This window comes from Falco peregrinus, chromosome 5 (genome assembly GCF_023634155.1).
Source record: "Falco peregrinus isolate bFalPer1 chromosome 5, bFalPer1.pri, whole genome shotgun sequence".
Classification (NCBI taxonomy): Eukaryota; Metazoa; Chordata; class Aves; order Falconiformes; family Falconidae; genus Falco; species Falco peregrinus.
Window position 1 is genome coordinate 101,791,728 of NC_073725.1, and position 576,716 is coordinate 102,368,443.

General features: G+C 44.4%; 4 protein-coding genes and 2 long non-coding RNA genes across 25 annotated transcripts; 3 read left to right on the top strand and 3 right to left on the bottom strand.

The window, feature by feature from the left end:
- Positions 1-5,755: 5,755 nt before the first annotated feature.
- On the bottom strand, positions 5,756-12,602 carry CCDC51 (coiled-coil domain containing 51). Of its 3 annotated transcripts, none has more exons than XM_055805143.1 (5): positions 12,463-12,602; positions 10,518-10,760; positions 10,040-10,386; positions 9,534-9,698; positions 5,756-8,121 (listed from the first exon to the last, which is right to left on the bottom strand). In XM_055805143.1, the coding sequence occupies exons 3-5, from the start codon at positions 10,355-10,357 to the stop codon at positions 7,345-7,347; spliced, it is 1,260 nt and encodes a 419-aa protein (XP_055661118.1). In that variant the 5' UTR covers positions 10,358-10,386; positions 10,518-10,760; positions 12,463-12,602; the 3' UTR covers positions 5,756-7,344. The 3 variants fall into 3 exon arrangements, with proteins under 3 accessions (XP_055661118.1, XP_013158638.1, XP_005230046.1); XM_013303184.3 differs by lacking the exon at positions 12,463-12,602 and adding an exon at positions 10,849-12,124; XM_005229989.4 differs by lacking the exon at positions 12,463-12,602 and adding an exon at positions 12,000-12,114.
- On the top strand, positions 12,500-17,580 carry LOC101913178 (uncharacterized). Its single transcript, XR_008747382.1, has 4 exons — positions 12,500-12,636; positions 12,713-12,768; positions 15,078-15,165; positions 17,406-17,580. It is a non-coding gene; the product is annotated as an uncharacterized LOC101913178 (long non-coding RNA).
- Positions 17,581-24,825: 7,245 nt separating this feature from the next.
- Positions 24,826-40,225, bottom strand: CCDC174 (coiled-coil domain containing 174). Of its 2 annotated transcripts, XM_055805981.1 has the most exons (11): positions 40,115-40,225; positions 38,628-38,732; positions 35,553-35,653; positions 34,588-34,646; positions 33,317-33,497; positions 31,326-31,421; positions 29,748-29,884; positions 29,256-29,350; positions 28,862-29,009; positions 27,673-27,807; positions 24,826-25,932 (listed from the first exon to the last, which is right to left on the bottom strand). In XM_055805981.1, exons 1-11 carry the CDS (start codon positions 40,154-40,156, stop codon positions 24,977-24,979), a joined length of 2,055 nt encoding a protein of 684 aa, XP_055661956.1. In that variant the 5' UTR covers positions 40,157-40,225; the 3' UTR covers positions 24,826-24,976. The 2 variants fall into 2 exon arrangements, with proteins under 2 accessions (XP_055661956.1, XP_055661957.1); XM_055805982.1 differs by lacking the exons at positions 38,628-38,732; positions 40,115-40,225 and adding an exon at positions 36,249-36,488.
- Positions 40,226-56,532: 16,307 nt separating this feature from the next.
- Positions 56,533-341,570, top strand: GRIP2 (glutamate receptor interacting protein 2). Of its 4 annotated transcripts, XM_055806301.1 has the most exons (25): positions 193,445-193,619; positions 279,577-279,657; positions 282,812-282,947; positions 283,746-283,891; positions 286,708-286,794; positions 287,090-287,165; positions 287,699-287,844; positions 294,626-294,773; positions 295,473-295,642; positions 299,596-299,721; positions 300,633-300,785; positions 301,021-301,207; positions 306,983-307,128; positions 307,701-307,781; positions 316,495-316,561; positions 317,344-317,489; positions 317,781-317,925; positions 322,329-322,468; positions 324,765-324,941; positions 328,051-328,204; positions 331,154-331,274; positions 334,792-335,028; positions 336,751-336,897; positions 339,389-339,569; positions 340,506-341,570. In XM_055806301.1, the coding sequence occupies exons 1-25, from the start codon at positions 193,469-193,471 to the stop codon at positions 340,511-340,513; spliced, it is 3,357 nt and encodes a 1,118-aa protein (XP_055662276.1). In that variant the 5' UTR covers positions 193,445-193,468; the 3' UTR covers positions 340,514-341,570. The 4 variants fall into 4 exon arrangements, with proteins under 4 accessions (XP_027649721.2, XP_055662276.1, XP_005230047.3 ...); XM_027793920.2 differs by lacking the exon at positions 193,445-193,619 and adding an exon at positions 56,533-56,686 and having other exon boundaries at positions 339,389-341,570; XM_005229990.4 differs by having other exon boundaries at positions 339,389-341,570.
- Positions 341,571-344,156: 2,586 nt separating this feature from the next.
- SLC6A6 (solute carrier family 6 member 6) lies at positions 344,157-465,539 on the bottom strand. 14 transcript variants are annotated; one of them, XM_055804971.1, is made up of 20 exons: positions 465,292-465,539; positions 446,304-446,385; positions 441,699-441,774; positions 439,046-439,201; positions 397,304-397,339; positions 394,665-394,730; positions 390,190-390,246; positions 377,469-377,708; positions 376,738-376,872; positions 374,567-374,801; positions 369,196-369,328; positions 365,665-365,799; positions 363,633-363,736; positions 363,394-363,518; positions 358,593-358,705; positions 355,831-355,968; positions 354,662-354,764; positions 353,612-353,712; positions 352,747-352,917; positions 344,157-351,238 (listed from the first exon to the last, which is right to left on the bottom strand). In XM_055804971.1, exons 4-20 carry the CDS (start codon positions 439,074-439,076, stop codon positions 351,098-351,100), a joined length of 2,064 nt encoding a protein of 687 aa, XP_055660946.1. In that variant the 5' UTR covers positions 439,077-439,201; positions 441,699-441,774; positions 446,304-446,385; positions 465,292-465,539; the 3' UTR covers positions 344,157-351,097. The 14 variants fall into 14 exon arrangements, with proteins under 14 accessions (XP_055660946.1, XP_055660947.1, XP_055660948.1 ...); XM_055804972.1 differs by lacking the exon at positions 390,190-390,246; XM_055804973.1 differs by lacking the exons at positions 439,046-439,201; positions 441,699-441,774.
- Positions 386,603-393,287, top strand: LOC114013580 (uncharacterized). The gene is made up of 2 exons (XR_003556637.2): positions 386,603-387,484; positions 392,771-393,287. It is a non-coding gene; the product is annotated as an uncharacterized LOC114013580 (long non-coding RNA).
- Positions 465,540-576,716: the final 111,177 nt, after the last annotated feature.

The following is a 576,716-nucleotide window of genomic DNA, read 5'->3' on the forward strand; positions in this document are numbered from 1 at the left end:
TGCTCTGTGTAAGAGACAGAGGCATTTCTTGCCCCAGAGAACTGACTGCATAAAATCCTCTCTCTGAATTAGGGGTAAGTTCTGTCAGTAACAGCTCTGCAGAGGGACAGAAGTAAAGCTCCCATTTTTCTTGCTCACACTGTAACTTCTGTGTTCCCCAGATGTGCTGGACTCTGTTGTGTCATTGATCAGCAAATGTACAGTTAGCCCAACAAGTGACTTGCTATACATGCAGTGACTGACTGTATATTCTGAATACAATTACACAGCCCAACGGACATTTGCCTGCTGAGCTGACTGCCAGATGTTTGGAAATCCCAGACAAAAGATGAAGCTATGCCTTTACCACCCAGCCGCCAATTCTGCATGGAAAAACAGGATGCCTCTGACACAGGAGCTGTAGATTAAAGCAAACTATGAGGAAGAGGACACAGGAACTGACCTGGCTTGTGCAAAGTGCAGAATTTGCTGTGTGCCGGGGTACCCATCACTTTTCCTTTTTGGCTAGATGAAGCTACAGATCTCCACTCTAGACACAAAGCTGCTCTGAAAGTCTGCATCAGGCTTTCCTCCCACATGCATTTCTGACATTTCACAGGAACATAGTTGGTACAAGTCCCATGTCTAGTAGTGTCATTAAACATCTACTCTCTTTGTTACCATCCATCAGCCTCTCACACTCCCACCCCCAGCCCAAAAAGTGACTATTCTATGAAGGAAAAAACATCAGAAAGTAGAGATGCTGAACAGTCCCCAGGATCTGGCAGCATAATCACAGTCCCTCAGAGGAAGGATGATTTTGGAGGGAGCTGACAGTTGCCTCTCTAGACCTTTCCACCTTGGCGTTTTGTTATGCTGGAGTCCTTGGGGCCCACTATACGCAGAGCCCGTGAGGACTCTCATGAGGAGATGATCCCTTACTTGCCCCTCTCCCCACACAGAAAGAAAACATTCTATTACCACACCCTACCCAAGGAATCACTCTTCAGGTTAAAGCTCACTGAACAGAATATTATCATCTCACTAATCAGACACATTTTAACGACACTCAAATTGCTTCCACCAAAAGCCAGTTTTGGTGACTAAGAGCGCTAAAAAAAAAAAAAAAAAAAAAAAAAAAAGTTTTTCTTTGTTCCAATCCATTCCTGACTCAAAACACTAATCCCCTTTGTGCCTTTCCTCCAGAGCCAGTCCCAACCTGCAGCCCCTTCCATCTGGTAAAAATATCTGCAAGCTTCACTTAAAAAGCAGCAAAAAGCCCCATGAGAACACACTGGAAAAAGAGTAGCTTTTCCTTCTGCCCCATGGCAGGGCTGGCACAGGGAGCTGGCTGCAGGGTCTGCCTTGGGAGCAGGGCAGGAAGAGCTTCTGTGTACTTGAAGGATGTGGTAGTGCCCCCCTCCTGCCCCTCTTTACTGTATTTAGAGCCCTCCGGAGTGACAAAGATATTGTAAAACCACCATGGGATTACACGTTCTCTCTTCAGGGAGGAGTTTTGATTGGTCTGCAGAAAGATCTTTTGCAATTCTTAAAAATAAACTAGAGGAAAAGCTAGTTCTCAAACATTACACAGCTGAAAACAGCATCACACAAAGAACAAACATGCTGAGGAACAAATTTAAACAGTTTTTTATTTCCATTTCTTCAGAAGCTTTTTTAAATGTATTTAAATCCATAAAGGATCCTCGTCTATAAAAGCCCTTGTCCATGTCTGGTTCTAAGCAGGTTAGCTAAGTTTCTTACGTAACTATTATGATAATCACAAGGCTAACAGCTGTTTGTGCTCCTTTTTATTTTCTTCTCCCCTGCAAGCAGGGGACAAGACGGGTTAAGAAAGTCACGAGGGATATCTGAATACTGTCTGTAGCTTCTGGGAATACACTGCATTTAGAGTAGTAATTCAGGGACCAACAGAAGATTGACTACGTCTACTCCACTTTAAATCTGACTCTGTTCCTTTCAAGTTTTCAGTTTGTTTGAACATTTAGAAACAGTATTAAGGTCTTCATTACCCTCATTTTGGCACCTACAGTTTGCTAGCAGCAGGCCGTTGATGTTTAAGGATTTGCTGTCAAACGTGCTTTGCAGACGCTGCAGCCTGGACAGTGCCCAGCACCCCAGAACCTGTGGGAGTGGAGTAAAAGACTCTCTGAAAACACACCTATTTGCACAGGTTTACTTTTCTTTCTGCAGAACACAGCGAAACAAGCTTCGGACACTTTGCACAATCCCTTTATCTTGGAGCTCTGCAGCCTACACATTTACACATGACATGTTCAATGTCACCACAAACAAGTTCTCCAACATCACAGGTAAGGGCTCCAGCCACACAGATTGTCACAATCACCTCCACGAAGAGCGAGAATTAGATGTATTTGATGAAGTATATTACATGCACCAAACTAATACAGAGGGTTGGGTGATCAGCTCTCCGAACCAACAAGAGATGATGTAGTTGTTTTTTTGGGTTTTTTTTTTGAACAAGTCTTGCAGCACAGGGAAGTTCCTGAGCGTGCATGATATGCCAGTATTTAAATAGAATAATCTTTAATGGGCCAGCTTGCTTCAGGCAAACTCACAAAAAAGCCAGTGCAGGCTGCAGCCATTTAAAGATTTAAATAGAAGTGTGCAAAGTTCTACAACCTTTAAAAAAACTTCTTGCGTAGTATTTCACAATTAGTCGAGAAGTCACCTTTCAAATTCGATTCTGAAAAATAATTGCTAAGGTGACACTTTTAGGGTCATACTTTATTGCAGCTGTGCATATGTGCACTCTCCCTCTCTCCTGGTGCCTAATATCACATGGCCCATAGTAAACTGAACTATTATTTTCTCAGTAATTTTCACTTTGTAATTCTGCTATAACTTGCAGTAGATAATCCGCACTAGGATGACTAGGACATCAAATTGTCCATAGCCTCTCCCACTTCATTAAAAAAAGAGAAGCGGTTTTTAGAACAGAGAAGTTTCAAAACTCTTGATTGAATCCCTCCTGTCCCAGAACTGACCTGTCTATATCTGTATCAAACCTAGTGATATTTATCTAAACTGTTCTTTAAAACTTCCCACGATGGAAGGTCCAAACCCTTGCCATAGCCATAATCATCTGAAGGCTTAATTCTCCTTAAAAATAAAAGTTGTGGCCCAGCTGTTTTTTATTGCATTTAAAGCATGCGCCTTCTTCGATTATACATCAATTGCCAAACACCAGAAATTGCACTTCTCAATGTTTTATGAGGAAGGCCACAAATATAACTTGCTAGCAGAAACCTGGCAATAAAATACAGTTCTAAATATACTGTGGACAAACCCAGCATTGTTTCCCTTTTCCTAGCTCACAAGCCTAGCTCCTGCTACAAATCTCAATCCTGTTTCTGAAGTAAACAGGACATCTCTACCACTCCTAAGTTCCATAAAGAGGGAAGTATTTGTTTTTAGAAGGTATTCTGTGAAAAAAGCTCTCTTTTCCAAACAGATAGTTACAATGAAATCAACAGGAACACCTGCAGCTTCTAACCAGGATCTTAGAATGTTGGGACATTCAAAACTCAAGTGTTAATAAATAAATATATATATCCTGATTGTGACACTACATATAATTGCTTTTGTCCTGTATTCATAAGCAACATCTGCTCTTCCTTTCACGAGTGGAAGGAATGGCAACTTTTCTCTTCAGAATGCACCTACTGTTAGAAGTCCGCAGTGACCTCATAAAAAGTTATTTCCATAGCCACTAGGCTGTTTGCTTTTGAGTTACTAGTGGTTTCTCATGGAGCAGTATGAGCTCAAAATAGCTTAGCATGGGCCAGGCTCTGGCCACTGCCACCCATTTTTCTATAGTTAATGTCTGTCAAAGGGCTTCCTGTGGCTCTTATTAGGTTCCCTCTTTAACTTCATCTTCTGTGCCTTGATTGACAGTGGAATTAACCTGAATCAGCACTGCCTTCCTCTGACCTCTACACAATGCATAGGTCAGTCCCTGGCCGCACTAGACCTGTACAAACTAACGCAGCCACCATCCCTGCTGGCTGATGAGCGTTTGGGATGCAGGGCTGGCTGAGCAATCCTGCCCAGAGGGGACTTTGCTCACAGAAAGAGCAAAAAGTCTCAAAAGGCTTTAGCAAGCATAAGGAAATTTTGATTTGAGGAAAGCTTCAGCTGAGAAATCTCATTTCAAAAGTGAACCTCAACTATTTATTATACTTTGTTAACAATCCATAGGTATGCAACAGAACCTTTTTTTAAAAAAAAACCAACAACCTAAAATAGCCCAGAAGAGCACAGGCAATGAACTATTCATTTAGCCGCGGCTGAATCATCAGGAAATGTGCACTGAGATATCACTGTGGTTTGTGTAAATCACTGTTGGTACTGCAAACCTACCTGAACTAATGTGAGCGCTCAGATAAACACCTCTGTACAGCTGTGCTGGTTTTGTTCAAACTTGTGTATTTGCTGCCCACGTTACCATGACAAAGCTTTAGCATAAAGCACCAAACAGATCATGCTACAGTCTATGTTCTAGCATCTTCCTGCATATTGCCTTCAGCTAGCTCAGGTACAGCTGTTACTGTTGCAGCCACACCTTCTGGCTTTGGGGTACGCATACGGCACAGCACCAAACTACACGTTTACATCATTGCCACAATGGAGTGATGATTAATCCAGGCTCGAGTGAATATACAAATCTGCCCTCCTAATTATTATATAGACACAGTTAATTACAAGGGTTTTTTCCTAATTGAAATTATTCTGCTGTCACTTCACATTTGAGGATTTAGCAAGGAAGAGCAGAAATAAGAGAACCACAGTAATCACTTGTAACAATTAGTTCTGCCAGCTGTACCACACTGCACACAGAATTTACTCCTTGATCTTCAAAACTCCCTACAAAGGATAAGATCCAGTTATCTTCATCTTGCTATGTATCACACCTTCCAGCTCATATAAAATTTCAGGCTGTGTATTTCAAACAATCATTTATCACAGATTTATTTGCTACTGTTCTCATTGACTGACTTTTTCTTCCCGTAAGTCTATGTAATGTTAAAGCTTCCTACTATCATAGCTGCTTTAAATGGGAAAAAAAGCAGACCTCTTTAGAGCAATTAACAACCCTTGTCTTTGTATTCTCCTCTTTATTGTAGACAAGTTTCTCCTTGGACATTTACTCATTTTTGCTACCACCAAGTACAATTCAGTGAGTGCTGCCTTGACTTTCAAGTTTACCTGCCTAACATTCAGCATTTAAAAACCATGCTCATATATAAAAGCCACACTTTTCAGGGATGCTGAATATTTAAAATTCAGCCGACTAGATAGCGAGGGCACCTAACTTAAGATAGTGAAATGGAATTTTAAAACAAAAACAAAAAGCCCAGAACAAAGTTCTCACTGATTAGTGCTGGCAAATTACAAATAGAACCATTGTACTATCCCTTCCCCTCTAATTACACATTTGTCTCCAACTTTCAAGCTCCTGCATGAAGTACAACCTGTAAAAATATTTGTGAAATGAGAAAATGAAATATTATAGATTCGAAAAATTATATTGAGCTGTATGTATACTTCTAGATGCAGCTAAGTGTATTGGAATTTTTATCTCGGTTCTCAAGCCATCAGATCAAACACCTTCCCTGACAGATGCTTTTTATTCACTTCACATTCCAAAAAATCAAAACGTAAATCAGCAATGGTCCTTCCCAAAAACACCTTTTGCATACCTGATCTCTCTTACAGGTAGTGAATCATCTCAGATCTTTCCTCATATTGTTTATTCAGTCATGTTATAATAACACCTAAAGATAACAAATGAAGCTGGTGCCTCATAGCGTAAACGTCCATGTCCCAAAGATCTTACAGTCTTAGGAGCTTCTAATCAAAACCTCAAACTCTTTTATTATGGTTACTAGACAGAAGAAACTAGAAAGAGTTGATAGGAAAAAAACAGAACAAACCAAACCGCCATAGCAGAGTGTATACTAAACACAACTTAAGTTGTTCTGAAATGCTTACACAAAGGTATTACAGCATGAAGTGAGCTTGCTGCTCCTTTGTCTGCAAAGGTTCCACAGAGGTGCTCATACAGCAGGAGTTCCACACCTCATTTGCTTATCTACTACCATCACAGGGAGAAAACTATTTCTTATCACAGCGATACCAACAACTTTGTGTGAGGCCCCTCACAGATACTGATGTTTAGCTGTTCAGACAAGCATTTTTCCTCAATCAGCTATTCTTCATCCTTCCTGGAAAAACAGGCAGCTGGACCTTTTGCTTTTTTCCAAATGTTATTTTGGAGTAGTCTGTGTAACACTGTTACCTCTAACCTACTGGCTTAAAAGCACCTGCTGTAGAGTAGGATTTCAATTTCCTGATAGGTAACAATTGGAAAGAGAACAAAAACCAGAGAAAGTTCCAATAAGATAATGAGATATTAGCAGGGATAAGAAAGTGATTACTCATAGGTGATTACTAAACCCACAATATACCTAGGGAATAATGGGTTTAGGGAGTCTGTAGAGAAAAGATAATTGTTTTGCATTGGCAGAATAAACATCATCATACTTAATACACCTCTGTATCTGAACCCTTCTTTCTCCCTTGCCTGCAAGCCTTTAAGGACATGGAGCTCGAAGTAACAAACAGCTGAAGCTCCAGGAATGCTTCCTGTGATAAACCATCCTAGGAAAAAGTTACCACATGTAACTTAAATGTATTTTAAATGCCTCACCTGGCTGTACAGCCACATTGTATCATGGCCCCTGCTGTTCCTCACATTACAAGACACTGCACTGTGTCTAGATTTAGTTAAAAAAAATAACCAAAAAAACCAAAAGAAAACCGAAAACCAAAATAAAAACTTCAGAGCAAATATTTCTATCTGTTTGGTAAAATGATTCCTAATGTTTCGTGTGTGGACAAACTGCAAAACTACGAAGAAATCAAGAGCAAAATTATAAAGGATTACACATGAAGCACTTAGTTCAATGATAGATTAAAAGAATCGTTTGAACAGAAAATCACAAATACAGCTCCAAAGTGAGAATCACTGATGGTCATGATATACAGGACTAGATGGTAAAAGTGTACAACAGTGAATGAAATCAACAGATGAAACTGGAATTTCCTTTGCTTGAGGAGTTAAAAACCACAACACATGACAAAGACTGTCAACATGGAGCCTGCAGCAGTAGATGGACTAAGGCTTTGCAAGTTTTTCAAATATACAGGAGAAAGCATAACGAGAAATACTAACTCAACTTTATTTGGACTCGTACTCTAAGTGCTTAGACTGCAAGTTTACTTTTATTAATCTAGTAAATTGTGGCAATTAATTAGAGATCAGTTCCCTTTAAGTATAATATAGAGTACTGGCAGAGTAACAGCAAACATAGCACATGTCAATGCAGTGCTGTAAATAGAATTCCTCTTCATTTGTGTTTCCAGTCTCCGCTCGGTATCACACAATTCTAAAATCACATCTCTCACGGCAGACGCCTGGCCCTTACCCTCCACTGAAGACCTCGGTGTCACCCTTTCTGCAGGTCTAGAATGGACCGCAAGTTTAACACTCTGCATCTCAGAAATCATTTTCGCTATACTTTCCTGCAGACTGTTAAACTGCTGTTGTAAACTCCCTAGACATGAACTGACTTGTTTAGTGTAGTGTAGCTGCTCGTTTAAAGGAATTAAAAGAGAATCTATTTTTATGGAGTCATTCTTGTCTTCTCTAGTTAACAAGGTGCCTTCTTTCATTTCCTGCGATGTCCTTGTTTGCAGCACATTTTTCAGGTCTGCTATGATGTCACTGAGATCCTTCTGCTGTAAGTAATGGCTGGAGGCCTGTTCTTTGATGGCTTCTTGCAAATTAACTGGGCCCTTCTGTGCTTCCAGCACCAAGACTTTCAATTCTTGCAGCCTTACTCGATTAACATAGGTAGATCCAAGAACACCTATAATGGCTCCCAGTACAGAACCAATAATAGACCAGTTCTTTGTTTTTTCAGCTCTTGTTCGCTCTTTCTCATGGCTTTCTCTTACAGCTGCAGAGAACAGAGAGAATTTTTCTCTCTCAGATTCTTCTGCATTTAAATATGCAGCTCGGTAGCGCTTCTCTTCCTGCAAAAAATATAGTGATTTGAAGGAGAAGGTATAATATGAAGCTATAAAGTCTGTATTAAAAAAAAAAAAACAAAACACAACATACCCCCCAAAACGCCAGTGCAGATGAAGGAATGGAAATTAAGAACATCCATCAGTTCTGTTTCAGAAGTTTTCCTTTTAATGTGGGATTTTCCTTATTAATCCTACTTAAGTCAATGAGACATCATTTTAAGTCAAAACTGAGAAATGGAAAAGGTCATCAGGAATTACAGCTGAAGATCCTCTACACAAGAATATGTCACATGCTGATGACAGAAAAGGGGTGTGAGTGGGCAAGATCTTTCTTTCCCCAAAATGTACACTTTTTCAACCCTGCAAACACTACCACACTTCTTCCTTTCAGTTCTAAATCCCTTAAGTGGAAACTGAAAATAGGATTGGAAAGGATGTCTCAGGTCCATCTCAGAAACCCACACGTTTCTTATCCCTCTGCATTCTCTTCCTTATTCTGCTCACAGACAAATATGTTCCCTTCCTCCCTGTATTTCCCAAAATTATTCTCATTCTTCCAAGCAAGCATTTCTTCTGTAAGACTGCACTACCACTTTACGGACAGTGGTGACTTGAGTTCTACCTTTCTTCACAGTCATGCAGATCTGTATTCTTCTTTAAGTCTCATCCACACAGACCTGATAACTTATTTAGACAACTAAAGCACTCTAGTTCTTTCCTACGCACTGATCCAGGAGCTCAGTTTAAGCTCAGGCATTGGTACCCACTCCTTGCCTGAGCTTTGCCATAGGTGCACCTGCTTCCAGGCCTGTTCTGTGCTGCTCACAGAACCTGTAGTTTCATCTGGATTTACTGGATTGACTTTGGCTGCTACTTTGTCTTTGTATCTGATTGAGGGACTGCTAATGAACATGTTCCTGTCACCAGCTCTGCCTAGCTCATCCAGCTGAGTTGCTGTAGAAGTGCATCCTCTTCTTGCTTGCCCTCCCTCATGGAGCAGCCTTGTCCTTGCTGCTCTCTGTCAAAAGCTTTACTGAGCTGCCTGGGTGTTGCAGCCACATAGAAAGCAGCTGAGAGTTTTCATGGATTAACAACCAGAAAGGAGCTTCTCTCGTCACATGGAAGGCTAATTCATCGAATCCCAGCTTTTTGTTGACTCCAACAATTAATTTTCTAGGCTTGCTATCTTCAGCGTTCTTTTCCAAATTTACTAACCTATTTTAGCATTAACATATACAATTTGCATAGCAGATCAAACCGTCAATAACACTTGACTAAAAGAAGTATCGTAAGAAATTAACTGAGATCACTGTACCTCAGAACTGAACTGCATCTACAAAACCAGTCACTAGCAGCGGAAGCAAAGCACAGAAATTTTCATCGTATTTACCAGTACAAAAATACCAACAAATTACCTGCAGCAACCTGTGTTCCAGAGTAGCCAGTTCTAAATACTGGGTGTCATCCCGAGAGACCCTGTCTAAGCGGTCCCGAATTTCCTTCAGTTTTATCTGTTGGGCTTCTACATTTTCACGAGCCTCTCGTACTATCCCTCGAGCTATCATAAAAATATTTTCAGCCTGAGAAGAAAGAGTGTTTATTTTAGAGACTTATTACCAGACAGATCCAAATCGCTAATTATATGAATTTTGGTGGAACCCAACCCAACAAAACAAACCACACTCCATTTCAATCTATCTATATTTATACATATATTTATATGATGAGATAAATACATATATATAATCAGAGCTGTATTTACTAGTGTGTATAGCCTAGAACACATCCATAATATCTGCACAGTCAAAGCAGAAAAAAAAGATGATTCTCCTTGGAGGATTCTTTTGCATCACAGCCAGTGTTTATACTTCATATAGCTTAACTCATTATTTTAAAATTTCCACATTAGCTCCATGTTTACCTCTGTCACTTTTCCCTGAGCCTCTCGAACTTCATTAATTCCAACAAAATCTTCATATCTGTCCCACCAGCTCTTGCATGTTGCAGACATTTTTTGAAGGGAGTGTTTTCCCATAACGGTCCCAGCTTCTGTCAGCCGATTAAGAAGACCCACGGCCATTTCTGTCGCAGACTTGGCTTCAGGCCTCTTAGGTGCTGACGAGCAGTAAGTCCGCACTATATGTAAATTCATTTTTGGACTCCACTTTATCAACAAATGGTGATACTGCAGACCACAGGACACCGAGGACACGCTTGACTTATATTTCATTGGCCCCATGTCTTGAATTTAATCACTGAATAAAAGTGCTACAAGGATAAAGAAAAAGAAGAATTATTGAAGTATGGCTGATTAATACCTCTTAAAACTACACATGTGGACCAAAACAAATAAAATTCAAGAATGGCTAAACCATCACTAGTTTTACACCCTTACTTACCTAAAGAACTTTCCACAATTTTCAACAAAGGGCAGTACTGCCAGATTCCTGCTTTTCTGCTGTTTGTAAGTACTCCCACCATGCTTCTCACTGCGTGAATAGCAATCACGTGTAGATCTCAGCACCAGCAGGAGTAACTCCAGAGTAATTTAATGCTTTGGCACAGAAGCAACTGACATATGAAATTTTTCCTTGCACTTTCACACTTGAGTTTGGTGTACCGCGTCACAGGTACTAACAATTCTGCAAAAGAACACAAAAAGAAAAAAAGACAGAGAGGGGGAAAAAACACTTGGTAAGAAAAAAAGCGGGGCTTCATCATTCCCTTTACCTCACACTCCACAGATACACGAAGTGTTGAAGAATGCAAAGGCAAGAACACAAAGGACAGGCAGAAAAGACGTAACTGCTGAACTGAGCAAAGTATTCTCGTGAGACTGCCTACAAAAGTAAAATGAGGAAGAGCCACAAGATCAGAAAAATATCAGGCAGTGAACACACAGCTAGGGCTGCATTTCAAATTGAGCTTAAAATCCTTGCTTATACTGTAAAGGAGAATGCAAAAGAAGACTGCTAGTTACAGGTTATTGTCTATTGGTTTTTAAAGAAGATTTTAATTTTCTACTGAGCGCATTCCTCTAAAAACTTTAAATGGGAAAACTTTCAAATAAGGTTTTATATGAAAATTGAGTATGAATATACCAGGTTTTGACTAATATGACATAAACCCATGGATTACTGAGAACGCTCAATAGCTGCTGCACAGTTTTTTAAAATTATTTTATAACAGTTTTCCACATTAATTTTAGGTGGCTAATGATATCATGTATGTGCAAATACAGGCATCTCCACATAGAAGAATTCTTCCTACTGGAAGATATTTTTAATCAGCTTTTAGCTGGCGACCGATTCTGAACACCACAGGTTTATTCCTTGTTAAGTATTTCTAACAAACAGCAATAACATCAGGCAGCATTGTGAAGATCTTAGCAGTCGTTTTATATGCATAATATGGTAGATCAAAACCACAAAAACATGGCAGTGAAGTAAGTTCTCTCTCCTACCAGCAGAATTCATACATCTTACCGTTGCAACACCCACTGTACATTGCAGGCCACGTACCAAAACCTCAGCTCAACTTTGTCCATCCTAGACCGCAAGATTTCCCTCATTTAATTGCACCACTCATGCAGAGTTTTACCAAATATTCAGGCTATTGAGACAGTATAGCAAAAAGGGAAAGCTGAGATTTTAAGAAGAATTACTATGTAGACCGTTGCAATCAGCCTGCAAAGTAATCTGAGTGAACAGGACCTCAGACAGTTATGAAAGCTTAATGAGGTAACGTGCCTTGTCCTCTCCTGCTTCCCTTGTTCCCTGCGCCTGCTGTCCTTGACAAATACTCTGGCAAACGGGTTACACCCCAGTTGCTACGCGCACTGGGCATGGGTGACAAATAAGGTTGGCTTTAGCGGGCCCTACCTTATTTTGCAGCAGTCCCTTCTGTCACGGCCAAAATGTAAACCCCCACCTTGCGACACGGCCCCGCCCCACACACTCCCCACCGAGGGGGGTTACGGGTCAGGTTCTCCCACATGCCCGCCCCTCCCTGCCGGCGGGGCCCTCTCACCGCACCAGGGCCACCCGGCTGCGATCCCGCACCTACGGGCAGCACGGCGAGGCCGCCGCCGCCGCCTCCAGCCGCCGCCTCCAGCAGCCGCGCCCGGGCAGCGCCCCGGCCGCAGACGCGGCCCCGCGGGGGAAAGCGGCCGGCCGGGGGTCCCAGCGCCGGCCCTCACCCAGGCCGCGCCCGCCAGCGCCAGGGGCGCTCCGTGCGCGGCGGCGTCCGGGCCCGGCCGCTCCTTCCCACCGGGCAGCCGGTCCCGAGGAGCACGCCGAGCTGTCGGCCCCCGCCGCTGGGCCGGGCCGCGGCAGTTCCCCCTACCTGCCCGGGGCGCCGGCCCGGTGCCTGAGGCGGAAGCGGCGGCGGAAGCGCTACGGCAGCCGCGCGGGGCCACGCGGAAGCGGCCGCCGGCGGCGCGAGCGCGCGCGCAGGGGGGCGGGGGGCGGCGCGGCGGAGCGGAGCGGAGCGGAGCGGGCACCATGTCGGGCCGAGAGGGTAAGGCCCGGCCCGGAGCCCCGGCGCCGCCCGCCCCCCGCGCCCTCCCTGCCCCTCACTGTCTCTGTCTTTGCAGGTGGCAAGAAGAAGCCGCTGAAGCAGCCGAAGAAGCAGTCGAAGGACCTGGACGAGGTAGGGCGGGGGGGGAGGGGCGCGGCACCGGGCCTCCCCCGCGGGCTCTCCGAGCTCAGGTCGCCCCTCGGCTCGGCCTGCTATCGCGATACACGCGTTACGAAGCGTCGTTGCGACGGCACGACCGAGGGCCGTGAGGGCCGGGGGGCGAGGCGCGGCGCTGCCCGCGTTCGCTGCTGCCACCCCCGTGCCGGGCCCTGGCCCACGGCGCCCGGTGCCACCGGGAGGGCTGGCGTGCCCCTGCCGCAGCAGCACCGGGCCGCGAGCTGAATCGTAGCAAACCGACACCGTCACAAGAGCCTAGGGCAGGATACAAGGAAGGGGGATTACCGAGAAGTGCAAACAGGTTAGGTACGAGTGACTCTCGTTAGAGATATTTAAACATAAGGGCTCAGGGTGTGGACATAGGCTGTTATTTCCGAGGTTCGTGGAGGATGGATGAGGCACCGGTGACTGGAAAAAGACAAATACTGTATCTCTTCAAAAAAGGGAAAAAAACTCCACCACCCGAGCTTTCTAAATAAGCTTTATCGTTAGAGAAAAGGTAGAACCAATTACGTGCTTACAAGGATCCAAGTTACAATAATGTAAAAATTAATACCCAGTATAGTTTTTAGTAAAACTGTGTCAAACAAAGGAAATTCTGTTCTGTAGCAGGGCAAGTGTTCTGTGTATGAGGAGAAAACCAGCAGATACGAGGTTCTTGATGCTAGCTCATGTAATGGTCTCAAATGCAAGGCAGGAACGGGACCTCAGAAGGCGATGGAAGGTGACCATGCAGCTTGCTGGAGTGCCACACTCTGCAAGCAATTACTAGCAGTTCAGTGTCTGCCTGCAAGGACTACTGAGGGGCTTTGCAAGATTTTGTGTTAGATCGGAGTCCAAGTAAAATTTTGATTAGTGCCTCGGTTGCCTGACAATGTGGCTTACTCTCTTGGTTGAAAACAAAATCTGGAGGGGCCACAGACTCTCAGAGGACAAGACTAGTGGTCAAAGTAATCTTAACAAATTGGAGAAAGTTTGAAAAAATTGATTGATTTAATTAAGCATGTATGCTAAGTCCCTTTCTTTGGTAACACTCATCACCTTATAAAATACAAGGAGAATGACTAGCTAAACTGCAGGTCCACCTGAAAGGATTTGAGACTTAGAACATACACTGAACAGGAACTGCAAAATCAAGTACTGCAAAGGAACAAAATCATACAAGATGTATAAACAAAATCATACAAGATTTATAAACAAAATCTGGTGTGTCACACATGATGGAATAGTATTTCTTTTCCTCTCAGCAGTGCAACACTGCAAGCACTTGGGGGCAACACTTTGCAAGAAAAAAACCCACACAGATGTGGATAAACGGGAGAAAATTATTTACTAGAAAAGACACGTTTGTCTACAGGGGAAAAAAAACCCAAAGCAGTGGAAAACCTGGGGAGTGAAACAAAATATTCTCTTCTGTGTGCAGTAGGTCGGGGAAGTAATAGGCTTACATTGCAGCAAGGGAAGCTTTAACTTAAAGAAGAGGAAAGCTTTCCAGTTATAAAGGTCGTTGAGCCATGGACTGGACTGGTGAAGAGTCTGTAGAATCTCAGTTGTTAAGGTCCTTTGTTTAGCTACCCCCAAATCCTGAGTGCCAAGGAAAAAGACTATGGTCCCTGTCAGCCTTGATGTCTGTGAAGAATGTGTATCCAAGGGATAGAGTATGTCTGAGCTCTCCTGAATTCTGGAGGCTGTTCTAGCAGGGGTGCTCAGCAGCTGGCTTGCCTGTACAGTTTGCCAGCAGTCTCATTAGATTTCTTGGAATCAATACAAATGTATTAAACCCAGCAAAAATAGTGACATAAGCGTGGAAGGAGATTTTTTGAAATTAATGCATTTTTTAGGTAAAAGCAACCTTTTTTTCTTACACCCTATATAATCCAAGTTTCATTGTTAGACAGCACTTTTGCTCTTGGCTCCTAGTATTGCTGGTGGCATTATGGCATTAATGAATGGTTTTGGTGCAAACATCTACCATTCAGAGGGCAGAATGAGATTATGCCATAGAAAATGATATTTGTTTAATTTCAGAAAGGATCAAACATAGAAAGTTAAAAAAGTTTAGTCATTGCGTTCTGGTACAGCAAAAAAACTTTGTCATAGTTCTGCAAGGTTTTGTATATTTAATAGTATTTAGCTGTCTTGCATCAGTTCACTCAGGTTTTTATTGCTGTTAGAATATGACATTTTTTACTCATTGCTTGTCAGTTGTTTTTGAAATCTTTTGGGGAGGAGATGTTAACAAACTCTGTTATTCTTTTCTTTAGACAGATCTGGCATTTAAACAAAAGCAGAAGGAGGAGCAAAAGAAACTTGAGGAGATGAAAGCAAAGGCTGCTGGAAAAGGGCCCCTCAGTAAGTGAGGTGCCATACTGACAGGAAAAATGGAGGGCTTGCTGGCTTCAAAAATTTAATGTTTTTGCTTGACAAACGTAAAAAGGCATGTACCTTTAGGTTATTCAACACACACCAGTAAGTCAATGGCAGGTGCAGATGATAAGAAACAAATAGAGGCTAATTTTTTTTCTTTCCTTCACTGTGCAATTTCATCCCAAAACTGCTGATGCAGGTTCTGGTTTAGCAGGTACAACAGTGTTTCTGGCATGCTAACCTCTGCTGGTGGGATGGTGTAGAGACATTTCTACTCTTGCTTCAGTATAGCATCTTTTTCTTTCCAGATATATTGCATGTAGGCTTTGCCACGGTCCTGAAAGTTAAACAAATCCAGTACTTGTTCTCTGAGAGGATGAATTTCTTCAGGAGCAGTAGATTCCTGGCAGAAGAAAAAAAGTGACTGGAAATTAGTGTGGCTTCAACCCTTTTGCCTAAGTCACTGTAAAGTACACTGTGTCACAGAAGGTCTGCAGGGTGCATCCTGATGGTGCATTGAGCCTAGTCTTTGTCTCGGTGATAGTAGAATAGTGTTAATGTGAGTCTGAGATTAGCAGCGATCAGATTAGAGATGTTAAAAGGGTGCACCCTGCCCATTCCCTCTAGGTGTTTTTGACCTGTGGTCTGTTAATGTGACTAATAGCTATTCCGTTCTGTAAAGACTTTACACTTTGTTTCATATTCTTCAGCAAGACTTTAAACTTTACACTTTGTTTCATATTCTTCAGCAAGCTTTCAGTCTTGCAAGGTCCCAGAAAGACCCTTGTAGCAATCCCATAGCAATTTAGTGTCACTAGCAACCTTTGCTATGGCATCTTGTCAGGTGCTGTTTGAAAATATGAAGTCCCTTGGATTCACTTCATCCATACACTTAATGATACCCTTAGAGTTTCAGCAGGTCAGTGAGGAAGGATTTACTATTTACAGGAGTCCTTTTAACTTCCACAAAACGGAGTTTATCCATTTGCTTTGTTACAGACTGTTATCTTCTTGGAGACAAGGTCAGGGTCACCGGTTTATAGTTCCACAGCTCTTTGCAGACCCCTTTCTTTATCTGGGAGCTATGCTGGCAATCTGAGAGTCCTCTGATATAGTGGCTGTAATTGTAAGTTTCAAATCTCAGTCAACAGTTCTGCGTTTTCACATTAGAGTTTGCCAGTGCTCTTGGAGGGAGTGCTATCCAGTTCCACTGAGTTGGGATATTTCTTGTTTACTTATCTCCAGTTGATGTAGCTCCTCTGATTTATAAGCTTACAAAAAATGTGCTGGGTGTGGGACTCAAATGTCTTTGGTATTACAGCCCAATGCAAAACAATTTAGGGAGCCTTTCTTCTGTGTCCTTGCCATCCTAAACTTGTTCTGTGTAAAGCACTTCAGCTTACAGATTTCTTTGTAGTTCTTTCTTGCCATTATTACTCTGCCTATTTCTAGACTGAATTTAGTCATCTGGTCCTTGTCCAATGCTTGCCAAAGCAGATAGTGGTTATTATGTTATTGTGGGAGAACTAGGCTATTCCCAAGAACATCAGCAAGGCAGCATTGTTAGTCATATTGCAGTTGCAGGGTCTGGTGTTGACCATCAGCCCTTGCAGCCTACCTTGCTATAGCCTTGCTATTCTTTTTTCCTTTCCACTGGTCATATGTGACACACGCTGTAAAACCCAGCATTTACAAAAAATGCCACACTTTTTGCTGTGTTAATATGTTGTGTTCTTTCACCCTGTTTTAGTCTCTCCAGTAACAGGGACTACAGAGAACAAACAGTTCCAGATAATTGGAATTCTCATAATTCCAGCACCTGCTTCTGTAGAGCTTTGATCCCAGCTGGAGGCTCTGGTTGCTGTAGGGATACCGATGCTTTTATTCCATTAACCTTGAATTTGATTTGAACAGACTATACTTCTGCTGTATAGGAAATAAACAATGGAGGGTGTCCATGGAAGAACAAAGGAATTGTTGAAATACTTAGTTCTGTTGCAGATTTTATGGGGCATATTTTGTTCCAGGAGAAACTTGGTTTCTAAAGATATTAATTCAGAGTAAAGTCTGTGATCACAAACAAAAGAGTAACACGTGGGAAAACAATTTCCTAGTGGGGATCTGAGTTGTAGTCAGTCTAGTGGGGATTTGACTTTATGAGGAACTAAATTTGTAGCTAAGCTCTGTAACAGTTGTCTAACCAGTTGTGTTGTTTCTTTTGGCAGCCAGTGGTGGAATAAAAAAGTCTGGCAAAAAGTAGCTTGATCAAACTGCGGGGTAAGAAGCAATCGAGTTACTCAATGGATCTGCAGACATCAGAGAGTCATGGAAATTCACTATCATTTGGGAAACATTGTACATTTTGTTTAGTCAGAATAAATCTTTTTTGTTAAGATGTGATATTTTCTCTTTACCTGTAGGTTTTGTTTTTTAAAATGGCATTACTGTTTTGTACTGGAAATGAAACTTTTACTGAAGACCATTTGTGACCCTGTGTAGCCTGAGTGCATCTGGTGGTTTGGTAGTCATTTGTGAGAATAAATTTCAACTTCTGCTGTCTTTTGACAACGGGAGTCAGGGCTCGAGTGTTAAAATCTGCAGTTTTGATCTGGAGGCTTAGGTATGGCTGCAGTTGTCCAAGCTGTGGCTGTATCAGCGCCTGCTCTTGAAAGAGCTAAAAGTTTTCTCTGAAAAGGCTGGATTGTACTTCTGTTGCCAGCAAAGTGGTTACCTTTGGGTCAACCACTATCCCAAACAATTTTCATATTGTACTACTCAAGTACACTGTGGTGCTATGCCCTATAGTCCCAGTGACTGCTGAACCTACACTTGCCTTTGTCTTAGTCACCTACACTTAGTTTTCCTTCAGCTTCTGCGTACTGACAACATCACGGCTCCTTTACAGTTGCAGCAGTGCCTTTGAGGGGGAAGAGAGGTGAACAGTGCTTACGCGACTACAACTTAATTTTTGAAATGAATAGCAGCGCCAGTATGCTGGGTATGGAAACTTCAAGGAACGGATGTGATGCTCCAAAGGCAGGAGTTAATAGTGAAAGAATGAATGTAGAGCACTTCCTACCTGAGCAGGATGCAGACTGCTCCCATGTCAGGAAAGGCAGCCGTTCGCTGCAAGCAGGGATTGCTTCTGTAAGCAGCAAGGTTCTTTGGCTGCATCTGTGGGGAGGCATGGCAAACGCGAAGCCACATTCTGGGCTCATAAAGAACAGGCCACGGATGTTGGTTGTCAGCGCACAAAGTGCTGCTGAGAGGGTTTCTGTGTTAAAAGGAGGTCATTCTAGAGGGCCGGGGGCGTTATGTGCTGAGGGTAGGGTGTTCAGGGGACGCACCATTCGTCATCCTCTTGGAACACGAGGCCCTGTCTCTGCAGGGCTGGGATGGCAGGTGCCCACGACGCCTGGACGAAGCTGGGGCAGGCCGTGCCCCGCCATTAGCCCTGGCCCCGCCATTAGGCAGGGCCTGGCACCCCATCAGCACCACGCAGGTTGCAGCGCCCCCCCGCGGCCATGAGCGGCTCCGCAGCGCGGCGGAGGGCAGTTCCGCGCGTGCGCCCCGCTGCTCACCGCCCGCTGCTCTCCGGGCCTGCGATCTCAGGTGTGCGGCGAGCGCACGCGCAGCGCTCCCCGCCGGCCGCGCCCGCCGCGGGGAAGGGTCGCTCCCTGCGCAGCGGCGGTGCGGCTCCGCGCGGCTCCGGCCACCGGTGACCGGGCCCAAGCTTGGACTGCGTGCGCTGCCCCCGGCTGTCCGTGGGGCGGCCGAGCCGTGCGCTGCCCTTGTGCATGCGCCGTGCGGCGGGAGGTGCCACTGTGCGAGGGCGGGCGCGGCCCCCCGGGCCCCTGCGGCCGGGCGCCTCTCCCACCAGCCGGGACGTGTGTAGCCTGGTCAGAGAGGCGCTGGTATGCGGGGGCTCCGCCTGTGATGGCAAGCTGCCGGTGACTTCCTTCGGAGCGGCCGGACCCCCCACAGAGGTGGCCTTCCCAGCGCTCTCCCGCCGCGGGCCGCGCTGCCCGCCCATGAGGCGCTGCCCCCTCCCCGAGGCGCTGCCGCCCGCCCCTCAGGCGTCGCCCGCCAATGAGGCGCTGCCCCCGCCCCTCAGGCGCCGCCCGCCAATGAGGCGCTGCCCCCTCCCTCAGGCTCTGCCCCCTCAGAGGCGCCGCCCACCAATGAGGCGCTGCCGGAGCCGCCCCTAAGGCGCCGCCCGCCCCTGACGCGCCACCGCCCGCCCCTGAGGCACCGCTCCCCCTGGGGCGCTGCCGCCCCCTGAGGCGCTCCCCGCTCTGAGGCGCAGCCCGACCCTGAGGCGCTGCCGGAGCTGGCACGGGGCACGGCTTGTCGTGGAGGCCTTCAAGGACCACAGCCCGCTTCATTTTTCTGGCACAGCATCCCACCGGCTCTGATGGCTTATGTTAATGGTTTTCTGAATGCTCTTTGTGCAGGAGTTAAAATACCCATTTTGGGGGGAGCTGGGTCTTCTAGAAGACGGTGCAGTGTGGTGGTCCTTTTTTGGGGCTAAAAACACAGTTACATGTTCTTTCAGGCTTTAGGAGTATCAGCTTTGGTGTGAATTTGGTGGTCCTGGAGAGAGAGGAGTAGCCCTGCATGCTGTCAGGGAGAAGACCCCTGGTGTTCCTGAATGTTACAGCCTTAGACTTGCAGCCACCTCAGTGGTGCAGCGAAGGGAAAACCAGGGGAAAATGCCCTCATAAACATCAAGGAAGGTCTAAGGGTAAACAATGAGGGAAGAGATTGTTAGGATAAAAGATGAAACTTCAGTTGTTATGCACTAGGTTGGTAGATTGGCTCCTTGGTGTCTTTGACAAAACTACCCTGGATTTCTTACCCGAGCACTAAGACACTCCACAACCTATGTTAATAAATTCAGGTGATTTACACAGGTCCAAGTGAAAGGAGCACCTAGAGCAATGCAGGATAAGCGCTGAATGGTGTTAGCACCTCTGGTTAAAGGCTAGAAGTCTCTCTTGAGTGATACAAGCAGAATGATCATCCTCTGAATTCTGGTTGCAGCTCCAATGTGAGCTGGAAGGCTAGGTAATGCAGCAGTTACAGTCATACACTTCTGTCAGCAAAAGCCCATGTTACCATAAATATATGTAAGGTTTCACTCACTTTGTACTTAAAGGTCAAAGCACATTAATAACTGAGTGTGCTGCTGGCTGACCATGACCAGGCACCTCTGTGTCTCAACTTAAATCACGACATAAGTTAGTGGCTGGGCTGGCAGCACCACACCAGAGCAGCATCTTGTGCTGCCTCTGGATCCTTCTCTTTAGATGAAGCTAAACTAATTTTAAGCTTTCCAGAAGACATATAGGAGTTCTTTCTCTTCCTTAGATGCTTACTAAGGACAGTATTTACTTCTCTGTGAAAACAGAATTTTATTTGGTTGAATTAGAGAAAGCAAGCAAAGCACTTCTTTAATTACAAAGTAAACTTCCAGCTAGAACTGCTAAATTTCAATTGAATTTTTATGAAAGTTCAAGTTTCTATGGCCTGCTTGAGGCTATATCTTTGACAGAGGGCTAAATTAATCCAGTCATCTGTATGTTAACCAACTTCTGGTACATTTTTACATTTGTTCTTGCCTCTGTTTAACCTCTTCAAGATGCAAAGTCAGTACCTTAGGTCTTACGGATTAAGGTTGGGCATAAATTTTAGACAAAATTGCAACAGGCCAAAAAAAGGGAAAGGAGGAAAGATCTTGGTCCAAGTTTACTACAAGACAGGAGACATTAGGGTCTAGCAGGACTAGGTTTTAACAAGCCTAGAGCTACTGATAAAACTGGTATCAGGGCAAGGCCTCCTGGACATCGAAGAATTTGGAGAGCTATCTGTATTAAAAAGTTAATGAGGACAATGTGACCGATACAGAATCTGCCACTAACATTACAGAGTTGCAGACGGATACCGTTTACCCCTTCTAGCAGCCTTAGCTGACATGCTAGCGGTTCAGTCAGATCCAGATCCCTGCTGCTTTCCAAGGGGGTGAAAATCAGCCATTGGTGACACAGAGAAAATTGTTTTCTCTAAGGGTACTTCTCTGGAGATCAGATTGAGTCCTGCTAGCCAGATAGAGCAGGTGAAGGTTGAAATTCAAGCATGCTTGTACGCTTTCTGCATTTTGGACAAAGATAACTTGTGTATCGGGAAAATATTCATGCAAAGACGTAAGACAAAGCTGCCTCAGATATGCTGCCCAAGAGCCAGGGAATGCTCCCAGCTCAGTGCAGAACACTGAGAGCAACATGAGCCACCACTGGTAAGAGAGCTCAGTTTCAATACATGAAATGCAACCATATTCCAGAATTCAGTGTACCCAGAACTCTGCACACTCAAAGAGCGAAAGTACAAGCTTGCTTTACTTATATCAGTCATATACTGATGGTGGCAGATCCTTACCAACATAGCCCAAGTGCACACCCATTTTCTGCTGGTGTCAAAGCAGGTAACTTGCAGGGGAAACATCCTCTAGATCTGGCTAGAATATGAGAGAAATATAACCTTGGCAGCGTATCAATAAGCAATTGTTTGCCCCAGGAATTACTAAATGAAATGAATCATATTGCCAGTTATAGTGAAGGTAACTTGAGGTGGTCTGAGTGAGATAAGGAGTGAGATTGAATAGAAATGTGTGCTCCACAGCATGAGAGAATATGCAAAAGCATTTCAGCCAAAAATCAAGACAAGGGGGAAGGAGACCAAATGGCAAAGCGACAGATCACTGCTGTGGGAGAGCTGTTCTCAACAGGCTTTAGTTTAATGTAGACACTGAACTGCCTTCCTGGCCAAGAGTCCTCCTGTGTTTAATATTAGGCTATGGAAATGAAGCTGAACAAAGGAACACTTTGATTGTATCTTTTTACATAATGCGATATAATAAATGGCATTTCATTCCTTAGCACAGCTCCAGCTCAGTGTTAAACTAATGCAAAGACAATGTAGCTCCTAAATCACATATATACATAAAATTACCCACAGTCTGAAGGGCACAGAAAAAACAAAGCCCAGAAGGCAGTAGGAAATGAATGTCAATGATTAGAATAGTAGCGGAATAAATACAAATATTGTCTTCAGGGAAATTCATTTAAGGGTATGATTGTCATAATGAATTCAAGTCAAGCCCTAACGTTTTAAAGTACTTTGCCCACTCTTTGGAGTTAGTTCAGCTCCCAGGAAATCATAGCCTACTCTGAATAACTTCCACATACTGATCCATGCAAGGTCTTCAGTATGAAACTTCTCTAGCATAAATCAGCCAGCCTGGAGAACTGGGACTGAACTTCTGCTCTGCTGCAGACCTTGCATAAGACATTCTTTTCCTTTCTGAGGAATGGGGATAGTGATATTATCTTACTTCAGAATAATATTCTGAGGCTTAATTAATAAATAATTGTAATGTACTGCAATTCTAGACTGAGAGTGGTTAAGAAAGCTTGAAGTACACAACCCAAAACATCCTAAAATGCTTCACTGCACTGCTCAACAAGCTTCAAAACACTCTGGGGAGTTTCTCATGCTTTTATGTTCCAGTTGATCCTGCCTCCCACAGCTGCCTCAAACAAACAAAACATTAGAAAAAGGAACACAACCTAATACAGAGTTAAAACACCAGTTCGACCACAAGAGCTCCTGAGTCTAACTCAGCATGGACTAGTAATTCCTTTGCAACCTTTAGCAGCTCCACCAGTTTCCATCTTCCATTTCCCTTTTCCCCAAACTGCAACGATACCATTTGGGCTCTCGTTTTCCAAAGGCATTATAGTGGTTTCTAAGTTACGAGCTTTCAAAGATAAAAAATACTTGTTAGTTTTTTAAATCTTTTTTCCAGTTTCTTTCAAACAGCAGAATCTCTCATTCGTCTGAGTTTATTTGTAGGAACCAAGAAAATACCGTACTAAATTCTTTCTTGCTATGAAATTTAAATATGGATTACTTAAAGCATCTCTGGTCAAAAGGGATTGTTTTTCCAATAGATTTCATAAAATACTTCTAAATGCATGACCTGCTTTAAAAAAAGCAGTATTTCTAAGCTGGAAACCAATTCTGCCCCACCTCACACACTGACATTGCCATCTCATGGGTGTTGACTAACCTGAAATTGTACCAAACTTAATGAGGGCAAAAACCTGCATAGATGCTGTCACATTTAGTAAAAACAGATGTTTTTCTAACATCATCCTCTTCCTTTTAGTCATTAGTATACGATCATTTATTTTCAGGTTCTTTATTCATACTGAAAAGATTCAAACAAAGGAAGAAATATATGCCCTAACACCACATGCAACAGCTGAGTTCAGGTCAGTATCAGCTGCTAAGCTTTCTGTGCACTGCAGGTGGATGTGGCCATTATTAGTGCCACACTATCCTCAAGTTCTAGGTCTGAGAGAAACAGAAACCCAAAGTTATCATAAAGCTCCAGTCTCTTAACCTTTTGGTAAGGATAAAAGACTGGGGTATTTTTTGCCTTTTAAATGGTACCACTAGTGCTCTTGTAGGGTGTTATTCCTGCTCCGCAAATTCCTGTGCAAAAGCCAGCTATACAGGAGAGAGGAGAGGTGGAAGAGTGTTTACTAGCTGAGGTTAAAACAGAGTCTGAGGACAGTGAATGTGTTCTGCATGTTGCTGAGTTTGCATAGTCGCCTTGAATGCATGTGCTGTTCACCAGGCTTCGCAAAGCAGCCTGAGATCCAACCGAAGCACGCAAGAGTAGCACATCATCTCTGTCTCTTTGGCTAGTTCACCGTTTTGTTCAAGTGTTCACCACTGTGACAACTTCAGACAATCCATGACATTGCCCACTCTAACCTCCTTTTCTAGGCCTTATCTTTGTATGAGCTTTTAAAACACAAATGGGGGTATCTAAATTACCTTCAGAAATAAAATACTCTACATGGTAAATAAGCATTTTTCTTGTTTACTAAAATTTTGAAATAAAAGCTTGTTTGTTAGATTGGTCTGCTTTTATATATGACAACTCCAATATCACAGTTTTTTGAAAAAAGTATTAAAGAAAGCCATAAATACAACAGATGATGCAAGAAAAATGCAGTTGGAGAATTACGAGAGCATTTTCTAAACCGGTAAGACAGTAATTTCAGGTGTCAAGGCTTGCACTTCAGTGAAGTGTTTATTCTTAGTCTAACCATCACCACTTATTATTTCTGCAGTGCCTCTCTCCACTCTAATTTTCCTTCACAGAATTACGAGTTATCTACAGACCTCAGGAACACAGAATGTGAACCACCACTATTCACTAGATACTATTTTGCACTTCCTAAAGGCAGGAAATTAAGCAGGTACCAAATTTCCTAAAACTGTTCTGTATTTAGTAGCAGAGGGCCTTGCATTTCAATACTGTTTCTACAGATATCACTGAACTTGTAGTACCTCTAAATTAGAAGCTAGCTGGGGAGTGACAGAATAAAGGAAGAGTTCATCTTTTGAAAGAAAACCATTAACATACCCCAGAGTTCAGGTGTTAAGTGGCAAAGTGTTAAAATGAAGTATGTACTAAACTAAGTACTGCCAAAAAAAGCACATACTTTTTAAAAATTTTTTTTGGGGGGTGGGGTGGGCAGGGGAAGAACCAACAGCGCAAAAGGGCAGCTGTGATGTAAAACAGCTTAGGTCTCCAGGAGATTTATTTGGATCTACTTACAGAATATTTTTTTCCCAGATGTGGGAAAATCACATTCTTGCCAAGAAGATAATTCTATTTCAGTCCTTTATATCATAATTCTTGCTTTCTTTTTCGCTCAGTTCAAGTCACTTGTCTGTAGTAAGACAGCATATCATCTAAACTTTGGTAAAGTGGTTCCTGATTTTGAGTGTCACTGCTGTTGGTCTGCACTGAAGATGCCACATCTTGGGCGCTGCAGCCACAGGCCTGTGCTGCTGGTGGCACCTCTTGGGCGCTGCAGCCACAGGCCTGTGCTGCTGGTGGCACCTCTTGGGCGCTGCAGCCACAGGCCTGTGCTGCTGGTGGCACCTCTTGGGCGCTGCAGCCACAGGCCTGCATTCCTGGGGGCACATCTTGAGCGCTGCAGCCACAGGCCTGCATTCCTGGGGGCACATCTTGAGCGCTGCAGCCACAGGCCTGCATTCCTGGGGGCACATCTTGGGCACCATAGCCGTAAGCTTGCATTGGAAAGGGCATATCGTGACCGCTGTAGCCGTAAGTGTGCATTGGTGGCAGCATACCTTGAGCACCGTAGCCGTAAGGCTGCATTGGAAATGGCATATCATGAGCACTATAGCCGTAAGCCTGCATTGATGACAGTACATCTTGAGCGCCATAGCCATAAACCTGCATGGATGGCAGCCCACCTTGAGCGCCATAGCCATAAGCCTGTGCTGATGGCAGCGTACCCTCATCATCACTGCTGTCATCCTCCGCTGATGATGGCACATCTTGAGTGTCACTGCCACAGGCCTCTGCTGATGCCGACTCGTCTTGAACATTGCTGTTGTAAGCCTGCAGTGACGGTGGCACATCTTCAACACTGCTGCTGTTAGCCTGCACTGATGGCGTCTGTTGGTTTTGCATTTTCTCTGTTTCCAGTTTTTCAGATGAGGTTTCAGGACTGTTCAAATTCTGACTTCTGTAATTATCATCCTTTTTTTGTCCCGTAAAGTAATCAGAAGGTGGTGCAAATTCTGGATCTCGCTCATCCCTGAGTTCTTCCTGTTTCTTTGACCACTGTCCAAACATCAGTTCTGTTAGAAACAGGAAAAATGGTAGATTGAATACAGATTTCAGGGTCTGAAGATCACATCAGAAAGGAGAGAAAAGAAATGAGGAAACTGAGAAGATGCAGCTCTGAAAAGCCATTTGAAGCTACTTTTTCATCTAGTACTAGATTGCTGGCTAAGCTGACAGTTCACTTTCATTACAGAGCAGGAACAAAAGCATTGAGCATTAAAGATAACTACCATCCTCTGTATAATCATCCTAGTCACTTTAAGATCCTTTAACAATGTGGTCATTGGTTACAAAGAATGACTAATTAGTTATGGGTGAATCACAATGCAAACCAATCATAGCATTAAGAGCTTAGTTATGAGAAGATGGAGATGATGAGATTATCTCTAGTGGGCATAGGCGAAACCCAGTAACTTCTTTATTTCAACAGAAGCGGTAGATATTCTAGTTACTGTGACAGCTGCTTATTTCTGATTAAAAATAGTTCTGAGGGACTGCAATGGAATGACGGCTCAAGATCACCACACTTTAAAAAGATATCCCCAAAACCTACTGTGAAAATGTCTCCCAAACCTAGTCTCTAAAACCAGTGAAATTCTTTTCAGTATTCATTTCTACCAAGACTTCTGTAAGAAATTAAGCAGAAAATTGTGATATAGAAGGGCTACACATTTGCCTCATGTAGCAAAATAGAACCCCAATCAGAGCAGGACTTCCTCCTTTGCTTTGGTAAAAATATAAAAAACCATGAAAGTAAGGAGGAAAGCATCTAAGAGCAAGTTCTGTTTATCCCTCCTTATTCTAATTTAGATGGTTGTGTTACATTTATGTTCAGTGAACCACAGCTATTTTACTTCACATTTTAGAGTAAGCTGTCTGCTTTCTGAGCATAATATTTGTTGCATAGTACAGTGCTGCTTGGAAGTCAGTCAGATACTAGGATTCCTCAGAAGCAGGGAAAAAACTAGTGTCAAGCAGGATAAAGATTTAACTAATAGGACCTGAAAGTTTTGGGGTTTAATGAAATGTCAGAGTTTCCCCTAACAGTTATGTTCATTAACTGAACACAAAGGGACTGTGACAAGTAAAAAGAAGCTGGAAATATCAGTATTGCACAGAACAGGAACGCTGCTCTTACAGGAGTACTGAAGAAGGTGGACATCATTTTTGTGCTTTGCCTATTCCTTGTCTGCTTTTACTAAGAAGTCAGGCATGAGACAAGAAGAATGTGTGTGAGCTTAGATTAATGGTCCAAAATGAGTTAATGGGTTTGGGAACAATCTGGAAGTCAGTCATCACTTGATGTGACAAGGAAGATGCTTCAAGATGGGACATTGGCACTGAAGCGGTCTCTGCCTGCATCACTTTTTAGCTCTGTCCTGTACCAGTTTCAGTGTAATACATCCTGCCATCATGCAGCATGAACTACAGGAATACATCAAGAAAAGATCACGCTGAAAGACAGTAAATCTTATGAACTATGAAATTTGTCATTCTGTCAATCTCTCTGGATCATCCAGAAACGGAGTAACTCATATAGAAGAAAAAGATTATGGGGACATTATAACAGCACTGGCACTAAGGCATGCCTTGTCAGTCACCGCAACAGACACCAGAGATTCATGAATACAAAGGGAGAAAGTATTTTGTCACTTCTCAGTCTTACCGTACTTTGTCGCAAAACAAAAATGGAAATGAAAGTAGTAGCGTGCACACTGCTTATGAACAATGTTTCTGAATCTACATTTCCTTACCTTTGCCTTTATCCCACTCTCGGACATAAGGCACTCCAGGCTTTGTATCTCTTCTCTCCTGGATGACAACCTCTACCTTTCTGCTTGCTGCAGTAACTCTGGGAGCTTCTGGTTCCTCAGTGACACCTTTCACCTCTATGTTACAGAAAGAGACAGTATTTGTTAGTAACAGGATAAAATCTATATGAACCGCATAAGAGGAATAGGAAGCAAGAGTTATTTGCATTTATAAAGCTCATACTAGTTATCTAATTTCATTCTAATAATGAAATGCATCTAAGTGGGAAGGTGATTTTTTTAAGTTTTCTAATTCTTGCATATTAGTTCAGAAAAGATAACAGGTAAGCCAGATAACGCTTCCTGATTATCTACCAAGAAACACTATTAGCTTTCTAGTTGTATCAAAAAGACTGTGGAAAATCTATTGCCTAATAACACAAAAAGGAATGTGCTGAGTGTCATATCAAAGCTAGAAAATTTACGTAAATTAAGAACATCAGCATGATAGCTCCATTTCATACTGGAGAAAACAATTTGCATTCTTATTCTTCTGAACAACAGTAACAGTTAGCAGTGGCACATTACTGTTCTTTGTTTCCAGAACACTTCACAATTAATCACTTGCATAGAATTCTGACACAGTGAAATATTAGTTATATTTTACAGTGGGAGGCAGACAGTACAAGTCGACTAGCAGTGTCATGAGGGAGACAGCGCAGATGGGACTACAACTCAAAATCATCCTCCTAAATCCTAAAGTCAGCTTTACGTCCAATTTACAGACTGTACTGAAACTGTAAGAGTGTATGATACCGAAACTTAACTTGTTACTGTGTTTTATTCTACCTCATCCTAAAAAAAAAAAAAAGACAGTAAAATTTCATCAGCTCTAATCTTAGCCTGCATAATTAACGCAAATATTTCCTGCTGTCAGGTGTGAATCGAAAAAAATCTACAATCTACATACAACATTTCTACCCGCATTATTAAGCTCTTTCTGGCATGATTTTACACGTACACACAATTACATGAACTCTCACTATCTTAGCAGTTATACTAATTGCATATATAGAACACATAATAGCAATACATTGAATGTCCAAACCTAAATCAATTAGAGCGTGCCTGTCCCTCAGTCAAGTACAAGATGAAATAGCAAATATTAACTTTAAAAGGCAGCAGATCATACCTCCTTTCTCCAATTTTTCTGCCTCTTCCTCTAATCCAGCTTCCCTTAACTTCTTAATCTTCCGTGCTCGAAGTTTAGACAGCCTTGCATCTAGAGCTGCCTTCCTTTTTTCTTTTAACTGTTCACGTTTAGTTCTCTGATCAAGTGTCTTAACAGCAAAGAAAAACATGAATTAATCTTCCTTTGCTATTATAATCAACCACATATCTTCCTTCACTAAACAACTACAAGCAATCCTTATCAAGTACCATGTTTCAATAGGGAAAAAGAGGCCAAATTTTTGGGGGAGTCAGCTGCAGGTATCACCTAGTATAAGACTTAAGACAACAAATCAACGACAGTGACCACTGAAACTAAATTTCCTTGTACCCTAATTTGCTCATTAAGCTCATACCTGCTCTCTTAGCATATCCAGTGTTGCCCGTTGTTTATTCCTAAGTTCTTTGTCACGAGAAAAGGCAAAGTAACCAACACCAAGCTGCCTGGCCTCTGAAAAGAAGAAGAAAATCAGTAGATTTTAAGTTACATTCAGTTCATAATTGACAGTAACTGCAAGTACCATGCATCCTGCTTTCAGGCACAGAATTACTCCCAACAATACACACATTAGTTTTAGATGGCTAAAAAGGGCTTGTTTTAGATGATGCATGAAGTGAAGCTTCACAAAGGAGAACACAAGTAGGAGGTACTGAAATTTGAAAAATTACATTTGAGAAAAAATAAATCTAGATTTTATGTACTGGTAGTTTGGATGGTTATTACTTATGTTGTTTAAGACATACTTACATTTTGCCATAAAGACAGAGGAATTAACTTTCCCTTGATTCCTCTAAAACTAATCTCTTTGGTGATACAAAGACAAGCAACACAAAGTATGGAAGTATACCATTTTCTCGAATGTCCTCATAATGAATGGGTCCCATGGGTTTTCTGAGGGCTTCTTCCTCTTCTTTTTCCCACTGTTGCCTCTGAAGTTCTTTTCTCATGTCTTCAGATAAAAGAGTATTCCCATCAAGACCTTGTCTAATTGGAAAAAAAAAAAAAAAAAAAGATAGGGATTACAGAGCAGAACTTACAATTTTACGGCATCAAACAGTGAAAGTACAATTGGTCTGATCCACTGTTGCAGTTTTTAGAAAACACAGATCACTGCAGGCATCATTTAATGATGCAACATTGATGACTATGGTACACGGTGAAGAAAGAAATACAAAACTACCTTTGAAACAAGGTACTAGTAGAATTATGTTATTAAAAGACTTAATCATATCTTTTCTCAGAAGCTTTATGAAACCACTATCAAATCACAGAACGACGAGATGAAATAATCACTTTTACTGGCATCTGCTGGGATTCTAGCAATCACATATAGAAACAAGCATTTCATATTTAATGTAAGAAAATGAAAGGTACTTTTAGTAACAAAACCCAACCCATTAAATTACCCTATAAGTCCATGCCATATATTAATACCCAACATGGGAAATATTTCTGTTTTCCCAAGAGAAGCAGCAAGATCTTCTTCTTTTACTGTCTAGCTAAAGCTGGTTTTGCTCACTGTCATCCATATCAATTCAGAGACTGCAATTTCAAAGCACTGATATTCTCCATCTTATGTTTAAAATTTAGAGAACACACTACTGAGTTGTTATTGTGAAAGAATTTTCACTCCAACAGCAATAAGGACTTACTTGAGGTGCCTTTAGATTATTTTCTAAAACAATTCTCTGCTGCTATAATAATTTTAACAAAAGAGCTGTTAAACAGCTGTTTAACAGAAGAGAAACAAATGGAGATTAACAAATTCACTTTGAATGTCACAATGAATTTGGCATTGCTAAAAGACTGTCATCAGTCTCCAGGTTAAAGAGAACCAGGAATCACTTCTCTGGCATTTTCTGGAAGGTATAATAAAATACAATTTCCATACCAGGACCGCAGTTTTAAAAGATGCATCCAGTATCTGAGAGATTGCTAAGTCAATTTATTAGAACTTTTCTCTGCAAACTATGCTCTCTAAGTGACATTTTAGATTTAGTCAGCATTGACATCAAAAAGTGTCCCTTAGTAGTTTATTAAACATTTTATTTGGGCTGTTATTTGATATCCATGGTCTCAATTCTGTTGCAATTCCAAAACCAATACACCAGCCACATATTTCAAATAGTCAGCTGCCAAGGTGAAATAAAGTAGAAGCATTGGAATAATACATCAATTTATAACAGAAAGTTTTGATAAAATCACAGCCATGCACAATTTCTCTGTAGCTACTCTGCCTATTTTTTAAGGCACAATGTTGTAACCTGCAGAAGTTTGTCTAAAATAAATCTAGAGAAAGCAGTAGCATCAACGTGTCTGGATTGAGAATGAGGTAACAAAGTACAAACTCTCTTCCTTCTCATAAAAAAAGAAAAGGTACGTTAAATACTGCAAGGAACATGCACTGCCATTAGAGAAACCACACCTTTTCCCTTGAAGTTCCTGATCCATTTTAAGTAGACCTGGCAAATCTTTCTTCATACAGCGTCTAGATCGGCCCAGGAAATCAACATAATCAACCCTGTAACAAATGCAAAGGAAATTTGATGCAGAACTTCCATCTGCAAGTTTACAGAACTCTTAACCAGAAGATAGAAGCAGTGACACATTCCAAAGAGTATTCATCACCTCTCAGTCTCTCCATGTGTGACAGTTTCTTCTACCTTTCAATTAACAGACACACAGGTTAAGAGCACACCTTCTGGACAGGGCATATGACAGTTTTATCACAGACATTTACTCAGCCTCCCTTTGAGCCAGTTGTTTGCCTTGGCAATAAGATGGTGTAAAAAATTGTTAAAAAGTTGCAACATCATGTAGTTTTCACATCAAAAGAAAACAGCCTATTACTTGCTTCCGACGGTGAAAATAATGATGCAGCATTGACTTCTGGCAGATATGAAATTGCTACAATATATTTCATTTATCAGTCTAAAGCTCATTTAGAATAGGCTGATAGTGTTCATTCAAGTGGCATAACAAAGGCTAACTAAACTGCAAGCAAAATGTTCCTTTGAAGGACATGCTGTGCTTCTTATTCAACTCTTTATAGTACTGAACACTTAATTTACAGTTGTCGAAAGAGCTGTTAGGAGCTATACTTATTTTCCTGTAATGCTAGAAAGTTCTTTAGCATCAAGCTGCCTCAATTATCCCATTCTAAAGAATTAGTATTACATCTGAAAAAGTATGACTGGCAATCTAGTCCCCAAAAAACAGACTTCTGAAGGTCTGTGCTTTTAGTATGTTAAGTCTTTTACACAATTTCTAAGGATATCTACAGCTTAGTATATACTCGGTGCCCTTTGGTTTCTATTATAATCTGACATCAGTAAATAAAAAATCTGCATTCTCCATAGTAAAGATGTAACTATGGCTGTAGAATAATTAGCGTTAATTATGCTAGCACTCAAATACCCTCATTAGGATATGGCTTCACTGAGATGGACAATATATTAATATTAATACGTCATTGAAGTGAGATGTAGGCAGTGATAGAAAAGCACCAGGTGAACAGTAAAATTTATCAGTTTAGATTTCTGATACTTTACAGTGGTAAGAGCAGAAAGCAGTTTGAGCCCATCGCTCATAGACAGTTTCATCTTAAATTTCAGTAAGATGCTGGTAATGGATATATCTGCCTTTCCAACCTAGCAGTCTTCTGGTACTCTACTGGATTTATTCTCCCAATTTATTCTGAAACATTACATTGCAAATCTTTTCTTGGCTTAATAAGCTGGAGAACAGGGGTGCTCCGTTTTGTATCAGTTTACTGCTGATATAAACCAATTGCCAGAAGTAAAATCTCTATTCAGTAAGCATTTTAAGCAAATGGGCAAGTAAAATGTTTAGTCAGACTGGTTTCATAATTACTCCTAAATCTTGGATGAAAGACTAGTGGTTACTTGGAATGTCATAGACTATTTGCTGTGCTGCAGTTGAACAGTGGAAGAAATGCTGGAAAATCGTGTTCTTTTTACAGCCAGTTTCTCTCCTTTAAGATGATGACTGCTCATTTTGTAAGTCACACATGATTTAGACGAGCTGGATATAGTAAAACCCCCAAATTTTGCTGAAGTACATTTCAATTCAAGACACCACAGCATAAAACTGTATCAATACTGCAATCACAACTCCCATAAACTATGCAAGAAAAAGAGAGGACATTACAATGTCTCACTTATAGTGCATTTTCCTGATTGGTATTTCTCAAAATCCTGCATGTAGACTCTACCGCAGTGTTACCTATATGGAAACGAAAGTAACATGAAGGACTGTCTTTTCAAGAGAGATGAAATGAAAAAATGTTACCACCTCTTCACCACTCCACATACTTTGGAGAATAACATTGTTTTCTCATGCACTTTTCAAGAAGCAGACTAGTCAGGACAGCTTAGCCCCATCAGTAGTACCAACCATTCTTCATCTGGGTTCTCAGGTGGTGGTATTTCCATTTCAGGTTGAGTTTCCTCATCATCTGTTTCTTTTTCTAAAGTCTTTTGAGCAGCTTCGCTCTGATACAGTTCCTGCACTTCGTGCTGTTTATCTATGATCTTCTGAGTGAAATCCACTAGGTACAAATCCTCAGTTTCTTCATCTAAGGCAGAAAATCAATTCTTAGAGCACAGCCATGAAAAGAACAGAACTGAGCACAAAATCAATAGAAAATAGCCACAATCAGCTTTTCAGCTGCCAGAAATGCCCTTGACCACACTATTGGGGATTACTTAAATCTCATTCAGTGCCCAACAAACTTGGAGCTACAAATGGCTCCACAGTGATAACCCCTATTTCTGAATAGAAATTTTAAGGTATTTTAAAGTAATTAATTGTTTGTGTACAATACAGGAAAGGTTGCAGTGTTTATAATAAAATATTATTTCATAGCTCATTAACTATTTCAGAAGCATAGAGTTTGTTATGTAACAGTTCAAATAATTTTTTGGTGCTTAAAATTTTGTATGTTGTCCATAGTTAAGCAGTCACTAGAGTACTTTTTAGAAAAACAGAGAAAAGTGGTGGGGCCCTATGGTCAAAGATGGACAATAGTAAAGAAAACATTCCAGATTAATCACAAGGAGAATTGGATTCTATTTTAATAATTACTTCTTGCAAGGGATTGAACGTTTGGGAGAAGAAAGGGACAGATTAGAATTCTCTAACTCTGTTACTGGTTGGTCTTATGAGAACTGGTGGTCCAAAATTCTCTAACCCTATTAGCTGCATGACTGTCAATACGAACCAGCCAGGCTCCCCTCCTGCTCCTCTACTCCTCAAAAAGGTCCAGAAATTAAAATGCAGGACAGAACCAGCAATGTAATTCAAAGACTGCATAATGCAGAATAAATTAATTTTGTTTTTCAAAAATTCTGTATTGGAAAACCAGAACATATTCCACCCACTTAATGAATGAGTGAAACAAGCCCATAGTGCTTTACTAGGATAGGCTGTCCTTCAAAAATAGTTTTATTTTCTCTAGTATATTTTTTGTCCCTTTCAGAATAACCCATACCAATCACTTTGTATAACTCCAAAAGAAAATTCCCATGTAAGAAGACAAGCAGTGAATTCATAGTGTAGCTGCTGTAAACCACCAGATAGTCAAAAATACCAACTTTTAGGGTGAACTTTACAAACAAGTTTATATATATAAAAAAAAAAACTCATTTAAAACTAGTTTTGTTCACCTGGGAAGTCGCCTTTTGTCATTTTCTCATAGAGCTTTGCTTTCTCTTCTAGTTTCTTCCTGAAAAGGAAAAAGAAAACTAACATTGCAATCCCACTAATTCCAAACACAGTTCAAAACAACCAATTCAGCGCTACACAAACCAGAAAGTTCCAGGAGTGCTTGAAATGTTTATTAGAAGCTGACTCATGCCTGGTTTTTGTTTTGAACCTTAACTGACATTTCTGAAGGTACATAGTTATCCAGTTCCAAAGTCTATACTGAAAATAATTTTAGTGAAGATACAGAATTAATTTTTAGTCTGTCAAGTAGGCAGGAACATGATGTAACAAGTACTTCACCTCTATCTAACTACTATTGTCTGTCATAAACACTAGAAGCTAGATCATTATTTGCAGGTGTGGGATACTGAAATACTGTTTTACCGGGGGGGGGGGGGGGGGGGGCGGGGAGACAAAAGGAAAAATCTTAGAAACTAAACAGAAAACCTCACCTAATTTCTGGAATGGTAGAGGACAATTTTGAAGAGCAAGGAACTGCTTACAGAGAAACAGCAAATGGCTTATAAATGGCATTTTCAACATATATTTTACTGAACATCAAACACATTTAGAAGATGACATAACTCTTGGGGAAAAAAGCGAGCCATTTTTCTGTCAAGTCCAAGAAACACTTTGCTATAGAATTCTAATGTATTGCTGCCCTGGCTTTTAATTCTAAAGATGACGTTCAAAAATCAGTAACCTGACGTATTTAGACAGCCATGATAATGTGAGGGCAGTTATCCCTAGAGCATGAGACTGCTGAGATGCAGTTTGTACACTACTGGTAAAAAGCATGAAATTGATGATGGTTTTATCGCTTGGTCTAATAAGAACTGCTGGTCCAAAACATGCATAACTTGCTTTAGTGCTTTTCTAAACAAATTCTACACAGCATTCCTTTCTTACAGAGCCTAACAGTTACCTTGATTTATCTAATATATGCTCCTCTTCTGTCTTCTGCTCAATATCTTTCTCAGCTCGATTTGCAACTCCTGTGTTTTGTTTGTTCCAGATGCTTGGTTTCTATAGAGTACAATTTTATAACAACAAATACATAAATAAATAAAAATATTGAAATGGTAATGATTAAAAAATATTTCAGCTCCATAATGCAAACTTTGTGAATCAGTCATGAAAGATTTTTTAAATAACACCTCAATATTTAAGAAGTCATGGCAGTCTGGTGAAGTTCCCACTGACTGGAAACGGGGAAACATAACCTCCACTTTTGAAAAAGGAAATAAGGAAGATCCAGGGAGCTACTGGCCAGTCAGTCCCACCTCTGTGCCTGGCAGGATGATGGAGCAGACCCTCCTAGAAACTATGCTAAGGCACATGGAAAATAAGGAGGTGACTGGTGTTGTGCTTTAACCCCAGCTGGCAACTAAGTACCATGCTCACTTACCAAGTAAGCACCTGATGGGATGAGGGAAAGAACTGGAAAAAGTTTAAAACTCGTGGATCGAGAGAACAATTTAATAACTGAAATAAGGTAAAATGCAGTAACAGTAATAATAATACCAATAACAACAACAACAACTATAATGAAAAGGGGAGAGAGACAGAGAGGAATAAAACCCAGGAAAGACAAGTGATGCACAGTACAATTGCTCATCACCTGCTGCGCAATGCTGAGCCGGTCCCCGAGCAGTGACTGGCAGCTTTGGCCAACTCCCCCCATTTTATACACTAAGCATGGCGTTCCATGGTATGGGATATCCTTTTGGCTAGTTTGGGTCAGCTGTCCTGGCTGTGTCCCCTCCTGGCTTCTTGTGCACCTGCTCACTGGCAGAGCATGGGAAACTGAAGTGTCCTTGACGTGGAGTAAGCGCTGCTCAACAGTAACTAAAACATCAGCGTGTTATCAACACTGTTACTATAGTAAATCCAAAACAGAGCACTGTACCAGCTGTTTAGAAGAAAATCAACTTTATCCCAGCCAAAATGAGGACAATTGGTGACAGCCAACATGGCTTCATTAAGGAAAAATTAATTGTGCCTGACAAATTCGGTGGCCTTCAGTGGTGGGGCTACACTGTTAGTGGATAAGGGAAGAGCAAAGTCTACCTGGACTTGTGCAAAGCATTTGACACTGTCCTGCATGACAGCCTTTTCTCTAAACTGGAGAGACATGGATTTGATGAATGGATACGGAATTGAAGGATGGTCACACTCAAAGAGTTGCAGTCAATGGCTCAATGTCTACGTGGTGATCAGTGATGACTGACATTCCTCAGGGGTTGGTACTGGGACCAGTGCTATTTAACATCTTTGTTGGTGACGTGGACAGTGGGATCAAGTGCACCCTCAGCAAGTTTGCCGACAACACCAAGCTGTGTGGTGTGGTCAACACACTGGAGGGGAGGGATGCCATCCAGAGGGACCTGCACAGGTTTGAGAAGCAGGCTGGTGCGAACGTCATGAAGTCCAACAAGGCCAAGTGCAAGATCCTGCACATGGGTCAGGGCAATCCCAAGCACAAACACAGGCTGAGCAGAGAATTGATTGAGAGCAGCCCTGAAGAGGACTTGGGGTTGTCAGTGGATGAGAACCTCAACATGAGCCAGCAATGTGTACTTGCAGCCCAGAAAGCCAACTGTATGAAAAGCTGCATGAAAAGCAGCGTGATCAGCAGGTTGAGGGAGGTGATTCTCCCCTTCTACTCCACCCCTGTGAGACCACACCTGGAGTACTGCATTCAGCTCTAGAGCCTCCAGCATAAGAAGGACACGGACCTGCTGGAGCAAGTTCAGGGGAGGCCGTGAAGGTGACCAGAGGGATGGAGCACTTCTCCTATGAAGATGGGTTGAGAGAGTTGGGGTTGTTCGGCCTGGAAAAGAGAAGCCTCCAGGGAGACCTTATAGCAGCCTTCCAGTACCTAAAAGGGGTCTACAACAAAGCTGGAGAGAGACTTTTTACAAGGGCCTGTAGTGACAGGACAAGGGCTAATGGCTTTAAACTAAAAGAGGGTAGATTGAGATTAGATATTAGAAATAAATTCTTTACTGTGAGGGTGGTGAGACACTGGAACAGGCTTCCCAGAGAAGCTGTGGATGCACCATCCCTGGAAGTGTTCAAGGCTGGGCTGGATGGGGCTTTCAGCAACCTGGTCTAGTGGAAGGTGTCCCTGCTCACGGCAGGGGGGTCGGAACTAGATCATCTTTAAGGTCCCTTCTAACCCAAGCAATTCTACGATTCTATGACTTGAGACTATACCTACTGTGATGCAGGACACAGACAGTATGTCCTAAAATTACAGAGATTGCAGTACGATATAATAGCTCAGGACAGGCTGAGAAGGAAAAAAAAAAAAGCACTCAGAAATTGGACAAAATGTATTCTGGCAAAGATATTTAAGGTTAAAAAAAATTAGTAAGAACAATCTTGCTGATTACTAAAGTAATAACAAAGCTATGAATTGCTTCTATTCTGTATCACCTTCGCTTTAGATATAAAATACAATCAGTTTGCCTGTTTGCAGCGTAACGCTGTAAATGCTGCGTGTTCTTCAAATACGGCAGCAATACTATATTCAACTACTAGAAAGCTACAGAATGAATAAAACCTAATGTGCAATAAAGAGTAAAACACAAGAGACAATTCATTATTATACACTGCGATGCAGAGGAACAGATAGCAAAGCATTTATCAAGAATGTTCACTGATTCTGGAAGAGTCTCTCGTCTTCCATCCTTCAGGGAACCATAGAAAATCTTGGGGGAAAAAAAAGAAACATCTTCTCCTGTAATTACAAAAGCTGTGGCTCCTTGGGGAATGAAGATTAAGTGGTGATTTAGATGGGCATAAGCATTAGGCAAGTTTTCCGCTGTGCACAAGAATCTCACCTGGAAATGAAATTTAAAGAACATCCTCGTGATGGAGATTTTACATTTGAAGAGTAACACAGCTCTGAGTATTTATTTGTTTCAATTTGAAATTAACTTCCTTACTTTAAGGAGAAAGAATGACAAGAACAACCATGGAAAAACATTTCTACCTTATTAGAAGTTCTGGGCTTCGCAAAGATGCCAGCATCTTTCAGTAGCTTTTCTTTCTTGAATTCTTCTTGCTTTCGGAAGAGTTCTGCTTTGAGATCCACTAACTACATCAACAGCAAAATAAACAAATAAATAACTGAGACATATCACATGCATATGCATCAATTACTGTAATAAAATAATAACTACTTCTAGTAAAAATCCAGCATTTACAGTTATATGAGCATTTGATTGCATTTTTATGCAGAACTTCGAAGCACTGATCTGGTCACAAAGATCACTTAAGTTTACAGCAAACAATACATAAAACCCAAAGAATGCAAATTATTAGGGATTAAAAAAAACCCCAACAATATCCTTGATTCTTTCATACCTAATGGGAGTAAGAGAGACATCATTCCTCACAGATTTTACCAGCCTCTCAATAGCAAACAACGAGAGAAGGACTAATGAAATAACACTACTGATTTTGAAAAAGAAGCTTCTAATTGTTAGGTATGAATAAAATCCTGCCTCAGAAAATAATTTTGCTTTCATAATATATATTTTTTTCCCCCATTTTATATCCTGTTTATATAGTTTTAGATTTTCTTTTTTTTTTTTTTTTTTTAATAAATTTGTAAGTAGCACTGCCACCCGTGACCAACACCCACTCATGTTTTGTTAGGAAACATCAGCAGGGCTATTATCTTGAAATTACAATAAGAAACCTAGTCTGGAAGAGGATATCGTGCCACTTTCCCTTCAAGTGTCAGAAGACAAATTTCACAGATGTACATTAAATCAGGAAAGTGGAAACTTGCTTCCAACACTAAAACATTTGCTTTTCGGGTCCTTGTAAGAATGATGGCTAGTGTTGTAAATCAGCCCTTTTTCTCCCACTACTTAGAAGCGATCACCCAAACATTCAGTGTTGGATCCTTCGTATGCAACAACCCACAGCTGACACTAACTGTTTATTTGGGAAAATGCAGCGCTTGGCTGCAGCCTCCTGCCAGAGGCTGCCGGGGGAGCAGGGGGGCACAGTATCCCACCACCCCTCCGGGTCCAGGTTAGCCCGCCAAGGCACGGGCCTCCCGTTGCTTAGAAAAAAACACGAAATAAACTCACATTTCCTTCCCGTGCCCTAATTTTATTATTACTTCAGGGATGGGGCAAATTCAGCTCCGGCACAGGCAGCCGCAGACCGCGGCGCGTTCGGGCGGGGAGGGGGCGAGGGAGCAGCCCCCGGCCCCGGCTCGGGCCCGAGGTGCCACCGGGGCCCCCGCTCCGCCCGGCACGGCGCTCCCCGCCAGCCCCCGTAGGCCAGCGGCCGGGCCAGGGCGGGGGGCAGAAGGCCGCCCTGCGCCCTGCCCCGAGCCGCACGGCCTGTACCGGCCCGGCCCGCCCGGCCGCCCTCCACCATTATAAGCCGCGCGACAGCCCCCCGCGGGGAGGCGGGGGGTTCCGCTGCTGCACCCGGCCACGGCCAGGCTCCCCCACTCACCGACGAGGCGGCCACGTCCAGCGGCTTCTTCCTCCGGTCCATGGCGGCCCCGGCTCCCCCGGCAGCCGCCCCTGCCGGACGCCTGCCTCCCCGCTTTGCGGTCTTGCCGTAAAGCGCAGCAAAGGAGAAGCGCTATTGCGACAGCGCTGTGAGGTGAGGCAGGCGCTTCCGCGCCGCCATGTTGGGGAGGGAAGATGGCGGAGGGAGGGGCGCGGGGCTCCACAGGGCGCCCGGGCGCGGAGCAGCGGTGCCCGGGTGTGCGGTTCCGCCGGCAACACCGTCCCGGCCTCGGCTGGGCTGCCTGCAGCAATGATGGGCCCTTTCTGCCTCAGAGCCTCTCGCCGTGTCCGCAGGGCAGCCAGTGAGCAAGGCTTACAGGGCCTGGCGTGGCTTGGTGGTGGCTGAAACCTCCCAGCCTGTGCTCAAGTTGTGTGTGAAAATGAGCGCTTCTGGCAGGCAGAGGCCAAATTCTTCAAGTGCCCCATTGGAAATGGCCGTGTGTGACCCGGGGCTGGAGCTGGCATGGGCTGTGGTGGGCTGGGGGATGGCCACTGTGGCCAAAAATGAAATAGGGCTCAGCAGGATTTCAGGCCTGCCTAGAGTTGGGTTTGGGGCTAAATAAAGAAGTACATGGTCAAAATTTAGGTATTGATAAAAAACCAAACCAAACCAAAAAATCCTTCCTGCCACAGTTGATACATGGGGGCTATGGAGATGAGACCTGAAACGTCCCTGGAGCCGGAGACAGCCATCTCCTTCAACACTAGGCTGGGTTCAGCCCTGTGACCAGTGCCCTCCGGGCTGCCTCAAGCCATTTACTGGGGATGAAGTGCTGAGGCTGCTGTCCTTGGCCCTCTGCCTATGCAGACCCCTGCTGAGGGAAGTGGGGAGTTAATTAGCCACAGCTTTGCAGGACTGACAGTGTGGACCATAATAACCCAGTACAAACCTACCTATATGTGCTGGAGCCAGTTCTGTAACCTCAGATATAAGCACAGATAGCTCTTGGGGAGCGAGATTCAGTGTTTTACTTGTACTGGTTAGCTCATTGCATCCTTTATCATCCCCATGAAGAAAAAAGCCTGCATGATAGGTTTTAATTCAAAGTGATTCTGAAGATCATAATTATCTGGAGTTGCAAGAGGAAGCTGCCTTTCACTTGTCTTTATTACGGTGGAAAAATATAAGGTGCTCTGATGTTGTTGCTTGGCGATGTGACAGCTCATGGAAGCATCAGATACAGTTCTTTTGATTTTTGCAATGTATTGCTTTTGTGTTTGGGAAGCTGGGTCAGGCCCATGTTTAAATAGTTCGTGGACACAGAATTGCAGAGCTGATATGTATGAAGAGATACTCAGTTGCCAAGTAAGCTACACCTCTGTTCCAGGGAGTGGGAAGTGTGCAATTCAGAAAGAGCCATTTCTGGCCGTAGTGGAGCCATCTTGCTTTTGGAGTTTTAAAAGGAGAAGGGGACATGGTAGAAGACAACAGATACAGAGAAGTGCAGGTCATATTAGAGCCATAAAGTTTACTATTTTAATATGTGATGGAAGAAGAGAAATGAGCATTACTGAAAAAAATAGGACAAAGGAATGAAAATATCTGTGTTATTCTTATTAAGCCTCACTCCAAAAAATCATGCGTTGTTGCCTCTTCAAACCTCACCTAGTGACAACACTAAGAAGAAAAACCAGTCCAGTGTTGGTTCTGACTAATTCCCACTTTTAATTTACAGGCAATGTCTGTGTGAGGGCACATTCCCCGCCACCCACCCACCCCCCCACCCCCCCCGCCCCCCCCGCCCTGAAATGCATTAATTCTCCACATTGCTCATGTTCTACATTACAGCAATAGGACTCGCTTGCTTACCTGTCAGGTTTCCAGTTCTGTAGGTGTTGAGTACCTTCAGGAGCTCAGGAGTATTTTTATCTTGAGATGCTCATAACACTAGGTGTCCCTGAGGAGCTGATACTCAGACTTGGTCCTGTGTAACTGCTGGTGCAAAAACACATGAAGAAATCTTGGTCTCTTGAAAGCCTGGCCGGTAAAGTATGATGGCAGCTGGCTAAGCTTCGTGTCTGAGGCTCTGGGATACAAACCATACGTGACCAGTTTTAGAAATGTAGTATTAGATAGCTGTATAGGTACTTCAGTGCTGCTTTATATTTTCTGACTTAAATGTAAAATGATACAAGGGCTGAGTCTATTCAGGCTACTACTCTGGAAGTCACCTTTTTACCTGTCTGTCACTTCTCCCCTTCAGATGCCTGAAACCAGACCTTTGCTGCAGGATTCCTTGTTTCTTGGCACTGCCTAAGCCCCTGTAAGGCTGTTTGCATTCTGTCCTTACCGCATTCTGTCCTTGCTGTTGCATTCCCCCCACCCTGACCTGCCCATATCTCTTGGCAAACTGCTTGTGACACCATCCTGATTTCAATTCCTAGTAGCACTTTTCTTCTTTACAAGCAAACTGACCCTCTTTTGTAATGTTAGAAGCATGTTCTCCTTTTCCAGATTTAGAAACCTGGAGTTTTTTACTTGCTGTCTCCTTCCTGCACTTTATAATTTTGTGTGCCTGAACCACTTTTCCTTCTGTTCTGGCTGTTGCATAAAATGGCTCAGTACAATCTCAGCAACCTTCTATGTATCAGATGTTACTTGGATAGTTTTAGGGGATATTTAAAGATGGAACAAGGGCCTGGAGGTGTTAGCATCTCTCAAAATGTTCCTTTCTGATTGAGGGTGAGATGCGTAACCAGAGCTGTAAGGAAAAGCCGTGCTACTGTGTGGTTACATGACAGGATGCAGCAAAATGAATTAATCTTAAAAATTGCAAGCTAGCTCATGTTGTTGCTGTGAGTGAGGATCACAGAGCTGGCACTTCTGTGCTTGCAAGAAACAGCAGGTTATTTTGTGGGTAGCAAAAGTCCGGTTAAACATGCCTGAATGGGGAATGAGTCAATCAGTGTCTCTGATGCTGTATATAACTGATGGGCCTGTGCTATGAAATAACCTTTAGCTCATGTTCTCTCTCAGTTAGCATCAGCAGGACCCACAGGCAGTGACAGAAGCTGACCCGGACTGGGGGAGCACCACACTCGCCAGAGCCATGGGGTTTCTCTGTGCGCTGTCATGCTTGCCGAGGTGTGGGATCCGGCACTCAAGCGTGTGCTCAGACAGATGGCTTTCAGAGCGCTTTGTAAATGTTGGTTCAATAGTCTTGTATTTACAGTCTAAGAACTGACAAGCTTTCATACATACTGTTCCTTCAAAAAGGCTCAATGTTGACCCTAACCTGGGGAAGGCTGTTCTGTGCATTTCATTTTTTGTTTTATTTATTTTTTTTTAATCCAGCCCATAGGCATTCATAAAATCCCAGTGAGGGAGGCGTAGCTGGAATGAGAACAGCTCTAAGTTTTGAAGCAAAATCAGCTTAACTTAAAGAAATGAGGTAAAGAAGGGAAGAAATCTGTCTCTGTGTGTACAGTACAGACTCAGTGTGGCTGTGCTATGCTTATTTCTTACTATGAATCTTTGAAAGCTGTATAAACTACCATGTCTGATCTCAGTCTGCTGATAGCCCTGAATTCCTGGGGAATAATTGATTCAGCACTTCCAATTAGTATGCTGCTCATTTTAGCATGAGGCCTAATTGTGTTTATTTCCACAAAGCTGCATCAACACAAAAAGCTTGTTTATTATTTTTGAGGAAGACGAGGGATCACAGTGGATTGTTCCAAGGGGATTTTGTAGGACACAGTGGCATTTCAGCATCTTGTAAGACTGGTGAGAGGTGCTGCACAAATGTAAATTAAATCAGTTGCAAAGCTTTGGTGTGGACTTCTCTTACCACCCCCCTACCAAAACTAGGCTTACAGCAGCCCAAAACCAAATTATATTGATGTTTGGGGGATTTTCTGTTCTGAGACTGATTTTCTTATCACAGGCAAAGGTTTCATCCTACCCTAAGGCTTTGATGTTCTATCTTACTTTCTACATCTTGGCTTTAAGATGAAATAGAACTGTGGGCAAATAACAGCTGGACATTTTGTAAGATAAGCCATAGTGCTAGGGCACTGTGTCCTCACACACTTTCCTAGCCACTCAGCATAAGGCAACATACCTATGTTTCTCTGACAGATGGAGAATTTCCTTCTGGTTTTCTTTTTTTGGGCTCTTCATCTCAAAAGTTATCATATGAAAAAATTTGTGCTATGTCAACAAATACATTTTTTAAAAACAGAGCAAGAACATTTTTTTGCTTTCAATAGTTTGCCATATTCTTGGTTATCTAGAATATTAGTTTGATGAATTTTTGTGTCTGATGTGACACATTTTGTGATGAATTAAATATGTGTGAGGCCACAAATGACTGTGGCACAAGCAAAACTGTTTGCAAACTAATTCTTGTAACATGAGAGATCCAGAAGTATTTCATTCCTTCATAGAAAAGACTGCATCTCTTCCCAAGATAAAGTCCCAGCGTATCTTTTTCTGCTTAGTTCTCTATATTTTCCTAAAGGCATACAAAGCACACCCTTGGGTTATATATTTTATCATTGCATTTTCAGAAGTGTTGGATTGCTGCAGCAAAACAAAAAAACCCACAAAAGCCCTTTGCTAAAAAGTCTAGATGGATGCTATAGATAATTTTTTTTTTCATGAAGACTAAAATTTAAAATCGTTTGAGTGTGTAATTAGCAGGTGTGCAGGTTAGGAGAAAAGTTGTAATTCTTTGATTAAATGTTTGAGGGATTTTGCATGATCCTAGGCAGAAAGTAAAAAACAGAAGTGGTGCATAATAATAGGGTTTAACCTTTCCCTGGCACACATGTGGCTCTCTTTGCCTCTTGGGTCACAAGCTGCAATGCCAGACTGCTTTTGTGCTAGCTTATATTTGCTTGCAAACCATGAAATGGGCACAGAGGACAAATCTGATGGTGACAATGCTAAGTTGAAATGAGATCTAAAGTAGCCTTGTCCTGTTCTATGGAAACCTGTATTTTATGTACAGTTTTATAATGCTCTTGAAATCATCTTGTATCCCCTCTTCTCTCTTTGTATGTGTTATGAGAGAGAGGGAGTGTTGTTATGTGCTACTTGTGTAGAAATTGTAATTCCTCTCCAATACAGCTAGAAAGTAGGGATATCTTAAGAGCATTCAACAACTTAGATCAGAAATAGGCTAAATGTCATTCTACAACAGATTCTGTAGGAGGGACATAGTTATTTCAGCTGCAATTAGCTTAGAAAACAGTTATTGATAGCCATGATTTTTTTAGTATGCATCTTAGCAAGCCTTGATGCCTTAAAATGGACATAATAACCTTTCCTTCTTTGGGGACCATGTGTGCATGCTCTGAAGTCTGACATGTATAAGAAAAGATACAGTACCAGTTCAAAAGACGGGTAGGTTTCTTACTATTTTTCTGAACTGAGAGATATAAATACATACATTTTCTAAACTGGAGATACAAGAAGCAAGTAACTTCCAAAGAAAACTGGCTTATAAATTACACTGCGGGGTGGCTGTGGATACTTTCATCCTCTGAACAGGAAGCCTCAGGTGATGGGCTACATTGTGTCGTCAATATATTGTTGTCTGTGGTTTCTGTGCAGCTGGCATAAAAGACAAACACGCCCTTTAAGGAATTGCTCTGCTCCTTGAGATTTACCCATTCATCTGTCCATCCTTCTCTCGCCATCTGTTTCTTGCACTGTGGACATGTGAAGTTGCTCCATCCCTGCAGCAAAATGCAGCCTGGATGGTTCACAATCAGGCTTTCACATGAAACAGAGTTTTCCTGTCTTTGCAAGCATAGATGAACTTGCCTCTCCTTCAAGGTGTAGCCCTATAAAGAAGCTGAACTTTGCATTCCAGCTGCACATCTGCAAGCTCCTTCAAGATACTAGACTTGTATTTCTTTGTTTCTATGTCTGGGATGCCAGGCTGGAGGAAGAGCCTTGTTTTTTGTCTGCAGAGAATGCAGGACAGAGGTAAGGCAAGAGGGGAATGTGACAGTGAAGGGGAAGACTATCATCTAGGGGATGCTCATGAGAAGGAGTTGAATTCAATGATCCTTTTTCTACTCAAAAATATTGCTGAAGCTGCAGGATATATCCCAAAACTTTTGACTTTTTATTTAAAAAATCAAACAAAACCCTACAATAGTTTTCCAATTACAAAGCATATTTTTAACCTGAAATCTTTTCCTCTTCTGAAGTACTAATTCATATCTCCAAGAGGATGTTGTTAATGAATGCATGTCTGCTTTGCTTACAGCTCTGTCTTTAATCTGAACGTGGCCTAGCAGATACAGCTTTTACAGTGGTAAAGTTGTATCTATTAAAAGGCATCTACCAGAGCATAACAATTGGCAGTTTTGAAACTCATGTACCTACTTCATGCTCTGCTTTTCTTCTTTTAAAGAAAACACTGACATATTGATTGTGTCAGGTAGACAGACGCATGATTGTTGTAGCCACAACTTTCCAAAGAGGCTACTTTCTAGCTTTGAGTTTAAACCCTGTTATTTATGTTCATTTAGTGTCAGGGTGATGATGCGGGCTGTATTTATGTCACCCTCACTGCTTGTGAAATGCTTCTGTGTATATATCCCACTATTTGAGCTGAATTATTTTCAACCAGCAGGTTCATGGCAGCAAATTCAGGTTTCCTGACATGGTGGCAGGAATCTGGGTCCTGTAGCACATTGCTACACTACTTTGGAAGAGGGGGGATAATTTACATTTACTTGTGCTAGCACAATATTGTTGAATTGCTGTTGGTGAGTTTAAACATATATTGAATGGTATCATTACAGTGTGAACTGAGCGGGATTTCAGTTCAGTACAAAGCAGCATGGGTTTTTTTCCTTACAACCACAGAAAACTAGCCTGAGGTTTCTCATTTGTCTTCTGAGGCTAGAAACACCAAAGCATGTGTCTGTTTTAAGAATAAGTGTATATATATTAAAAAGTCTTTGTTCTGCTGGTTATCAATGATCCTTGAATGGTACTTCGAGATGCAGACATGAAGACATCCCTTCTGTATATTTTCTGTTTATGCAGGGTCTAGTTCTTGACACTGAGCAGGTGATGGGCTGGCATAATAGAGCAAATTATGGCTCTGTGTGATTTCCTGATGCATTGGAATGATTAAATCTGTATAATTGGGCAGGACATATCTCTGGCATATGATCATTTTTACCTTGATGCACCGGAGAGATTTTAATCGGCATAATTGGGTATGGAGTTTCTCTACCATATGGGCATTGGTTACCTAGCAGTCATCTGCCATATGCCTGGATAGATGGCCAAGTGGCAGCTGTGATTCATTTATTAAGCGAACAAAACTATCCTGTACATATATTCCTTTTTTGATATTCTGGTAGTGCTGCTGTTTAGATGTTTTAGAACCAAGGGACTTTTTTCCCTCATATAGCTCAAAGCCTTGATCTGTTCTCGTTTGGATTCCTTTTTGTTTTTAGCAGTCAGATTTATCTGCAATCAAATGTTCTTTCACTATCCATCATCTCATCAATTGCCCCCAAAACATGAAGTGAAGGAGATAAGTTCTCTTTCTGGACAAAGTAGTTGAGCACTGTGCGGGTTTGAGTTGATGCTCGAAAGGCTGTATAGCAAAATCTTTCCCAGGAAGAGAGCAGCATCTAAGGAAGAAAGGGATAGCTGTGGATGGCTCACTCCCAGCTTCCCTCTGCAGCAATGTCGCGGAGCTGTCACTCGTGCTAGTAATGGGATCGCAACGCGGTAGATGGCACTATGAGACTGTTATTAAAGCCACGTAGTTCATCTCTCAGCGGTACCGTGAGCACTTAGCAGAGGTTACCTTACATAAATTAGCATTTCTCCTTGCAGTTCCCTGTCATCTCTCCAGCATTTGAGGATTAAACTGGTTTCTTCTCCCCATTCCTCCAGTCCCGTACATGTAAAGTTAGGTGAGAAATAAGACAAGTGAAGAACCCAGCTAGAAGAGCTGACCCTGGATTTCAGGGTGCCAGTTCAAATTCTGCATGGTTACTGGGACTGGAGTTTTGGCTTCTGCTTTGGCCAGCTCTCTGAAATAAAAGTTGGACAAGTGCTTGTATGTTAAGTAGCGTGAGCAGCTGCCACCCTTTCAAACTCACAGCTGACTGGCTTTGCTAGGGATAAGACTGAAGATTAAGTGTGGTATTCTCCAACAGAGCTGTTAGCTTTGGAGGGACATGAAAATACACACCCTAAGGAAATTCACATTTCTCTTGCTTGAGTGATCCCTGTCTGGCTGTTGAACAGGACTCCAGGGCAGGCCTCCTGATACAAAGGTTACTAAAAATAGAAGCCCAGAAGGCACCAAAGTGTTGCTATATGTATCACAAAAGAAAGCTTAGAGTTATTATAGATGTTATTTTAGAAATAATTGAGAAAAGAAATATTGAGTCTCTGTACATAGAGAGATTGGAAGTGTGTGTGTGGCACTGCTGTCATTAGTCAAATATAGACAAGTGGAATGAGAACTAGAATAATACTTCAAAATGAATAACTACATCAGGCAGAAGTCCAATGATTGCTTTATTAAAGCCTTGATGAGTGCCAAGCAACTCCTCAGCTATACCAAGGAGCTGTACAAAATGTAAATTCAAGTATTTTATGAAACACTGGAGGAGGAAGCCTACGTCACATGGAAGTGAAGGGGGCTTTACATTTTTTAACTCTTGCCCACAGTACTTGTTTCCTTGCCAGCTAGTTTGGGAGAGATCAGAACACTGAAATGCTGATTACTGTCTTTTTCCATCCCCTTGAATGTACATGTGAAAATACAGAGTGTTTCCATTAAGACCAACAGTCAATATCAATGATTTGCAACTGTCTTGCCTCCTTCTCTGATCTGAAATAGACTGTAGTCATTAATGTGTTACTGACAGCTGGAGCTGGGTCACAGTAAGAAGGACGAAGAAGCAAGACAGTCATAGTAATGGCTTTTAGCATATGTTGACAGAGCTGTAGTGTTGCTTTCTGCACTCTGCTCATTTCTCAAACTGCTTCTGTTCACCAACCAGAAAAAAGAAAAACATTGAATTTTATCTAGTGACAATATTGAAAGCAAATGCTGATGTTCCTTTACTGAGAGATGGATGGATAGTGTTTCTCTGCTTACTATCAAGGGCAATAGTTGCAACTGTTTTTTGGTGGAACAGATGAGTGCTTAATGCCAGCTCTGGTTTAAGGAAAGCTCGGGAGCCTGAGACTGTGGCATGAATAAGAGTGGGTCCAAGCCTGTCTCCATGTCCTGAGCCACCTCTCACTGATGCGCAAATGCTAAACAAGTCTGAGGTGAGTTTCATAGCTCCTAGTTCATGGGGTCTGGATGGAGCAGGATCAGCAGGACCATACAAGTCCCAGTCAAACCTGCCAGCTGTTGTCCTGAGTCTGATTGTCCTGAGCACCTGGGTTGGTTGGTCTTGTCCTCTGTTCCCTTCCAGTGTAGTTGTAAATGGAGTTCTGGGCATGGCAGATACTGCTGTCACATTAATAGATGGCACAGAAGTACTTCTGCTACATATTTTTTCCATAGTTGTTAAAAGACACTAAGCTATTACTGGGAGAAATGACAAACAGCAGGTGAGCAACCTTTTTTACTTGCACAGCTGGTAACCAAGAAAGATGCCATTTGGCGGTATAGGGACAGCTTAAAGATCCTTCCCCATATTGAAAAATTTGTCAATCAGGAAATCAAAGCAAAATGTAGAGCATGTCCTAATTGGAAACTTTCGTAGGCTGAGATCTGTCTAATACCTGGGGTTCTTGGTGGTGCAGAACCAACTGTCCTGAACCTGATAACTCTTTCTCTTAACCGATTTGTAAAACTTCCCTGAGGCACCTCTGCAATGAGGAGCAGAGATGAAACCGTATGTAGCCAGAGGCAAATCTTGCTGCTACTTGAATGCCTGGAATGAAAACCTTTATATACAGAGGGATGGTATGGGGATCTTTACTGTGGGTAAACAGTCATAAGCGCTGTTCTTGCTTGACAGGGTTATGTGACTCATGAAGGTAAACACTTAGATATGTTGCAAACGGGTGATGTTTTATTAGTGATTCTGTGTGTGTGTGTCTAAGGGGAAAGATGGTGTGTACAAGGGAGAAATTAACAAGCAAAAAAGGGAAGGAGGGCATTGTGAAAGCAATTTTGAAAGGAAAAGAAAATATTTCCAGCAATAGCATCTTTAATCACAAGTTAGAAAAGTGGCTTTTGCATTGCTGTGACTAAGTTCAGGCTTGGTTTTTAAATTCTATACTTCTAAGTAAGTCCATATCATGCAGTAACTTCACAGTAACCCCGATAAAGCTGTCCACTGGCTGTCCTGAGGAGGCCTTCACACAGGATGGGACTAAATGGCGTTGTGTCTTATGTTGTACAGTTGTAAGCAAATACTAACAGTAGTAAACAACTGTATCAGCTGCTGGTGCTTCAGGCTCTGCTGACTGCTTGCATTGGGAGGGTACACAGAATAACATGTAATATACACAGTCACCTCGGTGTATTGAATTTCTGACATGTGCCTCAATAGCCTGGGAATCAATAGGCAGCAGCTGCAGTGGACCTCTGGGCACTGCACAACCTTCACAACCCTAAACCCTGCTATTAGCAGGGCAGGAGGTATGGACCTCTAAGTCTTCCTTAAACACTGATGTTTTTGGGCAAGCAGTGAGAAAGATGCAAAGCTTCTCTGGATTTTTTTTTGCTAGGCTGTGTAGTCCTCCCAGCACCATCTTGCTTGTTGCTAGGTCACTGATGTGTAAACGTGGAGAATGTCTGTAGTGGAGCACTGGCAGTAAGTGACGAGATCATGTTTGGGAACACAAGGTGGACATCCAGTCCAGTGTTGTTGGCAGAAAAGATATTTGACGTTTGTGACTTGCTCTAAACAGCATCTAGAAGTTAAGAACCCTCAAAGGAAGGAAAGCCAAAGCTCTGGGACTAGCATCAGCCCAGCAGTCAGGTCAGCAAAGACAGACCTCGTGCCCAGGAGAAGAGACCTGATGACAGTGCTGTTGCAGGAGGAGGAAAGCGAAGTGGAGATACCTCATATCAGTGGGTTTGCTGGCTGGCAGACAGCCTCACTGCTTCAGTGCTCAGAGCTTGTTGCACACTTAGTTTTCAGGGCTCTTGCAGAACAGAGATGACTTTGGAAGGAGGTGAGGAAGGAAAGAAGGTGGAGAAGGAGGATCTTAGCCTCTTCATGCTTATGCTGTAATTTCCAAGGAAGGAGGTGAGGAACCAGCTTTGGAGCAACTCCAAGTGTTTGGGACAGAAACAAGGAGCACCTGAGCTCCCTTCCAGCATGAACAGAGCACAGCAGTGACCATATCCTCACAGTGCCTGTAAATGGGGTATGTACTTGTGTCAGTGAAATCCAAGGACATTCTCTCTGTCTGTCTAAAAGCTATTCAGCCTTTCAGAGAGATGAGTATCACTCAGAAGAGGGAGAATGACAGATTGCTTTCATTTTTCAAAACCTAGTTGGACATGAGTATTTCTGCAGAAGTACGTAGTATGAATGTACGCCCTGAAGTTTCTAACAGGAAGCAGGCAACAACAACAACAAAAAAGCAGGTGAACTGTTTGCACTGCCAGTGTTTAAGGCAAAACAGAACCAAGTTAGGTTAGTAAGTAAACTTGCTATGAATCAACCTCTGGTGGTGGTAGGAAAATGAAGATAATCCATTTTAAAACTGCCTTTAATCTTCTTCCGTGACAGGATTATTTTTAAATTCCATGATCTCAATGCTGTTCACTGCTGTCTGTGGGTTATGGGACACACAACTGCATACAAGTGAGAGTGTAGCAGTCTTCAGTGAAATAAACCCGTTCTGGCGCTGCGTTGTGACAGAGATTTATGCCTTGTACCCCCAGTCGCAGTGCACATGCCTGGGATGTGAAAGTAGAGACTGGCTCTTTGTTAGAGCAGCTGTGTGCTATTTACATGTCATGGTGGGATGGAAATACATTGCCCATAGTCCCCTGTCCCCCCCACATACAGTTGTAAGGATACAGGGTGCACTGCTTCAACACTCAGCAGAGTAGCCCAGCCTTGGTAGAGAAAGAAATTTTTTTTTCCTTTTTTTTACTTAAGTCCAGGAGGGGGAGAGAGAAAGGAAAAGGTTATTCAAGATACCTAAATAGATTTCCTTTGTGCAGGACTACATAGGTCAAAGTAATTTCTAGCTTGATCTTAACTATTGAATGCTGCCAGGCAGTAGCAGTAGGTCAATATGGGAGGAAAAAGCCCACAGCCCTCTCTGTTTCCCTGGACGGTTTCATGATGCCTCCAGATCACTGTTGAAACAGTGTGGCCTCGGGGGGGTGTCACCTCAACTACTGGTACATTTTCACTCCCAGTCAAGCTGCTGGGAATGGTGGGATGCAGAACACCACTCCTAAGGGACTCCCAAGTGCCAGATCACCACTGACTCAGAAATCGCAAAAGGGGAACTCTCAAGTCACTTGGTTTGGGGCTGAAAGTGAAGGTTGTCTCATTTCACTAACTTTCCTCATTGCAGGGAGTCAGCTTATTCTCATTGTGGGATGAGGAAGTGAGTGACCTCCAAGGTGAGGGAACACATGACAGAAGAATTTGCTGGAGATGTCTGGAGTCTTGTAGATAAAGGATAAAATGGAAGCTAAAAGGCCTAGACATTCTCCCTTAACCCTTGCAGTTTAATAATGGGATTTGTACTTGGGAGCCTCCTCTCACCACACATGCAGTATCACTGTCTGCTTACTACCCTGTGCATACAGTGTTCAGAAAAGTGTGAGATCTATCTGACTTGAAAAGCCTGGTTTGCATGCTCGGTCAGGCCTGAACCTTTGCTCAGTAGCCATCTCCTGAGACTGGAAAACATGGTGTTTTCATCTTTAATTTTTACAGCTTTAGCGGTACTTAGAAGAACAGTGGATGTAACTCCCTCCTCTCATACGCCAAAGAAAGCTGCTGGGAGGGAGGTGCAGAACTTGAAGTTACCTAGGATTATAGATACTATGTTCTTTACAAACCCATTAAGAGCAAACCTGCAACTCCAGACCTACTGTCATTCCTCCAGTCATTTTGTTCTGAACTGTGCTGCTTGTTTAGGCTGCAGGCACTGCAGGGCAGATACCTTACTTTTTGCCCAACATACAAGCAGCTGGGATTTCAGCCATGTTTTACTCCGTGTGCAAGGACCACCAGCTGGTGAAACAGTCCATGCACAGGGCATAGTTCAGTCCTCAGTTGATCAAAACAGGTCATCCTGTCCCAGGGTGTGTGGCTAAAGAGGAATCTTTGCCTCATAAATTTGGTTTGATAACCATTTCTGCAGGACGGTGCAGCTGAGTGGGAGAACAGTAGCACCTTCTAAAGTTGTGGCGGTATCCATGTCACAGTGGTGCCCGAAGTCCGACAGCTGTCATATAGACAGATTAGACACTGCTCAGGCTTATGGATATTCACTTCTAAGGTTTCCTGTGGACCTTCTGCTGCTTGAAATATCCCTCCATGACTTCCCTCTGAAGATGTACCATAGCATCTGTCTTGCATTGATTCTGCTTATGAATTCACTACCAGTATTTTTAGCAATGTTTTGTTTTCTCTAAGTTTCCCATGTGAGTACTGAAGTCAGGCTAATGTCCAGCGCTTGAGAAAATCTCACCACACTAACTTTGGCTCTTTCTATAATAATGTATATGTCAAATCATCAATTGTTAAAAGCCCTGAGCTACATTTTCAGCTAGTAACATGCCTCCTATTTTCATGTTTCTGTGGCACCAATGTCCTTCAAAAGTACTACCATTGTAGCCATGGTGCTCTAAAGAGATTTAAGGGAAAAAGTCTTTTATGAGATCAGCCAGTGTAAATGGCAAAAACAGATGAGCCTTTAGATATAAAAAATGTCAACTTGATCTTACTTTTAAAAAAAGCCCCTTCCTATGTTGTGTTTTCCTCAGACTCTCATTACCTTTCCTGAAAGCAATGCTAGATCAATAATGATCACTTTTCTGGGAATCGTTTTCTAATGCCAAGAATCTGAATATCATCAAGCAATTATAAATTACAGCTGAGGAAACTAAGGCATAGAAAGGACAGGTGATTTGCCTGTGTGGGTGATTGAGTCAGTCATAACTCAACAGCGCTTGTCTTTGTGTGCTGGGTTTTAACTACTGAACATCATCTCCTTCCACCAGGATATATGCTGGCTTCAGATTAATCCTTCCCTAAAAAGCTTCTGAGTTTTTCTGTCAGCTCAAAATATTTGGTCCAGATCACAAACATCCTATAAGTTAGTGTGATATGCCCTGATCCAATCCAACTATGGAGTTATGATTTGTTGCAAGTCCCAAAGGTACCAGGTACACCTGTAATGAAATTACAGGGGGCTGTTTCCCCCGAGGATCAAACTGCAGAAATGTGCTATATTTAGTGCAAAGAAAGGAGCTTATTAAGAAGTTATAGCTGGGTGGGCAGTCAATCCCTACTTAGTTTTCTACTCTGATGGTGAATGTGGACAAGAAATTATTTTTGTTTCTGTGAAGTTTTCTGTGCTGCTAGTGGGAGATGGGCAGGGCAGAGCTACAGCAGTACTCCTGACTTCTCAGGAAATCTCCTGTAGAAGTGATGGCTCCAGCTGGAGCAATAAGCCTTCAGGTGCCATCACTCCAATCACTGTCGTTGGAACTAATGGGTAACTCCCTGGCTCCAACGTGCAAGGGAGTCAGCCCTACAGCACGGCTACTCTCTGCTGTGAAGGGAACCGGGCAGTTCTCAGGCATTGCATGCTGCTGTCTACCCTCTGCAGTGTTGCAAACTTACGCTTAAAAGAAGAGGGCTGTTCTCATGTGTTTGCAGTTATCCCAGCTTAAGTCACTGGGAGAACACACTACTTACTGTTAGTAACTTTGAAACAGATCCTCTACAGCCCAGCTTCCATGTGGCTCTTCAAGAACCTGGGAGAGTGAAATAATAATAAAAAAAAAAAATTAGCTAATTTAAGCATAGGTCTTTAACTCAAATACCTCAGTTAGGATCCTCATCCCTTTCGACTCCCCCAAAGTGCTGGACTTTCATAGGTTCCTGCTTTCAGCCCCTTTCTGCAGAAACAGGTTTTCTCCCTCAGTGCGCACAGAGCTGCAGGAGGTTGTTGCAAGCTGCCTCTCTGTGAAGTGCCTTTGGGTTGAGTCACTTCAGCTTCCACCAGGCAGCGGAGAGGTTTCCAGACTCCTGCTGCCCAGCTTGGCATATGCCATGTCACACTTGGCTGCCCTGTAAACCTGGCTGCCAGTGCCTGAAATGGCAAATGCTTCTCGGATGTGAGCTGCAGGCAGAGCATGGAGGGAGAGTCTGCTGCCCCTGAGCAGCCTGCTCGGCTGTCCTGCAACAGCTGCTCAGGGAGGGACTGGAAAAGCTGGTCTGAAATGTAAGTTGAAGTCTTACGTATGGATGTGTACGGATGAACGTATTCCTTTGGTACTGTAGCTGTCCAGTCCAGACCGGGTGGTATCAGATGCTAGCCTTCTGAAATTGAATTAACTTGTGCTATTCCAGGGTGAGCTTGGTCCATAATATTTTAGACGACAGCAGACATTGCACAGAACATTATCACTCTCACAAAGGGTGGTAGAGATGCAGAGTGAGACCTATGAGCCAGCTAATAAAAGGCCTAATGAAGAACAAAAAAAAGCTGCTAGTCATTGCAGAGATATGTTGCCCCCAGGAAATTAAAAACATGATTACCCTAGCACATGCAATAAACATCTCCTTTGTGTCCACGTAAAAGCACTGAAGCGTCTGGAATATTAAGAAACGGCAAAGATGCTTTTTAAGACCCCCCCACCCCTTCAGCTGCTGACAAGTGGGGGTGAAAAAGATGAAATACATCAGCCCGACTATTGTGCAACTTTATTTACCGGAGAACCCTGAGAATAAATGCATGCATCAGTGAGCACACCTGTGTCAGGGCTGCCAGGCAGCTGCCGCTCGTTAGCTGCCGCTCATTACAGGGGAGAGGCGCCAGGTCGGGCGGTACGGCCGATGGACGGCGTGCCCGCCCTGCCTTCCCCGTGCGGCCGTTTGCTCAGCGTCAGCCGGTGATCGGGGACCCGCAGGAAGGCTGGTGCGGGTCCGCGCCCGGTGCGCGGCGGCAGGCGGGGGCGCGTACCGCCCGAGCGGACCCCCCCGGCGGAAAACGTACAACATCTACACAGGCGGGCTCCTCGCTGGCCGCCCCCCGCCCCCCGTGCTGGCTCGCCCTCGCCACCCGCGGCTGGCGGGGGGGCCCGGCGCTGCGCCCCGCGGGGCCGTGCGCAGGCGGGGGCGGGCAGCGCCGCTCCCCCCGCCCGGCCCCGCCGCCGCCGCATGCACCGCCCGGCGATAAAGCGGCGGGGAGCCCGGCCGCGCTCGGCAGCGCCGCTCCCGCCGGCCCCCCCGGGCCCCTAGAGCCGAGCCGCTGCCCCGGGGGGCGGCAGCGCTGCCCCTGCCGCGATGCCGGGCTGGAGGAAGAGCCTCGCCCTGTGCCTGCAGCGGATGCAAGAGGACGGTGAGCGCGGCCGGGGGAGAGGAGGCTGGGGATGCTCGGGTTTGCCCTCCGCCTCGCTTTTTCCTTATTTTTTAATTTCTTTTTGTGGGAGGGGGGCAATCCTCTGCTGGCGTGGGGCCCTGTGAATGAAGGGGGTGGAGGGGAGATGTTCTTCGTGCCGGTAAACTTTGCTGCAGCAAATCTGTCCTTCCATCCCCGCGCTGCCTTGGGCTCAGGTCCCCCCGTCCCCCTCTTCTTGAAGTGGTAGGGACAAGCCTGAGTGCGAGGTGGCTGAGCGGTCCTTTCTGGATATCTAGAGGGGCTTGCAGCATCTGAGCTCTAACTTTCTAAAGCTACTGGTGCTGCTATTTTCAGCCGGTAATTTTTCTCAGTGCCCAGCTCCAACTGGGGATTAAAGGGTTTGCGGATTGTACGGAGGACGTGTCGCGGTAATTTGATTCCTATTGTTCTTCTTGCTGTTGCTCCCAGTGACTGTGAATTATTTTGTTTACATGTTCAAGAGTGTGATGTTAAATAAATGCTGGACCTGCAGCTCATAAAAGCCGAGAGAAAGCACCCACAAGGTGGCACAGCATAAGGGAGGCTCAAATCCTGCACTCTGGCTCTTGGATTTATAGATGAACAGGGATGCGAGTGGTGGGGAAAGTTTATGTCTCCGAAATGAAGTGCAGCTCTAATGAGCCCTAGTAAGGCTCAGGTGGAGGAGCTGATCTGGGATGGGCAGAGGTAAGCAGGAACGTGTCATGCCAGTTTCAGCTGCTTTGCTGCAAGCAGTTAACGACTGGGTTTTCTCATGCATCCTTTCCCCTGACTCCCTCTCTAGATCGTGCACTGCTAAGCAGACGTACTAGGTATCTGAAGTGGCACTGTTGCATCATTTGATGCAAGTAATACAAAAATCGAGGAATTCTCATGTCCTGATGGTTAATAAGTATGGAGAGAAACTGTGCTGTTGGATGCCCTGTAAGGTGTCAGGACAGAGCCATTGAGCTGTTGAGTCTTTGTAATGTTGCTTCCTTGCTCCCACTGCTTTGGGAGAACACAATTTCTGATGCCGGACCCCTCTGGGACCATGGCTTCCACTCAGAGACTCCATCCACCTGGGACAGAGCTGTTAAAAATCTTGTCCTGTAGAAGAGTAAATCGATCCCCTGTTTGCCACCCTGAGACCTGTTGGTGTGAATTTGACCCTGTTATGGTGCAGTGCTTTGTAATGCTGCTCTGCTGCAGCTGATGGGGATGCTCTTGCACCACTGGACCAGGGATGGCTTCAGGGGCCTTATAAAACATCTACAGCAGCAAGCTCTTGATGTACAGCTGTACTGGGTTAGTGTGTTTGCCAGGTTACTTTCCCTGTGACTTCATATGTACGTACTAGCTCTTGTCTCTGGGGTCTGTGTAATGCCTTTTCTCATTGTCCCTTCCTCTGATTTCAGTCCCAGCACTGCGGTAAGTCTGTGACTGGTGTGCATCCCTTCAAGTATGTTGGGCATTTTCCCTATTGACGTTGCATTTATTTCCACAGATGCCTCAAGAGTAGTTGGTCTTTGGAAGTTACCATTTAGTTAATCACGGAATGGTTTATCTGGAGGAATAAATCTTGCAGGCTCAAGTTGATGTATTGTGTAGAGGAGGAGGTGTATGCTAAAGAACGTGCTGAGTTTGTAAGGAACTCTTCCCCCCGCCCCCCCTTTCCCTGAGGTGACCAGTTTGATGGTTGTATTACAGCATCTAACTCTGCAGGGGTAGCAGAGGAGGTACTTGGTAAGGTTTTTGTAGCACTGCAGTGTTAACAGTTATGGTGTGGGGTTTAGCTGGATGCTCAAGAAGGCTTCACATCATGTCATGTGTAGTGCTGCCAGGAAATCTCAGCAGGGTTCTGTTCAGATTTTGATTTTGTAAGCCAACCTCCAAACAGTCTATGAAGAAATACTGACTTCTGGGTTTCCTTACTCAAAACAAGTTATGTCTGCCTTGTTGGCATCTCCGTGGCTGTGCAGATTTGGTAGGTTTTGTTTCAGATATCTAAGCTGGGGAGCTTCTCCCCAAGGCATGCATGCTGTAGCCCATCAGAGTGTTAACTTCCTCTGAGGACCGCAGTCCTCAAGTTCCTGAAGGAAATGTCGGGGCTTTCAGCAGAAGCACTGTTGTGATTAGAAGAGTGGTATATTTTGGTTACTGAATATTAATGTGATGAGCATCTCTTGCAATTTGCTGCCATTCAGTGCTGGGTTGGAAGCTTCGTTAATCAGAGTTGGTATTCAAAAGGTCAGCCACGGTAAGTCACATAGGGAAATACAAGGTATACATGAACTGTGCTGAAGTATGATTGCCATTTCAAAACATCACCCATAATGAGTTCCCTTATGCATGTTTTGCCTTAAAATTTCTATTCCTTGAGGAATGGGGGTGACCCCTGACCAGAGTGTTGAAGTTCTTCATGCTGTAATGTATTGTTATTCCCAACCACAAGAGGGTTGTACATGGGATGCGTTACTCCTTGCTCTGTTTCATGTAGAAAAAAAATATTTTGTGTTTATGGGTTTGGAGATTGCTGGTGGAAAATGTGTTCCCTCCAGCCTGTACTGATAACAGCCCTGCTGCTCCTAAGTCAGGGGGTTGATTTGCTTCTCTCTGTGTGGCTGTGGAGTTGTCTCACACCTGGGATCGGAGGTTAGAGCATGCAGCCTGGCAGTTCCGTCCATTGCTGTATGTACAGAGCTGTGCAGCCAGATCTTGTGCTGATTTACCTTCCTGACAGCTAGTCCTCTCTCAGGGCAGCAGCGAGAGCTAGCTGTTCATGCCAGACCCTTTGCCATCCTGATTTCCTCCCCCTCCTTGTGCTGCTGTTCTTTATGTGAGGTCTGCGGGATCTGCACTGTGTTCTTGCTGCTTCCAGTAGCACAAGAAGCAAAGGCTAATTTCTGCTTTGGGAGCATGAATGTATGTGGGCAGGTGGGAAACTCTCTAGGGATTTTGGCACATCTGAGTGGTTGTGGAAACTGGATGCCTAGGAAGGGTAAACTATCTGCAGACTGAGCAGTGTGGAGATGGTTTAATCCCAACTGATGAAAATAAGTGTTATCTAGATGCGTATGACTTGTATAACATGGGTCACAGTAGTGGGCAGACACTCTTTGCTAAACTGGAGACCTCTTTCTGCTTCTGTTGGGAGGGAATACAGAGTCTGAGTAAATTTAGGTTGTTGATGTAATTCCCCTTCTTCCTCCGCATGGTTTTCCTTCAGTAAAACCAGAAAACTTGACTCTCACCTTAAAACTCCAGTATGATGCCTTATTGAAAAAAAACAAAACCCCAAACAAGAAACCACAAAATCCAAGCCTGTAGACTGTTGTAATGGGATTAGAAGATATGAAGTGAGTTATCCACCCGTTGCATGAATTGTGGGGCATCAGGGAAGGGTCAACACAGACCTGCTCGGAAAAGTGACAATATTGCAGGATTGCGATGCTGCTGTTTGCTTCCTTCCCTTGTGTAGTGCTCCATCGGGTTACCTTGGAAACAGTTGTAGGAGCACACGGGTATTTTGCTGCTGTGCAGCCATGGGCAGCGGTGTCCTGCGGTGCGTGGGGAAAGGGAAGCCCCTCCTGGTGCATGTTGATGTGCAGGATGAGGGCAACAACGTAAAAACCCGCTGCAAGATCTCCCTTTCTGCCTGCCTTATCTTGCTGCAGGTGTAATTTGGCAGGACCGGGACCCAGGGGAAAACTTAGCAGGGGGGTGGTTTTGCATGGTTTTGGCAGAGCTATTTAAATTTTTATAATGGGAAGGTAAAAATATCACAGCAGTCTGTCTTGAGGGGCTTTATAACAGCTGGGCTATAAACATCAGCTTTTTATTCTGTCCTCAGAACAGCATATTGGGATGTTTTGCTCCGTACCTGTGAAACTATAATTATGACTGGAAATGGGATTCTCCTTGATGTATGTGACTAAGTAAAGAAGAAACATTCCAATAAGATGGATATTTGCTAGTTATGCATGACTAGCTGAAAATTAGATCTTTCATTGAGTTCCATGTTATTTGTGATACGCACATGTGACGTGTGGAATAACTAAAATTGAGTAACTGTTAAAAATGATGTGAATTGTCTTCTGTTTTCTTACTCATCAACATTTTGATCTTGCAAGCTGTGTGGTGTGCATAACTTGAAATCAGTTGAACTATTCCGCTGCTTAAGATTGTTTGCTCTTGTGCTTGCCACATCAGAAATAATTCAGTTATTCAGAATTCAGGTTTTTGTATTTATCACGCTGTCTTAGGACCATCTTTCAGTGCCAGGTTGAGTGTGTTCAGTTTTAATACGTTGCCTTACAGCGTCCTTTTGTCCAAACCTACAATGATGTGATCTATTTTACTGGTACTTAATTTTCAGTGAAGAAAATCAGCTGGGTGGCTGTTGCTTAAATAGTGTGCAATTGAACTGCTCTGCAGCTGAAGAGCTGTTATGTCTATCTGCTGAGTGCTGTGTATTAATATATTCCTGCATGCGATACTCTTACAGTGCATCCAAGCTTTGTCAGAGACGAGGACTTGCACGCACAGCGTTCGGGAATTTATGGGCTGCTGTTTGTTGGTAATACTCATTATACAGGCCACTGCTTTTAAACAAAGTGTAAAAATAGAGGTTCTGACCCTCCAGTGAAGTGTGGTGGGGAATTAGGATCGCTTGAAGGCTGTGGTGGTAATGCTTAAGGGATAATGTTCATTCATCAAACTGATGGGACAGCCAGAGCAAATCCTGCTAGGCTTTGATGGGGTCTTTTTTTGTTCATTAATATGTTGATGTGGATTTGGCACCCATCGAGTGAGGGAGTAATAGCTGCACCCAGCGCTCTGCTTGCCTGCTCCCCTCCTCGCTGGCTGTCACACTGCACTGAGTTTGGGCTGCTGCTTTTGATCCTGTACTTCAACAATCATCAAATTTAGCTCTGATTGAGAAGTCGTGTGCAACTTGGGGATGAGGCCACAAAGGTTTTACAGAATGACTCTAAAGCCTCGTTGGAATTCAGTTAAAGACAGATTCATCGTTTCTCTGCTTTTGAAGTGGTCTGCCAGATTTTACAACCCAAGTGTCATTCTGTATTCACAGAACTTGGCTGTACGAAAGTGGATGGACACTGTGCAGTTCTGCTCTCTCTCGCTTAAGCTGTTATATTCTGTAGGGCTCCTTGCAAAGGAGTCTTAGCAATATTGAGTGATGCTGCTCAATGCTGAGCAAATGCATCACCTGCAGTGGTTTGGCATGCTCTCCCTTTAGAGGTGCCAAGGTTGGAAAGTGTGGAGGGAACCTTTCAGAAAGCTGAAGACCTTGATGGAAACTATGAATTGTGGTAGCCAGGAGAATTTCATGGTGAGAGGAACTGCTAGATCCATCTGGATTCAGGCCATGCCTGTTGTTTTCCAGTCCTGTTGGTGTTGCTGCGGGCTCATGCCAAGCATATTGGAAAAGCATGTGGGCAATTCCCAGGAAATGGGCATGGTCTTTGAAACTGCTCCAGTCTTGACCTGTGATTGCAGCTGCTGACTCGGGGGTCTTCTGATGCCCTGGGCTGCACGGAGATGAAGATTGCTGAGGTTAAACTGGGGTGTGTGGCAAGTTTGAGGTAGATGATTTGCTCCACCTTTTTTTTGTTGTTGTTGTTTACTGTTTGTCTCTTCTAAGTAGATGCCAAGTGCAGGGCAGCTGCTTAGTTATAGCCACAGCCAGATCCTTGCTGAGCCAAAGTCAGGTTGTCTCTATAGACCTTCCTATGGGTGTCCTGTTTTAGAATAAAAATGACTATTTTGTTAATTATTTGACTTTATTACAGTGCAATAAAACTACTTACTTTGAAACAGAATTGAATTTATAGAGGTATAAATATAGTAGAATAATTATCAGGTTATAGTTCTATTGAAAGTATCCCTTTGAAGATGAGCCCTAAGACAGTGAATTGGGCATTTTTGGAGCTCTGCATCACATAATTGGAGCCATTTCTTAAAAAGTGAGTCCTAACACTGAAGTTCAGAGCAGTGATCTGTGCCTGAAAGGCTTGTGTAATGTCTAGAGCAAGTAAAAAACTTGCTGTGTTTTTTCCCCACAGTGATCTCTCTTCCCAGAGAGGCTGCACATCTGTTCCAGTGGATGCTGGAGATGATCCCGCGTGTATGGGAACTGCTCCTGCACGCACATCTTGGGCCAAATGCAGTTAGACCATGTAAACATCTGTTGGTGTTCCTGAAATAAGTACAGCTACTGTGGATTGACACTGGTGTAACTGGGGTTGGAGTCTAGGCAGTATTTGATCTGGAAAAATAAGTAAACAAGTCCCATTCTGATGGCCTCTATAAATGGCAGCTTCTCTTCTGCAGTGATTGGCCTGGGATAAAACACCTAGTCTTGGAAGGGTCTGCATTTTGTCCACTTATACTTGATCTTCTCATGGACTCCTTCCATTGAGAAGGAAAGTAATTCCACTGTCAATTTAAAATTCGGGTAGGATTGTTTTTTTCAGCCCTCTTGTTTTGTCAAGAGAATGAATTGGCTTCCCCCGCCCCCATTACCCCTGCTTTGTCTTTGGAAGATGAAGGAATTCACATAAGATAAACAAATTTTACAATTATGGTGATTTCCCTGTTACTGACTTTACCCCTCATTAATGTTAGATGAACTTGGCATCTAGTAATTACTGGCTGTTGTTTTTTGAGCCAGAACTGTTTTCTATCTCGCTGGTTCCATTGATAGCATTGAGAGAGCTACTTTCCACTGGGAAATTAGTTTGATCAAACCTACTTTCTTTTGACAGCTTCAGGTATTTTGCATCAATATCAGTCTGGATTTAAGGAGAAGGGGGCTCCCCTGTACTGTTTGAGATCAAGGAAGTGCTATGTATTAAGATGTGGTTAGATCCATCTGTGTATTTAAGTAGGGGTGTCAGTGACCCTGGCAGCTAAACTGCTGTGTCTTGATGAATAAAGACCCCTTGCTGAGGCTGCAAGGTAAATACAGTTCTATGCTTTTCAAGTTGTCTATGAAGTAACACGCTTTTTTACTTAACAAATTTATTTCTACTGTGAACAACGTATTACAGAGCTTTTGTTTTAGCAGTTGTGTTAACCTTGGTTGCTGCTTTGTTGCCAGAGTCGGAGGCTATTCTGAGTATTTATTTGGGCTATAGGTGTCACTTTTTCCTGTACATGTGATTCTATTAGTCATCTTGGTGACACTTCATTCATCTGTGCAGAGAGGAAAAAAGGTCCTGGCTCACATATGCGTATTGCCTTGTACAACCCAAGAGGGAATCTGCTACTAGAGGCAAGGATTACATCAGGTTTGAGAGATCTCACTTGGGTCCTATGGGATGGTGCTGAGATTGGCCTGTGGATTTTTTTTCTTCTGTCTTCCATTTTTTTTTTTTTTTTAAAAAGGTAAAATCTTTTCCTCTCTGTTTTTGGAGCAAAGTTTAGGTGGTCCTACAGTGTCTGGGCACAAAGGGCCTGTGTCTTACCTTTGGTCCCAGTTTGACAGGAGCAGTCCCCACAGAAGTAGCATGTAGACTTGGGGCAGGAGGCTTTGTCTTTGTTTGCATCCCCTTGCAGCAGAGGCTTCAAAGGTTTAGGAACAAATGAGATGCAAAGAAATGAGGAGAAAAATAAGAGAATAAGGCAAACTATCTGGCAGTGTGACAGTTTTACAGAAATAGTGATTGTAAGTTGTTCTTTTCTTACTTAGTACCAACGTGCTTTCCTGATGCAGGTTCAGTCTGTTCTGTGTGTGTCCTGGGAAATGATGTTTCCAGGAGCGGGAGCTCCCTTACTAGAACTACCTTGCCCAGATCTATTGCTTTTGACTATTGGAATTTGGGAAGTTCCCAGGGGCTGTCAGAGTGGGATGAATTTAGCAGAGCTGGGAGGATGACTTAGTAAATAATTGTAGCAGCTTAGTATCACGTAGTCTCAAGGCTATGTGTTAATCCTGAACAGAGGGCACTATTGGGAAGGAGTATTTTGTTTCTACGTTAAATATTCTTTTGCTTACTTTCATCTTGGAACAGGAGGTAGTCATTCTCATTGTTGTACATGCAGTCATGTCCATAAAAAAACCCCCTCCCTTTGTGATGGGAGGGCCGGTAGATCTGTGTGAGGAAGGGAGTAGTGCTGCAGTGCTGCCTCTCAGTTTTCTTCCACCTTGGGAACATCATCTCTTCACCCTTCTTCTGTCTCTGGTTTTCCTCTTCAAGCTGGGGAGTTATGTGGTCTCTTTGGCTGGCAGTCTTCAGTGACTTAGAAAAAACCCTCACGCCCTCATGCCGCAAGGTCTTGTTCCTGCAGGATGCATCCCTCTAGGTCCCAGGAGGAGAGAGAGCTACTCTGTGCTTGGTGAGGGGCATGGCTGCTCAGAGCTGGTATGTAGTTGACCCGCACACCTTATATGAGGGATTTGGATATAATCAACAGCTCCTTGCCTCTTCTGTACCTCAGTATCCAGAGATGATGTGATTTTGTGGATACTGTCAATGCTCTCATTTGCTTCCTTATTTCTGTCAATGGCTAAGGCCCTTTAAACTGCATGAGTTTTTTCCTTAAATAAGAAAGTCTTTCTAGACCAATAAGAGGGAGTGGGGAGCAAAGGAACAAATCTTAAGACCTTATGCTTGGTTCCAGGAAAAGTGAGCAAATGACCAGTAGCAGAGGTGTTAGCAGCACTAGAGGAGATGGGAGATGAGGATTAATTTAACTCTGCGCTGCAGAGATCAATACAAGTTGATGGAGAGTGAATGAGTACGAAAGAAATAACTTAGTGTTCCTGCCTTTTTTATTTTTTTAAAAAACATTTGAAAACAGTTTTTGAATGACTTGCTTAAATTGGCCTTTAACACACGAGCCACAAGCTGTGGAGGTTCCTTCTTGATGGGCTGGAAGGTAGCTGCATATAATGCATTTGGGCTCTGTCCCCACATGGGGCTGGAGGCTGGTGTTCTGTCTCCAATTTTCAAATGAAAGCAGAGTTCAGGCATGCTGCGAATCCTGTGGCATGCACTTAAAGAGGTGCTGGGAGCATGCTTCAATTTACTGGCCATATTTTGCTACTCCATGTTTCATGGGCTTTGCGTCCTCTTTTATATCCCTTCCTTGTGTAGTAGCACCTGGTAGCGTCTGTGTTCTGCAACACATGAGGTTGTAGTCCAGTGGTAACTACAGCAATTCCAGTGTGGCTGGCACTTATTAATTAGTCAATTAGTACTGGGGATTGAGCCACAGGCCTGTGCCTAGCTCTATTCCTAACTGAGTGTGGGGCTTTGAGCAAAATCAAGCTATCCTTTAGTTTCTCACAGTGGTGGGGGATTCTATCTGTCTGTTGAAATTAATGGGACTGAGGAGTTCTGTAAACCTCTGCATGCCCCAGCCTTCAGGTCTGCAGAGCATGGGTAATGACTACACTTCAAAAGGTTTTTGATGCTCAGATCAAAACATGTTAAGCAGAGACAGACAGACATGAAGCCACACTCAATAACTGCACTTTCATTACATCTTCATACTCAGAATTATGCCAACTGTGGCAAATATCTGGGAAAAATGACCAAAATGTGTTAGAAAATGTCTTCCTGGCACAGGGTTGCAAGTGCATTGCAGCACACAGCTGACAAAGTTCTGTTTCAGTGGCTAAAAATTTCCCTTTACAGTAATGATCTGTGTTGTGAGTTTACCAGCTATCTAATCTCGTTTCCATCCATTACATCCAGTGATAATCCTCTAGGAAAGTAGGTGCTGTTAGCAGTGTTTCTGTCAGCCTGGGTCTGGCCGCACATCTAGGCAACCTGCCTTTGAGGAATTTCAAAATTTGCCCTAGTCAGTCATGCTGCTTCCTCAGCCTCTGGAGACTGCATTTCAAATATAACACAAAGCTGAGCTGTCTGTCTTGCTTATTTAATTGTATTTATTCTTTTTCTTCCACCCACCACCTGCCAAGGGTGTTTGGCCGTGTAAAGGGATGGCTCCTGGGTTGTTTTTTTGAAATAGCCATTGTAATTGGCTTTTTGGCATATCCTGTCCTACTTTAATATAATTCCTTCACTGTCACCGTGCATACACAGGGGCTTGTTAGTAAGTGGGCTGGGGATCGGAAAGCAAAAGCTCCGCAAACCAGGCTGCGATGCTTGGTTTCTGTAGGGCTTGCTGTAAGGTGAGGCTTGCTGGCTGTAGCGTGCCCTTGCCTGGGGACGGGCTGTGCAGCTGCTGTGTGCCTCTAGCTCGCAGTCAGGCTCCTCCGTAAGGAACCCTCTGCTGCTCTGGCAGCTGGCACTACCTCTGCACTTTGGGGGTGCCCCTTGCCAAGGGTCACATACTGCCACTGTCTGGGAGTAATTCCGTGACGGGCAACACCGCAACGAATTCCATCCAGTTTCTGCCTCTGAATAATTAAGAGGGAGTGTGGCTTTTGGCCAGGGAGTGCTGTCCTCTGCCACCCATCTGCTTCCCTGACTGTTGCTGAAAGCAGCTGCTCCTCTCCAGGGGCTTCCCAGTGGGGGACACAGATTTCTGACTACCCTTCATTGCCTTGCTGCTGGCTTATCTAGTGAGTTTGGAGTCCTCAGGGTGCCGTTTTTCTGTGCTGCTGCTTTCCTGCAAAATCATGGCATGATGTTTAATTGCAAGCTGCAACATTGGTGCTTGGTTTCAGTGCAGCGGTAAAGGGTGCGGAGGTGGGAGTGAGGGATGGGAATTGGAGAATTGCGAAGCAAGGGGGCTTGCTTCATGGTTATCTCACTCTGCAGCTGCGAGTTTTTTACAGAAATCCAGCTCTTGCACAGCTGGTATAGGCTGGAGGTGCAGTTCAGTGGTGTGCAGGGAGAGCGGCGTTGAATTACGCTGCGGGGGGGTTGCTTGGGTCTTGGCATGATGGGCATGCTGTCAAAGCCCCTGTGTAGAAGTGGGAGATCTTTTCAGCAGGGTGTAAAGGAAAACGACTGACAAAGCAGCCCTTGCATTACAGGGGCAGGTGGCGATGGCTGCCTCTGCACCGTTTCAAAACAGCTGAGACATTCCCTCTGTGTACGAACATGTGCACATTTTTCCTTATGTGAATTTAACTCTGGGGTGAATTGGCTCTTGAGGCTTATCATAGCCCCTGAGTGTAACGGTATAATGTAATGCTGTTATTCGCTGCGCCCAGTACAGCGAGTGGGGTAGCCCAGCAGTAGAAAAACTCATTTATGCAGCCAAGTAACCAAGAGAATGGAGGTGGGTTTTTGGATAGTGCCATGGCTGGTCCAGTTTATTACAGGGCAGCTTTCTTCTAGTGTATGATATTCCTGTTTCACTGCAAGAGGAAACAGATGGGGATCTGCTCAACATCCACGAAAACTCCTTTGTTGAAAGGTGTCCGCTTACCAGGAGGTGCTTGCTTCCCACCAAGAGTAAGTCCATCTTTCTGGCCAGTTGTGGTGACCTAGCTTTGGAAGGGGCCTTTAGGGTCTACTTTCCCTGTGAGATGTTACAACAACAGTCGTCCAGGATCATACTGTTTCAGGAGCTCATTGATTTGTAGTGGAGGGAAGTGAATTAAAACGATGAGTCACTGACCTATTCGAAAATGAACCACCTCCTCAGCGTCATTAGGAGCTGGTAATAGATCATCCTGGACAAGAGCTGGTGAAAGGGGGTTAAGGGGTGCCCTCGTGCCTGCTGTTGCTCTATATTGTGTGTGACTGCTGTTGTACTCACTTTTTTTTACGGGTGAAGATGTGGCACAACATGCCTTGTATATGAAAAGCCAAAAGCATCTTTAAGTGTAATTGAAATTGTAATAGTCTAATAGTTATTAGTCCTGCAGTAATTCTTACAGAAAAAGAATAATGTGGTTAAAATTGTTACATATGCATGTTACTCACTGGGGGATATGATGTTCATATTGATGTTTTTTTTTTCTCCTCTAGTCAGGATCTGCTTGGGGTCATTTTTGTTTGCTAAGACACTTTCACACCTTTGCTCATCAGTCTGCAGCTCCAGGTTATGTTACAGCATACATATGCTGGATGCTATTTGTTCTCCTCATTATCCCTACAAGCGCTTTAGTCCAGCTCCAGGTGTGTGTTTCTTTAACGAATCATGAGTAAGTTATTCAGAGCTGTGGGGTCTCCAGTGTCAAGTCTGCGTCCCATCACCTGCCATCCTATATCTCTGCTGCTCAAGTGCACTATTTCTCTGCACTGTTATCATTAAAATACCTCATTCTTCATAGAATAACTGCTTGTTACAAGTGCCCGTATAAAACTAAGGTTGTACTGTACAGACCTGTACAACCAAGCCATAGTTATTTGGTCAATTACTGAAATTGCTGCTGAAATCAAGTAAAACAAAGCTGTGGGCAGATCAAGAAAACCTCAGACACAGCAAGCCTGACGAGCCTCCGCGCTGAGGCCTTGCAGACTCCGTACAGAGCTTATGGCCAGTTACTGGCCGTGACAATACCACGTCACAGGGCTGCGCGGTTACACTGCTGGAAACGGTGAAGATGCACCAAAGAGTTATCAGCAATAAGGAAAGAGGCTGGTGGGCTGGTGCTGTTTTGTCCTGGGAGGCAAAATTGGGGATACGCACCCTGTGCTTAAGGGTGGCTGTGGGCTTTCTGTTGACCTGCTGGTCTTGGATGTTGTGCCCTTGCTGAGGAGACGTGGCAGTGGTGGATAGTGGGGCTGGAGCTGGTGTAAAGCACCATTAGAGAGCTCCTTTGGTAGGGGGGATGTCTGAATCATCTTGCAGGCAAATTTCCTGCAGCTTTTCTTCTCCGCAACCTTGTACCTGCCCTTTGCTCCTCCCTACCTGGGCTGAGCTGCTGCTTGCTTGTTCTGGGCTTTAGGTAGCCACAGGAGGTGTGGAGAGGATGTGGAGGTCTGGCCTCTTTATTAATTTGTAAAATACCCTAGGATCTTTCTTTGTGAGAGGTGATTTTAAAATTTTTTATTTTAAAATTGGATAACACTGTAATGATTTTTTTCTTCTTGTAATGTAGATTAACAAACATGCGCTCAATATTTGCTCTCTTGCTATTAAAATGTCAGTCCCTGCTTCTTGATCACTTTTTTCCCATCTCTGGTACCTGCACAGGGCTTTGGGATAATAAAGTGGAAGTCTGCTACTGAGGTATCTTTTATAGGTTTTATGCCAAGCTGTGACTTTGGGAGTTCGGTCAGTGTTGTGTGCAGATATGATCAATAAAGCTCCTAGTTATGTACTTTGCTATTAAGTCATAGTTCATTGATTTAAGGACTTACCAGGAACTAGGGAAATAACATGGTTAATTAAGTTAATTGGATGGTAAGGTCTACAGGGATTGTGTCTTTCCATGTGCTGTCTGAAGCACCTCAGATGCCTCTGATCACTATAAAATAATGACTTTTTCTTTCCACACGCTGACGGTTTAAACTATTTAGTTGCTTTAAAACTATTTGCATTTCAAGGAAACCAATTTCTACATGGGCTGTAGAGTTATGGCTTTGTAGCCTTTGGCTTTAGAGGTTCAGATAAAGATGGAGAAGGGGATTTCTAACAGGGTTTAGCTAAATGATCCCAAGGAATCTGGATCCTTGTATTTGTTTGCCAAGATGTTTTGCTAAGTGGTTACCTATGCTGTTAGCAAAAAGCCTGTGGGGCAACTTGTAGCGTGTTGCTGTTTTGTATCTTGTCTTTGGAGTTAACTTTAATTACAATCTTCTTGCCATCCAGCAAGGCCTGTGAAGAAATAATATATCAGGCTCTAGACAGACCTATTCTGTGGCATCTATTTTTCAGGGAAATAAGTAAACAGATCTCCCTCTGTCTAAAATGGAAATTTATTTTGGGTCTATAAAGTGAAATTTAGCACGGAGGTATTTTTCTGGAGCTTGTATTTCTTCTAATTTATAGCTCCTCTTCTTTTCCAAGTGAACTGGAGACTTAAACCTTCCGTTATGCATCTGTAATTTATGTTTTCAAAATTTTACGGTTGTTATCTTTCAATGTTTTTATGAAGCTCTGCTGTGGAGGTGCTCAGATAAGGTGGCGTATTAAGTATTGGCCAATTCACTAGAAGCAAAACTGGGATTATAAGTTATCAGAAACATTCTCCCTCAGTGTGAGCTTGTTCTCATGTTAATTTATTTAACCTCTTTTGAAGAATTAGGCAAGATGGGCTTGGAAAGATGGACTGGATGAGGCTATTACGCAATGGCTGGAAAACTGTACTTGGGTTTACCTGCATAGAGGTTTGTTGTTGCTGTGGTCAAACAGATTGTCTGGTAAAAGTCCACCCTTTCTTTAATGACTCCTTGAAGGAAAGGAGAACATGCTCAATCTGTTTTTAAGATGGTACCAAGTGGTAAGCTGCCGCAAAAGTATTGGTGAGGAAAGCATGGGCTTGGTGATCTCTTGAGACACCTTCAGGAATATTTTCTGATTCCCATGGCTTTATAGGAAAATCAAGGAGTAAATGATACAGAGGATGCATGGGGACTGCATTTGGCCCTTGTACAAATGAGGGCTGCTAATTTTCTTCCTGGTATTCACTTAGAAAAAAGGGGGGTGAAGGAAGAAAGCACTTCTGTGCTGCTTGGCAATGCACCAATCAAGTGAAGAAATTTCTTGAAATTGTGTTTATCTATAAGTTATCTTGAAACTATTGATCCTTTTAAGTTTTAAATTTATACTGGTGCTATCTGTGCCTCCTGTGTCACCCTTTCTGCATGTTCTGGAGCTCTTCCCCATGTTTGCAGTCCCATAGGAACTAAAGAGTCATCTGAACCTGGAAGTTAAACAGTTTGTTTTGGGTTGTGTGTGTGTGTTGTTCTTTTCTTTGGTTATGTTTTCCCCCCTTCCAGCCAGAAGCTCAACACCTTTTAATTTCAGAATAAGTCTGCTGCCTCAAATCCAGTTGTGGGGCAACTTAGCATTTTTCCTCTTGGCTTGGCTGTTGGTTTTCTTATTGCTGTTCTTCAATGTGAAACAAACTGTCATACACAATTTTATTATACCATCACAGATAGCACTATGGAAATAAATGACCCATTCTCTCTTTTTGCCCCACCGATTTGTCTTGTCAAGAAAACACTTAATCCTAAATCTTGCTGGTGAAACTTGTGTGTACTACTCTGCTAAATGTTGATATGAAGTGGTGCTTTTAAAATTAATTTCTGTGTCAGGAACTTGGTTTTCAGTACTTTTAAAATTACAAAATGGAAAGCAAAGCTTATTTTGCATGTGGCTGTTTTTTGGTTGTTTAGTTGTTTTTTCCTAAGAGGAAATACTTCTTTTACAAGAATGCCTTCCTTGGAAAAAGCCACTTGCTTCTTCCTGGGAGAATGTGTAATTGCTGCATGTGGTTGGTACAAAACCAGAGATATTGAAGAAATGCCAACCCCAACAGTAACTGAACTCCATGAGGACAGGTCTTCTGAAGCATCTAAAGTGTTGCATGGTTGGAAGCAGGAATTGGTGGGTGTGATGGGGTTTTCTCCCTGTGGGTGTGTGTGTTAAAATCTGGCCTGCAGAAACAGCTGTCACTTGAATGAAAGACTGTCTCCTTGCCTGCCGTGCCTTGAAGTATGGGTAATCTTACTGTCATCAGTGGCAAATTTATTGTCTGTACTGTGATTAGATGGAGGACAATGGAGCTGTGCAAGCAGTGCAGTGCACCTTGCGCTCTTGCATTGCCATCCCTGTGGACAGGAGCAGCAGAGGGGAGGGGGCTGGGGTGGTCTGCCATCAGTTCATTGTGGGTTTTGGCAGTGAGCATCTATTGCTCTTCACCAGTTCCCTTCAAAGCTATTCTGAGATATGCATGACCAGATATATAAGGCTTGCTCTTCCCAGTGTTTAAAGGTTCCTAGGTGTTTCTGCAAACGCCTCTCCAACTTCTCCTCCATCTCGCCCCTAAATCCCATTATGGGTATGCCAGCAGCTGCAAGAAGCTCCTGTAACTAGCTAGCTAGGAGAGCCAGTCTGCTTTACTGGCTCTTCCCAATGTTAGCAAAACCCCTTTTCTCCCCAGTTTCAACTTCATGAATGTTACAGGCTCTCAAATTAGTTTTGAGAGCTTCTGATTATGTGTGGAGCCAAAGCAGGGCAGGGGAAGCGATGCTTTTGGAGGGCAGGGTGAGGGCTTGCTCAGGGCTCATTTGTTTTGCCTCTTCTAGAAACCAGTGGACATCTTAAGTTTCCATTTCTGTAAACCCAGTGGAATACAAATCTCTGTGGTATGGATCAAGGAGCTTTTGGCTTAGTTTTCTGACATAAGTATTTTAGATGTAAAGAATTGCGCTACTCGGGCTGCAATCTTGCAAATTACATGCAGAGCTGAGCAGGTCTGTCCCTTCTTCCCAGGCTACTGAGGCACCTGGGAGGCTGCCGCTTTACTCCCGCTCGATAACGGTTAGTGGAGTATATACTGGTCACATTAAAGCACTTCTGTAGCAGCATAGGTGTTCTGCTAGCTTTATTCCAGTGGTGCAATGCTGGTGTGGGCACTGCATTACCTGTGTGGGTACAGCCGGCTTTCAAATGGCAATCCTGAAATCCTCTTTTCTGGCAACAGTGATGGCTGTCATCACAATCTTTATCCCAAGGGACACGGCAAGCATAAACCTATCTCTGTTTAAACCCCTTGTGCACACTAAAATGTCTTTGCTCCTACGTATCTCTCTGCATGCAGCTGCTTCTCAGACTGCAGCTTCATCTTGAACTGTGAGATGTCCTGTATTTCCCCAGGCTGCAGGAGTTACTGTCACTGGAAAACTCCCAGTGGGATTCCTGTAGGAATGACAGTGTTTGCCTGAGTGTTGCAAATGTTTGTGAGAGGGATAGACACCAGTGTGGGAGAAGAGGAAGGGGCTGCAGGGAAAGGAGCTGAGCAGAAGAGCTGGTGCTGATCCTCTTGCCCAGCACCAGAAGCTGCATGAGGCAAAATGCTATTGTTGGTGACCTATGATGGAAATCCCATGACATCTGGAGGAGGAATGCTAAGGTGCTTCTGGAGGAGAGAGATTGCTGGTGAGAGTGGAGAGCTCTTGCAAGTGCATTGCTCTTAAGCAAAGTGGAACTTGGAAGTTGAACCTGGTGAAGGGATGTGAGATCGGGTAGGTGCATTTGCTCTATGAGCCCCCAACTCCCCTTGCCTCCATCCTGAATACCTGCTCAGTAGGGAGCCTTTTGAAGGAGTCATTTTACTTTATCTATATGCGTAGGCTGTCTCAGGCAAAACACCAGAAATCCCTCCAAAAAACCAAGAAGAAAGAGAATAGTAAAGTGCCTCCAAACTACTCCCAGGTGCTGCCTCTGCAGTGGATACAGCTTCCAGCAGCAGAAATCACTGCATTGCAAACAAGCAAAACAGAGGAGCTTGCACCTGGGTACTGAAATAAGCTACAAAACTCAAAATAAATCCTTGCAAGCAGCTTGGCAACAGCTTGTTTAGTTCTCAGGATTGTTTTTTTGGGAGGAATGAAATGAAACAAGATTTAAGCACTACTACAAGTTGGGTTTTTTTTTTCCTAGTCTTTCCTCACTGTGAGTTATTCTGCAGCAAACTGCTTATGTCTGGTAGTAAGATTTGGGTGTAGAGAGAGGAAATAAATTTGAGGCAATTTTGAATTGGGGCTATTTTGAACTGACTTGGGAGACTGAGAAGTGCAATGTGTCTTCACTTGGAGTTTCAAATAGATCTTGGGACAATTGTCCCTTTTGTGCCCTGGCACCACCTTGGTCTACTCTTCCAGTGAGTGTTTCAATCTTCCCTGTCCACAGAGTCTCTGTGGTAAACACCAGAGATGATCTTGCTTGCCCAGCAGCCCCCACTGTGTGGATCAAGCCTTTGTCTGTCCAGGGCTGCTGTGACCCAAGCAATTTGTCAGCCAGATTGTTTCACTGCTCTGCGTGTGCACTTAGGCAAGGTACTTGAGAGTCCACAATGGACTTGAAAGCTTACCTGCTGTCTTCTCTCAACATTGGCAATGCTGAAGTGTCCAGCGTGACTCACTCCACATTATTCTCAAGGTTGTTATGGACCTTTTCTGGGGAGTTTTCTCACTTCTAGGTTTCTTGTCTGCTAAGCCCTTATGTCATCTGTATCAGTGTCCCAAACTCCTGGTGGATGCTGTGACCAGAAAGAAGAGGCCATCTAGCTTTAAGAGCTTAGAGGCTGGGACTTGAAGAAATGAGGCAATAGAAGACACAAAGGCTGGGAGGAATGTAAGAAGGTACAAAAGAGTTTAAATACAAGCTGCTGGCTTTATCTCATGATGAAGAGATGATGGAGTACCTCTTAGAAATCTTTGTTACAGCTTGATAAAGTAACTTCATAAAGGTGATTTAGTTATTCTGTTCTTCAAACTGGATCACCCTTTACTGCCTCCTTGCCCAAATAAGAATTGTAAAATTCTTAAGCCAGTGTTTAGAAATATTGTTACAGCTCAAGTCAGAGGCAAGGACATAGGAACACGTGAGGACTGCTCACCCCTCTACAGTGTGCTACCCGGCTGTGGCATTACTTCATTGCTCAGGACTGCCTTGGCCTTGCTCTCATGTACCCTTGTTGTCGTCCTTGCCTCTGACTGTTGAGCATCATCGGACAGCCACTCTGAGCTAGTCTGCTGGACCCCAGTCCTCTGCCAGCCCTCTGATAACACTTCACTTTTTGTTTTTTTTCTGCAGGGTTTTAAGGCATCACACACACACAAGCATCCTTTCAGCTCATGAGACGCATGTAGCTGTAGCACTGGCAGTTTTCATTCACTGTCAGCAACATTTGCGTCTCTGGTTCCTTTTTTTATTTTTCCCCAACACTTCATCTTAAGCAGGTGGTTGGAGGCTCTCCCTGTTGGCAAGCTCCAAATGAAGGTGCTGTAGGATGGGATTTGTTTGCCCAGCTTTGCCTGTCTGTCCTCCTTCCTCACTGCAGAAGGGAGATCAGTGGTTTATCTCGTTTTGCCTCGATCCAGACACCCGACGTAGCCACATGAAGCTTGTCTGCAGGAGCTGCTTCTCTCTCGGGCTGTATGGGGCAGCTGGGGTGACCTGAGGTGGAGACACCCACGCTGCAGAGTCTGGCTGTCTGGCCAGGCACAGTTGGTAGTAAATGATGGGTGTAATAAATGGGCCTAAACCCTCTGTTAAGACTAGAGATATTTTAATGAAGCAGGTGAAGGCATCCAGAGAGGGTGGGTCTCCCTGGCTGGGAAGCCTCTTTCCTGATTTTCAGGCAGGAGGGAATGGAACTAGAGAGTAAAAAAAAAAAAAAGTGAAATTTGAGTTGTTCTTCAGTGAAGGCTGTGATGAGTGATACAGAGGTACTAGTTACTCCATTAAACCCTAACCTCACCAAGTCCTCGGAGACCTCACTTACAAAGCAGAAGGCCTGTGAAGGTGGTGAAGGGCAGGAAGAAATGAATGAGGGGAAGATTTGGGGTCCCAGGTCGGAATGGTGTCCGGGAAGAGGCAATCTGCCAGTCGGCTATCTTTGTTGGCAGTCTCAGAAGGCCAATTACTTGGTGTAAATCCCTGCCCTCCTGCATCCTAAAGATCTTAGTTTAGGGTAGTCCCTTCTGCCCACGTTTCCTCTAGCATATTGCAGGCATCAGTTTAATTAGAAATAAAAATTGATTAGTGTGGTTCCTAGTGGTTCTTTCAGAGGCTTAGCAGCAACTGCGAATAATGTGTGCAGCAGTTTAGCAAGGGCGTGAGATGGCTGTTACTCCTCTTAAAAATTTATCCGTGCTATTCCTGGGTATTGATCTGAGCTTCCTGGACAGAAGATGAGCCAGCCCTGGCCAAGTGCAGGTGGGTGGCAGCTTCTCAAGGAGACTGGGAGAACAGCCTGCTATCAGGGAGAAGAAAGTATGCTCTTCTTTGTCCTGTCTTGTGTTTTAACCTTTTTTTTTTTTCTTTGTTTCCTTCCTCTAAGAACTTCCCTTACAGTCATGCTGACAAGTTTTGGGTATGGAAATCCCCTTGTGTTTAGCACCCAGTGGAAGCTGTAAATGGCACTTGGGCTGTATGGATCTAGCATATGTCAACGTTTTGTATTTGCAGGGGGAAGATACACATTGCATCTCCCAGACATGATTCACTGTAGCAGTTACAGGCAGGATGCCGCTGCACCAAGGAGCTTTGCTCTGGCTCATTCCAGTGTTGTATTTAGTTTGTTTGTGACAGTAAACGAATTGATGTAAGTCTGTATTGGCACAGTGGGAAAAGCAGTTTTAGTTGGTGGCTCCAGTGCTTGTCATCCTTTCCTATTGGTCTTCATTCACAAAATTCTTTGTGCTTTGCTGGGCTCCTCCCAGAGCTATGTGTGTATTTTGGCTCTGTTAAATGAGGAAGGGCAGGCGAGGTGAGGACCTTGCATAAGGAAGAAGTATGCCCCCAAACCAGAAGCGGGGAGTCCTTCTGCACTGCCAAATGTGATTGGGATTAAATGCTGCTGTACAGCTCATCTTGTCAGCAGGAGGTCAGAAGTGATACCCAGTAAACAACCACCTCTGTGTCACATGTTCCCCTTCCTTGTCACCTCTGTCCCCTCCTGACAGCTGAGCTTAGCTTTTCCTTTGTAATAAAAGCTGATTAAGAGAACAAGATACCAGGGTGGGTTTTCAAGTCCAGATTGCTCGTTATCTAGTCAGGTATCCACAGGTGAGTATTTCCTATACTGTACATCCCCTTTCGCTGAGTCCGCTCTGTCTGCAGAGCCTCTTCTCTTTGCTCAGGCAGTGTTGGCTTTGTGGGAGCTTTTAGCTGGATGCTGGTTCCAGGCAGCGCCTGGCTGAGTGGGAGCTGTACCTGACCCTAAAACACTGGGTGCAGTTAACAGCATGATCTCTTTTTATCTTGTGTTGGAAATCTGTGCCCAGGCACTGGAAGCTAGCAGGGTGTTGGCTGGGTTTTTTTGGGGGTGTTGGTGGTTTTTTTGCTTGTAACCCAAAGCTTTAATCCACCTTGAAATTAAGAGTGAGTACATTTTTGCTGTCCTCATGCCCTGGGGAAGTGTGTGTGGAAAGAGAAGGTTAGAGTTCAGGAGTTTGTATGGGATTAGCTGGAAGGCAGGTGAGGACCTTTTTATTCTCTTGGTAGTATACTGAGTCTCTGTAAGGGTACTAGATTTGTCTGTGTTAATATCTTTTTATAGAAATTTATTTGGAAATGCATCCATTCATAAAAATAAGTGCTGTTGTGCACCTGGCTGCTCCTGTGTGGTCAGTAGGAACCAAGCAGGTCAGCCGTGTCAGCAGCAGGAGCGCCATAACGTTTGCTTCTGCACCGGCTTTAACAAAGCTTGCTGTGCCTCTCCTGTGGAGGGATGCCACCGTCGGGGTCCCTGGGTGCTGTGGGGCTGGACATGTTGCCTAATTTAGTGCTGCTCCTGAATCCTAAAAGTGGAGTTGCAAATGGACTGGGCTGTAGTGTTTCTGAGAACATGGCTCACTGGCAGAAGTGTCCAGCTTGGCAGGAGTGGTGGGAGGTGCTGTGGGCAGTGCCCAGAGCCTGGGTTTCAGCTTGCAGAATGCCAACGCTTGCACCCAGCCCTGGGGCTGGCTTGCCCTGCTCTATGCTTGGCGCGATGTGTTGAGGCCTGGCTTTCACTATGTGCTTGTCCTCCAGCCCCGTGCTCTTGAAACACCTCCTGAAGGCTTTGATGGATGGCAGGGTGGGAAGGGATGCCTTTGGGCTTCCTGTTGAGATTTACTGTTGCTCTGAGCCAAGGGCAAAAACCTCATTGGGCTTGGAGGAAGCAGGACTGGAAGAGAATTTGTGTCCCCAGAGCACTTACTTTACAACTAAGTTTAGCTGCAGAGGAGGAAAAAGTACAAGCCAAATGTCCCAGGATAAATTTCCCAGTACCAGAGCTTGCTGAAGGGGGGGCAGCCAGTATGTGCCTCTCATCCTCAGCATGGCATGTGAGCAGCACAGGGAGCAGTTTTCCATTGCTGCTTGGTACCTTCTGCAGGAGGCTGCAGCAAACTTGTCCTTACCTCCTCCTTGTGGTTTTCATGACTGTTAATCATTTATTTCCCTCTTCTCAGGATTTTTGGGTGTATGGTGGTGTTTTGGGATGTTTTGTTTTTATATTTGGTGTGAATCTCATTCCCTCACCACCATTGCATCGTGTCTAATATTATTTAATAATCTACAGATATCTGCATAGAGCAGAGCTGCTGGCTTTTAGGTGATGACTGTATTAGTTGTGCTGCTGACAGCTCCTTACATCTTGTGTTAGAGGATCACTTAAACAATGAATTAAGCCCCTCAGGAAAGAGATAGGAAGGCCACTGTTTGATATTTAATGCCCGACTGCACAAGGAGGGCATGGAGAAATCAAGCCCCTTGGGAAGGTGCCAGGCATGAAGCCCGTGCAGAAAAGGATGTTGGAGCTGCCTGGGTCACGGGCTGGCTGCCTCCATCACTCTGTCAGGCAGCTTTGCTGTGACAGTAAGCATGACCCCTGGACGATGCTGTGGGAGTGAAATTGCTATTAATTGCAGCAGTCTGGTCCTCTGGGTCTGGCTTGCCAGGATTTCCTGAGAGATTTGCTCTACCACATCAGACTTCAGGGGTGTGAACCACAGCATCCTATGGTGGGTGGTATCTGAAATGGCTAATTTTATTATGTCATTGTGTAATCTGTTGGACATCTTATTTGGACCAGTGGGTGATGGTCACTCCATGCTGGAAAATATATTTCAGAATTAGGGAGTAATCAGAGGAAGGAAGAAGAAGAAGAAATGATGACATGGAAAAACTTTCTTGGGAAGAAAGTAAGTAAAGACTGGGAGCTGACCCCAGAAAGGACATCAGTAAACTATACCATAATGGCCAGTCTGGGGAAGACCAAATGGGAGTGTTCACTCTTTCTGTTCTGGCAATAGAGGAACAATGAAAGGGGTGTAAGATGTTTGAAGATGGTGAAGGAAAATGTGATATGAGCCACACAGTGAGGCTATGTAGTTATGCAGTCCTCCAAAATGATACTGAGGGCAAGATTATTATTTTGTTTTTCCCCTTAAAGCTTCAAGGAGGTATTGTCTGTTGCAGGAGTAGTTGGAATTCATTCTAGTTCATAGCGTAATTAGTTTTAGGAAAGGGAGTGAGGGAAGGAACCCCAAACAACCCCCCTTCAAGGTTTTAGTCTAGAAGATAGCAGAGTATAGAAGCATTGAACCATCTCCTAAGGATTAGGTCAAGACTTCCTAGAGGGCAGAGTATATCAAAACAAAGTGTCTTTGGCCTCTGAAACCTTAGACCCACCTGGTTATTTGGTGGTAGTGTGCTAAAGAGACAGTGTCTTCTCTGATCTTCCCAAGTGATTGTCTCACATCCGAAAGTGTGAGAAGTGAGACATGTGCTGTGAACGCCAACTGCAAACACAGGATACCTACTGAGAGTACCTGCGCTGATAAGCTGGTGAGCTGCACAGAAATGCCATCCTGTGGAGCCAACCAGCATGAATATCCTAACAGCGATGGGACCAACACAAGGGTATGTATTTCTGAACCATCGATCGACATGCTTTCTGTTCCTGACTGATCTGGAAGCAGAGCTGATGTGCCCTCCTGCAGCTTTGCAGGTTGGCTACCTGGTACTGAAAACCATGGAGGAGGTGCTCTGAAGTGCTGTTGTTACCTAAGATGCCTGGTGGCCTCACCTCCTATTTCTGAATTGGGCATTTGGTCTGTTCCAGTTTTTGGTGCCCATGAGCTGAGGTATGACACCACACAAAGCTGCTACCAACCAGCCTGTTTGGTTCAGTGCATCATCCCCTGCTATTTTGGGGGTGGAGCTGTTTGCAGTAACAGGGATGCTAAGAAACAGCATTGCTATATATGGCAACAGAACATTTCTGTACACAGCGTCTTGTTTGTTTTTCTCCTGTTAATGATAGTTGTAATGAGGAGGGAAGGATCTTTTTGCTCCAAATACAGAAGAAAGCATGGATGGCTCCCTCCTTCAGCAGCATGGAAGACATAAAGGCTTTCATTCTTCAAAACCTGGGTAAATCTTCCATGAAAATCAATGAAATGGCTTCAGGTGATAGACATGCAACAGCAGGTCAAAATTGATCTGACTGAGAGGTTCACAACAGTGTTCAATCCATTGGCTGATCCACGGCTGGACCCATGTTTTATAGAACCCTTCTATCACCCACTGGCAGAAAACCCCTTTTTTTTTGTGTGCTCTCTGCTTTCCCTACTTGGCTAGTTCTTTTTCAGCATGGTGGTAAATTAATTTCTTTCTAGGAGAGGAAAAGAGTCTAGACATCAGGGTAGTGAGGAGGGTGCTGCAAAATGCTACTGGAACTGACTTCCTGGGAGTGGCAGGTTTGTCATTACTGAGCCTGTGGATTGACAAAGCAGCCAGCTACTGAGCTGTGCTGTGTTGGTTAAAAACCACAGTACTGCTGCTGTCTTTTTTTAGTGCACATCTGATCTTACGTGGCGTTGGCCAGGGTCAGAAATAACACTTTCATGGTAAATTCACGTCAAAATTTCCAGGTACTTGTTCTACTTATGAATTTAAGATGTCATAGGAAAATAAATATGGAAGCATTTGGAAGCATGACTTTTCATGTAAGTGTGCGTATGTATATATACACATTAAACAGGATGAACGCCTAAATTCTAAATGGAACTGAATTTAACCAGCATGCTGAGTCAAGTTTCCAGTGTTGCTTGCTTCCCCACATTTCTGCTGTGACTTTCTATCAACACATTTTACAGAGCAGTGGGATGCATCTCGCAGGTAGGATGTGGAGATCTGGAGAGATTTGCCCACATAGCAAAGCTGTAACAAGTTTCTGATGGCTTAGTAGACCATACTGTCTACCTTGCAGGGATGACAGAGGCCCGCTTTGCAGCCTCTGGGATTTTAGTGCAAGGAGGTTTTGCCGCTTTTGTGATCTGGGGGCAGGTTTTGGATGGAGAAGTTGGAGCTGGTCTAGAAAACTAATTATCTTCCAGATTGCTGTTGTCAGGCTGCGGGTTTTCTCTCATTTCTTCCCTTCTACAGAGCCTGTGCTTAGTAACAGCTCCTCATTGAAATAAAAGGTGGTCCTGAAACTTTACAGTAGCCACATCATTGTTTGGGGTACTACTATAATGGTCATTGTAGCACTAAGGAAACTGTGGCAGCTCTACTCTTGCTAGTCACTGAACTGTAAACCTAGTTTATAGCAGCACAAAAAGTAGCATTAAACTGGTCATGAATCACTTGATTTGCTGGGAAAGCTGTTAGGACTGTTCCTATCCCATGGAAGAGATGCTTAGTTTGTGAGGGGCAAGCTGAAATGCAGCTATGAAAAAATAAGAGGGTTGTGTGCAAGCAAGTGACTGGTGTTGGCTGGAAGAAGTCCGTACTAGCAGCTCTGGAGCTGAAGTAAGCAATTTGGTCACAGTGGATGAGTTTATAAATCCTTACCAGGCTTTGCCGTTCCTGAGCATGCCTGGGTTGGAGGCTGGGATGACTTCTGCAAGGAGCAGTGTAAACCACCCGGTGATGCCTGCACAGTGGAGTGCTCCTGTGGCCACTTGATTTTTCACATAAAAAACTGGAATTGTTTTTCTGCCCTCCTATTCTACTTTTGGTACAGAATGGTTCAGGTGTGTGCTGAAGGCGTGCAGAGTTCACTGCGTCTGCTGGAGCTGCTGCTGCATGAAGGAGCAGTGCAGTGCGACTTGCCTGCAAAAAGCCTGTTTTATCTGCTGTCTGCTTTTGTACTGAAAATTTCGGTGCTAAAAGCTTCCAATTAGACTTCAGGTGCATTCAGAGCTGGGAGTTAGTTCAAGGTAGATCATTTAATGTTCACAAATTCATAGCCATTTTAAATTGTCCTAACAAACCAGTGCTCTCCCTATTCAGCTGCAGCTGTACGGTGTGTGACTTTGTGACCTCCAGTTGTGTGCCCGGGCCTGGAAATGGCAACTGCTTGCTGAGTGCTGTTGGGCAAACAGTCCTGAGGATTACAAATAAAATAAATCTTATGTGGATAAAAATAAAATGCCAACTCTAGAACAGGAAGAAAAAGGAAGGGGGTTTACTCACAGCTCAAATCTATTACACAGGGCTGCTGAAGTGCTAGACACCTTGCTTTCATCCCAAAAGTTCATCTCTTGCTGTGCCTGAGTTACCCTGCTTCATTTAAAATGGGTTTTCAAATCGGTTTTGTTAAATTGCTCCAAAATCCTGTGTGGATGCTCTTCAGTTGATTTAATCTTGGTTTATGTTGATTTAGTTTCTTGCCAACTTTTGCTAAATCCATTTGAGACAGAGTTAAATCAACTTATGAGTGTCCTTGCAATTTAATTAAATAGACTGATGTAGCTAATGTAACTGATTGTAATTAAATGCAAGCAGCTTTATATAAAAGACAAGCCTTGAGGGTGTTCAGGAAATCCCATCTCATGTTCCCATTAGCCCCTAAAAGGAGTTTGCTCACAATTCACCATCTCTGCCTCTGATTCTTGTCCCAGAGCAGACTTCTGGTGTGTTGGGCCATGCTTTGCATTTACGATAAGCCCCATCTCTGGTGGCTCAGCCCTGCAACTCTGCCCCACTCCCTGCCACCCCTTCCACCACTGTGCTTGTGTAGTCATGTGCCAGCAGCCCTGTGGGGAATGGCACTGGCTTCCTTGCTGCCCTAGATGAATAATAATGTGCTTAAATGAAGAGTAAGTATGCCCACAGAAGAAAGAGTGTGTTCCCCTCACCCTGTGGCATCCAGAGTCATCCTGTGGAAAGCCTGAGCAGTGATAATGCAGAGATGGGTGCGTGTGTGTGTGTGTGTGTGTAGGGGCTGGAACAAAGTATCTTGTGGAGGATGCTTATATCCAGCATGAGCTTATACACATTCACTGATGGAGGATTTGGCTGTCATATTATTTGTTTCCAAGTGTTTAAGACCTCTTATTTCAGAATGACTGACCTCATATGAATATTGATTTTTTGCTTAGAAGTGCATTGCTTTTTATTGTTCTCGGCCTCAAACTGGAGGCAGTGGTCTGTAATGATGTAATCTCTCCTACAACAGCCAGATCCCATACCCCAAAGGCTGCTTTTTGCTACCCAGCAGGGAGCCTTTCTGTTCAAAGGAGCAAAGGTCCTGTGTTAACGTGAATTTCTGTGGCTCTGAGTGATAGAGAGGACCAGATGGGGCAGCGGCCAGAGCGGGCTTGTAGTGTCCTGCTCTCTTTTCTAGCACTGCATGGCCTCTCTGCAGTGATAGCCGTAAAGGGAAGGCCAAGGAGCATCTCTTTTCTCCCACCCGCTGCTACTAATGTCCGGGTAAGTCTGAGTACCAGGGGAGGTACCACCCATGTCCACGCAGGCTTTCAATTTTTTTTTTTTTCTCCTTGCTCTCTGTTTTCAGCTTAGTTCACATGTTAAGAAAACATTAATAGCCTCTGATGATAGTTTCATGTGCTGTTTGCATCCCTCCTAAGGAGACATCTGCAGGAGTTCTCCCTCTGTGAGCTGAGGTGCCACTAAGCAACAGCCCCACAAACAGAGGGAGAAACCTGCCGGGATTTGTTGGGGCTGTTCATGCCCTGGTGCTCAAGGCTGCCCCTTCTCAGGGTCTTCAAAGATCAGCGTTGGGCCCTGGGGCTCTGGACTCGGCTCTTGTGCTGCCTCTGCTGCCCCAGATGGTCAGATAGTTTCTTTTCCTGGAGCATCAGCTCTCCATGGGGTCCACCTTTCCAAAGGATTCTAGGCTCTCTTCCCTCTCGTCCACCTCTTCTTCCAGCCTGGGGTAAACCTGAATTTTTCTTGTGCCCTATTACCTCTTTTCACAGCTGTGCCATGCCCGCAAGAGCGGTGGGAGAGCCATGCTTTCAGCTTGGTGAGCTGAGCAAAGCCATTAGCTCAAGAGAGGACATCTCGGAGGAAATGAAAGGGGAAAGTGATGGAGGAGAAAGCGTGTGCAGGGGCTGCAAAGGTGCATTTGTGGCTGAGGAATCTGAGCTCCTCTAAGGAGGTGACGTGGGAGCTAGCAGAGCTTGAAGAGCATCAACAGGAGGGGATTTGTGGACAAAAAGGGAAGTGAATGGATTTAAAAACAAACAAAAACCCCCACCCCCCTCCCTGAAACCAAACAAATGGTTTCTCTATATGATTATTCATGGAGGGGAGTGGGGGACATGCCAGAAACAGCTTTTCTACGATGGAGTTACTGGTGGAAATCAGGGTCGTCTTAGAACAACTGATGGTGAAATCCAACTGTCTGAAGGGTGGTAAGTCCCAGATCCGAGTGGTGTGTCAAAAGAGATAGGGCAGCCTTCAGCACACGTATTTCAAGAAAGTGCTGGAACTGGGCCAGGCTGGATGGGTGAAGTGAAGCTGACATCTTGCAGAATAGCTGAGGAAAGCTGAGCACGGAAGAGGTGAACCTCTGAAGCAGCCAGCACGAGGCTGGTGAAAGCCTTTGCGAGGGAGGGAGGAAGGGTGCTCTGGAAGGCACTAAACATAAAAATGAACATGAGGTCATTCTCCTCAATCTGGAAGTTGTAGAGAAAAAAAAAATCTTAAAAGAACAGACATCCCAGACATTTGTCTGGGTGTTAGGAGGAGATGATCAAGTCATTTGCACCTAAAAAACAGGTTTTCTTTTTGGAAATGCTATCTTAAAGAATGAGCTCAAAACACTGTTTTGTTCATTTGTTCAAAACCATTCTTGGCACGTTCTGCTCCCCCATAAAAATGCATTTAGATTTTTAATGAGTAAAAAAAATTTAGAAAGTCATTTTGATTCTTTTTGATGATGTTGAAAAAGAAGTACTTGTAGAGAAGTTAATGAAGGAGAGAAGAAAAAGGAGGCTTATAACATTACTCAGCCCTCTAGTACCAGGAAGTGTTTTTGTACATCAGGATCACAACTGCCTCGCTAACCAATATCAAGGCAGAGAAAGGCAGCTGTCGGCAGCAGTGCTGTGGCGCAAAAATGGTAACACACAAGATGAGTATGTGCCATGTGCAGCATGTATTTGTGATGTGTATGTAGCATCTGTGACAAGTCCAAGACTTCAGTTAAATTATGGAAACGGCATATAAACATTATAAACATAGAAAAAAGCTGTGGGGCTGCTGGTGCAGGGATGTGCCTTGAGATACTCTGAGCATTTAGGGCAAAAAAAATGGGGAGGTGAGGGAAGGGGATTAAAAACCTCCTGCAGTTGAGTGCAGAGCCTGCCCAGTAATAACATGATACATTGGCGTGTTACCTTAAACGCTTTTCCATAGAAACATTTTTTCCCTTGTTTTGAAGATCTTTCTCCCTGATTGTTTTTAATATTTTTTTTTTTTAAGCTAAAACCCCCTGGAAAACCAATAGCATCAGTTTGTCACAAAGAACCCTAAGCCAGTTTCCTGGGAGTGTTGGGCCAAGATGTTCCAGTTGGTGGAGGGGGGAAAGAAATTTTATGCTGAAAACTATCATCTTGCATGAAAAGGAGATGGTTTGGGATTTTTTTTAGTTAAAAAACCCCAACCTCACAGCACTCTTGTCATTGTGAGTGTATCTTTAATTATCTGGAAAACATGGCCCCATCCTGTGGAGGAAAAGATCAGGGAAATCAGTGATTGCATTTTGAGAAGTACGCTCAATAGATATTTCCTATTTTAGCTGTAGAGATGTAGAGCAGGAGGGAGAAAAGGATCGAGGGGAAGAAAAAAAGAAATTAAGGGAAAGTAAGGCATAAAGTAACCACTACTGGTGTGCTAGTAGATAGTATTTCATTTATTTATTATTCTTTTGTTGTATTTCCTAGTAGGAGTTCTCTGATGCTAGAATGGTTCTGAGGAGAGGGATAGGACGTGAGCTCTGAATACTAATATTAATGTAGGTAGTGGCTCTGGATTTCATAAAGAAATGAAAGAAGTGGATCAAAGTGTGTCACTGACATTGACCTGGCTGCATGTGAACTCCTCATCTGCTGGCTGGTAACAACTTTTCAGTGTGAACCTGAGCTTATTTATAAAAATTGTCCCTTGGGATATTTTTTTCAGAGGCTCAATACAGTATTTGAGAACAGTTTCAGCAGATGTGGTTGGTGATGCTGCAGGGTCTCCACTGTTTTGGTTGCACCTGAATCGGTTTGGTTTGGGGAGGCCAGAGGCACTTGGCAGTCTGGTGATGGGATCCTGAGAGTGATAAAGCCTATGCTGCTGTCATCACCTGTGAGTTCCTAATGGAAGGAAGGAAGGGGAACACCAGGTGTTAATAAATACCTTATTCAGGGATCTGCAAAGTGACACAGGGTCCCAAAAAGGGCAGGAAATGGAATACAAATCATGTATGTGCACAAAGGAAGCATACCCTGTGCAAGAAGGGAACAAGTCATCCGGCAAGAGCGACTGGGTGGGTTTTGGAATGTATGTTTATTCCATTAAATTTACGTGTTTTCCAGGTTACTTCCCTTGGCCACACAGAGCCTGTGTGGCAAGTGTATTCATGTTTTGCTGCTTGGTAGACCATGAAATTTACTTAATCACAGTGCTCTGTGCCTGATTGGAGAATCACTCTGATCTCTTGCTAATAATAGTGGTTTTGGTTTTTTTAGCTTGACATCTTCATTCCTTGTGGAAAGGAGCAAATACGTATTCTCAGCAGAACTCTGACGTTCCTGGGCAGTAATTTCCCTCCTCTCTCTATGCTCCAAAGATTTGCAAGACCGGTTTTAAAACTTAAAGAAAAGGCAAGGCAGACGTGTGCAGTGATAATATGGGGAAGGTGCTGGTGTTCCCTGGAGTGCTGGCTGCAGGACACCGCTAGATTTGGCGGGGACCGAGCGCTATAGAAACTGAGGCACAGGCACTGTGTGACTGCTGGTGGGTGATGCTTTTGTGCATTCTCCACTGCCAGGGCTCAACTGATGGGATTTCTTCCTAGAACATGCTTAGAATAAGGCTTGTAAGTACATAGAAGGTTTGTTATGCTGTCTTTGCCCAGGGTTCTCCTAGGGCTGTGGAAGCCCCACCTCCTCCATGTATAGATCCCGCTCTTTAAAGCTTTCTCTTTGCCTTCAGGTTAGACCATGTTTTTATAATAGTCAGCTAGTTTTTCTTCTAGATTTCCATGCAGGGAGACTTTCCCTCACCCAGGGAACCCATATTTCCCTGATGTTACATTAAGGGTGTTTTGCAGAGCAGATCTGATTAAAGCAGCCTTGTTCAAGACAAGGTTTGTTTTACAAAGATGTCCAGAATTCCCCTCCCAGATTGTGCAGTTCAAGAGGGAAACTGGCTCGATGCAGCCATCGCATCATGTCTGCAGCATCCCTCTGGGGAGATCGAGTTTTCTTGCAGCAGTACTGCTATAGGAGCATTGTTTGGCCAAATCCAGAGCCTTGTGCGTTGTGCTCAACTTGGTACCCAAACCTTCATTAACGAAATGATAGCATAGCATGAAAGCCCTAGTGGGAAAAAGGTATTCCTATGGTCTTGTTGTCATTTGATGACACTACATTTGTAAAACCAAGGGGATTGAGAGGTTTCAATATCTTGCAGACTCTTTGTGGGCACTGGAGCTGGGCTGCAGCCTGGCACTGGGGTGTGTGTGTGTGTCTTGTCATTAGGAGCTGGGGTGGGATGCCTCAGCAGGGCACATGGTGCACTTCTGAGGATGCTATGAGGATCTAGCTGCCTGCATTAACCAGTGTCTCTTGCCTCCTTGTCCCCAGAGTGGCAGGTGGGTGGCTGCGGCAGCTGTTCTCACTGCCCTGTTGAAATGAGAGTTGCCAGTGGCTGCAGCAGCAGCTGTTTAATCTTCAGGCCTGAAGCTCAGCCACGAGGGATGGGCACCCTCAGCCGGGGCTCCTGGCAAGGAGGGGTTTTAATTTTGCATCCTGCAGGGGTCGTGCCAGCTGGTGAGATCTTACTAGTGGGGATGCTTTTGCTTTGGGGAGAGGAGACATGGCAAGGAAGCAGGCAGAGATGCAGAGCTGGCTTTAAAGCAGAGGTGAGAGCTGCCAGGGTTTTATCCCTCCCCAGAGCATCAGTCTGTCTTGGCGACCAGCAGCCTCGCACCTGGGGGCCAGGTAACATCAGGGAGAGGAGTTAACTAGCATCTGCCAGTCAGTAGGTGCTTTATGTTGTCTGGCTGCTTATTTCGCACAACGAATAGGTGTTTTCCCTGCCAATCCCCTAGCTGCTGGTGTAAAGTAAAAGTGAAGCATCACGGTTTTGTTTCTATAGTATTACCTCTTGGAATAAAAAAAAATGATTCAGTAGCACTGCAGTTCTTGTATTTACATGTTGGTAATTGGAGCCGAATGAACCCAGGGCACTGCTGTCCCTGAGCGGTTTCCTCTGTGGTGGCTGGTGACTGCCCTGTCCCACAGGGAAAACAAAACCACTGAGTCACTTCGGGGGTTGTTGCATTGGCTTGTGTTTTGTAGGCACCCGATAGCGCTTGCTTTTAGCAGCTGTTTTAGGAATGTGCATCTGACTTCTACTTCTCCCCCCCTCTAAACACCGCTGTTGCTGAGGATTTTATATCAATCCACAAAGAGGCTGAAGCTAAGCAGGAATAAGCATGGGAATTAGCTGTGAGGTAACCTAATAGCTGTTAAAACAGAAGCTCACTTGCTCCCCAAATTAGAAAGGAAATTAAAACAACTTTTCAGATGTGCTTTCTTTCCACTTTCCTCTGCTCTTCTGGGAGTTGAATTGAGAGAGGATGTGACAAAATATTGAGCTTGAGTTGCTTTCCTGCCAAGTCTGGCCTTGTTGTAATCCTAACTGCTTGTGACTGAGCAGTGTTTGAAGGATCATAGGCAGGGGGTTTTGATGTGCTCTCCAAAGAGATTCATGTGTGAATGAAGCCTCCCTGGCTGTATGACTCTCAGCTGGTTTTTCATGAAACTCTCAGCTGGCTGTGTGGTATCTTCTGCTGCATAAACTGAAAGTCAACCTGCAGCCTTCAAATATGGGTAACTTAATGATGCTGCCTGGATTTTCTACAACCTCCCTTCAAATATCTACTTGGAGCTGTTGCATACTGGTGTGTTATACTTTGCTGTGGCTAAGAATACCTAAGCCCTTAACTAGCACCGTTGTGTTTCTCTGTACAACTGTCTTTGTTCTCCTGACACAAATGAGAAGGGAGCTGAGGTCAGCATGTAACTGAACTAACAGAGGGGGAGAATTTGAGTGAAACCTGTTCGATGTAAGAAGACCTGAGGAATGAGTGATGCAGGGAGCTCATAAGTGCATGTGCAGGGGTTAATGATCCTTCCTGGATCTTCACATCCTCAAGGACCATTGATCTGTTTCTCTGGGCCCTTGCAATAGCTCCAGTTATCTATGCTGTTGATCCTGCTCTCCCTGTTTCTTGGTACCAGCTGTACAGCAGCAGGGCTGTGCAGGTGCCTGGCTCTGTGTTAGCCCCCTGCACCCCTAAAAGGGGAGCTGCCAGCTCGGGCAGTACACCTGTAATGTATGGGTGTATGGTACCCTAAAGCTCTGCAGAGAAGTAAGAGGTAGCTGTGAAATCCTCCACAGCTGCAGAGATCTTCTTTGAAACATTCCTGGTCAGCCACAGGAAACTGTTCTGCAAGCAATAAGATGACATCCTCTTTCCTATGGTTTGTCCTAACAAGGTTTGGCCCTTTTTTACCTCCTAAGGGGCTTGTTCATCTGCAGCCTTGCATGTGCGGAGGCACAGGATCTCCCTTCTCTGCCGTTTTGCATCTTGTTGGAGCCACTCATCTCTCTGCTTCTCCATCCAGTGTGTCTGTATCTGGTCACGGTTGAGAAGTTATTGGGGGTGTAAGAGGCACTGATACAGTTGTATGCCCTTCCTTTGCAAAAAGGGAGGCAAGTAGGAGCTAATGTCATTTGGTTCATGGCCCATTTAATATCTGCCAGCATGTGTGCAGATAGCTGCTTGTTTGATTTAATGGTGGCCACTCGGCTGGACATCCTTTCCTGCCATTTATTCTAGAGCTGTGTCTGTCTATACCTATGCTATAAGCCTCTGTTTCATTAAGAAAATGGGCCAAAAATTACTTCTTGTTACCTGGTGGCCAGCAGCACTGAGAGCTTTGTTTGGAGCAGATCCATGGAACCTCTGCAAATACTGTTTTCCTGATTCCTTTCCATCACATCCACGCAACATGAATATTCTCTGCAGAGTATGCTTCGGCAGCCTTTTTATAAGAAGTTAAAAATACTTTCAACTCTCCATCTCAGTGGAAGCATTTGAATGTTATCAACTAGCAGTCCGGGGAGCCCATCTTTTCTGTACCGATTCATGAACCATATCAGGGTTTTTTTTGGTCTTTGGGCAGCACCTTTCAATTAGTTTTTTTGCAGGCTTGGAACGTTACTAAAAAGACTAGTATTGAGACCCAAATTGTCATCAGTTTTTTTCATCATGTCTGAGAACTCATTTCCAGCCAAATGCCAAGTCCCTAATATGCTTTAAACAACTCGTATTCTGTCATATAAATTGTTATAGTTTGTCAAATCTGTCTTTGCTTTAGGCACAACATGTGTTTCCTGTTTGCTGTGAGGATGACTTGGGCAGTAAGTTTTGTGCCTTCACAAATGCCTCTTTTTCCTTTGAACTTGGGACAATATTTGTCTCTGTTCTGTACTGCAGCAGAGTTTAAAGGGCAAACAAAAATATCTGTCAGAAGAAAACCTGAATATTCAGTGAAATAAGCTTTTTGAGCTTTTCTCATGGATTTTTAGCAGGATTCTCAGATTTCCAGTCTATTCTTGGATGCAAAATCTGCTGGCCTACCCCTCCAAATTAAGAGACACTTTTTTTGGTATGACTGGGTCTTGCTGTGTGAGCATTAGCCAGCATGGCTCTGATGCGCCAGGGTCTTGGGTGTGGGTTGTGCATGGCTAGCAGAGATGGTGACAAACCCTCCAAATACAAAACTTGTCTGCTTATAGCTGGAAGACTGTGTTTTTTTTCAAACCACCCTGTCCTTTTTTGAGGCTAATGAGTTTCAGCCCTTGTTGACTAACAAGCTGTTTGTAAGCTCCCTCGGGGATGGCTCGTGCAGAGACCTTCCCTCTGGATAGTACAGTGGGTACAGTGAAATGATGGTGTTCCCAGGGAACGTCCTCCTCTGGAGAAGGCTCACAAGGGCTAGCCTTGCTGGTTCATTAGATGCTGCTTTTCTCCTAAGGTGGATGTTGCAACACATTGTCACACAAGCAGTGTTCTGAATTTAATTTTATTACTATTTTATTGCCCCCAGAGATGAGCAAATGGAACTTCTGTAGATCATTAGGAAGAGTGGAGGTGGTTTGGCTGCAAAAAGTTCTCAGTGTGGTGTGGAGAAGTTACTGCAGAGAACCACCTGTTTTTAATTAATCTTTTGAACCAATTTGGTTCTAGCAAACCAATTCCATTAACAGGCTAAGCAGAATAATGACAGGCACAGCTGCTATAATTCCTTGTTACGCTTCTAGTTAAAACAAAATCCTCTTTGCATCAGGAAACACTAATCTAATGTCATGACTGTGTTCATTATGAAATCTTTGGTAGTTCAGCACATCCAAATGCTTACGTGTATTTTCATAACTTTCCTCCTACCTGCTATGTGACCAAAATACGTAAATTATGAGACTTCTCCCTAGAGAAATAGAGCTAATTGGTGCATTAATGTTCCTGAGATAAATCAAATTGAAGTCCCCTGCTATGTTTAGCTATAGGGTAGACTTACATACTAGCTCTAATGTTCTTTGGGATGATTTAAATTTGATTTCAATTTTGTAGCTCACTTACCAGCCAGACATGGGTTCAAATGTTCAATTTACAGTCTTCACTTTAGAGAACTGGATTATACTGGGTCAAGCTTGAATTAGCAAATGGTCTCAGCTGATGAGAAAAAGATACTTGTCAGTCTGGCTCAGACAATCTGTTCTAGTTACCGCATCCCTGATAGTTCTGAAGGATGCCCATAGAAGAGGGACAGGGTCAGCATGTGCATTGGATGCTCATTCCTTGCCTGCAGCCTTTCCCCTGCTCCTACCTCCCAGCCCTGGCTGGGTGTCCTGGCCCTTGAGAATTGGCTGTGAGTTGGGTGATGTCCTTCTGAAGCTCACCTGTGCTTTTGGCCTCCCTCCTGTCCTTTAACTGTTGGTTTCACAGGGCAGCTGTAAACAGCACAACAGCCCCACTTTGTTTGGTTTAAGTGGCATGTCCTTGTGCGTGCATCTTAAATCACCAGGGTACCTGTGTCTTCAGCTAAAAGGTCAAACTCCTCAGGGAGGAGGGATGCATTGCAATGCTGGGGCATGTATGATCAGGTTGTGGAGTAGGAAAAATGCAGAATCCAAGGAGGCAAGAGGGGAATGTAGGTTCAGATCCAACTTGTGATCCAACACCCAGCTTTTGAATGAATGCTTGCTGCTTGTTGTACTTGCCACGTGCCTGGGCCTATATGCTAAGCGTGCTGCTGCCCTTTGGAGATTTACAGCTTACCCTCAAGATCTGGTGCTGCTAATATCTAAAGCACTAGTTTTCCAGGCTGATTTATCACTAAGAAACAGCTGAGGTTTCATGGATTATAGTCAAACTATCCACCCTGAGAGACAGTGCAGAAAGGGAGGCCCTGGTGTGGGCAGTTTGCTCCCTCTTGGAGCGAGTGTGAAGCAGGAGCCAGGAAGGGAGCCTAGGTCCGCTCCTGTGCCTGAGGTTGGGCACTGCTTCTTATCCATGCTGCGGGGTTACTGCCTAACTACTTGCCTGTACATGGCCTTCTCCTGGGACATGGTATTGTACTGGTCACTCTGAGGACATCATAAAGTTTTCTGGTCTTGTTAACAGCTACAGCATCTCTTGGTGCGCTGACTTCAGGTCCAGCTGGTGAAACATCCTGGTCACTGGCTGTGAGGGTTTGCTGGCTGGAGTCATGCAGTGAGGGTTTTGTATTCAAAAACTGTAATTCAACTTCAGAAGGGATGCTGTTGTAAACTGTTCTAGTTGCCCTGTGTGCCTTCACAACGCAGAGCCTATTAGGGCCCTGGTGCGTGTCTGGGGTCCCTTACCCTACAAGTATAGGGTAATAATATAGTAAGAAGGGTAATACAGTAAAAAGGGTATTGATGAGCTATTTGGAGAGGTACTGGTTGGCTGTGCTGTGCTACAGCTGTTCATATACCCTTAGGGATGTGATGCAGCTCTACACGTGTAGCTCCTGTTCCTTGCTACTGTCTGTCAGGTAGCTTTTGCAGTCACTGACCGGGCTGACATTCATGTTGGACTTGCACTGTGCACAAATGTGGAGAAACAGGCTCTTGATTTTTGTGCAAACGATATTTTTCATGAAATGGCACAAGGGAAGAGGGAAGTCTAAGTGACTGAGATAATTCTGAAACTGTCTGTCCCACTGTAAGATTTTGCTGAGTGACTTGGGAAGTGATGTTCAGCGCAGCTTATCAGCTTAGCTTAGTTAGGAGGAACAAGAAATTAAAAGGACTGATGGAGGCCAACCTTCAGAGAGCAGCTTTGCCAGGGAAGGCAGCTGCCAAGCAGAGCTTTATGCAACTTGTGCGCAGTGGAGCAAGACCGTGGAAATCATTGTGGCTCCAACTTTAAGCAGCTTGCTGCAGATAAAGAAATGCACAACCCTCTGCTGACCACATCCATCCTCTCACATAGGTGCCTGTATGTGTCAGCAGGCACATACACACCCCCTCTTGGTAAGCACATCCATACCTCAGCTTTCCTGCCTGAGGTAGCTCCAGACCTGCTCCAAAAAGATAAAGGTGGAGGGCAGGTAAGTGATTGCTCCCCAGCTGGGCTTTGTCTCTGCTGTGTTAATTGGGGAGATGTGATGGCAGTGTCAGGAGGTGAGTGCAAGTAGGGGCAGCACCCCTGCAAAGGGAATACTGTACCCAACTTGATCGGTACTCAAAGTTTCAGGGCTGCATTGCTCCATAGGACATCCCTGTTGCCCTTTCCTATGGCTTTCACTCTGTCAGTGTGGCTTCTGAAATATGTGGGTGTTCAGTGGGTACACAGATGGTAGTGAATCCGCTCTTTTTATGGTTAAAAAAATCCAGAGCAGCCAATGGAGTTACACCAGAAATATTTGGCACGGAATGCTGCCTGTAAAATCTGTTTGCTTCTCTGAATAATCCCTTGACACCTCATTTCACTGAAACCTCTGGAGGGTGATGTGCAGCTTCTTCAGATAAATACTAGCTGATCAACAAGAAAGCTAAAAACAGTGAGGCCATCCATTGCTAATTATAAAGCTTTCAGCCAGGCCGATAAAACATGATGGTTTATCCATTGTTTGCTATCAAAACTCACTGTATTTGCATGATTTGAAAACAGTTTCTATCTTTTAGGCACTTACTTTGAATGTGATGGTATTTGAACTACAGCTCCCAAAGTGTCCAGCATAATCCAACATTGCTCCCAAAATTAAAAAAGGAAGGAAGAAAATGCCAATAAAAAAACCCAACCAACTCCCCAAAAACCCCCAAACCCCTCACTCTGCAGTAGCAAGGTAATAATCACTGTTAACATTTTGAGGCTTAATGCTTCTGCCATGGTACTTAATCGATAATTGAAATTGCAAGAGGAGTGTAATGCTTGAAGTTCATGCAGTTAATTTTATTGCTAGCACTTGTAATTTGAAAGCAATTCTGAAATCAATAGCAATGTGACTTCCCATGAAACAGGAAAGTGTGGAGTAGATTCAACCACAAACAGGGTAATATTTAACTGGGAGCCACTGTTCTGTGAGAGATCAGGATTAATTCTACCCAGTTTTTTCCCCAGCTATAAAGATCTTACCCATTTAGGTGCATGTAGTGTTTTGAAATTGCATGACACTGTATTTCTCAAAGGCTTTGGACGCTTCTCTGAAGTTCTCTCTGTCCTGCAGGCTGTTGTGAGTGCTAGTGGGCCTGTGAGAGAGGGGAGAGGCCAGGAGAAGGTTACAAAAGGTCTGCCTGCCAAAATCCTGTTCTTTCACAACGAAACATGCTCCTGCACAGCTTTTTGGAGCTTTAGGTCCCCACTGCTGCGGGCTCCAAAGGAGGTGTTAATTGAGGCAGGAGTGTGCTGGGATCACTTGTAGCTCAGTGTCTTCCTGATGAGCCCATTGCAATGGGCTCCTCCTGGGCTTGCTAGGGGCTTGACAGGGGCTGCAGTGATGGTAAAGTATAAATGCTGGAAAAGCAATGTGATGCCCTGGCTTTGCCTCGGGTCATTAAACGTTCTGTAATTACTCTGCATCTTCAGCAAACAAGCGAAGAGGCTGACGGGGATGGTTGCATCCTTCAGAGATTGTCTGTGTTGCAGGTGTCACTGTGCCACAGAAAGCTGCCCGAGTTAATGGTTTGGGCCTCAGTGGGGTTGGGGGGCTCTGTGGGCAGTCCTGGTGGGCTTCTCCAAGGAGAGATGCAGGAGACCTGGAAAGGCAGCCACGGTGCAGAGGGTGAAGGGGCTGTTGCATCTGTCTTGCAAATACATTTATCGGTGGAAAAATGCCCCGATTCTGGCCTTAGAACTTCTCCTGTGGCAGAGTCCAACCATTTTCATAACATCCTCTTCTTCCCAAACTGCTGTAGCTTGGCCAAAAAAAAAGAGCGTCATTAGTTCCAAAGATGAGCCGTAGTGTTGCCACTGTAAATCTTGGTTTCAGTCTTGTTGGCTGGAAGACCCTTATCCCTTCCTGAAGCAGATCAAAAAGCTCTGTGCTTTTGAGCCAGCCCTCCTTAGATGTCATGATGCGGGGGTTGACAGCTTGAATATTCTCCATTGTTTACCTGTGCTTCTCCATTCCAATCCAATTACATTCATGGGCAGAGCAATAAATGTCGCTTATTTTTGTAGACTGTCTTTGCGGTGCTGAAGTTCAAAGGTTCTTTTTGACACAATCTAAAATTATGCGTGCCCTGATCAAGAGCTTGAACCTGATCTGAGTGCCTGCAGTGCAGGTAGAGAGAAGCACAGGCCCTTCATCTCCCTTGAGCAGGGATCAGGACCAAACTCCGCCATCCAGGCTGATTAGCTGCTTATTCAAACTGGCATCCTCTTGATCTCTGTAGGAGTGCTGACAAATTTAAGAGCAGCGATTTCTCGATATGCAAGACAACCAAGTAGGCTAACTTTAGAAATATAACAATGCTGTGATTATTTTCCAAAATAGCTTTGGTGTGTAACTTTCAATAGCTGACAGAACTTGTAGGGTAAATAAGAAAATTTTTTGTTTATCATCGGTCTCATCTTTTAATTTATCAAGTTAATTGACTGATCTTACCCAGGGACGCTTTGTTCCTGTGCAGTGCCCTTCCCCATCTGAGTCAAGAGAAGACATCTGCACGCACAGGGTATGTTATTCCCATCCCGTAAATTGTATGCAAGTATGCTGGTGCTTTCTCATTTATTTGGCTTTGCTGTAATCTTTCTCTCTTCATCCTCAGCTCAGCTGAAGTACATCACAGGTTCTGCAGCTAATTAGCATGATTACAGCTGTCCACATCAGGTTGGGAGATTGAGTTAGAAGCAGTTGGGATCCCAATGTACTGGAGTCTCATTACTGAGTCTCCAGTGCAGCCACATCTAATGAAATTCAAACAGATCAGGTTAAATTAGATTAGCTAATGGAATTCTCATCTTCTCAGTTGAATGTAATTCTGAGCAGTGAAGCTTTAGTATACCTAGAAAATAAATGTTTCTTTGCGTTGGACTTGACCTAACCCTGCAGACCTGAGCTCCTTGGACCTCAGAAGTTACAGTCCAGGATCTGAACTTCGGCTTGGCTTGTTGGTGGCTTTTGGGGGCCTTGTGCTAGGGGACCTGGGAATAACAGTGCTGGGAGAGAAGAGGAGGTTCTACAACGCTCGCTCTTGGTGGCCATGGGGTGGCCCCAAGGGATGGGTCCCTCCTGCCCTAGATAACCAGAGCTGGGACAGAAGTACAGAGCAGCTGCCTACGCCACAGCTGCTGTAACCCAGTGTGGAAGCAGAGCAGCCAGGAGAAATAGCCTGCATTGCAGCACGCTTTAAATGTTTGTCTTGCCATGCTACTAGCATCTCAATCCTTTCTCCTCGTACTGCAGAAAGATGAGGGATGGAGCAGGCACCTGAGAAGTGATTACTGTGCTGGGTTGTTGCTCTTGTTCTAACCTTGCCAAAGAAACAGGTCCTACTATATTTCCAGAAATTTGTCTGCTTTAGAAGTAAGAGGATATTGCAAAATAATCTTTTTTATTTTATAGAGGCAGTCTTGCATGGTCCCTTAGCAATCCCCAGTGTAGGCAGCAAAAATAGCAGCCTTCAAAGCTTGATGGGGAGCTGCAAAGTTGTGCAGGATTTGGCAAAACTGCTGAAGTGCCTTTTTGCTGTGACCCCTTTTGTAATCAGCAAGAAAACAGGCAAGGTGTACTGTCCCTGCCTGCCTATTGCTGGCTTGGTGACAGCCTGTGCTGGTGGAAGATGCGGAGACTTGAGATTCACTGGGGATGGCAGGGTACCGATGCCTGCCGTGGGCTGGCTGTGCTGTGTGAGGGTCCCTGGTGCGTGGCCACTGTTAATCCTGGAGCCACACATATGCTGGTGGAGGGTCACTGTTTCCCTCTTGGTGGAAATGGCAAAATTTGCCTGCCTCTTTCTTTCCTTAAAGAGCACATGGTGTGGGTAGGAAAGGGTTCGTGTCCTGGTACCCTCTTGCCAGCGGGAGGGCCAGGGAGGCGTGCAAGTGGTGGTGGTGGTGGTTGGATGGAGGAAAATAAAGATATTTGCTGTATTTCCCTGTCTTTAAACAAGCTGCTTCGCTTTTTGAACTCTGTCAGCATGGCACCTTTTGCAAGTTCTAAATCAACTTAATTTGTGTGGCGTTGTGAGTGTGGTTACTTGGTGTCGCTGGCTGACAGCATGAGGGCTTTTGAAAGTCTTCTTGAACACCAGACGCTTTCCCTGACCGTGTGGTGCCTGGAGCCAGCACACCACGCGGGTGTCTGTACTGCACCATCATGATATGAGTACCCCTGGGATTAGATGAAGCGTTTGATTCTTTTCCCCACCTTCCAACAAACTGAACAAGTTTCGGTTAGAAGATAAGTAACTTTAGGCCATACAGGGACACTAAGGGCTTTGAGGCTCTCTGCTGAGTAGTTTTGTTGTCATGGCATTCTTATGGTAGCATCTGCTGGTATAAATGAAGGTCTTGGAGCAAAGGCAGCTGTCCTAATACCAATTTTCTTTTGTAACGCTCTCCTTGCTGCAACATCTATGCCCTGTCCTCTGGGGGTTTTGTGGTTTGGCAGATGTATTTTGCTGTGTGCGTCCACCTGCCCACCCAGGCTGAAGAGCCTTGTTTAAGGAATAATAATACTCTTGCTGGTTATAGGGTGCTGTTGGGGCTGGAAGTGGTTATTCATAGCAGTACTCTACATTCCCTTACTAATACACATTTCTTCTCAGCTGCAAATCCCATTGCTATCACAATAATTGTTTTCATTGCTTCACTGGGAGTAGTGAGGTTAACATCTTGAACAGCAGCTAAAATAGACAAGAGCAAACAGCACAATAGCTTAATCCCCTGGAAATTACTCTTTTCACTATGGAGTTATGTTTCCTTTTTATCTCTTCCCCCCCTTTTCTTTAAAGGGTAGAATTACATTTTATTTACAGCTGAGCCCAGGACCTGTAGTCTGCTGCATCTGCATGCAGAGTCACTGAATAATCCTCTGGATAACTCTTTTCCTGAAGGGAATTTCCAGGCATTAGAGGGTTGTGAGACCTTGGCAGTGCAGGGAGGAGCAGTTCAGCGCTATGGTCTCACCTTCCCTGAACGTGGCCCATTGCAAATGAGGTACCTTAGTGGATCAGTGTCTCTCATCCCGCCTGCAGTGGAGCTGGGAGTGAGTTCAGGTTGTCATTGCAGAAATGAGCGGCTTCCAATGTACATAAATATCCAACCCTTCTCTGTTGACTCTGTCACTTTCCTTAGAAACAGACATGCAGTCATTTTCCAAGTGAGCCATCTGGGTTTGACAGATGTCTCTGGCTTTTTCTGGGCCCATTGTTAAAAGGGAAAAAGGGAGTGGATATGCTGAATTGAAGGAAATAGCTTCTGATGGCAGTCTGCAATTTCATGGACTGGGAGATGAACTGCCCCTCTTTCCTCAATTGCCATCAGCTCCATTGATTGTAATCTGCATTTGGAGCCTGGGGAGCATCACTTCTTGTAGGAAGTGCTGGAATTGTCAATTCTTGGGGAAGAAAGTTCAGGTGTACTTTTAGCCTCAATAAAGAGCTAGTGGGCTTTTTACACTGCTGAGAGATGTAACGCTGCTTCTGAAGCCATATGAGTGAGGTCTTTACAGCCTTTACCTGGGACTGAATTACCATGCTTTGCATGCCTTTTATCCATACTGATCCCAGAGCTTTGCAAACACTGGTATGAGGTAGGGGCATAGTCAGAGTGGCTTGCATTGGAAGGGACCTTAGAGATGATCTAGTTCCAACCTCCCTGCCATGGGCAGGGACACCCTCCACTGGACCAGGATGCTGAAAGCCCCATCCAGCGCGGCCTTGAACACTGCCAGGGATGGTGCATCCACAGCTGCTCTGGGCAACCTGTTCCAGTGTCTCACCACCCTCACAGTAAAGAATTTCTTTCTAATATCTAATCTCAATCTATCCTCTTTCAGTTTAAAGCCATTACCCCTTGTCCTGTTGCTACAAGCCCTAGTAAAAAGTCTGTCCCCATCTTTCTTAAATCCCCTTTTAAGTATTTAAAAGCTGCTGTAAGGACTCCCCAGAGCCTTTTCGTCTCCAGGCTGAACAATCCCAACTCTCTCAGCTCATCTTCGTAGGAGAGGTGCCCCATCCCTGTGATTATCGTTGTGGCCTCCTCTGGACTGGCTCCAACAGGTCCATGTCCTTCTTATGCTGGAAGCTCCAGGTCCCTGTTTGAGTTATTTTATTTATGTTTTCCTAATCTAGAAAGATCCCTGTGTCTGAACATTGCTGACAAACTGTAAAGTTAGCAAAGTTGACATTATGGCCAAATACCAACATCAAATGTCAACATTATGCCATGTATGTTTTTTCATTTTTTTCCTTTTGGATTTTTTTTGTTCTTGTTGAAAGCACATGAAATACATCAGCTTCCTGTAAGTAATGATCATACATGCCTCCTCTTCTATTTTTAAGTGCTTTCTATGCTAAAGGTCATGCATCAGAAGTGAATTTCGAAGAATACATTCGGATGAGAGGCTGTGATGAGACTCCTTGTTTCTCCTTCCTAATGTGTGCGTGGGTGAATTCTCAAGCTCTCACCTCCCTGACACACACATACAGGTTTTGCTCTGCTTGAAGTTTTCTGCCATCCTCACAGTGCCGCTGTTGGTGGCTGCAAGGCATCGAGCACGGAAGACTGAATGAATGGCAGTGCTGCAGGCGTGCTGTCATGTGCTGAATGTGAGCACACAAATTATAAAGCTTCAGTGAGAGCGAAGTCCGAAGGGCACATTTAGGACAACTTTGCTAAAAATGCAGATTTTATGTTTGCTTTTAGAGTTTATGCAATTAGCTGAAGAGAGGAGGAGAGCAGCGTGGGGAGCACCGTAATTATTCAGTAATGCACTTGTGGCAGCATACAGAGTGGGAAACTGTCAAAGATAGAAGTTTGGTGAAGAAATCTGTCGATACTGGAAGCCTCATTTCCTCTTCTGTGTTACCTTCCCCAAGGGAGGTAATAAGGCGTTATATTATGTAATCTTTGTGTTTATTTGCTGTAACAACTTCCCGCAGATCAGCAATTACCAAATTATGATCTACAGACCATCAGTGGTCCAGCAGGTCATGGAAAATAATCCATGCAACAGTAGTGCCATTGTTAAATTTTCATTTGACGTGGATGTTGAGAAGCCTGTTCCTTGAGAAGTGTGTGGTTGGACATGAAGTTAAGTTACCAGTTGTTTGATGGTGCAGAAACTTTGGAAGCACCCCTTTGTCCTAGAGCATGAGATATCCGCTGATATCTCCTGTAGCCCTTTGGCAACAGCACAGCCCACGTTTGGAGCCCTCTCTGAAGTCCTTGGATTTGGGTTGCTCTCTGAGAGCAAAAAAATTACGTAGCTCATGGAGTCCCACTGTTTGTACTCCAGATGCCTGGATTCGTGTTGGAGGACGTGCATGGTAAGTCTTTGACATACAGTTTTTTCTAGGGGCTGCTACCCTGTTCTCAGATTTAAGCCATCAAACCACACGTTTCTGTTCTGTATTTATACTACGGAAGTGTTTCCACTTTGTCAGCTTTTTTATATGTGTTTTTAACACAAAGGTGCCTGCCCTGTATTGTAAACATTTCTGAAAATATTTTTTTTGCTACTGTGTATCACATAGTTCAGTGTTTTCTTGCCAGTTGTTCTGGAATGGAGCTTAGGTTCATGCTTTTATGTGACTCTAGGGAAAAATGGTAATTTCTACAGAAGGGTCTGACTGTACAGTAATTGTAAGGGGCACATGGGCAAGAAGGAAAACAAGTGGTGAGCATTTTGTATCAACAGAAGCTTTCTCATGTTAAATAACCTGTTCAAATATCATTTGCATTTAAATAAGGTAGGATTTGGGGCATGCACACAGCTTCAAGTGCCTTTCCCCATCCATCTGCCACTTCTGTGGTGTGTGGTACCAGTGGGCCTTTCCATAGGAGCAGCAGAAACAAGAGCTCAGTGTGTGTGGCCCCCCTCGTGAGTGACCACAGCTCTGACAGACTTGGGAAAGCTCTGGGGTTTTTTTTTTTTTTTCCACCTCTCTCACTGGTGGACTCTGTCCTGGTGGGGCTGTGCTGTCAGCAACAGGCTCTTCCCGTGGTTTCCTTGCTCCTCTCCTACAGTTCCTTTTTGATCCAGTCCTTCTGCTGTGCTCCTCTTTTATAGCTCACTGTGGTGCATGTTCTCTGATGGTTCATGACATGGGAATAATTCTGAACTCGTTTGCCCTGCCAGGTGTTGGAGGAGGTGCATCATCAGCCTGGGACACGTGCAGAACTGGCCATACGTCTCCAAGAGCTGACCCTGAAGTGGGTTTCAGGGGCATAGTGACCTACACGTGTGCTTGGATCGGGGTGAAACAGGCAAAACCACTGGGAAATGTAGAATGTTGTGGAGTCAAAAGGCACAGGTACTCTTCAGTACCTGAACTGGAAGGCATAGTCTGTAATGTTGAATAGTGTGAGAGGTATCTTCTGCTTGGTGCGTTTATTTTGCTTGTCAAAATCTGTTTGCTAGCAGCGCCCGAAAGCAGAACCTTCACTGGCCGTGCTGAAGAAGTGAATGCTAACGCTAAGTTCAGGATTTCCAGTGGGCTCCGTGGAAATTACATAGCGAAGTGAGTAGCAAGTGGTAGTGTTTAGCCCCCTTGGGTTAGTTGGAAAACCCTAGCCTGCAAATGTGAATCGATGTAACTTTATGAAGTGTGATAAAGCAGTTTGAAAAGCTCCATGTGAGATGAGAGGTAGTGTGAGGCCACTGTGTATTTAGGAGCTGAAATGCTGTCTGAATCAGCAACGGGATGAATTGGATTTGTTTCAGGGGTCAGTGCCCAAATAAATATTTGCAATAAGATCTCACCAGCCTTTATTAAACCTAGAGTAAGGCTAGCCTGTACTCTTAGAGGCAGTGAAGGAGAGAGACACAAGATAAATGGTTTGCATTACTATTGATGGTTATGTTTGGGCAAGGATTTTGATTTTTTTTTTTTTTGTCTTAAAGGGAAGACAGGTCCAGGAGGTGTTTGACAAAAGAGGCACTTTGGGACATCATTTTTCTTTTTGCATGAATTTTCTGAAAACACCTGAAACTAGAAAAGCTTTGCCTTCAATAGTGTCCCATGAAACTCAGAATTTGCTTTCAAGTGAAAATCTGCTACAACACACATGGGAAGGCATAGAGCAAAATGCTGCTTTGAAGGAGTTAACAAGTGTATGGAGCACAGTGTTCTATTGATAAAGCCTGCCTGGATTTTTCAAAGATATCTATCAAGGTTTTTCACAGAAGATGCTTAAGGAAATGAAGCAGCTATGGAAAAAGAGGAGGAGGGTCTTTACTTGAAATAGCTGGTTAAAAGGAAATGAACAGAGAGTGGGAGTAAATAATGAGTTTTCCCTGTTGAAAGTCACCAGCAGAATACTGCAAGGTCTTATGCTGAGACCTTGGATCCTTCAAATATGCGTCGGGGACTTGAAAAAGGAACAAAAAAAAAATGAAATGAGTTTTGGCAGCAGAGCAAACTATTTGGGGTAGTAAAGACAGGCAAAATGTGAAGATGTGCAGAAGGATGCTCTCAGAGTGATGGGATGCTAAAATGACAGATGAATTCCAGGGTGGGAAAATGTGAAGTGATGCTCATAAAAGTAATTCCACGTGTACACGAGGTGATGAGCTGTGAGATGCCAACAGGCTCTGGGGGCTTGATGTCCTGGGTTATAACATAGAGCTCTGTGGTAGCATTGGCTCAGTGCTCAGCAGTGATCAAAACCAAATTGAACATTAGGAGTTATTAGCGAAGGCAGTGGGAAGAAAACGTGATGCAGCTGTCTAAGTCTGTGGTTGCACTGTCTGCTGCTCTCTATCTCCTGGCTCTGGAACAAACCAGGAGAACTGGGAAGAGGCTATCAGAGATACAGGGTAGTTTTTGTACCAGGAGTTTTCAAGAAGGCCAGGAGGATTCCTTAGACAGAGATGGCTAAAGTGAAATACTGCAGCAGTCTGGAAAAACAACGGGAGATGGTGAGGGTAAATAGGGAGCGATTTCTGGTGGTCCATCTCCATCCTGGTACTAGGGGGCATCGGTTGAAGGGTGAGACTGCAAGTTTTGCTTCTAAGGGGGAGTGTAGATCAGGATGTGTAGTCATAGCAATGCATGTGAAATTAAGTGCTAATCATGGGTGTTGTGGCCTTCTTGTAAATGTCTAGGAAGCCTATAATGAAAGGTTAATTGGGTGGTAGATCAGCAGGGAGGTGCCCTTGGAGAACCGGGCATTGCTGAGAGAAAAGGGTTGAGTGCACGAATAGAGACAAATGGACTTTGTTTCCATGTACCATGGTAGGATGGTAATATGTGCTGTTCCCTTGCTGATGTTTACTGAAATTGCAATGCCGCTATTCAGCCTGGCACAAGTGCAGACTTGGTCCGTTGGTGACATGTGCCATTCCTTTGGCTTGGTTTGAGTCTCATGGTACTTCAGCCCAATGGAGCACCTAGGTCTCTGGAGGAGCATGCCCTGGGAGATTTGGGTGTCTCAGAGACTTGCCATATTGTGGGAGCATGTGTGATGCTGAGCTCTGTCTCCAGCAACCTTGTTGAGACCTGTTTGGAGTGGGAATGGAAAGCAGTGGGCACTGGCTTTCCAGAATTCTTATCGCCACCCACGTCATGGCATGTTGGCACTGAAGAAGCAAATCTGGTGAGATCTTGTTCTTGGAAGTGTATCTGGATTTTATCTCTGTTAATAAAAAGATCAAGGTTAAAGGAAGCTTTGGAAGGGGGAGCAATCTTCAAATTAATTTAATTTTCTAACTGGACAGATATCTTGAAGATCTTAGTGGTTGAATTCAGCTGGGATCTTTCCCCTTGCTTAGGGCGAGTGTTGCCTTGTCAGAATGAAATGTTTCTGGGGTCTGAATGCCTGCCAGTAATAGGGCTGCAGACCATGTCAGGCTTTTTTTTGAAGTCTCTTTTATTTCAAAAATAATTGGCTGCATTTAATGAATTATCCCTGGGGTTGCTACTGTAGTTTTGTGTTAACTAGGCTACACCCGGTTCACACTGCTAGTTTGTCTGCTGCTCATTCTCTAACCTTCTAACTCCACATGATTACTGTTGAAAAGTTCCTTTCATCTGGCTGTGTAATTATTGATGCAGGCGTATGCTGTTCTGTCTCTTGGTGCCACCTAAAATCTGTGGGTAGGTTGAGGACCCTCTTACGGAGGGTTGACTGGCATTAGGCGTACGCACCATGGGTCTGTGGCTTAATGATGCTCTTCATTAAGCGTCCCAGGAGCAGGGCTGTTGTCTCTAACATGGATTGGGGTCTTCACAGCGAGGTTCAAGTTGGGTTGGGTTGTGTGTCAAAACTGGCCAGGTAGGGTGCCAGGTCTTACTTTAAAAATCCTGTCTGGTGTATTTTTGGCATTTGAGCATGGTAGAGACGTCTGCATTGATCCTTGTATGTGCTAAGGACATATAGCTGCCCTGAAAGTAAATTAGTATTTCAGTGAGTAGTAACATTAGACCAAATGGATGCCCAGTGCACTTGGCTTTGTATGAGGCTGAGACTGTAATTGCTCTCCCATTAGGCTTAAGCTCTTTGGATTTTCTCCTTATTGCAGTTAACTTTCCCTCCAGAATTACTTCGGTGATGTGGAAGACTGGAAGGGGAGGGCAAGAGGATTTAAACCGTGCTTTTGTTATGCTTTTTCTCAGAGTATCAGCCCTTTGTTTAGAACCTAAGTTACTTTAAAATGCATGACCTTTATTCAGACTTGAGTCTGTCTTCTGTTTGATTGTTTGCTTCCATTTTTTTTTTGGCCTTGAAATTTTGGATAATCTTCAAATACCGTTGTCTTTTAGAAACACACATGTCACTCCCTGTTCTTCTTTCTCATTTATTAGGTCCCATGAGGTCCTGTTGTTAGTTGCAAGCCTGAAAGTCCCCTTTTAGGCTTGGCCAGACAAAGAGTTTTTCCAACAAGTAGCTGGGGTAGCAGGTTGGAAGCATTGTGGTGGCAATACTCCCCAAGGAAAGTTGACTTATGCTCTCTGAGAAAACAACGATGTAAAGTTTTTTTTGTTAGACCAAATTTGTAGACCAGAAAGATTTCCCTTTTAATTGTTCAAAGGCTTGTCTGCTATTGGCTTTCTGAATTGTTCTAATAATAAAAAAAAAAATCATAATGGAAAAAAAAGCTGATAGTTACTGGTTAATCAAATTCTCTCTACATCTGAGAAGTAATAAATCCAGGATAAAAGAGTTCAGGCAAATAAGATTTGCAATATCATGTAATAACCCACTGGCCTGGTGATGTGTATGTGATACTGCAGAAAAAGGTATTTTAACAATATGCTTTTGCATGCTTCATAGGGTGCATGCACAAGCAAAGTCATGTTCTCTCTTCTGTGCTGCTTGTGGACCTGCAGTATTTCCTAAATCGAAACCTACACCCCTTAGAAAAAGGTCATAACATGCTGGATTTTCTTAAATTCTCTGTTTTGAAGGAAAAACCCTGAAAATTGCATGATACCTGAAACTGTACCTGTTTTCAGGATGCTTCACTAATTCCCTGATGAACAACCAAACTGAAGTCCCTCCTGGTGCAGGCAGGTGGAAGTGAGCATGATAAACCCTGATAAATGTGTAAGGAGGAGGTTTGAGCCTCCTTGTTCCTATGGAGATCCCCATGCTCTGTGTCCTATTGTGGCTCCTGGATTGCAGGTTGGAGGGGCTCCCATGCCTTTCGTCCAGCCCTGAGAGTGCAGGTGGGACCGAGTGCTGTCATACAGGCTGCAGTGTGCCCCTTAGTGTTTCTAAAAGCATGTTTTCCTCGCTGTTGACACCAGCACAGTCTCACGAGGTGGCACTTTGAGCATGTGTGCTTTCTCCTCACACTGTGCAAGAATAATTACCCTTTCTCAGCGGTGCAAATCTTTCTGTTCCCTCTGATTTATGGAGGCGAAGAACTTGCTTGGGAGGATGAGTTAGAAGTAATTGAGCTCCAGAGGGGCTGTATTTCATGGCTTTTCTCTTGTTATTTTTGCCCTGTACTGTACCTTGCAGTTACCAATGCTTTAGCCTTCTAGGGAACATGCATTAAAGCTTGGAAGTCAGCTCAGGCTGTATGCTGTCTTGATTCACGTTTAAAAAGCAACCTGATTCTGTAACTCAAGTACACGACACAGATAATCTTTTAAGCTTTGTAATATTATCATAAATATAATTCATTGTTGGCTATTTCCAAACACTTGGCACCTTGTACAAAATTCGGGATGGGTGAGAGAGCTGCTCTTCAGGAGCGTTCACTGCAGCTGCTGCTGGAGGGGGGATTTAGCAGCTGTTGACTTGCTGGGAGTGGTGCTGTGTGTAAGTGCAGAGCATGAAATAGAGGATTTCTAGGTATAGCTGAAGCTCGTGGAAAGACAGAGTCATTTAGAGGCCAGCAAAGGCTTTAGGGAAGGGCAAGTGCTTCTGCAGAGAGGAAGCCAAAGGCGTGTGTGTCTGGGCAGGGAGGAGATTTGCAGCAGTCTGTGCGAGTATGATACCATTTCACACTGCTTTTGCTCAAGTGAGTCATGAAAACAGTCCTCAAGTAGGCGGGGAACCGATGGCACGGGCTAGGGCAGAGGTGGGATACGGAGCCATCATTTGTCGAACTGACAGAATTGATAGGTGGGCAGCAGATCTGTTTTGCACCTTGCTGGCTAAGGTCTGTCGGGTTGACCTCCCCATGATGTTTTAGAAAATATCTGGGTCCTGCAGTGTCTGGGTGAACATCAGGGCAACATGAAAGACCTGTGGTGGGGTGAGCTTGAAATAATTCCCCTCCTGGCGTGGTGGTGAGCCAGGCACTGGTAGTCACAGGGGCCTCAGCATCAAAGGCAGGATTTGAGCTGAGGAGCTGAGTAATTTCCCCTACCTTTCTAGAAGGGCATGGCAGAAAGCCAGTGGTAACCAGCTAATCTGGGAACTTTGGGCGGTGCAGTTCAAGTTGGGATGTCTGCCTTTTTGGTGGTTTGGTTTCTTGTGCAGATATCACCCTTGTTCTAGTTCGAAACTGTTCCTGCTGAAGCTCCCTGGTGATAGGAGACAGCGAGGTGGCTCTTGGCTGAAATGGTTGCTGGATTCAGGTGCTGGCTTCTCCCAACTTGGGGCTGACTGATACACTTCTGTACGATCCACAGTGACTGACGACTCTGCTCTCTCATTTCCCTTTCTATTTACAGTTTAATTTATCCCTCCCTCTGTCAAGTGCTTCTTGAGAACGCTTCAGTGGCTTTTTCCTTCAAGTGTAGCAAAACTAAACAAAAGTCTGATGTTTCTTTGCTGGGCTGAATAACTCACTGTTATGATGGATAATAGTGAAACTGGTTTATAGTCTGAACAGTAATGTACACCATTAAAAAGCAAGAAAACTCCAAGTCCTCTACAAATCCGATTGCTTTAAACAGCAGATGATCTCTGGGGAACTCAAGAGTGGGAGATCTAGCTCCAAGGGTGATTTGAAGCAAGAAGCTGAATGCACTGTAAGAAGTAATCTCGAAAACTAAGGTGATGAATCAACAATTCATTGATTTATATGTGCCTATGATAGGTAGAATTGTCTGTTGCGAATGGTTTTTGCTAGCTTTTAGCCAGTAATCTCTTGGTTGTTCCGCCCCGCCCCTGCTTATTTCTGCTAGAGAGACTGCACTGTCTCAGAATTAATCCCATTAGTTAATTACAGTCTTACTTTCTCTGTGGCTGCTTTAGTCTGTGGAACCAAACTGTGAATGGTGGCTTGGATGGCATAGTAATTTTTATTTTTTTCTATGCTGTGGCCAGCTCAGATTTGGGATGTGGATGCTTGTGGGGATTAAACTGAAAGCACCAGTATTGTGGACTTTTAAGCTGTATTTTCCTCAGGTGCATCCACTTAATGCTGTTTGCCTGCAAGAAGAGTTTTAGGAAGCATAAAAACATGACGCAAATCTGGTTAGAGCTAAAACCTGAGAAAAATGGAAACCAGCACTTGTGGAAGGTGTTCTGGTGAAGCTACCAGCCTTCCTTGGATAAGCTCTGCAAACTGAATTTTCCTGGAAAGGTACCTGTAGTTGACCATGTACACAGGTTTCTGGCTCTAATCTGCCTTTTGGGTGATGTAATGCGTCCAGGTGCTTGTTGCTTAAGCTGTTCTTACAGGGTAAGGTGATACCTGGTGCTTTCTGCCAGAGCAATCAAACGATTGATATGTTTGTCCATTTACCACTGATGGCTTCTGTCACTGCCTGGTCTGGCCCTTAAACCCGTGCCATGTCCTGCCACGTGCACCTTTTATAGATGGAATCTGTTTGTTCTTTGCAGATAAAGGCTAGTGGTGGTTTACCTTCAGCCATGTTAAATGTTAGGCAGAAATTTAAATCCAAATTCTCTGACCGTTGAGCTCTCCTTCATCTCTGAGCTGAAGTCCTCTGTGGACAGTTTTGTAAATGGATGGGTTGCTCACTCAGAAGTGTTGCTTCCCCCACAGGTGGAAATACCTTCACGTTTCTCTCTGTTGCTTTGGCAGCAGCTGGTATACTCGAGATACCAGGATCATAGAACCGCAGAATATCTCAAGTTGGAAGGGACCCATAAGGACCACTGAGTCCAACTCCCTGCTCCTTGCATCCAACAATGTCGTTTTTTCAGAGCCGATTTTGTACTTTGCTACTCTGAACACAAATATCCCAAAATGGCCCAAAGATGCATGGTTGAGTAGCCATGTGAAAACTCCAGCCTTCCAACAAATCCAAAATACAGGTGGCTGCTAAAAATGATGTTCTGTGGAAAGGTTTTGAGACCATTTGATTTACGAAGGGCAGTTACTGCTGTCAGACGTCTGTGGCTTATGTCAAGGGACCTTGAAGGTTACCAGTAGATTCCAAGTTAGAGATTAGTTTCTTATTACAGGGCATTAAAATTGGTCCCAAGCTACTAGTAAATCATGTTGGTTACCAAGAGGAGTAGAGGAGCTGCAGCCGAAGGTGTAGAAGAGGTGTTTGCTGAATCTTGGCATGGAAGGCGGCATTGTAATTCAGATGGCAGAGCGTAAAATACCAGATTGCTTTAAATGTGTTGCAATCCTGCGGTGTCAAGAGTTTGATGTGTCCCCAGGGGCTTAGCAATGAACAGCCCCATCTTTGTGCTAGACTTTGGAAACACAAGGTACACAGAAGGCTCTTCTCCACAAATCCCCAGAGGCAGGCTGGGTCCTTCAAGAAAATGGATTGCTCACAGCTTTCAGGGAAAGCCTTGTGCTGGTTTTGATGGCACTGCTGGATAGATGTGATCTCACTGCTGCTGGCATTCCCTTGTTAATTTTGCATTGCTCACCTGTGACAGGGATTTGAGGATGATTTAAGTGTCTTAGTATTGTTTATTGTTGGAAGGAGGTGTGAGAATTACAGGGAAAGCAGTGTCAGATGTATGGGACCGATGCAGGACAGGCTGGGCACCTGCTGCCCAGGGAAGGAAGGGTGTGTGGTAGGGGGCTAGCAGAGGTGGAGATGGATAATGAGGGACAGGCAGTATGGTCAGGGACAATAAACTGAAAGGGCTGCAGGCAGGACAGGCAGCTCCCTTGCCTCTGAGGTGGGTTGCTATGGGAGATGCTGCTGGACCACTGAGACACCCCAGTGCAAGATGCATTTTTGCTGATACTGACTGGAATTCGGCTTGCCCAAATTTGGATGCCTGCACTGGGAATGAAGAGCTGGGGTCCTTTCGCAGTCCCTGAGGGGACAAGGGGCTGTAGAGCTCAGACATCCTTGTCCCAAGGTAGGTATGAAAGATAAGGTAAAGGGGCCTCCCTCTAGCTTGTGGAGGGAAGGTCAACAGAAAGATCCCACCTCCTGTCGGTGAGGACTGCTGAGCCCTTTTGCTTTCTTAGCAGTAGAGGTGTACACTTGTGCTTTCCCAAGAGCTGCTATGAGTCTGGACCTCAAAAAAGCACACTGCAAAAAATCCCTTGCGCCTTTTGCATTGCAGTGGCTATGAGGAAACTGAAATTTTGTTAAGGAGGTGTAGGATGAGTCAGAGGTGAGCTTGTTTCCTCATCCTGCTGCCAATCTATCGCATTATGTCTGTGCTTCTGGCTTTCCTGTAAAATGGAGCTAATGCTTCTTGCCATGGAAGCAGAAGCAGTGAGATGCTGTCAAGGCTTATGTGCTACCAGAGCCTGTCTGTAAGTGAGGCAGGTCCTAAAGAAAGCAAACCCTGCTCCTTGCAGTCCCATGTGGGAGTCATTTTCCCTCTGAAAAAGCTGCTTCTGAAATTAGAATGGCCTTGTCACTAATGAGTGCATCAAAGAACATCAGGAGGCATGCGAAATGGCATAGTGTTTTAATTCCCTGCCCTGCTATGGTAGGGCAAGAGGCCTCTTTGATTTAAGGTCCTTTTGCTGGTAGAAATACAAAATATGGATGCAAAATACTCTTTTAGCTGACAACATTTGGAGAGGGATGCATTTCTTCCAGATTTTACCTGGAGGGTATGTTGTTGTGTGTTTTGATTTGTTATGCTAAGTAATTGCAAAATATCTCTGTGCTGGGCAAAGCTTTGGTGCAGTGCCACCACACGCATGATTACGCTGCTTCTTCCTTCCCTGCCATCCTACATCCCTGTTTCTCCCTTCTCAGTATTGTCTAGGCAAATTGAATTTTAACAGGCAAGTGGGCGACTGCTAAACCCAGGAAACTCTGAATGCCTTCCTTCCTGGGAGGGATCTCAAGCAACAGTTGGGGGTTTTTGTTTGTCCCAGTGTTTTAGATGGAAAAACAAGTTTGGAAGTTGTTACAGCTGTGGCATGAAATTATACATCCTTCAGATTAAGAATTTTCCTTTTTGTGGTTTATATTGTTATCCTGATATTTTATACCAGGAATGCTGGAATTATTTTTTTTTTTCTTCTGTGCTTGAAAACAGAATTGCCATAGTAGGGAGGAAGAGGTTTAGGACTGTTCATTCCAACGCAAACTGAAATTGGGAGCCTTCACAGAGTGCTAAGACTCGAACCGCTAAGGCAGGAGACATGCACTCCCCTCTGGGAAGAGGGCATTTGTGGGGGGCATGGGAGCTGGGTTGCAGCGTCCTTTCTGCAGGTTCCCTCCCACCAGCTCCAAGCCAGGCACAGAGAGGACTTGACCCTGCTTATACCTCATCTCCAGCAAATGTCCAACTGGTCAAGTCATAGAAGCAGTCAATTATTTCAATGAGCAACTGCCTTTTGACCTGGGAAAGCGTTCTGCAGATGTTTCAGACTCAATCAGCTTGACGTGAATCAGCAGCTCCACACTGCTGGGTGGTGGTTTGCAGCCGTGCTTTTCCTTGCGAGGGCATCGATGGCGATTTTAATGAGTTTGGCCCTGAACAAGAGGAGCATTTCTTGCAGTTGACTGGGGCTGACCTCACTGGCCATCCTCCCCTGAGCCCTGGGTCAGCCTGTCCCCTCTGACAGCTTTGGAGTGGCCAGATCGCCCTGAGGCTGCTTGTTCCTCCGGGAGCCACTCAGCCATCCTTCCTGCTGGCTTCCCTGCTGACCGTACCTGTTCAGAGCACTTGGGGGGTGTCTGTGTCTGTCCCCTGACACCCTGTCTCAGGCACAATTGCTTTGGGTTTGGTTACTCAGCAGAGCAGGTGTTTCCTGAGAAGGGTTACCCATGGCTTGCTTCCAGCTTGGGATCAATGCTCTTTTTATTATTTGGACTGAAATAAGTACATGAAAAATGTGTTTCTTTAATTGCTATTAAAATCTATTTGCTTTTCCCTTAGAAATAAGCAACCAAAATGCCATCTTTTTTTTTTTTGGGGGGGGGGGGGGTGTGCAGGGGAGGGGGGCTTTTCACTATCTGAGACCTAGAATAATCCTGCAGACTGCTCCCTGTTCAAGCTCAGTCCAGCCTTTTCTAATTGCATTTTATGAGATTCCCTCCCCTATGCCCCCTACGCCCCCTGAGGACAGTGGCTAACTTTGTCTTTATGTTCCAAACCAGCAGCTGTTCTGGGGTAGATGGATCATGGAGTAGACACTATAGACCAACACTGCACATAGGCTGTTGAGTGTTGTTTCATAGATCTGGTGGTGGGAAACCCACGCTTCCTCTGCTTTGTCCTCTATGCTCTTCACTAATTCTTTTTTCAGACCTATCACAGCAGTTTCCAGAGGCCTTTGATCAAGTTTCTACTGTGCTAAGCATGGTTCAGAGAATCCCTTTGGCATGTTAAATCAGTAGTACGAGGGAGAAGAGGGTGGTGGTAGCTCCAGATGAGGATGAAGGGTCAGGCAGATGAAGTGCGTGGTACCTGAGCAAGGAACTGCTAAACACAGTATGTTCCTGGTGGCATCAGCTTCTTTTTTGGCATGTTTGTGATAAAGGTCTCTTGCCAAAAGGATCACTAAAGAGAGAGTCCCAGAGTTTAATGTGACGCTGGCATCCTAGTTACCTACACTAGCGCTAGCAGGGCTTTATTTGCAGGCTAGCACGTTTGTGGCAGTGCATGCCACCTCCATGGCTGTGCAGATACCTTACCTCTGCAGACTTGTACTGCGGACTACAGGTGGTGGGTCAGGATAGCTGCCCTGCTGTTATCTACAGGCTTGGAGGGATTGGGTAGAGGAAGAGGGAAGGTGCTTTGCTTGAATTCATGTCTCAGTATCTGTAGCACATAATTTTTTGTCAAGTCGGTGGTGTGGTTTTTTTTGTTGCTGTATTGCCATAACTCCCTCTGGTGGCTAATTTGACAGCTTATCTGTGTTGATTTTTTTTTTTTTTTTTTTTTATATCTAGATGCAGCATAGTTATGTTTTGGTGAGGAATTTGTGCCCTGTTGGGGCAATGTATTTGCTGCCTGTTCTTGCTGTGCAGGTTTGCCCCTCTCTGCGGTTGAGTAAACCCATTCCCCTGATTAATTGTCCTTTGCCTCCCAGCTCCTGAGTGCACCTGTAGCAATGGAAATCCTGATCGGAAGGGCTTGCTGAGTCTTCTCTGTGCTGCCAGGCTGCAGCTGGTAGAGCTGTGGCCAGAGATGTCAGCTAAGGTTCTGCCTGGGAGTGAGCTGCTCCCTCCTCTGCAAGCACCACTGCAAAAGGAAATCCCAGGTACAATGGGAGCACTGTGCCATGGAGATTCCCAGGAGTTATCTGACATAGCTAGCAATTATTAATGCCATGCTGGAGCTGAGACGGGTAGCTGTGCTGTGCAGAAATCTCTCTCCCAGCTGGAAAACTCAGAGGTGTTTGGAGTTTTGGTCTCTGCACTGCTGGGTTGCAGCTGTGTGTGCTGTGCTGGGAGCATCACCTGCCTTCATAAGCGTCACTGCTCCCTGCTCAGATGGACACTTCTGCCTGCTGGCTTCCTGCCCCACAGCCCCATGGTGGAGATGGTTTGTCTCCCTTGAACAATGGCTCGTGTACCCAGCCACAGGGCATCTTAAACCACTGGCCCTTCTGTGCCTCTTCAATGTAGCAATACACACAAGTTGCCTTCGTCTGTGCCATACAGAAACAGCAGAAGAGTTGCTTAATGAATATTGGCTCAGCTACAGAGTAAGTACTACACTGCTGCGAAGGCATCAGTTGTTTTTATATATATATATTTAATATATATATGCATTTGGTGCAAAAATAATAAATAACAGGTTCCCCTTTCCCCCACAGAACAGATATAAGACAGATAGTATCTTTTTGTTCTCTGGGTTTTATTCCTTGCTGCTTGGTATTGAGTTTAGTTGAAATCTGGACATTTAATCCTTAAATGAAGTTGATGGATTACATTTAAAACAACATGCTAGCTAGAAATATTGTGAGGATAGTGCTGAAATGCTCAGAACCATCAGGGCAGAGCAGTCCTCTCCCTCTCTGGCTCTTATGGGCTCGCCTGGATTTAGTGCAAAAGTGCTTAAGTGCCAGGTCCCTAATCCATGACTGGGAAGCAGAGAGACGTGAGTGTTTTGGTTCAAATTTAAAGTCTGACCTGATGTGTTTTGCCTGCTTAAAAAAATAATTTGGGGTTTGGTCCTCTTTCTTTCTACTTTTCTTTGTGCAGACATAACTGCTGAACTTGTCAAATTAGTCTGTATGTCAAGCCAATATAAGTAACTGGGGGTGTGTGTGTGTGGAAATCAGCTTTTTTGACACTGGCTAAAACCCCCAGGTTTTTTCTGGTGTGAGAAGAGGATGCAGTTGGCTGTTTTCTTCTGTAACTGGTAGGTGAGGAGGCTGAATTCTGTGTTTCCTTGTGTGGGTTCAGCATGGCAGTGCAAGAAGTCTAACCTGGGATGCATCTGCCCTCTGGGCTAGAGGGGAGGGTGGGGATCCCCTGCCACCTTAGACCAGGAAGCAGTGTGGTCATGTCCAGGGATGCTGAGAGCATCCTCTCTGCAGATAGCTGGGACTTGTTACCTTTTTTTCTGTCTGACTTTGGGCTGTCAAGGAGGCCTTTGTAAGGCAGCTTGGGGTGATGGAGATGGTCAGTGCGGGAAGGAGAGGTAGCACAAGAAGGCAAGCCAGGGAGCAGTGATGAGGAGCAAAGTCTAAGCTGGGAAAAGGCAGGCACTGGCTGTCTTGCCTGGTCCGGGCTGAGCTGAAATCCTCCTTGAAAGATCACCTTGCCCTGGTGGGTCACGTAAGGGGTAAGTTACAGGCAAGAGGTTAAGCAATGCAATTCCCTCTTTGCATTTGTAAGAACACTAAATCTGCTGACTAAAGCTGGATCTGTAAAATTACCAGAAACACCCAAACGGATTAGTGTGATCCATTACTACTTGCAGGTCTGGGGTGGTATAAGGGTACCCGGTGGTGAATCTGCTGGGAGGGTTAATCCTCCCCAGAGCTGCTGCAGGCAGGCCAGAGTTGTCGGTTCTGAGACCTGGGAAACTGTCACTAAGCTGGGCTGGAGGAGTTAAATGCTGCAGTAGCAGCAAAGCTGTATTGCCTGTCAGCACCCCTCCTTGGGGGGCTACAGCCGCAGGTTGAACTCGGGGGCTCTGGCAGCAGAGCGGTGCTGGAGGTCTGCAGACCCAGCCAGAGTGCTGGTGTCCCTTGTGCTCAAGTGCTTGTCAGCGTGGGTGCGAAAAGGAGGAAGGTTCATGGTGACCTGAGTGTGCTTCTGCTGGTAGCAGGAAATCACCTCACCTAACCCTTGCCAGACGTGCATCCCATGTTCCCAGCTCTCCCTGTGCTTCTATCTGCCAGGGAATTTGTGCCTCTGGGGAAAATAATGATGGAGGAGCTGCAGTTTCTTTGGCAAGAGCGGGAGGTTTTTTGGGTAAATGCTGCAAGATGATGCTTGGAGACTTTCCCAGAGAGTTTTGACACATCTCAAAAGCTGGTGGTTGAGAACTGGACCTGGGGGAGCTGCCTGCATTGTACTTGCTGTGACTTGTTGTGGCTGGGGAAAAAAAAATAAATCAAACCTGCAGAACTGGGGAATGTATTACAGTAATTAACTTGCAGGGTGAAGAAAGTGAGGGACATCCTGGACATGGAGGAAATTAAGTAGAAAGTGGTATTGAGCTTATGTGGGATGGAATGGCGAAGAGCTCTGTTTGCAGGATGGAAGTTAATTATTGGATTTTGTTTAAGGCTGAGCTTATGTAAGAGGCATTTCTCAGTTTTACAGACTTTGCCACCTCAGCTCTTTGCTTCTGTTCACTAGAGGCACAGGTAATGGTCTACCTGGTGACAGCTCAAGCCAGCTCAGTGGGATTGGCTTGCTAAGACTGCTGATGGTTTCGTTAAGGAATGTTTAATTTTAGATTAATATTTCGGTTGAACGAGAGCAAATCAAATCTGTCTGCCTGTTGTTCAAAATGCAAACCCCTGCCAGCCCTCCACGTGCTGCTGGGTAGTATGCTGCCTTGAATAGGGACATGGTGCATCCTAGCAGAAGCAGGGTGAGGACATTGAGCTGACTGTGAGACCTCCCAGTTCCTCCAGGGATCTGGGATTGCCTGTGCCTTTCTCTGGCAGCCAAGAAAAGCGGTTGCTTTGGCCAATGCTGCCTATGCTTTGGCTTCTCTGGTGTTGGACTTGCACGTGTTCAGGATGGGATATCCTGGTGTCAAACACAGTGCGTGTGTTGGCAGCAGTTGACTCTGCATTGGTGACTATTCACTTGCAAGAGAGATTCAGAAATCAAGGATTTGGACTGTTAGAGTAGGGATATTATTACTTGCTGTATATTTTTGTGGGTATCCCACAGGAGCCCAGGTCACCGTGCAGGACTGGTAGGCGCCTGTCAGACACAGAGCACTGTTTAATTCATTGATCGTTCTGCCAGAACCTTGATAGTTGTTGTGCCTTTTTCCTTTTTCATTTTCCCACATGCAGAGAGCAGCTCCAATATTTTTTTTTTTTCTCTGTATGTTGGCTTTGGTTTGAAATGAAAGCAAAAGAAAATTGTAGAAAGTCCCAGTGAGAAAACCAGGAGTCTGTCTCCTTTAATGTACCACGTGGCTTGTGTCTCATGGAAAGGCCATTTTTCTGGTTAAGATGTTTTCATCAAAATTCTTTTGCTAGGAGGAATGTTTTTTTAAAGGAAGCAAAACATTACTGAGAGTTCTTGCTACTTCATTTTTTATTTTACCAAAAGACTTACTTGTTGCTTATTCCTTTTTTCAGCAAATCTGTGGAAAATGTCAAACGTTCAAGATTGATTTCACCACGGAATATGTCCTTCCTAGTTTTCTAATTGTTCCTTATCAGTGCACAGAGAAGCACCCTCTTCTGACCTAGCAGAAATAATAAAAAAAGGTTTTTCATAGGCAATTGTGATGAAAAGCAAAACAGAAGAAGAGGAAGCAATGCTCCGTCTCGGTGCAGTATACAACAGCACACATCCTCCCTGCAAGGTTGCTTTATCCTCAGAAGAAGATGGGAAAGAGAAAACCAGAGCTGCCCTGAAGCTCTGCAAGAATGTATTTAAGTGGAATTAAAAACTATGCAAGGATTTTTTCCATAAAAATAGCATTTAGTTGAAAATTTAATCCTTCCAAAAAGAAAATTATAATGACTACAAAAAAAAAAAAACAAACCACAAAAAAAACATTAAAAAAAATATCTTTATAATAAAGTTCCCTTGGGGATAATGCAGTTATTGGTGGGAGATTGCTTTAGTGCTGCTGTTGTTATGGAAGCCTATTGTGTTTTATTTTTAATGATGAGAATGTTCAAAGTAAATCAGCAACAAAGACTATGTTCTCCTAAAATCCTTTCTTCCATTGGGTGTGCATAGGTTTGCTGCTGAGGTGGAGGGTGGCTAGGGTAGCTGTACGGTGCAGTGTGCTGCTCAAGTGACAGTCTCCTTTTACCACCATTTTGGTTTTGTGTGTCTAATATTTATGGAAATATATTTTTTTTTTTATCTGTCTACAGTCAAAGAGAGCATTGGGTTGTCCTGCCAGCTTGTTTCAATATGGGGTTTTGCTGATTTCCCCTGCTCCCCTTTTGCCCCTTTACTGGACCAAGCCTGCTGCAATCTTCTCTGTGGCTGGAGGCGTGGAACAGGGCTACATTACACCTGTTTGGGGGATGTTGTGCTCCAAATCCCTCAGATTTATTTCCACGTATAGGGGAATTGAAATGTGACCTGCTCGGTGTCTCTGACCCCTTGCATTGGTTATCCCTGTACAACCTCTTATGGTCTTTTAATGGGGAGAAGTTAAGCAACTGGAATAGCATGTTGGTACCTATAAAAAGGGTTATCTTCTGTAAGATTCCCAAGTGGTCAGATGACAGGCAGGTCACTTACTTAACCTTGTACTGGATACAGCAGAGATTCCACAGACCTCAGCTAAACTGTTGGAATGGGTGGCCAAACTGTATTAAAATCCAACCCTGTCATTTATGTATAAATGTGCCCTGAATACAGCCTGCTTTTAAGATGTAGGTGACAGACACGACGAGGAGCCCCCATAGAAGTGGAGTTGTAGTTTCCAGCTCGGCTTACCGCTTTCTGATGACAGGGCTCTGTGCTTGGACCACTGGAACGTGGCATGCGAGGGAGGCAAAACCTCACGGGCATCACTTCAGGCTCGGTGTAATTAACATTAAAGTATGACCCTCTGAACGTATTTGGGGGGAGTGGAGGAGGGGCTTGTGACAGAATTTGATAAAAACTTAATGAAACGTGTGACTGTTCTCACTGCACAGCATGTGCTTGCCGCGCCAGTGAGCCCTGCCCCAATCTGCAGTGGTGCTGCCCTGCCATGCAGCAGGATGAGACCTGCAGAGCTGAGAGGTACCCCAGGCAGGCAGCCGGTGTTTGGCATCGCCCGCGGTGCCACCCCCAAACCGCTGGGCTCTGGTGTCTGCGAGACAACTGGCAAGACTCCCCTGTGCTGCTTGGTTTCAGGCCGTTTTGTTTGGATCGTTTAAACTGAATGATGGATGAGCTTCCCATGTGGATTTTGAAGGCTCTGAAAAATGTGACAGGATTGCTTCTATTTCTCACTTTATATTTCTGACATAGGAAGGGAAGGTGAAGAATGTGAGGTGCCTTCCTTTAAATTTGCAAGGCTTCTGCCTGATGTGGTTAATAATTAGTATTTCTGATAGAAATGGAATAAAGACCTGGAAGCCCGGGCCCAGGGGGACCCAGCGCTGGATCGAGCACATGTGGGAGGGGGATGTGCAGCAGTTGTTACCCAGGATGGGAAGGCAGGCAGCCCGAGGTGCAGTGGCAGGGTGGGGAGACCCCTCGGAGCAGAGACCCTGGTGCAGCTGAGGCAAGTTACCAGCTTCCCTAAAGGCAGAATGTACAGGCAGATGCTCTTCTTTGTTCCCTTTGTTTAATCGCGAGACAGACCCACTAATTACTTCAAACCTTTTCTTTTATTTTACGTGTGTTTTGATTGACCTGAAAAGTATCAAGTGGTATGTTTGACCTTCTTTGACTTTACCTAGCACTTAGTGGCTATTTCACTCCAGTCTGATGTCACCCCTCACAACACTTGATTGAAGTCCTGGGGAGGTACAAAGTCTTTAAGCAGAAATTTTTTTTTTTTGTTTGACAGCATGCAGTGCCACAAAAATAGGCGCTAACAAAGTAAAGTAAAAACAGATGAGCAGAAACTGTTCTGCGCTCTTTGCTGTGTAGAAATAGTTTTGCTCTCAGAATTTTCTTTCCATCAGCATATCAGAGACTGCAGTCAAAACGTGGGTGTTTTCTGCTTCTCTTCTATTAACTGTGATGTATTTCCTTGCCAGCCTCATGATATCGTACTGTTAAGTCCTAACGATTTCCAATAAGTCCATAGATTTTGAAATGGTGAAGCTTTATGTGAGCGGTGATACAGAAACGTGGCACGTGGCCACACTTGGTTTGCTTGTTGATTATTTGTTCTGAATGCTCAAGTCGGTGTCTTTTGTGTGTGCAGTTGAACGTTTGATTGAAATTCGGGGAGATCAGTGGCACAACAAAAAGAGAAAATAAGGTTCAAAGCTAGCCTGAGTCTCCTTTTTATTTCTCCTGTTGCCTTCTGCAGTCCATGAGGAGTCTTTACTTCAGTTTGCATGAAGTTGCCTTCTCTGTTTGCACCTCTCAGTTTCTGAGTGTGTTACATCGGTTATTTTCTGACTGCTGGATTTTTGTTTTATTCAAATGTAATGTGTGCTCACACTTGGTATCTTTTATGGCCGCTTTTGGCTGTTAGCGCAGCTCCTCAAATTGAGGCATCAAGACTCAATAATAAACTTCATTAATCACGTTGGCGCTGTGTAGGCACCGTACTGGGTGCAGCAGGGCTGTGTGTGCCTCTAGCGAGGGAGGCTGCTGCGTGTTCAGGAGGGAGGAGCGGGCACTAGCAACCACTGCTGGGCGTGCAGGATGGTGAGGCTGGAGGAGATGGCTGGGTACCACATGGGCATTGATGCAGCCAGTGGGAGGGCAAACGTGTCCACCTCTTCTGCACTCTGTGGTAGACATGGACTTAAGCTTTACCTGTCGCAAAGCGGAAGAGGGTTGAATTTATCTGCTTACGTTTACCCTTGGTTATCTCCCTGCGACTGGTCCAGCTCCTGGCTGTCCCATGTGAGCAGCTGCTTCTGCATCCAGGGTGTTTCAAAGCCCAAGATTTTGATTTCCAGTCTAATCACGTCAAAAGCTATCACCTGCTTTTTCTAATTCTTTATGCAGTCTATCTTATCTCTTTTCAATATCCGCATCTGATGCCTGCTCCATTCTGTGTGTGTGTGTGTGCATGGGGGCAGGGTGGGTCCTGACAGCAGCGAAGAGAAGCAAGTTGGGAAGAGATCCTTTTTTATTAGGGCTGCAGTTCAATGTAATGAAAGTAATAAAGTCGGGGAGGTGTAGCTCCGTGTCCTGGGGACTGCGTGAAAGGAAGGTGAGAAGGGGAGTTGTGATGCCCTGGAAAAGATTTTAAATCCCTGTTTAAACTTTACAGAGTTGATTGAATTAAGAGTGGCACTTGGATTCTTACCTTTTGGTGTGTGTCCCTCAGTGAAAATGCAAAATCTCTGGCATGAGAAAATCCATAGCAGAACACCTCCACCTTTTCAGGTATAATTGCATGTCAAATTGGCCCCTTTCCTGAAGAATTGTGAACATGATCAGACTCCCAGTGGGGAGCCTCCTGTGATGTGTGTGAGATGGCTGTTGAAGTAATTGCTTTCCTCTTCCTAGCCTGCAAAAAGACCAAATTGTTAGATGAATGTGCACCTTGGGTCAATGACTGATACTGTGGAAGAGTAAGTTGCTTTGATTCCATCAGTTGTAATGATGATATTGCTTTTTTAAGCAATTAGATATAATGTTTTTTAAGATTTCTCACTATTGAGAAGTTTTCACATTTTTTTCATTGTATCTGCCTCTACACACACCTCCTTCTCACCCCCACCAGCCGTTTCTTTTAAAATTACAGTAATTTCATGTTATTGAGCAGCACTGAATAGTGTTCCTGTAGCAGTGGAGAGATGCTGATGGTACTGTCGATGGAGGCGTGTGGCCAGTTGTGCTGGAAGGAAGCAGGATTTGGCTCCATTATTAGCTCCTTCATAGGAGAGGGTGAGACTGTGGGTTTTTTGATCTCCTTGTATGTCCCAGACTACCCTAAGCCATGGAAGCCCAAATGATGTTTTAGCAAAAGGTTTTACACCCCTGTGCTGCTGTTCTTTTCTATTCTTTACAAGATCTGAGGTCTGTTACCAGTATTGTGCCCCAACCGTAATGCTTTCACGTTTTAGCTGGGTCATGGAGAATGATGTGTAGATACAGAGATTTGTCTCTGCTTTCAGCTGGTGATAGAAATTAAGATCTCAGCTGTACCCCAAAATCATTGCTAGCTGGCTAGTTCTTGGCACAGGGAGAATGCTCTGTATAGGCAGTGTCCACAACGCTGCACTGCAATATGTGACAGTTAGAGAGTGAAGTGACCTGAAGTAAGTTGGTGCAAAACTGAAGCTGGGGATGTGTTGAGAGAAGAGGATACTGGAGCTGTTCGGGGTGGGAAGGACACGTGTAGGACGTGGTTGGACTCAGCCTTCCCATTGCTAGCCTCAAACAGTTGAACTGCTTCGTAGGAAATATCACCCTTCCTCCCAAATTACATCTATACATGGATATGTATGTGTGTGTGTATAGCCTGAGGCAAACACCTGACATAAAAAATGTCATCCCAATCCATTTAAATTTGGAAGAGATTTAAGCAACAAAACGCAGAGTCTTATAATGGAAAATAGAGTGCTCCCAGCACAGCTTAGAGTCCAGTGAATTGAGGGAAAATGCCCCTTGAGCTGTATTGAATGGGCCGTGTATCGAGCACTCTCATTGAGCTGTGCCCAACAGATGGCTGAGGGCATCGTTTCCAGGTGATGAGCATTACCAGTTGGTCCTTTCAGAGAGGCTGAGCAGAGGGATGTGTAACTGCGTGGACGGGTCTGTAAGCACCCATGGCTGGATTTTACCTGGGTAAATCAGGTCAGTTTTGGGGGTTTTGGAGTGGCTTTGGTGATAGGACCTTGGCTTAGGCTGGAGCCCTTGCTACTGAATTTAACGGGGAGCACCAGGCTCCTGTGCTGCTCAGTCTCTGTCCACCATCATTTCCTGGGCTGCCAGTTCAAAACTCATGGCTGGAGTGTTAAAAATTCAAGAGACAGGTTTAAAAATGAGGAGATTTCAAGGAAAAAAAATGTTATCTTATTTGTCAATGGTTTTGAAACTTTTCTATGCACTTGGGTCACATTTTCAATATTTTCTGTCTTCTCCTTTGCAAAATGAAAAGCTAGCTTGTATTTGCAGAAACTTAGGACCACAGAGAAAATGTAAATATGGTGAGACTTGGGATAAAATTAGACTGGCAGTGCTGCGCTGCTGACTCCATACTGGGCTAAGTCATTGGTATTTGGATTTGTTGGACTCCAGAACAGGCGTAACTCATGTTTTGAGCAAAGCTAGCAGTCACATCCTGCTTTCTTAATTGCTATTTGATACGAACCATGATAACTTGCATTATGAAGCCACTTTTAATTAAGCAAACAAAACCTCTCTGCTCTTTTTTTCTGGCCAGCTCTTGATGGCTTCTTCTGAATTGTGGCAGTCAGGTTTCAATGTGCTTTTCAAATGCAGCAATGTTTAGAAGCTGTAGTAAAGCAGAGAACCATGTGGCATGGCCTTGAGTACGATTTTAGCTGTCCACGATCAGTAAGTGCTGCGTTGCTTTTGGGTTCTATAAGGCGGTATGTAGCTGAAAGCAATAATTTAGAGGATCAAGGGGGCTTAAACGAGTAGGGAGTTGCTTTGTCCTGGGTGCTGCAGCTTCTGCCCAAGACTGCAGTTCTAATTGCATTGGCAGGAAAGCCATAAATCCCCAGTTATTGTTATATTTTCTCTGGTAGAGGGAGAACCGGTCCTGGCCCTTGTTGCAGAGGAACAGTTGCAGTACACCAGGCTGTGGTCGGTCGAGGCTAAGACTGGCAGGTGTTTGAGCCATTTTCGCAGGGTGTGTACGTGGGTTTTTATGCTCCGATTAGGACTCTGCGTCCTTTTTAATGGGATTAAAAGCTTGTCTTAAGTGAGTTTATGGTGCTGCTTGTGCTGTGTGTGACCTCCACCCTCCTGAGAAAGCCCCCGAAGATGACTCCAGGGGAAGCAGGAGCCCCATCCAGGTATCGCTCGTCAGGGCACGTAGGGAGCGTTTGTAGAGAAAGCCCCTCAGGATCAGCAGTGGTAAATCACTTGCTGCCAGAGGGCAAGAGGGTGGTTTAACATAGGCAGATAGATGTGGACAGCAGGTAATTTATTTCTCCCCATCATTAGTAAATATTCATGCTACATAAATAATGTATTACAGATAACCTGATACCTGACTAAATAATGGCCAAGGTAGAGTGTGGGCAGGCACGTGGCTTGGTTCATGTCTTGCTTCCCTTTGGAATAGCAAGACAGTTAATGAGACACATGGCCACAGGAGTCTTAAAATTTAAGAATCTTTTAGTCCTTCAGGTTGTGCCAGTGTTTTGCAGGAGAGCAGAGAACAGTGGCTTCACGAGTACAGCCCAGGAAACAAGGCTGGATGGGTACAGGAGGGAGGAAGATTGAATCTCCTTATATTCCCCTGTGTGGTCGCACTGCATCTGTTAGAGGAGGAGGAAGATAAATGACTATTTGCCAAATGTTATTTCTCCATGCGCTGACAACTAAAGCAGTACTTTTATTGTTTGCTCATTTTAAGCTTGTGGGATTTCTTTTCCCCCACAGTTCCCTGTGAAAAAATTGAGCTAAAGACAAACCTTTAGAGATAATCCCAGTTTAACCAGTTAGGTTAATTTACAACTAATTATAATACTCCTCAGCTTGAGTCCTCCTTCATCCTTTGAGTTGCCTGATGATATTTAGCCATGAGTAGTCTCTTCCTGCCCCATTTTTTACAATCCTTATAATATTAACTGGGTTCCTTCCCACGCTGGCGGTGCTAACAGCCACTTTAAATATTAATACCCTTTTACTAATAATATTGGTAATATAGCTGGGGCTGCCTACTTGTGATCCAGCTGTCCTAGTGGAATGAAATACATTAAGTACCATTCCCCAGTGAGACTGCAATTCATAAAAGCACAGTGGACAGTATGTTGTGCCTGTCTGTGTTGTAGAGACCATCTCTGCTGATGACTATACTTCAGGAAATTGGAAGAACGTTTCCCCGGGATGTATAAAGTGGCTGTCTATTAGGGACATATAGAGGGTATGTCAGGATTTTGAGGAACGTACTAGAAAGAGAAATTAGGTTTGAAAAAGCCAATGCACTGAGGAGGGCTGGCAACCCCTTTTTTTCCCGAGGTGGATGGATCTGACTCCTGTTTAGGCATGCATGCAATTTTAGAGCTGCTTGTACAGCTCAGGAGGGATCAAAATAACATTTTCAAGGGGCTGGCAGAACTTGCCTGAAACAATGGTACCTCATTAGCAGATACTGATCCTATCGGAAAAAAGTAAATGGTGTCTTTTGCTTCACTGAAAAACATGCTGCCTTAAACCCTTTCTTCTCTGGCAGGATGAGAGCAGTCCCTAGGCAGCAGTGATTAAGGGTTTGAGCAGAGCAATTCTGAGGGGGACCAAGGGTTCAGACAAGCCTGGGAGACCCTGCAGAATTGTTAATCCTGTTTGATTTATTCATGGGCCACATTGCAGAAACGGGATGTGTTTGGAGTCTGTGTGCCCTCAGCACTCTGCTTGGGGAGCAAGCCGAAAGACCTGTTCGGTACCACGTGAAGTCATGGCTCTGAGGGGATTCCCATGAAGAGGGACAGCAGGGTCACTGAAATGGAGGGGATAGGATACAGCGTGTAAAATCGTGGAGACAAGAAGCATGCTGCAGTTTTATACCCAGAATCTTGCAGTGAAGAAACTAATGCTGTGACTGGGAAGTTACTTTGATTTTTACTTTTCCTTCTTGCTTTGTTTAGTGCAGCCATCAGCATAGTGAGGGGGAACAAGCAGATGGAGGAGGAAAAAGAGGACAATAAAGGTGTAAGTCAGGGTCTTAGAATTAATTTTTTATTCCTCAGGTGTATGGATCAGTTCAGGTCCAGTGGTAGAAGTTAGCCTTACTAATAAACCTTCTAGTCGGTTTTTATAATAAAAGAAAAAGCAGTGAAGGCATTCTTAGCTGTAAGGGTTGTGGCACTGATTTGCAGTGCTGTAGGGCTCAAGGGTGAAGATGCAGGGCAATGAAAAATTCTGAGCTCTACCTGGGCTATAAAGGAATCTTTCAGCAAATCTTCCCACCACTAGCAGCCAGCGAGAAGGGAGGAGTAATCGAAATAGCCATTATATTGAAGTAGGTTGTATTCATGATTGTCTGTTGTGGCGTGTACCTGTGCGGGGATTCTGCTTGCATCTTCATTCCCTCACATCTTAAAGGGTTTCATTAACATCTAATAGCTGCTTGTTTTCCTCATTCAGAGCATCCAGGTGTTGTACAATGCACTTAATTGTGAAAAGACCATTTGTCAAGAAAGCTCCTGCTCCTTCAGCAAGGTGATTCTGAAAACATTTGTCCTTTGTCTGTGGTTATCTAGGGGAAAAGTAAGTAGTAGGAGTCTTGAACTTGACTGAAATCTTGGCTTAATCCTACCAACCTTGTCTCTGGAGCCTCATCTGAAGGAACTGGAACTAATTAAATAGGATGATATCAATGTTGGTCTCCTGGTGGCCTTACTGAGCAGCTTTTGGGACAAGTAGGTCACTCAAACAGGAGGGCAAGAGATGAGCCATGTGAGATGTTACAAGAAGCCGTAAATCCTTTGCGTTGTAGGACTGGGAGACTGGCTGGGGAAATGCATAGTTTTGAGCCCAGGTAGAGGGGGTGCTAATGAGAACAGAAGTTATATGGATTCCCATTGGCCTTGTGTGTCTTGTTTCAGTCAAAAAGGGTAAAGTGTGAGAGATGTTCTTGAACTGGCATAGCAAGGGAATAGCTCTTGTTGATGTCAGGTGTCTTAGATTCAGACCTGCCCTTCATTTTTTGCACCCTGTTGGTCCTGTTCAGCAGTACCTGACACGATCAGAATGATGGTGGTGATGGACTGTTCCTCCATTGGCAGCACACGAGGCTTGAGGACTCGGGTGTGTTTGCCTGAGCTCGAAGGGTTAGTAAGTTGGAGAATACCATCCTTTGTGAGAAGGGACATATGTTCTCCCCTGCCTGATTGAAAGTGACTGTAGAAAACACTAAGTGCATTTTTTCCCCCTCTACCTTGCAGTATTAATCCAGTGGAAACAATCTGGATTTAAACTAGCATAGTTGGAATCAGAGTAAGTACATTATTTTTGTGGGCAATTAGGATATTTGCTCGCTATTGGCCAAAACCTCTGCTGATATGACTTCACCAGATTTGGTGAAGCTTGGATCAAGGTCTCCATTGGCATATTTTTCATCCAGTTCATTAAGCAGCAAGCAGTAGGATCAGACAGGAAACAGAATGCACAAAACTCTTGCTGAGAATGTAATATCCTTCATTAGTCAACTGGGCTTGCAAAAGAGCAGGGGGAGAGTTGTACCCACATCATCAAAGTCATGTCAGCCCTCGGTGGGTGTCTCACCACATGTCTCCAGTCCCTGTATGAGAGGTGCTGCAGCAACGATGCAGCTATATTGATCAGTGGTCTGAGATGGCACGCACCTTGCTGAACTGAAATGGCGTAGCAAAGAAAAGCTTCTGATAGGACAAGCAGAAAGGGACAAAAAGAATAAAAAAATGAGGAAGCATATCCATCACCACAGAAATCCTGTTGATGCCATGTTGCTCTCAGGCGTTGCTGATGGCAAAGGGGAGCAGCTAGGATGGCTTCTGCAGAGCAGCAGCTGCAGCAATCAGCAGTCAATCTGGGACCATAAGGAAATGGTTATGGTGCTTTTTAAAATGAAGATCTGTTAATATTTTTTTTTTGAGCAAATGCAGTTCACAGGGAGTCTCAACTTTCTTTGGGAGAGATTTGATAGTGAATTTAGTAGGAGCTAAATGTGTCTGTGGGCTCGCACTGAACAGTAGCAAGTGTGCTGGAAAGGGTAGACATCCCACGTGCCCATCCAAGAGTGGTGTGCCAGTCTCTCCAAGCCCTTTAGCACGAGTGTCCAATGTGTGTGACTGTGGGAGGACGGAGAAAGGCAAGGGTGCAGGAGGGAGACTGCGGTTCCTTAGAAATCTGAAAAGGAGGATTACACCCACAGCATTTTGTACAGGAGAGGAAGGATTATTGCCTGTGTGTGACACTGCGTGGGAGAGATTAAAGTCATCCCAGGCAGGCAAGAATTGGGTGTGAAGCAGACAAAGAGGGAGTAGGCTGAGAGGGCTGTGATACAGGTGGAAGGACGAGTGTTCTTCTGGATGAAACACAGGTGGTGTAAGGTGACAAGACTTGGATGGTGTGGACCACAAGTGAGGTTGCAGCAGAGGTACAAGGACATAAAGGATGTGCAGGATGGAGCTGGTGACAATTCCAGACCTTGAATGCCTCCCGGAGATTCCTGTCCTTCCAGCTCTCTGAAGCAGGTGGTATGAGGCTTACCAGAAAAAGGCTTTGATGTTCAGCTCCTAAAATTAGAATGATGCGGGATGCTTCAGGGTTAGGGTGAACTGTAGAATGTCAGGGTGCTCCTGTTCCCCAGGAACTGGTTGTTGCCCTTAGCTGAGACTTTAGAGGCTTTCTGCTTTTGGTGTGGGTTCATGGGTTCCCCAGGCGTCACTTTTTATCAGCCCCATGAAAAGCCTGCTGCCACTGTGAAGGAATCTCTAGCCTATTATCTTCATAGTGAGGATGCCTGGAAATTTCAAACAAATTAAGTCCTCACTGTGTCAATTGCCGCGTCAAAATGTAATAAGGGATAGTTTTTGCCCCAAGGAGACTTTCTGCTGTGCCTGGAAAAGAAAAAGTATGGTATAAACCAGCCCCAACATAGAGGGGTAGTTGGGCTTGCCAGTGCATCATCTCATGGGTATGAACATCAGCACATTTTGTACAAGGGAAGATTCTGGAGGTGAGCTTGGTGGGATTTAGACCTGGATATTGTGCTTGACAGGGGGTTTGAGTGCAGAATTACAGACAAGACCGTCTGCTGGGTGTCTAAGGCTGATGCTCCAGTTATGTTGCATGTAGGGTGTCTACATTGTTTACTTCTGTTTAAAATCCAACCATAACATTGTACTTGCAGTGGCTGTTACACATTTCCTGCTCCAGGAGCAGACTTTCAAAGCCCACAAGAAATATTCACTTATAATTATGTCTGATTTAAAGGGAAGAGATCTGTAGCTTTGTAGCCTTAATAATTTGCTCATACAGCTGTAGATTAATGAAAGTGTTGCTCAAGGCATGTTTCCAGAAATAGCATGTAGCTCAGCCCTCTGAAGTCACATTGGGTTAGGAAATGTGTTTGTGTGTTCAATGCTGGGAGTGCACACAGGAGGTGATATACCGGAGTGCTGTGGAATGCATGGTCTCGCTGATCGGGTGATGTCTGGAAGAGCTTGAAAACTGTTCCTTTGTGGAGTTGCAGAGGTATTATGAAACACCTCGTATTTGGTTTTACATATTGCAGAGGGAATATCAGCCTCACCCTGGCTAATGATGACCAAGTGCTCTGCAGCCAGAGCACTGGGAACCTGATGTGTGGGTGTTTGTGTGTGTGTTTTTTTTTTTTTATTTCCCCCCCCCTGTCTCAATAACTGCAGGATTTGCTCAAGTGTGGCAGTGGCCAATGTACTGCAGTTGTTGCTCATGTCACAGCAGTCCTGGTGGCCCCTGATGGGTCAGAGTTTTGTTGTAGGTATTGGGTGTGCATATTCGGTCCCTGATCAGATAGTCTTACGGTGTTAGAGAGACGCACTGTGGAACCACACAGCCCTCCTGTGCAACCTGTAGTGTTAATCCCCACCTTACCAAAGGAGAGCTGCAACACAAAAGGAGCAAATGTCTTGCTTGATTTTGTCGAGATCTGTGGTCCCCAGCCTTGAAGGTGGGACTGTTCCTTCCCTGTGAGCCATGAAGATCTCCAGGGGCTCTGGCTGTACCAAGTCCAGCTGTGGATATGCTTTGGGGTTGGAAGGTAAACCTGGATTTTGTGTTGCTAGTCTGCATGGCTGTAGGTGCGTGGTCTCTAGTGCCTTTTGGAGGACTTCTGCTGGGACTGACCAGCTTTCCCTAGCCCAGTCAGGGGTTAGTGTGAAAGCAGAGTTAGCGTCTTCCAGCCAAGCGCCTCTTAAGGTCATGTAATACCCTGTTGGTCGGACACCTATACTGGAGATAGCTGAAGTCAAGTGCCGGCTTGGGCATGCTGCCATCGTTACCCCTTGGGATTGTTCCCGGCTCTGAAGAGAAGCATACGGTAACTGGTACAAATGCTGGGCTTTGCCAGGAAGGTAGGGACTGTGCTGGTCCTTGCTCTGATCATGGGTTATGGATTAAGGTGTTTGGTAAAGTACAGGATTGTCCCAAGTGCTACAAGAGCAGAACTAAGATTTGCTCCCTTGTGAAGATCTGATGACTCAATGAGTTGTGCCCAGCAGTGGGGCTGGTAAGATCTTGCCGCAATTGCTGCTGCTCATCGTTCCTGTGGTGTAGTAGAGTTGAAGATCTCTCCCTCCTGAAGCTAGTATGCTGCCCCACTGCTCCACTTCAATAAAGAAACATCAGCTCTTCTGTGTAAGAAGCAAGAAACCTGCTCATCTGTTCAAATGCTGCTGCCCTGCAATAACACACACTTTTCTTCGTAGACACTCACTTGATTGGGATTTTTCCATTGATGTCTGGCCTGATTTATCTGTTTCGAACATGACCGCAAATAAAAGCAGCGCTCATTGAGCTGATCCAATTTGACCTGACAGGGACAAAATGACTAGAGCTGGATGGAAATTCTCTCCCAACAGAAAATGACAGTGGAAGGTGGGGGGAGATATGGTTTGGGTTGGTATTTTCCATGGAAGTGGTCCACTTATTTTTAATTTCTTTCATGAGCCTGAATACAAATACGATTTTTTTTTCCCCTTTCCAATGAAAACAGCTTTTTGCTTACTGGGTAGTAGACATCTATTTTTTTTTTTAAAAAAATTGCTTTAATTGGGGGAAAAAGGTGCTGCTGGAAAATTTTGGATCAGCCTTAAAAAGGCTTAACTTTGTGATACGTCTCGCTGAGTGCACTGGCTCTTGTTTATGTGTGCCTCAGAACACCAGGCTTCATTCATCTGTTGAAACCTCTATTTGTGGAGGTTTCAAAATATCTGACTCCTCTGCAATAAACCACTGGACCCAAATGGGAAGTGGGTTAGCATGGGGGAGGGGGAGGGTGTGGAGCTCATGCATGTTGCATTATTTCTATAAAGCAAAGCGAAGGTGGCATTTGACCCCAAAGTGGTTGAGTTGTTTACAGATGGATTGATGCGAGAAGACCCTTGGTGATGAGGAAAAGGGGTGGCGGGGTCAGAGAAGCAAAATCCATTCAGATTGCATGGAGGAATTGGCTTCTGAGAAGTGGGAGGATTGTTTAATTTCTCTGCCTGCTGCTGTGTTTCACTGGAATTTATTGCAATGAAGATTGCAACTGTTCTCATTAACAGTCCTCTCTTCTGTGCTGCCATGGGTCACTACTAATATCTTCACTGGTGTCTGCATGGGCAGATGTGGCAGCTGTTCACATTCTCAGCTGTACTTAGTCTTCAGAAACACCAAAAGGAAAATCTCCTGAATTGCACTGAATCCATCATATTTCTTGGAAAATGCCCTTGTTCCCCAAGGATGCGGAAGATCGTGGTATGGAGCTGCTGGTGCCAGAGGGAGTGTGTCTGGGTGGCGTGTGGCTGAGCAATAGGAGCACAAAAGGCTGGAAGCTTTGCATCTGACCCCAATTGCTGTCCTGTACTCTGCTGGAGTAATGAAGTGATGAGACTTTTATGGGACTTGACATTGTTCTGGGGAGAAAAAAGTCAATGGACTTAAGAAAAAAAAAAGTTAGGAAAAACCTAACCAAACACTAGATCCAGTGTTTCTATGAGAAATTGTCAACAAAATGAATTCTGGAACTTTTTCAAGAAAAGAGGGTGTTTTCCTTAAAACAAGTAGCTTTTCTGTGCTACTTCCTGGGAGAAGACCTTATCTCCTGGGGAAGTGGAAAGGCCTCTGCTACCTGCAGTTGCTGCTGCCTTTGAGGGCATCACCTTTTGTGGCAGTTACAATTCCAATGCTTATCTTGCAAGCCTCCTTGATCTGTCATCAGACCTCAAGCCCACCCTTGGCAGAGGCTGGGGTCCATGTCTCCCCACCCCCTGCTCCCCTCTTAAGATTTTGCAGTTAAATTATGTTGAGAAGTGAATGTGTTCCTTTTGGCTGAAGTCCCCCGTGCTCAGTTTCTCGGTCTAAAATGAAGCTGATGGAGATCTCCTGCATCGCAGCAGGCTTGGTGCAGTTGGCAGGAGCAACCATTGTAAATCAGTATTTCTTTGGGAATGTATTCATTGCAGGCAGCATCACCTTTCATACACTAATGTAACTTAGGGCCCGATTCTTGGAGGTGCTGAGCTACCTCATGTCCTGTGGATGTTCAGGTGCTTGGAGTCCTCTCCAGCAACTTCACGTCAGTGTTGCTGTACTCCAGGCAGCCCTGCTATAACCGTGGCTCTGAAAACACTGAAAAAGCAGGGAGAGGTTGTTAAGGACCATTCACGAATAAGATAGTCGTTTTCTTTCAGACAGGTTCATAATTTCTTGCTTGCATCTGCAGAGGGCTTATCAGCTCTGAGGTAGCTTGGCTGGGTTGTGCAGCCATTGGGTGCTCTTGCATCTAATCCATCGCCATCCCATGCAGGAAAGTCTCTGGGTACCCAGTGTTTTTTTGCTGATCATTGATCCTAGAAACTAATGCTTCTTTTTGAAGGCACCCCCATCCGCTCCTTCCCCTCTGACAACATGATTTGCAAGCCCTGTCCTGTCCTGTGCCTGGCAAGGTGGATGGAGTTGCTTCTGTGATCTCGGAGATGAAACCTCTCTACTAGAAGACATTGAAAGGGGCCTTTGGCAGCGTAGGGCCTCAGTGGTTTTTTCTCTTTGTGGGGTCAGCTGGCATCATGCTTCGGTGGAGCTGCCTGCTGTGGAACTGCTGCTGATTTTGACCCTGGGGGATTCTGATGGCATCATTTGTTTCCTGGGTTTTTCCTGCTGTATTATCTTGGCCCCCTTCTTGCCAAGGGCCAGAGCTAGGGTATCTGTGGGCTGTTGGGTCTGCTCCTGGGTCTTACAGATGCTCTCTGGAGCTTCTAAGTTTAAAAAACAACAACAACAGAAACCAGCCAAAAAACCCACCACCAAACCCACAAAAAACACCCCCCCCCCCCCCCCCCCCAAAAAAAAAAAAAAACCCAACAAAACACATCACCACCCACCAAAAAGTAGTATACTAACAAAAATCAGCAGTGTGATACCCTGAAATGTACTTCCCTCTGTTCCTAGAACCTGCTGACTCCTGATGTTCTAATATAACCACCGTATGACCTGGAAAGGTAGGGGGTTGATTTCTGGGAGTAATTGTAGGCATATCTGACTATATAACACAGAAAGAGGACATTGAACTGTACTTTCTTGTACCTAAGGCAGAGGTAATTTGCCTGTCCGGGGACTGGAAATAGTGACACAGAGTTACTGCTAATCGAACATCCCCTCAAAGAAGTAATCCTGTGGAGCAGCAAGGTGGGCAGCCCCTAAAGCAGTTGGTGTGCATCTGGCAGCACTGGCGCTACGCAAGTGCTGGCTGTCGCGCTGCCGGGGAAGGCAAGCGAGGAGTTGTTACTGTGCTAAGGTGCAGCACCAGACACCGATTTAATGACTTGAGTAATGCATGTAGGGTGAGCAGGAGCTGGAATGAGGAAAAAAAAACACCAACCATTTCCTCCTTTCACTTAGGCTGGTTTGCAAATAATTGAGCTAGGGTGCCAAATGTGGCAGTTAGCCCCTCCAGAGGGGCCATTCAGAACAACTTAAAGCTGTGTGTGGCAACTGGTCTTTTCCAAGGGAATATCTGCAGGATAGCATCTCTGCCTGTCTCTAGCTTAAGCAGAAATGCCTATTTTTTAAGGGCATTGACAAACTTGGAGATAAGTCCATATTTTCAAGACCAGACAATACTAAAAGATTATTTTTCTTTGCAGAAGTAATGCAAAAAGAACTTACTGTCTTTCCCATGTCACCAGAGAGAGGGGAGAGGTGGGGATGGTAAAGAGCTTGCAGAGTTTCATAACATCGCACACGTCTGGTTTTGCTGCTCTCATTAAGAGAGATTTAATTGCAGGCTTCTTGCTTGCCACTAGATGACAGCCTTACTCTGTGCACCAGGGACTTGGTAATCATTATTAGGGGGTAGGGAAATTATACTCTTAAAGGATACTTCCTACCTGTCTTGCTTCCAAATGTCGTCTTGCAAGGCAGGGAGCTGGGCACGGAGGAGCTGATGGTGCTGACACACTTACTGAATGGAGAAGATGGTAGGTGAATTTTGGCCACGCTTCATATGGGGGCAAGTCAAAACATAAAAGCAAGAAAACGGCATTTCTGCCAAGAATGAAAAGATGGATTTGTTTTTGAAGCAGAGTCATGCTTTCTGGATTGCTTCTGTTAACCTGACCTAGTGTGGTCTTCAGGCTGGCAAGCTCTGAGCTCCATGTCTGGGCTCCAGGCTGGCTCCCACTGGTGTTCATGGTGAGCTTTCCTGCCCAGGGACCTGTCGGAGCTCCCTCCTGCTGAGCAGAGGGAATGAGATGTGAGGTCTCTTCAAGTGCATCGCCACAGAGAAGTCACATAACCTCCTGTTGCATTCCTTGATTGTTCCTCCTTTGGTTTTTTCCCTTGCCTTTTGGTTTAAGCCATAAAGCTTGCCAGCCGCTTTGCTCTTCTGTGTCTGTACACATGCAGGCACAGGAATGCAATTACATGGTAGTTTTGGGTAGACCATCCCATCACCTTCTTTCTGCAGGCTTTTGTGATCTGCATGATGCATATGTGCTGGGGAGGAGAAATGCAAATTACCCAGATAGCATGACCTTGTCATCCTGTCATTAGCATGGCTGGAGTATATAAAATGATATGGGTCAGCGGGGCAGGTTTAATGGCACAGAAGCTTTCACACTGCTACTGTAATAGGATGAAATCTGAATATATGTGTTTTATGTCTGGGCTGGCTTTGGGACTCGAGAGCCATGTCTGAAAGGAATGCAAAGTGGAGGAGGTACACATGAGAGTAATTGGGGAGATTTTAATGTTGGAGATAGGGGACTCAGCCCTTTCCAAGGGGGGCTTCTGGAGAGAGACCCTCACAGAGGTTTGGAGTCTTCAATAAACTGTCAAATTATACTTGTACCATGCCCTGTCACAATGCATTTGGTTTTTTTGTGATCTTGAGAGCCTTGAGCCCACCGTGCTTGAAGGCAGGTGGCACTCCCACCTGAACATGGCTTTCCAGCTTTGCAGGACTAAAGATGTCCTCTCGGGCTGCTCCTTCTGTCCCTGTTCAAGTAGAGCAGGATTGTGCTTTGGGTTATACTTTGTCTAGTGCATTGTCGGTTCCAGGGGCCTTGTCTTTGGCCGGGGAAGCTAAAGAGAACACAGGTATGTGCTTGCAGAGGTGTCTCAGTGACAAGAAGCATGGTGCTGTCAGGGTGATGTTAAAGCTGAGATGTGAGATCATTATTGATCAGGATCTTCTGAAAGCTTGAACCACTGAATTTATGTCTCATTGAATTCTCTTTCTCTCCTTCTCCTTTAATTTAATCTTTTTCCATTATGCAATTTGCATATGAATTTATTGCTTGTGAAAGGTGCCAGATCATGGTTATTGTAATTGTTGCTGTGATTAAAAATTTCCTGCAGGAGTAGAGAGGACAGTGTGCTCTGATCTCTGGACAGGGTACAGTGTATGTCTGTACCTGCCATGTGTATATGGGAGAGAATAAATATGTCCAAATATGAATCATTTGAATCAATTTCTTAATAGCTGGAATTTTGCTGTTCATTTTTTATTAGCAGGGTGCGAATATTAATGTATCTCAGATCTTGTTGAACTACCTTGCAAACATGTCAAATACCTGTTCTAATTTTTGTGCCTTAAACCAAAGTGTGTGTATTTGCATTTTGCAAATTTTCAGCCTAACTTTTTGACTGGAATGGTGTGAAATTGGTGGTACTGAAGCCAGGGAATGATCTTCTCTAACGGAAGCGTTTCTGCATAGGTTTCATGGTTCTCTCCATTGGGAAACTCAAGGCAGCAAGTGTGCAAGCAGTGTGTTTACAAAGCCGAAAATAGATCCCAGGCCTCTTGCTTTCCTGTGCTGGTAGCAGTTTCTTGCATGGATGCAGGATGGTTTTGTGATGAAGGCAGTCAGCGGGACCTCAGGAGCATGGGACAGTGCTGTGCGGAGATTGGGTTTGCTGCTTCCTTTTGGGTAACTTTTTCTGATCTCTGGGAACACCTGCCTGTAAGCTGGAGCTTGTGCAGACTGTAGGATTGAATTCCTATCTCTCTCTTAGGTATCATCTTTTTATCCAAGGCTGTGCTGGTTGGCAGGTCTCCATTGCCGCCACGTGGTCCTGGATGGCTTGTGCCCAACAGCATCGCTGGCATTACTGACTTAATGCCTCCAGGCTGATGGTGAGCACTGGGCCACGAGTGCTGATAAGGAGCAGATTTATGGATGCTCGGTTTTGCTCTATTAAACCTGGTCTTCAGAAAAGCTTGGCGCTTTTGATGCGCGTGGGCTCAGCTTGGAAGGAGGGCGGGGATGGATGCACTGGAGCGTGTGGAGGGAGGGCAGGTGGCCACCGAGCCAGCTCATCGGGGCAGGAGCCCAGAGGTAACGCTGACAAGCAGCAACTCGCTGCTATGCCTCGCTGCAGACTCAGATGCAGCCTCTTGCCTGCAGCACAGAGCCTGCCCCAGCAAGATGTGCAAGGAAAAGACGCAGAATAATGTGTAGTTCCTTTGTGCGGCTATGTTACACATGCACACAACAGCCGTGATCTTGTGTGGTTTGTATGGCTGCCAATAAGCCCTCTGAAACAGCCTTTTCCTGGATGTGAGCATCACGATCGTCTCTGTTTTGATTAGGCTACTAATACATATTTATATTTTACTGCTTTCCACCTATCAGCTGAAGGAGGGATGTGCTTTACAAGTACTTAGTTAGCTGGTTTTAATGGGCATAACGTATAAATAATAATAATGAGAGGGGAAGGAGGTAATACATGGAGTGTAACTCATTAATTACTATTTATTAGTCATTAAGGAGTCAACAAAGTGCTAATTGAAGTGTATGAGCTTGACTAGCCATGAGCGTTTTCACATAGCTGTAAGAAAGTCACTGCTTTTCAAAACACTGTTAGAGCATTTTGAATTTTTTTAAATGTTTTTTCTATCCTTGATCTTTGTTGGAGGTTTTCAAGCTATGATGTTGCCTAAAGATATCTGCTAATAATTTTCAGCAGAACTTCTAGCCTCTAGAAATTTGTTGGAGACTCATCCTTGTGTTTGAAGTACTGTTTTTGTTTTGCGTTTTTTCACTAGCTAGAACATGCCTGTGTCCACCAAAGAAACCCTTTTTGTGTTCAGATGAGTGTCATGTCCTTTCTGGGCCATATTCTATATCCTTTCTATATTTGCAAACATACCTTATATTTACTGACAGAGCTGAGTCTGTGTTCTGTCCCCAGGTGTTTGTGTGTGCTGCCACCTTCACATGTGTGCACGTGCTTGTGTGCAAACGTCTGTCTCTTTATAATAAACTGTTGTTGTGGATGGCTGGTTTTGCTCTTTATTTACAGTTTGTTACCTGTCCTCATTCTGTTTGAGAGAATTGCACAGCAACACTCATCACTGCTCTGCTTTGTTCTCTGCAGCTGCCTTTTCCTCCGTGTGTCTTTTTATCTCTTTTTTCCTCCTTTCTGCTATTTGGATGCTGAATTGGGATTTCTCCTTGCTTGTGAGGGGTGACTTTTCAGGCACTAGATACGTTGCAGTACATCTCAGAGCACAGCAGACTCGCAGGCTTGCCTGCCAGACCTGTGCTCCCTGTGTGAAGGGGCATGCTGCAAGATGCCCCCAGCCGTGACGCCCTCCTGCTCTGATGCTTCTTGACAGCTGCGATCGCATCCAGGAGGAGCTCTGTGGAGGGGACTGCATCTCAGCCCTTTGCTCTTGTTTCTGGCTCTTTTGTGAAGAACAAAGCTTTTCCAGCGTGTTAAATATCCTTTTGGGAAATGCAAACAGAAAGCGTGGTCTCCCAGCTGCGTGTCTGGTTGCAGCGGCCGAGCCTTTGCCTTATGCCGAGGGCTGCGTGGGGCAGTTGTGCGTGGGTGCCCTCCGGGGAGGTGTGGGTGCTGTGGGAAATGGTCAGCAGTGGCTTTTTAGCTCTCCGTGCTGCTGATGCAGTGTCTCCACAGGCTGCCTTCCTGCTCCCATTGAACCAAAGGCTGGTGACTACTTGTCCTGGTTTTGGATAGTGGCCCTGGCTTTTATAAGACCTGGTCTTATAACGGCATGCAGACCCCAGAGCTGTCACTGGGGAGCCCAAAGGTAATGCTGGCTGCAGAGCATGAGCGATGGACGCTGGGGACGCACTCTGTTTTTCCCAACGGAGAAATAAGAAATTGGATTAAAACCCATAACTATACTAAAAGAGGAAGCCCCAAATCCATGCGCTCTTCTCTTCCCATCTGCTTTAGTCCATTGCAAATACTCTGAGAGACAGGCTCATCCTCCTCCCCTGCGAAGGGCTGGGGTGCTATGCAGATTGCAACTTGGACTGACTTTTTTAGTCCATTTTGGATCATGTGTAGCGTGTGTGATCCTGCCTAGGACTAGAGCCCCAAGCCACAGTACCAAAGTTTTATGTGCCTCCACTCAACATATGTTCCTCCCCTTTACCAGAGAGGCAAGAGAGCAGCTGGCAGGGGCAGTGGAGGTTTCACCATGTCCAGTGATGCTCCAAGCCCAGCCAACAGCAGGCAGCGAGCACAGTCATTCCTGCACTGCATCTGTGGTGTAGATATGGAAGCTCCCGTCTTTCCTTCCAGATGAGCAGTGTCACTAGGATTTCTAAGCATGGACAGCCCTCTTGGAGGAACATCTCTGTCTGTACTGAAGTTGCAGATGGACTTTGGTTGTTCCTTCTGTTTGTTTTAATATTAGGTTCTTAATTATCCTAAAAAAGAAATCTGTGTTTGTTCTTCTAAAAATAACAGATCCTTAAATGCTTTTGTGCCTGAATAATGTCAATTTGGTGACCCACAAACCACAGGCAGAAGCATAGAAGAAATGCTTTTTTTTTTTTTTTTCTCTTAGGAACCAGATGGCTCAGTTCAATCCCTGTGACATTCTCCAAAGGAAATTGTGTTGTAGATATTCAGTGAGAAACTAATTTCAGGAGTTTGGGAGAACTCTGGAAGGGTGAAGGGACCAAACCCACAAATGATATATCTCAACAGGGGACAGGAGAGAAGATATGGGAGGGAAAAGGAAGAAAGGAGAAAATAATTATAACACAGAATTTATTCTAAGCTTCTCCTTCCTTTTTTCTCTGCAAAGAAATTGCAAAATTCGCATATTTATTTAGCGCTCACATTTAATAGCAGGCTGTTGTCAGTCTGTAGTTCTTGGCCTGAATTCATTAATTGAACAACTCCTTAAAGCTGTTTGCAATTCATGTTGTGGCAACTCACTATGTACATCAGCTGGCAATGCTGCACTTTCCCCATATGTGACCACAGCAGCGTGAATTTGGAACAGCGTATTTGAACATAGTGTTTGCAGATAGATAGCTGTATGACTGGAAATTTGTCGGCTGCAAATATTTGAGTGGCTGAGTGTAAAATTTGCTTTTGCCTGAGTGTTCACACCTGTAAAGCTCAAGCATTAGAGCTGGTACTGTGAGAAAGACTTAAGTCTGAAGAAAAAGGGTGGTTCAGATCAGCCATTAGGAAGATCCAGTGCTGAGAGCATTGCTGTACTTGAAGGCAAGAGGGGAAGAACGAGGGTTTTGTAGGGAAATGAGGGTTCATAGGAAGGGGAGAGTGGTCTTCAGCCTGATCAGCAGTTGCTGAGGGCTGATCGAGCAGAAGGAAATGGCTCAGCCCACAGGGTAGTTAAGAAATCTGGATGTGATGGAGAGGTGTGGGGTTCCTGCAGCTCTCCGGCTGGCTGGGTTATCACTCACTTCTCACTCTGGGAGGTGGTTTTCATCCTGTCTCTGGTGGGCAAGAGAGCTGCACAAGATCAGCAGAACTATGGTACGTTATGGCAACTCTAAACTGTGGTGACTCTATTGCTTTTAGTCATGTGCATCATATTTTAGCAGAGAACAAAATTGCTGTCTGGAGTAGATGAGTGCTATGGGAGCAGCTTGGTTTTAGCTGCTCCAGTAGTGCAGAGCTGGAAAGCAGGAGACAGAAGGAAAAGGCTGGAAAGGCCTCAAGGACTGATGACACTTCAAAATGTACAAAGCCACTGAGTTGGATCTTTGGCACATCACTCATCAGTGAAGATTTCTATCCTATTTGTAAGGGATGCTTTTAAGCTAACTGGGATGTCTGTGCTACCATATGGTGAAAGCAGGGGCTGTCTCTGGTCTCCTGAGCATCCTTGGACGGGTCTGTTAGCCATCCTGTGCCTCAGTTTCCCCATGATGGATACAAATGCTGATTCTCCTTTTAGGATGTGTTTTGGCATCACCTACCGTAATACTGCAAGGTACTTGCGGAGATAATAAATATTTCCCTGCCACTGTCGGGTTTCTGGAGGGAAGAGGGTAGGAGATATCAATTCAGGAGCATATTTGGTCAGAGAATAAAAAAAAGGTAAGCATTAGAACAGAAAGATGAAGAGTTAAAGAGGGAAACTAAAGAGTATTCTTATTTATTCTCTAAGCAAATCACTGCATATATATATATATTATCTTCTCAGGGCAAAATAAGGTACAATTAATGTAACGAAGTATGACACATTAACAGAGAGGTGCAAAGGTTTGTGAAGCTGTGTAAGTAATTGCTTTGACTCTTGCACTGGAGCTTCAGGATAGCTGAAGAGCTGGATGGTATTTTTTCTGCCTCTGTCACTGTCTCCTTGTTCTTGTGCATCACAAAACATCATCCCTGCAGGCTTTGGAATATGTGGTGAATTGTCATCTTGCCATTACTGACTTCTTTTTTAACAGCCAGTTTGTATTTCCATAGCCTGCAGCTGCCATCACAGACTTCCCAAAGAAAGGAGTGTTTTGTCTATTTGCTCCTGAATTTCTAGATTATTTTATACCCTTTTCTCTGGGGGAGTGGGGGCTGCATTTGCTTCCATGCCAGGAGAAAGGGCTTGCTAAGAGCTTTGTCGCTGTCATTACTTTGCTGCAGGCTGGAATTGGTGGTGTGCTTTATGAATTTCCCTATTTCCCTCCTCCACTAAGGGCTGTCCTTCCAGCCCACTTAGATGGGCAGCCTCTGGAGTAGCCTCTCCCAATTCCTGGGCAGCAGAGTTGAACTCTCCTGGTCTGTCTTCCCAACCCTATCTTCTTAAAAGTAGCAAAAGCGATGTAGTATTATCCCCTTTTTGCAGGGGGGGGTGTTGAGGCAAGGAAGGGTTCAGTGGCATAGCAGAGGCTGAGGCAAAGAACATGCTTCAGGTTAAGGAAGGAAAATTCTAATATTGCCTGTCCTTTGTCATCTGGCTTTTCATCCCTCTTGTAATGAAAGACCATAAAATCTGACCTTCTTCAATTAAAGTTTACTGTCTTGTGAATTTTTAGAATGTAAAACAATCGCAGTCCTGGAATCCTCTTGCTCTCAGCTGGGAAGAAGGCACCACTGAGAGCAGCTTATAGTTAGGAGTGAAAATGTAGCTTTATGGTTAGGCGTCTTAAGCCTCAGCTGAAATGTGCCTAAGAAGAGCTGGGCTGAGGTTATAGTGTTCAAACGTTTTTTGTTTGTTAGATGCCATGATCAGTGTCATCAAGGTGTTTGCTCACCTCTTTTGCCAGCCCTCTGCACTAAGCAGGAGTTTCCTAGGTTTAGCTGTTCCTGCGCAACATCCAGCATGGTGAGTTAAGAAGCCCTACGAGATGCACCTTAATCTCAAGAGAGAGGTCTCTTTGGATGGTGGATAAAGCTTGAAACGAGTTTGGTGGAGCTGATCTGGCAGTTCAAATCCAGCCCTCATCCCTTGGCTCTTGAAGTAGTTCAGATACGAAGTTATTTTTTATTTTGTGTGGCTCCTAGAGTCATTTGTGCCAGGAGGCTCCATGACACAGAGATGTGCCCTTGAGAAACTGAGGTAATGTGTCCTGTGGGCCCATGATGTGCCATTATCACAACTGCTATGACTTATGAAGAGTCCTTCTTGTTTGCTCATGGTAGTGATGGCTTTTAACAGTGGAGTAACCTGCTCCAGAGGTGAGGGACCTTGCATCTCCTTGTCCTTCTCAGTATCCCATCTTGAGAGAGGAGCAAAAGATGGCTTTGCTCTAATGGCCACTGTGTTCTTTGAAGATGGGTGAAGTATGTGAGCTCTAATCTGTTGTTATTTTTAGCTCTGCCAGGAGAATTTGGTCACTTCAGTTCAATATTACTGATTTTTTTTTGTGTGTGTATGATTTTTCAACCTATAGCCATGGAATGTCTCTTGTTGCTGATCTCGCTGAACAGCCCTGCAGTGCTGTGTGGCGGAGCTGTCTTTGTATGGATGATTGGTTTTGAGTCTTAGTGACCAGGAAGGAAAATTGGAGTGGAAAACCGATCCTGATGCGCGGTGAAGGATTAGCTAGGGAGATGGTATGCTGTAAATTTGCATTTCCTTTCCTAGATAGTTCGAGGAAATGCAGAGAAAGACTAAGCACAAACATCAACAAGAAAATCAATGGTCTTAAGCTAGTTTTGAACTTCAAAGAAACATCCAGCTAGTGTTTAAGGCAAAATTACAGGCCTTGTTATCTGAGCTCATCAGTGCCATGAGACTGGTATTTTGGATGTGTGGAGGAGTAGGTTGGCTTCTCTTTGCTGTGTATATCATTAATGCCAAAGCCAGCATGCTTCTGATTTTTTTTTTTTTTAAACATAAAATGTTTGGCAATGATGCATGAAGTGGAAGGGAAATTATTTGATTTCCCCTTCTTCCCTCTACCCCAATAACCAGCCTTAGTTTTTTTTTTTGCATGGTGTCAGCTCAGAAAAAATCATGTTGAGACTTTAAATAGAGCAAATAGGATGAGAGAATCATTAGAGGGAAAAGAAATAAGTAATGCTAAAGCAGTCTGAATTTGTTTTTAGAGTTGTATAGTGGTGATGTCTTATCAGATGTGGCCAATACTGGATGAGAGTCGCTGTAGGAACTGGTGGTGGCAACTGTAGTGGTGGTGGTGTGTGTACTAGTCTCTTCAAGCTGGGACTGAACTGTTGGCTGCCGGAGCAAGGAGGCTTTTCTCCTTGGCCTGAAAATCTGAGGGCTAAAAACCCACTTGGTGACACTGTTCTGTCTCCCAGTCCCTCCTGAACTGATTAAGGGGGTAGTCAGATCTCAAACCAGTCAGGTGAGCTCCATTATCATCCAAGAGAAGAGTAGCATCTGGGTAGCAAGGACCCAGACTCTTAAGGATTTGAGGCTCAGACCCGCAGCCTCTGAATGGGCAAACAGCTGGCAGAGCTCACTCAGCATTGAAGCATCTAGAAATGGGGCCTGGAAGAACTCCTGGAGGATCAGTTTAATGCTTGACATAGGAGACACCATGGCTACTGATGTTTTGCAGTCTTCCTCATGGCCTTCATCCTGCTATGAGCAGGAGTACACAGTACACAGAAACCAGTTGGTTCTCAACCAGTTGGTTCTCAACCAAACTGATGGTGCTCTCAGGAGCATAGTGTGGTCAGCAGTATGCAAGAAGCTACCAATTCCGATAAGTCAAATTTTCATCGGTTATAAGATCATCAGTCACTGAAGTGAACATGGTTTTTGTCCCTGCCCTACTTCACGCTGTGTGGCCATTAAAAACTTGTAAGGGGTGTTCAGAGTGTCTTTACTTAGTTGTTCATGGAGGTCATGCCAGTAACTGAACTGACCCTTCATCATTTGGTGCTCCATTGAAAGCCCACAGAAATAGGTGGAGAAACTCCTGCTAACTTTGAGTTGTGGTTCATGCTCCAGTCTGTTGTTTATGTTGCTTCAGAGAGATTATGAATTTTGATGAGTTTGGTCAAATTTCTGATTTGAGAGACTTTTTTTTTCTTTTAATTCAAAAGGATGTAGGCAGCAGAGATGCCAGTTTGTTCTTCTACCAGTTCATTAACTTGGTTTAATTCACTGTCACTTTACTCAGCAAAGCATGTTTTGGCAGCTGAAAGGCCTAACCTATTGGAACAGTGCTTCCTACTCCTCGCCTGCATCGATTGCCCTTTCGACATTGTCACCGGGAATGGGGAATAGGGTGGTAATGCCACGTGAAATGTCAAGCACACAAATGCTCTGTTAGTTTGTACAAGCAAAGGGCAGATTACACGGAGCACCTTTGCTTAAAGGCTACACTGAAAGCAAAATCCACAATGAAATAACAGCAAGGCTGTGGCATAAACCTACGCTGGGCAAGAAGTTCAAAGCTGCTGCTGCAGCAGGTATCTTTTTTGCAGAGGTTTCCTTCAGTGGCTGGACATTCAGCGTCTCGTGGTAATGCCATTACCTCCTCCTGGGGTATCTGACCCATCATGCGCTATCCAGGAGAGGTGATGTGGAGACATGGGCTGCCAACATAGCAGGGCTCATTAGGGAAATAAACCCATTTCCCCAGGGGCCTTTGGGGAGGATGGCAGCTGGTAATGGACCGTGTTTTAGTGGGAATGGAAACCATTATCCTCCTGTTTTGTAGAGATGCCTGACCCAAGGAGATCCCTGCATTTTCTGATTCCCCTCTAAAGGTCAGTGGTGGCCACTCTCTATTTTTGCTCATGTAATGCTAGTCTGGTTTTGTGTTTAACCAAACCAAGTCACCACAAAGGGAAAGCACAAAACTTGGTAAACTTTAAAATGTGCTTAATAATGATTTAAAATAAACTGAATAGGCTCATCATTTTATTGAGGAGCGGTGGGCCTTCTTAACCAGAGGCACTAGTAATGAAATACAGAGTCTTCCCTTTACAGATTGCCAGGCTGAATTTAGTCAGACTGTCTGAAAAGCATTGTCCCAAATAACAGTTCGTCTTCTCTTCATTCCCACCTGAAGTCGCAGTGCATCATCTGTTGATGTCCCAGTTGTTCTGTCAATAATCAGGTTGCTACTAACAGCCAGGGAGGCTGTCAGGAAGAATAAGCAGTAGGGGAAGAGCCCGTGACTGCTGCTGCAGCGGTGACTGTATGTATGTAGGAACCCCTAAGGAATAATCGATGGATGAAGCAGTTGAGCTGATAGTGCAGTGCACCAGGGGAATGGGTGCAGCAATGTATAGGGACCCTTGGTGACCTCTGGAGGTCAAAACAGTTGTGGGGGAGTATGGTTTCTCTGGCTGTGGGCTTCTCTGTGAGTGGTATAGACGAACACCTGTGTGTAGTGTAGGTTTAGATCCATGTTTGCTAGACCACACTTGGGATTGACGCATTTATTCATGGTGGTGGAACCCTGGAGGAGTTTATGCATTTAACATGAGCTAGAATCTAATCTTCACAGACTCCACCATAGGACTGACCCATTTTTAACATCAGTCAGATGATGTTGACACCTTCCACAAAGGTTCTTTCAGTTTTGCTTGAAACTAGCAATAGTTTCTGGAAAAAAAAAATCGCTGTAAGATGAATTCTCATTTAATTTCTTCCCCTTTTAACATTCCAGTGATTTGGAGCTTAAGTGTAAGGACTGAGTACTCCTAGAGTGTTAGAGCCAGGTGCTTGTGGTTTCTGAACTGCTTGTTTTCTTGGGCATCAAGGTGAGAAGAGACTGCTGAAGGAGGGTGCACTCCCTTTGCCTTGGGTAACGACACTACAGGAAAATTGTTGCTGCTGGCCTGTTCTGGCATCTGCACCCTTCAACTTATGAAGTGAAATACTTAAGAGAAAAGTAAAATTGAAAAATAAATTACCATGCTTGAACCTTTTGAATGGACTTGCTCTGTTTTCAGCCTGAAAGTGGGTGAGTGTCTCGGGCATAGATTGGAGGGCACTGGCTGAAGTTACTACATTTGCTACAGTGAAGATGTAACAAAGGTCTTGGTTACCTGGCTTTGTATTTTAGCTTTTTAATTTGTGAAATAAACCCCTGATCGCTTTGCTCTCTTAATAATTGGACACTGTAGTCACTTTGTCACAGGTGAGATTCCATCCTCTCCAGAAAAACAAGCATGTGTTATTTGAACTGAAATAGTTGGAGAGGGTATATGACAAAAAAAAAGAGCAATCCTGAATCGCTCCACTGGAGGGAAGTGTTTGACATGGAGTGTCTGAAGTATCAGTGTAACTTTTTTCCTTAAATCTAGTTTTATTTTTTTCCTTCAAGTGCATACGATGAGAAACTGCAGCAAAAAAGCAAGCAATACTCTTGTCTGTGAACTATTTCAGCAAGTTCTGTGCCTCTGCTTTCAGCTCAAAATAGATGCTGTAGTCTTCTGAGACTACCTCTGTTTGAGATGCTTAAACTTCTGGGGTAGGGAAAAAAAAGTCAACAAGCTTTTGTGGATCTGTTGCTTTTTTTCAGAGCTGATTGAATTATTGTCATTATGTCTTTTGACCTAGGCTTTTGACATTTGCCTGAGTCTGACATTTTCTTTCAAGAGATAGTGAAAGCATTGGTTGCGTCTTCCTAATGACAGACTAATCACTTTTAGAGACTGAAGGGACATACTTCAGCTCTTGTTTGTAATTGTTCTCTGCCTACCAATGAAGTCCTATTCCCAAATGTTTTCTCAAGCTGTATTAGCTGGTACTAAACATTTCTGTTATTAAAAAGCTTAAATTAGGAGGGAAAAAAAAACCACCATGAAAAAAGTAGCCCTGGAAAGTGTGCATGTGCTGGGTGACAAATGGCAGAGTGTGGCTCAACAGTCACGGTGCTGCTGGCTGTGATTTTGGCTGAGGCTTTTCAGGAATGAAACCTGTGATTTCCTGGTTGGACACAGGTTTTCTCGGGTAAGTGGGGCTTGAAGTGCCTGCTCCACATGTCCTTTGCAGGTAGGACTGAGCAAAATTAATGTCACCTGAGACTATAAAAACATTTCCAAGAGGTTTCAGTCCCAGCACAGCTGTGTGCAGTGGTGAAACACCTAGTTTTCCACCAGAAGGTGTTTGTTTTCTGAGTTATAATGGAGGATCAAGCTGGGTTCAGGCTCTGTTAGTGTGTCCTGTGCTATCGGGAGACATGAGTACATGAGTGGTCACTGTTACATTAAAGAAGCACTCTGTATGAAATAATAAGATAATAAGACGGGTCTGTTAGAGACATTGCTTCGTTGATACTTGAGAGATGTTGGTTTAATTTTGTCCTTTTTCACATGTTCCCTCTGACCTTGGATAAATCACCAAGGGAAGCCTCAGCCCCATCTGAGATTTTTGCACCCCACAGCAGTTCCTGGCTGGGTCAGCATCTCTGGGGACATAGAGCGCCCATGGGAAAGCAAGGTGTGGGAACCTGCAGGGTTGAATCCAGGGCTTAGCCTCCGTTTCAATTACCTGTTTGTGACGTAAGGATGACAACTAACAGCACTCCTTTGGGGATGCTGTGAGAGTAAGTTAATTTAAGATGGTCACTGGAGGGAGGTGATGCTGCAGAGAATAGAGTGAGTAGGGGTGAGGTATAGGAATGCCACAAAAAACAGCTTTAGAACTAAGACACAGTTTAAAAATTTGGGACACATATTAGTGTGGATATTGGCTTGCAGATTATCTCTTCACTCCTGTGTGAGCAGACAGACCAGCTCCCACTCATAACTGCAGAATTATCTCCTCTGGTCACTGCACACGGAGTGACTCAGTAGTAATTTCTGATTCTGAGGCAGAAAAGTGACTGTAGGAAAATGCTGGAGATACTTTTAGCACTGGGTGAGCAATCGGCACAGTGTGGGGCTGGGAGTGCTGGCTGCAGAGGCTAAACACTGGTCTGAGCATCTCCTCTCTTCTGTCGTTCAAACTTCCGCAAACTTTTCTCCCTCCTGCCCTTCCTTTTGTCATTTTAAAATTCTAATCAAGAGTAGAAGGACATAAATGCAGGCAATCTGTTTGAATAGCCCTCCCTTTCCACCTAGACCCGTCTAGATGCTTTAATGGGTATGCTTTGCATGACTTCGTAAGGGGCTTTAAAATCACAGAGAGGGCACTGCGGTGGATCATGATAGTTTTCTGCTCTCAGCAGTGTCTGCTAAAGGACTGCCAGTCTCTTCTGTGCTGTGGCATATGAATTTATGCCTTAGTCTCTGTCTAAAATGAGACTGACTTTGCTGCTTTTTGGTGGGTGGCTGGCAGTTTAAGTAATTAAGGTGCCATAAGGTTCTTTCCTATTGTGAAAAGTACCGCGTCTGGGCAAATTCTGTTGTAGTATTTGCAATATGTAAGTACTCTTCTGTTTTGTTTTGTCTTTTTCAAGGAAAAAGCAATACTTTTGATAACTCTGGACTCTATGCAGAGGGCAGATGCTTAAAAAAGTCTGGCTGAGATGATGCTTCTCAGGGTAGGACAAGCAGTCTATGGCTTCGAGGTGCTGTGCTGCCCTGGGCACTGGCGAGTTTTTAAGGTAGTGGAAGAAGAGGTTGCAACTTGCAGCTGACTTTTTCAGGCCATCCTGGCGATGTGCCACACGGGGTAGGGAGTCCAGAGGTTGTTCCATGCATTTAACATATGGTTGATGCTCACATGTGTGCCTTGCTGTTGCTGCCGGTATTGCTCGGTGTAGGTTATTCTGAGGTTTGGCTTTTGTAACTGGGGAGCTCTGAGCAGCAAGAAGCCCTGGGAAAGTTTCTTTAAGGGAAACATGGTTGCTTTTGTGTTGGCTACCACAGAGTATTACTGTGTAGGAAACGTGGTGGTTCAGCCAGTGGGCAAGAGGTGATGTGGCCTTTCCTCTCTGAACTGTGAAGCTGTCAAGGTAGGGCTGGTCCAGAAAAAAAAAACAACCCACCTCAGGAGAAAAATCTTGCTTTTGTTTTCACCCTCCAAGTGTGCAGCAAGGATAAAATTCAGCTCTGTGCTGAGCTCCACAAGCCTGAGTGAACTTTCCGTGTGACTTCTAACACACTGATGGTCCCAGATCTTTGGTATACTAGGAGTAACTTCAGGAACGATGGAAGTGTGCTTGAGCAGTACTTAAGCTCCCAGAGGTTCATGCATGTTGCCTGTGCTCCAGTAACCAGCAGAGACATCTTGTGTGCTCTGTTCTTCACAAGGGGATGATTTTTCTCATTTTTGTCTCACAAAGCGGGAAAGCTTTCATCTTTCCATCAGTGACTCAAATAAAGCTTGAGTCACTGGGAGAGAAGTCTTTACCATCTGATAGCTCCTTTGTAATCTGGGAAGAATAATTTGGTGAGTGTTGGTTTAGTCCCTACTGGGACAGATGTCTGCATCACAAAAAAATCGATTTGCTGTTTGAATAGAGAGGTTAAATGGACTGTGAAGACTGCTCTCTTGTCAGCTCTAGAAGCAATGATGTCTTGTGACTTCAGGATATCAAATGTAAGGCACCTTGATAGGACAGAGAGAGAGAAGATTGCATTGGTAGGGCACAGTCTGTGGCCAAAATGCTCTTTTCTCGGCTTAGAGTAACCAGAGTATGCCAAGAATATATGGATAAATTTGTGTAAATGTGTGCCTGGCTACACACACTCGTGCGCATGCACATGAAAGCATGCATAATGTGTATGAGAAGGGGAGAAAGAAGAGTGAGTCAGATCCAAATGTCAACAGATGACAAGAAAATTCCCATTTAGTTGAAACATCTGAGGAACCTCCAGGAAACCGACAGCTTGACTCTCAGCCTTGAAATGTTCATTGGTGACCTGAATAATATCATAATGCAGACCTTTTTATCCCCTTTTTTGACAGGTTTTTATTTGCCTGCCTCATTTTCATGCCCACATCACAGTTCAAATCATTTTAGCAAGATGGCTGTGCTTAATCTGACTCCCTGTGCCATGTGTGTCTTGTTGATTACAGACGCTCTTAAGATGCCATTATGAGTGACTCTTCGTGTGCCCTCCTGTCAGCAGCTTTTCCCTTCCTTAAGCCTCTTGAATGTCTTTACTCATGGGATTATAAGCCTTTCAATAAATATAGCGTGATTACTGAATTAATGTAAACTTTGCTCTGGGATTGCCAGTCACTCAGTATTTGGAAAGCAACAGCAGTCAAAAGCACCTGTAGATGGTCTTTGCCAATGTCTGATGGAGGCCAGAAAAGCGGCAAAAAGAAGTTTCTTTTTTTCCATGCAAATTATGTCAGGAATGGATGTTAAAGGAGAGCTTGGTCTTGGATGATGTCTGCTTTCATGCTCCAGGTAGTTTGGGAATAGGTGGAGCAACATGTCCCCTCTGGGTGCACAGGGATCCTTCCTGCTCTCTGGTGCAAGTCAGGCTGGGGTGTGATGGGAAGGGCTGGGGAAGGGGAGAACGAGCTTGTGGACAAGAGGCAAATTATTCATTAAGGTCTACTCACTTCCACATCGCTTGTTGAGAGCTCAGATCTTGCAAAGCACTTGCAGCAGCAGGAGGTATCAGGATATGCAGAGATGTGCATAGTTTAAAAAAAACCCAAACAAACAACTTGGTGGAGAAGACCTCTTTGAAGATACTAGATAAGCAGTGTGATTGCTGTCTTCTAGCAGCTACCACAGAAGGGTAGATGAGATGCATCCGAGTAGGCATTTATCCTATTCATTTTAGACTATGCTGAACAAATTTCTAATCTCTTCCTGCCTCAGCTTCTTGTTTTTGGTACAGTGACATGAGAGGACATGTTCCAGAGTTCCATGTCTGCCTTGCATATTCTAAGATGATGGGGTTGCTTTGAAGGACTGTGCCCACATTTTAAGATAAGTCCTTGGGCAGCTCAGAGAAGTGCTGTGTTTAACTCCAAAGCCCAGTCTCGGTCTATGTCTCATTTAATTGTGTGGGTTGTTATTTGAGAACATCACATTAATTGCTTGTTCAGATCTAATATGTTATGCATTTTGGAGGACGTTTTAAAAGTACTGAAGTAAGTTAGGCAACAAGTCCCATTAATTCTTTGTGCATCCTGTGTTCCTTGACTGGTTGGCTGCTTTTGAGCAATCTCCCAGGAGTGCTAGGAGCAAAAGAAGCAGCAAAAAGGAAATTGCAGAGCAGGCACCCAGTGTATCTGAATGAGTAGCAGCTCTCGGTCTGCGTTTGGCAGAGTACCCGCAGGTAACGGTTAATGGCATGGGAGGTATGGGCTGGGGAACGTGCTTTTCTACCTGCTGGAAATCAAAAGCTGATTGCTTCCCTCTGCCACAAACTGTCTTGAAAATGAGTTCGACTTGATTCAAGTCGACCTGCTGAGGACCAGTCTTGGTTTCAGGTTGCACAGGGGAGATGTTTATGGACTTGGACTAGCTCTAAGCACCCAGAAAATGGTTGTCAGGGGTCAGGCTGTGGCAAGTGTGACCCAGCTCAGCTCTGTGTGTGTGTGTGTGGACTGGAGGTTGTCTGTGTGCTACAGGAGTGTGTCCTGGAGGATTATTAGGGGGCCTCTAATTGTCTCTGCAGACCCAAATTCCAGTGGTGCCTCGAAGGACTTGTGTTCACATCTGTTCTGGTCCAGGCTTTTTCTGTATAGGGCAGGCTGCAGCAGATCTGGCTAAACCCTAGTGCAGAGGCCAAAGATGCATAATCCAGGGACAATGTAGGTGCAAGTGAACTTGCATATAGCTATTGGAGGCACTGAAAGTGCAGATGGAAATACTGGTGTATGCTTTCCCTTTCGTGTCAGTGATCCTGGTATGGACAAGTCTTCGGGCGTGTTGGCGTTTTGATTATTACCGTGAAGTTAGTAGTACTCTCCTTGGAGCCTATAGGCACAGAAATGTTTGCTTGGGGATGACAGTTACTGAATCAGTGCCTGAGGCATTTAAAATAAAAGCAAGTAGTGCAACAAGAAGTGCACTGTTCTGATACATATTAGGGTTTGGGAAAGATAGTATCAGGATTTTTTTAGAGGAAGAATCCTTATTTTTTTAGGAAGTCATTCTGTTTAATCATGTGTTTTTTTTTAAAATTAGAATGGAAATTGTTTCAAGGAAATACTGGGTGATGAGGAAAAGCAGGCATGGGTGAAGCCAACTCCAAGTGCTCCTGCTCTGAGCAAATTTCTTACTGCTCCTTAGCTGAGTGTTGGCATCGTGCCATTGCACTCTGGTAGCTTTTGGGTGGTGTTATATCACCTGTCTCCACCAATTATGAATTGAGCTTAACCTTTTTTCCTTTCTATTCCTTTGCTTGGCTGGCTTTTGGGCTAATCCTGGGAGGTCAGGCTGGCTGGTAGGGCAGCTGGGTGGATGGAAGGCACGAGGGTGGTGTTTCCTGCGGTTGAGGACAAATGAGGTCTTCCAGATCCCAGGGGAGACACTGGCATGTTTTTGGAAACAGCAATTATCAGGTATTTGACTGATTAAATCCTTCAGCTGTGTTACAAGTGCTTGTGTAAATGTAATGCAAGTACAGTTGTCCAGGCATGCTCTCTGAGTATTGTGATGATTTTTTTTTAATGTAGCAAACACTTTCTATTATTTAATACTCCTAAGTGGTGTTTTTTGCTTCCTGTTCTGTATCTTACAGCGCTTCGCTGCTCTGTTAAATTGCCCAAATACCTCTCCTGGTGCCTGTTAATGGCAGATAAAAGAGTTTGACAAATGGGTTTCCAAAGTTGCAGAGAGCAACTGAGATGAGCAGAACCCCATTTACCTGTGCATCTGGAGCAGCTACAGCCATGTCTGTATTGTATACACATACCAATGTACTCTTGTTCTTAGATCAAGATATGGGGGAAGTAACTCCAGCCTTATGCAAAGTGATTTAGCACAGTGTGTCCCTTGAAGTCGCCGCCTGCTGTAGAAACAAGAAAGGTGGTGGTGTGGGAGATGGCTGGTGCTTCTCGCCAGAATTCCTCAGAGGGATTTTTCCCCGGTGCTGCAGGTTGGGTCCTGTATCTTCAGGAGGCTGGTTCGGGGTCAAATGCTAGCAATCAAGTCTGTTCTTGGCTGTTTTATCCTCTCCTTCCAGGCAGAGGAGACACTTTACAAGCTATATATAACCTGCCTGGTCCTTCGTTCCTACATCTCCTCCAGCCCCTTTGCTCTTGGTTTTCTTAGAACATCTCAAGGTTTCCACCAAGCCTGGGCTAACTATTGACTGGTGTTTCTCCTGTAGTTGAAGGGAACAGCAACATGCCTTTGCAGAGTAAAAAAGCAATCCTGCTGTGACAGTAAAAGAGGAGGTTTTGAGAGCAAAAGAGGAGTGTTCATGTGAAGCAGAGCCCCAGTGGCATCCAGCTTGGTCTGAGCACAGAGCAGGAATGAGATTGAATGCGTGGCTGAGCCATACTGATTTATTTTTTCAATTATGGTTTAAGGTCAATACTGCAACAAAATAAGCCACAGTGTAACTAAGCTAGATGTAGAGGAACCTGGGAGGTAGAATTTATGGTCTAGCTCTGCACTCCTACACTTGGAGCAGACTTTAGTGGGTACCGTGTGTGCTTAGCACCTGGGAAGAATCAAAAGCCATCTGCTAAGTGTTTGTAGGAGCAGATTTTTCCTTCTTTCCAGGAAACTTAGGGTTGGACTAGGAGCCTGAAAAATGGAGCCTGTTCAGAAGCTAACCACAAATCAACTCAAGGACAACTCTGTTTCACCAACACACGTTTTTTGGGTTGTGGGTTTTTTTGGTTTTTTTTTGTTTTGTTTGGGGTTTCTTGTTTTTTGTCTTGGTCATCTTTGGTTAAAAGAGCCCTGATTGCCAGCTGGGTTTGGGGAGCTGATAGGGCACCTGGAACTGCTGTTTTGTTGTCATTTGTGAGTTCAGTAGTAAGAGAAAAATGTGGAAAGACCTGGGCCATGTGCTCCCTGCTTGGCCCCTGAGATTCTAAAATCTTAAATTCAACTAAGAGGTTGATGTTTTGATAATTGTTGCTTGTGGGGAACATGGCAGAAATCGTAGAACATGAACTGGGAGAACTGCAAATAATACATTTCAGTGTGGAAGGGAATAGGACAGTATGGATTTTTGTTTTCTTATTGTCAACAAACTGATTACAGTGTTCCTGCTTTTATCCTCCTATGGCATCTGTCTCCTGGGTGTACCAGGGACACCACTACTACCTGTGGGTATTGTACGTGGCACTCGGCAGGGGAAAGGCAGCTCCTGCCTTGCAAATTATAAAGAGGCACAGGCCAGCACTGGGGATGCTCAAGGGACATCGTGTGGCTTTAAATTATGGGCTGTGGCATCCTGGCATAACAGACCTGTTCATTCACGTGCTTCTAAGTTGTTTCTTCAGTTCTTTGCCTACCTGTTAGTTTCCAGTGTAATTTGTTCCAAAGCATTCCCATTTCAGCATGCAGTTTGCAAAGTCAGCACGCAGTTAACGTGTTTCAATCCTTGCAGGGAATTAAAGAGGTGAAAGTAGGCTGAGTTCATTGAAGGACATAGTGGCGGCAAACCGCCTGACTTTAAAGGCTGCTTATTTTTTCAGTGCTGCTGATTTCTGGATAATGACGGATGCTTTTTTACCTCAAGGTGAGAAGGAACAGGAGAAAAGAGATTATTAACTGTTCAGGGGCCCGGTGTGCTTCAGCAAGGAGTTTGAGGCCAAGGCATTCATGTTCAACTGTCTGAAATGAAACGTCTGGAATAGAAAGAAGGAAATCTGAGCTGAACAGGCACCACAATTTACAGAGTCTAGCACATGCTTTTGCACTGTGGTAGTTGAATACTCTCTTTTTTTTCTTTGAAATTTGAAAGTAATTGCTTTCCCAGTTACTTGTGCCATCCAACAAGCTAAAATGCTTTAAAGACAGAAACACTAATTAAAGAAAGAAACACTAAGTGTCACCAGCTAGAAACTGGGAAAGATTTGAGAGGAAACATTATGTGAAGCTCAGCAGAGCAATGAGCAGTTAAGGCTGTCTCTTTGCCAGGGTTGTAGGATCTCCACTGTCTGCTTGGGAAATGCCTTTGGGAATGAAGGATCTGAGTACTATAAAATCCAGATTTTACATCCATAATAAATAAGGATTAAATGAAAGGTTCCTAATGTTTGTGTTTTTCCTGTCCTTTGTTAATGAGCAAGACATTATTTATAAAGGTGCATTTTTATGACTTGTTCCCCTGGTGATGTTTTGTTTGATGCCATGATTGTGGCAGGTGCTTCCTCCGGCCAGGAAAGAGTACTCATGACAGTCTGAAGGGAGCAGGTAGATTATTTTGGCTTTTCTCCATGTACTTCTTGATATTTTTACTTACTAATAGATAAGATGTTTATATTCATTAGATGATGGTGTATGCCTTTGCACGCACTTTCAAAGTGGAACAGTGCTGCTATAAGCATATAAACCCCCAAAATTTTCAGTTAAATTTTGAAATTTCCTCCTGTTTGTGGTTGCATAATCTTTGACACGTCAGGTCTGGTTTGCAGTTGGCAAGTGAGAGCCTCTGGGCATGCCCTGTGTACGTAATGAACAGGTCAAGAAGGAACAGGCTTAAAATAGCAGACTGGGAGGTGAAGGTTGGGAAGGAGCTTTAGGGTTAGGAAAACAGCTAAAGCTTTATCAATAGAGGTAGCAGATTTTCTTTACCCCTGTGGCAGCCAGGGTAGGTTAAAAAATGGTTGGGCATCCAACCTCCAGCAAGACAGGGAAAGGGACAAATCCTTATTTCTAGTGTTCCTGATGAAGGTGGTGTCTCCACATCCCCAGCAGACTCACTCCTAAAAGTGCCTCATGTGGCCAGAGGTTAGAAAGGGAGGAGAATAAATACATGCTGGTTTCCAGCATCAATTATTCAGCAATTCAGAGTGCAAAGGGCCAAACAACTGTCCCTGCCAACATCTGAGAGGTCCCTTTTCCACCTAGGGACAGCTAAGGGCTAATTAAAATGGTGCCCTCCAACACTTGGGTTTAGTGAGCTGTTTAGTAACGGGGAATAATAATAATAAAAAAATTAGGACAATTAAAACAATTTTCCAATGGTTTTAAGATGCATGCAAGCAAAAGTAGCAAGAAGTTAGGATCCCATCCTTCTGGGTTCATGTGTATGGGTGTGTCTGATGATTTTCCTCAGCCGTTGCCTCCCTGGATGGAGGAACAGAGTGCTGTGGTGAGGCTGGGATTTGCCCTGGTGTGTATAACGCAGCCTCTGTGTCTCTGTGACAGCAGGTCTAGTAAAGATGCTTTCAGAATGCTGGCAGTGGGACCTGAAGTGCTCTCCTTTCCATCCTGTTTTTACAGGTAGCTGCACACATTTCAGATGGTCCAAACCCAGGTCTGTGGGTCTGGTTTACTGAGGTTTTGCTTTGCCCTCCATGGGTTTCAGCAGTGAGAATGGAAGAAAATATTGCACGTAGCACAGATGCACCTCTGTTCTGTGCCTGTTCCCCTTAATGTCAAAAATGAAGGTGTCCTCAGACTTTTCTAAGGGCAGAAGAAAGTAGAATGGCACTTCTGGGGATTGTTGTTTTTGATTGAGATGCCCAAACTTTAGCTTAGAAGGCAAAGCTCCCTGTGACTGCTCTCTTCTCCATGCCCACACGTCCTTTCCCTTTCAATAACTAAAAACATCCAGGTGTGAATTCCCCTTCTGCTTCCATCCTCCAACATGTTAATGTCTTGCTGAGCCTGAGGCAAAACTGTGTTGCATCTGGTTTTACATAGAAACAAGAGCAGTTTCAGGGATATGTTTAGCTGCTGATCAAGTGAGCAATGCACCGTATCGGCATTGCAGTTCTGTCTGGGTCCTCCTTTCCTCTCGCACCCAGACTGCGGTGAGGCGTCCTGCTTTTATCAGTAAAGACTTTAGTCTGTGAAGTCTGGAGGGCCATCTATTCAGCCAGTATAAAATGACCAAGGACAAGGTCAAAACGATGTTTTATGGGAGGTAAGGCTCTGGCCTCTTGGCTTTTGGAAGGATGGAGGTGTGGAGCAGCACTGCTCATACGGAATTGCTGCACAAGAACTGTGGGCACAGTGCCACCTGCTTTGGACTAAGTCCAGCCTATTTTCCCCCAAGGAACTTCCTTTGCACTGTATATTGATTGCATTATGTTTATGTGTTATGATTGCTTGGAAGGATGCGAGTTAAACCTTAATGAGTTTCTGTCCAAGAGGCATTGTGAAAAATAAATGCAATTCCGCATCCTTGCTGTCCTGCCCGCTCTCCAGCTCCCTCCGCCCCCTCACATCAGAGCAATCACACAATCATATGTTGCTGAAAAAACAAAGCAGCCTAATGTTTTGAATGTGGTGTAAACAGAGCAGTAATGGCAAATGACACAGATTTTTATTTCTTTGATAAACAAATTTGCTCAGGGAGTTGGTTTTGATCACCAAAGGGACATGGTGGCACTTTGTCCCCGCTCTGCACTGATAATGGTGTGGATGCTGAAGGACTAAAGCAACAGGGTCGGAGGGGCTCAGCTGGCCATGCAGTGCTTGTGCCAGCCGGGTTTTTGTGTTGGCATTGCTGTCCAGTTTCCCTGGGACTGTGTTTGCCATGGGCTCCTTCCCAGCTGTGCAGAGTCTTTCTCAGCTGCTTTTAATTTCTGGGATGTTTCTTTGATGTTTATTGCCAGAAGGACAAAGAGGAGCCTGGAAAGCGGCAGCTGTCACGTGAGAGCTGTGGTAGATCAGATAGAAGGGTATTTATGTCGTCATTCTCTTTGCAACTTTTTTTACAATTTCACGGTCCTGGATAGGGCAGCAGGAAATCTGAAGTTTACCTGTCAGTCACAGCATTTGCTGAAGAGCAATCAGGAGTGACAGAGAAGGTGAAAAAGAAGATAAAGCAACATAATCAGCTGGGTTTCAGTGGGATTTTTCATGCATCTGTGCTCCCTTGACTTGTTCCTGCTGTTATTCCAGCCAGCATGGTCAATGTCTGACCGAGGACCATGTGAGGCTTGACCAAATTCCTGCTCAGGGGCAGCCCATCTCCCAGGGCAAGTTTTTGCAGATCAGGAGACTGTGGCTGTGCTTTCGATCACTGCCCTTACCCTGTTGTAGAGAACCTTTTACTAATTACTTTTTCTGTACTTTACTTTTAGCAAACAAATCTGTAATACTCAGATTGGCAAGTACTGTTTCAGACTCCTGCCTGGGAAAGCTGACCCTGGAGGTTATGGGAATTCTTGGGTTTTGGGGTCGTAGGGAAACTGAAATGTACTTTGATTGTGTTATAGGTGTTCATGTTACCATCTCTGGCTCCCTGTAAGCTGACAGTGTGAAATGGGGTCTTACAGGTAGAAACATGCTAATTATTATAGCTGGATAATGTGTGGGGGACCTCGGATCTGAATGAGACTTGGTACCTTAATTTTTGCCCTTAACTTCTCATGTTGAAAAGTAACTAATGAAGCAGTTATTCCTTCTACTGCTCTGTTCACTTGCATGCATTTCAAGTTCTTTAGGGGATAAAGGAGCCCAGGAGGCTAAGCCTCATTTTTTTGGTGAGAAGTAAGTGGGCCTGGGTAATGGCTAAATGTTTGTGTGCTGAACAAACAATAAAGAAATGGAGAATTTGCTTAACTGCATAAAGATGTAAACCCCTTAGTACCCTACTGTAAAATGTCTATGAATTAAACAGGTGCCTCCATGCATTGCGTAGCTGTGGGGAACCCATATATTATGGTGTCAGGATGAATGATACCCTGTTTTGGTGGAAACAACAGGAGTCATTCATTACTTCAAGAGCTCTTTTCAAGCTGACAAGGTGGTAGCCTGCACCCGCAATAGCATCTTTTAAAGCTGAAAATACCCTCCTTGTGCGATCAGAAGAGGCTGGACGCTTCAAGAGCTCTTTCCTGCTGATTTGGCATTGGCGCTGTCTGTGGGGCGAGTGCTTTGCTGGCTCTCCTGCAAGTTGCTGCAGGAGGTGGAGAAGAAACGGATGCTTTTAGGGGTTATTACTGTGTTTGCAGCCTCACCACAAATCCTGATTTAAAGGCAGTATTTGCAGAAGTGATTTATCTACCTAGGTGGCGTAGAGTAGCAAAGGGCTGCAGGCACTGAACTTATATGAGTTTTTGACATCTTTTTATCCTCTGGCTATAAGTGAAAAGGTACTTGAGGATCTCACCAATAATTACAGAAAGGATGAGGACATTTGGATGTTTAGCTTGGCAGATGTTTTTTGAGAAGTGCTGCGTTGCAGGAGTCAGGTCTTTGGCCCATTGAACTGGGGATCCAGAGAACAGCAGTGTCCCAAGTCAGCGGGTGGCTGTTGAAGGCTCTCCTGTGCTGCAGACCTGCACGCAGGATGGAGCTGCCTGTGAGAAGGGTGTGATGTGCCACAGCTGTGCCAACCAAGAAATGGAACTGTGGAGCTGTTTCAGAGGCACTGATGAAGTGGTATGCTCAAAAGTGAGAAAGCACCTCATCTTCAGGTGGTCCTAATTAGCTCCTTGCTTGCAAGAACACCAAAGTAGTAAATAATTAATTAGCTCCTATCAATATTCTGGACACGTAGTTCCTGAAACCTCCAGGTAGCTTTTTCTGGCTCTGGTAGCCCTAGTGTTGATGCACAAATGCTTTACAAACTTCTTTGCATGTTCACCTTTGTGTGGAACAACGAACGATCCTTATGGATTGCATAGTCCTGGATCAGAGTAAGAGGCATGTGGTGAGTCTCAATGTCTTTTCTATGCCCTCACTGACATTCTGCACTGCCTTGTGCCTCCCTAACATTTTTCTGTGTTTATTATTACCTTTAGAGCTGGGAAAATACTTTGAATTATGCTTTTTGAGGCTGTTCACTCACATGCAAAATTGAGTTGTCCTTGACTCTTCTTCCACCTTTCATTTTCTAGTACTGAAATATTCTCCTGAATTAATTCTCTTCAGCCAGATTTGCTGTCCCTAGTGCCTCAAAATGCGAGTTTAGATGTCAAATTACTATATTTCTTTATAAATAATACATTTGGAATCCTTGATGTGAATTATCATTCCTTAGCCTTTAAGCCACAGTCAGTTTATGTTTTTAGAGCTTTTTTTGTTGGTAATTGTGAAGTTTAAAAGCATGTGTGTGTGTTTTTTTTTTTGTTTTTCAAAAATGAAAACTGAGATTCTTACATAATTACTTGCCTTCAGGAATTGCAGATTTAAAAGAAACGCCAAATGTTGCAAGACTCGCAGTAAAATCATAAGGCTTGGCTGCTGTGGGGATACCCTCAGATTTTTTAATTTGACAGGTTAAGCACTGACAGTCTACTGAGTGGTGCGTTTCATCCATCAGGAATGAATTTTAAGAGGCTTGTAGGGAATGTTTTCTAAAATTGAGCACCAAGGGTTGCAAATACAGGCTCTCGCATGTGAAAAGCATGTCCAGTCAGCAACAGAGAGAGAAACAAAGCCAATCTGGGAAGCAACCTGTGAGTTCACTCAGAGCTGGCCTGCACAGTCTGAATATTGAGAATTTGTTCCTTGCAATAATTTTTACTTCTAGGGGCGACCATCGTTCCATCTTAGTCAAAGTCAGAATCCCGCTGGGCATCACTGGAGCACAGATGTCAGCCTTGTCTGCTGCCTCTGCATTTCTTATGTAAGTGTTCAAGTTCTGCAGTCAGGAACTGTTTTCCTTGGCGTTGAACAAAAATTAGAAAAAAAGACCCCTTAGTGGCTTGGTAAAATTAGTTTTTGGGGTTTTTGTTCCTAGATAAGTAGATTCAATCATGAGGTTTCAATAGGGAGAACCTAAATACAGAGGCTGTGTTAATGGTTTCCCCTCCGCTTGTTTATTTTCAGTTGCTTGAAATTAGGTCGTTTGTCAGCATCTGCTGCCTTCATCGCATGTGACATCACGTTTCTCATGCTGTCATGTGCTATCAGAGTGGCAATGGCTGTATTAAGAGCAGACCAGCAACCTCAGTGTGTTTGAACTAAATATTTAGTGTGCAACCAAACTGCTGTGGTTTAAGTGAGGATTTCACTTCAACACCTCTGGGAGGTATGTGTGCTATGGGATTTGTCCAGGACTTCTGTCCCATCCACGGAATGACCTTTGTGCCACAGAGCATGGCCCATGGCAGCACTGATCTCGTTTCTGGTCCTTTGGACCTACATAATGGGAGCTTCATTTTGTATGAGCAGTACATTCGTTCATTCTAGGCTTAAGAAGCTTTTATGAAACTCCTGTTCTTAATCCTTAAAGCAGTCCTTTCTCTTTTATGAAAAGATAGTACAGGGAAAATAAATCCTGTTGTGTTTTGTCTCTGATCATTAACCCTACTGCCTGAAGTGCTGAACCATGCTGTGCACCAGCCTTCTGGGTCATTCCTGAAGACACAGAAGCAAAAATATTTCCCTGAGGTTTCTTTTTTAATTTTTCTTCATTTCTATGAGAAATTTCTTTGTAGGTGTCCAGAGCTGGAGGGGTTTTTTTCTAGATTTTTGGATGCAGTGAAAGAAAAGCTCATTTACTTCAGAGAAACACCTAAGAAGAGTTAGTTGAGATGATACTGAACACACAAATAATGTGCCATTGTGAACCGTGCTACGAGCACTATGCCTGTGTGTGTATCTTGGCCCAGGGGGGCAGAGCTATTAGTCTTGAGGGTTTTGTGAACTTAAGTCAACCTTCAATGGACGTTATCATTCTTATATCATATTAATCCTGTTGAAATTGGAAATGATCGGGAACCTAAACTATATGAGAGAGTTTGGATGTGGAAATTTGAAAATGAAATCTCCCCAATGCTCTGAAGAAACTCTGAAACAAATGACCAGTTTTATCCCACCTTTAGAATTTAAGAGAGCAAAAGTATCAGTGTTAATTATTTCTTCTTAGCATCAGAGTAGGAGACAGACTGCATAGAGAAGATAAATAGCCAATAGCTCATGAATGATAGGATAAAATCGCTGCAACAATTGCCGTAAGTTGGGGTAGGATTTTGCTGTTTTTTTCCCCGTGTCAGCTTCATGGTGTGAATTAAATTGAGCTGAACTGAAGGGGAAATACTGAAGAGTAGAGGAGGAAATAAGAAAACTGATATTGAAATGTGAGATGATGAGAGCACACAAAATTACTCTTAAACGTAGTGTCTAACGTACGTGCTACAACTGATGTTTCGTGTATGTGCAGCCTTAACAAGGGAGAGGCCTGGATTTGTGCTGAAGGTGACAGAGGATGCGCACAAACTGGAGAAGCCTGTGCAGGCCAACCCATGTTAGAGCTGCACATCTGACCAGGCTTGGGTATTGGCAGAAGTGCTCAGACTAGCTACTAAAAGAGGAAAAAATGACCTGTAGCAAGCCATTTTTTCTCAACTTTTCAATGGGGTGTGTTTAACACTCATAGCAAGTTACTACAATCAGAATCAGGTTGCATTATCATCTACTGCTTCAAATTGCATCCAAATCTCCTCAAAGCATACTTCTTCCCAGTTAGATGGAAAGAGATTCTTTTCTTTTGCCCCCTCCCCCAATTTTTTCTAAATCTGCCAACCCAGTGTCTCACTCCATGGCACTTAATGTTTTTGCCAAATTAAATTTGTGCAAAATCAGCCACTTAACTTGTGCCGAGTGCAGTCCTGCTGTTTTTAGCAGTATGTGAACACCATGGTGATTGACAAGAGGCTCCTGGGAGAGACTTGCTAGTCCTGCACTGGGCTTACAGAGCAGCCCTTGATGGGTGGCCAGAAAGGTTAAATTCTTACTTGGCAGATAAGTGTGTTTAACTGGTCTTCTGAGGAATTGCAGCTATTTTTCTGTGGCCTGGCAGGTTATTGGGTTTTGGTATTTATAGGTGGGAAGGGTGCATAATTTGTCTTTTGGTTGGTGTGATTGGTTTTGTCATATTTGCTGGTGATGAAGAGTGCAAGTAGCAAAGAGCAGATGTAGCAAAGTAGCAAAGAGTAGCAAAGAGGAGAGGGAGGGAACCTGTGGTTGGCTTGAAGTTTCATATTCAAGTTTGCAATACTGACTGTTCTGTGGATGATGCAAAGTCATCTACTCACCCAGCGAGACCCGAAAGCTGGCAGTTAATAAGCTCACTGGTCTGTTGTTCTTTACCAGCCATGTTCAACCTTCATGCATGGCAGGGACACTTTGCTACCTCCTTTCCCAAATGAGATGTGGAGGTTGGCACAAACTGCTTCATGCTCTTACTTTCTTTCTTTTGTGCATTTCTTACAGTGAATGTTTTCTATCCTGAAGGTCATGGGTCTAGTAATTCATCAAATTCTCTAAATGATTGCCCCTGTGAGTTGGGTTGCCTTGTAAGCACAGAGACCTGTCTCTTGATTTGTGTTGTAGCTGGTAGACACAAGGCTGTTTTCTAAGAAAAAAGGGCATTTTTTCCATAATGAAGTCTTTGATTTTTATGAGATATACGGAGAGACTGATCCAGCTGTTTACCTAAGCATCACAAGGTCTGTAGGCATAAAAAGCATTTATCTGATTGACAAGATGGATGTGATCTAACACATTTGGGCAACATTGAGTTTGCATCCAAGGGTATCCAATGGGTCCTCTTGATAGGACAAGAGCATGTTATGTATGCCTCTGTGAAAGAAGAGACGGTCACTTTGTACGAAGGATTCTGGACCATCTAACTCTTCCTTTCTATGGAGATAAATCTCTCATCTGACCTTTAGAGAGATTTTCTTATTTGTATTTTAGATGGGTTATATTAGCCAGTAGCTTAGGCTGCAGCAGGTGTGCAAGTGCTGCCGTCTGCCCCCCCCCGCCCCCGATGGCGAGTTTCAATGATGTGTGAGCTTCAGACTTTCAAACTTTCTTTTACTGAAGGCAGAAAAGCATCTAGACACTTGGGTACACCTTCAAGTATATATTTTAGTCCTTTTGGTTTGCTTATCACAATGATTTTTGCAGTGGCTTAGTTACAGGATACAGGTAAATACTCCTGCTGTGGGAAGATACTGGATATTAAAAAGCTCTTGAATCTAGCAGAGAAATGTGTAACAGGAACTAAAGGCTGAAAGATGGAGCCAGATGAATCTACAACAGAAGGGCAACGAATGATTTCAAGAGTAATTTTAAATAATCATTGAGACTAAGGAAGTAAAGAATAGAGTGGAGTTGCCATCTCTCAGTACTTTCAGATCATGATTGAATGCCTTTCTGAAAGATATTTTTCAGGAAATTACGCACAGCTGATCTCAGTATAAAGATAACTGGGTAAAAAGTAATGGTCTGTGTTAGAAGAGAATTGTCACCAGTTATTGAATGGTGCCTCCTGGCCTTAGCTGTTGAGGACTTGGTACGTGGTGGTGTGAAAGGCATTTTCTTGTAGTGTTTCTAGGACTTCTGTATGGGCTGAAAGTACAGGTATAAGTTAGCTCTGAAGAGGGGGTAACTTTTTTACATTAAAAAAATTAATAAAAAGGTTGGATGGAAACTCCATTCAGCTTTTTCTTCTTTTTAAGTTCTAATTCCTTAGTTGGATTTTGGGGGTACAGTGTGGGGTGAAGAGGAATACTTCAGCTGTTCCTTAAGGGTTAGACATATCTTTTCTGCCAATAACAAAAAAACCCATACTTGTTTAGAGCTTAAAATTAACTACTGGACTAGACCTAATCTGAGTTGTGAATTAAACGTGATGAACCTGGACGAATCGCTTATGTCTCACTTCAAGTATGAAGTATGTCATAGTTTATGACTACTTTGTAATTTAATGATATTTTCTGGAGATCCTCTATACTATAAATATTTAATTTTACAATTTTATTTAGTATTATAAAAGTTTGTTGTTTGAGATCCTCTCATAGAAAATCTCATATAGGTAGAAGGCATCACAAAGGGGTAATCCTGCATGGTAAAAAAGATCTCATCTGCCAGAGCATGTCTTTCCTGTCCCTGGGGATATTTCAATGGAAGGATGCAGTGAAATTAGAAGAAAGAGTATTAGATATTTGACCAGTACCTGAATTTTATACTTGCATATAAGTGATGGGTTTTTCTTTCTCCCATCGCTAATTGAAGGACTTTTATTTCACTGTTGTAGAGTTGCAAATATTTCTTCCTCATGCCAAGTACCCCACTGGTGCGGCATCACCAGGGTGGAGGTGAACCCTTCTGCAGGCTGGTAGAGAGTCTCTTGCCACTCTTGCTCCAAGCATGCTGCCTCCAAACTGTTTCACATGTAATTTTAAAGCAGAACATTGAAGTCTCTCTTCCCGCTGAGACACATCACGTTGAACTCCTGTATTTTTTTCATTGAGCTGCTCCCTTGAGGAGCTTCCCTGTCAATCTATCAAATCTCTGCAGAGATACTGGCTTTACTTGCTGTAGTAATCCCTTCTGCCAATTCTTGGGACACATGTGGATCTGAACATTGTCAGAAAGGACAGTGATACGTATTAGTGGAAAATGCTTCTGACAGAGCAGCAGGTGTTGCTCAATATAATCTTCCCCATGGAAGTCAAGAAGAGCTTGGTGCTTGCAGCAAATGATGGGATGGCAGTTGCTGGAGTCCAGCGCTATCCTCCTATTCCAGACATCTGTGCAAGTACAGCACCCTCTTACAGCCTTGCACAGCAGATGTTAATTGAGTTGGGTGTATGAGTATGTGCTGGGGAGGAGTGACTGGGGCTGAAGGCAGAGATGGAGAGGACGAGTTTCCATATAGGTTTGTCCAGTTTTCATCTCTTTTTTTTCTCATGTAATGGTGTGCGGTTGCTGTTTAAGGATGGATGATGAGCTAGGTAGACCTCTGATCTCATCTGCTGTGTATTAACCTGCTACATCAACATGATTATTTCTGTTGATGGATTGGTAGCACAGTAACAGTGAAATGCTTCATCCTTTGCGAGCGAATAACCAGTTTTCTTTTCCCTGCATGGATGTTGGCCTGCTGGCTGTCACACTATACTTCATTGCTTCTAGTTAGGCCTGTGTTCTAGTAGATTTTGTCTTACAAGACTTGGCATCAAGATATTAGTGATGGAAATAGTACAAGTCCTTTAGGCAGGTACAGCAATTCACCTGGAAAATTATGATACGCAGCAAAGGGAGAAACTTTTTGTCTAGAAAATGAAATTTTGGGAAATTTGAGCTCTAAAACCAGCACAGCCCTTGTGGATGTGCATGCACAGGGTCCAGTTTTCTGCTGTCTCCTGTCTCTGCACTGTGCTTTACTCTGATGTAGGAGTTGTGTGAGCGGGAGCCACCTTCGCACCAATTATTTATACACACAGCAATGTAACTCAGCCTCCGAATGAGGTATTTATACCAGTGGGATCCTGGTGCTGTATAAATAATAGCAGCATTGCAAGCATTGCCTGCTGACTGTATGGCATAACCACACTATTTATATGAATCTGACAATGTAACTATAGCCGTGGAAGACTATTTAAATACAGCTGGTGAAGTAAGTATACCCTTAGGAAGGTATAACTAACTACAGAGATAATAGTATCAGGTAACTATACCCACAGGAAAGCATAAACATACAAATAATAGCCACAATGTAAGTATAATATAGAAGTCAGAGGGTCTCAATATTGATATAATAGCAGTAGGGTAACTTTACTCAGAGGAGAGGAATGTAACTGTCTAAATAACAGCTGCAGCCTAACTGCAGTGATGGGAGAGGGTAGCTGGTAGAGTTATGGCTGTGGTACATAACTCCTAGTTACAGGAGGTCATCTGCATGTGGCCAGAGCAGCGTTTGAATTTGAAACTCTAAGGAACTGGGACTTGAAGGATGAGCAATTAACTGCGGAGGGGGTCTGCTTCCAGAAGCGGGCTGCTGTGGTGGGGGAGTGTTACATTTTAGCATGGGAAGATAATAGATTGAGGAGTACAGTGCGTTGTGCTCCTGCTTGCTTCTGTAGGCATTTGCTTTAATATATTCCAGAACATAGTTTTAAGGTGAAACCAGACATTCTCAGAGAAAAGGTTTCCAAACATGTGAAATGGTGATGGGCCCATTCAGCTGCAGAGTAGCAGCATCATGCTGCGTGTGCTGGGTATGGGGTTAGTAACTTATGCTGGAAAGAGGGGATGGGAGAGCAGAGAGACTGAAATGCAGCAATCTGTGCCGTGACAAACAGCAAACATAAAGGGAAACTATCAAAAATAATGTCTCAATTTGCTCTTTTTAATTTTTTTTCCATATTGGTCTAATTGATTCTCTAAATATAGGTGGCTTTATTTTCCTGTTCCTGTGCTTCCTAAAAATGAAAAGAGAAATAAAAATCATTGCCAATTACCCTTTATTTGTGTGCAGCTGTACAGCAACAAACTCGTCTGAAGGGACAGCAGAAGCAACCCTCTTCCCTGCTGCCTGCCATGTTAGGTTGAAACTTGGTGGTGTGTTCTCTGAGCTGTGTTCAGATAAAAATTGGATTGAGTGAAACGATATGATTGCTGTCTCCTCCAGACCTTCACATGGGGCGTATTGATTTCGTAAGATGTGCTTTTGATAGTGGAAGAGGAATGACTTAGTTTTAAAACAAAATCGGTTCTTAAAGCTTCCAGACGACACTGGTCAGTGTATTGTGTAAGACAAGAAACTGGGTTTTGGAGTAGTTTTCTTTGAGTTATTTTCATTAATTGTTTGGAAGATGTTGATTATCAAAACCTGGCATTAAATACCTGGGGAGTGGAGTTGAGGATGAACACTGAAACACCACACAAGCAAGGGCACGGTGTCTGCACGGTGAGATTTGCAAATCACCTGGTTTTCTGAGAAGTTGCTCTGATCAGCTCTGACTTTTAGAAACAGGGAGCAAAATAAATTCCTTGATATCACATTGGAAATATAGTATAAATGTGTAATGATTAGATTGTTTTTCCTTTGTCCTTGGTGCAATGACAGCTGTCTGAATGCTAAGGCAGCTCCCTAGGAGTTGCTGCCTGGAACAGACCAGAGCATTGTATCTTATGAACGGCTCACTGGACATCCAAGGATAATCTCTGTTACAGAGCTGAGCTGAAGTGTCTGGCCACTTTACCTTAATGTGCCAAGAATATCCTTTACTCTACAAGCAAGTTGATGAGAAAACACTTGAGGCTCAGTATTAAATTCCTATGGGGTGCAGAGATACAGGCACAAAGTGCAAAGGCCACATGAGACAAGAGGCAGATTTTTCTGCTTGAAGCTTCCCAGTTGCAGTAGGAAGGACATGCAGGACTCCTTGCAGAAAGCTGCGCTGGGAGGGTGTCTCATGAGCAATGCGTATTCCTCTTTTTTTAAAGTTCAGCCTGAGAGCCTTTCCTGATTCAAAGTGACTGCAAGGAGAGGGTGCAGCGTGCTGCTGAATTGGGCATGGGTAGCAAGAAGCCCTACAGGTAGAAGGAAAGGCCACCAAGAAGTGGAGTGGGGAGGGGAGCGATGCTGAGGATGGAGAGGTGTCAGCTACGTTCTTCAACAATTTCCTTCAGGCCAGCTGCGAGACTGATGTTCTGCTCTGCTGCATTCAAAAATCGCCACGGTGAGTGGTCTGTGCAATCTCCCAGCCGGTTTAACACCACCAATGGATAGATTTACCAGATGGTATCAGACACGAGTAGCAATGTCTGACAGGCCCCCGTAATCACAGTTTATAGTGGTTGAAACTAAGGTTTCTGGAATGATACAAAGTGCTTATGTATTAGTTGCATGATCTGGTTGGGTCTAGTCGTAAACAGGTCAGCAGCTGCAGAAATGAGGCAGGCTCGAAGAGACATCTGTTGCAAGAGTTAACAGAGGACTTATAGGGGTCTTCCTCCTCAATCGATGATACAGGCATCTGTATCATCTCATTCACTGTTTTGGCCCTTCCTCCAGAAGGTACCTGTCTAGCTTTTGCGTTGTTAAACAGAATAATTATCGATGGTGGACAGACTTTTTGAGAAAAGACAAATTGTTCCAAATCTCTGTGAGAATAGCAACCAAACCAAACCAAAACCAAACTGCTCCGGATTAAATAAAGCCGTACTTGCCAGCCTGTTGGAGGGTCTCCCAGCGTAGGCAGCATTCATACTCTACCCAGTTTCTGTTGTTATTTAAGCAGCTCAGGTGCCTTGTCCCTCTGGAGTTGATCTCTTGTTAGTGGAGGGGAGTAGGGTCCTGTAAGTAAGGAGTAAGGCATGTCAGCAAATGCCTGATTCTGGTGTTTTAACCCTCTGCCACTTCTTGTACCACTTCTCCCTTGGTGACTGGTGAAAGCATGGGAGGACTGGACCATAACGAACACAGAAGAACTGAAGCTGAAGAAAGTGTGAACACAAAAGGGGAACAAGTGATGGACAGTGACAGAATCTTTTAGCAAGTAAGCCTATATAATTAAACCTTGGCAGGCCTAGGAACCTCTCTTTTGTTACAGGCTGAATGCATCCTATTTGTCAATGAACGCCATGGTGTCCCCGGGTCACAGATGCTGCACAACTGATGGTGTTGGCAAGGTCATGGCTTGTGCGAGGATGAGTGTCTTCACCTGCAGCTAACAGATTCCTGTCAAATGGTGGTGTCTTGGGAGCTTATCTGACAATCTCAACTCAGTTATAAGTCGTTTGAGACAGTCACTAGTGTTCTTATTGACAGTTCTAGCAGGCTTAGCATGAGAAACTCTACGTGGAGCATAAACTCCCTTCTTGCACCTAGATAAGGCTCTTCCAGGGCAGGCAGAGGTACAAAAGCAAGCTGACGCGATGCTGCTGGCAAAATCGTGGTGGCACTGCTGTGACCAGTTGATAGACTTGTCAGCTTTTCCTTGAACACTGGTAGAAAATTAATAAAACAGTTGCTTGTCGTTCACAGGTTCTGGCACTAATGAGGTGAGTGCTCCTCTGTGTTTGCAGTGTGAAAATAGTGAAGTGCATTGAGGTACTCTGGTGGTACTTCCCATCTGGAGAGGTTGGTGTGCTCAATGCCCAGCAGTCAGCTGCTGCTAAAGACTTCCATTGACCTGGTTCACTGTGGTGGGCCTGTACATGTGCTTCATATTCCTCTTCAGTGGCTGATACAGGCCTGAAAAAGAAAGGGAACACCATAATTTCTTTTTACTGATATGAAAAGCTACTGTTCCGAGAAAGTGAGATTTTTTGAGGGGGGGATGTTTCAACCTTGGCTGTAGCAGTGAAGTGCTTTATGCTTGCTGTGATCCTCCTAAGTTCTGTTTTCCCTTTGAATACCAAGGTAGCAGAGGAGAAAGTTAAAACTTGGCTTGAACGTTCAGTGGTGAAAACCGTACGAAGAACATCTAAGTACCTGTGAACAGGAGTAAGCAGTGTGGTTGCTCTATCTGGAGCACTTGATAGCAAATATGTGGAAAAGATTACGGTAGAGATGATGTAAGGAAGTTGTGAGAGTGTAGGGGTTTTGTTGTTTTCAAAAGTTAATTTCTGTGCCGATTAAAGCGAGTGGACTGTGGCTCTGAGTCTTTTGCCATTCTAATACTATTTGTTTAGCTCCTATAGCAGTTGCCACTGCTGACGTACTGGGTTTGGTTTATTGTAATTTGTTTGGATCCAACTGACAAGATCTGTTGCAATTTGTTGTCTTTATTGCACTTACTCTTAGTGATTAAGGAGTTCAATGTACTTCCATTTAGCTAATGACCAAAATTGTGCATTGTAAGGTTTCAGTCCCAAAATTCTATCATAAGATACTTTTTTTTTCCTGCAGCAGTCAGCTGCTTTGTGTCAGCCTTAACTTTCAAAGAAATGTAATAACAATTCAATGGTAATGGTAAAACAGTCATACTTCATTAAATGCTGTTGTCCTTTCCTTCAAAATTTCAGCATTGCGAATTTTACTTGACTCTGACTACTGTTTCATAACTACTCTTGCTTAAGGATACCCCACCTCAACCCTTACGTGCTTGATGATGGTCATGGGTCAAATTTGCCAAACAGAAAGGTGGTTCACAGCAAACTTGTAGAATTCCTTTCCAAAGGATGTTGTAAATGCAGGAGGTTTATATGGACCTCTACAGACCTCCTCTCCATACACCTAGAAGTGCGTGGTAGACAGATGTGTTGATCAAGATCGTGATCAGAAGAACCCAGATAAGATGATACGTGAAGTCTGGGAGACTGCTTGGGGGAGTCATGTAGGCCTGGCTGGTTCTTGGTCTTCTCTGGGTGTCCTCTTGTGCCCACTGCTGAAGGCAGCATGTCAAGCTGGATGGAGCCTTAGTCTGGGTCACTGTGGCTGATGCTACATCACCTTTGTTGGCTACTGTAAAGCATGAGTGTTTTTTTTTTAATACTTTTTGTCAATTGGTGACTGAGTTTAGGATTTCTTGAATTACTGTTGTTTTTATTGTTTTACTTTTGCCACTGAACAGTAATGACTCTCCCCACCTCAGCTGGCCTCCTGGCAGTGGTCACGCTTCCCTCTCACTGGCAGTGAGTGGCAATGGTAGAATTCGGTTAATCTCAAAGTGCTAGAGATTTGCTGAATTACCCAGTAGAGGATTAAGGTTAATGTAAAGCTGTTGTTTGGATGTCAAGTCCTTCTTAGTTGTTGGCTGTTCTTAGGAGGAACTGGGGAAAAAAGGGAGAATTTATGTCAGTCAATAGCAGTTTTCAACAGCACCTTAGAGAGAAAAAAACTACACTAAGCCTGTCTGAAAAAAAGCAGATGTGTTTTTCCCTGTATGAATTCTGTTGATCCAATATTGTCTTTCTGTTAAGAAGTTTTCTTTTTGCTGTGTCTTCCAGCTGGCCCAAATACAGCACCGTTTAGCAGCCTCTTTTTAACTGAGTCTTTCGAGCATTAAGTACCCCTGTATTCTTTTCATTGGAAACTGCTGTTGCTATATAAATTTGCTCTAAAAATTATCCTGTGACCCAGAGGTTGTCCTTTGTGAAGGCAAAGTGAAATGCTAAGGAGATTTCGATATAAGGACAGGAAATCTGCATCATAAATCGGCAATGTTCTATCTAATATATGAATATAATTGAATACCATAATCACTGTTTCAAGGGATTTGTTGCTAATTGATGCCTCTTCAGTCTAGGTCACTAGCTTGTTTGCAGAAAAAGGTCCTTGCCATAACATGGCTGTTGGATGGTTTGTGGGAAATGACATGGTGGTCTCTGTTCTGTTATTGACAAATCCATATGTGATAACTGGATGTATTAATAGGAGAGGCAAAAGACTGAGTGCATGATTTTGGTGCTGGAGAGCAGCGTTGGCCATGGCAGGTGAGGCACCAAGGGTTTGTCTTACTGCTGCCTGTGCCACATGTGCCTTACGGTAGAGTTTATCTTTCCCCATTGCCAGACCATTAGCTTTCTTGCATGCTGAAGTTCACTGTTAATGGGAAGAAAAAAGAGCAGTCAAGGGAGAGTGGGGCTTGTGTAACTTAGTGTGCTATGGATGAAGGGAAAATACCACTCTCTGTGCTTCAGCTTTGGGAAGATCTGGAGGGAGCTTAACACTACCTAGGAAGAGCAAAACCTAGTGACAGAAAGAGGTGGGATTTAGCGCACTGATTGGTCTCCTTTTTCAGTACTTCTGTGGCCTCTTACATCCTTTTTCTTGAAGCTCTCTGCCAGGCAAGAGACAGAAAGCTATCTTGAAAGCTAGGAGAGGAGAGGCTTTGCCTAGGCCCCTCTGGAGAAGGAGCTCACTCGTGATGAAGATGGCCATTACTGCTTGTCACCTCAGTGGATCTCCACGAAGTCACAGCCCTTGTCCTTCCCTTGCTGGTGCTCAGTGATGTGCCTGCTGAGCTGTGTCCCTGCCTGAAGACAAGGTAGGGTTCGCTGCAATTTGTATAGTATTGCTGAGTGCTGGGAGACAGTTCTCCAACCCAGTTTTCCTTGTGATCTTCATTTCTTCACGAAGATAAAAAGTGTTTTCGAGGATTCCCTTGAGGACCAATTTAGAGTTCAGTTTTGATTGAATTAGTTGGATGTATGTAAATAGAATCATGCATTTAACAGAAACCCAGATGAAAGGCTCTTTCAGGAGGGCTTGGGGCAGACGACGTCAGTAGCCTGCAGCAAGCACCTCTAGCGTAAATCTTGCATTTCTCCTTTCTGTCCTGGTTTATTCCTTTCTCCTTCACATCTCAGTCACTGGTGAATACTGTTGTTGTGAGATGCATCTTTGTTTTGGGCACTTGTGCCTTAGATCTGCCTTGGGTCTGTGGTTGGCCTCTTTTGTGTAGTCATAGGCCACAGAAAAAAAATGCTTTTGTGCCATTCCCGAAGCCGTGGTGTTTGTGAAAAACTGGAGTCATAAATATGGATGGCACAATTTGTTGGGTGAGCAGGGAGGGAGGTGAAGCTTAAGGAAAACTGCTTTAATTAGCTGTCTCTATGCTGGGGGATGTGCACCACATGTGTCGGTCAGCTGCCCGGAAAGGGGGATGTAGGATGCCTCATTACCTCCCTGCTGCGAGCCTGTGGCTGATGAGGAACAGCTGCCTGCAAAGCTGGCAGCCTGGGCAGGGCACAGGCAGCAGATACAGTGAATGGAGCAGGAGCTGTGAGTACGGCTGAGGTTGTAGAGGGCTGCATGGTCTTGCGTCTCCATCACACAAATCAGGAGTTCAGAGACTGGCAGCCAATTTACACCTCAGCTCAGTAAGCCTGGAGCACCAGGCTCGGCTCCAGACACATCTCCTGTGAATCACTGAGGAAAGTGACTTCCAAGGGCCCACCTCTATTCCTTATGCTGAGAGCCTTAATTACAGATATCTTGACTGGTAGTTATTCTTCATCTGGGTACCTCATGAGGTAATAACATGACTGTATCACTGCTTTTGCACCCAGAAACATGGTTTCATCTCCCTCTGAAAAGCCATGACCTTTGCAAGAAGTACTTGCTGGGCTGTAGCTGGGAGGGTTTGAGACCATTCCGGCAAGCAGGCAATGCTTGCTGCTGATGCAGCAAGGTTGGGTCCACCTGTCAGAACTGAGAACACAGGGGAGGTCTTGAGTTACAGAGGGGACAACTATTGTGCTTTCCTAGGAGCCTTGGAAGTGACCAGCCTGCTTCCTTTCTGCCACAGGTCTGGAAGCATCCTTAACATCCTTAATTTGTGTTTCGTTGGGTTGCAAAGCTCAGTGCTGGAAGCTGGAAAAGGTTGGGCTTGCCACGGCAAAGAGGACTGTGCACTTCAATATAGATGTCTATAATCAGCTGTGAGTCTGATTCTTTAATTTCAGCCATCTTTTAGAAGCACAAACATCCCCAGTAATAGCAAGGCTTTTTGAGCCTTGTATGCAGGGTAGTCTCAGTGCTGTGCTCACTTGTAGCCATGCTATTTAGCCAGGGCCTAATCCAGTTCAGACGCAGCTGTACTGCTCCAGTACAGCTGTATGGCACATATAGTATGCAACCAGATACCCTGCATCACTTACAAAAGCAAAGTAAATAAGATGCTGTCCATCTCCTCTCTCCCACTGCTAAACCTGCCTGCCTGCCTGCCTCCCTGAATTTGGGCTCTTGTGAGTTATTTAGCTAAAGGCTAAATCACATTGTCATATATATTAACTGAAAACAAAGCAAGTCTCAGCAGACACCTGAGCAGACACCAAATGTCAGGTTTGATGGAGAATGCCTAATTACTTCTCCCAAACATGATTTTTTTAAAAAATTCTTTTTTTCTTCCCTGTGTTTTTTTGAAAATTGCAGCATGAAATGTCCTGTTTCAACTCTCAGTTCAGCTCTCTAGGCTAGAGCTTCTTGTTCCCTATGAGAAGCTGGGAGACTTGGATGAGGGAGCTTGGAAGAATGGAGTCATTTCAACATAGCCTTTGCAGCTTATTTTTTATTCTCAGATTTATGGCCAGCTTTCTTCTATAGCATCATTTTTGGGGGTTGATGCTTGCTTTCTGTCTCTCAGCTCTTCTTCAATGGATTTTTGCACCATTTCTCTTTGGCTGTATTTTTACCCCTCACTGTATTCCATGAGCGTGAGTTGCAGAGTGCACAGTGGTGGTGTGATAAAACCTGGCAGCAAAGCTGCTTGGAAGTGTCTGAGATCCTAGGTGAAACTGCTGGTCCAAGTGAGATGCTGGGAGCCCGAGATGCTCAAAAACTTGTCCTAGGAACTGTGTATCATGTTCATGAAATCCAGACTCAGTTCACCGTACTGAAGCTGATCGTGGCACAGGCTTATCACTTGCTTTCCACAGGCAAGGTGAGCACACTGTCTATGAGGCTGTTCTGGGAGGACCTCGGTTTTCTCCTCACTATTATTTGCTGTTGGTCTAATTATGACTTTGAATGGTTTTGTCCCTAGGTGGGGCAAATTATCATGGTTGCTCTTGCAGGATAGAAAATCCCACCCTACGAAGGCACAGCAGTTGGGTGTGTAACCATTCAGAAGGACAGCAGTGAGGATCTGAATGTACAGCCTTGATTTGAATACACAGTCTTAGGTGGTTTTGTTTCCAGGAGCTGTATTTTAGCTATTGGAGAGCTTTATGTGCAAGGAGGTTGAGCCCTGCACCACCACTGGAAGCTTTGCATTTCCCAAATGGTGGAAAGCAGAGAAAGGAGAGCTACAGAAACCAAGAGAGCGTTTTGGAGCACAGTCCTGGGGATGCTGAAAATAGCTCATGCAGTCCTGTTCCTTATAAGCGTGGCCACTGCTCTGTGCCTGCATGTAGGTTCAGTGCTGCGCAACCACTGATTCAGGCTTGCCCCAGTGATAGTAGGGACCTTCCTGCAACGTAGGCAATGTGGCTGTGGTTTCTCCTTCATGCAGACAAGAAGAAATGGTAAGTTCAGGGGTCTTCTGTAGGAAATGGGGTGTTCTCTCTTTCTAAGCAGCTGCCCTGTTTCCAGGTCTTTTTTGCCTTTTCCTGTCCCATCAGAGCACTGAGAAGTGCACTTGGTGCAGAGCACAGACAAGGATGTTTAGCGCGTACACGGAGCCTGTTGATGGTACAGAAGTGAGATGAGTTATTCCACCCCCTCCCCACCACACCCATTTTAAATCCTTTCTATGATGAATGAATTTCCTGTGTTCGGATTTCACTGCTTTCCAGAACTGCCTTTGTGTCTTCCCCAGTATTTTCATCTGTTGATTCTCCCCTGCCCTACTAGGCCATCCCAGCAGCAGTAGAGCTTTTCCTTGTACAGCATCTCTCGGCAACACAGGGAGCCATGATTTAGGAGGAGGGGAAGAGATTCAGTGTGTGTACTTACTGTTGTAGTGTTTCCATAGAGGTGGGAAACTCGACAGCATGGTGGGCATCTACAGGACCTGAGAGCTGTATGGTAAGGGACAAGCAGCCTGTAGCATGACACTGTCATGAAAAAGTGAACCATAAAAAGAAGAGAATGAAATGAACTTGCATTTTCTCCCTACTTAAAGGGTAGTTCCCTTAATGTCCTCCCCTGCTCAGGATCCCCAAGGTGTTCACCTGCACCTGAGCAGCCTTTGCTATCTTCAAGCAGTCCTTGCCCACATGGGTGTTTGGACTTGCACCCCGGAGCTCACACGTCCTCTCCCACCAGGCTCTGGTGTTTGGAGCATCTTCAGTCCCATCCAGAAACAAACCCAGAGCAATTCACTTTGATGTGTAAAGTTTTGAATTAATGAAATGACTGAATTAATGTTTCGTGCCTCTTGGGGAAGAGAGCAAGGAGAATGCATTGGCCTAAATTTCATCAGAGAAGAAAACTTGTTTAGTTGCACATATAGAGCCAAGATTTCTTAGACTGTGTGGTCTCTGTGTTGCCTAAGCACAGGATCTCCAAAGTTGTTCCATTTCCCATGTGGCAGCTTTTTGCTGATTTGTAAGCTGCTGGCCAGAACAAGGGCCAAGTTTAAACTTTCTTTTATTTCTTTCCTCAAATGGGATTTTGAAACAGTAGCATCTCCTCTGGCCGTTTGTGGTTGTGTGCAGTGGGACCCTGTTGGGGAGCAGAAACTCAGTCCGCTTCTGAGGAGGAGAGTGAAGTTCAGTTCCTTAATAGTTGTGAAGCACTTTAGATGCTGCAGTGATTAATGATTATAGAGAAGGCATGGCTGTGGGGAATGTGGGACCCTGGATTTAGAGCAGGCTTTGAGTGGGGTGAGGTGAGTTGGGTGCTGAGAGGTCCCTGGCTCTGTGGTTTCATCAGTATGTGGAAGGGCTGCCTGTTTGGTTATCACCAATAAACCACTGAAAAGAAGAAGAGACCCTCAGTTAAAAATAGTACATAATTAAAAACGTGCACCTTCATATTTATGCACTCAGAGACTGAATTAAGGTAATAAAAACACTCTTAAATGTGCACTTCATAAGGCTTTCATCATGCAGTTTATAGTTTTAATATTCTTGCAGTCAGTTCTGGTTTTCCATGTGGTTATGTGCAGTCTGGCTGGAGTGGTCAGGGACAGGGTACAGGCAGTGACAGCATTCGCACATGGTTTCCTGAGTGCAGAGAAGCGGTAGCTGGCAGCCCCAGAGCTGCTTGGGGCCAGCCTGTCTGCCAGCAGATCAGGTTCCCCGTGTCCTGGCACGGTGGTACCTTGCTCAATTATCGTCTGAGCTCATTCCATACAAGGCGTTTTTCCAGCAAGTTGAGCATATATCAGTTGTTCAGCTGAATCTCAGCTGGATACTCTTCTCTTCACTTCACTGGAGAAGGTAGAACACTTTACTGTCCTAATTAGTCATTAATTAGGGGTGTGAGATCTTGACATGCAGTGCTTGGTGTGTTGCAGGACCTGCTCAATGTCTTGCAGAATTAGCTCCCAACTTTGCTCAACTCTAGCACCGAACAAACTGCAAATGGGGAGGGAAAAGGAAGGTGGGTTTTTTGGCTTTTTTTTTTTTTTTTTTTTTTTTGAGAAACCAGGTCATCTGATGCCTTCACTGTACAAAATAGCTTTAAGAGTGAGAACATTTTTCTGCAAAAACATTGATTATTTTTCTGTGGAACTTTCTTACAGAAAAAATGTATCGCTGTGGTTCCTGCTTATTGTTTTGGCAGGGTATTTTTTTTAATCCTCTGCACAAGATGCTTTGGGGAATTGATCCTGAATCAAAGGTAAAGGAACAGGGCACAACCGAGTGGGACAAAGCAGTAAGTTGTCTTGTCCATCTGCAAAATTTCCTGTATTCTGCCCTGTCCTTTGTATTAGCTTTATTTATTTGGGTAGAAACCCATTGAGATTACAGTCTCGTCTTCTAGGATGACTAGACCCAGTCTCTTCCTTTTGAAAAACAATGCTGCGGTCTCCAAACAGTCTCAGGGGTGACACTCTGCCTGTTCTCTTTTGCTACTTGCAATCTGTTATGCTGCTAAAGGAAGCTGTAAACGGTTGGTTTGTTTGCTTTTTCCTACACAGCTCCCATAAATCTTTCCTCTGCTGCTCAGGGTGTGACTTATGACTCGTCAGAGGCTTTGTGAAAATCACCCTGAAAGGGATGGGAAGTACCAATTTGCTGGTCAAACAGCCAGTAAGTCATTTATAAGGGCAGGGAGAAACACTTCTTAAGATCACAGCTCTGTTCCTCCTAACAGTTGTCCCCACTGCTTGTGGCACAGCAGTGGTGGTGATTATGTTGCTCTCTGGCATGGGACTGCTGATCGTGTGCCTGAAAAGACCTGAGCTAGCAAAAGGAGGCGCAGAAGGTATATCACCATGCTGTGTGCAGACCCTTCCCTCTAGATCCCCTGTGAAAAGAGGCTTGGCAAGCCTTTGACATCGGTGCTGGCATTGGTGCTTTTTCTCTTGCATAAAAATAAGCCTCCCCCATGGCTCAGCTTGGTAGCAGTCCTAAAAAGTGAAATATTTTCCAATAGTCTACAGCACTGGCAAACCTGCATGTGGGTGATGTTTTCCCACATGCAGCCCTGGCCAAGCTTTGGACCTGCAAGGTAGGGCTTTGCCACAGCCAGGAGTTTCAAGGGAGATGTTTGCCCTAGCAACAAATTTTATTTAGTTTTTGCAGTGAAAAAGCCTTTAAAAGAGCAGGAGGCTGGGTCTGACTGTGCTGATGTCAGTCTGGATTTAGCTGTGTTGAAGAGGATGAGGTTAGTCTAGATTGACACCAGCATAAAAGGAGGCCAGAATTAGGCTTACGGTATCTAGAAAATGTCTTAGGTCCTGATTCATCAAAGTACTTAAGTGTGGCTGAATTTTTCCTAAAGCTCATGTTAGCATTTTGCTGACAGGGGACGTTTATTTTTATTCAGAAATATCAGAAAGGACTGAAAGAAACACTTTTGAAATGGCTTCCTTCTGACTGGAAATATAATGGGCTTTAAATTTGGGGACAAACACTAGAAAATACGTTTTAGGCTGAGAATTTCTTGTATATTAAATAGTGTATTTAACTGCAGAAAGCAACTTCTAATGAAAATACTGTGTTGGTAATGACAACATTGCTAGTACAGTGGTGTAATTATTATTTTTGGTAATAAAAGAACATAGTATTATTTTGAGACAAGAAAGCTATGGAGTGGTCGTTCTGTCCCCCCCCACCCCCCCCGGCAATAACCTGTTTCTATATGTTGTGATTATGTCAAGATTATAACATTCTTGAGATAATACAAGCACTTGTCTGCCCTTTGTGCATCAAAATACCCTAGAGATGTAATTATCTCATGGCTACTACATTTTCTGACAAGTCTTATTGCTTAAATACTGCAAGCCCTGAACACAGATATATACAGAAAACATTAAATATTCATTTGCTGATACACATATTTATAAAAATCCCATTTCTCTATTGAGTGAGCGCTGGTTTTCAGGTCACCCAATTCAATAGCTGTGAAGATATTTGAGGACTCAGGAATTCTTGCTCATTTGAAATTCTGTAGTTTTATTTTTCTCAGGCAAAATAAATGCAGTAACTACTTCTCTAGGAAACAGGAATGCATTTCTTCCCAGGTTTGTTCTGCTAATGGTCCCTGTGCACTGCATGTGCAACTGCCCCATCCTAATTCATATCCAGCCATATAAATGTATAGAGTTCTGTGCAAAGCTGCAGCTCCCTCCGCTAAAAGTGTCTATTTGCATTGAAGCAGTGTGTGCCTCCCTGAGATTTTTAGCCAAAACAGCCCCTTGTGTTAAACCTGGTCTTGGCCAACTGGTGTCCTGGTGGGCTCAGATTCGGAAAGAAAAATGACCAGTGCTAGTAGCATATGTTAGAAGATACATCAGCTATAAAAAACCCAAAGAGTTTGTTCCCAGTCTGCATCAGCACAGAATTTTCCAATTCATATTTCAAAGAGTGGGCATTGGTTATAGCTCTGTACGAACACACCTGCTATGTGAACTTGTGGTGCCCGTGTTGTGTACGAATGAATGCCATGTGTGTCCTGGGGTCTCTCTGGAGTTTGTATCTGTGTTGCTCTGGCTGCTGGAAGTGCCACATTCGCTCTTTTCAAGCTGCTCACGATGGGGTTGTCTCTGAGTTGACTCTCAAGTTTTACCAGCAAGAGCAGTGCATTAGTGTCACCTCTGATATCAGTAGATGACCTAGGATAATCAGACTGAACGAGCCAGGAGCTCTCACCAGCGATTATGTGGCAATGCAGAAATGGGTGACGAAGCTGCCAGAGGTACATGTGGCCCTGGGTGCTCCTCTGCTGGTGTGCCCCACTGAAGTGACAGGTAAATCTGGAGGCTGCACATTCCTTGATGACAAATTAAAATCCTGGAAATTGCCTGAAACATAACTTCTGGTGCTTTGGACAAGCTGAGCTGTTGCGCTGCTGCTTGCTTCTCCAAATGGCCCAGGCAGTGAGGGGTGCTTTGAGTGTACCAAATATTAGTAAGGTAAAGGAGCCAGATCCAGCATACTTTTTTAAATTACTATTATTATAAAAAGAGAGAGAGGAAAAAAAAGTACAGTGAATCTCAGGTGCTCAGCTCAACTAGCTTGATACCTTGTCTCTTGCACTGACTAATAATCCATGCTTTACTGGACAAATAAATTGCCTGCTGATATATCAACACATAGGGGTGTTAGGTGAGGAGGAAAGTCCAAGTAGCCAAACTGCTTCTAGCTTGGAGCTTTGTCTCCTGTACAGGTGCGAGAGGAACCTGTGAGCTGAGGAGAGCCTCCTGCACTATCCTTACTGAAAAAAAAACCCCAAACCCCAAAGCCCTGCATTTCCAGATGTGCTGTTCCTTCAGGCTGGGGTAGTCCCACTGTGGTGATGTGGGTTTGCAGTACCAGTCCATGGTGATGCTTTCGGAATTTGTTGTTTTATTTTAATCCTTCTGCAAAGCCTAGCTGCCACCCTCTTATTTTACTTTTTTTTAAAAAAGGGGATGGGGGTGGGCGTGGGGAAGGGGGGGGGGGGTCAAAAAGCCTTTTATTGTGTGGATTTTTTTATTATTTCAGTCACAAGGAAACCTTTCTGCTATTGCCCTCCCCCAGGTACATGGCTACTTATCTGTTGTTTGAAGGAGTATATCGCTGTTATGCTTTACATACTTGAAAGGAAGTTAAATAAATAACTCCTTTACTCCTTTTAGTTTGTCTTGGGCTGTTCATCCCTAAGAAAATGTGAAGCCAAGTGGAATCAGGGAAGGACTATATAGCAAGCAGTTTGTCCATGAAATGTATTTGGTTTTAATTGCCTCATTAAGTCAGGTTATGATGGATTATATGACCTTACCCAATGCAATCTGACATAATGGGATGCTGTCAAAAATTCTGGAATAACAGAGTGATAGTCACTTGACTGGAGCTTTCTTGCTTGTGCTTGTAGCAGTGTTGATCACTTGCAGTGGTTATATGCATTAAGAACATCCTGGCATGAGAAAAGGCAAGGTCATGAATGCTTTTTGTCATGATTACTTGATGGGTTTGTTGTTCCACTGGGAATTAATGCCTTACTGGTAGCAGAGGAAGGAGGCGTGGGGCTGTCCCGCTGTGGTGCAACGGGGTGGGTGTCAGGCTCACGGGTTTCTGATGGTGCCTTCCAGGGCTCTGTCCATCAGCTGCTATCAGAGATTGCAGCCAGTAACAACACAGCCATTCCCTGCAACCCAGAGATTAATTTTCAGCTGAGAATAACTGAGATATTTAAAATTCTTTGACTGGTGTTTAATAATCATGGCTTGGATAGGCCCCTCGGTGCTGCATATCTCTTTCAAAGAGAGGTACAGCAAATGGAGGTGCTGTGTCCGAGGCAAAGCAAGCTCCCTTGGCAGCTGGCTCTGCTATTCCAGCCACGAGAGAACAGGAGCCCTCTCTTACTTCCTGGCTTCTGTTAGTAGCTTGTGGAATGGAGAGATACAAGAATGTCCTCCTCTTTCTGTGATAGGTGAGTTTTGTAGGTCTCAAACTGTTTAAATAAGACTTTTGGCCTCCCAGGAGCTCAAAATATCTCACCTAAAAAAGGAGGAGAAAAACCCCACCCTCAAGTAAATAATTATGCTGCGTTTGTTTTCTGAACTCTGTAAAAAGAAAATGGCAATTTTGAATACAATTCCTTTTGCCTTTTCTTCTTTAGAATGTCCCAGTTGTTAAATTAAGTTTTGGATTCAATCCAAACTTATGAATATTTCTTTGTCCCTCTTCACTTATCCCTCTCCTCCTCATCATCCTGTTCTAGAATAATTTCCAGTGGATTCAATTTTTGGGAACAGTATTTCCATGTATAGGTCTGACTCACCTAGCACGCTCCTCCTTAAATAAGATGATACTGGTGATTTTACATCACGGGCAAATTTAATTACAGAGAGATGGACCATTGACTTGGATGAAGCCCCACTATGTGTAAATGCTCTTAAAAGCATTGATTAGGATGGCAGGCTTTGACAGCTGAGTCAGCCTGAAACCTTGAAATATGCCATTTTGGACTGTTTGTTGGTGATAATGAGTCTCAACTGCCACAGGCTTTATTCTTTTTTTTTTTTTTTTTCTCAAAAGTTTGGAGCTTTTTCCTTCTTCAGGACCAAGGGCGTTCTGCAGATTCTCTTGTAATGGATGTGGCACCTTCTGTTCTTCTGCAGCAGTCGCTGCTGTGGATATTTGTGAAGGAAATGTGAGATTTAGGAATTGCTTGGAGGTAACCTTATTTGCGTCGTGAACCAGGATGATTGTGAGTGAATCATTGATTCACAATGATTCATGAATGAATTCTGAATCAGAAAATATCTCAACTTAAAAATATTCCCAAGAAATTGGAATTTCACAGTATTCCTCATGAAAATGCTGAAATGTGTTTCCAGGAGAGCTGTTTGCTGTCTGGCATTTGTGTGGGACTTCAGCTGAACTTGGTGCTGTTCTTGTCATCTTCTTTCAAGCTCCTCAGTGAGAGGCAGTAAGAGGCTGAGAACATTCGCCTCAAGTCCAGTTTGCAGTTGTTGGGGCTTGCAGCCTCTGTGGCTCTGCGGAACCCTGTGCTTCTAGGCCATGAATGAACTTACAAGTGTCAGAGCTGAGCAGGCTGTTTAGCCCCACAATTAGTTTGGCCACCATGGTGTGTGCTTGTAGCATACAAAGTGGAAACACAACTGTACACCATTTTTGTTCAGCCTCCAGCACCAATCTGATCCAGACTCCCCGTACAGCCTGATCCATTAGACAGCTGACTGCATCCCTCTCTCTCATCCCTGTTGAGGTTGCCCTGGCAGACCCCCAAATCAGTTTGTTTCTGAGAGTTGTCTACATTGTGGCTACTGTGAAGTTGGAAACCTTGGAGAAACACAGCAGAGCTAGGCAACGGCAAGGCTCCCTTGGATGCCTGTGAAAATGGAGGTGCTTCTATCAAAAGTTTTCTCAGAATCTGCCAGTCCTTTGGAAAAGCATATATTTAATCAGAAACCTTTATTTCTGTTCTTCCTTTCTCTACTTGTACACATCCTCATTCCCGTTTCCACTCTTTGTCTCTTCCTTTACTTCCATCCTGAAGTTCTGGTACCAAGTGCTGGGATTGGGCTGCCAGCCCCTTGCAAGCAGCAAAAGTTGGCATGTTTTGGGGAAGTGAAAGCCTGTGAAACAGCATGGAAATGTGAATGCTTCTTTGGGAACACAAGGGAAGCAACAGAGCTAAAACCTAGTCCGGATAAAATCCAGGGAGCTTTTACTGTAATGAAGTTCTTTAGGTAAAAGTTATTTGCTTGGAACTGCTGTGTGGTGACTATTTTTTCAACAAGAGCTTCAGCTTCACCTGGTTTTATCTGTAGTGATTACAGGACTGAACATAAATGTCTGCAGAGAATATGCTAAACTTCACTGCTGTTGGCAACAGGCTTCAGTAATACCTACCTCTGCAAGCCTAGGGGTTTAGACATCTGCTTTCTTTGGGCTTCCTGTAAATTACACCCCTAAGGAACTTAAGCGAGTGAAATAATCTGTACTGACAGGGCATGGTGTGGAAATGTCCTTCCTTAACCATCCTGCTGATGCATGACTTCAGTGTGGAAGCAAAGGCAGATTGATGGCAGAGAGCAAGTGGAAATCCCACTGAGGTTTCAGTTGGACCTGGGGTAGACACAAGTAAATGGAAGAGGGAAATTAGGTCCAGAAAGATGTTCCTTCTGTTTCTGAACTGTCCAAGGTGCTGGTGAGGTAACTCAACTTCTTGTACCAAAAGCACTGCTGTGTATTGCTTTGCTTCGCAGTACCATCTATTCAGAGTATTTTGTTTCCATTTCCTTAGTACCTGACCAGGAGAGCTGAGCCTCTGAACAGCTGTAATAAGCCCATGACTTAATTTCCAAATGGTGTATCTTGAGAACATTAAGAAGGTGGTGAGATCTAGGAGCACTGAGCTGGCTGCTTCTCACTGGGGATGGCAGCTTCAGGGCTCAGGAGATGCTGTCATCAATAGGAAGGGGTAAGCCAGCCGGGAAGCTCTGGCACACAAGCTGAGATCCAGAGTGGAAGCTTAGGGAAGAGGGGGAAGGCAAGAAGAAGCTTGAGAACAGCCTTCCTCTTGTAGCCCTCATAAGAGCTGAGCCCTGGCTACAGGAGTCCTTAATTTGAAGGAGCAAATGAAATTGTTGTTCCTCCTAAATAAGCTTAGATCCCTTTATTGCAGCCCTGATCACAGTGCTGTCTGGGTGCTTTGAGGTCTTGAAAGTATTTGGATTCTCAGGAGCATCTTGATGGTGCAATGTGTTCTTATCTCTGTTTTTAGCTGGGTGGTTGAAGCAGAAGTCCTGTTGATTGCAAGGGGTTGGCTTGGCACCATGTGGCATGCCTTGCCACCTCACACGGATCTGGAAGCGATGGCATTCACCGCTGTCATGGGTTAACCCTGGCTGGCAACCAAGCAGCACCACCCAGTAGCTCGCTCACTCGCTCCACAGTGGGGTGGGGGAGAGGATCAGAAGAGTAAAAGTTAGAAAACTTGTGGGTTGAAATAAAGACAGTTTAATAGGTAAAGCAAAAGATGCGCGTGCGAGTAAAACAAAACAAGGAATTTGTTCAGCACTTCCATGGGCCGGCAGGTACTCAGCAATCCCCAGGAAAGCAGAGCTGCATCATGTGTAATGGCTACTTGGGAAGACAAGCCCCATAATGCCAAATGTCCCCCCTCTTTCTCTTTCTTCCTTCCGTTTATATACTTAGCATGACATTCTATGGTATGGAATATCCCTTTGGCTAGTTCAGGTCAGCTGTCCTGGCTGTGTCCCCCTCCCAATTTCCCGTGCCCCTCCAGCCCTCTTACTGGCATGGCCTGAGAAACTGTAGTCCTTGACTTAGTATGAACATTACTCAGCAACAACCAAAACCATCAGTGTCCTATCAACCCTGTTATCACACTAAATCCAAAACACAGCACTGCACCAGCTACTAAGAATAACTCTATTCCAGTTGAAACCAGGACAGCCTTTCCTACTGGTAAGCTATGGAATTCCCTGCCAATAAAAGGATAGGTGTTTTGGGGGGCCAGTTTGCAGCTCTGTCTCTCCATGATCTGGCCAGGGAGAGGTCCTTACAGCCTGAGCCATCTGCTGTTTGCAGGCGTCTGCCTCTGACCTCTGTTTCTTGCTTGCAGCAAGAGCTATTTCAACTTGTAATGCTTGGGAGTAGGCTTTGAGAAGGTGATTATTCACAGTCATGCCTGACACTACTGGAGAATAGGGTAGGGTTTGTTTCTCTCCAACTTTCTGATCTGCAAAATAATAACAACATTTGTCAGTGTAAATCCCATGCAAGGCAGCAAGCTCCAAGCCCGTGTGTGAGGTGCAGCGATAGTCTGTTTGCCTATAGAACAGATACAGTTTAGGAGGTGGGAGAGCAAACTGTGCCCACCTCATCCCACTGCAATACATCACTTTGCCAGTATGTCTTTGGGCTGCTGCAGAGGAAATCTCTTCCCAGTTTTTACGAGCCGCTGTGTCTGCTGCCTCCGTTGGCGCTACCCACCGCACAACACGCTGTTTGTGAGGGGCCGTATTTCACCAGGGTTTGGGCCGAGTCCCACATCTCAGAATCGAACTCCGGAGTGGTTAATACCTCTTCTGCATGACGCCCTCAGGCTGTATTCACACTGGCACAGGGCAGCTTCTAGTTTCATTCCACTGATGGTTCTCCAGCCATCCTGTCTTAAAATCTGCAGGTGTAACTTGACTGCTGTATCTTACAGCATGATCTCTCTTAGTTCTGTTTTTATTTCTTCACCTACAAGCCTCAGGGATTCAAGTGAAAGCAGAATTTTGGACCCATGCGTTTGTATACCTTTTGCCTCTGTGAAGGGATAGAGAGCATCCTCTGCCAAGAAGCCATCATTGCAGAATCAGTCCCTTCAGATACTTCTGTACCACTTGTTTTACTTTATACTACTTAAGAACTCCATGTTTCTCTGAACTTGCTTCCTTCCGCGGCTGTCTGCCAGCCTGCATTTGGCATATGATCAGAGTTGTCATCTTCCCAGATTTCTTTACCAAACCAGAACAACATTTCAAAGAATCTATAGCATGGGAGTGCTGAGAAATGGTATCTGAAAGCATGGAGTTGTGGAGCTGAAATTAAACCACTGGTATGTTGACATGCCATGTTCAAACTTTCACAAAACAAGACCTAGGGTTTTGCTTTAACAATTTTATATTGGTGTCTCCATTTCCCCTTCCAGTGGAAACACGTCTACCTACATGTTCCTGGGCTTGGCTGCAGCATACACTTGGGTCTCTGCTAGTCCCAGGGACACCTAGGGGATGTGTCAGTCACCAAATGTCATTTTACTCTGCTTTTCCAGGGCTGTGGCTCTCTGAGACTTGACAAAGGCTATTTAGTGGTGCTGTTGTGATCACACGGCAACCTTCAGAGGCCAGAAAGGCAGTGCAGGTGCTGGAAGATTTTGTGAACTACTATCAAACAAGTGAAAGAAATGAACGTAATTGCAAGAAAGGACCTGGGAAAGAAAATGTGCAAGTCAGATAAGTTCATATTTTACCCTGGCATGTTTAATCATTTCCCATGATAAATGGCCACTCTCTATTCCCTGCTCTCAGCATTGTTATTGTTACAGTGAAAATACTATGGCCATTGTCAGGCACTGAAATTTATGTATGTGGCTGGTATGGGTTTTTGTCTCTACAGTAATTACAGCCCTTTATTCATCCATAGATACCTTTAAATAGATAAGTGTTTTCCTGCTCCAGAAAAATAAACATACAAAAAGCTAAATCTGCACCTGATGCTTTTAAAATGGGGAAGATTTTTAAAGCTATCTGAACCTTTTTTCCTTTTTTTTTTTTTTTTTTTGGTAATCTTGATTCTGAGACCACACTCCCTTGAAATAAGCATAAGCTTAGCGTGAGTGGTTGTAAGGAACTGTGTGAATCCGTAATTGCTCTGCCAGGCCTGTGCTCTTCCATTGCTTAAGATTTTGAAATCCCCAACTTTCATTTCTGTAGCTGTAGTCAAGCTGTTAAGATGCTGCGCACAGGTGGCAAACCTCCAACATTATCCTCTTTCTCTCTTGCCTTGATTTATTGTCATGTGTTTTATTTTGTAATAAAGCTAAAAGACCCAACTAATTTGCTTGCAATGCAGCAGTTGCAAGGCACCAAGTGGTTGTCTTCTCAAAAGCTTCTCATGATCTTTGAAAGAGCTAGAAAATATCTAAGGGAAGGGAGTTAAATGGCAGGGTGTCAGTGGAAACTTGCAGAGGGGGGCAGTGCCATAGATTGGTGTTAAAGCAGTTGAAGACTTCATTAAATGATGCCTAACAGCAGTGCTGCATGGTGTGATTAATAACTGCAGCAAGTGAGGTGGTGTTTTATGCTGTCTCTAGCCTCACTAAGCCTAGCAGAAACTCAAGACTTGTGCAACAAACAAAATATATTGTGGTAAAGAACGACAGCTCAGGCAAGGGCTTACCAGTGAAATAGTGCTTGGAGCAGGATGTATCCCCTTGTTTTGGAGGCATTTGCTCAGTGCTGAAGAAGGACATGGTGTCTCTATGATGCCCCTGTATGCCACAGCGGACCCACGTGTTGCATATGGTTACCGAGATCCATACTGCAACGGTCAGTGATGTGTGGGTTGACCTGTTGGCTTTGGGAACAAACTTCCAAGCACTACCTCTGGAGAGTGATGCCTTCAATATTGCCTAGGGCTGCCTGCCAAAAAACAGGCCAGAAGTTTAGGTATGCTTAAATCTCTCTGCTGTGACTTGGATGGGCCAGCACCCAAAATTTTTGGGGTTTGTTTCTGTATCTCTTACTTGTTAGGGTCTTCATACCGACAACCTACTTCCCCTTTGTGTTTTTGTGGCAGGTGCACCACATCTATGTTTTATAAAAATTGAGGACAATAGCATTAGCTGCTTTCCTGTTTGAAATCACCTGGGATGCTCCGATGCTGAGAAATACCTAATAATACTGTTGGTTAGGGAGCAGCATCTTCCATGGAGCATAGGTTGTCCCTGCTGTCAGGGTTTGGATTAAAACAGGAGCTTGAAGGAAAGGAGGATTGCCCGGGCCAAAGTAGATCAGGAGGCTGTCCTCAGTCTCATTTTTCTGTTGAGCAAGAGGCAGCGGCTGCATGCTGCTAACTCAGGTAAATGACCCTTGTGCTAATGCTGTTTCTTATCATTTAACACAAAAATGAAACTGCTGAATTGAGACCAATTTGAAACATCCGTGGTTTGCTTTGGAAAACACATAATAGCTGCTGTACTTTAACTCTAGGACTCTGTTTGGGAAAGGAGGGAGAAGTAAATAGTTTGTGTTAACTTAGCAATATTAAACTCTTACTGTTGAACTTCCCTAAATTCTACCCAAGTCTTGGCTCTAATCAAACAGCTTCAGATAATTTGTGAGAAGTGGAAGGTGAAGCTAAGTGGGAATAGCACATGAAAAGAGTGTGTGATTACCTGAATGGAAACCAAAGTGTTTCCAGTACTCACAGTAGTTAGTGAGTTGCTTTGAAGGATTTTTCACTTCTTAAATCTTTAGTGCTTTGAGGCAGCAATTTCGACCTTCAGATGAATAGAGAGTAACTTGCTGCCCTGACTGCAGAATAAATTTTGAAAGTAGTGTGAGTGCAATCTACAGGATTAACAACCGGGCTGGCCATAAAGCAGAATTTTCCCAAAACAGGTTTTTAAGAGATCTCATGATTACTTAATCATAAAAAAGTAGCCTACAAGGCCTGGGGGGTTCATGGTGGCTGGTCATCTCTTATAGTGTCCAGCCAGACCCTGTTTTAAAGAATGTGGACACCAACCTCTCTGCTGCAGACAGCAGTTGCTCTGCAGGTGTTTGCACACTAAGGCAGACAGTGACATTGCATCAAAGATTATTTTTCCTTATTCATGTGTGTGATGGGCCATACAATGCTGTGGCAGGTGGGAAAATGCAGAATGGGCCAAGTGCAAGTAGCATCAGCAGTCACAGGGGGGACGTGCAAGTTGTATCTTTGGTCCCCAGCAGCTCATCTCGGTGAAATGCTTTATGTTGCTCCACACTGTCCTGCTTTCCTGCTGCTCACTGTATTGTTGCAGCTCTCTAAAATATTAATTAGGTGGGAAGGGGATCACTCTCAGATGACCCTCTATAACACTTCTTGCTGGATTGAGAATCTGGGCTGCAGTACAGCCCCAAATCTGTGGTGGTTTTTTTTTTTTATAGAAGTAGTGGTGATTCAGTATGGACGACAACTTGAATTGGTTATGTCAGCTCTAACTAACTAATGATGCTGAAGACCAATAAAGTGACTCTTAGATTGGTTTGGCATTATTAGTCTCATTATTAATTATGTAGACATGACAGCAGCATTTAGTGCTAGTATTAACCACCAAAATAAAATGGAATTGTACTCATAAATCTCGCTAATGAGGAATATGTGAAGGATTACAGCCATTCTCAAAAGAGAGGAAATGGAGTGAGGTGGGGGAAAGTTTGGGCAAGGACACACCAGTATGTTGAGATTGTGCAAAGAAGGAGCCTGAGCAAAGGGGGAGCAGGGCTAGGGCTGAAGTCTGCCCCTGCCCTGGGTGGATAAGGTTGGGTTCTCCTGTGTGCTAGCAGGAATTATGTGTTCCATCACCCTTAAGCCCTGCTGCCTGTGTAGAGCTTCCCCTTTCCCTTTGGCACTCCACTGCCAGCTTGATATCTTCTCTGGGAACAGCTGCAAATTGTTTCTCTGTTGTGTGAGGCTGGGACAAGCATCCTGCCCCTCTCCCAGGGCACCTGTGAAATCCTTAATGCCTGTGAAGGGCATGGGGCTCGCAAATAGCAGAGATCAATGCAAGCTGGGATGAGCACTTCTCAGGGGCGGGCTCTGATGTGGATGCTGTCCAGGGACAGGAGGAAAGGGAAGCAAGCACATCTGTCCTGCCTTGGAGAGGAGGCAGGGAGATCCTTGCTCAGCAGAAGAGCTGCCTGTGCTCCTCTGTAGCCGAGCCAGCCCTGACCATGGTAAACTGTTGAGATGAGACAGTGCAAATTACCTCCTGCCTCAGAGAAAGGTGGAAGAAGAAGAATTATGCCTCAGAGGGAACATGTGAACAGCACAGTTTCCTGGGGTTGTGCAGTTTGCACAGCATTGCTTGTCTGGGGCCGTGTCTCATTAAAATCTGGGCCTTAATGAGCTGAGAAGACTGCATCCTCTAAAGCTTGCTGTTGGGGTCTGATCTGAGGCAGTGCTGGTGTGGGCGAGAGTTCAGGCCTGAAAGGGTCAACCAAGGCTGGCGTTGGCTGTTGCTGGTGGGCCATGGTCTGCCCTGTGCTGGCTGCCCATGGGGGTGATGGGCGTGGGTTGCATCTTGCTCAGTGGTGGGAGTTATGGGTCTATTTATAATGCCTCAAATGGAGTGTATGACAATTTAATTTGTACGTCCATTAATACTATCTGCTGCAGGGTTTGTTCTTAATTATTTTGCTCTGAATGGAGTTTTAGGTGCATTAACGGGCTCTAGGTTCTGCTGCCACATACTGTCCACCCCACGTATGGCTGCTTGGAGAAGGCCCTTTATGTTCCACTAATTCCACTGTCCTGGTTGGAGAGGGTTTCTCCCAAAGTGACAGACATTGCCCAAAACTCAGCTTTTCTCCTTGAAATGGCCAGGAGGCATTCACAACGGACATTTCCTTGGCATCAGTGTGGGAGATAAAATGCTGTTGGCTCTCTCTGCAGGGCCCAGGGGCAAAGGGTTCTCGTGGGACCTGTAACCCCAGGGTCAGGAGCTACTTCAGCTCCCAAAGTTTTCCAAGGGAAGCTCATCCTGCAAGTAGGAACCAGACACCCAAGTACCTTTGTAGGTTGGTCTGGAGTTGACCTGACTATTAGTGAACTGATAATCTGCCTCTGCCATTGGTTCCCATGGGTGTCAGTGGGTTAATAAACATCTACCTTGAGTCATGTCTCATGGTCTGGTTTACAGCTGAGAAGCCAGCAGTAAAGGTGTGGGTCTGTCATCTGCCTGACTCCCAGGCAGCCTTTCCCAAGCACACAGGGTTGTTCTCCACTTAAATTCCTGACTCTGAAAACTGTCATTTACCAAACAAAATGGTTCTTTCAAGAAGAGCACTGCTCTTAGCTCCCTCCTGTTGCCTCAGTTTGCAATGCCAGGATGGCAGTAGCAGAAGGGACTCTGAGTTCTCTATGGTTGGAGATTGCCATGAATAGGAGATCATGTTAGAGCTTCCTGCATGGGGTTCTTGTGTCCTTCTCAGTGGCTTGGTTAGTGTCTGAGAGCAGCTATGGCCCTAGGTGGACACTGCAGGCTGTGCGTTGTTCTCCATTAAAGTCTGGTTAAAAATACCAGAGGATCACTTAAAAACATTTAGAGGTTCTAAATTATTTGAGCAGTTTAGAGAGTCAATCTTTGGAAATAGGTAGAAGAAGCTATTTGCGGGGAATGTATTCAGTGGTTCTGCTAAAAATGTCTTGACTAGCCACTTCACCTTGCAGTGCCTCAGTGTCTGCAGGAAAGTGGGGAAATTACTTGCCTCTTTCTAAAGGTGTTGGTGCTAAAGTGATTGCTGAAAGGCGCTGGGTAAGTGTGAGCAATTATGCCAAGTCCAGGAGAGTCAAAGTTCTTTCCTACAGACTGCACAGTTATTTAGTCTTTCTCATAGATGCATTTGCATTAGCTATTCCTAATCTTTGAAATGAAGCCAGAATTCTTTAAGAGTCACTGCTTTTTCTAAGCTGATGCTGGTTCTTTTGCCTGAGGAGCGTTTGAAATCTGCCAGAATGCATGTATTGTTGAAAACAGAAATTGAAAACCCTGTACGGGATCTGCTGCCCCTGTGAGTTATGAGCTTTCCCAAGTCATCAGGGAGACGAAATGGCTGCTTTCGTTGTCTGCAAGAGCTGTGGATGGACAGAGGCAAAAGAAATCCTTCTCTCTCCTTCCCCCCACCTCCCTCCCGCTGCCACCCAAAACTCTTTCTTTGGGTGGAAAGAAGCTTTTGACACAGAGGCGTGCATGCATGCACACACAAGCGCTTTTGTGCCTCCCAGTGACCTGCCTGTTTCTGGCTGTCCCTCCTTCCCGGGGAGCTGGAGCTGCTGAGATACAGGGGTTGGGGAGATCCCGTCCCCCTCTCTACGGCTGTGAGACCAAATGAATAAAGTGAATAAGGTTTTGAAGATCATTAAGAAGTCATCGAGGAGGAGGAAGAGATGGAGAGACGAGCTGAGGGTGGAGGAGGAAGGGGAGAGCCATGAACTCTGTGACCCGGGTGGTTTGTGCCGTCTACACCTCTGTAACAGTGGTAAGGAAACAGGAATGCTCCTGCTCGCCTGGAGATAACGTGCCTGTTTGATATCCATTGCTTACGTGACAGGAGAGCTTCCTACAGCCACCCACCGCTGTCATGCTTTTCAAGGGCTGAAAAATATTGGTGGGAGAAGGAGTAAGGACAGGGAACTGGGACTCCTGCATCTCCTTTATAAACCTTCCCTTGCTTGTGAGGATGGCATTTGCACAATTGCGGAGTGGGGACAGCAGGGAGTCATCTTTGCAGTGGGATGGTGTCCTTAAAAGTGCAGGGAGAACATGTAGCTCATTGAGATTTTTGTTGATGTGTTACTGTATTTTGAGATATTTAAGCCTTGATGTTTATTACGTATATTTGTGCAACAGAAAAGGAACGGGAAATGGACAGATTTAGGTTGCTGTTTTTCTGAGGGATGTCTTTGTCTGCAAAAGTGTGCTGTGGCCAAAGTTGGTCTGGACCCAGGTCTGTTATATATCCACACTTATCTTTCAAGTAAACTGTGCCGCGGCTGCAATATCATCGAAAATTATCTGGTTTGGTCTATGTATTAAAAAAAAGCCAAATGAGAGAAGCCCAGAACATGAAAAAAGGGCATTTACAGCATTCACTGACATGTCCCCAGCATGCCTGAACTCTCAGCCGGTGGCTGTGACCCAGCAGAGGAAAATGTGAAGGGCTGTGCACTTGGCCATCAGGCTCAGCTTCCTTCATTCTGCATTGCCAGCATCCAAAGGATATGAAATGCTAATGAAACTACACTTAGGATGAAGCTTACACTCATGCCTAATGTAGGTCACTGTTCTTTTCACTGTTACATTTGGTAGTTTGTTTGCAATAGTATTGTTACAGCTTTCGAACGTTTTAAGGACTCTCACTCTTTTTCTTTCTCACCCACCTAATTCTGTTGAGCCACTTTTCTGACCCTGTCCTGGAGTGTCTGATGGGCCTGTTCTTGCAAGACCCTGGGTGGCTGAAGAGCTGATTTACAGCCTGGGGCACAGAGATGTTATTGAACTTGCCCAGGGCTGCAGAGATCGGGGCCGGACAGGCCTGAGCCAGTGCCTCAGTAAGCAGCGCTGGTGACTGCGCTGCTCTCTGCTGCAGCTCCTATGTGAAAAATGCTTTCAGCTAAAAATCTGCATTGCAAAGGTGGGTCAGGTCAAATGGGTGAGTGGTAGAAAGGCAGCAAATACTGAGGTGAAGGTGGCACACGCAGTTCAGACTGTCCCTTTTGTGCTTTCATGTGTAATGCCTTCTTTAATGACACCATAGCAATCAGATCATACCCTAGCATGTCTTGCCACCTTTTTCTGTGACCTGGGTCAGGCCTAAAGCCAGCCAGCTTAGGGGGCGTTTAACCGGGCTGCCCATGGCCCCAGGGGGATCCAGCCACCAGAGGATTCTTGAGCAGCTTCTTTCTCGGGTCTCTCTGAGGTTTCCCTGCTTCGTTCAGTTATAACTATGGTGAGAACTGGCTATCCTTCCGCCCTGGAACATCTTTGCTTGTAGGATTTGGTTTCATTAAATTTACTCGTCCATTCATTAATTCTGCTTTCAGTTGCCCAGACTTTCTCCTGTCTTACCTCCTCAGGGTAGTTCAAGAGCCTGAGGTATGTTCTTTGCCACCATTTTTCCAGTGAAATGTACTCAAACATTTTTGTTTAATCTTGTCATTATATTTCTTACCTCATCTTTAGTTAGAAATCGATCTACAGGTAAAAAAGGAAATAAAAACCTGAAGTTATTTAGGTATCAGAAAACAAGGAGGAAGTAGAAAATGTTAGCTAGCCCTAAATTGACAGTTGTTATTATTGTTAACCTTGTGTGTATTTTACTTTATCTTTTTAACAGACAGTTGTTACCTAAGAAGGTTCACTCCCAGCCCTTGAGCCTCCCCACTGCCTGGGAGTGTGGTCCCATCAGGGTTGAGTTTGACATTCAATCCACATCCTTCTAACCATCTGCTCAGCTTTTGGGTGCTGACCTGAGAGATTGAACGCTTTGGTTATTTTTTATTTATTTGGTTATTCTTTTTGTCAAAAGAATGACACATCTTTTGAACCTGTAGTTAATGCCAGCCTGTGTGGGCAATACTTCTGTGGCCTGGGTCCATCTCAGCTGGATGTACAGCATGGACCTCTCCCTCTGAGCTATGTGTCCAGGCTGCTTAAGAGGGAAAGGAGAGGAACGGGTTCTTCCCAACCTGAAATAGACATCTCACACCCCTGGGATGAATTCTCCAGACAGTCTGTTCCTTTCTGTTGACCGTAAGGGAAGTATAAGTGACTGACTAAGATGAAGATGTCTCTCATGGGTTGATTTCTGTGTGGCTTGTAGGGGTTTGGGGGCATCAATGTGTGACTATCTAAGAAAGTTTTGACTTTACTGTCTGGATATGCTTTAGGTGAAGAGCCCTCCTTTCACAGTCTCTGCTACTTTGTAACAGTTTGTTAGCCTGAGGCTTTGTAAAAAGCTGAACCAGTGGATTTTTTCCCCTAAATGCAGGATAGGTAGTGGGTTAATTCCCCTTCTGCCATCTAGACAACAGTGATGGAGATGGATTGCCAGGAAAAAAAAGCATCTGTTAAGGTAAATGGGGAGAAAAACAGTGCATTCCTGCAGTTGGGTTCTCTGCTGGCAGTTATTCCAGCCGGTTATATCTCTACAATAAAATGTAAATGAATGCAATCATTTATTTTGCAGCCTGGAGGCCTAGTGGTATGAAAAGATAAGAGAGCATTTTCCATTGTTTATATGGTGGAGGTGGCTCTTCTGTGTCTGCTACTCTCTCTCTGATACCTTGGCAGCATCTAAATGTTGCCTTTATTATTAAAAACACATATATGGGAGTCTAATATCTTAAACAGATTAGCATGGTGTTTACAGAAGCGTCAGCCAGCCCCCACTCCCCGCAGGCTCTTGGCGTTTGTGTCCCTTCTTCAGGAGCGGTGCACAGAAAGCAGAAATGTCGTTGGCTGGCCAAGGGCTGGTAAAAAAGCAGTTTGTGCAAAGACACAGGGCAAGGAGCAACGGGCCTGTGACGTGTGTGGTTGTGGCTGGTCAGAGGGACGAGCAGAGGGGCTGGGGGATGCGGGCGAGCTGCTGCTCTGGAGGCTGGAGAAGGGGAACAAAGGGAGGTGGAGAACAATAGGGCACAGCAGTGGCATTGTGCTAATCTCTGATTGTATTTAGGCATGTTTAATTGGCCTGTCAGTTTTTCACATCTCATGCATTTTTATAAGGATTCCTCTTTGCCTCTCATTTTATCTTCTTGTAGCTCCTTGGATTTCCCTACGGACAGTCTCTCTGAATTTCTTTTGTTTCATTCCCATCCCCCTCCCCGTTTCAGAGCAGGGCTGAGTTGCCTGGCTTTGTGGTGTGTAAGTAAAGGCAGATTCAGCAAAAGGCTGTTTAGGAAAATACCACATTATCCTCAAGAGGGGGAGAAATTTGCTATGGGAGGGGGGATTTCAGCGACCTAGGCGTGTGCTATCTGTCATAGCTCTCTTTGCACTGGACTAGGGCTCTGAATTTAAACCCACATTCCAATCATGTGTTATGCTATGGGGAATTAAAATTTATACTGGAGTTTTTTGATTTTTTTTCCTCTGGTCCCTCTGAAAGCTAAGATATATTTATTCTTCTGATTTTCCACCCATTATCAGCTACCTTAGAAATACAGAGCTACTCAATTTCTAGGTTAAATAAATACATTCAGAGGGATGTTGCTCAGCCTTTCAGATCATGTGATAAACTCCTACCCTTCCATTGCTAAGTGATGCCAGACCTACTTGCTTCATCCTCCCACAAGAAATCCCCCAGGCACAAAATTATGAAACCAAGCCATCCTTGTAAAGCCACTGGCTGAGCTCTCCAGAATTGTTCCTGCATTTCTTGTGGCTTTGAAGTTCACAAGTGATGGGGCTTGGACTGATGTGAGGACCCACAGAGATGCAGCCCTGGCAGGTGAAGGAGATCAGGAGCTGCAGTGATCATTGACAGTCTCCTCCTAGAGCCAGTGTTGTCCCACCTGATCCCTGGGGTGAAGACAAACATCTTCAGATAGGTGCTTGGCCCAGAGAGGGACCATACCAACAAAAGAGTCCAAAACTACATGGCCAGGCTGTCGAAGGGTTTGGGTGCTTTAGGTACCTTTGGGCCTGATGAAGCTTGGTAGCCTTTCAGAAATGTCTCAGCATCAGGATTTGGGGACAGGTGCTCTGGACATCATGGGGCAAAGCTTATGAGGAGCCAGTGGGGTATCCCAGCCTCTGGGCAGCAAAGGAGATGCAAAGAGCTGCAGGTGGTGGTGGTAGAAACCAGGAGTAGGTATCTCAGCCTTGCTTGCTTTGGAAGAGGCATCTGTACCTCATGCCAGAAAAAAAGCAGCTGCCATGAGTTCCTCTGTGTCCCATCAGTGGGCTTGTTTTCACATGGCTTTTATGCATTTTGTGATGACTGTTTGGTTTGTGACAATTTATTGTCCTGCAGGGTTGTCACCTCTCTTTATATCCTATGGGTCTCGCTGTACAGCAGTAAATCATTGCAAAGCTGATAGTTTAGTTTCCAGCCATAAATTCAGATGCTGGAAAAAGAAATTTATGTATTACTATGGCTCTCTTTGAACATGGCTGTTCATAGAACTCCATGTACCCCAGGTGTGAAGACATTGTTTGGTAAAAGTGGTGATAAGTAAAATAGCATCTTGAGGAACCTCTAAATAAATGTTTGCATTTTTTATATGGGAATACAGGACGTGAAGTGATTTGGACAGGGCGATACATTAGGGAGGGGGAAGGGATAGGAAAGGAAAAAAGGTCCTTCACAGAGCATCTGTTGAGGTGGGGTGTATGTGTACTGCAGTGTCTTGTGTGGTCTGGGGCCAGTGCTGGAGTCCTGCAAGCAGCAGTCAGGAAGCTGGGGCTTAACATGCTGCAGGTCCTGGGACAGCTCTGAGACCTGCCACCGAGGGTTCTGCTAGTGGGACCAGTATTGTCACTGATGGAAAGGGGAAAACCCAAGGGCAGAGATCAGTGTGTGGCTGGGAAGAAGTCAGGGTTAATAGCACTGAGGTTGTAGATAAAGGCAAAGGATCCTGAGAAGGGCAATAGGCTGGAGACTTGAATAATCCTCTCTCTGCCTGTGCCCTGCGGTAGTGAGCACACTGTAAACGAAGCAGTGATTAGCAGTTATGCTCGTATCACAAGATAGAAAGTTGTCTATTGAGCTAGAAAGAGTTGCCCTTTTTCAACCTTTGGAAGTGATTTCCCTTGTGGTGACCAGCAGGAGAAACCTGTATTTTCAAAGTGGAGCCTGGTGCCCTTTCAAAGCCCTGACACCTCCCATCTCCCTCTTTGCTGAAGGGATGGTGGGGCTGTGTTATTTGTAGCTCCTCCTGGGCACCCCGCTTGCAGGTCATGCAGTGGCTGCGGAAGGGGGATTGGTAGCGTATACCGGAGGCTTAGAGGTGGTTAAAAGCTCATGAAGGGTTATGGGATCTCTAACTTCCAGGAACGACAGAGAAAGCTTTTCATCAAGCAGAATCATTCTATTGTAACCCAACATAAAATTCACTGTGAAAATATTCAATTTCAACATTTTCAGCAATTAAACCCTTCATCCAGACTGTTTGGTGCTAGAAATTAATTAACTGATAATATCCTCTTTAGAATAAGGACAAATGTTTTCCTGTCTTTGCTGAAGGCTAATATTTGCAAAAAGAAAAGTAGATGAGTTCCTTAAATCTCCGTAATGTTGCCCCAATAAATATACTTCCTTAGTGTTAAGCTTTCCATCAATTTCTGCCTGCCTCTTTCTCACATTTCAGGTAATGCTAAGCACTAGAGAGTGGCTAAATCAAAGCTGCAGGTTTCAGCTTTTAGAGGACTGGTCAGATTCAATCCAGTCCTTCCATCTTGGGGTCACTTGTAATAAATGCCAAGGAAACGGCTAAGAGTGAAAATGTGTCATGGGACAGGCAGTCTTTTTCTTCAAGAGCAAGGAACTGAACGTTTATATGGTTAGAGATGGCATCCGTACCTCACCTGCTTAGCAAGTAGTTGCAAAAGCTGGGTAGTTTAGTCCTTTTTGCACCTGGATCTTGAATTAGTCTGTGGCTGAGACAAGCACAGGTGAGCCTAGAGGCCAGCTGCTTGATTTCCTAGGGAAGCAGATGTACTGAATTAACTTCTCAAAATACTCTTTCGTGCTTGCTCTGGTGGCTTGTTTATAGTTGAATAATAAAAACAAGTAAGCAGAGCCAGGCTCCTCTGATCCATCCGAAGCCCCACCAGTATGGTGCATTGACACTGACTTTGGAGCAAAGTGTTTTCCTGCTCATTCATCTGATGATGGGTCAATCCATTAATAAGGAAATGCAAATAGAGAGTGGGAGTTTCAGGCTCCCTGGCTATAAAATGCAGCTTTGATATTGTTTTTAGATGTCAACATAAAATATAAGGTATAGACTGAATGGTAGCCTTTGTGAAGGGCCGAGTTTGGCATTGCTAATTAGAGAAATGAATGTGGCGATTCCTTGGCGAGGGAAATGTAGGGTAATGGGGTAGGAAAGTACTTCAGAAATAGGGATGATAATAAATAAAGTCTGAAAAGAGTAGACATGGGAGCTGGAGTTCTCAGTCGCGCTTGGACAACAAAAGTAACTATCTCCCTTAGTGGGAAGCATGAAATTGATGGTAAGTGCTGTTCAAAATACCACCTGTCAGTGAGGTTTCATCCATTTTTAATTGTGCTATCATAATGATAATTACTATGATTTAGACATTTCCCAAACAAGTTTCTAGTTAATTATGGGTGCGGTCAATTCTTGGAAGAGTGGGCCACCGCTGTGGTGGTGCAGCTCTGGGTCTGATAACCGTAGGGGCTGGCAAATCTGCACCCACTGTCAAACAGGGTAAGAAAAGCAAGCCTTGTGTGAAAGGAAAACGCTTAAAGTAGGAAAAATTAATGATGAGTTTCCAGATGGATGTATGCATTTAATTAGGGCTGGGCTCAGTTCCCTGTTCTGTGGTTGGCTCCCAGTCCAGTACTGGGCAAACCACTGATGGGCAAGTTTTCTGCCAGAGTAAACTGGTGTGGCTGTTCTGCAGACAAGAAAGCAATGCCAGTTCTGTGCAGCAGTGGATGTGGTCATTAGATTTGATGGTGGACAAGGATAATTTAGCTTGATGTCCTGTAAAAACGTAGGCCAAAACCTTCATCTGTGTATCCCTAGTAACCTGGATGAGACCAAGGCAAACCTTCTGGCTGGTTTTCTGGAAGGCAGACCTCTGGTTTTGATTTAAGGAGACCAGAACACACATTGTGCTCTTTCCCCAAGTAATTTGTTCTTGTGAGTGAAACATGTTTACTGCTGTTATTTTGGAAAAGGGATCTGTATTTTACAGTTAAAAATTGAGAGAATTGCATTTCTCTCAGTCCGTTCTTTCTCTGTCTTCTCTGCTCAAACCGCACTCAGTGTCATACAGGAACATTTGTACAATGTAGGCAAAATGAGCCCTCAGATGAGGTCTGTATAAGCAACCATAATATTGGTGCACTGTATTTAATGATAATAATAAAATTCAATTTCCTGGGTCCTTAAGACCTCTTGAACAGTCTACTATTGATTAATAATCATGTAACTTGGAATTTTCAATCTTTGGCTTAAAATACAAAGAAATTTTTTTACTGGATGCTAAATATCAGTAACAGCAAGCCTACCAGCATGAACATGCTACTTTAAAAGGTGTATGTATTTCTTAGAAGAAACAGTACAGATTCTGCATTATTATTTTAAATTTCCTAATATAACCCATCTGAAGTGAGGCGGTTTAATGTCAAAGCTAAGCTGCATGTTGCAGGCATGGCAGCTTTCCTATCATCCTTTTTGGGGCTGGGAAGACCTAAGGCACTCTGTAACTAACAGTTAAATTTGTGTATTCTCTTTTAACTGTGCTCACAGTAAGAGACTGCAGCTGGCACTTAAACTGGGTAACAAGAACCTGCTTAAAAAGGGAAATGACTTTTGGCCTTTGGCATACTAACTGGTCCCAGGCTGTTACTAGTTAATTGCTTCATTAGCACAACAACAATGTAAAATACAGTGAGAAGACTGTCAGGAGTACATACATGAAGGCTTCCTGTGACCCCTGTCTAGGCGAGCATCTGCAGTCAGCATTTGCAAGAGGCTTTCGTTCTTCTAAGTAATTTGGCAGTCAGAGTGAGTGGCAATACAGCACATGGAGATAAGACTATTTTAATTTCTTGCTTCAGGAGACTCAGCTGTCTCCTTGGAAAGGCTGGTGCCTTGTCCGTGGATTCACAGATTGAACAAACAGACTGTACCATTTAATTATTAAAGAACAGCTTCAGCATTTCCTGGCAAAACTCTGGTCTTTGGCTGAATCCTGGCGACAGTGTTCCACCTGCAGCACCACGCTTCTTACCATGAGCAATAGGCAGCACTGCTTTGGTTGCTACTCTTTGAAATAATACAGCTCTCATAGCCTCATTTCCAAATGTATACAGTGTTTTCTTGCAGTTAACTAGCTGCTGTTATTTACTACTATTGCAGCAGCATTTCCCATTAGAGACCTGACTTCTTTTACGCACCGTATTGTGCAGAAGCAGGACAGAAGGATGAGCTGAGAATCAAGCACCTGAGCTTTTGGTTTGCTGTAGATGGTGATAAGACTGCAGCATCACTACTGAAACACTACCAGGGAAGTATGTAAGAATACTTTTACGTGTGAATTGTCAAGATGTTCATGTCAGCTGATAATAATTACAGTAGGAGGAGATGTCTTGAGTGATACTGATAGGGCTCAAGTTGAAGCTTAGAAAAGGAAAATAGATGTGAATGTTTAAATTAGTTGCCTTCTTAGTTTTGGGACATAATCCAAATGCCATTCACCCAGTTGAATTGCAGAAAAGTGCCCATAAAATCCTACACATTCAGCCTTCCTGCCAATCTGGGGTGTGAATTATTATGGAGAGGACAACTAGGAAGACATCACCAGCACTAGCTTTCACCCCTTGCCTTCACTTGCCTTTAAATCATCTTCCTTGATTTCTAGTCACAGTCTAATCTAGATACAAACCTTTAGCATCTCAGCGGATTGGGTTGGAGGCACAGTCCCCACAAGCATTCCTTTTGAAACTGGGACCATGGAGCTTATGCACAGCTGCATTCATGGTCCCAGCAAATGCAACAGTGAGAATGGGGATTTCTCCAAAGAGCCTCTTGTGGGTTTCTTGAAGCTGATGCTATAGGCAGTCGAGGGTCGGGAGAAGTTCTAGTTCAAGGAAATAATTGTATATAGCCAAAGAGTAAACATGGCATTGCTCATGACAGCCTTCTGTGAAGCTGTTGAGTTTGTAAAAAGTTGCACAGGATGTTCAGAGCATGTGTCAGAAATCACCTGAGGATGCAAAAAGTAAGAAGGGTTTTCAAAATACCGAGGGTGAAGGTTAATGACTAGCCTGTTTGTCTACTTAGCTGATCGCAGTTTCGTGACACTGTCACCTTCATAAGTTATTGTCAGGGTAATTAAACCTAATAGTACCACATCAAATTCCACACACACACACACACACACACACACACACACCCCATGTTACTTCATTGGGAGGCTGTAGCCTTGCACAGGGGAAAGCTGTGCCCATGCTAATTAGGACCAGGCATGGTACCTGTAAAGCATAATTTAGATGGTTTCCTTTTGGGAATTGAGCTAATTGAGCATGGTTTCAATGAAACTGTTCCTCGTTCATGCTGTCACTGGGATCATTTATTAAGGGTAATCAGTTAAAGCAGTACAGGTGTCAGTGTGGGCAGACCATCTCTCACAGACGTTTGTTACTGACAGTGTCAACACATGAGGAGAATGAAGCCTGACTCCCTGCCCCGAAATAACAGCATTTGTTAGCAGCATATTTGATTTAACAGGCACCAAGAGGCAATAAACTTGGATCCTGAAGTCTGTTCGGTTGCTTTGGGGAGGGGGTGAGCACCTTCTGGCTGCTGGCTACCCTGGTGCTGCTCGACTTTACACAGAGGATACGGGTATTTCTATGGGAATTTGCGCATCAGGAAGGAGAGCTCCATTGCTAACACGCAGCATCCTGCGAGTCTATGGGATAGCTGATTTTTATAGATCAACTTCTCCCACGTTTGGTTCAAGGCATATCAGGTTTCTTGTTTCAGCATTGATCCAACTTGCTTATCAAAGACAGACTTTTTGTCTCCAAATGCTTTAATGCCACATTTGGCCAATGTTAATTGCTTCTGTGGCTCTTGAAGAGCTCCCAAACTCTTACGGGGGGATCTGTTTTCTAATTGCAATGGCTTATCTTAGCATGCACTGTGGCGTGAATATTTTTGAGAGATACCTTCGGTCTATTGTTGGTTAGTCTGTTTGACGTATTTTTACTGGGCAGAGGTATCCAAGAGCAAAACCATCTGTAGTGAACTTTGTTTATTTTGCTTTCTTTTTAAATAGAAGATGTACAGTGGTTAGGCAGTTTAATATAGTCTGATCTATAATGATGATAAAAAGCCTGTTAGCCCAGTCTCTGGTAATATCTGTTTTCACTTTTTGCATACAATGAGCAAACATGAAATGAAAATGAAAAAAAAAAAAAGAAAACGCTGCCTTTCCATAGAAATCTCTAGTTTTCTTCCCAGAACCCATTTTATGGGTCTGCCTGCTGACTGTACACATATTCATATAGAACTGAGCCATATTTAAAGTAAAGTTGGAATGTCCTTTAAACTACTGAAGAGAAGATGAAAATAATTTGAACAAATTCACAAAGGCAGTTTTAACATTAATGTATTTAATCATAACTGTACCTGTTAGTAAGGGAAATACTGCCTTTTTAAAATAGGTTTTAGTATAGTGTGTAATTTTCAAGGTATGTATTAGACACATGGGATTTTGCATTATTATTCCTGAGGAAGGAAAAGAAATGTATGGCAACTTCAAGGAAAAAACCAAGCTAATTTAATGTGAGCTGTACTTCGACTAGTTTCTACTCCTTTGATTTTGTTCTGATATGTATTTTTAAATATTTACATGAATAGAAGACTTCTTGTCTTCCTTGCCATTTCTCTACAGTTGCTATTATAGGAAAAGTCTAATCATTGCCAGGCAGGTGAACGCAGCAGTACATACATATATTCTGTATACTGAATATTCATTAATCACACTGTGTTCTGCTTTATTTTTCTGAAACTTGGTGTATGCCTATTTTTGTTATCCTCTTGCATTATTTGCAATTGATTCTATGGCTTGGCAGAGCCACTTCAAATACCAGACATGATAAATGGTAATAGATTTCCCATTATACAAATGCTTTTTTATCCTCTTAGTTTAATTGCTGCATTTCTCTCTCCTCCTATTGTGCACTCTTGATGACCAGTGTCCCCACAGACATTTTCTTAGCTGAAATGAGGATTAGATTTATATGCGGGACAGCTGAAAACACACTTGTTTCAGTATCAAAGAGAAACAGCTGTGTTTTGATTGTGACTGGAATTTCCTCTGAAGTAAAACCAATTGTCTTGGGACATCCAGGCAATTCCCTTGGCTAAAGAAGTTCTGAGCCTCTCAGAGGAGGGTAAACTGGATCTGAATATTCAGGTTTATGTCTGAATATGCTTAAATCTCAATGATGAGCCTAGAGAGACAGTGAAATAGCATGATTTCTCTAGTCTTATTTGTAGACTGGTACTTCAGCTTCATGAAAGCAGGCAATATCTGGTGCAAAATGATACTTTGATTGGGAAAACTATGTAGTTCCTCTGTTACAGCCTCAGTGAAATTAACTGGAGAGGCATGCGCTCAGCAGAGGTGAGAGAAGAAAAAGCAACCTGGACAGAGCAAGCAACTGTGTGTGAGGAGCTGGGGATCAGCGCTCAGGCTGTCTCAGAAACTGAACATCGGGGGCTCTGAGTGATCTGCTCAGCCCCTTTGGGCTTTTGCAGCTGTGGCAGAAGCAGGAGAAGCCCTGTTGTCTGGCCCCATCCTTCGACCCATCATCAGCCCCATGTGCATGTTTCTCATGCAATTCAAACAAGCTCAGGCTTTTTGTCTGCTGTATGAGATATTAAATACATCTGTTACATCTAAATTTATCTTTTTAATATACCTGTACACACCTGCCAAAGCTTTCAACTGTATATTTTAAAGAAAACAAGATGGAATCAAGAAGAAAATCTCTTGTGCTGTTACGTAAAGATTGATCTCTAAAGTGCTGAGGGTTTGAGTTTACAGCGTCTGTAATTGGAATTCGTGAATTTGAAATTCAGTGTTAGCTCCTCTGAGACTGCTGTTTGTGCTGTGCCGCTAACGCTGCCACACGTTCAAAGCAGCTCACTTTTAGCCCTTTCCTTGCTGGAAAGCTTTCTGGGTTGGTCTGTGTTATATTTTCCTTTAATTCCAAACTTACACCTTCGAGTTTGAATTTACCCAACTGCATGTATCCTTCCAGCCTAAAAAGTGGGAGAGTGGCTCTGGTAAATAAGTGCAAAGACTCGGTGTCAGAGCACGCTGAGGTCAGGCGTTGGAACTGAGTTATTCTGCGCTGTGTCTCTAAGGGGTCTCCTGAAAAGATGCAGCGCCTTGCTGCCTGCAGCAGTTGGTCTGTGGAAACAATTTGAGACCTCCTAAGTCATCTGTGGGATCAGCAGAAATGTCAGCTGGAGAAGGTGCTTGGAGATCTTGTATTGATAAACTCCCAAATGTCCATCTATTAAAAGCAGCCTTTAGCCCTCAGGTATTGGCTTAGTAACGGGGCTTGTCCTATAAATCCAGTTTCCCTGTGTGTTCCTGGAAGGCACCCTTGGGCTCCCCAGGGACCATGGTAAGAAGCAGTTGAGAACTGCTTCTACCATTGACTGAATTCCCATAGAATGAAGAGTATCTTAACACACCGGGAGAGGCTCAGCTTAGTAGAAAAGGCCAACCAAAGTGCTACTCCCAGTGTGATTTGGGTCTAAAAGTCAGATGAAAGGGAGTAGGAAGATATTGGTCAGGCAGAGTTCTCAGCATGTGTCCTTCTCCCAGAATAACATGGGGATGAGCAGGGCTGGGCAAGGAAGGCAGTGAGACCTGTTGTGCTGTCACAAACTCTATCCAAGGTCCTCCCACCCAAAGAGAGTGGGAAGAGTCCATGTTCCTCTGTGTGGTTCTCCCTGACTTGGAAAGTGCGCTGTGAGGAGATGGAGAAGAGCAGGAGGTGTGTCGGGGGCAGAGTGTACGCGTGTATGATCAGTAACACGTGCAGCTCAGACCTAAAAAGATCTGGGGGGCAAAGTACACCCCGTTACCATTGATGCCTCTCTGTCCCAGGGATGCAGGTGGGGGACTGCAGAAAGAGGATGGTTTGTGGAACCAGAGACACACGAACCATAGTCCTGTTTCTTGTTGAACACAGAGACAATCGTACATACGGAAGCTCTGGAGATTACCATTTTGAGGCACTATTGGGCTATGCAAGTCTATGTTTACCCCCGCTTGAACAGACAAATGAATATGACTAAGCTTTGTAAAGACTTAGTGGTAAACCTCTGCTGTTGTTTTCTTCTGGGCATTCAAAAATCCAGAAAATTATTCCTTTGCAAATCTGATTTTTGGTGTCAGCGTGTGAGAAAAGTGAGATTGCTATCGGACTAGTAAGCTGAATAAAAGAACAAGTAGCACTGTATCTTCTCAGCTAGTATATCTCAAATGGCTATTCCTTGGGTAGATTTATTACACTGTCTCTAGTATATTGTATATGTATTTCACCCCACTGTGCCCCCTGTATTTGGCAGGGGGTGACTTGGGGACTATGAGCTGTGTTTTCTCATGGTGTGACCCACAGGCTTTTGGTTTTTCATGTCCCCTTAGTCACCAGACCTGGCTGGACAAAGGGACCTCCTTCCTTTTAGGTGCACCAAATTGACCCTGTCATGCTGGCTTTGAGTCATTGCACAGGTCCTTCAGATTCCTTTCTACCCCACAGAGTAGGCCCTCCTGAACGTTGCTGGTCCTTTCAGGTGGGTGTGCTGGGTCTTGCCAACAGTCCAACCTACACAAACCCTCCAGTGGTATGGCCGGGAAGGAACCTCCGCTGTCTCCTGCAGCATGAGCTCCTGGTGATGGTTTGTCTTGGGCTGATTTCTCATGGGGATCCAGTATGGCCCTGCCAAGAGTAAGGCATCCATTTTGCCTTCCACTAAATTCCCTGGTAATTCTGCCCAAAATAAGCTTGGTGTTTTCTACTACTTGATAACCCTTCCTGAGAACTAGCTGTATCCTAGGGTGCTGCCTGGGGCTGCCCGCTGTCCTCTGCTGTATGCAAGAGCTTATAAAAACAAAAGCTCTCCAGCAGTGTGAAGGTGCAGCCCTGAAGTGCCCCAAGGCTGCTCCATCCCCAGCAAAAATCTCCAGTATGATCCATCATCCCACTTCATCAAGTAGGAGGTGGCACTTGGGATACATCAGGCGTCTCATCTGGGGAGCTGATGTTCAACAGGTGCCTTGTGTGTCCTTGGTATGGTGGCTTTGCTCTCAGGTCTGCAGGACGTTGCTGATGGTTTCTGCAGACACAGGTTCTTTTGCAGAAGTTTCTTTACCAGGACTTGTACAGCTGGGGCCGTTACCGGCGCACAGCCCCACAGCGCGTGTGCTGGTGCTGGGTTTCTGGTGAGCTGGTTCCATAGAATTGTGGGCTTTTATCTCCGTGGTAAAGTCTGAATTAGCTTTCTGCTGAAGTGCAAGCAGGCACCAATGTGTACCAAGGAATAGTATTACTTTGTAAATTAATATGTTAATGTAGTAGCAGATTCCCAGCCCTTAACAGCAGGAGACTGGCGATAGGTTTATAAACATCAACGAGGGATTTTATTCATCTAGGCAAGATAACAAGAACAGCCCCGCACTGAAAGTATTGGAAAGGGTCTGTGCCCCTTCTAGCTTTGTCTTTGCCATCCTCCCCCCAGAAACCCATCCCTCTCACTCTCTCTGCCACTACATAAAGCACGATTCCGTTTCACAGTAATCATAAATTAATTTTGAGCCAGCAGCCCCTTGCAGAGCCAGGCAGAGGTGCGGAGGGAGAAGCGGCACAGAGCCATGTGAGGAGCGCTGAAGGCTGCGGTCGGGAAGATGTTTGCTGTTTCACTCAAGTGTCGGCTCGGGGTGGTGAGACGGAGGAATAAAGGTACACAGAGAGTGGAGTGGCTGGCTCCTGCCTGCGAGGGACATGGAGGGGGGCTCACTCGAACCTTTACTTTTTCTCAGCTGAGCAGGAGGAGGAAGCTACATCATCCGTGATTGATTTTCGCCCTTGATATGCATTGGTGGGGGGAGTAGGATTATCTTGCTTTCTTGCATGGTGTATATTTTTCAGAGGTTGTTTGGTTTTGGTTTTTTTCCTGTTGACTCTCTAGATTTTTATTCTCTCCATCTGCCATGGTTTTTATTGCAGTAAAGTAGATTCAGGTGTGCCTCAGTCTCACAAGGTTTCCCTCCTCCCATGCAGGAGCTGTTACTTTGCAGGGAGAGGCACTTGGGTGTATGCTGGACCCCACCAGACTGTTTGGGAACCCTGAGGTCTGTCCCTCCCCGCACTCCTATGAGGGGATGGGTTGAAAGGATGAGAAACCTGGGAGGATAACGGGGAGAAAATAAACTTTGAGAAGATGTGAGGAGCAGCAATATTTTAAGTGTATTTCCAAGTAATTTAATCCGAGACAGGACAGAGTGTCTGTTCTCACAGTCCTGCAGTGTTGCATGTGATGAGAAGTGAAGAAGTTTTTTTGTGCCAGACTGTGATGCCGGGGTCCCTCGCCCCCCGTTTAGTTGTGTGAGTGTTAGATGGTCTCTAAACTTCTGCGGTGGAGGTTGCTGTGACTGCAGACTCCCAGCTTGCAAGGTGCTATGCAGCCAGTGTTCAGCCCCGTTGCTGTTGCCTTTAATTTCTGAAAGGTTTGCATTTTAATGGGGCCTGGAGCCGTCACTAACTGCTGGGAGCTCTGCGCTCTGTGCAAGCCCTTACTGCCAGCGGCACTCCTGCAGCAGATCAAAGTCCTTTGGTGTAAAGGAAGACAACTTGCATTTTTATGGGAACCTCTAAAGAACAACAGCTTTTAGGGGGTCGGTGTAGGATATTATTGATTTCAGGCTTCACTGAATGCATAAACTTGGTTACCCTCACTTGAGGAGAGAGAGAGACTTACTTGCTGGTGCAGGGTACTGTGTGTTGATACACAGGAGCTCTGTCGGGACACTGACAGGTTCAGAACTTTGGTAGCAAAAGGAAGGGCCTGAGCAAAATGCATGTGTTTCTGACGTGGACTAGACCTTAAGTCTGGGGCACAATTCCTGTGTGTGACTTGCCTAGTGAGTAAAAATGTGTTTGCTCATATCAGTGTTGCAATTCCATGGGACAAGCCTGAGTATAGAGCAGGAGCCTGAGGACTGCTACTCTTGCTGTTGGTTATTGGGGTGCTAAGAGAGCAAGGGAGCATGTGGGTTATGATTGCCTTACCGTGCTCCTTCCTGGAGTGTGTACAAACAGTGCTGGGCATGCAGAGGCATCAGCAAGATAGTCTCTTGTGCTCCTTGCTGCACATAAGGGCATGTTCACCCTGGGGTTACCATCCTGCTGTGGAAGCCTCAGAGCTGAGCTTATTTCAGATGGATGAATTTGTATTTGGCATCATTTGCCTTTGACAGTTTATGCTGGTGCTTCTTTCTTTCTTCTCCTCCCTGGTTTGGGGACTTCATGGGCTTTGCTCTGCACTGGAGGAGTTTCGTGTTCTCCAGCAGGATTCCCACCTTCCAGAGTGATGGCTGGAAGTGCTTGGATCAAATGCACCCCTGGGGCCCTTCTTAGTGTGGAGATGCCAGGAGAAGATTTGGTGCCCTGTTAGCTTTTCCAGTTCTTTTTCCCTGGCATGCTTTTTTGCTCAAGCATCCCAAAGGAATTGACAATAGTATTGTAACTTGAGGGGTTTTTTCTTCTGCAGTTTTCCAGGGAACTCAGGAAAGACTGTTCTGACAAAGGGAGAGCAAGTGCATTTGTGCCTGTAAGACACTGTGAAAATGCAGCCTGAAATTGCAATAAAGGTTAAAGAAATGATATCCCTGTACTACCTGATCAAGTTTCAGTAGCCTTGGTTGACATATTTGGAATTGACTTAAATCACCTGCATTTTTTAGTGACAGATTTAAATGTGAGAATCACTAATCCAATGCTAAATTGTACAGCTTTGATCAAGGATTAAACTGAGCTGGAATTGGCTTTTGGGAGTAGAGCTTTGAAATGAACAGCCAGAGAGACACGTTGTTACTAGTCTTCTATATTTTGGGACAGCTGATGTTTAAAGTACATCCCCAAAAGATTGAGCAAAAATACATGATGGCTAGGCACTGTTGCTGCCAGAATGAGCCCATCGTGACTGGGCAGCAACCAAGGGCAGGAGCTGTATGAGTTATGCCAGCAAGTAATGAACTCTGCTGTATTTCCCATCTGTAAATGCTCAAAACCTAGCTATCTGTTGCATCCTAGGAGATGGTCAGGCCTGATGAAATAATTTGTTATTTGGCACTAAAAATCCCCACTACCTTTGTTTTGAAGAGAGAAAGGATGACATAATGAAGGATTCTGCAAAGAGATGTGTGAAAGAGGGTGGCAGATACCCCAGCCCAGGTATCTGTCTGCCCTCTGGTCCGGGCATTGATGTGACCCTGTGTCCCAAAAACACGAGCTCTATGCTTGCTAGGGGAGATACTCCTGCTAAAAGTTGATTGTCATTTAATTGTAAGGTAATTTGTTCAGATCTTAGCTATGGTGGCTGCCATTAGATTTATGTAGTTTTAAGTTTAAACACTGTCACAGAAATGAGGATCGATCTCCCTGCACTAATTGCTACACTCTACTTCATCACGGACCCCTTCCCACAGGCTGGCACTTCTTAGGTAAGCTTTCCCCCAATTCTTTGCTTTCTGCTATATTTTCTTTTCCTTCTCTGAAACTCCAGCTGCTCCTCCTCAGCTAATCCCCTCACTTCAGAGAGAAATTCTTGCTTTTGGTCTTCTTAGATTCCCGCTTTCTTTCTCTCACTGAGCCCTTGAGCTTTTCCTGGCACGGGGAACACTCACAGTTAATCCAGCAGGCATTCATTTGGCTGGCCAGGGGCAGGCAGCGCTTCCCTGCCCTTGGCTCTGCAGCTGCCTTTGGCCAACATCAGCTCGTACAGCTGTAGGGCTCCTCGCTCCTCTTCAAGGTCCCTTGATCCTCTGCACAAGGGGCTATTGAAACCCCCAAGGAACGAGCAGTCACTTGTCCAATACAGTAATTAAAATTTCCTCAGTGTTAGTGGGTTTTTCCACTGGAAAAGCTAAATTACACTCACAAATGCTGTGGATGTAATGTAGCAATGCCTGTTCGAAGGGTCATGGCTCCCTGTGCCTGTGTTACTACCACGCATCCCGCTGCTGCGATTTCTATATGGCCATGCCTGACGTTCAGCTGAGCTCAAATTGGACTGTTTGGAGAGTGGTGGCTGGTGGTTGCCTTCCCTGCTAGACCCAATTACCGCAGCAAATCAACTGTATATTATAAATAAGTAAACAGAAGTGGTGGAGATCCTAAATCATTAACCAGATACATGTGTCTGCCTGAAAAGTAGCAAATGAGGCAATCTGAAGGCGCCCTCACTGTTTCTTCTGCTTTCCAAAGCCTGAAGCCCAAGGGAGAGGATGCTCTGCAAGAGCTCGTGAGACCAGGAGTTGCCAGAGCCACCAGCAATACACACAGAGGGGCCTGGACCCCCCTGCTATGGTGGAAGAAAATACTTGGTTACTTGGTGTGAAATGCTGAAGCTTAAAACATGTTTACTTTTGTCCACTCTTAATTTTTCCAAGTATGTGGTATGAACAGTGTTAGAGTACTAAAAGCCATTTTACTGTTACTTTGTCAAAAGTAATTTGGAACATGCCAGGCATCAAAATTTTTAAAAGAAAATATATATACTGCTTTTCTTACCTCTGTGTTTTTCAGCCTTTTAAGCTTCACTGAGTCATGTTTACTACCTTTTTTCATTCTTTCTTTCTTTTTTTTTTTTTTGACTAGGTGCTTTCTTTTACTTTTTTTTTTTCCTCTGTTGTGTTTGAATGGGAACTGAGAAAATAAGTAAGCAAAGAAAAAGCATCCTGAAAACCCCAGGAAGAAGCTAGAAGAATGCGTTCAGAAAAACTGTCAAATAGCATAAGACTTGCAATAAAATTTCCAGTTTTAGCACAGCAGCTTTTATGCTGAGATCTTGTGCGTGTAGGCATCCTGACTTGTCCTTTAGACAGAAGTTAATGCGTCCTGTTTGGTGTAGGAAGATGTTCAGTTTTATTTCCGTGTTTTTGTTGTGAACAGTGTTGTGGAAGTAAATCCCAGGAATCAGGAACAAGCTCTTGTGCCATGTCACCTTGTTTGCTGTACTGCAGTATCACACCATAAAGCATCCTGGCCACATTTCATAGCAGGGAGTGTTTCTGTGACAGTTCACCAAAAGATTTGCTAGCTGCACAAAACCAGGGATGTTTTGGATCTCTTGTTGACGAGGAGGGGCGAAAAAGGGTAAGCAGGTAAATTGTTTCCATCCTGTGGTGTGGTGCCAAATCCAGGGTGCCACACAGTGAAGTGTTAAGAGTGCAAAGTCCTATGGAGCATCTATTCCTGGAGGTGGCAGCAGTTGTTATTACTGCATTTATCCTCTAGGCCTGGAGTAGCCAGTAAAACAAAGCAGTTTTTATTTAGCACATGGGCAACCAGCACACAAAGCCAGGCTTCTCCCCAGAAAGCAGCTGTGGTGGGGAGGTTGAGCCCATGGTCTCAGAAACCCAAGGCTGAGCGCGCCGCTATAGCCCTTGCTTGGCCACCTTTTCTTTAGGATGATAGCTGCCTCCTAGGATTTATCCTCACCTGCATGTTTCGTAGCGGAGGACATCTCTGAGGCTGCTGCGGTGAATATTTATGGGGTTGTTCCTTCTGCACCAATGAAAGCTGGGCAGTGGTGAACACAGGAAAGCTCCCTAAGCCCAAACCACTGAGCTGGCAATGGCTGTGATTCCTCTTCTGTCGGCGTGGCTACAGTCCAGCCCTTTCAATATCTTATAATTAATGATTGGGCATGTTCTATTTATGTCTCCTAATGAAGCCCATTTTTCAGCCTGATGCTGTAGCATCCCCAGTGACTGTCACCTGCTCTGAGCGCTGCACAGCTCCTTCAACCTCAGCTCATCCCTCATCTTCTTCCCAGGCTCCAGCAGCACAGAGGATATTGGTCTCTTAGGGTGGAGATATATGTGTGTGTATATATATCTCCCAAATATATATATATATTTATACATATAAAGCGCCTATTGCCACATTGAATGAAAAAGGGCCCTCGCAGCCCAGAGGTAAGTGATAAATCCTTGCAGGGAAGCTGGTGATCAAGACAGCGTCTCCAAGGTGGCATTAACCCTTCTTGCTGAAAAGGTACAGTGTGTGCTGGTATCCCAAGGGCAAATCCTGCCCAGATCCCGTGTGTGTGCTCTGTTGCAATAGGAGCGAAAGCCCACCTTGACTTGCTGTGAATACATTAAAGAAGTGCAGCCACATTGGCCCATGCAACAGGCATGCCATCCCTTTGCTGTGGTGTGCAGTGAGTCCCAGGCTGTTTCTGGAGTGGCTTGGAAAATTTGGGCTTTGTCCCTAGATGTAAACTACTGCAAAAAAGGGGTAAATTCCTTGTGCTGCTTGTGCATGCCCATGCATCCTTTCTGTTTTGTACATAAAACAGTGGGGGTTTTTGTGTATCTGTGTTATTAAAGCTAGAAATTGGGGTTGGGGACTCTTGATCCTTCCATTTATCTTATTGCAATTAACAATTTGTGTGTGTTGGGGGTTTTAATGGGCATTTATTTCCTCTGTAATGACTGTCCTCGCTGTCCCAGTTGAGAATCTCACGAAAAGCCCAGGATGGCGAGAGCAAGCACTGGGGCACGTCAGGGCTAATGCAGGCTGGCGGTGCTTGAGAGGGCCCACGGACAGGAACAGTGAGGGGACACTGCTGATCAGCGTGGGAGTGGCGCCAGCAGAACCATAGCAAACCGAAAAATTAGATTTTTAGACTGACCTGATTTCTCTTTGCATAGTGGGGATAGCGTTTGCCAAGAGATGGCTGATATTTAGGTGGCTAAAGGTGTAGATAGGTGCTGACTGGAAAAAACAAAAGAACGAAAGAAAGAAAGAAAGAAATGAAAAACCTTAAAAAAAATACCCAAGCTTCCTAAATATTTCCATTGTCTGATCCCTTTTCATTTCACAGCCTCTTGGGAAGACAGATGGACTTGCAGCCCAAAGAGGCAGGAGGTGTTGTTTCTGGCAAGGCTGTGTGAAGCTGGCAGAGGGGTTTCTGTGCCTCAGATAAGGACACTTCCCACCGTGTCTTGATGACCAGCAATTTCAAGAATTGGGAGGGAGATTTCTAGAGGTATTCTGAAGCTAGGAATTAACACTACCCTAATTCCAGTAGACACTAGGAGTCTAGACCAACTCAGAAAGCTGTTCCTTGATTCCCAAGACACTTAAAAACACCCCACCCACAAATCCGTTTCTTTAAACATCTCACTGAATGGGAAAACCCAGGTGTTTAGGTGTCGTGTGCCCCCCCCCCCCCCAATTTAGTTGAACTGCTTGTCTCAAACATTTTCTTTTTCAGTCTATATGACTGTTGTCACCAGAAATGGCTTTCAAAATCAGAAGAAAGGCAGTTTCTGCTTTCCTCAGGGAATACATAGATAATGGATTTTTATTATTTCTTTAAAATAAAACTAGTTGTTGGGTTTTTGATACGTTCTCTAGTGCCTGTGAGCCTGGGACATGATCTGCACATGCTTTTTCTGGGGTGAGTAAATGGCACAAGACCGCAGCTCTTGTTGGTGAGGGGTGGCATACGGTTCCCAAATAATGTGGAGAACCCTTTCCAAAGATAACCTGGCCCTTTACTGCTGCGTGAGGAGACTGCCAGACCTGTTACCTGGCTGTAATTAGGAAGCAGAGAGCCTGCTCAGGAGTTGAGAGAAGCCCATTAACGAGGATGGGGTAAATGAAGAGCAATGAGCTAATGGCAGAGTGGAGCGATAAGAAATGCTGGTTGAAGGATGATTGCTGCTACGGGTGATGCACTGTTTCATGGGGTGGCACCAAGGGGACAGACGTACCTCCCAATTCCCACTTCATCATCAGCTTTTGCTATCTAATTAAGATCCATGTGATGTTCTCAGGGTTTTACCTGCTGGGGTTGTTGGGTGATGGCAAACAACATTTCCATCTCTTGTGGTAGCAAGGAAGAAACATGAAAACATGGTTTTTATAGCCCCAGAAGATAAATGGTTGCCTGTCTTAGGCAGGCAGACTGTGATTTAATGCTAAGCTAAAGGTGGGAGGGAGAACAGGGAGACCTGACTACTCCTGAGCACTGATTTTGACTTTATACCTGACTTTGTCTCAGCCCCTTCCCCCGTCAGGTCTCTCATAACTCGCCTCCAGGCATATCCTCCCTCTGTCCTTGGGCAATGGGTTTTTTATTGATCCTGTATTGTGCACGATCGGCAGCCTTGCAAATTAAAGGCAGAACTTGACAGGAAGACAAGGAGGGCTGATGCCGTTGGGACCATTTGCCATGGCTCTGGTTGATGGGCTCCCTGTGAAGGGCTGCAGGGCTGCAGCAGTGGGCAGCCTGGACGATGGAATCAAGACCTTCAAAAGCAGTCTTGAGGAGTAATTTTAATAGTACTGGCTGTACCCTGCTCATAAATTTGTTTTTACGCTTCTCTTTTGCTGACTTAGAAATATGAACGGGGCATGGCGTGTGGGAAGTCATTTGCCACTGTATTGCTGAGAGGTCTTGAAAGGTGTTGTAGATCCTGTTATCGATGAAGGCTTAAGTGGTTGGGTTTGTCCATCGGGTGCAGGGCCTCGAACACCACCCTCTGCTCTGTGTGTCCCCTGGCACAAGAGCATGTTGCGGTGATGTGTGGGCAGCCCCTCAGGCTGGGAAGTGCTGCTGGTTTGTATCTCTGGCTTGCAAGCTCAGCCAGGTGGTTTTGGAGAACGAAGAAAAGCTTCCTTGACTCAGATGACATTTAATTTGCTTTCTCATATAGAGAAAAATCAGGCCTTGAATTTGGAAAGCTATAGAAGGTCCACGAGGTCACTGCTGGCCAATGTGTGCAGTGTGTGAGAGAAAGAAACGTAAATTCAGATGATAGTATAGTTTGACAATTGCTGTTTAACTATTTTTTAAAATAAAACCTAGTTTGCCAAAGTTTGTAAGATGCAGTGAGCTTAGGGTCAATATAAACAGTATTTAATATTATTTCAGAATTATCATCTTTCTGCTTATAAGGTGTGTTTGAAGTTTCTCTGTTTGCATTGTATACATGTCACCAGAGAGGGTTTGGATGTTAAAACTGTGGATCTAAAGGAAGTTGTTTTCCCTGTTTAGTAATTGAGATACTTTCCTCCTGACTCCACTCCTTACATACTGCTATGTGAGATTTTTGCCTACTTCTTCTAAGTCACAAATAGTACACAAAGCAGTGTGAAAGCCAGCATTTAAAATGGGTGGGGAAATACCTTGATCTCCTATTCTCCTGTGCCAGTAGAGCCTTTTATCTGTGGCATCTCTTCCCTTGTGTACAGGCATCTAACTTTGCGTGCTCACGGGGATGTGCCAAATCACACTACTTCATTTATTTTGGAACTGACAGGGGATCTGTAGTAGGTCTGTCTGGAGGCCAATCTGCTCCTGTGCCCCAGGGCCATGTCAAGGAAATTTGGGGGTTTTTTTAGCTCTATTAAACTTCTCAGTTGTTTTGTTCTCTCAGTGTGGCAGGAAGTACTTTTGTTTTAATTGTGAAGATCCACCCAAATTTGATAGAATTGAAAGTCTAAAATCACCCCGTGGGCACCCTCAGTAAACTTTGTATAATGCAGTTTTCCCTCTTTGTGAAAGTCTTAAAATTCAGGGCTCCCACCAGGCTTCTCTGTGCCCCCAGTGTGACATCTGAAGCAACTAGACAAAATTATAACCCCCTATCAGTAAAAATGATTTTTTTCCTTAACTACTTTCTGTTGTATTCAACTACAAAATTATATTTATTTTTATCTTAAATCCTCAAATCAGATGCTAGAAAGGCAGGAACTCAAGTTACCTACAGACTGATGTTACTAGTAGAGGATGTTCTATAGCCCTGCTGGCAGATCTTGGCTTTCTGTCCTGTCTCAGTGTAAATACCTGGTAAGAAACTAGGCTTTCATTTCATACTTTGATGGAATAACTTTGAATGGTAATGGATAAAATGAAATAGCTTTATTAACTAACAAAATATCTTAATAATGCATTGCGTAAGAGTGAGAGGACAAAAATCATGTGAAGTGAGGTTTCAGTGTTCTGGCTCAGGTAGAGTCCTAAGATGATAACAAGGCTACATATTAGCGAAGTATAAAGCTCTGTATTTTAATTTATATTTTTGTAATCTGGCCAAAAAAAGACGGGTTTATGAGTTACAAAACAGAAAGCTAAACAACATTGGCTCGTGCTGTTGGCTAAAATGCGGTTCATTTTTCTACTGGTTCCAGCAAATGTGGTGGTCACCAGCTGCTCTCTTAATGCAACAGTTAGCTAATAACAAGAAGTGCTGCTCCAGCTTTCTGCTCCGTCCCTGGTACCTTATGCTGGTACCTTAAGCTCGTTTAGCTTGGGTAAAAGGGAGCGATCTGTCTCCTTGCAGAGTGTGTTGGGATGGGATCTGGAGAGGATCCCTCCATTCACTTTGCTCTCTGTTCTAGGAGCTAGTTGCATCCCACCGTACTCAGGGGAAGGAAAATAGCACCGTTGGTTTAAGTCCTCGGTGGTGGTTGTGAAATATTTCCATTGTTTTCTTTCATTAGGGCTTTATAAAAACATTTCTCTAAGTGTTCCATGTTGTGCATTTGAGGCTCTGGGTCCAACACTGGAGTCAGGGTTGTGTCCTTGCCCAGGCTGGCAGCCTAGTGCTGAACTTTTCTCTTCATGGTTTTGCTTGGATCCTGAGGGTTATTGTAACCTAGTTTTTTATGAGCTATTTCCTTTTCTCTCCTTGCTCTTTTTGCTTTATGGAGTATAGCCAGATTAATCACAGAAAGCTGTGGAAATCAATGGCAGTGTGTAATTCAGGGCGTAATAACTGATAGTGGGAGGGCGCAGGGGGAGGGTTGTGCTCCTTACAAAATCGCCACATGATTTATCAATCCCCAAGACATCTGTCTGCATTTCCTTCTTTACAATCTATTTCAGGAAACACAAAACCAAAGGGAAAACTAACTGCCTTTTCAAATAAATGGTCTGTCTTCACAACAAATACTCCCCTTCTCTCATCGGAGTGCATTGGACTGTGAAGGAAGAGTCATGAGATAATGTTTTCTTCTCACACACACTCTTTTTTTCCACTGAGAAAACATGCTTGAGCAGAAAATGAGTGCTTTGGACATTTGTCCAGAGTCTTGCAGCAGTTTGCTTCATACTATTGCTATTGCTGTGACTGTGCTGCCTTGGATAGATCATCATCCATTGCACTGGGGCCAAACACCAAATAAAAGAATAAAGCGATTGAACCCCAAAACTTACTGAAATGTCTGTGTGTGAGTATACTTTTCACCAAGGTACCCCAGCCTAAACATGAAGTTACCAGAGACTCAGCTTTTTCTGGGAAAAGATGTAGCTTTTTTACTCTGCTGACCAGCATGTAACCAAGAGGATATAGCATCCTTTTTCAGTAAAAAGATTTGCACATAGTTCTTATGGTCCATCTGTCTGTTACTTATTCTTTACTTATATCTTATATATATGTCATTACTTATAACTTGTTTTGCTTGAGATATGTTTGCATATCTTTCAAAGTTTTGGGAAGTTAGGATTGTAACTGCTACGTCTGGCAGCGAGGAAGGCAGTGTCTTTCTCCCCATCTAATTTCTTCCCAGGTCTATTGCAACCCATGTGAGTGGTCCAAGACATGGAGGTAATTGAGAGATTTTTTTTTTTAGTTAAAAGGGAAAGTCAGAATCCAGAGGTCAGCAGGATCTGTAGTGTTTTGATATACATGCCATTAGAAACTCCTTCCTGAGACCAGAATGAGCTTTCTAACCACAGTCAGACTAAAGGGAAAGAGACAGTTCCCTGAGAAACAGGCAATGCCTGGGTGGTCAGGACATTCGCATGAGCAAAGAGATCGCAGCTCAGATCCCTCATGTACCTGATTTTGATCTGGAGCTGGAATTGGCATCTCAGATGATTTTAGGTTATCAGCTATGATACATACAGCCTCTGTATCATCACAGGGGAAAAAAAAATAAATCAGTTTTTGCAAGTCAAAAAAATCTTTCCCCCCTCAGATCTGCTGCCGGTGCGAGAAGAAATGCACGTAGAGATATAACTCAAATAGCACAGGTGTCTCTTCCTGAAGTAATTCTTCCTCTGCCTGTAAGTGAGGGCTCCAAGACTGAGCATCAGTTTATCCAGTATCTGTTCAGTGATCCCAGCTGGAAAATAAAATAGTAGCCAGTTAGTTTACTTACCAGCCACTGTCCTCGTGTGTTAGCAACACCTGCGGTCTTATATCGCAGAGATACCGGCAAGGTCTTTTCTTTGACAAAATCAATCCAGGCTGGCAAAACAGGAAGAAATAACTCCTTTTTGTTTCTATGATATGTAGTTGAACATTCATAAAAATGAGACGTCTTCAGAAAGCAAGGAATTTAAACAGTAATGATTCACTGTCTGTGTTTCTCCCGTAAGGAAAGCATTGCTTCCCTGAGCAGTTCATTTCTTATGCATTTTCTTTCTTTGAATCTGTTCTCGTGTTTTCTGATGAATTCCCTTCCTGCCCTGGAAAGAGCTATTGCTTACAGTTTTGTCTTCAAGCAATGATCATAATAACAGCTATTAAAATGACTCAAGAAATTCAGGTACTAGGGCACCTGCTTTTATACATTCCTTTCTGGGAAGAAAACCCGAAGAAATATAGAGGGGATAAAACAGACTGATTTGAACAACAAAAAGCAATTCAAACATCCCTCACAGGATAAATTAAAGTGATTGCAGTGTTTCGGATATATTTTTCTTGGATAACAGTCAAGAGCTGAGCTTTTGTTGATATAGTTCAGGCTTTGTCTGTGTGTCTGACTAAGGTGGTATCACTTGGTGCGGTGGAGGAGGCTGGATTTGGGTTGCAAGCAGCACAGCAGACGTGCTGATGGTTAAAGCCTCAGTAGCAAGGTCCACCCTGATTTTGGGAACCTCTGGGGGTGAAGTAAGCCATGCACAGCCCCTGACCCTGCAGGATATCCATATTACTGCTGCTAAAGGCAGAGGGATGAGCTGCAGTCTTGGGCTCCTGCTCCCAGTACTGTGTAGGGACATACCCCATGAGAGAACAAGAGCTTGGTCCCTTTCCCATTTCTGGGCATCAGATGGCATTCAACCCAAGGACTGGATATTATCAGCCTTAAAGCTTTTGGGGGTGCACGTGAAGAGACCCGGAGGTATTAACAGTGGAAAGAAAGCCCATTGCCGTGTTTGTTTTACCGTCGTGTCACACAGTCCTGCTTTTGGAAGGGGGGGTGTGTCAAGATGCTGGTTTTTGGTGTGTGGCTCACTTGTCTGTGGAGGCAGGATCCAGGCCCCAGGTGCCCTGGCGTGGAGCACTTGGAGCCAAGAAGATTGATTGAGACAAATGAAACCCGTGAGGTAGGCGGAGACACAAAGTCATCAGGTGGCTGGTGTAAACATATGCCGTGGTACTGAATTCAAGGACACTGTGACAGTGTTGGCCTGGGATTTGCTCCAAGACCCATTTTCCGTAGGGGCTTATTTTCAAACTCTATATTGGACACCCCTGATTTGGCTTGGGCTTTTTGAAGCTTTAAAGTGTCGAGCTGGGTCTAAGTAAGGTTGTCCATCCAATGCTGCCTTTTCCCCAAAAAGAGCTGTGATATTCTATCAAAGCTAAAGATCTCCAGAGGTGGCCTTGGCTCATAGGAGGAAGTTTATTCACACATGTCCTACTCCTGTATGGGTCAGAACCTGGATCCTCTGTGGTTGCTCCTTGGGGACCCATTTCGGGTCCATGCTGAGTGTCTCCCCACCACCACTGCCGGAAGTGTGACTTTGAGCTGTGGTGCCGGGAGGGAGCCCAGAATGACCAGTCTGACCAGGGGATTGATGTGATGGGACCAGTGGGATGATCTCCATCGCTGGCTTTAGCCGTGTTCTTGGGAGATGTTGCAGTTACTAGCACCAGGTTGCCAGAACCCTGCCACACCCAGAGTATTTGCCAACCCCTCCCTTTATCTGCCACTTCTACTGTAGCTTGGAGTAACAGATACTTCCATTTTGCAATAGCTGTACCACTTTTTTCCCCCTGCACGTAAGCATCGAATGCTGTTGCTGAATATTTCACTTGTTCTTATTTGGACTGAAGGTTTCTGTTACCACTGGCCCTTAGGGGACCAATTTAGCTGCACTGAACCAGTTTTGGTGTTCAGTTCCTTCTTTTCAAAGAGCTGCTTTTCCACATCAGATCAACCCTTCATGTGCTGGCATCTTCCACACTTCCAGCTCAATGAATGTTTAAAAAAGATATTTCTCCCTCCTGTCTATCCTCACACATACATATGCCTCTGCTGTCTAAATGCTGAGGGGACATGAAAGTCATGCTGAGAAGCGGGGGAGATTTTGATGTAAATGGTGTACCACCAGGGACACAACCTCGTTCTGGCTGAGTGAGGTTTTATGCACAGAAATGTAAAATATTCAGCCCATGTATCATTAAAGTGTTGTAGCAAAGCCTCTGCTAGTCAGCAAGTGCATGAGTAAATTCTGAATTGCTGACCATGTCTCAGCTCTCTGCCTCAACCTATGCTGTGGTATCGTCTTTTGCAATTGCAAACATGTCCTGCAGTATTCTGTTGTGTGTAGGGTTCTTGTCCCGAGTAAATCTTGCTGTCTTGTGGCTTTCATACCTGGATAGAGAAGCCTGCAAAAACCACTTTGTTCTCTTCCAGTCTTAGTAAGAGGTACAGACGGAGGAGGTAATTTCACAGTCCGTTGTGTTTGTCTGATAAAATACACGGGATTAAAGATAATATGGGTGTTTTGGTGCCTGTAGTATTACGAAATAATTCTTGGAGATTGGAAACGCATTAAGTGTGAGTATTGGTTTAGATTATGACTTTCCTTAGTTTAACAAAAGTTTGCATTGATGTCATGGTGGAGAAGAGAGGGCTCTGTGTTTTCTTACAGGGAATACTCAGAAGCATCATTTTGGCTTCAGCACATCAGTCTTTTCATGAGGCTGGTGCCCTGCAATCACACAGATGTTTTAGAAAAGCCCATCTCGCTGTCTTATTTGAATTATCTTCTCACACTCAGCTGCGTAGGGATCAGCCTATTTGGACTTTACAGGATAAAGATACTGGAGCCAAAACAAACTCCTGGAGAGGATCTGCAAAGGTGGTGTGTGCGTGTATCCTGAACTGTGTACAAATACCCCATAATCCTATATATTTCTTCTGGGCCATTAAACAGGATGCTTATTCCCCTTTAGATTGTAGCATCTGAGTGATGGATTGCAGAACTGCCTATTGCCTGACTATCACTTTAACTTCTCAAAGCCCTTTTGGAAGTCATGGTGCTTTATAAGCAGAAAATATATTTATTTAGAGTTTTTCTTGCTGTAGCTTCTGGCACAATGGAGTCCAAATGGTCTTTTTCACCCTAGTTGGCACAACTTTTTCTCATTGTAGGATGGAAAAAACCTAATAAAGATAGGTCAAGGGACTGCGATGTAGATGTTAGTAATTAAGATCTCCGTCGCAAGCTGGTGTAACACAGCATCTATGCTGGGTTGGCTGGGTCTGGTGTGTGGTGTGCTGGGGAGGTATGCATTTTGATACTGGTACCGTGTAGTTGTGTCTTAGTACTAGTAGTATATTATAGCCCTGTAGTCTGTGCAGGAATATACTGCGTGCAGGGTAATACAAAATTTCAATGATTGAAATATCTTGTCCTCAGCATGGCTGACTCAGTAGAACATCCAGGAGAGGCATTACGTGGGTTCATGTATTTCCCTTCCCGTCTTGTGCACAGGCTGTTATCCTCACCAGTTCCTGTTTACTGGACACCGCTGCTCAATTCTGCATAGTCAGACTGTGCTATGTAGGGATGGCACTGAAGCAGCATTATTTGTTTGCTTTTTCCATTCCATATGCATGTCCCCCCCTTCCCTTAAAACCACAAAGAGAGTGTGTGACATCACACAGAAGATCCTTGCCTGCACACTTGGGCTTGCAGTGACACCGAAAGCCCAGGACACCTTGCTCTCACAGTTCTTCCCAGTGCAAAACATGGCTCTGAACTGGTTCCGTGCTTGGTGGCAAAGGAGGTGTCAAGCTGATCCCCAGTACAAGTCCAAGTAATCAAGGGCTGGGATCTCTTTATTTTATTTGTGGCATATTCTCTCGACTCCGGTAGTAAAGTTATTAAAATGAGGCTTGTCAGCACATTGAAGGCGGGGAGGGAGAGGGCAGGGGCTTTGCATCTTTCATGCAGTTTGATCCTGCTCAGCTTGTTAACACTTAGTTGCTTCTGTGATTAATTATTTAGTCTTCTCCCTCGGTACTGGGGTATAATAGCGCAACCCCCAATTCTGCTGAGATTCATAGTTCTTTGCTTTTTCCTGCAAGCCCTTCCCGCCAACTCGAAGTACAGAGCAAGGAGGTCAGTGCTGCGGTGCTTAAAGAGCCCGTCAGCCGCCCGGGCTGCTGCTCGCCCTGCGGTCCTGCCATGGCTGCTGGGCAAGGACTGGGGCTCTGCCTGCAGGGAGCTGTCAGTCCCAGCTCATCCATGTGCCAAAGTCAGTGGGGAGAGCTGTCCCTGAGTGCCCTGTCCCTCCAAATACAGCCTTTCACTGCAACGTGTACTGGTGTGAAGGGGAGACATCAGAGGGGGCCAGCGCTGTCTCCAGGTGCAGTGAAACACAAGAATTGCACGTTGGAGGCAAACGTCAATAGAGAGATTTATCTGACATACCAGATTTGGTAGCCCCTTTCCCTTTTAGATACATTTTGAGCAGCTTTCAATTCAAGTTTTTGTAATCGTCAGGGAGTATCTTCTCCAGCCATTTGGTTTTGGGGGGTGTTGCATCTTGCCTTGATTTGCTCTCCGAGGCTATGTCTGAAAAGACATTTGCCAGTTCTCTGCACCCAGTGCTCCGGCATCCGCCTGCACGTAGCAGTGCCTTGTGCCCGTGGTGGGGCAGGCATGGGGTGCCCCCCAAGCACGCTGCTGTGGTTAGGTGCGTGTGTGTGGATGGGTGTAGGGTGAACTTGTGCCCAGTGGGTGCTGTAGTTGCTGTTACTGGGGTTGTGGTTCAGAATGGGTGAGCTGAATGCTTGCAACACCCAAACCACCACCTGCCCTCTGGGGCATCAGGGCCCATGGACCATATGCAGCTAGTGGCCCAGGGAGGGTTGGCAAGTCCTCCTGGCTCTGGAAGGCACCTTCCTCCCTCCCTGAGCATCCTCTGCTGTGCTTCCTGCTTGAAGCCTCACTGCTGGGTAAGGCGAGGCCTAAGGTCTGAATAATTAGGAAGGAATTAGCTGTGTTTCTTTATGGCATGGTCTCCCCAGTTCCTCTGATGTTTGCATCCTTCTCCTTTCATCTTGCGCCTCTGTGGCAGGTGCCCTGCACAGCCGTGGGACGTGTGGGAGGCTGTGCTGAGGGGCAAGCAGGCACATCCCAGTGTAGCAGGGCTGGGAGCTGGTGCTTGTGCCCCAGCCCTGCAAATGTGACTTGGAAGGTGTGAGTATGTCTTTTGCACCACTGCAAACTCCCTGCCTGCTGCTGGATGAGCCACCCTTCCTTCAAGTCTGTAAAATAGTGCTAACTCCCCTCCCCACCAAAGGTGTTGGAAAAGCTGATTATTTTATGTTTAGGAAGCTGATGAAGCATTAGCCTGGGTTACTTTGTTTTATTAGAGTCCATAAATTAAGTGGAAACTCACAACGATGTGGAAAGGAGCCAGGGAGAGCAATTATTTGTCGGGAAGTCATCATGATTAATGATTTTGCTACATGTTCATTGAAAGTGTTGGAAGTTTTTAGCAAAGTAATGCCCGAAGGCAGCTGGTACTGAGTGTATAGAGCAGACTGCAACAGGCTGTATCACTCACTCGCTGTTTAGGAAGCTCAGTAGTAACCAAAAGGTGTTAATCAAATAGCATCTTTAAGACTTTGAGCCAGATGATGGAGCTACAAAGCCGCACTCCTCTGAATGTCCCCATGTCTGTTTTTAAAGCTCAAGCCCCTGCCTGCAGACCAGTTTACTGTCTCCAGATGTTGTCTGTGCTGCAGTTTCCCCATAGGTTATAATTTTTGAATGGCTCATCCCTGTCAGATCCGTTGGGGATGTTTTGCTTGACCTTCCAGGGCTGTGCTTTGGTGTAAATCTATGCAAAATCTTCTTTGGGGCTCCCTGTGCAGATATGGAGTGCAGAGGCATGTGGGTTTGTGTCCTCTGCCCACGTGCCCTCGCTGTAAAGCTTTCAATGTGAAGATCCAAGACCTCAAACACCTCCCAGATAGATGGCAGTGGGTCCCTGTGAGCCCTGACTGTCCATCACAGCGTGATGGAGGCTGTCACTGTCGTGGTGCAGAGCACCACTGAGGTTCTCCCCATCCCTGGGGTCAGATCCAGCTTGTGGGAATGACGTCTTGTTTCCAGTCAGAGAATCATAGTGCGTGCCTCCACCTTCAGTGTCCATTAATAGCACATAAATAACCCGCTTGGGTCAGAGATGCTGAGGGTAATGCGTAAGCTGGAAGGAATCCAGAGCAGAGCTGGACTCACTGCCCTGGCAATTAGATCAGAGTAAAACTAAAATTCAAGCCTAAAATGCCTTTTTTTTTTTTTCCTTCTTTTCCCCAAACTCAACCAGCTCTTGGAATTATATTGGGCTGTGCTGTAAGTGTAGGTAGCCCAGGTGTAGTTTTTTTTTCACAACAAAACAGCATTTTAAGAGCCCAATATCATAACCATTGAGCCATACTAGTCATATTTTTTATTAATAGTTACTGTTTCAGGGGCTAGGTCATGATGTATAAGCTTCACTTTATACCATTGTTTAGTCTACTTAAGTAGCAGTCTACTATCTATCGTGGAACTACACATGTTACAGGAAAACTAACATACATCATAACTTGTGGGATTCAGGCTGCCTATGCAAATATGCTTACCTTCTCATTTTTCAAGAAATTAGCAAAAAAAGATGATATTTCTGTAATTAAAGACTATATGAAGTAAGGAAGTTTAAAATACACATTATATGCAACATCTTGGTAAAGTCCCACTTACAAAATCATTAAATCTTTCAAATTATTATCTAAATAAATACTTTATTGTATTTTAGTATGCTTTATTATATTCTGCAGTGCCCTGAGCACCTGGACTTCATAAATAAAAGAGTTATTATGTAGAATCTTAGAAATATAAAAATTAATGCTTTAGTGCTTGGAGAATTATAAAAATTTCAGCAGGTTTTCTAAGGCTAGTGATAAGGGTTCATAAACACACTAATTTTTCTACTCTTAAACATTTCAGGTCAGTGGAGAGGAGATATTAACAGAACGTGTGCTCTTTTAATAAGAGACTGGAGTGTTTGGAGGGCAGCATACTCGACTGTTGCACTGCAGCTCACTCTAATAACATCTCCAGACACTGCGATAGCAATAAAGCATGACAAGATTGTGTAATAACTTAATAATTTTTTCTGGTAACATGAAGAGAGCATGTTGTAGCAACGATCTAACCCTGCCCCCTTTCAGTGCCTTGGGGAATTTGGGGCAATTGTTGCATCTGTTGTTTCAGTCTCTGAGCTCACTTTAACTCCTTTTTGGAGTGGTGCATGTAGTACATTTTGCTTCTCGGAACGAACTGGGAGCAGGCTGTGCATGTGTGTCTGTCCCACCTGCCTGCCAGGAGACGCTTGGGGAACTGGACGAAGCCGGTTTGATGCAAAGGCACATTAACCATGCTCACCCCAGCTTCCCACCTGATTTGATCTTGAGTCCTCATTTGCATTATTTATGTGGCTTTTCCCCTGGCTTTGCAACCTGGGAGATGGGGCAGGAAGAAGGCTCTGCGCCTTTACGCTTGGTTTGTGGAGCCCCTTGCAGGGTGAGCATCGGTGCTCTCTCCAGCTTGGGGTCAGGTCTCCTGGGCAGGGTTGGTGGGAGCAACCCTCCTGCTGGTGCGGCTCTGCTTTGTGTACAGGAGGACCCACACATTGCCACAACATGTTCCCGGGCAGGGGAACAGCTCCAAAGTCCTCAGTGGTTAAAGATTCATCATGGAATAATGCTGCGGGCAGTCTGTGGATGGACGGCCCATTGCCGATTAAGCACACAACGGGGAAGCTGTGGGTTCTTTTCCCCCTTGTGTAAATTTCCACATCTAACGACCGCTTGGGTAGCAGGCACATAAAATTGGGTTGGATGGAGAGGTTTCTAAAAGGATGTTACTTGACCTTTGCTACTCACTCTTTCGGCAGCTTCTCAGTAGCCAGGAGGCGTCCTAGAAGAAGATAATTAGGCTTGTGCTATTTCAACCTCCTCTGATCCCTAAGAAAGAGTTAATTACAGTCTTTTCCCTCTTGCTCAAAGGTGGCTGGGTATTATTATCAGAGCTGTAATTATTCATGCTAATTGCTTATTTGGAGAGGGAGAGAGAATGAGAGAGAGAAACCCCGGACTCCACATCAGTGATCAGCAGAGCAGACCAGGTGCGCTTCGTTAAGGCTGGAGCGAGGGTAGTGCTAGGGGTGGAAGGAGGTTCGGATGCCGGAGTAGTTGTGAGCAAGTGGTGGAGCAGACCTGGTCCTGCTAATGCTGCCACCTCCTCTGGGACTGAGAAAAAAGAGCATGCACTTCTTGCAGACCTTCCTCCGGTGGAGGGCACTCCGAGGTAATTGTACTTCTGACTAGAGTCTTCATTTGTTTTGTGGCTTAATTAACCTTTCATAATTTTTTTTGGTTTTGTTTTAAATTTTCCTACAAGGGAGCAGAGTGGGTTCAGAGTGGGTTGTGAGATGCATATCTGAGGTTTGTGTTTGAGCTTCTCTGCAGATTTTGTGGCTGATATTTCATTAACTGAACAAAAACTTGTATGATCCCCTGGATGCTTTGGGAAGGGGAAAAGGAGGCACGTGTCTATCTTCTTCCCTAGTTACAAGCTTTTAATAATAAGGCTAATTTCCTGTGGAGAGATGTGGGGCTTGCCTGTTAAAAGCAAGGGCTTTAAGCTTTATTTGATGGCTAAATGTATCTGTAGTGTGATGGTCCTGATTAGATGCCTTAGAAGGCATCGGCATGGTAAAATTTAGCATGCTGCAGAAGCTGAGACTTGGTGTGGAAATGTTGTGGGAAGCTGTCTCCTTGGGCACACCTGAGCATTCTGGGGACAGTGGTGTGCTGTTGAGTGTGGTGGCACACCACTGGCTTTTTCTGAAGTGACTGAATTATTGATGAGGTGGGAGCTTGTTGTGAGGACTTGAGTCATCCTTAAGTAGTGATTATTTTAGTTTACTTAATTTTTTCCTGGAACAGCAGAACCACTTGTCCCGCTTGGCTGGGGTTGTAAACTGCTCCTGGTGTCTAATCTTTGCCTGAGTCAGTGCAGTGGTGAGTGGTCCACTGTGGTGTGGGTTGTTTTCTGTTGATCTTTCTGTTTTCTCTTAAGCCTTTGATTCCTGCTGTTCTTAAGGTTGAGAAAAACCATCTTAAGAATTGCACTCACAGGTGATACGAACTATGCAGGTTTTAACATGATAACTGCAAGGAGCTACCCCCTGCCAAATGTTCCAACCTTTGAATGTTCTTCTATCCTTTTTTTAAAAGTTCTGTCTGCTGTCGTCCTTATGGACAGCAGCCATGTGCTGTGCTGAAAGCCAAACTGTACTGCTCTCTCTAAAATTATTATCCTTGTGCTTTAACTTCCTAACTGGCCGTAATTATGTTTTAATGTACTGAATAATCTTTTCGTCTGGATGTTTTACTACTTACTTAAATTACACAAGCTTTTCATGTTCATATCCACTTCCTGACAGAGGAATTAGCTCAAGTACAGTGAGGTGGGGAGCGAGAACTGCTGCTGCAGGGACTGCAGGCGTCCCTGTCCTTGGGGGTGGGAGGCAGTGACAGGGATGGGGAGATGTTTCCTTGGGAGTATTGAAGAAGTTTGAACTTACAAAGAGGTCAGAGGCTTGGATCACTAGTCTAACAGCTACTGTGTTGCTGAACCTGGGCTGAAGGTTTGTTTGTACTTTTCTAAGCCCTTTGCATGCTGATTGTTGGGAACCATAGACACCTCCAAGAAGGCAAGGAATCCAAATCTACAGGGCTGCTACACTAGAAATGGCCCTTAGTAAACCCAGTCCCTGCAAATTTGGATCCCCTAAAGATACAAAGTTTTTACTTGTCTCAAAATCTGTAGGAATTAAGAGCCTTTTTACTTCCTAAATTATCTGGCCAAGTGCAGTGATTATTTTCTCTTTCCCCTCCCTGTATTTTCTGACAATTACCACATATCCTTTGCTGTTTTGTTCCCAAGCTATGTGTAAGTGCACAGTATCCAGCTAATTACTACTTACTGCTTTCCTATGGACTTTAGATCTCCCAAACACCTCTTGAATAACACTGTTGTAGAACACTAATGTACCTTTGCATGCCTCTATAACAGGCTTCCCGTGTGCTGCCAGCAGGGCTTGCTTCCATCTCTCCCTACAGCTTATTCTTCACGGTGGGGCTGTAGGATTGTACGTGGGTGGTAACCTTCTTGCACCTGTGTTACTCAGTGGTTCAACTCCATGTGCAGATTGCCTGGGGAGTTCAGAAGTCTTTAGGCTGTAGACCTGATCTTTGCTTTACAGGGGTTAAAATATGGTGTGCTGCTGCCATCAAGGAGATCAGTGTCCCAGAGGAATGTACTCTGGAGGCTACTAAAGCCCATATGAGACTGTGATCTCTCCGAGGGGAACACATCCTCCGTGGAGGAACTACATACGGCACACAGTGCATGGCTCTCACTGAGATCTCCTGATTGTGGAACTCTGCAGGAGCAGAACTTTGAAAATCTTCATAGTTCATGTCCTTTTCAGGTCATAAATGGATTCCTTGATGGATATTTATGTCCTCTATTTCTACTTGGATATCAAGAGTACGTAGGTAGGGGAGAACCCTTAACTATTATTAGATTTTTCCATTAAGCTGTTGGGGGTAGAGAAACAAAAAGACTTATCAGATGATGTGCTCAGCATGTCTCTGTCTGCGTGGGTTAATGCTGGCTCTGGACAGACCCGGGCTGAGCTATGGAACTGCACGGTATTCGTTCCTGATCCTTCGGTATTCATTCCTGTCCCCTGGGAAGGGACATGATAAGGCTGCCAAGAGCAACGTGTCCACTCAATGCTTGGTGTTGGGACCTGATGCTGTTGTGTGTGTTCAGTGACTGGAGGGTGACCAATGTGCAGCCTAGGGATGTTAACCACTGTTTTGGTAGTAACAGTAATAAAAAGAAATAAATAAATAAAGTAGCCTCTCTAAGTGACGTGGAGTGCTTTGGACAGTTAGCTGACCTTGTGCGCTATAAGAAAAAGGATGTAGGATGTCTAACATGGGGGAGTCCCAACCAGAGATGACACCATTGCCCTTGTTGACATCCAAGTTTTTGGGATGCGAGTAAAGAGGTTTGGAGCAAGGCAGCTGCAAGTACAGGACTGGGTAAGAAGCTGGGCAGTGAAGACTCATAGCCGTTTGGTATGTTAACTAAGTGCCTGCCTTTCATCTGCTGTTGACCTGTGTTGGACTTGGAGCTAACGGGAGATACACAGACAGACCTTTTGGAAAGCAGGCATGTCTAAGCAGACTTCGGTGGGCTTTGATCTGAAAGGCTCTCCTGTAAGCATCAGCCAGCCTTTCAGTTGATTGCTGTGGGTGAGAGGTTTTGGGAGTGAGATGGCATGGTTGGGGTTACTGGTTTTTTTTAACTCTGCTAGCTGAAATCAGAAAATGTAGAGGAAAGGCTTTGTAGGCGGCTGGCTTTGGGAGTGGGGGGACCAGGGAAGCTGTTTCTCTTGTCTACATCAACTATTGCAGTATTGTTATAATTTTCCTTCTTTTTCCTGACAAAATCCATTAATTAAAAGTCTACATCAATCAGCACTCATTGAGTTTGACAGACCTGAGATTCAATGCTAATTCATGTAACTGCTGTGTGTGTGGGGTGTGTGTGCCCTTAGGGGCTAGGGCAGCCAGCAAGTAATCATCTGTCAGTCTGAAGTCTTGCTCCATCGCCCCCCAGTATATCTGGGTGGGGGGAAATGGGGGAGTGAGGCTTTACAAAACTCAGCAAGGTTAGTGAATATCCCAGGAAGAAAAAAAATAAAAAAAATCTATGCTTTAGCTATTGGAACAGTGGAGCTGAGAAAAGAGGTTTGGCCAATGACCAAATTGTGCTTCCCAGAGAGTGCCCTGCTCCATGGCGAGCCCTGGCAGGACTCTGGCCCGAACATCGTGGGACTGTGCAGCCATTAAAACAGTTTTCCTATAAATTAGCCTTGAGAAATATCCCAGCCAGAAATTATTGTGTGCCCTAAAGTGTAACCCCTGCAGTAGGTAATGTCCCTTGGGGTTGGGTTTTCAGACAGTTTCTGTAGCCACCTTGTAAGAGACAAGTCCTGATTTTTGTTTTGTTTCTTTCTGGGTTGATCTTGAGAAACTGCCATTTCCTTTCTTTGCCCTTACAACGTTGTTGATGGTATCCTCCGTTATCCTCATCCCCAGCAGAACTTGTAAACCATTGCTCAAATCTTTGTCATTTTGTCTAAACAGTGATGTGCAGCAGCAACATAATGTGATGGAGATGTACATATGTAACAAGCTTCTGTGGAGAGCTATATGTAGGTATAGATGTGTGTATATATGTTTTATTAGCACTTAAATATATTACCGTTTTCTCCCACATTCCTTTGCTGGTGCAGCAATGTGTGGTGGGGATTTCATGGGCTATTCCTAAGCTCGCAGACAGGCACATTGCAGCTTTCTGCTTTATTCCCTTTTCCATGCTCAGCTAGGGTTACAAGGTCCTTTACAAGGTAGTGGTCATTTTTCATTTTCCAATATATACCAACTAAATATTCCTGATAGTATTATCTTGACAACAACTAACCTGTGCTGCTCTTGCTTTGTGCAGTGTTACTCTTACCCCCATTGCACTATGCACATGAACACATCCATACGTGCAAACTCACTACAGTGTTTTCTGCTGAGGTCCTCACCAGCTGTAAAGCTTTGCTGCTGCCATTGCATGAGGGCCTTTTGTGTGTCCATCGTCAGAAAATGAATGGGTGCTGATTTAGTAGGGATTTGGTTGAGCAGTCCTGGGTGTGAGGCTCAGCTGGAAGTGATGCTATGTAATCTTAATTCTAACATAATCAATACCGTGGTACAGGAATCTCTTGTGTGAACTGTCTTAACCCTGTCCCCATCTCCTTCCAGTTGGCTGCTCTGCACCTTCAGAAAGGCCTGACTTAAGGTCTGATGTATATTTTTTTCTTTCTTTACTCTTTGTGAGACTTAATTCAAGTTAGCACATGAATTTTGTGCCTTGCTGAGTTTACGCAAGGGGAGCAGCAAAGACAAACATCATAATAGGATCTCTGTTCTTGTCAAAAGGCTGGGAAAGAAGATAAGGGGTATCCAGTGCTTCTATTGGACTCGTCTGGAATATCAATAAATTATGATGATGGCCAAGTCAGGCCCTACCTGACTTGTGACTACTGAAGAGCCTCATGCAACTGGATTGAAATCAGCTCTGAAGCCTGATTCTCCCTGGCACCTGGGATTCTTGGGGTTATTGTTTGGTTTTGGGGTGGTGGGTTGTTTCTGTTGGTTTTGGGGTGGGGGATTTGGTTGGTTGGTTTGGTGTTTTTGTTGTTTGTTTGGGGTTAGGGTTTTTTTTGTTGTTGTTTCTTTGGTGTTGGGGTTTTTTTGCTGGTTGTTTGTTGTTTTTTTTTTTTGTTTTGTTTTGTGTTGGTGGTGGTGTTGTTTTATAAATGTCCAGCAGCTTGCTCTGGTAGTTCGGCTTATGTGGACACCAAAGCAGAAGTAATCAGCAGTGCATCACAACAGCACCTTCCTTCTTGCAAAGTGACATTGTGACCCTGTGTATGTGCCTGTGAGAATAAAAATACTAAACTGCATCCCTTTCTGTTCTCCTCCCCCAGCTCTGCGTTAGCCATTTTACAGGGAGTTGTGGAGTCCAGCAGTCTCAACTGAAAGTACATGCTGCTCCCTCGTGGAGCGCCAGGCATTGCAGCGAGGCCAGGAGCACAGCGCTGCTTTGCTTTGCAGCCTCAGGCAGATCGCTGTGTATAAAGGACTTGGTCCAGCAGCCGCTGAAACAAGCGACGCTCTTTTTAGGAAGGGGAAAATGGAATTTTGTAGGTGATGAAATGAGAATTTTCCCAGGGTTTTCCCAGTCTTTATTTTCCAGCCAGCCCCTGCCTTGGAATGGAGCGTATGGGAATAGCTCGTGAAGCTGTCTTGGCTTTGGAGGGTGGATGAGTAAGGAGTGATGAGGATGTGGTGCTGGGGAGAGGTTTCTCCAGTCTTTTTTAGGGATGCATTGGCCTGAGGAGCCCGAATGCCCAGGTCATTAGAGGCTTGCCTGCGTGTTCAGCACACTTTCTGCAGGCAGCCCCGTGTCTGCAGTGCTGCAGCCTCGGGCAAAGGCAAAATGCTGCTGGGTGCTCCAGACGTGGAGCTAAATCCCTCTCGCAAGAGACGGAGCAAACCTGAGGTCTGGGCTGTTCCCAGAGAGGAGCGGGAATTGCCCAGAGCGTCTCCTGTTCTGCTGAGGAATCTGCTAAATCCTGCCATCATCCAGCAGCTTCTGACTCTCAGAGAGCTCCCTAAATAAATGCTCCTTATCATGTCTGCTGGAAGTAGGTGCCTTTTTGGAGAAAAGCCCTCTTCCCTCCCGATGCACAGGGATCCGGGAGGGGTTTGAAGCCTGGTGGTAATCGCAAGAGGGCAGAGTTGGCTCATGGCTCCTGAGCTCCTCCAGCTCATGGACCCACCAAGGGGCAGCAGGAGCTGGCCTTGCCCTTGGCCCTGGTGGCACTCGGAGCTGCAGCAGTTGCTGGGCTGTTGGCACAAATGTGACTCCATCCCTCTGACTGTGCCCTGCAGCACCGCTGATACCTGGGGGGAATATATAAATAAGACGAGAATCTCTCTTGTGACCCTTCTCTAGTTGCTTTGAAAGGTTGGCTGTATCCACACTATTCTTGTGGGCATCTTGTTACGGCATTAATAAAAGCTTCATACTAATATTGATGTTAGAATTGAAAACATAAATTGATTGTTAATTAGCAGCTGACTCAAGCAGTGCTGGTAATGATGCATGGGGGTCGGCTTGCCAAGCAGTGTCTGCTCTAAACTACGCAAATGGCATAAATGCAGATCACAGGTCCTGTTTGCATTTAAAATAGTGGAGGTGTCATTGCTAATGAATGCATCTTTCTAGCAGATACTCAGCAGGCTACTAGTACTGTTGTATTTTGAGAGTATCTTTTGTGACATCGGCTGGAATGATCACAGTGGGAGGCTGCCTCCTGGTCACCTGTTGGTGGCTGCGCTCGGCACTTTCATGTAGTGCAGAAATGAAGAGTTTGAGGCTTTTAAACAATTTTTACATTAGAATGATGGGAGGAGACAGTCTTGCATCGTCTCTTTCAGTTCCAGGTGAAAACAATTACCTGAATTGGTTCAACCACTGGGAACCTGCCTGGAGACTGAAGTGTAATGCAGTGCAGGTACTTTTTGAAAGTCCTCCTTGCTGAGAAATAAGCTTCTTGTCTCCCTCTGAGGTGCTCTGTCTCCTTGCAGAATATCCTGGGATGGGGGAAACTTGTGCTCTAACTTCAGCAGATCAAGAGCAGATCTGCTAATACCTCTGAGTATCCACGCACGAGACATTGAGGTCCTTGAGTCAGGGCTGCTTGGGTCCTAGACTGAAGATGAAGCCAGCACTGGGTATCCGGGCTGCAAACACAGCCTAGATGCTTACCAGTTCCTCAGAGTGATGACATAATTTGAGATTTAAAATCTGAGTTTGAAATAGCTCGAGGCTGTGTGACGTCTCAGAGCAGGACAGTGTTGTCTGGCTGAAGAAAACCCACAGGTCACCTGTCCCTGCCTGCAGTGCCAGCTCTGTCAGCCCATGCGTGCAGACGTCTGTCCCATGGAGCGGCATCCCAGGCTGCTGGGCTCCCGAGTGCTTCCCAGGAGGGATCTGTGAAGGTAAGAGATCCCATACGAGCTGTCTGCTGGTATCAACCTCAAGATGGGGGAATCTGTTGACTGTCCCCAGGACAAATGAAATAGTGCTGCTCACTTCTGCTGGTTTTCACTTTGCTCGCAGAAACCTGTCACAAGGAAAGATACAGGCGGCCAGTGGTCCTGGGGCTGTGGTGGAAGGCTGTCTCTGTTTCTCACACCGTGAGTCCAAGTAGATCAAAGTTGTAAAAGACGACTGATGCGCAGCAGAAACATCTTGTCCCTGGGAGCTTAGTGACTGAGTCACACTGCCCGTGCCCCTCTCCAGCTTGGGAGCTTCTCCTCCTCAAGGGCTTTTTCTTTTGTTTTCTTTAAACTTGGAGAATTTTTTCAACTATATGGCGGAGAAACAACTGGCAGGGTTGGATTGCTGTACTTCAGCTCTCCTCCCAGCTGCTAGTTACAATCCAAAGATCATTTCCTTGTTGTCAACAGCTTTTGCTCTTGGCTGTTTCACTCGCTGTGCCAAGGAAACACTGGTTTCTCAGTTGCAGATTTAGGAAACGAACTAGCTTGCTGGGGAACAACCAGTGACAACTTGTCAGGCTTGATGGGGGTTGGAGGTTTTCCCTAACTCCCCTCGAGCTTCTTTGTTTCTTCCTAACTGGAGAATCCTGGAACATGGCGAACTCTCTGGGAGCAGTATGAAAATGTATGAAATGTAACTGAACTGTAGTGTGCTCACCAAAGAGGTGCTTGCTGGGTTGGAGGAGGGTGTTTGCTTTATGTTGGGCTTGATGTTGTGTACATAGACTTATCAAGAGGAAATCTGTTAATGTGTGTTGTTGAGGCTAATTTGTGTCAAAATAGAAATCTGTTGCACAGCTCTGCTGAACAGTCTGAAATGTGGAAATCAGTGCAAGCATGACTTGTGTGATTTTTAGGTAAGACCACATGTAACCTTCACTAGAGCTTTCTGGGTCTCATTGATGCCATCAAGTCCAGCAGTAAAGTTATCTTGAATGGACAGCTCTACCTTCTGTGGGATTTCTCCTGGGGTGGGGGAATAGGGCGGCATTTTTGGCCCCCTACTCCAGTTAAATTTCCTGGAAAGAAAAATTGGAGTAGTAAAACTGAACAGAGCCTTTCCACCATCCAAGGCATGCTGATATCTCCCGTGGCCCTCTCCCTGCTGTGAATGGGATTGAAGAGTAGCTCTCCTGTGCAGCTTCACTAGGGTTTGCAGTTAGCTCTGCTGTCTGTCAATCTATTGAGCATTTCTAGTGTGAGTCTGCGCTAATCGGGTGCAGTGCTGGTGTCCATATTACAGATTCTCCTCTGATGAGGTGATAGTAGGTGGCATGTATCATTAACCTTCTGGGCTGCTCTAATTACTCGGTTTCTGATCAGACATACGTTGTATTAGTATGTGATGGCTAAACTCAGTAGAGTGTTGTCAGAGCGTCATAGGCTCTGCTGTCCTGCAGAATCATCTCTTCGTTTCCCTTGTTCCTCTGCTCCTTGCATAAGGACAAAGGGGTTGGGGGAAGGAATCTGGATCAAAAACAACCAATAAAGCAAAAGCAAACTTCAAGAACCTCCTAGGTTTTGAGCATGTGTGCACTCAGTCATTTTCTGTATCTTTTTTCTCAGTCTTCATACTTCTCCCCTAATTTTTACCTTTTCAGTCTTTGGAGTTGCTTTGAAATGGGACTTCCCTAATTACATCCCCACCCTTCACTTAATTCAAACACTGCTTTAATCCTCTTCCGGCCCTACCTGAGCCCAGCATTTTCACAGGGGAAAAAAAAAAAGAAAGAAAGAAAAAAAAAAAGCAAGCTTAATTCTGGTTAGTTTTGTTTGCTGTCTGGTTTGCTGGCAGGGTGTCTAACACCGTAGTTTTGTAATCCATAAAGAGGTGGTGTCTGGTTGCACGCAAAAGTGGTGCTTAGGGCAGGCTGTGCTAGTGCAGGCACGCCAACGAGTCTCAATAGCTCCAGAGCCACCTCCCAGCGGCACCAGCCGGGGCCAGGGGTGATGGGGTGCACTTGTCTAAACAAGCAAACGTTCTCTTCCAGACCTGATGGGTGCTTGTGGCGATGTAGTAGGAACCAGTGGTGGGGCTACCAGCTGTGGACTCCAGGCTGGAGCAGTGCAAGAGGGATCCCAAACCCTGGACACTGGGGTAGCTCTTCAGCTGTGCAGAAGCAAGAAGAATTGGGGCTAACTTCTCCTGTTGATCCAGCTTTCGTTGTAAAGCCTGAAGAGATGTTTCCCAAGGTACCACAGATGACAGAAGGAAAAGGGCTTCCCAAAGTGAAGTAGGTGCAGTGGGAAGTGTTCAATTAGCAAGGGGAGCTGGTGGTAAGCATTGCCCTTGTCTTGATGGGAATGCATAGGGAACATATGTGTTGGCATGCTTGGCTTAACCTGACTGAAGAGCCTTGTCTAAGATGCAGAGTAATGTATCTGAAGTTGCTTAGATCTGAACTTGTCCCTAGGCAACAACATTTGCCTCAGTGAAGACTCATCTTGTATTGCATGTTCATTATAGCTGAATTCTGTTTAAGGGTGCTCGTGGTAGAGCATTCCATAAAATAAAATCAATTATGCTTCAGTCATCTTCTCTCTACCAAGTGTAAAATGGGGATTGATTATGCCCCTGAGAAGAAAATGCCATGTAACGCTTCTCATCTATGTCTAAATGTGTTCCTGGTAGACCAAACCCACTTAGAAACAGCTGTAACAAGAGTCAGATGCTGGGGCTGAATGGGAGCTGGTACTGCCTTGTCCTATCCCCAGAGATGGTCTAGGAAGAGCCCTGTATTGCCTTAATGCAGCATTCCTTTTGCAAATGTGCTTGAACAACAATCTTGGGTGCAGGCCCAAATGTAATACCTGCTCAAATCGTGCTCTTGGTGTGTCAGACTAGCTGCAGATGTGATGCTGAAGCATTGTTGTTTAATAGATTTTTATCTTCTGTACCAGTGGATTCAAAGGGGTGAAAAAGATCCAGAGTGCTGGGCCACAGCATGTGGGAGGAAAGCAGCCTCTGAGTCACTCTTAGTTATGAAATGACAGCAGAATTGAAATGCCTCGAAAGCCCCAACTGTGCATTCATGTAGGCTGCTAATTGTTGATGATCTGCAAAGGCAAAGCCCTGACCAAACTTCCGAGACAGCCCTGTTTCCCTAAAGAGAAAGAGAAATAGAATGGCCTTTTCGTTAGCGCCTCAGCTGAGTTTTGAGAGCACATATGACACAGAAGGCACAGCCTCCCCTTGGGCTACTGCCTGAGATGGGATGGCATCACAGCCCTGGGCCCCCAGAAAGCATCTCCCCCCACTTCTCCTGCAGCACCAAGTGGAGCCCGATGTGCAGCTGTTGTGGTGCCTCTGTAGATGCAAGAGCTAGGGAGCAATGGATAGCTGTCCCCCTTTTATTCTGGGGGGAAATGAGTCCCAGGGAGTGATGCTGGAGGGGCAAAGGACTGCTGGATGTGGAACTGCTCCTGCCAGTGCTGAGAGCCCCTTTTCTTTCCCAAAAGGGTGAGGGTGCTCTTTTAGGATATAAAGCTCCAGACTCAATTACCTGATTGAGAGCAGACTTCTCCATCCTGTGGTTCTGTTATTCACCAGGTTTCTTGCTTGCACCTGGGTTGGTTTTAATTCCCTCCAGGCTGTGTTGGAAGGCTTTTTGGTCCAGGCTGAGGAACATCAGGTTTAAATGGAATGAGGTATTTCCACCAGGTAACAACTCTCCTGGAGGATTTTGTAGAAAAAAATGTCTCAACCTATTCAATTCTCCTACAACCCTGGTGTGCCGTGAGTCCAGGAGGACTCAAGCACTTGCAGCTCTGTAAATCATTCCTTGGCTGGTACAGGTGGCCTCAGGGACCTGATGGAGAGGAGCTGAGTTGTGGAGGTGGCATGCAGGGCACTCCTTTGCTGCAGCGTGCTGTCAAAGGCTCCCCCAGCAAAAAGAGCTGTGCATGCCACAGGTTGAGGTGCTGCATAATGCAAGCTTTGCGTGATGAGAGCATATGAATCAGGAGCTTACATCTCACTTTAAAGTCAGTAGAAGAAGAACCAGCTTGATCCTCCCTGCTGACAGCCCCAAGAGTGCATGACTGTCATATCTGTGGTTTAGCATGACTTTTTGCCCCTAAAACTGGTGCTGACTTACTCTGCAAAAAGACACATTGGAGCTATAGCTCAGTGCCTGGGGAGATGTTGGAGGTATTAGCGGGTCACTGGTTAAAACTATGTAAAACTCACGAGGGCTTAGTTTGAGGTCAGAGCCTCATCCCCAGGTGTAAGACCCGCTTGCTGCGTGGGAGGTCTCAGACACAAATACGTACCTGCCTCCCGGCTCCTTTGTGCTCACAGTAATGCTGGCTCCTTCCTTGCTGTCCTCATTGACTTGTTCATCTGGAAGAAAACACAATGCTTTCCTAAATTTAGCTGTGTAAGTACCGTGGGTGTTGTCTCTTCTCCCCCTTTCCCCAGTTTCGAAAGCCATCTTAAAAACCGCACAGCGATTTCAGTGGCAGCTTGATGGGAATCCATAGCAAATGACTCTGCAATTAGTAAATCTCTCCTATTGTGACAGCTCTATTATTAAACTGCCATAAATGCCAGGCTATTAATCTGCTGTCTCCTCAATCCTCATGCTTCCTTTTCCTTGCCTGTCCTTTTCACCATTTTATTTTATTTTATTAAGTTTCAGCTGCCTTCCAGCAAGTGTTTCCAGGGAGGGGTTGTGAGGTGGCCCTTGCAGGGGGAGGAAGGCTTTGTGCCACTGTCCTTTAGGAGCTTTTTATCTGTAAGGCAGGCAAAAGTTCCGAACAGTCGCCTCTCACTTGCTTTGAAACTTTTGCTACTTCAAAACCAAAGAATGTGGAACTCCTAATTTGTAAAAAGTCAAAATTTAGCTCTTAGGAAGCCCCTTTCTGCAGGAAGGCAAAGGGGTAGGGAGGGAAGCTGTGACAGCAGGTGGACACCCATGTTGTCTTACGAAAAGTCATAGCGGTCCTGATGGCAGGGTGAACTTCACGGCTGCCGTTTCCCTCTCTCCTGTGATAGAGGAGTGCGTCTCAATTCTTAGCTCATAAATCTGCTCTGTCACCCCAGGGCTTGGGGACAGGTGGTGCTGCAGGCAGTGCAGTGGGGCAGGAGCACACAGGGATGCAAACAGTAATAAAAGCAGAGCCTCCAATTTTACCCCAGATGGTGCCTCCGTAGTGCAGGTGTGGTTTGTTGGCACACACTCATCCCTCCGGAAAACAGAGGCTGCCTAGCCAGGGGCAGAGGGGAAAATGGCATGGAGAGAAGCAGCTGCTATAGCATAGGACTGGAGCAGCAGGAAGGTTTCACCTTTAATCTGGACATTGAGATTGGCCTGTTGAGGAGGCAGGGCTGGTACCTTTGTCCTGGGGCTTCTGCTAGGAAGGAAATGGTGTCCTCCTTGCAGTGGCGCGAGGATAAGCTTATCACAGGGAGGTATCTGCTGGCTGGCAGGAAAACGCTCAGGAAGGTCCCCAGCAGCCTTGAATCCGACATCTTGGCTTACAGCCACTCCCCAGGATGGTGCTGGTCTCGGAGGAGAGGTCTGCCACCCCTGCAGCTCCCCTGGCACCATGGTGCCCTGTGGAGAAAGAGCTGATGGTGGTGCTGCCTGCTGCTGCCTGGCAGCCTTGCAGAAAAGCTGGATGTGTATTTAGAAAACGTGCACGTATAGCTGTCCTGTTCTCCACTTCAATCAGAAGCGATATTGTCCTGTGACCACTGTACTTTCACCTGCTACTTGGAGAAGGGTGTTATCTGGTAGCACTGTCTGGCCTACGCCTTTCTTGGAAATTTGGGATCGCGTGGACTTTTAACAGCTGGAGTGTAAAGAAAGTGTCCACCCCACTCCTTGGCAGGGGTAATAGGAAAGTGACCTATCAACCCAAAATTCGAGACTTAAAAACTGTTGTGGGGATGAAGTGAAGAGTAGCAAAATCATTCCGACAGGGAATTGCATCTTATTTTTTAAGGCTTTTCCCTCGGCCTCAATGACTTAAACATAGCCATGCTGGTGTGTATCAGCTGTGCCATGTAAACACCTGAATTCTTGTTAGATCCTGTTGCTATAAAAATTTCCCTGAAGCCTGGGCACCTGCACAGCTACTTCTGCTGCTCAGGGAACACCAGATGCCTCCAAGCTGGGGCATGTGATCAAGGCAGTCTTCTGTGGGCTTGGACCGTTCTGGGAAGGACTTTTGTCTGCTGCTGCTTTTGGGTTGCTGAGGTATTAACAAAAATGAAGATCTGCATCCCACTTAGTGCCAGCTTTAGTCCCTTGTCATGAGAGATGGGCTTCTGCTGAGCACACTGCCTTCTGCTAACTGTGGGTATTTAGGAGGCTCTTAAATACAGTATTATACTCCTAATCATGTAGAAATCCTTCAATCTGGCCCATTTCATCTGGAATTATGCTCAACCACCAAATCCTGCCAAATACCTTCTTCTTAGAGCAAGGGAGGGTGGTGCACTTGGATTGCCCTCTGCGGAGAGGTGAATCCTGGCCGGGAGGCCAAGCCGTCCAGCCCTGGCTGCAATGAGCAGATGTGGGGGCTGTGGTGTGGATGTTCTCACCTTCCTTCTCGCAGCAGAGAGCAGGCACAGCCACGGGCACCCACCTCCCCAGCCCTTCACCCTGCATGGTCCTAGTAAACGCTTATGTTGCCAGGTGCCTCCCAAGTAAGGGGAGTATTTTGGCATTTGTCCACGGGACTCCTTCATGGCAGCACTTCCAGAGGAGGCTGGATGGAGGCTTTTACCAGAGAAGATGGGAGAGGACTGATGTGGCAGCTACAGGAATGTCTTGTGAAGAGCATTTGTACCTTCCTCCTCTTCCAGCACCCTTCTCTTCTGGCTAAATCACTTTACGCTGGGAATGAGTCATTCTGGGGAGAGCTAAGGCTGCGTGATGCTCTGTATATTTAATAGCGTATTTAACATGGCTGTGATTCAGATCACAGACATCTTTTGCAACGGTGCAATTCCTGCTGAAAACACCACCCCGATGGGCATGAGACGAATGCTATTTCTAAAGGAATCCAGTTCTTAATTACCTTGGAAAAATCCCAGAAATTCTAAGTAATTGTTAGTCAGTTATGTCTGGGCCACCATCTGCCTTGCATGCAGTGCTCTCCAGGAGGGTTACTGGAGGGGTGCACCTGAGCTTTAATGCCCCCTTTGTAACCCGTCCCTCAGGTGTTGCTTGTTGGTTCGGAGCACCTGTAAGCTTCATTGCTCTGTCAGATCATTTTGATCAAGACCTGTTTTCTTGTTGTCTGCCTCCACCACCCCCAGCCCCAACAAACATGCAGCAGTTCTTAGCTAGAGAGCAACCCCACCACTTTCACCGATATCTCTGTGGTCTATTAAGCCTTGTGCTGCTTCTTAGCAACGAATTAATAGTTGAGTGAAAGGGTGTTATAGTATGATATATTTTAGAGAATAAATAAATTACCATTCTGTAAGTAATTGCACAGAATATTTCTGTGACAAAAAAACTTTCTAGGGAACTCCTTTAAACCTGTAATACTAGTTCCTGTTCTGCAGTAGGGCTGGTTATTACTGTGTGTCAGGGATGTCAGCTAATACGAAGGTGGGAGACAGCAAAACTAGGTTTTTGTAGCTCTTAGAGCTTTCAGAAAATAATTTTCTCTCTATGCTGCTTTCTTTTTTGCTTTGAAAAAAAAGGGGGCAGTCTTTTCTTTTTGCCAAGTATACAGCTTCAGAACTTGTTTTTTCTGGCCATAATTCATCCAGTGTTGATTCTGGCCTGGATTCTGTGTGTTCGTCTTTGTGGAGTAATAAGGTTTGCAGCCGTGAGCCTTTCAATATTGTTCCCAGTGGCCCCTGCACAGACATACAAGCTTGGAGTAGGAGGTGTAGCTCCAGAGGTTGAACTCCAGCCACAGTTCCTGTGTTGCTGAGTAGCAGAAACCATGTCCAGGGATGCACAGGGAAGGAAGATACTGAGGGAACAACTCTGCTCTAAATATTGCCCTTAAACTTTATGGCAAAAATGAATAAATCTCTTGACGTGTAATGCCTTATTGCACATGTAACTACTATGTTTCAGCATGCAGATGGCTGCTGAGGTGGCAGAGAGCGCGCACTTGCTGCCTCTTCTTACATGTAATCAAAAGGTATAAATGAGAAGGCGTCTTTCTCATAAACTGGGTCACTAGGTTAATGGAGTTTTGAAAATACCCCCTCCTAACCTGTGCTGTTAATATCTCAGCATCCATCTAGATTTTAATACTGTCATATGCCTGTGATATGCATGTCTGTCATCTGCTTGCTCGGAAGGTTTTCTCCCTTAGTCGAGGAAATACTCTGCGTGATAGAGATCATTGCTGAATGCAATATGATGCTTTGATTGGCAACAATTCATCTTCATTTGAACACTAAATGTTCCATTTCTCTAGCTAGTGAAAGGCTTGATTTAGGATAGCAACTTAGTGACTATTCCAGGCAAGGGTTTGAAAAGGCAGTATTCAGCTGAACTTCACACAAATTCAGTTTTTAAAACTAGTTGAGCTTTTGATGTTTCTGTGTCTGTTACCCGTTCCCTGGACTACTGTGTCTCCTGCCTGCCATGGGTTTGACCGAGACACTCTTGTATGGGTGGTGTTTGCACTGCTTTCCTGCTGGGTTTTAGTATATCCCCTTTGATAGTAGTTCAGCAGGAAATTCTGGGGTTTAGGGGAAGGAGGAATAGGGGAAGCAGTTAATGGGCTGTATTTGCTGTTCCGTGAAAAGAGATTAATCTTTTCTCTGCTTTACAGATTGCTAAAGTTAGGAACTTAATCTAAGGGACTTTAGATGAACTGTTCTCTAGGAAAAGATGTCTTTCTCCTTGACCATCCTAGAGGAAGCCCAGGTGATGTTCTCCTGTCGGACAGCTCATATAGATGGGGATGGATTCCTTCCCTAGTGCCTTCCAGAAAGGCGCTGCTCTTGTTCTGAACAGCACTGCTGAGCCTGTATGACATAAAACATTAGTTTTACTTTCCTGTTGATTGAAACACTAAATGCTTCATCCTTCTCCCCGTACCTTTTGGGCCCAGGTGCTGTGTTGCTTTCCTGAGGTGCAGTCTGGGTAGGGGGGGTTGGCACACTGTTACTCCTCTTGCTGTGGCCTTCCCTGGTCTGATAATGGGAATACGAAAAAGTGCTTTGCTGATGGGTGTGTTGCACCTTTTGGACTGACAGTCAGCATCTTGCAAGGAGGTGCCAGATGCCTGGTTTTCTGAACAGCAGGGGTGCAGATGTCATGCCAAGGGGGACTCAGTTCTTGCCCTGTGGCAGCAAGAACTGAAGGGCCACAACCTGATTTTGTTCATTTTTAGATGTCTTTGAACATGCTTTTTCTACCCCTCCCCTCTTTCTGAGGATTAGGGGTCACTGTGCCTTTGCTGTTAGGGATTCTCCTCTCTCTCCTTAAGTGCCTCTCTCCCAGAGAGATCACACGATCAAGCCAACCCCTTTTACTCATCTAATGCAAATCCCATCTACTCCAGGTATTCAAGACTACCAGCTAACTGTACTTCCAGCCTGTGAGAGTGATAGGTTGTAGTTGCCCTTATGGTTAGCAAAACAAAAGCAATTTCTCTCCGCTTAAATGGAAGGCAGTTGTTCTCCCCACCAGCTCTTTTCAATCTTCTCCCAGCCTAGAGCTTAGCAACCCAGTCCCAGCCACCCTGAAGTTTGTGGGATCATGCTCTGCCTTCTGCAGGCTAATGACTTTTCTGCCCATGTCCAAATGACACCAGCTACCGGTTACAAAAGGAGAATGGTAAATTCATGTTTGCTCTCTCTCCTGCAAGATTTACTTCCATCAGGGATTTTTATAGGCCAGTGCTGTGTCTTTCATGATGGGGTTGTGTGGTGAAGGAAATTTATTGTTCCCTTTCTAATAGATAGCTGTAATTTCATTTCAGAACAACCACTTTATGTGCGAGAAAGCGATTCCATTATGCCGCCGCACAGCGTTGGGAGCATCTGTGGCAGTGGGGGCATTTGGATTAAAGAGAGTAAAGGCTGCACATCTGCTGCCCTCCACCCCTATTCACAGAACACAGTGTTAATCCTAAAGAAAAGAGAGCAATTAGCTTGTAAACCCTTCCTGAACCCACTGGAAGATTAGCCTTTTTCAGTTAAAGCTTTTCAGCTGGAAAGATAATGGGCTCAAATTTCCAGCTTTTAAAAAATACTATTATTGACCATGTGGTTTTATTTCTGTCAATTTACATCCTTTATAATTAGCTACCCTGGGATAATAAGGACTGCCTTGCACCATACTCTGTTCCCCACTCTTTCCCCTTGTAATGCAAATGGCAAACTGACTTCATGGTCCGTCTTCTGGCCTGTTGCGACTAGCACAAGACCACTGTTGTTGTCTGGACCCACACTTGGGATGAGCCGTGAGCAGTGGTTTTATAGGTTACTGTAACTCACAACTAAAAGGATAAACCTTTATACCGCTATGAGCATGCTGTAACTGTTCCCGGGGAGCCTGGATGGGAGGAGGGAGGCTGATCCCATCTTGCAAGCCTGTGATAACAAGCAATTTGCAGTCCCTCAGGGAGCTCCACACGCTCTAAAGCCAAAATACTTCTTTGTATATCGCTGGTCCCAGCACTTGGGGGTTACCTGAAGCTGTGTGTGGCTCTGCTTTGTCCCAGCTTGGGAGGTAAAACCTCACAAGCTGGAGGGGGAGTCAAACCAGCAGATGGAAACACCTTGCCCCAAACCACGTGGCTGATCGACTCTGTCCGAAGGCGTCTGCATTTTCAAGCACTTCTGAAAGCTGCATTGCTCCTCAGGGCATCTGCGTAGAGCTGGCTCCCAGCCCAAGCCTTGCCTGTGGCAGCAAGGGAGTCTCACCCGGTTTCACCCTGTGATGGAAAGCTGCATGCTCATCTCTGTGGTGTTGCAGTGCCTTTTGGGCCATCTCTGTTTGCGTACCGTGACTTGTTCCTCGCACGAGTGCAATGCTGGCATCACTCAGCATAGTCTGTGCTGCGGGGCCAGTGTGGGTGAGAGGCTCAGGCTGGAGCCAACAGCCTGCTCGTGGCCTCATCCTGCACTGACCACTGCGGTGTCCTGCATCAGCCTGGAATCCCTGTCTGTACTGCACGTGCAGCCTTGTGTCCCACACTAGCACAGGTTAATGCCATCAGCTGTGCTCCAGGGGGCTTGTGCCTTTGGTCAGTACCTGCGACTGAAAGGCAGCCATGCCTGTGCTCTGCTACATCTCTGCAAAAAAAAAAGAGAAGAAAGGTTGATCTTTCAGGGAACTGCTGGGCTATGTAAGCTGAGGTACCTGACACAGAAATTAGCCCACTGGCCACGGCCAAGGACTTCTGAAGAAGGTAAGCTGAGTGAGTTATCTGAATGCAAAACCACCCAGGGCTCCGAGTCCTGGATGCAATGTGGACTGTGCTTTTTCTGAGTCACCAAAATTATTGGTATTGCTCCTAGTTCTTGGCTGTCTCCCATGCGAACCTTGGCCAGGTCCTGCCTAGCTTTGCCTTGTCTCTTCTAGAAGAGTTGCACAATGTAGGTACTGCATGGTAGTGCAAAAGCATGGATATAAAAGCCATTAAAGCTTTTTTTTATTTGTTTAAGGATTATGGCTTGGTGCTCTTGGGATCTTGCTGGCCTTATCATGCTACTGATGCTAACATCATCTTTCTGCAGTCAGCACTTTTCCTGCTATTTCTTTGTTTAAATGTGTATGAAAATATGCCGTGGAAAATATTTTACATCTGAACTAGTTAATACAGCACCTTGGAGAAAAGGTGTCTGATGCAACAGAGTACAAATGAAGCCTCATTAAGCAGGAATTCAGTGATTCTACTAGATGCCCCTGCAATTAAATTTCATCTCAATTCATATGCGGGTCAGGAGAGTTTGGAAGGAGAATAGAGGAAACGGAGCACTGTGGCTCTGTACTATGCAAATTAGTGTTAACATGGCATTTCATTTATTGTTAATGCATTGTTACACTGCTACTCATTGAAAAGAAACTGTGTGACAACTGCTAAGACTGATGACCCACTTGCTTATTTTTCCATCTGCGTTGGCAGCATTGCCTCTGAAAAGACCAATGCCAAGATAAATCTTTTAAAGGGAAAATGCAGCGGCTTCTCTTCCCACAGAGGAGTGGAGTTGGATGCTGACTAAATGTTAAGACCTGTCCTTCAGGCTGCAGTAAGCTGTAGCGTTGCCTCTCTCTCTTTTGGGGTAGATGTGGCCATGCCACATCTGTGCTGCTGGAAGGACCCTCTGTTTAGGCTCAAGGGCTGAGTCCTTTTGGATCAAGCTGAACAAGTCTTCAGTCTCTACTACTGCAAAGGCCTGAGCTTTTGTGACATGTAAGGTAGTAAGGGGTTCAGAGCTACTGGTGTGCTTTGCAGCCCCATCAACACAAGCTTGCATCTCTGCTCCCACGGGGCAGCTCCCTGCTGTCGCTTGGGCTGATTGAGCTGTGGGGCTGCTGTCCTGTTTTTGGAGGGCTGAATTGATGGTTCCTCATTTTCTGTCTTTATCCAAAGGTCTACAGCAGGATATGTTTCTTCTCTTCTGTTTTTGATTATCATGGTCTATGTGATGGAGCTTTTTTTCATTTAAACTGCCTATCCATAGTAAATGCTAATACAGGCCCATTGCTATTTCCATTCTTGGTGATACTAATAACGTATAAAGAAGAAACAGCATTTGTGCTAAAGGGGAGAGAGCATGAACAGGCCCTGCCAGGGCAGCACTGTTGATGGTATTGAGGTACCAAGTGCAGCTGCCACATACTTACTGTACATTGGAGTGGTTTAATGACCTTAAAACGGGGAACCAGTCCCGTGAGTGAAGAACTCGGAGACTTATTTTCCCTCTGTTTTTTTAGCTGTAAACAATGTGCTATCATTCTGGCACATTGATCACTAAAAGCTGAGAAGGTGGGAGCTGATAGGCATTTTGGTTTCCCCCAGCTGCATGGCGCTGCTCTTGGTCTCCATTTCTGCATGGTTCCTCCTTCACACATAGCTTTTTGTGAGCTGGTTCAGTGTCTGCTAAAGAGGATTTTGCTTGTGTCCCAAGGCTGTTTGATACCTGCTAGCTACATTGCTATGAAAGATTTGAGCAGGGAAAAAAAGAAAAGCCAATTAGGAGCTTCCCTAAATGTGTGTGTGTTTTACCCAGAAAAAGTTCTTGTTCTGTACAATACAGCCACAGAGGTAGAGATAAATGGGAGAAATAGGCTCTGTCTAGCTGAAAGTGATGAACCCACTTCCAGATGCTTGTATGCAGCTTCCAGAGCTCTGCTCCTTTTGGACCAGGTCATAAACTCCCACCTTGCCCTGGCATGGCTGGTGGTTGCTGATGGATCGTTAACCTCCTGCTGCATTGCTTGTTGCTGTGGCTTGTCAAGCTTATCTCCATTTGGCTTACAAAAACATTGGAAAGCTGAAATTCACTTTTGTTGGGATGACCTCTGCTAACAAGGTCCCTGAACGAGCTCTTTTGTATCATTAGAACTGGCTGGGGAATAAAGGATCTTGTACTTTGCTGCAGCCTATTTGTCTTCTGCTATTTCTCTTATCAGCACTGGATCCCCAACCCTGTAGTGTCCTACGCTGATTACGCAGAAAGATGTACCGTGACCATTTTATTGTGCTCTGGAGGTAGGGGGAATGGATGGGGGTCTTGGAAGAACCTTCAGCAGTGCTCTCCATCTCTCTGCTCTGCATGTGTGTGTGCAGCAGGGGCTCTAATTGCCTACTGGATGGGTCAATTTATCTTTCAGTGTTCATTACCTGTAATAAATTAATGTTTAGGACTAGCTGGTGGAATTTGCACTTAAAGAATAATCAAGGAGTTCTTCCCCTGGCTCCATTATTAAGCTGTTTAAATACCCTTTTTTTTCAGGATTTATTTTTTTAAAGTCCATTCTCCCTTTCCCACGAAAACAGTATCAGTAAAATAGTGTGTTGAATTCTGGGCCCGTGTGTGAAGAACAGGGTATATAGTTAGACAAGAGCTGAGCCCTGCTGCAGGCCTCGGGCAGGCATGCAGTTGTCTGGGGTTTCTAAACCAGCACAACTATGGAAAATTGGAGCAGATGAAATGGAGCAAACGTAGAGCCAGTGGATAGCTGCGTAATCAGCTGTGAAGTCTCCTCCACGAAGAGAGTGATGGGCCTTCCTCTTGTCTCTCCTCCCTGTCTGTTGCAACCAAAAATAAATCAAGGAGTGGTGTAGGCTTTCCAAACCTCTTGATTTGGTGCAGAGATGGGATGAAGTTCCCAGTAAAATCTGGCTTTCCCAGTAAGACATTTGAAAGCACTGGATCTGCTGTGCAAGCAACAAGCCTTGATAGGGTGAATGAGTGGGGAGAAGGGGCCCCAGCCCCAGGCAGGCTCCTGATGTGCAGACATGTATTTTTAAGTAGAAGTAGTAGGATGGGGAAAAGGAGATGGCAATGTAAAATCTTAATTTAAGATCTGAATTGAAAAGAAATGGAAAGCATCTGCGTCAGTCTCTTCTGAACCTTCCCCTAACCCAAACCAATTTCTGTTGCTATTAATATGATTTTTATATGCGGTTAGAACTTGGGTGTTTCTCTGTGTGCTGTAAATGCGTGTGGTTGGGTGTTTTTCCTCATCGTTTTCCTGTGGCTGACTGTTCATTACGTTCATTCAGCTGTCTTTAGAGAGTCTCCTGAGACTCCCTAATGTGGAGTGATGTAAGATCCTCTCCACGTTCTCCCAGGCTCAGAAAACGTTCAGTGCTAAATGGTCCATTTCAGGATCTTGCTGGAGTGTTCCACAGTCCTGTGACTTCTGGTGAGGATGCTTTTGGATGTGGTTAAAGAAGTTGTTATTTAAACCATAGGAACAAATACCTATTGATCAGTGGACTAAATCACTGATACTGTGGAAAGGCTGTGATCTTCCGTCTGCTCTCCTCCCTGTCTTGTTTGCATAGAAGTGTATTCTGTAAATGTCTCCTCAACCAGCTTAGGCCATGGAGGGTTTGCAGCTTCACTCCCTTTGAGATTCTGGGGGGATTTGTAAGTTAGCTCTGGGGAAAGATATATTATGTTCAAGAGCAGGACAGTATGTGTCAGGTACAAGAAATGATAAACGAAGTGCTAGTACATGTGTGTGCATGTAAGGGTAGCTACTCCTTACAATAAATGAATTTTGCTCAAAGGTCAGCCTATTTCCTGAGAATTCTTTTCTCTAGACTGGTGGCCTATTGACTGTTATTGCCTTTTTAGTTGTGTGGGTGAGAGCCTGCATGGATGGATGTTTCCAGTAGGGACCACCCAGAAGCTGTTCTAGCCATGGACTGTCCTCAGCCAGTGCTGTCTTTTGGCTCAGCATTTTATACTGAAGGGGAGGCCCAAGAAAGCATTCCCTACACCCTCTTTACTCCTAGGATGGTAATAGGAGATCTGTATATGCCAAGAAAGCAGAACTGAGGTGCGTGCTATTTTTTCATGTGGAAGGACTTTATTTAACACTCTCCCTGGCCCCTCCAGTGTGTGGGTAAAACCCAGATGCTCTTAGGCGAGGCTTGTATGTAGTTGATGTTGCCAGAGCATTTATGGATAGCTGCTAATTCTGAGTACACAAGCATAAAGTTAATGTCAAGAGGTACGGGAGGGTGTACGGACTGTTCATGAAAAATGAAAGTTCTACATACTGTTGCTTAAGTCTGTCAAGCCATGACTTTTATGACACCCTTTATGATATTTTCATGCCATAACATAACCTTTTAGGCTGCCTAATTTTGTTGGGTTGTGTGGTGTACCCTTTCCCTTCCCTGTTAGAAACTCAAGCTGTTTGCTTCAACTGGTTTTAATATAGTGCCACCTGAAACATGAAGCAAGTGTTGTGTTTATGGGTTTTGGCCAGAAACCACACAGTAAACATCTTTATCCTCTCCAGGTTCCTGGTGCTCTGGTCTGTTGCCAGCCTGCTCAATGAATGCCACAAGCAGTTCTGCATTTGAAATGCCAAAATGCCCCTTTCTCCACTGGCAGCAGAGGAATGGGGCAGCTCCATCCAGTTCCCACCCACAAAAAAAAGCACCTTCAACAATGTATATTATACCCTCTTATACCCTTTCTTAAGACAGCAGAGAAGAATTTTTATGGTGATATAAACATAAACAATTGTTTTTAGCTTTTCTTTAAAGCATCCTATTGGAGATGTCCATTTCATGGCCTCCAAAGCAATGGGATGTTCTCAAATTAGCAGCTTCTTTTATTTGTGGTGCAACCAGAGATGTTTTTTTTCCTTTAAGCTGAGATTTCTCTGCAGCAAAAGCATTAATAGCTGTGTGAAAAGATTTCTAATTATAAATTTTGGCTTAATTACTAATTAAATCTATTGTCAGACTGAAAACTTCTTAAAAACAAATTATGGACCAAAATATCTCTTTTGTAAGTAGGTTTTTCTTTCTTACTAATTTTATTGCTTTTGTATAAGTTGTCTGCACAGGAAAAAACTGAGTTTGAACCAAAATAGAGATGCTGCTGCATTTCGGTCCAAGCAAGAACTCTGGCGTTAGGCTGAAACCCAGTTCTTTCCTCCACATGGGCCACACAGACTTAGGGTCTCCAGATCTGGAAAAAAATCCTGCTGGCACACCCAGATGTGTTCAGGCCCATTTGATTTACCCTGATTTATTTCCTAAGGAAACAAGACTTAACCTTGCTGCCTTTCTGTGAGCCGCCTCCTAGATTTGTAACATCTCAGCTGTTATTTTCAGGCAGATCTGGTAGGAGTCTCAAACATGACTGGACCCTCACACAAAGATGTAGATGGCTTTTGTGTCTTTGCACCTTGCACCATATTTGTCTTGCTCTCTCTTCACTGTTTGTGGGTATAACCTTGTTGTTATAGATGACACCATTTCCCAAGGGGATAGATCAACTATGGAGAAAACTGCCTTTGAGATGTAAGCCATGGGCTGGTTGGTACAGAGTTTGCATCTCTCAGCTTGACTGAAATGGACACCTGCATGGTGCTGCAGGCGGGGTGTGAGCCCTGTGCACACTCTTGCTGCCTCCCCTGCCGCATGCCCTATGGATGGAACGGCAGCATCACGTGCACGCTCTGTATCTCCCACACAAGTCAGCATACTTTGTTTTTCATTTTAATAGCAAAGGAAGCAGACACTGGTTTATTACAATTTCTTATTAGTCCAGTACCCTATCTCCTATCTCCACCCGTGGTGCAGGCCAGCTGTTTTGGGGAAAGCCTTGAAGCATCCTGTCCTGGAGGGCAGGGCTCTCCGTGACCCAGCTGGTGACCAGTGTTGCCCCCAAAGTTTCCCCTCACTGCAGTCCATTGCTCACCCAAATCCAGGATTTGCATGTGTTTTGTGAGTGCTGTTACTGCTGCCCTCCCTAGGAAAGGGTTAAACCGAGTTTTCAGAAAATGCTGTAGGCAGGACACTAGACTGCAGCTTCATACTCCCTTACTAGCACTGTGTGTATGTGTGTTTGGGAAGCAGTGTAATGCTTTGACAGCAGCTTGACATTGCCTTGAAAGGTGCTGGAGGCTCTGCAAGCATTTACTAAGAGGGGGTGGGGGAGAGGAAAGTGTGTCAGGCAATACTGCAGTCGCAGCCTCTTCTTGCACTCGGCCCCGCTGCTGCTGCAACTTGGAGGGTTGCGGGAGGCTCTGCTGCCGGCCAACTTCTGCAGCTGGCTCCCAGCACGGCGGTGGGCAGCCCTACCTCCGCCGCAGCACCCGCTGCCCGCCTCTCCTCTTGGCTATTCCTTTTCTATCCTCCCCTCCTGCCTGAAATCCCCACGAGAGCCCCAGCAGGGCTCAGGCAGGGAAGGGCCAGCCCATCTCGACGGGATGATGTCTGCCCTGGACCGGCGGGGCATGAGGTGGAATACCGCTGGGAATGAAGTGCACGCTCGACATTTGCTGCATCTGCCGGAGAGTCAGGGTTGAGTGGCTGCCTCCCCTTCAACCAGCTGTTCCGTTTAATCACCGCGCTTCTAACTTTTGCTTTGCAATGCCTGATGGCCAGTCGAGCTGAAAGAACTAGCACGGGGTTTTTAGGACCAGCTAAAAAAAAAAAAAACCAAACAAAACCCCTACCCTTCATTTTCCTATTCCTACACAGGACTGGCGAGTCACGCGTTAAAGAGCCATGTAAAGATCTTTCTTTCTAACGGATTGCCACATTTTTGAGTCCTCGCAAACTGGAGTGCCCAGAACGATTTCTTTTTTCTTTTCCTACTGTGAAGTGAGGAGCAGCGTGTGCGTTGCAGCCCCGCTCGGCTGTGGGAGGCAGCCTGAAAGTGAGCCTGAGCTGGCTGGAAAGTGCTTCCAGTGCAGGCAGGGAGAGAGAAAGGAGCGGCTGTTGCAATTATTTGAATGATTTGATAACAGCAGACATGCTTTGTGGACTGAAAAAGGATTTGCAGTCAGACTTTGGTGAGTGAGCCTGTTATTTCCAACCCCCACCCCCTGCTCCAGTAGTTTACTTTTGTTTACTCTCATATCCTTTAACCACCTTAAATATCATTAACAATTTAATGTGCTACTTTGAAGGGGGGGGTTATATAAACCTAAGCCGTTGCATACAAGCTGCGATTTAATTGTTTTAATTTGCAAAATATATCTCTGCTTCTCTGGAAAGAATTTCTCCCTGTGACCACTGGAGAGTACCCTTCAGGCTGCCTCCCTCCTTCCCTTCTCCAGCTGGAAGACTGGCAGACACAGGGGTTGTTCTTAAGGCGCCCCCAGATATTGCAGAACCTTTACAGCTGGTTTGGGTTTTTTAGAAAACAAAATTAAGTTGTAGTTCTTTTATTTTTCAAAATTGGCTTACGAATGGGCTGGGCATTCAGTAATGGTGAATAGAGGGCTGGGGGGGAAAGACAAGGGTAAGGGACCTTGCTGAACATGGTGGGATCACTGCCATCACCCCGACCTCCGATGTAATAATCTACTACTACCTTGTCTGATAAATATTTCAGCTCCTTCTAAAAATCTACCATTTCAATGAGCTGCTGACCCTGTTGCAGAAACCTGGGGTGAGCAATTCACTATTACTGTGGGGTATAAAAAAAAAAATCTGTTTCATTTCTGCAAAAGAGTTGGGTAGATGAGTGTAGAAGGGCACCTTTACAAAGGGCATAGTCACCAAATCATGGCCCCTGTCTTTCCAGGATGGGCAGGTTCCGATATTTCTGACTGGGTGCAATATTCAGGTACTTCGTTGCATGCTGTAGCTCGGCTTGTTTGCAGCTAAATATGCTGCATGGAGCTTACTCTTCTGCTCTGATGCAAGCGTTTCCATTCTGTAAGCAAAAACATTGGAGTTCAAATAGGTAATTTATGATTTCTGGATCATTTTACATCTCCTGAAATGATGTAGTGGGACTGACTTTATCTTCTCCTTGGCCTTAAGATGCCCTAAAGCATGAACCTAAGTTTAAAAAATTGTTTTCCCTCCCTAAATCTGAGGGGAAAAATAAACCAGGTGTAAAGCAGCTTAGCCTGGCTGTGTTGCCTTATCCCATGGATGGTGACTAGGTGCAACGTCCACTTACTGTAGCAGCACAGCAAGGAGTGGTTTGAGGACTGGGGCTTATTTTGAAGCTGCCTGAGATATGATGATGTGTCCTGGTAGGCAGAGGGAGTCTGGGTGTGTGATTTAACAGGGCAGGAATGCAGCCGTTCCATGAAGAGATCAAAAGACAACTTGGCAGGAGCTCCCACTGCTCCTGGGACTGAGCCATAAGCTGGGCCCCGTAGCTCAGAGGTGGCTGACACCGACTGTGCTGGAGGAGTCTCTTGGATGCCACCAGTCACATGGGGAATCATTCATCCAGTTTCTCCAACATGTCACCGGAGGCACCTGATGCTTCATACATGCAAGTCCCGATGATCGCTGTGTTGCTGTACATGGTGATGTTGTCTGCGTGTTGGGTGATCAAATGGGAAATATTCCTGATCTCAGCCCCAAACCTTTCTTGGACAACCTTGAGTCAATATTGTGCGTAGCTCTGTCACATACAAGGGAGCGGTGCAGTCACTGAGCTGGTAAGGAAGCTTTCTTCACCTTGATATCAGACCCATGCAGCCTGTGCTGGTGGTGCTCCTGAGGACCAAGCCCATGCTTTCATCACCCAATGGGTACTGTGTTCCTCAGCATCCCACAGATGAGGCCATCCTTTGCACCAGCCACAGAACAAAGACAGAGGGGGACGGGCAACCATCCCGTTTCATGTCTGCCATCCCTTTTCTTAATTATTTTAGTGCACAGAGAAAAAACAGGTTTGAGGGGGATTGATTACAGTGCATTGGGTTTGGCTTTGCTGATGTGTGAGGGAGTTCTTTTGATCACTCACCTGGGTTCTTAATATGGCTTTTCTCCTGATAACCTGGCTTTTTCATGAGACTCATCTCCTCATCTGATAATCACCTGAGATGGAAGCAATAGAGTGAATTGCTATCATATTACTCATTTTAACATTTGAAGTGTGACAAAACCAGAAAGTAGACTGATTGTTTCAGAAGTGCTTCCGGGGGGGGGGGGGGGGGGGGGGGGGGGGGGGGGCGGGGCGTGTCTTGGTGATTTCTTTCCTCTGTTCCAGCCACTCTTGAAAGTTTTCTGATGGGACATTTTAATAATACAGAGCTTTTGGCTGTCCTTCAGAATGGAAGGGTCAGAAAATGCAAACTGGCAGTGATGGTTTGTGGAAGGTGGGGGAAGTGTTCATCTTCTGGTTAGAGTAAGCTTGTGTGTTACCAGTGTGATAGTGTGTTTTCACAAAAGACCTTCCAATCTTGCAACTTCCTTGAAATGTTTTATGGCCTCTCTGAAGTCCAGGAAGACCCTATATGTTTTGCTCTAGCAAAGTTCATATTCAGTTAGTCCTTACTGCAGGATCACTGCAGGAGTGGGCAGAATGGCAGAGCTCACTGAATCTCCTTCATGCAGCTCCAAGCAACCAGCTGAGGATCCCATTGAAAATCAGCCCAAATTTAATAGTTAATTGACTCCAGCACGGGCAACTTCAGAAGACCCTTGGTATTTCAGATGTATACATTTGGATGACTTCATTATTTTTTTATTTTTTTAAATATAGTTTGTGTAGAAGGCATAGGAAAAATATAGTGGATGAGGCTGTTCAGTGCTTTTCTGTTTGGGTTTATTGTTTTGTTTTAGGGTGGCTTTTTTTTGTTGCCATTAGAAGCCATGCTTTTAGCAAAAGCGAGATGGACTCTCTGCAGATCAAGGAGTGCAGTGCAAATTTTCTGTGCCTTCTCCCTTTATTTGCAGTGTGGGAATGGCCTGGAAAAGACTTATTATTAGATCTCTGCCCCTTCCTCTTTGTTGGTTTTCAGGGGATCAGCTCCCCTGTTCTGTGCTGTCCTCTCTCTGCAGTATCCCAGATCTTTCCTGCTTGCCAAACAGGCAGGGGGAGAAACAGAGAGAAAAATGTCTGAGAGGGATAGAAAACTAATGTGAGGAGCTAGAATAAGACAGGAGGAAATCTTCATAGATAAAGCTCGTAGGAAGACAGATTTTATCTTTCTTATTGAAGAATTTATCACAATAGTGCAATTTAATATAACTCCTGCTCATCAAGCTGCTCACATCACTTGCCAGCTTTGCCTCAGTTGCGGCAAATGAAAGATTAAGAGAAAAGGAACTGGGATGTGTGTACCAAGGCAAACATCCCTGGGTGTGGATCTGAATCACACTGATCTTAATTTCCTTGAGCCAAAACGGGACAGAGAGAGTTTGTCTGGGCTTTACCCTGAGCTAGTATCAGCCATACCTGTGTTATGATCCGTCCACCTTGTATTTGAATACATCCATGCCGGAAACACCACATCAGCTCAGATTCATTAATTATACTTAAATATTAAGGAAAACCTTTCTGCATCTGCAATTTTGGTGCTATTGCTTCCTGTTCGAACACAGATGACAAATTACTCCTTTCCTCTGTGCATCACTCTTCTGGATGTGTGAAGACAGCAGTAGCGCTTTCTCTCTCCTCCCTCTCTGCTCCTTAGCATAGACAACTCATTTCTCCCCCCAGTCTCAGAAGCTGTGGTCTTCTAGATGTCTGACCAGACCGCAGGGATTCAATCTGAATGAAATTCAGCTGGACCACATCTTTCTTGGACTGTGATGCCCAAACCTGGGCACTGCATTCAAGCTGAGGCTTTTATCATTGCTGGGTAAAATGAAAAGATGATTTCACAGATCTTTCGGACTATACCCACCTTTATATGTACCAGGGTGTTAGCTTTTCTTGTAATTCTGCAGTGCTATCATACGCATTTGGTTTGCAGTCCACAGTATCTGAAGAGTCCTTCCTCAGCTGTCACTTAGATAATTTCCCCCCATTCTTTATTCATTTAATTTTTCCTGTCCAGGTCTGTCTAGTAGCTTGCGTGCACCCCTACTGAATTGTGTATTTGTTTTTTCAAAAGTGTATGAGTCATTCTGGATTCAAAATTTACTTCCTACCTGCTTCCAGTCTCTCCTAGCTGGTTACTGTCAGCAAACTTGGTAGGAGCAATCTCTCTGCAACCATCCAGGTCTTTTAATAAAAACCTGGAGTCTTACCAGCCCAGGGATGGGCACCCGTAGAAGTTCACTCAATACATCCGTCCCTTCTGATTGTGAACAACTGAGGGATTTTCTCAGTGTGTGGTTTTTCCAATCAGTTTTGTATATGCTTCATAATCATCTGTAACCTGCTTCCCAAACATACTTATAAACGTAGCATGTGAGCGTCAGAAGCATTTCTAAAACTGAGAATGCAACTTGTATTTTCCATCTATCCAGAAATGTTGCTCTGTCATAGAAAGAAATTGAGTGGGCGTGACTTATTTGTGGTAGTTCTGCAGTTAGTTCTCCTCATATTCTTTTAGCAGTTCACACACAGATGGTCACTTCCAGGAACGGAAAGAAAAGTTGATGAATTCGTTACTGTCTTGGCCCCAATCTGGTATTGCTTCTATTCATTTTGGTTTGGGTTTTTTTCCCAAGTTGAACATTGCATTTTGCTCTTCTGCAGTCTTGTGATGTGTTACCCATCCTCCATAAGGTCTTAAGGATACCTTCTGATAGCTTTAGGACTTTGGTGTCCAGGTCCCTAGAGTTTTGTTGAGTATGCTAAGTATAAATGAGCTGGTCTGTGCAGTGGCAGTGAGTTCTTGCTTTTTCCTAGAGATGACCTATTCCACCATAATTGCTTTTTATAGAAGAAGAAAGACTAAAGTCATTTCCTATAGCTTTTTTTGGCCTATAGAAATGGATTTTCTTTTTATTCCATTTTCTCCCTCCTGTATGGAGGTTGCAGAAGTTTTCCTCTTAAAAGATTGCACTCATGCACATCTCATCAGTACACATTTGTTAGTGGAAGGATGTTTTTCAATGCAAAGGCCAGGCAGACTTAATAGAAATGCCAGTCCATAGGGTCAGTTGAACAACTGCTGTTGAGGTTTTCTCTTAAGCATTAACTGTTGGAATGCCGTTTCCAGCCCAGATGTTAATTTCCCTGCCAACCTGCTTAAGAAAATCTGTTACCGCTGGAAGAGGTGCACTCTGGCTTTGAGTGACCTATGGGAGGGGACTGAATTTTGTGTGGTGTGTTTAGTGTTGCTTCCGGCTTTATGTCCAGGTTCATTATTCTTTATAATGTTTGTTCTGTTTCATTATTCTGTATAAGCCCAGGATAACCGCACTGCTAAAGTGTTTGCAGATGTTAGAGCATGTAGGATTTTAATTAGTTTGAAAATGGACTGTTTGATATTTGTATGTGGATGCCAATGTTTTTGGCTTATGATACTATCTGCTTAACTCAACATTGGAAATCATACACAATTTTACCCAGGAGGTCAGAAAAAGGTGTTAGGCAACTTGGAGGGAAGGATGTTTAATGCTTTTGTGTTTAGGCATGTGTAGATGTTGCAAACAAAAGAAACATTTAAAGCTAACAAGTAATTATAATCAGAAAGAGGTGTTGGTGCAGAACTGGATGAAAGTAGAGCAAAAATAAATATTTAGCAACGTTCATCAATTGACAACTGAATACTACCAGGCATAAGAACATTTAAGGCTCTTTTCAGCTGTCAGTTCAGCTACTGCATAATTTTTAGCGCGTGAGTAATCCCATCAGGGTAGGCACGGTCTTAAGCCTTGATAGGATGGGACCCCCAGGTCATTGTACGGCTGTCTATTCAAGGTGGCAGAATACTGTTTCAAGACAAGCGTGCTTACGTGGGAGTTAAGAAATTCTGGTTCTGTGACAGTCTGACTGCCAGTCTCCTGATTTTTTTTTTTAAATATTATTATTCCGTTCATTAAAAAACCCAAACCCCTTCTACCCAAGCTTGATGTTCTCAACTGTCAAATGTATTAATCTGTGGATTTACAAATCCGTCTGGTAACTTGAGACATGCAAAATCACACAGGATGAAGAATTTCTCTCCTTCCATTCCCAACAATTGCCATCCCTGATTTTTTTTATTTCAATGAAAGTTGGGGTTTTTTTGGGGTTTTTTTTGTTTTTTTTTCTTTTGACTGTGTGTTTTTGTTCAAGGATCTGATAATTATATGCTTGGGGATGATGGCTTTTCAAAAGCATCTTTCCCAGCAATTTTCAGCTGGAGATGTGGATAAAAATATCTCTGCAGTTTTTTATCAGAAATGTTTTCAGTAATGTGCAATTATGAACTATGCCTTCATTCAATTCATCCTGGAAGAATTTTACTTCATAGGGAAATTCATTTCCTAGCTGCAGTAGATGCCAGCATAGTTGGCAGCTGCAGGATTTTGTGGGGAGGAGGGGAAAAAAAAAAGGCCCAGAAATTAAAACTGCTGTGAAGTAAATCGGTCCCAACACCTGGAAACTATGAAAGGATGCAATACCATACTTTTTGTTAAATCATTGTTAAACTGCTTTGCATGGCAGGCCGAAAATGGCTTTGTAAATTATTTAGTATAGCAGAAGGGTGAAAAGATGATCCTACTTAATCATACCTCACAACTGATCTCTTTCTTATTGTGCAAGTTCACGAAATGATGTTAGAAAGGTGGAAGGAGTTGTGATTTTCTTCCCAGCAGTACTCTTAGCTTTCAATCTCAATATATGATTAACACCTGTGTGGTATATCGTAGTGAAGCTGTAAGTTAGGAGCTGGCTCAAGTTTGGGGAGAAAAATGATGGCGTTAAGGCAGAAAGGGCTGTGGAACACTTACAAAGAGAATAAATACACTTTTGTCCTGGGATGCTGGAAGTTGTGCTGGTGAAAGTAAGACCTGGCTTCCTGCTGCCCTGGTGTGTGGATGAAAATGAGGTTTGCTGTGTCCTTCTGCTTCATTGCATCCTCCTCTTTCCCAAAGGAGGGAGGCAGGTCCCTGATCTGGTGTCTGCTCCTGCTTTGGAGCTTGTATGCCGAGTTGTCTGCAGTCATTGAGCAAAATGACGTGCTTGATATACCAAGTAACTCTTCCCTCCCAACTTCTGCTTCCTTCTCTGAGCCCTCTTGGTGCCCAGGGAGCTGGCAGGTCCAAGCACACCCATCCTCTGCCCTGCAGGAGCTTTCACCGTAGTGAGGGTGGGATGGCAGAGCTCCAGGCAGCTGCTTTTCCTAGCCAAACAGCCAATCTAAGTCAGGGATCTGCTCCTCTGTCTTTGAGCAACCATGTGCGTGACTGTACAGATGATGGTCTGAGGCAAACCTCCAACAGGTCCCCACTGCTGCGCCACCAGCCTCAGTGGAGTTGTCCCAGCAATAGATCTGCTTCTCCATGAGGTCTCCATGGGGATCCCCTCCTTTCCCGCTATCAGCATGGTGGCTGATCCATACTGCAGGGTCTTTACTGCAGTGAATGGTTCAGCCTGAAGTGTGAGGGATGTGGCCTGCTCCTGCGCTGGTGATTTATAGAGGATAATTTTTGTGGAATGCAGTGCCGTTTGGGTAGGATTAAACTCCTGGCTTAAGATGAGTGCATGTGTTTTGCTAGGGTTTTTTTGTTTGTTTGTTTGTTTTTTAATAACTTAATTATTTCCTATATAACCTACTGTGTAAACGGATCATGTTCCTTCCTGCCATGCAACGCTGCGCTCTGTTGCTCACACTGCAAGAGTGCTTTGAACCTGCAGCCCGGCAGGCCCCTGGGTGTAGGGGAGCATCTTTAGGCAGATTCTCTGCAGGTTCATCCTCAGCTTGATTCCTCTGCAGCATGCAGTGAAGCCGTGTGTGAAGATCAAGTGTGTGTGTGTCTGTGAGTGCACTAGATGGGGTTCAGGGATAGAACCACAGAGATATGCCTGAAATCCAGGGAAATCAGTGGGACGATGCTTGGGTACATCTGGATCAAACAGCCCAGGTGACTTGTAAACCTTGTACCTGTGGAGTTAAAATCAGGGTGAAAATTAAAGCACTCTGAGACGGAGGGCACATCGCTCATTGCTTCCTGCTTTGCTCCAAAACCAGGGTTCACCCTGCGGTCCATTGCTGCCTTTCATGCCCCTGCTGAGTAGCATGTGGATCTTTCCCCTGCTGTTCCCTGCTCCTTGCTGCTGTCGCTGGGGCTGTGCGAGGGGACCGCTGCTGTCAGGGCGGTGGCATATGTCACACATCTCCAGGCCGGCTCCAGAGGTATCCGGATAGCTGCCATGATTTGGGAGGCTGGGCAAGAGGCACAAGACAACAGAGAAGCTTGTTATTAATAATAATAATAACTTAAAAAAAAGAATCAAAGCAACTCACCTTCCCCCTTATGTTTCAATTTACCCCTCGCCTTCCCACTGCAGCGAGCTCGGCAGAGGGACCCCATCGCTTGGAGCGGGGATGAGCGTTCACTTTGCAGGAACTGGAAAACAAAACGTTTGGGAGGCTGTGGCGGAGGCGAGCGAGCGGAGCTGCGCTGGCTTCCTCTCCTTTCTGAAAGTCCCTTTGTCATTCAGCAGCCAACTCCAGCAGTACCGTGAGCTATAATAGGCAATTAGCTCCTAGCAGATTTATGCGACTCTGCGTTTTATAAGCAAACAATCATGTGTGTTTAATCATTACATGGGTCTGCTGTATCTAACGCTCATGGAGCTGATCTGTTCTCTTGCATCTCCCTATGTACACACTCAGCTCTCTTGCACTGGTATAGACCTACAGGTGTTCATACTTGTGCAAAATGATAGAAATGTATTACTTGGCAGCTGCCTTTGGTTCTGATGGGTGGTGGCAAGAAGCGTCTGGTCTCGGAGACATCCAGAGTCCATCTAGAGGTTGGCATGGGGGGAGTGGGAGATGCCTGGTGCAGGGATGTTCCCCCTCTCTAACCCCGAGGACCCTCGGTGTGGTGAGGGGCTGGGCAGGCACCTGCACAGCACCCTGCTGAGTGTGTGCATCCAGTGATTGCAGTCTTCCCCAGACTTCTTGAGGTTTGGAAAGCAGTCAGTTTTAATATTTGTAGTTATTTTTAGATCTACCTGCACACACTGCTCTTCCACACATCTATTACACACCTGGCAGAACCTGCTGGTTTTAATTTATATTAGCACAAGTGCCTTGTTGAATCAAAATTAAATGGGTGTTTGGGAAGCATAATGTGAAGCATTACACTTCGTGGTCTGTGTTCCTGAGCGGAGGAAGGGCTATCGCATGAGTCTCCTCTCTTCCCGAGACTCTGTGGTCTTTAGCTACACCTGAATTTTCCACAAGTTTATTGCTACTTCCTATCCTCTGTAAGCTGTAAAACTCCCTGCTCTGTCTTGTCAGGTGTGTTGCATTTTTTCAGACTTATGTCCCTGTTCAGGTATAAACATGCGGGGCCTTGGGTTGCAGTGCGTGGGGAGAAGGTGGGTCGGTGGGGTGCAGGTGGAGCTGTGCTGCTGGGGGCTGCTCAACCCAGCCCCTGCAGGGCTTCCTGCGCCTCTGCCCTACCTCATCCCAGTTCAGCTTGAGCACCCACCCACCCCTATACACCCCCCTCCTCCCCATGCTGCCCCATTCAATGGGGGAGCAAGTATCTGCCTAGGGCAATGCAAAAATTACTTTTTCCCGGTCCTGGGCATGACACTGCCCTGAGCCGGTCCCTCTGGCTTTTTTTGTGATGCTCAGGAGAGCTCAGGCTCTCACACTGTGAGTGCTGTTTTAACCAGTATCCCTGTTCCCCAGCCTATGGCTCACGTGGCTGGCACCCTGCTCCTGGCTAATCCATTGGCTGGGGTAATTTTGGATTTTAAACTTTAAAAAAAAAAAAAAAAAAAAAAAAAAGGAAATTAACCCAGAGGACTGTGGAGCTTGAATTGCGTGCAGAACAGGGAGAGTGAGCATCTCTTGGGAGCCTTTGAAAGGGTGGCAGAGCCCAGCTTGCAGCAATTTGTTCTGATTTTCACCAGGAGTTTCTGTGCCTTTAGGGAATTCTTGTCCTGGCTGTAGTTGAGACTGGGTTCTCCACCTGCTTTGCATCACCTGTACAATGTGAAGCAACTGGAGACCAGCACAACAGTTTGCATGAAGACAGCTATGTAGAACAGCTGGGGTGCATTAATAACTCTGCTGGAGCAGGGTCTTACCCATCTTTCATACTAAACAGATGTTTGCTTTCGTCACGGTGGTGCTGTGCTGATCTTTGGACACCAACCTGTTTGGAAGATGGGATGTCAGCAGAGCTTGCAGCCAAGGCAAGCCTTGATAGAAAGCAAGAAGTGGGGCAAAAAACAGGAGCAGAGCTTGTTTGAAGCAAAATTTGATGGGCAATTCAGGCAAATGTTTAACAGCTGGTTTGATGGGGTCAGACTGCACCAGTTCCAACATGAAATAACTTTGAGCTTTGAAACTTTATTTCATCTTGTTGTCCTGCTAAATCTGATATTCCCTGGTTCTTTGATTTCTCTCTTTCTCCCTCCCTCTTTTCGTTTTAAGCAAGGCTTTTGCTTAAACTTCCTTTAGTCTTTTAACTATAAGCTTATCCCATCTCTCACACAGCTCCTGTGAATCCTCCTGACACAGTTGAGGATAAAAGCAGCCCAGCCATGTAGATGGGCCATTGCATAATAGATGGTTTGTGTGTCGGAGTCTAAAATCTACATATGTTTAGATCACTCATGAAGTGGGAACATCTGTATATATCCATATATAATGGCTTTTACCACATGAATGAATAATCTAACTCCCACGATTTGGTATTTACTTTTTTTGAAACATTGCTACTTAACTAAACACCGAGGGGAGAATCACATTTATGGGCATTAAGCCTTAGTAAGGTTTAGCAGAGCTTCATGGATAAGCTGGAAACAAGTCTAAATGGGGTGCCGGAAATCTTTCTCTTAAACTAGTTAATGCTGTCTGGAACTTCTTCCTTATTTCTTGACTCCCACTGGTTTTTAAGCACTTTGCATCAGAATACAGTGCAAATCCAGGATAACCTGATTTGCAAGCTACTGCATTGAGCGTCTTGTCATGTGATGCCATCTTCCAGCAGTGCCAGCTGTCTTTGCAGTCCTCCTAAAAGGCGTTCCCAAACCTGCGTTGCGAGCTGGATGCTCCATGGAGATTGCCCCATTGCAGTCTCTCTGGCAAGCCTGCCTGGGAGACACCTTGATGCACTGGTCCACGGGATGGTGGAAAAAGCTGTTGGGGATACAGCCCCCCCTTGTTTCAAAGCAAGCTGGGGACTTACCACATCTGCTGGTTCAGGCTGGTTTGCAAAGCCTCTGAGCCCTGTGCCAGCCCTGCCCTTGCAGCTGGGGCTGAGCACAGCCTGGCGGAGGGCTGCAGTGAGCCAGCGTTGTCCTGGTTCACCAGGCTGCTCGGGTTTGTCATAGCTCCTTTTGAGGCCATAGTCTAGCTGAGGTGATAAGATCATTGCAGTAGCAGATGAGGTTGTGGAGGGCTTTGATATCTGCTTCTTATAGTTTATTTGACTTTTTTGATGCTAGTGCTGATGGCATCCTTTAGGTCTTATATAAATCTGTTTTCTTGCTTCGCTCCTTGATCCCTGGCTCATGCTTTTATTAAATGTTACTACATTGAAGCGCATCACCTGATTTGCCTGGATTTTTTTTTTTTGGTTTTGTTAGTTTTGTGTTTTTGTGGTCTGCATGTATTTTCTTATTAGTGTTGGCACTGAGATTGATTCACGCTGCATGTGGACCTGTATCAGTCTCTGCCACCTCTTGAACTGGCACAGCAAATCTCCCAGATTTGATTCCTCATTTCATTTTCTGGGCCTTTTCCCTGAGCAAAAGAAGTCTTGTAACTGGGAGTGGAGAGAGGGTGCTCACCTGGACAAGTGGCAGGGTGACCTTCCTTGTAGCAGCCCTGCTGGGCTCCCCTTGCCCTTTGTAAATCTTGCTGGTGCAGGAGGTGCCCATGTCAAATGGATGTTGCTGCTGGAGATGAGTAGGGAAGCAGGATGTAAGAAGGCCTTTTCCCCAACTCCTCATCCGAGGAGTTAAATTTTCTAGCTGGTTGCTTTAAGATGGGTTTACGAGACTTGGTTGCTCTCCACGTTGCATGCTGTAAGGTGCTCAAATTTTATGTATGCTCTTGGGAGCATGTAACATGGGCTCTCTTGGAAGTGCTATAGGAGTAAACAAACAAAAACCCCCACCAACACCCAAAAAAGGTATTAGAACTGTTGTGAGTGCCCTTCGAGAAGGACTACCAGGCTGAATCTTGGCATGGCGTCTTGTTGCCACCTCATCTTCCCTCTCTGCTGAATCCAATGGGTTTTCCTCTGCCCTGTCCACTGCCTGCTACAAGGGATTTGCTCTTGGCTATTTCTCCGTTAAAACTGGGAGAAGTTACCCAGCTGTAGCAAAACCCAGAGGAACAATCTTGTCTCAACTCACTAATTTACGAACTCAGCAATACTCAATGATAGTCTTTGTTACTCCTGCTTTTATTTCAAAACTCATGCTCTATCTCTTTACTTTCCCCCCGTCTGTTGAGGAACGGGTATTCCAGTTTTTCTCCATTTGAGACTGAGCATCTTCCAGCAGAAAAAGGTAGCTCAGAGAACCTGGGCTCTCACTGCTTTCTGGCTGTGCTGCAGTAATAGTGATGTATCCTCCTGCTTCATTTGGCATGGGATCTCAAGCTCTGAGCTGGCAGAATTGCAGAATAGACTTATTATGGACAAAAATCACCTTTCCACCAAACCGTCGTTTTTCTTTTTTGCTAGCTTCAGCCCAAATGGCACCTTCACCATTTTTAAGACTGGGTTGTTTTCAGCCCGAGTGAGCCATTCAAAATCCAGTCTCAACCCCTGCATATTACAGGTCAAAGAGACCAGCTACTGTGAATCATGCTCTGAATCTCCTAAGGGGTGCTGTATGGTCTTCAGAAACATGCCCATCCATCATGACAAGGCACCCTGTAACACAACGTCCAGGAGGTTAATTCTTCCCATTGGGTGGAAAGAGAGGGACATGCACATGTTCCAACATGTAGGATAAATCTCTACAGCTTTCCTTCCCCAGTTTTTTTCTCTCCACTGAAGAGTTGCGTGCTCTACTACCATGGTTGTGCACCAGATCAGATCGCCTTCTACCCTTCAGTACGGCACCACCTTGTGCTTCTTAAAATCCTTCCCTTCCTGGGAAGTTAACGATCTCTTGATCTGACAGTTCTTGGATATGAACTTGGAGGATGGAAGACAACAGGTACCATTTTAAAGCAAAGATCATAGGGACTGACAGGGAGTTTGTAAAAGGCAAAATAGGTCAGAGAACATACTGTCGTTATCGCTGCAGCAAATTGATCTCCATTTCAAAAGGTGGAAGTCCTGACTCCAACCTGTTCTGTCGTCCCCAAGCTGTTGATTTGTGCTGCATATTCACACGCAGGCTGTGCACGAGGGTGCTCAGTTCTTGGCACTGCCAATGGCTCCTGATTCCTGTCTCCCCATCTCCTCCCTGGACCTCTGTGAGTCCAAGCCCAGTAAGATGGCAAAAACCCCACAACCCAAGACAAAATATTTTCTAATATGGACATTTATAATTTTTTTTTTTGCTTTAACCTGTTGATCTGTCAAAAATAAAAGCTTTTACCTGCTTGTTGTGTCTTCTGACAAACCTTCCCAGTTAGGAGGTAGCTTAGTGCCAAACCCTGTGCAGTGACAGCAATCGTTTTCATTAAAACAAAGCTTGTTTTGTTTTGTGTATGGTTTTGGTTGTGGGTTTTTTTGTTTGTTTTTGGGTTTGGTTTTTTTTGTGGTTTGGTTTTTTTTTCCTAACTCCAGGGTTTTTAAACAGTCAGGTAATAGTGGCTGCTAGGTTTAGGTGACACCAGTGATTTGAGTGCTAAAGTCTAATAAATGGCAGTATTTAATTTCATTTGATTGAAAAGCCACAATAGAGCTGTCTTTTTTTATTTGATTTCACTCCACAGTCACTTAGCATGGCATTTGGTGCTTGAAAGAAGGAAACTCCCCAAGGTTTGAATTCAGCAGGCTGCATTTCTTATCCATCTCCATATTCAAGAAAAAGTTTTGAAACTTATGTGGAGTTAATGGGGGGAATTGTATTCCCTTGCCAGCTAGGATTTACTGCTGTCTGCTGCATAGATTAATAAACCCAGATGGATCTAGAGAGGCATTCTTCCCTGGGAATGGTGTTGGACTTTATCGTTTATTTCTCACTGTATTACAATTGCTCACTTGGATAACTTTCACAAAGGGTTGCTCTGAAAATGTGTCTTATTCCCCTTTAATATTTACTCTTGAAAGGTAGTTTTTTCAGATAACACGATCAGTATATTAGCAATATTTCACCTTCCTGGCTTATTGTTGGACTCTCCCCAGTACAGTCTACACTGCTTAATAAGAGAAATTGCCAGATTGACTAGAAAATGTAACTTTAATAACATCATTTCAGTCACTAGAACCATTGAGAAATAATAATCTCATTGAGCTGGTTTCTGCACTATTCTTGTCCCTTACGTATAAAATTACTGCCTATAATGTGTGTGTCTGTGCACACAAATGTGAGCTGCAAGGGGGGTGAGAAACTGCATAGTTTTCCCTGCCACTGAGTTGTTCATAAATACACACTGATGAAAGCTGTCTGAAAATGCCTGGGAGGGTGAGAGGGATTGCAGGAAGGGAAGTCTCTCTTCCTCTCTCTAATTTTATTCTCTAGCACTAGAAATTCAAATCTCGCTGTGGAGTACCTAAGAAAAGCGAACTGGCGAGGGCTCACCGAGTGAAAAGGGACCGTTTAGTGTACGGTCTTTTTTAGAGGATGGTTTGGAAGAGGTGGATAAAAGTGAAAATGTTTGGGAAAAGCTATTTGTGGTGAAGACCTAGCCTACGCTATTCTTCAAGAAGCTCCTCATAGGCCTAACTTCATGCACAAAAGCATATCCTCACCAGAATGGGGAAGAGTTGTTTGTGCTATGTTTACGTTAAAGAAATCAAAGGCTCTGCCAGAAGAACAACACAAGCTCCTTTGTGAGCAGAAGAACACTTATTTTCAACAGTTTTGCATCCAGTATCCCTTGTTCTCCTCCCTGTCATGCAGAGGAAAATGAGTGATGAAGCTGGTCTGGAGCTGGTGTGCACAGAAGCTCTTTGCTGTGCTGAGAGCAGTAATTTGGGTCTTTCCTACTCAAAACAGAAACAGATACATTATCTCTGAACTGCTAGCATTGCATAGCACTTTCATTTTATGTGGTATTAATTTGCAGTTTTATTTATTTTTTAGATACCTTTTGCAGTTAATATATTGGCTGATGTTGTGATGGACTTGGCAGTGCTGGGTAAACAGCTGGACTTGATGATCTTAAAGGTCTTTTCCAACCTAAACAATTCTATGGTAAAACACAATTTTAATGAAAGTTACGGGACTGTAATCCTCTTTCGGGCTGCTTGCATTCCCCCTCAGGTTGATGGAGATTGGACACTGGGTTCCAGAGTTGCAAAGGGAGAGTTGCTGGATGGATGTACAAACAGCTGGTGAAGTTAATTTTTGCAGAAAATCAAGCAAAAAAAGTGGAGCTAGGTTTAATAAAAAAAATATAGTCACTTTTTCAATTTTTTTTCTTCCATCTCTCAGTACAGCTCAAGTTGAAATTAAGAACTGCTTCCAGGTCCTCCTCTATCGCACCCTCCCTCAGATGCACTGATTAGATAAAGTTACTCTGCACTGGCTTCCAAAGCAATAATGGCTGACAGACAGTGCATTGTAGCAATGTCTCTGGTATATAGAAGACATGACTGTAATGGCAGGTTGACTTGCAGATTCTTAAGTCATGTCTCTTTAATTTCTTCCCCTTTGCTGCTTTGTTATGGAATTCCATTTATTTAAAGAAAGTGTGAGTACCACCAGTTTTTGGCATTGCACACCAGGTCCAGCATTCATTCTTATCAGGGGGGACTCGGATCAGTCCTTGGTAGGTGTTTAATATCCTGTGAAGGCTGGTGTGAGTTAAATCTTCCCAAAGCCTGGCTTCTCTGCAGAGCCAACTTAAATCGGCTTTGTGCATGCACACACACACACACACACACAAATACATCATCGGCTTGTTTAGTAAATGCTGAAACTTCTTGCTTCTCCATGAGAAGCAGGAGTCTTCTTCCATCAGTGTTATGTATCTGCTGATGGCTTGCAGGGGGGAAGAAATACACAGTGGTATCCCTTGGAAGCTGACTTGCTTGATAACAGGGGTAAGTTCTGGCTCGTTTCATGGTCTCATAAAGGCTACTGCTATGCAAATGACTATCTGCATCATTTCGGTTGGAAATGGTTGTTAGAAACAAATTGTTCCTTTAAAAGTAATTTTGGTTTCTTATTAAAAAGAAAAAAAAACCAGGAGAACAAAGCACGGAGTTTTCTGTTGAACAATAGGCTATTGTATCTTCTATAGATCTGTTTCCTGTGAATAAAGCAGCAGGTGGTTATGAAATTATACATGCCTTAGAAGGGTTGGTGGATAAATGAACACAGGCTTTAGAAGAAAAGGAGGGGAGACATGGAGGGTGTGGGGACATGAATTTCATGTGGTGTGTATCAGGGAGAGGAAATTAAAAGTACAGCTTCCTTTTGGAATAAGCTCGAAGTCTGGACATGTTCTCCCTGGCAGATGCCAGGAGCAAGGACTGCACGGATGAATGGAGGAGATGCCACAAAAACCTCTGGCGGCATGGGAAGCTGCAGTTGGTGGAGCATGTTCCCAGCCCAGGGAAGGGAGTGCAGCATTGCAGTGGGGCCAGCGCAGGTACTGACAGCAGGCTGATAATACTCTTGGGGTGACTGGTTGGGGTTTTTTCCCCACTAGAACTAGCTAGGAAAATGTGAGAAAGTTTGGTCATCTCTGAGGCAAGAACTTTGTTCCAGCAACAGCGGTTATTGTACAGCATGGCCATTTGCTCTGTCTGTGCTCTTAGAAAATTTGTGATAAGAGAAGTTGAAGAGAAGACATTTCCCCAAGCCCTAATTTGTCTTCTGTGTAACTCATGAGTATGGGCTGTGAAGGGATTTTCTGCCAGTGAAGGGAAAAATATGAGGCTCTTCTTTGCAGCAGGCAGCCTCTGCCATTTGTATCACGAATTTGTTGGTATGTGTATTTGTGAAATTCGGGGGGGGGGGGGGGGAGGGCTTACTCTCAAAATAACTTGATCCATTCCAGCCTGAGCTCACTGGTTAAGGGGAGATTTTTTTTAAAATCATTTGGGTGCAAAGAAAGGGAGAAACATTTCAAAGCCCTGCTTGTGGCTACCATGGGAGAGTCACACTAAGGGTGCTCTGTGCTGATGCAGGTGGAAAGAAGATCTTTGATGGGTACTGTTTTTTCACTGGTATACTGGTAAATGCCCTACTCCACCTCCTGGAGAATAAAAAACAGGGAACGCTGGGTCTTTTAAATGTTGGGGGGGGGGGTTTGGATTCAGTGAGCAAAAGAGTCAGTGTCATGACAATGAAATTCATCTGCAGGATCCTAAGCAAAAGTGACGTTTGTTTTCTTGGTTTTAAGCACTTCACAGGAGCATGGGCTGTCTTGCCTAGAGATTTAGTGTATTTGTTGCTGTATGCTCTGGCTTGTTTTATGTAGGGCAGGATCATGCTCTAGCTCAACTTTTGCAGTATTCTAGGAAAAGCAGTCTGGAGATCACTAGCAGCTGTTTTTAATCTGCTTGTTTGGGTTCTATTTATTTTCTTTAACTTTTCTGATACAGAGCTGGAGCAATGCATTTCTGGAGATGGGAAAAAACCTGAACATTGGGCTTAATGAACTCGTATACAAATTTTCCAAGGGCCTAAAGAGTTTTTTATTTAGTTGAGCAAAAGAAAATTCAAGCCACCTGCTGAGGAAGGTGGGATCCTTCATGGAAACAGGGTCTCTTTGAAGCAAATGCATGGGAGCATCTCTTGGGCAGCGGTCAACTCCGTAATTAAGTAGTTTCAGGAAATCACGCAGTCTGTCTGTAACAGTATTCAAAATGGGCTTTTTGTTTTCCTCTCTTAGTCTCTCTAGATCTGCCTGTCTCTTGTGTTAAAGGTTAAATGCTTTGAAGATGGGAGGCCACCGCTGTGCTGGTCTCATGCAGAGCTGAAACAGCCATCTCTGACCTGCTGCGGAGGTGCTGAAGTAATTCCAGCTGCTCTTTGGGGGATGTGATGGAGGCTGGGCTGTGTACAGCCTTTCAATCAAACCCAGACCTGTTACCGGTGCATAAAATGCCATCGGCTGTGATGCCGTGTGGAGTGCCAGCCTGGGGAATGGTGGGAAGGGTTACGTTATTCCTTCCTCTAATGATGGAAGCCCCTGGCCAGGCTATAGTGGAGGCTGTGCAATTTGGGAACTAAACCCCAATTTGAGATGCAGAATGGGTGTGCACAGAAATATTTTTTCTCTTTCCTCTTTCTAGTAAGACAACACCTTTTTAAAGGTGATTAGGTGCCTAAAGGTGATTGTAGTCTGGTTTTGAAGTACATGCCTGCATCTTAGGCACTCAGATATCTTTAAAATCCTGGCCCTTGGAGGCCCAGGCAGCCGCAGTTAGAATCATCACTAGCTGCCTGACCCTCTCGCACGTACCCGACTGCTCTTTACCCACTGCAGGTAAATGTCTCCCTTGATTTACAGAAATAATTCTCCTCACAATGCATCAAATCGCATTTAGTTTTAGTCGTTTGGGTTCCTGCTTCCAACCTCATGCTTTTATTCTAGAAAACAATACCAGCTTGCCTTAGCGTGAACAGCTTTTGGTTCTTAATGCTGTTTTAGTATTAATTTTTCTAAACAAGGAGTGCAATTACCCTATAGCAAAATAACTGTCTCCAACTGTCTTTTTTCCATTAAACAAATGGGAGGTTTTACCTCTTGGTCTTCCCATAAGATTAATGCACTTTCTCTGTGGGAACTGTCTTAAAGCGATCCGGGAATCTGAACAACTTGCAGACAGCAAGCCTAATTGTCACAATCTTATTTAGCCAATGACGATTTTCATTAAGAGGTGATCTCTGTTAATAACATAGACTAATAACTCTTCTAAATGAAAAAACCTTTCCTTTTCCCCCCCACAGGCAGGGATAATGAACTCCTAAATCAGTGCTCCTTCTAAGAAAGCCCCCCCCCCCCCCCCCCCCCCGCGTTTCTTTTTTTCCTCCTTCTTGTTTTAACAGAGGTTGGCTTGAGACCTAACTGATGGTGGGAGATCCTGGTGCCTGTGCTTGCATCCTGTTGGGAATTTAACTCAGAAAAGTCACAGTGTTGTTGAGATTGGGTTTGGTGCTGGCTGCTACAGAGGGAGAATTTGGCCCAGGACGTCCCTGCTGGTTCCGTGACAGCCAGGGGCTGGCTGGGTGGCTCAGGAAGGCAAGTCAGCCTTGGGGAGGGCTCAACAAATGGGTCAAACCGTTCAGGAAGCCCAGGGATCACTAGTTTAGGGAAGCTGTGGATCTCTTGGGGGTTAAGATTGGTTTAAAAGTGTGCAGCTGACCCTTGTAAATCAGCCTGCAGGCTGCTGGGTGATTAATGGGCAGGCAAGCATCTTTGTTAGAGGAGAGACTCCTGTTCGTGCCTTCCATGACAAGGCAAGGTCAGGGAGGTAGATTCAACCTCACTGTTAGACCCTAGGAGAATTCCCAACAGAGAGCGCCATGAGAAATCAAGAAACCACGTTCTGCTGCTTGTGGAGCAACTTGTCTTTCCTGTCAATGCTCCAGTTCTTAATCTTAAACCAAAAAGCCCAACAAAACATGACAGAGGCACAGACTGGGCTGGCTGCTGTCGCGGCAAACCGTGGGGCCTGGCAGCCAGGGAGGACATCGTGCAGATCCACACATGCCCATGCCCCCGTTAACGGGTTTGTTCCCTTCTTTTTTGGATTGCAGTTATCGACAACTGTTATTCCCCTCTCTTTTCTTGGCTTCTCCTGTAAAGCAGAGGGCAGAAGTAGATAATCCCCAAAACACTAAGTGATGAAAAAACAGGGAGAAGTGGTTGTGCTGGTGGCAGAGCAGGTGACAGGATTTTGTTATGGTCCTGTGACCATCTCTGGAGCTGAGGTACCAAATGGCATGTGTGAAGCAAGTAGCAAACCTCTGGCTATAGAACTCCATGCTGTTTAGTTACCAAGAGACTAATCTCTGGGCAGCCCCTGCTCTCTGCCAGTGCCCCTCTGGTGCATACTGGGGTATGATCTGGGGAGGGAGGGGAGGGCGGCTGCACCTCGCAGCTGGGGAGCCTGGTTTCCCAGGCAATACGTTTCAGTGGTGAGATGCTAAGCTAGGCAATGGGGGAAAAAAACTCAGTCTGAGAAAAGCAAGAGCACTCAATGAAACTGTTCAAACGTCCCCTTGCCTTTTCCTTCCCCCCTCTCTTTTTTTCTGTCCCTGCCCCGACTCCCTGCTTTGTCTAGTGCACAGCAGGGCTGTTCTGGAAACAGACGGTTTCCTACCAAGGCCAAGCTGCCTGCTCCGCTCGGGGGGCAGCCTTGGTGTGATTTGGGCCCCCTCTTTTGCAGTGGCAGTGTCTCTGTGCCAGGCTCCTGCTGCGTGCTGCAGGGCAGTGGCTGCTCCTCGCTGCTCTGCACTGAATCCCAGCTGGGGTTTTTTCCCACGTGGCAGAGGAAGACTCAGTCTTTCAATTTTCTTTTATTTGGGTGCAAGTTCCTGAAGAATACCTGTATGTGGCTGAGCTCTTCCCCCACCGAGGATGAGGTGGGGGGATGAAACCTGTGCCACTTTCTGTGCTGCCTGTCAAGGGGATGGTGCATCCAGTGGAGGCCTTTAGCTCCTGGGTTGTCTTGCCTGGAAACCTGGATGCTACTGGCACAATCTCAATTAAACAGGGATAGCATAAAATATTACAGTGTCCTGGCTGGAGGTGACACATTGCACTAGGGCCACTGAAATGCCACTGACTACAGGCCCTTCTGAGAGTGGCCATTAACAGTCTGGCAGCAGGGTGGGATGTTGGAGCTTGCCCTGACCTTCTCTTCCTGCCCCTGGTGCTTCAGCTAAAGCAAGGAGGTATTTTTCCTACTCCTTTATCTGTCCAGTTTGTTTTTGAGGGCATGAGATGGGATTATCTCTTCCTTTTTGTCACTGCAGGAGACGTATACTACTCTAAGATACTGTTGCTGCAGGGAGGACAGTTCAGGGCCACGTGTAGGTGTGGGGACTTGGGAGCTCTTCTCTCTCTGTTAGTAAGACATTGAAATGGCTAAAACTATTGTCAAAGAACTTACAGGAACTTCTCTATTTTGTCACGGATTCCCGTGGGATCAATATATGTAAAGTGTTGTGTCTTGTGTACTTGGTGAGCTTTTCTGAAAGATCTAGAGCCAGCATTAACACTGCTGCTTGAAAATCAGTAATTACACAGGTGTTTTTTTCTTTGCACAAGTTTTTGATCCTCTTGATGTGAGAGGAGAAGCTTGGAAAATACACCTCTAACAGTCCAATACTGATTGCTTACAAAAAGAACCTATGCAGACTTAAAAAAACCCCAAAACCAAAACCACCACCAACAAGAGTTATTTTCCCAGTTTTGGGGAGTAGAGAGATTCATGAATTTTCAGTGCTCGGGCTGGTGCTGCAATTTGGGCAGACTGAGCAATCAGGCTCGTTACGAGCCTTGCCTCTGAATTGATGCTGTGCTAAGCAGGAGAAATGACTTAAGAGCACAAAGAGAAGTACCACCGAAACAAAAAAACCACAACAAACCCCAGACAAAAACCAAAAAAACTGCAGAAAAAAGTGACTCCATTAATACCAGCTTGAGTGGCAGAGCAGGAAATCAACTGAAAATGAACAAAGAGCCACGCGGCAGGGATGCTAATGCAAGCAAATGCCAATTCACACTTCGGCAGGCGGTGTGTGGCAGCTTCCTTTCCTTTTCAAACATTTTAGCCAGATAATGAGCGCAAAAACCAAATATTTTTTGCGTAATCAACTGAGTTTGGAAGGGAGAAGCAATAGAGGAAGGGGAGCTGCAGTGCTAATTATTTGCTGGGTGATCTGGCTGTCGATGAAGCAGTGCGGGACTGTGCAGGGGGGTGCATTGCTAATTGCTGGCAGCAGCTGTAGCGTGGGTCACTGCTCTTCGCCGCTTGGCTGGTGGTGGAAGCTGTTGTTAATGCCCAGGAAACCTGATTGCTTGCTGAAATGGAAGCCAAGGCATGTTTGCCAACAGCGATTGGGGTAGGGAGGGTAACCATTAGTGAACTGGGTTTTCATATCAATATTGATCGGGGTTGTGATGGGGCAATGAAGCGGAGAAGGGTGCTGGTGGCTGTCTGGTCTAGGGCAGTGTGTTTATGTGAAGCAGATGGTTGACTGCTTTACTGTGCCAGCAGATTATGGAGTTGGCTTCAAACCATCTTGCGTGGGTTTCCAGGAATGCAGGGATCCCGTCTGCAGCAGAACGTTGTTGCTTTGAGCACGTTACCTGGGGTCAGAGCTGGCAGCAAAGCTCTCACGTGGAAGGCAGCTGTGTGCTGGGGTGGTCCTCGCACACTGATGCTCCAGTGGCACTTAGAGGCTCCAGCCCTGGCTGCCCCAGGGGATTCTGCAGGTGCCTTTTGCAGACTTACCTCCAGCGCTGAAAAAGCAGACTCGTGCTGGATACCCTGAGCTGCTGGTTTGGGGTCCCTTTTCCAACATGCTGCTGCATTTGTGAAAGAAATAAAGTGAGGTTGTGGCTGCTGGGCTGAGTGGTGTGGGCAGGGAGTAGTTGTATTGGCCCAGTCCTGCTGCTCCCCTGGAAAATGCTGCCTTGCTTTTTCTTCCCAAACCATCCCTGTTCTCTGATTCTGCAGTTATCTAAGGTGTGGGCTTGATAGAGAGAAGGTAAGGCAGGATATTAGGAAAAACTTTCTGGAGAGAGAAATTAAGATGAACACAGCCAACAGCAGCAGAGACTGAAAGCTCTGAATCTTTATTAATATCAAACAGCTACTGAAAAAGGGACGGCATGGGGCTTTGCTTTTTTTATTATTTTTTTTTTTAAATTGGATGCTGAAGCTAAGCTGTCCCAAGTAAATTAAATTTCTTTCCAGAGTCATTTAGCCCAGATTAACCTTGATGCTGGTCTCCCCATCACCCAAAGAACCATTGCTATTAAAAATGCAAATTTCATTTTCAAGGCTTCTGCTCTTAGAATTGATGCCAGGCTGTACCAGCACCTACCTGAAATCAATGACTCCTCTTGGTGCTTGCTGTAATTCTCTAGCCAAGTGCTGCTGCTTTCACTGTCAGCACTGAATAACGCTGCAAGATCACTGTGGTCAGGACAGCACTGTTTTACCCTTTCTGTTCTTCCCCTTATGTTTTTAAAAGGCAGAGCTTCGTTCCCCTGTTTCACAGAGGTCCTGGATGCTTGGGTGTCAAGGTTCAATGCGATTTGGCAGCGGTGGCTTGGCATAGCTTGCTGATGGTCCAGTGCCAAGTGCTAGTTCTTGCTTCATTAGAAATCTTCAGTTTAGTGGTGATGGAAGAGCATTCAAAGTGACATAGGAGAAGAGTCCAGGGTCTGGATATCTGTATCGTCCCTCTATGAGCTGTGAAATTTGGGCTGCAAAACTAAATGATGTTGATTTTTTGGCTGAAACTTTTTATGCTTGAAAGTGCAGATTTAAGTCAGCCAAAACTTTTCACTGAGTTTCAGCTTGTGAAATTACTTCAGCTGGAGCAACAAGAGTTAAAACTAGATAAAGTTTTAAATTTTTTTTTCTGGCTTTTTTTGAAATTACTTCAGGTGGAACCTTATTTCATTTTACTTTTAAAAAATAGTCAAGCCCTCGAGCAGAGTTCCCCTCCTAGCGGTTAAGCGTAACCCATGTAGTTCTGTTTACACCGTCATTTTTCTTCTTGTGGGGAAAGTGGGCTGCCAACAAACTGAGCATTGGTTTCAATTCCTCTGCGTACAGACCACTGTCTGGTACGGGGCTGAACAAAAGGCATTCACTTTGTACTCAGCAAGACGAAAACTTCTCTGTAACTTAAGTTACCTAAGCATAGCAGACAAGAATAATTGGATGAGGTTTTCAGTAACCCATATTTATCCTATCATGTACAACTTCTAAACCTTCACAGCTGTTGAAAAATTGGTAAGGGTAAGGGCAATCCAGTAATGTGGTCACTGGGAATGGGAGTTATTCGATACTACATGGTTACTGGAAATTATTGATTGAAAAAGTGCCAGCTTTTTAGGAAATGCCATAAAAATAGACATTTTATGTGGATGGCAATGAAATCTGTATAAGCACGCTCCCTTCTCTGCAAATAACCTCTGGACCATATAGGAATCTTCCAGCAGGAGAATACAAAGATATTTAAATGCTTCAAATTTAAATTAAACTTATGCTGGATGGTGCATTTACAGTGCATAGTACTACTTTCTCTTCCCTCTTTTTTTTTTTTTTTTTTTTTTTAATCACTTAAGAGAAGGTGCCTTCTATATTGTCCAGAGGCTGGAACAGCAGCAGGAAAATGTGACTTTGAAATAATGGGATCTATAAGAATAGGCAATTTCGTTCAAGTATAGTGATTTAGTGCCCTGTTAGTGTCCTGATGTATAACTCCATTTCCAAAGACCGTTAAGTTTCTTCACAAGCATAATGACAGGCTTAAAACTTGTGAGACTAATGCCACAGCTTTCTCTGTCCTCAGCTATTCCACATAATTACAGGAGTAAGGGAATTTTGTTCTGTCCTAATGGATTAGCTCCAAGAGGAATAAATCATATAATGTTATTGCCTTCTTGTTTCTTTCCCTCCCTCTCTAAAAAGCAAGATAGCCCACACAGCACAGTGCAAAGCCAGGGCTGGAAATGTTTTTTCTTGCCTGCAGTCTGTGATACTGATGTGATCTCAATTTTGGTGTCACCAGGACAACTTTTTGAAGTGCTCTTGTTCTGTTTGTTGCTTTTGGTACTAATTTCAGCTTCTGTGTTTGTTCTGCTCACAGACGATGGCCCTTACTCGAAGGGGAGCAAAGACTCCAGTGGGATGGACGCAGCCCTGGTCTCCAGGAGGCAAAGCATCCCAGGTAAAGGAGGGGGGTCAGCTTCTGCTCCAAAACATCGGGGCATCCATGACACTTTACTTAGCTACCCCTAAAACAGGTAAAAAATCCCAAAATGCCCATTTTGTTGCATCTGCCAGCAAAGCTTTTGCTGCAGGGCAGAAGTGGATGGTCTCAGTGAGTGGTGCGGTACTGGTGCAACCATAGGCTGGCATGGAGCTGTCGATGGTGGTTATAGGGAGCCAGGAAAGGACTGTGCTGCACTGACACCTGCAAAGAGGAAAAGAGCAGTAAAAGAGAGAGGGAGGAAGCGCTGCCATATCTGAGCTCACCAGGTGGGGAGGGAGACTGGCAGTGTCTGGCAAGCTTCGTATTTCCCATGTGTGACTAATTTTGTTTTGATATTTAGTCAGTCACAGCAGACTTCTGTGTGAGATGAACCCTCCTGTGCTGAAACACCCCTGTGGGCTGAAGATGGAGTGGAGAAAAAGTAGTATGTTTGCCTCTGTTGGTGCTGGACTTTTGTAAGCCAGTGGCATACCAGCAGGCTTGAGTGGGCTGCTCTGGACAGTTTATCTCCTTCCTAATAAAGCCTGGGGCTTGATTTTGACTTCTGATGGTTAACAACCCAGTTGCAGGTTAGGTTTAGTGTGGTGTAGGTGATGGAGAGGAAATGAGGCCTGTTTGCTATTGCTTCATCACTCAGCAAATTTTCTAGGGGATATTCTGCATCCTCTGGGGCTTCTGCAACACGTTGCCACTGTACCATAGCCCTGACGGAGAGAGGCTAACACCCCACTCACAAGAGCCAGTATATCCAACAATCCCAGCTCAAGATATCTCCATGGGGAGGGCAAAATTCAGACATGCTTTTCCTGCTGTGGGATGCTTTGAGCAGCCAAATCCAAGCACATATGCCAAGAGAAGAAATCCAAGACTGTTCTCCTATGACACTTAAAGACTCTGTCTTGAAAATCAGATCCTGCTTAACCAGCTCACTTTTACATCTCTGTGTGTCTGTGATAGCAGCAGTAGATTTATAGAAGTATTGGTCAAAATCCCTTATTGTTTACCTTAATAGATTGATCTCAGGGACATGCCTTTTTTTGGAGCAGTGATTTCTCCTTGAACCCATAACAATGGGTAATTGCACTCTGGGAGTTCTCATTTTAAACACTTACCAAGGATCAAAATTAAACCCCATTGAAGAGCTAATAATCTCCCCTTGTGGCACCATCTGTGTTGATCAGTCATGTCTGTAGTTGAGAGGAAATTTGCAGGATAGTGCTGGGTGGTGTTCCTTCCAGCACGGTGGGGAGCCCCCCCAAAGTTTCTGGGAGCCCCTGGGATCCTGGGTTGGTGAATTGAAAACTAAGTTACTGTAGTTGGCAAGGGATCAAACCCAAGTTTAAAGAGCAGAAGCATTATGGACCTGACATTTTAAAACAAGCTGCCAGTGCCACGTTAAATGGGTGCCCAGCAGTGCCTAAACGCCTTCCAGACTGGTGCTAGATTGCAAAAAGGTTCCCCATTCACATTCGTCAAGTGCACAGATTATTCTTGGAAGTGCTTTACAAAATGGGTAGTGCATGGCAGGACTTGGAAGTGAGGCACAATTACTCAAGGAGCAAAGTGCTAGTGATGAGGCACCTCAGTGACAAATGACACCGTGCTTTCTCCCAGTGAAAGAGGGTGGAGAGGAGAAGCCCTGCACCAGCGTGGATCTTCTGTGTCAATGTGTTACTTAAGAGACCCTGCCTTGCTCTGGAAGTCATAGCGTGCAAGACGCTCTCCAAATACAGCATTTCATTTAAGCCTGGTGGGTTCTGCAGTGCAAACAAACTCTGGGGGCATTTGCAGCATGGGTTTTAGTCCACTGCTGTGGGACTGCTGTTTGCTGTGTGCTGCCCGTGCCCACCACCATCTCCTCTTGTGCGGCCTTGGGAAAAGTTGCCCTGTGTGAGGAAGACTTTTCCCTCTGTAAAATCGTGGGAGATTGCAGTACAGCAGAGATAGCGGAGGTAGATAGATCATGTTGTAGACAAATTCTGCAAAAGCTTCTTGGAGGAGGCTCTGGCAAGGCATGAAAGTAGTCTGATTTGCCCCAGGGCTAGTCCTGCTTTGAGCAAAGAGTGCGAGTGCTGTCACGTGGATTAACATGGAGCTGTCTTCTGCCAAGTCTATAGAGCTCTTAGTCTTTCCTTGGGCCAGTGCTGGCTCTCCTGCTAATTTACTCCCCTCCTCTGTGTCAAATCCAGAAGTTGGAATAGTTTAGGGACCCTGTTTTTGTAAAACCCAGATGTGAGCTGTAACAGGATCAAAACCAGCATCAGGTTGAGCTTATACGTGCTGGACAAATGAGCGTCGTCTTGGACTAAAGGAAGGGAAAATATATGCTGCCTGCAGCAAACTAGTGGGGTGTGCATCCCCTAAACCTGGCCCTACGATGTCTATTACAGCTGGCAATGCACGTGGAATCAGTTATGTTGTAAAAGTGACTTGAGTCTTCAATTTCAGGTGTAGCTGAGGTGGGTAATATGGAGGAGGTTTGATGTGGGCCAGGTGCAGATGGGTGGGGAAACTGCTGTGAATTAATGAAGTTCGTGCCTCCTCCTGCTTCACCTGCTGATGGCAGGATCCCACCCTGTCCACACTGTGTTCTTTATCTCCCGACTGTATTGATGCCTTATGGTATCCTTTTTATTCACAATATTTTAAGACCCACCCTGTTCTGTCCATCCAGGCAGCTACTGCAGGTCCACAGCATCCTCCTACCTGGTAACTGTGACTGCCTGACCTGTAGCCCTCCTAAGACCCTCCCCACTCTATATCAAACGTAGCTCCTGAGGTAGTCTCCCTGGACCATTACTCTGGTTTTGAGTCCTTCCATTGCCTCCAGCACCTTGAAACACAAGGTTTTTATTCTCTCACAAGCCCTTACTCCTCTACTTTGCCCTGCTTGGTCCTGCCTGCAGACCTGCATGCAAGCATTTTCCCTCCACTGCTGTGGGTCCACCAGAACACAGTTCTGTTTCGCAAACTTTATTTAACATTGTCTGAAACTTTCTCTTCATTTCATCCCAGGTCTGCTCTCCAACCCTGTAGGAAAAGGGTGTCCTTGGGATTGGGAGGAATATGCCTTCCACTGAGAGGTTTGTCTTTATTCCTGATCTTTCAGAGGAATTTAGAGGGGTCACCATTGTGGAGCTGATTAAGAAGGAAGGAAGCACCCTCGGGTTAACCATTTCAGGTGGCACAGACAAAGACGGAAAGCCAAGAGTCTCCAATCTGAGGCCAGGAGGACTGGCTGCAAGGTGAGAAATGGAAATGGCGTGTAGAGAGTGCAGTAAAACTGGAGAGGAATAGTTGCATGTTCTAGTTACTGGATGAATATAGTTATAATTAAAGTAGTTGGCAACCAACTCCCTTTTTTGAAGTGCCCCCGAATGCAAAGTTGCTGCTTCACTAAGTAGAACGTCTTCTATTTTGAGTTACTTCCCATACTCTGTGCAAATATACTCTGAAATTTTGTGTAGGGATATTTGGGATTCTGTGAAATTAGGCAGCCTTGTCAGGAGAGCTGCATGGTACAATACATCTTGATCAAGCTAAGTGGTTTAATATTGTATCTGTTCTGAATACTGAGTGGGTAAGTAACGTTATTGGCTTGGAAAAGGAATGGGAGAAGAAAGGCTCTGAGAAGCAGAGAAAAGGAAGGAGTAATTGAACAATTTTGCAGAAAACAGGCAAAAGCAAAGATGTTTTCTTTCCCTGCTGAATTTTTTTCAGACAGCTCTTGGTGTGCTTCTCTTTGACTGATTGCTCTACATGAATGGGAACCGAGCAACAAAAAGTGAGGTTGTGGAAACGTAGACCACAGTTGTTGCTTATGTACAGATCTGAACACTTGCCACTGGGAAAGATAGATGGCTTTGATTTCAGCATTTCCCTCTGATAGCAACACATTCAGTCAGACACCTAAGATCAGCCCAAGGTTGGTGGCTTGTTCAGAAAGCCCTCCAGTTACCAAAGGTTTGCCAGGTGCATGCGAGTGTAGCAGAGACTCTGTGCTACCACTGCTTTTTTTTTTTTTTCTTCTTCTTTATTTGTAGAAGTGACCAGCTGAATGTCGGGGATTACATCAAGTCCGTGAATGGTATTAACCTGACCAAGCTGCGGCATGATGAGATCATAAGCCTGCTGAAAAACGTGGGCGAAAGGGTAGTGCTGGAAGTAGAGTATGAGCTTCCACCAGCTGGTGGGTACCTCTCTGATAACGCTCCTCTTTTCTTGGCTGTTTTTTGTCCTGGGGTACAGATGGACTTGCTCATGCATTAGCCATCAGGGCAAAGGCAGTATCCAGGGGCATTTTGACATTCTGCCTTCATCTGCTCGCAGTGCCGTGGTGGATGCTGCAGAGCTGTGTGCGGGCGGAGCAGAGCGCTTTTTCCAGCACAGTGGGTGCCTGTTCATGCACACCGGCAGGAGATGGCTGATTAGGTCTGTCTTGCCTCGGAGTGACTTGGTAGCACAGGCCAATCTGCCTCCTGATGCTGCTTCAGCTTGTTTTTCTTTTTCCTTTTTGGAGCATGGCTATGGGAGGTTTTATTCAGTCTTGAGCGTGTATTGCCAGATCCTCTTTTCTGAACTGCGGCAAGTGCTGTTATTCCTCATGATGCTTTGAAATGTTAGGTGTTTTCAGAAGGGTAGCTGAAGCAATCTGCTTTCCAGCTAAGGGGCCCTGGCAGAAGCTGGCAACCCAGCTCACACTCACAGGGTTTGTGTCCTGACATGGGAGACCGTGCTCTTGCCCTCATTTGTTTGTTCTGATTAAAGCAAATGCCTCGATACAGTTTCTCATCACAGTCCTTCCATCGTGAAGATGATCCCCTCAGTTATTACTCATTCAGTTACCCAGATCAATCAGGGAATGATTGGGCAGAAGAAATAGAACAACTAAAAATAAGATGACAGGAAAAACAAAACTAATGAAATCTAAACATTTTGCCCTAGATAGGAAGCTATCTTATACTTTGTAGCTTTGCTATAGCTGCTGCCTTTACATGATAAGTATTCAATATATAAATGACCATATAAAGCCCAAAGAAGAAGAAAAATATAATCTAAATTAGCTGAACCTCTATTAATCGTGCCCCTCTGTTCTGCTGTAAATGCTGGCTAGCTTTTGCATACAACCCTAGTAAAACAAACCGTGGCTCAAGTTTTCCATGTTCTCATGCTTACTAGAGATGACAACTCTTAACCTTTCTCCTCAGCTGTGAGCCTGGCTGTCAGGAATCTGATAAGCTGTACTTACCAGCTAAGGAACAGTGCCAATACTTCATGGCTCGATCAATAGCAGTGATGCAAAAATGTTCCCAGCTCTGAGTGAGCAGAAAGAGCACAGTGAAATAGTGACTTCCCTCCAAGGAGGTTATTGATGCTGTTTATGACTACTCCAAACCAAGAAGTACTGTGAAATACAGGGAATTATCAGTTATTGCTTTGCTCCAGTTCATTGTGGGCTTTTATCTGCGGTGAGGGTGTTACTGCTTTGTGCACCTGCCTCTCTCCCTCTTTCCCTGGGAAAGAGCAGAAATACAGTGCAATTCAATAGCTTGTGTTTGTGGGTTTGAATTTTTCTCCCCACTTCATAATTTTGTGCTTTGGAAGAGACTTTCGTTGCAAGTCCAAGTCTAGTTGTCAGGCCGCTGTGCCATATCATCTCTTTCATAAACACACCAAGCCCTGTGTTAGGTTTCCCCACTCCCCACTGATCTTACAAAAAGGATGTTGCAGAACTTCATGCTTGGATGCTTAAGACAAAAATTAAGTGGCCTCTGAATTCCTTTGTGGATGCTTTATACCCTTTTCTTGGTATGCGAGTATCACGCCTTAGGGGGTAGCCTTCCTGTGCCCTGGGCATTTCCCCTCTGGAGTCCTTCCAGGCTGTGCCTCTGGTGTAGTGGTCCATGCTTGGCAGCAGGGGCAAAGCGGCTGCGTGGGGGACGGTGTTTTGGGGGGTTTATTTGGCCTTGCTGTAACCTGGTCCCCAGGGCTGCCTGCCTGCAAGGCGGTACCATGCCACCACGGTACATCTTTTGGATTAATTTAAGGGTTAGTTTAACCCTAATTTGGATGCAGGTTGCAAGCCCTCAGGGTGCTTGCCAGTGAGGACCAGTGTGGTCAGTGAGGACAGGGGGGAAGTTCGCTTCAAATTTCCCCTCCCGAGCCAAAGAAATGTGAGCGCGGACGTGCCTAGGGGAGCCTTCAGCTCCAATTTGCCAAGCTGAAATCGAGTTCTTAATCTTTTTTTTTGATTATCCTTGTGGCCATTCATTGCACTTGGTTTACAGATTAGGAATTGATCTTTTCAGAGTGGACCAGGCTGAAATGCCATGCGCAGTTCTGGATGGAGAAGACTGGAAAATTGTCCCATATTCACTGCAGTAGTTCAATAAATCATTAAACAGCAGGGGATGGAAAGGGACAGAAGCAGTTTCGTTCTTTTTCTCTTTACTTTTGTACATTAAATAGGACTGTGTATTTAACATAAAATTACTGAATTACCCCTAGGATCAGTTTAAAGGATTCACTTAATCTTTTCTAAAGTCAAAATATGAGAGGTAAGGGAAAAAAAACCCAACCTTTTGCACTGAGGATTTGGGATTTTCATTTTCTTTAAGGTCACCGGTGACTCGATTCCTTATGCTGCTGCTGTTTTTTTTTTTAGTAAGTTTCCATCTGCAGCAGAAGCTTCTGGCTTTTGGGTAATGCTGAACACGTTAAAACCAGTTGATAAATGAGACAGTTTTACTTGAATGTCAGAGTATTAACCAAGACAAATTTGAGGGGAGATGCACAGCACTGAGCTGGGAAATCATCCTAAAACATGATGGTTGGCTCTGATGAAGGTTCATGCATGCATCTGGGCTGGGCTCTTTTTTTCTTCAAACTGGGAAGATTGGGCTGGACTTTCATTTCAGTGCATTTGGATGACCTTTGATATTTTTTTGCAGGGTGGCATGGGAAAGGTTTATCTGGGGGTAACTGCATCTTCCTCTCTTTCTTTAGTGCCAGAGAGTAGCGCTGGCATTATTCCCAAGACCATCGAGGTGTCCCTCTACAAGGAAGGCAACAGCTTTGGCTTTGTGCTGAGAGGTTAGTGCCTTCTCCAATGAAAAACAAAGAGGGGACAAGTACTGGCAGGGGTGATTTGGGAAGCGGGAAGAGAAAAGTAAGAAGATGAATGTCATAAACATCAGCTGAGAAGTGAAAGCATGTCCTGGAGAGCATCCCGTGCAGCCTTCAACGACTGCCAGCTGCCTAATCCGAGGCAGCCTTTTTGCTTTCAGGCTGTGTCAGCTGTTAGGTGATAAATGTCTCTCCTTTCTGAGCACTCTCATTCAGACTTTCAAACCTCCAGTGACTTACGGCTTTCCCGGTTTGATTACAGGGGGAGCCCATGAAGACTGGCACAAGTCCAGACCACTGGTGCTCACCTACGTGAGGCCAGGTGGTCCAGCAGACAGGTAACGTTCACGTTGCACCTCCAACATGTGCTTTCACAAGACAAACCAGCAGCTCTCACTGTGCTCTTGGACACGTGCCCTTCTTGCCCTCCTTGCTGGTGCCTCCCCAAGGCTTCTCGTGCTGGTGGTGTGGGACCTGTGGTGTGTGGGGAGGGTGGGTCTGGTGCTCCCAGGCTGACCCATGTGTGGATGTTATAAGCAGAAACCCCTGTTCCAGAGGCGGCCACTTGATTAACCCTGTGCAGATGAATAGCTGATGCTGTGTTAGAAAGCAGGAGGCAGTCTGTCTATTCTCATACCACTAATTTAGTCTGATGGGTCTGGTACTATAAATAACTCAAACTATTGGCCCAAGGACTGTTCAGTTCCCCCAGAATTGAAGTAATTGGCTTTATGTACATATGTACACACAGAGACACAAATATATGTATACACAACAAAACATGTATGTATATTACATATATTTATATATAAGTAAAATATAAATAAATACACATACACCAAAAAAACCTTTTGCTTATGGCTTCCTACAGGGAAGGGTCCCTGAAAATTGGGGACAGGCTGCTGAGCGTTGATGGGATCCCTCTGCACAGCATGACTCACGCTGATGCCCTCAACATCCTGCGGCAGTGCAGCCAGGAGGCACTCTTCCAGATCGAGTATGATGTGACCATCATGGGTAAGGCTGGGATGGTTGTGGTGGCATTTTCTCCGACTGCCTGGAAAGTATGTGAGACTAGACACAGTAACTGGGATACTTGGTTTCAGTGGAAAAATGCTGAGCAGTGCACTGCCAATACGGGTGTAGGGGGTAGAGTTCAAAGCCGGCTTAGCTGAATGCATTTGAAGTGCCCTTATCCAATGATGCGTCTGGGTGGGAATGGTGACCGGTTTTAGAGGAGGGGGAAAAAGGGGATTTTCTAATGTAGGCAAAGAGGGCAAAGAAGAATTTGGAATTAAAGGGGGCTGGAGTGCTCTGCCAGCACTGCAAATACTGCTATTAAATGTGTGCAGGAGAGCAGCTGCAAGCAGGCAAGAGACTTAATGTGGCTGTGGCTTTGGTTCTGAATTTTGACCTTGCTTAATTCTGGAGCTATTCCCTTTCTCAGAAATATTAGTGCAGATCTACTGCTGAAATAAATGAGGGGTGATCAACTGATTGACCCCAAATAAGACAGAATTTACTGGAGGGCAGAGGATGGGTATTTCTAAAGTGTTCTACACAGTAGATATTAAGTTTGAGGGTTTGGAGCGTTGGTGGTTTTTTATTCATTTGATTTTCAGTTTCAAGCCCTGGGAAAGGGCTTATTATTAGCTACTGTAAAGTCATTTGGAGCTGGCTTTGTGACACACAGCTGTTCCTGCAGGGAGCGTTGTTAATGAGTTTAAGGTTACCACAGAGTCCGAAGCTGTGTTGGCTCTGGAAGCTTGTTGAGCTGTGTGTTAGATTTGAACGTTGCATATACAACTCCTGAGCAGTTTCTGCCTCCACTGGAGCCACAAGCCGGACTAAATTGGAGTCTTTTCCCCAAATCTCGCAAACCAGTCCAACGCATCTGAGCCTAGGATCCAGTGAGGAGTAGGAGCCTGTGGTATCAGGTTGTTTTCTGGTTTGTCACTGAGAAGGGAAATGAAATAAAAAGGATCCACAGCTGAGAGAGTTTAATACCACACCACCCCAAGGAAAGAGAGCTGAGAATGTCAAAACTCGCTCCATGCAATGTGCAAGAGGGTTGCAGCAGGAAAAGGGAGCTCTTTGTGTCAGCCCTGGGGGCTGTCTGCTTCCTTTTGAGTCTCCTTCCCCCAGAGTTTCCCCTTTCTTCCAGCAGACCCTTTACTGGGTCTCCCCTGGGGGAGGAGGCTGCCAGCTCCTGGGCAGCAGTCTGCCACGCAGCTACGTGCTCTGTTGGGAGAGCTGGAAGGAAAACCTGATGCCTTGGCGGCTGCCTGCATGCTGCCTGGCTTCTGCCATTCTACAGGAGCAGCATCTCTTCAGAAGTTGGCTGGTATTCATGAAAAAGAGGAAAGGTTTAAGTGATGGAGAACAGAAGCTACCCAAACCCTATTTTCCACCTTTCTATATGAATGTCATTAATTGTCATTGTCATAACTCTGCAGCGGTCGGTAAGGGATGTCCATCCCTCTCCTCGCAGGCTGGCTGGGGGGGCAGCCCTGCCCGGGGCGGGGGAAGGAGGAGTTGAGGATTTTTTTTTTTTTTGTACAGGGCTGTCAAGTCTGAACAGTAGTAAACAATTAATGGTGCATGGGAATGGGCTGCTGTCGGGGTTTGTTGTTTGTACGGTACCCTGGTGCCTATGTTGCAGAAAATTGATTGTTTTAAAACCTGACTTGGAGCAAAAATAGCCGTGAAGGTGTCTTGGTATTTCTTCTTGAGTTAGTCTGCCGCCTAAAACTGTTAGGGTTGAGTGAACTCAGAGTGATGGCAGGGGTTTATGCAGTGATTCTCCATCTTCTGTTGATATACAGTGGACCACAGCCAGATGCTTCCCAAGATGTGAAGACAGCACCTTCCTTAGATAATTTCTGCATAAAGAATGCTTCTCCCCAACTTTGTAAAGGGATATACATGCCCTGCTTTCTTTTAAGGCAGGATGATGCAGAACGCGTTGCTTAAAACAATCTCTGCAGACAGTTTTGCCAGGCAATGGCTAGTAACAGCAATGGGAGATGAGTGCATCATCCCCAAATCACAACCATTATGGACATTTCTTTACCAGCCACAGGAAGACGATGAGGGAAAGGAAGAGCAGGTGCTGGAAGTAGTTACTAGTCTGGAGGGAGCACTCTTAATTCCCATTTTGAAAACTTGTTGAAGGGACACTTGGCCACACAGTTCACTTGATGAATTATAGGAGCTGAGGACACCATCATGACGTGGTGCTTGGCCTCTTCATATCTGGGGAAGAGAGAGGTTTTTACATCGCACTCGCTCTCTGCTGCAGCTGTACGTGCTGGGGTCGTGTGGGCTGACCCTTGAGCAGGGGAAGTTATTTTTCCACATCTGTCCTTGGTGAGAGACCAAAGCTGCTGCGGGGGAGTGTTGAATCATGGTGCTCCCCAGCTGGCTGCGTGGTTTCCCAGCCAAAATTGCATGCTCAGGAGAAGGGGCATGGGCCAGCCCTGCTCTTGGTGTGAGGGACACAGCAGCTGCTTGCCATTGCCACCAAGCATCCCCCGGCTGTCGGGCTTTCACTGGGGAGGCCAGCGTAGGACGGGACTGTGGCAGGCTTTTAATCAAATTGGCTGAGGTTTCTCAAGGCCACTGAAGGAATTAAATTAATCTGCCATTTCCATTTAAAAGGAGTGTGAACTGGGCATGCACCTCCCTTGGGCATCAGGAAAATCTCTGCCCTTTGCTGATGCCAGATCAACATTGCAATGAACAGATGCTTTCCTGTGGCAACACTTTCTTATGGGCCTTTTAAAAAAGGGGGAGAAAAGAAAAAAAACCCACAACACAACCCAACAAATAAAGTGATTGGCCAGAAACTGGTGGCATTTGAATAGCTACTCTGTAAATAAGCTGTGTGCCATGACATGAAGCACTAGGCTGCCAGCCTTTAGGGTTGACTCATGGAGAGGGGAAACTCTCTGCCAGAGATGACGAGTGAGCAAAGCAATTTGCTGCGTCCTTCTCCTCCCCCTTCCCCTGGCTGCCCCTCTGCCCATTCATTTTTAGGCTTGTGGGGCTCTCCTGCTGACGGAGTGGAGGGCTGGTAGTGTCCCATAAATAGGTGACCACTTGGCATTTGCTGGGCAGTGGCAGGGGTAGGTCCTGATGAGGGGCCCATGAAGTCAAATGCCTCCATGTGCCCATGAAGCTGGAGGGATCGCAAGCCACTGGGCTCTGTCAGGAATGGGGCAGCTCCCTGGTTTGGTTCTTCTAGAAGGTTTTAGTTTATTTTGTTTGCATTTGCCAGGGGGATGCCTTTTCCTCTTCCTTCCCCTCAAAGTGCATTATGGCAGGGAAAAATTATCCCTACTGGCACACCTCACTTGTTCCCTGGGCAAGTGCTCCTAACACTTTCCAGCCTGGTTTGGAGAGCCATCCTTCCTTAGGCAGGTGAGCAAAGCCAGATGAGGCTCAAGGAAACCAGTGCAAGAGGGAAGAAACCCCACAGTGTTTCCTCCAAAATAAGCTGCTGAAAGTTCTTTTAGAAAATACCTGCCAACCCCAGCTTTGAGTGTACCCAGCTCTCCTGTATCTTCATCACTGGGATGTCTGACTACCTGGAGCACGCTGTTTCCCTTTTATCCAGCACGATATTGGTGAGTACCCCTGAAGCAAATGGCTGTGAGCAGGTTTCACACAGCCGTTTTTGTCTTCCTGGGGTCAGCCAGGTGGACAAAGTGATGGAATTTTCTGTACTGGAGGCAGTTTTGGTAGGCTTTTCTCTTTAGAGGGTGGATTAGACTTGTAGTGAGTCATTTGGTGGCTACTGGATTTCCACCTGAACATTTTGAAATGGCTGAAATTTTGGTTTGGAAGGAAAAACACAGGCAGGATTTGGAGGCAGATTTTAACTGATTCAGGACAGAGCTGCCGATACTGGATTTTAGCAGGGTCCTATCCAATTCGTTTATCCTATTCATTTAGTCAATATCACCTAAAAAGAGCAGATGTCTTCAAAAAGGTGGAGGGTTTCAGGGTTTATTTGGTTACTAAAGCTGTTGTTTCTGAAGATGGATGAAGATAGCATGTGTGCTTTCCCCCAGCCACGTCAGGAGATGTAACATGATTCGTCCAGTGGGTCTTCTGGACCCTGTCTGTCCATCCACTAAACAAGCACGTATTTTTTTGGACCCGTTGTGTGACAGCTGTGCTTCAGTTTCCCAATCTGTAAAATGGTACCATTCTCCTCTGGGAAGCACAGTTCATTGCTTGCAGAACGCTTTCAAACCCTTGCATAAAAATCTGCACAGCCATGCAAGACGGCATGTACATAGGTGGTTTTTCTGTTCCTTGGTAACAAAACTCTAGAGAAATGATGCAAGCTGCTGTATCCACATTAAACTTGGTGTCTTTGGCCTCAGTGATGCTTGTTCTGCAGCAGTGTGATTTTTGGCCCGTGGTACATGCTGAGCAGCACTTGAGTTGAATATCTAATGATGCTGAGCCTCCAGAACAGTGGCTTAGATTCTCTTGGCTTGTGAGAACAGGTCTGGCTTTAAGCAAGGTGAGATTTGCTGTTAAATGCAGGAGAGCTGCGGATGTCTTTTCCACAGATGCTGGGTCAGGTTGCAGCCATACGTGATGGTGCAGAAACACCTCACAGTCGCAGAGCAGCAACACCAATCGACTCCCTGCAGTGAGGTTATTGTGTGGCCTGCCCTGGCCTCTGCGTGTTTCTTTTTAAATTAGCTTGGGTGTAATAGCCCCATGTAAATCACGTCTCAAATATTGCTAAATTGTAGACTCCTGACCTTTGATTTGAGCCAAATCTTTCCCTGGAATAATTAATAGAGGCTTGGCTGGTATTTCCTCAACAAATGCCTCTATAAAATGGATTTGGAGCAGTAGTCATCTATGCGACTGGAGATGAGAATTAAAAAGGACGGTGGGGTGGTCCATGCTGTGTGTGGTGGGAGGAGGGACCATGGGCTGGAGGCAGGACTGATTTCCTACAGTCTTACTGATAACCTAGGTCCTGGCATGGGAATAGGTACCAAAAGCTCACTCACCATTACGTTGAGATTTCCCTGGGAAACACTGGGCAAAGCCAAGAAGCTTGGATGCTGAGTAAAACCGAGAGGAGTAGGCATTTTCCTTGCAAAGAATGGTCTACTGCTGCAGCAAGTGCTTTTCATTATTTTTTTCCCTATCGCCTTCCCTTCAGCTGGAGGAATATTGGTCTGTGTCCCTCTTCAGAGGATATGTGCTGGACACACACAGGCTGCAAAACCAACATATAGCTGATGTTTGCTTTTGGAAAGAGATCCTCAGTCTCTTGGTGCTTCCTCTGCTAACAAAGGCTTAAGTGCACCTTCTGCTGGGTTTAGCTGGATGCTTTGTGCACCTTTTGATTAAACTGGGACTGAGCTTTTTGCCAAGGCCTGCGGATCTCCCCAGTGGTCCTTTTCAGCAGAGAACAGAAAATGTTTTATTTGAAGCCTGCATAACCTTTAACATGGCTCATTCCTCCTCCTTCCTCCCCCAGAAAAAGGGCACTGTGAGTAGACTGGAGCCTGAACATCCCCTGGCGGATCTCCAGGGGAAGTTTCCAAGTGAAATTTCTGTCTCCAGAGACTCAGCATCTTCAACAGATCTCAGGAGAGACTTTGCTGTGGCTTAGCTTCTGCAATCTGCATTAATGCTCCTGTTTATCAGAGAGCAAGAACAAGACACACATCAAGTTTTGGAGCGTGGCAGCAGCATTTTTAGTGGAGCATAGCTTTGGAAGAGAAAAGCCTTATTATGAATAAATAAGGGCTAAGGAAGCATCAAGCTCTCAGAGGGCTCTGCTGGCTTTTCCTTCAAAGTGAATGACTGGGTTTCCATTAAGTGGGTTTTTTTGGGAGGGGTCAAACTACACATGGGGTGCTGGTTGTTGGATGTCTGGTGGTGATAACACATTAGTGAATCCAGCCTCTTTGATGGCTTTAGGTAATCTGGAAGCAAATGTGTGTAATGGAGGTGGAGGGAATTTCTGTCTAATTAGCCAGAGATACAGGCTTTCTTTTTTTCTTCCCCTTCCTCAGAAGAGGTGAGTAAGTATAGCGCAGGCTTATGCTAACAGGTGCAATTTTGTAGGAGCTTCATCATCTCACAGTATCTATTAAGCTTATTGCAGAAATGCATCTTTTAAATGTGAGTTACCCCTGTATTGTCTGATGGGAGAGGGGAGGCTTTCGTAAGCATGCGGGTAGGTAGCGCTGCGTCTCTGCTCCCCCGCTCGCGCCGGTGGAGCAGAAGTGAGCAGCTGAGGCTGTATTTCTAAGCTGGTGCTGAAGCACACAGGTGTTGACTGACTTGTGTGCTGGTCATCAGCACACAAGATTCCTGAGTACTTCAGAAAGTGGGGTCCTGTTTCTTTGTGTCTTTTTTGTTTGTTTGGGAAGAAGTCTATAACAGTGATGTCCTTCTGATCTTCCTTTTTTTTGGTGCTTTTAATACCATTGATGTCACTGCTGCACAGCCTTTGGGCGATCTGTTCTTTGATCTTGCTATTTAACCCCAAGAAAAGAGGCAGGGGGTTTGTTTCTATGAGTGAATTGTTGTAATATCTCTTCACTTCATTATCATATATATTTTGTGCAGAAACAATTTTGCTTCTGGAGTTTACTACTTTGTTAAATTGCCATGTGATACAGAGTATAGGATGTCCAAACTACAGGTTTGCTGATACACGTGGCAAGTCAGCACTATTGGCCAATTCCCTGCATTTAGGAATGGAAAAGGCTGTATGAGAAGTGTCTTCAGATGCTCTCTTGTTTTGCAGACACTGTAGCAAATGCATCAGGTCCTTTATTAGTTGAAATAGCAAAGACTCCGGGGTCTACGCTAGGAATCACACTGACGACAACCATGCACCGGAACAAGCAGGTCATAGTCATCGACAAGATCAAGCCAGCCAGCGTGGTGGACAGGTACAGATCTGAAGAGGCTGCTCCTAGCTCTGTTTTTCCTTTCTCCACTGCTTTTTTGTCCCCTGGTTAGTTATATACCATTCTTCCCCGCCTCGCCTTGAAATGGCCATGTCCACATGTTCTTAGCACTAAGTGTGCTAAAAATATCTGACCAGTGGACACTCCTCACTGGGAATGAATGTAACTCAATGCATGTGAAAGCTGAGCTTTGTTTTAAAAACCTCAGATCTGACTGTCCTGGAGCTGCGGAATGGCAAAAACCTATTCTGGGAACTTCTGGCTAGAGCCCTTTCATAATGGGCAAAGTCAGCTAGTCACCCTTTACATGGAGAGGCAGAAAGGCAGACTGTTATGCAGCCCTAGCTGTGGTTAGCTGTGTTGCTGAGCTAACTGCTGGCATGTAGGATTTAACTACGCTGCTGGGTGAGCCCTCAGCCATCCAGACTAGCTATGAGTGGGCACTAGAAAAAAGTTAAAAGATCTTTCCCAAGCCATCAGCAGCACTAACTTAAGCATGAACCATCTTAGTTGGTGTTTTGGGCAGCACTTTGAACCTAATGTTCAAATTAGAAGTAAAGAAATGATATGACCAAAATTCACACAAGTTCACACAATAATTTTGTATGTGTCTGCTCCCAACTGTAAGGACGTGGATTTGAGCCATGTGTATAATTACCTCTCTTGCTGTTCCCTTTGCAGGTGTGGCGCATTGCATGTTGGCGACCATATTCTCTCCATCGATGGCACAAGCACAGAGCACTGCTCCTTACTAGAGGCAACTCAGCTTTTAGCTGCCACTTCAGAAAATGTCAAGCTAGAGATACTACCTGTTCACCAAAGCAGGCTGCCTTTGAAGCCTCCAGAAACAGGTGTGTTCTCTGTACAAACACTGTTCATCGCCCTTAAAACTCACTTGAGGTCCCTACTGGGGTTCTTGCTGCTTTTGAATGCTGGCAACAGACTCCAGAGAGAGACATCTGTGGAGGGGGGTGGGGGGGGAAAGTGATGTTTTGATGAAATGCATGTGATTAGATTACGTTCTTCAAGGATGTGAATAGGAAAAAAAGGTAACATCTGTGCTTGAATGGGGAAATTGGAGTTGGGAATCCCAGGGTTTTGCAGCGCTGAGTGCTGTGCAAGCCACTTCCTTAGTACCTCGGATAAGAGACTTTAATGGAGAGGGAGGAAAACAACCTTGGTGCTGGCAAATGTATTTCCGAGCTCAGTTTTCATTTGCTGATGCCTGGTAAGGCTTTATAAAGGACATGTCAGCAGCTAGACAGGGTTTTGCTGGACTTCCTTAGGAAACAAAACTGTAACATAAGTGTTCATCTTCCAGACCAGCCTGTTTTGAATGGCAACTGTGTCTGAGCAGCGAGGGGTAGAGTGAATGCATCTGTAGCTGCTGCTTTCCACCACCCCTACCAAAGAAATACAAGGGGAAAAAACTCTGGCTCCAGAGAGGTCAAGCTCAAAATGCCTGTAAATGTCGTTAGGAATTCACCCTGGTCAGCATCCTTGTTGCCCACCTTTAGTTTCTCCTTCCATGTAAGAGGCTGACTCTGGCTCTCATATAAAATCTATTGTGAACATAGCCTCAGTACTACTAGATTTGTTACAACTCTTGCCTGTGGTTTTGTTACACTCTGTACTAGTGGTCTTGTAATTCAGGTGTTTGAGGCCTAACTGTTCTGTACCAGTCCCCTTTGCAACCATTTTCAAACACCTGTCTCTTGGGAATGATATTGGTGCACAGTAGCCCTGGAAACAGCTCTTCTTTCCATTATCTTCTAGGACAGTTTGGGGAAAGGAAGAAAATATCTGTGTTGTTTTCTTTAACATGATGCAGTGAAACATAAAATCTATTAAGATCTCTGTGTCTAGAAATAAATCTCTTACATGTCCAGTCCAATTTGTGCAGAATTAAAGCAGTTTAACAAAAGGGGATGGATGACTTGACCTTTGTGCCCAAGAAAAAATGGAAAGCTATAATCCTTTTTCAGTGGCTGTAAAAATAAACTATTCTCCTCCTTCCAATAGTCCCCTGGTTCTAATCTTCTTTCAGAATATATGCATTCAGTAGCAGCTCAGGAGAAGGAGGATCTGTGGAAGGACAGCTAGATGCATTCAGAGCCTTTTTACCCAAACCCCCAATACTTAGATCAGTTTGCTGTGGCAGAAATACAGAACACACTTGGAACAATAATTGTAACACATAAATATGAAAAATAAGGGATATAATAGTTGTTCCCACATGTGTTTCAGCTTTTTTAACACATGAGGGATCATACGGAAGGATGCTGTTTATCCACGTGGCTGTTAAATGGCAGAGGTATGCGGCTGGAGACCAGTGCTTGGGCTTGAACCGTCACTGGTGCTGATGGAGGTGGTAGAGGCAGGAAGGAGAGCACTGGGGCCAAGAGGAGCAGCTCACAAAGCAGTGCTCCTCAGTGGTGTAACCAGCCGTGGCACCATGCAGCGCATGGTGAGCAGCCGAGGAACCGCACCAGAGTTGACAAACTGCATTTGGACTTGTGAGAGGCACTTCTTTCTGCTCTGCATTGCAAGTGCCAACTCCACAGGCTGCTTTTTCTGAGTTTGGGGAAATAAACAGGGGCAGTAAGAAAAAATAGGCCATGCAAAAGCAAACTGTCATGGTTGGCGAGAGCGTGAAGCCTGGGGAAAGCAACTGAGGAGACCACACAGACGCATCCCTGTTCAGCCACTTGCATTACCTAAGTCCTTCCAGTGTGTGCCTGCACGGAGCTCGTCATGATGTTTTTTAAAAGTGGCTTCTTGTGCAATCAAAATCCCATTACTGAGGAAGTGGAGAGGGATCTGAAGCTCCAGTGACCATGCAAAAATATGTTCTAATGCTGAAGCACGGGATTTGTCAAACTGACTTTGCTTTCTCTGTGGCTCTGGGGGCATTTGGAGAGTTTGTGGGAGGATTACACTCTACTCACAGGATCAACAGGAGCAGATGGTGCCCAGGAGCGGTGCTGGGATGGATGGGTTTCCTCAGGCAGGGATGATGTGTGAAAGCTTGGGGAAGGTGGTTGTAGGGTTTTATCACAAAATTGTCCAAATTCTCTTCTCTTCCCCAGTGCACTGACAGCTCAGTTTCAAAGGCACTTTTTTCTGTTGTCAGATATGAGCTAAGAATTTGTAGACAAATTGGGAAAAATTTTAATTACTATAAATGGATTAAATGATTTTGTATATATGCCCATAAGCTCTGTCCCTCATGTTCCAAGTGCTTAATTTTATTAACAACTTTCCTTTTTGTCTAGATATAGCTACATTTATTAATTTGATTTTTGTTTTTAAAAGCTGCCTGGCTCTGAATTTACTTTTGAATCCACAATACAGAAAGCCTGGAGCTGGAAGTGTATTTTTAAGAGCTTGATAGACCGAGTACTAAACTTAGTAAATATGTAGTGAAGACTAAATATCATCACTGTATTGGTTGGAAAACCTGATCTAAACGATTTGATGCCTGTGATGCATGCACACAAAATGGATTTCCACTGTTACAGGCACTAGCAGATGACCTTTAAATGAGATCTCTGGGTGGATCCGCTAAATAAACTGAGTCCCTGTCCCAGGTTTGCACCCTCAGAAAGCTCTGGTAGTCCCAGCACTGGTGGCATTTCTGCCTGCTTGGAGGACACAGAGCCTGGAGGAGTTTTCATCCTGGGAAGGTGATTGCCAGTCAGTGCAAGTGGCTGTGAGGTTAAGAGCTCTGGGATAACTCATGGCTGCAGTGATGCTCTGCTGTGGGCATACTTAGCTGAATAAACCAGATCCTTGCGATCTTGCTTGTTAGCTAATGATTCCTCTCAGAAGAAAATAGATCCAGACAGCATGGTGCAGAGATTCATGAGAGAAAACCCAGTTGGCAAGGAAAAGCAAACTGACCCTGTGTTGCCCAAGGGCAAAAGGAGCATCAGCGAGAACAGAGGAGGGACCTGTGCCTGCCGGGGTGTTTGAGGCACTTCAGAGGAGACTTGTACCATCATGACTTTAAGGGATTTCCAGATGATGGATGTCACACTGCAACAGATTTCTGTCAACACATGCTGGACTGGGGTTAGGGTTGAAGCTAAAGCAGTTGTGTGCCCTTGAACAAAGTCTGCCACGTTGGTGCCATCATTTACTGTTTGCCACAGCATTGGCATCTTTTCCTGTGTCGGTGGGCCTCCCTAACTGCATTTAAGGAGCAGTGTGTACAATCTCTTTTGTTTGGTGAGCTGGAGGCAGCTCTCTGCTACTTCTCTCTTTCATCCATATGTGCATTCCCGGCTGGGAGCAGCCACTGAACATCCAAACACTGAAGCCAAGCACAGTGCTCAAAGCAGTCCTGGGCGTCTGTGGAAGGCATTGAGCCTTGTTCACGGGAGGGCAGCTCCAGCAGCAAGGTGGGAAACAGCACAAGGAGGTTTCCCCAGTACTGCCAGATAACACTGATGGCCACTGCAGTAAACCTGTGGCTGGATGGAGCTTCTGGACGTCACACAACAGACTGCAAATGATAATGACGTCTATGCACTGCCAGCATGGTTTAGTCAGGCCATTGGCTCAGGATGCAGCAGTTTTATGGGGAAAGGGTGGATTTCTGCCACTTTGCGTCGAATGTCATGTGGTTATGTGGGAATGCATCTTCGCTGCTGGTGCTTGATGCACTGTGGTTGCGTCCTGAGTTGTTTGAAGCCAGTATGAGGCTCTTTTCTACAATCTCCTGGCTTATGCTTCTTATTTCTTCTTCCTCTCACTTCTCCTCCCTGCCTATGGTGATTTCTTCTCCCTTGGGTGCCATCAGTCAAGGTGCAGAAGAGTGACCACCACCACTGCTGGGACCCCTGTGTCAACTACTGTCACACCCACCACCCTGGGCACTGCAAGACACCCACTTGGAACCAGACGTCTGGACAGGATTACTGCAAATGTAAGCTCAGCGCGTGGCATTGCCCCCATCCATGCATGTGTTCGCTCATGTTGTGCCCCCTCCACTTTCTTAACGTGCAACTCCATAGCCTGGCTTGTCACTCGTTTCCCTCTTGGTTGCCTGGGCCTGTTTCCACAGGTCCGGTGCTGAGGTACAGAATCAGGATCTGCAGCCCAGCACACACACATCTGGTACCTGCGATGAGAACAGTGTGCTGGGCAGACCCGCGGTCCCATCCTCTAACCCCACACCCCGGTGCCTGTTTTCATACAGCAAAAATGTACAGCTGTGGGACAAGGAGGGTGCCTCGGGTGATGTGTAGGAATGTGATATGGCAATGCATCCTGCTCATCCCAGGTGCTGCACAGCAAGCTAGCGGCAAGATTATGGCTGCTCCAAAAATCTGTAAACCCACCTCTTGCAGGAATTAGGGTCTGTGCAGCCCCTGGTTTCTTGCCTTAGGGCAGTAAGATAAGGAGGAGGAACTGTTGCACTGTGTCCGAACTGTGGGAATCAAACACGGCAGCCCAGTTACCCAGCAGCTCAAGTTCAAGCTGTGGTTTCTCTTTGTATGTATTTAAGGTGCATTAGTCCATCTTGCCAACCTGCTGATGGCTGCCCTGCATCCATGATGCATTTCTCTTCTGGTGGCCTGGATGCTGCAGTGACAGGCAGCCCAGTCACTGGAGTCACTGCATGCCAGAGAGTCATGCATTCCTTCTGGAATCCAAGCCCACTCCCACAGCTCTCCTGGAGCTGCAAGCACAGGAAGGTTCTCCCCCTGTCTTGAGCCCTGGAGCTGTGCAGAGGGAGCTAGTCTGAACCCATTAGGTGCTTGATGAACACCTGTTAGGTGAACCCAGTGCTACGCTTCTCTGTGCACATCCTTAACATACTCTGTATTTCGCCAGCTCTGGTGGCTGCCAACTTCTCGTCTCCCACCATGAACGCACAGGGCTTCCCCTGCCAGAACTCGAACACGCTACCTCGCAGCTCCCACCCCATGAGCCCCCGCACCACCATGCTGAGGAGGAGGCAGAAGAAGAAGGAGCACAAGAGCTCACGTAAGAGTGACAGTGGGCAGGGGCTGGGTTGGACAGGGCATGCATGCTTGCCTTGCTGTCCTTGCTTTCCAACAATAAGTTGACTGTTAGCTGGGGTAGAACCACTCATCTCAGCACTGTCAGTGTCCCCCTCATCCTCAGTCACTGTCCCCACCACTGCCAGACCAGGGTCTGTGACCAGATCTGCTATGTTGACCATGGCTACCCTGACCTTCTGCCTCTCTCCTCCTCTCAGTGTCACTGGCCTCCAGCACGGTGGGTCCTGGCGGGCAGATAGTCCACACGGAGACGACAGAGGTGGTGCTCAGGGGAGACCCTTTGAATGGCTTCGGACTTCAGCTCCAGGGAGGCATCTTTGCTACCGAAACCCTGTCTTCCCCCCCTCTCGTCCGTTTTATTGAGCCTGACAGCCCGGCAGAGAGGTTAGAGACCATGCCCTTGGATGCTGATGGTGCTGCTGCTGAACATTTCATGGTTTGGTTTGTTTTCTCTCCTCAGAGGCTCATTTAGATATTTACTATCATCCTTGTAATATCTCCCATTCTTCACTGGGCATGGTTTACTGTCACTGCCATTTCTGCACTCGTCGGCTGACCGCGGCCTCCCTCGCATCCCAGGTGAACGTCTTGGCACCAGGCTGCGGCTGTTCTGGGAGGAGGAGGAGGAAGGGAGTGTGTGTCTGTGTGAGAGTGCCATTCCCATTCCTTTTTCTGTTGGGTTTTTTTTTGTTTGTTTGTTTTTGGTTTTGTTTGTTTTGTTTTGTTGGTTTTTTTGGTTGTTTTTTTTTTTCCTCTTTCACTTTGAAAGATAAAGCTTTTATCTGGATGCAGGAAGGAGAAAGATATAAACAAGTGGGCCCAGCAAAGTGTTTTCTGCCTGGTTTAATTGTGCCAGAGCCCAGCCATATAAATTGGCCTTAAATCCAGGGCTTTGCAGAGAAGAGCTGTGGTTGAGAAGCAGGTGGGTGCTGCATTGAGCTTTTGGCTCTGCAGTACTGGGAAAAGAGCAGAATGGAGGAGCAGCATTAACTGCTGCATCATCCTCAGGGGGTAGTGGGAGCAATGACTCCTCCAGCGGCTGAGCCTCAGCTCAGGAGCTCTGGCTGCTCTGGCTAAACTTTTCCCAGTACCCTTGCTGGCTGGATTTAAAGTCTGCTTGAGTGCCTGCGCACTGCAGTGTAGGTGCCCTGTAGCAAAGCTTTTCCTACTGAACACACCAGATCCCAGCGTGGCTTGTGCTCTTGTGGGGTGGAAAGGAGAGCTGGTTTTGTCAGGCAGATGAGATAATGAGAGGTGACCAAGCTGGCACTTGTGCCCCTGTGCTGGTTTCTCTTCCCACTTGTGAGTTCCACTGGTGCTCTGTCCTGGTGCTCAGTGCCTGCTGCAGACCCTTCCTTGGGGGGAGAAGCCTCCAAGGGCTCCATCAACATCTGCTAATGGTTTGGTGTCCCCAAGCCAGCCTGGGAAAACAGCACACTGGGCAGTCGTACGGCAGGGAAAGTGACTGCAAAAGGAAATGCAAGTCCTTGCGGTGCAGGCAGCTCTGTGTGTGATAGCTTCTCCAGGTGGCTGGTGCAGAGGCAAGGTGGAGCATCAGTGCCTGGTACTTGCGGCCTGTAGGAGGACAGGGACAAGAGGCTGGCACAGGAAAAAGATTTGTCCTGAGTGATGCAGGTTAAGAGAAATTTCAAAAGGCTTTTATGCCGTTTGTTTGTTTGTTTCCAAACAAGGTTTAAAAATGAAGGTGATGGTGTTTTGGTTTTTTCTTTATCCTCTATTAACCAGGGTGAACTTGGCTCACATTGCAAGGCACCACACTCCTTTTATAAATCAGGCAGCAGCAAGGCCTGCTGTCCCAGGGGACAACAGAGATGTGCTGAAATCTGCCTGGCTTTGCTTTATCATCTTGCCAAGCCTGGAGCGAAAGCAAAGACTAGCAGTGCAGTCTTGCTTGGCTCTAATGTGTCACACACACTGCTCTCCCTCTCGGCTGCCCACCCAGCAGGATTCACGCTCTCCTGGCTGCTGCTTTCTGGCGCCAGTGAGCAATCCCCTCTGCGTTTGCAGCCTGGATTTGATTTGGGGATTAAATCTCTGTGGTGTATTTCTTCTTTTCCTAGACCATGCTGCTCTTCCTAGCTGGCAGGAAAGCACTGTCTTTTCTCCCCATCTTGAAGTGATAAGTGCACTGGGTTTGCAGAGTTTGAAAAACTCAGTTTTATGTTTTCATTTCGCTTTTTGTTTCTTGCTGTCCCACAGAACTTGTTTGCTCCATCCTTCCTAGACACCTTATTCCCTGCCCTTGTGAGGTTCTGCTGTAACTGCAGCCCAAGATATTAGAGCCATTTTTCTCCCCTCTACCAAGCTGGGCTCTCAGCTGAGCCTGGGCTATGCTCTTTCTTGTCGTGCAGTTTCGGGTTTTGCAAAAGAGGCTGAGAAACAGGGATACAGGGATCAGGCTTAGCAGCCTGGGTCTCTCCTGCGTGTTTACACACTCCTGTGTGAGACCTGTGAACCTGAATGTGCTGTTGTATACAAGTGCATGATCCACAATCACGTTGTCTGTCTGGCTTGCTGTGGAAGAGCTGCCCCTTGGGTGTCTAGCAAGTTTGAGTACTACCAGGGAGGAGGACAGCATCACCCTCTTTTCAGGGAGGTTGGGCTGCCTCACAGTTATTACCTGCTTCGTTCTAGCTTGTGGCAGGTGATTTGAAGCAAAATCTCTCGCCTGCCTGACTTGTGATACATTTTACAGCCAATAGCCTCTAATAGACCTCCCTTTTTGCCTGATGTTTTGTTTACTGGGTGCAAGATGAAGCCTTTGGGCTCCAAATGAAACAGCGATTTATCCCATTATCAGCAGGGAGAGTGGAATAGGAAGATGCCTGACATCCTTTCTTGGCTGCCTTGAAAACACGCAGTGTTTGTGTCCTTCCTCCCCTAGCTGTCATTGACAGCAGTGGGAGAGTATCTGGCTTCTCTGTCCCAGTATCCAAAATCAATGCTTCCTGCTGAGTTACATGTTTTCTATCTCTGCTCAGACACAGTTGTTTGATCATTATGTTTCTGGCTTTTGAGTATGAATGGTTTGCAAAAGGAAAGTTTAGCAGCTGGGTGAAGCTGTCAGCAAAGCTTTGATCTTTTGAGGGCTGGGACCCACCCACCAGTGTGCACATGCAGATGTACGTACACACACAGATGTGCACGTCTGACCTGTGCAGGTCAACTCGGGGGCATGTAAGGGCATGATGGATTGGTTTCTGCAGCCAGTGATGTGGCCATCACCACAGCTGCTACCACTCACCCCACAGCTGGACTGACCATGCAGGTGCTGGTGCTGCTGAGTGAGATTTGCAGTGCATATCCTGCCCAAGGCTTGAATATGTGCTGCTCTGTGTCTAGCAAGACACCTCCACTGCTCTGTTGCTGTCTTTGAGCCCGAGGAATGAGTCATGACAAAATGCAAATCTCTGTAACCCCAGGGAGACTCATTCCCGTCATGGACTCCAACACATCATAGGGCTGTCTCCAGGAGATGCCTATACTCTTGTTTCTGATTTTAAAGCACTTCTCCCATGATCGCAAAGCACTTTGCACTGTGCACTTTGGGCTGTGCACCTCTGAGACAAGTGCTCTCTCCTTGGGAAAGCTGTCTGAAAAGGTTCATGTAGGATCCCACAGCAGAGCCAAGGAGAGGGCTGCAGGACCCTTGGCTCCCTCGGCCCTGCTCCTCTAACACACGGGCACGTGACAGCTGGAAACTGGTGTCTCTGGAATTATTCTGAAGGGTTAACAAGGCACGTCGGATCTCCTTGCACTCATGGAGGGAGCCATAAGGTTGCGGCTTCAGTCCACAAACTTTTATAAACCTGCAAGGCCAGGGCTTGAACAAGCATGGTTGACTGAGACTAATAGTAAAAGAAATAAAAATTTCTGACCTAACAGAGCTATTGTATCGTGAGTGAAGAAACACAAGGAACAGTTGTTTTGTGAGAAGGCAGCTCTGGTGGGAAAGGTGGCAAATGTTTACTTTGTTGCTGGGTAGAAGCATCCTATGATCTCCCAGCCCATGTGACTGAAACAGTGGTGCCAAAATCGTGTCCTTGTGTGACCTTGAAATGACAGTGATGTCTGTGGGATGCAGATGTGGATACCTCCTTTCTGAAAGGTGCATTATGGCCATAGGAAGAGAGCTCTTGGTGCTGGAGGAGGCATCTCTGTTGTACTCCTTGGCATCTCCATATTTATAAGCTGTTATTTCCAAGTGTGTCTATGTGGCTGCATGGCCACAAGTCCAGTAAAGGGCTGCAGTTCAACATGATGGAATTTATTTGCAAGGGCAGGTTCGTTTGTACACCATGGAGTTGTCTGTCCTAATCCCAGTCTCCTTGAACAAACCGTTCTGAATTTACATCTCATAAAATAGCCCGCGTTTTTCCATGGATGGCATGAACGCAGGCAGCAGTACAAATATACTGCAAGCTTAATACCTTCTTACCAGTAAAATAACCTCTCTAGGCTCTCTCCAAACTTACTTTTATCTCAGCTTTTGATGGGCCACCAGCAAAAACTGTTGTGCTGGTCCATTTTTCTTGAATTTTGATGTGTGTATTTTTTCTTGATAACCTGGCATTTCATATACGCCCTGTTGCTTGGAGGTGAATAATACAGCCAGTGGCCATTGCCTTTGGTGTCGTCTTCATGTGCCTTGAAGCTGTGGTACCATGTTTTCTTACAATTGAGTTGGGTGTGAGTGATGAAGAGTGGCTGGAAGGATCAGAAAAAACAAGCTGTCTTCTGTGAAGTATCAGTGGAAGCAGACAACTAGAAAAGAGAGGGTGAAGAATGTGCTTGATCATTAAACAGGAAAGGAATAAAGATTCTCTGGAGGAGGCTCAAAACAGGATACTGATGCCTTCTGGGAAACGTTTGTGGTAAAATCACTGCAAATGTTGAGGTGAACCTCAAACTTATTCCCATAACCCACAACTTACTTTGGACACCACTCTGTAGCTTGCATTAATGATGAATGAAGGAGGTTTTCCCAAGCTCTGCTCAAGTGGACAGCCTTACAGAGGGGTGACGTGTGAAAAATCTGAAAAGATGCAGTGATAGTGAACAACTGACGAAGGGTATGGAGGAGAAGGAAGATAAGCCATTGCCCATGGCCAGTCACAGGGAAGACTACACTCCTGATTTTGTAGAGCCATGGTTCAGCTCAAATTAGCTGTGAGGGATAATTTGGAGGATTGTTTTGCTGGCATTGCAGTATATTTAGGAAAAAAAAAAAAAAAAGCGAGTGTGGATAGTGAATGTAGGAATGTAGTGAGTGAATGTAGGAATGTAGTGGTTCATGTGTGAGGAAACCTTGCTTATAAATGAAGGGGACTCCCAATAGACAAACCATGCCGTAGCAGGATATCTCTATCATAGCTTTGTCATCACTGTTTTTCTTCCAAATTGAAAAAACCTGCTGATGCTGCTCTTTGTGAAAGTGGGTCTAAACCAGAAACCCCAAAAGGCCAGTTGTGGTTATACTGGCGGGCTAGCGCAGTGGGGTAAGATTGGCCTTTCAAGGCAGTTAAACTGTATCAGTGTACGTTTGGCTTCCAGAAATGAAATTACAAGGGTTAAGTGATTATCCAATTTGCTGAGACATTTCAGTGAGTTCATTGGATTGTAGCTTCAGTATTAGCCATGTATTGAGCAGAGGAATCTGCAGTTTTCAGTGCCATTAGTTTGGGTTTCATGGAAAGAGCCGTATACCGTTAGATAGGGTAGGAGGGCACATACCCTACTTTCTCACCTGTGTATCACACTCGTCTCTTGGCCGTGGTGTTGACTTTTAGGAAGGGGAGGGTTACTTTTTTTTTTTTTTTTTTTCTGGAAATTGCAGGAAATGTGACTAAAAATGGCTGTTTAGGAGCAAAGTGTATTTGAACTTAGGCAAACCACAAGGAGTTGGCTGCCTTGTGACCTTCCAGGGGGCTCCCGGCACTGGGACAGGCACTGCAGAATTAGTTATCTTCTCTTTGGGGCCACTTCGGCAGGGTTTGTCACAACTCTGTGTGTCTTGTAACAAATTTGCCTGGCAAAAGTAACTCATGGCTGGTTGTGGGGTTGTGGGTTTTTTTCCTCCTTTCCTCTTTTACCTTGCCTCCTTGTTCTCTTTCCCTGTTTTCCTGATGTGGACTGCAGGTGTGGGTTGCTACAAGTAGGAGACAGAGTCCTTTCTATCAACGGCATTGCAACTGAGGATGGGACTATGGAGGAAGCAAATCAGCTTTTGCGTGATGCCGCGCTTACGAACAAAGTGGTGCTGGAGATAGAATTTGATGTTGCAGGTATGTTGCCAAGGGAATTGCTGCTTCTACCAGGAGGGCTCTGCTAGTGCCTTTGCTAACCCATAGGAGGGAGCGTATTCACAGAAATACACAAGGTTTTTGTGAGAGCTCAGAGGGAAGAGTGGGAAGACCATGTGAGGACCTTTTCCATTTCTTGTTCTCTAATGTGCCCCAAGGTGGATGCTCCTTCTTGTGATCCTTTCATAAATGCCTTGTGTGAGATAAGCCTAAGGACTCGATGAAGAGGCCACATGTGCTTTAAGTATTTGGCCATTAATATGAATAATATCCATGAAGCAAGGAGGGAGCCAAAGCTATTGGCTGGGGTTAAAGTGCAGCTTTGTATTCAGAAGAAAAAAAAAAAAAAAAAAAGAAACTTTTTTCCTTTTACATTGACAGAGCTGCCTCAATCTTGAAATACAGCGTGATGTGAGCACTTCACCTGGTGTTCAGAGCATGTATTTTTAATGAGAATCCAAATTTTAACCTTTTAACCCAAAGAAACCATCCATGCAACTGAAAACTCTCTTTTTTCCTCCTCTCCTCTTTTTTGTCTGTTTTTGGTTTTACAGAGTCTGTCATACCCAGCAGCGGTACTTTCCATGTTAAATTGCCCAAGAAAAGAGGTGTAGAGCTTGGAATTACAATCAGCTGTAAGTATTGCTCAGACTTGCACTAGCAGTTGCAAGAGCCACTGCTTTCCACCCTGGCACATCAGAGGGCCCAGCTGAGAGAGATTACGTGGGGTGTCCTGGTAGTGCTCACAGTGCTTGTGATTTATCCCAAACCAAATTAGATGTGTGGTTCCTGCCTCCACAAGCTGCCAGCCGCAGAGAAAAGTGGCTGCGTGAAGGATAGAGGCAAAGGATGCATCTCAGCTGATCAGTTGGTCTGTGTCACAGGCTAATATTGTAGACATAATATTATATTATATGTATATAATTATACAGTATACTAGTAATATTATTTTTATTTCCTTGCTGACACTTTTATTATGTTCTTTTTTAAAAAAAATTGCCTGGGTCTGGTGGGACCCTTGCAGGGAGAGGTGGAAGGAGGAGAGCAAGTGTCAGGTGAGCTCACAGCTTGAAGGGTGGAGAGGGGAAACTGCCAAAAGAAAGAGGAAGATGAAGAGGGTGGCAGGCCTTAGGCTTGGGGGGGAGGCACTTTAAGGAGAGGAGGGTGCTGGGCAGACTTTGCTGGGGTTTGTTGTGTTGATTAACCACATCCACGGAGGAGGAGGTGCATGTGCCAGGACTTGGTGGGCACTGAGAGAACAAGACATAAACCTTCTTCTTTCTTTTCTCTCTTCTCTGCACACTCTTGATTAATTATCTTTCTCTTCTGAAGTGTATTTTTCATTTAAAGACCTCTTGGCCTTGTTGGAGAAGATGCTGTAAGGGGATGATACAGGCAGATCCATCCTGAATTTCTGGCTAGCTTGGGGTGTTGTTACGCCTTGCGTCAGTGAATTTTTCCTTTATGGCAAATGTAAGCATGTGTCACGTCACTCATCCCTCTTTCACTGCTGGGTAAACTGAGTTGAATCATCTCAGATTTGCCATGCCCAGAGGCTGCCATCACCTCTCAGCTGAAACAAAGCAGCTTGTGAGGCTGCAGTAATGGGATCTTGCGTCTAAGCCCTCAGGAGTGCAGACCCAGCTGTGTCTGGGGAATGGAGTTGCTGGGGACACTTTAAAACTAGGTTTCATTAAAATAGATAAGCTATTTGCAATTACCTCTTGGCATTTACAGCATTAGTTAGTGAGTTAATTGGAGGTGTTCTGGTCTAAGTGGGGTGATTCTCAGGGGTGACTTGAGCATCGACAGGATGATGGCTTTGCACCCTGTGTTATTTCTTCTCCCTCTTCCCAGCTTCTCCTATTTGTGCCACAAGGTTAATCCTGAGAAATGACAGCACAGTATTTAACATTTGGCTTGCTAGCAGTTACTGCCTGAAGACATCAAAGGGCTTTCCGAAAGCAGTGGGGTACCTGTAACGACATTTCACTGATGGGCGAGGAGGGTCCGGTGCAGCAGCCCAGCCTGTGCTGCGTTCCCAGCCTGCCCACTGCGCTGGCGCTGCACTCACGGGTAGCAACCTAGGACAGTGGATCTGGCAGCAAAAATCTTCTGGCTTGAGCATGGCCAAGGGTTCATCCCATTTAGGCTTCAAAGCTTAGTTTGTATCTGGGGCTGGAGAGCAAAATGAACCTGGGAGTTGCTGGCAAGAGTATTAGTTTTTATTTGAAGAGTCTCACTTATATGAGATCATCTTCAGATGTGCATTTACACTTCAAGCATATTTTTATTTTGAAAATGTTTTCATTTGAGATTTGTTTAAAAAATTGACTTCACACGCTTTTTTGAAATCACCACTAAATAAAAAGAAACTGACCCCTGAGTTTTAAATAGTTAGATACCCATTATCCAACTACAAAGCAGTTTTTTAACAATATAATAGATTTGATCTTTTTGATTGTTGAACGTGTTTGCAGGACGTTGTTTAAGTAATGCATATGCATAAACTTAAGATGTATTTCAGTCCTTTGCTGAGTCAAAGCCAAAATTATATTTACAAATGGAGCAAAAGACAGCCATCCAGAAAATGTGGTGGCAAGGATGAAATGCTAGTTGAATCCTAATTCTGTTTCCCTATATTAGTCTGTATAAGCCTATGTCCACATGACCCTTAGCAAATTAGATCATGATTTTGTCACTCTGACTCTGACCAGGCAGATAAATATACCAGTTTCAAACATTAAAACCAAAGTAAGCAGCCTTACGGTAACTACCTCCTGCAGAGACATGACGTGCATGTGGGAACGTGATGCAAGCAGCAAGGGAAAAGGTAAAAATAACTGGTTTGCTCAGTTCCTCCCATTTCTGCTGTTTTGAATGCTTGTATAGAGCTAGAAAAAAGCTTTTACAACTTCCCTTTTGCCGCGGAAAAGCACATAACTACTGTTTCAAAGTAGCGGACTTGGTTTTCTGGCCTCTCACATTGATTCCTGTTCCTTACTTTGTAAAACTGGGGCAGGTTAAATAGATGACAAGCTGGATGGGTCAGTAGATGTGGCCACAGAAATGGATTTGTTCATAAACCTTGTGGTCCAGCTACACTGTGGGTGAAAGATGAGTTGCTTTCATTGAGTTTTACCTCTTGGCTTCAGCAGGCACATCTGTAGTTAATTCCTCTGTCTAGGAAGGTTTGCCACAGCCTTCTTACGTGGGCAGAAAGTGTTACGACCTCATCAGAGGAGCACTACAGAAATAAAAGTGATCAAGTTCTTGCTGTGCTGTGGCTCTCAGAGCTAATCGGGAGATGGGCTACATAAAGGGGGGGAGAGCAAGATTCTTGATGGATGTGTTGGAAGAAATCGTGTAATGGAGCTGACTGCAGGAGGAAACATAAATCTGCTGGAAAGCCTCATAAAAGGGCTGAAAACCCAGGAGGTTTTTGTATGAGGGCAGGTGCTGTTAGTCCTGGGATGAACATATAGAGGGGGTGTGTGCTTGCTCCTGGTGAGGGGCAGATGTTTGCTGAGGGCATTTCATCTTCTCCGAGGTCTCAAGGTTTTCCAGAAAGAGAAGGCTTGGGCTGAGCAAGCCCCTGGTTGTGGTCTGTGCGTGCAGAACGGTTTCTTCCTCCTGCGCAAACACAGCATGGCAAAGGGATGCAGTAAATTAAGACACATGATGTCAATATATGCATATAGCATTATTTCCACTTCTGTTCCCTGAAGGATGAATAGGAAACCCAAGGGGTGAGTCTCTCACTGACTCTGATTTGTATTTCTGTGGCACCTTGATGCCCTCAAGCCTCATTTCAGTCTCCTGCATTTGCTAAATGAAAATTAGCAAAGCAAAACACCAAAGCTGCCTTGGCTGCACTGCTTCCGTGGGCTTTGTCCAGGGGTGAAGGGACAAGACGCCAGCAAAATTGCTCTCATTTTCTCCACACTCCAGTGCCTCAGTTTCTGTCCCAGGGAGAGGGCTGCATTTGTTCGTAGAACAGCTGCTCCGATTGAAGAGCCAAGCGTGCACTCCTGCGCGGCGTGGCTTAAGGAGCTGTGTGGGCTGTGAAGCTCACTTGTCTGCAGGGACCTCTGGGGTGCTCGGAATGCTGGGGATGCAAAGATGTGCAAAGTGAGATTTTTGACATATGGATGTGAAGATTTGGCTCTTGTTAGCCTGAACAACTCATCTCCATTAGCAGAACACATGCCTTAAGTGCTCTGATCTTGCTGGCTGTATTCCGTTCTAATGATACAGTTATGCCTTTGTAGGTTTTCTGTAAATCTCTTACAAATTAAAATCTCCAGCAGCGAGAAGCTAATAGTTGTGTATTCTTGTAGGTTCAATACCTGACATCTTAAAATAAGATATGGATTTGTTTTTAGCCTCTGGAAAATGATAGTTGATTACACAAAAGATTGCTTTTTGTGGTGGGTTTTTTTTTTTTTTTTGGTATGTTTGTTTGGGGTTTTTTTGGTCTGTCTCAAATACCTTCTCCAAGGGCTAGTTGTGAAATTTGCTGCAGGGTACAGGTGTGTTGTTGTTGCTGTTTAAACAAATATTGAAATCACCATTCACTTTAGATATGCATTAATGCTTTTTATAGCATGTTTATCAAATTACCTTTATGTATCTCAACAAATCAATACCTGTGCCCTTGACATGAAGTACTGCAGATAAGGAATAGGTAGTATATCTGCTTCTGGGTGATAAAACTGGAATTTGGGTAGATAGACAACTTTGATTAAGTCGCTTAAGTAGTGTAGTCACTGTCCTAGCGAGAAGATGGATCTGTGAGCCAAGCCAGTGTAGCTTTGCTGGCACTGGATTAACCGGGGCCATGCCACCGGCCCAGCAGAGTGTGTCTGCAAGTGGCAGCGTGCCTGGCAGCCACACGTGCTGCCCCCTCGCTAGCATTGCGGATTCAGCTAAGATTTGCAGCTGATTCACTCTGGTGCTGTTACCCAAGTGGGATATTCTGTCCCGGTTTTGCTACCAGATTTTGAAAGGCAATAGATCTGCAGTGGGGCAAATACGCTGCTGGAGGCACTGATAATTCATGCACCTGCTGCTAAAACTAATGAATGATAGAGGAAGAAGTTGGGTACTGGGGATTTAATTTTCACTGCTGCTTTTTGCAATCGATTCTGATTTGCTTTTATTTCTCTCCTCGTTCCTTAGCTATCCTGAGATTATTGGGTTTCTGATTTTGTTTATTCTTTCCCGTTTATAAATGCTTGCTTTCTTAAATGTATTCTTATGGCATTATTAAAATTTCTTTAATTACATGTTGGCAGAGTGCTGCTTTGGCTTGGTCAATAACAAAGGGCATTTATAATGGGTGGATGTGTGTGAGATATGTGCTTGTGCTCCTTGGAGGGGAATAATTTACCAATATGGGTCATTATGCATTCTATTAAAAACACAAACTGGACATGTGTTTCTAGCCTTGTCATCCATCACAGAGTAAACACCGAGCAAGCCAGAATCCCAGCAGAGGTGGCGAGAGACTGAAAGCAATTTATAAAAAGTAAATAATGGTATTGATCAATTCACCTTTTTATCACTGCCCTGTCACCGCTGCCAAGCAGTGTTTTCATTTTGAGTTTCTCTCCCACCCCACGTTTCTACCTTGACCAGCTGTTGATTTATGGAGCTTTCTGTGGACCACTGGAGCAAATTTAAACTTTTTTATACTGGCAAACCCACCAAAAATACAAATGTATCTGAAAAAGAGCCTACTTCCACCTGAAGTGGTTTGCCCTGGCAGATGGAGGCCACAAGCAGAGCACCTGCCAAGAGAGATCATGGGTTTCTGCACACCAGCTTCTGTCTCTGTGGCGTGATCCATCTCTTCCCTTGACTCCTTTTGCTGCCATCTCCATTTTACAAATGGGAAAGCAAGACCCAGAGGCAAGGCTGGGCATCCGAACCGTGTCTTCCTACAGCAGAGTTACCAAGGCAATGTCCTTTGAGGACATCGACAGCAGAAATGCATGGACAAAGAGGCTATGCTCATCTGTGCAAGTATCTGAACTCCAAAGACCACAGCCCTAATAAAATAATAATGTAATTTAAGGGCTTTTTTAAGTGCAGACAAATTAGAAATGGTTTATCCAAAATCTCACTAGAGATCTATATAGCTAATGCCTCTGACCTAGACTGAGCCACTACTTCAGTGAAAGTGGAGCTCTCACCTGTAGCCAGGCAGCTGGTACACAGAAGCATGTTGTCACCCTGTGTGAGCAGCCCAGGATGGTTAAAGATGTGGGTACCATGGTGGCTGGGGCAGTCAGGAGCAGCCTGGTCCCAGCTGATGGGCGGAAAGCCCAGCTGGGCACTCTGCTGGGGCTCCAGGAAGGGCTTTGGGGTACCAAAGGTGAATTAATCAAGTTAGTAACTACTGGTTACTAAACGAACAGCAAGTGACTGTTCTGTGCTTTGAGATTTCATTATATTAATTTTGTATCATATACCTCTTGAGAGGGAATAATTATTCACTAAGTCTCCCTAATCATTTGTAGATGCTGACTAATAATGATGGTTTTATAAAGCCTTTCCATTTTATACTGTTCATTTAAAACAGAGAGCCATCATCTATTAAAATTTGGGTACTGTGGTGGTAGGGACAGTTCTATGCAGTTCTACATGGCTCTTCCATTTAACTAAAGTCTCAAGAAAATCTGTTTGGAAAGCACAACTTCCAAAAAACCCACAGATCCAGAATGATTTTTCCTTAAAACTTGCTTTGTTTCCTAATGGACAAAGCACTTAGTTTGTCACCCTCGCTTCTGATGCGGGCAGTTGTGCTGACACCAACTGTGGAGCTGCAGAAGGACGAGGTCTCGCTCTCTGCTTGGAGCCTGACTGCGGGCAGGATCCCCGCAGGTGTCTCAGGGCTTCTAAGGCAGACACTGAGATAACACCATTTCTGCAGAGCTTGAGGCATGCTGTTGTCTATACTTGCTGGTTTGTGGGGGTTTTTTTTCCTCTCCCCCCACCCCCCTTGCTCTTTTGAGTGTTCACGGTCTCTGGACACATTCCAGCTGTGGCTGGGTCAGGTTTAGAGACAGCCATCCCCAACGCACCACCAGGGCTATGGAGATCCTCCCTAACCCCTTTCTGTCATGCTGCTTCTGCTTTGAAACTAGTAAACAAACCTTGCAGTGAAAACTTATTTTTGCTAACCTGGATTGTTTTGACAGAACCAGGCTAGGGTGTGATTAAATATGCGTCGATGCCAGCCCGACCCAGGGCTCAGGGTGTGCTAACAGGGTCTCCCGTCACTGCCACTCGGACCACTGCTTTCTACCCCTCTCTCAGCTGTAAATACATCTCCTATATTGAAAAAGAACAGAAATAGTAATAACAGGGTGCTATGTCTCTGTACCTTGTGCTGTTAGTCCATGGTGTGTGGCCTTCTCAGTCAGAGTGGGGATTTCTGCGTAGATTTTAGCTGCTGCACCCCATCTTCCGTCCCACTGCTCAGCTCTGCCCAGTGTGTGTCAGTCTGTCTGCTGGCTGGTCGTGCTGTGGGCAGGTTGAACACAGGCACAAACCCTTGGTGAGTCTCCACAACCCATCCACTTCTCTTTGACCTGCGGCCGCAATCTGAATGTGAGTGTCCAGACCAAAATTGCCTGACACCATGCTCTAGTTAAGCTAGGGGGCAAATTATAGAGTCATTTAGGTTGGAAAAGATCTTTAAAGATCATCAAGTCCAACCGTTGCCCTAGCACTGTCAAGTCCACCACTAACCGTGCCCCTAAGTGCCACATCTACATGTCTTTTAAATACTTCCAGGGATGGTGACTCAATCACCTCCCTGGGCAGCCTGTGCCAGTGCTTGACCACCCTTTTGGTGAAGAAATTTTTCTTAATATCCAACCTAAACCTCCCCTGGTGCAACTTGAGGCCGTTTCCTCTTGTCCTGTCGCTTGTCACTTGGGAGAAGAGACCGACCCCACCTCACCCCAGCCTCCTTTCAGGCAGCGTAGAGAGCGATACAGTCTCCCCCGAGCCTCCTTTTGTCCAGACTAAACAATCTGGCTCAATAATTCTTCCAGGCTCTCTATCATTCAGCAGTGGCATTGCTGTGATTATTACAAAATCAGCCACACTCTGCTCTCACTGTCTGACCGAACTTCTATACTCAGCCCTTGCTCTGGCTGAGATTGGCTGTCTTTTTGCTCTGTTCAGTACAGAAGGTTCAGTTATATCTGGGAGAGGGTATCCTTGGAGGTGATGGGTTAGCACATACGTTTTTAAAGCTCAGAAATGAATGCAAACAACAGAAAAATCTAGAGCAGAGGGGTTGGTGAGAGGAAGCACCTATTTCTTTATGTCTGACTTTCTGGGGCTTTCTGACTGCTGTTCAGGCAGGTGGATCTCTTTGTGGTTGATGCCATATACCTTACAGATATTTTAATCTCTGACCTGCACTGGATATGTTCAGATGCTGTGAGTTTCTTCCTTCCCACGCAGTTTTTGCTGAGAAGCTCCATCAGCTTTAAATGAGACGATCAAGGCAGGAGAGAGCAATGCGGCGTGAAAAGGATGCTCTTGGCATATGTTTGGTGTGTGAATGGCAGAGAGGTCAGGAGGCTTTTCAGTCATAATTCTCTCTTGGATTTCTCGGGAGAGAAGCAGTCTTGCAGACAAATTTTGAAATACAAATGCTTCCAGAGATGTGTACTCACATCTCTTGTGGGCTGAAAAAGTTATCAGGGTCGGGCAGGAGAGAAGAGTTGGAAACCACCCCTTCCAGCTCCAGTGTGGAGACCAGCTCTGATTTATCTGGTTGTGTGATGAAGTGGCCTGGGAAGCTGAACCAGCTGGAAAACAATGTTTTATCTGATTTTTCCTGGGTTGTTTTCTACCTGGAAAACTTCCCAGCACACTTCAAGAACACAGAAATATTTATATTAACCACCACACTGAACTCTAGGTACTCCCTAGGTAGCAGTGCTAATGCCTGACTGTTGCCACAGCCATTGACTTGCTGTCTTGTGCCAAGAGATGTAGGTGAGTGGGTGTTTAACAGTGCCGGGGCTGGGCAATTCCACCTTTTCCTGCTGGACACCACATGTCCTCCCCTTCAGGAGGAATCTGAAGGAAGCAGTTAGCTAACTTGGGCAAAGGGCAACCCACAAACTTTGGCAGGGATTTGCTGCTTTTTTTTTTTTTTTTTTTTTTTCCTGATGCGCCTTTCAGAGTTCAAGCGTGAAGCATCATTTTGCCAAAGGAATATAAATTCCCTTTCCTTAAGACTCCTGCTCCCCATTAACCATCCCCATGCTAGACAGCAGACTCAATACCAAGCTTTATACCCATGTGTGTCTTTTGCAGCTGCAAGCAGAAAGCCTGGGGAGCCTTTGATCATCTCTGACATCAAGAAGGGGAGCGTAGCACATAGGTGAGTGCAGAATTTCCCAGCTGCCAAACCCATTGCAAAATGTCTGGCCTGGTAACGAGAGTTAAAACGAAGCCCAGGCAGTAGCAGTCAGGTCTGGATTTTACCAGCATCCAACAAGATCTCAACCCTAGAGGTGTGTCTTAGACCACAGAAGGGCTTGCAATAAAAACTGTCTGGACTGCAGCATGTAGAGTTGAGCTAATGGAGAAGGCGGCCAGGGCACTGATTCAGATGTCTGCTGATCCTATGGGAGATGGATGTTTAGCATTTAAAAGCATGTGGTAAAGGGCTTCATATATCCCGTAAAGGGCCATGGTTCATCAGGTAGTTTGCCATGTCTCGGCTCCTACTCGGAGTGAGTGAATTGTGGGCACCGGTGGAGAACTGTGCAAATAACTCAGCATTTATTGACTGCACCTCTGATCTCAACACCTCATAGCCAGGCTAGTGCTGCCAGGGGACTCATTTCTAGGAGTGCTCATATAGGAGTTTCCATAAAAGGTAGACTACCTGTCAGTTAAACTTGGGGCATTTTTCAGTGCTGTAGGTTACCCGGGCTGTGTATCTAATCCTTCTGCCGTGTTCTGTGTTGACGTACACTCTACACAAACTTCCTGCCTTTTAGTTGCAATTGTGCCAGACTCCATTCAGGGTTGTTTCCCAGAAAAGATTGAGGACAGGAAAAAGTTAATATTGTCACTGCCACTGCAGGACTGAATGTGTCGTGGGATCTGAAAGGCAAATACAAATGTACTTTTAGTTTTCTTTTTCTTTCCACGTAGAACTGGCACCTTGGAACCGGGGGACAAGCTGTTAGCCATTGATAACATCCGACTCGACAATTGCTCAATGGAGGATGCTGTGCAGATTTTAAGGCAGTGTGAAGACCTGGTCAAATTGAAGATTAGGAAGGATGAAGATAATTCTGGTACAGAAATCCTGATGCAAACTGGTGCCTGTCCACTGTAATGACATTTCCCAATAGGTAGTGCAAACTAACAAAGATAAGGGCTGCTGCCTGTCCGGTTACCACTTTCCAATTGATTATAGTCTATTTTTGTTATTCTGCCCTTAAATGGAGTCTGGAAGGTTAAAATACTCTTTGGTATGAGCATGGCTGAAGACCTCAGGCTTTTGCTTCTAAATGCTTCAAGTCTTTCCTATGACCTCTTTTATATGGCTAATTAAAAAAATTCAGCATTCCTGTTTTCTCTTTCAGATGAGCAGGAGACAACCGGTGCTATTATCTACACAGTGGAACTGAAGCGATACGGTGGCCCCTTGGGAATAACCATCTCTGGGACGGAGGAGCCTTTCGATCCTATCGTCATTTCAGGCTTGACTAAACGAGGGCTGGCAGAAAGGTGAGGTTTGGGGGCAGAGGGGTTGAGTTGATGTGGGAAGGGCTCTTGAACTTCGCCAAGTTTCCTCTGCTGTCATAAACTCTTCTTAGGTGTTTCAGTCTGCTAAAAAGGAAAGGCGCTATGAAGGTACCAAGCGCTGTGAAGCAGGTGGTGGGACTGTGCTGTTAGGGCAGCGAGAGAGGCTCAAAGCAGGGCACTGCTGGAAAAGTCAGATCCTGTGAGTCAGCTGAGTGCAGTGGCCAGGGACATGTGTTTGTTGGCTCCACTTCCGCAGAGGTGCTGCCTGGTCTGTGGTTTCTCATGCACATCTTGCATGGGGACAGTGCCCAGCCTGCACACTAATCCACTGTAGCCTCCTGTCCGGGACCTCACCTGTTGCTAAATTATGGCTCACAGCCATGACAGTGGCATGTCCTGCTGAAACCACAGATCTCAGGGATCTTCTGACCCATCCTTCCTGGTCGGTTAGTCTGTTACATGTGGAGGTATCTCAGTGCAGGGCTGGTGTGCCTCAAGCAGGAGATGTTTATACTGCATAAACGTAGGTGCAGATTTACCTTCAGCAACCAGGGAGGTTGACTCTGTGTGTGCATGTGTCTGACTATATGGGCATGCGTGGGATTTAAAGGATCAGGACGTTGCTGAGAATACAAGGTAGAACTGAGTCATACACTGTATCTTAATTAATCTGTCTGTATGGTAACCGTGACTTGTAAATAGATCGTTTCAGCAGCCCTGACTCATGCTTCTCATAGGGTTGCTTTACCCTGTGCTGCTGGACAGGCAGAACAGCAGCAAAAAACCCTCGAACAAATAGGTGTAAAGTGCTAGACCTTGGGGAGGTTCGACTGCAGATCTGGCCTTTTGGTCTTTCTGTTTCAAGGCCACACTTCTTGGCTGGACTGTAAAACAGCTCAGTGCCTCTTTCTGCATTGGGTCCCTGGCGCTCTCAGCATGCACACTGCTGCACATTTCCATTGCTTCCCTTTGGTACAGAAAGCAGAACAGCAGTGTCTCCCGAGAAGTGAGGAAGAGGGATGGACTGAATTATTAGTAGTTCTTTTCTTTGGGGATTTTATATCACTGCCTGCCACTGTAGGGTTTAGTCTTTTCACAGAGTACCAAGGCTTTTCTACATAGCAGCTCTGCACTGTACCTGCAGCCCAGCATGAGAGAGGTTAAAGGGCAGAAAGCCCAAATGCTGTCAGGTGTCAGAAGACAGCCTCATACCCTTGTTGCTCTCGGTGCCCTTTGCCGTGCTGTGGCTGCTCCTCCTTCAAACTCGGATACACATCAGTGACTGCTCCACGGAGAAACGTAGTGCAGGCAAGTGCTGCAGTACTATTGAATTTTGATCAGGAGCTGGCAGGCAGTAAGGAATGAAAAGCCTTTTGAGAAGAGCGATGGAGCCGTTCTGCATGTTCACCGCAGCTGACTAACAAATAACGGTGCCTGTGCAGAGGAGCAGCACGGGGATTTTCCGGCGTAACCTTGGCTCCCTGTAGGGAGGATGAGGAGCACTGGGTTGAAGGCTGCCTGCAGGAAAGGTGTATTTTTTTCTACTGGGAGTAACAGAAGGGAGTGGCTTGACCTTGTCAAGGGAAAAGGGACGGTCCTAGCATTACCCTAAATTGTGCCTTTCCTGCCATCACTACCCTGTGAAATTCCCTGTGCCACAGTGCCCTTAGTCAGGCTCTGAAGGTGGGACAGGTTTGTGAAGGACAAGAATTTAAACCCAAATCTGTGCCTGGCTTTTACTGGAGCACAGGACAGGTTTCAGCAGCACTGGCACAGGGTGAACCAGATCCCAGCATCTGATAACAGGGACGCACTGGCTGCTCTCATAGAGGCACAAGTGAAGGTCTGCACTGCAGCTTGGGCTGCTTGCGTGGCGATGGGGAAGGCAGGGTGTCCTCTAGGAGCTGTCACACGTCTATCACAGCGAGTGACAGGCTGCCTAAGCTGAAAAGGCTCCAGATTCAGATGACTTGGGTTTTATCTTAACCTTGAACATTTTTCTCCTTGTACGTGTCTGATCTTATAGAAACCTACAGAGGCAGCTCAGGCTGTTGGGATGGTGTTGAGCCGCGGCTCTCTCCCATGCTAGTCTCTGTTTCCCCTCCTTCAGTGCCTTATAGTGGCTTTAGCCTGGGCCACGGGACTTTTTTTTCCTTCTTCTTGGGGTTGGAAGTATGCCTGAATGATGCCATTCAATTCTGGTCGAGGTGTAATGGTTCTCTGAGAGCAGTTCTGGGCTGTTGCTTGCATTTTAGAGTGCCTTCCCAGCTTCCTTTAGTGCCACCTGGTCAAGTAGGTGGAGGTGGCTGCAGAAAGGTTTTGTCCAAGAGTGCTCAGCATCAACCCATGTTGGCATGGGGCAGAAGGGATGGTGGCCTTGCCAACGTGCCAGGTAAATACCTACCATGTGCATGCAGCTACCTCTTCTCCAGTGCTTGCTGGAAAGTACCAGCAGCCCCTTTTGCACCCTACAACTTACCTGCTGCTCAGTTCTGCTCTTGCATGTGTCCTCTGAGCAAGAAGGGACATGGAGCTTGCAGATCCTTGGGCTGATTTGTGTTTGAAGTAAATTAAAGACTGTCAGTGATGATGGAGAGGCACAAGGGTCATTAGCTAGAAACAGCTTTCCCTGTTGCTCCCACTTGGCTTCTGTCTGCTTGTCCTCACAGGGGTGCCTGGAGATGGACGGATGAGAGGACTGGACTCTGATTTACTTTTTTCCTCTTGAAGAAAAACACCTGGCTGAATGTGACCTTTCTTTTTAATTGTTTCTGTATTTTTCCCTGCCGAGGGACTTTCATAGTTTTTGCAAAGCAGTCATGTTTTCAGAGGTGGGCAGTTAGGCTGGTGCCTCGGATAGGAGACTCATCCCTATGCTGGGTTCAGGGCTGCAGTGGGAGACCTCAAACACTGAACCACTGCAGCAAGCAAAGGATCGCATTTAAACTGCTGGCAGTTAGGCTTGGTTGGGTTTTTTTTGACTATGTAGATGAAACTTTTAAGACAAATACTCCGGTTCCAGTTTGATACATAATTTATGTGAATGCACAAATTTTCCCTGAGGGCTTTTTCAGGCTGGTTTGGGTGGGACAAGACAGACACCTAGTGGCTGGTGGGGCCGGCATGGCTTTGTCCAAACGCATCAGCCCCAGCAGAAGCGGCAGACTGAACAGCCCTGCCTGCTGTTTGGCTACATTTCCCAGTTTGATGTCCTTACAGCAGGTATTTCACGGCAGTGTGTCTACAAAAGTTTCATATTTTGGGCCACAGCAAACAGCTGTTTTGCCTGTGACAGTATATCAAATTCCAGTTCTGCAGGAGCAGCAGTCCAATTTGGAGATGTAACGTGAGAGAGGCACCTGGCCATGGACAAAAAGATACTGCAGTCCAAATTGGCATCTCCTCCTGCCTCGATCATACAGGTTCCTGACAGCAAAACCTGATGGCACTGCTGGAGGCGAAGAGGATTGCTGTTCTCCCTTGTTGATGTTAGGGAGCTGGAGTGGGACTGTGGTGACCTCTGTCCAGCCAGCAGCGAGCACGAGCTCCTGCCTTGGCAGCCGGCTCTGGCGATGGACACATCCCATCCTGCCATCCTGCCTGCTCTTCCCGGAGCTGCTGCGAACACTGGGAGAGGTGAAGTGAGCCCCTGGCTGTGGGCAGACACAGAGGGGAAGGATGGAGAACGGAGAGAATTGCTGTGACTTGTTAGTTTGTTCCTGGCTGTTGCTGAAGCCTGAGGACTTGTTTAGCTGAGAGCAGCAGCTAGTGCTGGACTGTGGCTGTGCAATAAAACACAGTAACCTCTTGTAGAGCATTGGTCATGATGGAGAAACTCACAGTGGTGTAGCTGTATAGGGGCGAGCTTTAAACATGTCATGAACTGATCTGCAGCTGGTTCAGCTCATGTTCGCACACACAATCTGCATTGGGCCATTTTGGTTTTGTTTCTTTTTCCATGGGTTTCTAGGTTTGTCTCATAATTTCTTTCCGTCAGTGTGAACCAGCCCTTCAGTTCCGTGTGGACATCATGCACTGGAAATACTTGTGGTTTTCATGTGTAGACCCCCTTGCTTTGAAGAGTTTTGGCAGTAAGATGCTCTGCAGTCCCAGCCGGTTCCTGAGGGACCTGGGATCCCAGGAGTGCATATGTTACTGTGCGTATTTCTATGTATATGAGCAGGTGGAAGATGAAGGGGACGCCCAGATTCCTGGTGGTGGTGAGGAAGAGGAACTCATGGGTATACAGCATAACAAGGGGAAGCCAAGACCTATTTGAAAATACTGAGAGTTAATACGCTCTTGCTTCGAGCAACAACTTAATGGCCTGTCTCGCAGAGGCAAATTGCTTCTCTGAAGTTTCTAACAGCGCTTTTTCTCTCCAGAACCGGAGCCATCCACATCGGTGACCGGATATTAGCGATTAATAACGTGAGCCTCAAGGGCAAACCGCTGAGCGAAGCCATTCACCTGCTGCAGATGGCGGGAGAGACGGTCACTCTGAAGATCAAGAAGCAGTCGGAGAGTGAGTTGGGGAGCCTGGGTTGGGCTGGGGGGGTGAAGGCACAGCCCAGCAGGGACCCTGGGCAATGCAGCAGGTGCTGCTGCAAGTTTTCTTGCATGTGTTGTGGAAGGTGAGACGAGGCAGCATAGTCGAGGTATGGGGGGACAGGGGGAAAAGGTGGGTGTTTTTTTATCTTCTGACTCACAGGAGAAACAAAAAGGCAACCCAGGGGCTCTCTGTGGTACTGGGAAGAGATTAGACAACAGGTTTGTTGGCGATCATTTTTTTTCAGATTGATGCTTTGCACCATCATTCCCTGTCTGTGTGGGCATTTCACACAGAAGTGAAGCAGAAGTTGCTTTTAAAAATAAATAGTGCAGTTTTTTTAAAAATATAACTCACCAAAATGAGCAAGGCAACTCTGAGCTGGTAGAATTCATGAAAAAAAAACCAAACCCACCCCAGCTTTAATTCAATTTTTGGAAAGCAATTGGCAATAAATCTTTCATGCCCCCTTTCCTGGGTTTGGGTCCTAAGATCATCTTTCAAACCATCTACCTTCACTCTAAAGATCTCCTCATTTCCCTGCCAAGCTCCCTGTGACTTTGAAACTGTTCTTCTTGACATATCAAAGACCAGAAGTATACTTAGTACAGGCAGGCCACTTTTGGGGGGGGACAGAGGGGGGACTGGCGAAACCAGGAAACATGGAAACTTTTCTCCCCGACTGTATAATCACAAACAGGCTTTTTCATCAGGTTCAGAAAGTAGCAGGGGTATTTTGTCTGCATTTCTGTTTCTCCCCACACCCATTATTTTCTGTCTGTTTATGTGCCATGCTTCTGCAGTCTCTAGATCTAGTTGGACCTACCGAGCCAGTGGCCCACAGTGCTATGGCAATGAGAAGTCAAGCGATAAAGCTCTTCCCAGCAAGCGTGGCTCACGGGATATCTGTCCTGCATCTGAAAAAGTATCATCACTCTGAAACATGGCATTTCTGTGGACCTCAAAGCAGTTTGAAAATGTGTGGCAATGCACCTGTTTTACAAATGGAGGAAGCTCAGGCAGGGAGTGGGGACTTAGCAAATAGAGGTAGAACCGGGGAATTGATTCCTCTTCAAGAAACCCCAGTCTTGTTCCCTGCAGTCAAGTGTCTTGATCCTTGGTCTGAAGCACTTTTTCCGCTCCCCTCCCCGCTGACACTTAGCATTGTCACAGTCGCTTGCTGAAATAATTGATATGCAAGTGCCAGTTGGAGACTTGTTAATCATTCTGAGAATGAAGCAGGTGTAATTGAAATTTCAAGGTAATCTTGAGTTAATCATGGTGAGCAATCTTCTGAATGCTTGGAAAATAGGGACTTTCAGGACACTGGGCTTTGTCTGGTAAAATAATCTGTCCTCACTGACAAATGCAGACTTTCAGAGGGCTTTTTATCCCAGCCTCTGTGAGTCAGAGATCCAGGGTGTGGATGGCTAACAGGGCATCTAATCAACGAGGACTTTAAAATATTCAGTACAAAGAAATGCTTGTGCTGAGAAACCATCCCTTGTATAGCTTTTGCCTGAAAGGGAGTTTGATACAATGATAATAAGGGTCTATTAGTACTAAAATAATGAAAAGGAAGGTCTGAGCTTCATCATCCACATTCAGCTTTCCATTTTCCAATCACTAATCAGGGGAAATTCAGCCTCAAGATACCAGGCGCAGGAATTCCAGTGTTGTGAGACTGCGTGGCAGACTCTGGAGAGGTGGTGACTAGCCTTGAATTGATACAAGGTTGTACAACCTTGGAAGGGAGCTGTAACTTCAGCTGCGGTACTTCGGGACCAGGTTGCATTGCTATTGGAATTGCATTAAAACACCTGCTTGTAACAGCACGTTTGCAGCCAGCACCCTGACTAGGTGCTGCTCTCAGTAAAAAAGAGACTCCCTGAAACCAGAGAGGCTGCGGGCTATTGCTTGCAGAGGCCAACACTCCTCTGGGCAGGGCTGCATGGAGGGAGCTTCCAAAGCACAAGAAGATGTGTTCGTGAATTGAGGTTAGGTCCCAACTCTCTCATATTTGGGAATCCTCAAATCCCCGTGGTTGCTCCTTATATTCCATGTGCCAAAAACTCAGAAAGGCATTTTTCTTTCTTGATTTAGCTTGAGATAAGTGTACTGCTACTGCATTAAATCCTTTCAACTGCATTGTACGGGCCTTTCTCAGCTACTTCAAAAGACTTGCGGTACCTGGGCTTGCTCCCGTGTCAGCATAAGCCTTTCCCTGAGGCTTGCTCTTCATGCCTGCTAAAGCAGCATGTCCTGGTTTCAGAGTCCTATCCCAAGAAGTCGGGGAGTATCAATGAAGTGAGTGACCCAGAAGATGAACTGACGGACTCCCAGAAAACTAGCAAGCTGTCTGAGATGTACTCCACCACAATTCCTAGCGTGGACAGTGCTATGGAGTCCTGGGATGGCTCTGGCATTGATGCTGGGTATGGAAGCCAAGGTAAGCCAAGGTTGTCTTGTCTTCGGGGTCTCTGGGCCAAGGTGAAGATAGGCAGAGCCTCTGAACCTGACTGGAGAATGAGCTTGAGCTAAAGCCTGCGGTCTGACCACATTTGTATGGCTTCTTGCTTCAAGCAAGGAACAAAATGTATTTTAGAATACACTCACGCGGTGCTCTGAGTTGATGTGTCTGTTTTAGGTTTTTATTGGCACGTTTCTTCTTACATGGCATCATACTGTTCACAGCATTTTCAAAACCATTATAGCACTTTATAATTCACATAATCAGAGGAAGCATTTGCTGGCCACGTGTCTTATAGAGTATTTGGTCCATAGCTCGCTCAATTCTCCAGAGAGGCTGTGTAGGACATATTAATCCTCTTCAGGATGTTTTAAAATCCACAAGAATGTCTTGTGACTAGAAACATTCACTTAACAACATAATTAAGGTAATACTACAAGAAAGTATCTCTAACTCTCTAGTGAGGGATCAGATGAACACATGTTTTTGAGGCCAGGTTTATTCAGCTGTGGCTTCTGGCAGACACATGGAATTGGGATGGAGGATGCTCTAGTCATGGGAATAGGTTTTTGCTTGGAGAAAACCACTGGAAAATAGTTCTTCCAGTTCAGATTTAGCGACGTAAACTAGTACTAGTCTGTGTTGAAACAAAACAAAACCCTGAATCACCTCCGCAAAAGGAAATTGGTGAAAAAAATGCTGTCTGGAACAGAATGTGAAAACAGGGAGGGATGCTGCAGGAATTCTCTTGCAAAGCACCTTCGGTGTGCTGAGGAAGGTGTGTACCTGTGCTCTCTCTGTTCAGGCTTAGAGAAGTTGAAAGGACAGCGCCGCACAGCTGTCTCTTCCATGATGCCTGTGTCTTCCTTCAGCCTCTGTTGGTCTGAAGTCTTAATTTGGGAGTGCAGTTGGGACTCGTGGCTTCATTAAGGAGGAATCCCCTGGCCTTTATAATACTGCAATCCTTCTCCATCTAATTGAATGTTAACACAAGTTGGACACTGGATTTAGCAAAGCAATTGCTTTTACCGGTAAATTGAGAATGAGTAATTGAGCACAGAGCCCTGGGGAGTGGGTCTGATGCCAAGTTGCCCAACATCCACAGACTGCAGCTTTGCTTCAGGGGCTCTCTTGTCTTCCCTGGTAAAAGCATTTGGCTGCGTGGTGGTGTGCTGGTGTTGCCTGGGAAGAGGGATGCTGTAGGGTAGAGAGGAGGACACACAGGGTCACCCATGGGCTGAACAGGGAAGGCAGAATGCGGGGAGACCTGGGATGCACAGATCCTGGACGTAAGGGTTTACACCCTAAATGGAGAGCTATAGATTGGGCTTTGCTGCCTTGTAGGTTTTAGGTTCATCCACAGCTTTAGGAAACCACTCAAGGAAGGGTTTGGGCAAGGGAGCTCTGCTGGGCCTGGAGGGAAGGTGCCACCAGGTGGCTCTGAATCCCAGGGATCCAGCACATCTCCCTGGAAGGAAGAGGTCAAACCAGTGGCACCCAAGTGACAGCTCTGCAGATGTAACCCTGCGGTCCGTGGCGCCCTGTGCCCAGCCCACAAATGCTGCCCACCACAGGGACCTGCACCAGGGGCCGTGTTCTGCTCTGGCAGGCAGCGAATGTCCGTCGGCTGTAAGGTGTTGGCAAGCGCTGTTCCTGGGCTCTCTCCAGAGCAGTCTAACCTTTAAAAACTCACAGAGGAAACGCTCAGCTAAGTGAAATAACAGGCATTGGCATTTTCAAAGAAAGTGCTGGCGTTGTGTTTGGGTATTTCCAGTGCTGTAGCTCATTGCGAGGTCAAGTCTCCCTTAATTACGTGTTTCTCTGATACCTCTTCCTGTTTGCTTGGCACAGCGTGCGATGGGAGCATACGATGTTTCTTGGAAAGACTGTAAGGATTTCTCTGAAACATTGAATGGGCAGCAGGAGGTGGGCAAGGGACTCAGGAGATTTGTTTCCACTGCATGTGGCAGTGGAACTGAGGAATGCTCTGTTTTGGAAGGTTTCTATCCAGGCAGCTCCTCATGAGACTGGGGATCTTGTGACTTGGTAGTGATGGATTTGCATCTCTGGAGTAAGACACTGCAGCATGGAAAAGCCCACAGGGGCAGATGTAGTGAAACTTGTCTGATTTCATCCTAACGGTCCATATTGATCTCCTATCAAATGTGATACAGATGAGCCTTCCCTTCTCTCAAGCCAGCAGAGTTTTTCCTCCTGTTCCTTGCCTTTCACACGCACATCACTGAAGCAGTTTTCTGTACCTGTACCAGTTGATCCTGAAGACATGGGAGGGCTCTGCTTGCTGCAGGAACTGGCTGACAGCTCTTGGGATCAGGACTGGCTCCTCCTCATTTACCACTGCTGAGCACACTGGCGCTGGTGGCCACCACCAGGTACCCTCAGCACCATTAGATTTGTTGATGGGAGGCTGTTGCTTCTGGCTACTCTGGATGCAGTTTCTTTGCTGCTGTCCTTCTATATCCTATTACTTTTTTTCATGCTGACCATTAAGTCCCAAAGAAAGTTGAGAATCTAAATGAGGATTTATTTTTTTTTCCTAATAGAAATCAGGCCTCCAAATCCTTCAGAATGAATGGGGTTGGGCACACTGAGAGAAGCTTGGCAGCTGCATCTTTTTATCCTTTGAAGGACTCACTGTGTTTAAAGGTGGCTGCTTCAACAGCGCAATTTCTGTTGGGTTCAGTGTGGAAACAGGAGCCGTTAACCAAGGTTGGAGCTGGCTGGGGGTAGGATCTGTACGTGTGGGTACATGTAGTCCCTAGGTCTGTGGATCCCAGGCCCACACCACAAAACTACTAGGAAGTGGGGGAGGAAAGCAGAAACGGGACACCTTGTGACATGATCCTAAGAAGCTGCTTTGGTCAAAGCAAGAAGAGATGGGAAGAACAACCCCCTTTTGGAGGACTTGAGATGGAAGCAGTGTGCAACCCATATGGCCTCAGGTTTGGGAACTGGGCAAGGAGGCTCTTCTGGCACAGCGTGACTTAATCCATTTGGGTTTTCTGACCAGGTATTACCCACCCCACCTTGCCCCCCTTCTCTCTCCAACCCCTCTTGCCTCCCCTAGGTACATACATACCTCAGGCTGCGGGCATAGCCCTCCATCCACATGAATGGAGACACAGCAGACAAAAGAGCAGTACCCCTCCAGGGGACCCCAGGAAAAACTACCCCTACATGGATGGAAGCTTCAGTGAAGATGACTGGGACAAGCCCAGCAGGTACGGAGGTGTGGGAGGAGTCAGGGAGGGGCATCTGCAAATGTGGGTGTCACTGCATAGGGACAAAGGGGCATGGGAATGTGATATGTGATGGAGCGGCCAGATGTCCCCATCTCAGCATCAGGCAGCCATGGGGAGGGGTGCTGGGGTGGCAACCTGCTCTGCTGAACCACCTCCACGTTGCAGTGTTATGCTGGGGGGAGCTTTGTGGCATCTCTGCCATGGCCAGGTGACATTTGTGTCTGGAGTTAGGGCAGTCTCAGCTGCATGGACCACAGGGTCTTACCACGTCTCATACTTCTGCCATGTAAAGGCTGCAGTATTTTCATAGTTTAGGTGTAATAGAAGGGGTCAGGGCTGTCCCTGCATGTGTTGGCCAGACTTTTTTGAGTAAGAATGCAGCTTCACAACAGCTCAATATCATGTAGCACAAAAAGGCCAACCAGAGTTCTTGGAGGACGAGTATGAGGTTGCACGTCCAAGTTAAAATCTCCCAAAGCTGTGACTGGACATCTCTCTCCATCATACTTTGGCCTTTCCAACAGCACAAACAAAGCCATGCTGTGTGAACATGGTCAAGTTAATCTCCCAACTCAGCCAGCGTGGGAGAAATCCTGCAACACCTCCTGAGCCCATGGAGGAGGCTGCAGCTGCCCCTCGCTTCAGGTGAAAATCCTGCTGGATCTGCCCTGGGCCCGAGCCACACATGGTGGAAATGTCTCGTTGCTTCGTAACTAACCCTCCCCTCGACATTCTCCGGAGTCCCCATAGTTGTGTGTGTCGTGTTGTTACTGTCAGTTCTTTTATTATTTTTTTTTTCTTATTTTTTTTCCTTAACTTTTGTTTGTCCAAACAAAACCCTTAGAACATCTCATGGCCATTTCCACCTATTTAAAGATGATCAAACTGGCAGGAAAGCTGGCAGCGGCGGAGACTTTGTTCTTGTTTTGCCTCTCAGCAAGAGCCAGCTCACAGAGGTCGTTGATCCCTCGTGGCCCTCCCAGTGAGGCTGCCGGCAGCTGAAGTTAGCAAATCTGAGTGCTTGAAGCCCTGCATGTCCCTAATGAGGGCTCCGAACCCTGATGTCAAAGTGCAAGTGAAACGGTTCATGCTGCTGAGCCCTTTTTATTAGGGAGAAAAACAAATTGTCTCTAACCCTGGCTGCCTTTAGCCTGGAAAAACCTGCTGACCCCGTGGTGCGAGAGCCCGTACCGACTCATCTGTGTCCTGGATGTCTTTGTTATATTGCTGATCCGAGAGGCGAGAAACTGGTAACTGGAAGGGACATTTGCCTCTTTGGGAACCTGGGAGCAGAGGAAGGAAATGAGTAAGGGGAAAACATGAAAAATTCCTTTTGGGGGGAAATTTTGGTTTGTTTGTATAAAGTCTTGCTGGGTGTTTTTTTGACCTTTCTGCCTGGTATAAAGGCTCCTGTCCTTTTAAAGCTGATGAAAGGTAGGGGGTAAATTTAAAATACAATAAGTCATGCCAGATACCACTCTCTCCAGGCAGGCCACGATCCCACAGGGAGCAAAAGCGTGCGTGTGAGAGTTTATGCCTGCTACAGACTCCCATTTAAACCAGTGGATGAAAAGCAAAGTGTGTGCGGAAGACTTTGCAGTTAGTAGAGATCTGGAAAAAGCTCTATTAATATATCAAGGGGTCATTATATATTTAATGGAGGCCAACCTCTCTTTGACTTGTACTCAAGTAAAATATTTGGACTTTGCTAAGTGGCTTTGGTGGATGAGTGTCCCTTCCCATCTGCAGTGCTGATGACCATTAAACCATGCAAGATGCTGCCAGATGTTGCAGATGTGGAACCTCATCTGTGCAGCTCCTAATAAGATGCGTAGAAGGTGCCTTAGGGCTGCTCTGGTGTCGCTGTCCCCTTGGGGTCTCTCCCCGTGACACATTAGTGGGTTTATTGTGACCCTGATTTAATACTGCAGAGAGTTTCCTTCAGGAGGCTCCTGTTAAAGTGAGCACTGGTCGTCTGAGTTGTGCACAGCCTGGTGTTCAGTAAGCAGAGTCCAGTGTTACCTACTTCTCTGGCTTGTTCAGAGGACGTCAGCATGTTTAATTACCATTTGCTTTAGAAGTCTCAGAATTGACCCTGGCTTGTAGTCAGGCATGAGATGCTGAAACTGCCAAGGTGGGGAACTGCAGAAGCCCCAGCAAGACGTGCCCTGTGTTCATTTTAACGTGCATTTGTAACCAGCTTGAGAGAGGTTCTCTCTGGGTTTACTCTCGGTTGTAGACAGAACTGGTGGCAATCTACATGGCTGTAAGTGCCGTCGGTGTTATATAACAACAAAAGAGGCCTCCTGAAAGTAACAGCTCACATCCCAAAGCAAATGAAATTTGGTTTGTATGGGTGATACATGACACTGTCAATATTGCTGGCAGTAGCGTGTGTTGGCTTGTCCAGCCCAGGGCAATCATTTTATATACATCTTTGCATTACTTACTCTCATAGAGACCTAATGTATTTACCATTTTCTCACCATGTCTGTTACCCTCTGTGTTTTTCTCTCTCTTCTCAGGTGTTCTGTGTCTCAGATCTGAGCTCTATCCCATCAGCCTTTGTACTAACAGTCTCTGAGGCTCCTGGTTTACCCATAACGCATCCTTTTTTCTTTCACTTCTCTATTTCACCAAAACGTCTTCCTAAACCTACAGTCTTCCTACAGGCACTTTTTAATTTACCCTTTGAACTTTGACATTACTACACCAACTTAATTCTTCCTTTGAAGGACACTTGCCCTGTTAGTAAATGCATGGAGGTCTCGTATTCGGACTCTTGTCTGAAAAGTTCATATTGTTTGCTTTTGTATATGAAGACTCTTCAAGTCTCTGCTTTTACTGGTGAGACACTTGCTGTAGCCTTGCGGCTTTCATCTCGCTGCAGAAGAGTGCTGACAATGTTTGGTTCCTACGTTACAACAGATACCCCAACCGCCAAAATGGCCTTGAGACCACTCATGAGGATAATTTTTGGCGTGTTTTTGGAGAAGCTTTGGAGGATTTGGAAACATGCGGCCAGTCTGAACTTTTGAGGGAGATTGAGGTAAATCGCTTTCTGCATTTGCTACTGACTGGTTTGCTCTTGCCATAAATGTTAGACTGTTTCCCCAGATCATCCCTGTGCTGCCGGTGGTGTGAAGAAGGGTTCAAGTTTAATGCGTGTCAGTGTTTGCGCTAATGGATAACGATGTCTCATTAGGCAGTTGCTTGCGTGCACTTTTTCCCCGAGCCGATGACTTACCCACCAGGAGCTCCATGCTCTTTTGGCAAACTGTTGCTGGCCAACGATCTTCAGATGACTGTTGGCAAACCTTCCCCATCAAATGGTAAACCCTCTGCTTGGAGAGACATTGTCTGTCCAAAGCACTTAAAGGCCAAGCAAAAGGAGCCCCCCAAAACCCCACGGGGACTAAAGCCTTGGCTTACTTCAAATATAGACAGGCCCAACATATATCTTGCATTCAGCTGTCACTCTGCCGGAAACTGTTTCAGTGAAATAGGTAATTGGAAGCTTTTCAGCTAGCCTTCCCCATGGAAAAATCTGAGAAAGTAATTGCTTCCTGCAGAAATAAAGGTGTTTCCTCTCTTCACAAACCACTTTCTCTTTTCTTTATCCAAAATGCTTTGGAGGTCATGTTATTGTGTCCGGTTACAGGGTGAGGAACCCAGATTTCTGAGCTGTGGGATGCAAATAAAGGCTTTCCTCGAGACTGTTGAGCAGTGGGAAGCAAACATGCCTGGCAGGATGGGGCCCATGCTGCTTCGCTCCCTGATTCAGCTCCCGTAGCCCAAAAGAAGGAGCGGGACCCTACGAGCTCATCTCTCCCCCTGCCTTCGGGGTGCAGAGGACTGGCAAATGCTCACTCGGTTGTGCCCTCTGTCACCTCCAGCGGGAGGTTTCTTTATGCACAATTGTGTATCATTTAGGCTTCAGCAAAAAGGGCAATTTCCAAATAATTGGAGATGGAAAAGGAAAGTCCTGTTTTGGTCTGCATGGTGACAGGGGACTTACAGATTGTTCTTTCCTCCTTGATCCTTAGCAACTCCCAAGTGGAGGAGGAAGTCTCAATTAAATTCATTGTGCTGAAGCATGAAACAGTGTATTTATTATCTTAACTGCTTAAGAAAATGCTGACTTAAAAAAAAAAGAAAAACAACACCCAAACTCCTGGCCTGCACAAACTGTAATTTCTCCCCTGGATCACTTATTTCCTGGACCTGACAGTATTTAGAAATTAGTTTAGGCAGCCACTATCCGCCTTTCTGAATTGTTGTTGACTGCTTAAGAGAAAGTACCCCTCTGAAATGATGTGTAGATGTTTCTCTTCTGCATAATGGCTGGCATCTAAATGTAAAAGAAAGGATTGGCTGGACTACTGTGAAATGCAAGGATAGACAAAATAGCTTTCTGCCCAATCCATTCCTTTTCCAGAGCTCTGTGGTGCAGAGGTGCTGTTTTAAGACTTTGGAGCTTGGACAGTTATAGCAATGCTTTTAAAAATGTAAAGAAATTTTATGAAAAGCTGAGTATATCTGGGGTTTTGGTGTATTTAGCACATTTCTAGAATATTTTGGAAAGTTCTGGGAACAAAAGGAAAGTGCTACTTTTCTTAGTAGAAGTCTGATGGTTTTCAACTCCCCTTTTTATCGAATCCAAAGTACCACTGATCTGTTCCTCCCTCTCCATGTGCCCATCCTTCCTGAGGCATGGTATGGAATATGCAGTTCACTGGGGCTTTTGCTGGATCACAGGTTTCTAAGCCCCAGCTCCTGGCCTCCTGTGATTTTATGACAGTTACAGATTTTATCTTTCTTAAAATTATTTTTTTAAATTTGACCCTTCTTTCCCTACAGTTGGGAAAAAAAATATTAAAAAAGTGTGATGCAAGATGACTCAAGATAGCCAGGAAACAGGTTTGCACACAGTAGCAATCCAGCCCCAGACTATGGGGTATGGGTAGAAACAGGCTTTTCCCAGGATGTCTAATGGAGTGGCTGCTCCTGCTTTGCTTTGAGGGCAGCCAAGACATGGGGAAAAGTAACGTGGGGCAGTCACAGGCTGGAGAAGTCCAGAATTGTCCTTTCTGCTGCTTGCACTTAGCCCAAAGCACCTTCCAATTTACTTATGGTGCTGCAAGGAGTATTTAAATACCTTGAAGACAGAGGAGCCAACTGCTGTTGGGTACCGGCTGGTTACGGTGTTTGCAGCACGTGAGGGAGGACAGTAGCGCAGCGTGCACAGACCTTTCTGTTCTCCTCGCTAGTGCTGCAGTGCTGGCGTTGGTACGGCATGGTGCGGTGTCCTGGGGGTGCTGAGGCTGCCCGAGGTCAGTGAACGAATGTGCCCTGGTTGGCTGCGCTGCTGTTTGTTAATCTGTGTTTGAAGTATGTGGTAAGTCAGTGTCCTTCTAGCATGTAGCAGGTATTTGAGTTTTGTCCAGACTCGAGTGGATTAAGTCATTTTTGTGTGAAGACCTGAAAAGTGCAAAGCTAAAAGGTTTTCTGTATTTTATCCATGTCTTTTTGGGGATAACGTGGGTAGTGCTGGCATTTTCGTACTGCCACCAGAAATCACTTTATTTGCTTTTGTTCCAGCTTGGAGCAAATAACTGGAGGGTCTTGATTAGGGATTTAGTCATGAAATATCAGTAATATTGCCCTTGTGCGCAGCAGCAGTTGCTTTTTGACTTGCCACGTTTAGCTTTGCAGAATTTTGCTATCTGCTCCCTACCTTTCCTTTCCTTTCTTCTCCCTTTTGACATTTAATGGGACTGCAGACCCTTGGAGCCTGAACTTTGAAATGACAGTTTTCATTATGTCGTTTAAATGGACTGTGTGACCTGGAGTCAGTTGAGGTTCCACAGACTGGATTCTTGACTCCTTCGTTAGCTTTGATCAATGTAATCTCATTAGTGAAAAGCGTTGCCAAATGGAGTAGAATCTACTTAGGGGCATCTTTTAATGGATGCTATCAAGGATGACCAGGTTTAAATACTACTTAATTTCATATTTTTAACTCAGTTTTGCTCTGTGACAGCTCCCATTTACTGACAGATAAAATCCTAATTTCTCACTGAATTGGCCTCAGCGGAGTCCAAGATACTGAGTTCCCTGGGCCATTGCCAGCACCGTGCGATGCTGACGGTGAGCTGCAGCCCAGCCCTCGGGATAGGTTGGAGAGCCAGGCAGACAGTGGTTTCTCTGGGAGCCCCCTGAGGTTGAGATGTTCATCCTTCTTGACTACCAAGAAGGTTCCTGCACAAGATGAGGTCTGCCTGGCCCTGTCTGCATAGAAGGGGCCATCAAAAAATATGGAGATGCTTCCTTTTGGGATAAAGCTCCATGTTGGGGTGGGGGTGGAGAGTACACAGCAGGTCGGTGATAGACCTGGCAGCAGTCTCCTGAGGTCTGGAAATGCCTTTTATAGCTAACTGCAGAAGAGCTTCTTGATTAATGAGAACAGTGGTGCCCTCCTGTTGTCTGTGCCACTTTTGTTGCTGTGTGCTCCATCTCTTCCTGCTGCTGGGTCAGCAGAGTGACTTTGTGCCCTTGTCCTACAGGCATCCATCATGACAGGGAGCGTGCACAACCTGGGCCTGGAGAGCAGCAAGCTGCTCCTGGACTCTGTCAACCCATCAGGACTAAGTCCATTGAGGAAAGCAAACTCAAGCTGTGATGACGGGCAGACTGAGGGCAGCAGTTCTCCTGCCAAGAAGAACGAAAGGAACCTGGACATGAAGAAGATTGAGAAGGAGATGCAGGAAATCATGTCCCCTACCCCCCTTGAGTTTCACAAGGTTTGTGTTGCTGCAGCACTGCATACCTTGACGGTTAAAGCTGTAGAAGCTTTGCAACCTTGTAGAAAATCTGTCTTGATAGGCACCCTCAGAAAATGCCTCCACCAAGGTCTGCAGCAACAGTTTTTAGATGAAGCAAAGATTAAGGTGAAGGGACCTCTTCGGAAGAGTAATGGGATTTAGCTGCCATGCTTGAGCAGGGTTCAAACCTGTGCTTTGTTCTTTCTCTTTATTATATGAGAATTCCAGGTCCTTGTGTTCTGGGGTTTATTAATTGGTGCTATCTGTACAAGCGAGAGAGCTCAAAGTGTGGCCCTTGTGGAGACCCATCAACCCTTTTCCAGTAGCACGCTTCATTCAGTAGGCCACTTTTCATATAAAAAATAACTTACAATAACTTTAAAGTAACTTATTTTCCCTCCCCTTCCACTCTACCCCCAGCCTTTCCTGAAGGGCATGCAAACGGTGGGATGTCAGTGTTGGGATACTTGTTTGAATTCAGTACCCAGCTGAATGTAGCCAGTTTAAGCATGGTGCAAGGCAACAGTAATTAGAGAAAGTAATTAACTGTAGATGCTGCTGATACAGAATGCAGGCACGGAAGGGAGCTGGAGAGGTTTCAAAAAAATTAATTGCCTTTTTCTTTCCTAGTGTGACTTTAGAATGAAACCTGCAGTTATGATAGCTGGAAAAAACAACTTTTTCATGTTTGATCTGCTCTCGTCCTTCAGGGCATGGCTAATGTGTCTTTAAATAAAACTCCTTCATACCTGAAGGAGGAGAGCTGTGTAATTAGGCATGTCATGTAGGGTGACTCTTCATTCTGCTGGAGCATCAGGTGTTGGCTGTGTTTGGAGATGAGGTTGAGGCCAGGTGAGCTGCTCCTGTCCATCATCCTGGGCACTGTCCTTCCCAAGGACCACACGTCCATGAGGCTCACCCAGCCAAGAGCACAGTGATGGAGTTAAAGCCTCATGGTGGAGATGCACTCCGGGTTCATGGGAGATAAAGGGAGATTTTGGTGGTGGTGGTGAATTAGTTGTCCCTGGCTCCCATGTTACTCCATGGCCAGATACACTTCCAGCAGGGCACTCCTCCTTTAGATGATGCCAAAGCATGACATGCTCAAGGGAAGGGCAATGAGGTTACCCATTTCTTGTTCTCAGTACGTCAGCACCTATAGATACGATTTTTCTGAAAGGAACTCATGAATAATATGGAGAAGTTTAGATGTTCCTGTGGAGTCATGTATTAAAAATGAGCTGTCTTCACATTTGACACACTACATTGAAAATTCCCTGTGAACATGTTGATTTTTTGTGTGCTGGTCTGGCATACACAGAGGGTGCACAGTGTAGCCTGGGCCAGGGCAGGCGATGCTCCATTAATAACAGTTGCTTTGTTGCTCTTTGGGTGGAATACGGCGGCTGTCTGTACTACACTGCTTGCTTTTCCTTCCACGTTCAAGGGAGAGGGACTGTTGTGGTTTTGGTTATATGCCAGTCACCAAAGCACTTCTCCATGGGATCTACCCAAGATTATAGTGTCCGGTAAATAAGGCTCAATCTGTATTAGCTGCCCAGGCTAAGAAACATCTGCCCAGGGGACCCAGAGCAGAATTGCTGTAGGTCCGCACACATTACCTATGTTACTCCTATCCTGCCAACCCCAGCCCTCCTTCTGCTGCATTAAAACATGTCTTTTCTGTTTCTGCCCCTCCAGATGACACTTCACAAAGACCCAGAGAGCAAAGACTTTGGATTCAGTGTGTCGGATGGCCTGTTAGAAAAAGGTGTCTATGTAAATATGGTCCGTCCGGATGGGCCAGCAGATCAGTGTGGCCTCAAGCCATATGACAGAGTGCTTCAGGTAATAAATGCAAAATGCAGTTCTGGAGGCTGGGACGGAGTGAATGAGTGGCTGAGAGGAAGAGAGAAGTGAGACCCATCCATGGCAGCACTAACTTTAATGAAAGGTAATAGTTAGCCAACTAGGTGAGCTCATAGCCACCGAGCAAGACCTGTGTTTTATAATGAGAAATCACTAGGTAGTACCCCCAGGTGGTACCCCCAGGTTACACCTATTCCAGGACACAGCCTGTCCCGGCACTGGCCTTTTTGAGCTTGGGCAGCTCAAAACAACCAAAAAGCTGTGTTGCTTCTTGTCCTCACCCTCGGTCCCTTTCCTGTCTTGTAAGAGGGTGATTTTTGGATGAATTAGACTGTGTTGACCAATATGTGTTCCTGCGAAGCCCCATGTGGAGTTAAGTGGCGTTCATGAATCTCTGTGCATGCCTTTGAGAACAAAAAGAGTTTTCTAGGAAACAGATCCTTCAAGCAAAGTGTTTTTCATGGATGTTTTTCTTTGAAAGATACTTGATTTGAAATAGCTGATGCAGAAACAGAATAAAACCTGTGGTCAAAAGCACAGTCTGTAATAAATGAGACATGGGCATATTGGACTACCAGAGGGATGCTAAGAGCATGGTGAGTTTTGGAGATGGAGAGGAGCTTTGTATGGATGAATACCAACTATTTTAGCTTTGGGGCAACTCAAACAGCAACTGGGAAAGTGCAACCCCAATGGAAAAATTGCCACCATTTGGAAATGCAGATATTGTGACCATATTTGGAAACAGAAAGCTGTTTTACTAATTTCTAGGCGGGGGTTGTTAGCCAGTAGGATTAGAGCCAATATATTATGTACATCAGGTAACTGGAGAACTGGCAGCGCTGTGGGGAACCTTGTTTAAGCTTGTTATGGTCTCTAGCCAATTGGCTGCTATACAATTATTCCTTCTCGGCTTCAAATAAAAGATGGTGCAAGAATGAACAAGAAGCTAATTAGGCTCTGGGCTGCCTTTCTGTTGAATGTTGGATGTGTCGCTTTTTGCAAGTGCCAAGTGCTCTGGGAGGTGTGCCCAAAATCCTAAACAGAGCGGCATGGAGACTTCCGACACCCCGCTTCCACATGCTGCACTGCCTGGCTTACACCTACAAAAAGAAGAGGAGATTACCATCATGTTGATGTGTGGAGTTGTGAATGAGGGATTGCAGGGTATGGGCAACTCCTGTCAAGAAGTACAGAGATGCGTTGCTGAGGATGCTTCACAGTGCTGCTGATTATGGGCATGGTGGTGTGCCTGAAGGTCAGTGAAACACCTCGTCCCTGCTGTAACAGACCCTCTGCCTCTCAGCTGGATGGATTAGCTGGAGCACGGCATTGCACTGATGGCACTTCTGCACTGGAACTGCCTGGCTGGCATAGGGCAAAGGCAGAGCAAACTCATGGCTTATTTCTCCTTGTCCATGTGTGGTCTAGAAGTGATCCTTAGTTACTACACTGTAAGGAGCAGCACTGGGATCAGCTGTGTGGACACCAGCTAGGGCAAGGGGACACTGCTACCATCACAGAGCCCAGCTCCATGGGCATACATTAATGCTGGGAAAGGGTTTTGGGTGGAAGGGTTGCATGGACTCATCCAGCCCTTACCCAGAGAAGGAAGCAACGCCTGGCCTTGGGGGTTATGTTCGCTCCAGAGGTGGGTGGGAAATTCCTTTCTCCCTTCTCTGCTTCCCCTCCCCATGCTGTTTGCCAGCCCTCTCCATCCTGGAGTTGTTGTGGCACCAAGCCCAGGTGCTCTGGTAGCTGTAGGCAAGAGAGTTGGGGTGGTTCTTGCAGGTGACCCAGCCTAGAGATGTGCTTGAATGTCTGCAAGAGTCAACAGTAAAAGTGCTTTCACTGCTGAATCCTGCAGAGAGAATTTGCAGCCGCCTTCTGAGCCCACATGAAATGCATCCAGACTCCTCTGAAACGAAGGATATAAATGGGGAGAGAAGGAGCAGAAACTGTTTAGTCTCAATTTACCGCTGGCTGAGCTGGAAAATGGTTGGCAGAAGCCTCAGGGTCTGAGCTGTATTTGTTTTCTAGGCACTGAATACCCCATATCACAAATGTAAGGCCAGTAAAAGCCATGGTGGCAACAAAAATCATGTAAAATGGCAACCTTTTTCCTACAGGCTTGAACTGGAGAGCTGGTTTTGAGCCCTGCAGTATTAAACACTGCCCCAGAAAATTAAATACTGCCCCAGAAACCGGGGGTCAGGGTTTATGCCTGGTCTAGACATTTTTTCTCCCCCTTCCTCTCCCAGTTATTGCATCATTTCTCAGCTAAGCAAGGATGTGGTCATCCTGCAGGGGTGCCCCCCACTGTGCTCTGCTGTGAACCTGGAATCAGGGACCCCCAAGAGTTGTGTGTTTTCACAGGTGTGGGTTTAGCACCAACCTTGCATTTTCTATCTAACAAACATGGTCTTTTTGTTGTTCCTCCCCATGGCACGTCCTCAATCCATACCGGCAGGTAAACCGCATCCGGACAAGAGACTTTGACTGCTGTCTGGCTGTTCCCCTGATTTCGGAGGCTGGAGATAAGCTGGACCTGGTGATTAGCCGGAACCCCTTGGCACTGGCTGCCAACGCTCCCCTGGAGGGGAACAGAGAGCTGCCAGCACAGGTGGCCCGTGGCGCCGAGGTCAAGGCGAGTGTCCAGACGCTCTGAGCAGCAGGAGCAGAGCAGGTGGTACCCAGGGCCTCTGCTGAGCCATTGTGGTATTTGGGGTGTTTTTCCGGGTTTTTGCACTGGTATTTGTAAATGCTGTGTGTACCATCACCTGCAAGCGGAGAGGTGGGTCCTCAGTGAGCCTGTAGACCGCCAAGTGTTGCTGGGAGGGTCAGAGCTGGATGCGCATCGTGGGCTGTGGGCAGCGCTAGCGTTGGGATGAGCTGCTGATGGCAGGAAGGAGTATCCACAGCCATCACCCATGGCGAGGCATCCCTCTGTGCCCTGGTCATTGGAGTGTGTGGGGTCCCACCTCCGACCATCCTCCTCACCCTGAAGGCCTTGGCCGTCCTATAAACACACATGGTGCTATTATGCTTCTTGTTTGCTCGTTAATTGCGTACAGCAAGACTGAATCGCCTTTCCTTTTCTGTTGTGCTCAGCTCCATCCATTAAATACTCCCAATAAATTGATTTGCACAGCCCCTTGCACTCCTGGTGCAGAGCTGTGGAGAGCCCTGTTTAAAAGATATTTCAAAATGTGCTTGAGAGTGGCTAGATGCAATTCTTTTTCAAAAATTAGTGTTTGCTGCTGCCTCTTTATCAGCCCCATCCACACTCCCTGCCAGGGCTGGCTTGCCCTGCAGTGGGATGAGGTGCCTCATCTTGCTGTTGATTCCTGTGAGCAATGTGGTTACCTGTGCTGGAGTGGTTACTACAGAGCAGAGGGCTGTACCCAGGGCTAAAGGCCTTGAATACCTGCCCAAATCCTCAACCACCTCGTTTGTCTGGGCTTTATGGAGAGCCCTTACTTGCAAACCTGGCCCGTGCCTGCAAGTCAGTAGCAGGAAAGCGATCTTCCCAGGGCTGTCCCTGATGTTTTTGAATTACTAAAACCTTGTTGTCTCCCCTCAGGCAGTGGCGTGAGAAGCCCTTCATTAGATGGAGGCTGTCCCCCCTGTGTCCCACGTGGGCTGTGCGGTGTGTGTGCCCACGCAGGTTTGGCTGCTCGCCCCCGGCCACCCGCCTTTGCCTGTCGCTGGCCTTTCCGTGGCTTTGCAAGCATGATGCCCTGTGGTCGCTCCCCTCCCTCCTGAAAGCCCCCAGCCCCACAGGGAAGAGGGGTTGTGATGTTTGCGTCAGTTCCCTTATCGGCCTGCCATGTTTCACGTGTTAGCACTTTATGATGATGTTCATGTGCTGGTGGTGGTGTGAACCTGGCATCGCTTTCCCCAGGAAGGCTCGGGCACAGTGGCGGCGAGCCCGCCGCCCCCCACTCACCCCATCAGTTCCTCCATCACCAGCTGTGCGCCAGTGGTGCGTGTAGGGTGTTGAATGGGTGTATGGCACAAGTTATTGCTCTGTGAGCCAGGACTCATCCCTCCACCATCTGTCCCCGAGCCACTTTGCGACTCCGTCCCTCTGCAATAGCGCAACGTATCAGGGTGTTTCTTCCAGACACGTGCCCGGCCCCATCCTGCTATTTGTCGTTGTAGCCATTTTCTCTTCGAGTATGCAATATCCCATACCATTGCTGCCACAACTAGATAATGTGCCATAACTGATACTGTGGAGCATTGACAGTGCAGCCGAAAGTGTTTTTATATGCAATATTCTGAGCAGCAGAAGCTCACTGGGGCTTCTTATAGGTTTTTAATGAAGACTTTTGTTAAAGGCTTTAAAAAAAAAAAAAAAAGGAAGAAAAACTTGGTCCTTGTATCCCTTCCTATGCATTTTGAATGATATGAAGATGAAATGCATTACTTAAATGTGTATTTTTATCCATATATTAGAGTGTATTCCTTGTAAAGTATTTTTATATGCTAATTTTCTTATGTATCTATGAAAGCACAATATTTAAAAGTACAGCATTTCAAAGAATATTTTAGTCCTGTTTTGGACTTATTTGTAAATCTCTGTATTTAAATGGGATTGCAATGACTTTGACTTTTTTTTTTAATTAAATAAAAGCAAATGAAATTCACTTGTTCTGTTTTGTGCCTCTTTCTGCTGGAGGATGAAGGTGAGGCAGAACTCTGCTTCCAGCCCTATTTTAACTCGCCAGAGCACCCCTGGTTTAGGACACACCTTGAAGGACAAGGTTGGGCCACATAGAGGGTTTTCTTGGGGGGCCACTGCTTGTAGGCTACCAGTGTAGGGCTGGGGTTGTCCTTTGCTACTGTCCAGCAGCAGGACGTGGGTTGCTTCCCTCCCTGTGGGCATGCACATGGTTACAGCAAAGCACATGGTGGCTGTGACGTGGCTATGGCAGTGTTTGCAAAGCCGTGGTTAATCCCTGGGGATGGGTTAGGAAACTGCTGGAGGATCATGTGCTGGCAAGAGGTGTCTCACCTGGTGCTTAGCACCCTGCAGCTCTTAGTGGGGGTGCCCTGAGGAGCTGCGCCGTGGTTGCCAAATTATCCCACCTCTGAAACCAGGTATCCAAAGATATGACTGCTGCGAACCCAGAATGTAGTTCTTTGTGTCCGTGTGTTGACGATTTTTTTCCCTTTACTCTTACAATGGGGTTTGGGGCACCCTGCGCTCCCAGTGGGGCAGCACAGGCTGGGACGCTCCCCGGAGAGGGCCATAGGGAATCTGTGCTCACTGGCATGGAAAGGGTGAGCTGGGTTTCGCAGCCCTTCATGGCCAAGTGGGTAATGCAGGAATTTTTGGAGACCCTGAGCATGGTATGGAAATGCTCCTGGTTAGACCTGGGGAATCATTGCCACATAAACAAGCCTTATCTGCCATCTCTGGCTGCCCTCCTGGGGCGCAGGCTTCTGAACAAAGCCCTTTGCAGCTTTGGCACCAGGGCCTTGCCAAAGCTGCGCCGAGCCAACCGAGGCACCGGGGCCATGGCCGGTTTAGCGAGCGCCCGTGCAACGTGACCTGTGGGGTGTTGGAGCGAACAGCAGGGAAAAGGTTCGCACGGTGCTGCTCCCCTGGTATGTGCTGCTGGCACCTCGGTGGGCAGCGTGTCCTCCTGCTAACGTCAGTCACGTCAGTCACCTCATGTCCTGTGTGCCTCGGCTCAGGGAGCCGGCTGCCAGCTGTGGGCAGGTGACAGCCACCCGTGGCAGGTAGATAAAACCCTTTGGCAGCAGATCGTGGCACTTAGTGGCTTTTTTAATTACTTCTTTATTGTATTTTGACCTGAGACACGTTGCGGTTGCTGCCTGTGCCAGTATCAGGCTGCTCAGCCCAGGCACTGAAGGCTTCACCGATGGGAAGAGAAATCCGTGACAAAGTCCTTAAATCGCACCCAGCCAAAAGCCCCTGGATAAAGACAGCTGTGGGGCGGATCCTGGGCATGGGATGCTGGAGCCTCGGCAGTGGTCAGGGCCTAATGCACAAATGCTTTATTTTTCATAAATCACGGCCACCTACGTGTTGTTTTTTCTTTCCCTACCTCAAACAAGGATTTAAAGAAAAACCTCTCTCATGTAGCCTTCGCCTGTTGGACTGAACAGGCCATCAGTGAGCCTGAAATAACCAGGAAAATAAATGTTGGGGTTTTGGTTTTTCTTCCTGTTGGGCTTTTTGGTGTATTTGAAACCCCTGGCAGTGGTATCGACAGCAGCAGCCGCGCCCTGGGATGGCAACTCATGCAGCTGCAGTCTGCGCCCCGTGAAGGGACCATGGAAAGCTGGTGGCTGCAGGGACAGCCTTGTGAGGGCATCAGCTCTCGTTTCCAATAAATAAAGGAAAAAAAGGGAAAAAGAAGGGTGAGGGGGTGGGGAAGGTGACTTTCTCATGTAATACTCAGCATATGCCCAGCTGAACTTGATGAAGTGTGGGTGGAGGGAAAACAAAGCACCGGTGAAGCCAGGCCATAGGCTGGGCAGGACTGAAATGGTGTGGGCTGGGACCAGCACTAACCTTCAGGCTCAGCCAAAGTCATTGCTGAAGGGGAAGGGGGGGAAAAAAAAGCCCAACAAACCAAACCACTGCTGCTGCTGACCCAGGGATGCCTTAGCCCTTGCTGGGCAGTGCTTGAAATTAGAGGGGACACAGCTGCGACTGCTGATCCCCACTGAGCCCAGCTGTAGCCCATACCGTATGACGGGATGCTCAGTGATAAAACTGGGGAGAGTGGAGGTGGGTGGGGGTGGTCACTGTTGGGGAACTGGCCAGGCATTGCTTGGTTAGTGGTAATGGTTTTCTTTTGCATTACTTGTTTTTCTTGGTTTTGTTGTTTTCTTTGTTGTGGGTTGGGGTGGGTTTTTTTCTGCTTTTTTTTTTTTTTTTTAATTATTAAGCTGTCTGTCTCCTAAGCCACAAATTTTTGTACTTTTACCCTTCCAATGCTCTTCCCCGTCCACTGGGTGAGGGGGTGAGGGAGGGGCTGTGTGGGGCTGAGCTGCTGGGGGGGGGTGCAGCTGTCGCGGACATGAAGTCAGATCAGTGAGCTGGGCCAAGCTGCTTATGAGCAGGGCTTTTATTATTTTAAAATGGAATATTTTATAAGGAGGAAAAAACCCACAATGAACAACCCCACAATAAATAACAGGTTTAAAGGAAGAACTGAGCTACTCAAAGACCAAAAAAAGAGAATCTGAGAGCATAATTGGTTTATAAAGGAAAGTTTTATTTTCAGTTATAAGGTGATTACAAACTCATCTAAAAAAGCAAAGATGACTTAAAAATATCCATATACATTTTATTTATCTAAAAAGCAAAACAGAACCTGCAAAATACAAACATTTACCATATACACAAAGGCTACGGGGTTTTTTAGGATTAAATTACACTCCAGGATTTTTTTCAAATACAAATATTCCGTTTTGGAACACACAAAAAATGTTTTAAAATGTTTTAAAAATATTTTAAAGTTGTTTTTTTAAAAAAAAGTTCAGATGACATTTTTAAGGAGGCCATCGTCAATGCCTCCTCACTGTATGTGCTACTCATCACATTACTGTAGTCACAGTTGCTAGGAATTTAAATAATAAAAAAACCACCACTGTTTTTTAGCCAAATACATCAAACAAGCTGGACCACCTCTTATAACGTGAAGTCCCTGGCAACGTTATCAGGTAACAATCACAATATTACACCGGAGAAAAACAACATCCTATTGAACAACGAGCACTTCAGAACAGTACTGGGATGCTGAAATGCTGAGAGACTGCCGCTGGCTTCCAGGACAGGAGCAGATGACAAACTAACTCAACTTGCCCCTTCAGGTATGTTTGGGGTTTGTTTTTCAGTCTCTCAACATGATTTTGCCACTGTTCTCTTTTTTTTTTTTTTTTTTTTTTCTTTATATGTTGAAAAAAAAATCAAATCTTTTTAACATCTCAACTGCAGAAGCAGATAGATTTAGAAACAATATGTATCGTGCTAACATGTACTATGCTACAGGACCGGAGCCTTCCCCTGTGTATGCACACACAAAAGCACACTTGCACAGTTCCTTAGTGTAATCGTTGCACTTTTTTTTTTTTTTTTTTTTTAAATTTTCCCCCTTTATTTCTTCTGATTTCTCCAGTCAGCCCATGTTTCCCCTGTGCTGCAAATGGGAGAGCGAGCTGCACTGTCCTGCTGCACACCACAGAGCCAGACCAGGAGAAGAAGCCTCAGAAAACTTGCCCCCTTTTAAATTGTTTTTAATTTACTTTACTCCTACAGCTCAAGGATGTGTAAAGCTTGTGGCAATTAAATTCTGACACTTTTACTGAGTATTTCAAACCAGGACACAGCAGTGATACAAAACCAGCTGTGGCTGCTCTGCTTTTCAGCAGCCCAGCAGTACCAGCAGGGTCGGGCTCTTTCCCAGTTGCAAACTCTGTCACTAAAGTTTTCCGCCTCTGATGGGGATGGGTGGGGGGATTTGTTTTCTTAATGTTTTCAATCTGCAAAATTCTGAGCTTGCCTCATTTTTTTTTGTTTTGTTTTGTTTTGGTCAAATGGTGTCTGAAGCTTTTTCTGCTTGTTTTAGGACATAGGTAAATTGAAATCACCAATTCAGACTGACAATTGGAAAAAACAGAAAAAAAAAAAAAGATTTTTCCCTGTTATTTTTTAATAGACAAAAACAAATTAAGATTTATTTTTTTTTAAGTGGAGAAGCATCATCTGTGTACAGATTTATTTTGGGCTCGGCAGCAAAGAGCCATGATCTGGTGGAGGATGCAGGGGTGGATCAGGCAATTTTCCAGCTGGGTTACGCTCAAGTCTTCTTTGAGCAAGCTTTCCCATCAAGTCAAATTGACCATTGACACCAACAGAAAAATTTTGTGACCAAAGTATGGAGCTGAGGGAGCCTCTTCTGCAGTCGTTAGTAGGTTTTTTAGGTGTCAAGTGTCACCAACTGAATACTCTTTTCTTAAGATCTGCTTTGATCACAACAAATAAAACAAGCTACCAGAGGCTGACAGTTCCTGACCTTTGCTGATGCAAACATACAAATACACAATTACATATCAATCCTAACCGCAAGGCTTTGAAGACTGATTTTGGAGAAAAAAAAGTCTGACGCAACTGCCTGAACTCACCTCACCCAACCCCCCCATACCAGGAGACATGCGGTGCTTACAGGGAGACAGGAGAGTTTTCCAGTCCAACTTTAAGGCTTCCTTGGAGGGGCAAGAGTCCAGGATTTTGTCATTACTTTCCACCACCCTCAACTCGGGAAATGCCATTGGGACACCCTGGCAGGTTGGCTCTTTGCAGGGATGTGGTATCTAAACTTTTCTAGTCCTCATCCTAAACAGATCTGCAAGACTTACACACGTGACTTGCAGAGCAGGCATAGAAGCAACGTTCTCGCTTGTGTGTGTGCATATGAGGGTGAAAGATTTCATCTACTAGTCTACTTTAACACAGATTTATTTTATTTTTTTTTACTGAAAGTGAGCAACTTCTATTGAATCTCCTTGGAAATGATGTCAGGGTCATCTTTCTTCCAAGTGTACTTGAGCTGCTTAACTAACTTGTCCACTCCATTCAATGCACAGCTTATTTAACATTTTATATACATTATGCCTCCATGAGCAGTCCTGCAGTGACCACAAGACATGGAAGCTAATAATCAGTTATTCAAAAACGTTCAAATTCTTCTCCCACGGACAGAGTTTTGCCATGGATGCAACAAGTGGGAGCTCTGAACCTGTGTGACAAGCACGACATCAACAAAACTTAGGTCTCCTTAGCAAATAAAAACAGACAAGGAGGAGACTTGTAAAAGGCCTGTTGAATGGAAATGTCCATGTGTCTTCAGATCTACCCGACTTGGCTAACGCTGAGACAAAGAGGAACCAGGAGTATCTGCAGTTGAGAAAGGAGGATGCACATAGGACTGAAACAGCTGCAGAAGGTGCTGTCCTGACAGTGACATTAAAGGCTCTGCTGATGGTTTTAGGGGTTTTTTTTGGTGTTACAGCAACTGTAAGGCTGCGCCTTTTTTTTTTTTTTTGTTTCCCCTTTTTCCTCCTCTCCCCAAGAACAGTAGCCAAACCCAGTTTTGCTGAGCTGTTCCAGCAGACCACCTTAGCACCCCTCTGCTCCAGGAGCTGCACTGCTGCTGCGCGGTGACCACCGGCACTGTCCTAGATGGCAAGTACAGCTGCTAGACTTCTGTATTTTCATTTACCACACAAGAACAAATCCATTGTGGACCTACTATCTCACACTTTACAGAGGACTTTTCAAAGTGTGTGGATCTGTTTGGACCAGATGCGAAGGAAAGCTATGGATGAGAAGGAGAATGAGAACAATAACAACAACAAAAACCAGTTCTATTTATGAAATCATACTGTTTAAATACCAAAGTCAAGTCCCTTACAATAGATGCTCATTCAGTCATAACTAGTGACAGGTGAACTGAAAAAGTCTGGAAAACTGAGAAAAATAAGAAACAGGCTGGAGACTCTTGTGGGGTAAATGTTCCCCTTTATGTTTCTACTATGTCTTGATTTCAGTTCAGCTGGAAATAAATACTGCTGAGACTCTGCTGTTTTCAAGCCCAGAAGAACCCACAAATACAAGGGCACATGAAATGCGGAAAGTTGTGGGTTTTGCCTTGTTTTATTCTGATTTTAAACTCAGGGATCTGTTTCTAAAGATCTCGTGCCAGAAACTGCACTAATTTTTTCCCTGGATCCAAACCAGTTCATCTATCACTAGTCGTGATTTTCTAATATAAAGTTCCTCATTAACATAAGACAGGTAAAATAGGTCACAAGTTTTTAAACAATCAGGAGAAAAACCACCCCAGTTGCATTTGCAGTCAGAAAAAGGTAGAAAACACAGACTTCTTTAAAAATTATTTTAAATAAATTTGGCAGAGGATCATGTTGAAATGCAAATCTACCACCAAGAAAAGTTCAGAAATCTGATAAAAGTGTTAGGAAAAACTCCAAAACTGTAAAAATGTGAGTGTGCTCATTGGAACTCAAACCCCCAGATAAAACAAGAAGAATTAATTACATTTTTTTCAGAGGGGATGGAAGAGGGGAGAGGGGAACTGTTTTCCAGAAACAATAATTTCTTAGCTCTTCGTGAGTCCCAGCCCTCCTTTGCAGTCGTGCCGAAGAGCACAGCAGGGCCAGCGAAGTTGACACAGAGAACGCTTCAATGAGGTTGTTGCATATGTGCGAGACATTTTCACTTGGTACATGGAAGCGACTGATTTCAATGGCACAGTTTATAATGAAATGGGGCTGGGTTCTAGTTCTCTAGTAGTTGTACTTTGAAAAGTGTAGTATTAGCCCTCTGGTTCTTCAAGCAAAGACACTCCACAACGCGGGAGATGGCTAAATACCCCGCTGACTCGCCGGAGACATCTTTGATGTAGCCAAACCATTTTTTTCCCCCTAACTAAAGCTTGTCTCAGCTCTATAGCACGGAAAGAGATGTGCAAACTGTATCTCAAACGCAATTATATGACAATGTATATATATATAAAAAATAAATCAAGCATCAGTGTTTCATCTGCACTCACAGAAACCATTAATTTAGACCCCGCACACACCTGCTGCTCCCTCTCCACCAAGGCAAGTGTGCCTGTTTATTGCAGACACTAATTGCAACTCAAAAATGAGGGTCCAAGCTGAAGCCCACTAAAAGAATTATCTTTGATCACATTTCCTTGCCTTTGCTAGTTAAAGGCTATTAAAAAAGAAAATCAGCTGTATGCCTGTTTCTTTACTTCGGGCACATTTGATGACACCTAGTGGCTCACAGAGTTCCTCCAGTGACCTTCGGATGGCTATTGCCACTGGCCCAGCAGGTGACATTAGTTGTTTGCCATCTCCAGCTGTGAAAAATTTTCATTCATAACTCTCATAATACAGCAACCAGAAAAAAGAAAACAAAAGCAATTCTGCTGTGGCTGGTTTTGTTGCTGCAATTCAGCTATCTGATGTAAAAATTTGTATGAATTCAAACTAGGAAGATTTTGAAAGTTATAGATGCAGCCACTTTTCACTTTTTCTTTTTAAAATTATTTTGGTCCATCTCTTAGTTTTAAATCACTCCTTTTCTGTTACAGGAAAACCAACAAGCTAATAAACAAGTGTTTTTGCTGGTGTGGCCAGTTAGCCCATGGGACAAGAAAAAATAAAATAAAACTACTGCATAGGAATGTTAAGAACTGGATACGCTCCTGTTTAACTGACAAACTCTGCCCTGACAGACTAAGCTGACAGCTGAGTAAGTAGATACAAACTCTGCTTTTATCAGGCATTTCCTCTAAATACCTTTGCATAGCCTAACTGTGGTATCATAAGAAGAAACAACCTCTCCCTCTAATACAATGCCCACAGGAAAAGGTTGTTTCACCAGAGAAGCTGTTCCCAGCACAACCTGCTGAAGTTAAAAAAAAAAACAAAACAAAATTAAAAAAAAGCTTTTGCCCATGTTTTGGACAGTCTTCAGGGAGCAATTCCCCATGGAAACATCCACCTGGCCCACATGAAGCGGAACCCCCGTTCCTATACTCTTTGTAGTGGTTTCTCTTCACCCCCCCATCTAACCTGGAACAGTGTGCAACTCCTCCTGACCAAATACAAAGGATTTCAGTGTTACATGTTCCCTTTGCTTTAACTTAAAACCCCAAAAGCCGCATTTCTTCAGCAGATAAGATTCATGAGCCTCACAAATATGTCTGCCACTCTCCACCCCCCCCCCCTAAAAAATAGAATAAAACTACGGTTTAACCCAATAATGGGCAAGGAGAGTGGGGGCCTAAGTCCACTACTGCTATGTAGTAACATGGGACGAGGGACTTAGTCCTTTCGTCTGTTCCCCCAACAGTAACGAACCTCCCCCCAAATAAATAAATAAAGCAAATCCTGTTACCGAACTTGGCAAAGCATTTTTGAGATACATGGATTAAAAGCACCTGTTTACTAGAGTGATATTATTATCTCAATTACTATTATTATTAACAACGTGTTTGTTATAAATACCAGCGAAACCAGGTGTAGGTGAGTGGTTTTGTTCCTCTCGTTGGGGATGACCTGGTTTGTGTTCACCTTTGGACGGTCAGAGTCCAGAAGGGATTCTTTTTATGTTTCTGCCTGAAACCAAAGTCCAAGTGAGCAAGCGAACACCTGAAGCACCCAGAGGGCAGCTGCTGCTTTTCCCCCTCTCAGCTCCTCAGCCCTTGCCCCTGCTGCCCTCCCCGTTTGCAGAATTCAAGTTTACACCGGTGCCACCACACTAAAACATGCTTTGCTGGAAAACTCAGGAACAGGTACTCCACCTCCCTGCTCACACACAAACAGTAGGCATTCCACTGAAGTAAAAAAACCCCAAAAATCTAAAATAATAAAAAAAAAAAAAAGAAAAATAAAAGAAGAGTGAACCACGATAAAACCTGCAAATGCCTTCCTAAAGTCCTCCTCTCGCCTGTGTGACGGCGTCCCCATGCTGAGCTTGGGAGGGACGGCCGCAAGGCTTTTCACACCCAACTTCTCTGCCTCCCACGCAAACTCTCTGCTCCAGCTGTATCTTAGTTCAGGGACTGTGCTAAACGTAACTGTACCCTTTCCCCAACGTGACCCTGAAGCCTGTCGTTTACCACAATTGAACCAGAGGGTGGAAATACTACACCTTTGAAAATTCTCTTGAAACAGCGTCTTTTTTAAAATCGTATCTCTCAACAGAGCTCCTTTTGTGTGTTCTGTAGGTTACCCTGCTCCCAATCATACCAGCACCTAAAATTGCTTTCTGAGACTTGAATGTATTGCTGGCGAGACAATCAATTCAAGTGGTAAGGTGTATAATATTTAGAGATAAAGATATATATATTTAAAAAAACCCAATAATAGTAAATTCCTGTAATATGTCTAGTCTGATATGAAAGCTCTCCCTCTACAGAGAGACATCTGCTGTGATTACCTTACAAAATATTAAAAAAAAAACACACACAAAAAATAACTTTCTCTGTGAGAAATAAAAATAAATCCTAGTGCAAATATAAAGCTCTGTAAACCTGGTCCTATGAGAATCTATGGTTAGTAAACGGCAGTTAAAGCAGGTTTATCCTCTCACAGAGAGAGCTCACATCATGGTTTCCACAATGATATGAGTTGGCTTGATCAATCCGCCATTCGAAGTTCCATTGGGGCAGAAGGGGGTGCCACTCTCCGTTTCTTTGGACCACCGATTCACTTCCTTGGGGGCAGCCACCGCCTTTATCCTCTGAAAGAAAGAAGAAAAGTGACAGTGAGAAGACCAAGCGACCCCTGCGTCTCCGTGCGCAGGATGGAGGACGTGGCAATCCGAGGATGAGGATGGGGGCTGTCAGAGCCGTGCGTATGCCACGTGGCTCCGCAACGACGTGGGGCCCCGAGCTGTGGAGCGCCGTGTTCAGCTTCTGCTCAGCTGCAGAGCCGGGCTTGACGCAGGCAAGTCAGACCCGCGAGGGCACTCATGGCATCCTGCAGCACCCTGCATGCTGGGCTTTCTGTGCTGCAGCTGCTGATCAAATGAGGCGCGTTCCCCTTCCTCATTTAGAAACAGCTCTGCCTTCTAGCCCAGCCGTTCAGTGCCAAGTGGCAACTTCTCTCCTACATCTCAGTGCACAAAGGAAGAACTAAGTGGCATCTGACCAGTGTTTACTCTCTTTCCTAACATGGCCTTTGAGGAGTGTTTTGGCTACTTTTAGACTTGTCTCTCAATTGATGGTGACAATGCAGGCAGGAAAATAAACACTCATGCTCTGGCCACAGCTGAAAAAGACCATTAACATTTGGAGGAAAACAAATGCAAGCATTTGTGCTCTGGGAAACATTCTTTTTTAACTCTATTCTCTCTTTTTTTCCTAACCCAAAGTGCCCCACTTTCTCCTCCAAGAATACCCTGGACTGCATTTAAGATGACCTCATTAGGCAAAACCAAAACTAATCGGAAACCTTCGAAGAGAATTGCTAAGTTTCACGCTTACGCAGTCTTTAAAAACTTTCCACTGGAAGAAAAACAAACCGGGGGAACCTGTGCTGAACTGTGAAGGGCAAGAGATTGCCTGCAAATCCAAACCTGAGAGAATCTGCACTGCCAAGTCTGAATCCGACCCAAAGTTTTTCAAAGACTGGGGCAACCTGGATCCAGTGTTTCAATTTGATTAATTAGGAATAAAAAAAAAAAAAAAAAATTAAAGAAAGCTAAGCTGCAAAGTGAAGCTCATTGGCAGGAGGGTTTGACTTTTATTCAGTCTCCCAGAGCAAAGGCCATGCCTGAGAGCCACACAATCCACAGGTGGATCCAAATTTCCCTGAAATGAGCTCTTACACAGCCAAGTTTGACCCAGGCTTCTCTCTCCTTTTCTCAGTGATTTTTTAGGATGGTGCTTCCTTGTCTCTGCGGGCTGGAGAAGAGAGACCTAGCACTCAGAAACACCCCAGTCCTGGAGCGCTTGTCTGCACATGGAGGCAACAATTTGCCAGGCTGAAAACTGCAGAAGTGGGACGCAAGTAAAGTCACTTGGCGTTTGTCTGAGGACAGAATGCTTTGTGTTTGTTCTGTTTCTACTGTTTGCCCAAAGGACAGGTGATCTTTAACTGCCTTATTTGCATTCACTGCAGGAGAGGCACCCAACTTTGCCCTACCTGGACAAGGGGGCAGTTCTCCAAGCACTATGCTTATTTTGTATAAAACACAGCAAGCTGAAGCTCCCTTTCCCCTCCAGCCAGCCAACCAGCTGCTCTTACCTCAATGAGCGACCCATCTGACTGTATGATGCGGATGACCATCACCATAGGGATGCAGATCATGGAGGAAAGGGCGAGAACCCAGCCCAGGCCAATTGCCCAGTCTGGGTACGTGTAGACCTTGTTGTAGGTCAGTGGTTTGTACTTGGCCAAAGAAAAGATAAAGCACCCCTGTGGATGAGAAAAGAAAACAGAGTGAGGCTCAAAAAACGCTGAAAGCTGTAGGGCTCTGGTGTTACCACTGGCCCTAAGGAAGAGAGGCACTGAAAGGCAGAGCTGATAATACCGTATGTATTTTAAACCAATGGGGGAATTAGTCTTCAATTTAAATTATTGAAAAAGCATCTGCATCTGCTTATAGCATCTGCTGCTTGACAACAGTGTTAAGCGATGGTGCTGAACAGCTGCAGTACACTGCCTCTTCTTTTTGAGGGCTCAAATATTCGGTGTACGTTGCAAGGAGCTTACCGAGATGTTCTTCCCAGCCAATTAAATACTTCACGCTGAGTGCCTGTCTCAGACTGCTAAAGTCTTTTCGTTAAAATGGCCTAGTAGTCCTATTACTTAAAGTAGGGACTGCTCTTTGGAGAGCGAGTTTTCTGTGCCATGAATGTAGTATTTTGCCAATCCTAAGAAAAATCCACTTAAATGTTGCCAATTGCAGTTTGCACAGGCAAAGTGGAGAGCTGTCATGTGAACAGCTAACATCTGAGAACATAATGCCTTTTGAGGGGTTTGTTCAAGCCTTCAGCATCTCTTTGCAAATTGCTCTCTGAATGCAACAGCCTGCACTTGAAGAGAAGTGGTGAGAGGTGGCCCCGAGCAGCCGCGTGGAAGAATTGAAAGGGCACGGGTCAGTACTCACCACGCAAAGAACTGGAGTGATCACAATCCAGCTCCATTTCATCCAGGGACCAGGTCTGTATCCAATCATATCCTCAATGGCATCATAAATATTATCAGCGCCTGTAACAGACAGTGAGCGCATTTTTAAGGACTGAGCATATAAAAGCCACGTAAGGACTGTAGGATTACAGCCTCTTTCCTACCCCCACACCCCAATGGGTATTTAAAGGGAAGATGAGGGTGTCAGATGTGTTGCTGAAATGCTTCCCATAGCTGTGAAGTTCAAGATAATTTTCTCCTTGAGAAAGGCTGGGGGACTCTCTCATCCTATGCATCCCCCATTATTCGGATGCGGGAGGGCAACGCCGAGCCCTCCTGCCCCCGTCACGTGCCCACTCCTCTCCCCAGACTTTCACTGAACTTGCCAGAAGGATCACCCTGGGAAGGACATGACAGCAAATGGTACCCCCTGCTTCTACAGAAATCTGACTGATGCAAAATGAAGGCTTTGTTTTGCTTTTCTAAGGACATGGAGTACACGAAGAATCAGGGAAATAACCAGTCCCAAGCAGCAAACATCTTCTGATGGTTCCTCAGCTACCGTCTCGGGCAGCTACAGAGGCTACTGTCAGTCCCTGGTACTCGGCATTGCCTGAAAATAACGGGACAGAATAAACTTTCCCGTCAGCTTTCTTTTTGTATTTTCTGTTTGATTGGCTTGCCCCCTGAGGACATTGCAGCGCTGAAAAGAAATGCGCTGAGAGACAAACAGAAATTTTCACGGCTGGCCAAACTTTCAACTCTCATCTCTAAACTTAACACATGTAAATGCTTAATTGTGCCTTTATTAATTACCAATGGAAAAATACTCATTTTTGTGTGGAAAAACACTGCAGGCTGGCTTCATCCCAGATGCATACTTGTCTCCCAGAGGTCAGTGCAAATTTATATTAATGGCATGTGTCTGTTGCTGGGAAGAAGATTCTGGGATGGCTGATGATTAAATGTTTGGCTAGCAAAATTGTCACTGACTCATCAAAAGGTATTAGATGAAAGGATTCTCACTTACCATAAACCCAGGCTACAGCAATACATTCAAAGAATGCAACCCACAAAAGGCATACACCACTAGCTGCATAGTAGTCAAAGAGTTGAAAAACATACATGCCACCCTGTAAAAAAGAGACACAATGGATTACGATCCAACAGGGAAAAAACCTGAACATTTCAGACCCAGCTTCCAGTAACCAACATATCTGAATGATCGTTGTCTAACAAGAAGAAATACCAAGCAAGTAGGTAAGGTAAATATTTGGCATTGCCTTCCCCAGGGAATATACATGTTTACTACAGGAAGCATTCCAAACAAGATAAGGATTAAACAAAATTAAGCCACTTAGTATAATCTTCTGAGACACTTATATCTTTCCTCTTTAAAAGTATTTTAGGATGGGCATTTACAGAAACAAATGATGTAAGGAAGTAACAGGTCACCTAACGTTAACACCTCCAAATACTAAACATGGAAGTCGGTTCATCAGGAGGGTCTTCATTTATAAATTGAGTGGAAGGACTTTTTTGTAAGAATAGTTCATTTTTTTCTTTCTAACTCTCTTGACTTATACTACTATGTTAGAGTCTTGGCTCTCACTACAGTGGAACTGTATATACCCGCACTTTTACTTGAAATGCTGTGTTTGTTGGGCACCTCCGTTACAGGTGCTATTTTAACTTCCCAATCGTGCTCTTCCAGTTGTTTTTAAAATCTGGCTTGGATTTTAGTTTGGAGATAAATATCACAGCAGTGCAGCCACTGGAACATATTCCCATCTTGTTTACACTAGAATAAATCCAGTGGTATTTAATCGAGTCAAGTCTATGTAACTAAGATAAAAATCTTTCCCTGCATGCACTGGATGGATTCTTAATCTGCTCTGCTGAAGGTTCCCAATGTGTTTCATCATTTAGAGCCAGATGTTAATATTCATACTCATGTTGATTAGTACCTGAGATCAGATTGAATTTAATGAGATTTTATGTCTCTGTTCCTCTGACTGAAAAGGAAGGAGTATACAGCGCCCTTTCAAAATGCTTTCAGATCTAGGGATGAAAGATACTCTGTAGATCTAAGGAGCACTGCTCCTCTGAGTGGCTAATCCCATGCACTCTCATTCATAGCTAAAACTGGTCTGAAAACTGGCTAAAAAGTAGGCAATTTCCAGCACCAGTGCTACTCACCTCAGTCACCATAGTTAGTCCCAGAAGATAGCTAAGGAAACATACTATAGCGATGAAGATTTCCCGTCGGTAACCCTTCCTTAGGAAGGATGGGTGCAGATCAACTAATGACGTGATCTGTCCTTCAACTTCAACAAACTAAAGGGGAAGAACAACAACAAAGAAACGTGACTTGAAAATTACCCACCATGTATTTTATCCAGGCTCATACTTCAACACCCTATCTTAGTCTGTGGCAAAATGCTGCTCTGAGTAAGTAAATCAAAGCCATTCCTCTGTAACCCAGAGGTGGAAGCGTGGGGGTAATTTTCAGGTTGGAACAAGCTTTCAGAATTGCTGTTCATTTCCTAGCAGCCTTACAAACTACCAAAGGGGCTCTGTAAATGCAAGCCACAAGGATAAAGGAAGTTAATTTGATGACAGGAAGGCACTTATGTGGCTTTTATGTTGTAGCTGTTCCAGACGAATACAAGATGTACGCTAGAAAAGAGGCAGAGAGAAACCCCTCCAAAAAAGCATGAGCTAGAAGATTACCCCCCAGCCTTTTTCTGATGTGCCAGAAAACCTCACAGGTACTAGTTAGGTTAATGCCACAATTGGATATAATTCTACTCGTGGGCTTGCTAGTCAAAATCTAGCCAAGGGAAAGCAAGCTTTGATGTGAAACAGCAGCTCGTCTTGCCTGAACTTGTCTTTTCTGAACCTGTGAGCAGAGTACCGCTGGCTGAGGCTCTGGGGTACTTCTGCCCCATACGAAGATTTGGTAAGCTATTTGCATGTGTAAACCAAAAACGAAGCTCTGAATAGATAAGCTGAAAAGATCTTACTTTATCTAGCTTCACGATAACTGTATCTGTACTTACTTGCCATTGGAAAACTACATGTAAGATATGTAACTTGAGTTAATCAAATAACCCAGACTGGGTTTGAATACAAGTTTAAAGTTAATTGGAAACCAGATGCATTTCACCCATTGAGAAAAGCAACTCCTGAACTCCCCCCAGGCAAATCCAAAGAAAGGTTTATTCAGCCTGGCAAGGTACGTAAGCACCAAGTTCACTGAAGACATGAGGATACCATGGAGAACCAAGGCTCCCTTTGTAGAAATGATCTTCATTTCAAGTGGCTACATCATCTTGCAACTAATGAGCTACCACAGGGGGTCTATGAAATAGCATTACCTCAAGGAAAGCCGCCTTTTCCTAGCCAGTCTCTGTACTGCTCTTACAGTGTGCCCACAAGTGCCCTGTAACAACTCTCCCCCCTCTGACCACAAGCTGGAGCTCCGCTTTGGATTGTGCTGCCTCCTGTCTTGTTACTTTGACTTCTGTAAAACTGGTTTTCTTTAAATGCAACCCTTTCCTTTGGGCTGATTTGATCTTAAACTGCACCAGCATTCCAGAAACCTGTTTGACTGCACTCCAAAAAAACAGAGGGGTGGAGGAGAGAAATTAAGCACTCCAATTAGTTTTAATCACGCTACGCAGTGAGGAGCTTTCTAAAATTACTAGACAGCTTCCAATTTGCATAAGCACAGGGTTGTTGAACCCCAGCATCGGGCACTTCTACATTTACTTTGGAGCGATCGAAAGTTGCTCACTAGAGTTCAAAGACTAAACCGTAAAAAGCAATTTAGGGCAAACGGAATATAAAAATGTAAGAGATGAAGTACACAACAACGGGGTAAAAATCCATTCACAGTTCTCTCCTCATACAAGATAGCGTTTAGGCTAAGTGACCATTTAATCCTTACCAATTTATTTGTTTTTATATAAACTTAGTGACTTTCCATTTGAGTGCAGAAAGCTGCCTGTTGCCCTGAAAACTTCAGCAATTTTGAATGTGTAGTTACTGCATAATCCCTGGTCACCCATGTTTCCTTCTAAGTGGACTATCTGGAAATGATTTACAGGTTCTTTGGCAGTATTTAGTCCAGCATTCCTATAAGCAACCACTAGGAAAAAATAATCTAACTTCTTGGACCGCAGTTTTTGAGTTTTTCATGCTCACTAATTAATGGCAACGTGTGCTATATATTTAGTACAGCTGGAACCTGAGACGCTCTCTGGCCTGTTTGGAGGTGCTGAATGACGTGAATGACTGAATGCTGGTGACGTGCAGTCAGCAGGATCCCACATTGCTTGGCACCTCCGAGCCCAAGGCCACCAACAAAGGCTGCGGCTTTGTCCTCTTGACTTTGCATGAAGCCACCCTGGATATACTGTAGAAAACATTTTGTGCTTTTTGTGCCTCATGATGGCTTCACTTTTCTTTTTTGGCACTTTGTAACTATCAAAGCCTGCGTTCCTAGTGGTTATTAATTCTTATAGAGTGTTTTAATGATGGTGTATACACACTGCAGGTGATCGCAATGGCAGAAAGTACTCTGCAGAACGGATTGCTGCAGTCTTTTATGTTTTAAAATGATTAAGCTCTTCCCCAAAGTAGGAAAATACTGCATCGCAGCAACCAAAACAGCAGTATTTTGTGGCCAGACTGAAAGTCATATTTAGGTTAGGGAGGACTGTCCTAGTCTTGGCTCCATTAGCTCCTGATGACAATGTCTTACTGAGCAACATCATACCGCAAACCCACAGTCACCAGGCATCAAGTGCAGCCCCCGCCCTAAAAAGCAACCCAGATGAATTCTTTTTAAGCAGCATTAGAGGTATTCTCTTCTTAACTCTTGCTTGTAAAAACACCTTTTCTCAGTCAGCAGTGCCGATACAATAAGCCGCGTATCTCCCACCCATCGTACTAACCTGGCTATCCAGTCCAAGCAACAGAAGCATAATAAAAAAAAGGATTGCCCAAAAGGTGGGCAGCGGCATCATGGACACAGCTTTTGGGTAGGCGATGAAGGCCAGGCCTGGACCTAGAGAAAGAGAAAATAGGAAAGGGGGAAGGGAAGGGAAGAGAAATAGTAAGTACCAGCTCTTTGGTAAAGGTAGCCACACTCAAATGCAGGAATGCCTGGTTCCGTTCAGATAAATCCAAACGCGGCTGGAAATACCAGAAGTGAAACAGTTTGGCTCTTTTATCTGAAATCGAAGCACGCATGACTACAGCAGAAACCACAGGCAAACCCCCGAGGCCATTGCTAACAGATCACCAGTTTTAACATCTGTCTCAAACATGCCAATAATGGAGGTGGTCTAACGCCTGCCTTGCATGGACACAGTACTGGGGGCTGGGGGGAGAAGGGGTGACCCAGGGGAATGGCAGAATCCCACTGCTAGCCCACATGGCCACGATGAAGATGATGATGATGAAACTCTGTTGCATGCAGGGAAGGGGACTCGGAGTGCTCCAAACATTCCCCGGGATCCTCACTAATGCAACCATTACCTCCCTCTGTATGCAACCTCCAAACCCAGCATGCTTTTCTAGAGCAAGGTTTGCACTCCAGGAGTCTGCTCCTTCAGTTCTGCAAACCCTCAGTGCTGCACTGATCAGGCTACCCCTAGTTATATCATCTGTGGTCCCTGAAAAAAATGCCTCCTGCTGTTAGGAACTGTGTAAAATCGCTTCCCCACGCTGTCACATCATCTGCCCCTATCAGGCAGCCTACACAGACCTGCCACAGTGACACTGAACATGACCAACACCAGCCCCAGCTGCAGGATGGATTGCAACAGTCTGGGAGCATCAGTGGGGCTGGGACTAATTACCCGGCTCGTCTGCTCTGGAAACCAAAGCCTTGTGTGTGAGTGCTCGTCACTACACTGGGTCTTTTCCGCACCGTGGACCAGACGGCATCTCACCCATACCCACGCCCCGAGCACACGCGTGGTGCTCTCGCATGCTGATCTCCAAAGGTGCTCTCACCTGCAGCCAGGTGCTACCAGCTATCACTTATGAGAGCTTTTGTTGAGAGAGAAAGAGCCCTCTCCAAGTGGGAGACAGGAACACTGGCAATCTGGCATTTATGGCAGGCTCTCAGAGTGGCCACAGAAATTTGGTGAAGCCAACAAAAAAATTCTGAGGGCAGATTTAAAATCAGATTAAAACCAGGAATGCCTGGCTGGTCTGCTTGTTTGCTTTAAGGAGCCTTGAAAACTGGCATTTTCCAGGGTTTAGAAGTGGATTCATGTAATTTTCAGTGGGAAAAGGAATTTTTTAAAACTGCTGCAGTGTGGGGATGGAAATCTTATCTCTGATCTGTACAGAAAAATCTCTAACGCTGCTCTTCCTACCTCCCACTTTTCCTTTCCAACAAGAAAGATGGAAAAAGAAGCAAGAGAAAGAGGTAAAAAAAAGATGACTTTTTTTTCAAACTAAAGAAAACTTTAAGTCACTGAAAATATTTGAACAGAAATAAATACAAATTAGCCAACAATCGAGCAACTAATTTTATTTAAAATGAAACACAACTAAGATTTTATACGACAGAAGGTACCAAAAAAATTGGTGAATGTCTCAAATTTTGGGGGCTTTGCTTTCTTCCCCTTAATTCAGTGAATACAGTAGATCATCCCTGAGGGAGAACTGCTACCAGATGGCATTTGCAGCTGATCTGTTCAAATTGATGAGACAGATGTAAAACTGCTCTCCTCAAAACTTGCTGCAATTCTGTATGCTTTGGCCTGTGAACCTGTCCTTGCACTGTGATACCATCAAACACCAAGTGTCCTAAGCCCTGCGCTGGCTTTGATTTTCCTTTGAAACTAAGTGTTGAAATATAAAGAGATAAGTCCATGTGAAAGAAAATGTTCCTGGCATCCCTGCGACTGAATGTAAATAATCTAAAAATCGTATTTAATTTGAAACGCTGTCGCTCTGGAGGGTGTTCTGCCAAAGTGCAGCACTTGTGGCTGCTACTCAGAGCTAAGGAGGACTGCCCCAGCCCCAGCCCCAGCCCCAGCCCAGCCCAGCCCCCATGCTGGCCATTTGATGCGCAGGCATCAGGAATCCTAAGGCACTATAGTCAGGCCTGCTTAAGCCGAATTTGTTGCAAATGGGATTTTTTAAAAAAAAAAAAAGGCAAATCTTGTGCTGTTTTAACTTTGCTACAAATTGCACGGGCAGTAAAGTATTTCTTCCAGACAGGGCTCGCTATAGCTTTGCTGAGCCTCCACTGCTTTCCTTTCTCCCTTTAGAAGTATTTCTGAAAAAAATCAAGCGCTATTTATTAAAAATCTGCTTTCACTGACAAGTTAGAGGGGTCTAATTTAGCTGTTGTGTAAACCTATTAAAGCCAGTGAAGGCCAGCAGCAACCAGTGCTTGGAGCGGGAGCCACCCCTCGCTGACAACTGTCCCCTGGGCACGTTGCACCAAGGCTGAATTTGGCATGGCTAAAAAATGTGGCCATGAGGTTCTGCTGTCAGCAATTTTGTTGACGTTCCCCTGGCTTGCAGGAGGGCAAACAAGGAAACAACTGGTGTCACGCATAGGGCAGGAAGGATTTAACTCACTGGGCAGAGGCAGGGGGAGCAGGAGGTCCTGGCCCCCTGGACAATGTCCTCTGCCCAGTGCTATGGCCAAGCGGCAGTGCCTCTGCTCACCTCTTTCCTGACCCAGGGGAACAGTTTGGACCTTGTATCGTAAGAACCCAAAAAACGCAAGGCCAAAAACCGAGAGGCTGAAGCACCTGCTGAATGCCTCTGTGCTGAGAAGGCAGCAGCAGGGCAGTAGCAAGGGCTCCCCCCACGGCTCCCCAGGGGTCCTGGGATGCTCATCCCAGGGGGACCAAGCGGTCGCCAGTGGCTCTGTGCTTGACCTCTGCTGAGAAATGCGGTGAGGCAACCCATGGGAAGTGGTTTCAGTAATTTTGGATAATTCTGGTAATGTTGCTGTCATATAAAAAAGTCCCTTAGGATTTAGCCAAAGACCAGCCAGTGATGATGGGCAACCCAGGGAACAGTGGGATGGTTGCAATCTGTGGCCATTAGTGACTAGGGCTGAACTGAAGGAAAGGAGAAAACCTGAAGGAATTGACAACAAAATACACAAGAAATGGAAAGCCTAGTTCAGAAGCTAGTCAGCGCCCTTGCTGTCCCTATAATAAGCTATAAAATCCCTCCTTTAAAAAATGCTTTTTGAGCTGTTGAAAAAATGCTGTGTAAACACTGTTATTTAATTTGTATTTAAACATTACTTAATAATCCAGTGTTATTACAGAATTGTCTAATTCTAAAAATGTCAAGCAACAGGAATATAGCTGCCTGTTTATCAGAGATTTAATAATAAAAATCAGAATAAATATTGACCAGATAAAAACCTACTGTGGAAATACTTAAAAATGCTACTCTTGGAAATGATCCAGCTACATATTTAAAAAAAAAAGGGGGCTATCTATGATTCACTCAATAGGATTATTCCCTCAGTTCCTGTTTTCAAACAAAACAATCAACCTCTGATCAAAATAAGCATTATGGCCAAGACCATTAACCAAGTGCACTTGCGAGAGGTATGCCAATTGCAACTACCCAAGAATCCAGTGGTGCCACCAATGTCATTAGTTTTTCATTAGCCCTTGCAAAGTGAGATATTTTTCTTAAAGACTTAACTCCCAGAGCCATGCAATTAGAAGATATATTGACCTTTTCTTTTTAATGGCATGTTTGCAGAGGAAAGCTTTCAAATGCTATGCAGTGAATCAAAATTGCTCAAAAATGTCAGAAAGAAATGCCAAAAGTGCACTCAGGTGACATTATTACTACTTGAATTTGATTAAGTTTCAGCCTCATGGCTGCAGAGACCGGACTCATTACTTTCAAATGGTAACTCCCACCTAATCTGTCTGTTCTACAGGAAAACACATGGTTACACCTGCCCTCACGGACAAGACATGCACAGAGGAAAAAATGTCATCTGTTCTGTCTGAGATACATTCACATGCTATGAGGATTTAGCCTTTTTCAGGCGCATGTGCATAGCTGAGTGTTAATGGGAAGAACGCTTCCGAAGTAAGGGAGGAACCTAAGTGGACATTCAGTTTCAAAACGGACTTCTCACAGTTCTGTCAACCTCACCCTGAAGCTACAGAGGACAAAGGCAGGATTGCAACAGCTAGGGTTCCTGAGGATTAAATGGTCCACAGAACCCAGGAGATGGAGTTCTCCAACTTCTCTTGCCTTTCAGTGAGATTTGTTGGAATATAAGAGTGCATATCCCTTCAAAAGGCCAAGGCAACATTCCCACTGCAGCACTGCGCTGTGAGCAAGCAAAAGTGAGCTATGAAAAATACATAAATACTGGCTATTTGGATTAAAATAAAGGTAGTCTGAAAAGAAGGATGGAATAAATTCTCGAATCAATGACCTTCTGGACCCTAGATAATGGTGTGGTTATCTTAACTCTAATCTCAACTCAAATGGATTAGCACACTCTAGGAAATGTGTTCGCTGCCCTGTTAATCAAGACAGAGTAAACAATACAACCCCGGCTGACCCTCACTGCTCTAGATCAAAGCCCAAATCAACAATGTGCTTATTTTTCTGGAGATTATGGGACATCTGGTTCTGGTTTTATTGCTTAGATGTTAGCTGATTGAGTCTGCAGAACTTTGCTCACACGCTAGGCGGCAGTGCCCACCACCACTGCCACCAATACCATCGTACCTGACTCTGCCACATCAGCAATGTTCACCCCTTGCTCTTGTGCCATGAAGCCCAGGACGGAAAAAATTGCGAAGCCAGACACAAAACTGGTACCACTGTTCAGGCATCCCAGCAGCAAACAGTCCCTAAGTCACACATATGTCATGGAGCAAGTTAATTAAAAAAAAAATTAACCCATTGTCCCTACTTTATTTACATCATTTAGCTAAAACACTAAACCCCCTTGGATGGAAACTTGCCTATAGCAGTTGTATTTGTACTTGTTGTAGCTCCCCAGGGAAGTCATTGCTCCTAAGCAGATTGCATATGAGAAGAAGATTTGTGTCCCTGCATCTATCCAGACCTGAAGGGAAAGATGGAAAGACTGTTATTACCGGTATCGTTGCATTGCAACACTCAACACAAACACACAGATCAAACTATGCAAAATTTAAAAAAAAAAATTGCTTCCATTGAGGGTGATAGCTAAAGGGTTGGGGAGACAGGGAAAGAGAACATCACATTTGCAAGTTTGGCTTTTACCAGGAAAAGAAAATTGTTAGTGTCAAGAGCCCACAAGAACATAATCTCTACCACAGTTCCTGTATCCCCTCCCCAGAGATGCTCAGTATTTCTCGTTTCTTAGTCATTCAGCTGATCCTTCCTGTTGGCGCAACAATAAATGCATTTCAGCGCAATAGGAAATGCAAAAGTATTTATAACATTGCTCATTTCTGTTGTAACTCATTGCAGTTAGAATCAGCCGACCAGCCACTAAACTGAGGATGTGAAAAGCTTGAGAAACAGCTTTGTGTATTTGGTTTGTTTATTTTTCTGTCTTTCTGGTTGTTTTTGTACCTGTTCAAATGCAAGATAAAAGCCATAGGGGTGGGGGGAAAACAAACAAAATACAATGCACTTTGTAAGATATGTATCTGACCTCGGTCTCATGATTTTTTCTTCTGATTACATTAAAAAAACATATACAGAGTGAACTTACAGTACACTATCAGCTTCTTGGTTAGTAAATGCGTAGCAAGCTATCAAAATGCATCCATTGAATCTGTTCCCTTTTTTCTGCTAATGCACGTCTGCTAACACCAGTAGAAACCACCAAGGAGTCTGAGTAAGTGAGAATTAAGACCTTAGACCTTTACCTCCTCCCTCCCACCATGGCTTTCCAGCACCTTGCTGACTGGTGTTTCCTTGGAGATGATGCTTTTGCTAGACCCTGGGAGGGGGCCTGCCTGCTCGCATGAATCTCTTCTACATTATCTGCTGATGCTCTGGGCTTAGGGCTAATAGTAGATCATGAAAATGATAGAGACCCATAAAAGAAGATTAATTCATAAAATGTAATGTCTCCTGTGAAGAGAGTGTCTTGTATAAAGAGGGCAAGACTAGAGAACGAACCAAATTCCCACAATATTTCTTTCGATTACACTTTCCCTACTTCAGTTATTTAGCTATCATAGGCATTTTATTTTAACCAAATACTCACTAAAAAGCAATAGCAAAGACAGACATTATTTCCTCTCACTGTGAGCAATATTTTGTTACTTTCAAGGATCCCTTGTTTTCTTTTTTTGGAGAGTATTGCGGTTTTTTTGCATTTCTCACAGATCACTATTGGCTGAAACAACGCTGGTCTGCTCACACATTTGCACTCTGAGCGCAGACAGCAATCTTCATTTAATTGCAGCCTGTACACAAAGAGTAAGCCTAGCTCCCACTAGCCAGGTCTAAGTGAATTGTAGTTCCTGTGCCTCAGAAAGCATTTTCTCCACCTTTGCATGGGTCTTCATTCTTCCATTATTTAATTCACTTCTTTCCCAATCTCCTCCTATTGAGCAGTGGGAGTTAAGTGACACTGGTACTCACAGTTGTCGCTTGTTGTTCCATCTGTGAAGGTCATGTGTCTCTCCTTTGAAACTAAAGACTATCCTCATTAAAAAAAAAAAAAAAAACAAAACCACATCTCCCTTACCTTACCAACAAGAAAGCTGAGATTGTATAACGGGACAGTCTACAGCCTCAGAGTCCTTTGACACAAAAAAAATACACACGCATACACACACATACATACACATGGAAAGATGCATTAACACATATAACAGTGACCTTCTCAAGCAGATCTCTGGAAAATATAACCCAGCATTAATGTTCACGCTATAAATGGACCTCTAAAGAGCATGGAAGAAAATTATCTATTGCCATTACATCACCACCATCACCCTCCACCATCCCCCTTTGTGTAGGAAATCATCCCGCTCCCTACTCCTGGTTCTGTACCTGTGGGTCAGCTAGCCGTGAGATATCAGGATAAAGATAAAACTTGATGCCTTCTGCAGCTCCAGGTAGGGTCACACCACGGATAAGTAGAACAAGGAGCATAATGAATGGGAACGTGGCAGTGATGTATACTACCTGGCATTAAAAAAAAAAAGAAAAAGAAAAGGTATGTTTAGTCTGTGGCAGTCAATGGTACACCTCTGGAATCAAAAGAGATCTAGCGATGCAAATTCAAAGCCCTCCTCACACCTAAAAAAGACCTGACCTGAGTTTCTGTGTCTACTTTTAGTTTAATGGTCTTTACCACCTTATTGCTTCAGGCCTGCAGGCAATGCAGATTCATTAATCCCTCCAGAGCCCCCGGCCCCCACAGTGGACACGTTACTTGGGCAAAGAACATGCAGGATTTTATACAACTCATGACTTTCATTAGAAATTCTGCCTTTGCCCAGTTTGTCCTCCTCACATAACAAGCGCACCTCTGCCAGGGAAGCTGAAGAGATTTCCTCGCTGAAGGCGCCTGAAGCATTACCTCATTCTTTATTTGAACTTAAAAACTTTAAATTCTTTTGCAGGCTCTGCTGCTACCTCTGACCTTGCTGTGCAGCCTCGCTACTGCTCCTACAGACAATTCCAGGAGGCACTCCTCTCACAGATGAAGATGGTTTGCTCCGTGCTCCTGTGTCTCCACTCCCACCTCCCTGAACACATGAAGCCCTTCAGGTTGGCATCAGCCTCACCAGTGGTAATTTCCAGTCCCATAACTTCATTTGTGCCCTTGCTGCCTATTCAGCAACATCATTATTGGAAACTAAGGCTCTATTCATCCTGTTTGAGAATATGTCTTCATTATCTTTAACCTCTATTCCCACTCTCTTTGAATAACAGCCTACTTCTTCTCTTCTTGTTATCTTCTCATTCATCTGATGAAAGAGCCCTTTGCCTTAATCTCCAGTGCGAGGGTTAATTGAGCTTGTATTTGGACAGTTCTATCTTTAGACCCACACTTTTTGACCTCTAACATTTTGTTTTCTTCCCTAATCAATGCTCTCTCTCATTTTTTATATAACTGTTGTGTTACCATCAAGAATCACTACTGTCCAAGAAAGGGCATTTTTCATGGAGTAAGATGATTCCCCCAGGTAATTACAGTTTGCTGCCATGAGTTAAAATGTATTTTTGTTTTCCAGGATTTGTTTAACTACAGCAAAGCTCCCCAGATACACCATTTTTCTTCTTAAGTGTGTCCTCTGAGAATAACGAGGAGAATTCAAAGCCTGCATTGCCATAATAATTCACAGAGCTGGACTGATTTCATGAAATGAAAGGAAATCTTCTCACACACATCCTTCTTTATTCTCTCTTGAATTTCCTATATATTTTCCACTGACAAATAATATTACACATTAGCCCAGTTTTACTAAAACCAGAAGGATAAAAGGGGGGTTTCTGTGCTTTCTAATTTTTTTTTAATATAAGCCAGGCCTATGAAAAATCAAAGTTTTCTTACAAAAAAATATAGGTCTTGATATATTTGCAGGAACGGAGTACACACTCAGAAAGTGGCCTTTGTGCTGCAGGTAAAGATTCTCTTGTAATGCTGGAGGAATTTTTAAGATCACGCACATTATCCAAAGCATAAGCACAACTATTATTTTTCCTCATGATTTCATGTTTATTTGTCCACTACGCTACTACGAGGTCTAAAAACTATGTCTTTTTTTTTTTTTTTCCCCTCCGCTCTCCAAAGAGCCATTAACACACTGGAAAGCAGGTAAGTGCTATAAACAACCATCTACTAAAGTAAACTAGACTTCCCAACTAATTCAAGTCCTCCATTAGAGTTTACAGTTTACTTTTGTTTGACCCCAAAGTTAATGGAGTCAACTAGAGACTTTCCAATGGTTTTGTTGGGCTTTGGCTCCACACCCGCACGAGCTCAGATGCTGTTGAGAGAAGGCAGCTAATTTCTACCAACAGCCTTGTCTTAGAGATGAGACCATTTTGCTGGATTTCCAGAACACACGAGTTTTTAGGTAACTGATTTTAACAGACCTGTTTTCAATCTCTTTACCTTCACAGGGGCTTGATATAGCATACCGTAGGGAGCTCAGAAAAATCCCTCAGCGCTCTCCTAACCCTTCCTGAGCAGATACCAGGCTTGCAAAAGGTACTGCAGAAATGCTCAGCTCTGCTCGGCTACCGCGGGAGATTTACTGCCTTCAACTTTACGATAAAACTGACACAATCGCCTCATCGGGTCACATCAATCAGAGGGAACAGAGAAGCAAACACGTTTGTCAATGTGTGCTTTAGAGGTGGGGAAGCTGTTCTTTGGGGCAAAGCTGACGGGAATCCAGGGTAAGGCACAAGCACGATTTTAATAAAGCTCCATGATAAAAATCACAGAAAGCAAGAGAGAAGCGATAGTGAAGCAAGTAGTTTAGTCAACAGTGGAAGTAATGAGGTCTGGTTTCCTACGGAATTTTGTCTCCTGGTTGATTCTGCAGTGCGTAACAAGGTAAAGCTGCTAAATGATGCTTTTTCTGCAGCTGAGGCGTTTGCAATTGCTCACTCCTGACTTCTCTGGGGGCTGATAAAAGCTGGTCTCATGCTGTGGGCTTTTTCTCAGGCAGGACACTCACCAGGTCACTCCCTTATACCTAGCTGGCAAGAAACATGTTGCGACTTACTATCTTGAGACCTCTCTACCTCTCTTAGACTCACCTGAAACACTGCCTCTACCAACAGGTTTGAAAGCTAAGAGCCACACATACACAATAGCTTCAAAAGCCTTTTCTGACGAAAATAGGTTTAAAAACTCTACTGTATGCAAGAGGAAATAATATACTTCATGCTGTTAAGTGAATGGCTGAGATTTGCTGTAATTTGCTTCTTGCACTGGAGTGCAATTCAGGAATGATTAACTGCTACCCTTTAGAGAAAAACATGATTCTGAAGTGCACACGATGAGACCAAAACCATGAACTACCCAGGATCTCTGTTAAGAGTGTGTCTAAACGAGTACCTAAGTTTAGTCTTCCGTGTCTACACAGAAGTCTTCTGTAAGTGAGTGGCATTTCAAAAATGCTATGCATCCACCGGTTTCCACTGACTTAAAACATCCTGACCACAGCTATGTTAACATCTACCCGGCTGCACTGAGGATGAACTTGGCCAATGTGAAAGCACGGACAGGAAGTGCAGAGCACCACACACCACAAGCCTAAGACCTTCCACACTCAGGACACGTATTAGTTTGATGCTTATTCTCAAAGAGGCAAAGCGGTACTCAAACTACGCTTGTATCTGATTCTTGATGCCATTCCAGTAATGGCTTCTTGACTCACAGGCATTTTGGGCACTGGCAATGACTTTTGAAAGTCAGCTGAATCTGAATCCCTCTTTTATTCAGTGCAAAAATACGTATTTTTTTCCAGGAAATGGTGAATACCTTTAAGAGCAGAATTACTTAGTATTCCTAATATCTGCTAACTGCAATGATTATAAAAAGGGTAAAAGAGCACTTACTTTCCCAGTGGATTTGACTCCTTTCCAAATGCAGAAGAAACATATCACCCAGACGAGGAGAAGACACAGTGCTAGATCCCACTTGATAATACCAATATCTTCAATTCCCGAGGACAAGCTCAGTACGTTGCGCCTGAATATATGAAAGGAAACAAAACAAGAGAGATGTAGGAGCTCAGCTGATGCAGGATCTGTTTGTGAAGAGTATACAGTGGTGTGCAGGGCAGCAGATGCATGGGCAGATCCCTGCCCTTTGAACACCGCTTGCTAAGTCAGCATGGCTTATGTGAGCAAAGCTGAGCTTTGCAGCCCTACATGTTCCTGAGGTCTGTGGCGCTGTTTCGTTCAATATATGGCACAGCATTTCATTTTAAGCTCTTTTTAGCAGCCCGTGACCGCCTCAACATGCAACAAGAAAGTATGTCTAAAGCAGTGAGGCTTTCCCATTTGCTCCCTGGAAGATGCAACATCTACTCACCCCGGCGCCACCACAGACCCTGGCTCTGAAGCCGCACGGCGGCATTGCACATGATGTGTCCATCACGGACACTTGCAACTGGCCTGCATCCATGTGTTTCTCCTCCTTTTCAGTTCATTAGCAAGGCTGCTGCATGGAGGAAAGGGGAACAGCAATGCAGGGAACTGTCATGCCGCACATCTTTGCAGGGTGAAGGCTGGAGCCGTTATCCAGTCTCCCCCCACGGCCTCCCGCACACAAACCCTGCCCGGGTGCGCTGCCATCTGCCCTCAGCACTGCCGTCGCCAGGGTCTTGTTTAATTAACTCCAGATATTTGGTAAACTTTATTCTGTCACTTAGGTTAATAAATAAAAAGAAATTCCTAAGCTGGGTCTTAAGGGAGCAACATCTCACCATCAAAATCCTCTGATCCTGAGGGCAAAAAATTGTTACGGCTTCTCTCTTTTAGTGATTGCCATAGGTCATCATTAAAGATTTTAAACTATTTTTTAAATGTCATACAACACACACTGTCCTCACATTCTGGACAGACCTGGTCATACCTGATACTTACTTCATTTGTCAAATGAAAGAACAAACTGTTTCTTTACTGTTCACTTCGCTAAAACTCCTCGGCAAATGAACCTACTGAACTCTGAAGAGTTTCTGCAAGGTTTGTTTAAAGTCGAGGAGAAGTTTGACCTCAATTACCACAGAAATGCCTTGCCCCAAGACTAGCAAAATGAACTTGCTACCTAACAAATTGTTAATTAAATTTTATTTTCAGACAGCTATAAAAACCGGCCACTTTCCTCCACCGAAGTCATGGAGAGCAGCGACGACAGCAGCCTGGGGTACCAGGGTCAGCCCACAAGTGTGGTGTGTGCAGCTTTGCATGGGGATCCAGCACAAGACAGATCACTGAGGTTTGTTTTTCCCCTGAATTAATTAAACTTTTTTTTTTCCCTTGCTATTACCATGGAAATAATAGTGAATGAAATCACCAATGGAAAATCTGCAATTAGTTTTTTGAAAAAAACAAACCCTGGATCAACCAGTTTAATAGGACTCAAACCCTCATCCATCTCCTTTTGCATCTCTTTGCCAAATTCACTCGGATTACCTGTGTGAATGTGTTCTCACACCAAATGCTTTATTCTCTCTGAACGTGTGTGTAAAGGGAAAAGGACTAATGGCACCAGACACAGTAAGTCTGCCCTAATCAGCACAGCTATTCAACAGTTACGAGAAACCCCTCAGTAATGAATATTTGGCATAAAGTTGCAGCCCTGGTTCACCTGAGCCTAAAGAAACCAGGGAAAAACCTGCTGCGTCTATACAAAAGAAGAAAATATATTTATAAGATGACAAAGTTCAGCTGCAACCTTTTGTGGCTTTTTTTAAAAAATAATTGGCAATTTTCCAATCTAAGGGGCGGTTCATATTAAAAGGGCAACCTATAGAGCAGCTCTCAGGAAGCCATGAATAATTAACTGCAAAAGCCTTTTGGAATAGGGAGCTCTATTAATGCATTCAGCTACAACTTTGCTTTTTATTAGGGAACTAAAAAAAAGTGATCATCTCACCTAGAGTTTGCCCCAGCAATGCTATCAAGCTTTTTCGGAGGGCACCCCGGTGGGCTACTGAGAGCCAGATAAGCTACTTTTCTATGATGGCAGCAAGCTCACAAAGTGATGTGCTGGCTTTCTCTGTCCTGGGTTATCTCGTCTCATAAGGACCTCAGGGAATCCACTCAGAATTACCAGGGGAGCCTCAGCATTAAATTTGTTTCATGAAATCTAACCCAACATATTTTTGCAGCAGAAGGTCTCAACCCGGATTTGTGATACCCTGAAAATTCAAATTCAGGAAGGAGCATGAACTGGGCTCTGCTGACAGCTCTTCAGGTCTGCTACACAGCCCACCACTGCTTAGATTCAGCCAAGCCCACTCAACAAACTTCACACCATTTATGCATGAAGTTGTTATCAATTCTAATTTGTAGTTGACGCTGTCACTAACTATCACTCACCTATAATCAATGGGACAACAGGACGGGGCTGATTTTGTTGTAAACAAGAGTTCTTGGACCTTGACCATACACTAGTGTGTTCTAGTCATGTGCAATATGGAAATGTAATAGGAGCCATAGCTGGCTTTAGAACATAAACAAAAATAAAGTGAGGAGTTATCCAACCCTTGAAGGGTATTCCAGCTCGTTATCCAGTGAATGCAGGCAGGACCTCTCATACCCGCTAAGGTGAAGCACCCTTTTGTGTTGGATGGACAAGAATAACTAACGCTGAAGCAGCTGTACCAGAAGAATATTAGGAGGCTATGAAGCCATTTCTAAAACTCTCAAGTTTGCCCCCAAAGGCAGAGACAGCTGCCTGAGATTTTGTTTAGTTTTTATGTTGCTCCCTTTGGGGATTACATGCCATTAGCATGTGATGGTCTTTCTTGGGATTTGGACGAATGAAGGCTGCTGATTACCAAATATTCATAAACACTTGGCCAGCACCAGACAATCAGAGGTTTTGTTCAGCCATAATTACCCTGTAACACTTACCCTGTATGTATTAATATGTGAGTGAGCTTTTAAGGTTTTGGACTTTAAAATCAGATCTTCAGAAATAAGAGCTGAAGCATGTGATACCAAGAGGTAAGTCTCCTGATACAAAGCCAGATCTGCTTAACCCCCTCTTATCACTGCTCAGGCAAGCATGTGATTTGCACAGAACATTAATTCAAACGAACTGAAATGTCAGGCTGGACTATATGTCCAGCCGGGCTGAGAAGGACACGTGTTACTCAATGCAAAGAGGTTAATGCATCGGTGTGGTCAATTATATCTGGGCAGCATTAGTTTTACAAAGCAATACTGATAAGGACACTACATAAATGTCCCACAATAAAAATGGCATTGGGTTTCAGAAACTAAATACTCATAAACCCCTGAATTAAATCGGAATTAATTGTGCCACAAAGCAGATGGATATTTTCAGTTAAAGACTATTTATTGACTTGTCCTTTCAATGTGGGTAGCTGGCTGGCTGGCAGCTGGCATTGTCTATGATGGCAAAGTACCTGAAAGTTCATCAAATAATTTTTAATTTCAGAACTATAAAGAATAGTAGCACGGCTGGGGAAAAACTGGGGATACTAAATGCTTGCCCTGTGTAAAAGCTATTGCAGCAGCAGTGCATGATCTCTGTTCTTACTTTAAGACGCTGGTAGTTGTTTATGCAGAGAAAACAGCTATTTTTAATAGTTCTGTAAGTGCCATGAGTCCTGAAGGCAGCTTGCTTTGGTAAGGGCAGTTTCGCTTGTGATGAAACATTGAGCTATGGACAGTATGTCCGTATTAGTAGGATTACGGGGCCAAACTCCTCCCTAGCGTGACTCCAGGGAAGAGTTCAGTCCACGATGTTTAAAACTGTTGTTTGAGGACAAAAGTTAAAGTGGCTGCAAAGTGCAAGGAGAGCTGCCTCCCCCTGCGGATCGCGGAGCAGCCTTTGCTCTGGCTGTGCTACGGAAACAGGGAGGGCAAGGGGGAGGGATGGGGGGCTCGAAGGAGTGAGAGTTGCTTTGTCTTCTACTGCAACTTGCCTCTAAGTTACCCTAAGATACCCAAAGGTACCATTTAACAAACTTTTCCCAGCTCCCTCCATATTTACAAGGGAGGAAGTCATCTGGGAAAGTATCTGTCGTTCACGGTAGAAACGCAGAGCTGATGGCACGGTGAGAAGGACTGCTCCTACAGCCTGCACCCGCTTCTCACACTGCTCACCAGGGCCTGCTGACACACTGCTCATCCAAGATCCAATCTGCCCTTTTTGGCTCTTGTGTTAGGAATTTTAGCACAGTTTGTAAGATTATTTTTTTTTCTAAACCTAACGCATGCCAAATGTCTTCAGCACGAACATCATTCCTGCTGGGGCTATTGGCTGATGCTTCTTTTTTAAAAATAGAGAACTAGGTACAAGTTGATCAGGGACCAAACCAAACTTTAAATATACTGAAAAAGCCAACCTAAGTCAGAAACTAATTCTACTCTTAAATGACCATCTAAGCAAGCCAAAAAAAAAAAAAAAAATAGTTTCCTCCTAAGCTATTTGTAGATACTTTGGATTTAGGTTTCCCTACAGGTGTTCCTCTGCTGCTATGTTTTGATGCCTATATAAACACACAGAGATTTGTGGTCATGCCCGTTCAAAAATCAAGTTATGCAATATAATTTAGAACTTGAAAAATAAGAGAGAAATGGGAATAAGCAGCTTAGGTCTGATGAAATCCGGGCGTCTGGCAAAACAGCCTCCTCAGAGACTGCAGAGAAAAATGATGTAACAAAGATGGCCCAAGAAACCTACAGTACAGGACAACGTTCAGCACCTCTGTCATTTTTATTGCTGAGGTCAACGCTTCCCATTGCTGTCAGACTGATAGGAGACGTGTTACAGCTTCATAAAGTGTCCTGCAAATGCTAACAACTGGGAAAGAGGGAGAGGCAGCCACAAACTGGTGATTTGTCACTGTTTCTACGTTCAGTAAATCCCTGCTATCAGGGCATCTGAAGTGAGTTGTTTCTGTTCTCCTGCTGCATTCAGAGAATCCCAGCTAAGAAGGAGACAAGTTTTCTTCCAAAGCAGAAGTTGCACCGGGCTTTTAGGGCTCGCTGTACGCCCTAGGGTGAATGCAGTTACACACCTAACGCCTTCCTCCACCACTCCCAGACTCACCAGTTGCCTCAAGGTGGGTGAGAACCAGCAGCAAACGCTGGTCAAACAACTGACAATCAGTGCAATCTGCTTTTCCCATCTAACATTCCCCACTGGGCTTCCACAAAGTCTCAGGCCTGAGCTCTGGCATGCCACCAAAGCACCCCAAGGACACCACGGAGCTGGGGTACTTACTCCCAGAACTCGGTGACAGGAGAGGTGAAGTTAGTGGCATTCAGTGATATCCAGAGTGTTTTGTTCTTCCTGAGAGTGTCTTCCACGCAGGTCGGCGTGTTCCACTTCTGGTGGCAGTGTGCCCACGGCAGGACGCTCTGGAACGACTGGAACAGGTAGTAGAGTCCCCAGGCCAGGATCACGATGTAGTACACGTTCAGAAGGGACACAATCACTATGGAAGCATAACCAATTCCTGGCGGGAGGGGGAGAGAAAAGAAATACGTGCGGACATGACAGCCGCTTCTTGGGAAGGCGCCCTGTGACCTCGCGGAGCTGGTGCGATTCTCCCTGTGTTGTAGACTTGCATCCTGCTCTACCGCCCTGCTGATGGAAACTCATCCCAACTCAGTCACACACTAGCATCGAACTGCCACCGCCTCCAACTAGCGCCGGCCGCTCAGGGCTGAGTTTCTGGCTATGGTTTGCTGACATCGGAGGGGAAGTCTGCAGGACGTCTACTCAATTTAACACTCACCTAGCTACTTCAAGTTTTTTGTAGAAGGAAGTCAAGGCATCATGCTTTGCTTATTTGGGAGCTACGACATCTCACTTAGGTACCTATGTGGGCAACCTGATGCTCGCCACACTCGCCCCCCAGCCAGCTTCCTTGGAGGCAGCTCGGCTGGGCGGCCCCTGCACCGCTCACGCTTAGCAACCGGCTCGGCTCAGCCTACGTGCAAGAAAAAAAGATAGTTCTTGAATGAGTTAAAAAGGAAAACTGCAAAGCTATCAATGTGAAAGCTGCTGTTTCTGCCCCAGTTTCACCCGTGCAAAGGACACATGGTATTTGTAACTGTTATGGTTATGAGATCAATGTTTAACTCTGCTTACAAAGTTGCCATTTAGGAATAACAGGGGGCGGGGGGAAAGATCTCCTTTAAAAACTTAGAGCAGTCTCTTCAAGACGATGAAAAGCCTGTGAGGTTCCCCTTAACATCACCTTGACAGCTACCCCAGCACCTGGGACACCTTGCCTCGTATTTTACAGTTTCAAACCTTACTGCAGCAGGAGTCTTTACCACCAAAGATTGTTTTTATGCCTGGTGAAAACAAGCAGAGCAAGTGCTATTTATTCTGTACAGCTGCATTTAATTCAGGATATACAGTTAGTCACATTACAGCTACAGTTTCTCTTTATGGATGCCTGGGAGATTGCTATTTAAACAAGGAACATTCCTTCCTCCTCAAAAAAAATAAAGGCTTCATAAAAGTAGTAGGAGGAAGAAAATGGAGCTAAAGCAGCACAATTACATCAACTTCAGCAGCGTTCTGAGTATTAAGTGGGAGTGTGAGCCACAGAGAAAGCCCTCACTTCTGCTTGGGGTGACATACGGGAAGAGAGATGCCTGGAATAGCAACAGCGGCAGAGCTAGAAACATGTCAGCGTGAGGTGCCCACTCCTTCTAATGGGATTCGAAGAGCGCTGCTCTGTTTAGTGTAATTATTCCAAATGACTCTGCCTGTGCTGTCCAGCTGTAAAGCATAATCTATACACAAAATAGGCATCCTTGGTAGTTTTTCTAACCTGTCTTTCATTTCTCATTCTAGTTAACTTCCAGAGCAGCATTAGTGTAATTCCTGTGAGCAGTGAGTGATTCTTCATTTGCTGGCAAAGGCCCTTAATAACACCAGCCCAATGTGCCTGATCGCCAGGACACACTCAGTTACAGAGAAAGTCCCATTCCTGAATCCTACCAAAAACCTGCAGTCCAGGCTTTCGCTGTGTCAGTAACAGAGGGATGATGCCAATGATAAGCTTTCACATGGTAGAGAGATTTTGACTTCCAGACCAGAATAATAATTTGAAGATGCTTTCATTAAGGCTATCTAGCATTCCAAAACAACACTTTCTCCAATACCCGTGAACAAAATGTGCAATTACCTTTTTAAGGCACAATATGCAATTTCTTCCCTCATCGGCAGTTCTGCCAGTTAACAAGACGGTAGCATCAAAATCAATACCTTACTTTGTCCTTCAGACTCTCTGACTTCTACCTTTCCAGGAACCAATATCATACCCTCAATTACTACGGCAAATAGCTGAATTAATGGACATGAGGGGAATAGTGTTGCTGCATATGGTTTCCAGAGGTGTCTTTAAGCAGTAAAGCACAACAAGATATACTAACCAGTGAAAATAGGGCAGATCTTTTCCCAGCATGTAATTCCACCTTCAGAGGTATACTGTCCTAGCACCACCTCCAGGAAAAACACGGGAAGACCTCCCCCAAACAGGAAAATGAAATAAGGTATAAGAAATGCACCTGTTGAGAAAATATAATAGTACAAAATTGAGATGAAACAAGCGAACTTACACAAGATAGCCTGATAAGTGGTAACAGGCATATATAAACAAAGAAACATATTTGTTAGTTTAATATCAGTATATAATAATCTTATACTGGGGAATTCTTGCTCATGTTCTCTGCAAGAAGAATGGGTACATACAGCTGTATATAAGGGCATTTTCTTACCTTTTTGAAGTGAAAATCTGCAATAACAATGGGGTTAGGTACACAACAGCTTCACGTGACTCAGAATGCTCTTATTCTGAAATCCACTGGTCTGAAATCCTACTGGTCTATATTAATAGCATTTTAATTGAAAGACTCAATTGTGACAGAAGTAAAAGAGCAGAAAAGGTTCAGTAGTATAAGACTTTAAATTGCTTTTTTTTTTCTCTACTTAAAACTTAAAGAAAAACTATTAAGTAATAAAACAATCTCTCCTGAAGACCGACCGGTAAAGAAGGCAGAAAACAGATGTGTGAGTATTCTTTTGAAAAATCTGATGAAGGTACTGGAAAATAGTAAGCATGAGGTGGACAGACTGATTCATGACAATGAAATGAAATACTCACCTCCGCCGTTTTTGTAGCAGAGATACGGAAACCGCCAGACATTGCCTAAACCAATAAATCCACCAGCCACGGACAGCAGAAAGTCAATCTTGCTCGCCCACTTCTCCCGCTGGGGCGGCTTTCCCTCTGCCTCATCCTCAGGCCGTGTCCCCGGGCTCTTGCCGGGAGAAGGTTTGAGGATGTCCTTGTGGAAATCTTTCAAGCATTGAAGCTTTTCCTTTGTCGCCATATTTCTGCTTTCTACATAGGAAAAAAAAAAAAAAAATCCCTGGGTTTATTAAACAGCCTTTACTGGTGGAGCTCTCTAACACTGCAAGGACTGTTTAACCAAACTCACACCATAAAGACCAGTGCTGTTTATCAAGCTGAGATATGAAAATAAATCTGCTGCCTTCACTGACCAGGAGAGACAAACCACCCCTGTACTCTGCAGTCACTTCTTTGCTGCCAATGCAAAGTAGGGGATAACAAAGGTCTGACACCGCTGCCTACCTGCTGCCTGCAGACAAAAGGTGTATAGAGACTGCACTCTGCATCAGCATCAGCAAATGGTGTTACTGAGCAAGTGTCTCATGCTGTTCCCATGCCCGTAATAAGGTACAAATCACTGCATCCGATTCCTTCTCAAACATTTAAGTGAAATACAGCAGAACAGTAAATCTCACCTTTCCAGATAAAACCCATTCCTCCATTTCCCAATAACATGAACCATCCTGCATCATTTATTGCCTGCAATTTCCTTTCCCTGAAGTATTATAAAGCTTTCAGAAAACTATTCATTCATAAAAAAGGGAATGGAAAGTCATTTGTTCTAATCAACCTGCAGGAACTGAAGGAATCTTTTCAGTTGATTCCATTTTCATAACTGCACTGTTTTCCCTTGACATCAATAAAGGGACAAAATTAAACCTTTATATTCAATTATTGTCTTATACGCACCTATGCAATTGAACAGTTTGCCAAGAATGATGGCTCCTTAGTTAATTAAAAAGTCAGTGGCATGAGTCACCTGGTGCTAAACCCAAAGCATATTAAATCACAGCTGGCTTGATAATTTTTATATATAATTTATGCTGTTCAAAAATCTTAGATTGTGTAAAAATAGTAACAGAAAGAATTACTCTAACAAGTGCCTTTTTATCCAAGATTTCCTAATGAAAACCATTTAGGAATAACTTATAGCTTTTATGTTAACTTGGATCTCAGGTATACGAGGCCAATTCATTCCCCACATAACTCAAGTGACTTTAGCTGGATCTGACCAGTTACTTTTGCATAGTGTTTGATACTGAAAAGCATTCACTGCACGGTGAAATTTTCACCCGAACCAGGCAAACCAGCAAGTTTATTCCAGACCACAACCATTCCCTGCTTGTACATGTCATTATGGGTGCACAGTCGTAAAAAAATCATGCTACAGATTATCCCATTTGATAGCTGCAAGCCTCCCTCCGACCTCCTTGCTGGTTTTGATCACTAACCTGATTTGTTTGTGGCAGTGACCTGAAACCTGAGCTGACATTAGCTCTGCAGGAAGTTTTTAATCCAAACATGATTTTGAGATAGATATGCACCACTGTACCTGTAAATCTTTCCATCCACCACGGAAAGTTTCAGAAGGCTAATAGTTTTGCAAACTACAGCAGCTCGATATTTGCCCCACTGACATACCGGTGGCCTTTGCAAAACAGGTATTGTGTCAGCAGTCGCCTATCAGGCCATGATCTCAAAAGGGACTTTAATCTTTGCAATACTAATGGTTATGGCTTTCTACTGTTGTTATTTTTTTTTTTTTTTTAAAGGCCACTGCTGACTGCAGAGGTGTAAGAGCGACTGCAATACCTCCTGGCCAACAGCAGAGAGAGCTCATAGAAGGAGAAAGTTAATCACAGTCATGGATCCACCATCCCCTGTAGGGGTAGGAGGCCAGGACGTGTATTCCTCTAAATTATTGCCTATTGGTTCCTGTTAGAGACACGAGGTATGAGATAAAGTAGTATAGTAATTGAGTAACAATGTAGGGCCAGCTCTGTAACAGCCTTTAGGCACCTAGTTGCTTTCAGGAATTAATTCACAATAGTTAACTTGTGTATTAATGGAGGTGCCTCCAAGAGCGATTCATAGTAACCTTACCCTCCCTGGGACATCCGCAACTCACGCCAAGCCCCAGCCAGGCACCACCCTGCATCACCCGCTTGGAGTCATCCCTCGAGGGAGGACAAAAAAACCCAAAACACAAAAAAGTAGGTGCAACCACTTTTCTTCAATGAGGTACCTACAAGGTGGCCCATGTCCTGCTCTCACTGCAACAGCAACCAGGCGTGGAGAAAGCCCAATTTCACTTCCTTTTGCTATTTGTGCTGCCTGAATCCCTATCTTTCATCTTGCAGGAGAATGTCATAACCATGAGGCAACAGGCTATTCTGGTCTGAGGAATGGAGGGCATTCACACCGTCTCTTATGGAAGCTGTTCTTCGCAGGGATTATTGAAACATCAACAGAGGAAGAAAGTGTGCAAAAGAGAGAGTAACTCTCACCTAGTGTTTAGGGTATGCTCTTGGTTTTCAGGCAATTTTTCAATAAACTGCTGGGACAGCTATAAACCTGCTTGACGGGGCAGAGAGATATATAGATTTATAGATCCCTGCAGGATTAAGGTTTGAAATAGGAGCTTAACTGCTCCCTGTGGGGACTGGTACTGGAAATACCCCGAAACAGAACCCTGGGCACACGGGCTACCTTTACGTCAAAAACAGAGGGGACCTACAGACATTTGCCACCCCCAAGACCAAAAACTCATCCAGGATTGCGATATTTTGCAATCTACGTTTATCTTGCAACACAGAATTGTTTATTTTTCTGCCAGGTCTAATCTTCTTGCCTGCAGACCTACATTGATCCAGGTGTTAGTTCTACCCAGAGCTTGCCAGCCTGACCAGTTGATTGCATTCCATAAACCCTAACTGTCCCCAGGACAAGGTGATCGTCCTGTGGTTTGTCCTAATTACCCGCACGCAACGTGTGAACCGGCGCCTTTTCAGCCTCCTGCTTCGTAACTGCGTGGGACTGCATTTTAAAAAGGGATTTCTCATTTGTCTTGACACCCCAAATTAATGGCCACGCTTGAAAACCTAATTACTGAGTGTAAATTCCGTTTCAGCCTTACCTGGAGTGTGAAGATGGATCGTGATCTTTCCCTTAAGCCCACAAATCACAAATCCTCAAGGTCACTCTTGCTTTTGGGGTGGCCGTTTCATGGTACAGGTGCCAGGAGATGGACTACCACAGCTTTGTTGCAAGTCACCAGCTCTCACCAGTGGGGCACGGTACAGTACCTATCCAATGTCTACACAAAGCTAGTAACAGCCCAGTTTTATTGTGTATCTCTTATCTAGTCTTTCTAAAAATCCCGATTGTGTTTTGAGGGCCAGCAGCTGTGGCTGGCAGGCACGTACCGTCAACCAGTACCATAGGAATTGACGCTAAGCAGCCACCTGGGACTGCAGTCCCAGCCCATGTCACGTTCAAGGGATGTCGGATTTATCCCCCTTTGCTGCCAACCATTGGTGTCCACCCAGCCATTCCCAATTACAGGAACTGTCTACAAAGGCTGCAAGGGTGGGGGGTACAGGCGATTCTGCTTGGCGAAGAAAAGCCAAGAAAATCAAGTTTGTTTAGTGAAAGGCATTGTCTTTTTCCTTAATGGGGTTGGAGTTTCATTTCCTTTAGTTATGTCCCACTGGGTGAGGTTAAAATGGCTCTTAAGGGAAATAGTCTGACAGAGATGCTGAAACAATATGTTGTCACCGCCCAGGTCAGAACCAGAGAATAATAGGTTATTTTTACTGTATCACTTAGTGGGGATGGTATCCGAGATCTATCTGATTCCCCCAAGGAAATATATTGTAAGAAAATGCTCTTACAACCACATAGTCCAAAAGAAGCGATCCAAGTCTGAGGCATAAGTCTGCCTCCCGGAGACACACGTCTGCCTTCCAGGAGCCACATCTGCCTGTGAGAGTACCCCCTCCAGGAAGCTTTGGATGGCCCCAGGAAGCTCTGGTTTCATCTGATGAACTTAATACGCATAAATAAAAAGCAGCAGTCAAGCCTGCCACTTACAGTGTGCTGCTAAGCCGAGCCCAGCCAAACAGCTCAAGCCTGACCCGAAAGCAAGGGCAGAAAGGATCCAGACTGGGCCAGGCTCAGGATCTGCTCTCATGTACACTGGTACAAACCCTAATTAATCGATGATGAAGATATTGATTGCCAAATGGATGCTGGTACAATGTGGACAAATAGAACAAGGGAGCAAGCACGGGCGCTTTGCACTTCTCAAGAATCTGCTCCCTGGTGCGGCCAGGAGCACTTCAAGGGCTCCCCTCCTTCTGCAGGAGGGTCACGCGTCTCTCCCTTGCACCTGGTGCACAAATTGCCTCATGTGAAACACCCCTGCAACAGCCCAAGCTCTCTTGCTGCCCCACCCCCCCCACCCCCCCCACCCCCCCGCCCCGTGACTGCTTAGTCTTTGGTGCACAGCTGAAAATACCAACAGATTAGCCATAAGCAGAGCGCTTTCGCAGCCAGCCCGGCTTGGGCCATCTACTGTGCTACAGCTATCGTATCTTTGCACATACAGCCTGCACCTCAGATAACCCGTACCCTTTAAAAAATAGTGGCATGGAAATATAATCCTTTGTAACATGCAAAAAATGAGGGGTAGGGGACGGGGGAGGTACTGGGCAGAGGAATCAGACGCCAAGATGCAGATGGGGCAAGGCCACCAGCGTGGACAGGACCTGTCGGCTGTCAGGACAGCACAACTCACGTTCCTGCTGAACCACTGGCTGCTTTGGACAGACAACCCAGGGATTACACATCTGAAAATACACCATTCGGTTTCTGCTTTGGGATTACAGTAATGATCTGCCCCAAGCTTCTTATAGCCACAGACAGGTGACCAACGCAGGGTGACACCTTCCAGAAGGAGCTCTGAGGACAAATTCACTGTGGATGCTACCTTACTTTATAACCCATAAAAATCAAGTCTTTAGAAGACTGGTTTTCCAAATGCTGATGGAAGCATGAAAATCAAAGTCTGCCTGTACGCACAAATACGTATCTGTAAATATTTACACATGCTAAAATGCATGCACCGTCTCGCATCAGAAACCACAGCAAAGAAGCTACTTGTTTTTTGGTCAACTCATAAACTTTGAATAGAGATTCACCGTACTGGATTGGCAACTAGAATCAAAACTAAACATTTGTTTTCTAGCTCCTTCTTCTGTTAGAAAATGAAAAGCAAAGGACAGACTTGGAATGTCTCTGACCTTGATGGGAATGCTGCCTGAGGAATGACTGTACAGCTGCACAGCTGATTTTACGGACTATTTCTGCAGCGCGATGCGTACCGCCACTACGTTTGCCTTCAGGGACCCTTTTCTACTAAGTTCAGCCCGTGTAGACTGTACGTCCTGAGCTTCTCAGTGCTCTCTCCTCCTCTTCTGTCTCAATAGCTTTTGAAAGACATCTGTTTAGCACACCAGAATTATTTTTTCTAACCCCACTTAAGCTCACTGCCTCTTTAGACATTACCATCTCTTTTATTTTTCTGCCATTTTTTTCTTTTGTATCTTGGAAATCAAAGCCAACCTCCCTTGAAAAACAAAATCGAGCTTTCCTAGATCTGCCAATCTATTTGTGGGTTGGTTCTTTTTTAAATTATTATTATTTTATATTCATATTCATGAATATTTCAAAACTAGCTGCCCTGATTGCTGGATTAGAGCTGTTCTTCAAATAACCAGCTTCCACTCTCATTGAGAGCAATGGAAAAGCTGCTATTGTTTTCAACAGTAGTAGGATCAGGTCCCAAATAAAACTGCATTTATTATGTTTGGCTCATTTCCTAGGATTACTTGGACCTTTGAAAGCTGTAATTCTTGATGTTGACAGCTTTCCCTCCACCCTGGAGCAGTGTGGTTAAGCCAATCAATACATGATTAAAATAAACAGCCCCTTGATCAAACTTATGGCTTTAGTGCAAGACTTTCTGATCTGCAGAAGAAAAAGCCTTTATGTTTGGCAGCCCTTGAGGCCACGCCAGTATCCAAAGAGCACCTGACTTCATTTACCATCCTTTAACTCATATCCAAGTTCTTTCTGCTTCATTGAACAAGATAACCATGTTTTCTAAAAAACCCATATTGCTCCCTTTATTGCACGCATTGCCTCTCTTCTTCTTAAAAATGCATCTAAAAAATACCGTTCTCTTTGTCTTTAAAGGACTCCTCTTTTTCTGATTATTTTTCCCCGGGTATGGGTAGTTACTTAAACATCTATCCATTTGTCCTTTCTTCTTTCTCAGTTTTCCCTCCAACTTTTGCCATCTCTCTTCTCACTTCTCCATCGCTTCCTGTTCTTTCACTGTGACACATTTTAGTCTTCTAAGACTGGCTGGAAAATCCACTACTGAAAATTTTCTGAGAGCAAAATGTACTCCTTTGCAAAGCTGAAGTCTATTCTAAAATGAAAGCCCAGGGCTTAATGCAGTTTCTTTTTCATCAGTTGTGGTCTAAACAAAAGGTATATTTTTTCCCCACGTGCTTTTTTCTCGCTGGTGTTTCCAGTCATGCTCTTCAAATGCTTCAAATACACAGCGTGTCACAGCACAAAGCTGTTATAAAATCCTGCATCTTTGCTCAGATTTCAGCAGCAGAAAATCTGCATTCATGTAATACTCTAGATGCTCATTTTGTTCTACTTACTTATGTGCAAGAACAAAGCAGTTACAACTAAATCCAGAATGGGAGGATATTAAATACTCCTTTCCCATTGTGTGGGGTGGAAAGGAGGAGAACAAATATACACAAACTCCAATGGGTTTCACAGGGAACATGACCCTGATTCTAAACACAGAGTTTTGCTGAAGTGATGATGATGATTCCTAGCCTCTGAGGGATGGAGCCTGATTCCACAGGGTCCTGTGTGGTCAGCACAGCCCCTGCAGTGGTCAGCAAGGAAGAGCATGGGATGCAGTGAAGCAGAGGACTGGCGCACTACTTATGACTCCATCCTACTGAAACCCTCTGCGGGCACAGTGTCTCCTATCGCAGTGAGAAATCAAGCGTCTTGCACCAGAGAGCCATGATCCTCCTGCACTGTCCCCTCCTCAAAGAAGAAAACCCAAGAGCAACTCTTGCAAAGAGGACCACAGGGAAGGAGAGCGTGAAAGCAAGGGTTGGCAGAGGCAGGGAGGATGAAGGGAAACTGCTCGTTCCTTGTACACTGTGCTGGTAACTGAGTGCAGGAGAGCATCCAGTTAACGCTTGGTTTCATTCATGTGAAGCCAACTACTGACCTAATTTAATGCCTTCAGGTGTGCCACCTAACAGCCTCCTGACTGTTAACAGGCTGGAAAGAAGCACCAGCTCCTCACCACCTTCCCTGCATACTCCCTCTGCTGTGCCAGCCCTCTCGCTGTGAAAGTGAAAAACATTAATTCACCAGGTGACACCCCCTCTCGAGGCCCCTAGCAAAATGCAGGAGTTTATCCAAGTGGCGTGGCAAGGTGATGGCTTTCCAAGTGAGATGGGCATTGCTGAAGAAGATTCAACGAGCTGTGCACATCCTTGACTCTTCAACCACCGTGTGCCCTGCAGTTACACAACTTTTGACCAAAGGAACAAGCATTTTCATTTTTTGTTTTCAATTCTGAAGGTCTGCTGTCAAGTGGATTGCAATTCTCTAGCAAGTCTTGGTGCCAATTAAACTAATTGTACTGCAACAAATAAACCACATCAAAATCTATAAGGGATGCCCTTCATCCTACTATAAAAAAGGCAAAAACCTTAAAGCCCACAAAGCTTATGAACTTGAATAGTAGTGTGCACTGTGCCTATTGAATTCTTTGCATGTGATTAATAACGTATTGATTCTACGTGACACATCTGCAAGGCACTTACAAAGCATGTTAATGTCAGACAGTCAGACAGCAATCTCTGTGCTGATATCCAAGCACCGTCCCAGTGCAGGGAAGAGAAACAATAAAGTAGTCATTTAGTGAAGCAAATGTGCAATAAAATGGATGAATTCATTATTTCAAAGTATTTTTTTCTTGGGGATAAATCATTCAAGCCTCACCTGTTTTTTCAATTCTAAATTTAGCCTTAAATTCACTGAGTTTACCAACGCTATCATAACTAGCTAAATTACTGTGCAATGCTAGATTGCTGTACTTTTTCAGTATGTTTTCCAACTAAGTCAAAACCAGACATATGAATAACAAGCAGAGCTTTCCATACCCACTAATGGCTTTGATCAGCTTTGTTATCAGGCTGCTGCCATACCTGCCCAGGCTACCTTCACACAAAGATGGAGTTGTGCTTTTACTGCCTCTACCCATTCATCTTAACTTAGTAACAGAGGACAGAGTTCTACCCCACCTGTGGCAGCTGTTTAAATACGTTGTCCAGTACCCTATTCCCACAATTCTAGATCCTAACACCAAAGGTGGAAGGGAACAATCCTTTCTTCTTCTTTGTTCCCCTGCTCCACCTGCATAACTGGGTTTGTTTCTGGAATACATTAATGGAAGGAAGGGTTGTGCAACACAGCACCGCGGGTGGAAAACCGCCAGCCAGCTCGTACCAGGAAAACAGCTACTACACGCATGCGATCACCGGCATTAGCCCCGTTACAGGGCTATAAAGTCCGAGGTTACGGAGCCATGAGCTCTAAAACTTCATGATAAGTGAGCTACTTTTGATTTTAGTCTTGACTTCTCCTCCATGCTGGCAGTAATTATCAGCAAAATTATGATTCAATGATGGGAATGAGCTGTAGATTTTTAAGATGTGGAGAGAAGGTGGAGCAACCACCCACGCTGCCGAACTGCGGTACTGGGGTGACTGCGATGCTGGACCAGGGCACCACTGCCCCCAGGCCTTCAGCCATGAGAGATTTCCTAAGCACCCTGAGCTTTAATTTACTGTTGTTGTTTTCTTTCCTTCAAGAAAAAAAAAAAAGGAACATAAATTTAAAGCATATGAAGTTTCACACAGGAAATGAAACTGAAACTCCCAATGCGGCAGAGCAAAACAGTGTGTGGGGGGCCGGGGGGGGGGGGCGGTCTGCAGGGGATGTGCTAAAAGAAGAAGTGGCAAAGTCTATGAAGAAGCTCACAGAGCACGCAACTTTGCAAAACACATTGGTGAACTGTAAACTTTCACACACACACACACAAAAAGTGAAGCTGTGTAGACACTACGGTATTTATTTGCTTTCATGCAGCTGGTGCCAGGTGCTGGCTTGCACGGCTGGACACTGGCATGGTTTGTTTAATCCCAGAACAGCCTCGGCTCGGTCTCCAGCTGCAGCTCCGTCCTCTGAGCTTCCACGGCCAGCCAGAGACACTCAGCAGGCTCCTGGAGGGCACTTCAGAAGGAGTACCGCTAGGTCCTACAGGCCTCTCAATGGGCATTATTTGATCAAAAATGACAAAGTTTTGATCGCTAACCCTCTCTTCATCTCTTTTGAAGGTCGAAGATGCAAGTAAAACCTTTGGTATTGACCACTAAACCAATGTGCCTTCCAGTATCACATGATTCAGGCTGATTCCCAATCAGAGGTGTATTTTCAGTTCATTTTTGCCACGGACTTCTGCCATCAGCTTTCACAGATGGAAAGCTGTGCTTGTTTTTATGTCAAGAGATATGAAAACCAAATAGTGCCAGAACAAATACTTCACTTCTCCAAGGAAACTAACATATAAACCACTTCTGCATATCACAGTCTGCAAAGTGCAGAGCACACACCAAGCACAAACAAACCCTGGCCCTGCACACTACTTGGACAAAAGCCCTGCCGAATTCACCCTGGAATTACTGCCTCTGAAGGGAATTTTGTAAGAGCAAGGCTGGCTCCAATACAAGAAACAAGCACCTGCAGTCCTACCTGTATACCAGTGTCAATCCCACAGGCTCAGGTACTTGCTCTTCCATTGGCTTTTGCAGGTAAGCATACCCAAATACAGCGTGACAATACATGAACAGCCTGAGTATTTTTCTCCATCTCTTATCTTTTCAAACGCCAGCTGATGGCTTTCATTGCAGGTTGCTTTTATAGTCTTAACTTGACTACTGTAAACTTCACCTACTCCTGTGCACCAGTTCAGAGATGCAGTTCATAAAGCTGAACAGTTGAGGATCTTCCTGAGCGCAATTTCATCTAAGTGAACGTGCTTACACTAGACATTAATGTGGCGCATTAACCTTTAATATCCAAACCTGTTTTCATCATGACAATTGTTTTTCATGATTTCCACCACCACCACCTAATTACAAACAGGTGGGAAACTGTTTGCAGTTCGACCATAAATGATGGGTGCATGACAAACAGCTGAGATAGCCATAAAAACACTCCATGTGTAAACTAATGGTAGAAAGTGAGAGAACTTCCTTTGGGGTAACCCAAAACTTTCATAAGGATTTTTGTAAGGAAGTGACATGTGTACAAGAGCTACATGAACTTCTGACAGTTTTGCAGAAGGAGAAACCTAGGTGATTCAAAGCCAGTCATACTGCCTCAAATGCCTCCTATGAGTATTATCTATTAAACGTGACTTGTAATCTATGGCTTTTGTACCTCCAACACTACTAAGCAACAGTGTCTTCTCCTACTACATTCCCTCTCGGTGGCACAACACATTTTTGACATTTGAAAGAGGAACCTTCTACATCATTTAAGGAGGATCTGTATGAGAACAGAGGATTAATGTGGTTACAGAAGAGGGAGGGCAGCAATCATTAGAAAAAATATATGACAGCAAGTCTGTCTTATTAAAACTTGTTTAGAATCCTGCCTTGCTTAAAAGGGACAACAAAGGCTTTTGGTTGCTCACATTTAGTCTTTCCTCAATCCACTACAGTAGCCCCATTTGTAACTTCTACTTTTGACAGAGTCTGATGGGAAATAAGGTGTTTGCAGAAGCAATATACTTCTTGCTGATAAAATCATCCTGGCAGACTTGAAAGAGCAACCCTATAAAACTATTCACTTACTTCTTTTTCTTAGCAAGTGACTTTCTCCACCTTCCCCCAAACCCCCTCAAGGGCTAGATCATCACTGAAAACTCCGTAGACTGATACGGTGATTCTTGAGTGTAGTTTTCCTTCCTTTCAGCACGATTACAATAACACTATTTGGACAAAGGGCATCTTTTGGCTAGCATATGAGCCAACCCATGAAAATTTGCTACCCTACAGAGCTCGCAGATGCCCCTCCGCACATCCAAAGTTCTTTGGCAGACAGCTGCAGGGCTGGGACGGCGTTTAGCTGAGGAGCAGATGCTCTGTGCAGCGTTAACTCCCTCACGTGGTTACAGCCACACGAGGAAACCAGCACGTCATGGCAGAGTGAGGGCAGTTGGTGACTTGCTAAATCCTAAATACCCCAAACTTCTCTTCAAGGCTGCCTGAGAATGGGATTTGTAGCTGAAAGGGAAAAGAAGGTGATCTTTACTTTTTAAATACTCATTACCCTGATGTAATTATGCATCAAACTCTTCAACTGGTAACTTCAACTGGCACTTTGTGAAGATGTGAAGAGATCTCAAGTGAAATCCTGGTAAAAACTTCAACTCATTTCAGAAGTACCCAAATTTCACCTACTGATCTCATCTGAGGTTACCACTCAGATCTACATTTTAATCCCACACGACTAAAACCACTGTAACTTCATTGACCTTCAGGAGGTTGTTCCTATTGCTTGCTGGTATCAATGAGAGTGTCTCCAACAGGGAGTGAGGCGTTAACGTGCACAGCATCACAGCTGAATAAGAACGGGAACTGGGTATTAAACAGAACCATTAAATAATTTAGGTTAGAAGGGACTTTTGGAGGTCACATAGCTCAGACTCTTACTCAAAGAAGGGCCAACATCAAAATCAGACTGAGTTGTTGATGGCCTTATCTGGTCAAGCGCTGACAACCTCCAAGAGTGGAAACTGTACAATCTCTGTGCAAGCCATCCCACTGCTTCACTCCTCCCAGGGTGAGCATTTTTTTCCTTATAACCCATCTGAATTTCCCTATCAGACAAAGAAAGAAGACGAGGAGGATTAACACAAAATGACAAGACAATAACTGAGTGGGAGGCTCAGTCTTCCTGTTCTGATGCTGCACGCACACAATACAAGCAGTTGGAAAGAAAAAGATGCAGAGGGTGTGTGTGGTGAGTGACAAATGGGTAAGCTCCAGGTTAAGAACAAAATAAGCAAAAGTCCCTGGTGGCAGCATATCAGATGATACTCATTTTATTGTCAGAGTAAAAACACATTCCTTTAAGAAAACCAAACAAACCCCCCTACTGAATGTTCCAGTGCATGCCAGGCAATTATTGCTTTCCACAATGTGTCCTGTGACTCACTGTGCCACAATAAATTGGCATATGGTGCTCATTCAGGGTATGTAACTCACACATTTGCAATAGCTCTAAAGAGCTAATGGTTACTTGGGCTGTAGTTAATTTTGGGGGTTTTTAATTTCCCCATGGCAATGCAATAAATGTCATGCTTATTATTGTATTATTATTTAAAAAAAAAAAAAAGTTTTTAGTGGCAGGAAAGTGTCATTAATGCCTGAAATCTCTTGTATGCTAGGGAAATCAATTCAGACAACCGCTGGCATGCAAAAGCACATAAATAATTAGTAAATACTACCTGTGGTCTTCTGGGTCCAGATTTGCCTGATGCCAAGAGCAATCAACTCCTTTTTGGCTGCAAAGGATAGGAGGGCACTCAATACCTTGCAGAAGGCACTCAGTACCTGGCAAAAATCAAGCTTTCTGTGTGCCAGCACCCCATGAAAGAGTAAACCCTGAAGTGCGTATGACAGAAATGGTTCTTTTCTCTTACAAGGGAAGGCAACCTCCTAGAGAGACACAGAGCCAGCTCTCCATAAGGTGCCAAATACTCTCCCTGCCTGGGAAAGGTGCACTTTCTATGATTACCCCACTTAAAAAACAGCTCTAACTCTCTTAGTGAAGGAGACAAGAGTAACAAAGCATCTGTCTTTCAGTGAGTCTGCCCAACAGCAGGAGTAGACTAGACTGGACAACCAGTTTTTATCGTTAATAAGACATCAGAGATGGTTAAAAGCAAGGACCGAGCAGCAGCAGAAGAAACTGTACGCAATTACATGAAAACTCTTCTCCCGTAATCAAGATGACTCAATAAGCCCCGGCTACACTAGGGCTTGTAAGTACCACCAAGAGAACATGGCTTCAGAGGGCTAATGGAAGTTTCTATCATACCAAGATGACTCAATGGGGGAGAACATCCTATAGAGACAAGGTCTACCTAACACTTGTATACATTTGACACAAGTCCGCTGACTCCAGTGCTATTCATTAGCAAAAGTGGATCAGTAAGATAGAAGTGGACAACCGGGATTTTGCCCACATAGGGACTCAGAGCTGCAGCATCAGTGCCATGGGATTCAAGGTCAGCAGGACCAGTTCCTGAAAAGAGGGATCTGACTTTGACACTGCTCACACGACAAAGAAATAGCAATGCTACTGGAATCAACAAAGCTACCACAGAGTAAATAATTTGAGAATTAGATCCTGAATTTGTATGTCTTTGCAGTTAATTTCACAGGTATTAAACAACACTAACGTCTCACAATGTGACTTGGAAGGAAAAACATAAACAAACATCTCAGCCTACAGCTCTATTGCTCCCTGATCCCCGAGGAGGCAACTGTTCCCTCGGTGGCGTTCTGTATGGGCCAAATACAATGATTGCCAATACAAATATTTTGTTCCTGGTTTTTTGCTTTATGAAATGTAAATTTGGACTGCGTGGCCTCAGGTGTTTTCTTCAGTGCTTAAAACAACAGGTTCCAAACGGTGATCAGGGAATATGGTCACGACCGTAGCATGAACAGCAACGGTGAATCACACCCCACTCTGCCTATTTCCTCACCTTGCATCTCCTGAACTGTTTAATTGTGTGGAAGACAGTTGAAATTGTGCCTGAACCAAGACTGCCAGGGTCCAATCTGCACTCGTTTCTCTGTAAATTCTCTGCTAGCGCTCACAAACTATTCTTCATCTCCTCAGAAATATCCTTGATGTAATAACATGTTTCTTACGTCTTGCTTACCTACCTTCCTCTAGTAACATACTCGAGAAACTGCTAAAGTACATAAAAATTAAGTAGAGCTCAGACCTTTTTGCAATAAAAAGTCATGATCATCTATGTAGAAATGTCTAAGCCTTCCATTTCACCCAAGCAGACAAACCCAGCATTTCGGTAATAATCACCTGCTCCTCCACCCGCCCTCCAGAGAAGGAAATGCTGCCTTCGCCCAGATCCCATACCCTCGTTCTCTTGTTGGTTAATTGGCGACAGTGTTAGCTAGATTTTCATTATAGGCTATTATTTGTATCTGCTGTTTTCATGAAGCAGCTGTAATAAACAAGCGAGATTTATGTTCCTTTTTAAATCGGTTTAAGTAATTAGCGTTGTTAAATTTAGACTCTGAAAGAACCTAGTGATTTCTCTGTTTTTTAAAAATAAATACAGACGCTACAAAGTGATCTACCACCACCAGCCAGAATGGGCCAGAACAGTATGCACTCCACATACTATCCAAAATGTCTTTTACATGAGGAAATAATCTAAGTTCTCCAAATAATCTTTTAAAAGTAAATGATGGTTGTGCTGAATTGTTTTAACAACTATGTTGTGTGTTAATCTTCTCCAACCTAAATTCAGACAGGACTTTTTTATTCCTATTCTGGTCTATACAGGTTCAAATGGGCACCCTGGATCCAGACCACATTGGTAAGCTCAATGGGAAGTAGGACCAGAATGGAGTCCCAGACCCAGATCAGAATTTCGCAGCTGACTTCCTAGTTTGACAATTTATACTGCATCCAACTATTTATTATACAAGCCCTGACCCATGTCAGGCATTCAAATACCAAACTGGAAGCTTGTGGTCTGCTCTCATCTCTGCATCATTTACTTTTTCACTCATTCCCCCTCAACCACAGCTTGCTGTATCGACAGTCCTGATGCTTATTTAAAATAAGTGAACACGATGCCCTCTCTAACCCCATTTGGCCACATCACAGCTACTGCTGCATTTCAGAGCCTGATCCAACAAACCTGCTTCATGACAGCACCAAAAAAAAAAAAAAAATCCTCTGAAGAGCTTTTTACTCATAGGGGTTTTTTGTTTGTTTGGTCAGTTTGGTGATTGATCGGCCTTACAATATTTTTCTCTGTGCAGGTGCCACCATCCCAGCGGTCCAGGTTTCCTCAGTGCAATGAGAAAGACAAGATGAAATAGCAGGGGCCATGACAGAGCTTAGCTTTAATGGTTCTAGAAGAGGGGACTGATGTTCAGCAGACATTCAGCTGACTACAAACCCCGAAGAGGTGAGGAAAAGATGATGTGCTGTGGGAAAGATCACATTGTGCCACGCATGGAAGAGATACAGCAACAAGATACTAATCGTATAACGAGAAAAGGAACAAAATGAAGACAAGGAGAAGGCTAAACCTAACAGTTTTTACATTATGGACTTTTCTAACTAAAGGAAGGAAAAGTCAGGGAAGTTATGCAAACAAGAATGATGGAGCTGGGAAAGGAGTTTGGAGTAATGTGCAGAGAACGGAATAGGTATCAAAATATAAAATTGTAAGTACTTCTTTGTTCTACATATGATACAACAGTAACAATTCCTATGTAAATGAAAAAACCCAAGAGCATTCCAATAAATACATAGGCATACTATCTTAAATCATTCCTGAGTAAAATAAGTAAGTGGCATGCAATGGGATGGGGATTTAGTGCTAAGAAGTATAAAACCCTACATCTCCAGAGAGCAGTGACATTGCCTGAGGAGCAGCTAGCTGAAAGCTGTGAATCCAAGAAAGAACTAAAGGTGACTGCAGGTAAGATTAGCCAAGTAGTAGAGTTTCTCTATGTGAGGCTACTGAGCAATGCAGGACAAGGGTCAAGGCTAAGCTATTTCTGGATGTGTACATATGAAGGGATGATACGGAAACCTGAAGTGCAATGCTATGTCAAAACAACCACAGTGGATACAGTATGAGCTGTTCAAGTCTCCACAAATTAGAAAGGAGACATAAAAACTAAAGGAAATACAAATAAAGACAATAAACGTTATCTAAGAGAGTAAGAGAGCTAAATTATTACAGTCTACAAATGAGAAGACTCCTGGGCTGAGATCCAGCTATAAATACCTTCAAGGCACTGTGTGTAGAGGAAGGCAATTAATCTAGCTTAAAAGATAGTAGGGCAAGAGGCAATTGCTTGAATTTAGGAACGGAAAACTTCAGGATATATAATAAGAAAAAGTTATTTGAAGAGACACATCTGCTCAACAACACAGACTCTCAAGGTGGTAGCCAAAGCACACTTACTGTATGCACCAAAGAACAGGCTGGGTAAGGAAGGAGCTCTGGGAAAAGCTGCAGTCACAGCTTTCTATAGCCCAAAGAGATCATCACAGTCCAACTTATTGTACTTTTAACCTCTTTCTTTATGGGTTATCTGAAAGACTGTGCCCCTATCTAATTAAAAAAAAAAAAAAAGACAAACAACACCTAAACCTATATATCCATGTAGTGACAATACATCCACATCAGAGCTCAGAAGTGGGGGTGTGCAGCACTCCAATGTGCAACGCAGGTAACGGCAACCCCCTCTAACTCTCTTCTGGCTATTCAGCGGTGTGTGCAACATGAGTATGCTGGGTGCCGGGCAGGACAGTGTCAGCAAGACAAAAACTGCTGACCCAGCCAGCTTCTGAGTATCTCAACTCTGAGGTCAAAGGCTGAAGTAGAAACCACTTCTTGTGATACTCGTGGTCTTCCCCAGCCTTGTGTTAAGAGATCCTGCATGGAAGCTTTCAATGTCACTGCATAAATTATGTACTTTGATTTACGATTAGCTGAAAACCAACACTAGCAGTATTTAACAATCCTCAGGAGCTCTAAAATATACTTGCATTAAGAAAACAAAATAAAAATCCCCAAACATTTGCAACAGGCCTTGCAATTTTCAATGACAAATGTGTATACACAAATGTGAGGAATATTAAACCCAAGTACCGTTATACCCTCCCTTAAACATATCCCATCCCAACTGCACTCACCAATCGGGACTTCTGTCCCCTCCTCAATGTAGATGGGCAGTGGTGATTCCTCCATAGGATGAGGCACTGATGGAAAGTAATGAATTGTGGTAGTATTTGTCGCAAAGTGACTACAATAAGACGGTCCCTTTCTTATCATTACAACTACATACGGCTGGTAACTGTCACAAAGAATCCTTTCTCAAAGTGGTCACCTCCTGTCATGATGACCAGTCCAAGTCACAGTCCCGAGGGGTTAATCCCCACCTAACATTCACCGCACAGGAGTCAACCGCCTCTGAACGGGGCCTGGGAGAGGTCCCTGTGCTGGACGCTTCACGATCCTGCCATTTCGCTATAGCCTCACTATTCCCATCCCTAGAGTTTAACTCTCTTTTGGGAACTCACACAGCTGAAGAAGCCAAGGGGAGTCAATGCACAGACAGGCACAAATAGAGTTATTGAGTCGAAGTCATAATATTTCATGCACAGAACCAGAAGAGAGAGGCTCTGATGCTCAAAGCTTGCCATTAGCTGTTGAAAACCACAGCGGGTGATGGAAGGCCGCACCACAAATGGCCTCTGGACCACACACTTTTCATTGTTCATTCATTTCGGAGCGTCTGTATCAGACTTAGGAAGCTCCCCATTACTTGTCTGTGATACTGAAATCTCCAGACAAAACCCTTCAGATCTGTGCTGCACGTTTATCCTGCAGTTTCCAGACACCATACAGTCACTGCTGTAGGGTTCATCTGTTTGGGTTCTTCTCCACTTGGGAGCTTCTTCCCTTAAAAGTGGGGGGTTTTGCACTATTTCCCATTTAAAATCTCTGGGAAGCACTTGTTTTGAAAATCCTTTGAAATGTTTGAATTTCCTACACTAGAATGAAATAATAATGAACTACAAATGTTGAAAATGGTCATAATCAAAAGCCTTCTGGATTTTTTCCTTCCTTGTTACCTTTTAAAGATGATCATGTACCTTCTCAAAGATACAAACTCTTAACCTAATCTCAGCTAGGATTCCAGCTGCAGGGAAGGATTTTTTAATCCTTTGTCGGATATCCTTCACTTACTACTGGATTTTTCTTTTTTTTTGTTTGTTTGGTTGGTTTTTTTAAGAGATTGTCTTATGATATCCATAAAACCAGCCAAAGAACACTTGTGATTTAAAGCTATTAAATAAAGTGTCTTACAACATTTCTGCTAGCAATGCAACCAGAATAAAATAGTGTTTTCAACAGATGCTTGACTAGCAACGGGGGCTTAATATAAACCCCACACTGGTGCTTTGTGGGATGCAAAGGGCTGTAGTTCCCTGCCTTTGCCTAAGCCCAGCACTTGCTCACGTGGAAGATGAAGGGAAGCACAGAGGAGAGGGAAAGCAGAACACAGTTGCCTACGGAACCACCGTACAAGCCACAGAAATCATGGTCTACCAGGGCGCATTGTGCAAGCCACTTTTATCTAGAAGCTGAACTAACATTCCAGCTCAACAATAGCAAAAAAAAAAAAAAAAAAAAAAATTGTTACCACACCGCGTTTTGCTACATATTAACCAGCAGTTGCTACGCAAGCATAATGGAGTGCTGCAATTTCGAGATATATGTTATTTTAAAAAAAAAAAAAAAAAAAAAAAGTTGACTTATGGGAGATCAGCCTGAGGTGCGCTCGTGGGCTTGCCATGCCACTGGACGCAGTACATGCTTGGAAGTTAGGCAAAGCGGGCCCTGCATTGGGAACAATGCAGTCGTTTTCCTTGCTAAGCTAACTTTGCATTAAGGCAACAAGAGTCTTCAATCTATGCAGCCCCTTAAAACATTTAATCAGATTTATTTACTAGGAAGAAATACCAGAGCAGAGCTTCCTATCCTACTCAAAGAGTTCTCGTATCTGAGATCTGCAAGCAAACCAGGTCACTAGATGGTGTGGAAAAAAAAAACCCTCTTGTATTTTTATGCCATGCAGCTTTCTCAGTCCCATGAAGAATACTGTACCAGCCTCACCCAGACTGAGCAGTCAGTCTGGAGCCAAATGCTTTCACAAAACATTTGCAACAGTATTCACCAATGGCTGGTGGCACCTACTCTTACTTTAATAGGTATCACCATAGGTTGTAGAAAAGGCCTTGAAATACCTATAGGCTATTTGAGGCCAATTACGTGTATACACAGTCTCTCTTACCCACACGTATACATGCACACACTAGTACACATGCACGCAAACAAATGGCTCTATAGGCAGAGCTTGGATTTTGTAGGATCCAAGGCAGAGAAGCTGACTCTCGTCACAGGGTTTGGGAATCAAGGACTCTGGGGTACTAAAACGAGATCTCACTTGCGGGTCTCCTCTGCTTTGGGCAAACCACTTTAAGATTATCCCTCCAGGATTTACACACGAACTTTATGGGCATGCTGCTTAAATGTCTGCAGAGTGCTTTGCAATGGTTTCTAAATTCTGCAGTGATATGCGCAGAAGAACTGCACAGATAGATTTAAGATAACAGTTGCTGAGCATTATTACTGTATAACTACAGCCTATTTTTACATGCTCTATTCTTGATTTCTATAAACAGATGGTAAATGTTCAGTATTTGAACATTTTAATGAGCTTTATAACCCTTTTGTAATTTCATAAACAAGCATAAATAACACTTACATGAAGAAGAGTCTCTCCTGAATGGATTTTCTCTTCCTGTTTGGAGAAAAAAAAAAAAAAAAAAAAAGAGAAGAAAAGGCAAAAAAAAATTTTAAAGGAAAAAATGGGTCTAGCAAGATAAAGTCAGACATATTTCAATGTTATCATGCATAGTGCTTTCTGAACTCCATCAGTATGAACTTATATTTCAAGAACTCAGTACCAATGCCAAACCAGGCAACCATTTCTCATCTAAAAACATCACAGAAAATGTGACTATATCCATCTCAAGAGCAAGGAAATTATACCGCAGCACTGAAATAAAATGCAAATGCCATGTGATCCGAAGCAAAAAAGGAAAACCTTTGAACTACATTCCAGCTCACTGATACCCCGTGGTTCGACGTATGGGTTGCTCTCCTACCTATGGACAGCCCACCTACCCCAACACCCTAAAGCAGGGCACTCCTGCTGTGTGCTGGCACAGTGTAATCGTTTTTCCACGCCAGCGCTCAAGCACCGACTGCATTCAAACCCGGGTCGAGCAGCCACAGCAGCAAAGGCGTTCTTTGAGGCTGTGACCATTCTGGGCGACAGAGAACCACAACAGGAAACCTAGTAACTGCTAAAATGCACGAGGCTTCCAACAGCCCATGGGTCCCAACAGCCACCCTCCTGCGGCTGCCTGCCACCCACCCCGCTGCCTCCCACCTAGAGCTCGCTGGCAGGATGCATCTTTAATTCATGCTCCCCTTCCACCAGCCCAGCTGGGGGGTTTGATGGATGCTCTTGTAGCAGGGTTTAGGGGCAGCACTGGGCGGCTTTTTTGCTGGTGTTAATCTTGAGACACTGGAAAAAAAGAGTCTAGTATAAATACAGAAGATGATGTAGGACACCAGCCAGTTTCAGTCACAGACTGGCAGCACCATAGCCCTTCCAGTGGCAGTTTTTTGGAAAAAAAAGGACAATGAAGAGTGGCAGTTTCACTTAATTTCTACCACACTATCTTATACCAATATTAGCTACTCTGTAAGCAATTTAAAGGGTGTTATTGCCCAGAGTTTACAGGCTTTGGGATGACACTCAGCTAGCACAAATCAATTAAACCCATGGCACTACAACAGCTGAGGATTCAAGTAAATATGCATGTATGGAAGAAATTCAACAAATATTAAATCACTGAATTTTCATCCTCATGCTCTTCTTCTAAATGCCAAGGACCCAATCCTGCAAGCAGCCCCCCCAGAGTGGCATTAGAATGAACCTGAGCTCTGTGTATGGAGCACTTAAGAGGACTGGACTCAGGATTACTTTAAAAAACGTAACCCCTGATCTGGTCACGTAAATTAAGTTAGTGATGAGAAGAAGTCAAAGGCACTAATCCTACTGGGTAATCTATTCAAAGCTGCACTTCTTAAATGATCTACAATTTATTAGTATGACCAATCAAATAAGCATTACTTGCAAAAGGCTTTAACTACCATGGCTTTGCTGTCCATTTTTATGTGTTGTAATATGGTTAAATTTAAAAGAAACAAAACAGGATAATCTTTTCACAGTTGTTTGCCAGCATGATTAAAACCCTGGGTAGGGAGCCACTGCAGAGACTTCCCTTACTGGTGGAACTGGCAACATTGCTGTTGGGGCACTGGGGCAATGTTGCTCCCCAGCCAACTGGGGCAAAACTATGGGGCACTGGAAAACCTAGAAGCAGCAAAATAAAAGCAATAGGGGTTGCTGCTGTGTCTTGAGGTGCACAGATGAAAAACCTGAAAGCATCGCTTCCCGGGAAACATGGCAGCTCATGCCCAAGAGTCTCTTTGTAAATACCCAGCCCACAGGACTTGGCTAGAAGCCACTAAGATGTAGCTCTGTCTTAGGCAGAGTATTGATTTAAGGAAAACTTACTGAAATATTTGCAATGATTAGCTGTAAAGCAAGATCCTCGCCGAGGCTGCGCTCAGGCACGGGAGGTTTCCCAAGTACCATGCAGCAAGAGTAAGCCAATCTAAAGTGTCTTCCTATTTTTCCAGGGCAGTGTTGCACCTCTTTTCATAAAGCATTTCACACAGACTGAAACCTCCTGCCACAGCCCCAACATTTCACCTCTGACACTCAAGAAATGTCCAGGCAACCCACCCAAAAGCTACAAATTGGTGACTACCACCAAAGAGTAGTGTGCCACATTTTGCCCCTGGTTTCGGCAAAGTAAAATACAATAAAAATCGGTAGCATTTGAAGTATTCTACATTTCTACTGGATGCTAGCCCAAGATCCCTAACCCGCCAAACAAAAAAAAACCCACAGGAATTTGATCTAGCATCCCCAAGCATGCAACCACCTTCTTGGTACCTCCAACTATCACAGTGCCATCTGCAATCTCCCGGTTTTTGCAAAGTATGGCAGAAAATAACCCTGACACCACACGGTAAAAGAAATGGGTTAATAAATCACAGGAGAAGTGGCTCTTCCCCTGGGGCCCACCCGCAGGTTGGGGGTCTGGGGTGGTGGGAAGGGAAGGGAAGGGAAGGGAAGGGAAGGGAAGGGAAGGGAAGGGAAGGGAAGGGAAGGGAAGGGAAGGGAAGGGAAGGGAAGGGAAGGGAAGGGAAGGGAAGGGAAGGGAAGGGAAGGGAAGGGAAGGGAAGGGAAGGGAAGGGAAGGGAAGGGAAGGGAAGGGAAGGGAAAGGTGTCTGTCGCCCCCCAGTGGGTGCAGCTGCAAAGCAGCCCAAACCATGAGAGAGAGAGGTGGGAAGGGGCAGAAACAGAGGTGAGAGGCAGGCAAATAAAGAGAAAAGGAAGAAGAAAAAAAAAATAATGCAAAGCGGAGAAGAGACAGTTGAAGAGGAAACATGAAGATGCTATCTCTGAAAGCGCCAAAGGTAAAGTTTCCAGTGTCAGTTCAACCAGGGCAACAAAGACATCCTCCCGCCACATTCATGCTCCAGCCTTGACTTTCTCCAGGCAAGGGACAACGTCACACTGCTGGCTGCCTCAACTACTCACACATTTTGCTTTAAAAAAAAAAAACCTAACAACCTTCAGGGGAATCTTTCCATAATACTCGTGCAAAGGTAGGCAGTGCCAAAAAACAGTCAGCTTGCCCAAACGCAGAGCCAGAAGTAAACACCCAACTGCCAAAAACCATCAGGGGGGTTCACCAAAGCCTTTCCCCTCCAAATTCCACAGCAGCAGGTTTTAAGGGGCTGATTTTACTCTCAAATCTAAAGCCATAAAATCTAAACCAGCAGCAACTGTCATCCAAGCCCCAAATCACACAGCTGATGACGTGTTCCCTGATCAGGGCTGCCTCACTTTTTTGCTAGTCCAAAACTTGAAACATTCTGACATGCAAGCGATAAAAAAAAGAATTGCAGTTACCAAAATAGCACCATCAACGTAACCAGCTCCTCTCGGCACATTTTCTTAATGCCTTTCCCAATACGGTTAAAAAAATGGGAACTAACCAAAAAACTCCATCTTTACACCTTGACACAAACCATGCTGGGATACATGTGGGTTTGTATTTCTCCGTGTTTCTCTGGATCCTCTCCCACCACCTTTTTTTTTTTTTTTTCATCGGTGCTTTCCTTTAAACGTAGCTCTTATTAGACAGCAGAAATCAGCTTTTACGATTTCTAAACACAAAGTTTTGCCACTCTTGGAGCTGCGTAAGGAAAACACAGCTCGCCTCCTCTTTCATAAAGAACATACTCTGCACATTTCTTTGCCTGTGTGAAATAAATTCTCCTACGTTCTTATATGGAAGCCCTGCAAATCCTCCCACACGCCGCCCGGTACAGGACTGGGCAGAGGTGGGCATCCATCACCCTTAAGCCAGCGGGTGAACTGGGGGGCCATGTCACCCCGGGGGGAGCCCGGCACTATCACCCCTGGGCAAGGCGCCGAGCCGGGTCACCTGCCCCCTGCGGTCCCGGCAGCCGATGTCCAAGCCCCAGCCGCAACTTTGATTTCTTTATGCCAAGAAACAACAAAATAAATGGAAAATGAGGGGAATAAAAAGGAAGCAACAGCAGCGGTATTACCCACCAGGTAGGCCCATTAGCATCAGATGCAGCAGTGCCTGTACCAGCCTCTTCACTTGAGGTTAGCGCACGGCAGCCAGAAAAAACACAGCGGGGAGGAGTGGGAAGGAGAACGAAAAAAGGGCAAAAACAGCCGAGGAGAGAAGCGTGCCCCGCAGCCGTGCCCGAGGGCCGCCGGCGAGGGGGGACTGCTGCGAACTGTTACCGCGAAAAAAAGTTAACGCAAGGTGGGGGGGGCGGAAAAACCGCTGGGGGAGAGAAACACCCGCCGGGGTAACGAGGCAGCTGGGGAGAAGGGGGATGGAAAGAAGCAGAGCAAATAAAGAAATAAATAGATGGGGGAGGGTGGGGTGGGGGGGGGGGTGGGGAGGGGGGGGGAAGGGAAGGGAAGGCGCGCCCGGGGGCACCCCGAGTCGGCGCGGACAAAGGGAGGGCGCCAGCGCTGCCCCCGGCCCGGCTCGGCTCGGTGCGGCTCCGCCGGGCGCGGAGCGGCCGCCCTTTGTTCGCCGCGGTAGCGCGGGGCGATCCGCGCCCCTCCACGCCACTCCGCCGCAGCAGCAGCAGCAACACCAGCAGCAGCAGCAGCTGCAGCAGCAGCCGCCACAGCAGCCCCAACCGCCCGCCCGCCCGGGAGGCGCCGGTACCTGCGTCCGCTGGCCGCGGTGCCTGCGCGCCGCTGCGCCCCTGCGGCGGTGCGGCGCGTCCGGCGGAGCGGTGCGGCGCGACTAGCAGCGCCGAGCAGGAGGAAACGGTAATTTATAAGCGCTTTCTTCCTGACCTCTCGTGTCTGTTGTCTAATGAGGGAGCTTTGAGCATCACCCATCCTGCTGAGTGGAAAAACACCGGCACGGCCTCTTCTTTGCTGGGGAGGGGGGAGCCTAAAGGAAGGGGTGTGGGGGAGGAGGGGCCATGCCGCAGACACGGCCGCGGAGCCGGGCTGGCAGGCGGCCGCGGGGCGGCGGGGAGGGGCGGGCGGGTGCGGGGCAGCGGCCGCCGCCGGGGGGGCCACCCCGGGCCGCCCGCCTTCCCCGCGGGGAGCGGGGCCGCCCCCGAGCCGCCCGGCGGAGCCGGCCCTCGTCCCGCCGCTCCGGGGCGGGGATCGCAGCGCGGCGAAGGGCTGCCCGCCGCGGCTCTCTCTCTGTAATTCTTATACGTTTTCTAAAAATTCATATTTTTTGTCTTGACACAAAGAGCGCCCTTCCCGCGGACTGTCACCGGCGCTGCCCTCCCCGGCGGCCGGGCCCCCGCTCGGCCCCGAGGGCACTTCGCCCCCGGGATGGCGGCGGGGTCGGGCTCCGGACCGCCGCGGCTCAGCCAGGCTGTCGGGGCGCTCGGTATCGGCAGCCGTCTCCGCCTGGAGGAGGAAACACAGGGGAGCGCGGCCTGGCAGGTGCCCGGCAGCCCGGGATCCCCCCGCTCTGCACGCTGCCCAGGGAGCGGCCCCGGCCCGGCAGCCCCCCCCGCCGTGGAGCCCCGCACGGCCGGGCCGATCCGCCGGAGGAACGAGCCGGGCAGCACCGAAAGCCGGTGCCGTTCTGCCGGCGAACGGCTCTGTGAGTCAAACAGGGCATGGCTCTCCTACCTGCATCCCCTCCAGTCCTGCTAACGCAAGGATACGGCAGCGTACAGACTCGCTAGGCATTTTAATATAACCCCTGCCGAGGGCTTGGTAAGAATCTCTCTGCTGCAAAATACCGTTTGCATTGTGGGGGCAAAGTAGCAGGGAAAAAGGAGGTTTAGGGCCATCCGTGTTCCGCGGAAGTCCCGCGGTGCTAAGCTTGCACTGGGAATGGTGGAGGTGGACCAAAGAAGAACCAACAGCCCCCGCAGCCCTGCTGCCCCGGGCTGGCCCAGACACAAGCCCCTACCGCCCTACCTACACCAGGCGCCAGGGCGGCAGCCACTGGGCAGCACACCTTTGGAGCCCATCACCCGTGCATCGGCTGCCGGGGGATTAAATGAATTCCACCGCAGCAGCCTCCAGGGAGATCCCCGAGGAAGGCTGATTTCCTTGGCTGCTTCACTTAAAGGCAGAGCTGTGCCCCTTCTGCATGCTCCTTCCTCACGATACAGCATGCTGAACGGTGTGCCACAGTCACACAAGCCATTTTCCCTGACTCCAGGGCACTCCTGTTTTCCAGTGCCTGAGCTGATTTGCAGAGTGAATAGTTTTTTAACTGAAACGAGATACAGGTGTGGGATATATGCAGCTAATTGATGACATACCTCCACTGAACAGCCTGGTTTAAACTAGTAACATGATGTAGTGCATGCTGCCACCTACATCTTCTAATTCAGGTTTCTTGTGCGCTGCAGCTTTGGATTTGCAGGCATCCTTCGCTTAAGGCAGCTAGCATTTCGTGAGGCTTCACGAGGGACCACAAACACAGGCGGCTCTGACCACACTAGGGAATGAAGCAAAACATTTCTCACAGGCTCAGCCACTTATTCAGTTGCAGTGAGGATGCCTCGATGCAGATTAGGAACCGGCAGTCACTTCGGTGAAATATAAGTAGCGGCTGGAGCCTCATCTGTGCTAGGGATTCTGCCAGCACAGCTGTACCACTGACAGCAGTGGAATATTTTGCTCAAGTTCTCTAGAGGAATTAAAGCCTGTATTTTCTGTTTCTGGCGCTCTTGTTCTGTTGCTCCTCACTCATTAAAAGAAAAGTCTGACACACAAAGCACATGGTTTCTGTCTGTGTTTGGGGGGGGGTGGTGGGGAAGTTTGGGGTAAAAAACCAACAGCCAAAGTGTTTTGAAGTCAGAGGCTTCAAACAGTACCTGGAACTAAGTGGAATAATAATAATAATTAGCCCTTTTGTGTCATAAATATGTGCATCGCTGTCTGCTGTTTCATTATGAGACAGCACAACTTCTGAGAATGTGCCTGATGGATATTTGGGGGAACTCTGCCTTCAGCTGCAGCAGCGAACAGCGGCACTAATGCCTCTGGCTCCTCTGGCTCTCTTATGCAACCGAAATCACAAGTTAGAGCCCAAATTACAAAGCGTAAGCATGTGTATAATATTAAGCATATAAATGGTGCCTGAAATTACTATCTTCTTCCTGTAGGTCTGGCTTTAATCTATTAGTATTTTTACTTTTGCAGTTCTGTTGTTTTCAATGTGTGCTGGTGCCATTCATAGCATAAGCAAGCCTAACCCCTTCAAAACCCTGCATTAATGAAGGCATTAACCCAAACTTACAAGACAAGCCAAAATCACTCTGGTTACAGGTAGGTGTGGTTCAAGTGACCAGTATACCAGATTTTGAGTGTATCCAGTATTAAGATGCTATAGAAAGCAGAGTATCATACCCTTGCGGCTGCTTTGCAAACCAGCCAGAGTGGCAAGTTTTTGCACCCCAGGCCAAGGCACGGGTTAGCAATCACCTTCCTCTGCATTTTCCCTCTGTCTTAGAGGCTATTTTTGCCATTAACATGCTGAGCTGCTTCCTGGAGTTTAAAGGTGTTGGGTGCTGATACAGTGAGCGCTTCTTGTATCTGTTTAATCCGATAACATAACTCTTTTTTTAATCTCCATGTCTGGGTCACAGGGTTTAAAAAAGGCACTGGGCCAAATCCCCAGCTTGGCTACAACGTGTGGAAATGTACCGAGAAGGCACGAAAGTCAGAAGAGATTCACTGTATTTGCACGCTGTAAAAGAGGTCTCGAGGGGCAGGGATGCGAGTGCCTAATTTCGCAGATGGATGCGTATTCATACAAGTGTATGGCAGAGTTAGATCAGATTTCTGTCGGGTGAATTGGGTGGAGGAGGGATGTCACACCGAGATCTAAAATATGCTCATCAGCAAATTCACGTTCATTTAAAAATCAAAATGGATGTAATATTTCTTCCTTTTTCAGGAGAAAACATGTTTCTTTTCAGTGTGTGGCTGCTAAGGGAATTGTGGACTCAGGACCGAGGCAGGGCAAGAACAAGTAGGTTTTGCAGGGACTGGGAAGGTTTTGCATATAAACATTAAAATAAGAAAGGCAAAATTTATCCAGGCACAAAGTTCAGCAGAAATACAGGGGACAAGTGAACTGCACCATCTGTGAAGAAGAGTATAAGCAATAATGGCAAAAAGATGGTCTCAATAAGTCCATCACATCCATTCTCCAGACATGAATTTCCTATATAAAGCTATACGGGGGCGACCTTTGGGATTCCCCTGTTGGAAATGATCCTGAGCTTGAAAAAGGGAGGCAGATTTTGAAGGGATTTGCACATCATGCAGTGACTCTGGATTGCAGATTTTAAGCGTTACTAAATTGGGGAATAAAATTGTTGCTATTACGTACCAGGATATCTCACTAATCCACACAATCCACTAAATTGCTGTAGTACTAGTCTGTGTTTATTTTAGCTGAAATTACGGCCTGGACAGTTAATTTTTCTTAGTTTGTCTATTTAAATCATCCAAATAAGATATCAAATAAAAATTAAAATGTCACCTGTGGTTTCGGTACACTCCCCATCATGTGAACCTGCTGGTGATGGAGCCACATACCCAGTTTACAAGTCAAACACAAGGCAACTGAAAACCACAGGTCTTCTTGAAAAATAGCCCCATTGCCACTAAATTTTAATGTTACGGGTGACCTATTTTGCTTATATTTGAGACTGCCTAGCCAGAATGGGATTGCCTCCACTGGCCCTTTTCTTACATCAAGCTAATTACATATTAACTTGAGGTTAGCAAGTCTGAAAGGCTGGCGCAGGTCCCTTCCGAACACCAGTCAAGTTTAGAAATGCCTGTTCCTTCACAGGGGCTGATTCCTAAAGTGAGGGGCAAACCCAGAGGAACCAAACAGCCTGGAACCAACGTGGTCACGCTGGCTTTTGGAAAAAGTGAAGCATCTCAAGTTAATTGACAGTCAGCTACCTAGAAATAAAAAACTCTCATATACCCAAAGGTTTTCACCAGGATTTTCAAGACCTCCTGAGCAATTTAAAGTCCTTGAAAGGAATGCACTATAGAATGAAAAAAATATAGGTATTATTAAAGAATGTCTCCAAACTGCAAGCCAGCCAGTTTCATAAAAATGAGCTAAAACCCAATAACAGGTACTCTGTCTCCTGCTGGATGCTGTATGAACCGTATGTTTTGCATTTTTAAAGTCACTTCTAAAACAATGGGGGTTTTCTTCCCTGTTACTATTGGGAAGAATAGTGAAAGAACTATGCATAAATGAGGTTAATCTAATTACAAAAATAATGTGCTTTAATCTTCAATTCATATGCAGTTATTTGGGTTTGAACTTCAAAAAAAAAGATAAAAATTCAGAAAGAGTTTTGAAGGATGACTGTTTCCCTGTAAGATTAATGATAAACATACTTGTGTGTTCAAGGGAGAATAGAACCAGTGTTATGTAACGGGATAAAGAAACAAAATCCTTTTTCCTTAAATTAAAATAACCAGTATGTGTGTGGATTTTAATCAATCATTGAAAATTCAGGAAACTCATTTTCTTTCACAACTGCATTCCACATGCTAAAATTGACTTCTTCTAACTTTTAGACAGAATCACAACAATTAAAGACAAAAAGGATTTGTTTGTTCTGTTCAACCATGCTTTGCCAATAGAAGATTGTTCCCCAAGGAAAAATCTGTAACCCTTGCACTGTGCAAAATTCCAAATTTGTGCTCATCTTTTTATTTTATGTGGCAAATCCAGTTACTGCACTTCCTAGGTTTTTTTTCTTTTTAATCCGCTTACTTAGTACTAGATGTATGGTAACTTATCTCTTTTAATCATTTTTTTTTGCCTGAACTTACTATTACATAACAGTTCTTATTAAATCTTGCAATACCTGCCTAAATTTGCCTCAAATGGGACACAATCAACAGGTGATGGCTTTTTTTTTAATGTCGGCATTGTTCTTTGCTGGCTCAGTCCTATAAAATTTTGGGGGAAAAAAATCGACCAACGAAAATATTTTCTACCATATTGACCTGCATTTTCCACTTCTGTATTTCACAAAAGCACTTATACCAGAACTTCTGCATCAGAATTTGATACATAAAGTTCTTCTTTATCACATGAATTCAATTTTCCAAAAGAAGGCAAACGGTACTATTAATAACTAAGATACAAGCCCTGAAAAGGCCAAGTCTCTGAATGTACTTGCTGAAAAAAAAAAAGTCATCTTGTTGGACCTAATTTCAGATTCATTATTTGACACAATGCAGAGCAGTTTGAGATTTGCATAGAAAGGCACTGCTGAGTTAAGGTGATAATTTACTCTCGCATGAAAGAAGCACAGTTGTGCTTTGCTGAGCCACTTGGAGCTCTGTCTGCACACCGAAGTAAATCCTGCTTATGTTGGCATGTCCTTGCACATGTTCACGCTTAACATTTTCAGTTCTGAAAATAAAGCTTTGGCTCTGGGCATTTTTAGTGGCGTTCCCTCAGTGGAGTAAGTCCTCCGTTAGCACCAGCAGCTCAAGGTGTGCTTGGAGGCAATGCACATTTTGAACATGCCTCTTTCCCTGCTGATAATGTACCCACCATGCTGCAGCTAAATATTCTGCTGCTGCGTGGCCTGCAGAGAGATTTCCTTGGCCTCACCAGCAGAACAGCTCCTGCAATTCTAGTCACATGGGTGCTGCAAAGATGATACGAAAGCTGGGAAGCCGTAGGGGGTGTAGGCTAGGAGATGGGGAAGAAGTTGTGGCAGACCCACTCTGAAAGCAAACTGAAGGTCAGCAGGGTCTGAGGCTGCCATGCACAACCACTTCCATTTCCATTTGGAGCTGGTCACCAAGCTGGGCAGGCTTGGCCTGACCACATCCCAGGAGACAGCAGGCATTGCAGTGGAAAACAGTCCAGAAATGTGTAGTGGTGAGCTCAGTGATGCAGTTGAACCCTCTCAACTTACTTGTCTGATCCAGAAAAGCCGATGGATTAAACTTACCGAAGAGTGATCACTTGAGTGAATTCATACATGCTCGTATTTCTTTTTATTTGCTTATGGGTCTCTCTGCTCTCTTCCCTCACAAAGTGATGGTGAAACGCTTACAAAAAGTGTATAAAAAATGATTTTAAAGTACCTAGTTTATTCTGACAAATTACATTGGCAGGCGTAGGCAAACACTAAGAGAAAATACTGTAAGAAACACCACCATTCCCAAATGCATACTTTTATCAGCCCAGACAGATAGAATTTCTAGCTAGGTGAATTAATGCACTGCAAGCAGAGAAAGCAAGGGCATCAACTGCTTAAGCGTCCAGAAAAAATAGAAAATTTCAAATAACCCCTGCAAGCTATCCAGTAACTGCTCATCCAGTTACATGATTTTAATTAACAAAACTGGAAAGCAAACATGTAATATAAACTTAAAAACACAGCGCCTCAGTTTTCCGGACTACCAGTCCAAATGCAAAACAAATTGCTTGCATCTGGTGGCAGGGGAGGCAGAGCTGGCTTCAGGAGCTTTGCTTTAGCCGGCTGAGCGATGTAGCAGCATCCACCGTACCTCCTGCTTAGGGTGGCTCCGACTGCTCCTGGCACGGCCGTGCCCGCCGTCCTCTGGCACGGCACGGTGCAAGCGCTGTCAGCACTGCCTGCATGCTCCAAGGGGGATGCCTCGGCTTTCATCTCCGCAGCAGCATGCCGCTCCGCAGGGCAGCAATGTCACCGAGGAGAGGCCAGCGGCTTCCAGCCTTGGGTGACCTTGAGCCTCCCCAAGCAGTTACCTTTTCTGGGCCTTTGGCATGCTCTCAAGTGATCTTACAGCCAGAATCTCCGCTGCCTAAAATAAATTCAGTAATATTCACTGCGGCATCCCTGCACTTCTCTTTTGGGATACCTGACTCTTATTTCCCAACCTGGGCAGATCCAGGTTTTGGAAAGTTTACCCGGGTGCTTCCTGGGCAGCAAGCTCCTGAGCTGGCCCGAGGCCAGGGTGGCTCAGCTGGTGGCGTTATGAGCAAAGGCAGCATTTCAGGGGGTTTTCTTGCCCGGCCCTATACATTAATGGTGTGCATATCTGCCATCTTCTTTAGAGGTGGCCTTGACAACGGTATCTTTACAAAGCATTTCCTTCCCACCTCCTGAAAGACTGACCCGTTTAGGAAGAAGAGAAGCTGGAGCAAGAGGGATTTCTTCTCTGGCCTTTTTCAAGTGGCAGAAGGGGCTGGCGGCGAGGGCCGGAGCTGCAAGGCAGCACACGCCCAGGAACCACACGGCTCCACAGCAAACAAACACAGATGCTAAGGAGGCAAAAATGCCCCCAGACCCATGCACTGGCAGCCTCACCCTGCCTGGCCAATGCAAACACGTACACGTTGCATTCCCAGCCCTCATCCTGAAGGCCCGGCATACCTTCATCAAGTTTCTCCTCTGCATAAGCCCAGCCAGAAATAAAGAGAGTTGACAGGACTGATGGACACAACCTGGGGTTTGGGGAGCAGCCACCACTTCGTGTTCAGCTCCTTACTGGTTTTAGAAGTACATTGCTTTCTGAAATCATGAGTTATTTACTGTTCCTTAAAAAAAAAAAAAAAAAAAGAGTCTGATCTTTCCTTCATGTGCAATTAATAAAATTTGCTAACACTCTTTAAAATGCCCATCTAAGTAAAGTAGCATGTAATCACAAAGCTGCATTGATGTAAAGCAATACACAACATGAGCTTGTAAGGTCTCCCTCAAGCTACCCGGGGCTCTCTGTCACCCTGAGCTCAGGCTTCTGGGGTGCACAGGAGCCCCTCTGCCCCACTCGGCCCTGCAGCTATTACATCAAACACAATGCAAACTGGTAACGACAAGGCTGTTTGCCTCGCTGAGATCCAACAACAAGGAGATCACACCAGGGTCCTTCCAGTCTGGCAACTGCGCATTCAGCTAGGATGCCCCGTAACAGGCACATTTTCCCTGCCTGGCACCCACTAGTGGTCCCATGAATCAAGAAAGCGAAGCACCGGCTGGGTCCAGCAATTGGCCAGGTGGCCTCATCCTGCCCAGTAGGCAGTACCAGCCCGGTGCTGTGCCCTGGCAGAGAGCGGCTGCTCCCTGTCTCCCCCAGCCCGAGCAATCCCGCTTTGCTGCCTCTACATGGGAAGACATGGAGAAAGGAGGGGATGGAACAGGCTCAGCATGAAGCACAAGAAATCCAGATTTGTGCCTCAAAATCTGCTTGGCCAGCGCCAGTCAGCTCTGATTTGTATCAAAGCTCAATCTTACCACTCGCTGATTGCCAAATGGGCCACAAACAGTTAAAACTTTGTGCACGGTTTGTCACAGGCTGCCTGTAGCACCGAGCAATTTTCTCTTACTCTGTATCAGCAAAAGACCTGAAGTTTTCTTATTTTTATTCCTGCATGTTTGCCTGTTGGGCTTGTTAAATTCATGGAGAGAAGTGTGAAAACTCGCCCCCAGGCTCCCACATTTCCTTGGGAAGCACATCCCAGCGACCCATGGAGCAGCCGAAATGGATTTGGGATGCCCTTGGCACTCCCAAAAGGCACCCTTGGTCCGTGCTGCCCCACAGCGAGTGCCAGGGCGGGGGGGTGGGGTTGGGCACTGGTGGCACAGCTCGGGGGGCTGGCGGGGGAGCTGCGTGGTGGCCAGGATGGGTTGCAACAGTGACCGGGCATCATCTGGAGCAGCGGGGCCCTGGGATTGCCTGATGACAGAGCTGAATAAATCACAGAGCGGAGGCACACAGTGGAGGGTGTGGTGGACCCTGGGAGCTTTTCCATCCAATTCCTCCGGAGGTCCTGTGAAGCCATGTGGAGCGGGGGTATGGCGTTTATGGTGGCAAATCCACTGGCACGCTGGAGCTCAGGGCACAGACACCACCTCCAGCTGCAGCAGCGGCCGCTGCCGCGTGCCCACTCCACCTGGCTTAAACTCAGGTTTCCCCTCAAGCTGAATTCATGCCACCCCGGAGCTCCTGGCCACTTTGCAAATGTTGCTGCCTAAATGTCACTTCCCTACTGGGAGACTAAGCTCCCAATTCTCCCAGTAAAATGTAGGTTTTAATCCAGGTCATATTTCTGCTGTTCTCCACCAGCACCACAGCTGTTTGCTCCAAACATGAAGATATTTTTGAAAGAGCAAAAGCATGAATTATTTCAAACTTGCCTCAGGATGAATTTTCAAGGGTACTGCGGAGACTGTTTCCACAACAAAACGGGCGCTCCTCTCCTGCTGAATTGTTCATATTACTTTCATGAATGCTAGAGAAGAGGCTGTTTTTTAACAAAATGTCAGCAGATACCTGGAATGGGAATTTGTTTCCATAAAACCTTTGGCAGCTATTGTTGTTATGGATGATGTTGTCTAATCTGACCGAAAGTTCAATTTGGCAATTTGTATTAGACCTTGCTTTTAGGTATAGGCAATTAACTTAACAAAATACCAGAGAGGATCTCTGCTGTGTTTGCAATGCCTGTTTCTCTGATTCTTACCTGGTGGGAAGTGGCTTTGGAGTAGCACAGCCATGTCTTTGTAGCTGTTTACATCACATTTCTGACAGAGCTCCACCCTGCTTTCCCCATTTGTACTTTGTTTTTCATGAATAAAGGTCATGGCATTGGCATCACAAAAAATATTGTTGCTGTAGAAGGAATTCAGCTGTCCCCTCTGGGTTATAAAACAAATCACATGACAGGACAGTAATGCACCCAAACGTCAGCAGGGCAGAAATCAGAGATGGAAGAGAAGCCTGAGACCCATGGAGGTCTCTGCAGACCTCCAGCATCCTGCAAGTCAGCTGTCTCCCTGCCAGTGCTGGGCTGCTGCGTGCTGCACAGTCTCTAATATTTTGCACAACCTAGTTTTAGACGTACCCCAGCTGTTGGCAGTGGGTTTGTTGTGTGGGTACCTGCCTCCCAGCCTAGTAGGTCACACTGCTGGCGTTTGTTTTCTAATAGTCAAAGGGCATTTTCTTTGCATCGATGTCAAACCGTTGGTCCAACACCTTTCTGCAGCTGTTGCTGGGCCATCAGCCAAGGCTACGAGACTCCTGGCCCATCTTCGGTGTGCTGCACAAAGAGGTGCTGTGGCCAGGGCACCTTGGTGCTAACAACTAGTTTACGTCACCGGTTTGTGTGGGGCTGTGACCTGGCTGTATCCCAGCTACACAATACATCTTTTTGGCCATGTTGTAGCCAGATCAGGCGATAAACATATAGAAACTACATCACTTGACTCAGCTGTAAAGTAGATGAAAACTTTCCCATGTTTCTGTATAAACATCCACGCTGACCTTCGTGTTTGTGCTTGGGTCAAAATCACCGCTTGTCTTTTGGTTCAAAAGCCATTCTTCTGATCTTTCATTATGGGCGGATCTCTCCAGCTCGCTGATGTTTTCGTTTCAGTCCGCCGATACTTTCTAGCAAGGTGATATTTTAACTAGCTGCAATATTCCAGGAGTAATGTCATCATCAGTTCTTGCAGAATCACAGCCTTAAACTTACAGCCCGTGTTTTTATGACTCTGTTGGCATATACCAAAACCTGAATTGTTCTGAGAATATGAGGGGAAACCAGCAGAAGTTGCTGTATTACTGTTACAGCAGGGACTCGTGGCAGCCAGTGAGCAAAAGCTCAACATCAAAAGCACTGGGAACACTTTTAGCAGGAACACTGCTCGAGGAATCCCCAAATCACAGAATCTGGTAGGAAGTGTATTGGAAAAGAAACTCCTGGTTAAGCAGATCTTGAACTTTCCTTCCCAGGATCACACCAATACAACTGAGAAGTAAATCAGATGCTACGGAAACGGTTGGGGATTTTATTACCAAGCAGCCTAGATATGAATTGTTTCTTGGCTAAAGTCTCATGGAAGTTATGTTTGAAACTCAGACTTGTCTGAATAATAATGAATAACAGTTTTTGCACAGTATTTTAGTGTAATCCCAGAAATTATAATTTAAGGAGTGCAGATCGTCCTTGTTGCAAAGCCCTCAGGATTCATGTGGCAATAGCCAGTAATGAGATAAAATAGCAGCAACTAATAAAGTATTTCATCATTAGAAAAATTTCCAACAACGGAAGATTTTGCAAATCACCCAGTAGGGTTTTGCACATCCTCTGGGTGTTTGAGATTTTGTCAGTCATGAAAGCTACATGAGCGGTGAATACAAGTATAAGGCTCAAAATAATGTCACACAGGCTCAGTGTGCACAGAGACAGTATTTTAAGGGAGCTGTTCAAATTTAAATAAAATGGTTTCTTTTCTTTATAAAGAAGTCTCCTCTTGCTTATTAACAGAATAAAATTTGCTTCAAAAATAGAGAGGTTTTTAAATATAAGGCCATCACAGTCCTGCTTTCCCTTAGCTTTGACTAAGAAGTGGTTGAAGTTACATCCCCTTTTAAGGTTTCCACACTTCTTAGCACTTTGCATTGTATTTCCTCCATGAAGTTTCACAACTTCTGCTAATTACGTGGTCCCGGGAGGCCTGCAGAGCGCGTCTATGCTCTATAGGAAGTGGTTTTGATGTTGCTCTAGCAACCTCAAATCGGTACTGAGTAAGCAGAGGTGCTGCTCAGCAGAGAAGTAACATCAAAGTCTTGTCTGTACATCCTCATATTTGTTAAGAATGGAGGCAACAGCTACAATGATCAAGCCTAATACCCTTCAAGGAAATTGCAATTGTCTCTTATTCCTCCCCTACATTTTAATGTGATAAAATTTCTAGTCCTTGCACTCCTTGTTGCAGTGCCCTCTCAATGTCTGAGGAATCATTCTTTCCTTTGCTCACAGTGTCCCCAGATACGAACTAAGAGTGGATAGCAAATCCTTTTGTGAGTCTGTGGTAAAGCAAGAAGGATCTCACCACTGGAGAATCCAGCTCTTCTTTTACTTTACTCCAGAGCTGACTGCATTTGGGGAGAAATAAATTGATCTTTTTTTTTTTTCTTTTTTGAATTTTTTAACATGAAGCTCCCTTAATTCACCCTTGTAAAGCCTTTGGGGATCATCTGATGAAAACTCCTAAAGAAACACAACATATCCCTGCTGCTTGGCTTGCAAAGCTAAGGCTCAGGCTCTGAAAAGAGAAGTGTGCCTAGAACAAAGAGGTTTTGAACACAAAACTGAATCATGGCAATGCACGCTGACAAACACTTCATCTGCTGCCATTTACATTTTTCAAATACACATGGAGTATTGTTGAGGACCTTGGCTACCTTTGTCTGTCATTGATTCAAGTCTATTTAAGCTTTTTTTCAAAACTAGTCCCTGCTGCCACTCAGGTATTTTTTGCTGTTCCTTTTGTTTGCCATTCATCTTTGAATTGTTTCCAGTCTGCAAGCATCTTTCTGGTACCAGAACTGCACAGAGTATGTCAGGCAGTCTTCCAAAGGCACTGAAAGAAAGTCTAAAACTCCCTCCTCCATGACTCTTACACAGTCATCCCATATCATTTTGATTTCAGACCTTGTTTTAGGTCTACACAAGAAAGGCTTTGCCATCTTTGATCGGGTTCGGTTGTGTTTTTTCCCTTCGGTTTTGATTTTTTCCAGTGTTCTGGATAGATTTCACACAGCTTGCCACCACAGCTCTAGTGGACAATAAAAAAATGTGTGGGAACTCCTCCAAAGTACGTGTTTGCAAGGAGTGCTATGCCAGGAACATCATTACCGGAGTCCCAGTAACTAGTCCAGAGCTGGTGCCATAACTTTTATGTGTACCAGGGGCACTGAAACCCATGCTGAAATACTTGGCAAGTCTGCCCTTAAATTAGGATCTAATCTATTGATATTGGCTACGATCGACTGCAACATTCCTTGGTTTTGAGGTAGTATTTCTGAAGGGGGAGGGTTTGCAATGCCAGTTCTTGTCATATGTTTTCCTGTCTCACCCTATCTCCAAGCCCAGCTAATCTGATGATATCCAACTGTCCTAATGAGCTGCATCTACTTGTAGACTGAAGCGTTGACAGCTGCCTGTCCTATTGCCAACAAAAACTCCTGAGACAACTGTATCTCATTCCTGCAAATACGCAAATTGCTTGGTTTCCAGCCCCAATATGAGACATAATGATACTTCTTTTCATTGATCGAGGTCTAAAAAAAGGTGTGTCAGGAATGCACTCAATCATTTCCTCACGTGCAGTTTAATCCCTCAGCTGGAAATGAGGTTTCTGTCTACTGGTTACAGGAGAAATCAAGGGCTCATGTCCCGTACAGCAGAGGTATGGTCACACGGGCTAAGGTCAGTGAGAAGGACATGTTCCTCCAATTAACGCTGGCATGTGTTTACTTATATTTTTATACATTGCTAATTCTTCCATTTGCTGCTCTTGAATTCAGAGCACACGACCAGCTTCAGCTCGTTCTTATTCAGGTAGGATTTACCGCCACTGAGACCCAGCCCATCTCATGCACACGGGATTCACTTTCTTCCCCACAGATAAGGCCCAAAGCTGCTGGACCCGAAGGGTCATCAGCCTTTCCTCCCCCTGGGCTGCAGGTCCAGCAAAACTGGGCAACAGGTGAGTAGATAAGACCAGGCTCCCAACAAGCCATTCAAAACTAGTCACAACCTCCTAGAGAGAAAGCCATCTGAAACAGACTCAATTTGCAGGATAAATTTTGGGTTGGGTGACTTCAGTGTCCACAGGAACAGTATGCAACAATCCCCAGACAAAGAATTGACACACAGAAATGCTGATCTTGATCCAAACATGGTCAGAATAAATAGAAGCGACACCTCCGCTGACAGCCGATCAGGGCAACTCATCTCCAGGCAGAAATAACAGTTTTCCTTGTCAAAAGAAAAACCCACGTCTACCCTCATAATGTTTTGACTTGCCAGATGCCAGGAATCATCGAAAACACTACCGAGCCATGGGCTGAGGAAAAGAAAAACTAGGGGAAGGACATGTAGTGTTGGCAGACTCCTGCAGCAGCCCAGGCCACCGCTCCGGCCTCTCCCATGCTGGCCTTTTCCACTCTGTTTCACAGCTGAAGGTAGGAACCATTTCTTCAGCTTTTCCTCAGTAAGTTCCTCACACACATACAAGCACAAAAACTCAAGACTCATATTAAGATCAGGCTGGGAAGGAAGAAAGAGTTTGTTATTATTCTCGGGTTTTTCTTTCCTTTTTTAAAAATTCTTGGGATGCGCTCAAACATTACGACGGTGGAGACCATATAAGTAGCTAGATTAGAGCAACAGACATAACAGTGGTATTGGATACGGAAACAGCAGCCATTGCCAGTTCCATGGAAAGAGGACAAATGAATAAACATCGATCATAACATCCGAAACCACCAGGCTTGGAAAAGCCACTTTATTTTAGGAATAATCCACTGGAAGATGCCAGGGCTAGATCTGACCAGCTCTGACTTTTTCTCAGGAGTGTAAATGCCATGGAGGAAGAAAAGGATGTTTGAGGATGGATAAATCTAGGAACCTTCTATGCCATCATCTTTTAGTCAGTAAGCTCTAGGGACAAATTCAACGGTTTGTTTGTTTGGTAGGAATTATTTTTGTTTTTATTGTAAATCTGTAGTTTTTCCTAAGCATTTTTTTCCAGGTGTTTTTCCTGCTGAAAAATTGCATGCAGTCTCAGGGTGATATACAAATTGAATGCAAAGGCAAGCAAAAAATCCAGATAGGTCTGTCTATCAATACCTCTTCAGTATAAGATGGTCTCACCTCTACAGGACCTTCTCCCCTCTTAGCAGATCTTACACACCATCAAGAATAAGAAAAGGAAGAATCCAGAAGGAAACCATAAGCATGTTGACTGAATGTCAGGGAGACTATACTGTAAATCTATAGCCAATCCACAGGGGGCTGGAAAGGTATTTTCAGTGTCTGCTGGTATTTAGGAAGATGTTTCTGAAGGAACACAGGCTGTGCCATTCCGGGGAGAGAGGAACTAGCTTCTTTAGGATTACTGAAAATTTACTAAATAGGAGCTTTCTGTATTTCCTCACAGCTGAAGACCAATCACTGCAACGCAATTAGAAAAGCTGGAGGCTGAAAGAAGAGAAATTCTCCAATTTGACCCGCATTCCTTACATTATAGCTGGTGCGTGCAAAATGCATCTGGGTTCTGTGAAGTGCAAGATACTGAATATCTCTCTCTGCCTCAGCAATATTTTGAGCTTTACATTGAGCTGAGTGCTCAAATCCTGGAACGTGGCTTTGGGAGGCCAATCCCTTGGGACATCCTTGGTGTCAAATTCTTTGAGGTTACTTGAGTAGACTATGCAAAGGGATGACTTAATGTGTCACAAGGAGGTGACATTAACCTTCTATAGGGCACCAGGAAGACCACACATTACAAAACTGCGCCCAGTTTCGGTTTCCTCAGCAAAAGACAAGTACCAACGACTAAATCCAAGCATAACCGTAATGCAGTTTTAAGAGGCTTGAGATACTGATTCAAGGTGGGATGCCTAAAATACACATTAAGGGTGAAATGCCGGCACCATGAAAATCAGCAAGAAAATCACCTAGTGACTGCATTGGGACTGTATCCATACAGTTTATCCAGACAAAGACAGTATAAACACCAGAGGCTCAATTGTCCCTGAGCTAACAGTGCTCAGTTGTTTAAGCGCAGGAAACGGCCCACCCTTTTCCCACCTTTGTACACCCACGCAGGGGTCAGGCATAGTGTAGCTGCCATAAGGGCAAGCCTGATCCAAGTTAATGCCTGGCATAGGGTGACCGAGGCAGGCAGATGGCAAAGCCACTGCCCTGGACCTCTGCGAAAGATTGCAGAGGCGGCCACAAACGGGCAAATGTACCGTCTGTCTGTCTGTGAAAATGCCCCATGGCTGAGCAGACATGCTCCACCAGTTGTCTTGGAGAAACTGACTTAAACCACTGCTCAAGACAGTTTTCTTTTTTAAAGTCAATACTCAGGTGAAAGAAGTTTCAACAGTTGCGCTTATCAGGGGAAGAAGTCCAGGGAAGCAAAAGTATGACAGCCATTGACACAACACATCCCACCTCCTTCCAGCATCTTTTGCCACCGTAACAGGATCCTGAAGTAGTTGTTTTTAATTCAGGATTAAGGTGATTTCATCCTTCACATTAATTATCTGAGTAAGCGAGTACATACTTCTCTCATTCTTCATATTTGTCTTGATTATTCACCTTTGGTAATGGAACATGTAACAGGAGAGGGGAGGTGTGAGTTCACTGCCAGGGAGTGCCTCTGCAGGTAAAATGAAATGCAGGTAAAAAAATCAAAACTATTTTTCCATTTTTTCTTAACTTACAAACTCAAGGCAAAATAGTTGCCCAGACCTCTAACAGGAGCTTTCCACAGATTAAGCGTTGTGAAGCTCTCATCTTGGGAGCAGCGGGAGGAAGCATTGAAAGATGAATTTCCATGCTACGTAGACATGCACACATTTAATCCGGTTGTGGTTTTCTTAATTTGCAAAGATCCTAAAGCCAGCTCTGATTCAACTCATCAGTTCCAGCTAATTTTCAAGCTAAGGGCTCTAATAAGCACATTCAAGAGCATCTGGGCAAATTTAGCTCCAACCAATTTGCCTCTAGAACATCCTTTGAATATATTTGCATAGTCTGCGTTCACAAAGCTACATAAAACACGCCTTGCCAGCTGCTGGCTGGGCCTCTCACCTGGCACGCTGCTGTCCCTGCTGGATATCCACTAAAGCCTTGTCAAAGCGCTTACAGTCATTCACCTTTCCTTTGGCTGATATTAAGTGTACCCCTGTATAATGGTGTGCAACAAATGTCTGGGCTAACGATGATTTAGCCACTGGACAGGCAGCGTGCAGGCAGGGGGCTCATTGCCCCACGCCACTGTGCTACAACCTTGACCTAACGATAGGGTATCTGAGAGTAGGAATGTCGAGCAGTCACCGCCACCCGGACTTGGCTTTCCTGGTGCAGCACAGTGCCAAATTTGATAGTCTCTTTGGTGATGCAGACACATGCCCACTAAGACAAGTTTATTTTAAAGAGATCAGGTAGCAGCTGATGGGTAGTGGGAATCTTTTTGCATTCCCAAAAGAGGCAGCATTTGAATGAACAATCTACAGATGCACACATCAGCAGATGTATTGACAATACCCTGTGTTAGAGTCTTTGCGAACTTCTGAGTACTTGCTGTTTGGTGCCTAATTATCGTCCCTATGGCAGTTCACTACTTACTAGTACGTTGGGATCTAGGGATCCTGGTCGGATTTGGAGTCCCTTTGTGCCAGGTGCTGCAAAACACAAACACCAGTTCTGGTATGTCCTGCAAGCTACAGCCCTGAAAGCTCTTACCCGCATGCTGAACTTTCTGTACAGCTGTAACTTCACTTGGTTCAGTCTGATCTGCGCAGATATGCAGGTCTATTGTGTTCTAGTTCATTATCTATTTTACACCTATTGAACTTGCTGCAACTGCTTAAAAGCATAAAGTAAATCATGCGCATAAATGTTTGTAGAATGTGGGGCTTAGTAAAGACCAGCAGCGATACAGGCAAGGGAAAGCTTGAGAGAAAGGGAAGATAAAAGTAACCATAAAGGGAACTTGTGATTACGTAGACTAGCTACATACATAATTTGTGGGCTTCATGGTTTGGGAATTCTGTTTGTTTGCTTAATGTAAATGAGCAAGAGAATGTAAAGAATCTCTGCCACCTACTGCAGTGAGAACTGAAATGGTGTAGGCCTCACCCCGTGCACTTATAAATCCTTCCTTGTTTGGAAAACACTTGGCCATGTTTTGCAACTTAAGAGGAGAATACCAAATAGTGTGTTTTCTGCAAGAACTGGGGACCACATGCCCGCAACGTGCAAACCCAAATAAACACGCTGTCCCCCAAATACTTCTGCACAAGGAACATAAGGAGGGAGGGCTCCTGTGAGGTTTGGGGGTGTTTTTTCTTTCAATATTTGTGAACTCTTTTCCATGTTACTTGACTAGCTCTAACCAAACGCCACCTTTGGGAATGTTCCGTAGTCAGAGTCTAATTTAGATGTACCCAATTTAGATGCAAGTTCTCACCATGCATCACTTTCAGAACAAGTTTCTTTGTAAGCTGTTGACAGAAAATGTTTATAGTCCTATTATACTCGAGTAAAAAATGCGAACTGAATAATGGATGTAATATCTTTTCCTTCGGTTTACTGGAGTTTATTTCCCTGTTGTGCAAAGTTTTGTTCTGATTTTTTAAACCAATTCACTTTGTCTTGACTCATGCTTTTTATTCTCTATGAACAGTTTAACAAGCTGAAGTTGGAGAGTTTGCAGAGTGTGTCTGTTTTGGAGTGACACTATTTCTAGGGAACCAGGATTCCTAAACCTGATTACGTTAAGCAGAGATGTGTTGTAACTCCTCCACTTTGGGAACGCTGAGATAACAGGTCACCTTTAACTTACTGACACACTTTGAATTTTGACTACTGAATACTTGCAACAATCTACACATCCAGTATCAGCTATTTGTAGCACTCTGCAAACAGAATAAAAAAGATGAAACTCTGAATGATTTTGTTATCAGCTCTCTGCAGGTCTAAAAGTCTTATTTAACAAAGAGTTTCTATCCTTGCTGAAGTTAAGCATACACTGAAGGTAAGCGTAAGCCTGAAAGCTTTGCTGAATTCATAGTTGGTTAGGGACATTTTTACTAGTTTTTGCTTAACTTGAGCCACAGCTAACAGCTGAGCAGTGATACTGAGTGTAACAACCGGGACTCCAGCGAGGGTGTGGATGCTATTTTTGACCCACTTAAATTGATTGCTCTTCAAGTTTTGTGTCAGTTACGACATGTTACAAAGATACAGAGACTCTACAAACAGGCACAAGTTATCTTCTCAGTTTAATGACATCTCACTTACTGTTCTCCAGGCCCTTTAGCTTTTTACCTTGCCCAGTGGCTTTCTTTGCACCCCAGCGTGCCAAGCTGGCTGATCTTTGAATATTGATACGTGAAGGGAACAAGCCTTCCCTTTATTTAACAAGGGTCTTGTTTGCTCTTCCTGGCATTGGATCATTATTACGTCTGCAGGGAGGGTTAGCTTTTAATCTCTGTGTTATTGTAATGTGTCTCCATCAAGATAGAGGCATGCCCCAGCAGGACAAGGTGCTGTGAAAGTTCAGGTTGTTGCTGTTAGCTTCCAGTAAAGGAAATTATTTTTCAGCCACCCATGTTGAATTGCCAGTGGCCAACACAGAAACCTTTTGTTGAACAAAAGCTACTGGACCATTGATACTTGCAGCGCCTAAGATGCAGCCCAGCCGGACCAGCAAATCAAAGGCCAAGTCTTGAATTTCCAACTGAAGGCTTGTTCTTGTTAAACTTGACTTGCCTAAGAAATCTTTCTTTGTGATATTAATCCTATTGATTTCAACACAAACTCAATCTTTTTCCTACTGAAAGTCCCCCTGAATAGAGTGAGGAGAGGCCAAAACTTGTGGATTACACTGGTGAAAGAATATCCTATGAGTGGGCATTACGGGCTTTGGGAGGAACAGAACAGAACATGGTACATGATTATAAATCACAGGATCATGCTCTTAAACTAAACACGGGGTCCTCACAAGATTCCTCTGAGATGAGCGGGCGGGAGGCTGGCAAGGCGAACTCAATGCAGTATTGCAACACATCTTGGCCGTAATGGTTGACTGTTCTCCCAGCATACCTGGCTGGGGACAAATCGACACTTTTCCGAAGGCTTTTATGACCTCTGTGTACAGACCTTGCTCTTTCCAACAAAGCAAATGAAGCTCCCAGCTCACGAGGAAAGAGACTTAGATTATGACAAGCTGCTGACACACAACAGAAGTGGGTTTTTATCAACTCAAAATAGCCAGAATATCCCTATGAAATATTCTTTCTCACACAACATGCTGTTTTCTCATTATGTGTGTTGACATTTTTCAGACTGACCTCAGCTAGATATTTTGTTCCGGAGTCCCCATTTAGTGGAACATTTAAACAATAACACTTTGAAGCATGCTCTGTCTCTCTTTTGAAGTCCATTCAGGCTCTGCCCTAGGGTCAGCAGGCACATTCCAGCAATGATGCACGGACCATCTGCTGTACAAGTTTAAATCCCACTGGTCCTATACCTAGAGGTACTAACATGTTGCATAACTCGCACTGAAAAACAGCCTGTCAGTTCAGACGAGGTTTGGATTTATTCCTATAGTTCTCTTATCCTCCCGCTGGAGGGCCTGTGCACAGTAACCTTTGAGTGTGGTTTCTGGGGACTACAGATTAATGAGATATATAATAAGAAATGACATTAAGTTCTTACATTCAAAACCTTTTATTTTCCTTTGTCCATCTCCATCCTGCCTCTGTGATTCCCAGAGCTCAATGTCTGGCATCTCATTTAGGTGCCTTCCTATTCCAGACTTTTCACTTAGGTGGGTTCTGGCTAAGTTACCCTAAATAATGGTCCATGCCTTAGTGTCAGTTGCTGAACAAGGGAAAACCAGGATGGTGCAATATGAAGGGTGAGTTTTCCAAGACAATGTCAGCGATTCAGATGACCAGTGAGAATTTACTTGGGTAGGAATTTGGCATCAAACCCATGACAAAAATCCCTGCCAAGATATGTCTTTGTCTATATATTTTATCCATTGTGCTTTAATGTTAACTAGTCATTATTAAAATTAACAATGCATTGGCTAAGGTTAATGTATTTCAGACCCAAGCACCGTTGGTCTTCTTGGTGCTATGTAAACATAGAGGAAGGAGTGGTCCCTGCCCTTGGGAGTTTAAAATCTAAACTTGGACAATACACTTCAAACATATGGTATATCCTGCAGGCTGAATTACCAAACTTCAATCAGCATTAGTCTTAACAATTAATTTATGTTGCACATATGTTCTGCATTTGGGGCATTAGCCCTGATGGGCCCCTTGAAGGAAATGTGAGTGTACGTACATGCTGACCCCTTAGTGACAGCAGAGGGACACGGTAACAAGCAGGATGAGACCTGTGGGATGGAGCATGGCATGAGGGTAAGCATGGCAGGGGGACATAAATAGGGTACACAACAGGGAGATGTGGACATCTTGTAGCATAAGCGAGGGAGAACAGCCATAGCAGAGCAAGTCTTTCAAAGTGGCTCTAGCACTAGTTGAGTACCAAAATAAGTGGGCACATTTCCACTTTTGAATATCTGTCACTTATTCAGATGCCTCCTTGGAAACTGAGCTCTCCGGAAAATCTGTCCTCAACGGTGGATGCTAAGCACTAGACAATCTGGCCTGTTCGCTTTCTCGGTATGTGCTTCATCTGTTCTAAGGAACAAGTCCTTCTGGAAATGTTAAAAAAAAAAAAAAGGCAGAAAAGAAGTGTTGAATACAGAAAAGCACGCAAGCTGCCTCGTGGACTAATGATCAAGAAAGGCAGAACAAGCAAAATTCCATAAACCAGATGAAGTCAAATGTCTAGCTACCAGGACCCCTCACAAACATTGCAGTGTTCTGGGAAAGATGTTTCACATGGGTTAAAGCACTGAGTAGGAGTCAGAAGATATGAATTGGCTGATTTGCTTAATCCCCTTGCTCAAAATGTTCTTATCTGTCCAAAAAAAGAAGTGGAACAGGAATATCTGGCCCACTACCCTACAGGAGAAAACTGTAGACATTATTCAGGATCAAAATACAGCCTCAGATGGAAGAAGCAGCCCATGGGGTGGAAGGGAGATCCCCTGAGGCTTTCTGCCTCCACAAAACAGAACTGAAAACAGCGTAACGGAACATGAAGGGACACAAAGCTCAAGAGCATAACACGGGGCATGCTCCCATGTATGCAGAAATCCAGCCCCCAGCTGTGGAGGGACACAAATCCCCCATTCGTTAGCCATGCCTCATGATGGAGTGTGACGTAGCACTAGTGGTGGCCAGCCAATCTTTTAGCTAGACCTCCTCAGACCTCGCCGTCACCTCTGATCCCAGCGAGCCCAAGTGGTCGCCTTTTGCATAATGCACCTCTCCTGTTACATCACCTCCGAGCTTGTCCTTGCGTCTCCCTTGTGGGATCCTGTAAGAGGATTGGGTGGGCCAGGAGGGAGCAACTCCATTGTTCGAGCACAAAAAGCAGCGTTCATTAGTAGGCAGGCATCTTAGAATGGAAAAAAAAAAAAAAAAAAAAAAAAAAAAGACTGGATTTGCCATTAAATCGGATATTCTTGGAGGTTTTCCTCAGTACAACTCCCTCTTTCAAGCTAACAGAAGCAGTTGAGAGACCTGCCCAGTAATTCCTGAGTTCCAGTCCCAGCTGTGACCTTAACTCTGAAGCTAATGTCCTCTTGTTCCCTACAATAAAGCATCGGTCCTCCACCGCCATAAAGCAGCCTCACTCCTTCCACGTAAGTCAGTGTTACCCCATTTGAAGATTTGGTTCAGAAATTAGGGCAGCACGTGGCGGAGTCCTGCAGAAATGCCCAGGAAAATCTGGTCCCCAAAGAAGGTTACACCAAACCAGCAAGATGTGAACTTGTGAGCTGTACTCAGACATCCTGGGCCCACAGAGCGGTTACCTCCTGACAGGACATGTCCCTTGGAGATCCAGGCTTACACGCGATGGCTCTCTCTGCTATCTCTCAGGGTAATTCACTGCCTTCAGTTGCCGCTGCCAGAGACGGGAGGGAGCTTTGCAGTGCCCACTGCACAGCCATAGATGATGGAGAGGCTGCCAGAGGCTTCCTTGGCTCTTCATCCAGTTCAAAGGGGCCAGGTCAGGAGCTGGTAATTACCCAAAATTTAAACAAGGTTCCTAGTTCACATCCATGGCCATTTTCGAGTTACATTTGCCCTCCTCTTGGTAAACAGCAAACATTTTCTTGGAAACAGTCTCATTTCTTATGCCAGTGGCAAAATAAACCCCAGCTCATCAAGGATGTGTCCTTTCCAAAGAATTACCACAAAAATGTCTGAAACCCTATAAAGGCTGTTAATGACTGAATCTCCATAGGGCTTTCTTCCCCCTTCCTTTTCCCTCTTTTCTCCTTGCTCTGACGAGCTGGTGAGTTGGGAATGGTTTTAAATACCACAATAGCCATGGCAGGACATCAAGAAAGAAAGAGGAACAGGGTTTTGAAATACTTTGTGTAAAGCTCCAAGCGCTTGAGTTGGTGCTTAACTGGCTGGGCTTTACCACGCAGCAGTCAGATGATCTCTGCAGCTTTGAGAAAGAGGAGAAACTCTGGAGAAGGGTGGGGGGGAAACGGTCTCTGCCACATTGGTCTTTATTGTCTTATGGATTTTATCACAGTATTGTTCTTTATTTCCTGCTATTTATAGGCTCTCATGTTTTGTGCTGCTTTCATGTCTGTGCTATCTGCCTTCCCACGACATGTTTCACCCCAGCCCTTGCCTACAGCTGGATCCATAAAGGCCAGACCAATGGTTTTGAATGGCACATCAGTGCTCATCTTCTCTCTCTGGGCGATGCACGCAAACTGCCCTTTTCTGAAGCACTAAGAAACCCAAGATGGGTGATTTAAACAGTGGTGGTCGCTCTCCACACACTCTTGCATAAAGGAGCCAAGGAGTTTGCCACTGGGCTTTTGGGTATCATGCCATTCTTTAAGAGCTCCAGCCAGCGATGCCGGGCTGTCTCCTCTGAAGCCCACACTTTACCATGGATTTAAACCATCAACCCATCAGTGCATGACTAGATGATAGCCACTTTGGAAACTTCACCTGAATTATTTTATAACTCTTCCCTTTGTGCACAGTACTGCAGAGAGAATGTGCTACAGGGGGTCTTCTTGTCCTAATTCCCATGATTTAGGGATGTAACTCCACTGACCTGAACTAGCAAAAGTGAAGTTAGATCTGGTTTGAAACAAATGATGAGGCTTGTAAAAGTCAGGTCCCAGCCTTAGTGAACTTCCTGCCTTAAAGGTGGCTTCAATCGGCTGTGAGGCTAGAAATAAAAACAGGAGAGGTGCAAAATAATGCTGTAATCACTGAAGTCTGTGATTTAATTCTATAAGCATCCTTGTACTTCACCCCACAGCAGTTTCCAGGCAGCCCAAACACTAACTCCAGGTACGAAGCAGAAACCCAGCTGCTGGTTAGGTGGGCTGGAACTGAGGGATTTACTCCCCAGCAACAGTCCCTTTCCTGCACTTTGTGAGTGACAGCAAGCCTCTCGCATCAATCCCCAGCTTGCATCACTTCTTCTTGTGTGCAAAGCAGCCTGTCTTGGAAGCGACCACACAGCTCAATGCCAGTAAAAACAGGGAAAAACCCTTCACCTAAACAGAGAGGAACAGCAAACCCTGCTTTGGGACCCTTTCACAATACGTATCCGGCAGCAGGCCTGCCATGGGCTGCTGGACAATTACAAAGAAAATGAAACACTTGGATATGGAGCCAGGCTTGGGCAGCTTTTGCTTATGGGATTTTGGGGCAAGTTACTTTCACTGTTTTACCTGTGAGTGCCTGCAAAAGGGCCACAGAACATAGCTCTTCAGTGCTGCAGAGCAGCGTAAAGGCACCTGTCTGTCAATGAAAGTAATTCTGGTTTGCCTCACGTCATGCCTGTTTTGGGAACATCCCTTGAAGAAAGCAGCAGAATTTTTCTGTAAGCAGCATGAAGTGCAGGTTTCTCATTTAGAGTTTGACACAGGTTTCTGGAGTTACCCACCTCCTGTAGCAGCCAGGCTGAAAGAGGAGACGTGGTGGAAACAGAAAGCATCTATGCTGCACCAGACTAAGCAAAGATAAAGCACGGTGCAAGGTGAATTGAGAGGTGGCAAAGTGCATGCTCATGTCGGTGAGTCCCAGGATCCTTTGTAAGGTGATGCTAAGAAGCAAATTTATGTAAAGCCACGAACATTGCTAAAGCAGATGCCTTGTCTCCCAAGCACTAGTGAGTCCTGAAAACTGCCATTTAAAAATTTTAGTGGCCATTACAGTGAAATCATCTATTTCACCACACAAAGACAATGTGGGGAAAGCTATGTGGCAACCCTTTTTTAAGTTGGGACAAAAAAAAAATTGCCACTAGGAACTCCACAACACTGGAAACCAAAGACTGAACCAACTCTCATCCCATCTGAGAAACAATTAAAAGTGTGAAACCAAAGGTTTCCAGCAGAGACTGCTGCAGAGGCTTAAAAGATAGTGGCCCTGGAGCAGCTGCTGTAAAAACACAGCCCCAGCCCTCCCAAAAAGTGCTGAGTGCCTTGGTGTCCGTGGGGATCAGTGTGGATGGGGGCTGTCACCTCTCCCAAGCCCAACAGTTACATTCTCCTTCCATCCTCTGTTTCAGTTGATGAAAATGTGACTGTTTTGAGCTCGGTGCCTGGTATGAGCCAAGTCCTGTTTATCTCCTGAGACACGCTTTCCAGTGTGTCACCAGCTGCCCTCTCGGCCACCATCTAAGGTGCATTGACAGGTTGCAGTAGTTTTCCAGTCAAGACTCTGAAATGGTTATTCACACTTTTATCGCGGCAAGATTAGATTATTGTAATTCTTTATTGGCTGGCTTCCCAAAGCGGGCTCTGCACAAACTCCAGATGGTGTGAAATGTGGCCGGCAGGATTTGAGTTAAGAAGGGACAGTATCATCCATTCTGTTAAAACCTCTACCTTGGCAACTGGTTTGACAGAAAATTGATTTCAAAAGCATCCTTTTTCCCTTTGTGCCCAGCTGAGGTCAGGTCTCTGTCAGCAATCTTATGATTCGTTATGGTCCGGAGTATGTTACCCAGCCTTGCACTACCTGGTAAACGATTCTCCGAGGAGTGATTTCAAGGAGGTGCAGGTAGTTTAAACCTGATTTCCATCTGCGTGTTCTCCTCTAAAGCCTCTGCAAGAGCTGGGTGGGATACCACAATTACACCCTTTGCCAACATTAGATGAGTGTGCTGGAGAGTGACAGGCTCTCCTGCCCTCACTGCACCAAACCTGCAGCCTCCAGACCCCGCTCGCCAGCAGGGACTGCCACCAGGCACAAGGCACCAAACCACAGCCCTCCTCCGGCCACGGCTGGGGAGAAGTGGCCACGCCAGCCACATCCCACAGAGGCAGCCATCTAAATGCAGCACATCCCTGAAGCTCTTCTGAATTGCGCGTGGCTCATCTCGTCCCTTCTAAACGCCTGCACGAGCCACCAGAGGGGACACCCGGACAGCGGCCAGGCTCCCTGCTCCTGGTCCCAGCACTGCGGGGCCTCACTGGAAAACATAGACCGCTGGTACGTGTTCTCATGTGCCATTTTTCACTTGTGTAAACAGCGACTCCACAAACAATCGATAGGATAATAACTGGCTTCATACAGATCAGTACAAATAAAACCTTCCGGTGTTTTGGGCTTTTGCCTTTTTAGAACTTTCTTTTCCTGGAAAAGCACGATACGAGAGGTGTATTCCTTCATATTTGATTTGGTTTTATATTGAGCCCAACAGTTAAAACCTTCCCTGATTTAGCTCACGGTGGCTAAATTCCTACAGGCCTTTCGTGCAGGAGAAAAGTCTTGGGTGGGCTGTAATTAGAGTCTCGTAACGAACGATCATTTGGCTTCTTTTTTTATTAACTGCTATTTACAAAGCCGCATAAGAGGGAGAAAGGCTGGGAACAGCTTTTGCTGCGCAGTGGAATGGCACGGCAAACACGGCGTGTTCTGAGCTGTTTACCTTCCCTGTCACTTCTGCAGGGAACCTGTGACCTGCCACTCATGGATGTGGACATAAAAGCTATGCTGTTTTGGTTGTTTTGGTTTTTTTTTTTGTTCATGTGAGACAGCTGACACAGACTGTTTGCTTTGGGAAAACAACCAAACCCTTTTGTTTTGCATGAAGGGGGTGAAAAAAACCTGTATATAAAGAATTGCACTGACTCTGCAAACAGCTACTGCATAAGGAAGAGAGAGTGGCGGTCAGCTCTGGGGTCACGCTGATCGTCATTTTAAAACCTACAGTGCCACTGTCATTTCAGAAATTCAGAAGCCTGGGGAAGCTGTTGAAGACACCAAATATTTCCCCATATGGATAAAAAATACATTATTAAAAAAAAACCAGCAGTGTGAGAGAACAGGCAAAGTCAGGGTGGTTTACCTGAAATCATGAGAATTTGGAGTTCAGATAAAATGAGATACAGGTTGGTCTCTGATCCTTGAGCTTAGCTGATCTGCACTTGTCATGGGACTGGGAAGTATACAGGGACCTTTTACATCACTTCTATACACGCACTATGTGGGAATGTCCTCAGGATTACTGCAGCTCGTACCACCCTGAGAACAGCTTCCAGGGTAGGAGTTACCATCATCTAAACCCAGTACTTCAATACAGACCTGCCTCAGGGCTGCCTTGAGCCCGATGCTGCCTATGAGAGGTGCTGACACACACCTGTCAATCGCAGGTATCTGTTCACCCCATTCCCAGCTTTCCCCAGACCAGGAGACTACTCAGCTGCTGCGTGAAGGTGCCAGCCCTTCTCCCACTGGTGCTGAGGGTACAGCCTATAGCTTTAATCTGGAATGAAAATGCTACTAATGCTACAAAGGATCTTTTAATTTCCCAACATCTCATTCTGAAGACAAATTTTATCAGTGTTTGTTCAGCTGAAACACTTCACCAGTGGGTGGGCTTGAAGTGTCTGAATATAGGCGTCTAGAGGTATTTTAAAAGCTTGTGATCAGCTACGGTACCTGCAGGGCTGGCAGGTAAAACATAGGACTTACAGGAGACCCACGTGCTCTTTTACAGACAGATGGAGCTAATGTGGGACACGTGGAGGCATTGTAGTGTATCACAGCATCTTGTATCGTGCCAGACGCGTATGGGTAGGCAACTCGACTGCCTCCTATGTGAATCAACCAGATGTTTGCAGAGAATCTGCTTCCAGCTTCCTTTGCTACTGAAAACTGAGCCACAAATGCATTTTATGCATTTCAGAAAACTGTCCAACAGGAGTGCTGGGAAAGGTAATCCCTGCTTATTTTATGTAGAAAATCACAGACAGCCTACTTGTACCTCTGCACATGGGCCTTATTCTAGTGGGAGGTCACTAGAAAGGTCCCCATGACTCCAGCCACCGTGGCCTTGAGCAGCTGAGCAACCTCAGCCATGACCTGCTCAAGTCTCCGTGCACCCCCAACATCATCCATTCAGCCCATGCATATGGCAGTGATAAGCATCTGATGGGCCACATGACAGACTAGAGAATCGGACAGCAAACCTCACCCCACTGTGTGTCACATAGCCCACCAGCCCTAACACACGCCATTGCAAGCCAAGTTCTTTACCTGATGAAAGGAAGGCTCTCTTAATCAGATAAACAGCACAGTAAGTGCTGTGGCCCTCAGCTGTGAACATTAGTGCTCAACATGCCAGGTGGCTTAAGCTGCAAGCGGGTCATCTCCTGTGCTGTGTAGCCTTCAGGCATGCTTCCATGTTCTTAATTCTCCTGATGAATTTGGAGACATTTGTTTCCAAAGACCAAGTTTTCCAGCAATTAGTAACATAAAATATCACACATTACGAACTCTATCTGCCCAACTACAGCCAAGACTGACAATGCTTAGATATCCCTATAAAGCCACTTTTGAAAGGCTGGGGAAAAGCACGTTAGAAAACTGCATGCCATACTGCTTATATACCACCACTTTGACCACCAGTATAAATGACTAGACAAACCTCAGGTTATTTGCAAACCGAGCTGAAGAGCAAGTAGAAAAATAGATAGATTATAAGCATTCATACAGAACCTTTAATTAGAGAGAAGAACATGGCTGGCTGCGTAGGAACGTCATATCTTCACACGGTGCAAACCAACGCAGCTCCATTATGGAATGACACCAGTGTGTGCCAATGACGCTTTGGTCCAGGTATGTATACAAGGATGTCTGCCTTTACCATGGAAACACAACACCTAAGCGAGGGACCACACCAGCAGCTTAACAGCAACTGTATTAATACTTGACAGGGCAGGAAAGAAAAATGAAAACAATTGCTCTAATTGAAACTACGGGGGGGGGTGTAAGTAGGGCAGAATGCACAGTAATTACCTGATTTGGAGTAGAGCCAGAACACCAACGCTAACGCTCCTGCTCTATGGGACTGCGAAGGAGCCTAAGTAAACAGGATTTTGGTTTCCCATCTTTGGCTAAAATGGTTCTTTACACAGAAATGGAGAACTGTGTAAAAAGACATGGTGCGTACCCCAGTTTGAGGAATGGAGCGGGGCTGCAAGCTGAGGATCTGAGTTCCCACCCAGACTTGTACCAAACAGCAAATTGATGCGGTGCTCCCTTGGGAGAGATGCTTCTTGCTTGGGCAGCGCATCTGCGCATGGGTACAGCCTCGTCCAGCTACGGACACGAAACGCCAGGTTACTGCAAATGAAATCAAGGCTCTGTTCACATGAGTGTTATCATGAGCCTTTTGGGTGTCCTCAGGCTGGAGGTGCTCCCAGCTCCCTCTCCCACCGCTCCGCAGCAACCACCTCCACCTCGCTCCCCTCCCTGCAGTCCACTTGCCACGTGCCCACCCCCGATACCTTCCCCAAAGCCATCGCCAGCACCCCCCGCACCCTGGTTCTCACTCCCCACCGCATTCTCTCCACACCGGCCGCAGAGAGAGGCAAACCTGCACTGAAAGCTGTCCAGGGACCAGTTCCTACAAAGATCACTTCCCACACTGCCGTGGATTCCCAGACGTGGGGCACATAAGGAGCACGAAGACAACAGTTAACAGCAAAATGAGGCTCCACTGGTAGCACGGCACCGGGGGATAACCTGGCCCAGTGTGACCCAAGAGTCCACTCCAAGTATCAGCTGAGAACCAGCTACAGTGTCTACGGGAAAGCTAGATGAAGTCCAGGGGGAACGGAACTCCTTTCCTGAGGAAAAGCTGCTGGGCAATGGCTTACCCAGCAATCTCCAGTTGTGGGCCAACAAGCATGTCTTAGTCATACAACTGAGGAACAACTTCAGGCATCTGCCCCATCATCAGTCGTTGCTTCACGACCGTGCCAGCCCTGCCAGCAAGTCGTAACCGCAGCCAGCTGCTGAGCCGGCGTGACAGAGCTGCAAGTCCTGCACGCTACCAACACCCACGTCTGAACCTGTGACCCACAGGTTCTGCAGACCATCACAAATCCCCCGAGACATACAGTTCCCCACGGCCTCGCAGGTTGTTTTTAGTTAGACAAATTCAAATGGCTGCCACAAAAGCTTAATCTCTTTCCAGCCACACTCATGCTGAGTGTCAATAGGAAAAAGTCTCATGAATACGCTTGATAATTACAGAGCTGTGGCTGTAGCAAAGAACAAAGTATAATGCAGGCTTGAATACTCAGGAAATTGACTGCTGATATGTTTCCATTCATTGTTTTGTTCTCTGTTCTCAGTGTTATATTAAAATCTCCTACTAAGAATGAGCTTTCTTGTTTAATGGAACTTGTCAGTTAGAGGAAATCTGCTTGAGCTGTTTGATCTATTCTTTAAAATAATATTAATTGCAAATTTAGCACAAGTCCCTATCTTAGTTAGCAAATCAGTGGAAAACTGAAGCTGATATTTTTCAAACTTTTTTTGTTACCCACCAAAACCCATGGCCCATCACTTTCTAACTCGAAGGCATTCAGCATCCCTTTGCTCCAACTATTCAGTCCTGGCTGTTCATTAGATATGTTGATTGATCATACCAAGTCACCTGATGTTGTTTTCCTGATTCTGTTAGTGAAAAGTGATCGTACTGAATAGGAAACAGTAAACACGGTGTGAATCTCTGGTCATGAGAAAATTCATGAAACTTTGCAGTTTGTGAGCATTTTCACAAAATCCTGACAACCTTATCAACTTAGTCAAGTGTGACCTCACATCTATAGGAAATCACAGTCAGTGCTTCTGTCTGCCTCTGCGTTAATGGAACTAGCTGTCTATTTTGATTCCACGTGACTTGTAATTAAATACTGAATTTGCATGTTTGCTATTCATCCCGATTCCCAGCATGTGCACTCACAATAACAAATCTTAACTTCAGGCTCTGAAGCTGATGTACAGCTGAGTCTGGATTTCCGAAGTCCCACAGTTCAATGATATTTACATCTGGAGGTTTCATTTGGTTTCTTGCAGGCATAAAAGAGCCATTTACAAAAATCAGATGCAGTGGCCAGTTTAGACTCTGTGTAAGTCTGTGAGATTATTTCAATTTGCTGGTTCTGAACCTTCAGCAAAAATCTGCAAAAATAGGTTGCATTGGGTGGCTCACAGAAACAGTATTTCTTTTGTCAATGTCTTCCTGCTTCCAATTATATCAGAATGACCAAAGAAAGGGGAAACAGCTGATTCCGGGGTTCATATAATTAGACATAATACGCTCTATCATCCTCAGTACTCGATGTTTTTCTTCAGGCAATCTCAAAGACTTTCAGAAGCGTTCAGAAACCACTGTTCATGTTGGCATGATCACAAGTGCTGTCGCTTTTAGGCATTTGACGTAACAGACTGAGAAGTGGTGGCATCAGCCCCCTCCTCAAGAGGCAGCAGCAGCCGCTCTGCACGCAGACCCCCAGTACCTTCCCCTCCCCTCCATCGTAAAGACGCTGGCAGGTACCAGGAGATGCCTCCCTTGCCTGGTGACAGCAGCTTTGATTATACTTGGGCTCATCCACATAATTCGCTTCACTTAGGGCTTGCTAAAAACATCGCCTCAGTGCTGCACAGCTCCGCCAGCCCTGCGGCACTGCCGGCACGGGGCAGGAGCAGCAAGGTGGCCCCGCAGAGGTGCCTTCGCGATGGGCTGTGCCTCTGCCACCGTCATGCTGTCGGGGGAGCCTGAGCTCCCTACCTACGTACCGCTTCTGGATATGTAGCGTCCTCCTCCGCCCCATCTCCCCTGCTCCTGACTAATTCAGGCAGCTCCAGTCATAGGGAATTCCTCTAAAATAAAATCCCTTCTCCGCGCCCCCCCCCCCCCCCCCCCCCCCGATCCCTTCTAAAAACAAAGGCAGAATTGTTCAAAACAACTCAGGGGAAGAAATCCAAATAGGAGGTGACCTCCTTCCAGCCCTCGGTGCTGGGGGCCGAGGTGTGTGTGTCCGTACCGCCTCCCCAAGCTCCCAGGGTCATTCCAGCACCTTTGCCTCATTCCCTCCTGGAGCGCCGCCCTCCCGCGCTGCCTCCCACGCGGCTCGTGTTTTCCTGCGGCCCATGAAGAGCTCTCTGTTCCCCCGCATGAGTCATGCCCACGGGCTGCGGGCCAGCGACATCAGCCCCTCGCAGCCCGCAGGGGCCGAGCACACCGCCTGCCCCTCGCCGCTTCTTTGGAGCTTTGTGCCGCGTGTAACGGCCAGGACTGTTGGTCTGGGAGGGTGAGGAGCTGCGAGCGCAGCGGGACGAGGCTGATGGCTTCAGCAGGCCTGCTGGGGGGGATGCCATCCAGCGAGCTGGAGGAGGAGCAGCCGTGGCAGTCCCGTTTTTCACGCCTGCTAGCAGGCAAACCCTTGCCCGGCATCCCGGAGCGGTGCCGCATGCTGACGCCTTGCCAGCTGTCACTACCTGCGCCAGCCGCCCTGGGACACCAGCACATGCTGCAAACACCTCTTTATTTGACGGTGTTGGCACTTCATCTGAGACTGGCACAGAGAGGGTACGGCTGGTTTGCAAGACTGCTTTAAGACTACAGTAAGAGTTCTTTATGAGCTTAAAATTACCATTTTGCAATACTGGCAAACATTCCCTTTTCCAGGAAAGCTGCTTTGTAGTACAGCAGGGAAGTTACCCCTCCAGTGTTGCAAGCTACGCCAGCAGCAGTGCAGTCCTGTAGCTCTGACCTGAGGCTGCTGCAGGTATTTTGGTCAAGGGATTGAATGACTTTATGACCTTGATGGATGCACAGTCAGCTCAAGAGCGCTCAGCTGTGCAAACAAAATGTTGCCACCTCAGTGATAAGAGGGGAGGGTGCCCATGCCAGGGCAGAGGAGGGGAGATGGAAGGATGCAGCAGATAACGATGACCTGGGGAGACTGCTCCAGCCCCAGGCTTGCCGTTCTGGGGAGATAGGCACCCCACGTGCTTCAAGCCAGACCCCTTCCCTCCGTCTCGGGAGCAGCCAGCCTGGTTTGCCAGGGCTTCGCTATAAGCAAAGTGTGTAATGAAGCATTTTTCTACACATTTGCTTCTGCTAATGTTGCTACAGGTTAAAGCTGTCCCAGAGTGGTTTCCTCACCTATGGACTTCAACTACAGCAGCAAAGCCCTCTCCCTGTCTAGTGGGGAAGGGTGCCAGGTAAGCTTCCTCATTCTAACATTGCTCTTAAATGTCACTAAGGCGATTACACATGGGCACAAACCAGACTTCTCAGTTCCAGTGCAAGGAGAGTTCTGCTTTTGCTCTGAATCATTGATCTGAGCTCACTATTTTGGCCCTGTTTGAGTGTCAGATGACAACTCTGACCTGTAGTTTCGCTGTAGATTTGACTGAACCGCCATGAAAAGGTCAACTACGTTTATGAGATTCCAGCACAAGAGATGGGAAACACCCAATGACTGCTACTGCTTTCTGAGGCCTTTTTTGTCCATCAGACTTCAGCATCCTGAACCCAAATCCTTCCCCCAGTTTGTCCTCCAGCCCTGGCTACATGGTCTGTAGACAAATAACAGCCCCGCTTTTTTATTTCCTTCTGGAGGCACAGCGGCTGTTCTGTTTTGCTGCTGAATGAAGCAATGTTTTACCGGCTATGGTTTACTGATTTGCAGATTTTGGTGGCGACGCTGTCACAGAGTTCCCACCATCAGCCCCTGCCAGCATCTCCCCCCACCACAGAACACTCGGACCTTTCAGCTGGGCCAGTGCAGTTCTTCCCGGGGGCCATGCTGATTAGGAAACTGATCTGGTTGAAATAAATTGCAAAAACAAAAAAACACACAAGAAAGAAGACAAAATCCTTCCTATTTAACAGGATGTTCTGCTCATGGTCTTTAACCCCCATCAGCTCCTGATGCGGCTCACTGCAGAGTCACACAAAGAGTTATTTGGCACAACTGGGAGACAGCTGAGCTGGAGCAAAACGGTGGGAAAACAAGTCTGGGATAGAAGCACCTCAAGGTAATATAACCACTAAAGCTTCCTTGTCCTCAAACCATGGCCAGGGTTTCTTATCTTGGACTGACATTATCCACGAGATCACCATAACTTTCCAGTAAACAGCCAATTCATTTCACAATTTATACATAATTACACACCCCTCACATACCAGAGAATTAGCTCTACAGGCTCCTTTAGGGCCTTAAAAGGATCACTTAGGCTTCAGTTTTCATTTTTAAATGAATACAAGCATTCAGCTGAGCTGTAAACTATTAAAGCAAGACACCACTTCAGTGATAAACAAAATATTTTCCTAATAATTCACTTAATTGTCCCATTCATGGACCTATGCCTTTGGAATAGGACATGCTTTGCGATTCCAAATAACACAAATAATAACAACAGCACATTCCATTTTACTGAACGAAACAGTGATATACCAAAAGGCTCGTGATACATTATCATCGGCTGTGCAGGATGTGGGTGGGAAGCAGGAGGCTGCAAGAAGAGACAGATAGAACGGCTCCTACATGCGACTTTTTCCTCTACACTGCTATTTGCCTTTTGCTCAAGAAGTGCAGCAAATACATTAACACCCGCATGAAAAATGAGCTGAGGTAATTCCATCTATGAGCATGTGATCGGTCCCACTGCCACAAATGTTTTCCCTCTAGGTCTGTATCTGACATAGACTGACTCACGCTGCAGCCGTGTACGTCACTACTACCCGGCAGCATCAGGCTATCATTTGTTTCCTTTTGGAACGGGATGTTCTATAATAGCTCCAACTCCCACTCGACAGTTTATGAAATTGCAGTTCTTCCATACACCTCCTTTGTTCCTGAGCAGCAAGGAGTTTTCAGTTTGTTTCTAAGGTGCTAAAACAGGAGTGCGGAGTGGCCTGAGCTCAGGGATGCCTCACCCGAAATCTAACAGGATGTGTTCTTTTAATGGGATGAAGGTGTGATGGTTCCCAGTGTGCTGTAGAGTTTGTTCTTCAGGGAGACAAACGAGGGTACAGCGCAGAACTGTTGCTTCTAGGGTTGCTGCTTGAAGTACAGCCCCACGTCTCATTCACAGGGCTCCTTCTCCCGCAGCCAGGGAGACACTGTCACATAAATGGAAGGTGAAGCTCTGGACGTGCTGATGGAGCCGTCAAAGCAGACCCAGCTCTGCTTCAGAGTGCCTCACCACGATGCTCAAATAGGCAACACTTGCTTTTCAACACTGGCCAGTTTGATCCTCTGCTCCTAAAACGCTAATCTACATCTGTGTCCTAGTCTGGATCAGCTGTGTGCTTCCAATGTGAATCCCTGACTTACTGTGGTTCGGTTCATACCGTGGCACAATTTCAGAGCTCAGTCTACAGGACTAAGCTAGTGCCATACTCAGGGTAAAAACCCTGAGCGTCAATAGCATAGACATGGAGTTCTCAGCACCAACTGGTTTGTTGTGGTTTGGTGCTCCTGTTAGACCAAACTACCTGCTACTACTGCTTGCTACTAGCCTTTTAAAGCCAAAAGTCCTGGAGTTGTTGGACCCCAACACACAATCGTAAAAGGAGGAACTGATGTGGTTCTAGGGGTGCAGTGGAAGAGAGGAGGCTGCAGTCCCCCAGAGATTCCTGCTCGTGTAAAGACCAAGTTCATCAGGATACGCCCGTAAAGCTGCCAAGTTTCCTGCTGGGAACATCTTCACAGGCAGCTGATACAAAAGGACAGAACGAAGGAAGCAGAGAGCCAAAGAATGAAAGGATGCAAAAGATGATGGCATTTCTCCTGCTTACTTTTGGGATGCTGCTATGATTTAAAGCAGGCTAACATGGATTTCTCTTCATACTGGGTGCACAGTAAAATGGATGCATTGCTATGCAGAATCCAGTGTCTCCTGCTCCAAGTGCTGCTCCCCTATTTATCAAAGAGCTATAACCAAATGGAGATCTTCTATTACTTCCTAAGGGTGCAGCCATTCTTAATGAGGAGGTCAGTGCCAACTTCAAGCATGGTAAAAAGAGTATTCCTATCATTCTTCAGAAAAAATATTATCACTTACTGCCTGTCACTGGGAATAAAATGGGAAGCTTAAAGATGATCTGGAATTAATTTGGAAAAGCAAATCTTATATTTGCAAATTGCGCATAACCTTTTTCTGAGAAACAGAAAAGTCCCTGAGGCTAGTGCATGCAAGAGGATGCCCTAAGAGACTCTGAAGATGTTTATTCTGACCTCCTGGACCTTTGTCCAATGTACATTCATTGGGGTTAAATAAATAAGCATTAACAAACCCAAAGCTCCAGACCTTCCGATGTCCTGCATTGAGCCAAGACATTAAGTGAAGAGGCTTAAGTCACATTTATATTTCCTTTGACCTACAGATTGAGCCCAGGTCAGTCCATCCCAATTACTGAGTGAAAAGACCTTTATGGCTGCACTACCTTGCATTCAGTAGCCCGAGAAATCTTTAGAAACCACTGTAAAGGCAGCTCATCACAGCCTGGCATTCCCTGCTCACTGCAGCCACCTCCACACGCAGCACAGGCTGGGGAGGGCAATCAGCACTCCAGCCCTGACTTCAGTTTCACAACAGCCCCCAGAAACCCTCCTGGCAGTGTCTGGCCAGCTTCAGGCAACGCTGCACTGCAGGGATAACATTTGCTTAGGCTCTCTGTGCCGGCCCTCAAGCTTTGGCAGCCGTCAGGATAAAAGACAATCTATAAATGCAAGTCATTATAATCTTACAGATATCACCTATAACTTTACCTGGACTTACCTGGGTTGGAGGGCAGTGTTTCTCTTGACATTCAAAACGAACGCGTGCACTAAAGAATACGAGGCTTCTCGTACACAGGGTATTGTTCTGGATTTCGTATTTCTTCGGGGTTGTCTTGGCAACGAAGAGGGTTTGCCGCTAGAGGTGTGTGAAACACTGGGCAACAAAAAGCAAAATGACTCCCACTTGTTTCATTCCATCACCCAGTTAAACCAGACTCATTTTCAACCTGCCGGGATATTGTTGGTGTGCTGTGTGTCAGGAGGGACAGCACTAACCAGCACAGACACCTCTGTCCCCCCCCCCAGCACTGTGGTTTTGAAAATTGCAAAAAAATGACATTTTTCATTGGAAATGGTGTCTATCCAGACATCCTTACAAGCTCTGTTCCCTTTCTCCCTTCAACCACCTCCTTCAGGAGTAGTTCCCTGGAAGGCAATGAAACTGGTTATGGATGGTTTTAAGCAAAATTTGTTTTGTTTTGAATTTTTTTTAGTTTCAGTTACAGAAATTTTAAGTGATTTAAGTGAAGTCAATAGGTTTACTGTGGACTGATACCAATATAACCAAGTTTGCCAATTTTCCCCAATCTAAACAAGTCTTTCCTTCTGAAGAGAAGAGATGCTGGAGAGCTAATGCTACCCCTGGCTAGCACGCCAGTGGAAATGCCTGATGTGCCTATCTGGCTCAGCTTCTTCCATGGACAACAGACCATTATTCGTCATGGATGAGGTCCAGGAATTATTCTGGAAAGTTTTTAAAGCATCTTTGGAGGCAGTTTCACATTGCTTATTAATGTTATTTGCCTTTATTTTTACTTACTGAAGGCATTAAAAAAATTAACCCAAACAGCTGTTCAGATTCCTCTATTTTTATACAGCAAAAGGAAAAAAAAATCTGAACAGCTGTGTCAGTAAAACACAAACCAGGTGGCCTCCCTAAGGCAAAGTTTGTATGAAATCTGTAAGATAATGTTTTTATTATCTGAGTTATTGTATTTCTTTTTTATTACTTTTCTCTTGTGGATTCTTAAAGTGGTATTGGCCACTTGTTTCTTATCTTCATCCTCTTCCCTCAGTGTTTGAGCTGCACCACTACTCAACACAGAAATTATGGCGAATCAGCCATCAGGGGTGAAAATCACCCTTTTCAGCACAATCTTCCTGAATCTATTTTGAAGACTTGAATGAGATTTAAGGCTGGGTAAGAAGCAGTTTTACAAATCTGGCCTTTCTATGGGAGGAAATTCAGGCCATGGCACTGAACATCTACCTAGGAATGTGCAAGGGCTGCCCACGAAATGCTGGCAGAGGGAATTTGTTTTCCATGTTGTATAACTTAAGTCACCTGAGATGCACAGTTTTGTTCCAGTTCCTTGACAAGGTAGCTGGATCATCCTCAAGCAGAGGCTAATGACTCATGGTTACACAATAGGCTGAAAGAACAGTTGTTTTGTACTCCAGTGTGTGAAACACTGGGGATTTGTAAGCTGTTAGCCAAATTCTCAGCTGAGCAGCGCTGAAATCTATATAGCCAGATGGATTTACACCACAGTTGCCCCATTGCTGTCATCTCAGAGCATATCCCTACTTACACAGGCTCACGAAGAACTTCCCTTACTGAGGTTTTGAATTCCTCAAGCAGCTTCCCATCTTGCATGGAGCAAGCTTTAGCCTTCAAAGCTCTGATGCTCTTGCTAGCACAGCCTTGCCATGAGAGGCTCCCAGCCACCTGCTCCAGGGCACCACACTCCATCCGTGCTCCATCACACCATGGTCCAACCCTAAGCCTTGCCCAGCCACCCAGGGCTTATCTGCTAAGTCCCTTCCATAGAAACCCTCCTAAGAGTCTGCTTCCATTGCTATAAGAGAGTGCTGATTTATGGGTACGTTTTCCATACTGTTTATTGACATTTTTTCCCTGACTTCTGTCCTTGGTTATCAACTCTGTAGAACAAAGCGAAAGCACTGAAGTGCCTGAAAATCACCAGCCGCATTGCAGGTGTTAAAGCAAATTATATTCATAATAAGAACAGCAATGATAATTGTAGTAATAATTGAATCATTTGTTGCTGTTATTATTCTTTCTCCTATTCCTACAATATTTGACAAATGCAGTCTCTAAACAGTTCCTGAACCTGAAGAAACATTTTCAGGTGACACAGAGTGCAAAGAAAAGAGAAAACCATTTGATATTATTACAAACATATATAACTCGTATTGTACATATTATTATACAGTGATTTTATATTATTTTCCTGAACTTTCTAATTTTAAAGTTGCTTTTCAACTTATAACAGTAGCTAAATACCTGACATTTGTTTATATACCAGTAGAATTTTTTCTTCTTTTTTTTTTAAAAAAAAAAGAAAATATGCAAAAAAGTCTGTACATGAGAAGGACCATCTTCCAGGGGAAACACAGCAGAACCATCACAGTCTAAAAGAGAATTTCATTCTCCTCTAAATCATTCCCTTTTGTATGTTTTCTTCATATGTAGTAGTTGGATGTGATTCCCTCTGTATGTACCAAGCCTGTGTTATTACAATTCCAGTATGATATATGTTTATTTTGAGTCTAACAAGATAATGAATCAGAAAATAGCATTGCACTTTATATTATTTATTTATTTATTGTCTTAGGATGAAATTTACCTGGGTCCAGAGAAAAAAATGAGGCTGTTACAGCCCTTTGTTTCATAGAAGTTATTTTCCTCTCAATGCCTATGCCCTGTGGACAGAAATTTATGTCACTGGTAGTGAATGAGAATTCTCCCATTCTCTCACTGCCTCTAGGTATGATTTCTATACCTTTCCTCATGCTTCCAATTTTGTATCCATGAATACTTGAAAACATGAAATATAATACCAACAATCACAAATCGATAAAGTCAGTAGTGTGTAGGGAATATTTTTTGTTCCTATTCAATCCTCTTGTAATTAAAGAAATCCTACTCAGTGATTTCATGTCTTCTGTGACATTAACATACATCTGATCTTAACCTTTCAGTTGAATTTTAGGGGCTGGTCGGCCATTAGGAAGGACTATTTCGCAGACAATTTCTGGGATGCAGATTTGTAAGATCTCAGTTCTTCTCTGAAGTACGTCACACACCAAGCAATGAAAAACGACTTTAAATGGAATGTGTACTAATAAGTGTAAGTATCAATGTGGAAAATTACATCACAGAATATAACAGCTCAATGTATTTAATAATACAACAGTAATTATCTTTAATAATACTAAAAATACAGTGAAAAACATTAAGAAACCTTTGTGTCCAAACACGTTCTGATTGCTGTATTTGCTAACTTTGCAAGAACTTAAGTCTCAAAGACTTGGGGTCTTTGTGAGATTAGATAGTATTCGTACACACAAAAGGCAGGAGAGAAGTTAAATGAACAAATGGCAAGTTTATCTCATATATGAGAGTTATAAAATCATTAAACAAGTAAAAGTTTATTCAGTTAATTGGCGAAGGCCCAGCAAGGATTTCACAACACTATCAGCAGAGTGTTGAAATATTTAAAAAAAAACAACCCAGCAACCAAATGCTCAGTTTCAGAGAAGCACTCTCATTTAAGAAACACTCTCTTAAGTATTTCTTAGATAACGAACTGTTTATCAGCACATGTGTATGTTCTTCCTGAAATCAAGGTCCATGCAAGATTTTTCCACATACACCAACATTCTCTCCATGTTTTGTGACTTCTCCTTACACAAGCACTAGGAACCCAGGAAAAGTGGAAGTAACAAACATATACAGTCATGAAGAGATATGACATATAAATATCAGTTATATTTACTTAGTGATTTGAGCTAAGATAGAGAGCATCAGAGTGTAATGAGTTAACCAACAGTAACTTCTGTCACTTTTCCTTGTGCACAGGGAAAAGAATCTCTTAAGAATGTGGATGGATAGGAATATGTCAAAGCAGGAGCACAGCGAAAGGTAGCTCATGCAACTGCTGATACAGTAGAAAATTGGAAAGCTCTGAAATGAAACAAATAAAATTGAGGGGTAACCTATACGAAAACAATGAAAGATGTGCTCTGGACATCCAGTAAAACCCCGGTGTAATTGTATTGATCATGCGGCATCCTTTGGAACAGAATGTTTCTAAATTTCTGCTCCATGATATATCTTTTCTTAGGAATAGTCTGGCTATCTAGGAAATATTTCATCCTACCTTCCAGCACACACAGGAGTTTAAAAACAATGTAAATGTAAATACTTGCTGATGCCAAACTTCATTTGCCAAGAAGAAATGAAGCATTTTGTATCAGGATTACATTATAACCAAGATTAATTTTTGTATTGTCTCTGGCAATTCTTTAACAAGAATACCTCCTGATGAAACACAACACCTAACTTACAAGTTTCGTACATTCAGGGAAACCTCTCTCAACAGCTGACTGACAAACATTCAAACAAAACAAGCTGTACTGTAACCTGCTTTTAATTTAACTGCCAGATACCACAGAGGTAATGTCTTGGGAGATGGCACCAGGTTTTTGAAGGAGCTACCCTTCTTCACCCTGAGTGATAAAGATCTTATGGAAGCCAGAAGTATTTAACAAAACCAGTCGATGAATATACCCCAAATTCTCTTAGGAGAAGGGAAACATCTCACCATCGTAATGTAAAGCAACCATCATCCAGCAAGCACCAGGCCAAGCCTTAAAGTGGTATATCACAGCATGAATTATATTGTCACGTCGCTTGGTGCAATTGCACAGATTGACTGATCACAAACTTGCCTGCACCTTCTGTATCCAGGTCTGCTCTGTTGCTTAGTAAAAGAAAGCAACCTCCATAGAAAAGCAACCACTTTATATAGCTACATTTGTAAATGTAGATTCATCAATATTCAAAACCATCTACTATAAATGCAAAGATTGGTTCTGGGAACAAAACAGGCATCATCAAAACACAAACCTAAGAAGAAATACAAGGGAATAGAAGAAAAGAAAGGACAGCTGACAAGTAGTAAAGAAACAGTGAGAAAATATTTGTGAATATGTTGGATTATTATGAAACAGATCTTCCCTTGCATCCAGTTTTAGTTACTTTTGAGAATAGCTGTGTGACTAAAAATTTGCTTGCGACTGTCATTCTCAAGACATACCATGTGCAAGATTCAGTCCTTGAAAGGAAATAAGCAGGAGTATCGTGCACTGTTTGAGTCTTGTTGACTTCTACCATGGCAAAACTTTTTGATTAGAAGTAAATTTTCCTGACTTTGCATAATGCAGCAGACTCTCCTTCCAACAACAAAGGATACTGAGTCAAATGTAGTTTATAAGGCGTAAGTCATTAAGCATGTCTGAGCTGACCAATCATGCCACGCAAACATGGATTCATCATCACTAAGTGATGTCAAAAAAAACCCCACATCAAGAAAACCAAAAGCTTAAAATTTGGAACAGCACAGAGACTAAAAATCTTCAGTTTCTACACAAGCCATTTGTCCAAACAAAAAACTCTAAACTTGACAAGGAAATTCTGTTGCTAAAAAGTGACATGCTCTGTTATACAATTACATTGCTGGTGTTCCCCTACTCCTCCTGAGTTTCTATCTAGGAAATATTTCCAGAACTTGCTGGTTCAGTTACCTCTTTCAGAGTCTTGGCATTCAGAGGTTCCAGCAACAAAGCCTTGTTATTATAAATACTTCAGCTATAACATTTCTGAGGAAATTAGACTGAGTATCATAATCTCCTGCTGACTCTCACCTAGCAATTTTAAATCCTCTAGTGTGGGAGAAGACTCTGAGGTCAAAACACTAATTTTGTTATTTCATTAAAAGCAAAAGAGGAAAATGAGGATAAAAATTCCAAACCCTGGGAAGGGTAGTCAGGAAACAGCAAGACAAGAGAAGATGAAAACCAGCATTACATTGATGACTCTGGAAAATCCCAAGTCGAAGTACATCACAAATTTTGTTTTGGTACAAAAAGATTATAAACAGTACACTTGGATTGCACAGACTTTTTTTTTTAAAGTTCTTTTAACCTTTCTCATTCATCCTTGTACTTGAATAACAGCTCATCTTGAGCTTACAGTCATGCAAATTCTCCTCACTCACAGGTAAAGTTACATTCCCTTCCAGAAGATTACTTTTTTGAGTACTGACATCAGCCTTGAATGTCATCTTCTGGCCTTTAAACTTGTCACATGATATCTAGTATTTAGATATTAGCAGGTATCTAGAAATGAGCAGCTTTGACGTGACCAAGGGATTTCATCACCTCACAGAAGTACATGAAATGAATCAGCAGGAGCATGAAAGATGCTTTGTCGCTCTGTCTTGTACTCAGTGTTGCTTTACAGAATGACAAAATATCGAAGATAATGTCCAGCTTCTGGAACAAGCAAATCACAGACTAACTAATACAGAACATTAAAGCCAAAAGTAATTTTCCCTGCCCGCCCCAGAGAACTGTAACAAACCCTATAGAAAAGGCTGAATGAAATCTTGCTGAGTCCTGCATGGAGCCCAGTTGCAAGCCAAGAGTGATGCAAGATTTGCCTGGAGTTTGAACTCAGCCCTCTGCATTGTTCTGAGAGTTCACCATTAAAAGAAGAATAAATGTTAGCAATAAAAAGTCCAAGAGAATGAACATCTGAGAGCCCAGTCTAAAGATCTACAAGGGATCTTATAAATGTATAGTAAACATCCTCACTGATGGATTCCCCAGAGGAGCAAAATTCTACATTACCCACAAAGCACATTTTTTACAAACTGTTTCTGTCTGGATACAAAGAAGTGAAGCAGAGCATTTAACATATAACTTGTAAAAATCAAAGTTTAAAGCCAAGGAAAACAACCAAGATTAGAGCTGCTCAACCAAATCATAGCTCCCTTCACGTAGTTTCTTTTTATTCTTATAATTTGTCGATGAACCAGCAAATGAGACTCTTAACTGTCAGTACTGTTAGATCTCATGGCTTTGGGTGCACAAAGATAAATTAAAGAGTACGGGCTTAAATCACATCAACACTACAGGCAACTGCTGTGGGTTTTACCACCCAGTGTGTTGGTAAAGGATTAGGGTGTTTGCTGTCGATTCGTGCTCTGCTGCCCTAAGCTTTGAAGAATGCAGTAGGTCATGGCAATTTTTGTTGGCTCGGGTCCCTCATACATGGGCCGTGTGTGACCAAGAGTAGCTTCTCATGAACACAGCAGAAAGTCAAAAAGTCGAGCGTGCTCTGCCAAAAAGCCCCTGGGAGGCAGGGTTTGTTGGCATATCCCTACCTTCAAGCAAGCAGCCAGCGGGGGTGCATCTTAGTTATTCAGTTCCAGGCAGACACGGCATAGGTCTCTTCTAAGACAGACTCTGAAAGCAAAATTAGAGAAGATATGACTGGTTAAAAACAGAATATATGACTGATAAACACAAAAGGGGAAGACAGGAGAAAGACACGTACCAAAGAAAAGGCACAAACAGAACAGGAATATTGCTCTGTTACCAACAGCATTTGCACATACAGAATACACACATACAGGATTCTGTTCCTCCTTCTGGCATTCAGCCTTTGGTGGTGAAACAGCTGATGCTCTAGGCTACTGCGGTCCATCCCTTTTCCAGCTGGTCAGCTACCAGCTGAGGGACCCCCTTATGCACCACACAGATCTGGCAACAAGGGCTTGTGAGTTGAGTTTACGCCTGCACAGAGGTACTCGAGGTAGCCTTTAGCTGCTGAAATTCCTGCTGCCCTCACGTCTACTCCTTATCCTCTCCTAGGTCACAGCAGAAAAGGATGTGGGTGAACCACAGCTAGCCTGGTGATGGACTACCTCTTGGGATCCATCATGTTATGACCCTTTGATTCTGGAGCTGTAGTGAGATAATATTTGGGAAAAGGAAAAGAAAACATGCATCTAAGAAAAAATCTGGCATAAACCACATAGAACAGCTAAAGAAAAAGCAGCGACAACGAACAAGCTCTGCAGTCAAGGAAAGGGTAAAATCTTAGTCCTACTGAAGTCAGTGGGATGCTTGCCAGAAAGCTGTAGACAGCTTGTTTTATCCAGGATTTTTAATTAGTGATTAAATGATTCAATGGCAAGTTGGCTGTTTTAAGAAGGAAAAAAAATATCATAGAACAGCTCCAGCATGCCTCTCCCTGCCCCGCCTACCCCTTGGGAGGTACAGATCATATACAGCTTTTTTATGGGAGACTTGACAGGTATTTCATTGAACCTTAGTTGAAATCTGTAGTTTCCCAGGCCCTGCCTCCTTCCCCAGTTTGGGGATGGAGATAGGAAACACCTGCTAATGACACCGGAGGCACAGCAAACAGCAAAAGTCATGTGTCAGCAGAAAGCACACTGGAAGCCTGGCCTCTCCGGTACAGACACAGACTATCTGATGGTGGATAGTATATATGAAGAAATAGGATTCTGCATTTACTTAATTGACATACATCTGAATGGATCTGAATTATTCTGGAGTGACACACCCATAAATAAATAAGGCATCTTGCCACCTTAAGGCGTAAGTCACTTTGTTAAAAGCCCCAAGACCCAAATCATCTATTCACACCCCACACTTCTCTTATTCTGCTCGATTTTTCTGCTTTTCTCAGTCTCCTTCTGCTTTTCCTTCTCCAAAGTACATTGGTTTCTATGGAAACAAAACACGTCATCGGAATGGACAGAACTTGGTGACATCCCCAAGTGCAGGCAGAAAATGCAATTTAAATAAGCATTTTGCAATTTCTAACATGAGCCCAGGAAAGCGGCAGGCGATTATCCCATGCACGTGTGTGTACATGTGTTTGCGTGGGCAGCTGCCCGTGTGCCACACACTCCCTCTCGCCACGCGATTTACACACATGCAATGCCAACGGCTCCCCGGGACAGCGAGCAGCAGAAGGCTCAGCAGAATCCATCCCATCCTATTCTGTTTTAATATAGCTGAAAATTGCTTTGACAGCTGAATAGCTTCTTTGTTTATAACTCGTTCTTAGCTGACTCTGCTGCATTATGTAGCTTTGTAAAGAGATTACTTTGTCAAGAACTGAACATATATGGTCTGAGCATGAACAATTCAGCATGATGAACTGCATTCATTTTATATGACGTATGGGGCTGCAGTCCTGCTGTCTTTAATGTGTCTGGTTTTCTCTGGGCTTCATTTTCTGATCTTAAATGTTTTTTAAATTTTCTTGGGGTCTTTGGGATTATCATCTTTACTGTTTCCTGGACAGATGCAGAGAATTTTCAGTATGTCAGATCTCAATATATTTTGTATCTTGCCCTAAATTTGGTTGTACCCAACCAAGTTTTTGGCTGCATATAACAGGAGATCATCATTATCCAGTTAGCTAATTATCCACCTGCAAATATCCTATTCCTGCCCTAAATTGCTACAGTTTTGTTAGTATTTGAATTAGTATTTCAACACAGCAGTACCCCAGCAAAGGCTTAGAAAATGGACTCCACTATAGGAACACCATATGGAACACATACAGCTTCCTACCTTGTCCCTTCACCCCCAGCCCTAAAAGCAAGCTTGTGTAGGCAGGTCTCCATCTACATGACTTCAGTACAGCTGCACGAGCCAGTCCCTTGCCTTTACAAAGCTTTTTCAAAAATATTAAAGCAAAACCAGCCTGCATCCCATTCCTGGCACTACCAGGGCCTTGCCCTGTGCACTGAATGAGCTGTGCAGGCTCTGCTGGCCACCGCCTGTGACCGGGCTTGAGCTGACCGCACTGGCGGTCTCATCATCCCCACTGCAGTTTCTACTTCTAGCCACGCTTGCTTAGAAATTACATTTCAGATTCACTTTGTGCCTTGCCCAGAGGCACAACACAGACTCAGGTAATTTTTCTCTGATTTCTCGTGGCTTTTTTCCTCTCTCCCTCCCTCAATTCTTTTCAATAAACACCGCTAATTCTGATAGGTGGATGATATGGTCCAGTATAAAGATGACTAAGAACATTAATTGTCCTAACAGCAAAATTCCTATTGACTTTGTAGTAGGCATTACATTGATTTTTTGGGGGGCTGGAGACTAAGAGCTTTACTTAAGAGACATAATTGGAGGCTCTTCTTGTGTGGGACAGAGAGCTGGGCCTCAAAGTATGTTGCATTTTAACAGTTTTTGCTCAGCCCGTGAACTGGTGGAACTCCAATTTACACTACGCGCCTGCTTCTGCACTCAGTGGTATATTACCACTTCTGAAAATACCAACCTTTTCTAAAAACAGAGGGGAAGTTTGTCAGACAGACAAATCCCTCCTTATCTCTTAGTCATAGCCATGATCTACTTCAGATGATTTAAAGCACTTCGTACATATTAACCTTACGTAAAAAAAAAAAAAGAGACAAGAAAAAGACTTCTTTGCAAATCACTGTTTGAAAACAGAAGCCGCAGAAAGATTCCTCACAACCTTATTTGCTCCCACTCATACTCCTAATGTGCATATATTTCACAAGAGTTGGCACACTATGTGCTAACTTGTTGAAAATATATATATTAAATTCACCATCTGTGTGGAAGTTCTTTGTACTAGAAACTAGTGTCTCGACTAATGAATTCCTTATCTTCCACCCCTCCAGCGAATGATGGACTGGCTGTCTATCACTGACCAAAACAATGCCACTGCCCATGCAATATTCAGGTAGATGATGAAAGGATGCACGGGCAGTTTGGAAACAATTATTCTTGTTGTACTGGGAATTTTCAGATTTAGCAAGAAGTCATGAGATCTTCAGAGAGTCAGTAAATTTCCACAGACTGTTTCCGTTCTTCACCCCCCCTTGTGGCAAACCTGGCTGAACCACCAAACATGTCTCAATCGGTCTGCAACCTGCTCTGCCGCAGGAGCCCTCGGAAAATCCCAGGCCAGCTGTATCAGGTTATGGCTGGAGCCAATAAAGGTAGCAGTGATTTGCACCATCACTGATGGTGTGCGTTGGTGGGAGAGGGTTGAAGTCAACTGGATGAAATACACCGTGGAAAAAAAAAAAAAAAAAAGAGCATGAGAAAGAGAAAAGGATAGTCATGCTTTGCAGAGATGTAAAAGGTTTCCAAGGTCAGAGGACTTCAATACAGAGAGAAAATGAGAAGTAGAGAGGGGAAGGAAGGTGTGTCATCAACTCACACCATCATCTTCCAGGAGTAAATAATGCAGCTTTACATATGCTAAGTGTGCCTCAAACTTCCCTTCAAGAAAAGCTCCATATTGCTAATATCCTACATGGTGGATTTCCATGATTGCGTATCAACTCATTTGTGCTGCTAGCACCTGGAAACATGAATTTAAGTCTCTAAAAACATCTAAAATCCCTGCCTCCAACTCTAGTCTCAGTTGTTCCCTGCCAGTGTATATAACATGACAGTCCTTCTATAACGTAATTGTTAATAACAAGTTGGATATGTCCCACCTAAAGAAGCATCCATGGGTCATTGAGTGTCCACCTACAATCACATATGAAAACACAAGAGCTCACTAAAGGCCCCTTTTCCTTAAATTCTGGGCCCTGACAATCCAACCACCAGTAAACTGATGAATTTACTCCATTGGGTGTATGGCCTTTTTGTGTTTTCTCTCCGGGACTGGGCCAGGCAATGCGTTAGACAGTGGACTCCAGGCTTGTGCCACTTCTGACTCTCCACTGGCTCACCAAGGCTCAGACGGTTGACTTGCATTATATCCTCATGGATATGGGAATACACTTACCCAGAAAGAAGTTCTTGTACATTCTGGTTTCCAGAAAGAGGACTAAAAATGCAAGGCTGATGCTATTAGCAGATGAATACTTTCCTTTTGTTCACAGTGCTTTCAGCTTTTTGTACTTCTTGGAAAAGCAGGTATGGTGGCAATAAAAATCACAGGCCCAGCACTCAGTGCCTGTACACCGACAGAGGTAAAGGTGATGGTCCTGAGCGTATAATTGGGATTAGTAGGTCAGACCACTATGGATCAAAGCATTTAAGACTCCACCTGCAGAGCTAGATAAATCAAGGAATTGCAAGGCTATTACAAATAGGCCTTTACTGTCAATGACTGATTTTTCGTAAGGATTGGCAAGGTTTCTGTGGATCTCAGCCATGAAATTCTAAAACAGAAAGAATCACCCCAAAGAAGGTCCAGTGTGGTTTCCTTTGATGAGAAGGGATAGGGATAGGTGCAAGAATTTCCTCATTCTCTTGTCTCAGAGACAGGCAGCGCAATTTTGCACAACTGCAACAACTTGGCTCAGCCATCCATGGGGATTGTCAAATTCTCCCTCAGCAGGGAAAAAGTCCACCTGAAAAAGAAGTGATGGGAAAGGAATCCCCAACAGCCACTGCCCTAGCCTGAATGCTATGAGGCTCCACCAGTCCTGCTCTGTAAACAGGAATTGCCTTTGGATCCTTAAAAAACATGCACTATATCATTCTGGAATGGCATTAATCTCTCTGTCATAGAGGTCAAAGCAAGATTTCTATTATAAGCTCTGTGAAGCACACCTCCTTTCCAGCCACTCGCTCGCAGGGAACAAAATCCAGCCAGCCAAAATGGTCTGTGTGTAACAGGACCCCAGAGCAAGCACTTGAGGCAACGTGGGTGAGGCATCTGGGAGCCGCGAGACCTCCGAGCTGGAGGCCAGGCCCTCAGTGAGGCAATACTGGCTCAGTGCCACAGTCAAGGAAGCAAAATAGAGTTTTCTCTTTGGTTCCTTGCAAAGGACAATGGTCTATTCACAGCCAAGACCAGCTGGAGAGGCCACCGCCTCACCTCCCACCCAAGGTCCAGCAGAGCCTTGCCACGGCACTCCCCAGCAGCAACCGTGCTCCTCGCCTGCCCCTGCCATGCTTTCCTCTTCCCCTAGCACCTTTGCAACAGCCCTTTTTCATCCATCTTGATAGCACTTACGACAGCTAGAGCCCAGGTAAGGTTGCGCTTTGTGGTTACAAATAACAACATCCCAACCTTGGAGTCACATTGGCTGGAGAAATGATTAACGTGTCCCAAGGCACCAACACTGATACCCAGGGCGTGGTAAGCCAGGGGTTAGCTGAGGACCCTCAGCTTCTCTTTCTTTAACACATTTTCTGTGTATTTTCCTAGGGGTCCAGAGTGCACGTTGGCTTTGCTGATAAACTTATCAGTAGCAGAGTGAAACATCCGTTTCGTTTCTACTGTTTACACAGAGCCTGTTTCTCCAGTTGGTAAGTCGGCATTGAGTGAACAGGGTGACCCTGTGTTTTCTTCCATCCCCTGTGAACATTGCTCCTCGCAGCGTGTGCTACACATCAGAAGATGGGGGACAGATGCTGCGTCAGGGGCCAGCCCTCCCCCACCCCTATCCTGGATGTCCCTATACATCATTCCCAGCCCCAACCCAACCCCTAGAGATGAGGAAAGGCTGTGGCACAGTATGTGGACGCCGATTACATCTCCAAACAGGAGGAACACACAATCAGTGGGATCCGCCTGCTTTCTAGCCCCTTTGTGCTCAGGGGCAGAAATACAAATAAGCCTCAATGTCTTTTTCCTGCTTATATGAACTGAGATCCGTTTTTCAATAGCAGGCCCTGGCAGATAAGTACTCCCTTTTCTTGGTATTTATTTTTTGGGAGGGAAAGCCTTTTACTGGCTCCCATGACACACTCCTGCAGCACTCAGGAGGTGCAACGGGGCGGCAGGTAGAGCTGTGATTCAGGGATGCTCCTACACCCACTGGAAGCTAGTGTTGCCATGCCAACCCTGAACAACTTGCAGGCAGGCAGCCCGGGGCACAGTAGGCTGCTACAAGGTCTGTGCTTTTGTAGATCAATTAGTCCCAGGACCCTTCAGTGGAGGATTTGGGTGAAGCTTTGACCGTAGGATGGATAACAGTGTCCCAGTGCATGCTCAGCTCATGGGCTCATCTCCCTGCCCCCGTGCTGTCTCAGAGAGACTAGGGCCAGAAACTTTATGAGTTTTCCTCCTAAATGAATTACATCACACAACCATTGCTAATAGCTTGTGTTGTTTCAGAAGGACCACAGAGAGAGAAGCGGGTAGGAATGGCAACAATCCTCCCAACAAGCCCAGGCACCCCCTTGGCAGCAGCCGCACCCACCTCTCACCCGCTCAGCATGTAATGTCATGCACCGTGTGAGACGGCGACCCGGAGCCTGTCTAAAGCAAAACAGACAGGACACGAACCATTACCTTTCCTCTGCTTAGACTCACCAAAAGGGATGTTTGGAAAGCTGTTCTTTCTGCAAAGCACTCAAGTGGCAAATCCAGCTCTGTGCAAAGCCAGCAGAGGTGGAGAGCCCTGCAGACAGCTCATAAGATGAAGACTCAGGTTTGAACTTTATTGTCTTATTGCACTTGGAGAATTCCCTGGGTATTTTCTAGGTTATTTCCTTATTGCTCTCTGGGTAAACTAGGTCAAAATGTTTGCCTTGTCTGAACCTTGGCTTGTCCATATATAAAATCAAGGCAATGGGACAAGTTGTGACCTGCTTTTTCTGCATGGACTTCAACCTTATGGAAAGGCCGTACAATTCCCCTCTCCATTAGAGCCAGGAAGGCCTCTGAAATCCCCACATTCGCAACAGCTCAGAAGTGCTACATGCTGCTATAGGCAACTCAAGAAGAGTACGTGTGAAATGTGGACAACAACTAGACTGATGTACTCAGGCTTGGGTAGCTTTTTGTCCTTAAGAGCCAAAAAAAAAAAGGTGCATCACCTATAACGGTGTTTTCTTGAACAGCCTGCCAGCTAAAATAGGAATACCTTTACAGATCACAATATCTGAAATCTCAAGAAGCACTACAGGAACAAAGGAATTCCACCACCCACTGTGCTGCATCCCAGATCCGGCTGTTCCCTCCTGAGATACAGCCTTGTTGGCTGCCACGCCACACAAACTGTTAGTTCACCTGCACTGACCTTCTCAGTCGAAAGCTCAGCATTTAAAACCGCTGTAATGTTTGGAGATCCTGCAGCAAGTATAGCAGGATCTGATAAAGAGAAAGCTACTGTGAACAAACAATGCAGACAGACAGAGAGGTTGTCAAGTGCCTTTGAGCCTGAATTGATACACATGGCTATCAGGTTTCCCTTAGCAAAAAAGGGGTAATCTACAGCACCACAGATAGGAAATAGGATTTTTTTTAAGAAGGTAGGCTGCTTTTTTTTAATCAGATGTCTGCTAGCAACAATGTTTTACTGCATTGTTAATATACAGGGGAAAGGATACCAACTAATAGCACCCAAGACATGGGGTTGTTCTTCCGAGAGCCACTGTATTTCAGTGTCTGCATTGAATATGGCAATAAACCTGGACCAATTTCAGTGTATGTTACACTGCACCAGCACTCTCCTACTATCTATAGCTTCCTATCCTTTCTTATATGGTAAGATCCAGCAATCTGGATAGATTTTTTTACTTGAGTGACTCCATACTCCTTTAGGGTTTCAGAATTTGGGGGTAATTTTGTCATCAGGTCTTTAAAAATGCATCCAGTCTTCCTAGCTCTCCTTTTTCATTTACCCCATAATCTGCTACCTGGCATCTGTGTCTTCATCCCGATTTCACCGTGTCACTGGAGAGTGTCAGAGTACCTCTTGTTATAGCGATAAAGATGAGCTCAGAGCACAGCCCAGGCTCTGAATATTTGGTAGCTTACAATAAGTTTAGTTCAGGCTCATCACAGGTGCCAAACTGGGATAGCCTTTCCATGCTTCTCCATGTTGCTGAAGATGAAACAAATTGGTTGTGATTAACACAGAAGGGTCACAACTAATAAAAGTCCTTTCCATCCAGGTGTTTTTATTCAGTATACATATAACCAAAATAAGAATTGTAACTTAGCAAGGCCGGTACAGGGAGACAGAGGAAAGCTGTTGTCACAGCAGTACTGCCATGGCTGTTGTTTCCTATAGCATCCTTTGGCTGCCTTCCACTCTCCAAGTGCCCCTTGCCTGGCTGCTCAGTTGTCCCACCTATGAGCTATAGATCTTGTGTTTCATGGCCCTGCACAGGCTGTCTCCATTTTATGGTATCTTCACAAGTCATTACTATGACTTACATAGCCAGGCTTGGTACACAGGTTCAACAGTGCAATTCCTTTGAACTGCATTCCTCAAGGCCACTTTTCATCCCATTATCAGATTGGTACTGACTAAAGGCCAAGTGGAAAAATCCCAGTGTGAAACACACTTCTGCAGCTGACATTCATGTAATGGCTATGTTCAGAAAAGGTTTGTTAAGAGACCTCACCATATACTGGACTATGTGAATTGTTTGTGTTTAGACTATAGTTTGAAGGATTTCTGGTCTCTCAGGGTTAAAGTCTCACTTTTCATAGGCAAACATTTTAGAGGACTTCTATATTAATGACATATCACTAGCCAGAATCAGAACTAGCTCTGCTTAGGCAACTACCTTGGAGAGAAAAACATTCAAGCGGTGACTCTGGGACATGAACTGGCTCCAGGCCTTAAAACAAGGACCATTTGCTACACAGGCTAACTACAGCAATTATACAGCCGAGGCTGGGGATTCAAGACAACAAAACTACTTCAAGATGTTAGGAAGGTCCCTCACTGCCTGTTGAGAAAAAAAAAAAAAAAACAAACCAGCACAAACCAACCAACCCACAGTTACTTCCCAACGGTTTTAAAGCTTCTTTGCTTGCTACAGTAGAATAAAAGAAAGTGTCACAGTGATGGCTGTAGTCATCTAATGATAATGACCTTTGGCCACACAAGGTCCTTTAATGCACATGCGGGTCTTGTGCTGCGCTGAACAAAGCCTATAGATACATGCATCCTGGAGCATCCCTGCACATACAGGCCACAGAAGGATTTTGCAAACTGCTTATATGAACTGTTGCATTATATTGCATTTAGCTTGAGTGATCAGTAGCTCATCACTTGACCTCTGGCTCAGATTCCTAATAACTAGAAGCATCTGACATAAAGAAAGCCTTTAGAGAAGGCACAGGAAAAGAAATAACTGTGCTAATTAAGCTATGCAAAGTGCCTTGGAGAAGAGTGCTCCACTTCAAGGATACCCTGACATTTCTGACCTATTACAAGTAGTGGCAGAAAAATTTCAGGAATTTGATGTGGAGTGTTTAATTGAGACATAGAGGAAAAGACATCAGTAGAATTTAAAATCAATCTCTTCCTTTACAGCTAAACCATATCAGACTCAGTAAATATTCTTAGCCACTAATGTGTCTTTATTTTGATTGTACAGGAGGTAAATCATACTCTCAAATGTGATAGAAAACCACATTGGCCTGTAGCATTTATGATTAATTCATTGCTCATAGTACAAATGTAAATGCAATAGTCCTATTGCCATATCCTGCTTAGAACTTAAATACCATTTTTCTGATTTATTTTCATCATTTAAACCTACGGACACAGAAGAATGTTTTGAATTTTACATACGATACATCTTTCTGAGAGTGAACCTGTAAAAATGCAGCCCATTTAATAATACACTAAGCACCTTTCACATCCAAAAACCCATAAATCCCACAGTATCCTCATAGGAAACATATACTGGTTTATGCATTTTTAAAAAATGGTTAAACTGAGGCTTGAAAATAAAGAAAGTGACTTAACAAGGTCAAAATGCATGTTAGGTACAGACCTGGGAAAAGAAGTCCTGATTCAGACTCCTAGTTGCCTGCTGTACCAGTTTGATAGTATTCCTTTCCTTGCCTGCATTTAGAAACGTGGATGTCCCATTCAAATAAGAGATGCTGAATGAGAGACGACTTTTCTTCCTAGGATGGTTTGGAGCCTCCCAGAAGAATTTCTGGTTGTCCTTCAAATGAAATGTGCAAATTATTACCTAATTTGCATAATAATTTCACTAGTAGGCAAAATTCAAGCCTCTTGTATTGCATAATAGCTCTCCTTTTTCATTTACCCCATAATCTGCTACCTGGCATCTGTGTCTTCATCCCGATTTCACCATGTCACTGGAGAGTGTCAAACTGGGATAGCCTTTCCATACTTCTCCATGTTGCTGAAGATGAAATAAATTGGTTGTGATTAACACAGAAGGGTCACAACTAATAAAAGTCCTTTCCATCCAGGTGTTTCTATTCAGTGTCTGGAAGACTACATGAATACCTGGATCGACTCTCCAGAGATTTCTGAGTTTTTCCTGTTAGTGGGTACACAGAGGACTAGATTTGCAATCTCCTCACACTCTGGTTTGTGCCTCCAGCTATATTTAATCCATATACCAGGGCAACAGCTTGCTACTGCTACTAGCTGTATTACAGTGGAAGCGACTGATGAACCTGAGAAGAATCAGAATAAATACACCCTACAGTTACAGCATTTTCTCCCTCTGACTTCCTAACCAGAGCAGTATCCTTCAGAGAGAGGAATCCAGATCCCATTAAATGGGAGAAAGTTGACCGGGGGAGGCACCAGCATCCCTTTGATGGCAGAGCCAAGAAAGCTATCTAACTGTCCCATTGCAAAGTTTCCACTGGACCAAAACGAAAACAAGGATTCAGTTTGGTCACGCTTGAGACTGGCTTTTTAAATACCTGTCTGGGTCTATCCTTTCTTCAGTTCTGGGTGTTGCATGCTATGCCCTCATGCCTTCGCTCCTCTCCTGCGGCCATGTAGGCCGGCTTGGGGAAATCTGTGCTATGACTTGTGCTGCTCTGCATTTCTCGATGGTGGTGTGCTAGCTTAAGCTGCCTTATAGGGTAACAGGCTATCTGCAAGCTTAATATGATAAGGAGCAAGAAAGAATATATTTACGTTGTTTTATTTACATAAAAAGCAATGTAACTGGCTCTCTCTGTCTCAGTCTTGTGCTATTAATAAAATCCATGTGAGGAATATACAAATTTACACCATGTGTGGAACCTATCAACATAACTAGTCTCTAGCTAGAATACTTTCCATGCTGTGTATCTCCATATAGCCCATCTTTCTGGGACATGTGACTCAGAAATGTGTCATCAGGACACATGTAGTCACTGGACTGATGAAAGGAATTAAAGGGAAACAGAAGCAACAATGCCACTTCTTCCAACCTCTGCTCAGTTTGTTGCTGCTGTTCTCTGAAAAAGTTAGTGAGACAGGAAAAAGATGCCGTCGTCCCAACTTGGCCGTGGTTTTACCTTTCATACAGCAGACTTTTATGTAAGGCCATATTCTTCCAGGGGTTATGAAGAAAAAGAAACTAAAAATCCACAGCTGTCAGTTTTTAAAAGCAAATAATCACTCCCACGCAATGGCTGAAAGGCAGACTTGTACCTAAAGACTTGCAACTGGCATCACTGACATTTTTCATTGTCCAATCAAAATGTTAAAAATAAAAATAAACAGAGCCTACAAGGAGAAAAATACACTGGATTTTAACATTCTTTCACAATTCATAACCAAAGCTGTGGTCAGCAACATGGACCGAGAAAGACATTTGGGTTTAAGTCATGACTTTAATCAGACAGTCTCACTGGCATCCCGTGGAAACCTTCCAAATTAAATGGATGTCCAAATTAGAGACATTCAGACTAAGGATGAAACATCACAAATAAGCTCTTTTGTCTAGAATAAATAGAACCAAAACAGTCAAATGCTCAGGAAGATAACTGATACAACATTGTTCCCTTGGGCATCTTTGTTAGTGATTAACCCAGTGTGTTTTAAATGCCTAAAACAATGAAACTAGTGGACGCTATTCTAGTCCTCTGGGCATGAACTGTCCTCCTAATCTCTGCTCACCAGGTCTCCCCACAGCCACATCCTTCCAGTGCCCTGCTTCTTCCTTCCAGCCTCCAGCTGGTGACTCACTATTTAATCAGCGCAGTCATCAGGATATACACCTAACAAACCAGAGCAACCCCTGATCTCGCTGCCGTGACCTCTGCCGTGCCTATTCCCAACTTTTGTTTATTACTTTCACTCATTGTGCCAAATCTAAACTTAGACTGTCAGCACTTTGGGGCAAAGCTCCCACCATATGTGGCATGAAGCTCCCTGCCTGCCCCGTCTCACGGCCTCTGCACACCTTCTGTAAGCACCTTAACTGCCCAAAGGGATGAAGGCAAGAAAGGACCACAAGCCTCAAGCCCGATTAGGTTTGAAATCAAGGGTAAAACTTCCACTGGCATCAACAGTGCTGGATCAGGCAGGGACTGATCCTGAAGGTACTGCATCTTCTCTATGGTGAGGGATTTCATCTTGCAGAATAAAGTCCTAAAGCCAACAAACCATTTTAATGAGAATGGTGAAACTCCTCCAGCAAGGCTTGTTAGAAAGTTACCTGTCATGAAAGGCACACAGCATTAAGGACTCTTGAGATGTAGGGGTCACCAGAGGATATTTTATCTTTTGCTGTTTTCTCCAGAAAGAATAAAGGAGATGGAAGATAAAAAGTGAGATTATTTCACAGCAGAGGAATGTTTCTACTTACAGGAAGATAAGCCTCTACCACTGAAGTCAAGTAATCTGCAAAAGATGATTATGAGCTGCATTGCCACACACTCTACAGAGTTTTGTAGTCTCCCCTCTTCCTCATCAATATTATCCCTGTATTTTATGTAAAAAACTACATTATATATTACATTATGTAGCCCAGCTGATTTTAAGATCCCCTCCAAGTCCAGGTACTAATTAGAATAAAGAACAACATCAACATAAGTGGCAGGACTTTTGATTATGTCAGACTGACAATGGATACTTTAACAAAGAAAACAGTCTAATCACATCGTGGACACAGTGTTCAATTATCCACGGATGGATTACCTGAGCCACGGATGGACCCACTCTGTCTTCCCCCACAGCTTTGCTGCATCACAGCCAGGACACAGACTCACACCTGCTGACAGTTTCTCGGTGCCTTAGGTTATCCCTGTGCTCTAAGGAGATGCACTTACCGTATTTTAAAAGATGAACACACTGAATAGTCACTCCCACTGGCACATGTTTCGTATTAGCTGTGGGTAATGTCCCCCCTCCCTTTCCCTGCCCTTCTTCATTATCTGGATAACTGGCTGCAGACTTCTGTAGGAGTAGTTTTGGTAGTCACCACAGGAGTGCATTATGAAAGAAGGAGCTCAGTTGTACCAATATCTTAATTATAAGACCAGAAAGGCTGCATAACACAAAGTTTCTGCCTTCCAGACCCCTGTATTTCAGATCTCATTCTGCATCCAGCAGTCAATGCTGACATTTCTACACTGCCCAGGCTCCCTCTTCTGCAGATTTCACCAGCCCAAGGTTTGTCTGGAGGAAATCCACACTTCAAATGTAGATTTTGGTGAAGTTTGATGATGCAGAAACTTATCAAAGCAGCAGCCTGCAGAAAAGCAGCGTATGGGCAGCAGTGACCTCCAGTTCTCTTTGCAAACTGCCTGTTGCAAAGGTGCTCTACTTATATTTACATTGATAAGTGACAGAGGGTCTCCAGGGTGCTAAGGCACTTTTGGGGCTCTATAGCAGCAGGAACTCCTTGCTCAGTGGGGTAGAGCTGGGAGCCTCAGGCTAAAACTGGCTGGTCACTATCCAGACCACAAGGATTTCAAAACATATGGTACCCATGGGCTGGATCTAACCACTTGCAACACATTGCTTTCTCCCTATGCCATCTACTCCCTTCCAAAAATCCCACAATTGCTTTTATTGTGACTTAAGTCAGCTCCCTTCTCTAAAGGGAAAACACACAGCACTTTTGGACCATGTCTGATATAATGATTCTGTTCAGTTTCCAAACTCCCCTTTAACCATAGTCCAGGGAGTCAGCAAAGAGATAAACCTCACCTAGCTGCAGAAACGCCTTCTCCACACTGCATTCATAGGTATCCAGAGAGAAAGAGAGAACACACACCTCAGGACACAGGATCTGACTCAGAGATACCTAGGAAGAGTCAGATGAGGCACCAAGAACATCTCAGACCCAAGGAATTAACCTGTTTCATTGGCGTTGAACAAGGACCTCAGCCTGCACAGGCAAGATTAATAGCAGCAGCAGCATATTTTCACATTATTTGTCCAACAACATAAATATACCCTGTTATTTCAGGATATCTCTTTTTAGCTATACTGTCCTCTATGGGAGATGGTAGAAGCAAGGCTTGTAGTCATTTGGGAATGACAGGAGGCGAAGAGTTGGTAAAAAATACACATTTAAGTTATTAGCAAAGAGTAGACCCTTCCTTTCCTAGATTCTACTTTTCAGATTGTCATAAAGTTGTTCCCTCTGTTACACTCCTATTTACCTGAGATTTGCTTATTTAATTAGCTACTAACAGTCAGGTACACAAGGAACTATGCTTTTCTTTCTACTGGATACAGTCGCTGTGAGCTCCCCCAAAAAAAGTCACCCCCCCTGTATCAGCTACCACACATTCAGTTTTGGACTGTGACTTCTCTGAAATATCTAGTGATATAAATTCTTGGAACAAAGGGGGAAGGAGCCTCATGCCATACATATGGGAGCATGGCTACACAGAGATAATATTTCACCTTCAGGAGACTTGTAACTGCAAGGTTTTTTTCATTGCTTTCATCATCTAAATATCTACGTATGGGGTGTTACTGGAAATCATGTGACATCCTGAGCTTCCCCTGCTTGTAAACATGTGTAAGAATTTCACTTTCTGATTGCTGGATACTGCAAGTGAGGTACTTTTGCTCTACCAAAAAATTTATGTTCGTGAAAATAGTTTTCTTAATTTATGCTAATCTTCTAAAACTGCAATACTCAGCCGTAACTTTCCTTTACAAAGCTTGGATGTGTTAGCACAAAGGTATGAAATTTCATGAAATTCATTATTTATGATGACATTGTCATCTACAGCAAAAAGTACCTAAACGAAATGATAATAATTAAGTGTACTCAGCTGCATTTTCCCTGAGAATTTCCACATGCTCTGAGTGTGGGAGAACTGACTCATTCTTTACAGAGGACGCAGTATAAATCCTGCTAATTACTTGTGCTGTGAGTGTTATCTACAATTCATTTATTACATGAGAGTTAGAGGTCTCTGGTACTTTTTCAGTAAAGTGCCATTAATATTGCAGCTGGCTACACTACAGACACTCTGCAAGAGCCTGCGAAATCATGTTTCAGATTGGGTAGAAATATTTTAAATATACTTTTGTTCAACATAATTTTAGTATTTCTTCTTGGAACGTACTTCCCTGTCAAATGAAACAGTCTCAGCAACTCCAGCAGGGTAAAACAAGAAGGCCCCAGCTGCAGCTGGAATTCAGAAATAGATATTATGCAGCACCAAGAAACACTGTGCGTTATTAAAGGATTCTTTGAAGGAGTGCAAGACTGGAAGTGATTCCCCTGCCATTTATCAATCCCCTATTATTAAAGGACACGATCCAGGATAACTCTCAGAACTAGCCAACAGGTTGTTAATTAGTAGTCATTATTACACAAAACTAGAAACCAGATAATAAGAATGCAACACAAACTGTGCCACCAGTGAGACACCACCCAGACCATTTCACAAACGGTCTCTATGCTGAGAATACTGCCCACACCTGGATCTGCCACAAGTCTGCCCAGTTCCACCACTGAACCAAGTGCAGCAGGAAAAAAAAATCTATATGCAGCAGTATGTTTTTGTATAAACCAAGAAAAGATGGCAATATACAGGGAAGCGGAAAGGAGAAGGAAGATGAGGAAAGCAACACAGGAGATGAAGTAAACCACATCAAGCTTGAAAGAACTTGTCAAGGCCTTATCCTGCTATAGATCAGTTGCTGTAGTTAGCTGAGCTGCTCCACCTTTCCAATAAACCAATATGAATCCCATTTAATTTTAGTACCATTCATATCCAGACTCATGTGCATGTCTGCATGTCTCTAGCATATACATTAGGAAACTAATGGAAAGCACGCGATAGCACTGGTCAGAGAAGATAGCTGATGTTCCCTTCACAACCCAAAATGTTGTAAAAATATAAAATAATATTTTGGGCCGAGATGACTCAGGAATCGGCATCAACTTGCCAACTTGGAAGGCCCTAGGATGTTTGCTTCAAATAGTATCTTGGTAACAAATTCGTATGTCACATTCACGTACACAAATCCGTACATAATGAGATTAAAGGTCACAGCTCCTTAAAAGAAGCCCTGTTAAAACTGAAATACAAAACAAGTCTGCTGTTTACAAACAGAAAACTTAGAATCCAAAAGTGTTTCATTAACTGAATTAACCTATTTCTACAGCTCTGCTCTGTAATAGCCTGTAGCAAGAAGAGCCCCTTATTTTTTTTCCCCATGTTTTTTATCTGGCATTTTTATCATGCCTGGCTTTCAACTGGGAGCATTACACTTTGGGTAAAGGATTATTTTGAAGACTTACAGATTTTTGATAGGCTGAAAACAGGGGCTTTTTTGTGTGCAGGAAAAGTTCCCTTTGATATTAAGAGGACAGGAATAAGCCCTTACTTTATGCGCTGCCAACTGCCATGTGAACCTGATAACAGTTTAAGGGTGCCATCACAGAGATGAGCTCTATAATAAGCAGTAACACAAAGAATTAAGAATGGGAATAGCTAGACTGTATGTGAGAACCAAAAATTCCTGCCAGTCCTCTAGAAAAACGTCCCTGCAAAGAGGATGCCACATCCCTTTAGATGTTTACAGATAGTATCAAGGAAAAAAACCCAAACAAATCTACTAACAGAAGTACATTGGAGATTAAGTGTACCTGAAGAGTTGGACTGGGTCAGCTATAGGGCTAGATTATTATTGTACTAAAGCCGCCAATCACTTGAGTCATGACACAAGCTGGCCATGAATATCCCGTAACATGCCCCTAGACCCTTTACCTTGCATGGTCACTAGTCATACGCAAAAACTGTGACAATTTCAAGCATTGTGATGATATCTGTACGGGTTATTTTGCAGACCAGAAAGAGGTGTTTGGGAAAATAAAGTCACATGTTTTGTGTGAAAAGCCAGCCTGCCTGAAATTATATATTCTGACCTCAGCATTAAACAGAAGTTATCAGTTTCTTAAAAGAAAACATAGTATGCTTTGGAAGTTAAAACAAACTTCCGCATAACTGGAGCAGAAACCTCATACTTAATCTCTGTGCATTTGACATGAAATACAGAAACCTCTGATTCAGAGTTCAGTATGTTTAAATGGGTTCCAAATAGCCTTAAGGGCAGCTCCAAAACTAAAGGTAATTATGAATTTTATTATGAAAAGAAAACCTTGAATTTCTCAAAGAAACCAAAGGCTTGGTTTAAACCCTGAAGAGAAACTTGTGGAGACTGGTCCACGCTGGATCACCAGAACTGGATATACGGGCTGGTTCTGCACCAATCTGGTCATGTCTGAAGCGCATCTGTGAACAATTTCTATGGCTTGCACTTAAGAGATACACACATAAAAGCATTAACTGAGTCTCACCTACAAATTCAGTCTGGATCATCCTGCAAAATTAGCTGCCTTCAAGAGCAAAGCTCCCAGGGCCCTTGACACAGAAGCCTGAAGATTAGGCATCACTTGTTTGACCAGTTAGCTGCTATTTGGTACAGGCTTGGCATAAATTCATTTAGTCATAAAAAAAAAGGTTCAGAAAGTCTTTATCTTGCTAGAAACAAGCAGCAGCAGAGAGTTTCCTTGCTCAGAATTCCCAAGATCTGGCCTGCCAGTGGGTTTAAGGCTCACAAAACCCCACTTTTCCTTGCTCTCAGCATCTCACTCACAACACCATCTCCTGGCTTCCTCTCTCTCTAGCATCTCTGGCTCGAGGTCAATACTTTAGGCACTGTAACAGTAATTGGGGCAATCAGGCAACTCTGTTCTGCCCTGCCATGTGGCCAGCGCTGGCTCCCAGCACCTTGCTCAGCACTAGAGCAGGACCAGTCCCTCCATCTTGGAGCCTGGAAGACAGCACCCAGGAAACCCACTGGCTGCAGCTGGCTGCAAAAACCTCCCTGTATGTGAACACTTCTCAACGTAACTCTATTTAATAAGTACCACAGAACGGTATTGATTTTACCTCTGTGTTGTACCTAGCACGTAGCCACAGCTAGGTATTGCACCACAGGGACCTAACGTTTGTTTTTCAATGATGGTCTGTGTTGGCTTATTAACCTCCAGGCCCATTTCCCACCCCCAACTTGAATCTGTGCTCTTGCTATACTTCCTCCTAATCGCCCAAAATTCGATTGCTCGTCTCCTCCATGCCCTGGGATTGCTCAAGATATCAATTTGATAGTGCTGATGCTCTTCTTGTACTGACACTAGTTTCGTATTATAAAAGCCCATCTGACTTACCAGCACTCTGTTTATTTTCTCTGATTTCCAGAGGAGAGTTCAGCAGGTTTCCACAAACTTTAAAGACTTGGTTACAAGACTTGTACTGCAGAGACCCTGGCACAGGACATGTGACAGCAATCCAAGGCTCACAAGGTGGTTCTGCGAGGCCTTCCAAGAAATAGGGCTCCTATCAGCAACCGAGGCACTGTGAATCCCTGGTCTGGGCTGAACGTTTATACCACTAACAACTGCTTATTACTGCTGACATGAAAAATCACCGATATTCAACATTTAGAGACTTTTACCAAACATTCCTAAAACTTAATGTGTTTTTCCTAATAATGACAAGATATAAAATCAGTAGCATAAGCTACACTTATTTTCTGGTCTGCTTATATTTTCCACTTTTTTTTTTTTTTCATAGTATGGGTATTACAAAGTAAACCACCAAAGCTTTAAATAACAGTCATCTACTTTTAACACATGTAAATTAAGGGCCTAGCTTTGGCAGCTTTTAAAGCATAAGGACAATAAGGGAGACCATTTGGAGACTCAAAGACAATTACCTTATTTCTGTGTGTACATTAGCTGTACAGACCTCGCTCTGAGCACACATTAATTCCACCAAAACTTAGACTAGGTTCCACACCAAGGTATCCAGCTCAGCATTAGGGGCTTCTCACAGGAGGAGCACGAGCACATCCCTCAGACTTCTTGGGAGAGAGATTTGACCCTTCTAAATTAGACTCAAACTTCACTACAGCCTTAAAAAGCCTCCATCTCCTCGCATTGACACTGCTGAATCTTATTTTTACTTGGCAGACAATGTTTCCCACACACCTGCCTCTCCTTGTCCCACATCCTTCCCTCCAGAGTTTTCATTGCTCCCATCTCCCTAATCATCTCAGGCTCATTTCCAGAGATTTGCTTTTAAAAATACAGTAGCATGCTATAAACAGGCTAGTCTTCTCAGCTTTAAAACTCGCTCAAGTTGCTGTTTCAGAGGCAGAAGAGGGTATTCCCAGGGGACCCCCTCGACGTGACCATTCATCTGTCTACATCAGCAGTTCCCAAGCTTGTTGGCTTGCAACCTCTTTTCCAGGCTCGTGACCTCCCTTCCATCAGCACTCCTCAGGGCTGCGACCCTAACTTTGGAAACTTCTCATCTGGATCAGTCAAAAGTGGCGTCTCAAGAATAATTTTCCAGCCAGTGCCACGTTTGTTTATGCTTCTCAGTGGCATGATTACCCTGAATTTCAGGTTCAAACTTGTCTCTTTGCTTGTCTGTTAAGTCTAGAAAGAATTTTTGGGTGTCACTCAGCCAGCAGATAGTGAACTCTGTAACTTCTGACTGTTCCGGTTAGAGACCTGGTACAGCATTAAGCACTTGTCTGCAAAGTTCAGCTGTGCCTAGATGAAGGAGGGATTTTGCTTTTCTGCAGAGTCTGGAAACATCGTTGTTTTCTCTACTTGCATGTCACGATCATTCAGATACAACTGCTACTATATCCAAATCACTCCTTATACAGTAACATGGTTTCATCTGCCACATTGTGCATCCTCACTGCCTCACACGCACATGCAACTGGAAGAACTCTCACAGCCACTTTTCTGCACATCAGTTTGTCTTTCTCTTTACAGTCACTGAGAATGTGTGATTAGTAAAACTTTAATAATCAGATTTCTAACTCTGCTTTGTCATCTTTGCTCACTGGTAAAAGAGTGGGGGAAAAACAATGGCAAAGTACTTTGAACAGATCTTGAAAACACTACTAAAAATGCTACAGTTTCAGAAAATGTGCAGTTTGGATGTGCTACAGCTAGTTCTGCTTTGGAATTTCCCTGGCATTGAAATAACTGGGAACTTTTCAGCTATCCATTTCTCTTATTTTTGCATCACATCCCTACTCAGCCTACATGTTGCTGTAGAGGTGGTTCCACTCCTGCATCAAAGACTCCTTTAGCTTTGCTGCCCACAGAACCTCTCTCACGTGGTACTCTCTTACTCTGAGCCTAAAGTGGTTGTTTAAATTTCTATTTGACCTCAGTGTATTTTAGTGTTACTGTTTTTCAATTAAACAGCCAAGAGATATCTGCCTAGACACACCAGGCTGGAATCTGGGGAATGTAAAGTGGAAGCTTAGCTGCAGTGGCAACACCTGGGAGCAGCCAGCCTTCATACCTGCCTTGGGAAAACACAGAATATACATCTTGAGTCCAAGTGGAACCAGCCAACACAAGTGTATGAAAGGATCCACCACCATCTATGCAGCTGAGGGAGATCAGTAGAGGAGAAAGACATTTGGGGTCTGTGGCTTTGCACCGCTCAAGCATGTATGAGTACACAAGGCAGTCGGGTACAACCCCTTTTTGCAATTACTCAGTCTCCATCTGAGGTTTAAGCATCTGACTTTGGTTGCTGCCAATAAAAGAGATTAGGCTGAAAACATCTCAGCATGAAAGGCAACCACTGAAGCCAACATCAGGGCTTCTCCTTCCCTCAAATATGAGGGCAAAGCCCCACGGCCTGGCAGTGCAAGCCAGCAAATGAGGAAAACTAAGTCATGCTTTGTTAGAATAATACTTCGTGAGCACCAGAGCACATCATCAACAAGAGGTTCCTGTTTGAGCCTGTAATGATTTGCATGAGACCATCACTTGTTTGCCACTGTACAGCACTTTCCGAAGGGCTGATGATCCCTACTGAACTGCAAACAGTTTTCTCTTTCTTCCTGTCTTGTTGACCCACTGTGCTTATAAGAGTGCATCAAGGACAGATTTGCCTTCTGCCTTCTCTTGTGCCATTATGAAATGGAAAACTGGTGGAGATGTCAAAGTGATTGGGCTTGAGAAGCTAGTGTGGTTATGGCTACAGAGTTGAGCATAATCCGAAAAATATCTGCCTGAGACTTTTCCAGTTTCAGTCAGGGGCATTCAGATGGACAGAAGATGTCAGGTTTGTGGGATGTTGTCTGGTTGTGGTTGGATTTTGTCTTTTTAAATAAATATTTGGATTTGCTTCAGCTAGGATGGAATTAAAAATTTTGCCAGAGAGGATAGAGCATTGGACAGTTCCCAGATCTGCAATAGCAGTGCTTAGAAAACTTGCTTCTTCATGAATAATGTTCTACATAAAGGAAAAACTTTGCTGTTAAATGGAAAAGGGATACCAAAATCAAAATAATCTTTTACTTATCCTGCTAATGCACATTAAATAATGGTTGGTAGTCCCCAACTCTGCATAGACTAGATGGAATTTAGTAAAAAAAAAAAAAAAAAAAAAGCAGATAGACAACTAAAAAGATTTTGACTAGTACAGGAGATAAATGCTCCTTTTGAAGAAAAGGCTATCAAAGGTTCATGGCTGAAAAACCAATTGCATTGTAGCTATGTGGTGTCTGTATAATCAGGTCAGACTCCCATTTGATTTATCAAATGCACAGGCTCTTGTTTCAGTGGTGTAGGGGAGCACACTTTGAAGTGCATATTTCATATCTGGATGAAGGTCTCATGTACAGGTGCAACATTTGTAAAATGTCCAAGAAAATACAAAGGGGCCTTTTAAAAAGACTCCCCCAGCTTGGAACAGAGGTTCTTCTCTTGAAGATTATAAGATCATTCAAGCTAATGTTTGGGCTCTTCCTGCTCACCCAAAGAAACCAAACAGCATGTGGATGTGTTAGAAGGTGGTAGACTCAATCTCGTCAGGATTTTTTTCTGGTAGCAAGGTCATATGCTTTATTGATCCACTGGAATATGGAAATGGCAAATACTTTTTGGAAAAGATGGATGTCAAAGGATAAGGGAGCAGAGTTCAGCTAGATTTCCATCATAGCTTTCAAAGACACCTACAGTTGTAATGGTTCATGTCATTAAACGTCCACAGGTCTCTCCTACCACTGCCAGCGCAGAAAAGACTCCAGCAGATATCTTCAATGTTTTAGACTTCAGTGTACTAGAAGGCCGAACCTAAACAAGAATAATTTGGGGAAGCAGAGGGAGATTGAAAAGGTATGTAAGAGATGAAAGTGCTTTTGAAAAAAAGAGAAACTTACATGTGATCACATAGCAGCAGCAAAGCAAGGGATGAAGAGAAAGTCTGAAGTGAACTCTGCTGGCCACTCTGACAGCCCTCCCAGAAAAATGACAGTTAAGCTGGCACATCTTGGTAAGGCTCCCACTGCCAAGGACGGTACACAGAATGATGCTTAGGGACCCATTCTGCTCGATTTATTACAGGAAAGATAATAATGTTTGCTCATTTTACTCATGTATCAGTTCTGAATCTGTGCCCAGTAATGCTATAAAGAGGGAAAAAATAGCTGGTGAAAGAATCTTGCGATGTGGCAAAAGAATTCACTAAAAATTTGCAATTCTGAGAATAACTATCAGAAAGTTCACAGGGCCTCCTGTGTGATCCCGCACAAAGGGAAAGGATCTAGATAAAATAAGATCTTATTTGTGAAACTGAAAAAAACGCATGTAGTCCTTGAAAGGAGATGAACTATTGGAAATAATAAGGTTGCAAAAGGAATAATTCAGCACAGTTTGTTACTTCTTGCCCTTCGTTGGCATATTATTCACTAAACCAGCCCAGAAGAAAACACAGGCATGGAAAATGAGTGCATCTAGGCATTAGCATGAGAGCAGTGAGCCTTACTCCACCAGTTCTCAAAGAAGGAAACTTTATATTATACGATGACAACAGATCGCATCTCAGACACCAAATCTACAGTCTCAAAGACAGAAACATTTTATCCACATCTGGGATATTACAGTGACCCTACAAACTTGGAGGCTGATGAAATTAGGACAACTTTCTTTGAAGGTGCCAAAAGGCACGAATGCCAAAACAAGACCAGGGAACCCGAAACTAGTAGTGCACCAGACTATATGAACCAACAGAATAGCCCAATGATGCTGGAGATCAAGCAGCTGGGGACCGGGGGAAGAGACCACAGACCATGGGTATTTGAACATGTTTACATGCAGCGTAGCATTATCCATGTGTCACGCACAAAAGCGGAACCTATTTCTGTGCGCTACCCTTGAGGAAGACTGCAATATTGCCTTATGACATAATACTCATGGGATGGGCACTTCTCTAAATTAAGCACTTTCTAATGCCAGATAGTCTTTCAGACTTGCTTTTTTAGTGGATGCTTTTTAAAATAGCTTGCTGTCCAGTGACTTGGAGTCACATGCTTGTGCCATTGATCATTCAGAGAGTATTTCACAGATTCTTTGGGAAAAATACTCAGACTTGCCTAGATAAATAACAGAGCTACGCCTGTCACAGAAACTCCCTTCTCTGCCTGGAACAAACTGAAGACAGGGGGAGATGTTTCCACAGTCAGCACCAGACCTAAGACTAAGGAGTGAAAGGTGCTCACCTGTAATTCTGAACTCCAGGCCTATTGCTCACAAGCAGAACAACAAGAATAAATGGTCAGTAGACTGACATAGGTAAAGACATTTACCACATGAGGGTGCAGAATTGGAAAGGAAGGCTGGGATTAGGTCTGTTTCAAGAAATGCATCTCTGCAGAAGAAGCAAGAGCGCCTGGTCAGGGGATGCAGACAGGGACAGGCACAGTCATAGCTAAACCCCTGAGGGTGGCACAGACTGCTGAGTGGGCTGTCACTGCTTGGGAACAGCAGCAGGGCCTCCCCTTGCCCCTGGCTAGTGCCAGGTGGGTGTGCAAGGAGCTCATGGCAATGGGATCTGAGTGAGTTGCACTGGTGTGCTTTTAGAGCTTGTGCTTTTTATTAAGTCCCAGATTTGCGTGTCACTGGTCTGGGAGCATCAGTGTATCTGTGGAAAGGCAGTTCCTTGTGCCCAGCTATTCTAGTTGCATATGCATAGCAAGGACAGAGAGGCAAAGCAGTTTTAGAGAGACAAAGTGATTTTTGCATCCTTGCAAGTCTCTTCCTTTTCTCTGGCATGAACTGGAGCACCTTGAAGACAGCTCCAAGTTATGCTCTGGTTCGCAGTGCCCACAATAGGCCCCACGCTGCAATGCATTTCAATACGGCCCATCTGCAGTGACCCATGCAGTGTGTCATGAGCTGGAAGGAGTATACAAAATGGGTTGTTCTTGCCTCTCCTGCCCCCTTTCTACAGCCTCTGAGAGCTGTCAGGACAGCGTGTGAGAGATAAGTGCAAGTAGGAGTCAAGCCCTGCTCCAAGAGTGATTGAGAACTTTGTTAAATAAACTGTCCGGTAAAGGTGACTGGGAAGTCTGATGCATTTAAGCGTAGATCTTAAGAGGACAGATCATCCTCGGAAGGAAACTACACACCTTCAGTTATGTCCAAGATCACCACAGACCTCAACTGAATAGGCCAGAAGGCACCAGGAGTTCACTGGTATGAATGAAAGCTGCTCGGCTGAATGCTGCAATCCATCACACACCAAGCTGCCATAGAACTAAACCCCAAAATGCCTTAGCAGAGCTGACCACACGGCCATCTGCCACCCACCGCCGAGGCCCGGCAACCTTCGCCACCACCACCTAGACATCACCGCATAGGTGGCCTGTCTCATTCTCTTAGGTGTACCTGATGGACTTAAAAGAGGATTTAGGCACCCAGAATTAGGCCTCAAAACTACACTGAACTCAAAGGGCATAAGCAAATTGTGCAAACAGCCATGGTCCTCGCGGTCCAAATGTGAGAGATGCTGCAACGGAGGGCAGCCACTTCGAATACATGACCAGAAGCTGCCATATAATTCCTTGCAAAAACAAAAGAACTATTATATTTATCACAAATTCGCTAAGTAAGGTTAATACCCTGGCACTGACCCTGCCTTGTATGCCCTCAATAATACTACCATGCTTTGTCCTGTTAAGGTTTTACAGCAGCAGAGATAACATGCGGTCGATAACCCATTATAAACAGGTACTGTTCTGCTTCTCCCCCTCCCCACGGCCCCCACCCTGTTGTAGCAGGGAAAGCAATGCTTCAGCCACAGAACTTGTTTCCAATGTCAGCCCCTAACCAGCTTATGCTTGAAGACAGCCATTGTGGTCTTTATCCTGACAGTTGAATAGCCTGCGCGAATATCAACATTATCATAAATCATTCAATTGCTGAAAGTCATCTTCCCATCAGAAGGAGCTGAATAGCAACCATTTCAATCCTTATGTACATCCATTTACAGCAGCTGAGGTGTGGGAGTACATAGACCTATTTTTCAGCTAGCATGATAATCAACCCATTCTTCGTTTAAGAGTGAATTCATTTGCCTTAATATTAGTCCCAAGTAACAGTTCTAGAAATTGCTATGTAATCTACAACTAAAACTAAGATTATGCTGAGGCCGCCAAACTTCTTGATTCCTCAAAGCACATTTAAAGACCCCAGCCAGATTCTGATCTTGGTGTGAATCTGAACATATTGAACTCAATTTAAAAGCCACCACTTTAGTGTGGTGTTTCTCAGTAGCCCCAGTGTAGCCATAAAGATCAGAATCTGTCCTTAATATCTCTGCGCACTGGTAAATGTGCAGAACTAGCTCCAGACTATTTATAGCTTACACTATATATACACACTGCAGCTTCCAAAAGCATATTTTATTTTTTGGGAGGACAATGCTTTCAGAAATGTAATAAAAGGCAAAGTTTTGTTTTAAAAAAATCTGCTCAAACCCTTAACCTGGAAGAGTGGCCCTGTGCTGCCAATCAGATAATAAGCTTAATTCTTACATCACACTTTATTTGTAGCTCACTGTGTAGTTAATGGTTGCAGCTTATCTAACAGGAGAAATGTGAAACCAGAGTTTTAGAACAATAGAAGCAAGGCTGTCACTAGCAGGCTGCCAATGAATCATGTCCCTGCAGTCAAGTTCTTCCAGAAGGTCATTCGTAACAGAAATACACCTCTGCCTGGAGCTGGCAAAATGCTGAAAAGTGGGTTTCAGTTTTACCCTAATAAAACATTGAACAAATCAATTAACAGAACAACTTCACCTAGTAGTATTTTTAAGTTCTGCTGATCACAAAACTTAATAGTAAAGGTTATCAATTGAGCAGGCCTGCTTGCTTCTGTGTCTGTGATTTTACCTTTAATTTAGGTTGAAGTTATCTAAAACCAAACTTTTAAAAACCTTAAGACAAAAGCGATTTACCATTCTCTTTCACATTTTCAAACAAAAAAAAAAAAATTAAGGACTAAGTAACTTTCTTCCATACCATTCAGAACTGAAACCCTGAAACCACTGAAAGACAGTGAGCTCCATAAAAAGGATTTGCCAAGAAACAGAAAGCAGCACTGACACTTTCTCTTTCGTGTCCAGAGAGATATGCAGAAAAGGACACACACAAAATAAATATGATCAGGTTCTACCTGTGTCATAAATATGGAAGCTGGTTTTGCTCATACGTAGTTATTTTAAAGTAACTGCTCTGCCTGCAGCTTAAAGAGAAAAAAAAAAATCTCTTGTGCTGCACTTGCAAAAGAGCTCCAGATTTTCTGCAAGAGGGAAAAAAACAGATGACGGGGGGAGCTACTCTTTTAAGAAGAATGTCATTGGCACAAACAGCTGGCAGTTGGTGGCATATTATTTATATGTGCAGTTGTTCATGTTTTTTAACAGATAAGAAAGCAATATCTCTCATTTGCAATTCAGGTGAGGAACATGAGTGGCTCTACAGCGCCACTGCCCCTGGGCCATGTTTCTTATCATATCAGAAACATCTGTCATAGTGCAAACGAATTCATTATAAAAGCACATCAAATATGCAGTTTCAGGATGAGACAGCAGTCTGCAAAGAAACCAGAAAACCAGCCTCCCCCTATAGAAGCTGGGATGGTCTGTCCCATATTCACCAGTTGGGATGAGTGCAAGCACCGGGGGCCAGGGGGGGAGACAGAAACCTTGGAAGTGTTCATGATCATAAATTATACCTTCTCCAGGAGCCAACTGTGTCTGAGAATGAGCTTGCTCACGAGGGTCTGGCAGTTCACAAGCAGAGCATGCAGACACGCTGCAAATTGATTATCACATCACTCCGTGCAGAGTCCTCCGGGCTGCAGCCAGACCCATCTGTAATCCTGGCTTTCGTGGTCCAGAGGACTTGAGAAAATACCAGTAGGCTGGGGCTGAAATGATGTGTAGGGAGGCAGCCAGCATGTGGGTTACCATCAGAGGTTCACTTGCAGGGGCTCCACTCACAGAGATGGAAATTAAACCATTTAAATTGCAGCCCACAATGAGGCGATAGGAACTTCCCCTTCCAGGGAAGGCAAGGTGTGTCTTTAGTCCTTGCTGAGGAGAAAACCAAACAGGTCTGGTTGAAAAACTGCTCATGCACCCATATTCATCCCTGCTGCAGTGTTGCACCTGGTACAAATTTAGAACACAACTTATGGGCCATGTTTGTCTCTGGTGTTCTTCTCCAGGTCTGAGTCTAACACTCCTGTGAGGAGTACAAGGACGTTTTTGTGCTCCTCTTTAGCAGGCACAAAGACAACTCAAGTGACTTCAAAGTCTCTCATGCCTAGAAATGTGTCTCTGGTTCTGGAAGCAGGCGACTGGATTGAGTCCCCCCCAAATCTGTGTCACACCAGGTGACTGCTTCCTGCTGTGCCTTTGGGCTTTTATTAAAAAATACGAGAGAAAAATGACTGTCTTCTGCCCTTGCTGAGAAACACCTCTGAACTTCAGCTGATGCACAGGGGAAAACTATGGACAAGGGGGAAACTGGACTGTTTTTATTTCAGTCCGTGCACAGCCACCAGGCCCACGCTGCCTTTTCTGTCCCACCAGCGACTGCTTTGGTGAGCTTATATTTGGTGAGCAGCGGCTGCTGCTGCAACTGTGGATGAAATGTGAAACATCCTCCTTTCCCCCGCAAGGAGTACTGAAACCAGGCATGCAGCTTAAGAAAAATAGAGGAATATACCTATTTTAACTTTGCTTCTAATCACAAAACATATATTCTTAAATATGCATACATCAGCAGGAACAGTGGGTAAGGGCTCCCATTCTAAAACAAACAGAAACACGCACTTTGAGCCCTCACATGAAATGGCAGTAAAAGCCCAACCCAATAATTATTTTCCTTGATTTTCAGCCAGACGAGGCACAAGACAAATAAGTCATCAAGGACAAATAAAAGGAGGTTCATTCATCGCATTCAAGGCTGGAATCTTTAATGGTCACCAAATGAACTAAGATAACTAAGTAACCATTGTAAATATTAATCTTTAAAGGAAAACAATACTCCCAACAACAGGAAGCCTGATAAGACATTGGATGTTGCCATCAGTGTTATGGAGTCTCTCTAATTTCCTTAGTTTTTTCTTATGCCTGTAGAGCGATCAGGAAGGGGAACATATGGTATCTCTCAAAGGAAGTAAATTAACATTATTAATAGCTAATGTGGGAGAGGTGAAACAGTGATTGTTCATGGTCGTTGTTATTGTGCTTTTGTTAGGGGGGGGAAGCCTGCCTGCTAGTGAGCTTAAGCACTGAAGCCAAATTCAAAATCTTGTATTTATAAACAAAGATCTGATAACAGTTGCTTAAGCATCCATGATGCTTTGCCAGTGCACGCACGTCAAGCTGATCTGAAGGGATTGTGTCCTGGGGTTTGTCCCAAGAGTTTGCTAATGCAGATGAGAACTTATGGTGTGGTCTCTGTTCCTGAGTAACTCCTCGTGTGGACCCTCACATTCTTCTTTGCATTAACTCTGAAGCAGAAGGAACAAGGATAGGTAGACCTGCACTTCTGAAGAACAAAATCTGTCCCCTGGCATCCACCGAGGCAGCTGATCAAGGGGCCGCTGAGGAGGTGGCTTCTCACAGGCAGTGGTCACTGATGTGGGACATCTACTTTCAAGTGCACAGTGATGGCACCAGCGAGTTTTTGAGAGCTGTGCAGCAGTGTGGTATGTAAGTGGCAGAATTATTTTGTAGGAATCAATCAAAGTGCTGATATTAGGATGGATTGAATTGGTGACCTGGAAGAGTATCTCAGAGTCCTGGGATCCCTTGCAATTTCCCTGCACTAAGAGGAGAATTTACCTTTCTTAGGCCTATGCTTTCTTCTCTCTCCCAAATACTTGCAAGATAGTATTCATTTATTTACTCTAAAAAACATTGCTGATACTTACAGAACATGTTATAAACTGTGGCCATGCAAAAGGGTGGGACCCCGATCCCAGCCTCAGCTCTCTTTGTCCCAGAGCACCTGAAAGCAAGCATAAAACACATTCCTCATTTCTTCAAGAGATCCTGTACTTCCTACTTTCTTCCCAATCATGAAAGCCTGAGGCAATTCCTAGCTGGCCTGGCAGAGGTGGACTTCATGACACCTTTCATGCTGAGACAATCTTCAAAATACATTTGGCAGATCAAAACAAGATAAAAACAAGAGAACGTGATTAAAGTTACACAGTGAGCACTGCAGATGTAAGCAAGTTTTGGGGAAATTGTTAATAAACTCTTTAGAAAGAAACCAGTGGATTTTGGTATAATTAACTTACTGGATCTTAATAAAAATTGACTAGCCTAGTAAGAAAACCTCATGCTTCAGGGCACATTGTGATTGCTTTATAGAGACAAAGGAATTCCCTCTGCCCTTGAAAGCTTCAGCTGCAAGTTGACAGCTGGATTTTGGTTTCTAGGCCTGAAGAGGACAACTTGAATATCTTAAGACAGTACAGACTTTAGTTAAGCAGGTGCAGCTGCTCTGCAAGGAAACAGTTTCCCTACCATACAACTCTACTCAAAGAGACAACTCAAACTCTGATTAAGTTTGTGTCTTAAAGCTGGTCTAAAATACCTCTTCCTGGGTGATGATGGGTTATTTTATTCCTTAAGAAACTCGTCAAGTTGACCAAAAAGTTCATGAAAGGCTGACAGAGCTATGCATTGTTTGCTGGCTCTGTGGAGTTATATGACAAGGATAAATTGTTCTCTGTGCTGAAGCCTGGGTGGTTTATAACGTTGTGAAGTTTTCCACACGGCCAATTTTAGGGCCCTTTAGTATTTCAAGTTATGTAAACTTACAATAAAACTTCCTCCTTAGCTCTGAAGAATGGGACTTTCTGCTCAATCAGGACAGGGCTGAATTCCAGACACGAAAGGGAAGATGCTTTCACGGCAGCTTAAGAGAGGACATTTCCAAAACATCTACAGCAGTACGAGAAGACAGATTTTTAGCCAGAACAGTTCTACAATCAGGTGAGACACTACCTCAAAGAAATTAAATGCATCAAGCCAGACTTTAGTGACTGAAATACCTTCTGAGAAAGGTAAAAAATCTGCATGTTTTCATAACCTTTACTACCAATACAATGACATCACCCTGATGGTTACAAATCATTACACTGTGGTCACACTTTCACTTCTTGTTGCCTGTCCCCACCTTCCAGCCACACTGGGCATCAAACGTGGTTGTTTGATGGTGTCAGATGAAAACAACTCTACTCTAAAACCAACACAACCTCAACAAGAAAAGCAAGTTACAGTGCACTTCCAGGGAATTACAACACCAAGTCCCAAAGCTTAGAGGTCTTAGAAAATAGGTAAGGCCCTATCTTACTTTCACATCAGTGGGCTCTTGGAAGGTTCGAGTCTGTGGCAGCTGGAAAGTGTGAGCAGTGCTGGGCCATGCAAGGGACACACACTGTTATCCCCTGCACAAAGCTGTTGCTCACTTCTGACCCATTTTCTATCCTTATCATGTAATTAATCACACTTTGTGAAAGCTTCATGGAAGGAGTGAGCTGTCTAGGGGCGGCTGTGATTACTCAGTTGTAACTTGGACTCTCCACTCAGGCAGGGGAGTATGGGGAAAGATAGCACTCCCTCCTCCACTCACCCCTCCTCCCCTGGACCTTGGGCCAGGGTGCAGGAGCCATCCCTCTTCCCCCATGGCACGCGAGAGCGAAGGGCAGACTTGGCTTCTGCCCTGCTCGTGACCGGAGCAAGACATCAGGTGACGGTGACAGGTTATTTGTGGTAAAGCTCAGCAACTCGATTACTAATCTCTGGTCTGGAAATAAGGAGGAAGCTGAGGAAGGATTTTGACCCTGCTGGTGCATCTCAGCTGGTGTGGGCACACACTGCCTCCCAGGGCCGCCTCCAGGGCACTCATCCCTGCACCCCAAGCTAGGGCATGCCTCTAACTGCCACAAGACAATTTATAGGACAAATATTGAGGATAATTAAGGATAATCTCTGCTTTAAGTGTCTTACAAAGAAGGTCAGGCACTCTCTCTCTTTGTCAGATGCAATGAAGTAAGGCAGCTTCCATTAACAGCAAGTACCGGTTTCTCAGAACAAATAATAATAAACCCCCCTATCTAGATCCTAAAGGTTTACTAGATTTAATCTTCCCAAAACTCAGACGAGATCATTACAGTGAGTTCTGCCTCTAAAGAGCTGTAGCAGTGAATTGCATTACCAGCACCGATCTTCTGCTGGTATACATTTTCCTTACTGTACCCACGCTAGCAAATACAGAAAGGTGCTATAATATTTACGTCCTGAGCTCACACAATAACATCCTTTCAAATAACTTAGCAGTTCAGGGTAGATTAGATAGTCACATGAAGGCAAAGGAGGAATCTGCCCCAGCAACTTCTGCTATTTATTTTTTTTTTCAGTCTGCTGATTTCATAATATTTAGTCATAAGATGTTGTTTTCGATATTCACTTTATAACATGACGGGCTTCTTCCTAAATAGCCCTTGGGTAACAGACATTTGCATTGTTGGAAAAGTGGAGAAACTCAGACTAACCAGTTCTTGCTCTTGAAAGATCCCACTACTCCTCACCCAAGGGGATTTGAGAGGGCACGTGTTGCATGATCTCTTCTGCCTATGGATGATGTGACAGCTGACACAGGAGGAGGTCTGGTAAAACGGCACGTTCCAGCCTCTGTTTCACAGTCCTGTGCACCTAAAGGCCCAGTTTCCAAGAAACTGGAGCACCAGCGGTTTCCATCCCTGTGCCGAAGGGGTATTTCTTGGAAACATCTGTCTTGTGCCATCAGAAGCAGGATGCTGAAGGTGAAGGACCAACAGCCAGAGGCAGCCAGCTGGTCCATGTTCAAGCCAAGACTGCTCACACAAGAGGCAAGTTCAGTCATCTCTATGGAAAGGTTAATCCAAAACATAGGAAAAATATGCGGCAACATAGACACTGAAAGATCACTGTCACAGTCAAGCCATTTGTAGCAATCCCCTTTATTGTGCCTTCACGTATCTATCTCTCTTTTTACATATAGGCACACGGCTGCAGGACTCAAGCAGCTTCAGCAACATTAACATATCAGCATAACTATATTTTAATTACGGTTATGGGATTGAGAGCAGCATTTGATTCCCAAGGTTGCATGCAGCAACTGAGCTTTTACAAATAACCATGCCCACATAATTATGAAAACAGGAACTGAAAGAGACCTTTCCATGCAGTCCAGGTAACCCTGCAGTTCTACATACTCCATAACATTAAACAAACGCGTGTTATTTTATCTCTGTACTTCTCTGTGCTTTCATGGTCCTTTGAAAGCTCAAAGATAAACAACAGTCCCCTGAAATGACCTGTCTACACTAGATCAAAGAATAGGCAAGGGAAAAACCCTTGCAGTGTTAGGCCAGTCAAACCATCCACGGCTGCAAGAAACTTCTCCCTAAAGCAGGTTTTCCCCCACTTAACCACTTCATGTGACACTTCAAGGCTAGACCTAGTTCCCTTATTTTATATTTTTATTAAGCCCCAGACAGCTTTATAAATGAATGTACCAATATAAGCACCAAGGTCTGGCCACTGTCAGGCTAACAGATTAAATGGGCTGTTGGTCCAGCCTGGTACCTGCCACCTTCCCCGATGACCTTGGTCTGGTCCAGACAGAACCGAGCAGTAACGGCATCCAGCTTCAAACTTCTCTTCACTTGGGGGAACAAGGAGGAAAGGAGCCTGGATCTCTGGTTTAGTCTTCTCTAGCAAAGTCAGACTTAGAGATGCATGGGCCCTAGAGTGTGCACAGGCACAGCAAACCAAGAAGCTAAGGGGTAAGCTCACCTTTGCACAACACCAAGGTGGCCTCAACACAAAGGAGAAAGAACAGTATCACCATCACTATTTGTGATAACACAAACACTGTCTGCTTTGTGATGCTTACTTTTTCTTTTGTTTAAATACAAGCCAGGCAGCATTCCTCAGCTTTAGCTCAGCTGATCTTGTCGCCCATGATCAAGTTCTGCAGAAAGGCACGTGGTGAGTTCACAAGGACGCTCCTAGCAATGAATAGCATCTCACAAGTAAAGCCCACGGAGCAAAGGTGACTTGCTGCATAATAGTTTCCTAGTTTGTGGTCTTTGTTTTGGTGGATGGTGGGGCTCCCTGGAACTGGAGATGATCCAGCATACACAACGCTAGCCAAGAGCTCCAATCAAAGCTTCGCCAGCATCACGTTAAAAGCCTCTAAAATTTATCGTGTATTTTGCTGGCTCCCAACAGAGTGCAATGACAGGGCAGGGGGCTGGCACTATTTTTAAATGCTAGGACACCAATCTGAAGCTTGCCAGATTTACACTCCAGCTTTTTAATTCAACTTGATGAGCACTGAGTCTTCACACCAACTGTGCCTCACGGAATAGATGCTTGTGTTCAACAGGCTTCTGAGCCAGACAACTCCATTCTATACATCCTATGTACCAACTGCATGACCACAACTTAAACTTGTAAGGGAAAAGGCAGAGAAAGACAAGCTCTGACACCCTGTACCCCTTTCAGGACCCAAGTTCAGCTCTTTTCACAATGAATTCTTTATTCCGGCAATAAAAGGCACTTGAGCTAGAGAGTAGAGCTAATTTACTTCTGAACAACAGTACCGCTGAAGGGCTTTTGACTTGCAGTTATCCCTATATAGCCCAGTACATATGCTGACCTTACAACTCCTAGACCTTGAAAGAACTCCTTCTAAAAATATAGATACCATCACATTACTTTACAGACTGAAAAGCAGGGGCTTGAGAAAAGTATCAGATAGCTTGTCCAGAAACCCATGATAGTACAGCCCAGAACCACATCTACAGCTCTCCAGTCTCTAACTAATGCCCAACTGTCTACATGATTTTTGATCTGGCTCTGCTGAAATCTTTTGTTGTGACAAGAATCTAAATACTTTGTATCACTTTTGACTTATAAACTATGAGATCACATTAGCAAGATGTAAAACTATAAGCAAAGCATCCAAATGTAAAGTTTTCTCAAAGCAGAATGGAAATGTTTTATCTGAAACTGCAAAGGGGGGGCAGGGGGCTGTTTAAATTTTCAGAAAGAAAAAAGGACTTCATATTCAATGTAAGGATACATTCAGCTTGACAATGGATCTGTCAAGTCTGACTTTTGCTCCTCACCCCATATCCATGATAAATCAGATTAAGTATTTTGTATCACACCTTTTCCTTACAGGGCACTGGAGGTAGCTAACAGCCCAATGCCAGTGACAAAGCACGCTCGTACAAATAAGTGGCTAAGCCTGCAAAAACCATGTGTACCTGAGTGGAAGCACTACTAGGAAATTTGCCTTCTACCATGTTTCCTGGCTGTGATTTTTAAAAAGGGGCTAAGAACTGAACACCCAGTGAATATCAACGCACAACGACTGCTGACTGCATTTTCTCAAGTCCTTAGAAAATACCAGCCTACAATTAATTTAAAATGCTAGCCAAGAAGAATAGTTCAATCTGTAATACAATAACGTAGTTATATTAATTAATGATAAATTCATACCATTAATCCCAGACTGACAGAGGTAGTGCAGTTTATACAGTAGCCTAGAAATGTGTTGACTGCAACAGAGCTGTACAGCAGAACTGCATTCTTACCATAGGTGCCTTATGCACAAAGCTGCTCAGGCTTGGTGCTCTTTGAATACTCTCTCAGCACCACTGCATTTGAAATTTTGGGTTGGAGCCCTGCTTATTCATCCATAATGATAAAGTCAGACTGATCTCTGTTATTCTATCCTGAGCCCAGCTTAACTTCATTAACTATCAGAACAAGGTCATGCTCTGTTAAGTTTGTACTTTCACATCCCTTAGTAACTTTGCATCACCCTAGCTGTCAATGCACTGACATTTATGGTCTTCTACTATCACTCCTTTGTTTATGTTCAAAGTTCATTCATTGCCTTCTTCCATTAGGGCTCTGTAACACATTCTCTGCTTTAGTACCTCCTGCAACTTCCTTACTGAAACCATCAAAAGTTTGTCACTGAAGAAGAGGTGGTTTCCATGGAAACTCTGAAGAACAGGCGAAGTTAACAAGGCATAAAATGAAGACAGTGTCCTCAAGCTCACCCATTTTGAAAATCTAGGTCAGCAATGTTTGCTTAAAACATTCCACTCTTCTAAACCCACGTTCACTTGACTGTTAAAGATGTAATAAAACAGAAGCTTTAGCATAGCCCAAACTTAGCAGGTTTAATATAATACCGTATGTCCATATGAATAAATGATTCTTACAGTTTCTCCCAGCCTGTTTTCCCTGTTCAGTTTCCTTGGATAACCAATGGGCATTTAGTTTATCATCTGGTTATCTTCACTAAATATTTACTCTGGCCATCATAATCTGACTTTCAGGTAGCGTTTGAGTAACCTGCTATGATCTCACCGAGGGCAGGAGGTATTATCTGTGTCATCTATTATAAACTCCTTTAGAAGACCTACAGGAACAAAAGGACTGTGCACGTGAAAGTCAAATTCAATCCCAACTTGAACAACACGCAGGGAACCCAAGGAATGAAACCAATGCTGAAGTTCTGAAATTGAGTTTGCTTACAGTTGATGCTGACTGATCTTAGCCATCAACTACAAGTAGCAAATGCTGATCTGTTGAAATGTAATGGACCATGCTCCAGTAAATGATTAATTGCATTCAGTGGGTTTCCTTAGTGAGGATCACAGCTCCTCTCAGGAGAGGAAACAGCCATACCAAGTGTTAGCGCTAAAATATTCTGTCAAGTATGGAAGGTTATGGAAGGCTGCCTCAAAAAAACTGCTGCGGAGGGAAATAACACTGATGATTTGCTAGTTATTTCCTCTGCTAATTGAAAGCAGATGTAATCAGTTGCAGTCAAATACCTTTTGAGATGCAACTGTTTCACCACCAAAGATACCCAAGTTTTCAGGCACGTCTCAATCTGATCTCCACTATTTATAATTTATGGTGACTGAGGGCCTTCAGTGCTTTGGCTAGCTGTCTGATGACCTATTACCATTTAAAATAAGGTTCCTGTATAATGGGGAGCTTTGCTTTTTCTGTCTGCTGTTGATGGTGCTGGGATTTCAGCTGTTGACGACAAGCAAGAAACAAAGGTTAAGAAAATATCTAAAACATTATAACTTCCTGAGAAAGCAAGGTGCACGTGATGACAGCTTACAAAAACAATCTGCTGTCCTAGTAAAACCCTACTGCAACCTCAGCTATGTTCCCTGTGTTATTAAATATCAAATCTGAAGTAAATCAAGCATTTTTCTGGCCAGTGCCCTTTTCCCTGCCTAAACCCCTAAGTAATGTGTTGGTTTAGGAGTGATGTATAGCCAGGACAGTTTGAACAACTTATCTGAAGCATAAGAGAAGTCCCCAAAAACACTTTGGTGTAATCCAATTACACTAATTAAAATAATTATTTCCACTTTGCTTGTTACTGAACTGCTTGCTTGGCACATCTAGAGTCAGTGCATATAAAGGTCAGGTGCAGCCTCTCCAAAATCTAGGGAGGACAAAAAAATAAGTAGTGTTGCAGGATACAAGTCTCTAGATGTTGTCAGTGGTCTGGTTTTGCTCAAGTATGTAAGTTAACAACAGGCAGGTGGAGAGCCTCTGACTTGTTTCATCTTGTCTACACACATCATCCTTTCCCCCTCAGCTCTTACTCCACTCCTCAGTTGTGCTGCAAACTGAACTCCCAGTCTGGAAAGTTTTTTCCAACAGTAAGTTGGGAAACAAGATGCACTGAAACCTTACAATTTCTCTGCAAATGGGTACTTTGTGGTGCTGATTCTAGAATAAGAATCATAAGGTAGACAGCTTGTCCTCTAAATTTGCAACTGAAGCATCTGCTGCTCATGCCTACATCTTTTGCAGAATCTCTGGAGGAAAAAGCAATCCACTTTAGAGAAGAAACAAATAGAGACATAACTGTCAAACTTATTTTCTTTTTTTTTTTTAGAGAGCCTAAAGGAAAGTTTCCTTTGACTCACTCCATGTAGCCAGTCTAGCTTTGTCTCCATCACTTTGCAATTTTCTAGCATGCTTGTCTGCTGCCAAATCTTTCCCTTGACACAACCACAGAATAAAAAAAAAAAAATCCTTCACTTTCCTTTCACTTCTCTCGCTCGAACCTCCAACAAGCCACAGTGGCTTTCTTAACTACACCCTTCTATGAAGAAGCACAGAAAGCAGGCCTCAGTCATGCCCACTAGACAACAACACAAACCAGTCTGATTTAATTTTTTTTCCTTGCATCAGCACCATAGACCTCTGATGTTACCTTAAATAACGCCTCTAACTGGCTACCTCAGCAAGGCCCTTTCGAAAGGCCACCACTCCTTTTCCCCATGCAAGACAGCGAGCCACTTTTCCCCTTTGCTAACCCAGGACCACGGGGCTGCTGCCTCACCATCTGCATTTGGCCAAAGTAGGCACAAACAAAACTGGCAATTCTGAGTTCCCAAAGCATCAGTGATCTTGGTATAGCAGGTGCTGCTGTAAAGGGAGCTGGTGGCTGCAAAAAGTGGGGCACTGGGGTTTTTCTCACATGACCTCATGTTCTACTCACTACTCTCATCTATATTAAAAGGACAAGGCCACAACGTGCATACTATCAGTATTTCCCTGTGCCTTGGATTTTTATATTCTACTGATATCTGAGTCTTTATGCTGTGCTTGTGAAATAACCTCACGTGCCTCCTGATGACTACAGTAAGTGTTATCTGTCAGGGTATGTGTCTTCCTTCACAAAATATGCACCCAAACTTCCAGATAAAAAACAGATGAGGTTGAATTAGCGACTGTTTTAAGTCTTGGGTGAAGGTAAAGAAGTTAAAACACAGCAAAACAAAGTAATACAGTCATCCATCAGCTCTCTGATTATTATGATGGTGGTGGGAGGAATCACCTGTTCAGTAGATCTATTGATCAATAGATCTGTTGATCTAGCTGGGGAGAACATAAATAATGGAACCCATGGCAAGAACCTGTAGATAGAAGGCACAGAGCAACCCATCTCTGAATGGCACCTGCTGGTTTGCTGAACATATAAACCACACCCTTGCAACCTATTGATTGTCATAGAATTGGATCAAAATCCTGATTTCTTAGCACTGGCAGTCATCTGGCCATGGACCAAAAGATTGAAATATACAACAAATCCCAGCTAAAAACCTTTTTGGTTCCATCTCTTCTGTCATTCTCATTCAGACTGTTTTCAGTGCATTCATTTATGTTGCTCAGAACCTCTGGGTTATCTTTAATCAAGGCTTATGCTTTGATGACAAACTGCATTCCGTCATTCAGATGTCCTACTTCTATCCCAGGAATGCAGCTAGATTAGAGTTATCCCAGGGAGACTGAGATGCTAATCCATTCTTGTGTTACATCCTGGCTTGGCTCCTCACACTCTGCTGACAGCTTTAACAGGCAGGGCCATGAATTTCTTGCAGCTTAATCCAAACTTATCTGCAAAAGATGCCACCTGAGACTAAACATTCATGTATCTTTTTGCCTAGCTTTAGATCCCATCAGCACTCTCCCCAGGAAAGAAGTGTATTGATATTAACAATTTCTCTGCTGATGCTTATTGCCGCTCATTTGTCTGATCCTCTGCATAGACATACATTGCTTCAGGCTCATCCTTTCACTTTGCTCCTGGTGGACTGATTTAATGATCTGAATGAGTGTAGAGAGCATACTAATTAAATTCAGATATTGAATCTAAATCAGGAGATGCTGCAAACACCAGGGAAGGCAGGGAAAACACAACTCAAAAGGAGTTCATAAACCTAGGGACTAAACGGAAAAAACTGAGAATGCAAAAAGAAATGGTTGGGAAAAGGGAAATAACATGAAAGATACTTTCACAGCAGAATCGCTGCAAAACGTTAATGTTAAATGAACTGTAAAAAGTAAATCACATCAAAGCTTAAGATAAAATATGGCATTAACAAACGCAACACATGGCTAAAGAAACTGAAAGTTTCCTTGATCACAGGCAGGACAAATCTCTATGTTCAATTTACTCCCAGGATGCTACAGGCCAGAAATGCAGCCAAAAAAGCTGAAGGGTGAGAGCAAAACCAAAAGTGATTTATAAGGACAGACATAAAGGACTAAATGTGACTGGCACAGCCAGATGGATGGGGGAGGAGCAGAAAGGCTACCATGGAAGAGGTGAATTTGCAAAAGCTCAGGGGGCTCAGCCGAGACAAGGCAGAGAGAGGGAAAGGGAGTCAAGCTTTGAAAAAAAAAAAAAAAAAAAAAAGATCCAGGGTTACTGGTCAAATCTGTTGGCTTGAAACATGCACCCCAGGGAAGTAAAACTGATGGCTAAAGTCAGGAATGGACTAAAGGGCAATAAAAAAATTATAATAAAAAAGAACAACCCCCCCACACCCCTTGCAATATTTTTTGTGCATAAAATTGCTAACTTTTAAAGCACCAAGGGGCAAACCCTCAGCTGAGCTAGACCACTGCACCTTTACCAAAGCCTGTGCCAGTTTACACCAGGCAAGGTCTGGCATACATAACTCATATGCTGAGTTACAAACAGTAATTCACCCTGCCTCCACCCAGTGAGTTCCCTGGACCTTTACGTTTATTACTCAATACATGTTTTAGGAATACAGGGCTGGAAGGGCCTTTTGGAATGTCCAATCCCATCTTCTGCTATTGCAGTGAAGAATACAGTTTGGCAGCTGAAGTGGATAAGATTACCTTGGTTGCTTGCTCCCACTGCTCTTTGTAAAAAAGACCCCTCTATACCTCATATAAGAGGGTTAAAAGAACTAACTTTGGGCATAAAATGACCAAATCCAGTTTCAAATCTCCCTCTTTCCTTTGCTAACAAGATTCTCCTCTTACCCTAGCATTTACCGCTCCATAGTGAGAGAGGGGTAAATGCCTCCTGCAATTACAGCTGATAAATCGGAGGGAAGGTGAATTTTCTAGATGTGTTACTATATGGCTTCTTCATGATCACTTCCATACATGATGCTTGGAGCTAGACAATACACATATGGCCCCAGAATGTCCAGAAGTGCCAGGACCAGTCATGCCATTTCCTTTACTTTTTTCAGTAAGTCAACAGTATTGAGTGGCTGGAATTACCAAATCAAAACCATGATCCAGATGAAGTCACCATCTGTTCTGTCACTAGCAGCGATTTTGCTGCACCTGCATGCCTCAGATGCTTGCCCCATCTGCTATTGCCCCTCTGCACCAAAAGTCCCACCATCAGAGGTTCACACCAGCCAAGAGCTGCCCCGTTCCAGTCTTCCCACATAATTTCTGAAGGCAAAAACGAATGACCTTCCACCAGGCCAGAATACCATCCTCCACATTTAGTGGTGCCTAACTTGCCCTGGGTCATTGCTGATAGGTTTTTCCTAGGGTTAATGATTTTGGGAAGCTCTGAAAAGCATTAGCACAGAGAAAGCAATGCAGAACGAAGTTCATGCCAGTGGGAGTCAGAAGCCTCATGAGACTGGCCTGACTGCAGCTGTCCCAGGAAAAGGGCATTCACCCCACCTCATAGAAGGAAAAAAATTAAGACCCTGACTTACGAAAGGTAACAGAAATTTAATTAGAAGAAACATTTTACTTTATATGCAAAGAATTGCATGGACCAATAAAAATCTTTATACAGCAGGGCAGAAGTTGACTGTAGTTCGAACTGGGGAGCAAATTCACCCTTTGACACTGCATCTACAATGTATGAGGAAATAAAAAGGCCTACCGAAACCATTTTCCCTGCCAGGTATCTTCAATGACCCAGTTTCAATGAGATTATAAAAACAGGTATTTCACAAGATACTAGAAATCCAACACATTTATGGGGAATGATAATAACAGATCAACTGATATATCTGGAAAAGCAAACAAGCTTTCAAATGAGCCCTTCAACTCTGATGCAGGAGCCACTAACAAGACTAATCAGAGGCTAGGAAAGACGCTCCAAGCTTACATTTATGCTTGGAAATCCACCTTTCTGAAAGGCCTGTATTAATTTTCTTTTGCAGGGCAACTTTCTGCTCATTTCAAGCCCTAAGCACCATCACACACTTTCTTCTGCACAGGCTTCCCCCTTCCCCTCTTCTAAAAGGGCAAATCATTGTGAAGAATAGAGTTCAGGCTTTGCTGTTCCTGTCCAACAGCTGAAGATAGAAGTCAAACAGCAGAAGGTTGCTGTGTTATGAGATGTAGATTAGAGAGGAAAACCAGCATCCTTTATTCAGGTCATGCGAGTTAAATAGGAAGGAACTGGCTCACAATACTTAATGCACTGCATGCCCATGAATGCCTCACAAATATTAACTAATACTTACAAAACCTTTGTGAGATACATGAATATAAACCATTTATATATATGCAAGCAAACAACAAGAGTGTCCAGTGCCTGCCTCTGTGCTTTGTTAGTGATTCAGGAACTGAAGCAGTTCAGTCAAAATACATCTTCTAATGCTCTCCAGTCCATCTGGCTTTGGTGTCAGCAGAAAACATGACCAATATCATGTTGAAGGTTTGAGCATGACCCAATCCTGTTAGACAAGCTGGGACCTAGAATTTCATGGAAATCTGTGTTGGGATTATGGGAGGAGTGCAGTTTTAAAGGGTTGGAGTGAGAAGCTAAGAAAACAGCTGCCATTTCAACTCCACTTTGGAAATTTTAGGGTTGGATCCCAGGTAAAATCTGGGGATGTGGCATTCACATTCAGACAGACACCAAAGAAATTCTGCATTTAGAGAATTCTCAACACCAAGACTGACAGGCTAAAAGGCATTTTCCCATGAAATGCATGTCTTCCTCTTGTGTCTAAACCAGGAATTCAATACAGCACTTCAATAACTAAATTTAAACGCTTACATTCTGTCTCCTCAGCTTCATTTAATTTCCCTGATTACTAAGGAATAATTCCGTTCGTTATTTAAGTTGGTAAGCACAGAGAAATGGCTCTTTTCTTCCTTTTTGATAGAAAACGCTTTCATTGGCAACACAAACCTGGCCAGGTTTATCCTATTTTCCTGCCTGCACTGTAAGACTGAGGGGAAGTGGCAAGAGAGGAAGTTTAGCCTCCCACCCTATGAAATCCAGTCTCTTGTGGGTAGGAGTGAAGTGGGGCAGCTGTGACAGTGGGGGCTGTCCAGTGCAGCAGAACTAAGGGAGTCCTGAGCCATCCGAGACAAAAACCAAAAAAAAAAAAGTATATACTTGACTTCTGGCTAATGATTCAAATCTTTTAAAAGAAGTTACCTTAGCAAGGGAAATGATCGCTCAAAGCAAGAGAGGCACATCTAGCAATTTGATATGGGGATGCGATCCAGGATTCCCAGGGTCTGTTCCCAATCTTGCCATTGGCCTCCTGTATAACTGCAGGCTAGCAATCATTCAGCATCTTCTCCCCCAGTTTATTCTTCTTTATAGGGTGTTATAGTACTTAAATGCAGGACTTCAGAGGATGTGTTCCTACAATTCATTATGTGGGGTGCAATGAACCAGCTTGCTACCTTGACACCATCGACTGAATAGTGACTGAACTGCTCCATGTCTTGGTTTTCCACTGACAAAGAGAATATTCACATGCTTTGAGATCTTGAACGGAAAAGGGATGCAAACACAAAAGTGCTACTCTTCTATTGAGAGAAGAGACAAGTTAAATTCTACCCTTTGGTTCCCCACTCCATTGGGACTGACATGAAAACATAAAGATGACAGGCTGGGCCCCACTCTATTAAGATTTAAATTTAGCAAGGAACTGGAAAATTACTGGGAGTCTTATGTCTAACCTCTGCCTCAGTAAGAAGCAAATATGCATAATTCTCGTCCCATAGCTAAATTTGAGTGAATTATCAAATGCCAGGCCAATAAAAGAACTGTCCAATGCAAACCTTATCTGCCCTGGATGCACATATCTGCTTACAATATCCTTTGTTAGTTAAGCAAAACAGAATCATTGTTGCTAAGAAGTTAATATTGTTTAAGATTCACTGGCTAACACACAGAACACTTTCCTGAGGTCCCCCAAACACATTCCTATTCTCTTAGTTTGTTCCCTCTTTTTTTCTTTCCTTCCAACTTGCCTAAGGCTGATGTTTTCTTTAGGTGAACTTGCTTGCAAGGCGATATGAACTTTTAGGCAGGCAAACATTTCAGTTGATAGAGTGAAGGGTAGATAGATATTCAGATCAAAGCAAACAATCAATTTGAAGAGCAGTATATAACTAAAGTAATTCCCTAAGCATTAAAAAGGAGCCTATTTTCTCCATTTCCTACCAGTTCACCCTTTTCTTGATTATTTTCCTAACCTGTTTGTAGCCTTTTAAAGCAGAGTTGCTAGTGCCCAAAATTCCTTTGTTCAAACAGTGAATAACTGTGTTCCAATGCCCCTACTAATAAACATCCTGCAAGGCTTTCTGTGATTTATTTTTTTAATTTGATCATCTTTTTTAGTGCTGGGACAGTACATGACACAAATACCCACACACAAATGAAAATAACAGAAACACTTTATTACCACAGCAATATCAGCCAAGAAGCCGCTTGTAAAGCATGTCCCTGGCGAAGGATCTCAGAGCACTGCTAATATCCATTTGGTGATATCAAAGCTGCACTTCGTATTGATCTGCCCAAACCACCCCATTCTCTCCCTACATTTCCATGCCCTGCAGCATTATAAGGCCTACCATTAAAAATACATCTTTTTCACCTGCCCTATAGGTGTCTAGCGACAGAACTAGACACATTTTGAGAGGTTGACACTTCACACCTCTGATTTAGCATACACCAGCAGAAATCCAGAGAGTCGACGCGTTTGTAAGCAGCAATAGCCCTCCAGGGCCCTTGGCTGCAGCTATCTTGCAGAAAGCTATGCCGGGTAAATGAGGTTACGGCAAACTCTGTGCCACTGTAACTAGGCATCCTGAGCATCTCTACACAAGGCTGCAGTCTGCAGTGTAAGCAGGCACAGATATGATGAAGGTACGTAGGTGAGACATACTTACGAAACCCAAGAACATCTTTTTGCTTTTACAAAGACAGCATTGAAAACAGTCGCTTTTTACAGCGTGTGCTTCCCTGTCAGAGGTAAACATCTCTAATACCTGGCTTTTGCTGACTACTGATTTTTCTAGCCTAAGGATTGGTGAAAAACATTTTTGACATCTGAGAAATGAAGTATTTCATTTAACACAGAGAACAGGTAGAGAATTGGAGGCAGCAGTGGAGGCTGCATGGTATAGGGATCAGTCTGAAAGTCCATGACAGACATTTAAAGGGTTTAATTCCAACAGGGTGGCAGTGAGAAACCCTTTAAGTCCTTGTGGCTATACAAACAGCAAACTCTCCTCTTCAGCAAGTGCGAGGGGACTGAAATCCAACTAAAACTTGTGGCCCGTGCACAATTTCACTCTGAATTTCTGCTGGCATCAAGTAGGCCCCTTAATGAGTATAATGTTCAGACCTAAAAGCATAACACAGCCAAGTGGTGACAGGTAAAGTGGGCTGTCTCTCTGCACTGAATGCAGTTGACAATTTGCTAACTCTTCAAGGCAGAAGGATAGGAGAGATGCCCCAGCATAGTAGAAATGACTGTCAAAACGAAAATATGATCATCAAATGTGTTGACTGAGTTTGTCTTGCAAAGGAACTTTAAGGTCTGGCTGTCTAGGGGCTCCTGAAATAGCATTTCCCAGAGAGTTGCAAAAAACTACAGTAAAGTAGGCAGGGAAGATGCATTGTTGCCCCATACTCGGCAGAAATAGAATCTTTTGCTGCATGTCATCAACCACAACAGGAAAAAAGCTCATGGTGACTCATCCTGGGTGAGGTGGTAGGGATCTGCTGCACAGTTCCATCCACTGTGAAATCACACATGGCTGTGATATACAGCACAGATCAATTGTGATGCTCACACATGACCCCGAACCTTTAAGTGAATTGAGACTTTATCAGTATTGATACAAGTGTGAATTTAAAGGCCAGATGGAAGAACACGTTCCTTTTTCAACCAAGGAAAATCGGTCAATAAAATCAGATAAAACTAAACATTAAGTGGAACAGTTTCAAGCCCAAGAAAAATTATGCCAAGATCAAAGAGTATCTCATCTCAAAAACACCTCCCTACCCTCCACAATTAGATACAATCACAGAGCACAACATAACTAAAAAGATTCCAAGTATCTAAGAAAAAAAAAAAGACAAAAAAGAGAACAGCACTCTAGATCTGTACTGTGTAAGGACTATTTCCTCCTACCTTCAAGGGATTTCATGATGTGCATTGCCAATCAATTGGGATATCCTTTTTCAACACTGCAGAGAACTCATGCTCTCTGGAACCAGAAACCTCCCAGGAGCTAAGGACTGTCACAAACCTCCCACTTGTTAATCCGAAACGTAACTCTTCCAGCAGCTTTCACAGCCATAGGCACTGAGGATTACAGAAATACACATCACACACGCACATCTAAAAGATTACAATGACAGGACACTTCAAGGCACAGAGAACCCATCCCCACAAGGAGCACAAAGGGAAAGTGGTCAGTATGTGACAGACATCACTGGTGTCACATCACTGCAAGCACAGTGCTACATTGGTGTTTGGGGTAGGGGGAATGGCCAAGCAGGATCAGATAGGAGGTTTCCAACTCCCATTCCAGGGTGGTATGCACTTCCATGAACATTACAAACCCAGACTGGGAGTCTTCCTTTACAAATCCCTTCCTGCCTTACTTCATCGGGTGCTGCACTCATCCACCTCTGCTCTGCATGCAGGTTCATCTACCATGGACCCTTCCATGCACATCTAGTCTAGCTCTACAATAGCCCCTGTGAGTTTCCCCCTTCCTCCACCTCACCTTACGTAAGCTACCACCTACCTACTATTGTAGAGTATACTTAGCAACATGATTGAGAAAACAGAAACAAGTTTGGGGATAATTTCCCTCCCTCCCCTCGTTGTTTGGTTTTCTGGAACTACTTCATCCCAAACATTTGTAAATAGCGCCTGGAGTTACATTCCAAGTTCCAGCCGTAAACACTAAACTAGCTAATATATATAGAAGGATCCCTTTTCTTCCAGTGTATCTAGGCAACCTTGCAATACAAAGTTAAAGCACAGCTATTTGTTAAAAAAGTGTTTTCACAGCTATTTCCTCCCCCCCACCCCCCCAGTTTTTCCACTAGGCACTATTTCTATTTATCATCTGGAGATTGTTCCCTTTTTCCTTTTTAAAACCTTTTTAACAGCTTGGTTTAAGAGCAGCAAAGCATGGATATTTAGCTTAAAATAAAGTTTGATTTAGTTTATGAAGAATGAAATAAAAAGAGCAAGTTTCACAAGAGCACCTGAATATAACTCCTTCTTAACATGCTGTGGTAACTCTGGAAACAAGATCATTTCCAAATGCTAAGGAAACCAGAACACTGCAGGAAGACAAAAACATTTATGCCAACACTAAAGCAAGTTGAAAAGGTGGTTTACTGTATCTTACCTAATACTAGTTGAAGTTTTCAGAATAAAGCGAGTTCCCTCAGAGAACATCGGTCAGGCTGAACTAAAATTTTTCCAAAGGAAACTATTGATTTTTATTAAATTTTCCAATTGAAAGAGTCTTGGAGTAAAGCCAACATCTCAACAGGAAGTGTTTTTCATTTCAAAATGTCAATTCAAAATGAAAGCTGTTACTTTGACATATTGATCACCTTTATTTTGCTAGGCAACATTGACATTTTATGTTGACATTTCTTATTTTAAAACCTCTTCAGAATATTTTTCTGCTCTGTGGCTCAAAATTTCACCTTTTGCTTCCTATTCTGATTAGAAATTATTTTTCCTACTATTAAAGCTTTCTTCTGGGCTAAAGAAGTCTCTTTGCTGAACATTCCTGCTCTCAGTGCCATTCTTTTCTCATGGAGCGCTCTACAATACATAGTTGAAATTTAAAAAATCTCACTAACAGTCAATTAAATAGCGCTCATTTAAAAAAAATATGGAAGTGTTTATTGTTTTCAGCCTTTGGGGTGAGGGTAGAGGGAGAAATAAGGAAAAAAGCTCTGGAGATTCAGTGACAGATTGTGGCAACAGCATTCTCATGTCCATTTTTGCAAGGCAGCCTTAGTGTTTTCTAGCTATCTTTGTGTGTCCAGCCCGCCAAACAGTGGGTGACACGAAAGTTCTAAAATCAACCCTTACTTCCTCTACAGAAGCAAACCCCACTTCCTAAGTGACAGTTTTTTGCCTTTACAGAATCTGTAGATCTGGGGTTGTGCAGATGAACTAGGAAAATCAGCCTGACATAAGGAAGAGCTGGAAATTAATTTGCCACATTTATTAATTACAGTGGCGTTTACACATCTTCAGTGAACAGAATGAACTCCCATTGCCTTTTCCAGGCAACTCAGCTTCCAGCAAAGCATCTTTTTCAGAGTGCTTTGTTCCTCAATTTACCAAAAAGGAAGCAATGGGTGCAAGGGCAGATGCTGATTTAGTAAACGCACAGACTCCTATTGGGCAAGTTGCTTTTCCTGAATTTGTTTATGCTGAGAGCTGACTTTGAGAAGCTGAGGTCAGCAACGGAATACAGTTAATGGTTTGGCCTCAGAGTTGCTGTGTAGTTTCTCTTCCAGGTCCTGGTGTTTGGAGGAAACCCTCTACACAGTCACAGCATTTTTCTTTGCCTCAGTTCTAGATCTTGGCTTGTTCTTGAACAGGTGAAGGTCTTAGATGATTACTTACTGCTTGAGCCCATAGGGTGATATCTGAGAGCAAAGGTAGTAGGTAAGACCCACTACACATTTATTCTCATTTTGAGGAATTCCTTAATTCTGGCAGCTTTCCTAAAGAACAAGGTGGATTTCACTAAGATCAACGGGACTGGTGAAGCAAAAGTGTTTACCAGTGATTCCTCATAAAAGTTAACCCCTAGGTCTTTCACACTACACTGTATGTAACACAAGGAGAACATCACTAATTTCTCAAGTTCGGTTGTGAAGTACTAGGCAAAGAGAACAGTGGCACAGCTAATAAAGATTACAAGAAAGATGCTGTTACAACACATCAGTTTTCAGGGCCCTGATTACAGCAATGATAAAATGCTAAAAAAGCACAAGAACTACCATTTTCCCATTATTCTCATGTGCCTGCCCCCCCCCCCCCCCCCCCAAAATATATATAACCCACATAAACCAAAACATTTCTAACAAACAAGTTTCCAAGTCTCCAAAAGATGTCAATGGCTGCTCAGCCACTGCAAGGTATTTCCTATTTCATTGCTTCCATACATGAAGTCAAACAGTTAAAAGGAACAACATTCTCATGGTTATAAAACACCGGACAGAGCCAGAAGAAAGTCAACAGCGCTGTTCATGCTTCTGCTCCAACTTCTATATAGTACTTTCTCTTTGTTTTGATTTCTCTTTTTTTTCTTCTAAACATAAATAATTATACCAAGCAAACCAGCTAAAGTGGAAGGGAAATGGTTCAAAAGGTGTTCTTAAATCACTTTTCCATCTCAGCTGGACAGCATGACAGAAATTCATAGCACTACTTGCAGCAACAAGGCTGCGTGAGTACAGACTGCCTCGCATGCTCCCAGGCACACCTGGATGGCAAGGAATATTGGGTTTGCTGGCAATAAGCTTTTGCCTCACTATGATCTGAACCGAAACGTTTGCCACCTTCCTTTTAATGTGAGGTAGTTGCTCAAGCTTTGGGCACACACAAACATCACCTCCCTCAAGCCTTCTGTAAACAAACGTCTTGGCAGGCGCTCACATTTCTGGATTACCTCTGCACATAAATATGACTTCATTTCCTTAAAAGCAAAAAGCAGCTAGATGGGGGTTGCAGCTTGTTTGGTGATTAACTCTGCCTTTTCCCCATATCTCAAAAAGTTGGATATAAACAGAAAAACAATTCAGACACACAGCCAAAATAATAGCTTGGAGGGGAAATCTTTTCCAAAAGGAAACTGAGATGCATGACCGCAGAAAAGTGTGGTTCAGTTGTCGGACAGGGCAGTGTTATAATGCTCCCCCCATCACCTGAACTCAGGACCTATTACTGTCCTGCACCCCAGGAGTCACACTGCATCACCCAGATGGGCAAGGGAGGGCAGACCCACCCTGCAAGCTACAGGTATCATTCCTCCTTTCCCCACAGGCAGGTACTTCAGTACCCAGAAACCTTTCCCAGCAGTGGTGCCAGGCACTACTCTGGAGACAAGTGTCTCTCCATCCTCCAGCAGCCCTTTCCACAGACAGACTGGCCTGGTTCCCAAAAACAAGGTCTCTTCCTCAAGCAAGAGTTTGTTCCAAAGCCCTGTGAAATAATGGTGACTTTCAATTATTTTGGGTCATACCTACTACAGAAAGCCCAGTAGAAATGAGACACAGAAGAGCCCTGCATCTAGCAAGAGTGAAAGGGTGGGAAAGGTGATACAGAATTTTTGGCAAAGGGACCAGCTCCTTCCCCACTCTGATTTATAAAGCTGTTGCTGTCAGATACTCCTAGGAGGGTGTCAAATTGATAGGTTCACAGAGCAACAACAAGTTTACCAGTCATGGAAAAAACAACTGCTGCTATTGTAGGGCAATGGTGAAATCAAAAGCCCTCCGACTCCTGAAAGTTGAGTAAAATCCACAGACCACTTGTAAATCAAGGAGAGAAACCCAAGGGGCAACCACTTAAAACAGATGGACCGGATCCGCAGTGTGACTTGGATACCACCACATCAATTTATACCATGTGAGGGATCCATCCTGCATATTTTAAAGCAGCAAACTTTGACTAGATTAGGCTGGCCATAATCACGAAAATGTTCTCTTTAGGGAACGGCTGTCACCCAAAAGAGAATTAACAGAGCACAGCCATTGTTAGCAGGAGAATGGAGGCCAAATGCTTTTCTGGCCAGCCCCTGCGTGGAAGGGTTGCAAGGTCAGAAGTGAGAAAGAAATCTCCTTGCTAGTTCTACCGGCACTCCAGAAGGCCTCCAACAGGTTGCAGAGCTACTTTTCCTCTGCATATGCTCCTTCAAAATACATACTTGGCAGACAGAAGAAAACCTGGAGAGGAAGCAAGAGACAGAGAATTGAAACTCGGACTAGGCACTGTCTTCACACGCTCAGCCAGCAATCTGGAACTAACTTATTTACTAGGGAAATGTAATTGGTGTCATCTACAATCCTTATTATACACTCCAACTGTCCCAAACTACCACATAATTGCATATTCCTTCCTTCCATGTACCAAGTAGCTAGCAGGTGTGCACCCACTGAGCTTTCCCCATGTGAAATAACAGCATGATGCCCTAACAGCAATCACTCCCTTTCCACCAGACCTTGTCTCCAGGATTCTCAGGTGTACATAACATATGCCCTCAATGATGACATAAGCCTTTTCCACCCTCCTCCATTAAAAATCATGTAGGATCCAGCAATGTGGTTTGAGAGAGAGAGAAAGGCAAACATGCAAGACAAATAGAGACATCTTGCCAACCACAGAGCGGTCTGGATCAAGACATGAGACTCATCCAAGGCACAACTTTGTTGCCTTCATTTGGATTATGCAAAGAATAGATTTGGCCTGGAGACCAAATTGATCCATCTGGCTATAATATAACCTGATAGCAGTCATTACAGCTGGTATGAACTACTGCAACTGCTGGCATATCTCCCTCCCTCCCCTGGTTCTTTGCTGCCCACCAGTCTAGTTCAATTCATCACTGTTTTAAAGATCGAAGCTTCCAGTTTTAGCAATAGTTCATCCTGGCCAAAACATCACATTCCAACCCTGTGGCAAACCTGGAAAGAGTCTAGAAACAGGCAATGAAAATGTGCGACAGATTCCTACACACAAAGGCATGAAGCAAAGACCTACACAGTTCAAGGTGATGACAAATCACAGGGGGCATGATGGGGCTATACAGACCAGACAATAGCATAGGGAAAGCTGGCAATGTCATGTACCCATGGGAGAAGCAAGAGCAATCAAAGCCTTTACTTATACCACAAGCATTTATCTGCAGTCAAAAATAAAATTATCTTCCTCTTCTCCAAAACCACGAGTTAGACACATGGATAATAACTCAGAAACAAGCAATAGATGTTGGGAAAAGTTAGAAAGGGTCATAAGTTTGGGTTCTTTAGACCCTATAAATAAAAGCTTGATTTATAAAGAAAGTTCCGCCTTTAGCCTGGCTGTTCTGTTATCATCTACTGCATTTCTTGGGTCCGTCTCAAAAAAATTGTGCTTTGGAGAAAGGATGCTGGTCTTCTGGTCACTAGCCTGGCTTCTTTAGAACTTCCTGTGCTACACCCCATGCTTCATTGTTTGGATGTAGAAGGAATGTGGGTTCAGAAGTTCAATAAAATAAGATTTGCAGTTATAGCATCTGGAAATTCAGGTATATTCTGACCCTGGGGACTGAAGCATACTTTAACCCAAGTCCTCAGTGAAGCAAAGATACCTACTGACTTTTACCGTATTTGAATCAAGCCCTTTATGCAACTGTCTCAGCTAGATACCTCTCTCATTCAACAGTGCTCTACTCTACATTGCACTGTAGAGTTACATTTCATGTACTCTGAGAACTCTGTTTATCCCACTCTTAAGCAGGTTTCAAAACATTCCAGATTTCAGCACTGAGGTACTTCCTGTGATGAGGCCTGGAATTTATTCTGCTCCTTCTTGTTAAAACCCTAAACCAGTTCTTCTGGTATCTTTGCTTGATACCTCCTTGCTGCTTCTCATCAGATGCGTGGGGTTACTTCAGCCACAACAAGAGAAAATTCAAGAAAATTGCTTCAAGAACCACAGTACCTATAAAAACACTGGTTATTTATATATAACTTCTGTCTTTGTTCTAGTTTTAGGCAAAACTGAATCTGCCTCTTGCAGGCACTGGCCTGCCTGAAATCCAGATCTAGTTCAAGGATCCCCAAGCTGTATCATTTCCAGGAGGGGGGAACAAAACACTGGCAGCATTGTAAAACACGAATATTTACAAAAGAAAGAGGCAGTGGGTGAGGCAAACCTACTGACTAGAAGACTAAAAAAAAAAAAAAAAAACCACCCACAAACACAACAACAACAGGTCATGCATTGGCTTGGCTGTCCCATTTGACATGCACTGTAACACGAGGGGAATGGCTAAGTTCAAGTTGGAACAAATTTCCTCTGGAGCACCTCCCTTGAGGAGGGTGATGAGCTGCCACCTGCTCAGCCCCCGCTGAGCTCTCAGAGCAGCGGGCACACCGACACCTGGCACGCTGCTCACACGTGGAGGTAGCAGTGCACGAGTGAAGCGCCGAGTGTGCTCTTGCCAGCGGCAGCCTGCTGAGAAGGGACATCCAAGACCTCACTGCAAGGCCCTTGGTGCTTTTGCCTTCCTCAGCCCACAGAGCCAGCAGTCACTGGCAGACCAAGGGTGTACTCTGGATGCTTCCAGGTGGAGATCATCCACTGCAGGTAGGCCAAGCAGGAGCCCCAGGGCCTTTGGTTTGTGCAAGACCTCCAGCAAATCCCAGAAGCTATGTAACAGGTGGTCTGGCCATGCATTTGTGGTCTCCTGATGGGTTCAGCTGGGTAGGCAGCACCTCTGACCACAAGAACTCCTTAAGGAAATGCTCCAAGTTATCAACTGGCTTAAACTGTGTTTACTGAGGAACAGGGTCCTTTTTCCTGCTCCTCAATGTCATTTTTTCAGGCAGGCTTCACGTCTGAAGCCTCCTTAGTCCTCGGAGAACTGCTCATTTGGGTCAGCCAACTTCGTAGTTTGCATCAACGGTCTGGGACATTCATATCAACCTGCCCATTAGCATTACATACACAGGATATTTGGATACCACTGACATGAAGTGACTTATGGCAGGTTTCAGATGAAGAGGATGTTTCTCAACACTTCAGCTTCTGTTTCCAAAACATTTTTGGCTCAACTAGTAAAGCTCTCTGGAAAATACTGTTTATGTGTCGTATAAATACAACATGATGCCACACTCTAGCAAGAACAGAATCCAAGGATCCAACTATCATTAGGAAAGGTACTTGATCAATATTAGTAAAACAGACTGGTTGCACTATCAAGGTCTTCAAAACGTTTTCAGTAATTTAGGACCCGAGCTCATGAGGAACCCATCATATCCTCATGACTAAGAAGATACTTTGAAGTATACTTAGAGATCCATTTCTAGCAGGACTTAACAGTTCTGTGCTTGTCACCCTGGCTTTCCTTCTGCTGCTTAACATAAAGAGCACGCAGAGGACACCTGTTCAACTTGCATTCTGCACACACTGCAGAAGTAAAACGTAGGTGTTTCAAAACCTAAGCTTCTAGTCTAGTAGAGCCCCATCACCTGATGTGGTTAATTGGGTTTGCAATTTCTTTTGGGGGGAGTGCTGAGAGGCCCCAAGGCCTTACACTTGATCAGTACTGTACCTGCCAACACCTGAAATTCAGCTTGCCTGGCACCTTTCAATACACAAGCCACCAAACCCTTCTTGTCTTCACTTCCTGCTGACCGCTATAAAGCCTGGAACATGGGTCTCTGCCTGCACTGGCGTGTGTGAGCGCACACATGAATGTGTGCACACATCTGTACCATCGATGCCCTCTAGAAGGAATCAATGTCCCAGCAAAACAGTTGCTCTGAAGCCAAGGGTGCTAGAACTGGGTACTGCTGCCCACTGCTGCTGAGATCACTCATTACTAACGTCCTCAGCTAAAAGCCTACTGAGAAAGGTATTCCATGGAAAAAAGTTAGAAGTGGGTTAGGGTTTAAAAAAAAATGTCTATGATGTGCCGTTCTCTGGTAATTACTAATGGCCCCTTTGGAGGATCCTGGGAGTGCTGACTGCACGGTGTACGAGTTTCCTCCCCAAACACTATGCTGAATACAGGAGCCAGGGAGGCAGAAAAGATGAATCTGAAGCTAATCTTCACTTCATGAGGAACAAAGGGCTGGTTTAAGAGCACCAACTGCCCTTACAGTCCTTTTAAAACCAGCAAAGCATCTTTAAAGAAGTTGATCCACCACTCAGGATGTGTCTGCATTTGGAAGAACATCATAAATGAATGAATTAATTCCCTCTACCAATGGACCCTTTCAGCCATGTCAGAACAGGCACCCTTGTAGAAGAGATAAGTGCTTTTAGTGTTGCTATCCTCCTCTGCCAATTCAGTGCACACATACAACATACCTCTTTCCAGGTATTTCTGAATACTAGTTAAAGAAAAGAAACCTTTATCTGATTTGGGCTTTCTGAAAGTGTCAGCATACAGAACTTTCTTTCCAAATGCAAACTCGATCTAACCTTCCTATATATGACTTTGATCTACAGACCCTGACATGACAGCTCCCTGATGAAAGCTGTCTTCATTTTGGAGGAAGGACCCACTGGAATGAGTCTATTTAAATCTCAAACACTTTCTAAAGCTGTTGCATACAGAACAGTTTATTCTCTTCCATTGCATAATGTATAAATAGTGTCCTCCTCATCTAGGGGTCAGTTGAGCTTGTATCTCAGCGCCTGCTCCAAACAGAGGAGCTCACTCAGTGTGGCTTATGCCTATCAACCACTCTAGGTACACAAGTTTCTACTGTCACACATGCTTTAAATCCAGACACCACCAATCCACCAGGGATCCACCTCCCACGACTCCTTTAAAACCTAAAAAGCAGGTGTTTGACTGAAAATCCCACCTGTAAAACATCACAGGCCAAATACTGTGAAAACATCTTGAGCTGGGCCTGACGCAAAAACCTCTGCTAGGGAGCAACAGTCAGGAACAGAAGCCAGTCAATGCTCTATTTCAACCAGTAATTTTGTAGCCAAAAGCATATTACAGGATGTGGGAAAGCAGAAGTCATCCCTGGGCTTCCCAGTTTAGGGCCAGGGCTTGACTCCAGCTTTCCAGTGCCTGTGCACATAGTTAGCATAATACAGCCTAGGTCCTGCTGCAAACCCAACCCTTCCGGTACTGACAAAAAATACCAAAGTATCTTCCTTGACTTTCTAGTCTATTTACCACTGCCAATATAGGATCCTTGTTATTTAGTGCATACTTTACTAGTTCCTAAAAACCAGTATCCTTGTTCAGGTAGAATACTCAAGCTGAGAGGATTCAAGAGTGTAACGTACTCAAAAGACCTTTATTTTATCAAGTAAGACAAAAAGCATCCTGGCTGGTGAACACCCCACTCACCCCAGCCTTTTGCAGAGATTGAGAAAAGCTGTACCAAGGAGTTGGTCCAAGGGCGATGCTAGCTTAGAAACAGAGGAACCTCTGTTGGCTTTTGCAGTGTTTACCCTCCCTCTAAACCCTGCACAGTATTTATCTGCTCTCCAATGCTTTGTGCAGCTCTCCAATGCTTTAAATGCCTCAAGCATTAAAGCTCCTTGAGTTTAGACAGACCAACAAGCCAGCAATTAGGAAACATTCTGCCAAAAGCCAGCTTACATATTGCTTTTGCCTCATTTTTATCATCTTGCTGCTCTCAAGATTGTTTATCCCTCAAGGATTTTTTTTTTTTAATGCTTTCTTTTTTCTCCTCAGAGTAGGACTTAAGTTTCCCAATGACTACTGGACCTTAGCTTAGCATTTGGGAAACTGAACAGAAAAATCACCCAATAATGTTTAACAGTTATCAGCAAAAACTTCTAATGCTTAGTTTTAGTCATTCTTACAGAAAAAGTGTAAGAAATGATCTTTCCAAACCTCTGGCCAAGTCTGCTGGCCAGATTTATTTATACACTATCCCAAAATCATAATAGTTCCAGGAAAAGAGAAAAAAGGAAAAGAAATACACTTTATGGGATCTTCAGTTGGTTAAGTCCACATCTATTTCTGCTCAATATCCAAAGCCAATTTGAGCTCCCTGACCACCATCACTCTGGTTATTAGACTTGTTTATGTTATTCCTAATAATAGAGTGGATCTATATTTTTGTTACGTTAGACCACGAGTTTTTCTTAAAGACTGGGATGTTAAGGAAAGAAGCCACTAGGGGAAAAGACAGGAAAAAGTTAAGAACATTTCCTTCAGCCAGCTTCTAAAACACACTGCATTTCCTCTCTGCATGAGTTGGAGAACAGTTTTGGAAAACCGTTGTTTCTCACACACTTTCATCTCATGGCTGGTTTCAGAGACAAGTATTCACAGCTGCATGAAACAACTCAGAATCTGCTATTTGCAATTATTATTCTTTTCTTGATCTATAAGAACCTGGAGTGCTTACATATGGCTCCTTTTGTCCTTTCAGTCCCATTCCTGTCACCAGCTTGCTGACTTTGTGCAGGGCTGCCTACGTCTTGCCCATAGGACTTCTCCCTCCAGATACAAAGCTGGCACCAACCACATCCCTACTATTCACTCTTGCAGAAGGGTCCTGAAGACTTTGTAGTTATAGCCAAGCAATCCTGCTCTCTTCAGCTATCTCATTCAGCTAGACGGACACTATTAGCACCTCAGTCTACAGCACCAAGATCTACTGGCACCAAAAATGCTTCCCTTTTCCACTCTTGTACTTGCTGAACAGATTATAAATCAGTCAAAACCAGACTACTTGTAATTATGTTTGCTTTAAATCTAAGCAGAATCAAGCATTTCACACATGCTCTCCTACCCAAGTACTCTGTATTTAGGAATGTACGTGGCAGTTTCACTCCTGAGGGTTTTTAAGAGCTTTGAAAACTTAACTAAGCTTCCTTGTTCTTAAAGCTGATAAATGTTAGAACATCTTTTTTCAAGATGTGCAAGCTGAGATTCATGAACTGATTTAAGATTATACATTCCTATGGCACAGGTGAGAAAAACCCCTAGACTGAGTGTGGACCCCCATTTCTACCGCCTGTGAGCCATAAGGCACTTATGAACAGCCTGACTCTTCTCCCTGCCTCTCTCCCAGCAAGGCTCAGTGAGAAATATAACTGTATTTTTCCTGGCCTTGTCTCTCTTGTATCTGTAGATATCACAAGTTATACCTATCAACCTTTGGAAATACAAGTTAACCCTATTTCAGAAACATGTTCTTTTCCTGTCCCTTGAGGCTGTTGGTGATGTCCCCTGCTGTGTATTATGTGCAGGTGGGAGGTTTGGCCATGTCAGACCCTTTGCTCATGCAGAACAAGCCCTTGCCATGGGTCCAAGAGAAGGCAAAGCACTAAACAGTGTTCACAAGAGTATCCAAATTTGGCCCTGAATGAGTGCCAAACACCTGAGACCTGAATATGAATGGACTAGCCTCAAGGAAAACCCATGTGTTTATCTCAGCTATGCTTCCCATAATAAACATGAACTCACAAGTCTTCCAGCAGGTCAGATCAGGTATCCATATAATGGTAACAGGTGGCACCATGATAAATTACCTTGCCCCTTAACCACACATCTCCCAGTAACAAACCATGCCACCTTATGCAACACTAGGAACAGAATTAACATCCCAGCAGCGTTCTAAATGTGATACTTGCAGACAGGACAGGTAAAAATCTGCCACTAACACTAGGCAAAATTCCCATTCCTTGTTTGCCCCACAGGTCAATTTTCTGTGTAACACCAACCAGCCTTCATCCTCTCCGTACTATCCCCACCCAGGAGTCCTGAAGACTTGTGTGATGGGAGTACAGAACTGGGCTGGGTGAAACAGCCGGACTTACTCCAGTATACAACAGAGCTGCTGCTTCTCATCTGGGTAATTTATCCTATCTTCCACCCTCAGAACCCTACAAGCACACACGTGCAAGAGAATAAAGCTACCTGTCACAAAACGTGCAGGCATAGCATTTACCAGGTGGGACGTGAACAATCGCCAGACAACACTAGAGACCTTTATTTGTTTTGTGGAGAAGTACCTTCCGAGTGCCAGCAGAAGGGCATGCAGTTAATCTAAGTTTGCCAGGTCAGTTTTTAGCACAAGCTGCTCCCATGTGCCGCCTCCTCCCCTGTTCAGCGTGTCTTCCCTTCCTGGCACACAGCAGCCTTGAGAGGAAAGTTACTGTGCCCAGGAAGGGCTTGGCATTGCACTAATGTACATTGACAGTGTGTTTTCTTCCCTGGCACCCAGCCACACACAAATCCCCTTTCTGAGTCACTCCCAGTGAGAAAACCAACACCGGCATTCTGCTCTGTTGAAATGGTAAGGCTGAGAGAGCAAACATAAAAGGAGCTGCCTATCAGAATGGGCTGGGAATGAGCCGATGTCTGGAAGCATTGGAGGCAAAGGGAGGGAATTCCTATAAATGCAGTGTAACACTGAGGAGGAAGAAAAAGAAGTAGTAAAGGATGCTGGGAAAATACCACTTGGCAGAGTAGATGATACACGCTTCCACCAGTGACCCACAGTGAAAGTCAAGCCTCACAGGCGAGATTCTCACCTTCTACTTTTCCTCTTATTATTTTTATTGCTGTAACATTTCTTGCAGACATCAGGGCCAGTTTTGCCCTGCTCTGTACAAATGCAGCAGATGCCATCTTGGCAAGTACCAGGGTTGAAACCAGGACCAGCAGAGCAATAAAAGCAGGATTCTATGCAGCTTGAGGTGGAAAGCCAGGCTAGCCAGCTGGGAGCTATAATAGACCAATATCCTCTGCAGATCAGGCACAGATGTGGACATGTAACCACAGGCCAGCGTGTTACACAAACACATCATGTGGGCAAATCGTGCCTTGAACGCTTACAGAGGCAACAGAGGAAGAACGGGACAAGCAAAAGATTGCTAGCTAAGGTGAGAAACTAGTCTCTATAGCCGTCTCGAGAGTGAGACATCAGAGCATGAAGTTAATCTAGACCTCTCAATTACTAGAGAAGAATCATTCACAAAACTGCACTTCTTCTAACAGAGTCTTTGCATTTGTACATGCAGGATCCAGAAACAGAGAAACCTGAGGTGACATTTTCTCAGTAACCTAGTTCCCCTCAGGGTGCTTGGCCAGTTATTGAAGTTACTACTAGTTACTTTTGGCTGAAATTAAACAGGTGGAGTGGATTAAGTCAGAGGCTTGCTTGGCTAAAGGTAACCTGCCTTCTCACTTGGAGAAAAAAAAAAAGCAAACCAAATGTCAGTGGGGCTCCATTCAAGCACTCCAATGACCAAGTCCTCTCAGAAACCTTTAGACGCAGCCTCTAATACATGTCTCTGAAGGCAGAAACACAGCAGCGCATGAGTCATAGGTGGCTGTGCAAAGCCACCTCACTTCAAGTCAGATACTAATAACAGGAGCATCACAGGCGCGTTTGGGGCCATTTGCAGACTCACCAGCTGGCAATTCCTTCCCAGCCTTTCCTCACAGCAAAGGCATGAAAAGCAAATATATAACCACATAACTGATTACAGTTACTGCATATGTAAAAGCAATCCTGTGCTCCAGGCTGCTAAAAGCTAGGTTGAAGAGCAGATTTCTGTTTTCAAAACCCTCTCTGACCAGGTAGTAATTAGATGCTACAAACAGACGGTCCTTGGCTATGTCTGTAAGCCATTTCCCTCAGCCCCTCCTCCAACTCCTGTAGCCCCCAGAGCTGCTTCTGGCAGCCCCAGTCGCTCTTCTTTCTTTAGAGATCCTTGTTTTCCCCTCATCCTACTCCAACAATTCCCAAGCCTCTTCTTCCACGTATCACTAATATTTGAGCAGTGTTGGATGGGACAGCATTAGCACACTAACATTCTTCTAAGAGGATGGACAGAGGCCAATAACGATACCATAGAAGCATGAAGACATGCTACAGCACGAAGCAGGAGGAACAGCTGCCTGAGGAATCATCATGACCTCCTACAGCACTTGTACCATCGAGTAGTTGCTTGAGAGAGGGGTAATCATTGAGGTACTTGAATCCACGGCTATACTAAAACACGAAAAGTCTAGACACATTCCTCTTTCTTCCCTTTCAGATACTCTAAATCAAGAGATGCCTTACTTTTCAGACTTAAAACATATTTGAAACTTCGGATCTGAACACATGCAGCCATCCAAAGTTACTGTATTAGAGACACAGGAAAAACTGCTAGCATATTATAGCCTTGCAAGGAGAAAAGGCAGATGAACTTACCTATTTCTGTAACTGCAGTGTTGTGTGCTATATACCAAACAATATACAATCTATACACCAAACTATATATGATCTCATACAAATTAGACCAGGATGCCCACAGGATTAAGTGTAACATGATTGTTTTAGTCGGATACTCCAGTCCACACAATTCTGAGAAGCAATAATCAGTGGGATAAGTAAAAATATGAGCGGACCTTGAATGACTTCAAACACGCAGGAATAGCACAGAAGACTAAACCTTTATCTTGTGGCATCCACCATGGAATGGGATGTATAAATAAAACTAAGCAAAAATGGAGATTGCACACAAGGCATAAACTCAATAGAGCTCAGCATCTCCCAAGATCAGGTCTCATCAGGGCATTGGTGATATGACCACAATACCTTTAGCAGCAGTCAGCCTCATCCAGTCTCCTGACACCGTTTCGTGATGAGAGCATCTTCCCTTGTGCACATTCACACTCACGTTTAAATGTATCTGTAGAGCACAAGCGTGCAGCACCGGCTCACATTAGCCCCCACAACCAATCTGTCAGAAGTTGCACCAACAGAATTTCTCCTAGAAGGGGAATGAAGCAGAAAGAGTCAGCACACACCAAATGAGGATTAACCAAAACTACTCAGTCTATATATAAAGTGCAATGGATGAGGCCTCACAGCACTTCAAATTATAGTAAGAGCCTTCTATACTCAAGCAATACATAAGAGTAGTCAGTTGCTCATGGAAGCAGAGTTGGGGTGCAGAAAGATGAAAATGGGAGTTATGTCCATATCTGACACCTGAGGACCCTCGCTTGAGCTCTGCACTGTGTGGATATTTTCTTGGCTTCCCTTCCTTCCCCCACCTACAGAAACTGGCTTACACTACCCTGTGTGATTGCTCTAGGACAAAGCCTTTGGGTTTCCCAAAACATGGCTTCCAACTTAAGAGATGTATATACGCACACATGTATATCTGTACATAAATGTCTGTAAGTGTGTGCACACGTACACAATGCTCAGGACTGATCCTGTTGAGTCAATGCAGAAATACTACTAGAGTCAGGTCAGCGCTTCTACAAAGCCCAAACCATGGGTTGGGGCACATCTGCAGCTGAGAGTAATCAGCACAGAAATTATTTTTTTCACCATCTGAGGATCTAACACTAAGTGTCTCTTTGTGCTCATTTACAACAAACTGGAAAGACAAGTTACAGCTCCTAGGAAAAAAGCACATGCTTGTTTAAAGGCATAGCAATCACGTTCTCATGCTAACAGCAGTACCAAGTGCTGGAGTGATAGCACTGCCCTTGAACTTACCCTTGCATGAGTCATCTCTGAGATTGTTGAAGCTGACAGGTTGCTTAAAATCACTGCCCATGGATTACATTCAAAGGGAGCTTTAAAATACTTTCTAATTATTTTTGCTTCCACTCCACCGAACATTGTTAATCAAGAGCTATTTCCAAAACACACTATGTTGTAGCAGTGCTGTACTCCGCAGGAGATGCACCAATTGGGTTAGACACCTTCCAGCTCAAACTGTCAGATGACCAAGCTGTTCTCACCCTTAGAATTAGGTGCTCTTTATGGGCAGGGAATTTACTTTTTTTTTTTTTCTTTATTTATGCAAAAGCCAAAGGGGAATGCACAGCTGTGGGGAAATTAAGCTGCCTAGCTTGAGTTTGTATTTTGATGTTCATTCACTACCAGTGATATAGGTAAGGCTTTTCTTCATTTATTCCTTGTTTAATTTCCCAGGGTGTTTACTTCTTCATGCTGCACGTAAAGACCTGGCCTGTGTGGGCACAGTGACATGCAACACAGCCCCTTCCTGTGAGTGCAGTAGGAGCAAACTGGAAGCAGTTTTGCAGCTCCAAAGCCTTGAGATCTAGCTCTGTAAGTCTTGCATCGATTGTTGGGCTTGGTTAGCACTGTGTGATATATGGCAGTTTCTGTGTTCAGAGATTTCACACTTCTCCTGGTCTTCCTCTACTTTGCATCTCCCCCCCCCCCCCCCCCTTTTTTTTTAAAAATCCAAAGCTCAGTATGTGGGAAGACATGACTAACACAGAACAAACCTCAGTCTTCAAACACAGAGTTATCTGACAGTATCCCAGCAAGTGCAAAAAAAATCAGAACAGGTTCTAAAGGAAGAAAAAAAAAAAATCCGATTAGTCTAAAAAGTTACTTTCTTCTCTTTGGAAGGTTTCTGAGCTTCAGAATCCTTTTCATGACCTCCCTAATTTAGAATTGGTAAAACACATGAAGTTATCCATGTTTCATTGTTTTCAAGTTTCAGTCTAAAAAAATGTTGGGATATTTTTTGAAAAAAAGCTTTACCATACATCGCTAGTTTAAATTAGAATTTTTATCAATGTGTAGAGACTGTATATAAATAAATAGATCAAAAGTACTCATTAAAATAATTTCAGTAAAAATGGCACAAGATTAATTTACTCCAAGATGTTCTAAAAATTAATCAGTTTTAAAAGTTTTTTTTTCCCTTAAGCTTCCAAGTTGCTTGTACCAAAAATCTTTAATCTTCCCTCAGAAGCTTTGAAAATTTATATTAAGAATTTCAAAAGCCCCAAGTTCCTCTTTTTTTAAAAAAATAATGTAATGATACTTCTGTTAGTTAACTAACCCATCAAGCAGCAGCTCTGAATCTGATGAAAACAGGTTCAAGACACAAAGTGTATTCAGAGATCTGGATCCTTCCAGAGCTCAGTTTTCCCTCCATAGCCACACATATTTTCCTGATCACCAAAGTAGGTGCAGAGATCTGCAGTTCACCAAACAAATTCATATCTTGATCCTGAAGATCATTAACTGTTCCAATCTGGAGCGTTTGTGCAGTTTTACAACTATTTTTATTGATTTAAAGAGTGTTTTCACACTGGCTCTCCTCCCAGGCATGTTTAAACAAGCAGCAGCGTGCAGTGCCAGAATTCAACAGAAACATGTTCTATAGACAAGTAAACAAAATACCCAATGGCTTTAACTACCCACACCATGAAGGGATTTTGAGCAAGTCAGTTCAAATTATGTTTCAGTCTCTGGACACAAAGCAGAGTTGGTTTGGAGTTCTTCAGCTGTGTTTCGGGTTGTGGGTTGTTGGGGTTTTTTTTATTGTTTTGTTTTTTAAGCCATTGGCTGGCCCACACTCCCCAAAGATGTGGCCTATTCATTCTGTTCCAGCTTAAAGACTCAAACTGGAGTTGATTTCAGTAAGAGCTGCGTGGTATGTAACGTGGTTATGATTTAGCCTGAAAACACAGGGAGTCATCTCTAGCATGCATGGCTTGGTGACTGTGACTACCGGCCAGCCCAGCCAGCCATCCGAGCAACCAGCCTCAACGGACTGGGTTTGATAGGCATTAATTAACCACAACGCTGGTCAGAGGGCTGTGTCACAGCACAGCAAGTGGGAGTCGGAGCCCTAGGGATGGCCATCGGTCCAATCACACTGTTAGTCAGGCTAAACCAGAAAACTCGGAAAGAAAAACAGCAGCTTTCCCCGAGTGCCAAGGTTAGCCTTTGCCATAAATCTGTTGGCAATGGCACAGCGACACACCACCTCCTCCTCCTCCCGCGTGGAGCCAGGGCAAGCCCGCAGGAAGCGGCTGCCTCTGCGGCACGACCGGGCTGCTGGCTCCCGCTGCCATGTTTATCCATCCCCGGGACACTCCAGCAGTAAATTTCCTGTTGTGCCACAGCACAGGCAAGAGGGAGGAGAGTGACCCACATGTGGCTCTAGCAGAGATCACAGCTTTGTCAGCAAGAGCTAAAAATACCAGCTAGCTGGCACTGCTGTGGGGATACAGCCTCCCCGCTTCGCCACCTCCTCCTCCACAAGCACCTTTCCCCGAGTCATGCATTAGCACAAAGGGCTCCACCATATCGATCTACAAACTCTTCCCAGAAGACCGGCACATCTTGACCCGGGATCAGCTATTTCTCCCATCACTGGCACTTCTCCTTGCCTTTTGTCGATGTTAGAATGATCTTTTCAAAATTTCTTTTCTTAAAAACTGATTCAGAGTTGTGGAATGGCTTCGAGTCCAGTCTTCTGCCTCACCAGCATGTCAGAGAGCATGACGTACACACTGGCCATACTACGTTACCGGCAAGGACCACAACTGTAGCTTCCTCAGCAGTAGTCTGCAAGCTTCCTCCCACCACTCAGTCCTAATAACCCAACGCAAGAGCTGACAGGAGACTTCATTTCACTACCCACCTGCCCAGCTGATGAACTAGCTCCACCCTACCACAACCAATTCTGGGTTCTCCAAGACTGAAGGTCTTGGCTGCTGCTGAATCCACTCTAGAGCAGTAACTGCAATCTTAGCTCCATGGTGGAACATACTGGCAAGAAAGGAGGTGAAACTATGACAACCTGTATCTAGTTCTCCAGCACAACACTACTGTCAACATGACGGGCTGTTGTGGACACCTCCCTACTGCTTCTGTCAAAATTTTTGCTAGCAGGCAGTGCCTGTATTTCATGTTGAAGAAAACAAGCCCTCTCCAAACATGAGGACCTTTCCCCTCCACCCCTTTCAATCTTTTCTCTCTGCTCACATCTCCCTCCTGCAGCAATATTTACTGTTTCGATATCCACTTGCATCAAGAGCCAGAAGGCATCTGACAGCATGTTGTCAGTGACAGACAGAACATCCTTCTCATCTGGTCCCTATTTTATGAAACACAACTCTCAAAGCAGACCACCACAAGTTCAGCATTTAGAGCCTAAGCACCACATTAGATGGGAACATTAGGATCTTCTGCTGTGTAAGGTTTTGGCATCTCCTCACTTTTATGGTTAAGAACTGTTGACATCATGAAATAAAAGCTAGAGCTGAGATTCAAGATTTTTATTATGCTGAGGAAGAAAATTGCATGGTGTGGAAAGTTTCCAATACAAATAATCATGACCATCATTTTGAACCATGGCCACGCTGTCTTCCATATTTGCAGTTTGGGCTTGGGTAGATTTTGTTACATGGCAACACGTCTATCAAAACTCCCTGCAGCAGTGATATTGAGAGGACTTGCATTAAGTGTACTGGATTCAGAGTCCTATGGCAACCTCACGACTATCACTGGAGCTAACGCAATAAGAGGAAAAGGTGATACAGCACCGTAACAGACCATTTGAGGAGCTAGGCAATCATTAAAGCAGGACAGAGATGACTCAAAAAAAAGCAGTAACTGAAAGGCAGCATTTCAGTGGGCTTTCCCTGCACCCCCTCAAGCTTTTTTGGCATTTTCCAAGCAGCATCAAAACATTAGAATTATTTTTAAAGGTATTACTACTTCCAATAGTTTCTTTATGACTAAAACCAACAACATATTTGCCTCCTTCCTAACATTTGCATTTCATCACTGCACTGACACTTTTCAGATGAACTGGCTTTTTATTGTGGAGCTATTCTAGGGCACACAGTAGTTTGTTGACTAACAATTGCTGCACACAGGTTTATTACTGTAGGGTTACTCATAAGTACCTGGGTTTTTTTTTAAAAAAAAAGCAGGTGGGTTGTATTTTTGAAGGGAGGTAAAAATATTATTAAAGCTTGGAAGTTCAAAATGAGCCACATTAAGAGTGGTTTGAGTATGAGTACCAGGTATTTACTTTTAGGGCCCAGTAATTTCAGTGTGGCACTTATTTCAGCCAACAGACAGGAAAACAAGGTATTTGGAACCTAACTAACCTTACATGTCTCTAAACGTAAGCAATACACTGACATGAAATGCCAGATTTGAGGTCTTTTGTAAATAGACCCATTGAAGCACCCCCTTCCTAGTCTACAAGCTCTTACCCCCCCATATGCCTAAAAGTATAAAATTTACCGAGGTTTAATGGTGCCACTCACAGTAGTAGAGTTACACGGTGTTCAAGCTTCAAATCTTGGAAAGACTTTTACTGATCTGTTTCACTTTCACCTGAAAATGACCACAGCTGGGCAAACAGCCAAATTTTCAGTCCAATGCAAAGCTGAAAAATCCAGGAAATTGTTTGCATTGACTCAAAAGATTATTTTTTTTAAAAAAAGAAATTGTTTGATGACTTTTAAAAGCTAGAAATATGTCCGACTCCTCCAGAAGTAGTGCTTTCTTCAGGTTACTTAACCATGTTGAAAGCTTGTTGCCTTTTTTTTTTGGGGGGGGGGAGGTGCAGAAATAGGTAGCAGGAAGAAGGGGCTGTTTGTTCTTTGTTCTAAACGTAGACCAACTCAACACCAAATTTCAAAAATATCAAGATGTTTCAGCATTTCTGTAATACTTGTGTTCTGAAAATACCCAAGTGGAACATTTAGACTTTTTAAAGTAATGGCTCTTTTCAGCAGAAACTATTTGTAAACAACAACCTGAAAACTTCAGACACAAGGAGAGGAGGAGTTGAACAGAGATTTTCCTGTTCCCTGGAAGACTGTCACACACACACACACACAAACACCCCAAAACCCAAACAAGCCAAAACTCAGCATTTAAGCATATATTCATATGCATGTTACACCTTTAAAAATCTGAAGCCTAAGGACTTGTAGAATCAAGCTATATGTGAATCCAATCTGTAGATTTATTATTATTGTTGACATTCTAGCATCTCACAGTATAAGCATTCCTAGATAATTATTGCATCCATGGTGTCATTTGAGATATCTGAAAAAATAAATCCCGTCCTGATGAAAGACAAAGCAGTATGGCTTTTCCTCATGAGTTTCATGCAAATAAAAGCAGAAAACAAATTTTTTCACACACCAACAATTCAAAAGCATCTATTCACACTGTGAAAGTGGTGCCATTCTGTAGGCAACAAACGCCCCCAGGTTTTTGCCATCCATCATCTCTTCTCTTGTAATATTGCAGTTAATCACCAAATCAGCAACTTTCTATCCTCACAACTCTGTAGTTCTCCATAATAGAAACCCCTGGATCAAAGGTCTAAACAGACAATACACACCATCTGCTACATCCAGTTTCAGAACATTTTAAATTTAATTAGTGGTGCATACTGCGTTATCCCACATGCTCAAAAGTCCCAGTAAGTCCATGTGCAAATTAAGCACATAACTGCACTAAACCCGCATCGTGCTGCTCTCTGCGAAGAAAGGAGTGTTTAACAAAGCTAAGGACATGGTGGAAATGGATGAGTTGTGGAGCCTACTGGGAGTCCTTCTCCCACCTTTACCACCATCCATCTCTAACAAACTGACCTGTTTTACATCTATAACCAAAGCTCACCACTCCCTTGCTCCCCAAAATAAGAGAGAGGGGCCCCACCTGTGTCTGGGGCCCTAAGCATTACACTTACTTTGCTCCAGCTTTTTTACTTCTTTCACTTCCCAGGAAGCAGAATCAGAAGACATCATTCAACGAAGCCACACGCCTACACCTCATAGTCCAGCAAACAGGACACTCCTCACAGGCACAACAGCAGCAACACAGAAGCCCGATCACTTCTTTCCATGGGGACAACTACAGCAAAGGAAGCGATCCTAACCTTCTGCCACACTGTCCTGCCAGCACACCTGAACTTTAGCCTCCAAGGTGTCCCTCATCCCTTGCCATTCTGCTGAGGCTGCCAATAAGGATGCCAACTGGTGTCAGTTATGATGGGAGGACCTGCGGTGCTGACGCATCACCCCACAGAAGCTGGACTGTGCCCAACATTGCCATTTCCACAGGCCATCAAACAGCTGTCAAAGAGCATTGACTTATAATTCCTCCCATCCCATCCCATGCAAATTCAGAGTTGGTGACAAAATAGGAAAGGCTCTAGGTACCTGCAGTCACCCAGGCATCTAGAACAAGGAACTGTCTAATCCACAGTGCCGCCTGTTCAATGGCCAAAAGAATTTTACAGACAAAGATAAACACACCTATCCAGTTTCCAGACAGCTACAGCCTCAAGGGCTGGCCATCTTGTCTCCTGCTGTATACTATGAGGGAGGAACTGGTTGTTCTTCAGGAAAGATGTCAGGGATCCAGCTGCCACCACCTACCGAAAAAGATGGGTCACCTTTGATTCTGGCAGAAACCTCCCCTATCAACAGCATGTTTAAATGGCTGTCAGCCTGCCCTGGTAAATTCTTTCAGGCTGTGTGGTACTACCATTTAAATGTTGATATTATAAATAAAAAGAAAAAAATCCGCAGTCATTTGGCAGTGATAAAATGCATTTCAGATCAAGGTTTCAGCAGCATTTTTTTTCCCCAGCAAAATTCAAGTATACACTGTAAGATAAGATGCTCTGCCTTCAAAGTAACAAGCTCCCTTCATGTCCCACAGATAATTTTTTTTCATTTGATTTCATCCAGTCCTCTTTCCTCTTCACATTTCCACATCTTTTCTTTCTCCTTCCATTCCCATCCTTTACTCGACATACATATGATATGTATGTACCAAGGAGGACCATGATATCATCTAACATTGCAGATAATGTATGCTCTGAAAGCAGGTCTTACTTTAAGACTGAAATTTGCACAAAAACGTCACCTCATAACTTCTCCCTTTAAACCACTACTAATTCTGCCCTGTTCTCTTTACTCCTCATCTCCCCATCCCTGCTACACATAATAGGTGTTACTCATGTGGGCAGATACACCAGTGGCTGGGACAAAGCTCCTCACTGAGCTTGGAGATGAAAGCATGTTAATGTATTTTTTTTTTATTTATGTCCTGTAAAATGCAACATGTGGAGTTACATATGAGACACCCTGTAAACAAGGCAAGGGCCAGTTGCTTTATACAGCATGGAAAGTTTCTGTTTCTTGGAACAGACTTGTCAGCTTGGAAGGAAGTCAACCCTCAAGGTCTTTTTCCCTCTTTGGGGCTCATCTGAAACGCCAGATCAGCTAATCCAGAGAGCACTGCCCAGAAGTTAGGAAAGCCAAACAAACAGATCAGTGCAAGGCACAGCCTCAGCTGCGGCAACATCTCTGTTTCTTGACTGGCCAGGCACTCAGAGGTGGGGTCATGTTGTCAGACCACTAGTATTTCCTCAACTGAGAGGGTCAGCAGTCTGGAGATTTCTGCTAACGAGATGCACAGCTGGGACCGGCAAGCAGCAGTTGTCCCAGGGTTAATATATGCCCTGCATGCCTCTCCCGACAGACTTGGGAAATCAAGGAGAGAAAACCTGAGAACTGTTCCAGAATTAGATCAGATGGCCCCAAGCCAGCTTCCCAGCATTAGGTGCCCAGAGGATGGGGGAGAGGCTGAGATACGAGTTTCACACTGATGGGCAGGTCCAGCACCAGTGAGGGAGAAAAGGGAAGTTCATTTGCACCTCTGCTCTCCTTTCCAGCTCACCTCTTGCATCAGCTGAGCCTACTCTTTCTGATTTGTTTCCCCTCCTACACCTAGCTGTGCCCTGACTTTCCTCCCCACTAGCTCCCCATACCAAGTTCAGCTCCCAGCTATCACTTAAAAGGATGACACTTCTGAAGAATGTCCAGATACTTCAGCTATTTCTATTCTGCCTGGCATAAGGTGAGTATCTGAGTCAGCTGGCTGTGCTTTGTCAGGTCTTCCACAGCCAGCATCCTGCCCCTCAAAAACACCCACCTAATTTTGGAAACACCAGTTTTAACTTCAGTGCTCCTCATGAGAAGCAGAAAGACACACTCGGCTTAATCCCAGCTGCAGAAAAGGATCCAGAGAAAGGAAGATGCTGGAATAGGAAAAAAAATACTAGCTCTTGCTCACTTACAAACGTTTTCTGTAGTTGTTGCGGGAGGAAGACAGAAGTCTCTTGCCAAACACATTGTCTTGGCATAATTATTCCTCTCTCCTCCTCCCCCCGCCAAGCTAACCTCCCTCTGAATCAGGCCATAAGGAAGGACTGGAGCCAGACAGGACTTCTACACATCTTGGCTTGACATACTGCAAGTGTAAGCTGTCAGGCAGCACTGTAGCAGCAGAAACGTGTTACTGAATAGTATGGGAATATTAATAAGCAAGAGACTAACACTAACATCTGTCACAAAGAATCCTTCAGAACCACAAAAAGAATAAGAAGGGAAGAAGAAAACAAAGTAATCTGCTGTTCAGGGCAGTAGTCCCTTGGTCCAGAAGGAACAAGGTTACCTCAGGCAAAAAGCTTCAGCATCACAGTGGTCATATGAAGCAACTAGTAAGGCTGAGACTTGCAAAATTAGTTTAGCTCTGCTCCCGTGGATATCAAGACTGAGATGTAGATAGATTTCAGTGGGAGTGGATATAAATCAACAAGAAGCACTTTTGAAATGCTCAGTTTTATATCCCAAGCCCAAAAGCAATCAAAAAAACACCAACCCGAAAACCCAGCTCATCTCATTTCCACGCCACAGGATTAGCTCTACCTTTGTCATGCCTTATCAGCACTTCTCCACTTGCCCTTAGAGCTTTGCAATGCTGGAGGCTCTGCACACTCCCAAGTGGTCTGTCCCAGAACTTTGGTGCCTTGAAATCCCACCAAAACCTCTCCTCCAGCAATGTAAACCTCACTCCTTCTTGTCCAGTTTTCCACAAAACACAGTTTGTTCCCTCTCTTTTTCAGGGGATTTCAGCAGAAGTTTTTTTTAGTATCTGAAGGCTGTAATCAGTTAAAACTAAAACAATTATGTGCAGCAATACTATGGTCTCACATTAATATCCCCTAGAAAGCAACAAGACACAAACAGCAATGAATTCAAACCTGAACATTAGACAACAACTTTGATGCTCATGGACAAGAAAGCCGCTATGGGTTGTAATAAGAAACAAAAAAGTCCTTTTAGAGGACTCACCACGACCATCAACAATGCCACAGTTTCTAGGCAATTTGTCTGTTTTACTTACTAGTGACATACAAGCAGCTACCAAGTTCTGCTCAGACTCTGAGACACCTTTCCCTTACAAGGCATAGCTTGTAGTTACCTCTTTTCTAATAAAATAAATTAATGATTAAAAAAAAAAAACATTGCAAATTCTCAGTATCACTCACCCTTTGCAACACAGCCACCTCTCGCTGCTTAGCGGTGTGCCTGCTTTCAAGCCAAATCCACAAGTGAAAAATTCATGGCCTTGATAGGAGAAACAGAAGCTTCCCTGGGCAGGGCCTTTTAGAGCTGCACCTCATCAGGTTAATGAGGCTGCCAAGGTCTCTGCCTCCGGGGCTGATTAGGTGTGCTCTGACCCTTCCCCAGAAGCATCGTGTGGACTGCAGAGGTGGATTTCTGCATACCTCTTCATCCCCAACCAATGCTTCTGTGGGGCTTTGTGATTTACAATTACAGTTGAAAGCAGAAGAAGCCTGTATGTTATTTTCAGTTTGGTAGCGGATCTTCCGGTGGAAAACTGCTGTGTATTTCTCATCTTTGAAACCCTGGCTCTAACTCTGAATCAGCTGTGAACCCTAATTCAGATCTGAATGGTGGTTCTTTGTCTTTTTCTGACTAGTATCACCTGTCTGTTATTGGCCTGTCAAACAGATGTCATCTGCCATTAAAAGTGACTCCTGCTTTGTAGTTTCATCAAAGTGGTCAGGAGAGCATGCCCTGTATTAGTTAGAGAAAAATCAGGAAGAAACTCAGCCTTCACGGTCTAAGCATGGTGCTGGGGATGAAGCACTGCTTTGCTCTTCATCATGTTCTGTTAAGGCATCATTTTGGTGTCACTGAGAAAATCAGTTAATGTCTCTGTACCTTCTCTTGAAGATCGTCTCTATGTTGAAAATAAAGGCATTACTTTCAGTTATCCATCACTGCAGCGGGTGGAGGAGGAACCATATTTGCACACTGCTTTGTAAACCTATGTTTTTAAGAATTATCTGCTGGCACCAAGCTCAGAAGCCGTAAGTCATTCAACACCCTCCAACTAGCAAATTAGATTCTACTGACATCTCTGGGAACATTCTCTCTGGCTTGAAGCTGTTCTTATTTAGGTATCATTGCAAGTGTGTCGTGTAGCCAGTATTGTTTTGTGGCCAATACTATTGCTATAGCTCTATAAATCTGCAGGCACTCTGCAGTAGGAGTGAAGTGCCAAAAAAAATGCAGAACTCTCTGCTCTGTTGCCAGTATGGGAATACATGTTGGAGCAATCCAGCTAGACAGATGTGGCATACTGAATAACTGATAAAGCCACTCATAACTGGAGAGGGACTTCTGCATGTGTCTCAACTGAAATGATTTTTCCTGCTCAAATGTTACAGCAAATGAGTGAAAAATAAACAGGAGACATTGCATATTAGTATTCCTAGGACCTATACTCAGAAGAGGTGTAGTTGGCAGTCACTGGTGGTGTCTGTGTGTTCTCAGTATTTCTTTCCTCCCCTGCCAAGAGAGCTACCAGTCTTACTTCCCTTTGTAGTATGAAGAGGGTAGGAGCATGCTGGAAGACTGCTTCCTGCAGGAAAAGCAGCTCTTTTACAGAGAAGAATGAGAGAACAAGGAACGTCAGTCTAAGCTGATGGGCCAAAGGGGATTTCACAGTGCTGCAAAAGCCACCTTTGCATGTGTGCAACAACTGCAGCAGAGAGCTGGAAACCCTGGGGATGCTCTTTCTTGGCACCCTCCCAGGTTCTCAGCTGGCTGCTCTGCTCCCACTTGGTGTGAATGAGAGAAACTCTGGCTTCAGATGTTATCCTGCCTCTTTCCAAAACCCCACAGTCTGGCAGGAAGAGAGGTGCTTTAGCAAGGGAAACTCAAATTTATTCAGCGCAATTCAGCCTGCTGAGGACACTCTTGTAGAGCAGGTGGCAGCATTACAGTGATAGGTATACCTATAATAGCTCTGCAGCAATAATTATGCCAAATCCCATAATGTGGCAGCTCCCAGGCCTGCCTGCTCCACAAACCAGTGCTTGCCACCCACAGCAGCCACTGCACCCATTCTGCCACCCACTATGGTCCAGCTCCAGTATCGCTACCACGTGAGCAAGTTTGTGCCTGTCATATCCCACGACCCTCCTGTCTTCTCCAGCGCACCATGTGCTGGGCAGCACAGCATTCCTCCCCCAGGCCAGGTATTAATTGTCCACTGCATAGCAGCAGTCCTGTCCTTGGAGCTGCTACCTGCTTGAGAAGACAGAAAGGGAAGAGGACGGAGAGTTGCCAGAGCTGTACTGACACCAACGCTTCATGTCATGTGCTGTAGCCGTGGGATTTTGCCCTTCGGCTGGCTCTTGAATGACTGCTCAGCTGGAGTGGGCTACTGTCTGGCCTTGCAGCTCACAGCGCAGGAGGGAATCTGAAGAAAGCGGCTGTTCCACTGCTGAGATGGGGACAGTGGGTTATTATTTATATTGTGGTGCTGCCTAATATGTTCTGGGTGCTTTCCAAAGGCAGAGAGAAACATGGGCCTTGCCCTGGAGAGCTGTGGATAATTGAAAGAGCAGTCGGTGCGTTATCCAAGCTGAGGGCTCTATGAACAATCCATCCCTCCCATTCAGAGAATTGTTTGAGGCTGAAGGGAGTGCTGGGGATCATGCAGACCACCCCAACTACTGCCATGGACTGGGATTTATTTAATCTTCCCAGAGTGACGGCTGGAAGCTTAGAAGAGATTCCACAGTGTCCCCTGATAGTTTGTTCCCATTGCTGTAACTCTTCTTGAAATTACGAATATTTTTTCGTACTATTTATACTAAGTGTTCCCTGCTGCAGCCTCAAGCCATAACAGCATTTTCTGTCATTTTACTAATGAGAGTATCTGACGTGTGCTCTCCCTCAGAACATCCCTTAATGTATCTGAGCACAGCCAGCCTGTCTCCTCTGCGGTACAAACTAGCCTAGAGCTCCCAGCATCTCCTCACAGGCCACAGCACTTTCGTGGGTCAGTGCGCAGCCCCAGTCAGCTTGCCTGTCTTCATCTCAGCTTGTACAAATGAACATTAAACACAGGAATCTCTTTCTCTGCTTTTCTTAATACATACCACATGTCCAATGCTCTCAACGCCTCCAGCATTCAGGCCCTCTGAGCTCTTTGCAAACCATCATTTAGGAGGCTTCACAACCATTGACACAATGTAGGACTCGCTAGTTGTAATTGAACTTTTTTGTTACAGAAGCAGAGATTAAGTGGAGCTTCATAAGGTGTTTCAGCAAAACAGTGGCGGAACAAAGACTGCAATCCAGAAGTGCTGTGGGTGGACCTTTAGGCAACACTCCCTCCATCCTGCTGCACACTATTCTATATGTACAGCTGAGGAAGCACACTGATGTGATGTCCTGCTCACATAGTCCTGGAAAATCAAACTCTTAGACAAAACCAAAGAAACTCTGAAGCAGATTAATGTGGCTATTCGTGAACTGGGGAAAGAGATCTTCTTTCAGTTTCTCCTTTTCTCTTGCAGATAACTGGTAAAAGTATATATGTTGTGGCCTCAGCTGTAAGAAGCAGACTAATTATTTATTGCAAGTCTTCCTGGGCAAAGCATCTCAGAACCATTTTCTAATCTCTGGTGCCCCAGCTGAAGCCCCTGGCAAAGGAACTCAGTTTCTAGGAGCATTGTGTAGCTGTGCTGGCCTTTTATTTGTGTCTGAGCACCCAGAATCCTAATCCCCTCAGAAAATGCTGGCCATCATTAGCAAACAAGTGGTTAAACTGTGCAGCAGTGGCCTGAGTCCTCTGCTCTGGATACAGCCACATAATTGTGATTTTACCAGAAGTCACAGACAGCAAAGACTACACAGATGAAACCAAGACTACACTTGCTGGTGATTTATCTTGATAGGCATAAATATATGAGGAAAGAGAAAGAAAGGAAAGGAGAGAAAAAAGAAATTAAAAAGAAAAAGAAAAGAAAATCCAGGACACAAGACCTATAAAGAAGGATGTTTTGCAGAGTTTACTACGACATTTCAGGTAGCCTTCCTTAATCCCGACTGAATGCACGAATATTCCTGACTCTTAAGAAACCAGAATTATATTGCATATTGTTATTCTCTCTGAATTTGCTCTCTGAAATGCATGCGTAAGCTTCATTGATGTTCCACCCTTGCTACAGTGTGTTTAGTACTCATACAAAAAAGTATTTGCTTTTGACAGGTTTACCTGTCTTCTGTTGTGGTCCTGAATCACATCTTAGGCAAGCTAACAGGCACTCAAGCAGGAATAATCAGTGACTTTAAACGGTCACTATACTTAAGTATTTAGGAAGAACAGTCAATTAATAATCAAGATCTAGAGGATATTCCCTTGATTAATTTCCAGGGCCCACCTTGAAATTCCTCATGTATCTAGGGCTTGCAGAGTAGCCTACTGTTTAGAGAAGCATAACCGATATCATAAAGTCTGATAATTCTTCTCAGTTTAATACCAACATGTCCATGTAAACATTTTATATTGGACTTGGCTGAGCACCCAAGGTGAATCCCATTCTGGTCCTGCTGTTCTCCAGTTACAGAAGCAGGTTAACGTACCACAAGGCTGCCGGGAGCCTTTGCCAGCCATGGGGCACACCACCACTTGCAAATCTAAGTGTTTATACTGTGCAATATTTCATAAAGTAAACCAGACCTCAGCACATAATCCCAAATACCTGGGTTGACCTCAAAGAGACTGGAAGCCTTTAAAGGAGGGCAGCAAGCTACTTTGTGACCAGCCACAATGATATCCATGAGCATCACGATGACACTGATCAAAGGACAAATGGAAGCAGCAGCCATGGGCACTCACTGAATACCCAGGCTGAGGGCACTGCCCATGAAGTCTTGCAGGGACCATATGTGCTGCAACATGACAGGACTCTCAAAATGCCAAGGCACATCAGACAGGTTGTGCAGTCAGCACGACCGACGGCACCAATGCAAACCTTCCACTTTGGAAGAGGAAAGGATGCTGGGGTTTGGGCAGCCCCAGGACCAAGAGGCTGCAGCTGCCTCACTGTCATTTGCTCTGGGTTAAAGCTGACAGCTGCAAAAACATTCCATGAACTTGCTGTTCTTTGCAGGGTTTGTCATTCAAAGCCAGATTCTGGCTGGACTCGGAGGAAATCACAGACTCTCTGTTTCCAGCACGGGGAGCAAAATGAAAAGCCAAAGCTAAACAGCTGCTTCCTTCAACCTCCCTGACCCCTCGGGTGCAGACCAAAGCAAGTTGCTTCCCTGTTATACTCACTGACTCGGAGGGCAGCCCTCACACGTGTTATTAATTCTTTGTAGGGAGGAGGACCTCCTGGGGGTTCTCAGGTAAAGTTGGTGGAAATACAAAAAATCAAAAAAGTAAGGTTTCAGCAACTGTTTTCATTCTGCACAAGAATGAATTGAAACATAATTAAATCTTCCCTGGAAAATACGTTTATCCTTTGCTGAGAAGAGACCCTATCCCAGGTGGGTGCCTTCCTGGCTGGGCAGAGACCCAAGATGCTGGAGCTTTTCCAAATCAGGCTGTAGCATTATTCTTTCAGTTTCTCGTGAGGAAGACATCCCAATGGTTCAAAGCAGGGAGTGCCCACCCCACTGTGGTGTCCAATGCTGAGGTCTCTTCTCTTCTTCTTTCCTCCCCGCCAGCTTGCAAATGAGAAACTTTCCTAACAGCATGTTAGCTGAAACTCCCCTGGGAAAGTTGGTGAAAGCACATTGACAAATACTTAATGTGTGACTGGGCAGAGATGGAAAATAAGCACTGAAATGTTGTGATGGGAGCATATTTAGAAAGAGCATTGGGTATCTCAGGTACTTTCAGATCAAATGAGACGCCAAGGTTTAACTGCTTCCTTACGTTAGGTGACCACCCACTGAGGGCAGCAGGCTCAGAAGTGAACCTTCAGATCACTAAAAGTCTTACTCAGCTCCTTAGATTCTTAGTGTCTTATCTGAGAGCATGCAAACAAGCTGGAATGAAAACCAGATTCCCTGTGTCCCAGGGCTCTATTTACCAGATTGTCATTCCTTGCAGACACATTGCATGTGACTCATCTACAATGCCAGAAGTGAACCAACACACCCCACTAAATGAAGGAATGTTTCCAGACCCACTATGACCTAAAGTTCCTCAGAATTTCACTCTCCCTAGGAGAGGAGGCAAGGATAGACAATATGGACAACTGGACAGGAACCATCCTCATGCATCAGAGAAAATCCTTTCATAAAATAATCAAATTTTGTCTCAGAAATAGATGATTTACTCCTATTGAGTAGTCACTCCAGAACTGCACTCTTCTGAAAGCTTGAAAACTTCTCCAATTCCCAGGCTAAACGTATTATTTTCAGTAGACTATAGAATCAGTGAAGACAATAAGAGTAGTTTCTTGGCCAGTCCATGTCCTTCTGTTTCTGTGCCAAAGTTGAAGATCAGCTTAAACAAGTTTTAACACCCAGGTTCTGCAGGACCTGTTCTGTATCCCCTCTTGGCCTCATCTTCTTAGGCATAATAATAAATGGTTATTTTAAAATTTTAAATGATATCTTCTCTACAAGGACCAGCCTAATCGACTACTTCGTTTCCATTTGATTTCCTGTTTCTCCTCTGCATTGACAATTTTACCCAGCTTTGTTGTTACCACAACATTTCACTGGGATACTTTTAAACATTTTAAATTCATAAAGCTACTAAGATAAGCATCAAGCTTTTCTTTCAAGAATTGCACTGGTAACTTCCCTCCCTCCCTCTTTAACATTACCCTCTGTCACCTCCCCTCCAGCCTGCTCCTTTTCCATTTTTTCTCTCTTGTGGTAATCTCCAACTTCTCCAGCTCTGCTAAAAACTCCCCATCATGACCTTATACCTTTATTGTTTCACTGAAGTCTAGACAGATGTGATCTATCACATCTCCTTTATCTAGATCAGTTATCAAAGAAAACCATGAGGTTAGTCAGACATGATTTATCCTTGGTAAACACTTGTATTTTATCCCATTTTCCCATTACTTCCTTGTCTTTAATTATTGTTTCCTTCAAAAACTGTTCTGATAGCCCTATATGCTACTGTGGTCTGACTGATTGATAGGTTTATAAAATTCCAGATTGCTTACTCCCTCCATTTTAAGCACAGGTACTATATTTTCTATTCACTAATCCTATAGTACTACTTTTAACTTGATGGATTAATTAAAATACTTTCTAACAAACTTGAAATTTCATGTACCAGGTCTCTCAAAATTTGGGAGTGAAGATTATTTGGTTCCCTGGCACAGGTCAGTTAAGCACACTGTGTTTTCCTTTCCATTGGCCACCCTGCATTTTTTCCACATTTAGTGTCTTTAAAAGGTACCTATTACACGTTTGGGTCATCCCTGGACTCTTTAAATTCTAGTGATCCCCATCGAACCTTATGCACACATAGACTGTGTCAGGCATCCACTTAAAAAACAAAAAGGAGGGTACACCCACCATTTTCTGCATCAAATCATTGTTACTGTGTCTGCAGATCTTTGACTCACCTCCCATCCTGAGCTGTCACCCTTGTATATTCCTCCTCCTCTCTGCATTTAAAATAAAAAGGGAGAAAAAACTCTTTATATCTCCAACAAACTTCCTTTGCTGTCTGTTAGCTCATACGTGCTTAGCTCACCCGAAACAGCTTATATCAAGAGAGAATAGAATAACTCCTAGAGCAAGCAGGAAAAACTGATTCTGATTATCCACTCTGAAAGGAAAGAAATATTCTGGCTGCTGGCAACGCGTTCCCAGAACGCTTCTGGGCTTTCTATAGGCAGTTCATTTTTAGCTCTATAAGTTGAAACCAGCGTTATATTAGAAGACTATTTGATTTCAACTATATGTGTAGTAACAACCAGAAAGGGTCCTAAAGTAAGACGTGCAAATCATACAGATAAGCTCAAGCTCCCTGTTTTAATTCCAGCTACAGGATCTTTGAGAACACCCTGTCCCTTTCCCTACTTAGAAACCTTATTAGTAAGTGGCCTCCGCTCAGTTCAGATGGGTTTGTTGCCAGATGTCTCTACAGACAAGATTGCTTGTTAACCTCATTCTAATAATAAATATGAACGCTGCTTTCACAATACCTTTCAGCATGGGAATTCAAAGGGTTTTAAATATGTTGAGCATTTTAACAGCAATGAAGAACAAATTTTGTAAATTTTGCTTTAACCTTGTAACAGCAGATGAAAATTAATGCTGGGAAGATTATAAATATAATGGGATAGCTTTGCCTTTCCAATGGATGACAACCTACAGAAGATCTTAGGATAAACCTCATCTTTAACAGCCTTTTTCAAGCTCGTGGTGATGCTACTGAGATTCCCTTCAGCAAACAAAGATGCTCCCCAAAAGGAGCTTGTATAAACGTGCTCTATGCAACCACTGAATAGCAAGCCTCCACCAAAACAAGGGAAAGCATCCCCTTGGACTCTATTACAGTAGTTTCATTGCTCTCCTGATAGGTTTTACTTAATGTACAGTGAATCCAATTAACTGGTGTTTGCTCCTCAGGTATGTCCAAGAGTTTCAGGGAAGATCAAGAATAGGAATTCATCCTCTGTAAGTCATCTTGCTCACTGCCAGGCTTTTCCCCAGGTAACCATCCTATCAGCAGTGCTCCCCTGCTCCTGTAGTGATCTGGCTCTGAGTTCAGCTGCCCTCAGCACCCTTAAGTAGTGAAGGCTTGGCTTCTTCAGATTTTCCTTAACTTAAAGAAAATGTGATGGGAGTGCCTTGGGACCCTCATGGCCCTCCTAAGAACTTGTGCTGCCTGTGACGATAGGTTATCTAGGTGCTGCCAATAGCAGTACCACTTCTCCAGAGGAGGTGTTCTGAATCCGGAGCTGAGCCATCCATGGGATTAAATCCATCTTTGCAAAGCGCCTGTGCCTAGTACATCCTGGTGAAGGAAAGACATTTTTCCCAGCAAGGCATGATGGTTCAAATCGACCAGACAACTTCTCTCTGCTGGAGGACGATGTGTGAGCAAGGAGCAATCCAACACTGACGATACTAGAAGCTTTTCACACTGATTCAATACTTCGGAAACACTGCGAGTTATTTTTGGGGAGCCACAGGATTTGGTATCAGTGAACTGCCTTTCCTGCAGAAGGGAAGAAGGCTGGAGCCCTAACCCATGCTGTGAGCTGCAGGATGCCCAAATCTGCTTGGTCTCCTGGATGTGCAGCTGGGAGCATGGAAGCTCTGGGAGCCCCGGTTCAGCATGGCAGAGCTACTTGGGAGCTGCAGACCCTCAGTGCCTGCCCAGCTTCCTGCCAGTCATACTAGCAACCAGGCACAGATCCAGGGGAATTTAGCCTGTATTTCAGTGGGAATTTATTCATTTAGATGAAACAGAGGTTGTTTGTTTTCAGTTAATCATTGCTTTCTGATGAAGAAAACATTTTGTCAGAGAATTCCCAGGAAACTCTAAACATGATTCACTTTCTAGTGAATCAGTGTGAAACTGTTTTCAGCAGTGAAACTCAGAATCAGCTCTGGTGCCCTCTCCCACCTCTGCACACAAAGTTCTGTAACAGCCTTTGCCTCTGCAAAGGTCTTCTTGGGGCATGCTGCCCTTGTTGCAGCTCAGTAGCATTGGAGAGCACAGCACCCATGGAGACAGGGCACGCTTTGAAATTTGGTTGTGGTTTAGCTTCTGTAGCTCATTCCCTCACTTTTTCTTCTCCAGCATTTATTACAAAGCCCCAAGACATCGTGTTGTCTTCTATCTCCTTCCAGAAGAACACTGGCATGGCTGGTCTACTCTTTTCCGAGATAGCAAATTGGCTGGAAACCTCAAAAGTTGAGAAGTGTTGGCAGCTGCCACACTTCTGTCACAAGATTCTAAAACCTACTGGTTTTCATACAGTTCCAGCAACCAGACTGATGTGATAAACACAAATTTTCACTTTCTTCTACTTTTATTCCCACACGATAGGAGAAAAAAGATGCAATAATGGAATGGCAAAAATGAAAGAAAAAAGAAAGAACTCCAGGTATGGAGCCTGCTAGTCCAAGGAAGTAGGGCTTGCAAAGGTCTCAAAGTCAAGAACTTATTACCCATCTTGTGCAAACAAGTAGGTGGTGAGGGACACAGACACTGTTAGCTCTCTCTGATGGGAAGCTGTGGCAGGATTCAAAGCATATTAGACATGAAAGAATCCACACTGATCACAGGTGCAAATCCACCAGGCTCTGTTAGTTTTTGTGCTTATGGAAATGCTTATTTTCCACTGCATTATTTTGAACTGAGTCTTCTCATGTTAAGGAAGGCAGGTTCCCAATGTTTTAAACAGTCAGCAGTAGAGACGGTGAGAGCTCCCTTTGTTCTTACAATGGCAGATTGCTTAATTCTTTAATAAGCAACGATTTTTGTTCAGCTGTTTATAGGATGCTTAACAAAGGGCTGTGTTAATACAAATAGAAAGCATAAACTGAATATAACTCACTTCCTCTCTTGGGGCTTGTGCTGTTCTCAACCTACAGGCTTTTTAGCTATCCTTAGTCTTCCATGAAGTATAAGGTAGGCAGGGCATGAGCTACTAGTATATACTTTAAAATACTTAAAAACCCAAAAAAATATTCTGGGTAAAAGGATAGAGTCTGGAACCTGGTTGGTTGTTTTTTTTCTTTAACACCATCCTATGGAACTACACACCAGTCCTGTGGCATTTGTCACTGCAGACCCTTTGCTTCATACTAGGCAAAGATTTGGTGCTGTGTGTTTTGCCCTCTGAGTGTGGGAAAACACCACGGCGGAAAAAAAGTGCTAGTGCTTTCCATTTCTTGCATTAATCCTCTCAGCCTGCAAAGTTATCATTATCATTCAAATAAAATGATAACAAACCCAGCCATCTGCTTAAAAAGCCCAGGCTGGTCATAAATCCACTGAGTCCCTTAGATTTAAAAGAGGGGAAAATGCTTCGAAGCAAAAAGGCTCTTATGCAATGCCAGCCCCTTCCCTGGGAGTGCTGAAACCTTTAATCACCTACGGAGGGGGAGATGCACCGAGGCCAGGGAGCCCCGTGTCAATATTATTCCGCTTACATAACATCCTGGTTTATTTGCTGATTGAATGGTGGGGGTTTTTTTAACTGAATTTGTCCCTCAGATGCCAAAAGAGCTTAGTGGTAAATTGCAACCCTCCCCAGTAGAAAAGCAAAACTCACCCACAAGCGAAACCAAAACACCATCATAGATTGAGATTTGCTATCTAAAACCAAACAACCATTAACGACAAATAATCCAGCAAAGAAGGTACAGCAAGCAATGGGTACTTTGCTGACACAGAAAATTAGGGCTAGCCTGGCAGGACAGAAAGAGGGAGCTCCCCATCTCTCTCACAAACCTGAATCACCCACTACATATTTTCTTTACCCTCCTGCAGGGAAAATGTTTTATTGATAAGGCCTCTCCTAGGCTTGTGATTACCCCCCCAGGGCTGAGTGAGATTTGAAGCTGGTCAGCTTGACATCATGTCTAGACAGTTTCTTTCTTTGGCAAACACTCAGTGCACCTGAGAACAGACCAGTGAGTCCAATAATGTGCAAAATGGGGCAGGAGGAACCTCTAGGGGCATGTTGGACACAGTGAGGGGATTGCACAGAGATGCTCACATACCACAAGAAGTCCTCTTACATGGGTGCATGCACAGCTCTGCCCACTCCCGTTCAGGTACCCAGCTTTGCACAGTCTGACACAATTAAAGCACTATCCATGTTTTCTGCAAGCAGATAGGCAAGCCCAGCCACGCATGCAGCAGCAAAGCCGTCCGTGATGCATACACACCCCCGTAGTGCCAGCGGGGCAGCTACCACCCACATCTCCCTGTACCCCCGCGGCGGTGACTTGGCAGGGGTGACTTACTCTGTGCTGGTGCGTGCCATGTGGTGACACCTGCCTGTTGCATAGGCAGCTGAACTGCTAGGGAAATCTTTTTGCAGTTTACAACCTGATGCTTTAAGGCAAACAAACTCAGAACCAGTTTTACTTAAAACACAGATGCTTTGGACTAGCTTTTCAAAGCTGGAAGGGGAAAGCACCATATCTGCCTTCCAGTGAAGACTCCAGCCCCTTTTATAGCACATCCCTGGTGTCCATGACACACGTGTAGGTGTCTTCTTACTGTACACGCTTGCATGCAACCAACCACATATTTGCACATGAGAACAGACCTACAGCCCCTGCCCTGCCCTCTTCTAGGCTAAGTGCACCCACAGGCAGCCGTGCTTGGTCCATCAGTCAGCACACAGGTCTCTCTTCAGTCTCCGTTCACTGACATTCATGTGCAAAAGGAAAGGGTGGAGAGCTTGAGATTCCCCCAGGACAGCCAGGCACTATGATTGCCCTTGTCATCTTTTAGGTTCACATGATAAAGTTGCTGTCTGCAGCCCAAGCCCATGCCAACTGAATTGTTGTCTAGGCCAACCAACACCCACAGGGCCCAATCCCTTTTGTGCTCTCCCTCTTTGAACTGAGTAGAAATCATCTCAGTGAAAACCTCTGGTATTTTTAGGCCAGAGCAGAGCTGCCTGAATGGCTCATGGCTGGCTCCCTGCTTGCCCCTTGGGAATGGGGCATGCAGAAGGCAAGGAGGAAAAGGCACAGTCACACCATGCTGTTTTGCAGCCGTCCTCGGCTGTCTGGATACCACAGAGAGCCTGCGGGCAGTTTATTCCAGAAATAATACAAGCCTGAAGAAACTCTACTTATAGGAGGAGTTCAAAGGTTGCTCTGAACCACCTTTGCTGAGAAGTGGGACCAAAGACCTGAGAACTTCCCTCTGGTCCTGGTTAGCAGCTGGCTGACTCAGCTGAACATCCATCACACAGCGAAACGCGTTAATTGTCTTGATCTGTGCTCCCCAAACCTGCCAACTGTGGCCGATGCCCACTGTTAGCAAATCCGACCCTCATTATCTGCTCTCCACCCTCGTCTCTCCAAGGCGCCGAGCACTGTAGTGTGCAATTAAGCACCCGCCATCAAGTTGCTTCTAGGCCGATTTGTCATCGCCAGCATTTGTTTGGGAATGTTTGTTGGGAAGCACATGGTGGCAGGGGCAGTGTTGCTGCTGAGGTTTTTCCTCTTGTGCCTGGGGGCCAGAGAGCTTTGTGCATTTCTCAGTATGTTAAACTCAATTAAAAAAAAAAATAAAAAAAACAACATCAGGATAACTTAAAGCAGATGTGAACACAACAAGCCTGAGACCCTTCTGAGCACAAACACGGCCATTTCACTGCAATTCCAAAAGGCTTTTCTGGCAAGCCTCTCCTCAATGTCCTACATTCTTTCATTCCAAGGAAGACAAACAATTCAGACTGGAGCAGCAAGGCACGTTTTTCAAATAAACAGGTTCCCTCAAACAATTTTTGCCTTTCTGTCACCCCAATACACACATTCCTCTCTTAAAGGATCTTCTGCCATGATCTAAATGGCAATTTGTGTCACACCTTTCATTTAAGCACTCGGCATATGTGAGCCTCTCACATGGAAGTGTTTTCACCTCCATATCCTGACACAGTATCTTCATGACTTGAAGTTACAGAAAGAATCTGTGTCATTTGTGGATGCTAAAGCCAGAAATCCTGTGGAGCCTTTCACTGTTGGAAGAGGAACATGGCTGGAATGTGAAAGGCACTACTTGCTGGTAACTGGGGACTGATCCTCTGAAAAGCAGGTTGCTTAGTTGTTTCTGCTCATCACCACCAGGTCTGCAGTTTTTAGGAACAGATGAACCTTATTTGCCCATTCAGATCTTTCAATGGCTCAAACAGGGACATTTTTGGACAGAAGTACAGCATTTCCTGATTCACTTATTACCTTAATTTCATCTCTGTCATTTCTCCCTCTGTCCCTCAGACCAGCAGCTGCCTTGGCCAAAGTAATTCATTCATTCCTTCTAGCTTCTACGTTTCATGCTTACTTTGCCAGCTACTTTTGACTCTGGCTTTGACTTCTCTGACTAATTCCTGGACTCGGCTCCGGCCCTGCTCATGAGCACTCTGTAACCCCACATTGCTCCACCTGCCTCTTGATGGGAAAAACCAATGCCAAGTCTGGGAGGATTTTATTATTTTAAAGTTTTGGTTCATTGTATGTTTTCCATATTCTCCTCCATGAGAAAGAACAAAGGCTGTCTCTGGAGAACATCAGGAGATGGGTGGAGACAATTCCAAAATTTACACATGGGATTTAAGACTATTTCTCCTGGACCTTCCACACATAAGCAAACAAGACTGAGACAGACTCAGCTTATACCTCTCACCTTCTACCCGGGGAAAGCAGAAAATACTGCCAATTTCCATCTCAAATCAAGATTGCTTGGAGATACACTGAGCTGCCTTGTGCGGGCAACTTGGAGATTTCTTATGCCTTCCAGTTGAATGGCATTTAGATTAACAAAACAGATTGCAAATAATAAATAGTAGATGCACTAAAGAGAACAGGAGACAGTAAATAATAAATGGTAGATAATAAAATGGATTGTTTCGCACAGAATAAATAAAAAAGGATTAAAACAAAGAAGGAATGCCTTCTGCAATGTGGGCACAGAGGAAGGGCTTGAGGACAAACAGGAGGTCAGTCCACAGGTAAACACTTTAAATCCACACCACCTTCTCCGCCACTGCTTCATCACAGATTTCAAAGCTGGACTACGCAGGGTGCTGTTCACTTACTGGGACGCAGGTACAGATGTGATGGATGATGTAACTGGAGCCTAGCGACTCCAGTAGAAGGGGTGAAGCAAGAGAAATGAGATGGCCTTCACAGCCCATCTCTCACAGGAGGTGGATTGTTACATCCTCTAAGAACAGAAATATCTGCTTCACCCTCCTAATAGGATTTTCATATTCATCATGAGCTTAACATGGGAAAATATGTACAAAAAATAAATTGATCATTCCAAATCATGATGATGAAAAATCTTTAAATCTCCCAAATCCCTCTAAATCCTTTTAGAGGATTCTGTATTTCTCACAGTTAAGTTCCTTCAGTTAATTCTGCCACTGAGTTACGGTACCCAGAGGAGAAATAAAAAAGCTATGCTTGAAAAACATTTTTCTTTGACTGCTGGACTTCACAGGACCTGAAAAACCAAGGGACAAGCACCCCACATCAAGGACAGCTGCATAAACTTCCTGAGCACAAGAAATTAATTATAATAAAAGGCTTTTAATTTTTTTTAATACAGTTAGGTATCAAAGATAAAATGGTTATTTCCGAGAACCATTCCTGTTTGGCATGGCTCCTGACTACTTAGATGAAGAACTTTTATTATTGAGTTTTTCATAACCTCTACCCTCAAAAGCTGGGGAACATCTTACATGGAAAATACAGAATGCCCTCCAATTGCAAGCATTCCTGGCTTTTGCATTCCCTCACACCAATATTCATTCCTCCTCTTCAGCAACTCACCCCACGGCTACGCAGGCAGCAGTGTCTGAAGGCTGCTTCCAAGCTGACTTTTGGCTAGTAGGAATGATTCTGAAAGTTGGATGAGACTGAACCGAGCAAAGTAAATCACTATATAAGCCTACCTCTGCCTCTACTTGTTTAAGATGATAAATTGTGTGCTTAAGCGTTTCAGGCTTTTCCCATATTGATTGATGTTTCAGATATTCCTGCTTACAGTGCTTGAAAGCTGTTTGCTGCCAGTATTGGTTATGTGTTGCTCTCTAGATGGTTCTACAACACAAAACCATAGTTCCATTCTGCTGCATGAACAGATAGGAAATGAGAGCTTGGTGCTTATTGTCTGGAGACCGCTCCACAAAGTGCCTTGGGAATGACAGCCAAAACCCGACTAGACTAGCGTCCACTCACAAACCAGGCTCCAGCTGAAGCTGGCATCCAGGAGGTAGGAGGAGGCAGAAGAGGAATGTCCTCCTGCTGCCTACAGTATGAACACAAACATTGCAGTCAATTTATACCTTTTTTTCACCCTGAATCTTCAAGTAACGGGAAAAGGAAACTAAACTGAGAATCTGGCGGCAGCAAGTCCTGTCCTGTTCAGGCTGGGGTGTGGGGGCAGGGGACGGGCAGCACAGCTGGGACATCATCAGATGATGCTGCAGCACACATCACAGCAGCTGGTCCTGAGGCAAGAGGGTCAGGGGAAGCTGCCTCCATCTCCATCTGCCAGAGCTGTGTCCAGTCCCGCGTTGTAATTGCATTAGTATTATTTCATCACGTACAAACACTGATTCTAACTGCTAGCTTGTGCCCTAGGCTATACAGGCAGATAATAAATTTTAGGGACACACTTGATCTGTAACGGCCTTTAACATCAAAAACAAACATAAAGCTATTAAGTGCCAGAGAGGAAACTGGTATTTGGGGATGGAGGAAGAATTGTAGCTCAGTTCTACAGGGCATTCACTCAGAACAGTCCCTTGGAAATTATCATACAAATCTGGAGGCTTTTCAGCAATTTCAGCTAAATCCTTCAGTCCTATTCACACAGAGAGGTTAATTTGGTTTCAAGCAGTATGGATTAAAAGCAGAACAGTTATGCCTGATTAATTCTCTCTGTGGTCCCTCCTGTTTCAGAATAAAAATGCCTAACCCTGAACCAATGCAACTCATCCCCAACCTGGTCTAAGTTCATTTAGAGTCAGTCAGTCTTTTCCAGCTAACAGTGTTCATAGAGATAACTGATTTGGAATAGTCAGGAATTGCTTCGCAGGCAGTCAAACCTTTACTAGGGTCAAAGAAAACACCTGAAATGTGACATATTTTCTAGATCAGACTCAGATATCAATTATATTATTAACAGGTCCAAGACAATTCTGTTTTATTCCACGAGCCAACTTTTGATCTAACCCAGTGTAATCACGATAAGAATCTGACCACTGACTTTAATCATATAATCATAGAATGGTTTGGGTTGGAAGGGACCTTAAAGATCACCTAGTTCCAACCCCCTGCCATGGGCAGGGACACCTTCCACTAGACCAGGCTGCTCAAAGCCCCATCCTGCCTGGCCTTTAGAGGACGTTTATCCAAGAACTGGAGTAAAAAAGCATTATCAGACCTTCAGCAATGATTCAAGGGGAGTCATTTGCACAGGAAAGGGTGTCAGGACTGACCCTTTATTTTATTAGTTTAATAATTTGTGATTTGGAAAGAAAATTTCAGAGGAGGGAAAGCAATGAAGGTCTTGAGTTGCTTGTAATTAGATATATATATTTTTTTAGCTAGAATTTGTGTTTAATCTCTTATAACAAGCAATGAAATATTTTATGAACTGATGCAAACAGTGAGAAGTCCAAACACTTCACCAGTCAGGAGACTAAATACGCAGAGATACTTTGAACACTGAAGAGCCAGCTGAAGGGAGCATTAGAGCATAGCCCAGGACATCCAGAGCTGGAGGTAAGATACCAACAAACTACCTGTGGGGTACCAGAGGATGCTCTGGGGCCTATATATGGAAACATCTAGAAACTGGCCACCTGGCTGCAGAGCTCCCGGAGAAAACATTGCCTCTGCCTTCAGCTCAGGGGTAATGCCTGCACAAGCTACGTGCAAATTTGTGTTTCTACAAATCATCAATTTCCCCCTGAAGAATACAGCCACCTCCAAAAGGGAGCATGGCAACTCTTTGAATGCCTATGGCAACATGCCAGGGCAGGCTAAGACAGAAAGTAAAGGAAAATTATCTAGGATGGAATATCTGGTCCTGTAGCAACTCATTCAGATGAACTCCAGCAAAATCTCTCCCTCCTCCTGCCCTGCAGGCAGAACTTTCGCCTACCAAATTCACATCCCCCTCTCACCACAGACTCCTTCCATCACCAGGCCAAAACCACACCTTGCACAAAGTGAGCTCAGAGAGGCTAATCCTGAAAACTACCTTTATAAATCTCTGTGTGGTGAACGAAGAAAGGAGAAATTAATTACCTGACCATAAAGAGTGAGCAGTAATAAGGGAATCTTAAAAAGCTGGAAGTTTTAGCCCAAAGCACCTTCCGAGTTCCTGCTGTCCCTCTCAGACTGGCTTGCTGCTGTGTCCTACAAGACTTTGGGATTGTTAATAATACATATCAATTTATAGATCAGGCAGATTAGACTAATAGGTAGATAGAGCAATTTGAAAAATAAAATTAGGGTTTGGGGGAAGTAGACATGATATAAACATCAGTCACTGTTATTTACTGCTTGTGAAGCACAGCAGGGTACAGAGAATAGGGCAAGAGGGGGCCCATCACCAGGCTGCAAACGGACAGAGATGCCAAGCTATAAATATGCTGATATATTTTTACATTTGTTGTGGCAAAGTCAGGATGGTCGTTGTGATGCTGGGACATTGCTGGGGCTGTTTTCTAATTATAATTAGGTTCTGTTACTTTTCCAGTGTCATTATCAGAGACAAAGTCATGTGTGCTTGCTTTTAAATGCTACTGGTCATACTAATTATTCTGGGCACAAGGGAACTCCACAGGCAGAGGGGAAATAATTCCAGTCCCAGGAGCGCCTCCTTCTGCTGTCAGATGGTGGGTACCGCTGTCTGTCTGATACCATCACGGTCCACAGCAGAGACATGCTGGAAGATGCTGTGATTGATTTTCTGATGCCAATCGCAGCGAGCACCCCTCCAGCAGCACACCTCAGGGGTGTTGGTGGTCTCTCTGCAGGTGCTCTTGCCTTGCCCTTGCTGCATGCCCTTACATGCTGGTGCCCTCACGTCTGTTGGCTTTTTTGCACCTGTGGATTCAGAGGCAGGATTTGAAAGCAAATGTACTGGAACATGTTCAGAATCCAAAAATAAACGACACCTGTCATTATAAAATGACTTGGTGAAGCAGCCATGCCTGAACGTCTGTGCCTCATCGGAGTGCCTGATGCTGAAAGGGCTTTTCGTTGCTGTTGCTTGCGGTACCCTTACTCTGCATTCCACAAGAGCCACTATGGGAACAAACTGCAAGGAGCTGTGCCCAGGAAAAACAGGACCCTGAGCTTTGTGGGTGAAGCTGAGGTACAGGAAGATTCCAGCTGAAAGCGCTGCAGGACTTACTGGAGCAGTTCCTCACCTACAAATCCACAGGAAAGTGGAATTAAATGATTAAACTTGACAGCTAGGGAGAACTACGCTGTCTCTGTTTAATCTTTCCTGTAGGATAACACAAGCGAGGCAAGGGCAAGGAAACAGCCTATCACATATCACACTACTACAACACTTCAGGACTTTTTTTTTTTTTTTTTTTTTTTTTGGAAGTGCATGCTACCAAGGGCATTCCTGACATTAATCAAATAGGAAGAAAATGGAGGTGGTTCTGTACAAATGTACCAACAGTGCCAGAAGCCTTGGTCACACAGCCCTGGGCACTGTTCTGCCTGATTGGGTTTGATCAATGCTCAGGTACTTCAGAGTGCACTTTATCTCCTTGATACCAAGCCAAGAGATTCCAGGTGCTTTGTGTGAGTCATTCCCAGGATGCCTCCCATGTTCTGGAATGGCCTCTGCAACTGAAACATAAAGACTCGTGGTCCATCAGACCCTGCAAACTTCACTTCATTCACAGAGATGTATCTTTAGGGCTGATGCATTCCTTTGTGTCTGAATGAATTGTTGGAACTTCAGAGAGAAAAAGCTTTTAAGACCATCCATGGTATTGCTTTTATCAGCTGCAGGCTCTTCTTTCCATGGTCTCTCTGTGTGTCAGAGGAAGAACTGACTGACCTGACTCTTGCATTCAAACTTCCATAAGTATTTATGGTTTTCCCTAGTTATACTGGCTTTATGTCCAGAAAACATGGTATTAGCAGTGTATGTCTTCCTTTGCCCAGCATCAAGCCCTGAGTTCTATTTTCCTTTTTATCAATAGTTTTTTCCCTTCCTGATGATGATTCCTTTGAAATATTTGTAGATTGTTTTAAAGTCACCTTTTAATCATGTAACTCCATTAACCTTACTTTATTTAGCTGCTATACTGCAAGGCAAGATGCTTCCGTCAAATAACCCTTTCCTCCCCAGTCTGTCTGAACATCAATTACTCTCAGTCCAAGGGACCAGCCACCTCTGCAACCCGGGGTGCTCCACAGGCATGGGCAGGCCAGGGTGATGGAGGAGAGCATTTCACCCCACTTTACAGCTTGGAAATATAGGCAGACAATTCAAAAGAATTCTTTTTTGCTTTTAAGAATACTATATTCATCCTCTAAAACAGGAAAGCTAATTAGCCTTGCTGCTCTGACAGCATTTTCTCTTGGGAAAAAAAGTTGCACTCCTTCAACATTCAGAACTTTTTAATCCTGGTGCCAAATGCATTTCTCTGAATTAATATTGGTGGAATGAAAAGGCTTTTTTCTCTGCTTCAGCCTTCTCTCCCAGGATAAATCTTTTTGGAATTTGCTTTATATATTGTGCTTTTGAATGTTCTTTTAAATGCTAAAAAATGACTGTGTGAGAATGTCGCCTTCTCATTAGCAAAATTTACTACATATTTTCCTCCATTGTTACCAGTACAGTTCCAGCAGTGTTAACAATGGGAACCCTAGAGCAAATGGTCTGGCACCAGCACTTGTCATCTAACTATGGCTGGTCAAAAATGTGTTTGAAAAGTGATTTTGTGTTTTTAAATGTGCTTGTTTTGAGTAAGCATTTCCAAACAAATTTTTAAAATTTAAAAAAATCCAAATTTTAGTTATATTTAAATCAGGAAGATATTGGAGGTTTTGTGCTTTCCTTTGGGAAAACCTATGGTGGTGAGTAAAATAAAGTAGGTATCCCATTACCTACCTTTCTTTTGAGTGGGGGGGGAGGCAGTTAATAAAAAAAGACTAGGAGTATATGATTTTCATCATTGGAATGAAATTAAGCAGTTCTTTTTTAATTCAAAATTTCTAACAAAACGGCAAAAAAATCATAAACCTTCTGATGTCTTTAAAATTTTTATTCTAGTGTATATCCCTTCTCTTTGTAACACAGGTATAATATATCCCATCGTGACAACCGTGTGCAAGCAAGTTTGCAAATTTCCACGAAGCTTTCAACACTACAGGTCCAGAGACCTCAGCTAGATTCAGCAATGGTAGGAAACGTTTAAATAGTGTTTCTAGCACTGGCAGAAGAACTGCAGTGGCAAAGCTCTCTGGTGAAAGCTCTGCGGGAAGTCAGAATGGTCCCTTCCGATATTAAAACTTAGTTATCTACAAAAGCTGCCTCCATTCATTGGAAACTACCACTACTTTTTTCCCTTTTGCAGTTACTTAGATCTCCTCTATTACCACAAAACTTTGCTGTAACTAAAACATGCAAAAGCACATGCTCTGAAATCCTTCAGCTGTGCTTTCCTATAGCCATGGAAACAGTTCTGCATGCCCAGGGCAAGGCAAGGTGGATTTGTTGGGGTTTTTTTTTCTTGCAATCTGTCACAAAGTCTATTTGCTTCTCATGAATATACAAATCAAGATCCTGGACTAAGGCATTTTTTATTTCAACTCAGACCAAAGGTCACACCTGGGCATGACCTGAACTGGACCAGCCTCCCCCAGTGAACTGTTTTTTATACTGTTCTCATAATGAATTAAGTCATCAGCTGTTAATACTTCTGCAAACCTACTGCTTCCTTCCTGGTGTTAGACAAGGATACAGAGGACCCAGTTAATACTCACAGCTCTATCCAATTTAAGAAGAGGATTTCGAGCTCAATTAAATCACTTACTGGCTGCTTCTGAACCTGAGCTGGGACTAAACTGTGTTAGAACCTTCCATTGGGTCAGACCAAAATAACCCAAGATACATTGGCACACCTGAACAAAAGCCCAGGTCTGCTTCCCATTTAATGTTCTACATTCCCGGTGGTCCTCTGGAAATGCCTGCATTTGTGTAAGAACTTACGGACAATGCAGCACCTTTTTGTTGATGCTGGCATACAGTGATATTATTAATAGTTTGTGATCTACAGTGCCTTTCATTTGAGGATCTCTCTCAAAGCATTTTAGGAGGGTGAATCAATTTTCAAAACACTCCTGTGTAATACTATCCCCATTTTACTGGAAGAAAAACTAAGGCAGTGGGAGGCAATTTTCCCAAGGGTTCATTGGTAGAGTCAGAAATAGAGCCCTGGACTTGCGCTCCAAATATAGCCTACATTCTCATCCCGTGGCTGAGAACTGAAGGCAGGAGTCCCCCCTTTCAACACTAAACATACCTTCTGCCTGGTGGTTTATGCTTCCGAAACGGCTGCCTGTTGCCATGGGAACTGCAGTTCCCATTGCTGGACCAGATTTGCTTCAGTTACATCAATGCAAATCATAAGCAAATTCACTGAAATTAATGGAGCTACTCCAGATTTCCATGGGGGAGGGAAGACACAGAGCAGAATCAGTCCCTCTGGATTTGATATAAGAAGGTGGTGATCTCTTGAGAGTGGGAAAAAAAATCTTTGATCGTTACAGGGGGGGGGAAGGATGAAGGATACCTTACAACAAAGGCACAGAAAGTAAATCTGGGAACTTGACTTTACCTAGGGTGACCCAACATTCTCAGACCTTCTTCTGACCATTATCGGTAGAATTATTTTAGAGTTCCTAAATAAGTGTACTGTCTCCTCCTTGCACTGAGCAAAGACCAGATTCATGCTTTTACTGCATGAATAAGGGATGGTGAAGAATGGAGTCAAAAGACAGAAAGTGGAAAGGACCAGTTTGTGCTCCTGTTTGCAGGATGTGTCTCACAGGGATGAGGGAGCTTGTAGCGAGTCCCCAGGCTGCCTCCCTGTGGCCTCTTCCTGGAGGGAAAGGGAATGGACTTGAATAGACACGATTTCTTCAGTGCCTGCCACAACACCACGAGGACCTGGACTGCTGCTGACCAGGGAAATGGAAGAAATGCGGGAGGCAAGATGTGAAGCTTCTAGCAATAGTAACCATTGCCCTGCAGTTTCCTCGTTACCTTGCAGCGGGTCATGTCTCTAGGCCAGACAATAAAAATCGGGCTGGTATAGCCATACACTGCTTTGTGTGCAGTGAGGTGGAGGCTGGCGCTGGGGGAGGATGAGTATGGTATGCTACAGGGAAGGGGCAATGCAAAGGCTTGGAGGTTGGTCACCCTGCACTTGTGCTAACGCATGAAGTCTAATTTGAGTTGAACTTCTCCAATGATACTCGAAAGCAAACCATCCTGTGTCCAAAGCTGAGTAAGCAGCTACTGTTTCATACAGTTCGCAAAGATACTGGAAATATCCTCCTATAAACACAGTCTTTCGCACTGGCAGGGGATACGTTAATCTTGCTGGACCTCAAACACTTTGATCTACAATTATTTAACTTCGTGTATTAATATTCAACCTTCCCAAACTGCCAGCTGTGCAGATTACATTGTTGCTGACCACCCAAGGGAAACTATTTGTATCAGGTAGATTCAGTACTCAGAGAAGGTGTGATCACCCTGGCAAAACTGATGCACATTTTCTGAGGGGAGACTCCTGAACACCCAAGCAAGACACAGGAAGCCTATGAGCAGCAAGGTTTGGCACCATCTGCTGTTCCTTATGGCAAAAAATAATGCAGAGATTTCAGATCCTTTTGGATGTTTACACTGCAAAAGCTGCTGTCCTGATCTGGGGGCAAGGGGCACCTGGCAGTGACACTGGACAGTGGTAGGACTCAGCACCCAGCTTGGAGGACTGCAGCCACTGTTCCAGGGGGATACTGCAAGGCTGACCCTTGTGTGTGTCAAAGATGCAGCAAAGACTGACTTTGAAATGCAGAGCTCATCAAACTAAACCTTATGGCCTAATAGCATGGAGACCCTGCTAAACATCCCAAAGCTGGATCTGGGTCATGCATGGTCATCCAGGCCAAGTTTTGGATGCATGTTTCAAAAGCCTCAGTATTTCTTGCAAAACAAATATTATTCTCTTGCTCACCTCAAAATAAGAGGTCAGTGCTCTGATTCATTATCTCATCACATGCTAAAATTTGGATTTGTCCCATCATTTTATCATAAGCCTCACCCAAGGTTCAAGCTTTTAAAGAAAATCCCTCCTACACGTGAACATGAGGTTCAGGCTGAGGGTCCAAGGTGAGTACTTTCCACACCTGCTGCTGGAACTGCTACCAAGCAAAACATGACCAGAGATAATACAGAAATTACGTTTCTGCATTGCCAGCATTTTCAGTTTCTTAGTTCCAGTTCTTGGGAAGATATGAATCCAAATTTTCTTCTTTTTTTTCTTTTTTTTCTTTTTTTTTTTTTTTTTAAAAGGCAAATTTCCAGTTCAAAAAATTTCCAGTTCAAAAGACTGGGAAAAAAAGCTTGGAAAAGCAATTTAAAATTGAACTATCGTAAGATTAATAATAAATTGTGCTCTTAAAAACAAATTAGTGGTTTTTGTGTCCACTTCATTACATTTGTGAAGGCCCAACATACAAGATTTAAATACTTGAGGTTAGCAGTAGTACAGATGCCATTACTATGAGACAGCAATATCTATTCATGCAGGATAAGGGCAACAAGCCAATTTCTCCCCTTAAGTTAAACCACATTAGTCTCCCACACAATCCCCTTTAAGATTTATACTTGGAGAATGGAGACTCTCCACTGACTCAGGAAATCTCTGCTCTACGTGATTACCATTAATTTGAAGGGGTAAAATGTTTACAAGGAAAGGCAAAAATCCTCAAGATTTGAGTTTGCTGCTCTTTCTTAAAAGTTCAGAAATTAGGCAGTCATATTAATATTTGAACCATACATTGTAAATTCCTGCTTGAAAAAGGACACTGGTCCAGTAAAAGTGGGATCATTCCTGGGTCTGATGGAAACATCCAGGAATGAGTATTTCCACTTCCAGGTGATCCAAATATGCCCATTTTCTCAGAGATCTTGGAAAAGGAACATTTGAGGAGAACAGTCACAAAAGTTTCTAATTGAGCTTCTGGTCCATATTGTTTTTTACAGACATAACTCTGTTGTACGCTATAGGCAGAAGTTCTAGATACTGCAAGTCTTCTGTGTCTAAGAATGGCAATGAAAATCTTTGGGATCTCTGTTTTATCGATTTTTTTGGAAACAAAAGTATATTATAGCACAAGGCAGAGAGTGAACAGGTAACATCCAGACTACAGAGTTTTCTAATTTCATCCTTCCAGACATCTCTGACCAGGAACCTACACCAGCATACCTTACTGAGCATCACCCCCATCCCTCACAGCTGCCTGTGGAAGCTGGAAACCAATGCAGTCATACCAATTCATTGGACTGAAGTTATAAAAGGAGATTTGCAAAGTCAGAAAATATCAGGAGACAGAGCTATGATCCCTACATGAAAAGGCCTTATACTAGTGACTTTACCAACACGGCTTGCTTTTGCTGACTTTGTCTTTTTTTTTTTTTCAGTTACTGTTCGCTGCCATTTTTCAGATTATGTAACTCAGTTTCCACAGGCAGAGATCAATTACAGTAACACTCTGGGCACAAAGGGATGGAAGCTGAAAACTCTATGCCAAACAAATACAAATACAGTTGAGTTTTTATAGATGAACTTTACCTGTAAAAGTCAAAAGCACATACCACATTGTGAGATGTAAGTCCCTGATTACCTCTCCTGAGTAACAAGACAGATCAACAAAGCAAAAACATCCACAGATAAACCTGATCCTAATTACATGATCGTGCCAAAACTGAAGAGCCATAAAAAAGGAGGAGCAGTAAATTATCTCACCTGCTGCATGAAAATAGGGGGTAAAAAAGTGTTTGGCTATACTGTTCTCTAGCATGGCTTTCACCATTAGAGTTGGTAGTTTGCCTGTTTTGCATAGCTTCTTGGCTTTGAGAACTCAAAGTTCTTTTTTTCCTCTACAGTCAAAAACCATCTTGTCCTGTTCCCATGGTCCCAACATGCAAACTGCACTCACCTGCAGAACGGCCATGCCCTGCATCTACGCCATGCAATGGAGAACCATGCAGAGATCCCTCAGCTAGCTGAGACCTGACAGGCTGAGTCCAGACTATGGTTTAGTATGGGTAGAGCTAAGTCAGATGCTATCCAGATATGCCATTAGTCTCCTTAGAAGACAGTCCCTCATACCGAAAAAACGAGTTTCAGATGAATTAAAAGACAGTCTAACCTGGGTGCATACAGGGAGGAGAAGGATGCTGTGGAACAAGGATGTTTTGCTAAATTCCGCATGAATTTCCTGTGAGGCCAAAGTTCGGAGAAACGTGTTCATTTCCACAAACCTCTGTTTTCCCACATAAGAAACCAGGGTATAAATGCTCCCTTTCCTCAGAGAGAGGCCACGTAGGTAAACCTTCTTATACTCCCAATAGAGACCAACTGCCAAAAGCTGTAAAATTAGTAAGAAATTCACAGTCCCATTCCACAAGCATTTGGTCTTTATGCTAAACTAAACATGGAAATAAATGGTCAAAAAATGGGGAGTTAAAATCTCAGTGATCAAAATGATGTCAAAACATAAACCTACTAAGGAAGGACCAGTGCTGCCTGTCACACAACAACTACTCCCTGCACTCCTCCTCTGGTGCAGAGCCTGACCTACTTGATGCATGTTCCTGCACTAAGGCCCCAGCACTAAGTATCTTAGACCCCTTAAATCGCATTCCAGACTTATAATTGCAAAGCAGCTGTCAGCCTGAGCCCTGCCATCGAACCTCCCCATCTGTTCAGCCCATCTAGCATTACCGCAGAGGACAGCGTGAATTGCTGAAACTGTATCATACGTGAAGACAGAACCTGCTGCACTGCCTGCAAGGCCAGATGAGATCACTTGCACTTTCATGGTCTTGAAATCTTTCAGGCTTCAGAAGAGCAGTGGGCAGAGGCTGATCAGAACAGGGGAGAAGGGACACAAGCAGAAGGATCAAATTCTGCAATGTGACTCTGGCAGCTGAGTCAAAAGACAGACATCCTTAGCTTCACTGGGAGGAGATGTTTGACTTTTGGCAGGGCTGAGAATCATTTGAGAGCTCCTTAGAGGAAAACCTGATACTGTGACTTTCCCCAAGCCCTCCTCCTCCACATCACTTGCCTATTAACTCTTTATGTAGCAGTTGGTTTTACATAGTCTTACAGCATCTGACCTGAAATGTATACCTTGAGCAAAAGCCCTTCCTGAATTTGCGTGCTGTCCGAGTCAAACCAAATAGTAGGCCCGGTCCTATAGTTTTTACCAATAATATCAGCAAAGCTCCAGATGAGAGCTGATCACTTCTCAACCTCGGTAACAACTATGGATATGTAGAGGAAGGACTTCAAGTTTTGGCTCCAGCTGATTTGCACTAACTCAGTTTCAGGGAACACAGCATATTATGCCTGGGAGCAGGAAATGCTGTGACTTTTTATCTTGCCAACACTTAGACCATGAACAAGCAGTGTATACAACACACATCTCCTGACTCCCAGGACTTTTAGACCCTCCCTAACCCCAAGCCACTGCAAGCAGTCAGCAGGTGCTAAGACGGGGGGAACAAAGCATGATGCCATTGCCCTCCCAGTGAAACTGAAGAAACATGCTGTTGCCCTTCCAGTACCACCCACACTGAGTAATGGTGCAAGCAGCTCTGTGCTGAGCACCGGTGGTCCTTGTGCTGACACATGTTCATGCTGAGGCCTTCTAAGGTCACTTCCCCTACCCTGCCTTCCCAGCTGGGCTTTCCTCCTTTAACCTTGCTGCTTATGCCTCCAGGTGACCTAAGATGCCCAGTTGCTCTCAGGGCAAGCAAAATGTTCCCAGGTGATCTTCCTGGGGAGTTTCTGCAGGCTGGGACCTACCCATGAAAGACCCAAACCCATTAACACAAACAGCATCTTGCTGACCAGAGCTCCCCATCTCATCCCCATCTCACACTCAGCGCAGCCAGGATGCTCCATGACCATTGTGGCAGCAGTGCCTGGAGCCCCAATCTGCTTGCCTCAGTCCATGTGAGATCACGTGCTGCCAGAGTAACTGTGCCTCTGAGTACTTCTGCATGCGTGCCTGTTTGTGTGTGCGTGCACACGTGCATGTGTGCTGGTGCCTGTGAGCACCAGGCTCCCGCACGGCAGCAGATTGGAGGCAGAAGCTAGCGTCTTACAAATTCATTTTCTGGCAGAGCATGGATGGGGGAAGGGACAAGCGCTCTTTGTCAGCCCACACAGTTACACTGAGTCCCAGTCTGAATAAGCCAAACCTCTTAAAGGCACAAAATGTGTGTGCGGCCAGCAGCAGCTCTGCCTTAACTCCTCTGGACCAGCTGGCATGAGGGCAGCTGTGAGTTCAGCAGCTGGGGCAGAAGGGATGGTGACGCACGGCGCTATATCTGGAGATCTGCTTTATCATTTTCTGGTTTAACCTCTGAACTTTTGGGTTCTGAGTGCCAGATCCTGAGCTCTGGGCATGCCCTCCCTGCACAGCCCTACAGGCACTGGTACAGCTATTGGTGTTGGCTCTCATCAGGAGCAGGCTTGAGACATTACTGACCGGCAAACAGGGGTATGTGTCATCACTGCCACCAGATGCAAGCAAACCACACATTGCCCAAGTGTGCTATCCCTCAAAGTCCTCCTTTGGATCCAGTCTGCAGCCACGTAGTTGGAGATGTCAGCCAGAACTTTCTGTCTGGGACAAAGCAAATCCACTCTGCAATTTACCTGCAGTACTATGCCAAGGCTGCAGTTTGGCATTTTCATCACTCTGGCATATGTTTCCTCCCTACCTACACATTGTCATATTCAGAAGCTTTTGCAACATATCTAGAAAAAATATCCACCACAATAAGAGGATACTGCCTTCCTGGAACCCCTAAATTAAGAAGGGCCAACATCTCCCAGGTTACTGGTGGAATCTCACTTCTGACTCAGGAAATCTCTAATCTCAGACTCCTGGAAGGCTAGAGGACTTACCGAGCAAAGCATCACTCTCCATCTCTCCTGATCTTCCATCTCCACTACTGGCTAGGGCTAAAGACAGGATACAGAGCACCACAGATTTTTAGCCTGGCCCAGAAAGTCTGTTCTTATAACAAATAAAGGGATATATTTTACTGCCTGGACAGCTGTTGGCTCCACACATGCCTCCCTATTTCAAAGTGGCAATTAGGAGCAGAGCTGAAAGGGCAACATGTCCTTTACTCTAGATCTCCAGCCAAGTCCACAGGCACAGGTTCCACTCACAGACAAGCAGGAATGCTCACGTGGACACTCAGGATATCAGAGCATTTGGGCAGCAACACTTGTAGCAACACGTGACAAATCTGTAGCGTAAGATGCAATTTGCTAGCATGTGTAGACTGACACCTCCAAAACATGCTAGGAGAAACCAAGTACCACCTAGAAAACACTTGGATCAGATCATTCAGAACAATACTTTTGGGTGCAGCTCTTCATGGGGTGCTGCAGCATGTCTTCCCCACAAACACATTTTACTCAACAGGGCACTGCTGCCTGTAGCCTGGAAAACAGGATGATGGAGGAACACCATGAACTGAACTGCCTCAGTTCAGGGTTGGTAGCAGCCCAGTCCCATTCCAGCCCTCACCTGGTGAGTGATGAGTAGTAGGAGGAGAGCCTGCCAACTCAGGAGTTGTGCCCTGGCTGTCTCTGTGTAGTGTGTACAAGCCTGTACAGCCAAATCCAGGAGAAGGGAGCCAGCATGACCCAAACTAAGTGGCCAAATGGGAGCAGGAGGACCAAGATCCTGTGTGTCTCTCATCTCAGACACATTTATCCTGGAACAAAGAGTGGGTCTGGCTCTAAAGGACACACAGCTCAGGTTCCTGAACAAGCAGAATGGTAGCATGGACTGTGCTGCTGAAACAGAGCCACAAAAAGCTGCTACAGGCCAGGCTGGACACTGGGAGAGAGCAGTGATCTCATGGCACCAAGCTTACTTTGAAGACTAGCACCAGATACTCAACACAAGAGTCCTGAAAATATTCCCTGATACCAGGTACTTGCGCAGGAGATAGGAAAGCACCTTTTGCCTTCACAAATCAGGACACAGGTTTCAACTGGACTGTGCCCAAAGAAACATGATGGTCATATTCAGTGACATTTAGATGACCACATCAGTCCACCATAAACACGTTAACTCAGGATCACTTAATCACTCCTTCCCCAATGATTCCTGAAGGGCCAGCCTTTGTTCTGAATATCTATATTGTAGGTCTACAGCAGTCTAAAATAAATACTCTGCGTACTGTCTATTGTGCATTCCCTCTCGTCTATAAAGATATATGTTGCCCTCTCACATGGAAAACTATCACTGAGGAGAAAGCAGTTTGAAATTCTCACTTATCAGCAATTTATGACTTAGCCCAGTCACCAACCTCCTGTACTTGGCTTGCTAACACACAAATAGGAAAAATGTCTTCTTCAATAGGATTTGAGCTCATCTTAACAATGCGCTTGGTATTTTTTTTCTTGAAATGACAAGTCCCTTTTGGAAAGTTCCCAGGGTATCTATCTAACCAGTCCTTATAAGGCCTCACCACCTTAATAACATGAGGTTCTTAAGGTAATGGAAAAGTATTAAGGTAAAAGGAAGATGGCATCTTTCCTAAAGACCAGTAATAGTAATTTTCACCAGTATAAAATAGTTTTTAACTGCTCACTTTACAGCGAAGTTTAAACTGGCAATTTTATAGTGAACTCTGGAAGCTGAAATTAGATTGCTTCTTCAATAAATATCAAAAGCAACTGATCTATGTCAGCGCAAGAGTTCACAATTTTGTATTTTTAATATCAAAAATACATTTTCTTTCCAACTCCCAGAAAAGAAAGGATGGAAAAAGAAGCCTAGAACTGACCTACTTTCATTGCCAAATCAATTATTGAGCCAAAAGTATTCTATCAAACTTCTTATTGTTCTTAGCAAAGCAATGCCATTCCTATGAATTCAGAATTATTTGGGAAAAGTAACCTCTCATATTGTGACCTGCAAATTTCTACACAAGTCTTTCAAACAGTTCCAGAGCACTCAAACTTAGGAAATTGCCCCTGTGAGACAATTTCTACAATCTCCTTGATCTTTCCCACTTCTAAAAGTGATGGTGGTTACAGCTGCAGAATACAAGCTTGCCAAATGTCAGGCTTTTATCTATGGCCCCTTTAGTATTTGAGAGGTTTTTCTAATCCCCAGCTTTTAAATCGATGCGATAAACTGAGAATTTCTGATTTGGTAAAAAAGGAAGAAAGTATTTTAGCTCTCTTGATTACAAAGTGCAGCTTCAAGTTACGAACCCTAGCGGCTAGAATACCAGACAATGAATAAAACCAAGTACAAATTCTATCATTTTTTAAATGTAAATGCAAATCTCACGATCTTCTGGAGGCTTGTGCATGATGCTGTGAGTGCTGGGAATCGGGCTCAATGGAATAAGCTCATTCCCAAACAACTTTTTGAGAAACAAGTTGGTTTTACTTATCTTGAATTATCTTATTTCTCAGTTCAAGAGTAACAGTTCACAGGCAGGAACTGCTTTTCTGGTGAGATGATGGGGTCTCCTTACTGTCCTCCTTACTGCTGTCCGATAGTGCACACTCTCCATAGCTGTGCCAAAAGCCCTCCCTATCACCACTGCAGCTACCCCTCGTCTTTCATCTCAAGTTTGATCCACAGCCTGTGACTATATCTTTCCACCTACTGATGCCAGCTGCTTAGTGGGTCAGTGGAAGACCTGAAGAGCAACCACATGAGCGATTTTCTTGATAGTGAGGGAGGACTCAGGACACACACACCCCTTACAGCTGGGAGAAGGTTACCATCAAAACATCACGACACTCAGATAAAGATGGGGGGAGGGAAGGAGACTGGAGGTAGGATCACTAGGGAAGGTATCCATTTCCCTGGAAAAAAGAACCTCAGAAGAAGTTGGCCTTGACTCTGACCCCAGACAGGCACATCCACAACAAGCTGCACTTTGTCAGATGTCTCACAAAGTTCATCAGCTCTAAAAATTAGTAACATTTTTTAAAAAGCATACACAATAATGTTTTCAAAACCTTTCCAACCTCAAGAATTTCTTGGCTGTCTTGTATATCACACATTTTTTAGAGGGAAACTTTTCACTCCCCCTTCCCATGTCTAAGAAGTCAGTAAATATCTGACTGTTCCACTGCATAGATCCCCCTTCAGGATCCTGTTCCAGTCTTGATTAACTCACAAATGCTTTGCTGGAACAAAAAATGCTTCTAGCACCCTTAGCCTTTGACTTCAGAAGTTTGTTTTGCATCCAATCTCCTTGCAATTATGCACAGATAACACAGAAAAGTCCTAAATGAGGCTGGGTTTTGCTGCAGGAGAAGTAGAGGGGGAGCAGAGAGTTGTCAAAGGACATGTAAAAAAATAGGATGCAGCTTCAGTACACTGTTTTTACAAGAACTAATATTTTTTTTCTCCCTTTTTTTTTTGTTTTTCTTCTTCTGGCTTTTAAACCAGCCTACACAGAGCACAGCACTTTTTACAATCCCAGCAGGAACTTAAAAAAAATCCAAGACTGGGCTTGTTAAGACCAGGTCTCAACTTCATAGACTCCTGAAAGTGAAACCGTGCTCTGTGCAGGCTGCCTGATGTAGTATACAACAAACTCAGATGTTTAGGATTTACCAGGAACATGGGACAAATCAGCAGAAATCAAAACTATCCCAATTCATTGGGATGCCTGCCAACTTTAATATCACATATTCAGACCAAGTGTTCAGCATAAAATAAGTCTCTGATGGCTAGACCAGAAGTGGTTTAGCACCAAGAAGAAAACACTCCTGTCCTCTCACAATTTAATCTACAGACGGAATACAGAAATCTCTCCAGATCGGCTTGGACAGACAAAAGCAAACTTGCACATCACATCCTGGGAACTCAGTGGTCTGGGATCCTGGAGAAACACAAAGCTCCTGGGAGTGCTGTTAAACAGGCTGAAAATACACAGCTAAGACTGGGAGGAATCCTCGTGTAGTGACCTTAGTATTAGTGGTGGCAAATGCTAACACTTCTGCTTTTGTCCTGAGACATTTGTGAGTAACTACTGACCCCAACAGAAGCTGCAGCTGTGTGCCTGAGGACAAAACTGGACATTTTGTTTCAGCTCAGTATTCCTATTTCTAAGTCAGGGCATTTCCAAAGCACCATTTTCTGTTACATATTCCAGGTTATGGTATTTCCATAAATGAATGCATAGCTCAGAGAAAGCCACGAGGGATCATAAAGAACATCTTCTATATCCTTTAAGTACCACAAAACTCCTGTTAATGCCAAGGGCCTGCACCATGTACCTGAAGAAAGACAGGCATGTTGATGCTGCACACATCTACACCAAAAGCCACACGTTCAGGCATGTGTGCACCAGAAGCGCAGGATTCACAGGACTCACAGGTCTCCCAGCTCAGTCAGTGCAGCCCGACCACGACTTGGTTATCTGATCCTGCAGCTGTTCACTTTGTCGTGGAGCCATTTTTGTGTGAAAAAAAAGGTAAAAGCCCAAGTCCTCACCAGGAACTTACAGTGGGTGTCTTATGGCAACAAAAAATGTCCTCGTTCTCCATGCTAATTGCACACTTGTGACCCCCCCGAAAGAGCAGCCAGGCGACAGCTCCATCATGCTGACTGCTTTGCACTTCTTTCTTTTCCTCCCCTTTTTCTCCAAACACATAATTTACTCTGCTTGAAGGAGCCTATTGAGCGTGTATATGTGTCTGTAACAAGCTCCTCCTGGGAGCAGCTGGACTGGTACACGCTGAATGGAAAGGCAGCCCACCTCTTTTCTGAGAAGAGCAGGCAAAGGAACAGTACTTGCTGGGGACAGGGAGTTCAGCCGGGCTCTGGCGTGTGGTGGTGGCACCCGTCCGTCCCACCTCCTCCTCCCTGCACTGCTTGAACATTCTGTGCTGCTGCTGGCTGCCCGGGATGTCACCATGAATAAGTATAACTGTCAGATTAAATCACTGCCTGGGTGGGATCTGCTGAGCCTACGACACACATTCTGGGCACCTAACTCAGGCCAGGGAATCTGTCCAAGAAAGAAATCTAACTGGAGCTGCTTCATGTGGTAAATCAGCTTTGGGGCTATAGCATGAAAGTATGTTCTGCCCTGTGTCGAGAGGACTAGAGGGGGTGGGAGAAGACATATAGTCCCTTTGCTGCTAATGCACCAGTAGAATAACTGTATTTAAGTCTCCAGAGGGTCAGAGCAAGAGGATGAAGTGGCAGCTATTGCTGACAAAGCACAGCTTTGCGTGGTGGGAGCACAGTGAGTCTGTGGGCTCTAAGCATTGATGGTCAGAGGGATGACAAAGGTTTATTGCTGCCACACAGCACCCAGAAAGGGCCAGGCTTTATCTAGAAGCCTCTCCTGGTAGAGATTCCCCAAATTCTAGCTGCTGGGGAGAAAGGCATTAATTACTTCACCCCACCAAAGCACTCACAGCTGCTGGCACTGTGATGGTGCCATCCATGCCTTCTCTAACCTAGCCTGCACTCAGGGCATATTCTCCAAAATTGTACTTCATGGATTACTGGTGGGCACACAAGCACAGAAAGTACTCATTGGGCCGATCCTCTCAGCAAAGCAAAGGTGTCAATATGCTTTCCTAGCATCTTCTCTGAAAGGTTTGGCCCTACTTGTCTGCACAGCTCTGTCTCTGCTGTGACTTCGTTTCACCAGTGGTTCACCAGAACTGTACCCCCATTGCTCTCCCAGACATTTCAGAAGATCTCAGGGGGGGAGGAAAAACCCACAGAGTGTAAGCAAACATACCTGTTGAGAAGATAAGGGAAATCACGTATGGATACTCTCCCTCTCACTTGCAGATTGCCTTCATGTGAAAACACGAGCAAACTTAATCTGTGCCTTCAGTTTCAGCTACAACTATGTCACCCCCCAATTCCATGTTTATATGTGCTAATGTTTATAACATTTTCTGTTGTTGTCTCTTCTACCCACTTTAAATAGCTTTCCTGTCACCAAGGGTTTTTGAAAACCATGATGTTCTGGAAGCTTTTGTCACCTGGCTGTGAGTGGAATGCTAATTTTTATGAGTATTTACTGCCGCGCCATACCTTAGCATGGGGAAAGAGGAGGCCCGCTTGCCCTTGCTCTGACCTTTGGTGACCGTGGCACCAGGCCAAAGATCCATCTCTGAGTGGCTTCATTCATGGCTGACTGTTTAATCAGGCAAAGCGGCACAGTTTAAACAAACTTCCCTTGAATGTGCTCACTGAATGAACAGTAATGACCATAACACTTTATGCTAATATTGTGTCTTTCACCCAATGCCATGACAATGCTTCACAAGGGGGGACAAATTTATTTATCTTTATTTTTACGAAGACAAGTGTGGAAAAAGTGAAGTATAATAAGGTGAAACACTTCTGCAGAAGACATCGGCGGAGACAATGGAGCAGAACCCGATGGAAAACTCTGACTTTAACCACAACATGCTACTCCTCAAGCTGACAAAGAAATGGATGTTCCTCCCAGACTTAACCTCAAAGTGTGCTACTCTCTTAGAGATTCTCAATGCTGCTACTGTTCTTTTACTGTCACTGAAAAAAAAAAAGAGCACAAACAGTACTGTGGCTGTAGATGTTGGTCTGATCAAAGACCATGAGGCCCTTAATCAGGACAAATGAAAGGCTGACTGACCTTTAGTCCTCCCTAGTATCCACAGGAAAGACCTTCCCATTAAGAAGATGCTTTGTGCTCCCCAAAAGCCACCTAAGAACCCACCTGCTCCCAGGACTAAGCTTCTGTTCCATCTGGCAGTCAGTGGCTCTTGGAGGTGAGGAATGACAGGTATCCCCACATTTTAGCCATGCTTCTCTGCCTTCTCTTACACGATGGCACCGCACGATGTGCAGATCAGCTTCCCCTCGCCTTCTCTGGATTTGGTTTCAGCAGCACATGGCGACTCACCTTTGACACGTTGATCAGCCACGCGGTGGGTTTCTGTGAGCTGAGCCAAGCCAAGCAACAATGAAGCTTTTCAATGAAGAAAGGAATGGGAAGTTGTCAGGAATATGCAGAGAAGAGGGCAACAACAAAATACAGAGGGAGTTCTAAACACAGAGGGAAGATAAAACTGGGATTAAAAGGAGGGAGAATTTTACAGACACAAAGAGAAACTGAACACAGATGGCCACATCTGCACTAGGCACATCACAGATCTCAGGCTGGGCTTTGCCAAGCCATCAGAATGAAGATCCAATTAAAATGAAAGGCAGAAGACTGCTGCCTTCAGCGGAACACTGCTCCCTCCCTATGAGATCACTCAACACGCGCCTGATGCTGTCACTGACCCTGCATTGTCCCGACAAAGTCATTCTCCATGACACCCTGCAGAGGAATAGTCATTTGTAACAGGCTGGGGGGTGGAAGGAAAATGATGGGGCAGGGAAAATATTGGGCCTCGCAGTGGGAGGCATGAGTAACAACCAGACAACCCAAAGCATCCGACCTCAAAGAACTGTGCACAGGGGACACTGGGCCTGCAAGTCTTGCTAGGTTTACAGAAAGGAATGTAAGCTTAATTTGTGGCAGCGGGAAGCCACCAGAGATTTAAGGAAATTAGTAAAAGGAGGTGTTGCTGCACTACTTTATAGGAACTTGACATGATGTTCAAATGCTGTCTGTTGGGAGCCTGGATTACTTTATTATTATTTTTAATAACTCCAGAGGGCTTTCTTTTGCAAAGGAACTCAAGCTGAGATGGTGGGTTTGTATGTTCACTATTCATTTGGAGGGAGAATTGTTTGATGGATGCTGAAGTTTGTTTCTTTTGCAATGAGAATTGCTGGAATGTTTTGTGGCCCAGATCTGTGTTCTCATTTTCACCACGCAGTTATGTAACACTCTGAAATAATAAAATAATGCTGGCTTTTTAAAGGAAAGAAATGGTTGCATGTGCTCTCAGTGTGATGGCCTGCGTGTGGTATTCAGTAAACAGCAGAAGTCTGATCTGTAGGGTCCATTCTGATGGGTCTCTGACATCCATCAAGATTCTTTGTTCTACCGATGGGAAATGAGGAGGAATCTGTGCTTCAGAAGCGCAAAGGATTACTGGATTTGTGTGTGCACTCTTGCCTGTATAGATGTGAATTAGCATCAAAGTATAGATCTCATTGCTCTGATGTGTGTGTTTTGGGGGAAAGAGAAATGGGATATTTCCAGCACTGAGAGGATCTGGTAATTTCTGCTGTTCACCTGATTTCCCTTGTGTACATTCATTCCCTTTTTTGAACCCAAGGATATTATATTTTACAGAGGAATGGACATAAGGTCATTTAAGATGAAATGAAATATTAGCTTGTCACCTAGTCCACAGCAGTTCATCATGCACAGCACAAATGTCCTATCTCCCAATATTCCCTGAGATGCAGGTGTCTACTCAAATCTCTGATCTCCTGTTATGCTGATTCCATAACTCCCCAGGCACCTTCATACACAGCTACTCTACATAAAGATTTACCTTATGTTTAAATTACCTTGCTACAGCCTAAGTTGATTTACTTCTGTTCCCTGTTCTTTGACTAACAAATATAATTGATGCTTCATTTCCTTCCCTCTGTAGTAACAGAAGGGCGCATAAACTGTTTCCCAATATACTGTAACACGATGGGCTAACTAGGTATTAAAGAGCAATAAACAATTTAAGATAAGAAACTAATATAAATGCACTGCAAAGATCAAGCAACAGAGAATCAGGAATTGTGAAGGAACTAAGTTCAATGTCTACCATTCTTTGAACACAAATTCATAGTGACTCCAATAATTACAAAGACATTTGGGATGAAGATGTGCCAGGCTGAGAATATAAATTACAGTCCCAACTGTTGTACAAAAATACAGAGATGATTTTTTTTATAAAACTTTGTTCCTTCAGTAAGCTTCTACTGACTGTAGTTGGTTTGTTACTCAGTTAAATTAGTGTAAGTACATCCATGTAACAGAGATGTACCAATCTACAGTAAAAGATTTGGGAAAGAATTTTGTTTCTCTGCGTGCAATTGAGGTCCAGTGGCTCAGAGTACATGGGAGGAAAAGCTCCCAGGGTTCTCACATGCAATATCCACCAAATACATCCCCAGAGAAAGCAGATTTGCTGCTGCTTTCCCATACAACAGAAGCAAGAATCAGCTCAAAGCTGATCAAAGCAAGAATAAGCTGCTGCTGCTCCATGATCTTGGGAGGATACATCTAAAACCAAGGCATTTGTAATAGTAAGGGGTTCTGCTTTTATGTTTCTTCCAACCATGCTGTGAACATCCCCAAGATCCTTTGCCAATGTGGCTGTGATGAAATGCAACAGATAAGGTTTCCTTTGCCCTTTTAAGAGAAAGTCTGAAAGCCCAGGGAGCTCTGCTGGAAGATAATGGGACACAGGCTGTCCATTTTCTCCAAAGGATCAAGAAAAACGATAGGCAGATGATTAATTCAAAAAACGATAAAAAATTCCACTGAATTGTTACAAGATTTTATAAATTGGCTTTTCCGCCTTTACAATCTAGAAAATCTGAAAAGAACCATTCTCAGAAGCAATTAAGATCACAATCTGGTCTCTATCTTCAGGTTTCATCAGTTCCCATTCCAAATCTATTTGCACACAAATACTAGAAGCCAGAAAGAGAAGCTGTTACATTGTAAATCAATCAGCTATCCTGTAAGACAGGAACTGAAGCCTCGGCTTTTATTAGTAGAAAGAACTGAGTCATTTGCCATGACTACGTGCTTCTTGATGTGATTTACTGCTTCTGCAGTTCGTTACAGAAGAAAACACAATCCAGTGCACAGTGCCTTCCTTAAGTTTCACATCAACATACACTGATAACTAGAGATGGGCATAAATTGATTTTCGCATCTGAACATCCTTTGAAAGTTGGCCTTCCTACTTCGCAGCGCACATCTCCCCAAGCCACAAGAGAAATGCAAGACAGGTAGTGACACAGAGCCAAAGCAAGGGACAACTTGTCTCAAAAGGTGTTGATTCCCTACTTTCAGACAAGTAGCTTTTTCTGGACTCTCTGCACAACACTTCTTTTATTTTTGCTGTGAACAATTAGAAGAGGAACTTTACATTTGCACAGAATATGGCTAATTTTACACAGAAAATAATGACAAATGAGAAGTAGTTTAGGTCTCTGGGATGACAGGGAAAGAACTGGTGAGCAAATGGATTGCCATGAAGAAGACTGCTTCAGTCAGAGACCAACCATGATTTGGTGAATACAACAGGACCACACAGAGCTGTCATTTCAGAAAAGGTTGTACTTTGACTAGCAAGTCAGTAATGCTTTAGGTTATTGTCCTATAGGTAGCTATTGTCTTCATGTTAATATAACAAGCACCACTAAATTTTCGAACAGCTTCTTGTCATATGATGAAAAGTATTGCTTATGAATTATATAAAATGTGGCTTTAACAGCATATTCTCAAAACACGTAACTGCATTCAGTCCACTCATTCACACCTCCTGTTCCCACCTACCTATGGTATTTCGTGGGTGCTGATGACCTTGGCAGTTAAAAGCTATTTCTATGTACATGGTACACAGGAAACACATAACAATGTTCATGTCTCACCATAACCTCATCTGCTAAAGATGTTACTTAATGCCATCTTCCAAGGATTTGTGCTTACAGGACTCAAGGTGAATCATTTGCCTGGAAATTGTCCTTCTCTTCTTAAAATGGGAATTTTGTTTTGGTGCACCCTTATGCTGAGATAGTTTGGCTGGTCCTATGAAATTTAGATTTGAATGCAAACTTCAATTACATTATAAGCTGTTGAAATCCCAAGGGGTTTAGACAGCCAGGATGACTTGAGCTCAAATTTCCCTAAACTATGATTATGTCTGGACACAGGGAGAGTAACAGACTTGTGTAATACAGCATGAGCTGTTGAAACAAATCTGGATCAAGCATGCCCCACTGGGCCTGCTACAACTATACCTAGAGGAAGTGAGTAAGAGAAAACAATTTCCCTGACATGATGCTTGTTCCCGTGCCCCCAGTTTGGACCATTTTGTGCTGAGCTTTGCAGAGCAAAACAGATTGGTAGCTGCCTCGGAGCAGTAGGTGTGAATTCTCTGAACTGATCCATGCACTCCCTATCACAGAGGCAGAGACTGGGGAGCTGGCTGGACAGGGGTGGAAGAGGATTAGGCAATGTCCAGTACTCTACCTGCTCCTCAGCCACCCCAGAGGCCCAGCGAGATCACCAAGTGCTAAAATTCTGCTCCATTCCTTCGGGAGCCCAAGCTGAGCTTTCACCGCTTAAGGAACAGGAAAGGTTGGGTATCGTTACTGCCCCAAATGAAAGCTTACTGATGTTGATGATCTGTTCTGTGGCTATTGTTTGAGGCTTATTTCCATCAAATAATTTTCTCATCACAATCTAATGACCTTATTCAGCCTAACAGAGTGGTACTGAAATTCATTTCCCATAGAATCTCACACCCAAAGAGTATTGTTACAGGTCTCTGCGGACTTACACTGAAATGATTTTTCTGTGTAAAGTGACATTGTTGTTTCTCCCTGCAGACTTGCATTGAAACCATTTTCCTGTTATATCTCACATATTAGAGTGCTGCTGGTCTGTGGAGACCAGCTCTCCTTGGAACAGCTTTCCACGGAACTTCACATTTTAAATGCCATAATCAATAACCTTAGATAAGCACAAAGTTTTCCCCCCTAAAATTTCACATTCAAACTGCATCATTTCAGTTCCCTCCAGACCTGCATTACAATCCATTTCCCATTCTAACGGCATTGCAAAGGAGATGTTTTAGTTACTGGTGTTACACGCAATTTACACTTCTATGACTAGAAAATGCCATTTAGAAGCTCGTGCCATTTATGAGTGCCAGTCCAAATGGGTAAAATTCTGACCCTTACAAAACAACATTCACAATGATATGGGACTTATGGTAACTTACACAATAGAGCTGCAACAACTTCACTGATAGCATAGTAATGTCAGGCTGTTAACTCCAAACGATCTCTTTTTTATCGTGCTAGAATGTACCCTCCTTTTACATTTCTATTCTTTCAGCTTACTGAAGTCCTTTCCCTCATTATGAAATCTTTGATCCCTTATTCTTCCCTCTCCCCTGCTACACGCAACTGGCACTTTCTCCCCTTCTCCCGCTACTGTTTTTCACTTCGCTACTGGAATGCAATTTTGAAGACACTTGCTGGTGGCCTTCTCATTTGCCTCTTCGGCCTCTTGCCTTTCAAAAGGAAAGCTCAAATTAACAGTCTACCCTACAGTACAATTAATTCCTGCCTGCCAAAACCCATGACATGGGTTAAAAATCAGGAACCCTCGGATTTGCTTATATGCTTTGTGTTTGTTTCTTCCCTCCCTTCAATCTGCTGGTACCTGAACCACTGAGGAGATTTAATTCCTAGATTCGTCTCCACAACTAGGGCCTAGAAACTTCTATTTTTGCGGAAGATGCAGAAGTAAAAAAATCACATGATTTAAGGGGCTGCATCTTTAAGAACAACATTAAATATCTTGAAAAGTGCAGCCTGAGGACATCATGAGAAGCGACTATACAGGAACCATAACTGCCATAGAAAGTTTCTACCTGTTTCATACCCAGCAAGCACATATGTATTGGGCTAGCTACAGTATTGCTACCTCTTGTCTACAATGCCATGAAACCCTGGAGTTAATAACGCTGTCCTAGTAAAAAAGCCTCAGATTCCTGGAGATCAAGAAACAGTAGAATGGGCTTGTTTAAGGCTTGAAATCTGAAATATATGTCAGAGGAGTGAAAAGTCTGATAAAACCTGCCCTTCTTCCCTAGAATCAACATTTCTGTCTAGGTGAAAAAAACACCATGGCTGCATCATCTGACATGTACTGCAGTATGCCACCATGCCCTTAAGGCTGATGTCCCTTAGAGTACATTTGGACAGAAAAGTTTCCTGTTGACACAGCTGTACAGGTACTACTATGTGTTGTCCTGTATCAAGCATACGTCCTGTGAGCACTGAAACTGCACAGCTACTTCACACAGGGTTTCAGTCAGCCTGTACTTGTGTAAATTTCTAAGGGTGGTGTTTGGGTTCATACTCAAACCCTTCTGGATTTGAAAGAGATGCCATCAGACCTGTGGCACTGAAAGTACAGGTGCAAGTCCCTCAGCTGACAGCCTGCTGTTTTCACTGGCAAGTGATTCTAGAAGGCAGTGACACACTTTTCCAGTGTACTTTCATTTTCAGCCAGAGGTCCGGATCAGCCTGGGTCTTGCCATACCTGGCACTCTACAAAGAGGGAGTAAAAAGCAAAGCCTTTGCCTCAAAGAGGCTACTTTTTGCAAGAGTTCAAAAACAAGCTGCAAAAGCCAAGACAAGGGGCTAAGAGGAGAAGGAAAACACCAATGCCTAGAGAGTTCCACCTGCTCAGTGCCCTGTGTGCTCATGAAGAACAGGAAAAAAAAAAATTCAAGCCCTTTCTACCCGAGTCAGGCCTAGGACTTGTTCCTGGGTCATCCAAGTTAAATATCCCAACCATTACTTTTTCATCAGTTTCTGACCCAGTTTTCTATTTGGGAATTTCTATTTTGTGTAAGTAATTTAATACAAATTGGGCCCAAACTAGTGAGAGCATGTCTGTGCTTGTGAGACCACTGATTTACAGCCCAGCAGCAAAAAGCCAAGCTGAAGTTCCCCCTGCTTATTAGAGCTGGATTTGAACCCTAGCTCAGTCCTGTTGCAGATGAGTTCTGCAGCACTTTTGCTACAAGTTAAGTTGGGGTAGGGCTAACTTCCACATCTGCTTCAGCTGATTCTTGACAAATCAGCATTTCTGGAAGAAGAGAGCCTTGTTGGAAAGCTCCTGACAAGTTCCTTAATAATAAGCCTGAATAGCTGGACAGGTTAGCTACTGTCCAGCTTAATGGCTCCAAGTAATGTCATCTCATCTTCAAAAGCTGAGCAACTTAGCACAATTAGTCAGTTGATTTCTCTCAGGCATCATAGCAAGAGCACAGTTTAGGCTTAGATTTTGAGAAATTAAGCCAGGTCTTATTTTTAAAAGCAAGGTAATTAGTATAATACCTCTGGTAGGGGAAACACTCTTGCAGTCATTCAAAAATATAAGCCAAAGTTTTCCAGATTCAACAGATGTGTTTTAGGTAACCTTTGTTTCATCCTAACCTATGTATTATATGCAGCAGTTGGACCTTTAGATTTGCCCTCTCTTCCTTCAGTCATCCAGTTTGTCTCTTGGCACAAAGTGCACCTTAGGAAGCTCTTAAATACCACAGCACGGCCGCAGAGCTCTTCAAAATGTACACGGGAACACCTAGACCCCTTCATTAAGATCACAACTCAGATAATGACCTCCCCAAATACTCATACCAATCACACACTTAATAGGGAGAAAATCTTAAATATTATATTATGCAGATGAACACATTAGCTAACAGTATCTGAAATTATTCTATATGAAGCCCTAGGGAGTTTGAATTAACGGGAGAAGCAAAGCATGTGGGAAAAAAAAGTCTCAATGTCACTTTGTGCTAAGCATTCAAAAACCACACACAAACTGCATATAAACTTGATAAGTACTTCAAGGGGCACAATCACCATAAATCTGGGATAACACTGTAGTCTATCCAAAATGATTTTTTAAAGTACTGTTCTGTTGATGATGTCTTTGTTTTACTTCATCTGGCTTAGACCATTCTAGACTGGATATGTTTTTCTTTTGTTTACAGAAAGCATCTCAAAGCCGTAAGTCTCTGAAAGTTATCAGAATAATTATTTCTGTGGAGGCGCAGCTCAGATGTGGATAGGCTGAGTATACAACTGTAAGCTGCAAATAATGCACATATATCCCCTAGTAGCTACAGGATTCAGTTCTCACACTTGTATTTGCTGGAAAAGTCTTCAGTTTTAGACCTTGTTCCTCACTTATTAAAATGAATTATAGATTGGCCATATCGCTATCTTCACTTTTCTCCTAAAATGATGTGTACTTTTTGGTTTATTCTTGTAATAAGGCACACAAAGCCCCGAAAGCCACCCAGAGCAGATTTAAAACAACAAAATTGTAGTTACACAAGATAAATACCACACTCAAACCCTTCCAGCAGCATGTTTCCCCGTGACATTACATTGCGGATACAGTTTAGAATAAAAGCAGGCAGGGACAGAGCACAACAAAATAATGCACAGTGTCAGTATCCAACTCCAAATTCTGCAGTTGATGGCTATGGGAGGTTGCTAGAAATCATCAGAGTGACAAGCAATGTGTGGGGAATTAATCACAATTTCAATGTTGTTTATGGCCATGGAGAAAAGTGTCACACGGATTGCACCCAAGAATCAGCTTAGAAGAAAAGATGGTGTTCATCTGTCTATAAAATAAGAGTATGTACACCTTGGATTGCCCCTACATGTACTTAACTGTAGCCATCTATAACACCTACCCCTCTTGGGTGCTTTCTCTTCTTCCTTATTAAGAGTTTATAAACAATTTTCTGATCTTCTTTAACAACAAGAATATTACTTTTTGGGAAATATAGACATGAATGAGCAAAGAGATTTATTAATTGCCCAAGTCCTTCCCCTGCTTGTGGATGAAAGGTTTAAATACTAGCAATTTTTTTCTGATATCAAACACATAGAAACTGAATCACAAATGGGGTCCTACCCACCAGCAGCTCACTGACAGTTGCAATGTTGTACCTTTGCCAATAAAACGGAGCAATGTAGGAGATGTAATATTTAAGAACATTTGGATGCTTCAGAACACAGTCAAGTGAAGAAGATAACATCAGAGGGCAGAGGTACAAACAGATGAATATGGATACAGAATATATCCAGTAAAAGCATATATTATCCCCCCTACCTGAAGAGGAAAAAGAGTTAGCTCAGTTTATGCTGTGCTGCAATAGGATTACAAGTGTTTAGGGAGCTGGTACTGTCCCTGCAGGAGCCTGTGTACTAAGGCAATAGAAGAAACAGTGTGATGAAAATGAGGGATATATCTGGAGACATCAGAGAGCAATATGCACAGATACTTGGTGAAGCAAATGATTCCCAGGACTGATTGCCCCTCATCGGGAGCACTACCATTGTACTCTGTGAGAATAGAATTGGCCCTGAATGCTTTGTACCAATGAAAAGGAGATGTAATCTCCTCTAGCAGAAAATGGAGCATTTTTATTGACAAACTAAGTATCAGCCAGCACAGTCAAATGGAAAAAGTTTTAAACAAAGGGTCAGGAACCCCTCCATCTGACCCTCATTTCTGAAGTGGTTGAAGATCAGTGAGTGAACAGCGGTCATTCCAGGTATGATCTCTGTGGGATAAAAGAAATCTTCTTTTGAACAGGAACATGACTACATGTCTGAAGTGGCATGTTTTAAACACTTACAAAGAGACATTCTTGACTTTTATTTAACTTATGAAGTACTGAAAATTACACTGACTTTGTTCTTAACTAGTATTTCCCTAGAATTAAATCATTCTCATTGTTACCACATGATGAAAAGAAAGCATTAGATCCAATGCTTTGAGACAGTATACTTAAAATGTAGAAGTCATGGACAAAATGTCAGGGGAGTACAACTCAGGGACAAAGATTGTGTTTTAAGTCAATATTTCCTTAAGATCACATGAAATTGGTAGGTAGAGTCAACAAAGCCACCATTCCTAGAGTTTAAAGCAATTTGAAGCAATATTTACCTGAAATATTTCTGCCAGCTGCTGGCAAACAGTGTTGAAAACAGACAGTAATTTAGGAGAATACTCCACTTAGTGCCTGAAATCATTCTCTGGCCCAAGGCCTCTGCTGTCCACTGCTACTATCCAAAAAAGCCCCAAACCAAACCAGAAAAGCAGCGATACACAGGGAAAACCAGGAGGCATTCTACTCTATTCTTTGGTTAGTCATTATTATTGAAATCTTATGTCAATCAAATTGAGCTGGAAAGAAGGATTTTTTTCCCCTCTGAAGATTAATCTGAATCACAAAATTAATTCCCAGATTCATTTCCATACCTAAAATTTCCACAAATTTTGAGCTGGTCAGATAAAAGTTTGTTTCATCTCAAATATGTCCTGAAGGTTGTCCTAAGTTTCCAATCCGAGTTTGAAAAAGAGCACACATTTTCCTTAAGGAAAAGGCTTACTTGAATCTACAGTTACTTATAACTACCTTGAAGTAAAAATCTACAGTATCTGTTTTCAGGAAAAGAAAAAATGTCTCGGTAACTTAAAACAATCAATAAGTACATTTTTTTAAACTATTGATAGAAGAAAGTATTACATGAAGGCATATAACTAAGCTGATCATGATCAGCCTTATATAGACTAAAAGTTCCATGCCTACAGGGACTGTCACGGGGCTATGAAATTTTAAGGTGACAGATGAAAATCCACTGAAACAGAGGCATAATTGGGAATCATTAGAAAGCAGTTTGGACATTTGTTCAGGTTGTTATTAGTAATTTTTTAGTTCTGTTTTGAGAAAAGTGTCTTCTAAGAAAATGCAGACTTCCATCCCTTCCTCAGAACTTAAAGTTGTTTCCTTAGGCAAATCCAGACCAGACAGAAGCTGTTGAGAACTACAGTTCCTGGGTACCAACAGAGCTGTTAAGGCTGCCAGCCTCATGCGGCCTGCAGAACCGATTCCTGGGCAAATCAGATGGACTGAAGGGGACACCAGTCCATCAAAATAATAAACTGGATAGAAAAAAAGATTTCTAAGTCTTAGATTGTTACCACCCTTTTTTCCTGATTTACCACTTTATTCTACTGCATTGTGTCTCTGTTTTATCTTTCTTTAGCCTCATCAACTGACTTTTCCTACGTATTTGCTATATTCAGTGCTGGAAGGTGATGGGATATAAGCACTCCAGCATGTTGCTACAAGATGGAGAAACGAAATTAAGTTAAATATCTGATAAGCGTCAAGATACGTGGTCTGCATCACACTTAAGAATAAAATACTGCAGGCAGAGTTTCTCTTGTAAGTTGTTTCTTATCAGTTTTCAGTTCTTTTTTTTTTCTAAAAACAAGACTAAAAATCAAATGTTGGACAAACAACCTTTTAATTTACTCTGCAAACCAACAGTGCAGCTTTTGGACTTTGACTAGATCCTTTTGTTCTTAGTGTCTGTAAGGATTCTGTGCAGGCCAAACAAGGTTTTCAAGGACAGTCATTCAATTCCAGCGCCTTGAAAACAAACCCCATTGATACCTCAGTAGAATCAATCATAACTTAATAGGCAGCATCCTAAAGGAGAAATTCTGTCCAATTCCCTTGCTTCAGCTTTTAAAGAAAGAACAAAGCAAAAGGCAGAAATATGTTTGCTTTTACCGAGCCTGTAACCCCGGCTATGCTCAGAAATTAGTTGAGTGGGAAGATCCCATTCTGATGTACACCCTTTACATGACATATCTGCATTTTAACTGAATACAGCTCCTGACTCTAATTTTGGTTTCCTTGCAGTTGGTCTCTGAATTATACCTGAAAGCCAGTCTCAAAACTCATCATCGCCTACACATATACACACACCCCCTCAAAATTAAGATAGGCTCAGCTTTCAATAACCTTTACTCACAGATATACACTGTGGGTAAATTTTCACTGCTAATGTTCTCACCACCAGATCAGTGTTACTTTAAGACTGGAGGGTGACATCTTTTGTTTCTCTAGAAAATACTGCACAGGTAACAGCAGTGCCAGTTACCTCATCTTCCTACCATCTCTACTGATTTTGATCTCAATTGGATTGCTCTAATTGACTAATATTCCTATTATCTTAGAAAAATGCTTTAACTGCGGTATCTATTCGATGCATTTTACTACAATCACTGTGGCCAGCAACACAATACACACAAACAGTGCCTTTACAGGTGCACTCAAAGTTCAGACTAGTCGTGAATTACAACTATGAATGGGAATTAAGTAGAACATTCCTTTCTAAGTACTTAGAGGTTGGCAATCGGGACTTCATTTAGTAACAAAGGTATTAAGCCTGAAGGATTTGGCATGAAAATGGAATGTCTTTCTGGGGCAGAGATGATTTTACTGAAACATTTGATAATTGTACTTATTATAAGCATGAGCTGGTAGCATCAATTATTACAAAGGTTGCTTAACACTTCCCATTCATTTTAAAATCCTATTTTCAATTGCTGAAAACTTTGCCAACCTTTAGCTATCCAATCTGAAATTTTCCATGCTGAGTGTCTCTCAGGCTGATTTATTTAAGGGGAAATTTTAGCTAAAACAGTCTGCCTCTTCCAAGAATAATAAAAAAAAATAATTCTTGAAGTCTCTGTCCTTCAGAAAAGATCCCGAAGAAGAGCGTGTTTTTATCATTCAAGTGTCTTGTGCTGTTCCTGTGAAACTCAGAAACTGTTTCAAACACTTCAATCGATATTTCTTGAAGGAAAATATATGTGCAATTCTAGGTAAAAGTTTGTAAAAAAAAAACCCACAAAAAACAAACCACAAAAAACCCAACAACTAACATTTTCACTATAGATCTTTCCCAACTGCACCTACATGGGAAAGGTGTGCACAGATGTGATAGCCCACTTACACCTGCACGTTGAGTATGCAGCATTCAGGAGTATGCTGTTGGAGCTGGGTTTTTTCTTTTTGCATACTCTTATTCCCACCTGTTTGAGATACATCCCAGCATTAAAAGGCAGGTGAAGGTCCACAACTCCCCTGTGCTTTTAATAACCACCTTGCTGCCAAGCCAGTAGTACTGATAGTGAAACTGTCTCAGTGTAGAAGGTAAAAAGTACAAGACTAGTAGGAAGGGATAGAAACTGGCCGAAACACTTTGGTGAGGCAATACTACAGGATAGGCAAAAACCGAGTGTGGGGCTGTTATCGAAGAAAGAACAGGGGATGAAGGGAGGGGGGAGAAGGATGAAACAGCTATTGGTACTATAAGCCTAGAAATGCACTGAGTGGTGCTTAAGAGCAGCTAGAGAGGTGGAAACTGTGTCATAATAATGAGCAACTTGAACTTAATGAGGATGGTGTCCTTCCAGTCCCTCCATGGTCAATGGGGAAAGCACTTGCCCCACTGGATTGCCGGTAACAGTGACCAAACTAAGCTCCTAATTTGAATTGCCTTCTGAAGAAACCTTTCTCACCAGGCAAATGAACCTCCAGAGGATAAAGTTAGATTCTGCAAAAGAGCAGTTGTGACAAAGGCAAGAGATGATTCATCACCAGGATTCAGCTGGACAAAGGGGTTTGGGAATTCATCTGGAAGTAGGGGAACCAAGTGTCTTCTCCCGCTGCTTATCAGTCCAGGTCTTTCCTGAAGATGTATGAATACTATTCCTGCAGAACTAGACTCCACCCCATGCTCCACCACAGGGTTTGTATGTGTTGCTAAACATTTCAGTTAATCCACATCTTTATAAGCTTGTCAATCATCCTCTTAGGGATCCAGCAGGAGACCCTACAACCTGATCTGCAAAACTGTTGAGCACTTACAACTAGAACTGAAATTCGTAGGAACCATGCTTTGAATATATGGACTATTTTGTAGTGATATGAACTCAGAAAAAAAGATAATCAAGTCCCAGACAATCAAAAACCTTTGGCAGTGTTTTACCTTCCTATCTGTTTGCCATCTATCCAAGTAGGGGTACAGTATCCCCCTCACTTCATTGAAGTGGTGTGAAAATAAATTATTTCATGCCTGTGAAGCACTCAGATACAGTAATAATGACTGCTGAAGGAAAGCTCCCAAGGAAATTAGTAATTCTGTATTCAGAACAGGCTTTGAATAGTGTGCAGTAAATAAGCCGTGGGGTATACACTAAACAATGAAGATAAAAGAAAATATTAAATAGCTACTCATTAAGCGAGCAATATCCATCCTGCACTTTAAACAGAGCAGAGATTTAACATTACGCGAGCCTGCAATTGAAGACAATATCATAACGCATGTGGCACAAAGGCTATAATGAATTTGTAGCAACAACTTAAATTCTTGCATTTCCCAAGTTTTAAGTGTTTGGCTTGTCACTTTGTGAGAACGCCAAATTCTCTTAATTTAGCTCCACACAAAAAGGGACACAGATCAATAAAAATTAGAGAGGGGGATAGGTTCCAGAACTGGCTCAACACAAAGTCCAAGGGTGTCTAGATTCATTTCATATAAAAGAAGAAAGCTGACCACAGCTTTTTATCTGGATCCAGATGTCCTCACATTTCAAAGCTAATCAAGACTCGCTCTGCTTTGGCACCCTCTCTACTGTGATTTGTTCTCCCTAAGTTGGGAGAGTGTTTCTATGGTCCTCTTCATTATCTTGACATTCGTAAATGTTGCAACGCAAATGCTGCCATCAAATTCTACTTATTCTTGGTAAGCATAGAGAATCTTGTTTAGCAACATCATTAAACAAGTGTGAAGTAGGTATAGGTCTTCCTAAGCAACTCTGGTATAGCAGTACAGAATACCTACTTTTCATTATAAGACTATAGTCAAAGGATGGGACAGAGGAGATACTACATCCTAACAGGGTCAGGACGGACCAGGAAAGGATGCAGCTCTGTTAGAACAGGAAATCTCCGAAGCCTTGCAGGCATTCTCATGTCACACCTCCTAGAGCTCTCCAGCCACACCAAAAAAGTGAACAAGAGGAAACGCAACAAAAGCAATGGGAATGGCTGTGACACAGAGAAAGTTTAGGAGTATAAGAGTGCATTCTGAGCCTTGCCTTGACCAACACATCAAGAAGCCAGGTGGCATAAACCACCACCCATTCGCCCACAGGGAATACGGGAACAGCAGAGACTCAAAGAGGTGGGAAATTGGAGTATGTAAGTAGAAGGTCTCATTTCCAAGGCAGACAAATCATCCAGCTGCACCTGCTATTGCAGCCTGCAGCATCACCTTGGCATTTGCTTCAGCTATACCATGTGAAGCCACAGACAATTAGAAGACCATGTGTCATTTCACATAGCAAACTACTTATATTTGTGTTGTCCACCAGGCTGTATGCTTTGAAACTTCCAGGTAGACAAATCACAGACCATGCACACGTGTCACTCTGCACTGGGAGATATCACAGTGGTAAGAAAGTACTCAGTTCAGACACAGAATCACACCGTTGCACGCATGCATGCTCCTGAAGGACTGCTTTTATAAAGTCTTTACTCTTAAAAATTTAAACAATATGTAAAGCAACTGTAAAATTTTCTTTTATACAGTAATTTATCCCAAATGTCTTGAAAAAGAGTCTGGCAATAAGAAAAATCAACTGCAACATCTTCCATACTGCATAATAAGAAACTTTGTTTTAAGAGAGCTGAAAGCATTTGTCTTTATCCAGTATTAACTTGTCAATTGTCAGGAAATTATATGGATGTTTGTTCTTAAGTCCTGAGGCAGAGGTTAGAAGCTCCTGATCAGCTTGTCTTGTTTTATTCACTATTACATAAAAACTTCACTATCTGTCCAGAAATGATAGAAACAGCATGTCAGAGGAAAAGAGTATTGACATAACAGGGAAAAAAGCAAAATCAATTCTACTATTCTCCCCCCTGGACCGGCAGACAGAAACTTCAGTCTTCTAATCCTGGCCACTGAATCCTATTCTCATATGGGAACGTGGGCAATACCGCTTTCTAATACCTGGGACATCACATCTGTTGAAGACCTAACTCCTGCTTCCAGGAGGAAAAATTCTGTATTTTCAAAACTACAGACAACTCATACTAGTCTTTGAGCCACCTGTAAACAATAACTGCATTATGTATGTGCACAGGAATGTAAAGAACTCAACTGTTACACAGCCATGCACCCTGAACTGCTGCTGCAGGTATCACAGCAAAGTTGAAACTGACCTCTTCGTATGGACATTTCCATTGATGTGGGAATCCTGAATCCTGCCTGCAATCCCAGATCAACCAGTTGACATATTTGCGGCACTTCTAAGAGGGTCTTTTAATTCGCGGCATCTCCCTACGCAGCTATACAGCAAAGCCATCAGACAAAGCACCTATTTAATACAGAAGTCCTGCTTTCGCTCCCGAAGTCACAAGCACGGCACCCAGGGCTGCAGGGGGATCGGGCACGCGCCTTCTCTAGCTACCTTGGTACAACACCGCCATCTAGTGGCGCCAGCCCGGAGAGCAGGCTGTGCCCTTCCGATGCCACAGAGCCACAGCGCCCAGTACCTGGCAGGAGGGGTGAAAAATCGCCACCCACCTTTAAGTATCAGTTTGCTGCTTCTCACTTAGAAACTGTAGGGAAGATCGAACAGGCATTCCATGCTGTTCAGTCTCCTTTCATTCTCATCCTCCCCATAAACCAGTTTTGAAAAGAGTACTAGAGAGAAATGTGTTTACTTCTACCTGAACTGGAAGGTTCTTCAGAGCAGCTGCTACAGGTCTGTGATTCAACACGTTTAAGCACAAATACTTTCCAGTGCTAGGATGTTAGTACATTATGAATAGGCAGTTACCAAGCTTTACTGGGCAGAACAGTCCTGTTCAGACAAAATGCTGCAGAAATACAACCTGTTTTTGTACAGAGATGTTCAATGCGAGACCCTTAGAACATTTTGAAAGTCTTAGGCAGGTCTGTCTTCTCCCCAGATGGCAAAAAGGAATATTAACACCTACATACAGGTGACAAAATCATGTTGCTAGGATCCCACTCCAGGTCCTTCAAAAGATTTGTTGTTAAACAACTTATCCAAGTTTGTCTCTTCAGCTTTCCACTTGGAGTAGCCCGCTTGAAAAATTTCATAATACACCTTCAGATTGCTCATTTCCCACAATCCAGTTGAACATAACGAAGTTGGTACTTGCTACGTTTGAAAGATTTGTGTACATGTGTTTTGTGGGACAGAAACAATGCACACCAGAGCCTAATAATGGCTAACCAATCTACTAAAAGAGAGTTACAATTAGCAGAATGAGTTCAAGTCCTTCCTCTGTGTAGCTATAGTGAACAAAGCCTTATCTAGGTTTGTGCTAACCTGCAAACCTCATTATCTACACAGCACGACTACTGGTAAAATTAACTGCGTAGCACTGTCTCAACAGAAGAAAAAAAAATCATTATCATACTTTATCTGAGTTAAAGTTATTTTCTCTAAATACATAGTTTACTTTTCAAATGGCAGTTTTATTACACTGATTCTTCAAGCCAGATTAAAGCAGAGAGTATCTCAGAAGGAACATCACAAAAATACAGCTTGCTCTCAGAATTCAGGTTTCTCCTGTAAGCTTCACAGAGCTTGTCTTAACAATGGAAGCCTAAAGAGGATTTTGTGTTCTTCCCTCCCCCTACTTTTACCCCAGGGAAGGCAGCATTGCTAATAAAACCCACAAAGATCAACCCTAAAAATAAATATCTGCTGTTGGTCTAGACAGTTCTGGCTCTTGAAAGAATTTGATCCGGGTGGTAATTACACTTCACTTTCAACCCATATATGAATTCAGTACTGGCAAGATGTGTCAGACTTCTCTTTCTATCCCCCCCTGATCCATCCATCAGCATTTATAAAGCATTCATCATAGCAAAAACAGTGCTGAAGATTTAGTCCTTTGTTTATTCACACAGCAAACAGTGCAGACAATAGCGAAACCTTCTTCTTTACATTACCCTGCTATAGTTCTTGCACCATGCCCAGAGAGAACAAGTTTAAGGATAAGAAAGCATTCCTTTTATTCATCAGTTTATATAATAAATCTGCCTACTAGATTCTTTAAAGGTCTCTCAGGGAAGGCAGAATGTACATACAAAATATCTAATAAAAGATATCATCTCTCTCTGAATGCCTAGCTTCCATTCTATCCTTAGACCACCATGACTTCAACACAGCTATTACATTACTAATAAGTAGACTGGGAGGTATCAATTTTACAAGAGAATACTTGTCTGATGATAACACCACCAAAATCTGGTGAACATTCTGTTTAAACACAGGAAAGAAAAGGCAAGGGTTTTTACCACTCATCTCCTCTGCTACTTCAGAGACTGTTCATGTTTACCTCCTAGCCTTGAAGAATCAGCATAGCAGCTTGCTTGGTGATAAACAGATTTTTGTACTTTCAACTGACAGCCTTTATAAAGTCCTGTCCTAAAGTCCTGGTTCTTGGCGCAAAAACAGGTTAACAATGACTATTTCAGCATCCAAGACTGAAGAGGCATTTTTATGACAACTGGATTTCCCACTTCAATCACAATGCTGTCCTAAGTTTGCTCTACCAGCTTCTAATCAGCCAGCTGCCAGAAGATAAGGATTTTTTTGGATGCTTAAACCATTCTTTTCCTTTTGCCATTGTTTTTCTAGCTATTTCCACCATCACTGTTGTAAAAACAATTGAAAATGGGGTCAACTAATTTAAGTCTAAATCCTTCCTTTGCCTTTCCACAAAACTGGATTCTTCTTTTTCATAGTAAAGATCTTCATTAGTTTCACTTCAAGGAAAGAATTTCATGGGAGGAATAGTATTACTCATTTGCCTGCTGATCTTGGCAGGCAGTAACATGTACAGAGCAAAGCTACAGGTCCTGTTATTGCCTTCAAGTTAGAGAAAGAAAGAAACAAAGGCATTGCTGTTTCAAAGTTAAAGAGGAATGAGTAATGGATATTTTGTGGGTCACACTAACCTGTATGGACACTTTGAGTTATTCTTTGAATCCTGAGGTCTTCACGAGGTCACTTGTTTCTTAAGCATTCATTTACAGTAAACTTAGAAAACATATAGCTCTGGACAAAACTATTCTCAATTCTCCTTCTACTCACTGTTGAAAATTTGTTGCAATCATGTCAGGATCCCTTGTCTAGTTTCAGGCTCTATTGTGAGGCTTTATACTGCCCTAAGGCATTACAGATTTAAAAAAAAAAAAAAGTCTAAAGTTGTTTCAAAAAGTGAAAAGTATGTTTTTAGGCTCCAGGAAAGCATACCTTTGGGAAAAGTTGAACCTGAGAATTTCCACTGTTTTCACTGGAGCCATGACAATTCATATCAGTAGTCCCTCACCTTTAATTGCCATTTTTATTTTGATGCTCCTTGCTGAACTCAAGACAGACTGAAAATGGAAACGCAGTTTGTGTGTTAGCACAGCATCTAATACAATGGAATCCCAATCTCAATTCGGGTTTTCAAGCACTACCAGAATATGCACAAGAATAATTCACAAATTAGCAAGTTTAGGGGCCTTCTGACTAGACCTAAATACCACGGCTGTTTAGATCAGAGAAAGTAACAGCCTACTGACTGTATCTGACCTATAGGATGAGTCTGTCCCACTCCTAAATAATTTTGCACCATAAGGTCTCTGGATTACCATCAGAGGTAGCTGTGGGAGCCGAAGCAGTTATTGCTCCCAATCTGTTTACACCATTTTTATGCCAGAGTTCACTGGTTTTACATTGAGGAGTACTGAATGGTATATGTAGTCCCATTCAGTTAGCATACATTATAGCTTGTTTTAGTCACATAAACTAAGATTAGCTGCAGCCTTTACTAGTATGTTAGACTGGGAACTGTGATAGCTCAAGAAAAGAGAAGGGAAGATAGAGGTGAAGGCAAGAATATATCTTCTGATGAAGATAGCCAAACCCGCCTGTGACTGTAAAGCTGATCCATAATATAATATTACACGATTCAGAAGCCCTCCAAAAGTGCTATTAGATTATTTGGCCAGGAATTTGACATTCTGTGTCTAGATAATCCTAATTCACATTCACAATTCCTTCACTTTTACCTTAAGTAAATCACTTCATAGCCATACTTGAATTTTGCAAGTCAAAACTGCTTATTGCCAAAGCATTTAGGAGAGTGCTAAAAAGTATCTGTGAAGGTTCGTTAGCATTCATTTGTTGCTGAACCTGAGCAACCTCCAAGGGACCCATGACTGTAGTGTCTCCAGTCCCTCTGAAGGTTTGCCATCGATTCAGGAGAGTCAGAACACAAAGTACAGAATCGATAGCAATTACAGACCAGCCCTTCTTGAGAATTCAGCCCTGGGCACGCTGAGACAGTTTAGGGAGGGTTGATTGTGTGGCTACGAATACAAGGATTATTAATAAGGCTATGAACCACACAATTAGAGTCTGAAATCAGAAGTTTCCAAGAATCGGGAACATGTGAGAATGTAAGCACAATCACACTGAGCCAGCTGACATCTCCCTTTTGCCTACTGCATTGTTTTCAACAGTAAGGTAAAGAGTATAAGAAATAGGGCGTGTACATAGAGCAATTCTTCCCCAGGGACATCCTCCCACTCTCCAGCAATCAACGGTTTAGGACTGAGAGGTCACACCAGAACTAGCTTGTACTGAACAGTCACAAATAGACCTACCCTCCTAAATAACCCCAGTCCCATTTTTAATTTACATAGACTTCTGACCTCCACACCATCTCGTGGCAGTTTCTAAACGTAATTAGGAGTTGCATGAAAAAGCGCTTCCCTATTATTACCTGTAAACACAAAATTGGTCAGTGCCATCCAGCTTCTGGCTAGAGCAATGCTCATTCCTGCACTAAGTACTAGACTTCATTAACACCCTGGGTTATTATATGACACTTTAGACTGTTAACCTAATGATTAAAAACAACCTTGAAAGAAAAAAAAAAATGTTTTCAGGAGCAGGCAATGTTGGGTATCATCCAAACTGCCTCCTCTAGCAATACTCCCTACCCACTGTCTAGACCAACGATATTCAGATAGGAATCTGAATCCTGATCACTACAGTGGAATCTCAGGCATGTAAATCATCACACATCGCTAGCCAGAATAACTTTCTCTGTGCTACATGCTGCTGCTTTTAGAGCAATGGTACAGCGTGCTGCAAAAAGCTGTATTAAAATCCTGTAACAGATTGGAGGGGAAAAAAAAGCCTCCTTTCCCTTCTGCGCACAATCACCTCAATCTCTCCCCACCAGAGCTGTTATGTCTCAAAGACATAAGCCAAAAGATGGCTACACAAGCTGTGTTCACTTCTGTAGCTGCCTACAGCAACCCAGTGGGTAAACAACAGCTATTTCAGCTGAAGAGTAAGAAAACCGTCTAAGTACACTGCTCATTGGTGTCACTTCCAGTGCCGTGCGAAGCATCACAGGACTAAAAGAAAAGCAGAACCTTCTGTAAATAGACATTTCAGCATCTGCATAGCTCACAGGAGTATTTCACATTCAGCATCTGTCTTTGAAGGTGAAACTTTCTATACTGGTCACTGAGGGAACAATTACATGCAAGTAAATTGGCCCCATTAGATCAACAGCGCCTGAAACATATGGGGACAAGCCAGTGGACTTTTTTCTTCCAGAAATAAGCTATTTCTATCATGGAAATAATCTTAATGATCGCTGACACTGTAATTAAGAATTAAAGCTGCAGAAAAATGTGAGGTTTGCTAAAACACAATAGATATCTTTTATCCATACAATATATGGCACCAAAATATTCAGTGTTCTGGAGAGGACAATTAATCAGTGTTCTCTTGCTGAAGTCCTTTTAATTGTCTATGATGGGGGGGAGGGATTATTGAGTTTTAACGTGGAACAAGATCAGGCACCATGGGGAATATTTACACGAATAAAGATTGCAGGATCAAGATCTTTGATCTGGGAATTGCTATTCTGTAATCATCTGTAAAGCACCAGGAGCGCCCCTGGCACTGTATATATAATAATAAACAATTAACAATAAATCATGTAATTAAATCTTCACTTCGAACATTCTTTTCATAATTCTTGCCTCAGATTTAAGTTCCCACATCAGACATATTAGCTCCTCATAATATTATTAAAGTTCCTACACTTCAGCTTTTAAAATTCCCCTAGGGATCTATTGTTTCTTTGTTTAATGTGTTTATGAGCCAAGGGCCCCGTTAAATACAATAGGGAAACTCCCAGACCTTTAAAAACTTTGCCACCAGAGACATTCCTTAGTAAACAGGACCATTTTTGTCATTCCATTGTGTAACTATTGTAAAGTCTATTGATCAGAGAAGTTCCAGGAGAAAACCAGCAAAAATACTCCCCCTGCCCCAGATCATCAAGTCATTAAGGCCACAAGACCAGCCAAGGCAGAACTGCTACACATACATAGTTTTCCTTCCTCCATTTCATCTGGGCATTCACATAATCCCATAATAAGAATATTTTGTATTACAATTGCTCACCACCTTTGAAGATGGTTTCTGTAAGGACAAGGAAAAGACAAAGCCTCCTTGTACTTCCTTGGTCTGGAAGGTAAGGAGATGGGCAGATGCTTACATCAAGCTAAATCCAAGCTGTATGTTGTCCCCTAGGGATTTGAATGGAACATTACTTCTGAGACAAGATCTTTTACCAAAACTGGTGAAATTCTAAGCATCAAACAGTGACTTTAAATGAATTACCATACACCTTCAAAG

Coding starts and splice junctions, on each gene's coding strand:
- CCDC174 (XM_055805981.1), bottom strand. CDS start 40,156: ATGGACCGGAGGAAGAAGCCGCTGGACGTGGCCGCCTCGTCG. Junction 34,647..35,552: donor CATATATTAGATAAATCAAG/GTAACTGTTAGG, acceptor TTTCCTTTTCAG/GAAGAAACTAGAAGAGAAAG. Junction 27,808..28,861: donor AGAAAAATTGGAGAAAGGAG/GTATGATCTGCT, acceptor TCTGTAACATAG/AGGTGAAAGGTGTCACTGAG.
- GRIP2 (XM_005229990.4), top strand. CDS start 193,469: ATGAATAAAGTGAATAAGGTTTTGAAGATCATTAAGAAGTCATCGAGG. Junction 307,782..316,494: donor GCTTGGAATTACAATCAGCT/GTAAGTATTGCT, acceptor TGTCTTTTGCAG/CTGCAAGCAGAAAGCCTGGG. Junction 328,205..331,153: donor GACTGGGACAAGCCCAGCAG/GTACGGAGGTGT, acceptor ACGTTACAACAG/ATACCCCAACCGCCAAAATG.
- SLC6A6 (XM_055804971.1), bottom strand. CDS start 439,076: ATGTCAAGAGAAACACTGCCCTCCAACCCAG. Junction 377,709..390,189: donor CTGGACCCAGAAGACCACAG/GTAGTATTTACT, acceptor TTTCCTATGTAG/AAAGCAGAAATATGGCGACA. Junction 355,969..358,592: donor TGCTTGGACTGGATAGCCAG/GTTAGTACGATG, acceptor CTTCCCCTTTAG/TTTGTTGAAGTTGAAGGACA.
- CCDC51 (XM_055805143.1), bottom strand. CDS start 10,357: ATGGGGCCAATGAAATATAAGTCAAGCGTGTCCTCGGTGTCCTGTGGT. Junction 9,699..10,039: donor CTCAGGGAAAAGTGACAGAG/GTAAACATGGAG, acceptor CTTTCTTCTCAG/GCTGAAAATATTTTTATGAT. Junction 8,122..9,533: donor TGGAACACAGGTTGCTGCAG/GTAATTTGTTGG, acceptor TATTTTTTGCAG/GAAGAGAAGCGCTACCGAGC.